At 47.3% G+C, this 576716-nt stretch overlaps 2 long non-coding RNA genes and 2 other non-coding genes across 5 annotated transcripts; all 4 read right to left on the bottom strand.

Annotated features, from left to right (window-relative positions):
* Positions 1-103986: 103986 nt before the first annotated feature.
* Positions 103987-533697, bottom strand: LOC132536134 (uncharacterized). 2 transcript variants are annotated; one of them, XR_009547805.1, is made up of 7 exons: positions 533663-533697; positions 533409-533575; positions 526626-526880; positions 522089-522227; positions 112681-112771; positions 108680-108743; positions 103987-104265 (listed from the first exon to the last, which is right to left on the bottom strand). It is a non-coding gene; the product is annotated as an uncharacterized LOC132536134 (long non-coding RNA). The 2 variants fall into 2 exon arrangements; XR_009547806.1 differs by lacking the exons at positions 522089-522227; positions 526626-526880; positions 533409-533575; positions 533663-533697 and adding exons at positions 113901-114033; positions 157951-158009.
* On the bottom strand, positions 166227-166333 carry LOC132536136 (U6 spliceosomal RNA). Its single transcript, XR_009547808.1, has one exon. It is a non-coding gene; the product is annotated as a U6 spliceosomal RNA (small nuclear RNA).
* On the bottom strand, positions 178741-178847 carry LOC132536138 (U6 spliceosomal RNA). The gene has a single exon (XR_009547810.1). It is a non-coding gene; the product is annotated as a U6 spliceosomal RNA (small nuclear RNA).
* Positions 533698-539019: 5322 nt separating the features above from the next.
* On the bottom strand, positions 539020-575192 carry LOC132536133 (uncharacterized). The gene is made up of 4 exons (XR_009547804.1): positions 575147-575192; positions 571142-571205; positions 566583-566720; positions 539020-539403 (listed from the first exon to the last, which is right to left on the bottom strand). It is a non-coding gene; the product is annotated as an uncharacterized LOC132536133 (long non-coding RNA).
* Between the last annotated feature and the right edge of the window lie 1524 nt (positions 575193-576716).

Here is a 576716-nt window from a genome sequence, read left to right as displayed (position 1 = left end):
CCCCAGGCAGACCTTGTGCTCAGAGTGGGGTGTTTTGGCCAGTCCTAGGCTTACACAGTGCACTTGGGATTGGGTTGCCTGAGATTCAAATGTTACATTGTAGATTGTTTGCAGTTCCGGCTCCCCAGGACATTGGACAGACCCAACTCCTCTGGGGATACCCAGAGAAAAAGACTCTTCCCATCCTTAGTGCAAATGGAGTGGAGGGGGAGGGGAGAGATGTGCATGTGTGGGATACTCATGCCCAGGTGTGTGTGAGGGGCCCTGACAGGGGTTAGAAGGGTGTTGAGGGGCAGAAGGCAACTGTTTGGGGGGCAGGCTGCAGGCAGGGGAGCCCCTGAATAGGTGCAGGGCTGTGTGTGCCTGTGATGGCAGGGCGTTAGGGCAGGTCCCCCTGCAGGATGGTGAAGATGGCAGCTGGGCTGGCCCAGGGCTCCCAGTGCTGGAGGGCAGCAGCAGGCTGGCAGGAAAGGAGGCAAACAGTAGATGACAGTTGGGGAGCTGGGGGACAGGGGGCAAGGGGAAAATGGGGCATCCTTGCGGAGAAGGGGGAGGGGGCTGGACTGGAGAGGGGTGGAGCTGGAGGCAGGCAGGTCCCAAGAATCAGGAACTGACAGGGCCAGATACCTGCACCCACCCACTGGATAGCAGCTGCAGCAGCCAGAGCAGCAGCCCTGGCTTGCCTAGGCCAAGGGCCCTGAGTGAGTCCCTCTGAGGATGAGGAAGTGGAGGGGTAGGGGTAGAGGGAGGGATAGGAGGGCCGCTGTCAGCAGGCAACGGGTCTACAGGGGCCTCCACTATGGAGGCCTGTGTCCAGGTGGCTGCCCGCCAGATCCGGGGCAGCTCAGGGCTCCCAGCGCCCTGGGGGGTGTCTGTGGGTTGGGGGCTGTCAGTCAGTCAGTCTGTGTGTGTGTCAGTGCACTTGCTTGGACAGGGGCCTGGCGGCACTTGGACCCCAACCCTGGGCTGTCAGATCCCGGCCCCGCCCCCGGACACGCCCCCACCGTGCCCCTAGCCTCAGAGCCCTTCCCACCTGCGCTGGCTTTTGCCTGGGGCTCTGGCTCTGGTGGCTGGCCACCACCCCTCAGATCAAGTTCAGGGTGGGTGTCATGGCTGCTGCCACCACCACTGCCTCCCTAGGGGTCAACTGGTTGGGCGAGGTCCTCGTGGCCAAGAACCTCTGGAGCCCTCTGCGATGTCCCCCCCACAGGATTCTGTGCGCATGCGCACTGGCACTGGGCAGACCAACTGTCCTGCCACTATGTCAGGCGGCAGCAACCAGACCCCTTGGCCCTGGCACAGAGGGACGGAAGAACGGGAGGACAGCGATGACCGACGACGGACCTCGGGGCTGGCAGCCAAGAGAGCAAAGGAGGAGATGCACCCAGGAGCCAGGGAGCCTGGGCTACAGCTACCTACATGCCTGCCTGCCTTGCTGGATGCCGGTATGCTAGCTCTGTCCAGGTGGGTTTCTCAGTTCCTCTCCTGTTCTCTCCTGTCCTCTCCTGTCCTCTCCTCTCCTCTCCTGTCCTCTCCTCTCCTTTCCTCTCCTGTCAGCTCCTCTCCTCTCTTCTCTCCTCACTTCCGGGTGCCCTGATCACGAGCTCGAGCGCTTTTGACATTTCACCAGTGACAGCTGCCCACACCCCCCCTCCGCGTCCCTGACGTGACCCAGCTCAAAGGCTCACCTGCTCACCCCACCCACACCCACACGCCCCACCACATTCCCTGGATCAGCTCCTCTGCCCTATTCAGCCAAACTGCCCAGTTGGCAATGTATCTGTGCAGGCTTGACTGTCTTTATCATTCAAGGTTATATCTACTTTTGTACTTAGCTTGGTTGATTGTCAATGGATAGTTGGATGGATGGATGGATGGATGGATGGATGGATGGAAGGATGGAAGGATGGATGGATGGAAATATCCAGTGATGCACGGGTTGATCTATTGGTTTTGTAGAGGCAGAGAGCCATCTAGGGGTACTTGAGACCTCTGGCATAAGAGCCCTAGTCTTCTGTCGAATGTAAAACATTAACACCTCAATAAATAAATGAATAAATGTATTAAATAAACTGGGTTAAAAAAACCGCGGAGGCTTTTCCCTTTCTGAATATGGTATGCTGTGAGGATCATAATAAGGAAAGCATTGTTCTGAGCAGCCCCTTGAAATATTGGGATATTTCATTTTGCCTTCTTCTTCTTCTTCTTCTTCTTCTTCTTCTTCATCTTCTTTTTTTTTTCTTTGCTTTCTATTATCTTGATTTATTTTTTGGAATGGACAGTCAAGAATTGAGAGACAAGGGAGGGATAGAGATTTTGAGAACCAGAGAGATACCTGCAGCACATCTGCACCACTTGTAAAGATTTCCCACTGCAGGTCGGAACCATTGTCTTGAACCCAGGTCCTCCTACAGTTTAACATGAGTGCTTAACCAGGTGAGGCACCACCTGCTAAGCTTAATGTGACATTTTTTTTAGCAATGAAAAGAAATTCTCTTGGCTAGGTAAGAAATAAATAAAATATAAATAAGTAAATAAAAGTGCTTTTACGTTTACACAGTGGAAACACACACTGGGACATATTCTTGTATATTACTTGTATTATTTATTTATTTATTTATTTATTTATCGCCACAAGGGGTTATTGCCATAGCGCACTGCCAGTTCCACTAATCCACTGCTCCTATGTTCCATTTTTTCCCCTTTTGCTGCCCTTGTGGCTTTAATATTGTGGCTATTAATAATATTATTATTGTTGTTGTGATAGTTACTGTCCTTGCGGAGAAGAGATAGGCCCCCTGAAGATCTGCTTCACTATATAAATAAAGCACATTTTCATTTGACTCAGTAGAAACACAGAGACACGTATACATGTATAATACCTTCATTTTTTATTTATGTATTCTTTATCTATTGATTGACTGATTGATTGCCTCCAGGGTTATTGTCAGGGCTAGGGGCCTGCACCAGGAACCCACTGCTCCTGCAGACCATGTTTTCCCCTTTGGCTGCCCTTGTTGCCTGAACTTGGTTGTGGTTATTATTATCGTTGTTGTTGCTGTTACTGTCCTTGAATAGGACAGAGAGAAAGGGAGAGAGGAGTGGAAACACAGAAGGGTGAGAGAAAGGTAGACCCCTGCAGGTCTGCTTCACTAGATAAACAAAAAGCATATACATTTATTTACAAAGTGGATACACCGACACATGTATACATGTATATTACCTGTATATTTTCTCTATGAGTTTATATATATATATATATATATATATATATATATATATATATGTATTTATTTATTCCATCCAGGGTCACTGCCGGTGCTCGATACATATACCTGGAATCCACTGCTGCTGCAGACCATTTATTCTCCTTTTGCTGCCCTTGTTGCTTGATCATTGTTGTGCTTCTTCTTATTGTTGTTGTTGTTACTGTCCTTACATAGGACAGAGAGAAAGGGATAGGGGAGGGGAAAGTCAGAGGGGGAAGTGAAATATAGAGCCCCTGAAGATCTGCTTCACCCCCTGTAAAGCTACTCCCCTGCAGGTGGGGGTCTGGGGGCCATACCTCAGATCCTTCTGCCTGTCCCCTCGTTTCCTCCACCACCTCTTAACCCTCTGACATTCCGCCCAACCTCCCTGGATTTCCTTTTTACAGCAATATGACCTGTCTATTTTTTGAATCCTCAATATCCTGAGGATCAGTCTTGGAAATAGTCTCATGAGAAGCCACAGGGGGATCTCTGGAATCAGAGAGCGCCTGGAATAGCAGCTGGGGCTCTAGAGCCAGGGCATGGTCCATCTACCCATCCACCCACCACAGAGTCCACCTGCCTGCATCTTGGTCCTGCTCCCTCCCAAAAAGATTTTTTCCCTTGTTTCACTGAGAAATAGGCATCACACAGGAGAGTCAGGCAGTGGGGAAAAAAAGCCTTTTTTTTTTTTTACCCTAGTGATGGACCAGCTTCTGGGAAGTACAGGTTTTGAACCTGAAAACGCTGTCTGCCTCTGCCTCTGCCTGTCTCTGAGTCCACTGGAGGAGCCACTGCCCCAGGCAGACCTTGTGCTCAGAGTGGGGTGTTTTCGCCTGTCCTAGGCGTGCACAGCGCACTTGGGATTGGGTTGCCTGAGATCCAAATGTTACATTGTAGATTGTTTGTAGTTCTGGCTCCCCAGGACATTGGACAGACCCAACTACTCTGGGGATACCCAGAGAAAAAGACTCTTCCCATCCTTAGTGCAAATGGAGTGGAGGGGGATGGGAGAGATGTGCATGTGTGGGATACTCATGCCCTGGTGTGTGTGAGGGGCCCTAACTGGGGTTAGAAGGGGGTTGAGGGGCAGAAGGAGACTGTTTGGGGGGCAGGCTGCAGGCAGGGGAGCCCCTGAATAGGTGCAGGGCTGTGTGTGCCTGTGGTGGCAGGGTGTTAGGGCAGGTCCCCCTGCAGGATGGTGAAGATGGCAGCGCGGCTGGCCCAGGGCCCCCAGGGCTGGAGGGCAGCAGCAGGCTGGCAGGAAAGGAGGCAAACAGTAGATGACAGTTGGGGAGCTGGGGGACAGGGGGCAAGGGGAAAAGGGGGCATCCTTGTGGAGAAGGGGGATGGGACTGGACTGGAGAGTGGGTGGAGCTGGAGGCATGCAGGTCCCAAGAATCAGGAGCTGACAGGGCCAGATACCTGCACCCACCCACTGGATAGCAGCTGCAGCAGCCAGAGCAGCAGCCCTGGCTTGCCTAGGCCAAGGGCCCTGAGTGAGTCCCTCTGAGGATGAGAAAGGGGAGGGGGAGGGGTAGAGGGAGGGGGAGGAGGGTCGCTGTCAGCAGGCAACGGGTCTACAGGGGCCTCCACTATGGAGGCCTGTGTCCAGGTGGCTGCCCGCCAGATCCGGGGCAGCTCAGGGCTCCCAGGGCCCTGGGGGGTGTCTGTGGATTGGGGGCTGTCAGTCAGTCAGTCTGTCTGTGTGTCAGTGCACTTGCTTGGACAGGGGCCTGGCGGCCCTTGGACCGCAGCCCTGGGCTGTCAGATTCCGGCCCCGCCCCCGGACACGCCCCCACCGTGCCCCTTGCCTCAGAGCCCTGCCCACCTGCGCTGGATTTTGCCTGGGGCTCTGGCTCTGGTGGCTGGCCACCACCCCTCAGATCAAGTTCAGGGTGGGTGTCATGGCTGCTGCCACCATCACTGCCTCCCTAGGGGTCAACTGGTTGGGTGGGGTCCTCGTGGCCTAGCAACCTCTCAAGCCCTCTCTGATGTCCCCCCCCCAGGATTCTGTGCCCATGCGCACTGGCACTGGGCAGCCCAACTGTCCTGCCACTATGTCAGGCGGCAGCAACCAGACCCCTGGGCCTTGGCACAGAGGGACGGAAGAACGGGAGGACAGCGCTGACCAACGACGGACCTCGGGGCTGGCAGCCAAGAGAGCAGAGGAGGTGCGCCCAGGAGCCAGGGAGCCTGGGCTACAGCTATCTACATGCCTGCCTGCCTTGCTGGATGCCGGTATGCTAGCTCTATCCAGGTGTGTTTCTCAGTTCCTCTCCTGTCCTCTCCTGTCCTCTCCTGTTCTCTCCTGTCCTCTCCTGTCCTCTCCTGTCCTCTCCTCTCCTCTCCTCTCCTGTCCTGTCCTCTCCTCTCCTCTCCTGTCCGCTCCTCTCCTCTCTTCTCTCCTCACTTCCGGGTGCCCTGATCACCAGCTCGAGCGCTTTTGACATTTCACCTGTGACAGCTGCCCACACCCCCCCTCCGCGTCCCTGACGTGACCCAGCTCAAAGGCTCACCTGCTCACCCCACCCACACCCACACGCCCCACCACATTCCCTGGATCAGCTCCTCTGCCCTATTCAGCCAAACTGCCCAGTTGGCAATGTATCTGTGCAGGCTTGACTGTCTTTATCATTCAAGGTTATATCTCCTTTTGTACTTAGCTTGGTTGATTGTCGATGGATAGTTGGATGGATGGATGGGTGGATGGATGGATGGATGGATGGATGGAAGGATCGAGTGATGCTCGGGTTGATCGATTGGTTTTGTAGAGGCAGAGAGCCATCTAGGGGTACTTGAGACCTCTGGCATAAGAGCCCTAGTCTTCTGTCGAATGTAAAACATTAACACCTCAATAAATAAATGAATAAATGTATTAAATAAACTGGGTTAAAAAAACGCGGTGTCTTTTCCCTTTCTGAATATGGTATGCTTTGAGGATCATAATAAGGAAAGCATTGTTCTGAGCAGCCCCTTGAAATATTGGGATATTTCATTGTGCCTTCTTCTACTTCTTCTTCTTCATCTTCTTTTTTTTTCTTTACTTTCTATTATCTTGATTTATTTTTTGGAATGGACAGTCAAGAATTGAGAGACAAGGGAGGGATAGAGATTTTGAGAACCAGAGAGATACCTGCAGCACATCTGCACCACTTGTAAAGATTTCCCACTGCAGGTCGGAACCAGGGTCTTGAACCCAGGTCCTCCTACAGTTTAACATGAGTGCTTAACCAGGTGAGGCACCACCTGCTAAGCTTAATGTGACATTTTTTTAGCAATGAAAAGAAATTCTCTTGGCTAGGTAAGAAATAAATAAAATATAAATAAGTAAATAAAAGTGCTTTTACGTTTACACAGTGGAAACACACACTGGGACATATTCTTGTATATTACTTGTATTATTTATTTATTTATTTATTGCCACAAGGTGTTATTGCCAGAGCGCAGTGCCAGTACCACTAATCCACTGCTCCTATGTTCCATTTTTGCCCCTTTTGCTGCGCTTGTGGCTTGAATATTGTGGTTATTAATATTATTATTCTTATTGTGATAGTTACTGTCCTTGCGGAGAAGAGAGAAAAATGGAAAGAGGAGGTTAAAGAGAGATGGGGGAGAGAAAGATATGCCCCCTGAAGATCTGCTTCACTAAATAAATAAAGCACATTTTCATTTGACTCAGTAGAAACACAGAGACACTTATACATGTATAATACCTGCATTTTTTATTTATGTATTCTTTATCTATTGATTGACTGATTGATTGCCTCCAGGGTTATTGTCAGGGCTAGGGGCCTGCACCAGGAACCCACTGCTCCTGCAGACCATGTTTTCCCCTTTGGCTGCCCTTGTTGCCTGAACTTGGTTGTGGTTATTATTATCATTGTTGTTGCTGTTACTGTCCTTGCATAGGACAGAGAGAAAGGGAGAGAGGAGTGGAAACACAGAAGGGTGAGAGAAAGGTAGACCCCTGCAGGTCTGCTTCACTAGATAAACAAAAAGCATGTACATTTATTTACAAAGTGGATACACCGACACATGTATACATGTATATTACCTGTATATTTTCTCTATGAGTATATATATATATATATATATATATATATATATATATATATATATATATATGTATGTATTTATTTATTCCATCCAGGGTCACTGCCGGTGCTCGATACATATACCTGGAATCCACTGCTGCTGCAGACCATTTATTCTCCTTTTGCTGCCCTTGTTGCTTGATCATTGTTGTGCTTCTTCTTATTGTTGTTGTTGTTACTGTCCTTACATAGGACAGAGAGAAAGGGATAGGGGAGGGGAAAGTCAGAGGGGGAAGTGAAATATAGAGCCCCTGAAGATCTGCTTCACCCCCTGTAAAGCTACTCCCCTGCAGGTGGGGGTCTGGGGGCCATACCTCAGATCCTTCTGCCTGTCCCCTCGTTTCCTCCACCACCTCTTAACCCTCTGACATTCCGCCCAACCTCCCTGGATTTCCTTTTTACAGCAATATGACCTGTCTATTTTTTGAATCCTCAATATCCTGAGTATCAGTCTTGGAAATAGTCTCATGAGAAGCCACAGGGGGATCTCTGGAATCAGAGAGCGCCTGGAACAGCAGCTGGGGCTCTAGAGCCAGGGCATGGTCCATCTACCCATCCACCCTCCACGGAGTCCACCTGCCTGCATCTTGGTCCTGCTCCCTCCCAAAAAGATTTTTTTCCCTTGTTTCACTGAGAAACAGGCATCACACAGGAGAGTCAGGCAGTGGGGAAAAAAAGCCTTTTTTTTTCTTTTTTTTTTTTTTTTTACCCTACTGATGGACCAGCTTCTGGGAAGTACAGGTTTTGAACCTGAAAACGCTGTCTGCCTCTGCCTGTCTCTGAGTCCACTGGAGGAGCCACTGCCCCAGGCAGACCTTGTGCTCAGAGTGGGGTGTTTTGGCCAGTCCTAGGCTTACACAGTGCACTTGGGATTGGGTTGCCTGAGATTCAAATGTTACATTGTAGATTGTTTGCAGTTCCGGCTCCCCAGGACATTGGACAGACCCAACTCCTCTGGGGATACCCAGAGAAAAAGACTCTTCCCATCCTTAGTGCAAATGGAGTGGAGGGGGAGGGGAGAGATGTGCATGTGTGGGATACTCATGCCCAGGTGTGTGTGAGGGGCCCTGACAGGGGTTAGAAGGGGGTTGAGGGGCAGAAGGCAACTGTTTGGGGGGCAGGCTGCAGGCAGGGGAGCCCCTGAATAGGTGCAGGGCTGTGTGTGCCTGTGATGGCAGGGCGTTAGGGCAGGTCCCCCTGCAGGATGGTGAAGATGGCAGCTGGGCTGGCCCAGGGCTCCCAGTGCTGGAGGGCAGCAGCAGGCTGGCAGGAAAGGAGGCAAACAGTAGATGACAGTTGGGGAGCTGGGGGACAGGGGGCAAGGGGAAAATGGGGCATCCTTGCGGAGAAGGGGGAGGGGGCTGGACTGGAGAGGGGTGGAGCTGGAGGCAGGCAGGTCCCAAGAATCAGGAACTGACAGGGCCAGATACCTGCACCCACCCACTGGATAGCAGCTGCAGCAGCCAGAGCAGCAGCCCTGGCTTGCCTAGGCCAAGGGCCCTGAGTGAGTCCCTCTGAGGATGAGGAAGTGGAGGGGTAGGGGTAGAGGGAGGGATAGGAGGGCCGCTGTCAGCAGGCAACGGGTCTACAGGGGCCTCCACTATGGAGGCCTGTGTCCAGGTGGCTGCCCGCCAGATCCGGGGCAGCTCAGGGCTCCCAGCGCCCTGGGGGGTGTCTGTGGGTTGGGGGCTGTCAGTCAGTCAGTCTGTGTGTGTGTCAGTGCACTTGCTTGGACAGGGGCCTGGCGGCACTTGGACCCCAACCCTGGGCTGTCAGATCCCGGCCCCGCCCCCGGACACGCCCCCACCGTGCCCCTTGCCTCAGAGCCCTGCCCACCTGCGCTGGATTTTGCCTGGGGCTCTGGCTCTGGTGGCTGGCCACCACCCCTCAGATCAAGTTCAGGGTGGGTGTCATGGCTGCTGCCACCACCACTGCCTCCCTAGGGGTCAACTGGTTGGGCGAGGTCCTCGTGGCCAAGAACCTCTGGAGCCCTCTGCGATGTCCCCCCCACAGGATTCTGTGCGCATGCGCACTGGCACTGGGCAGACCAACTGTCCTGCCACTATGTCAGGCGGCAGCAACCAGACCCCTTGGCCCTGGCACAGAGGGACGGAAGAACGGGAGGACAGCGATGACCGACGACGGACCTCGGGGCTGGCAGCCAAGAGAGCAAAGGAGGAGATGCACCCAGGAGCCAGGGAGCCTGGGCTACAGCTACCTACATGCCTGCCTGCCTTGCTGGATGCCGGTATGCTAGCTCTGTCCAGGTGGGTTTCTCAGTTCCTCTCCTGTTCTCTCCTGTCCTCTCCTGTCCTCTCCTCTCCTCTCCTGTCCTCTCCTCTCCTTTCCTCTCCTGTCAGCTCCTCTCCTCTCTTCTCTCCTCACTTCCGGGTGCCCTGATCACGAGCTCGAGCGCTTTTGACATTTCACCAGTGACAGCTGCCCACACCCCCCCTCCGCGTCCCTGACGTGACCCAGCACACAGGCTCACCTGCTCACCCCACCAACACCCACACGCCCCACCACATTCCCTGGATCAGCTCCTCTGCCCTATTCAGCCAAACTGCCCAGTTGGCAACGTATCTGTGCAGGCTTGACTGTCTTTATCATTCAAGGTTATATCTACTTTTGTACTTAGCTTGGTTGATTGTCAATGGATAGTTGGATGGATGGACGGATGGATGGATGGATGGATGGATGGATGGATGGATGGATGGAAGGATGGAAGGATGGATGGATGGAAATATCCAGTGATGCACGGGTTGATCTATTGGTTTTGTAGAGGCAGAGAGCCATCTAGGGGTACTTGAGACCTCTGGCATAAGAGCCCTAGTCTTCTGTCGAATGTAAAACATTAACACCTCAATAAATAAATGAATAAATGTATTAAATAAACTGGGTTAAAAAAACCGCGGAGTCTTTTCCCTTTCTGAATATGGTATGCTGTGAGGATCATAATAAGGAAAGCATTGTTCTGAGCAGCCCCTTTTAATATTGGGATATTTCATTTTGCCTTCTTCTTCTTCTTCTTCTTCTTCTTCTTCTTCTTCTTCTTCATCTTCTTTTTTTTTTTCTTTGCTTTCTATTATCTTGATTTATTTTTTGGAATGGACAGTCAAGAATTGAGAGACAAGGGAGGGATAGAGATTTTGAGAACCAGAGAGATACCTGCAGCACATCTGCACCACTTGTAAAGATTTCCCACTGCAGGTCGGAACCATTGTCTTGAACCCAGGTCCTCCTACAGTTTAACATGAGTGCTTAACCAGGTGAGGCACCACCTGCTAAGCTTAATGTGACATTTTTTTTAGCAATGAAAAGAAATTCTCTTGGCTAGGTAAGAAATAAATAAAATATAAATAAGTAAATAAAAGTGCTTTTACGTTTACACAGTGGAAACACACACTGGGACGTATTCTTGTATATTACTTGTATTATTTATTTATTTATTTATTTATCGCCACAAGGGGTTATTGCCATAGCGCACTGCCAGTTCCACTAATCCACTGCTCCTATGTTCCATTTTTTCCCCTTTTGCTGCCCTTGTGGCTTTAATATTGTGGCTATTAATAATATTATTATTGTTGTTGTGATAGTTACTGTCCTTGCGGAGAAGAGATAGGCCCCCTGAAGATCTGCTTCACTATATAAATAAAGCACATTTTCATTTGACTCAGTAGAAACACAGAGACACGTATACATGTATAATACCTTCATTTTTTATTTATGTATTCTTTATCTATTGATTGACTGATTGATTGCCTCCAGGGTTATTGTCAGGGCTAGGGGCCTGCACCAGGAACCCACTGCTCCTGCAGACCATGTTTTCCCCTTTGGCTGCCCTTGTTGCCTGAACTTGGTTGTGGTTATTATTATCGTTGTTGTTGCTGTTACTGTCCTTGAATAGGACAGAGAGAAAGGGAGAGAGGAGTGGAAACACAGAAGGGTGAGAGAAAGGTAGACCCCTGCAGGTCTGCTTCACTAGATAAACAAAAAGCATATACATTTATTTACAAAGTGGATACACCGACACATGTATACATGTATATTACCTGTATATTTTCTCTATGAGTTTATATATATATATATATATATATATATATATATATATATATATATATATGTATTTATTTATTCCATCCAGGGTCACTGCCGGTGCTCGATACATATACCTGGAATCCACTGCTGCTGCAGACCATTTATTCTCCTTTTGCTGCCCTTGTTGCTTGATCATTGTTGTGCTTCTTCTTATTGTTGTTGTTGTTACTGTCCTTACATAGGACAGAGAGAAAGGGATAGGGGAGGGGAAAGTCAGAGGGGGAAGTGAAATATAGAGCCCCTGAAGATCTGCTTCACCCCCTGTAAAGCTACTCCCCTGCAGGTGGGGGTCTGGGGGCCATACCTCAGATCCTTCTGCCTGTCCCCTCGTTTCCTCCACCACCTCTTAACCCTCTGACATTCCGCCCAACCTCCCTGGATTTCCTTTTTACAGCAATATGACCTGTCTATTTTTTGAATCCTCAATATCCTGAGGATCAGTCTTGGAAATAGTCTCATGAGAAGCCACAGGGGGATCTCTGGAATCAGAGAGCGCCTGGAATAGCAGCTGGGGCTCTAGAGCCAGGGCATGGTCCATCTACCCATCCACCCACCACAGAGTCCACCTGCCTGCATCTTGGTCCTGCTCCCTCCCAAAAAGATTTTTTCCCTTGTTTCACTGAGAAATAGGCATCACACAGGAGAGTCAGGCAGTGGGGAAAAAAAGCCTTTTTTTTTTTTTACCCTAGTGATGGACCAGCTTCTGGGAAGTACAGGTTTTGAACCTGAAAACGCTGTCTGCCTCTGCCTCTGCCTGTCTCTGAGTCCACTGGAGGAGCCACTGCCCCAGGCAGACCTTGTGCTCAGAGTGGGGTGTTTTCGCCTGTCCTAGGCGTGCACAGCGCACTTGGGATTGGGTTGCCTGAGATCCAAATGTTACATTGTAGATTGTTTGTAGTTCTGGCTCCCCAGGACATTGGACAGACCCAACTACTCTGGGGATACCCAGAGAAAAAGACTCTTCCCATCCTTAGTGCAAATGGAGTGGAGGGGGATGGGAGAGATGTGCATGTGTGGGATACTCATGCCCTGGTGTGTGTGAGGGGCCCTAACTGGGGTTAGAAGGGGGTTGAGGGGCAGAAGGAGACTGTTTGGGGGGCAGGCTGCAGGCAGGGGAGCCCCTGAATAGGTGCAGGGCTGTGTGTGCCTGTGGTGGCAGGGTGTTAGGGCAGGTCCCCCTGCAGGATGGTGAAGATGGCAGCGCGGCTGGCCCAGGGCCCCCAGGGCTGGAGGGCAGCAGCAGGCTGGCAGGAAAGGAGGCAAACAGTAGATGACAGTTGGGGAGCTGGGGGACAGGGGGCAAGGGGAAAAGGGGGCATCCTTGTGGAGAAGGGGGATGGGACTGGACTGGAGAGTGGGTGGAGCTGGAGGCATGCAGGTCCCAAGAATCAGGAGCTGACAGGGCCAGATACCTGCACCCACCCACTGGATAGCAGCTGCAGCAGCCAGAGCAGCAGCCCTGGCTTGCCTAGGCCAAGGGCCCTGAGTGAGTCCCTCTGAGGATGAGAAAGGGGAGGGGGAGGGGTAGAGGGAGGGGGAGGAGGGTCGCTGTCAGCAGGCAACGGGTCTACAGGGGCCTCCACTATGGAGGCCTGTGTCCAGGTGGCTGCCCGCCAGATCCGGGGCAGCTCAGGGCTCCCAGGGCCCTGGGGGGTGTCTGTGGATTGGGGGCTGTCAGTCAGTCAGTCTGTCTGTGTGTCAGTGCACTTGCTTGGACAGGGGCCTGGCGGCCCTTGGACCGCAGCCCTGGGCTGTCAGATTCCGGCCCCGCCCCCGGACACGCCCCCACCGTGCCCCTTGCCTCAGAGCCCTGCCCACCTGCGCTGGATTTTGCCTGGGGCTCTGGCTCTGGTGGCTGGCCACCACCCCTCAGATCAAGTTCAGGGTGGGTGTCATGGCTGCTGCCACCATCACTGCCTCCCTAGGGGTCAACTGGTTGGGTGGGGTCCTCGTGGCCTAGCAACCTCTCAAGCCCTCTCTGATGTCCCCCCCCCAGGATTCTGTGCCCATGCGCACTGGCACTGGGCAGCCCAACTGTCCTGCCACTATGTCAGGCGGCAGCAACCAGACCCCTGGGCCTTGGCACAGAGGGACGGAAGAACGGGAGGACAGCGCTGACCAACGACGGACCTCGGGGCTGGCAGCCAAGAGAGCAGAGGAGGTGCGCCCAGGAGCCAGGGAGCCTGGGCTACAGCTATCTACATGCCTGCCTGCCTTGCTGGATGCCGGTATGCTAGCTCTATCCAGGTGTGTTTCTCAGTTCCTCTCCTGTCCTCTCCTGTCCTCTCCTGTTCTCTCCTGTCCTCTCCTGTCCTCTCCTGTCCTCTCCTCTCCTCTCCTCTCCTGTCCTGTCCTCTCCTCTCCTCTCCTGTCCGCTCCTCTCCTCTCTTCTCTCCTCACTTCCGGGTGCCCTGATCACCAGCTCGAGCGCTTTTGACATTTCACCTGTGACAGCTGCCCACACCCCCCCTCCGCGTCCCTGACGTGACCCAGCTCAAAGGCTCACCTGCTCACCCCACCCACACCCACACGCCCCACCACATTCCCTGGATCAGCTCCTCTGCCCTATTCAGCCAAACTGCCCAGTTGGCAATGTATCTGTGCAGGCTTGACTGTCTTTATCATTCAAGGTTATATCTCCTTTTGTACTTAGCTTGGTTGATTGTCGATGGATAGTTGGATGGATGGATGGGTGGATGGATGGATGGATGGATGGATGGAAGGATCGAGTGATGCTCGGGTTGATCGATTGGTTTTGTAGAGGCAGAGAGCCATCTAGGGGTACTTGAGACCTCTGGCATAAGAGCCCTAGTCTTCTGTCGAATGTAAAACATTAACACCTCAATAAATAAATGAATAAATGTATTAAATAAACTGGGTTAAAAAAACGCGGTGTCTTTTCCCTTTCTGAATATGGTATGCTTTGAGGATCATAATAAGGAAAGCATTGTTCTGAGCAGCCCCTTGAAATATTGGGATATTTCATTGTGCCTTCTTCTACTTCTTCTTCTTCATCTTCTTTTTTTTTCTTTACTTTCTATTATCTTGATTTATTTTTTGGAATGGACAGTCAAGAATTGAGAGACAAGGGAGGGATAGAGATTTTGAGAACCAGAGAGATACCTGCAGCACATCTGCACCACTTGTAAAGATTTCCCACTGCAGGTCGGAACCAGGGTCTTGAACCCAGGTCCTCCTACAGTTTAACATGAGTGCTTAACCAGGTGAGGCACCACCTGCTAAGCTTAATGTGACATTTTTTTAGCAATGAAAAGAAATTCTCTTGGCTAGGTAAGAAATAAATAAAATATAAATAAGTAAATAAAAGTGCTTTTACGTTTACACAGTGGAAACACACACTGGGACATATTCTTGTATATTACTTGTATTATTTATTTATTTATTTATTGCCACAAGGTGTTATTGCCAGAGCGCAGTGCCAGTACCACTAATCCACTGCTCCTATGTTCCATTTTTGCCCCTTTTGCTGCGCTTGTGGCTTGAATATTGTGGTTATTAATATTATTATTCTTATTGTGATAGTTACTGTCCTTGCGGAGAAGAGAGAAAAATGGAAAGAGGAGGTTAAAGAGAGATGGGGGAGAGAAAGATATGCCCCCTGAAGATCTGCTTCACTAAATAAATAAAGCACATTTTCATTTGACTCAGTAGAAACACAGAGACACTTATACATGTATAATACCTGCATTTTTTATTTATGTATTCTTTATCTATTGATTGACTGATTGATTGCCTCCAGGGTTATTGTCAGGGCTAGGGGCCTGCACCAGGAACCCACTGCTCCTGCAGACCATGTTTTCCCCTTTGGCTGCCCTTGTTGCCTGAACTTGGTTGTGGTTATTATTATCATTGTTGTTGCTGTTACTGTCCTTGCATAGGACAGAGAGAAAGGGAGAGAGGAGTGGAAACACAGAAGGGTGAGAGAAAGGTAGACCCCTGCAGGTCTGCTTCACTAGATAAACAAAAAGCATGTACATTTATTTACAAAGTGGATACACCGACACATGTATACATGTATATTACCTGTATATTTTCTCTATGAGTATATATATATATATATATATATATATATATATATATATATATATATATGTATGTATTTATTTATTCCATCCAGGGTCACTGCCGGTGCTCGATACATATACCTGGAATCCACTGCTGCTGCAGACCATTTATTCTCCTTTTGCTGCCCTTGTTGCTTGATCATTGTTGTGCTTCTTCTTATTGTTGTTGTTGTTACTGTCCTTACATAGGACAGAGAGAAAGGGATAGGGGAGGGGAAAGTCAGAGGGGGAAGTGAAATATAGAGCCCCTGAAGATCTGCTTCACCCCCTGTAAAGCTACTCCCCTGCAGGTGGGGGTCTGGGGGCCATACCTCAGATCCTTCTGCCTGTCCCCTCGTTTCCTCCACCACCTCTTAACCCTCTGACATTCCGCCCAACCTCCCTGGATTTCCTTTTTACAGCAATATGACCTGTCTATTTTTTGAATCCTCAATATCCTGAGTATCAGTCTTGGAAATAGTCTCATGAGAAGCCACAGGGGGATCTCTGGAATCAGAGAGCGCCTGGAACAGCAGCTGGGGCTCTAGAGCCAGGGCATGGTCCATCTACCCATCCACCCTCCACGGAGTCCACCTGCCTGCATCTTGGTCCTGCTCCCTCCCAAAAAGATTTTTTTCCCTTGTTTCACTGAGAAACAGGCATCACACAGGAGAGTCAGGCAGTGGGGAAAAAAAGCCTTTTTTTTTCTTTTTTTTTTTTTTTTTTACCCTACTGATGGACCAGCTTCTGGGAAGTACAGGTTTTGAACCTGAAAACGCTGTCTGCCTCTGCCTGTCTCTGAGTCCACTGGAGGAGCCACTGCCCCAGGCAGACCTTGTGCTCAGAGTGGGGTGTTTTGGCCAGTCCTAGGCTTACACAGTGCACTTGGGATTGGGTTGCCTGAGATTCAAATGTTACATTGTAGATTGTTTGCAGTTCCGGCTCCCCAGGACATTGGACAGACCCAACTCCTCTGGGGATACCCAGAGAAAAAGACTCTTCCCATCCTTAGTGCAAATGGAGTGGAGGGGGAGGGGAGAGATGTGCATGTGTGGGATACTCATGCCCAGGTGTGTGTGAGGGGCCCTGACAGGGGTTAGAAGGGTGTTGAGGGGCAGAAGGCAACTGTTTGGGGGGCAGGCTGCAGGCAGGGGAGCCCCTGAATAGGTGCAGGGCTGTGTGTGCCTGTGATGGCAGGGCGTTAGGGCAGGTCCCCCTGCAGGATGGTGAAGATGGCAGCTGGGCTGGCCCAGGGCTCCCAGTGCTGGAGGGCAGCAGCAGGCTGGCAGGAAAGGAGGCAAACAGTAGATGACAGTTGGGGAGCTGGGGGACAGGGGGCAAGGGGAAAATGGGGCATCCTTGCGGAGAAGGGGGAGGGGGCTGGACTGGAGAGGGGTGGAGCTGGAGGCAGGCAGGTCCCAAGAATCAGGAACTGACAGGGCCAGATACCTGCACCCACCCACTGGATAGCAGCTGCAGCAGCCAGAGCAGCAGCCCTGGCTTGCCTAGGCCAAGGGCCCTGAGTGAGTCCCTCTGAGGATGAGGAAGTGGAGGGGTAGGGGTAGAGGGAGGGATAGGAGGGCCGCTGTCAGCAGGCAACGGGTCTACAGGGGCCTCCACTATGGAGGCCTGTGTCCAGGTGGCTGCCCGCCAGATCCGGGGCAGCTCAGGGCTCCCAGCGCCCTGGGGGGTGTCTGTGGGTTGGGGGCTGTCAGTCAGTCAGTCTGTGTGTGTGTCAGTGCACTTGCTTGGACAGGGGCCTGGCGGCACTTGGACCCCAACCCTGGGCTGTCAGATCCCGGCCCCGCCCCCGGACACGCCCCCACCGTGCCCCTAGCCTCAGAGCCCTTCCCACCTGCGCTGGCTTTTGCCTGGGGCTCTGGCTCTGGTGGCTGGCCACCACCCCTCAGATCAAGTTCAGGGTGGGTGTCATGGCTGCTGCCACCACCACTGCCTCCCTAGGGGTCAACTGGTTGGGCGAGGTCCTCGTGGCCAAGAACCTCTGGAGCCCTCTGCGATGTCCCCCCCACAGGATTCTGTGCGCATGCGCACTGGCACTGGGCAGACCAACTGTCCTGCCACTATGTCAGGCGGCAGCAACCAGACCCCTTGGCCCTGGCACAGAGGGACGGAAGAACGGGAGGACAGCGATGACCGACGACGGACCTCGGGGCTGGCAGCCAAGAGAGCAAAGGAGGAGATGCACCCAGGAGCCAGGGAGCCTGGGCTACAGCTACCTACATGCCTGCCTGCCTTGCTGGATGCCGGTATGCTAGCTCTGTCCAGGTGGGTTTCTCAGTTCCTCTCCTGTTCTCTCCTGTCCTCTCCTGTCCTCTCCTCTCCTCTCCTGTCCTCTCCTCTCCTTTCCTCTCCTGTCAGCTCCTCTCCTCTCTTCTCTCCTCACTTCCGGGTGCCCTGATCACGAGCTCGAGCGCTTTTGACATTTCACCAGTGACAGCTGCCCACACCCCCCCTCCGCGTCCCTGACGTGACCCAGCTCAAAGGCTCACCTGCTCACCCCACCCACACCCACACGCCCCACCACATTCCCTGGATCAGCTCCTCTGCCCTATTCAGCCAAACTGCCCAGTTGGCAATGTATCTGTGCAGGCTTGACTGTCTTTATCATTCAAGGTTATATCTACTTTTGTACTTAGCTTGGTTGATTGTCAATGGATAGTTGGATGGATGGATGGATGGATGGATGGATGGATGGAAGGATGGAAGGATGGATGGATGGAAATATCCAGTGATGCACGGGTTGATCTATTGGTTTTGTAGAGGCAGAGAGCCATCTAGGGGTACTTGAGACCTCTGGCATAAGAGCCCTAGTCTTCTGTCGAATGTAAAACATTAACACCTCAATAAATAAATGAATAAATGTATTAAATAAACTGGGTTAAAAAAACCGCGGAGGCTTTTCCCTTTCTGAATATGGTATGCTGTGAGGATCATAATAAGGAAAGCATTGTTCTGAGCAGCCCCTTGAAATATTGGGATATTTCATTTTGCCTTCTTCTTCTTCTTCTTCTTCTTCTTCTTCTTCATCTTCTTTTTTTTTTCTTTGCTTTCTATTATCTTGATTTATTTTTTGGAATGGACAGTCAAGAATTGAGAGACAAGGGAGGGATAGAGATTTTGAGAACCAGAGAGATACCTGCAGCACATCTGCACCACTTGTAAAGATTTCCCACTGCAGGTCGGAACCATTGTCTTGAACCCAGGTCCTCCTACAGTTTAACATGAGTGCTTAACCAGGTGAGGCACCACCTGCTAAGCTTAATGTGACATTTTTTTTAGCAATGAAAAGAAATTCTCTTGGCTAGGTAAGAAATAAATAAAATATAAATAAGTAAATAAAAGTGCTTTTACGTTTACACAGTGGAAACACACACTGGGACATATTCTTGTATATTACTTGTATTATTTATTTATTTATTTATTTATTTATCGCCACAAGGGGTTATTGCCATAGCGCACTGCCAGTTCCACTAATCCACTGCTCCTATGTTCCATTTTTTCCCCTTTTGCTGCCCTTGTGGCTTTAATATTGTGGCTATTAATAATATTATTATTGTTGTTGTGATAGTTACTGTCCTTGCGGAGAAGAGATAGGCCCCCTGAAGATCTGCTTCACTATATAAATAAAGCACATTTTCATTTGACTCAGTAGAAACACAGAGACACGTATACATGTATAATACCTTCATTTTTTATTTATGTATTCTTTATCTATTGATTGACTGATTGATTGCCTCCAGGGTTATTGTCAGGGCTAGGGGCCTGCACCAGGAACCCACTGCTCCTGCAGACCATGTTTTCCCCTTTGGCTGCCCTTGTTGCCTGAACTTGGTTGTGGTTATTATTATCGTTGTTGTTGCTGTTACTGTCCTTGAATAGGACAGAGAGAAAGGGAGAGAGGAGTGGAAACACAGAAGGGTGAGAGAAAGGTAGACCCCTGCAGGTCTGCTTCACTAGATAAACAAAAAGCATATACATTTATTTACAAAGTGGATACACCGACACATGTATACATGTATATTACCTGTATATTTTCTCTATGAGTTTATATATATATATATATATATATATATATATATATATATATGTATTTATTTATTCCATCCAGGGTCACTGCCGGTGCTCGATACATATACCTGGAATCCACTGCTGCTGCAGACCATTTATTCTCCTTTTGCTGCCCTTGTTGCTTGATCATTGTTGTGCTTCTTCTTATTGTTGTTGTTGTTACTGTCCTTACATAGGACAGAGAGAAAGGGATAGGGGAGGGGAAAGTCAGAGGGGGAAGTGAAATATAGAGCCCCTGAAGATCTGCTTCACCCCCTGTAAAGCTACTCCCCTGCAGGTGGGGGTCTGGGGGCCATACCTCAGATCCTTCTGCCTGTCCCCTCGTTTCCTCCACCACCTCTTAACCCTCTGACATTCCGCCCAACCTCCCTGGATTTCCTTTTTACAGCAATATGACCTGTCTATTTTTTGAATCCTCAATATCCTGAGGATCAGTCTTGGAAATAGTCTCATGAGAAGCCACAGGGGGATCTCTGGAATCAGAGAGCGCCTGGAATAGCAGCTGGGGCTCTAGAGCCAGGGCATGGTCCATCTACCCATCCACCCACCACAGAGTCCACCTGCCTGCATCTTGGTCCTGCTCCCTCCCAAAAAGATTTTTTCCCTTGTTTCACTGAGAAATAGGCATCACACAGGAGAGTCAGGCAGTGGGGAAAAAAAGCCTTTTTTTTTTTTTACCCTAGTGATGGACCAGCTTCTGGGAAGTACAGGTTTTGAACCTGAAAACGCTGTCTGCCTCTGCCTCTGCCTGTCTCTGAGTCCACTGGAGGAGCCACTGCCCCAGGCAGACCTTGTGCTCAGAGTGGGGTGTTTTCGCCTGTCCTAGGCGTGCACAGCGCACTTGGGATTGGGTTGCCTGAGATCCAAATGTTACATTGTAGATTGTTTGTAGTTCTGGCTCCCCAGGACATTGGACAGACCCAACTACTCTGGGGATACCCAGAGAAAAAGACTCTTCCCATCCTTAGTGCAAATGGAGTGGAGGGGGATGGGAGAGATGTGCATGTGTGGGATACTCATGCCCTGGTGTGTGTGAGGGGCCCTAACTGGGGTTAGAAGGGGGTTGAGGGGCAGAAGGAGACTGTTTGGGGGGCAGGCTGCAGGCAGGGGAGCCCCTGAATAGGTGCAGGGCTGTGTGTGCCTGTGGTGGCAGGGTGTTAGGGCAGGTCCCCCTGCAGGATGGTGAAGATGGCAGCGCGGCTGGCCCAGGGCCCCCAGGGCTGGAGGGCAGCAGCAGGCTGGCAGGAAAGGAGGCAAACAGTAGATGACAGTTGGGGAGCTGGGGGACAGGGGGCAAGGGGAAAAGGGGGCATCCTTGTGGAGAAGGGGGATGGGACTGGACTGGAGAGTGGGTGGAGCTGGAGGCATGCAGGTCCCAAGAATCAGGAGCTGACAGGGCCAGATACCTGCACCCACCCACTGGATAGCAGCTGCAGCAGCCAGAGCAGCAGCCCTGGCTTGCCTAGGCCAAGGGCCCTGAGTGAGTCCCTCTGAGGATGAGAAAGGGGAGGGGGAGGGGTAGAGGGAGGGGGAGGAGGGTCGCTGTCAGCAGGCAACGGGTCTACAGGGGCCTCCACTATGGAGGCCTGTGTCCAGGTGGCTGCCCGCCAGATCCGGGGCAGCTCAGGGCTCCCAGGGCCCTGGGGGGTGTCTGTGGATTGGGGGCTGTCAGTCAGTCAGTCTGTCTGTGTGTCAGTGCACTTGCTTGGACAGGGGCCTGGCGGCCCTTGGACCGCAGCCCTGGGCTGTCAGATTCCGGCCCCGCCCCCGGACACGCCCCCACCGTGCCCCTTGCCTCAGAGCCCTGCCCACCTGCGCTGGATTTTGCCTGGGGCTCTGGCTCTGGTGGCTGGCCACCACCCCTCAGATCAAGTTCAGGGTGGGTGTCATGGCTGCTGCCACCATCACTGCCTCCCTAGGGGTCAACTGGTTGGGTGGGGTCCTCGTGGCCTAGCAACCTCTCAAGCCCTCTCTGATGTCCCCCCCCCAGGATTCTGTGCCCATGCGCACTGGCACTGGGCAGCCCAACTGTCCTGCCACTATGTCAGGCGGCAGCAACCAGACCCCTGGGCCTTGGCACAGAGGGACGGAAGAACGGGAGGACAGCGCTGACCAACGACGGACCTCGGGGCTGGCAGCCAAGAGAGCAGAGGAGGTGCGCCCAGGAGCCAGGGAGCCTGGGCTACAGCTATCTACATGCCTGCCTGCCTTGCTGGATGCCGGTATGCTAGCTCTATCCAGGTGTGTTTCTCAGTTCCTCTCCTGTCCTCTCCTGTCCTCTCCTGTTCTCTCCTGTCCTCTCCTGTCCTCTCCTGTCCTCTCCTCTCCTCTCCTCTCCTGTCCTGTCCTCTCCTCTCCTCTCCTGTCCGCTCCTCTCCTCTCTTCTCTCCTCACTTCCGGGTGCCCTGATCACCAGCTCGAGCGCTTTTGACATTTCACCTGTGACAGCTGCCCACACCCCCCCTCCGCGTCCCTGACGTGACCCAGCTCAAAGGCTCACCTGCTCACCCCACCCACACCCACACGCCCCACCACATTCCCTGGATCAGCTCCTCTGCCCTATTCAGCCAAACTGCCCAGTTGGCAATGTATCTGTGCAGGCTTGACTGTCTTTATCATTCAAGGTTATATCTCCTTTTGTACTTAGCTTGGTTGATTGTCGATGGATAGTTGGATGGATGGATGGGTGGATGGATGGATGGATGGATGGATGGAAGGATCGAGTGATGCTCGGGTTGATCGATTGGTTTTGTAGAGGCAGAGAGCCATCTAGGGGTACTTGAGACCTCTGGCATAAGAGCCCTAGTCTTCTGTCGAATGTAAAACATTAACACCTCAATAAATAAATGAATAAATGTATTAAATAAACTGGGTTAAAAAAACGCGGTGTCTTTTCCCTTTCTGAATATGGTATGCTTTGAGGATCATAATAAGGAAAGCATTGTTCTGAGCAGCCCCTTGAAATATTGGGATATTTCATTGTGCCTTCTTCTACTTCTTCTTCTTCATCTTCTTTTTTTTTCTTTACTTTCTATTATCTTGATTTATTTTTTGGAATGGACAGTCAAGAATTGAGAGACAAGGGAGGGATAGAGATTTTGAGAACCAGAGAGATACCTGCAGCACATCTGCACCACTTGTAAAGATTTCCCACTGCAGGTCGGAACCAGGGTCTTGAACCCAGGTCCTCCTACAGTTTAACATGAGTGCTTAACCAGGTGAGGCACCACCTGCTAAGCTTAATGTGACATTTTTTTAGCAATGAAAAGAAATTCTCTTGGCTAGGTAAGAAATAAATAAAATATAAATAAGTAAATAAAAGTGCTTTTACGTTTACACAGTGGAAACACACACTGGGACATATTCTTGTATATTACTTGTATTATTTATTTATTTATTTATTGCCACAAGGTGTTATTGCCAGAGCGCAGTGCCAGTACCACTAATCCACTGCTCCTATGTTCCATTTTTGCCCCTTTTGCTGCGCTTGTGGCTTGAATATTGTGGTTATTAATATTATTATTCTTATTGTGATAGTTACTGTCCTTGCGGAGAAGAGAGAAAAATGGAAAGAGGAGGTTAAAGAGAGATGGGGGAGAGAAAGATATGCCCCCTGAAGATCTGCTTCACTAAATAAATAAAGCACATTTTCATTTGACTCAGTAGAAACACAGAGACACTTATACATGTATAATACCTGCATTTTTTATTTATGTATTCTTTATCTATTGATTGACTGATTGATTGCCTCCAGGGTTATTGTCAGGGCTAGGGGCCTGCACCAGGAACCCACTGCTCCTGCAGACCATGTTTTCCCCTTTGGCTGCCCTTGTTGCCTGAACTTGGTTGTGGTTATTATTATCATTGTTGTTGCTGTTACTGTCCTTGCATAGGACAGAGAGAAAGGGAGAGAGGAGTGGAAACACAGAAGGGTGAGAGAAAGGTAGACCCCTGCAGGTCTGCTTCACTAGATAAACAAAAAGCATGTACATTTATTTACAAAGTGGATACACCGACACATGTATACATGTATATTACCTGTATATTTTCTCTATGAGTATATATATATATATATATATATATATATATATATATATATATATATGTATGTATTTATTTATTCCATCCAGGGTCACTGCCGGTGCTCGATACATATACCTGGAATCCACTGCTGCTGCAGACCATTTATTCTCCTTTTGCTGCCCTTGTTGCTTGATCATTGTTGTGCTTCTTCTTATTGTTGTTGTTGTTACTGTCCTTACATAGGACAGAGAGAAAGGGATAGGGGAGGGGAAAGTCAGAGGGGGAAGTGAAATATAGAGCCCCTGAAGATCTGCTTCACCCCCTGTAAAGCTACTCCCCTGCAGGTGGGGGTCTGGGGGCCATACCTCAGATCCTTCTGCCTGTCCCCTCGTTTCCTCCACCACCTCTTAACCCTCTGACATTCCGCCCAACCTCCCTGGATTTCCTTTTTACAGCAATATGACCTGTCTATTTTTTGAATCCTCAATATCCTGAGTATCAGTCTTGGAAATAGTCTCATGAGAAGCCACAGGGGGATCTCTGGAATCAGAGAGCGCCTGGAACAGCAGCTGGGGCTCTAGAGCCAGGGCATGGTCCATCTACCCATCCACCCTCCACGGAGTCCACCTGCCTGCATCTTGGTCCTGCTCCCTCCCAAAAAGATTTTTTTCCCTTGTTTCACTGAGAAACAGGCATCACACAGGAGAGTCAGGCAGTGGGGAAAAAAAGCCTTTTTTTTTCTTTTTTTTTTTTTTTTTACCCTACTGATGGACCAGCTTCTGGGAAGTACAGGTTTTGAACCTGAAAACGCTGTCTGCCTCTGCCTGTCTCTGAGTCCACTGGAGGAGCCACTGCCCCAGGCAGACCTTGTGCTCAGAGTGGGGTGTTTTGGCCAGTCCTAGGCTTACACAGTGCACTTGGGATTGGGTTGCCTGAGATTCAAATGTTACATTGTAGATTGTTTGCAGTTCCGGCTCCCCAGGACATTGGACAGACCCAACTCCTCTGGGGATACCCAGAGAAAAAGACTCTTCCCATCCTTAGTGCAAATGGAGTGGAGGGGGAGGGGAGAGATGTGCATGTGTGGGATACTCATGCCCAGGTGTGTGTGAGGGGCCCTGACAGGGGTTAGAAGGGTGTTGAGGGGCAGAAGGCAACTGTTTGGGGGGCAGGCTGCAGGCAGGGGAGCCCCTGAATAGGTGCAGGGCTGTGTGTGCCTGTGATGGCAGGGCGTTAGGGCAGGTCCCCCTGCAGGATGGTGAAGATGGCAGCTGGGCTGGCCCAGGGCTCCCAGTGCTGGAGGGCAGCAGCAGGCTGGCAGGAAAGGAGGCAAACAGTAGATGACAGTTGGGGAGCTGGGGGACAGGGGGCAAGGGGAAAATGGGGCATCCTTGCGGAGAAGGGGGAGGGGGCTGGACTGGAGAGGGGTGGAGCTGGAGGCAGGCAGGTCCCAAGAATCAGGAACTGACAGGGCCAGATACCTGCACCCACCCACTGGATAGCAGCTGCAGCAGCCAGAGCAGCAGCCCTGGCTTGCCTAGGCCAAGGGCCCTGAGTGAGTCCCTCTGAGGATGAGGAAGTGGAGGGGTAGGGGTAGAGGGAGGGATAGGAGGGCCGCTGTCAGCAGGCAACGGGTCTACAGGGGCCTCCACTATGGAGGCCTGTGTCCAGGTGGCTGCCCGCCAGATCCGGGGCAGCTCAGGGCTCCCAGCGCCCTGGGGGGTGTCTGTGGGTTGGGGGCTGTCAGTCAGTCAGTCTGTGTGTGTGTCAGTGCACTTGCTTGGACAGGGGCCTGGCGGCACTTGGACCCCAACCCTGGGCTGTCAGATCCCGGCCCCGCCCCCGGACACGCCCCCACCGTGCCCCTAGCCTCAGAGCCCTTCCCACCTGCGCTGGCTTTTGCCTGGGGCTCTGGCTCTGGTGGCTGGCCACCACCCCTCAGATCAAGTTCAGGGTGGGTGTCATGGCTGCTGCCACCACCACTGCCTCCCTAGGGGTCAACTGGTTGGGCGAGGTCCTCGTGGCCAAGAACCTCTGGAGCCCTCTGCGATGTCCCCCCCACAGGATTCTGTGCGCATGCGCACTGGCACTGGGCAGACCAACTGTCCTGCCACTATGTCAGGCGGCAGCAACCAGACCCCTTGGCCCTGGCACAGAGGGACGGAAGAACGGGAGGACAGCGATGACCGACGACGGACCTCGGGGCTGGCAGCCAAGAGAGCAAAGGAGGAGATGCACCCAGGAGCCAGGGAGCCTGGGCTACAGCTACCTACATGCCTGCCTGCCTTGCTGGATGCCGGTATGCTAGCTCTGTCCAGGTGGGTTTCTCAGTTCCTCTCCTGTTCTCTCCTGTCCTCTCCTGTCCTCTCCTCTCCTCTCCTGTCCTCTCCTCTCCTTTCCTCTCCTGTCAGCTCCTCTCCTCTCTTCTCTCCTCACTTCCGGGTGCCCTGATCACGAGCTCGAGCGCTTTTGACATTTCACCAGTGACAGCTGCCCACACCCCCCCTCCGCGTCCCTGACGTGACCCAGCTCAAAGGCTCACCTGCTCACCCCACCCACACCCACACGCCCCACCACATTCCCTGGATCAGCTCCTCTGCCCTATTCAGCCAAACTGCCCAGTTGGCAATGTATCTGTGCAGGCTTGACTGTCTTTATCATTCAAGGTTATATCTACTTTTGTACTTAGCTTGGTTGATTGTCAATGGATAGTTGGATGGATGGATGGATGGATGGATGGATGGATGGAAGGATGGAAGGATGGATGGATGGAAATATCCAGTGATGCACGGGTTGATCTATTGGTTTTGTAGAGGCAGAGAGCCATCTAGGGGTACTTGAGACCTCTGGCATAAGAGCCCTAGTCTTCTGTCGAATGTAAAACATTAACACCTCAATAAATAAATGAATAAATGTATTAAATAAACTGGGTTAAAAAAACCGCGGAGGCTTTTCCCTTTCTGAATATGGTATGCTGTGAGGATCATAATAAGGAAAGCATTGTTCTGAGCAGCCCCTTGAAATATTGGGATATTTCATTTTGCCTTCTTCTTCTTCTTCTTCTTCTTCTTCTTCTTCATCTTCTTTTTTTTTTCTTTGCTTTCTATTATCTTGATTTATTTTTTGGAATGGACAGTCAAGAATTGAGAGACAAGGGAGGGATAGAGATTTTGAGAACCAGAGAGATACCTGCAGCACATCTGCACCACTTGTAAAGATTTCCCACTGCAGGTCGGAACCATTGTCTTGAACCCAGGTCCTCCTACAGTTTAACATGAGTGCTTAACCAGGTGAGGCACCACCTGCTAAGCTTAATGTGACATTTTTTTTAGCAATGAAAAGAAATTCTCTTGGCTAGGTAAGAAATAAATAAAATATAAATAAGTAAATAAAAGTGCTTTTACGTTTACACAGTGGAAACACACACTGGGACATATTCTTGTATATTACTTGTATTATTTATTTATTTATTTATTTATTTATCGCCACAAGGGGTTATTGCCATAGCGCACTGCCAGTTCCACTAATCCACTGCTCCTATGTTCCATTTTTTCCCCTTTTGCTGCCCTTGTGGCTTTAATATTGTGGCTATTAATAATATTATTATTGTTGTTGTGATAGTTACTGTCCTTGCGGAGAAGAGATAGGCCCCCTGAAGATCTGCTTCACTATATAAATAAAGCACATTTTCATTTGACTCAGTAGAAACACAGAGACACGTATACATGTATAATACCTTCATTTTTTATTTATGTATTCTTTATCTATTGATTGACTGATTGATTGCCTCCAGGGTTATTGTCAGGGCTAGGGGCCTGCACCAGGAACCCACTGCTCCTGCAGACCATGTTTTCCCCTTTGGCTGCCCTTGTTGCCTGAACTTGGTTGTGGTTATTATTATCGTTGTTGTTGCTGTTACTGTCCTTGAATAGGACAGAGAGAAAGGGAGAGAGGAGTGGAAACACAGAAGGGTGAGAGAAAGGTAGACCCCTGCAGGTCTGCTTCACTAGATAAACAAAAAGCATATACATTTATTTACAAAGTGGATACACCGACACATGTATACATGTATATTACCTGTATATTTTCTCTATGAGTTTATATATATATATATATATATATATATATATATATATATATGTATTTATTTATTCCATCCAGGGTCACTGCCGGTGCTCGATACATATACCTGGAATCCACTGCTGCTGCAGACCATTTATTCTCCTTTTGCTGCCCTTGTTGCTTGATCATTGTTGTGCTTCTTCTTATTGTTGTTGTTGTTACTGTCCTTACATAGGACAGAGAGAAAGGGATAGGGGAGGGGAAAGTCAGAGGGGGAAGTGAAATATAGAGCCCCTGAAGATCTGCTTCACCCCCTGTAAAGCTACTCCCCTGCAGGTGGGGGTCTGGGGGCCATACCTCAGATCCTTCTGCCTGTCCCCTCGTTTCCTCCACCACCTCTTAACCCTCTGACATTCCGCCCAACCTCCCTGGATTTCCTTTTTACAGCAATATGACCTGTCTATTTTTTGAATCCTCAATATCCTGAGGATCAGTCTTGGAAATAGTGTCATGAGAAGCCACAGGGGGATCTCTGGAATCAGAGAGCGCCTGGAACAGCAGCTGGGGCTCTAGAGCCAGGGCATGGTCCATCTACCCATCCACCCTCCACGGAGTCCACCTGCCTGCATCTTGGTCCTGCTCCCTCCCAAAAAGATTTTTTTTCCCTTGTTTCACTGAGAAACAGGCATCACACAGGAGAGTCAGGCAGTGGGGAAAAAAAGCCTTTTTTTTTCTTTTTTTTTTTTTTTTTTACCCTACTGATGGACCAGCTTCTGGGAAGTACAGGTTTTGAACCTGAAAACGCTGTCTGCCTCTGCCTGTCTCTGAGTCCACTGGAGGAGCCACTGCCCCAGGCAGACCTTGTGCTCAGAGTGGGGTGTTTTGGCCAGTCCTAGGCTTACACAGTGCACTTGGGATTGGGTTGCCTGAGATTCAAATGTTACATTGTAGATTGTTTGCAGTTCCGGCTCCCCAGGACATTGGACAGACCCAACTCCTCTGGGGATACCCAGAGAAAAAGACTCTTCCCATCCTTAGTGCAAATGGAGTGGAGGGGGAGGGGAGAGATGTGCATGTGTGGGATACTCATGCCCAGGTGTGTGTGAGGGGCCCTGACAGGGGTTAGAAGGGGGTTGAGGGGCAGAAGGCGACTGTTTGGGGGGCAGGCTGCAGGCAGGGGAGCCCCTGAATAGGTGCAGGGCTGTGTGTGCCTGTGATGGCAGGGCGTTAGGGCAGGTCCCCCTGCAGGATGGTGAAGATGGCAGCTGGGCTGGCCCAGGGCTCCCAGGGCTGGAGGGCAGCAGCAGGCTGGCAGGAAAGGAGGCAAACAGTAGATGACATTTGGGGAGCTGGGGGACAGGGGGCAAGGGGAAAATGGGGCATCCTTGCGGAGAAGGGGGAGGGGGCTGGACTGGAGAGGGGTGGAGCTGGAGGCAGGCAGGTCCCAAGAATCAGGAACTGACAGGGCCAGATACCTGCACCCACCCACTGGATAGCAGCTGCAGCAGCCAGAGCAGCAGCCCTGGCTTGCCTAGGCCAAGGGCCCTGAGTGAGTCCCTCTGAGGATGAGGAAGGGGAGGGGGAGGGGTAGAGGGAGGGATAGGAGGGCCGCTGTCAGCAGGCAACGGGTCTACAGGGGCCTCCACTATGGAGGCCTGTGTCCAGGTGGCTGCCCGCCAGATCCGGGACAGCTCAGGGCTCCCAGCGCCCTGGGGGGTGTCTGTGGGTTGGGGGCTGTCAGTCAGTCAGTCTGTGTGTGTGTCAGTGCACTTGCTTGGACAGGGGCCTGGCGGCCCTTGGACCCCAGCCCTGGGCTGTCAGATGCCGGCCCCGCCCCCGGACACGCCCCCACCGTGCCCCTAGCCTCAGAGCCCTTCCCACCTGCGCTGGCTTTTGCCTGGGGCTCTGGCTCTGGTGGCTGGCCACCACCCCTCAGATCAAGTTCAGGGTGAGTGTCATGGCTGCTGCCACCACCACTGCCTCCCTAGGGGTCAACTGGGTCGGCGGGGTCCTCGTGGCCCAGCAACCTCTCCAGCCCTCTGTGATGTCCCCCCCCCAGGATTCTGTGCCCATGTGCACTGGCACTGGGCAGCCCAACTGTCCTGCCACTATGTCAGGCGGCAGCAACCAGACCCCTGGGCCCTGGCACAGAGGGACGGAAGAACGGGAGGACAGCGATGACCGATGACGGACCTCGGGGCTGGCAGCCAAGAGAGCAAAGGAGGAGGTGCGCCCAGGAGCCAGGGAGCACGGGCTACAGCTACCTACATGCCTGCCTGCCTTGCTGGATGCTGGTATGCTAGCTCTGTCCAGGTGGGTTTCTCAGTTCCTCTCCTGTCCTCTCCTGTCCTCTCCTGTTCTCTCCTGTCCTCTCCTGTCCTCTCCTCTACTCTCCTGTCCTCTCCTCTCCTCTCCTCTCCTGTCCGCTCCTCTCCTCTCTTCTCTCCTCACTTCCGGGTGCCCTGATCACCAGCTTGAGCGCTTTTGACATTTCACCTGTGACAGCTGCCCACACCCCCCCTCTGCGTCCCTGATGTGACACAGCTCACAGGCTCACCTGCTCATCCCACCCACACCGACACGCCCAACCACATTCCCTGGATCAGCTCCTCTGCCCTATTCGGCCAAACTGCCCAGTTGGCAACTTATCTGTGCAGGCTTGACAGTCTTTATCATTCAAGGTTATATCTCCTTTTGTACTTAGCTTGGTTGATTGTCAATGGATAGTTGGATGGATGGATGGATGGATGGATGGAAGGATGGAAGGATGGATGGATGGAAGGATCCAGTGATGCACGGGTTGATCGATTGGTTTAATATATATGTATTGCATCCAGGGTCACTGCTGGTGCAAACAGGAGGCAAGCAGGTCCTCTGAAGAATCAGGGACTGTCAGGACCAGATACCTGCACCCACCCACTGGATAGCAGCTGCAGCAGCCAGAGCCAGCAGCCCTGAGTGAGTCCCTCTGAGGACGAGGAAGGGGAGGGGGATGGGGGGGAGGAGGGCCGCTGTCAGCAGGCAAGGGGGTCGACAGGGGCATCCACTATGGAGGCCTGTGTCTACGTGGCTGCCCGCCAAACCCGGGGCAGCTCGGGGCAGCTCAGGGCTCCCAGGGCCCTGGGGGCTGTCTGTGGGGCGGGGGCTGTCAGTCAGTCAATGTGTCTGTGTGTCAGTGCACTTTCTTGGACAGGGGCTTGAAGCCCTTAGCCCCCAGCCCTTGGCTGTCAGATGCCGGCCCCGCCCCCGGACACACCCCCACCACGCCCCTTAACCCCGAGCCCTGCCCACCTGCACTGGCTTTGTCCTGGGGCTCTGGCTCTGGTGGCTGGCCACCACCCCTCAGAACAAGTTCAGGGTGGGTGTCATGGCCGCCGCCTGCCTAGGGGTCACCTGGATGGGCGGGATCCTCGTGACCTAGCAACCTCTGGAGCCCTCTGTGATGTGCCCCCCCCCAGGATTCTGTGCGCTGGCGCACTGACACTGGGCAGACCAACTGCCCTGCCACTAGGTCAGGCGGCAGCGCCCAGACCCCTGGGCCCTGGCACAGAGGGACGGAAGGACTGGAGGACAGCGCTGACCTACGACAGACCTTGGGGCTGGCAGCCAAGGGAGCAAAGGAGGAAGTGCACCAGGGAGCCAGGGAGCCCAGGCCACAGCTGCCTGCATGCCTGCCTGCCTTGCTGGATGCCTGTATGCTACCTCTGTCCAGGTGGGTTTCTCAGTTCCTCTCCTCTCCTCTCCCCTGCTCTCCTCTCCTCTCCTCTCCTCTGCTTTCCTCTCCTCTCCTCTCCTCGCCTCGCCTCTCCTTCTCTTCTGGGTACCCTGCTCACCAGCTTGATCCCTTCGGACATTTCACATGTAACAGATGCCCGCACCACCCCCCCTCCTCGCACCTGATGTGACCCAGCTCACAGGCTCACCTGCTCACCCCACCCACACCCTCATCCCCCACCAAATTCCCTGGATCAGCTCCTCTGCCCTATTCAGCCAAACTGGCCACTTGGGAATGTATCTGTGCAGGCTTGACTGTCTTTATCATTCAAGGTTATGTCTCCTTTTGTACTTAGCTTGGTTGATTGGTGGATGGATAGTTGGATGGATGGATGGATGGATGGATAGATGGATGGATAGATGGATGGATGGATGGATGGATGAAACGATGCACTGGTTGATTGATTGGTTTGGTAGAGGCAGAGAGCCATCTAGGGGTACTTGAGACCTTTAGCATCAGAGCCCTAGTCTGCTGTCTAATGTAAAACATTAACTGCTCAATAAATAAATGAATAAATCAATAAAATAAACTGGGTCAACAAGAAACACGGTGTCTTTGCGCTTTCTGGATATGGTATGCTGAGAGTATCTTAATAAGGAAAGCATTGTCCAAAGCAGCTCCTTGAAATGTTGGGATATTTCATTTTCCCTTTTTCTTCTTCTTCTACTTCTTCTTCATCTTCTTTTTTTTTCTTTGCTTTCTATTATCTTGATTTATTTTTTGCAATGGACAGTCAAGAATTGAGAGACAAGGGAGGGATAGAGATTTTGAGAACCAGAGAGATACCTGCAGCACATCTGCACCACTTGTAAAGATTTCCCACTGCAGGTCGGAACCATTGTCTTGAACCCAGGTCCTCCTGCAGTTTAACATGAGTGCTTAACCAGGTGAGGCACCACCTGCTAAGCTTAATGTGACATTTTTTTTAGCAATGAAAAGAAATTCTCTTGGCTAGGTAAGAAATAAATAAAATATAAATAAGTAAATAAAAGTGCTTTTACGTTTACACAGTGGAAACACACACTGGGACATATTCTTGTCTATTACTTGTATTATTTATTTATTTATTTATTTATTGCCACAAGGGGTTATTGCCATAGCACAGTGCCAGTTAAACTAATCCACTGCTCCTATGTTCCATTTTTTCCCCTTTTGCTGCCCTTGTGGCTTGAATATTGTGGTTATTAATAATATTATTATTGTTGTTGTGATAGTTACTGTCCTTGCTGAGAACAGAGAAAAATGGAAAGAGGAGGTTAAAGAGAGATGGGGGAGAGAAAGATAGGCCCCCTGAAGATCTGCTTCACTATATAAATAAAGCACATTTTCATTTGACTCAGTAGAAACACAGAGACACGTATACATGTATAATACCTGCATTTTTTATTTATGTATTCTTTATCTATTGATTGACTGATTGATTGCCTCCAGGGTTATTGACAGGGCTAGGGGCCTGCACCAGGAACCACTGCTCCTGCAGACCATGTTTTCCCCTTTGGCTGCCCTTGTTGCCTGAACTTGGTTGTGTTTATTATTATCGTTGTTGTTGCTGTTACTGTCCTTGCATAGGACAGAGAGAAAGGGAGAGAGGAGTGGAAACACAGAAGGGTGAGAGAAAGGTAGACCCCTGCAGGTCTTCTTCACTAGATAAATAAAGAGCATGTAAATTTATTTACAAAGTGGATACACCGACAGATGTATACATGTATATTACCTGTATATTTTCTCTATGAGTTTATATATATATATGTACTTATTTATTGCATCCAGGGTCACTGCCGGTGCTTGATACATATACCTGGAATCCACTGCTCCTACAGACCATTTATTCTCCTTTTGCTGCCCTTGTTGCTTGATCATTGTTGTGCTTCTTCTTATTGTTGTTGTTACTGTCCTTACATAGGACAGAGAGAAAGGGATAGGGGAGGGGAAAGTCAGAGGGGGAAGTGAAAGATAGAGCCCCTGAAGATCTGCTTCACCCCCTGTAAAGCTACTCCCCTGCAGGTGGGGGTCTGGGGGCCATACCTCAGATCCTTCTGTCTGTCCCCTCGTTTCCTCCACCACCTCTTAACCCTCTGACATTCCGCCCAACCTCCCTGGATTTCCTTTTTACAGCAATATGACCTGTCTATTTTTTGAATCCTCAATATCCTGAGGATCAGTCTTGGAAATAGTCTCATGAGAAGCCACAGGGGGATCTCTGGAATCAGAGAGCGCCTGGAACAGCAGCTGGGGCTCTAGAGCCAGGGCATGGTCCATCTACCCATCCACCCTCCACGGAGTCCACCTGCCTGCATCTTGGTCCTGCTCCCTCCCTCAGGGCTGAAGGGCAGAAGCTTGGTGGCAGTAAAGTTGCACAGGGAGGCACACAGTAGATGTTAGTTGGTTACCTGGGGGACAGAGGGTAAGGGGAAAGGGGGCATCCTTGAGCAGGGGTCTGGAGTAGAGAGTGGGGGGAGCTGGAGGCATGGAAGGTCCCAGGAACCAGGGATTGACAGGAACAGATTCCTGCACCCACCCACTGGATAGAAGCTGCAGCAGCCAGAGCAGCAGCCCTGGCTTGCCTAGGCAAAGGGCCCTGATTGAGTCCCTCTGAAGATGAGGAAGAGGAGGAGGAGGTGTAGGAGGAGGAGGAGGAGGAGGAGGAAGAGGAGGACGAAGAAGAGGAGGAGGAGGAGGCAGAGGAGGAGGAGGAGGGGCAGGAGGGCAGCTGTCAGTAGGCAACGGGATTAATAGAGGCCTCCATTACGGAGTCATGTGTCCAGGCATGCACCCACCAACCCTCAGGGGCACATCAGGCACCCAGGGATTTGGTGTGGGTCTCTCTGGGGCGGGGACTGTCAGTCAGTCAGCAAGACTGTGTGTCAGTGCACATGGTGGGACAGGGACCTGGCGGACCTTGGTCCCCCGCCCTGGACTGTCAGATGCCAGCCCCATGCCCAGACACACACCAATCTGACCTTAGCCCCTTGGCCCGGCCGACCAGCACCTGCTTTGGCCTGGGGCTCTGGCTCTGGTGGCTGGCCAACACCCCTCAGGTCAAGTTCAGCGTGGGGGTCATGGCTGCTGGTCAACTGGATGGGCGGGGTCCCCGTGTCCTAGCAACCACAGGAGCCCTCTGTGATGTCCTTGCCCCTGGCAATCTGTGCTGGCCACACTGGCACTGGGCAGCCCAACTGCCCTGCCACTAGGTCAGGCAACAGCGCCCAGACGCCTGGGCCCTGGCACAGAGGGACGGAAGGATGGGAAGACAGTGCTGACCGACGAGGGACCTCAGGGCTGGCAGCCAAGAGAAGACAGGTGGAGGTGCGCCTGGGATCCAGGGAGGCCATGCCAGAGCTGCCTGCATGCCTGCCTGCCTTCCTGGATGTCTGTATGCTGCCTTTGACCAGGTAGGTTTCTCAGGTCCCCTCCCCTCCTGTCCTCTCCTGTCCTCACCATCCTCTCCCCTCTCCTCTCCTCCACACTTTGCTTCTCTCCTTTGTCTGTCTTCTCTTCCGGGTGCCCTGCGCAACAGCTCCAGCACTTGTGATGGTTCTCCAGTGACAGCTGTTCGCAACCCCTTCCACCCCCTGCCTGCCCCTAATGTGACCCAGCTCACAGGGTCTACGGCTCACCCCACCCAAACCCACACGCCCCAACACATTCCCTGGTTCAGCCCCTCTGCCCTATTCAGCCAAACTGGGCCTTTGCAACCTACCTATGCATCGTTGTTTCTCCTCACCATTCAAGGAGAGATCTCCTTTTGTACTTAGCTTGGTTGACTGGTGGATGGATGGATGGATGGATGGATGAATGGATGGATAGATGTATGGGTGGATGGATGGATGGATGGACAGGTCAATGGATCGGTTTTGTAGAGGCAGAGTACCATATAGGGGTACGGGAGACAGCTGGTGTCAGATCCTTAGTCAATGTCAAATGTAAAACATTAATTCATCAATAACAAAAATGAATAAGCACCTAAATAAATAAATAAATATAAAAACTGGATTAAAAAATACATGGCGTCTTTGCCTTTCTGCATAGGGAATGCTGTGAGGATCTTAACAAGGAAAGCATTGTCCTGATTAGCCCATTTGAAGTCGTGGAATATTTCCTTTTCCTTTTTCTTTTTTTACTTTCTATTTTCTTGATTATTCACTGGAATAAATAGACAGGAATTGAGAGGGAAGGGAGGTAGAGAGAGTTTGAGACACAGAGAGAGACAACTGCAGCACTTCCGCACCACTTGTAAAGATTTCCCCCTGCAGGTGGGGACCAGGGTCTTGAACCCGGGTCCTCCTACAGTGTAACATGAGTGTTTAACCAGGTGAGGCACCACCTGCTACCCTTAATGTGACATTTGTTTTAGCAATGAAAAGAAATTCTCTTGGCTAGGTAAGAAATAAATAAAATATAAATAAATAAAAGTGCTTTTACATTTACACAGTGGATACTCATACTCCGACATATTCATGTATATTACCTGTAGTATTCATTTATTTAATTATTTATTCATTGCCAAAAGGGGTTATTGCCACAGCTCAGTACCAGCACCTCGAATCCACTGCTCCTATGTTCCATTTTTTCCCCTTTTTGCTGCCCTTGTTGCTTGATTATTGTGGTTATTAACATTATTATTGTTGTTGTTGTTGTTGTGATGGTTACTGTCCTTGCGGAGGACAGAGAAAAATGTAGAGAGGAGGGGAAAGAGAGATGGGGGAGAGAAAGATAGGCCCCCTGAAGATCTGCTTCACTAAATAAATAAAGCGCTGACATTTTACTCAGTAGAAACACAGAGAAACGTATACATGTATATTACCTGTATTTTTTATTTATGTATTCTTTATCTGTTTATTTATTTATTTATTTATCCATTTATTGCCTCCAGGGTTATTGTCAGGGCTAGGGGCCTGCACCAGGAATCCACTGCTCCTGCAGACCACTTTTTCCCCTTTGGCTACCCTTGTTGCCTGATCATTGTTGTGGTTATTATTATTTTTGTTGTTGCTGTTACTGTCCTTGCATAGGACAGAGAGAAAGGGAGAGAGGAGTGGAAAGGCAGAGGGGGGAGAGAAAGGTAGACCCCTGCTGGTCTGCTTTACTAGATAAACAAAACGTGCATTTATATTTATTTACAAAGTGGATACATGGACGCTGCATACATATATATTACCTGTATATTTTCTCTATGAGTTTAAATTTATTTATTTATTTATTTATTTATTTATTGCTTCCAGGGTTATTGCAGTGCTTGGTGCCTGTACCAGGAATCCACTGCTCCTGCAGACCATTTATTCTCCTTTTGCTGCCCTTGTTGCTTGATCATTGTTGTGGTTCTTCTTCTTATTGTTGTTGTTACTGTCCTTGCATAGGACAGAGAGAAAGGGAGAGGGGAGGGGAAAGGCAGAGGGGGGAGAGAAAGATAGACCCCCTGAAGATCTGCTTCACTCCCTGTAAAGCGACTCCCCTGCAGGTGGGGGTCTGGGGGCCATTCCCCGGATTCTTCCTCCTGTCCCCTTGTTTCCTGCCACCACCACTTAACCCTCTGAGATACCGCCCAACCTCCCTGGATTTCCTTTTGACAGCAATATGACCTGTCTATTTTTTGAATCCTCATTATCCTGAGGATCAGTCCTGGAAATAGTGTCATGAGAAGACACAGGGGGATCTCTGGAATCAGAGAGTGCCTGGAACAGCAGCTGGGGCTCTCAAGCCAGGGCATGGGGCACCTACCCATCCACCCTCCACGGAGTCCACCTGCCTGCATCTTGGTCCTGCTCCCGCCCAAAAAGATTTTTTCCCTTGTTTCACTGAGAATCAGGCATCACACAGGAGAGTCAGGCAGCACTAATTAAAAAAATAAAGAAATAAATAAATAAAAGCGGTTTTTTTTTTTTTTTTTTTTACCCTTACTGAAGGACCAGCTTTTGGGAAGTACAGGTTTTGAACCTGAAAACTCTGTCTGCCTGTCTCTGAGTCCACAGGAGGAGCCACTGCCCCAGCCAGACCTTGTGTTCAGAGTGGGGTGTTTTCGCCAATCCTAGGTTTGCACAGAGCACTTGGGACTGTGTGGCCTGAGGCCCAAATGTTACAATGTAGATGGTTTGTTTACAGTTCCAGCTCCCCAGGACATTGGCCAGACCCAACTCCCTCTGGGACACCCAGAGGAAAAGATTCTTCCCATCCTTAGTGCAAATTGAGTGGAGGGGGAGGGGAGAGAGGTGCATGTGTGGGCTGCTCATGCCCAGGTGTGTGTTTGGGGTCATGGCAGGGGTGGGAAATGGGTTCAGGGGCAGAAGGAGACTGTTTGGGGGGCAGGCTGCAGGCAGGGGAGCCCCTAAATAGGTGCAGAGTTGTGTGTGTGGGGGTGTGGTGGCAGTGGGTTAGGGCTGGTCCCCTTGCTGGATGGTGAGATGGCAGCTGGGCTGGCCCAAGGTCCCCAGGGCTGGAGGGCAGCAGCAGGCTGGCAGGAAAGGAGCGCAGGGAGGCACACAGTAGATGACTGTTGGGGAGCTGGGGGACAGTGTGCAAGGGGAAAAGGGGGAATCCTTGCGGAGGAGGAGGGGGCTGGACTGGAGAGTGGGTGTAGCTGGAGGCAGGCAGGTCCTCTGAAGAATCAGGGACTGACAGGACCAGATACCTGCACCCACCCACTGGATAGCAGCTGCAGCAGCCAGAGCCAGCAGCCCTGAGTGAGTCCCTCTGAGGATGAGGAAGGGGAGGGGAATGGGGGGAGGAGGGCCACCTTCAGCAGGCAAAGGGGTCGACAGGGGCATCCACTATGGAGGTCTGTGTCTACGTGGCCGCCCGACAAACCCTGGGCAGCTCGGGGCAGCTCAGGGCTCCCAGGGCCCTGGGGGGTGTCTGTGGAGCGGGGGCTGTCAGTCAGTCAGTGTGTCTGTGTGTCAGTGCACTTTCTTGGACAGGGGCTTGAAGGCCCTTGGCCCCCAGCCCTTGGCTGTCAGATGCCGGACCCGCCCCCGGACACACCCCCACCGCGCCCCTTACCCCCGAGCCCTGCCCACCTGCACTGGCTTTGGCCTGGGGCTCTGGCTCTGGTGGCTGGCCACCACCCCTCAGAACAAGTTCAGGGTGGGTGTCATGGCCGCCGCCTGCCTAGGGGTCAACTGGATGGGCGGGGTCCTCGTGACCTAGCAACCTCTGGAGCCCTCTGTGATGTGCCCCCCCCAGGATTCTGTGCGCTGGCGCAATGACACTGGGCAGACCAACTGCCCTGCCACTAGGTCAGGCGGCAGCGCCCAGACCCCTGGGCCCTGGCACAGAGGGACGGAAGGACTGGAGGACAGCGCTGACCTACGACAGACCTTGGGGCTGGCAGCCAAGGGAGCAAAGGAGGAAGTGCACCAGGGAGCCAGGGAGCCCAGGCCACAGCTGCCTGCATGCCTGCCTGCCTTGCTGGATGCCTGTATGCTACCTCTGTCCAGGTGGGTTTCTCAGTTCCTCTCCTCTCCTCTCCCCTGCTCTCCTCTCCTCTCCTCTCCTCTCCTCTGCTTTCCTCTCCTCTCCTCTCCTCTCCTCGCCTCGCCTCTCCTTCTCTTCTGGGTACCCTGCTCACCAGCTTGATCCCTTCGGACATTTCACATGTAACAGATGCCCGCACCCCCCCCCCCTCGCACCTGATGTGACCCAGCTCACAGGCTCACCTGCTCACCCCACCCACACCCTCATCCCCCACCACATTCCCTGGATCAGCTCCTCTGCCTTATTCAGCCAAACTGGCCACTTGGGAATGTATCTGTGCAGGCTTGACTGTCTTTATCATTCAAGGTTATATCTCCTTTTGTACTTAGCTTGGTTGATTGGTGGATGGATAGTTGGATGGATGGATGGATGGATGGATGGATAGATGGATGGATAGATGGATGGATGGATGGATGAAACGATGCACGGGTTGATTGATTGGTTTGGTAGAGGCAGAGAGCCATCTAGGGGTACTTGCGACCTTTGGCATCAGAGCCCTAGTCTGCTGTCTAATGTAAAACATTAACTGCTCAATAAATAAATGAATAAATCAATAAAATAAACTGGGTCAACAAGAAACACGGTGTCTTTGCACTTTCTGGATATGGTATGCTGAGAGGATCTTAATAAGGAAAGCATAGTCCAAAGCAGCTCCTTGAAATGTTGGGATATTTCATTTTCCCTTCTTCTTCTTCTTCTACTTCTTCTTCTTCTTATTCTTTTTTTTGTTTCTTTGCTTTCTATTATCTTGATTTATTTTTTGGAATGGACAGTCAGGAATCGAGAGGGAAGGGAGGGAAAGGGATTTTGAGAACCAGAGAGACACGTGCAGCACTTCGGCACCACTTGTAAAGATTTCCCCCTGCAGGTGGGGACCAGGGTCTTGAACCCGGGTCCTCCTACAGTGTAACATGAGTGTTTAACCAGGTGAGGCACCACCTGCTACCCTTAATGTGACATTTGTTTTAGCAATGAAAAGAAATTCTCTTGGCTAGGTAAGAAATAAATAAAAGTGCTTTTACATTTACACAGTGGATACACACACTCCGACATATTCATGTATATTACCTGTACTATTTATTTATTTATTGCCACAAGGGGTTATTGCCACAGCTCAGTGCCAGCACCTCGAATCCACTGCTCCTATGTTCCATTTTTTCCCCTTTTTGCTGCCCTTGTTGCTTGATTATTGTGGTTATTAACATTATTATTGTTGTTGTTGTTGTTGTGATGGTTACTGTCCTTGCGGAGGACAGAGAAAAATGTAGAAGGAGAAAGAGAGTTGGGGGAGAGAAAGATAGGCCCCCTGAAGATCTGCTTCACTAAATAAATAAAGTGCTGACATTTTACTCAGTAGAAACACAGAGAAACGTATACATGTATATTACCTGTATTTTTTATTTATGTATTCTTTATCTGTTTCTTTCTTTCTTTCTTTCTTTCTTTCTTTCTTTCTTTATCCATTTATTGCCTCCAGGGTTATTGTCAGGGTTAGGGGCCTGCACCAGGAATCCACTGCTCCTGCAGACCACTTTTTCCCCTTTGGCTGCCCTTGTTGCCTGATCTTTGTTGTGGTTATTATTATTTTTGTTGTTGCTGTTACTGTCCTTGCATAGGACAGAGAGAAAGGGAGAGAGGAGTGGAAAGGCAGAGGGGGGAGAGAAAGGTAGACCCCTGCAGGTCTCCTTCACTAGATAAACAAAAAGTGCATGTATATTTATTTACAAAGTGGATACACGGACGCATGTATACATGTATATTACCTGTATATTTTCTCTATGAGTTTATATATATATATATATATATATATATATATATATATATATATTTATTTATTGTTCCCAGGGTTATGCCAGTGCTTGGTGCCTGTACCAGGAATCCACTGCTCCTGCAGACCATTTATTCTCCTTTTGCTGCCCTTGTTGCTTGATCATTGTTGTGGTTCTTCTTCTTATTGTTGTTGTTGTTACTGTCCTTGCATAGGACAGAGAGAAAGGGAGAGGGGAGGGGAAAGGCAGAGGGGGGAGAGAAAGATAGACCCCCTGAAGATCTGCTTCACTCCCTGTCTGGGGGCCATTCCCCGGATTCTTCCTCCTGTCCCCTTGTTTAGTGCCACCACCACTTAACCCTCTGAGATACTGCCCAACCTCCCTGGATTTCCTTTTGACAGCAATATGACCTGTCTATTTTTTGAATCCTCATTATCCTGAGGATCAGTCCTGGAAATAGTGTCATGAGAAGACACAGGGGGATCTCTGGAATCAGAGAGCGCCTGGAACAGCAGCTGGGGCTCTGGAGCCAGGGCATGGGGCACCTACCCTTCCACCCTCCATGGAGTCCACCTGCCTGCATCTTGGTCCTGCTCCCTCCCAAAAAGATTTTTTCCCTTGTTTCACTGAGAATCAGGCATCACACAGGAGAGTCAGGCAGCACTAATTAAAAAAATAAAGAAATAAATAAATAAAAGCGTTTTTTTTTTTTTTTCCCTTACTGAAGGACCAGCTTCTGGGAAGTACTGGTTTTGAACCTGAAAACTCTGTCTGCCTGTCTCTGAGTCCACAGGAGGAGCCACTGCCCCAGCCAGACCTTGTGTTCAGAGTGGGGTGTTTTTGCCAGTCCTAGGCTTGCACAGAGCACTTGGGACTGTGTGGCCTGAGGCCCAAATGTTACAATGTAGATGGTTTGTTTACAGTTCCAGCTCCCCAGGACATTGGCCAGACCCAACTCCCTCTGGGACACCCAGAGGAAAAGATTCTTCCCATCCTTAGTGCAAATGGAGTGGAGGGGGAGGGGAGAGAGGTGCATGTGTGGGCTGCTCATGCCCAGGTGTGTGTGTGGGGCCATGGCAGGGGTCGGAAGGGGGTTGAGGGGCAGAAGGAGACTGTTTGGGGGTCAGGCTGCAGGCAGGGGAGCCCCTAAATAGGTGCAGAGTTGTGTGTGTGGGGGTGTGGTGGCAGGGGGTTAGGGCTGGTCCCCTTGCTGGATGGTAAGATGGCAGCTGGGCTGGCCCAGGGTCCCCAGGGCTGGAGGGCAGCAGCAGGCTGGCAGGAAAGGAGCGCAGGGAGGCACACAGTAGATGACTGTTGGGGAGCTGGGGGACAGTGTGCAAGGGGAAAAGGGGGAATCCTTGCGGAGGTGGTGGGGGCTGGACTGGAGAGTGTGTGGAGCTTGAGGCATGCAGGTCTTCTGAAGAATCAGGGACTGACAGGACCAGATACCTGCACCCACCCACTGGATGGCAGCTGCAGCAGCCAGAGCCAGCAGCCCTGAGTGAGTCCCTCTGAGGGACTTATCTCTTAATTACTAACTCTAGCTCAATTCCCACACTGGCCATAGGTTTTACTGCTAATGCGAAAGGAGTATAGTAAAGCCAGCAGTCCCTGACTCCTGTGACTTGCCTTTGGGACCCATGAGCAGTTCTTGGGTCGCTTTAGGGGCACCCTTTTCCCATGAGTCTTGAATCCGTGTCTCACCTCCTTGAGGCTTGAAATCGGGTCCTGGCCCCTCTATGCTTGATTGAAACTGGGTCCCACTACAGCTGGCTTGAAACCACCCTTCCAGCCATAAAAGTCAGGTGGATATATAGGCTGTGTATTTGATATGTGGACTCTCTCAAAAGCCTAGACCAAGTAGATAAGAAGCAACCAATAACACAGCTATATACAAGATACTGGGTACTGTACAGCAAACCCTAACAAAAGGAATTTTCAAAGTTAACCCAATTACCAAATAATGTGATGATAACATTAACTATCCATTGTCTTTTTGAACCCTAAGAGAGCAGGAACCTCACAGCTCCACTATAGAGCCTCTACTTCCCCAAGTCCTTGAACCCTTGGATAGGGCCCACTTTACTGTATGCCTCTCCCAATCCATATCAAATAATATTGCATCTGCCAATCTCAACATAATCAACACAACAATTGCCACCTCAACATGCTTCACTTCAGACTGTGTCCAGAGACTTCACGTGTGGAATGACAACCTTTCAGCTTCATTACTCGGGTGAGACCTTTCCTTTCATAGTATACTCTAATTCCTTTCATAGTATACTCTAATTCCACTCAGGTGCTTCACTTTCTAACAAAGTCCCAAAACCTAGATATACACCAGTTTCTGTGAAAGAGAGCCTATGTTTACATGTATCCATAAACTACTGCAAAATATATACCTGAAAGCAGAAGTACACTAGAGTTTGCAGTGAGTATTCCCCTAACACTTCCTCTCCACTATTCCAAGCTTTGGGTCCATGATTGCTCAACAATTTGTTTGGCTTTGTATGTTAACTCTTATTTCAGTCACCAGGTTCCAGATATCATCAGGATGCCAGACAGGCTTCCCTGGACTGAAGACCCCACCAATGTGTCCTGGAGCTCCAATTCCCCAGAGACGCACCCTACTAGGGAAAGAGAGAGGCAGACTTGGAGTATGGACCGACCAGTCAATGCCCATGTTCAGCGGGGAAGCAATTACAGAAGCCAGACCTTCTACCTTCTGCAACCCACAATGACCCTGGGTCCATGCTCCCAGAGGGATAGAGAATGGGAAAGTTATCAGGGGAGGGGGTGGGTTATGGAGATTGGGTGGTGGTAATTGTGTGGAGTTGTACCTCTCCTACCCTATGGTTTTGTTAATTAATCCTTTCTGAAATAAAAAAGAAAAAAGTAAAAGACTTGTATACTGAAAATTATGAGTCACTACTCAAGGAAATTGAAAAAGACACAAAGAAGTGGAAAGATATTCCATGCTCATGGGTTGGAAGAATTAATACCATTAAAATGAATATACAACCCACAGCCATATACAACCTTAATGCTATTCCTATCAAGATCCCAAACACATTTTTAGGAGAATAGAACAAATGCTACAAATGTTTATCTGGAGGCAGAAAAGACCTATAATTGCCAAAACAATCTTGAGAAAAAAGAACAGAACCGGAGGCATCACACTCCCTGATCTCAAATTGTATTATAGGGCCCTTGTCATAAAAACTGCTAGGTACTGGAACATGAATAGACACACTGACCAGTGGAATAGAATTGAGAGCCCAGAAGTAAGCCCCCTCACCTATGGACAATTAATGTTTGACAAAGGTTCCCAGACTATTAAATGGGGAAAGCAAAGTCTCTTCAGCAAATGGTGTTGGAAAAAAATGGGTTGAAACATGCAGAAGAATGAAACGGAATCACTATATTTCACCAAATACAAAAGTGAATTCCAAGTGGATCAAGGACTTGGATGTTAGATCAGAAACTATCAGATACTTAGAGGAAAATATGGCAGAACCCCTTTCTACATAAATTTTAAAGACATCTTCAATGAAACGAATCCAATTAAAAAGAAGACTAAGGCAAGTATAAACTTCTGGGACTACATCAAATTAAAAAGCTTCTGCACAGCTAAAGAAACCACTACCCAAACCAAGAGACCCCTGACAGAATGGGAGAAGATCTTTACATGCCATACCTCAGACAAGAGGCTAATAACCAAAATATATAAAGAACTTCCAAATCTCAACAAGAAAAAAATAATCCCTTACAAAAATGGGGGGAGGACATGGACAGAATATTCACCACAGAAGAGATCCAAAAGGTCTAGAAACACATGAAAAAAAATGTTCCAAGTCTCTGATTGTCAGAGAAATGCAAGTAAAGACAACAATGAGATATCACTTCACTCCTCTAAGAATGTCATACATCTGAAAAGGCAACAGCAGCAAATGCTGGAGAGACTGTGGGGTCAAAGGAACCCTCCTAAACTGCTGGTGGGAATGTCAATTTGTCCAACATCTATAGAGAGCAGTCTGGAGAACTCTCAGAAGGCTAGAAATGGACCTACCCTATGATCCTATAATTCCTCTCATGGGGTTATATCCTAAGGAACCCAATACACCCATCCAACAAGCTCTGTGTACACATATGTTCTTGGCAGCACAATTTGTAATAGCCAAAACCTGGAAGCAACCCAGGTTTCCAACAACAGATGAGTGGCTGAGAAATTTATTATATATATATATATATGTATATATATATCAGTTATAAAAAATGGTGACTTTACCATTTTCAGCCAATCTTGCGATCTTGGATGGACCTTGAAAAATTCATGTTAAGTGAAATAAGTCAGAAACAAAAGGATGAATATGGTATGATCTCACTGTCAGGCAGAAGTTGAACAAGATCAGAAAGGAAAACACAGGTAGCACCTGAACTGGGATTGGCATATTGCACCAAAATAAAAGACTCTGGGTTGGGTGGGTGGAGAGAATCCAAGAAGGATGACAGAGGACCTAGTGGGGGTTGAATTGTTATATGGAACACTGGGAAATGTTATGCATGTACAAACTATTGTATTTACTATTGAATGTAGAACATTAATTCCCCAATAAAGAAATTAAAAAAAAAAACCTTCCGCATGCCCCATCCTCCCTCTGTACAGGGCAGGTGTCCTGCAAATCCAACAGGGACCCAAAAGAAAGGAGAAAGGATGAGCTATTAGTCTGTTTTTCCCCCAAGTCAGTATTTGTTGCTACTATGTTTAATATCCTGTGCTACTTTTCAAAGTGGATGAACATTCTTATGAAGTCAAGGCTAAATCTCAGGAAAGTAAGGAGTTTTAGTTCAGGCAAGTGAGAGGAGCCCTGGAAAGTATGACATGTTCTGTGAGGCTGGAGCTCCAGATCTGCAACTTCTCTCAACTTCTGACTGAGAACCCATGGCCCAGGGCTCTGGGGAAGGAGGGAAGGAAACTTGTTTTGAGAATCATGCAAAGGGGAAACCTGGGCCTATTGATTCACTCAACAACAGTGTGTGTGTGGGTGCAGGATTAAGGGTGATGGTTTATGGTCTAGTTGATCTCACATGGGTAAAATTTCCCATCTCACCATGATAAGTGTCTGCAGTTTATGGAATTTCAATTCACCTTTGAAAATAGCTGTTGTCTCCAATCACAAGTTGTAAGGAAGGGAAAATAAAGAGTGCTGACCACAAGTCCCTCAGAAATCAATAATGGAGTATGATACATATGTGAAGGAGGGACCAACACCTGCCTGAGTGGCAGGTGGCTCTAAACCAGAACTCACCACCATGGGGCAGGGCAGGAGAGAGGGCCACACTGCTGTACAGATATCTGCATTATTTCATTACACTTGAAAGATAGAAAATATGTACTGGCAAAAATACCTCTCCAGACAGGAATGCCACTCTTGCTTTTGCTGAACAGACCTGCAGTGCAAGAAATTGGGAAGAAATAAATCCAACTCCACAAAATACTGGTGTCCATATTTTCTTTCTTTGTCTGCTGGCCCTCTCATGCATGATTACACTGTCCCAGATGACCCATGCTTTCTTTTGTTTTTCCCTTTTAATGTTCAGAAGAGAATGAGAGAGAAAAATAAAGACTTCATGCTTAAGCAATTGGCTTTACAAACAACCAGATGAAAATGTTTTAGATGTAAAAGTCATGACCACATGGAAAACCAAGATGGAGGTCTTACGAGAAAGTGACCACGAAGCTGTTCCTGGACCAGCCTACAATGAGTGACCTCCGGTCTCTGCTGGTGGCTCTCCTGGACCTCTCCAGGTAGGCAGACACCCACAGGCTACGCAGGAGCACCGAGTGCTTGATCGTGAAGTTGCTTTCAAACCTGGAGAGACAGCAAGAAGACCTCAGTCACTCTGCCCTGTACTCTCAGCGGAGCCCATGAATACCCCTGCTCCTGAAGCTCTGCCCTCATCTGGCAGCTCAGCAAGAGTGGGGAGAAGGGCCTGAGCACTGTGTGTGCTGACTGATCCTGGAGACATCTCACCAAAGGCAGGAAGCAGCCAGCTCTCAGAGCTGAGGCTCCAGTGTGGCCGCACTCTGTACTTCAGTGTTTACAAATGCCACTCAGTGAACAGTAAGTGTCCTTTCCTGTTGCTGAATTTCTGAAACTTATATTTTGTTACATTTAATTGTATATAGTATATAATTAAAACTCATAAATTAATAGAAGTGATGCACCTTTTACTTCAGACCTACCAGTTTATTTTAGGACTTCATACAAAAGAACACAATTGGAAAAAAAAATCAATTCCTTTTAATAAAGGAATGAAAAAAATGTATTTCCAGTTTTTTTCAAGTATTGATTTAGGATGAGAGGAACAGATCACCATGTAGCCTAATTTAAAAATCCATTTGGTGACTGATGAGCGAGACAGAGAGAACAATACATGACACAAGCATATGCAGTGCCACAGACCAGATCTGATATTTATGCTGAGTTGTTTCTACCCAGTGCCAGAAACTTCTCCAGTCACAGAGTCACTCTCCTTCTCCCTCCCCCCCATGTATGTACATTTTTTTTGCACTGCTGGGGCCTTGCACATGCAAAACATAACCACTATAGCCAACCAGCCCAGGAGGTGGCACCAGGAGGCAGCATTCAGTGCTGCTTTGGCCCACATGGCCTGCACTGTCCTACTCCCAGGTCATACGTGGAAATGGAGCATCTACAGACTTTGAGCTAGAGATGAGCAAGACGTTGGAGTATAGGTGCAGCTGTCGCGCCTGCCTCCTGCGGCCCCTTTTGACCTTGGCTGTGGTGGCCAGCAGCAGCCTGCCACAGGGCCCCTCCCAAGCATCCTCTCCTTCAGAATTGGCTGAGTCCTCAGAAGACCGCCTGGAACACATCAACCACAGCCACTAAGGGCTCAAATAGACAGCAGGTTTGTATGCTTAACATCCTCAGTGACATGACAGGCTAGTCATTTATTTTAATCCAGCAAACAGAAACCCAGACTTCCAGTCAGGAGTCCCCGGGTTATAGAGAGCCCCTGTGAGAGATGAGGTCGCTCAGGGACTGATGGAGAAGGGAGCAGTTTGAAGTCAGGACACTGGGCCTCGCCAGACAATCCAGACGGGAGGGCTAGAGGAAGCAGCTAGGCCGCTCAGAGCTGCGAGGAAGAAAACAAGCAAATAGACAAAGGGAGAGAGAAATAAAAAAATCTTCAACACAATAAGAAGGTTCTCTTGGAACTAGCAGAGGTTACATTAAATGGCATGTAGAGCTGTGGAGAGGTGAGGGCTATGTGGCTGCAGATGAGTCTAAAAATTTAGGTAATAGGAATCTGGAAAACTGACTCCAATCTTGTCTAAAGCAATTATTACACTTTGGGGGAAATTATCATAATCAGAAAATAACACTAAAAGATTCAAATATCTCTAACTGCAAGGAAGTAGCTAAATAATACTGAACTATGGGTGGACTTCAATAGGACTGTCCAGTCTTAACAGCTATGACAACTCAATTCAATAGAACATGAAAGTTCTTGACAAACACAGCAGATTATTTTACTCATTTCATTATTTATACAGAAAACCCTCCCATGGGCCCTGAGAAGTGTCTGCCTAAGAAGGTCTAACCTGCTTTCTCATATTCCCCAGGACTGAGTGCCAGGAACAGGACTCTCTCTTCATGAAACCAGAGCTGAAGACCAGCAGAGTCCGTTCCCATGTTTCAGAGCGAATGAACCAGAGCACTTCCCATCACTGCCCTGCTCCTCTGACAACCACACCCAGCACAGGGAGAGTCTACCTCAAGCAGGAGAGCCAGCCAAGACACCCTGAAAGCCTGGACGGCTTTTGGGTGGAAGCAGACATCCTTCACTCTTACTCCTTGACTTTGAAGTAAAGTAAGAGTACAATACCCCGAGTACTGCCAACTTCGTCCTCAAGTCTGAAGATTCTGCAGTAGCCTTGGCCACTGGAGCTGTGCTGTGATGTCACAGTCTAAGGCTTTTGACATCACTGACACACTGCAGAACAGCCTCCTGGGGCCAGCAGTGCCCCCCACTGTTGATCTTTAAAAACCAGTACTTCACTTGTGAGATGACAGCAGCCTCACATGCAGGTGTAAGAAAGGACTTTTAGTTCTACTGACCCAGTGGTAGTACTTGCCTAGATTGTAGTATCATGGTCAGGATGTTCACAAGGACAGAGTCAGACATATATATTTATCTGCTCATGATACCTTTAAACTCACCTAAGCTTTTTTTTCCACCTCTATCACTACTCTCAAATTTCAAAAATGTTTTACTGAATTCCTCCTTCATCTCTTTTTTTAATTGGGGGATTAATGGCTTACAATAAATTCAGTTGTTAGTACCTGTATAACATTCCTCATTTTTCTGTATCCTTCTGTCTCTGTCTTCCTCTTTCCTCCTTTCTTTTTTCCCCCCTCATTTAGGAGTACAGTTTCTCACTGCTCCCATTACCAAACATCTGTGTCCCCACCTCACCCCCTGGTAACCATTATAGTTCTCCCACATTCTTAAAGCTGCACATCTTTTTTTTCACATTTGTGTGTTTAATTCTCTACATTCTGAATGTGAGTGAAACCATTCTGTAGCTGTCCCTTACCTCCTTACTCATCCACTAAGTATAATCCATTTTATCCCAATGGACACAATATCATCTTTTTTATTTTCCAATTGATACTTCATTGAGTATATGTCCCATAACTTTTTTATCCAGTCATCTGTCAAAGGGCATTTGGGCTGTTTCTAAATGGGGGATATATAGTTCCTAAACTTGAGAACTGTGGGCTGTGGTTTTCCTAGTTTTTCAGGAAGCTAGATAGACAACTGTCTTTTATTTACCACTAGACACACAACCACCTCAACATTCTGCCTCTGTCAGGCATCATTAACAGTTTTGGATGAGACCTTGGTTTGCAAGACTGTATGTTTCAGACATGTCCATGCAGCTTCCAGGGGAAGTTTCCAACCCTGTCCAGGTTCTGGACCCCAAGGTGCTAATGACCGTCCACCACAAGTGGCTACTAGTGAATTCTTATCTGCATCTACAGATTGGCCTACCTATTTAAGTTATTTTCCTGAAGAAATGAAATAAGTGTCCTATAGTGAGGAAAAAAAAAAGGCCCAATTCTCATACAACCAACTTTTGAATGGGGAAGACAGAAATTCAACAGAAGAGACCACCAATCACAGTGTGATTCTAGACTCCTGGAAATATCACCCAGAAAAAAACAAAGAGGGAAGTGAGGGAGTAAAGGTGGAACATGAAACCTGACTGACACTGTGGAGAGGAAAAACAAGGAAGGCTCCTTGGAAGAGCTCATTTGAAAGGAGACTTATTTGAATTTAATTTCTTCTTTTTTTTCAGAGCTCTGCTCAGATCTGGCTTATGGTGGTAGCAGGGTTTGAACCTGGGACCCTGGAGCCTCTGACATAAATGTCATTTGCAAAACCATTATGCTCTCTTGTTGCTGAGGAGTTATTCTGATGCAGTCTCCGCCCCCAGGTTTTACTACACCGCGCAAAACCCTAGCATTGCCCCCTTCAACCAATCCTGGCCCTACACATCACCTCTGGTTGTCTCCCAATAAAAAGCCCCCTCACCCCCCCTCTCTCTGGGCTCTCAGCTCTCCCTCTCTGAGGTCTCGCTCCCTGCTCTCCCCCCCCTGTGGTCGGCCATTGCCGGCTGGCTCCACGTGGTCTGAACCAAACCCCCCCCATCCTATAATAAAGATTTGTGTACCCCTTTGCTCTGGACGTCCACTCTCTTCTCCGCGGTGCAGCTCGACACCAGACCGCCTCAACAACACTCTCTCCCTGGCTCTTGATTTATTTTAATCACTGCAGGGCATGATCCTGGCCCTGCCATCTGTACAGTGCTACTGAGTGGCCCTAATGCCCAACTGTATAATATTTAAAATAAATTTTCAGAGAGAGAGAGAGAGTGCAGTTGGAGAAAGACAGAGTCATCACAGCACCTGTCACCACCCATGAAGGGACTGAGGCCATGTATGGTGCTGATGCTACAATGCAGGGACTCAAACATGGGAGGCATGCACTCTAACATATGAGCTATCTCCAGTCACCAAAATGTAGTAAACACACTTTGAATTCATCTAAAATGCCACTGTGAATAACTGCAGGAGCAATATAAACTTGGGGGAGGGTTTACAATTCTCACTGGCATTTTTAGCTAAAATTATTATAAGACCTGTTCCCAGACATCAACATTGCTAAAATATTTTATTTATTCGCTTTTGTTGCCCTTGTTTTGTTTGTTTCTTTGTTTCAGATATTACTGTTGTTCTTACTGATGTGGTCATTGTTGGATAGGACAAGAGAAATGGAGAGAGGAGGGGAAGACAGAGAGTGGGAGAGAAACATAGAAACCTGCAGACGGGCTTCACTGCTTGTGAAGGGACTCCACTGCAAGAGGGGAGTCGGGTTTGAACCGGGATCCCTACTCCAGTCCTTGTGCTTTGCACCACCAGCACATGACCACCGGTGCTACCAACAGACTCCCTGACATCAACATGTTTATGTCCACAGTGTCAGTGAGACAAGCCTCCATTCCTTCATTTAGATATGGGTCAAAGTCAGTCACATCAGTTTCTGTTTTTAAAGGAAAAATGGAAAGACTCTAAGTTACAGAACAGCCTGACATGTGCTTCCAAAGAACATGAGCTGCTCAGAAGGGTCCCCAGAACAACACTCCACACACTGTTACTGTGGTGCCGATCTCTGCATCTAGGCTTCCTCACCAGCCTGGCCACCACCACTGGCAACACTCTGTCTTAATCTTATCTTCATATTCTCTGAGCATGCTCTTGCCAATCCAGACGTGTGTGGTCACTCACAGGACTAACCAAGGCTGCTTCTCAAAGTTGATGTCAATGTCCCTGGAGCCCCGAGGCTGTCCCTCCAAATGTGCAGCACAGGGAGTTTCACCTGGAGCTATTCAGCACTGAGATCAGGCCCCCAGAGGAAGACCATCATCCTGTGACAGAACAGAATCTCTGGGGTCTAAAAACTCCTCAGTCGGTGACCACCTGCAGCCAGGCTTCATGTCTGCACACTGATGTGCTAAGAACGCTATGCTCTGAATGAAACTGTGCTTCCTCACTTCAATAATAGTAACTCACTGAGCTTCCTTCAGAAGTATGTTTAAATTCCAATATGCAGTTCATTCCAATGGAAGAGAACTTCTAACAACTGGGGGGAAAATGCAAGTGAATCTACATTTATCTGCATGCTGAATCCCAAGACCCAGACTGTTGAGTTATTTTCTTAACATGTTCAGTCCTGGCTATGCTGTGTCATGTTCATAGTTGTGCAAGGCCTGTAGGATTCCAAAGTCATAAGTTAACACAGTAAGAATTAAATGGTTTGGGCTCTGTGTTTGTGTCCATGTCCACATCACTGCCCCTGGCACATGCGATGAGAGGGCTCAGGGCAAAGGCCAGGGCTTAGGTGCTGGCTCACCTGGTAGGGGACCTGGGTTCAAGTCCCTGGTGGTCCCCTCCTCAAGGGGCAAGACCTCAGGAGCAGATGAACAGTGCTGCATGTGATTGTGTTTATTTTTAATAGGGAAAATGAAAGAGGAAAGAAAGATATACAGAAAGGGAGAGAGACACCTGCTGCTCTGCTTAACTACTCTGTGAAGCCTCCTCTCCCCAGGGTTGAGGGCACAGGACTTGAACCTGGGTCCTTGTACATTATAGCAGCTGTGCTCTATAGTGTGTGCCACTGTCTCCCCCACCCATCTGGGTGCTCCATCAAAAGAAAAATTGGAAAAAGAAGATAAAGAACGGCCTCTAGGAATGGTGGAGTTGGGCAGGTGTGGAGTCCCAGCTCTGGTGGGACAAAATGAAGCACAGAGTAAAGGCCTTCTCACGCGAAACATTTCAGTGAACTTTCAAAGGATCAGTGTTCACCTCACTGTTGCCTTCCGTCTTTTGCTGTTTGTCTGTTTTCCTTTTGCCATCATCTTAAGGGGGGGCCTCTGGGTTTATGGGACAGAGTCGATACATGGGCACAATCCCAACCGCTGTCTCTTAACCTCTGGAGACACTCGGGTCTTCTGCCGTCAGACAGCAGAAGCGCCTTTGAAGAAGCTTCTGGAAGCTCCAGGTGGGAAGCAGTGACGTCAAGGACATGGCCATGTGGCTGAAGTCTAAGACCCACTGAGCGTTCCCTATGTCTCTCCAGCAGGACTGAGATCCCCCTGTGCACTGTGACTCCTGGTGGACTCGGGGTGTGGTCTCCAAACCCTGGGTCCTGTTGCCTCCTCTGAGAGCAGAAGTGCAGACCCATGTGGACCCAGGAAATCAGGCAGGAGCTGGAGTGGGAGCAGGAGCAGGAGGCAGAGGCTCAGGGCATAGAGAGAGCAGGGGTGAGTCTTTCCTGGATGAGTCATGGTGTTGAGGGAGAGAAGGCACCACCCAGAAATGGCAGTGTTTATAGCTGTAGGTGGGGCCTTTGGCTATAAAAGTGGTGAACCTTTAGCATTTCTTCCCTTTCTTTGATTCCTTTCTCATGCCTTATTGCTGTGGAGAGAACTTCCAATACTATGTTGAACAGTTATGGTGATAATGGGCAGCCCTGTCTAGTCCCTGACCTGAAGGGGAATGTTTTCAGTTTCTGTCCATTGAGTATGATGTTGGCTGTAGGTTTGCTATATATGGATTCCACTATCTTGACAAATATCCCGTCTGTTCCCATTTTTTGTAGAGTTTTGAGCATGAATGGGTGTTGGATTTTGTCAAAGGCTTTCTCTCCATCTACTGATAATCATGTGATTTTTGTTTTTGCTTTCATTGATGTGGTGAATGCTGTTGATTGACTTATACATATTGAACTAGGCTTGCATTCCAGGAGTAAATCCCACTTGGTTGTGATGAACAATCATTTTGTTATACTGCTGTATCAGGTTGACTAGGATCTTGTTCAATGATTTAGCATCTATGTTCATCAGAGATATTGGTCTTGAGCTTTCCTTTTTTTGTCGTGTCCCTGTCTACTTTTGGAGCAGGGTGATGTTGTATTCACAGAAGGTGGAAGGATGTGTTCCTGTTTCTTCAATCTTTTGGAAGAGCTTTAAAAGTATAGATATGGGAGTCGGGTGGTGGCGCAGCGGGTTAAGCGCACGTGGCGCAAATCGCCAGGACCTGCATAAGGATCCCAGTTTGAGCCCCCGGATCTCCACCTGCAGGGGAGTTGCTTCACAAGCGGTGAAGCAGGTCTGCAGGTGTCTGTCTTTCTCTCCTCTCTGTCTTCCTCTCCTCTCTCCATTTCTCTCTGTCCTATCCAACAACAACGATATTAATAACCACAACGTTAAACAACAAGGGCAACAAAAAAGGAAAAATAAATAAATAAAAAGTATAGGTATTAACTATTTCCTGAAGGTTTTGTAGAATTCATTTATAAAGCCATCTGGTCCTGGACTTTTGTTGTTGGGAAGATCTTAATAACTGTTTTCATTTCTTTGTCTGTGATTGGTGCATGTAGGTTTATAGTGCTTCCTAGTTCAGTTTTGTAAGTGTGTATGTTTCTAGGAATTTTCCATTTCTTAAAGATTCTTTTTTTATTTTTATTTATTCATTTTTTTCACCAGAGCACTGTTCAGCTCTGGCTTATGGTGATGTGGGGGATTGAACCTGGGACTTCAAAGCCTCAGGTATGAGAGACTGTATAACCATTATACTATCTACCCTCTGCCCTTCTTCCAGATTTATTTATCTTAAAAAGGAGACATTAACAAAACTGTAGGATAGAAGGGGTACAACTCCACACAACTCCCACCACCAGATCTCTATATCTCATCCCCTCCCCTGATACCCTTTCTATTCTTTTTCCCTCTGGGAGTATGGACCCAAGGTCATAGTGGGTTGTAGAGGGTGGAAGATCTGGCTTCTGGATTTGCTCCCTGCAGAACATGGGCATTGACTGGTCGATCCATACTCCCAGCCTGCCTCTCTCTTTCCCTAGTGGGGTGGGTCTCTGGGGAAACAGAGATCCAGGACACACTAGTGGGCTCGTCTCTCCAGGGAAGTCTGGTAGGCATCCTGCTGGCATCTGGAACCTGGTGGCTGAAAAGAGAGTTAACATACAAAGCTAAACAAATTGTTGAACAAACATGGACCTAAGGGCTGGAACAGTGCAGATGAATAGTTGGTGGGTACTCCCTGCAGACTATTGTGTACTTTTGCATTCAGGTATATATTTTGCACTAGTTTATAGATACGTGTAAACATATTCTCTATCTCAGAGGACCTGGTCTATATCTAGGTTTTGGGACTTTGTTAGGAAGTGAACCACCTGGAAAGGAATTAGAGAATACTATGAAAGGAACTGTCACACCCAAGTAATGAAGCTGAAGGGTTGTCATTTCACACCTGAAGTCTCTGAACACAGTATGAAGTGAAGCATGCTGAGGTGGCACTCGCTGTGTTGGTTAGGTTGTGATCGGTGGATGCAATATTATTTGATATGAATTGAGAAAAGCATGCAGGAAAGTGCGCCCCACCCTAGGGTTCCAAAACTGGGGGAATATAGGCTCTATAGTGGAAATGTGAGGTTCCTGCTGTCTTAGGGTTCAAGAAGACAATGGATAGTTATTGTTATCATCACATTGTTTGGTCATTGGGTTAACTTTGAAAAGTCCCTTTGTTAGGATTTGCTGTACAATAACCAACATCTTGTATAAAGCTGTGCCACAGGTTGCTTCTGTTCTCCCTCATCTAGCTTTTGAGAGAGTCAACATATCAAACACTCAGCCTATGTATTATAAAGACTCAGTCTGTGTTTTAAAAAGTTTAAGACATACAATCAATTTTTCCCCTCTCATATTAGTTAATGATTTATATGACTACCATTTAATAGGGATGTACATAGACACCATTCTCACCACCAAGACTGTGTTCCCTCCCACCCCCATCCACCCCAGACCCCCCAGGAAGCCGAATGTCCACCCTCCCCCTCACTACAGGGTATTTACTTTGGTGCCCTACCCTAGATTTAGTCAGATCCTGCTTTTAGTTTCCCTTTCTGTTCTTCTTTCTCAACTTCTGTTGATGAGTGGGATCATCCCCTACTCATCTTTATCTTTCTGACTTAGTTCACTTAAGTCCTTCTAGCTCCATCCAAGATGGGTCAGAGAAGGTGGGTTCATTGTTCTTAGTAGCTGCATAGTATTCCATTGTGTATATATACCACAGCTTTCTCAGACATTCATCTGTTGCTGGGCACCTGGGTTGCTTCCAGGTTTTAGCTATTACGAATTGTGCTGCTATTAACATAGGTTTACACATATCTTTTTGGTTGGGTGTTATGGAGTCCTTGGAGTATATCCCCAGGAGAGGAATTACTGGGTCTTATGGAAGGTCCATGTCTAGCATGTGAGAGTTCTCCAGACTGGTCTACACAGAGGCTGGACCAATTTACATTCCCACCAGCAGTGCAGAATCGTTCCTCTGTCTCCACAGCCTCTCCAGCATTTGTAGCTGCTGTCCTTTTTGATGTATGCCATTCTCACAGGAGTGAGGTGGTATCTCAGTGTTGTTTTGATTTGCATTTCTCTGACAATCAGCGACCTGGAGAAGTTTTTCATGTTTGTTAGCCTTTTGGATCTCCTCTGATGTGAATGTTTTGTTCATATCCTCTGCCCATTTTTGGATGGGGTCACTTGCTTTTTTGGTACTAAGTTTGCTGAGCTCTTTGTATATTTTACTGATTAGTCTCTTGTCTGATGTATGGCATGTGAAGATCTCCCATTCTGTGAGGGGTGATAGTTTCTTTGGGTGTACAGAAGCTTCCAAATTCTTAAGCTAGTGGCATGTAGTTTGTAGAAGGTTCGCTTAATTTTTTTGATTTCTGTGGTGTCTGTTGTGCTATCTCCTCTATCATTTACAATTCTATATCTTTTCTGTCTTCAAGCCCATCTCCCTTTTTCTAGTGAGTCTAAGGGTTTGACAATTTTGTTTAATTTTTCAAAGAACCAACATTTGGCTTCATTGACCTTTTGTATGGTTCTCTTATTTTCCATGTTGTTTAGTTCAGCTCTAATTTTTGCCATTTCGGTCCCTCTGGATGCCTTAGGGTTCCTTTGTTCTTCTTCTAAGTCTTTAAGGCGTGCAGTGTAGTCCTTTACTTGAGCTTTTTCTTGTTCTGTAATGAGTGCTAGTATAGTTATGAGTTTCCCTCTAAGTACTGCTTTAGTTGTGTACCAAATATCTTGGTAGCCTGTGTCTTCATTTTCATTTGTTTCTAGAAACATTTGAATTTCTTGCTTGAGTTCCTCTTTGACTGGGTGGTTATTCAGCAGTATGTTGTTGAGTTTATAAATTTTGTGACTTTTAGTAATTTTATGTTTGTTGTTGAGTGTTAGCTTTACTCCACTGTGGTCTGAGAAGATGCTTGGGATGATTTTAGTGCTCTTGAATTTGTTGATACTGTCTTTGTAGCCTAACATGTGGTCTATCCTGGAGGATGCGCCATGTGGATAATGCGTATTCCAGCTTCTTGTGGTGAAGAACTCTGAGCTGGTAGGTGACTCATCATCCAGTGAGCATCCAGGTTACCAAAAGTAAGGAGCCAGGTTTGAAACTTCAGCCACCATATGAGTGCCTGCAGGGTGGAAGCTTCTAGAGCAGTGCTACTACTCTCTTACTTTCTATTTCACTCTCTCTCTCACCCTCTATCAAAAAGAAAGAAAACAAACAACAACAAAAAGTGCTGGGAGCAGTGGAGTCATATAGACACTGAGCTCCAAGTGATAACGCTGATGGCTGTGTATTTTAAGTTATGTTTCAAAAGCTTTCAAAGATTTCCATAACATCACAAGACAATTCTGGTCCCGGAACAGAGCTCAGTATAGAGAGCATGCTTTGCCCAAAACTACCTCCAAAACAAACAAACAAACCCCCTCCCTCTAAAAAAAAAAAAGCAAAATAAATAGCAGAGTATTTCCATGTGCCAATCTATTCTTTTTTACTTTTTAGATTTATTTTGCTTTAAGAGAGAAACCAGAACAAGGTTCCAGAGGATTGTTCCTGAATATGAGGTGCCGAGCCATTTCCCTGATCCCTCGGTCTGCTTCTTAAAAAAGATCCATTTCACATATTGGATAGATAACATAAACGTTACCATAATGTCAATAATGAGTCATCATTCATTTGGGAGATTTAAAGTTTTCTTCCAAAAATGCAGTAATGGCTTCTTCATCTGCTGATTGGAGCAGCTTCTGAATTGGTTGATCCAGGCACTTCTCCCCACATAAAAAATCCTAGAATAAAAGAGAATTATGACACAAATACAATTGCTGGGAGTAAAGGAGAAATCAAGAAGAGAGTTAAGTGTATACTTATTTTGCTTCTTTAAAGACATGAGTTCATATCAAAAAAGGATTGCTATTAATGTGGTTACCCAATATAGCAGAGTCACTAAAGTGGGACTCTCAGTGTACTGGCTTTTAATATAAATAGAGTGATCCCACAGTGCTATGAGGAGCACTGGGGACAAGGGAGGAGCTCCATGGATGGTAGAGTGGTACTGTGGTCTCTTTAATCTTTCTGCTTTTCCCTCTGTGCCCCCCAAGAATCAACAGAATAAGAAAATTGACTACGAGAGGGTTGCTGAGTGGTGAGATCATACAGGTGTGAGACCCCTAAGCGACACAGAAGTATGTAGATAGGTAAGTGAGTATAAAGAATAGGCTAGTAGGCAGTTGGTGGGAAGATCTAAACTTCACTAGGAGCACCAAGGGGCTCTCGGGCTGGAGGAATGATATCCTCGTGTTTTCCCATTGTTTTTCCTTCTCTATTTATCTCTGTATTTATTCAATCAGGATACAGAGTGGAAAATAATAAGGTGGGTGGAGTGCACTGTAGTATTGTACATGTGTAAGGCCCTTGGTTAATTCCTCAGCTCAGCACAATAAATAAATAGATAATGAAAACAATATTCTTCATAAGAATGCACCTGTCTCAGGGAAGAGCCAGCTTGTTGGGGACCCTGAAACTTATAATGTCTGATCACTTATGTGATCCATTTCTTTCTTACTGGCAGCTATGTACTAAAAGCAGTTATGTTAGAAATTCTTTGTCATCTTTGTAGTTCTGTTTCCAGCTTCCTCAGTGTTTTGGCCACATCAGGGTAAACTCAGATAGTGGTCAACAGGGCCCTTTCGGCTAAAAGTAAGCCTGTCTTATTTGATAGCCCTGAATTATGCCTACATCATTGGCATAAGGTCAGAATTTGAAAAGTAAACAGAGAATCTGATATAATCACTAAAATGGAGATAACAAGTCTGATATAGAGCAGTTTATAGACTAAGAGTGAGATCATTCTATTGTGTATGCCCTTAAGATGTTTATACTTGACATAGCTACATGCATACACAACCAATATGTCAAGAAAAGAGCTGCCAGTGCAGGACACACACAGGGCAGAATCTTTTTTTTTTTTTTTGTCTCCAGGGTTATTGCTGAGCGCAGTGCCTACACTATGAATCCACTTCTCCTGAAGGCTATTTTTTCCCTTTTGTTGCCCTTGTTGTTTATCATTGTTGTTATTGTTGTTGGATAGTTCAGAGAAATGGAGAGAGGAGGGGAAGCCAGAGACAGGGAGAGAAAGATATACACACTTGTAGGCCTGCTTCACCTCTTCTGAAGTGACATTCCTGCAGGTGGGGAGCTCAAACCGGGATCCCAACACCCATCCGTGCGCTTCATGCCATGTGCTTCTAACCTGCTGCGCTACTAACTGGACCCCAAGAGTGTTTCTTCAGTAGTTCAAATTCCAATAAAAGCCAAATTATCAGTGTTCTGGGAGGAGGAGGTAGAGTGGATAAAGTACAGGATTCTCAGACATGAGGTCCCAAGTTCAATCCCCAGTGATCCTTCCTGCTCGTATCTCTCTCCTTAATGAATAAATAAGGTCTTTAGAACAAAACAAAGGAAAACTATCTCTGAAGATGGGTAAGTTGCACAATGGAAGAACTCAGAGCTTCTAAATTGTAGTTCCTGAGTCCAATCCCAAGCACTGCATATGCTAGAGTGCTGCTTCTGTGCCCCTCTACCCCCTTCTGTAGTACATGTAGACCAATGAAAAGAAGCTACTCAGTGTCTTCAAAAAAAAGATTGTATAACTGTTCTCTCCTTTGCCTTGGTTCTAAATTTGTTGATTCTGGATTTTAAGTAGGCCTGGACTACTGTTGAGTCCAGTTACCAGCCTAAATATAGGTGCAGGTTGTCTGTTTCTTAAACAGAAAACACAACATAACATACGTTTCTTAAAAACATAATATAACATAACATAACTTTTTATTCATGAGAGAGAATGAGAGCATCATTCTGGTACATGCAATGCCAGGGATCAAACTCGGGATCTGAAGGCAGCTCAGGGGGTAAAGCACATGCTTTATATAGTATGTGGCTGGGGGTCTGATCCTCAACACTGCAAGTACACACCACAGGCAGGCAATGGGAGGGACTCCGTGCATAGAGGAGAAGTGCTTTGCATGTCTCCCTCTCTTAAAGGATACAGAATGGAGACTGGCGGGGAGGCTTCTAGCTGTCCCATGCAGGTGCAAGGTTCTGGGTGGGATTGATCCCCAGGCACAATATTTGAGAAAAATTTTTTAAAAGTCTTTGTATTACTTAAAAGATGTACAGTTAAGAGAACAATATTACCATGATTTTTTTCAAAAAAGCCAATCTGCAGCCAGTACTATATTATAATCTTAAATTTTATATCATCTGTAGCTAGTACTATATTATAATCTTATTTAAAAAGTGTTAAGAGTTGGAGACAGTTGGAGTTGGGCAGTGGCACAGTCGGTTAAGCACACATGGCGCAAAGCTCAAGGACTAGCGGAAAGATCCTGGTTCGAGTCCCTGGCTCCCTACCTGCCCGGGAGTCCCTTCACAGATGGTGAAGCAGGTCTGCAGGTGTCTGTCTTTCTCTCCCCCTCTATGTCTTCCCTTCCTCTCTCCATTTCTCTCTGTCCTATCCAACAACAACGACATTAATAACCACAACAATGTTAAGCAACAAGGGCAACAGAAAGGAAAAATAAATAAAAATAAAGTAAGAGTGGAAAAGAATAGAAAAAAAAAAGAAAGGGAGACAATGAGACCTTGGTAACAACAACAACAAAAAAATAAAATAACCTATTTATACTCTAGAATTGCAGAATGGCTACGGCAATGGATCTGTCGGCATTAAGTCCTGAATTCAGTCCACAGCATTGCATGTGCCATAGTCATGCTCTGCTTCTCTTTTTTGTATTAATAAGTAACTTTTTTTTTTCCTTTTTAACTTCCTTTGTTTTAAAACCGCGGTTTCTGCCCGGTTCCTACCCAGCTCCAAGATTGGCTCCTGCCTGGCTCTGCCCAGCTCCTAGTGCAGCTCCCACTTGCCAGCGCACTGGCCATCTCATTGTGCACAGGCGGACTGCAGTCCCCCCAGGACTGTCCCAGCAGACACAAGAGCCCCAGGCGCCCCCCACCCACCCCCACCGCACATGGAGCCCAGCCAGGCCCAAACCTTCCAGAAGGGGTGGGGGGGTAGGGGGGGCACTGAGAGTGGCCTCCCTGGACCAGCAGGTTGCAAAGTGCCAGACCCTCAGCCCAGACTCAATTCACAGCCCAGCACAGCTCCACATGGGTTCAAGCCAGCAGGCCTGGGGCACTTCTCTGAAATGCATGTCTCTTCCGAGAGAGACAGAGGCAGAGAAAACACTCCACTTCTAGAAATGCCAGGAGACCCCCAACCTGGACCCACACCCCGAGCCCCAGCCTTCCCCCTAGTCTGGGAGCTTGGCTCGCCATGTTGCCCCAGGCCAAACTCGAAGTTCAAGATTCCAAACCATCTTCCCAGAGGACCTCATCGTGGACCACACTGAGAGGAAGGACAGCCGGCACACATTTTGAGTAGGGGGGCGCACGGAAAGTTCTCTGGGCTTGGCCGCTCCTGAAGCCACAGCAGGCTGGTGGGTTCCTGGGTCCCCTCCTGCCCGGGCGGTTGGGGTGGGCGGGAGGCACACTGTCCGGAATCCTCCTGCGCAGGAGGGTCCTCACCCTCGGGGTGCTGGGAGCTGCTGGCATGGACATGCTGGGGAAGCCCAGGGACCCAAGGACCCCTCTCCCAGCAGGAAGGAAAGGGAAGGCCAGCCTCCCAGACTCTCTGGCGGGGTCCCTGCGCTCCTGCTCCCAGAAGCCAAAAGCAGCTGGATCTGGGGGTGCACAGCCACCCTTCTAGGGTGTCCCTGCCTGGGGACAGGGTCCCGGGGACTCTGGCCCCTCAGCGGCTGCACCCTGACTTCGCCCCTCCTCCCACCCAGCACCTTCCCAGGCAGGCACAATACCCAAGCCATTGAGGGCACAGGGCCCCTGGGGCCACTTACTTGGCATTGGAGGAATCCCAGTAGATGGGCTCCAGCAAGATGGACCTGGCCGAGGCTGTCCGGCACAGCACTGTCCCGAGTCCTCAGCAGTACTTCCACGTGGGGGGCCTCCGCACAGTCGTGGCCAGGTGCTCAGGGCACGGGGTCGAGCCCCAGCGCTGGGGCCTATGGGTGCGATGCAATGCAATGCAGCGTGGGGGCAAGGAGGCATTAGGGCGCAGGCCGCTGGGCTCCATGGCGCTGCGCTGGACGCAGCTGGGACAAAGGGAAGAAGAGAAGAAGGGAAGACCAGGAGAGAAAGACACTTGCAGACCTGCTTCACTGACTGTGAAGCCAGACCCCTGCAGGTGGGGAGCTGGGGGCTGGAACCAGGATCCTTATGCTGTACCACTTGCGCTAAACCCACTGCACTACCTCCGAACTCCCTTTTTTAAATTTTTTATTTATAAAAAGGAAACATTGAGTAAAGCACAGGGGTACAACTCCACAGGATTCCCACCACCAGACTCTGTATCCCATCCCTCCCATGATAGCTTTCTTATTCTTTAACCCTGGGAGTATGGACCCAAGGTCATTGTGGGATGCAGAAGATGGAAGGTCTGGCCTCTGCAATTGCTTCCTCGCTGAACATGGCCGTTGACTGGTTGATCCATACTCCCAGCTTGTCTCTCTCTTTCCCTAGTGGGGAAGGGCTCTGGGGAAGCAGAGCTCCAGGACACACTGGTGGGGCTGTCTGTCCTGGGAATCTGGTCAGCATCATGCTAGCACCTGGAACCTGGTGGTTGAAAAGAGTTAACACTCAAAGCCAAACAAATCATTGACCAATCATGGACCTAAGCTGGAATAGTGCAGATGATGAGTTGAGGGGATTCTTAAAAAATTGTTTAATAATTTTAAAATAGGCACAGGTGGTGGTGACCTCAGTTGAGCATGCACATAACCATGACTAATGACCCAGGTTCAAGGCCCCAGTGCCTACCTGCTAGGGGGTGGGGTTAAGCTTGACAAGCAAGCAGAGCTGTACGTGTCTTTCTCTCTCTCCATTATCTCCCTTCCTTGTATGAATTGCCTTGTTCTATCAAATCAAAATTTAATTGTAAATACAAATTCCTTAAAAATAATCTAAGCAAAGTCAGGAGGTAGCACAGTGGGTTAAGTACACTGGCTCTCAAACTGCAGAGGGTTTGCTTCCTTCCCAGGCAGTGAAGCAGGTCTGCAGGTGTCTTTCTCTCCCCCTCTCTGTTTTCTCCTCCTCTCTCCATTTCTCTCTGTCCTATCCAAGTACAAGGACATCAATAAGAACAATAATAACTACAACAATAAAATAACAAGGACAACAAAAGGGACAATAAATATTTTAAAAATTAAAAAATAATTTTAAAATATTTTATTATCTTTATTTATTGGATAGTAACAGCAGAAATCAAAAGGGAAAGGGGAAGTAAAGAGGGAGAAGAGAGAGAGAGAGAGAGACCTGCAGCACTGCTTCACCATTCACAAAGCTTTTCCTCTGCAGGTGTGGTGGGGACTCAAATCCAAAATAAATTTTAAGAATCTAACTCAACTCATTTTGTGTTTATGGTGTTAGGGTTTCGAGACAGACTTAAGTTTGAATAAAATCTAGAGACAGGATGTAAAGTTCAAAATCTCAGAGCCAGAAAAAGAAATAGGGCTTTTCCCAGACCCACCCTTGCTACCTGCATGATGAGACTGCCTGAGAGGAGGACAAAGCAGTAGGAATATAATATCCCTTTGGAATATAATATCCCACTGGAATATATAACCCTTTGGAATAGAACTAAAATAGGCCTACTAGCTATCTTCAAAATGGAGAACCCAAATCTTCATCTGCAATATTCCAGCCTTTAGGTTCATGATTGGTCAACAATTTGTTTGGCTCTTCTTTCAGCCACCAGGTTTCAGATGCTACCAAGATGCCTACTGGACTTCCCTGGACAGACGACTCCACCAATGTGTCCTGGAGCCCACTTCCCCAGAGCTCTTCCCCACTAGAGAAAGAGAAAGACAGGCTGAGAGTATGGATCCACTTGTAAACAACCATATTCAGCATGTAAGCAGTTACAGAATCCAGACCTATATTCTGCACACCATAATGTCCCTGAGTCCATACTCCCAGAGGGATAAAGTATAGGAAAGCCATTGGGAGGGGATGGCATGTGAAGTTCTGGTGGTGGGAACTGTACCCCTCTTATCCTATGGCCTTGTCAATGTTTCCTTTTTATAAATAAAACTTTAAAAGAGAATAGCATATATAGAGAGTTGTATACAAAAAAAATCAGTGGGAGCTTCTTTAAAAGCAAAAAAACAGGGGGACAGGTGGTGGTGCACCTGGTTAAGTGCATACATCATAGTGCACAAGGACCTGGGTTCAAGCCCCTGGACCCCCACCAGCAGAGGGAAAACTTCACAAGTGGTGAAATGTAGCTATAGGTGTCTCCATCTCTTTCCCTTTCTATATGCTCCTCCCTTATCAATTTCTCTGTTTCTATCTAATCAATCAGTCAATCCAGACATAGATAATTTAAAAAAAAGAGGCATCACATGCAGAGAAACTCCCCTCTCCCTCTAAGTTGAGGGGGGACATTTGCAGAGCTTCTTCTGGCCTATACAAAGTGCTGGGTGAAGATTTTGCCTCTTATTTTGTATTTCCTCTCACCTCTAAAGGAATGCAAATGGGAGGGTGGGGTAGGTGGGGGTGCACTGGGTGTAGTGCACATAGTATAAAAGCACAAAGACCCATGCAAGGATCTTGGTTGGAGGCCCTGGCTCCTCACCTGCAGAGGGACACTTCACAAGCAGAGAAACAGGTCTCTATCCCTCTCTATATACCCCCTCCCCTCTCAGTTTCTCTCTGTCTTAGCCAAAATAAATAAATAAATGAATCAATAAATATATGGCTGCCAGGACCAGTGGAATCATAGTGCTGGCCCTGAAACCTGGTGATAAGCCCAAAAGCAAAAAAAGAAAGAAAGGAAAAATAAGCAAAGAAAGAAAAGCCAAGAGAAAAAAGGGGGGAGTCAGGCAGTGGTATACTTGGTTAAACACACAACAATGCACAGAGATAGTTTAAAAAGAAAAGGAAATTAAGGAAAGGAAAAAGTTAAGCTACTGAAAACAAAGCTTTCCAGAAGCAGTTTGTTTCCACTCATGTGCTCCGTAACAGGGGACCTCAAAAAAGAGCTTTCTTATTTCAAATGCCAATTTGATGTAGACTTCTATCATGTAAATTAATTTTCTATTATTATCTTTATTTTTATCACAATGTTACTCTACTATACCAGGGTTTCAAGGAAAGTTATTTTATGGTAAGCAGGCAGCCAGTCACCACCACACTCTGAATTGTTGTTGTTGTTATTATTGGATAGAGACACAGAAACTGAGAAGGGAGGGGGAGATAGAGAGGCAGAGAGACAGAGACACCTTCAGACTGCTTCACCACTCACAAAGCTTTCCCCCTGAAGGTGGAGACTGGGAGCTTGAACCGGGTCCCTATGCACTATAATGTGAGCACTCAACCAGGCACTCCACCACCTGGCCTCCACGGTCAAAATTTAAGGATAACAAATAATAAGGGTAACATGGCACAGAATAACTGGCTCATCAGATGAGAACAAAAGGCAAGATCCACAAATTATCTTCTTCCTTGTGTGCCCTTTCAAGATCCCCAGAGTGCTTCCTAATTTTTTGTTTGTTTGCTTTTTCTTTTCTACTTTTTATTTAATAGGACAGAGAGAAATAGAGCGAGGAGGGAGAGACAGAGAGGGAGAGAGACAGAGAGGTACCTGCAGACCTGCTTCACTGCTTGTGAAGCTTCCCCCCTGCAAGTGGGGAGCAGGGCCACAGAGCAGGGGCTCAAACCCGGGTCCTTGCACACAGTACTATGCACTTCACTGGGTGAACCAGCACCTGACCCCTATTATTCATTTTTGTTTGAAAATCAAAGTTGTATTTATTTCTGGGTCTCAAACCATAAGATGACTAATAAACTGACATTTATTTATCTGAACTTTTTTTTTCATATAAATGACTTGAGGTAAAACATTTTCTTTTTTAGTAGATGCACTTCTATATTTATTAGTGAGAGTAAGAAGCAGGTCATCACTCTGGCATACATGGCATCTAGGATCAAGTTTCCTGCCAGCAAGTTCTATGCAGTGTTGCCAGCCACCTCCTACTGTTTCCATAGTTTCTAAACATCACCATAGGTTTATGTTAAAAAAAATAAAGCAGAGAGTCTAGCTGTTACACAGTGGGTTAAACACAGGCAGCGCAAAGCACAAGAGTGGCATAAGGATCCAAGTTGGAGCCCGTGGTTCCCCACCTGTAGTGGGGATGCTTCACAGGCAGTGAAGCAGGTTATGCAGGTGTCTCTCTTTCTCTCCTCACTCTGTCTTTCCCTCCTCTCTCCATTTCTCTCTGTCCTATCCAACAACAATGACATCAATAACAACAAATAACTACAAAAAAGGGCAACAAATGGAAAATAAATATATATATTAAAAAGATTTTATAAAAATCCAAACTCATCTATTCTCCAGTCAGATCACCTTTGGAAACTAAAAATTAGGAAGGGTAGATGATAATTTCAGTGTGATAGATAAGTTGTCAATTTAAAATCCAAGGGGTTATATTTTTAATTTTTAAAAATATTTATTTATGTATTCTCTTTTTCTGCCCTTGTTTTTTGTTGTTATTATTATTGTTGTTGTTACTGATGTCATAGTTGCTGGATAGGACAGAGAGAAAGGGAGAGAGGAGGGGAAGACAGAGAGGGGGAGAGAAAGATAGACACCTACAGATCTGCTTCATTGCCTGTGGACCGACTCCCCTGCAGGTGGGGAGCTGGGGGCACAAACCAGGATCCTTAAGCTGGTCCTTGGGTTTTGCTCCGCTTCCTCTTCACTCACTGTGCTACTGCCCGACTCCCCATTCTTAATGTTTTTTTTCACAGTTAAAAATTTTTTTTTGCCTCCAGGCTGGGTGCTGGCACTACATATCCACTGCTCCTGGTGGCTATTTTTTCCATTTTTATTTTTTATTATTGATTTTCCCATTTTTTGTCCTTGTTTTACTGTTGTTGTAGTTATTATTGTTGTTGTTGATGATCTCGTCATTGTTGGATAGGACAGAGAGAAATGGAGAGAGGAGGGAAGACAGAGAGGGGGACAGAAAGAGAGACACCTGCAGACCTGCTTCACCGCCTGTGAAGCGACTCTCCTGTAGGTGGGGAGCCGGAGGCTGGAACAGGAATCCTTCTGCCAGTCCTTGCACTTTGGGCCATGTGTGCTTAACCCACTGCGCTACCGCCCGACACCCACTCTTTTTTTTTCTTTATATGCTATTATTTTTCATTTAATTTGTTTGTTGATTACTAGAATACTGTTTAGTTCTCGCTGATATTGCTGCTGGGAACTGAACCTGGAACTTTGGAGCCTCAGGAGTGAAAGTCTTTTAGCAAAACCACTTAACTGTCTTCCCAGCTCCACCACATACCTTTTAGATGTTTTGATAGTATCAAGAGTTAAACTATAGTGGTATCAACTTGAGAATCATCTGTTTTTTAGGATTGCTTGATAGTGGTCCTTAAAAAATTAAATGTTTTCCCTCACAACTATATGCTTTCAATATTAATTAATTAATTAAAAGATTATATTACCTTTATACAACATGTTAAATTATATTTCTCCTCTAAGAAATGTAAAATACAGGTGGGGTAGATGGCTTAATGGTTATGTAAAGAGACTCTCATGTCTGAGACACTAAAGTACCAGGTTAAATCTCCTGCAGCAGTATCATCCAGAACTGAGCAGTACTCTGGTAAAAAAAATGGGAAGAAAGAAAAAAAATATATATATGGAAAATACTTTGTAAAACTCAGATTATACTTTGATACAATAAAGGAATCTGATTTTAACTGCAAAAAAAAACATGAAACAACTTTCCAAGATGACAAATCAGTTGTCAGAATCCAATCCTGAAGATGTTGTGCTGTTATTTACATAACATGAGGTTCTGGTCTCTCTGGGTTTTCTTCTCTGATCTCTGATAATTGGGCCACCTATTTCCTCTAGTCACAACCACAGATTTCCAGCTCACAGATCTGAATGTCATAAAGCATGTCTTTTTGGGACACTGGCTCAGAACCTCCATGCCCGGTACTTAGTGACCAACCCTACTGGTGCCCTTTGAGGTGAGCCACAGAAGAAGAGAGGGAGAGAGAAAGAGACACCATCAGCACAGCTCCACCACTTGTGCAGGTGGGAACAGGGTCTTGAGCCCAGTAAACAGAGCATCTATTAGCATCTCTTAGGATGGTAAACGTCACATAAGCACCGCGTACAAGTAGCTCAATAAATATCTCCTAGGTATGCAAAAGTAAACTAGGCCCTTCAGTTCAAACATGCTGGTTTAATATTTCTAATTTTTTATTACTTTTATTTATTGGATAGAGGCAGCTAGAAGTCGAGAGGGTAAGGAGAGGTAGAGAGGGAAAGAGACAGAGACACAAAGCTTTCCCCTGCAGGTGGGGGATGGGGACTTGAACCACATCCTTGCACCTTGTAACATGTGCGCTCAACCAAGTGTGTCACCACCAGCCCCCTCCTTTTTCTGTTTTACCAAAGAACTGTTCAGTTCTGGCTTATGTTGGTGTGGGGTTTTGAACCTGGGACCTAGGAGCCTCAGGAATAAGTCTTTTTGCTGAACCATTATGCTATATGACCCTCTGAAGTTTTTATTAATATTTTTTTAAACATGCTGGTATGACTCACCATAGTGTCCAATGTCACAGCAGGTATGTATCACTAGATGAGAAGGTGACCACCTTCTCTCCGGCTCCACATGTGGGTGGGGCGGGGCACTCCTGGGGTCTGCAGTCCACAGACCTGGCAGCCATGCAGGTGCACTGGTGGCAGTTGGCCGTCCATGTGTCTCCAGGCTATGGGTCATGTCAGGTGGACACATGTTATTCAAGTGAGGGGTGACAGCAAGTGTGGACTTATGCAAAGAGAAATGGGATACTCACCACTTTTTCTTCTCCCAGTGGACCACGGCACACTGTTAATATGAAGTTAATAAAATGGAGGTTACATCTGGCAACATGCAACAGGTTATTTGTGGATAATGATCAGGCAGCGATAGTGGCCAATGGCCTTGGCTTTCAGAGTCCCTGAGTATGTGCTCCCACAGGTGCATAAATGACGCCCATCTACCAGGAAGAAACCATCCTAGTCAGCATGCATGAGCACATGTCTTATTTTAATTAATTTTCTTTTTATTTTTACCTCCAGGGTTATTGCTAGGGCTCTCTGCCTGCACTACAAATCCACTGCTCCTAGTGGCCATTTTTATTTGATAGAACAGAGAGACTGGGAGTATGGATCAACCCATGTCAAGGCCCATGTTCAGCGGGGAAGCAATTACAGAAGCCAGACCTTCCACCCTCTGCAACCCACAAGGACCCTGGATCCATACTCCCAGAGAGATAGAGAGTGGGAAGGCTATCAGGGGAGGGGGTGGGATGTGGAGATTAGGTTATGGGAATTGTACCCCTCTTATTCTATGGTTTTGTTAATGTCTCCTTTCTTAAATAAATAAAAAATAAAAAAAAAAGAACAGAGAGACTGAGAGGAGAGGAAGAGACCAGCAGACCTGCCTCACTGCTTGTGAAGCTTCCCCCTGCAAGTGGGGAGCCAGGGGTTCAATCCCAGATCCTTCACTGGGTTCTTATACTTAGTACTATGTGCACTTAACCAGGTGTACTACTGCCCAGGCCCCTTTATTATTTTCCTTTATCTTTTTAAAAATCAGTTTTAAAAATATTTTTATTATTGAATAGAGACAGAGAAATTGAGGGGAGGGAGAGATAAAAAGGGAGAGAGAGATAGAGAGGCACCTGCAGCACTGGCAAAGCTTTCCCCATGCAGGTGGGGACCAGATCCATGTAAATTATAATGTGTGTGCTTAACCAGGTGCACCAACACCTGGCCCCTCATGTCTTATTTTTATACTTCCTTTTTTTCCACTTTATTTATTTATTTACTATTGGACAGAGAAAAAATGAGAAGGGAGAGGGAGGGAGATAGAGAGAGACAGAGACAGAGAGACACCTGCAGCCCTGCTTCACCACTTGTGAAGCTTCCCCCCTGCAGGTGGGGACCAGGGGCTTGGAGCCAGATCATTGTGCACTGTAATGTGTGTTTAACCAGGCGCACCACTGCCTGGCCCCCATGTCTTATTCTATAATTTTAAGTAAAGGGTAATTCTTGGTTGCTTCTGGGAGTGGTCACTAGATCTTCTAGCTACCACTTTTTACTGTTTTACAATCCAAATTCTGCCTCTGTAAACCTACAGGTCACCCAAGACTTCTTAAGGATCAGTTCCAAGGGCTTTCTCAGTTTTCAAATTCTGGGCAAGCAGTGAATTTTAAACACTTATGTTGAAACTGTCCTCTTTAGGGGGCCAGGCAGTGGTCCACCTGGTTAAGCACACACACTACTGTGCGCAAGGACCTGGGTTCAAGGCCCTGGTCTCCACCTGCAGGGAAAAGCTTTGTGAATGGTAAAGCAGGGCTGCAGGTGTCTGTCTTTTCTAACTAAATTCTGACCATACAAATGTGTCTTGCTACAATTCAGGGCTTAAAAAGGGGGGGATAAGTTACCTAGTTTTAAAAATATCACTGGGGGTCGGGCGGTGGTGCAGTGGGTTAAGCACATGTGGCGCAATGCGCAGGGACCGGCGCAAGGATCCCAGTTCGAGCCCCCGGCTCCCCACCTGCAGGGGAGTCGCTTCACAGGCGGTGAAGCAGGTCTGCAGGTGTCTATCTTTCTCTCCCCTTCTCTGTCTTCCCCTCCGCTCTCCATTTCTCTCTGTCCTATCCAACAACGAATTGCATCAACAAGGGCAATAATAATAACCACAACGAAGCTACAACAAGGACAACAAAAGGCGGAAAAAAAAATGGCCTCCAGGAGCGGTGGATTCATGGTGCAGGCTCCGAGCCCAGCAATAACCCTGGAGGAGGAAAAAAAAAATATATATATATATCACTGAGATTTTTTTTCAAGATTTTTGTCGATAGCATCTGATTTCATGAAGCAGTAGTTAAGCTGTATTTTCACTCAAGTCATGAAACCCACTTCTTTTGTCTGACTAGAAAACATAGGACTATAGATAACCCTGCTCAGCTCTGGCTGATGGTGGTGTGGGGGATTGAACCTGGGACCTGTGAGCCTCAAGCATGAGTCTCTTGGTATAACCATTATGCCATCTACCCCTGTCCACTTTTTCTTTTTTTACACCTTTTTTTTCGAAATTAAAAAAATTATTTATTTCCTTTTGTTGCCCTTGCTGTAGGACATATATATATATATATATAATATATATTATATATATTATATAAATATAATATATATATATATTTCCTCTGCTAGCAGATAGATAAGGAGAAATTGAGAGAGATGGGGAGATAGAGAGTGAGACAGACCAAGAGTCACCTGCAGACCTGCTTCACCACTCGTGAAGCTTCCCCTGCAGGTGGGGTCCTTGTTCATAGCAACATATGCACTCTACCACAGGCACCATCACCCAGCCCCTGAATACTGACTCTCTATCCTAGCATCCACAGCTCAGATTCCTGGAGTTTACAGAGGTCAGAAGCAGCTCTAATAGCAATGGTAACTGAGTCTTAAGTATAAATGACAGTCCTGTGGTTACAGTGACATATGTATTAATGAAGGGGACCTCAAGGGACAGATACAGAGGGCACAGTATCCCTGTAGCACTAGAGATGGCAGGAATAAACTAGGACCTCAGGTCCACAGGTGAGATGCTCCACCCACCACGCCCACTCCTGGACCACAGCCCTGTTTTAAGGAGAGGCTTCCCGTGTTACATCCTTGATACTCTCACTTTCTGGGAGGGGCATTAACAGACCTTGTGTCTTCAGGTGTGCTGCCCCTTAGAGCTGCTCAGGTCAGAGAATGGATAGGGAGAACCTGGGGAGTATAGACACTCCCTGGAGCACCACTGCCAGAACATGTTTCCCAAGCCAGTGGGGAAGAAAGGAAAGAATGGGGGAGTCTGGCAGTAGTGCAGCAGGTTAAGCACAGGTGGTACAAAGCTCAAGGATTAGTGTCAGGATCCCTGTTCCAGCCCCCAGCTCCCCACCTGCTGGGGAGTCCCTTCCCAGGTGGTGAAGCAGGTCTGCAGGAGTCTATCTTTCCCTCCCCCTCTGTCTTCCCCTCCTCTCTCCATTTCTCTCTGTCCTATCTAACAACGATGATATCAACAACAATAGTAACTACAACAATAAAAAACAAGGACAACAAAAGGGAAAATAAATGAATAAATAAAATTGTTAAAAAAGTAAAGAATGCACAGGAAATGGGAGTGGCAACAGGTATGGGCATGGCTTAGAAAGAGGGTGGAGGCGGGGCTTGGGAGTTGATAAGGCTCTGTTACAGGCCCTTTCTAGCTCTGCTAACATGGGGCCCTCAACATATCAGTAACTTACTCCCACACTCATTTCTCGATCTCTCTCTTTTTTTCTCTCTCTCTCTCTTTCTCTCCACACATGTACTCTAAAATGTCTGTTCTCAATTTTCCTGAATAAAGCTTGAAATTTTAGGAGTTGGGCAGTAGCACAGTGGGTTAAGGACACGTGACGCCAAGTGCAAGGTCCAGCGTAAGGATCCCAGTTCCAGTCCCGGTTCCCCATCTACACTGGAGTCACTTCACAAGCAGTGAACCAGGTCTGCAGGTGTCTCTCTCCCCCCCTCTCTGTCTTGCCCTCCTCTCCCCATTTCTCTCTGTCCTATCCAACAATAATTACATCAATAAAAAATACAACAATAAAACAACAAGGGCAATAAAAGGGAATAAAAATATAAATATTTTTTTAAAAAAGCTTGAAATTTCTAATTCTTGGTTGAGTTTATGTGTGACAAATCTACACTCATGTAGGTAACAAACTTGGCTATACTCCACCATCACTGAGTAGCAGTGGAAAGGCCAGAAGTCATTAATTGTTTGAAATAGTTGAAAAAAAAAACCAGTGATAAGGAGTATGTCATGGACCTACATATTGTAATCTTAATAGATTGTAACCACCATTAATCACAAATGAAAAGGGGGAAATAAAGCCTGCAGTATTGATAACACAGTGAACCAAGCTACTAAGTGAGGTCTGTGCTACATCTTATTATTATTAAGCATAAAACAGAGTGGATAGTACATTCTACTTATGGAAGAATAACTGAGTCACATTTAATAATCATTGCTTTTGCACTGCAAGTTCCAGAGGCAGAGTGTGGTTGGATGTATGTGCTATACACAGATTGTTCCTATAGTCACTGGAGTGAGGAGGGTAGGGGCTGAGAACAGGACTGGAGACTAGACAGCCTAAGCTTCAGTCCTCATTAAACCTAAAAATATTATTTCTCGAGAATTCCATTTGAAAGAGGGGGGAAACTAAAGAGCATGTATCACAAGGGTTAGGGTAAAAATAAGCTTGTTATGTAGATGAATTATCTGCAAGCACTTAAAATAATTTCATTGTAATGTTGGGTTAAATAAGAACAACTAGCACAATTTTAAATAATATATTGATAAATTAAAAGACCAGAACCTGATGAGCCAGGTCGTGGTACACCTGGTTGAGCACACATATTACAGTGCTCCAAGACCCAGGTTCAAACCTTTAGTCCATATCTACAGTAGGGAAGCTTCACGAGTGGTGAAGTAGAACTGCAGGTGTCTGTCTCTCTCCTCTATGGCCCTCTCCCATCTCAATTTCTTTCTGTTTCTAATAATGAAATTAAAAAAAAGACTAAACAGAACATGATGTATAAATGATGAATATATGATGACCTGACTTAGAATATGAAAGCTTCATTATTTTAAGAAGACTCAGGAAGCCATTAACAGCTCAAAATGGCCTGAAAATACCTAAGAGAGAATGTAAAGGAAAAAAAGACGTTTGTATATACTGTGTGTAGGCTTACCTGCTGGAGCTGTGTCAGCAGAGGATCCCTGAGGAAAAACTCTTGTGGTTGTGACAATGCCCACCGAGGAAGCAGTAGTGCCCAGCAGGGTAGAAGAGAATCCAGTGGTGCCCATGGGTACACCAAGGAGGTTGAAGTGGAATCAGATCCTATGACAGATGAGCCTGTGGATTCAGATCCTTCCTTAGACTGGCTTGAAGTCTGAGAGACAACAGAAGATGGTCCAGTGGTGCCAGAGCCCTGGGATGATGGAGCCGTGGTCTGGCGCCCTGCTCCTGCTGTTCCAGCCCCAGTGGATCCACTGCTACTGCCTGCTGAGCCAGGCCGGGTGGTCCTGGAGTCTTGCACAGATTACCCTGTGGTTCCTGCCTCCATGACAGATAGCCCAGTGGTTCTAGTCTGCACTGTAGCTGGTTGAGAGGTGCCAGGTCGATGGACAGATGAGCTTGTGGACTGACATCCTTACTGAGGCTTGCCTGAGGTCCCAGAGCTTTCTTCAGGTGGCCCTGTTTTTCCAGAGTCATTAGGTGCTGGTCCAGTGGTACCAGAGCCCTGGGATGATGGAGCCTTGGTGTGTTGCCCTGCCACAGATGATCCAGACACAGTGGAGCCACTGGCACTGCCTGGAGAGCCTGGTCAAGTGGTCCTAGAGACCTGATTGGACTGTCCTGCTGTGGTGCCCTCTTCTGTGCCTGTGATCTCTTTCTCAGTTGGTGGAATGGGTGCTGTGGGAGCCCCTGTTCCTCCTGGTTAAGAAACAATGATGTCAATGCATTGGAATCCTCTGAGCAGGTAATATTCCCACTCCTGGTCAGTACCAATGGCTGGGGGTACTGACACAGGTGTCACAATGAGTTCCATGAAGCTTTCTTTTCTTTGTCACGAGGCCAGGTGGTGGTGCACCTGGTTGGGCACATGTATTACAATGTGCAAGGACCCAGTTTGAGCCCCCAGTCCCCACCTGCAGGGGGAGAGCTTTGGGAGTGGTGAAGCAGTGCTGCAGGTGTCTCTCTGTCTCTCTCCCTCTCTATCACCCCCTTCCCTCTTGACTTCTGGTTGTCTCTACCCAATAAATAAAGATTAAAAGGGCAAAGGGTAGATAGCATAACGGTTATGCAATCACTCTCATGCCTAAGGCTCCAATGACCCAAGTTCAATCCCCCGCCCCACTGTAAGCAAGAGCTGAATAATGCTCTGGTAAAAATTACATTAAAGAAATAAAATAAAAGGAAGGAAAATTCACTATTAATAAATAAATGCATTTTTAAATTTTTTAAAAAAAATATTAACTATCTGTAACTCTGATGTTTGACTCCTTCCATGAGGGCTTTGGGGTTTGTGCAGAAAATGACCTAAGAATAAACAAATATTTCTTGGAGCATCAAAAAAGTGCATAGTAAGAGAAGACTATCATAAGTAAGGCCAACACATTCTTGGTGTCTCTCCTACCTTGAAAGTAATTTGTACCTTGACAATTGTTCCTGATGTATGTTCAACTAAAAACATCTTTGATCTTCTTGTTCCTTTACATGTGGTTTTATCCATAAAATCTTTGCTGGAGTTCTGATCAGTGATACACTGGATAGTCTCCCATCTCGAGGTATCTGGGAACATCCCTCCAGACTTCCTCAGGCTAGCTATTTGTATGGGTGGGAACTCAGGGTCCTGGCATATGACTAAGGTTCTCCATCTGAGTAGTAGCCATTGCTTCTTGCATTTAATAAGCAAAGTAAAACTTTGAAAGTCTGTGTTTGCATGGGACTACCTAGTTCGTTTCCAGATGGCACATATTCTAACAAAATTACAGATATTAAATACAGGCAAGGGCCTACATGTACCTAGTATAAGCAAGGGACAATTATATACCTCAAAGTAAAAGTGCTTAATAAATAGCCCTTTATGATTAGACTTAGATAGCATAAGCCTGGTATTCTAGTAGAATGTCCTAAAGAAGTCATCATAAATTCTCCAATCACATATTTATTATTTAGGCTTATACACCATCCTCTCCTACCCCTTATTTCACTTCTCTCAATCACTTTATGTAGTTGAGTATCAAATAACTCAAAAAGAATTTAAGTACGATATAGTCTTCCATCTTTTTAAATCTCTTCTGACAGAGCATCAGCTTTATTGTTACCCTTAGGTTAATTTTAGAAGAGACACTATACAACTGGCCAAGAGATATACAGGCAAAAATTACACATCAAGTAAAGGACAAGTACTGTCCCTATGACAACCATTATTAGAATCATTAAAAAACGAGGGGGAGATAGCATAATGGTTACGTAATCAGACTCTATGCCTGAGGCTCCAATGACCAAAGATCAACCCCCCATACCACCATAAGCCAAAACTGAGCACTGCTCTGGTATAAAAAAAAAATCATTAATCAAGTAACTGAAGAAAAACTTGAGGCTAACTAAGACCTCACTAAAATCCTAGGTCTATTTCCTCCCCAACATGAGGCCCTATTCCATAAATCCAATACTGGTTTGGATACAACAAATTACACTCAACATGGGGAGAAAGTCTAATCTTATCAGATAAAGGGACTACAAATAAGGGCAAGAGACTAGCTCACTTATCTATGACCTTTTTGGCCACCATTAGGCCATGTTATCATCACCTGGAGTCCTAGACAGGGAATCCTTGAATACCCCATAGATTCTCCCCTAGACCTCTCTCTATTATCACTGGTCATATCTATTAGGAACAACATCATAAGCCCTTCTGTGGGCTTCTCAGGACCATACCTTCACTATGAACTACTCTCCAAAGGGAGGCTGGATTATCCTATTCTGCCACTCAAAGAAGACTGATTCTGAAGTGAGTGTATCCTAGAATGTTCTCAGATGTGATTATCAACTGTGAGCTAAGCCTGACAGGGACTTGGAGGTTGCAGAGGCTCTAGTGCTAAACATGAATAGATATGAGCCCCAGGTTAGCTCACTGAGGTAAACAGTTAATTGCATTTATATATATTTTGTTAAATTTGCAAGCAACTCTCTACCCTAATCCTGATTTCTAGTACTACTCTCAACTCTGACACCATCTTTTCAGACAATATTGTTAGTCCACCTCCATGTTAGCTAATAAGCTCAAGCAAAGATTACTAAGACATAAGTTCCTAGGAACACTCCTAAAATAGACTTCCTAGCTCCCTTCTATCCTAAGCTATGTACTTTCATCTGCATTATACTTACTTTATGGTTCCTGTTAACTAAACATTTTGTCCTGTTTTCCATCTTACTGCCTTTCAGCCACCAAATTGCAGGTGCTACTGTGATTCCATCCTGATTTCCCTGGGAAGATGATCTCACCAATGCTTCCCAGAACTTCACCTCTCCAGAGCCCTACTCTACTAGAACAGTCCAGGGGTAGAGACTGACCGACCAACACCTGCCGAGATAGCCTGAGGGTGCTTCTTCTGGAGCTAGTGCTCTCTGGCTTGGAGAGATCTCAACTGGAGCCGATCTAGGCTGCTGCGTGGGAGAGGGATCAGGAACTCTTGCCACACTAACTTCGCAGGAGATACACTCTGGAACTCTCGGAGCCGGAAAACAATTTCCAAGTGTCTTTAATCAGAAGAGCAGCTGTTTTTATACTCTCCAAGTAGGGTGGAAACAGGATATGACATAGAGAGGGTGGAGCGAAAAGTGACTGGTGGAAGATCAGGGTGTGACAAGGAGAGACCTTCTAAGTGGTAATAGGTGTAGGGCTGACCTAGAAAGGAAGTGAAGGTAGGACCACAAAAATAATGGAGAAAAATATATATACATAGATAAAGATAGATCTTAGATAGACAGACAGACAGGCAGATGGTAAGTAGTAGAATCAGCCCATATCGGTAACTTTGGGAGACTGCAGTTTTCAATGCAGGGAATGGGACACAGACCTCTGGTGGTTGAAACAGTATGGAATTATACCTCTATTATCATACAATTTTGTAAATAAGTATTAAGTTGACAATAAAAAAAGTCAGGATTTGGCGGCGGTGCACCTAGTTTAGCGCACATATTACTAAGCACAAGGCCCACGCAAGAATCAATGTCCTGGCAGTCGGGCTGTAGCACAGTGGGTTAAACGCAGGTGGTGCAAAGCCCAAGGACCTGCATAAGGATTCCAGTTCAAGCCCCCAGTTCCCTACCTTCAGGGGAGTCACTTCAAGGCAGTAAAACAGGTCTGCAGGTATCTCTCTCTCTCCCCCTCTGTCTTCCCCTCCTCTCTCCATTTCTCTCTGTCCTATCCAACAAGAATGACAACAATAATAACTACAACAATAAAACAACAAGGGCAACAAAAGGGAATAAATAAATTAATTAAACTAAATTAAAGAATCCAGTTTCTAGCCCCCACTCTCCACCTGCAGGGGGGAATGCTTCACAAGTGGCAAGGCAGGTCTACAGGTGTCAATCTTTCTCCCTTTCTATATCCCCTAACCTCTCATTTTTTCTCACTCCTATTAAATAAAATGGGGGAGGGAATCTGTGTTTAGGGAAAAGGAGCTTTCCCATGTGTCTGTATCATCTCTTTGTCATAAATGACACGTTTACTGCTGGGATTCAGTGCCTGCACCACAAATCCCCACTGTGGATGTGCCTTGGTGAGAAAGGAGTAAGAGGCCCAGAGGTAGTCTGAGCACTAACTACTGTGCCAGGGCTGTGGGGCTGTTCACCCATTCACCATGGAATTAAGTGCCTTATGTATCTTGGGACTGAAAGTCTGGAGCTTTAATTCTAGGTCCATCTCTCTCTCCAGCCTGACACACTCTCTATTCTTTTGCAATTATCTTCTGGATATTTCTGAGTGAATCCTGTTATGGTTGGCTTTTCTACCACAGCCTCTGTTTAGATGCTTAAAATAACTAGGTTCAACACTCAGAGTGATCTGATACAGTGCTAAACCCATCCACATGGAGGTGTAAAGATACAACTTACTATCCACAGGCACTACTATATGTATCATTTCATTAAAAAAAATACACACACCATGATGCCAACCTCACTTCCCTGGGCAGACAACTCTACCAATGTGTCCTGGAGCCCCAAATCCCCATATCCCTGTTCCACCAGGGAAAGAGAGAGACAGGCTGGGAGTATGGATCCACCTGTCAATGCCCATGTCCAGCAGAGAAGCAATTACAGAAGCCAGACGTTCCACCTTCTGCACCCCAAAATGATCCTGGGCCCATACTCCAAGAGGAATAAAGAATAGGAAAACTTCCAAGAGAGGGGGTAGTTTGGAGATATCTGGTGTTGGGAATTGTGTGTGGAATTGTACCCCTCTTATCCAATGGACTTGACCTTCATAATTAAATCATTTTAAAAGGGAGAAAAATACACATAACATTGAGATTCACAGCTACAACATCCTTCTTATCTTACACACCTTCCAATGGCCATAGGCTCCCTGAATTACAGTTCATTTAAAAAAAACTCTGTTTTCCAGTTTTAAGCACTTACTTAAGGAGAAAGACATCCTCTGGCAAAGCAACTCATCTCTCACACAAGCAGTGCTGGATTAGAAGACCTCACACATCCAAGTTCAGTGTCACAAAGGCAAGCCTGAGGCTCTTCTTGCTGAGTTACTGCCAAGGCACAAGGACAACCCCACCCTAACCCCCTTTCAGCTGACCCCTTCACACTGTCCTCAGGATGTCAGTTGTCTCTTCTCACACCATCCAGTAGCATGCCTTGCTGCCTCTGCATTTGCTGCCTATGACTTCTGAGGGATAGCTCTTGCCCAAATGCCCAAATCCACCTCAGTCCTCAACCATCCACCTCAGTGTTCTTGTCGCCAAAAAGGAACCCACTGCCAGCAGCTTCTCTCCTCAAGGTGTAAGCTTTCTACTTTTCACAACACCTCAGTGCACATCTGCCACACGGCTGAGCGGTTTTCTCCCCTAGCAGACTAAGGTCCTGCTTTCATGGGGTCAAATCTGGGAAAACAACAGTCCCTGCAGGGTTCTGGCAGGTTCACTGACCTCGCCAGTCACTGGAACGAATACTTAGGAGACAGCATTTCAAGTGCATGAATGAGCACCACCACATCTGCAAACTGGACAAAGCCAGGTTGTCTCTACCAGGCAGGGAGAAGCCTGTCTGCCTACCTTGTCTGCAGCATCTTCTCTGGGCTTGCTTCTCCCCAGCGCTGAGCTGGCCTGGCTAAGGATGCACTTCTGTCTCGAGGCCCTGCTGAACATGGTCACTGCAGGCTGTGGATTGAGGGAAAAGTTGTCTCTGGGTGAGGATGAGCATGAGCTGGGAGTGTGACCCACGCCAAGGGCAGTGGCGAATCTGCTCTGAGCCCAAGGGGCAGGACAGGGACAGGGGCTGCAGTTCTCCATTACCCTCACATGGAGAAGGGCCAATCTCCACCCAGCGCCCTGAATTTTATTAGGTGCGCTCTTCCTGCATAGTAGGAATAATGATGTTTAAGTGCAAGACTCCAGGATTTTCTCTAAAGGCATTTATTTATTTTAACACCAGGATTACCACTAGGACTTGGTAACTGCATGAACGACGAATCCACAGCTGCTAGTGGTCTTATTTTAAAAAAATTATATTTACTTATTTATTTTCAATTTTGTTGCCCTACTAGTGGTCATTTTTGTTTTATTTTTGATATATATAGAGAGAAATTGAGAAAGGTGAGATGAAAACTCAACAAAAAGAACACAATAAAATGTGGTCAGAATATACAAGTAGGTGACTCTCTAGAGATACCCCTGGCCCACAGACATAGGCAGAAATGCTCCAGTTCACTCATCATCAGAAATGTGCAAATCAAAACCACTTTGAGATACCCCATCACACCTTTGATATGGACTCCATAAGTAAAACAACAGAAGGTAAGTGTTAGAGAGGATGTGGAGAGAGGGGAACTCTACTGCACTGCCTGTGGGATGCAAACTGGTGAACTAAGTATGGAGAATCCTTAAACAAATAAAAAAGGAAATACCACATGACACAGCAATTCCACTCTTAGGTATATACCCCAAAGACAGAAAAGCACTGGTTCAGAGGGATATGTGCACCCCCATGTTCACAGCTGCTTTAGTCACAATAGCAAAGACCTGGAAACAACCAAAATGTCCTTTTGACAGATGCCTAGATTAAAAAAAGAGTATCATGCAGTAATCAAAAAGGATATCCTTGTGTCCCTTGGGATAAAGTGGCTGAAACTGGAGAAGATGATGCTCAGTGAAGCAAGTTAGGAGTAAGGACAACTACAGAATGGTTTCACTCATACATGGGATATTGAGTCTAAATGTGTGGGGAAAAAAACAAACTGTAAACCTGTTTCTAAGACTGTGTGAGCACTCTAGTGGTTTATCTATGGGTGTGGGGATGGGGACACAGACTGAATGTTTGCTAAGAAGAGGCTTCAATAACCCCACTAACTCCTGCCCAACTAGACACCCTCCCCCACCACCAGTGGGTTCTCTCTTGTGGAGGCTAAACTTTCTTTCCCAGGCACAGCTCTGCTGAAAGATAATAATAACTAAGGCAAACAGACCTTGAGCAGAGGGTCCAAGTCCCACCCCTTAACCTTGCAGCCTCTGCTTCTGGGATGACTCCTTTTGTTCTCCAGCCTGTGCCCTGATATAAGGCTGTACCGCCCCTTTGTCTTGTGCCAGACTTATGAGAAAGACCTGAGACCCTGGTTCAAGCATAAATAAAAGGCTCCTTTCCTCCTACACCCACCTCGACTTCAGTTATCTTGATTATTAATAGTGTTCCTCAGCAACCTCACTCTAGTTCAATCCACAGACCTACAGCACAACTCTACTGTCATGGGGGACATGGCCCAGGGAGGGGCTGGGCTCCGGGATGGGTGGCCGTGATGGCACCCTTGATGCAGCCCACAGAGCTGCAGCCTCACTGCTCATGATGTCTCTGCCTGTGTGCACTGTAACCACTTGAGAAACCTCAGACATGGCCACACTGAGCATGTTCTGCTCTTTCCTCTCCTTCCCTGCTGCTGGACAACTCTGTCCTCAGACAGCCTCCCACTGGGACCTGAAATGTCCAGGCATAACACCCATGGGAGGAGAGGTAGGAGCCCAGCAATGCCCAGGGGGATTGATGGCCACATGCCTCTGAAGCTCCATTTACCATTCCTTCTACAAGGAACATATCTGAGCCAGAAAATAACTAGGACAGAACTGTCTGTGGGATTGAAAGTTGTTGGCCTGTTGGTCTCAGTGTTCAGAAGCAAGGGTGAGCCGCCACAGAAGACCTACTATGAGATTCTGGCCTCTGGATTTGGGAAACAGGATTAAGGCTGGTGTTTTAATTCAAACACTAGGGTGCAGCCCTCTTCATATTTGCCAGGGCCTGGAAGAATGGGTTCAATCTCTGTGAAGGGCTTTGCCTTTATAAAGCTGGAGGCCTATAGAGGAACTGGTCTGACACCAGGACAGCAAGACATGAATCCAACTTGGCTAGTCTAGAGCCAGGTTTGCAACCTCTCTGGGGACAGGGTCATCAGGCATCATTATTAGAGCTGATTATGACTCAGGAAACTCACAGGCCTTCTCCATGTTTCTCTCCCTCTCTCTATTACACCACACACACACACACACACACACACACACACACACACACACACACACCATGCATAAAAATATTGACTCTCTGTCCAGATACTATGTATTCATTTTCTCATTACTATATTTGTGATAACCAAGAGTACATTTTGCTTAAAGGAAAATATTTCTTTGAAAGGAAAGAGAAGAAAGAAATAATGAAGGCAAAGGGGTATAAACTAGTCCTTTCAGTTCCTTTGACACTCAGATACTTAATGCACACACAAAAAAAGCGGTGTCTAGAATTTAAATAATAGTACCAGATAAACAAAAAGATAACATACCTGAGATACCTTTCCTTCCTAGAAAAACTGAAATAACCCATTTTAGTGAATCTAATATATTGTCTTGGTAATGACTTATAATATTACTTATTTCTAAATGTATAGATTGTTCATGCAGTACAAGCACAAGTGTGTTATATAGAGGGATATAAGTAGATCTGTAAATTTTTGTACATCTGTTTTCATTCACTTATATTATTACTATCTTAGAATATATTGAGGAAGACTTAGAGCCTAAGGGAAGGAAAAAGAGAGTGGTAAGAAAAAGGAGAGAAAATGCTGGAAGACTGACCTTAAAAGAAGACTCAAACTATGTACAATGATGCTGGATATGTTGCTGGATGGATCGGGGATGTTTTTAGATTTCTCTATTGTCTCAGGCAATCCAGGAAGTGATGCAGTAAGTGTATGTATTAGGCATGGACTCTATTCTGAGACTGGGACGAGGTAGGATTCAAATTCCCATTTGAAAGAAACTCTCTGTTTCATCCCACAGTGCCTAACCATGAATACCTGCTTCAGAACCAGGTTATTTTGAAAGAAGACAGGGATTTTTTTCCCTCCTCCAGGGTTATTGCTGGGCTCGGTGCCTGCAGCATGAATCCACCGCTCCTGGAGGCCATTTATTTTTTCCCCCTTTTGTTGCCCTTGTTGTAGCTATTATTATTGCCCTTGTTGACGCAATTTGTTGTTGGATAGGACAGAGAGAAATGGAGAGAGGAGGGGAAGACAGAGAAGGGGAGAGAAAGATAGACACCTGCAGACCTGCTTCACCGCCTGTGAAGGGACTCCCCTGCAGGTGGGAAGCCGGGGGCTCGAACCTGGATCCTTACGCCGGTCCCTGCGCTTTGCGCCACCTGCGCTTAACCCACTGCGCCACCGCCTGACTCCCGACAGGGATGTTTTGACCAGTTTCTTTTTTTTTAATTTCTTAGTAGCCATTTTCTCCATACCATTCTAATACTCTCCCATCAATAATTATATATTGAGAAACTGTATTAGCTTGCTATGTAGTATGACCAGACTAGGATGTCTAGTTAAATAATTTTATTATTCCTTTTTATTTTTTAACCACCAGTGTTATTGCTGGGGCTCATGCTTGCACTATGATTCCATTGCTCTCCGCAGTCACTTTTTCCTTTTCTAATTTGCCACGCCAGAGAGATATAGACATGGGGAGAGAAGGATAAAGGCAGACATCAGCAGCACTGCTCCACCACTTGGGAGGTGTTCTCCACTCCCTTCCCCTCCCAGGAATAGGGTCCAGGGACTTAAAACAGGGTCCTGCCCCTGGCTCCTTGTGTGTGCTACCAGGTGCACCACTGCCAGGCCCCTGGTGACTCTTAAAACAAATACTGTCCATTAAAAGGCAGAAGTCTGACAGACAGTATGTGACAAGACTCAGTGCCCTCTCTGCTTTCTGTCTTTGCTCATAGAGGCATCCTTGATGTAGGACTGTATGTAAAGGAAACATTTCCATGGTGACATACATCATTCGCCTCCTGGACGTAAGACTGGTTGGGCTTTCTTCCTTCTCTCCTTCTATAATGCTCTCAACTAGAAAGTGGGCCAGGTGGCCTCCTGGCTCTCCACCTCCTCTCAGCACACAGGTCATCAAAGAATGTCCACAACTCATTTGCCAATGGATTCATTCTTTCAAAAATGGTTTTATGAGGATAACATTGCCTTTGTGTATGTACACACAGACACACACACACACACACACACACACACACTTATGCTCCTGGAAATAGTGTGTCTGTGACAGCATCCATGTGGATATCCTACAGTGATATTTACTGTTTAGAATTATATAATTAGATGACGATGACCACTGCATGAAATAGGGGCAAGGCTTGTGCAATCTCTATTATTTCCAATAACAGCCTGGAAGTCTATAGTCATCTCTAAAGAAAAAGATTAAAAGACTCAAAGCTGTAGGTGCAACTGGCTTCAGAGGGTAACTCTGTCAACTCTCAGTTATGACACTGACCTTTGACCACTGACATCACAGCCCAGGTTCCTTGGCTACAGCGGAATCTTCAGTCTCGGAGACTGAGCTGAACAGTGCGCACAGTGCTGTGCCCAGCTTTCTCTTTCGCATCAAGGAGTGAAGAGTAGAGGATGTCTGTGTCTATCAGAAAGTCTTCGAGGCTTTCAGGGTGTCTGGGCTGGCTGCCCTGCTTAAGGTATAGTCTGTTCACATGGCCTGTGTGACCAGCAGAGGAGGAGGAGGGTGGTCCCAGGACGTGCTCTGTGTGATGCCCACGGACAGAATACTCAGCTTCAGCCATAGTTATCAACAGTTAATTGTGCTCATGAGATTCCCTTCTGCTGATGCCAGAGAGCAGGCTTGAACTGTTAGCATCTGAGTCCTGTGGGCTTACTATGGGCACAGCCAAGGAATAGCTTAGTACTTCCTTGAGTTGAGAAACATTTGAATGTTTGGTTTATTCTCGGCTGATCATGGGATTCCTGCCCCCCTCAACCCCAAAGTGATGACTGACTTAAAGAAGATTAGAGTCAGTTTTCCAGAATCCTGTTATCTAAGTGTGTATGTTAACCTGAGACCACAAAGGAATGACTTCTTCACACTCTTGGATCTATGCAATCTGACCCCTATAGGTCACACATAGATCTGTTTAAAATTATTTTTATTAGAAAGGAATAGAGAGAGAACAAAAAATAAGAAAAAAGAAGCAGAGAGAAATGAAAAGGGGGAGAGGAATGGGTAGGGAGAGAGGCAGAGTCACTGAGGCAAAAACTGCAAATGATACTTGGGGTTGATTATGCTCCACAACACTCTAGACACTGTGCTGCCTTCAGGCCTTGGCCCTGTGTCCCTGAATTGGTTCTTTGAAACATTTCTCATCCTCTCTCCTTTGACCTCTTAGTGTCCCCTTACATTTTTTTATCCTTATATTTTGGGGTCAGTGTTAATTCACTACAGTGTGATTTGTTGACATGGGGTGTCTGCACAATACTCTCACCCCCACTCAGGTCCTCTCCCAGCACCAAGCACCAGGGCCCCTATACCCTCACTCCCCCTCACTCCCTCTCAGTGTCTCCTTTCTACCAGGTCCTGAGACTCTGCTACTTCCTTGTCCCCTGACACTGAAATGACAGGCCCTGTGCCCTGTCCTTTAAGCTTCCCTCCATTACCACCAAGCCCTGAGTGACCTCAACTCTCACAGGAGCTCTGTCTAGCTCAAGACTCCTGAATTGGGTTGCTGAGCCCTTCTGGGTAACTAGACTCCTCTGTAATGCTCTGTTAGTGCTGACATCAGCAGGAGCCCCTGTGTTCCACCTGCCAGTGACAAACTGCATTGTGGGTATGCTGTGTTGCAGCTCTTCTGTGGAGGAGGGTAGTCCAGAAGAGAAGAACCTAGTGTTGCCTCATGGCCATATCCAGTTCTTCGGCTCTGGCAAATTCCAGAACGGTCGGAGGTGGCAGAAAAGGCAACTGATCTTATATTCCAAGGTTTTGCTCATCTCCAACACAAAGTATGTACCTGCTCAACCTGAAGTTGGTGTAATGCACCAAAGTAAAAACTCTGGGGTGGAGGAGTGGGGGGGGAATACAGGTCCTGGAAAAGGATGGCAGAGGACCTAGTGGGGTTGTATAATTATGGGGAACTCTCAGGGAAAACTGAGAAATATTATATATGTACAAACTATTGTAGTTACTGTTGACTATACAGCATTAATCCCCCAATAAAAAATGACTAAAAGCAAGAAACACAACCACCATCTCCTTAGGAGAAACCCAGATGCTCACAGATTGCTGGGATAGAAGCTTACAGTGAATGCTGTGCTCTATTCCCTCTCCAGGTACAAGAGTCACTTCAGAATCAAGTACTTGGTGCCCCTGATGGACATGAGGGTGGAACCCAGCATGAAGAAAGCCGCGAGAGCCCACACATCACTGGTCCTGGGCAGGGCTGACCGCAGCTTCGTGGTCTCTTTTCAGTAAGACTGCAGCCAGGCCCTACCTGTCTCCTCATGACTCTTAGGGGGAGCACAGCTCCATCTGGGGGTCTATTAGCCACATGTGCTCTGACCCCCACAAGGACAGCTCTGTGCTCTCCATTGTCCTCTAATGGCTCTGATTCAGGCAAACACATGTAGCTGCTAAGATCTCTGCAAGTAGGGACCCGGGGATTGAAACCAAGTCCTTGTGCATGGTAGCATGTTCAGTTAACCATCCGCACCACCAACTGATCCCAAACCCAATTTCTCCTCCATTTAGAAGATTTCCTCGTCATCCCAGCAAACTGTTAAAGAGCAGGGCCCCTCAGCACCCAGTGACCAGGACAGGCCTCCTGGATCACACAGTCCCACCGATAACAATCAATGATGCTGTTTATATTGGCCGGCATTATAATATGCTTGTTTGAATTTTGTGCATTTTAACTTTTTTTCTCCCCTTCTCTTTGATTTCAGGTCAGTTGAGAAGATGGAACAATGGTACAACAAGCTTTATGAGTATGTCCTTATTTCATGTATTTCAAATCTTCAAGTTCTCAGAATGCAGAGTCCTAGCAGTCAATGCCCATCGCTCTTTTCCCCCTTCTCTCCACGCTGTGATGGGAGCTAACATTACCCTGCACCATGTATTAAATGGCCCTGACTTAAGGGCAGATTTCTTCATGGGCTGGTTCTCAAAGGAAATATACCTGCCAGCCCTACAGCCCAGGGAGGTTCTGGCCTGGACTCCAGGCAGGAAAGCTGCCAGGAGGATGGGATCTGCAGCCCTGGTCTCAGAGACCTGACACCATAGACATGTTTTCTTGGATCTGTCTCATTCTCTGGAAATACATTTGCATACTGTTTCTCTCATTAGATCTTGCATATATCTTCAAAAAGTTGCTATGTTGAAAAAGCATTGAAAAATGCTGAAATGATTAGCCAAACACAAGTTCATTTGAAAATAGTTTAACAGATCATTTTTCCTTCTCTCTTTTGGGTCACTGTGGAATCCATTAGAAAAATTTACACTGCCGTTCTCGACTACCTGGACACCATCCTAGAGGAGGCAGAAGGCAACTGTGTGAGTGTTTCTAACACTAGAACTCACATCCCATGTTCCTGCTTTACATAGAAAGTGCTCTAGAGATGACGGAAGAATCCAACACTTATCATCCAGAAAGATGTGTTTTCCTACTTACAGACATCTCTATAGACACAAAAAAAGGGAGTCGAAACTGTATGCAACATTCTCTTGCATATACAGAATGGTTTGCATTGCTCCCTGTGGATTATTTTCCCCTGGAATGGGTGACTCTACTAATTAAAGAGAAAATAACAAGCTCAGTTTTCTTTATGCTACTGGATCAAAAGAAAGCTAGGAGGGACCAGGCAGTGGTGTATCTGGTAGAGTGCACATGTTACCATGCAAGATGACCTGGGTTCAAGTCTCTGAGTCCTACTTGTGGCAGGGGGAGGTTCATGAGTGGTGAGGCAGTACTGCAGGTGTCTCTCTACGTCTATGCCCCTTTCTCCCCCTTCTGCTTCCCCTTTATCAGATAATATGAAAAAAGAAGACAATGACAGCCAGGAGCTGTGGAGTCATGATGCAGCCACCAAGCCCAGTGGCAAAAGAAAGTACATTGAGTATCATTTGTTTTCTGGAATTGCAGTACAATAGCTAAGATATTTACTATGGGGAAGTAAGACATTCTCTTACCCACAATTTCAGTAGTGACTGAATACTGGTTAATAAGCTTATACAACTATAGGGGTAGAGTTCCATGCTCATCATCTCCAATTTGTAAATGTACTTCTTTCATTAAGTTAGAATCTTTCAGTCATGTGACCTTGGATATTTTTTCTTTCCCATCTTAAATCTTTCCCCATTTTCAGGTATGGACACCATCTTCTTCCCTTGGAGTTCTTTTGTTTGTTTTACTATTGATAAATACAGAAAGAAATTGAGTGGGATGGGGAGATAGAAAAGGAAAGACACAGAGTCACCTAGAGCACTGCTTAACTACTCATGAAGTTTTCCCCTTACAGGTGGGGCCTAAGTGTTGAATGTGGGTCCTTGTCCATGGTAATGTGTGTGCTTAATTAGGTATACTGCCTTGCCTGGCCCTGAGGAGGGTTCTTTCTTCCTTTCTCTCTTTCTTTCTTTTTTCCAGAGCACTGATCAGCTTTGACTTATGGCTTATAGTGGTCTGGGGGATTGAACCAGGGACTTTGGAGCCTCAGGCATGACAGTCTCTTTGCAAAAACATTATGCTAAGAGGTCCCACTATGTTATTCTCATGAGATCCCACTTACAGATATACTACACCTATGGATTCTGTCTGCATGTCCCTTGGATACTGTGTGCTCTTTTTACAATTCTTTATTGCATTAGGATGGGATCATTTTTAATGATCTATCACAAACCAATTCCTCCTTAATTTCTCATCTTCATTAACAGCTTAGTATGTCAATAAGGCTTTCTGGCAGGGCAGTGGCACCCAATCCTGGGTTCTGAACTTGGTAAGGTGTGTGCCGAACTAGCAGCACAACTGCCTAACCCTCTTTTTTTGATTTCTTCTTTTGCATAATTTGAAAACTGCATCATATCAGGGTTGGCCTTCACTCTGCAGCATTGATGCCATTTTCCTGATTTTTCATACACCAGCCAATGCTTCTCACGTGGAGGGGGCAGTTCAAAGCATTTGATTAGATAGTTGACATTTTAAATTAAAAAGTATTTAATCAGCTGGGAGTTACCTGTGTGTATATACCGAGTCTAGAAAGCAAGCAGGAAGAAATCCACATATCCTTGTCAACACACTTCTAAACATGCACTGAAAATCCAAGGATTCACTAAAATCTACAGTGTTGACTCAAAACCACAGTCACTCCCAGGGGTCAAGTAGCTTTGTTACTGGACACAGGGCTCTATCTCTCTCTAGGGAAACAGAGCTGCTGGGAAATATGTTGTTCCACTGCTCACTCCATAGGCTTATTGTGACCCTGACTTCTTTCTCTCCCAGGAGTTTGAGGAACCTGATCAGGGGTCTGTGAGTTCCAGGATGGAAGAAACCACAGAGCCACCTGCAGGTGAGTGTCAGGGCAATCTACAAAGAGGCTGACTGGAGTGAGACATTAACTGCAAAGGCTCAGGGAAAATGGTTTCCAGCTTAGCTTCAATACCTTCTGACAGGGAAAAGTGCAGGCAATAGGCCTCCATGCATTCAGCAGACACTGACCAACTCACTGCTCTGTAACAGGCTCTAATGACAGCCCTTGCTTCTTTACTTCTCTGTGGCAGACAGGGCTGCTCTATAGAGGTCTTCCTCATGAGGAATTCATTGCATTCTAGGCATAGGAATGTATAAGAGAATCTTCCTCTTTACTTTGTCAACTCTTCTCTTGGGCACATGCTAGGGCAGGGTCTCCTGTCAGATTCATGGACACAGAAACACAGCCTTCTTTGCACAGATGGTCCAAAGAAGGCCCTTCTGTCATCTTCTACAGTGAGGTGAGTCTCTTCATGGTCATCCTGGACCTAGATTCAGTTTCTCTCCATGTAGGTGGCAAACATCTGAATGAACACGAAGTGGGCCAAATGCCAGCCATGGAGGGGCTTCCATTAGAAGCACATGACTCCTGCAGCCTCGAATGTGGAGACCAGCAGGGGAGAGGAGACCTGCTGGGTTCCTGCATATGCCTCCTGCCATGTCATATCTCCTTCATGAAACAAGCTCATGACACTGAAAATCAATCTCAAGGAGGGAGTGGGGGGCAGGATTGGCAAGGACCCAGCAGCCCCAGAGAAAGCCATGCACGTCTCCCCGGAAGACACTGCTTCCTTGCCATACTCTAGCTAAATCCTGTGGTCATGATGGGCTCATCCCAACCACCTCAGCCTAAACATATGCTTGGATTTCTCTCCATACAGATGGTGAATACCACCATGACAATGGAATGGCTCCACTGCCTGTAACTGAGGACCAGTCAAAGGAACAGGAAGTCTCTGGCTTGGATTCCAGCTGCCAGGAGTCCTTCCTGTTGGAGCAGCTATTTGAAGACACCCCAGGTTAGTTCCTCCTCAAGCCCAGATCCCAGGTCAGGACCAGCAAAGGAGAGGGAAATTGAACACTTTGCTGCAAGTGCCACCTCTCTGGAAATTTCTCCCCTCCTGAAAACAAGCTCATGTGTCGTATGCTTTACATTGGTTCCAGAGTAAAAGAAAGAGTGCTTGTGCCACCGCAAAGAGACAGCGGAGTTCTGTATGGTGATTAGTTTGTCTTAGTTTATGAATCGTTGTTCCTGAATAAAGAAATACAGCTTCCCTGCCCAGCCGTTGTCTCTGCGTCTCTGTTACCCACCGCGAAGCCAGCCTGGCCGGCAAGAGCCTCCGAATTTTAACAACAAATGGCGCCCAACGTGGGGCTGACCTGCGCATCTCTCAGATAAGTAAAGACAATTTGGCTACATATGCACTATGGCCTTCTCTTCTGCTTGTGAAGAGATCTCCAAAGGCCTCTGCTCTTTCTTCATGAGACTGTTTTGCTGTTTCTGGAACATTTATCTCTAGACCACTCTGTGGTTTCCACTTGCTCGGGCGAACTCAGAACAGCCAGCGGAAATAGCCAGCGGGCGGGAGGCGAGGCGCGGAGCTGCTGTTTCCACCTGGTTAAACAGCCAGCCAGCCGGCTGCGCCCAGACAACCCCGCACACCGCAGCCCCGCAGCCCCGCAGCCCGCAGGAGGCCTATGCCAGCACACAAAAGCCCCAGGAGCCCAATGCCAACATGCTTGAGCCCTATGCCAACACGCAAGAGCCCGCTGCCTCCACACTAGAGCCCGAGGCCAGCCCACAGGAGCCGGCTCTCCACCGCGTGGCGCAGGGCACTGGATGTGTGATCCCTCCACGCTGCTCGGCCACTGCGAACAGGGCAACAGACAAGGCAGGGCCATGGGGCAGGGCCGCGGCGGCCTATCATGGCCGCCACGCCTGGACACCTAGGCCCACGCCTTCTGCAAAGCTGGCCTGACTGCCCTCTTTCTATAAATTCTAGAACCATCCCGGGCCTCCCGGACTCCCGGGATCCCCGCCGAAACTGGGCACACGAGATCTCCAGCCGCCGGTCCGGTCTGAAGGCAGACAAGCTGGAGTACGCAGAGACTTGTGCAGAGATCGCAACCTGCAATTCCTAGAAGTAGAGCTGCTCAGAAATAGAGCTGCGCGAGAAGCCACCTCCAAATGGTGACCCCCCCAACCACTAAGACAGTACAGATTTAAATTTGTGTTTAAAATGACATGTCTTCATAACAAAGGTTTCTCTCCTTGTGTATTAATGACCATATTTATGTGTACGTTTAAAGTTTGGTAAACAGTAGCTTTAAGGCTAAATTCTTACTAGTCAAAGTTAAATAAAAAAGGTTTTCAATATAATTCTCATAAAGATAAAATTAACTTACATTTAAAGTCTGAGGTAAAAATTAGTTAACAATCAATATATTTTAACTAAGTTGGTCTAAACAAAAGGTTAAATAGACTTGTTGATATGTAAAACACTACCTTCTCTATTAGAAATGGTAGATCGCACTATGGCTATGCTAATTATTCTCATGCCTGAGGTTTCCTCTCCGGCCCACACCTAGGGTGTGTCTCCATCTTAAATGGGTTTAACAAAAGGTTAAAAGACGTTGTTGATATGTAAAAGTCTCAAATTCCTTCTCTATTAGAAACGTTAGATCGTGCAGTAGATATGCTAATAACAAGTTTTGTTTCATAGTAAGTAAGTTGCAGCCAGCTGCCTGTGGGACTCTAGGCCATTCCCCGCCCCCATGCAAATGCCCGTCGAGGCAAGTAGCCCCCCAGAGGCAAGAAATGTTTTTTTTTTTTCAGATATGACCCCCTCAGGCCTTCCCTTGGCAACATGCTGGTTTTTGTTATATATGTTTCTGTTCACCCCACACCCTTGATACTATAGTCATTTTGTTAAAAAGAAAAGGGGGAATTGTCGTATGCTTTACATTGGTTTGTTCTAGCCCCCCCCCCGCCAAGAGAATTAGATCAGTCCAATTAATTTGGCGGCCTGCTTGGCCCCGCCCCAAGGAACCCCGGGAGAGGGTTCCTGAGTCCGAGAGTTCTTGAGTTAGAGAGTTCCAGAGTTCCTGAGTTCCTGAGTTCGAGAGTTTCAGGGTTTCAGAGTAGGAGAGAGTGTCAGAGAGACAGAGTTCCTGGGTTTCTGAGTTCCAGAGTAAAAGAAAGAGTGCTTGTGCCGCCGCAGAGACAGTGGAGTTCTATTTGGTGATTAGTTTGTCTTAGTTTATGAATCGTTGTTCCTGAATAAAGAAATACAGCTTCCCTGCCCAGCCGTTGTCTCTGCATCTCTGTTACCCGCCATGAAGCCAGCCTGGCCGGCAAGAGCCTCCGAATTTTAACAACACTCATGACACTGAAAACCAGCCTCACTGGGGAAATGGGACCAGAATATACATCAGAATAGTGACCTAGCATAAATTATACTTCCAAGTTTCTAGAAACATCTTATTTCTCAAAAAAAAAAAAAAAAGACAAGGCCAGTTAACACACCTTCAAATCAATAAAAAGTAGGGAGTCCAGGTCTCCTTTCTCAAATCCTCATTTCCTGCTGATAGGCAGGAATCATCTCCTACACTAAAGACTCGATTTGCTTTCTTCATCCGTCCCTCTACAAAGGTTTCAGTTAGGAAGTAGACCCTCCGCCCCTTGGTTCTCTATGTCCTTCATCCTCTCACTGACTCAGCTCCCTAGGGCCCCTCCTTTGTCCATTGCTAATCCCACTACTATGTTCACAGGTCTCTGCACTGGGGGTGACTCTACCAGGACCCTGGGCATCTCTGTTGACAGAGGCCACCACAAGAGCATCTTGGTGGCTGTGGACCAGAGGGATGACACTGTCTCCACCCTCCATGATGTGGAAAGCATCAGGCAGAGCTCCGTGTTCAATTATCTGCACGGGGGCCCCTCATGGCCACCTTTGCTGGACCTCACTGCCTCTGAGCTCATAATTAAATACTTGATGGGTTGTGGGGACAGGGCCACCCACAAGCTGTCACTCTACAACTATGCCCTGAGCCACCCCATCATCCCTGTGAACCTGGCAGTGGAGGACATCATGGACTGTGCCACTCTGCTCCACCAGAAAGAGAAGGCCACCAGCACTCAGTTCTCCTGCATCATGTCCGTGCTTTGTACTGGCAACCACAAAGAGCTTAACAAGGAAGACACGGAGAAGTGAGGCCCTCCATCCTGGTCCCCTTCCTGCTAGATGTAGGTGCCTCCTTCCTGACTGATGCCAGTGGTTAAAAGGTGACCAGGCTCCTGGACACACCTCATCTACACCATGAGTCTGGATGAACCTAGGCCATGTGAGATTAATTCGAGCAACTAGTCTGTGTGAGACACAAGGTGTTCTGGCTGATTAAAACAGGAGAAGAGAATCACATCCCAACAATGGCAGGACTTTACTCATTCTCCTGGTGGCAGCACAGTCTGGGTGGAGGCTGCAGATTTTTGCTGTATAGAGAGGAAAGGTTTCTACTATATGCTGACTAGGCTTTAATATATTTAATTCTTTTCATAATAATTCAATTTACCTGATTGCTAGACACAGAAATTAAGACAGGAGGGAGAGACAGAGGGGGAGAGACACCTACAGCTCTGCTTTTCAGCTCCTGAAGCCTCCCCCTTGAAGGTGGGAACCCATGTCCTTGCTCACTGTGGCATGTGTGCTCACCAGGTGGGCACCACTTAGACCCTTCATGTATTTATCTCCTTGGAGAAATTCACTCTTTGGCTTACTTCTTCAGGAATCAAGAGGTAGCTAGTATATGAGATTCTGATTTGACTAAAACAGTTCTCTGTGTTTCATTTCAGGCATGAAAAGAAGACAGCCTCCTAATTCCAAGCCAGGAGAGTGCCCCCTACAGAAAGGCTCACTGATGGACCATCTCAGGCCTCTCTGAGCAGGATCCAGACAGCCCCCTGTCTACACCCTGCTCAGCTGATAAGGGCTCAGGGCTCCTCTCAGCACCTTGCTGGGGGCTCCCCTGGGAAGTCTGCAATCAGTGAGGCCACCTGGGTGTCTGCTGGAATGCCTACAGCCAGCCTTCCCCTTTGAAGAACTGACCATTTCTTTTCCCTGTCAGTTTATGATATCCAACTGACAACAGTTATCCTTTGCAGGATTTTGACTTAGTTCTCAGTCCTGGCATCTATGTGTAAACTTCCTGGTGGAAGACATGAAGCCCTCTGACTAGGCAGTTCTTTTAAACTTTTTGTCTAGTGGGGTCAATATGAAAAATGTCAACATTCCACATCCAGCTCATTTCATTTGAGTCATCTTCCCTGATGCCTTCTTACATCCTAGTTTGAGAGTCTTTTCACAGAAATCTCTCTCTTATTCCTTTCACTGTATGTATGTAGTTATAGAATCTTTTAATGTATCTTCTTGTTGATTGTATTGCTATAATAAATATCAATCCCTGACTCTGTGCCTTATATGACCCCTCTCTTTGCTCAGGGCTCAGATGAAACCTTGGTGGCCTCCTCTGGGCAGCTCTACATTAGCTGAGGTCCCATGTGTCTGCAGGCAGCTAACAGGTCAACTGGATCTACTTTCTGTGTGTTGCCTGTTCCCCAAGCCTCTACAGGGTGGCACTGAGCTTCTTCAATGCTGGAAGAAGAGTTCCCACAGCCAGACAGCCACTGAGGTCTCTACCTCCTTCCCATTTGTCCATGTTCCATGGGCCAGAGCAAGGACATGGCTGAGTCTGCTGTCAGCCCAGGAGGAGACAGTAGCAGAGACTAAAGATGGTGCATTTCCGATTTCTGGATGGCTATTACTGTGATCAGCACATTTCACTGCAAAATTCAAGGTGACACCTCTACTACCATAGGACCTCAGCTACTAGCCTTTTACTCCTTAGCCCAGCACTTCCCAGACAGATGCCAAGTGTGGGGACAAATGGTCATGGAATAGCCACTCATTATGCTGACACTGGTATCTGTGCAACATGTGCACATCAGAAGGTCACAGGTCAAAACTGGCCTCCGGGGAAATGAAGGTCACTGTTCAATCTGACTGCCCTTTCTCTTTTTAGGATGATTTAGTGCTACACTGTCTACTAAGAACTTCAGAAAATATAACATTCAATGAATGGTCTTTCAAAGAGAAGTGACATTTTTAAACAAGCAAGTGCACATTTTCCAAAATAAAAAGTACAAAATTTCTAAAATGTCAGAATATGCTTTTATCATAGTTAAAAAATGAAAACCTGTGTACACTACTACCACACCTGAAAATTATACAAGTTTAAGGTCGGGAGTCGGGCGGTAGCACAGTGGGTAAAGCACAGGTGGCACAAAGCAGAAGGACGAGTGTAAGGATCCAAGCTCCCCACGTGCAGTGGAGTCTATTCACAGGTGGTGAAGCAGGTCTGCAGATGTCTATCTCTCCCTCCTCATATCTGTCTTCCCCTCTTCTCTCCATTTCTCTCTGTCCTATCCAACATCAACAAGAATACCAACTACAACTAAACATGGGCACAAAAGAATAAATAAATAAAAAGTTAAAAAGCTCAGAAAGGCAATAAAAAGATAGAAACAGGGAGATGGGTAGTAGAGCAGTGGGTTAAGGGCATGTGGCTGAAATGCAAGGAGTGGCGTAATGATCTAGGTTCTAGACCCCAGCTCCCCACCTGCAGGGGAATCACTTCACAGGCGGTGAAGCAAGTCTGCAGGTGTCTTTCTGTCCCCCTCTCTGTCTTCCCCTTCTCTGTCCATTTCTCTCTAACCTATCTAACAAGGACAACAACAATAACAACTACAAAAATAAACACAACAAAGGCAACAAAAGGGAAAATAAATAAATTTTTTTTAAATGCACCTTAAAAAATCTTCTTTAAAAAAAGATGGAAACAATTATTTCAGTCCCAAATCACTGAGCATTGGAGTTTTTTTTAAATATTTTTCAATAGTGACGCACATTTTTTTATTTATTTTATTTATTTATTCCCTTTTGTTGCCCTTGTTGTTTTATTGTTGTAGTTATTATTGTTGTTGTTGTTGTTGGATAGGACAGAGAGAAATGGAGAGAGGAGGGGAAGACAGAGAGGAGGAGAGAAAGATAGACACCTGCAGACCTGCTTCACCGCCTGTGAAGCGACTCCCCTGCAGGTGGGGAGCCGGGGTTCGAACCGGGATCCTTATGCCGGTCCTTGTGCTTTGCGCCACCTGCGCTTAACCCGCTGCGCTACAGCCCGACTCCCAATGACGCACATTTTTATGCTACTTATAAATACAATCAACATTAGAGTTTCTTTTGCACCTCCTAGATAGTAAATGAACAAGTGTAGTATTTTTATGTATTTATTGACTACCTGTACTTTTTCTGTACCCTATTCATAATATTTGAAATCCTCTAGAGGCCCATGTGTCATTTTCTTCTTGATGTTTCATTGTTGTCGTTAATGCTATGGCTTCTGCTCATTAGCTATAGGACTCTATCATCATTATCAGCTGTCTTCATTTAATTTTATTTATTTTATTCATATATAATTTATATATCATTTATGTCATTTTTTTATTAGCTACAGACTCTAACATCATAATCAGCTGTCTTTACTTTATTTATTCATTTTGAATGTATGTAGAGACAAAGATGAAGAACTGAGGTGCAGAACTGTTCTACTATTTCTAAAACTTTCCCCCCTCCCCGCCTCGCGGGTGGAGACTGGGGTTGGAACCAAAGTTACCAACATGGCAACTTAAGTGCTCTACTGGGTGACACACAAACTGCCCACTTTTCTCAATTTTTAAGAACTTCCCATAGTCTTGAATACTCAGATTGTCTCCAGGCATGTCATTCATCTGACTTCCTTATCTTTCACTGTCCCTGCTGGGGAGCCAGCATAATGGTTCTGCATGTCACAGGCTTTCATGCCTGAGGCTCTGAAGTCCCTGGTTCAATTATCAGCTCCACCATAACCTGGAGCTGAGCAGTACTCTGTTTTTTCTTTTTCTTTCTCTCTCATTAAAAATATAAATTACATATTTATATTTTTAGGGTGCAGGCAGTGGCACACCTGGTCGAGCGCATATGTTACAGTGCACAATGACCCAGGTGCAAGCCTCTGGTCTCTGCCTGAGGTGGGGAAAGCTTCAAGAGCAGTGAAGCTGGGCTGCAGGTGCCTCTCTGTCTCTCGCCTTCTCCATCTCCCCCACCCCTCTAGATTTCTCTCTGCCCTGTCCAATAATAAGTAAATAGTCTGTTAAAAACATATATATGCACTTTAATTTCTAATATTAAATTGTATGCTAATCTCAAGACACACAGCTATGCTTATATAGCTATATAGTTGGTAAGTCAAAATATGGAACCAACCTAAAACATACAACTAGATAACCATGTTAGAATGGAGCATGGCTGGTGATGCACACAGCTTACACTGCTCTTACCATACACAGGGACCTGGGTTTGAGCCCCTGCTCCCCACCAGCAAGAAGAATGTTTAATGAGTGGTGAAGTACGTTTAAAAGTCCATCTCTCTCTTTTTTCTCTTTTTATTTAATTACCCCCCCAAGATAATTGCTGGGGCTCAGTGCCTGTACTACAAATCCACTGTTCCTGGAGGCCATTTTTTCCTTTTGTTGCCCTTGTTGTTTATCTTTGTTGTAGTTAATATTATTGTTATTTCTGTCATTGTTTTTGGACAGGACAAAGAGAAATTGAGAGGAGAAGACAGAGAGGGGGAGAGAAACACAGACACATGCAGACCTGCTTCATCCCCATGTAAAGTGACCCTTCTGTAGGTTGGGAGTGGGTGGCACCAACGTAGATTCCTAAACTGGTCCATGAACTTCCTACCATGGGCTCTTAACCCACTACACCTGTCCCCTTCCTTTTTTCTTCCCAATCACCTCTTAATTTCTCTCTGTTCTAACCCATAAAACAGAAAAATAATGACCATTACTCATTCTACCACACCACTGATAAACTTGGTGATAATAAATAATAATAATAATTTCAGGTATATAGTTAATAGAAAAATATTTTCTAATTTAAAAAAAGAGAAAGCACCATGTCCTTTTGGACAAGGAATATAGAAAACTGAAACAAATGAACTTGGAAAAAAGTGAAAGAAACAGCAGCAGCCAAGCTAACTTCTAAGATTTTGTGAAAACTATGGTTGTTCCTCTTGTGGACAGCAGTACAGAACTTTGGCAATAGGTTTGGTGTCACATCATGGCTGTGCATCTTATAATCTTATAAAGCATTACTAAATCCCTAATACAAATGTTAAAAAAGATATTTAGTTATAACAATCATTTTCCTCCTTTATGCCTCTGGTCTTTTTAAAACAGTTTTTGCAGTTTTAACTCAGGAAGACTAAGTGCCATTGCAAAGCAGAATAAATTTAAACGTGTAAGTTATAAAAATGAAAACAACAGAAAATAACTACATATCATACTCAATCAGAAAATACCTTGGGAAGGAAAAAAGACATGCACAGAGCCAGAGCAATCTCTACTTATACTAATATGAAAACAGAAAAGAGAAGCATGAAAAGTTGTTTGTGGCTACTAGTGATTTTACAACTGCGTAGTATCAGACACGACTTTTTCCTCTGAGAGAGGAAAGAAAGCACACATCTTCTGCCCACCAGAAGCCACAATTCAAGTGTAAACAAGCATAATGTTAGCAACATTCAAGCAGCAGTGATTCTAAAGAGTTACTGATGAGCTTCAAACCAATGGCAGTCATGATGCTGAGAGTACCATGACGAAAGGAATTCTAGTGGGTCTGAAAAGAGAAGAGTACCAAGCCTCCTTTAAAGAACACTTAGACTTTGATGAAAGCATAATAAAGGGAGGAAAAGCACAGGTGTCACAATGAGTTCCGTGAAGCTTTCCTGACATGGTAAACTAACCTCCAAACCCAGCTTCAGCTCACAACAGCTACATGGCAGCACTCAGGGCTGCTCCTTGCTCCTTCAGGTCCCTGCACCAAACCTTGGTGCTACAAGTCCATTTTGCAAACACAACTGCAGCGACTGGGAGGCATCATAGTGGTTATACAAAAGGTTTTCGTGCCTGAGGCTCTGGAGTCCCAGTGGAACCTCTGGCATGACCACAAGCAAAGCTCAGAGGTGCTCTGGTTGTTTTTAAAAGCAGAATTACTGTGACCCAGGAGGGAGCTCAGAAGTCAGAAAGCAGGACCTGCAAGCAGAGGATCCTGAATTTGGTTCCAGCACTGAATGTGCCAGAATGATGCTCTGGTATGTTCTCTTGAGAATAATTTGACACAAAGAAGTCACTGTTCCAGCAGGTGTAGAGAGCACATTGGTTCTGCAAAAATACTCTCACACCTGACACTCCAAAGTCCCAGGCTCAGCAGCTCATACCATCATAAAATGAGCCAGAGTTGAGCAGTGCTCTGGTAAAACAAACAAACAAACAAATAATACAGAGATACAGAGAGAAGGAGTGAGGAATAATAAAGAAAAGGGAATTTATAATAAAGAAAAGTAATATCCATGATGTAGAAAACTGAATTTTCACTAATTTGTAAAGAGCAGCTATGCCTATAACTGGCATCTAAAGTCAACCTATCCTCATTCCAAGACACTGTTTTGCAAATGCTACCTGTGAAAAACAGTTTAAAATAATGTGGAAAATGAACCCTTTAACACACATAGTTCAACAAGTAGAGCAGGCTGCCCAGAATTGGGCCCTGGCCCTACATGGGAAGAGAATGGACCAGGAGAAGTTTGAATGTAGTCAGTACACCATCTGTCTCTCTTCACCTCTCTTGTCCCTCTGTCTGAATGAAAAAAGCAGCCTAGAAGTGGTGAAATCAAGCATACAGGAGGTCCTAGATCCACAAGGTTAATAATGCTTGAAGTATAAATGCAGTTCAATTCCACTTAACTAGAGAGGGACATTCACTGATGGAATGAAAAACCATAAATGTAAATAAAGCCCTCACACTTCAGGATTATGCAGTACATAAAACAATCTTAAATGTTTCTTAGAACACTGAGTTCCTTAGCAAAAACTTCTCATACAACTATGTGTATGTGTATATATACAGATACACACTTCCTTACAAGCTGAGATTCATTCATGATGCTACCTAATCAAGGATGGTTTTTGTATTGCTACAGCCTTTGAATATTTCCTATGACTAATAGCACTAAGTTAATACTTTAAATTCTTGGAGATAAAATAATTCTAGCAGAGACACCAGATGTACTGCAAAACCTTTCTAGAAGCGATTTCAGAAGAGTATTAATCCTTACTGTGTTAGGGCATTCATAGTCCAGAATAAATGGAGTTTTCTCATGTGTGCTGGAATGGTATTCTAATCTTTTTTTTAAATTAATTTTATTTATTTTTTGAGAGCAATGCAGAGAGAGAGAGACACACACACACAGAGAGAAACACCAGAGCACTGCTCAGTTCTGGCTTATGGTGGCATGGGCGATTGAACCTGGGACTTAGGAGCCTCAGGCATGAGACTCTGTTTGCATAACCATTATGCTCTCTCCCCCACCCAGTATTATTAACTTTAAGAGAAAGGAAACAACAGTAACTCACTCCCTGTCCCATTTTGGAAAAGGTTGTTACCCACTAGATGATGAGACAAGGACCGGCAGAGTAATTGAATTCCAGCCAAAGCCAAATGGGCAAAATCTAAAACACATGAGGTATTTGTAAAATTAAGAACAATACATTTGGGGAAATAAAAATAAATGACTGAGAGGCTATTACTATGCACTATATACTGATCTAAAAACTGTATTCTACATACAATACATAAGTGAGCCACCTGAATTAGGAAAGTAACATCTGTCCATAAAATCTAGTTTAAATTAAGGACAGTAGAAGTTCTTTGTGTGGAAAACTAGAGTTTAGTGCTTAGTCCCCAGAGTCTGCAGATGGGGTGCAGGGAGTTCAGTGGACTCTGGTGGAAGATAAGGTGTTGCAACACATTTTGAAAAAGGGAAGATATCAATTTCTGAAACACTGGTTTATGAATCTACTTCAACTCAAAACAGCCTATTGTTAATCTTCAAAATTCCTTTCAGTTTTTTTTTTTCTACTTGGGAAAGAATGATTTAAAAATAGTAGTTATCAAGTGGGCACAATTTCTCCCCGTCTCTGACAGTCACCTGCACACTGACTCCACAGCCATCTTAGCCTTTCTGCCACCCTTGGGCAGAGTGGGTATCTCCAGCACCCACTCTTCCTCTTCCTGTTACAGCACAAGGCCTGGTCTTGTTGCAACAGGCCAAGCCCAGTCTAAATTCTTCCATGTATCTGGCTTTTTTCTTGCTAATTTTTTTAAATGAAGGGAAAGGGCATTTAAAAAATATAATTATTGGTTTATTCCCTTTTGTTGCCCTTTTTGTTTTATTGTTGTAGTTAATGTTGATGTTGTTGTGGGATACAACAGAGAGAAATGGAGAGAGGAGGGGAAGACAGAGAGGGGGAAAGAAAGATAGACACTGGCAGAATTGCTTCACTGACTGTGAAGAGACTCCCCTGCAGGTGGGGAGCCAGGGCCTTGAACCTCTTCCTTATTTCTTAAGTTCCATCTATAAGTGAGATTGCCAAATACTCATCTTTCTCCTTCCAACAAATGGTACTACACATGGCCACCTGAAGTTCCATACAGCAGGACGCAAGAGGATGATTTCTCCATCTTCAATGGGTGAGTAGACTTCCCTTGTGTATATGGACCACAAGCATTTAAAACACTCCCCTCTGTTAACCTTCGGGGTTGCTCCCGGATTTGGACCCACCTGTGCACTCATCACTTTGGAGACCTATTTGTCTCCTTTTGCATGGCAGTTTTTTAATTCCTCTGCTTATTTCTTTTCTGTGTGTGCCTAAGTTGGGCGCACGCACGCGCGCGTGCGTGTGTTTATGTGTATTTCCCACAACTAGAAGGCATTGCTGTCTCAACTTACCTGACACCAACATTTCATTCAAATGCTTCTAATGTAACACTGACTCTGACTGGCCCGCTCTGGGCTTCCAATGTGGGAAAGGGCCCACAGTCCCTCTGTGACACAGTGACTATCTGTCTGCAATCACAAGGCCAGCACTGCCACCTGGTCTCTCTTTAGTGGGGATCAGTCAGATTCCTCTCTTTGACATCAAATGGGCCAGATTGTTCCTTAGTTCTCATTTCTTTTGTTTTTTTTTTTTTATACTTTCCTTCTCTTCCCTCCTTCATGTCTCTCTCCCTCTCCCTCTCTCTCTTCCTCTCTCTCTCTATATATATATATATTTGTATACTGCCACATGTATTTATGACCAGAAAGCACCTCATCAATACCCTTTGCTACCTTGTGTGAGTTGAGTAACTGTTGCAAAGTTACCAGTCACCAGCAGACTCTAGCAAGTGTTCAGACTGGTCAGGACAGGCAATGCAGACAGGTTGTTTATAGTGACTTCTCAACTGAAATTGAACAGCCAAGGTTTTAACACAATGGATCCTTAATATTCTGTGATGTCTGGACTTAATCCACTGTGGGAGCCTGAACTTGTCGGTCCTCTAGCTACAGCCTGAGCCTTTCACGAACAGGAGATGATGAACACCTTGCTGCTTTCAGAAATTCCAAAAGGGACCAGGGTGAATCTGGGATAACAGAGAGTACATGTTCCCCAGCATGAAGACTGAGTACAAATCCCTGGGCCCTTTACAAGGGGAAATGCGAGGATTTATGATATGTATACATTTCACTTTCTTGCACTCTGGTCTGGTAAGAGACACAGTGCACAGAGACAGAGTCCTGTGTGAGAGAGGCTCCAGAGACAAAGAGGAGGAGCCACTATCTACCTACAGCCACTGAAAAATAAACACCCTCCCTAGCAGTGAGCTGGGTCTGATTTCACAACAGGAATGTCCCCAAGTTGGACTCTGGGTGGGTGTTGGTCCCTGCCTGTACCACCCCCTCACCCCTACAGGTGGCTTTCAATGTCAGGAGCCACATCAGGATGGCAGTCATGGGCCCAGAGGGGACACTTGCAGAATGGCTGGGGTTCACCAGTGCTCCCTGCTGGTTCCTACTCAGTGTCTGGGCCTGAGGACACACTGACCTGAGTTCTCCTCAGAGGTCTGCTCCAGATGGCAGGGCTCTGCGATGATGGAGACAGAAGTGGAGTCTTGTGGTCTCCGGCTCAGCAGCTCAATAGTTGGCAGCTCACTCATTTCCTATCCACAGTCTTGTTGATGCCCTACAGCGAGAACAGTCGACATGCAGACTCAGGCTGAAGAATGGTACCAATCAGGCCAACTCACCTTAAGCTAGTGCCCACATGGTGCCTTAGGTCCTCCCACTGGGCCTCAGGATGGAGCCACTGTGTCTGTGGGAGGATCACTGCACTCAGCCAGGGAAACCCTACAGAAAGCAGGTGCCCAGGCATAGAATTGCTGAATCCATGGGAGCAGGCTTCCCAGGTTCCCTTGCTTAGAATGCAGACATCCCTTGGTACAGGGTGCAATAGGAACTTTATATTACGTGATATCTAGGGTGACATTGCACTGGGTTTGTCTTTCTTCCAGTAGAGGAGGGAGATAGATCAAAAATAACAACAAGAGGCTGGGAGGTGGGGCACCAGGCTGAGTGCACACATGACCATGTGCAAGGATCTGGGTTTGAGTCCAAGTTCCCAACATGCTTAGAGATGAAACACGCTGCAGGTGTCTATCATTCTCTATTCTATTTTTCCCATCCAATATATCTTTATTCAATAAAATAGACAAAAAAAAAAAAGGAAAATGACTGACAGGACCAGTGAATTCATGGTGCCAGTAACCAGCTCCACTGAGTTACAGGATAGCAGAGAGAGAGGGAGAAAGATAAAGATAGGCAGAGGGAGAGGGAGAGAGAGAAAAGCAGCAACACAACACTGACAATTATTTCTATCATGTGATGAGGATTAAGCTTGAACTTGGATCTGGCACAGAAAAAGCAGGCGAGTGTGCAGTACGAGGGCTCTTCTCCTGGGCCCATTAGTAACTTCTGATAGGATCCTGCCTGAGAACACTCCTGCTCATCCATGCCCAATACCATTGAGAGCTTTATATATATGGCAGATTATTTGTTAGTTCTGACACTAAATGTGTCCTTCTTTAGAAAAGATTTGATTTACTATTTCTTGTGAATAAAGATAAGAGATATTGAGAGGAGAGATAGGGGGTAGAGAGATAGACTGGAGCCTGTAGTTCTGTTTCACTGTCCATCAAGGTTCCCTGTTGCAGGTGGGGGCTAGGGACTTGAACCTGGATGCTTGTGCACTGTAATCTGTGCGCTCTACCAGATATGCTACTGCCTGTAAACTTGCATTGCCCTTCTAAACTGTTCCTTTACAGAGATCTGTTAAGGAGTCAAACAAATGAAGGTAGGAACACTGATGGCTGCTGTGATTAAATAACTGCAACGCATTGTGTGGAATTGCTCTGCTCACTATACTGACACATGAGGTCAGTCTAAGAGACTTTAAATGTTTCTTTTCTTTTATTATTTACTTAACTGCTATGTCTTGTGACCCACTATTCCAGAAGATCTTTTCTTTTGAATCCTTTAAAAAGAGAAAGGTGGCCGGGCGCTAGTGCAGCAGGTTAAGTGCACCTGGTGTGAAGCTCTAGGACTGGCCTAAGGATCCCGGTTCGAGCCCCTGGCCCATAAGTGGAGAAGCGGGTCTGAAGGTGTATGTCTTTCTCTGCCCTCTCTCTCTTCCTCTCCTCACTAGATTTCTCTCTGTCCTGTCTAACAACAATTATAGCAATAACAATAACTATTATAATAACAATAAAGAACAAGGGCAACAAAAGAGGAAAATAGCCTCTACGAGCAGTGGATTCATAGTGCAGAGCACAGAGCCCCAGCAATAGCCCTGGAGGCAGAGAAAGAGAGAGAGAGACAGAGGTTTTGAGATAAGAGATCCAGGCTCACTGCAAGCCTCCACTGATCATGGAGTCTCCCCTCTGTGCTGTTTGAGCTGATCTGATGTGCACCTAGGGTGTGAACCTGGGGCTTCCTACACAATAAAATGAACTTTACTGTGGGAGCTCTGTGCCAGTCCTAGAGTGTCCTTCTCCTTGTCAGGGCTACAAAAGAACAGCAGGCACCTTGCTCTATGCTCCCATCCCACTGCTCCTCCCAGCCCATGAAGTCACCAAAGAGAGAACACAGGGGACTGAAAACCCAGAAGCCAAGTACAAAGCCAGAGCTGACACAGGGAGTAACTGTGCATAAAAACAGTGGCTAGTACTTCATGCTCAGGATTGCTTTCCCTTGCCCTTCCCAAATTAGAGAAAGACAGTTTGCTGTGGTGTGGATTTGAGTTTTAAAAATGTGGTACATTTCTTTTTCTTTTTTTTTCCTAAAATGTTTTCTTAAAGACATTTTAAATTATTTATTTATTTATTTCCTTTTTCTTGCCCTTGTTGTTTTTATTGTTGTAGTAGTTATTATTGTTGATGTTGTCATTGTTGGATAGGATAGAGAAATGGAGAGAGGAGGGGAAGACAGAGAGGGGGAGAGAAGGACAGACACCTGCAGACCTGCTTCACCACCTGTGAAGTGACTCCTTTGTAGGTGGGACGGTTCATTTCTTAATGAGAGAAAGAGAGAGAGTAGAGAAAGGAGGAGGAGGAGAAGGAAAGAAAGTTGCAGAACATCATTCTGGATGGGTGCCCCGACCAGCAGGGCGGTGAACAGGGGCTAGGAACCTAAAAAACCTGCAACGAAAGGGACACAATACACGAAGAACGACAGCAAGACAGGTTTCTGAACAAGCTGCAAAATTTTATTGTGTTCACAGGCATTATAAGGCTTTAGGGAAGGAGAGGGAATGCTGGAGGAGGGGGAGGGGGAGCAAACTTCAAAGCAGAATGTTCCTTGCAACAAATGGCAGAAACCAAACTGTGTGTTGACTCACTTGATTACTGATAAATGGTTTACCTGAGGGAAAATGGCCTGCCTAGGGGGGAATTAACACTTGTCTCCAGGGATTCCATTGTTTCAAAGCTTATCATCTATTAAGCAGAGAAATGGCTCCTGGCAGATGGGCACTGAGGATGCTGCACTAAGCAGCTCACAGTCCTCTGACAGTGCTCTAGCTCGCAGTCTGGGAAATGGAGCTCATTTCTGAGGTATAGAGAGGAAAGTCTCTTTCCATTCTGATCTTCTTGAGAATTTAACTTGGACTGTAAATGCACATCACTAAGAGGGCTGGGAACTCAGTCTGAGAAACACCAAGTGCAGGCGTTCAGCACATGTACACCTGAGCCTGGACACTAGCCTCTAGCTATGTTCAAATGCTGAGGACATTTTGCCATGGAACCGGGGTTCAAGAAATACTTCTGTGTAGACTCATAGGTGTGACCTCATTTGAAAGGAGTCTCAGAAATACAAGGGCCTTTTTTGTAAAGAAATATACTAGCAAGGGCAACCAAAAGGAATAAATAAATAAATAAATAGACTAGCGGAATCCCATACTGAAAATAAAAAGTTGTGAGGAATAGAGAGTGTAATCTGTATTTCTTTAAACATCAAGAAGGAAAGACATGATTAGTGAAGTAAATGAATAAATCGATTAACATTTTTTTTCTTTTCCTGTTTTTTTTTTTTTTGCCTCCAGGGTTATTTATTCCTTGGGCTTAATAAGAATCCACATTTTCTGGCGGCCTATTTTTTAATTTTATTGGATAATACAGAAAATGAGTGGAGAGAGAGGGAGAAAGATGGACACAACTGCAGACCAGCTTCCACTATTGTGAAGCAACCCCCCTGAGGTGGGGAGTGGGATAAACCTTGATTCTTGCATAGGTCCTTGTGCTGACTACTATGTGTGCTTAACAGGGTACAGCGCCAGCCCCCTCAACATATATGTTTTTTAAATTTTTATTATCTTTATTTATTTATTGATGGGATAAAGACAGCCAAAAATTGAGAGGGAAAGGGGTGATATGCAGGAAGACACCTGCAGCACAGCTTCACCACTCATGAAGCTATCCCCCTGTAGGTGGGGAAGATGGGCTTGAACCTGTGTCCTTTAGCATTGTAACATGTGCTCTCAAAAGGGTGTGCCACCACCCAGCCTCTCTCTCAAAACATTTTTTCAAGACAGCACTTCTTGGTGAAAAAAAATAGAGAGAAGACTTCACCTCTCTGGCTAACAACCATCAAGCATGGCTAGAGGTGCAGAGGTGCAGGTCTGAGGTTTTTTTTTTTTTTCCTGAGAACATGTAGCCGAAAATGTGGAAAGGGGATGAAAAAGACACTGGGAACAGGTGAATTTGGGACAGGGGTATTGATGCCTTTACATTGTACAATGCCTGTTTTCTATTTTCATTATTTTAATAAAGCATTTTACCTAAAACAAATTACACTGTGATGACAAAATGAATAGAAAGACCCAACAACTATATTGTTCCCAAGATTTACAAATTGGTATATTCTTCAGTGTATTAAAGAAAACTTTTAGGAAGTCAGGTTTGACTTTTGTGCCACAGTAAGGGCTGGTCAGGATGGATGAAATGTGTGAAGACAATTAAGCTTAATACTAAACAGCAGCTATTGAGAGAGTTTTGAACTGCTATTTTAAATCTAACCATCCTAACTTAGAATATCTTGACACTTACCCATCAATGTGTCTGGAGTCTCATTTTCCTTAGAAGTCAGACACATCTAATGCTGTGCAGGAACCTTGAATTAAAAAAAAACAAACAAACTGGAGTTACAACCCACCTTTCACAAGATCTATTTGAAGAAAACTTGTCTTTAGCTTCCCTAAGGTTCACAAAGAATGAATCAACTAAAAATATAAATTCTGTTAGCTCCACAGACTTCACTATGGTTGGAGAGTAAACATTGCTGATTTCAGTAACTCTTTAACTGAATGCATAAGAACAATATATGTTTAAAAGACTAATGTCAACACTTGTATTTCTTCTTGCAGTGTGACTGTTTCCTTGTAAATGAGAGATATATATTCTAGCAAATTCAGCTCTTTGCAAATCAAGTTTAAATACGGATCATAGTTTAAAATATTTTCTTGCAAGGAAATATATTGTATCCACATAGCAGTCAAAGTGCTCCTTATTGTAGGGGTGAGGAGTAAATGCCTTGAAAGTGTGAGCAACTTTCAAGAGTAGAGACCATGTCTCAAATGATCTAGAATTCATGTTAACTAGGCAAAAAACTGAGGTGGTAATTACTAGGCAGAGGGTCCCAGGACAGGCAGGGAGTAGGGATGAGGACATCTCCTTGGTTGGAGAGAGGGGAGAGAGTTTAGGGAATCATTCCAGCCAGATGGGTGCTGGGTATGCCGTCTCTGTTTCTCTTTCCTTGCCTTTGCCTCTGTCTCCATATATATAAAATCAGGCATCTCATAAAAAATATTTTAAAAGATAAATATTGCTCTGAGCATGATCTAAAGAAATGCATTTCTGAAAAAACTGATCAAATTATTAATCTGAGTCTATATGAGAAATAGTCTCATTATTAGTAAGGTACACCAAAGTCATTAAAGGCAAATACTGGGGGCTGGTGGTACACAGTAGGTAAAACACATATGGCTCAAAGCACAAGGACTGGCATAAAGATCCCAGTTTGAGGCCCCAGAACCTCACCTGTTGTTGGTATGTTTCTAATTCTACTTCTAAAAACCTTTTCTGTTTCATTTGGTTTAAATACCCCCTGCTTAACACTGCATTCTATTTACATAACCTCTGTTAACAAGCACCACCCTCCCTCCAGGGCATTGGTGGTTCAGTGGTAGAATTCTTGCCTGCTCTGCCTCCTCTCCTTGTCATACCCTGATTTTCACCAGTCACTTTTCTCTCCACCCTCTGTATGTCACATCTTGTTTACACCCTACTTGGAAAGTATATAAAGACAACATTGTTCGTTTTAGTGAGTTGTGAGTTGGTAGTTGTGTTAGTTTAGCTTAGCTTGGTATAGATTGTGCTGCATCCTGCATGAATAAAGAGATACTGCATACAGCTCAACCATGAGTCCCTTGTCATCTGTTACCCGCCCATGAAGCCAGCCCGTCGAAAACAACAACCTGAGTATGTGGGAGGTCACTTCACAAACAGTGAAACAGGTCTGCAGGTGTCTTTCTCTCCCCCTTTCTGCTTCCTGTCCTCTTTAAGATTCTCTTGTCTTATCCAACAACAACAGCTATAACAATAACAACAACAACAACAACAAGGGCAATGAAATGTGAAAAACAGCTTCCAGGAGCAGTGGATTTGTAACAGATGACAAGGGACTCATGGTTGAGTTGTATGCAGTATCTCTTTATTCATGCAGGATGCAGCGCAATCTATACCAATGTGGCGCAAAATGCAAGGACCTGCTGAAGGATCCCAGTGCGAGCCCCCAGCTCCCTGCCTGTAGGGGAGTCGCTTCACAGGCGGTGAAGCAGATCTCCAGGTGTCTTTCCCCGTCTGTTCCCCTCCTCTGTTTCTCTCTGTCCTGTGTAACAATGACGACATCAATACTAATAACTACAACAATAAAAAAGGGCAACCAAAGGGAAAATATATATAAAAAAATAAAAACAAATGGGAAAAGATACACTGAAATGCCCAGCAGCATATGGCTAACGGGCATCTCTAGGGGATACTGACACATATTATGAGGCCAGTCACTGCAATGAAGATGTAACTGGGGCGATGCAGGGCCATCCCGCTGTACTGTGGTGCACTGCGGCACCCAGGCTACTACAGACCCGCACGGATGGGGGACACTGAGCTGCACCCAAGCCAGCATGGATGGGCACCACAGTATCACCAGGGCCACGCGCATCTGCATGAACAGGGATTGCTGCCAGGTGGCTTCTTGCTGATACAAGGGGAGAAGTTCTGCTCATCCAACAGGGTTCCCAGGGCCTGGGAGTTCCTGGTAATGCCATGGAATCCCAACCAGGGGACTCGCCCATCAGCAAGGACACCTGTGAACAAGACACTGAGCACTGGGAGGAGCAGAGGAGGAGGTTCCTCTCTGCTCAGTAGAGGCTTGGAGAGAATGGAGGACAGCTAAATATGGGGCCTGGGGCAGGTCCACTTCCTACTGAGGCTCAGTAGGACAGACAGGAGGGGACAGCAAACTCCTATTTAATACATCAGGGGATTCTCCTACATCATCATGGGAATATTTGTTTATAGATGAGTTGATACACGCATCCTGGTTTTCCTACCTGAGACCCAAGACTTCTAAAATGGAACCCAAATATAGTCCCTTACAAAGGCTTTCGGCAAGAACGCTCTATTCCTTGATGGAACAGAGCCTTTGTGCAATCTTACAATAGTGACTCCAGAACACAGACAGTCAGAAAAGGAGTCTCATCCCGAGAAGGACTGTCAGGCTCAGCTGTATTGTTAATTACAGATAGACATGCCCTGGTGTAGACTCTGATTTTCTGTGACTGATGACAATAGATGGTCTATTTTATTTTTGCGGGGGCAGGGCAAATGGAGATGATTAAACAAGTTAATTTAATGCAACTTCATCCTTCATCATCTGTTAAGGCAAGATTCAAGTACAGTTTCCTCAGGTTTCAGTGAAGTAAGAATATTATTGACAACAACAACAAGAACAAAAAGCTGAACTATATGTTAATAAAGTAAGAGTCATCTTAATAAAAGGTATGTTACACGATTTTCATTCTTGGTGTAAGATCTTTTTTCTCAAGATAGAGACAGAAAAACAGAGGGGCGAAGAGACAGACAAATAGAGAGACAGAGAGAGAGATGGTGCCAAAGCTTTTTTCAACATGGAGGGTCTAGGCTTGAGGCTTTGTCATACAAAAGCAAGGTAGTGCTTTATCTAAGAGAGCCTTTTGCCCTTCCACTGATGCAAAAGCTTATCAAATCTTTTTTTTTTTTCTGTAGTAGGAATATTAGAAGCATAACATGGAATCATGGGGGAATATGAAGCTGTTGAATTAAAAACAAATAGTCCTGACAACATCCAGTCAATATGTGAGAAGTAAGTCAGTGGAGTGAGGTCAGAGCCACATTCTAGCTGAGTCAAGGCCACTTCAGCCCAGGCTGTGCTCAGTCCATTTCACCCCCCCCCCAATACTCTCTGTGCATGGGAGTTCCCCACTACAAGTATGGATTGACAGGCCTGGCAGTGCATCTGCTCCCAGGGTGGCCAGGATACTGGACACACACTGGGGTGGGGAAGGCCTCTTCCCAGGCCCTAAAGGTCCTGCTCTAATGACAGAACAATGCACCTACAGAGAAGCCCATGGAGGACAGTATCTTGGCATCTGGAATAAAAGCCACCTCTAGCCTGTGGACAACACGAGACCCAGGGAGTCATTTCATCTGGGAATCAAAGTCAGCACATAGCATCCAATGCTCATGTTCAAGCTGATAATTGTAGGGCCTGTAAATTATCTCTTAAATATCCATGTCACCCCTGGCAGAAAAAGGGTTGGCCACACTGACCTAGAGCAATTCCCAAAATAAAATACCTTTCTAGAAATGACTTGGGATGAGAATTGGGTCCCTGCCTGTAACCTTCCCTGAACCCCCGCACCCCCCACATGCGAATGGTCCTGTGTCATGATCCTGCTTCAGAAAGGGAGACATCCCAGAGGAGGCACTTTGGGAAGGCTGGGGCTCACCTCTCCCCTGCTGGCTCCTTCTCTACTGCCTGGCCTTGCAGACCTGCTGCCCTGGGGTCTCTGAAGTCATCTGCTCCAGATGGAAGGGCTCCTTTAGGGTGGGAAAAGACCATGAAATAGTGAGTCCAGATACAGTACCTGAGGGGATTCTGAATGATCCTTTTACATTTACCATTTTTTTCTAGGTTACCTCAGTAAATCATAAGGGACAGGTACCTGTGAAAACACCATTTGTAAGGATGACAATTAACTGAGGGAAACTGTTATTTGTTTATGCTGAGGAACTTTTTATTTTTTCCCCCAAGGGCTGTTGCTGGGGCTTAGTGCCTGCACTATGAATCCATTGTTCCTAGAGGCCATTTTTCCCATTGTTGTAGTTGTTATAGTTGCTGTTGTTGGATAGGACATAGAGAAATCGAGAGAGGAGGGGAAGACAGAGGGGGAGAGAAAGAAAGACAGACACCTGCAGACCTGCTTCACTGCCTGTGAAGCGTGGCCCCTGCAGGTGGGGAGCCTGCAACTAGAACCTGGATCCTTAACCTGGTCCTTGCTCTTCTTACCATGTGCGCTTAACCTGCTGTGCTACCTCTTGGCCCCCAGGAATGATGTTTTGCAAGACTGTAGTCATCTGATGGGTTCACATTCATATCTCCGTAAACTACGTGTAGAAACTCTCACCCTGAGCCATATGCTATCTCCCTTGAACACAGGGCTTTGGGCCTCTCCCCTGCTTTTAGAAAATTTCTTTGATTCTTGTAGGAATTTCCAGTTAGTAAACATCACTCCCTTTTTTAAAAAAATATGTATCATTGGATAGAGACAGAGATAAATTGAGAGAGGAGGGGATACAGAGAAGGAGAGAGCCAGAGACATTTGCAGGCCTGCTTCACTACTCCAGAAGCTTCAACAGGGGCTTGAACCTGTGTGCTTGTGCACTGTAATGTGTGTGCTTTTTCAGGACATGGCCACCTGGCCCTCAAACTCACTTCCTTACAAGGAGTATGATGACTGACATCAGGAAGAGCCTGATCAACATTATGGAATTTAATAAGCAACATTATTTCTATATTTAGGATGTAGAGCCACTAAGAATTCCTTTTGCTTCCTATGCCTTTACAGTTTCCCATAAACATAAATATCTGTAGTTTCCCTGGTAAACCAACTGCACAGCATGCAGGTGGTATACCCATTAGAGTACAAATGTTATCAAGAGCAAGGACCTGGGTTCCGTTCCCTGCTTCCACCTGCTCTGGAGAAGCTTCATGGGCTATGACGCAGTGCTATAGGTGTCTGACTCTCTTCCTCTCCACCCTCTCCAGACAGGAATGCCACTCTTGTTTTTGCTGCACAGACCTGCAGTGCAAGAAACTGGGAAGAAATAAGTTCAACTCCACAAAATACTGATGTCCATATTTCCTTTTTTTATCTGTGGGCCTCCTGTGCATGATTACACTGTGCCAGATGACCCGTGTTTTCTTTTGTTTTTCCCTTTTAATGTTCAGAAGAGAACGAGAGAGAATAACAAAGACTAAAGCTTCATGCTTGAGCCATTGGCTTTACAGACAAGTAGATGAAAATGTTTTAAATGTAAAAGTCACGACCACATGGAAAACCAAGATGGAGGTCTTAGGAGAAAGTAACCACGAAGCTGTTCCTGGGCCAGCCTAGAACCAGTGACTTCTTGTCTCTGCTGGTGGCTCTCCTGGATCTTTGCAAGTAGGCAGACACCCACAGGCTAAGCAGAGGCACTGAGTACTTGATCCTGAAGCTCCTTTCAAACTCGGAGAGACAGAGAGAAGCACTCTGTCATTCTCCCCTCTGCTCTTAGCCCAACCCATGAGCTTCTGCAGCTCTGTCCTCATCTGGCAGCTCAGCAAGGGTGGGGAGAGGGGCCTGAGCACTGTGTGTGCTGACTGACCCTGGAAACACCACACCACAGGCAGGAAGGTCCTGCCCTCAGAGCTGAGGCTCAAGTGTGGCTGCACTCTTCACTTCTGGGTTTACAAATGCCATTCAGAGAATGCTGAGCGTTCCTTTCTGTTGCTGAATTTCTGATATTTATACTTTGTTACACTTAATGTATATACTACATTACTAAACCTCATACATTAGTAGAAATGATGAACTTTTTAATTTGGGCCTTCTAAATTATTTCAGGCCTTCACAGAAAAGAACACATGATTGAAAAAAAGATTTCAATAGCTTTTTCATAAAAGAATGAAATAAATAAATTTATTTAGAGTTTCTTTCAAGTATTTATTTAGGATGAGAGGAATAGATCACCAGGTAGCCTACTTCAAAGCTCCATTTGTTGATTGATGAGAGAGACAAGAGATAGAATGACACATGACACAAGTGTATGCAGTGCCACAGACCAGACCTGAGATTTATGTTGCTGAGTTGTTTCTACCCAGTGCCAAAAACCATTCTGTAGCTGTCACTTACCTCTTTACTTATCCACCAAGCATAATCCTATTTATCCCAAAGGATACAACATCATCTTTACTTTCCTAGGGGATACTTCATTGAGTATATGTCCCATAACTTTTTTTTCCCCTCCTCCAGGGTTATTGCTGGGCTCGGTGCCTGCACCATGAATCCACCGCTCCTGGAGGCCATTTTTTCCCCCTTTTGTTGCCCTTGTTGTAGCTTCGTTGTGGTTATTATTATTGCCCTTGTTGACGCAATTCGTTGTTGGATAGGACAGAGAGAAATGGAGAGAGGAGGGGAAGACAGAGAAGGGGAGAGAAAGATAGACACCTGCAGACCTGCTTCACCGCCTGTGAAGCGACTCCCCTGCAGGTGGGGAGCCGGGGGCTCGAACTCGGATCCTTGCGCCGGTTCCTGCGCTTTGCGCCACCTGCGCTTAACCCACTGCGCCACCGCCCGACCCCCGTCCCATAACTTTTTTATCCAGTCATCTGTCAAAGGGCATTTGGGTTGCTTCCAAATGGGGGCTATATAGGCCCTAAACTGGAGAAATGTGGGCTGTGGTTTTTCTAGTTGTTCAGGAAGCTTGATGGACGCCTGTCTTTTATTTACCACTAGACACACAACCACCTCAACATTATGCCTCTGCCAGGCATCATTCACAGTTTTGGATGAGACCTTGGTTTGCAAGACTATATGTTTCAGACATGTCCATGCAGCTTCCAGGGGAAGTTTCCAACACTGTCCAGGTCCCGGACCCCTAAGTGCTAATGACCGTCCACCACAAGTGGCTACTAATGAATTCTTATCTGCATCTTCAGATTGGCCTACATATTTAAGTTATTTTCCTGAGGAAATGAAATAGTGTCCTATAGTAAGAACTTAAAAAAAAAAAAGTAAAAAGGCCCAATTCTCATGCAACCAACTTTTGAATGGGGAAGACAGAAATTCAACAGAAGAGACTACCAATCACAATGTGATTCTAGACTCCTGGAAATATTACCCAGAAAAAAACAAAGAGGGAAGTGAGGGAGTAAAGGTGAAAGATGAAACCTGACACTGTGGAGAGGAAAAACAAGGAAGGCTCCTTGGATGAGCTCATTTGAAAGGAGACTTATTTGAATTTAATTTCTTCTTTTTTTTCAGAGCTCTGCTCAGATCTGGCTTATGGTGGTAGCAGGGTTTGAACCTGGGACCCTGAAGCTTCTGACATAAATGTCATTTGCATAGCCATTATGCTCTCTCCCTGGCTCTTGATTTATTTTAATCACTGCAGGGAATAATTCTGGCCCTGCCATATGCACAGTGCCACTGAATGGCCCTAATGCCCAACTGTATAATATTTAAAATAATTTTTTAGAGAGAGAGAGAGAGAGAGCAGTTGGAGAAAGAGAGACAGAATCATCACAGCACCTGTCACCAACCATGACGAGACTGAGCCCATGTATGGTGCTGATGCTCAAATGCAGGGATTCAAACATGGGAGGCATGCACTCTTAAGAGATGAGCTATCTCCAGTCACCAAAATGTAAACACACTTTGAATTCATCTAAAATTCCACTGTGAATAACTGCAGGAACGATATAAAATTGAGGGGGAAAATTACACTTCTCACTGATATTTTTAGCTAAAATTGGTGTTACGTCCTGGACCCAGACATGAACATGTTTATGTCCACAGTGTCAGTGAGACAAGCCCCACTCCTTCATTTAGACATGGTTCAAGTCAGTCACATCAGGTTCTGTTTTTAAAGGAAAAATGGAAAGACTCTAAGTTACAGAACAGCCTGACATGTGCTTCCAAAGAACATGAGCTGCTCAGAAGGGTCCCCAGAACAACAATCCACACACTGTTACTGTGGTGCCGATCTCCACATCTCAGCTTCCTCACCAGCCTGGCCACCACCACAGGCAATGCTCTGTCTTAATCTTATCTTCATATTCACTGAGCATGCTCTTACCAAACCAGATGTGTGTGGGCACTCACAGGACTAACTGACCCTACTTCTCTAAGTTGATGTCAATGTCCCTGAAGCCCCGAGGCTGTCCCTCCAAATAAATGTGCAGCACAGGGAGTTTCACCTGGAGCTATTCAGCACTGAGCTCGGCCCCCCAGAGGAAGTCCATCCTGTGACAGAACAGAATCTCTGGGGTCTAAAAACTCCTCAGATGGTGCCCACCTGCAGCCAGGCTTCATCTCTGCACACTGATGTGCTAAGAACGCTGTGCTCTGCACTAATCTCTGCTCCCTCACCTCAATAATAGTAACTCTGAGCTTCCTTCAGAAGTATGTTTAAATTCTAATATGCAGTTCATTCTGACGGAAGAGAACTTCTAACAGCTGCTGGGAAAATGCAAGTGCATCTGCATGTATCTTGGATGCTGAATCCCAGGCCCCAGACTGTTCAGTTATTTCCCTAACGTGTTCAGTCCTGGCTATGCTGTGTCATGTTCATAGGTAAGGCCTGTAGGACTCCAACATCAGAAGCTAACTCAGTAGGAATCAAAAGGTTTGGGCTCTGTGTGTGCGTATGTGTGTGTCTTCATCCACACTTCACTACCCCTGGCTTGTGTGATGAGAGGGCTCAGGGCAAAAGCCATGGCTCAGGTGCTAGCTCATCTGGTAGAGAGCACATGATACCATAGTAGAGGACCTGGGTTCAAGTCCCTGGTTCCCTCTTGAAGGGGTAAGAACTCAGGAGCAGGTGAGCAGTGCTGCATGCGATCATCTTCTCTCTTTATTTTGAATAGAGAGAGAAACTGAAAGTGGAAAGAGAGATTATAGAAAGGGAGAGACACCTGCTGCTCTGCTTAACTGCTCTGTGAAGCCTCCTTTCCCCCCGGGTGAGGACCGGAGGCTTAAACCTGGGTCCTTGTACATTATCTTAGCTGAGCTCTATAGTGTGTGACACTGTTTCCCCCATCCATCTGGGTGCTCCATCAAATGAAAAATGGGAAAAGAAGAAGATAAAGAACGGCCTCTAGGAATGGTGGAGTTGGGCAGGTGTGGAGTCCCAGCCCTGGAGGGACAAAATGAAGCACAGAGTAAAGGCTGTCTCACACTAAACATTTCCGTGAACTTTCAAAGGTTCAGTGTTCACCTCACTGTTGCCTTCCTTCTAGCTTTTGCTGTTTGTCTGTTTTCCTTTTGCAATCATCTTAATGGGGGCCTCCAGGTTTATGGGAAAGTTGACATAAGGGCACAATCCCAATCACTGTCTCTGTAACCTATGGAGACACCCGGTCTCCTGCCCTCAGTAAGCAGAAGCGCCTTTGAAGAAGCTTCTGGAAGCTCCAGGTGGGAAGCAGTGACGTCAAGGTCATAGGCATGTGGCTGAGGTCTCAGACCCACATCACTGAGTGCACCCCTTCTTACCATCCAGCAGGAAGGGATCCCCCTGTGCACTGTGACTCCTGGTGGACTTGGGGTGTGGTCTCCAACCCGGGTCCCGGTGCCTCCTCTCAGAGCAGAAGTGCAGACCCATGTGGAACCATGAAATCAGGCAGGAGCAGGAGTGGGAGCAGGAGCAGGAGTGGGAGCAGGAGCAGGAGGCAGAGGCTCAGGGCATAGAGAGAGCAGGGGTGAGTCTTTCCTGGATGAGTCATGGTGTTGAGGGAGAGAAGGCACAACCCAGAAATGGGAGTGGTTACAGCTGTAGGTGGGGCCTTTGGCTTTAAAAGTGGTGAACCTTGTGGGGCTTGCTCTCTTTCTGGGGAATACCATGTGATCAAGGAGAAAGTGAGTGAGTTCATTCCTCTCCCTCTCCCTCTCTTGTACACTAACATGTTTAGTTTTCTCTACAGTTTAGTTTACTTGGATAATCATGCTCTCTTTTTAGTTCATTGTTGAGATTGGCGTGAGGCACTTTCAGAATGGGGGCAGATGCCCCCCCCACATTATCTCTTTAACAATTGTGTGGGATGGAGGAGGCTGTGAGTCAGTGTTGGGATCCCCAATAAAGGCCCAGCAGTGTCACTTCACTCAGGTAACCTGGACTGTGTCCTCCTGGCCACCATCACAGGGAAGACTGAGGGGCTGCTGCAAGCAGGGGCAGGTCTTGTGTCAAAGCCCAGCAGCTCCCCCAAGAGCTCCTGTGAAGGGGAGACCCAGGTCCCCAACCAGCACTGGCCCAAGTCAAGGGCCAGGAAGACACCAAGGTCATGACCTCAGAGGTTACAGGGGCCTTTGATTTTTTTTTTTCTCAGCTGCTCACTCCCTGCTCAGCTCTGGCTGATTCTGGTGCTAAAACAGGATTTGGGATCTCAGAGCCCCAGGCTTTCAAGTCATTTGCACAACAATTCTGCTGACTGGCCAACCCATTACAGGGACATTGGCAATGCAGATTGGGATCACAGTGAGACTCCAGCTCACACATCAACATACCTTTAAGATCTGGGGTCTGGGAAAGTGTGGGCAAAGGGAGCCCTGAGAAGTGACACTGCTGTTGGGAATGCAAACTGGTGCAGCCCCTTTGGAAAGCTGCAGGGAGAGTCCTCAAACAAACAAAAAGGGCAGTGCCTTAAGATCCAGCAATATCATCCCTAGGCTTCTATCCAAAGACATGGAAGCACTGGTTCTCAAAGATATCTGAGCCCGGGGGCCAAGTGGTATTGCAGCAGGTTAACTGCACATGGCAGCACAAGGATCCTGGCTTGAGCCCCAGGCCCCCTGCTCCACACATGCAGGGAGGGGTCGCTTCACTGGGGGGTGAAGCTGGTCTGCTGGTGTCTGTCTTTCTCTCTCCACTCTCTCTTCCCCCTCCTCTCTCAATTTCTCTTTGTCCTTTCCAACAACAGCAATGCAACAATGGCATCAAAGTTGGAAAAATGTCCTCCAGGAGCAGTGGATTTGTAGTGCAGGCACCCAGCCCCACAGATAACCCTGGAGGCAAACACATAAAAAAAAAAGGTATCTGAGCCCCATGTTCTCAGCTGCACTGCTTACAGTAGCCAAACAGGAAAGCAAATAGCCAATAACAGATCACTGAATAAGAAGTTATGGGAATAGGTATTAATCATTCTTGAAAGTTCTGTAGAATTAAATGAATCTTTTTTTTACTGGAAACAATGAATAGTGTTGTTTCCAGTCATTAATGTAGGAACACAAGCAGAATGACTTCTGGTCCACTGGGTTATCAAGCAAACTTACCAACATTGATCACGGATGTTTAATAGTGAAATCTGGCCTAATAGTGAAAATATCTAATAGTGAGACCTGGTATCAAGTGCTTTTTTCTTTTTTTTCTTCAATTTTTAAAATTTATTTATGTTTATTTTATATTTTCCCTTTTTATTTATTTTTCCCTTTTTATTGCCCTTGTTCTAGTTGTTGTTGTTATTGATGTTGTCATTGTTGGATAAGATAGAAATGGAGAGATGAGTGGAAGACAGAGAGTGGCAGAGAAAGATACACACCTGCAGACCTGCTTCAAAGCTTGTGAAGGGACTCCCCTGCAGGTGGGGAACCCGGCAGGCGGTGGTGGTCAAAGCTTGCTCCTTACGCAGGTCCTCATGCTTCATGCCACCTGTACTTAACCCACTACACTATACCACCCAAGTCCCATCCATTGCTTTTTTTTCCAGTCCTCTTTTATGATTAAATTCATGAATAACTCCAAATAAACAGTGTGACACGTAACTTTTTAGTATATTCTTATGAGAGTTTGCTTCCTACCTTGATGTTCATTACTCAATTTCTCTCCTGTAGTACACAAATGGGCAGAGAGGTAGAGAAATAACTGCATTTGTATGTATAGATAGAGACATGTAGAAATAGGGAACGTTAAAGCAATACTATGTCGTTATTTATCTACTAGGGAAACATATTTCAGAAACTTTATGTCTTGTACTTCTGATACATTTTTGAACTAGAAGTTTAGACACTTCTGCTTTATTCTAAGGAATCTGAGGATCAGCAGAATTGCTGTGACTTGAACTGCAGCTCTTTCCCATCTACATTTTTTCCCTCTTTATTTTCATGGAGGTTAAGGGAGCCTTCCTGTGGTTATCAAAGAAAGAACATGCAGAGAAAAAGTCAATCGACTGTGAGAGATGGTTAGGTCTTCTCTTCAAAAGAACATGAATAGAACAACTGTTTAGTACAAACATTCTTTTTATAAATTGTTATCTGTGACCACCTGTGGCCAGTAGTTTTGTATTCTTTAGGTCAGCTCCCTGCAGTGCCTCCCTATCCTCCAGCAGAGACCCTCATACTCCCTTTCTCCTTTCCTCCTTTAGACAATGGAGAGATTGTGAGCTCTGAAGCCCAGCCCAGGGGTGGGGAGACAGTTCTGCTTCAGATATAAAAGATGGGAGAAGGCTGAGGGGGACATGCTGCTGCCTGTAGGCCACTGTGGGTGGCACGCCCTTTTGCAAAAGAATAAATAAATGCCTTGCTTCAATTCCTATTTTTTGCCTTGACAACTATTTTTAATTGGACATCATTTCCAACACTAGGAACCCAGGGATGCTGATGGCTCACCCCACTCCTGCCACCTAACAACATCCCATTTGTTCTTTCTCTCTGAATTTAAAGTCTACTGAGAAATTGAGAGGAAGGGGAGAGATAGAGATGTGGAGAGAAAGAGACCCCCACAGACCTGCCTCACCTCTCCTCCCCATGCAGGTGGGGAACCACCAGGCCTCCAACCCTGGTCCTTGTGCAGGGAAGTCTGGGAACTCCAGCAGGTTCCTCACAGCCCAGCAGCCCAGCACAGGTGTTCAGATCATTTTTCCAGGAAGGGGTTGGAGCAGTGCAATAAATGGAAGGGGATACACCCATGACACAAACACAGGGGGAGCAAAGGCAGAACTCCAGGACCCTTCTGTCTCTGTGGCCACCTCACCAGGACAGGGAACTTGGCGCCTCAGCCTCGCAAACCTGGTGCCATGCCCAGTGAACCGTCTTTTACCTCTCTCTAGCTCCTGGGAAGGAAGCTCCCAGGAACAGATCCTGGGAACAGACTGCAAACACCCTGCCCAAAGTAACAACTATTCCAGACCAAGGGGCAGTGCAATGAGAGCAAGGCCAGCCCAGGAGGGGCCCTGCTCTGTTATGTTGCCACCTTGTGGTCACAGAGCAGAATGCACCTTACAGCCAACCAAAGGGCTCCCATATTTCTCCCAAATTTCTCTTCACTTTCTTTTCCAGACACAGATCCAGGGAGAAAAACATACAGAGAAACACCAGAACACTGTCAGCTCAAGCTCAAGGGGTGCGGGGGAACTGAAACTGGGCTCTTAAAGCCACAGGTATGACAGGCTTCAGCAGAACTCCTAAGCACAAGTTCTTCTTATTTTATTTTATTTAAAGAACTCACAAAGTTTTATACCACATTCAAATATGGGTCACACAAGGTATGTTGCTTCTCCTCCTCCTCCTCCTCCTCCTCCTTCTTCTTCCTCTTCCTCTTCCTCTTCCTCTTCCTCTTCTCCTTCTTCTTCTTCTTCTTCTTCTTCTTCTTCTTCTTCTTCTTCTTCTTCTTCTTCTTTTTAACCAGGACACTGATCAGCTCTGGACTATGGTAGTCTTAGGGATTGAAAATGGGACCTTGGAACTTCAGGCATGAAAGTATTTTTGCATAACCACTATGCTCTCTACCCCCACTCTCTTTTATTTTAAATAGTTGTATTTTATTGTATTATTATATTTAGTTATGGGGAGAGAGAAAGATGTCAATGCTCTCCCAGTCGAAGGGCTTCTTTGAAAAATATTTTTATTTTCCATTACTTTCTTAAATAGCTTTACTAATGAGAGATAGGTATAAAGACAGAAAGATGATAACTAGGCAGTCACTTCTGCCCAAGCCCTACTTATTTATTTACTACTTTATCACATTTTATTTTATTGTTATGTTTAGTAATGAAAGCTAGAGAAATGGAATGATACAAAAAGCGTGAGAATGGGCAGGGTTAAATAAAATAATGCTGATGGAAAGAGACTCATACTGGAAGCTCTAGGGTTCCTGCCTCACCATGATGCAGAGCTGAGCAAGGCTCTGGTAAAAAAATAAATACTTAATAAATAAGTGTGTGTGTGTGTGTGTGTGTGTGTGTGTGTGTGTGTGTGTGTGTGTGTCATAGTGAAAGCACAGCACTGCTCAGCTCAGACTTATGCTGGAGAGCTGGGGATTCAACCTGAAGCCTTGGAACCTGAAGCATGAAAGCTTTCTATGTAAACTTTAAGTTAGCTCCCCAGCCTCCAAGTTTAGATGTTATTAACTGGCAAAGATCCTGAACACAATATTAAGAAGAAAAAAAAGTAAAATCGATTATAGTGGTAACGCCATTATGTTAACAAAAGACATCTGAGGAGTCAGCGGTAGCACAGTGGGTTAAGCACACATGGCACAAAGCACAAGTACCAGCATAAGGATCCTGGTCCAAGCCCCTAACTCCCCACCTGCAGGGGGGGTCGCTTCACAGGCAGTGAAGCAGGTTAACACTTGTCTATCTTTCTATCCCCCTCTCTGCCATCCCTCCTCTATGCATTTCTCTCTGTCCTATCCAACAACAATAACAACAACAGAGAAAATAGTTTTTTTTTTTTCAAAAAAAATAGGAGTAGAAAAGAACAGACAAACTGTGAGAGACAGAGTACGATTATTGTTTATATTTGGAGGGTGGATGAATGGTGATTTGTGGTTTTTTCTAATTTGGTCTATAAGTGGTAAAAAAAACTGAAAAAAAAAAGACTGAGGAGATAGCATAATGGTCATACAAAAGCACCACTATACTCCATATATCTCTCCTTCTCCTTCCTCTCCTTTTCTGTATTTCCCTTCCCTTCCTTTTCCTTCTTTAGCTGACCACTGCTTAACTCTGGCTTATGCTGTTGGAGACTGAATCTGGAATCTCTGGTGCCTCAAGCACTAAAGTCTTCTGCATGAACTACTAAGTAGTCCCCCCAATTTCACTCAGAGAGACAGGCACTCCCCCTTGGTGCTGTGACTCTCATTTTTTAATAAATGTATTTGATTTAATAGCACAGAGAGAAATTAAGAAGGAAGGAGAAATAGAGAGGGGGGAGACAGAAACACACCTATAGCACTGCTTCACCACTCCTAAAGCTTTAACCCCTGCAGGTAGGGGCTGAGGGCTTGAACTAGGGTCCTTGCACATGGTAACATATACACTCTACTGGGTGTACCTCTGCCCAGCCCCTGGTTCTATGCCACACCTGTCTGGCCAGATAGGCAGGCCACGACCGCGGTGTGACAAAACAGTGCGGGTGACCTGGTTAGGGAACCGGACAGGGGCCTTACAAGCTCCTGTACGGAAGACCGTACCCAAGATAGGTGGTGGACAGAAGCCTGGATATTTGTGTGGACGGATCCCTGGGTCTCCCGGTTGGCGGAAAGGCCTTGGAGGGCTAGGTGGACTTGGTTTCGCTTCTGAAAGCTTACTGTTGTTGTTTATCATGCTTTATGCAGGCCACCCAGGGAATGTCCAGGAGACTCCGGAGACGCTTACAGTGCAACCCCCCAAGTCTAGTCTGGACATTCCAGATGGGACCCCACTGGATGAAAAGCCCCTTACAACAGTAAATCCCAGCACTTCAAGCCCCAATGACTTGGCTATCCAGGTTGAGCAAGGACTGAGCACTATTCTCAGAAATATTACATTCAATCATACAGACAATGGTCCTTTAGCTTTCCCAGGAAACATGTTACATAGCAACCCTGAAATGCATCTGCATATTGTCTTAGGTAGATTACAGGAAAGTGAGCTTGGCATAAGGATCAGAGCAAGGCGCCGTGTTCCCACTAGTGCCCCCCCTATTCTGGGTATTAAGGTCCAGTGCTTGGAAGGAGAAAGAATAGCCTTTTGGATAAATGAGAGCAGTGAAAGCATTTAGTTCTTACTGATAAATTGACTTTTGTCTGAAACCAAAGGGATGTGGTTAATAACCCATGAAAGAACAGTATGGCTGTGCTTTCGTTTTGCTCGTAGTTGTATGCCTTCAGTTCCTCCTGTCTGTGTTACTTATAAAAAATGTACCCTGCGTACTTTGTGGTCAACTGACTTGGCCAGCTTTTGATTTATGCTTCTTTGTTATGCTATTATAAAAAGAATCTCTATATCAGTAAAAGATTGCAGCAGCATTGAAACTCATGTGTCTCAGTGTTGTCTGTCGCGCCGAATCCACCTCCCACCTATAAGTCTCATTCTCCCTGGATCGGCCTGCTGAGCCCCCAGTTGGGGGGTCGGCGGCACCTGGCGCCTTGAACAGGGACTTGAAGACAGGTGAGTATATTGTCAGGAGGGGATCGGTTCCTGCCGGAGGGTGCTGCAGACCCGCCAGAAGTATTTGGTTAAGGGCAGGTAATCATTAACAGTATGGGATTGTCAGGATCAAAGGGAAAATGTATGTTCCTCTCAGTATTGCTGCACATGCTGTTAGAGCGTGGGCTCCGAGTGTCAGAAGACACTGCTGCAGAATTTTATGAATATATGATGAAGGCGGCCCCCTGGTTTCCACAGGAGGGAACATTGACTCTCCCAGATTGGAAAAGACTTGGGAAAGACTTAAAAAGGTATGCCACTGTGCATGAGGATACTCCTGTGCCCAAACAGATGTTTCCTATATGGTTACAAATCAGGGACGCATTGACAGAAAAGTCAGACTTGGAACTCCTTGCAGAGGAAGTAATGTCCCTCGAAGAGGGTCAGCCACTAATTGACTCAGAAGGTGAAAACAGGTACGGGACGGTTCTGGGAAAGGAAGAAAAGGGCAAGCACCCCACCGCGCCACTTTACACTGAGGTGTTTGATGATTGGGATGATCTAGCTGAGGAAGAACAGGAATATAATGACCAGCATTATCCTGATGAGAGGGATCATGAGGTGGTGGCGATGGTCCCATTACCCAGAAAAAGTAAACAGCCACCCGTACCTAAACCACGAAGGAAGCTACTTCCTCCTGTCGGGTTTCAGGCTGCTGTTCAGGAGGCTCGCAGGACAGGTGATCTTACTTTCAGTTTCCCTGTTGTTGCCCTTGATTTTAATGAGGACGGAGGGGAAGCTGAATGGGAACCATTGGCATTGAAAACCATAAAGGAGTTGCAAGCGGCCGTCAAAGCCTCAGGGCCGTCCGCGCCGTTTACATTGCAACTCGTAGATTTGGTGGCTAGCCAATGGCTAACCCCGAGTGACTGGCATCAAACAGCCAGATCGGTGCTTAGCCCAGGAGATTATGTTTTGTGGCGCACTGATTATGAGGAAAGATGTAAAGACTCAGTAAAAAAGAGCATATCAGGCAGGAGAGGTAAATCTCCCACAATGGACATGATGTTGGGTACAGGAGACTTCATAAAACAGCAGGCACAAGTAAAAATACCAAAACAGGTATTGAAGGAAATCACTACAAATGCTGTTTTGGCATGGAGAGCCATTCCACCTGCGGGAACAACAGGTACTGCCTTAGCAGGTATCCAGCAGTCACTTGAGGAACATTATCAGAGTTTTATTGCTAGGTTAGAAGAAGCCATAAATAGGATGATGCCCCAAAGTGAAGGGACAGCCATATTATTAAAGCAATTGGCTTGGGAAAATGCCAATCAGCTGTGTCGGGACCTAATTCGTCCCATACGCAGGACAGGGTCCCTACAGGATTACATACGAGCCTGTGCTGATGCCTCACCTGCGGTGGTACAGGGAATGGCATATGCAGCTGCAATGCATCGTACCCCCATTACCAAATTTATCAAGACTACTTATGGGGGTGGGCGGTCAGACAAAGACCTGAACTGCTTTGGTTGCGGTAAGCCTGGTCATAAAAGAGCAGCATGTCCCAATAAAGGCCAGAACAGAGAGTCGGCCAGTAAGGGTGTGGCACCAGGAATATGTCCCCGATGTAATAAAGGGAGACATTGGAAAAATGAATGCAGGTCAAAGTTCCACAAAGATGGGACCACTTTAAAAGAAACAGAGACAAAAAACTAATTGAGGGGCTGCCTCTCAGCCCCACGCCAAGAGAGGATCCAAAAGGGACAGAATGTCCAGACACAGGGACACAGATTGAGCCCCCCTCTAAAACTATTCATGACCTTCCTCGAGCCACCCCGGGTAGTGCAGGGCTTGATCTCGCAGCACAGAAGGACTATGTGTTGTCACCCCTGGATGGAATAGTGGTAATAGAGACTTGGGTTAAGGGCTCCTTACCACCAGGGCTGTTTGGGTTGATTTTAGGCAGAAGCTCTGGAAAGGACAAAGGTGTAGAAGTCATACCAGGAGTGATAGACGCAGATACCCGGGATGATATAAAAATTTTGTGTAGAGCCCTGAGAGAGGCTGTAATCATCAGAAAAGGACAAAGGATTGCACAGATCATATTGCTCCCCTATGTAAATTTGCCCAATCCAATTTTGATGCAGTCCAGAGAGGGGCAGTTTGGCTCCTCTGACGTTGTGGCATGGACTCAGGAAATTACTGCAGCAAGGCCGTTTCTTGAAATACACATTCAGGGAAAAACTATAAAAGGGTTGTTGGATACAGGAGCAGATAAAACCTGTATAGCAGGAAAAGACTGGCCTCAGGCATGGCCAGTCATCAGAACAGATTCAACCTTAATGGGTCTAGGGATGGCAGCTAATGTGGCCAAAAGCTCTGGGATCATTCCCTGGAGACATGGAAAAAAGACAGGGCATATACAGCCCTATGTAATTCCCTCATTGCCTTTTTCTTTGTGGGGGCGAGACATTATGCAGGACTTAAATCTCGCCCTGACCACTGACAATGTAGAGGACCAATATTTTTCATAGGGGCCATTGATAATTTATATGCAGATAGCATTCCATGGAAGTCATCTGAACCCGTATGGCAAAATCAATGGCCCCTCACCATGAAAAAAATAGAAGCCATACAACAAATTGTGAAAGAACAAGTGGATAAGGGACATTTGAAAGAAAGCAATAGTCCTTGGAATACACCGGTTTTTGTAATTAAAAAAAATCAGGCAAATGGAGATTGCTGCAAGACTTAAGAGCAGTTAATGCCACTATGGAAGACATGGGAGCCCTGCAGCTGGGGCTTCCTTCTCCTGTGGCTATTCCTAGAAATTATCATATTATAGTTATAGACTTGCAAGATTGTTTCTTTACTATCAAATTAAATCCCATAGATTGTAAAAGGTTTGCATTCTTTGTTCCCTCAGTTAATCATAAAGAGCCTTGTAAATGATATGAATGGCAGGTGTTGCCTCAAGGCATGAAAAACAGTCCTACGTTGTGCCAGAAATTTGTAGATATGGCTGTGTCCCCCCTTAGGCATGGATATCCAGAGGCATATATCATACATTTTATGGACGATATTTTGATTGGGCATGAAGACATTAATCAGGCTAGACAAATATTAAGAGAAATGACTGTGTCTCTAGAAAAGTTTGGGCTAAGTCTAGCCCCAGACAAGATACAAGAAAATAGACCAATTCAGTATTTGGGACACAAGATACATGAAGGATATTTAACGTCTCAGCATGCCCACATTCGTAGGGACAAATTAAATACCTTAAATGACTTCCAGAAATTGCTGGGAAACATTAATTGGGTTATACCATATTTGAAAATCACAACCGGAGAATTAAGCCCCCTATTTGATATATTACATGGGGATTCACATCCTAAGTCAAAAAGACAGCTGACCCCTGATGCCACAGCTGCACTACAATTGGTGGAGGAAAGGCTAGAACAAGCTAGACTGCATCAAGTGAATTACGCCATACCTTGGGCATTGCTCATAATGAAAACTGCTTATACACCCACAGGATGCCTGTGGCAAGATGCTCTGCTAGAATGGGTCCATATGCCCCACTCTCCATCAAAAGGTCTCATCTCATATCCGAGCCTGGTAGCCCAATTGATAGTCAAGGGAAGGACAAGATCAAAAGAAATATTTGGAAGAGATATGCAAGAAATAGTAATTCCTTACTCTAGGTTACAATTTGAACAATTGTTACAAGAAAGTGATGATTGGAGTTTGGCCTTGATGGGATATACAGGACAGATTAAGTATCATCTGCCCAAGCACCCTATAATAGAATTTTGAAAAGAAACAGCATTGATTTTTCCCCAGCAGTGTTCCATAGAACCGCTTACAGAAGCACAAACTATTTTTACTGATGGTTCTAGTAATGGAGTAGCGGTTGTCTGGACTGAAGGGGAACCCCCTATAATATCCCACACAGGAAAGACATCTGCTCAGCAGACGGAACTGGCGGCTGTCACGCTAGCCTTTCGACACTTCCCCCAGACATTTAACCTTTACATCGATTCTAAATATATAGTGAGCCTCTTTCCCACTATTGAAACTGCCCTCATCACGGGTAAGTCAACTATCAAAGAGCAGTTAAAAGTAATCCAGGATTTAATCCTGCAAAGAAAGCATAAGTTTTTTATAGGGCACATTAGAGGGCATACAAATTTGCCAGGGGCCTTGGCTTTTGGCAATGCCATGGCTGACCACTTCACAAGGGCCAACCTTTGCCTCACTATACAAGAGGCTGAGGACAGTCATGCTTTACATCATCAAAATGCTAATGCCTTAAGATATCAATTTAAAATTACTAGAGAACAAGCCAGGCACATTGTGCAGACCTGTGGGGCTTGTCCGCCCGCTAGGCAAGTACATAAAATGGGAGTAAATCCCAGAGGGCTAAAGCCAAATCACTTATGGCAAATGGATGTTACTCATGTTCCAGAATTTGGGAGGCTGTGCTATGTGCACATATGTGTTGATACCTTCTCACATGCTGTGCTAGCCACCGCTAGGACTGGAGAAGCTGTAAAGGATGTTATTCAACACATGGTTGCGGCCATGGCCGTCCTTGGACAGCCTCTGAGGGTGAAAACAGATAATGGTCCGGCCTACATTTCCAAACCGTTTGCCAAATTCTGCAATACCTGGAAAATTCGACATGTGACAGGGATACCATATAATCCTCAGGGACAGGCTATAATTGAAAGAACTCATCAGGATGTGAAAGCACAGATAAAGAAATTACGAGAAGCCAGCCCTTATTTAACCCCCCACCATGTTTTGTCTCATGCCTTGTTTACTCTTAACCATTTGAATCTCAATGACACAGGCCAGTCAAGAATGGAGAGACATTGGAATCCTTCCCAGGATAATCCCAAACCCTTGGTAAAATGGAAAGATCAGCTTACAGGACTGTGGAAAGGGCCAGACCCTCTTATAACTTCAGGGCGAGGGTATGCTTGTGTCTTTCCACAGGATGGAGAATCTCCCATCTGGATCCCAGATCGACTCATCAGGCACGTCGCGACGCCCCAACCGAAACCGAAAGAAGATGAAGCAGCTACGGAGGAAACTGCAGAGGTGCACACTGACGCCGCAGCCGATGGCGGGATCGCTCCCAACCATGAGCCAGATACAGCGGTTGATCCAAGTGGCCACGCAGGCAGTGCATGAGGAGGGGAAACCCCCTTCTATGGCTAATATTTTCCTTGCTTGCATGCTTTTACTTTCAGCAGTTCCAACACAAGGTGATTCATATTGGGCATATGTTCCAAAACCTCCATTAATTCATCCCGTTACGTGGCAGGAAAGAGAGCATATAAAGGTTATGACTAATGTGTCTGATATTCTAGGGGGAACTCCAATATTCTCTGTGGGCCCAATAAAGTCTTCCACATTAACTTACGAGGGCAGAGCAGACTCCGCCCCTATATGCTTCAGCCTCTTAGGCTTCTCAATCTCTGGTTGCTTACCAGTGGCATATAGGACCTTTGTGACTGACGCCCCGGAGTCTGTGGAAAAACCAACACCTGAAAAAAGGTTGGTTTGGGAATTACAGATTAAAACTTTGGGATGGTATACAGAAAATGAGACTGCGAGTACCACAGAGACATTACCCATCACTGACTGTCTGCATAAATATAAAAATCAAGACTCTCAGTGGATATATGATGATCAGACCCCTAATTGGCTCTCGTGTGGATTCCAGAAAAAGGGAATCCCCTATGTGGTTACAGGAACTAACACTACAGTATGGGACTTTTCGGTCTCATCTCCTAATTATAATCAAGCTGGTTATTTTAAAAATAATAGTGAAAAGTTTAATAATTATAACTCCAAAGACAAAGTTATTCATAGATTTTTTACAGCAGGCTTTGTGGAACCTGTTTGGATAACTAAGAACACCGACGGTTCCTCCTTAATGCAAATGGATCTGTTCAGATTGGCTGCTGCAGCAGATATGATTTTATGGACCAAACCAAAAGCTACACACCCTGAGCCAATAGGAGCTAGGGCATGTGTTGGGTATCCCTTTGGCATTTTGATGGCGAAACGCTCTTTCTTCTCAGTCTGCCCCATTTCAAGCAACTCATATCATTAAATGTCTACAATGTGTTCTAACAAATTGCATGGAAAATGATTTTAAAAAGGAGTTTGATGTTATGCTGTTAGTAAAAAGACCTGCTTATGTTATGATGCCTGTAGACCTTAAACAGGAAGCATGGTTTGAGGATACAGGACTCATGGTTGTACAAAGACTAAATGAATTATTGCGGCCAAAAAGATTTGTGGCAGCACTTATCCTAGGAATTTCAGCCTTAATAGCTATCCTTACCTCTTTCGCCGTTTCGACAACAGCTTTAGTAAAAAACATCCAGACAGCCCATTTTGTGAATGACATGCATAGGAACATTTCCTTAATACTTGCTGAACAGCATATTATAGATAAAAAGTTAGAAGCAAAACTCAACGCTCTTGAGGAAGTGGTTATAGCCCTGGGGCAGGATGTAGCTAACATAAAAGCTAGAATGGCAACAAAGTGTCACGTCTCCTTTAAGTACATTTGTGTCACCCCAGCTAAATATAATGATACAGAAAATTGGAATAAGACAAAAGCACATTTACTAGGAATCTGGAAAGATAATGATTTGACTCATGATTTTCAGGAGGTGCAAGATTATATCACTGCTACCAGCACTGCTCATTTAAATGATTTTGGATTCGAATCCCTAGCTCAGCAGCTCTATGAGAATGTCTCTGCTCTCAATCCTTTCACTTGGTGGCATTATGCAATAGTGGCAGCTGTTGCCCTAATAATAATCATAGTGGTTTTCATGGTGTTTCCTTGTCTTTTCAGAGCTCTCCTATTGGCCATCAAAACGACCCGGAGGGACCTAGAGGAATTCCGTCTTAAAAACAAAATACCGGGAACTGCCACACCTGTCTGGCCAGATAGGCAGGCCACGACCGCGGTGTGACAAAACAGTGCGGGTGACCTGGTTAGGGAACCGGACAGGGGCCTTACAAGCTCCTATACGGAAGACCGTACCCAAGATAGGTGGTGGACAGAAGCCTGGATATTTGTGTGGACGGATCCCTGGGTCTCCCGGTTGGCGGAAAGGCCTTGGAGGGCTAGGTGGACTTGGTTTCGCTTCTGAAAGCTTACTGTTGTTGTTTATCATGCTTTATGCAGGCCACCCAGGGAATGTCCAGGAGACTCCGGAGACGCTTACAGTGCAACCCCCCAAGTCTAGTCTGGACATTCCAGATGGGACCCCACTGGATGAAAAGCCCCTTACAACAGTAAATCCCAGCACTTCAAGCCCCAATGACTTGGCTATCCAGGTTGAGCAAGGACTGAGCACTATTCTCAGAAATATTACATTCAATCATACAGACAATGGTCCTTTAGCTTTCCCAGGAAACATGTTACATAGCAACCCTGAAATGCATCTGCATATTGTCTTAGGTAGATTACAGGAAAGTGAGCTTGGCATAAGGATCAGAGCAAGGCGCCGTGTTCCCACTAGTGCCCCCCCTATTCTGGGTATTAAGGTCCAGTGCTTGGAAGGAGAAAGAATAGCCTTTTGGATAAATGAGAGCAGTGAAAGCATTTAGTTCTTACTGATAAATTGACTTTTGTCTGAAACCAAAGGGATGTGGTTAATAACCCATGAAAGAACAGTATGGCTGTGCTTTCGTTTTGCTCGTAGTTGTATGCCTTCAGTTCCTCCTGTCTGTGTTACTTATAAAAAATGTACCCTGCGTACTTTGTGGTCAACTGACTTGGCCAGCTTTTGATTTATGCTTCTTTGTTATGCTATTATAAAAAGAATCTCTATATCAGTAAAAGATTGCAGCAGCATTGAAACTCATGTGTCTCAGTGTTGTCTGTCGCGCCGAATCCACCTCCCACCTATAAGTCTCATTCTCCCTGGATCGGCCTGCTGAGCCCCCAGTTGGGTGGTCGGCGGTAGTTCTATGGTACTCCTATGTGGTACCAGGGTTCATCTGGGCCAGCAGCACCCTACTAGGTATGCATCCGACCTCTCTCAGCCCCTAGCAAAGATATTTAAATATTATATGGAGCAGAGCATGGTGGGTGGTGCAGCCAGTTGAGCACACAGGTTACCATGTACAGTGACCTGGGTTCAAGGCCCAGGTCCCCACCTCTGGGGGGAGGTTTCATGAGAGGAGAAGCAGTGTAGCAGGTATATTTCTCTCCCTATATCCCCTTTCATTTTCAATTTCTCTCTGTCTCTACAAACAAGAAAGTAAATAAATATTTTTTTTTAGATTTTTATTTCCCCTTCTGTTGCCCTTGTTTTTTATTGTTTGTGTACTTATTATTGTTGTTATTGACGCCAGCATTGTTAGATAGGGCAGAGAGAAATGGAAAGAGGATGGGAAGACAGAGATGGGGAGAGAAAGACACCTGCAGACCTGCTTTACCACCTGTGAAGTGACTCCCCTACAGGTGAGGAGCCAGGGGCTCAAACCGATATATTTATGCTGGTCCTAGTGCTTTGTCCCACATGCAATTAACCCACTGCAGTACTGCCAACTCCCATAAATAAATATTTTTAAAAAAACTTTTAAAAAGACTAAGAAACAAAGATTTTGCTAGGCAGGTGAAATAGCTCACTTGAATAGTGCATTGGCTTTTCCATGTGTCTAATGCAGGTTTGAACCCTGCCCCCACTTCACTGAAGCAAGCTTTAGTGCTGTAATCTATCTATCTATCTATCTATCTATCTATCTATCTATCTAACTAACAATCTATCTATCTATCAATCAATCTACCTATGTATCATCTATCTCTATCACAACAAAGAATTATTATGGTTATTCTGGGAAATGGCATAATTCAGAAATAGGATTGACTCATTGCTCAGAATCCTTCAAAGCAGATGCCAGGATCTGACTCCTGAAATGAGTCAGAGATGGGTGAGCTTATAGCAGTAGCGGAGTGGACTCTCTCTATGATTCTATCTCTCTCCCTGTGCCTCTTTCCCCTTCCTTCACTCTCCCTTCCCACTATCTCAGAATTTATAGTTGATGGCTTATTTTTGTAATTGTCTATTCTTGCCTTTCCGTTTTTCATTTCTCTTCTTTTCATAATGTCTGTTGTTGTTTTTACAGTGGTGGTGTTGTCTGGCTAACTGGTTTTGATTGAACTGCATCAATCTCTGCTTCAGCTGCTATTATACACTCTGGGGTTTGTGACTTCATCTGAGAAAAGACTCTAGTGTGCCCTTATACTCACACACACAACAACTTAAGAATGATAGGACAGAAAACTACAAACCATGTCAATGAAAAAATAAAGAAGGTAAAATTGAGAGCAAATAAAACTGTTAGCACAATGAATCAGGACAAGACCCCAGAACAGAGTCCAGATAAATCAGAAGTAATTCTAGATTAGAAAGGTATGCAAACACTAATAGACCTGATGATCACAGAAATGAAGACAACTATGGAGGAAAGGACAATCAGAAATAGGGAAACAACAGAGGAGACCCTCAAGGAAAATACCAGCTACCTCAAGGTAATTAGAGAACTGAAAGCTGACATAGCTGAGCTAAAAGGCCAACTAGCAGAAGAAGTTACTGAGCTGAAGAAGGAAGGTGAAGGAAGGGAACGAAGATTAACAGAAGCAGAAGAAAGAATTACCAGACAGAGAGGATGAGCTAGAGAAATATAAGAAGGATGTAAAAGAGCTAAAAGAGAGATTGAGAGACACTGAAAACAATAACAGAGACATATGGGATGATCTCAAAAAGAGTAACACTTCATAATTGGCCTACCAGAGGAAAAAAGAGAGGAAGGGGAAGAAAATATCCTAGAGGAATTAAGAGAGAAAAACTTCCCAGCTCTCAACAACAGAAAGGACATTAAGATTTCAGAGGCCAGGAGAGTCCCAAACAGGATAAACCCAAACCTGAAGACACCATGACACATCGTAGTTACAATGAAAAGAAGTAAGAATAAAGAAAGGATCCTGGGTGCTGAGCAGCAGCACAGCCAGTTAAGTGTACATGACCTGAAGTGCAAGGACCAGCATAAGGATCTGGGTTTGCGCCCCTACAGGGGGTCACTTCACAGATGGTAAAACAGGTCTGCAGGTGTCTATCTTGTTCTCCCCCTCTATCTTCCCCTCCTTTCTCCATTTCTGGCTGTCCTATCCAACAACAATACTACTAACAACAATAATGATAATATTGCATTTGCCAGTCCCAACCTAATCAATGTAACGAGTACCACCTCAGCATGCTTCACTTCAGACTGTGTCAAGAGACTTCAGGTGTGGAATGACAACCTTCAGCTTCATTACTTGGGTGAGACCTTTCCTTCCATAGTATTCTCTAATTCCATCCCAGGAGGTTCATTCCCAACAAAGTCCCAAAACCTAGATATAGATCAGGTCCCATGAGATAGAGCATATGTTCACACCATCCTTAAACTAGGGCAAAATATATACCTGAAAGCATAAGTACACAACAGTCTGCAGTGAGTCAGTATAAAGTTCCTAATGAAATAGTATCTAATTAGACTTAGATACCCTCCTCACCTCCTTCCTATTACAGTTCTCTTACTCACTCCAAAGCTAACCTTAACAAAGCAAGGACTGCAAACCTGAATAAGGGCAAGAGACTGGCTTATGTTAATGATGACTCTTTAGTCACTATCAGGCCAGCCCATCAGCTGGGGCCCTATTCGGGGAGTCCTGAGATTCTCAAACAGACATGATGGGCCTAGACATCAAATAATTCCCTCTCTCCATTGTTACCAGTCATCTCTATCAAAAACAACCCTATGTGGGCCCCCCATTGGACCTTGTCCTCACCTTGGATCAACAATGGTAGAGAATGTTCTATCCTCCCTTTGGAGGATGGACAACATAAGCTATGCTACACCTAAGGAAGATCAGTCCTGATATTGGGGCAGCTTGGAATGCTCCTACTCGTGACCACAGAATGTGAGCTCAGATCTACAGGGATGCAGAATTCACATAGGCTCCTAAGTTGAATATTGGCCCCAGTACATATCAAATTGATGGGGTTTACAGTCAACAATATTTATACCCCTTTCCCATATTAGGGAACTACTCTCTTCCCTGATCCAGCTTTCTGTCCCTTTTCTAGCCATGACATCACCTCCCCAGACAATACTGGGATCCACTTGCATATCAGATTTCAGGCTCAGAGGAAAAATTAAAAACAAACTAGTATAGCTACAGGACCTTTGAAATATTACTAAAATATGCCTATTAGCTATCTCCAAAATGGAGGGCCCGCCTCCCCAACACGCCATCTGCACTATTCCAGCCTTTCACATGTATCCATAAACTAGGGAAAATATATACCTGAAAGCAGAAGTACACAAGAGTCTGCAGTGAGTACCCCCCAACACTTCATCTGCACTATTCCAGCCTTTATGTCCATGACTGTCAACAATTTGTTTGGCTTTGTATGTTAGTTCTCTTTTCTGCCACCAGGTTCCAGATGTCAGCATGATGCTGACCAGACTTCCCTGGACAGACAACCCCACCAATGTGTCCTGGATCTCTGCTTCCCCAGAGCTCCACCCTAATAGGGAAAGAGAGAAGCTGGCTGGGAGTATGGATCTGGATCGACCATTCAACTCCCATGTTCAGCGGGGAAGCAATTACAGAAAACAGACCTTCCACCTTCTGCATCCCACAGTGATCTTTGGTCCATACTCCCAGAGGGATAAGGAATAGGAAAGCTGGCAGGGGAGGGGATGGGATATGGAGTACTGGTGGTAGGAATTGTGTGGAGTTGTACCCCTCTTATCCTATGATTTTGTGAATATTTCCTTTTTTAAATAAATTAAGAACGTGAAGAAATTTTTAAAAATTAAACATTTTGAAAATTGCCTCCCTGCAGAGATTTTTTTTTTGGCTTCCAGGGTAACTTCTAGGGCTCAGTGCCTGCACTACAAATCCACACTGTGGATGTGCCTAGGTGAGAAAGGATTAAGAGGCCCAGAGGTAGTCTGAGCACTAACTACTGTGCCAGGACTGTGGGGATGCTCACCCTTTCACCATGAAATTTAAACAATACATTGCATGGCCCGGCTGCCACATACAAATACATACACTACAGTGCCTAAGGATACCAGGGAGTAAGCCCCGTGACCTTGCCTGCAGGGGGGAAAGCTTCACAGATTCTAAAGCAGGGATATGGGAGTCTCTGTCTCCTTCTTCTCAATTTCCTTCTCTAGAAAAATAAATATTGAATTAACAAAATAAGCACTAAGGTGCAGAGCTTACCCTGCAGTCCTTAGAGCCTGGCTTCTGGTAATTGAAATATGGGAATAGGAGAAGGTGATTCCAGGGTTTAGAAGAAGCCTTTCCAACTATAACTGACTTCTAGAGAAAGTATTCTGTAAAACTTTGGAGGACTGAGTTAATGGGATGACAGAAAGGCAAAAAGATAACTGAAGGGAAGGTTAGAATGTCCCCAGTAGTCACAAGCAAGGTCCCATCAGTGTAAATCAATCTGAGAAAGTCCAGAAAGAGCTTTGAAGAATAGACTCTGTGGGGTTGTAGGCCTCAAAAATATTTTTATTCTATCTCTTTGAGTAAAAAACAAGAAACCCGTGATTTTACGATTTAGCTTTCATGGATGCAGGCCTACCGACCAGTTTAGAGAAACAAATACATTAACTGGGTATTTTGAAAGGAGGCACTGGTGATCTGTTTATATATCCTCTGTGCAGCTCTACTTGTAGGCCAGTATCTGAAGAGAGAAAATCATGCAGGCAAAGAGCTGCAAGGAGGTGGCAGGTGCCGGCACTGGTAGTGACAGAGAACCATTAGCTGTAGGAGATTTGATTTCACTTTGTTTAAAGCCCCCTCATGGCTACCTCTACAGAGTATTATTTAATTTAGTTTTTGTTTGCTTGCTTGCTTTTTTGTTGTTTTTGTTTCAAACAGAGCACTGATCAGCCATGGCTTATTGGGAATTAAACTTAGGGCTTCATGTATCTTGGGACTGAATGTTTGGAGCTTTAATGCTAGTACCATCTCCCCAGCCCAACACACTCTCTATTCTTTTGAAATTACCTTCTGAATATTTCTGAATGAATCCTGTTATGGCTGGCTTTTATACCACAGCCTCTGTTCAGGTGCTTAAAATATCTATGTTCAACATCTTCTCACACCATCCAGTTCCATGCTGTGCTACCTCTGCAATTGCTGCCTGTGACTTCTGAAGGATAGTTCTTGCGCAACTGCCCAAATCCACCTCAGTCCTCAACCATCCAGCTCAGTGTTCCTGTCGCCAAAAAGAAACCTGCTGACAGCAGCTTCTCTCCTCATGAACTAAGCTTTCTACTTTTCACAACACCTCAGTCAGTGCCCATCTGCCACACAGCTGAGCAGCTTCTTCCCCTAGCAGACTGAGGTCCTGCATTCCTGGGGTCACCTCTGGAAAAACACCAGTCCCCACAGGTTCCAGCAGGTTCACTAAACTCAATGGTCACAGGCAGAAATACTTAGGAGACAGCATTTCAAATGCATGAATGAGCACCACAACATCTGCAAACTGGACACAGCCAGGTGGGCTCTCTAGGGCAGGGAGAAGCCTGTCTGCCTGCCTTGTCTGCAGCATCTACACTAGGCTCCCTTCTCACCAGCGCTGAGCTGGCCTGGCTGAGGCTTCACTTCTGTCTCGAGGCCCTGCTGGACATGGTCACTTCCCTGCTGCTGGACAACTCTGCCCCAGACAGCCTCCCACTGGATCCTAAAATATCCAGGCTTAACACCCATGGGAGGAGAGGCAGGAGCCCAGCAATGCCCAGGGGGGACTAATGGCCACATGCCTCTGAAGCTCCAGTCGCCATTCCTTGTACAGGAACATTTCTGAACCAGAAACTAACTAGGACAGAACTGTCTGTGGGATCAAAAGTTGTTGGCCTGTTGGCCTCTGTGTCCAGAAACAAGGATGAGCTGTCACAGTTGACCTACTAGGAGAAAATGGACTGAACTGATTTCGGCAAGAGTGGCAAGAAAAAGCAGAGAAGATCCTGGAAGACTGACCTAAAAGGAAGACTCAAATTGTTTACAGTGATGCTGTATCTGTGTTGATGGATGGATTGGGGATGTTTTTAGATTTCTCTAGTGTCTCAGACAATCCAGGAAGTGATGCAGTCAGTGTCTGGATTAGGCATGGAGTCTACTATGATAGTGGGAGGTGGTAGAATTGGGATTCCCATTAGAAAGAAACTCCATTTCATCCCACAGTGTCTTAGCATCCCTACCTGCCTCAGAGCCAGGTTATGCTGAAAGAAGATAGGAATGTTTTTGACCAGTATTTTTTTAAATTTCTATTTATTTATTTATTTAAAAAAGGATATGTTAACAAAACCATAGGATAGGAGGGGTACAACTCCACACAATTTCCAACACCAGATCTCTATATCCCATTCCCTCCCCTTAAGGAAGACAGGAATGTTTTTTACTATTATTTTTAAATTTCTTAGGAGACATTTTAACCATACCATTCTAATACTCTCCCATCAATAATTATATGTTGAAAAAAGTATATTGGCTTGCTTTGTAGTATAACCAGACTAAAATGTCTAATTAAATAATTTATTATTATGACTTTTTTTTTTTGCCACCAGGGTTATTGCTGGGGCTCTTGGCTGCACGATGACTCCATTACTCTCCACAGTCATTTTTCCCTTTTCTAATTTGCTGCGCCAGAGAGATACAGAGATGCGGAGAGAAGGATAAAGGCAGACATCAGCAGCACTGCTCACCCACTTGGGAGGTTTCGGGGTGTCTCTCTCCTTCTCCGGCAGGGTGTTCTCCAGGGGAAAGGTAACAGGCTGGTTCTTTCTCGCTCACGACAGGGGTGACACGAAGTAAAAGACACCAGGGGACTCTTAGCGTGAATCTAGAATCTGAGTCCTTAGAGTTCCAGAATCCTAGAGTCCGTTTATTAGCAAAACTGACATGAGTTAAACAGAAAAGCAATGGAGGTAATTATTGTTGCAATATGACAGCAATTACAGGTTTCTTAACAGTCAGCATGCCCCTAAGGTAGGGGGTTGGTATGACAGGAATTGATGAGATACAAGACAGTTATTTTCCATAACACAAGCAACTTAATTATCCAAAGGTATTTGAGAGAAGGATAGGGGTTAAACCCGTAGGGTGAGACAGAGAGAAGATGAATATCAAAAGGCCATATAGTTTGGCATTTCTCTTGTCTGGGGTCTGAGGTGTGTGATTAAGTGTGTGATAAGATGTGTTCTGTGATCAGAAGGTGACTTTGAATGAGTGAATCTGTGGCCATGTGGCCTGCAGTTAATGGAGGGAAGTACTGGGGTATCTGTGGGCCTGAGAGTCAAGAAGGAAAGAACCAAGTCTGAGTTTCCCCCCTTATGCTCACCTCGGTTGAGAGAGATTTACCAAGAGGTTATCTTCTCAGACCTCCATCCAAAGATGGGGGTGGTTCTCCCTAAGCTCTATCAGGCTCACACATGTTCCCAACAGGGAGGTGTTCTACACTCCCTCCCTCCACCCAGGATTAGGGTCCAGGGACTTAAAGCCAGGTAGTGCCTGGGCTCCAGGTGCACCACTGCTAGGCCCCTGGTGATTCTTGCAACAAATACTGTCCATTCAAAAGGCTGAAGCCTGACAGACAGTATGAGACAAGACTCAGTGCCCTCTCTGCTTTCTGTCTTTGCTCATAGAGGTGTCCTTGGAGGTAGGACTGTATGTCAAGGGACAGGGCGTTCTTTCTACAGGCATTCTGCCTGTGAAAGATGAATAACACAATATATCTGGATTCCACCTTCGAATTCTTAAATTCTGTTAAAAGTAGCAAAGGCAAAACTCATACATCAGCCCATGCACATGTATTTCCATGGTGAGGTACATCATTCGCCTCCTGGACGTAAGACTGGTTGGGCTTTCTTCCTTCTCTCCTTCTATAATGCTCTCAACTAGAAAGTGGGCCTGGTGACCGCCTGGCTCTCCACCTCCTCTCAGCACACAGAGTGGCCACTTGAGCTCATCATTACACACACTGCTATGTCACAGGTCTATTTGCTGGGAGAGGGTGGGTTATCCCCGGCCCTTGTACAATCTGTCATCAGACACCATCCATCACAGTTTCTTGGTGGCAGTGGACCAGAACAGTGACATCATCACCATCATCAATGATATGGAAACTTAGCTGCAAGCACTCCACCATATACCACACGCCCATGGTCCCAACTTGGCCAAATCTACTCCTCCTCAGTGCCTTGAGCTCACCCCTGAATCTGTGATGGCTTCTGGGGACAGGGACACCCCAAACTGCTCCTGTACAGTAGCTACTATCCAGGAGACCCCCTTCTTCCCTGAGAACATAGTGGTGGAGGACATAAGCTGTTTCATTCTGGTTCTAGAGAAGTTGAAGGCCACCAGTACATCCTTAACCTTCTATCAGGCCCTGTAGACTGTCTGCCTTCAAACTTGGGGGAACATCACATCAGATGTCCAAGAGTTTAGGATTGCTATCTAAGGCAGTACCTGAAAGACTGTTTCCAGCAAGCTATCTGACTATTTCTCACACATAACTGTAAAAACCAGAGCCACAGGGAAGCCAGTGCTCCTGGACATTTACTGTCTTATTTTTTTTTTATATTTACTTATTCCCTTCTTTTATTGTTGTAGTTACTATTGTTGTTGTTGTTGATGTCCTTGTTGTTGGATAGGACAGAAAGAAATGGAGAGAGAAGAAGACAGAGGGGGAAGACAAAGATAGACACCTGCAGACCTGCTTCACCAATTGTGAAGTGACTCCCCTGTCATTTCACGATGGGGAGCCGGGGGCTTGAACCAGGATTCTTATGCCAGTTCTTGTACTTCCTGCCACGTGTGCTTAACCTGCTGCGCTACAGCCTAACTCCAGACTCCCGGATATTTACTGTCCTAACCTTTTATAGGTTCCTGGGCATGAAAACATGTGCTCTCATCAGGGTGAGCCACCACCCAGCACCCCTGTGGAGATTCTCTGGAGTTGGCTGTCAGGAGCTAACCAGCCCCTGGGGCTCAATCTTGAAACTTGAGGCCAGAAAAGGCTGCCTCCTGCTGGATCCTTTCCCTCTTTCTCATCTGCAGAATCTCCTTTGCAGACAACTATGTAAAGAAAAATGCATGTTCCAATCTTGGCCCCAAATGTATGAGACAAAGTTATTAATCAATGGCTATATGAATGACATATTAAGATGTAAGAGAGCACTTACTGGTGTTTCTCTAGGCTGTAGGGTAAAAAGCTGTGCATTTAATCACTTCATTATGGGGCTGGTGGTAGTGCACCCAGATAAGCACACACAGTACATGGTCAAGGTCCTTCCAGGTCCTGCTCATCCCTGCAGCAAGGAGGCTTCACAAGTGGAGAAGCATGTCTGTAGGTCTCTCTCTCTCTACATATACATATACATATACATATACATATACATATACATATACATATACATATACATATACATATACATATACATATACATATACATATACATATACATATACATATACATATACATCCTTCCTTTCTCTTCTGAATTTCTGTCCTATCCAAAAAAATAGGGAATTAGTAAAAAAAAATGTAAAAAAATGGCAACCAGCTGCAGTGGATTCCTGTGCCTGCAATAAGCCCCAGGGGTTATAACCCTGGACACAAGGAAGAGAACTGACCCCAAATGTCCTGAGAGCACAGTGGGTTCAGCTCATGTGGCACAAAGCGCAAAGACTGGCTAAGGATCCCAGTTCAAGCCCCAGCTCCTCACTGCTGGAGACACTTCACAGGCGGTGAAACAGGTCTGCAGGTGTCTATCTTTCTTCTCCCCTCTTTGTCTTCCTCTCCTCTATACATTCTCTCTGTCCTAACAACAACAATATCAATAACAACAATAATAATAACTATAACAACAACAAAAAACAAGGTCAAAACAAGAGAAAATAAATAAATAAATATAAAAAAACAAAAAAGTGTTGTGTAAATTTAGATCCAGATGTATCTCTAAAGTATGGAATGGAATCATTCCAAAGTTCTGAAAAACATAATCCATAGAAAAAATCATTTTACAAAATATTGCAGACTGCCTCCAGCTGACAGTTAATATCAATCTACATGTATGTTGAATTTCTGATTCTTATTCAACATTATGCACTGTTATAAGTTGATCATTCACAATTAAATTATGTGAATGGATCTGTTAGAAGAATCTCCTTTCTAAGTAAGTACTTGAAAAAAACTGAGTGAGTTTTGTTCATTTTGCTTCCCTGTGTAGGTGATGAGTGCCCTCAAGAGGCTGAATTCCAAAACTGCAGCTAAAGCCAATCTGCCTGAACCTTTTAGAGGTGAAGTGCCAGTGAGTCTCTGACAGACAAGGGAAGTGAATGACATCACGGCCACCTGACTGGACTTTACCAGTGTGCCAGCAGCATGAGGGAAATCTTGTATATGTGATCCATTGCTTCCTTAATCTTTTAATTGTTCCTTATGGCAAAGACAAACATCTGTCTCACTTTCCCTGGACTGAGTGAGGAAAAGCATTGTTCAACCATCACATCATTAGTAAGAATGTCATATTTTCCTTCAAACAGTTTATATTAAGGGAAGGTAAGAAAGAAAGAAAAGTCTGAGGAACCACTCAGCCTGGTCAAGCACTCAGATGATGCAGCAGGACAGTGAGAACAGGCTTCTCCCCACCTCTCTCTCCACACAAGCAGACACAGACACAAGCACACTGTCTGGTGCTCAACACCCTGTTTTTTTCTGAACAGTGATTCTCTCACTGATGTTAATCTGGGTATTTCTTGTCTGTGATCAGATGGAGTGCATCCTACAGAGCTGTTTAAGACAAGAAGTAATAGAAGGCTGGGATGCACCTAGCTCAGAGCACTAGTTACAATATGCTGGGTTCCAGACACGGGTCCACCCTAAAGAGGAAGAGCTTCACAAGCAGTTGAAGCAGGGCTGCAGATGTCTCTCCTCTCTCCCTCCATCTCTGTCACTCTACTTTTTCTATCTCTGTTCAGTGAACTATGAATAAAATAATAAAAAAAGAAAGTGAAAGACTTTCATGTGTGAGGATCTGGGGTCCTTTCAGAGGTTCAATCCCATCGCCAAAGGCAAGAGCTGAGCATTGCACTTATCTTTCTCATTAAGATAAATAAATTAATTAATAAAAGAGAAAACATACCAAGAAGCTAAGGCATCTATTCTAGGCTACATCAAGTCCTCCAATGGTTCCTTGAATGTGGGTCTTTTACACTAGAGTTGAAGGACATCAAAGAATGTCCACAACTCATTTGCCAATGGATTCATTCTTTCAAAAATGGTTTTATGAGGATAACATTGCCTTTGTGTGTGTGTGTGTACACACACACACACACACACACACACACACACACACACACACACACGATCCTGGAAATAGTGTGTCTCTGACAGCATCCATGTGAATATCCTACAGTGATATTTACTCTGTTTAGAATTATATAATTAGATGACCACTGCATGAAATAGGGGCTAGGCTTGTAACATCTCTATTATTTCCAATAAAAGCCTGGAAGTCTATAGTCATCTCAAAAGGAAAAGATTAAAAGACTCAAAGCTGTAGGTGTAACTGGCTTTAGAGGGGAACTCTGTCAGCTGCCAGTTATGATGATGACCTTTGACCACTGATATCACAGGCCAGGGTCCCTGGCTACAGTGGAATCTTCAGTCTTGGAGACTGAGCTGAACAGTGCACAAAGTGCTGTGCCCAGCTCTCACTTTCGTGTCAAGGAGTGAAGAGTAGAGGATGTCTGCATCTACTGCGCTGGCTGCCCTGCTTAAGGTAGAGTCTGTTCACATGCCCTGTGTGACCATCAGAAGAGGAGGAGGGTGGTCCCAGGAGGTGCTCTGTGTGATTCCCACTGAAAGAATCTCAGCTTCAGCCCTAGTCATCAACAGTTACTTGTGCTCATGAGATTCCCTTCTGCTGATGACAGAGAGCAGGCTTGACCCCTTAGCATCAGAGTCTTGTGGGCTTACTCCAGGCACAGCCAAGGAATAGCTTAGTACTTCCTTGAGTTGAGAAAAAATTGAATGCTTGGTTTATTCTCGGCTGATCATGGGATTCCTGCCCCCCTCCACCCCAAAGTGATGACTGACTTAAAGAAGATTAGAGTAAGTTTTCCAGAATCCTGTTATCTAAGTGTGTATGTTAACCTGAGACCACAATGGAATGACTTCTTCACACTCTTGGATCGATGCTATCTGACCCCTATAGGTCACACATAGATCTGTTTAAAATTATTTTTATGAGAGAGGAAGAGTGAATAAAAAGAAGAGAAAAGAAGAAAAGAGGAAAGAAAGGGGTAGAAGAATGGGTAGGGAAAGAAGCAGAGTCACAAAGGCTAAAACCGCAGATGATACTGTGGTTGATTATGCTCTGACAACGCTGTAGACACTGTGCTGCCTTCAGGCCTTGGCCCTGTGTCCCTGAGTTGGTTCTTTAAAACATTTTTCATCCTCTCTCCTTTGACCTCTTAGTGTCCCCTTACATTTTTTTTATCCTTATATTGGGGGTCAGTGTTAATTCACTACAGTGTGATTTGTTGACACAGGGTGTCTGCAGAATACTCTCACCCCCACTCAGGTCCTCTCCCAGCACCAAGCACCAGGGCCCCAATACCCTCACTCCCTTTAGTGTCTCCTTTCTACCAGGTCCTGAGACTCTGCTACTTTCTTGTCCCCTGACACTGAAGTGACAGGCCATGTGCCCTCTCCTTGAAGCAGACCTCCATTACCACCAGCCCTGAGTGACCTCAACTATCACAGGAGCTCTGTCTAGCTCAAGACTCCTGAATTTGGCTACTGAGCCCTTCTGGGGGACTGAGATTCCTCTGTAATGCTTTGTGAGGGCTGACATCAGAATGAGCCTGTGTCCTGCCTGCCAGAGACAAACTGCCCTGTGGGTCTGCTGTGTTGCAGCTCTTCTATGGAGGAGGGCAGTCTGGAAGATAACATCCTAGTGTTGCCTTATGGCCATATCCAGTTCATGGGCACTGGCAAATTCCAGAAGGGTCGGAAGTGGCAGAAAAGGCAGCTGATCCTATATTCCAACGTGCTGCTCATCTCCAACACAAAGTATGTACCTCCCTCCAAGGAGTTGGTATAATGCACCGAAGTGAAAGACTCTGGGGTGGAGGAGTGGGGGGAGTACAGATCCTGGAAAAGTATAACAGAGGACCTAGTGGGGGTTGTATTGTTATGTGAAAAAATCTCAGGGTAAACTGAGAAATGTTATGCATGCACAAACTATTGTAGTTATTGTCAACTGTAAAACATTAATTCCCCAATAAAAAATTAAAGAAAGAAACACACCCACCATCTCCTCAGGATAAACCCAGATACTCCCAGATTGCTGGGATGCAAGCTAACACTGCTGTTCTCTATTCCCTCTCCAGGTACAAGAGTCACTTCCGAATCAAGTACTTGGCACCCCTGATGGACATGTGGGTGGAACCCAACATGAGGAAAGCCAGAAGAGCCCGCACATCACTGGTCTTAGGCTGGGCTGACCGCAGCTTCGTGGTCTCTTTTCAGTAAGACTGCAGCCAAGCCCTGCCTGTCTCCTCATGACTCTTAGGGGGAGCACAGCTCCATCTGGGGGTCTATTAGACACAGGTGCTCTGACCCCCACAAGGACAGCTCTGTGCTCTCCATTGGCTCCCACTGGCTCTGATACAAGCAAACACATGTAGCTGCTAAGCCCTTTGCAGGTGTGGGCCAGGGGCTTGAACCCAGGTCCTTGTGCATGGTAGCATGTGCAGTTAACCACCAGCACCACCAAAGGGCCCTAAACCCAATTTCTCCTCCATTTAGAAGATTTCCTTGCCACCCCAGCAAACTGTCAAAGAGCAGGGCCCCTCAGCACCGTGACCAGGACAGGACTCCTGGATCACACAGTCCCACCAATAACAATCAATGATGCTGTTTACACTGGCCAACACTCATAATATGTTTGTGTGGATGTGCATTTTAACTGTTTTTCTCCCCTTCTCTTGGATTTCAGATCAGTTGAGAAGATGGAGCAATGGTATAACGAGCTTTCTGAGTATGTCCTTATTTCATGTATTTCAAATTTTCAAGTTCTCAGAATGCAGAGTCCAAGCAGTCAATGCCCCTCCCTCTTGTCCCCCTTCTCTTCATGCTGTGATGGGAGCTAACATCACCCTGCACCATGTATTAAATGGCCCTGACTTAAGGGCAGGTTTCTCCATGGGCTGGTTCTCAAAGCAAATGAACCTGCCAGAGCTACAGCCCAGGGAGGGTCTGGCCTGGACTCTGGATGGGGTGTTCAGCCCTGGTCTCAGAGACCTGACACCACAGACATGTTTTCTGGGATCTGTCTCATTCTCCAGAAATACATTTGCATACTGTTATTCTCATTAAGTCTTGCACGTATCTTTAAAAACTTGATATCTTGAAAAACCATTGAAAAATGCTGAAATGATTAGCCAAAACACAAGTTCATTTGTTAATAGTCTAACAGCTCATTTCTCCTTCTCTCTTTTGGGTCACTGTGGAATCTATTAGCAAAATTTATACCGCCATTCTGGACTACCTGGATATCAACCAAAAGGAGGCAGAACGCACCTGTGTGAATGTTTCTAAGACTAGAACTTACATTCCAAGTTCCTGCGTTACACAGAAAGTGGTCTAGAGATGAGGGAAGAATTCAGCACATACCACCCAGAAGGATGTATTTTCCTATTTACACACACTTCTCTATAGACACAAAAAAGGGAGCTTAGACTGAATGCAACCCTGTCTTGCATATACAGAGTGGTCTGCATTGCTCCCTGTGGATGTTTTCCTCCTGGAATGGGTGACTCTACTAATTAAAGAAAAAATAACAACCTCACTTTTCTTTATGCTACTGGACCAAAAGCATGCTAGGAGGGACCAGGCAGTGGTGTACCCGGTAGAGTGCACATTACCATGCAAGAGGACCTGGGTTCAAGTCCCTGAGACCTACTTGTGGCAGGGGAGCTTCATGAGTGGTGAGGCAGTACTTCAGGTTTCTCTTTCTTTGCCCCTTTCTCCCCCGTTTCCCCGCTATCAAAGAAAACGAAAAAGAAGAGAATGACAGCCAGGAGCTCTGCGTATCATTTGGTTTCTGGAATTGCAGTACAATAGCTAAGACATTTACTATGGAGAACTAAGACATTCTCTTACCCACATTTTCAGCAGTGACTGAATAATGGTTAATAGGCTTATCCAAGTATACGGGTAGAGTTCCATGCTCACCCCACTCCAAATCCCTGTGTCTCCCATAAGAGATAACTTCATAGTTCTCACAAACCTTGAGATACATTGGAACTTCCATTTGGGGGCAGGGCCTGGAGCTGATTATGCTTAATGAATTGAGGAGGTGAGGGCTAAAGAACTGAGTCATGTGAATTTGAACAAAGTAATTCTGAGTATCTTCTCAAATTTGTAAATGCACTTTTCATTCAGTTAGAGTCTTTCCATCATGTGACCTCGGATATCTTTTCTTTCCCATCTTAAATCTTTCCCCATTTTCAGATATGGGACACCATATTCTTCCCTTGGAGTTTTTTTGTTTCTTTGTTTTACTATGGATAGATACAGAAAGAAACTGAGAGGGGAGGGGAGATAGAGAAGGAAAGAGACAGAGTCACCTACAGCACTGCTTAACTACTCATGAAGCTGCCACCCTACAGGTGGGGCCCAGGGTTAGAACATGAGTCCTTGTCCATAGTAATGTGTGTACTTAACTAAGTGTACTGCCTTGCCTGGCCCTGAGGAGGATTCATTCATTCTTTCTTTCTTTCTCTTTTTTTTTCCCCAGAGCACTGCTCAGCTTTGGCTTAATGCTTATGGTCATCCAGGGTGTTGTACCTGGGATTTTGGAGCCTCAGGCATGACAGTCTCTTTGCATGACCATTATGCTAGGAGATCCCACTATGATATTCTCATAATATCCACTTACATATATACTTAATCTATGGATACTGTCTGCATTTCACTTGTACTCTGTGTGCTCTTTTTACAATTCTTTACTGCATTAGAATGGGATCATTTTTAATGACCTATCTCAAACCAATTCCTCCTTAATTTTCATCTTCATTATCAGCTTAGTATGTCAATAATAAGGCTTTCTGGCAGGGTAGTGGCACCCAATCCTTGGTTCTTGCACTTGGTAAGGTGTGTGCCAAAACAGCTGCAACACCGCCTAGCCCTCTCTCTTTTTTTATTTCTTCTTTTGCATAATTTGAAATCTGCATCATGTCAGGGTTGGCCTTCACTCTGCAGCATTGATGCCAGTTTCCTGCCTCTTCAAACACCAGGAAATTCTTCTCCTCTAGTGGGGGGAAGATATATATTTTTAAAAGTATTTGATTAGATAGCTGACATTTTAAATTACAAATTACTCTCAACTGAGAGTTACCTGTTTGCGTATCCTGAGACTAGAGAGCATGCAGGAACGAATCCAAATACCCTTGTCATCACACTTCTAAACATGCACTGAAAATCCAAGTATTCATGTAAATCTACAGTGGCGATTCTAAACCACAGTCACCCCCAGGGGTCAAGTAGTTTGATACTGGACACAGGGTTCTCTCTCTCTCTCTCTCTCTCTCTCTCTCTCTCTCTCTCTGGGGGAAACAGAGCTGCTGGGAAATGTGTTCTTCCACTGCTCACTCCAAAAGCTTATTGTGACCCTAACTTCTTTCTCTCCCAGGACTCTGTAGAAACTGGTCAGGGGTCTGTGAGTTCTAGGATGGAAGAAACCACAGAGCCACCTGCAGGTGAGTGTCAGGGCAATCTACAAAGAGGCTGACTGGAGTGAGACATTAACTACAAAGGCTCAGGGAAAATGGGTTCCAGCTTAGCTTCAATACCTTCTGACAGGGAAAAGTGCAAGCAGTAGGCCTCCATGAATTCAACAGACACTGACCAACTACTACTCTGTAACAGGCTCTAATGAGAGTCCTTGCTTCTCTACTTCTCTGTGGCAGACAGGACTGCTATATAAAGCTCTTCCTCATGAGGAATTCATTGCATTCCAGGCACAGGGATGTATAAGAGCATCTTCCTCTATACTTTGTCAACTCTTTTCTTGGGCACATGCTAGGGCAGGACACTCTTGGACACAGAGACACAGAGACACAGCCTTCTTTGCAAAGAAGGTCCAAAGAAGGCCCATGTGTCATCTTCTACAGTGAGATGAGTCTCTTTATGGTCAGCCTGGATCTAGATTCAGATTTCTCTACAAGTAGGTGTCAAACATCTGCATAAACATGAAGGGGGTCAAACGCCAGCCACTGAGGGGCTTCCACTAGAAGCAGATGACTCCCACAGCCTCACATGTGGAGACCAGCTGGGTTCCTGTACACGCCTCCTGCCGAGTCATACCTCCTTTTTGAAACAAGCTCATGACACTGAAAATCAATCCCAAGGGGGTGGGGAGATTGGCAGGGACCCAGTAGTCCCACAGTAAAACATGCACATCTCCAAGGAAGACACAGCTCCCTTGCCATGCTCTAGCTACATCCTGTGGTCACGATGGGCTCATCACGACCACTTCAGCCTGAACCTATTTTGGATTCCTCTCCATACAGACAGAGAATATCACTATGAAAATGGAATGGCTCCACTACAGGTGACTGAGGACCAGTCACAGGATCAGGAAATCTCTGGCATGGCTTCCAGCCACCAGGAGTCCTTCCTTTTGGAGCAGCTATTTGAGGACACCCCAGGTTAGTTCCTCCACAAGCCCAGACCTCAGGTCAGGGCCAGCAGAGGAGAGGGAAATTGAACACTTTGCTGCCAGTGCCACCTCTCTGGACATTTCTCCCCTCTTGAAATCAAGCTCATGATACTGAAAACCAGCCTCACTATGGAAATGGGATCAGAATATACACCAGAACTAATAGTGACCCAGCATGATAACTTCTACTTCCAAGTTTCTAGAAACCTCTTAAGTTCTCCAATAAAAAGCCAAGGCCAGTTATATACACCTTCAAATTCAATCAAAAGTAGGGAGTCCAGGTCTCCTTTCTCAAATCCTCAAAGATTTTCCTGCTAATATGCAGGAATCATGTCATACTCTTATAACTGGGTTTGCTACCTCCATCTGTCCCTCTACAAAGGTTTCAGTTAGAAAGTGGACGCTCGACCCCTTGGTTTTCCACGTCCTTCATGCTCTCACTGCCTCTGCTCTGCTCCCTAGGGCCCCTACTTTGTCCATTGCTAATCCCACTGCTATGATCACAGGTCTCTGCACTGGGGGTGACTCTACGTGGACCTGGGCAGCTCTGTTTACAGAGGCCACCACAAGACCATCTTGGTGGCTGTGGACCAGAGGGATGACTCTGACGCCACCCTCCATGATGTGGAAAGCATCAGGCAGAGCTCTGTGTTCAACCTTCTGCACAGTGCCCCCTCATGGCTGCCTCTGCTAGAGCTCACTGCCTCTGAGCTCAGTAATGAATACCTGATGGGCTGTGGAGACAGGGCCACCCACAAGCTGTCACTCTACAGCTATGCCCTGAGCCACCCCATCATCCCCGTGAATCTGGCAGTGGAGGACATCATGGACTGTGTCTATCTGCTACACCAGAAGGAAAAGGCCACCATCACTCAGTTCTCCTGCATCATGTCCATGTTGTGCACCAGCAGCCACACAGAGCTTAACAAGGAAGACAGGGAGGAGTGAGGCCCTCCATCCAAGTCCCCTGATCCTGCTAGAGGTAGGCACCTCCTTCCTGACTGATGCCAGTGGTACAAAGGTGACCAGGCTCCTGGACACACCTCATCTACACCATGAGTCTGGGTGAGCTTATGCCATGTGAGATTAATTCGAGCAACTAGTCTGTGTGAGACAAAGGTTTCTGGCTGATTACAACAGGACAAGAGAATCACATCCCAACAATGGCAGGACCTGACTCATTCTCCTGGTGACAGCACATTCTGGGTGGAGGCTGCAGAATCTTGCTGTGTTGAGAGGAAATGTTGACTAGGTTTTAATATATTTAACTCTTCTGATAATAATTCAATTTACCTAATTGCTAGCGATAGAAATTCAGATGGGAGGGAGAGACAGTGGGGGAGAAATTGAGAGATACCTACAGCTTTGCTTTTCGGCTCCTGAAGCTTCCCCCCTGCAGGTGGGGATAGGGGCAAAAACCTAGGTCCTTGTTCACTGTGGCATGTGTGCTCACCAGGTGGGCACCACTTAGCCCTTTCATATATTTATCTCCATGGAGAAATACTCTCTTTGGCTTAACTTATTTCTTCAGGAATCAAGAAGAAGCTAGTATATGGCAATGTGATTTAACTAAGACAGCTCTCTGTTTTTCATTTCAGGCATGACAGTAAGACAGACTGCTAATTCCAATCCGGGAGAGTGATGCCTCCAGAAAGGCTCAGTGATGGAACATCTCAGGTCTCCCCAAATGGGATTCAGAGAGCCCCTACCTACAACCTACTCAGCTGATAATGGCTCAGGGCTCCCCTGGCAAATCTACAATCAGTGAGGCCACCTGGGTGTCTGCTGAAATGCCAACAGACAGCTTCCCCTTTCTAGAACTGACCCTTTCTTTTCCCTGTTACTTTATGATATCCAACTGAGAACAATTATTATCTTAATCCTTTGCAGGATTTTGAGTTAGTTCTCAGTCCTGCCATCTATGTGTAAACTTCCTGGTGGAAGACATGAAGCCCTCTGACTAAGGCAGTTCTTTTAAACTTTTTGTCTAGTGGGGTCACAATGAAAAATGTCAACATCTCACATCCAGCTCATTTCATTTGAGGCATCCTCCTTGATCCCTTCTTACATCCTGCTTTGAAGGTCTTTTCACATAAATCTCTCTCTTATTCCTTTCACTGTATGCATGTAGTTATAGAGTCTTTTATTGTATTTTCTTGTTGATTGTATTACTATAATAAATATCACTCCCTGGCTCTGTACCTTATATGGCCCCTCTCTTTGCTCAGGGCTCAGATGAAACCTTGGTGGGCTCCTCTGGGCAGCTCTGCATTAGCTGACGTCCCATGTGTCTGCAGGCAGCTCATAGCTCAACTGGATCTATTTTCTGTGTGTTGCCTGTTCCCCAAATCTCCACAGGGTGGCACCTAGCTTCTTCAGTGCCAGAAGAAGGGCTCCCATACCATAGCCAGACAGCCACTGAGGTCTCTGCCTGCTTCCCATTTGTTCATGTTCCATGTGCCAGAGCAAGGACATGGCTGAGTCTACAGTCAGCCCAGGAGGAGACAGTAGCAGAGACTAAAGATGGCGCACTTCAGGCTTCTGGATGGCTGTTACTGTGATCAGCACATTTCACTGCAAAGTTCAAGGTGACACCTCTACTGCCATAGGCCCTCAGCTACTAGCCTTTTAAAGACTCCTTAGCCCAGCACTTCCCAGACAGTCACCAATTGTGGGGACAAATGGTCATGGAATAGCCACTCATTATGCTGACACTGGCATCTGTACACCACATGTAGATCAGAAGGTCACAGGTCAAAACTGGCATCCTGGGGAAACGAAGGTCACTGTTCAACCTGACTGCCCTTTCTCTTTTTAGGAAAACTTAGTACTACACTGCCTACTAAGAACTTTAGAAAATATAATACCCAACATTCTTTCAAGAGAAGTAACATTTTTAAACAAGCAAGTACGCATTTCCAAAATAAAAAGCACACATTTTCTAAAATATCAGAGTATGCTTTTGTCAAAATTTAAAAAATGAAAACCTGTGTACACTAGGACCACACCTGATAATTATAAAAGTTTAAGGTCAGGAGTTGGGCAGTAGCACAGCTGGTAAAGCACAGGTGGCACAAAGCAGAAGGACTGGGGTAAGGATCCCGGTTAGACCTGCCAGCTCCCCACCTGCAGGGGAGTTGATTCACAATTGGTGAAGCAGGTCTGAAGGTGTCTATCTTTCCCTTCACGTCTCTGTCTTCCCCTCCTCTCTCCATTTCTCTCTATCCTATCTGACAAGGTCAACAACAACAATAATTATAAAAAATTAAAAAGTGCAATAATGGGAATAAATAAATTTTTAAAAGTTTAAACTCTCTGAAAGGAAATAAAAAAGAAAGAAACAGGGAGTTGGGCAATAGCGCAAGGGTTAAGGGCACATGGCGTGAAATGCAAGGAGTGGCGTAAGGATCCCCAGCTACCCACATGCAGGGGAGTCACTTCACAGGCGGTGAAGCAAGTCTGCAGGTGTCTATCTTTCTCTCCCGTCTTCCCCTCCTCTCTCCTTTTCTCTCTATTCTATCTAATAACGAAGACAACAATAATTGCAACAACAATAAAAACAGTAACTATTTTTCAATAGTGACCCACTTCTTTTAAGCTACTTATAAATACAATCAACATTATAGTTTCTTTTGCACCTCCCTAATAACAAGTGTAATATTTTTATGTATTTATTGACTACCTGTACTTTTTATGTATTTATTGACAACCTGTACTTTTTATTTATTTATTGACTACCTGTACTTTTTCTGTACCCTATTCATAATATTTGAAAAACTCTAAAGGCCCATGTGTCGTTTTCTTTTTGATGTTTCATTGTTGTTGCTAATGCTACGGCTCCTGCTCATTAGCTATAGGACTTTATCATCATTATCAGCTGTCTTCATTTAATTTATTTTATTCATATATAATAAATATATCATTTATCTTATTTTTATTATTACCTACAGGACTCTAACACCATCATCAGCTGTCTTTATTTTATTTATTCATTTTGAATGTATGTAGAGACAAAGATGAAGAACCGAGGTGCGGAACTGTTCTACTATTTCTAAAACTTTCCGCCATCCCCACCTAGCGAGTGGGGACTGGAGCTGGAACCTGGGTCACCAACATGGCAACTTAAGTGCTCTACTGGGTGACACACTAACTGCCCACTTTTCTCAATTTTTGAGAACTTCCCATAGTCTTGAATACTCAGATTGTCTCCAGGCATGTCACTCATCTAACTTCCTTATCTTCCACTGACCCTGCTGGGGAGCCAGCATAATGGTTCTGTATGTCAAAGGCTTCCATGCCTGAGGCTCTGAAGTCCCAGGATCAATTTTCAGCTCCACCATAACCCAGAGCTGAGCAGTGCTCTGATCTTTCTCTTTTTGTATCTCTCTCATCAAAATATAAAGAATCGGGAGTTCGCTGGTAGTGCATCTGGTTAAGTGTACGTGGTGCAAAGCACAAGGACAGGCATCAGGATCCCAGTTAGAGCCTCAGGCTCCCCACCTGCAGGGGGTTTGCTTCACAGGTGTGAAGCACATCTGCAGGTGTCTATCTTTCTCTCCCCTGTATTCCCCTCCTCTCCCAATTTCGCTCTGTTCTTTCCAACAACGGCTACAACAGTAATAACTACAGCAATAAAACAAGGGCAACAAAAGGGAATAAAGAAATATTAATAAAATATTTTTAAAATATATAAAGAATATATATATATTTTTAGGGTCCGGGCAGTGACACATCTGGTTGAGCCCACATGTTACAGTGCACATTGAACCAGGTTCAGGCCTCTGATCTCCGCCTGAGTTGGAGAAAGCTTCAAGAGTGGTGAAGCAGGGCTGCAGGTGCATATCTGTCTCTCGCCTTCTCCACCTCCCCCTCCCTTCTAAATTTCTCTCTTCCCTTTCCAATAATAATAGTCCGTTAAAAAACATATATATGTACTTTAATTTCTAATATTTAATTGTATGCTAGTCCCAAGACATATTCACAGCTATGTTTATATAGCTATATAGTTGGTAAGTCAAAATATAGAAGCAACCTAAACACAGACAACTGGAAAACTGTGTTAGAATGGGGCATGGCTGGTGATGCACATAGCTGAGACTGCTCTTACCATACACAGGGACCTGGGTTTGAGCCCCTTCTCCCCACCAGCAGGAAGGATTTTTAATGAGTGGCGAAGTAGGTTTAAAAGTCCCCCTCTCTTTTTTTTATTTTTTTCTTTAAACCCCCCACCCCCGTGTAATTGCTGTGGCTCAGTGCCTATGCTACAAATCCAATGCTCCTGGAGGGTATTTTTTCCTTTTTTTGACCTTGTTTTTTTATCTTTGTTGTAGTTATTATTGATTTTTATTTCTGTCATTGTTGTTGGACAGGACAGAGAGAAATTGAGAGGAGGGGAAGACAGAGGGGGGAGAGAAAGATATGATTAGTGAAGTAAATGAATAAATCAATTAACAGATTTTTCCTTTTTTTGCCTCCAGGGTTACTTATTGCTGGGGCTCAATAAGAATCCACTTTTCCTGGTGGCCTATTTTTTCATTTTATTGGATAATACAGAAATTGAGAGGTGGGAGTCGGGCGGTAGCACAGCGGGTTAAGCGCATGTGGCTCCAAATGCAAGGACCGGCGAAAGGATCCCGGTTTGAGTCCCGGCTCCCCACCTGCAGGGGACTTGCTTCACAGGTGGTGAAGCAGGTCTGCAGGTGTCTATCTTTCTCTCCTCTTCTCTGTCTTTCCCTCCTCTCTCCATTTCTCTCTGTCCTATCCAACAACGTCACTGATAATAACTACAACAATAAAACACCAAGGGCAACAAAAGGGAATAAATAAGTAAATATAAAAAAAATTTAAAAAAAAAGAAATTGAGAGGTGAGAGGAGGGAGAACGAAGGACACACTAGCAGACCTGCTTCGACTCTTGTGAAGCGACCCCCCTGAAGGTGGGGAGTGGGGTTTGAAACTTGATCCTTGCATGGGTCCTTGTTCTGAGTACTATGTGTGCTTAACCAGGTACACTGCCAGCCCCTTCAATATACATATTTTAAAATATTTTATTATCTTTATATATTTATTGATGGGATAGACAGCCTAAAATTGAGAAGGAATGGGGGTGATATGGAGGGAGACACCGGCAGCACAGCTTCACCACTCATGAAGCTTTCCCCCTGCAGGTGGGGAACAGGGGCTTGAACCTGAGTCCTTTAGCACTGTAACATGTGCTCTCAACTAGGTGAGCCACCACCCAGCCTCTCCCTCAAAATATTTTTTTCAAGACAGCACTTCTTGGTGAAAAAAATAGGAGACTTCACCTCTCTGGCTAACAACACCATCAAGTGTGGTTAGAGGTGCAGAGGAGCAGGTCTGAGTTTTGTTTTTTTTTCCTGAGAACATGTAGCTGAAAACATGGAAAATGGGATGAAAAAGACACTGGGAACAGGTGAATTTGGGACAGGGGTATTGATGCCGTTACATTGTACAATGCCTGTTTTCTATTTCCATTATTTTACCTAAAACAAATTACACTGAAATGACAAAACAAATAGAAAGACCCAGCAACTATATTGTTCTCCAGATGTACAAATCAGTATATTCTTTAGTGTACTAAAGAAAACTTTTAGCAAGGCAGGTCTGAGTTTTGTGCCACAGTAAGGGCTGGTCAGGATGGATGAAATGTGTGAAGACAATTAAGCTTAATACTAAACAGCTGCTATTGAGAGAGTTTGGAACTGCTATTTTAAATCCAACCATCCCAACTTAAATATTTTGACACTCACCCATCAATGTGTCTGGGGTCTCATTTTCCTTAGAAGTCAGACACATCTGATGCTGTGCAATCTTGAATAATAATTTTTAAAAAACTGGGGTTACAACCCACGTTTCACAGGATCTACTTGAAGAAAACTTGTCTTTAGCTTCCCAAAGGTTCACAAAAAATGAATCAAGTAAAAATGTAAATTCTCTTAGCTCCACAGACTTGACTACAGTTTGAGAGTAAACATTGTTGATTTCAGTAACTCTTGGACAGAGTGCATAAGAACACTATATATTTGAAACACTACTGTCAACACTGTATTGCTTCTTGCACAGTGACTGTTTCCTTGTAAATGACAGATACATATTCTAGCAAACTCAGCACTTTGTAAATCAACTTTAAATACAGATCATAGTTTCAAATACTCCCTTGCAAGGAAATATATTGTATCCACATAGCAGTTAAAGTGCTCCTTAATGTAGGGGGGAGTATGGAAACACTTTGAAAGTGTGAGCAACTTTCAAGAATAGAGACCAACTCTCAAATGATCAAAAATTAATGTTAACTAGGAAAAATGCAGAGGTAGCGATTACTAGGAAGAGGGTCCCAGGACAGTCTGGGAGTAGGGATGTGAACATCTCCTGAGACGAAGAGAGTGCCAGATTAGGTGATCATTCCAGCCAGATAGGTTCTGTATATGCTGGGACGCTGTCTGTCTGTCTCTCAGTCCCTGCCTTTGCCTCTATCTCTGTCTCCATATATATAAAATCGGGCATGTCATGAAAAATATTTAAAAAGAGAAGTATAACTCTGAACATGATCTAAAGAAATGCTTCCTGAAAAGTCCGATCAAAGTATTATTCTGAGTCTATATGAGAAATAGTCTCATTATTAGTAAGGTACACTAAAGTCATTAAAGGCAAATACCGGGGGCTGGGCCGTACACAGCGGGAGAAGCACACATGGCTCAAAGCACTAGGATGGGCATAAAGATCCCAGTTTGAGCCCCCACTTCCTTATGTGTGTGGGGAAGGTCACTTCACTAGCAGTGAAGTAGGTCTGCAGGTGTCTGTCTTTCTCTCCCCCTCTGTCTTCCTGTCCTCTCTCAGTTTCTCTCTGTCCTGTCCAACAACAGGTATAGCAACAACAACAACAACAACAACAACAAGGGCAATGAAATGGTAAAAATAGCCTCCAGGAGCAGTGGATTCCTAGTTCTGCCACCAACCCCAATGATAACTATGGAGGCAAAAAAAAAAAAAAGACTAAAACTCATAGGGTATACATGACCTTCAGAGACAAGCACATACTCAGTGCATATACAAAGGGAAAAGAGGAGACTTGGGTGGTAGTGCAGCTGATTATGCGCCCATGGCTCAAAGTGCAAGGATGGGGGTAATGATCCAGGTTGGAGCCCCTGGCTTCCCACCTGTAGGGGAGTTGCTTCACAAGCAGTGAAGCAGGTCTGTAGGTGTCTATGTTTCTCTCCCCTCTCTGTCTTCCCCTCCTCTCCTCATTTCTTTTTCTTTTCCTCCATGGTTATTGTTGTGCTCCGTGCCTGCACCATGAATCCACTGCTCCTGGAGGCCATTTTTCCCCCTTTTTGTTGCCCTAGTTGTTGCAGCCTCGTTGGGGTTATTATTGCCATTGTTGACATTGCTTTGTTCTTGGATAGGACAGAGAGAAATGGAGAGAGAAGGGGAAGACAGAGAGAGGGGGAGAGAAAGATAGACACCTGCAGACCTACAACACCGCCCATGAAGCGACTCCCCTGCAGGTGGGGGGCCAGTGGCTCGAACCAGGATCCTTATGCCAGTCCCTGCGCTTTGTGCCACGTGCGCTTAACCCACTGCGCCACCGCCCGACCCCCTCCTCTCCTCATTTCTGTCTGTCCTATCCAACAATGATGACATCAGTAACAACAACTACAACAGGGGATTTGGTTGGTAGTGCAGCAGGTTAAGCACAAGTGCACAAGCAGAAGGATCACCATGTGGACCCCGGTTTCAGCCCCTGGCTCCCCACCTGCAGGGGAGTCGCTTCACAGGCAGTGAAGCAGGTCTGCAGGTGTCTATCTTTCTCTCCCCCTCTCTGTCTTCCCCTCCTCTCTCCATTTCTCTCTGTCCCACCCAACAAAACAACAATAACTACAACAACAACAACAAAAACCAAAGGGCAACAAAACCGAATAAATAGATATTTAAAAATAAAACAATAACAACAATAAAACAAGGGCAACAAAAGGGAATAAATAAATATTTTTTTTTAAAACTCGGGGAAAAAGGGAACTGAGCAGTAGCGCAGCCAATTAAGCCAAGTGGGGCAAAAACGCAAGGTCTTCTGAAGGATCACAGTTCGAGCCCCCAGCTCCCTGCTTGTAGGGGAGTTGCTTCACAGGCAGTGAGGCAGATCTACAGTTGTCTTTCTCTCCCCGTCTGTCTTCCCCTCCTTTCTCAATTTTTCTCTGTCCTGTCTAACAAGGATGACATCAATACTAATAAATACAACAACAATAAAAAGGGCAACAAAAGAGAATATATAAAAAATAATTTAAAAAAAAGGTAAAACAAACACTGAAATGCCCAGCAGCATATGGCTAGCAAGCATCTCTAGGTGATACTGACAGTCACTCCAGTGAAGATGTTGTAACTAGGGCGACACAGGGGCCTTGCTGCTGTCCTGTGGTCCACTGTGGGCTCCCCGGCCCCTAAGTACTGCACAGATGGGGGGCACTGAGCTGTGCCCAGAGCCAGCATGGATGGGCCCCGCAGTATCACCAGGACCACATGCATCTGCATGAACTGGGACCGCTGCCAGGTGGCTTCTTTGCACCATGTATGCTTAACCTGTTGTGCTACCACCAGGCGCCGAAATTTGATTCCTTAATAAATCAAAGATACAGTAAGCACATTCAGTAATATTACATTAATATCTTGGACTTCATATCCTACCCTGTGGTCAGTGACTCTCTTCTGGGTAAAATTGTAGGTCCGAATTCTTTCTGACTGGGTTCCTGTTCCAACCTGTGCAGAGATAGAAAGGAATTCACATTTTAACACAATCACTATCTTTACTAGAATGGAAAAGGCACTTGTAAATTTTCTTCTAAGGATTTCTATTTCTGAAGGTCAGACACATACAATTGACAAGAGCAAGAGCAGAAGGAACTTAATTGTTTAAGACTCTTGTTATCTCAGGTTTACTTATGGAGTAAGAGTGTTTCTTTTTATTTTGCCTCCTGCACTACAAATCCATTGCTCCTGGAGGCCATCCCCCCCCCGCCCTTTGTTGTTCTTTTTGTTTATCATTGTTGCTGGATAGGACAGAGAAATTAAGGGTGGGGGGGAGACAAGGAGTAGGAGAGAAATACAGACACCTGCAGACCTGCTTCACTTCTTGTGGAGTTACATCCCTGCAGGTGGGGAGCTCAAACCAGGATCCCAAACCCTAACCTTAAGCTTTGTGCCATGGGTGCTTAACCGCTGCACTACCACCCAGCCCCCAAGAGTGCTTCTTCAGTAGTTCCAGTTCCAATCAAAGCCAAATTATGAGTGGTCTGGGAGACGGAGGCAGAGTGGATAAAGTACAGGATTCTCAGGCATGAGGTCCCAAGTTCAATCCCCAGTGCCACATATACCAGAGTAACATGCAGATTCTCCCTGCTCCTCTCTCTCATTAATGAATAAATAAGATCTTTAGAACAAAAGAAAAATATCTCTGAAGATGGGTAGGTTGCACCATGGAAGAAATTAGAGTTTCTAAATTTCTAAATTGTAGGTCCTGAGTCCAATCCCAAGCACTGCATATGCTAGAGTGCTGCTTCTGTGCCCCTCTACCCCTTTCTGTAGTTCATGAAATTAAAAATAATTAAAAAGCTATATTTTACCCACATCAGTCCGTTCTCCAGCAAGTTTACTAATGTGTTAACTCAAACTTCTTTCTCAAGCTGTTTCTATTCAGGATGTGTATCATAACTCTCTAAAGAGAAAATTGGTTTAAAGGTCATTTTTATGAAAATTTTTATGGAAAATAAGATACTTTCAAGTTGTAAAATAAAACATATTATTACATAGATTTATTACAACTCCCTGTGGGTTCAGAAATAAATAGCTCTGCCAAGACCATACTGCAAAGCGCAAGGACCAGCAGAAGGATCCTGGTTCTGGCCCCAGCTCCCCGGACCTGCAGGAAAGGTACTTCACAAGCAGTGAAGCAGGTCTGCAGGTATCTGTCTTTCTCTCCCCCTGTCTTCCCCTCCTCTCTCCATTTCTATCTGTCCTATCCAACAACAACAACATCAATAACTACAACAATGTTAAACAAGGGCAACAAAAAAGGGAAATAAATTAATTCATTAAAAAAAACATACTTTAAAATTTTATACTTATAGAGTCTAAGGTCAAGGGGCAAGAAAGGGTTTTTCCTCTACTACATTTTTCGATATTTCCTAGATTTTGAATTACATATGTATGTAGTTTTATTCAAATGTGTAAGTTCTACTAAAGTGTATGTATCATTTAAATAAGCAAAGTATGTATACTCTTGTTCTCTTCGGATTGTATAAATATTTTGCCTCTTAAGTAATCAAAGTATCAGAATATTTTAAATTATAAAAAAATAAAGGCTGCCACTGTCTGGGAGGTTGTGCAGTGGATAAAGCTTTGGAGTTCTTAGGTGTGAGGTCTCAAGTTTGGTCTCCGGAATCAGATGTGTCAGAGTGATGCTGTCTCCTTCTTCCTCTCCCCTATTTCTCTCATAAATAAATCTTTAGAAACAAAAGTAAAACCTGAATAGTGTTGAAAGAGAATGCGGAAGCCCAAAATACCCAGATTTTTTAGTTATTTGCAATAAACCTTGTAGCATTTTAGGAAAAGTGGGTTGCATAACAGTAAGCATTATAATAACTGTCGCTAGTCACTTTGATTTAGATATCTTAGTTTTTCCTACTTTTGTCCTTTCCACTTTCCCTACCCTTGTTTTAGCCTGCAGTAGTGTAAGTGACAGTGCAAATGATATATTAATCCCTTGCCTGTGGTGGTCTTAGATTGCAGAGGAGCATCAGTAGGTAGACTTGAAGCTAGGAATTCGGATTTCCAAACCATTACTTCTTAGCAAACCCCTTCTGGCACAGACACAGAGAGCCTAAACATTCAAGTTATTTCTTATTCTCAATGGAGTATATTTTCTATATGTCCTGAAATATTTTTACTTGGTCAAGAATAATGAAATAACATTTTTAATATAAAGTAATCTTTAAAAAGTCTTTTTTCTTTTTTTTTTTTTTTGGTAAGAGAGAAAGAAATAGAGATGGAAAGGGGAGATAGAGTGGAAAAAGAAAGTGAGACACATTAAGATAGTGTTTCACTGCTTGTGAAGCTTCTGCCTGCAAGTGGGGATCAAGGGCTTGAACATTGGTCCTCTCAGACTATACATGTGCACTCACAAAATGACCTTTAAAAAAAGATGAATATATCAATGTATTTTAGTACAACAGTTTTATACTACATAATTCTACTATTGCCAACAGATGTTTTCTCCTTTTAACTTTAAAATGAAAAAAATGGGGTCCAGGAGGTGGTGTAACCAGTGGAGTGAACATGTAACAATTCGCAAGGACTAAGGTTCAAGCCCAAGATACAACCAGCTGAGGAGAAGCTTCACAAGTGGTGAGGTAGCACTGCAGATGTCTCTCTGTGTCTCCCCCTCTACATCTTCTGTTCCCTCTCAATTTCTATCCAGGAAATAATAAATGAATAAAATATACAGGGGGCCAGCAGTGGTGCATCTGGTTAAGCACAGAAATTTCAGTGCATAAGGAATCATGTTCAAGTCCCTGGTCCCCAGCTTCAGGGGGTAGGGGAAGCTTCACAAGTGGTAAAGCAAGGCTGCAGGTGTTTCTCTGTCTCTCTCCTTTTCTAACTCCTCCTCTCCTCCCAATTTCTCTGTCTCGGTCCAATAATAAATAAATATATTAATATATATAAAAGAAAATTGACTTTAAAAATTTTTTAAAATGAAATAGAAAAAGTGGGAGAAAGAGCATGTGAGAAACATCACAGTACCTGCCATCATGCCTGGTGCTCCCATGTTGTGTTAGGGCTCAACACCAAGTCTGCAAGCATGGTGATGTGATGTGATGTGCACTCTACTGGGGGAGCAAGCTCTGGACCCCTTCGTTTATTTATTTTTATGGATAGAGCACCACTCAGAACTTCTGTATGCTGGGGATCAAACTTGGGGCCTCCTGCATGTGCAGTATGCAATTTACCAATAAGCTATCTCTCAGTTCAATGCTTACAATTTTGAGATAGAGACCTAAGCACAGATCTACTATCCACTGAACTTGGCTTGCTGTATCTGTGTTGCTGTTCAGTGGTGCCAGGAATCAAGCCCAGGGACTCCCATATGTAAGGCATGTGCAGAGTGACTCTTCGAACAGTTGTTAAGTGATTCTACTAAATAAATCTTATCTGCAGTGTCCTGAGAGGTGGTACAGTGAATAAGACATTGGACTCTAAAGCATGAAGTTCTCAGTTTAATCTCTGGCATTGCATAGGTCACAGTGATGCTCTGGTTCTTCCCTTACTCCTTCTCATTAATAAATAAATCTTTTTTTTTCCTTTCCATTTTGTTGCCCTTGTTGTTTTATAATTATTGTGGTTATTATTATTGTTGTTATTGCTGTCATTGTGGACAGGACAGACAGAAATCGAGAGAGGAGGGGAAGATAGAGAGAGGGAGAGAAAGATAAGACATCTGCAGACCTGCTTCAGCACTTATGAATCGACCCCATGCAGGTGGGGAGCCAGGGGCTCAACCCAGGTTCCCTACACCAGTCCTTGTGATTTGCACCACCTGCACTCAACCTCCTGCACTACCACCTGACCCCCACCTTTCTTTCTTTCTTTCTTTCTTTCTTTCTTTCTTTCTTTCTTTCTTTCTGTCTGTCTGTCTGTCTTTCTTTCTCTCTTTCTTTCTTTCTTTCATTTAAATGTATTACCTGCAGTCTTTTGTCATTTTGCTGTTGACACCTGTCTTTCTCTATAATCTTCTGGTAAAGCCTACCTCGAAGCACATGCAGAGCAATTTCTTTGTTTTTTATCTGGGAGCATTGTTGCTGGCATTCAACTACAAGCCCTGGAAAATTACCAAGACCAAAGACAGATGGGACTTCCCACAAGGCAAACTTAAACAGAACTAAGATGTTTAAGACAAGAAAACATGAATCAGGAAATTACTACAAAAGATTAAGAACATTTTAGATTTAACGGGCTTTAGAAATGATACCTAAGGGAGTCAGACAGTAGCACAGTGGGCTAAGCCCACATGGCACAAAGAGCAAGGACCGTTTAGGATCCTGGTTCAAGCCCCCTGCTCCCCACCTGCAGAGGAGTCGATTTACAGGTAGTAAAGCAGGTCTGCAGGTGTCTCTCTGTCTCGATTCCTCTCTATCTCCCCCTTCTCTCTCAATTTCTCTCTGTCGCTATCCTATAACAAACAAAAAAAAATACATAGATTGCTTTATGGAAAACTGGGAATTGTTATGCAAGTACATACATAACTTTTTTATTCATAAAAGAGAATGAGAGCATCATTATGGTACATGCAATGCCAGGAATCAAACTCAGGACCAGAAGGCGGCTCAGGGGGTAAAGCACATGCTTTACGTAGCATGTGGCTGGGGGTCTGATCCTCCACACTGCAAGTGCACACCACAGGTAGGCAATGGGAGGGACTCCGTGCATAGAGGAGCAGTGCTTTGCATGTCTCCCTCTCTTAAAGGATACAGAATGGAGACTGGCGGGGAGGCTTCTCAGCTGTCCCATGCAGGTGCAAGGTTCTGGGTGGGATTGATCCCCAGGCACAGCACAATATTTGAGAAAAATTTTTAAAAAGTCTTCGTGTTACTTAAAAGATGTACAGTTAAGAGAACAATATTACCATGATTTTTTTCAAAAAAGCCAATCTGCAGCCCTGGAGGCTGGCACAATGGTTGGAGTTTTGGACTCAAGCATGAGGTCCTGAATTCTACCACCAGCATCACATGTTACAGACTGATGCTACAGTGTTTTCTCTCTCTCTATCTCTCTCTCTTTCTCCTCCCTTTCTCCCTCACTAATTAATAAATCTTTTAAAAGAGCTCCAGCATATGTAGAAACAGGGTTCAGACAGACCTAGGATCGCGCACATGCAAATCCAGACCTCTTACCACTGAACCACCTCCCAGCTTGCATTAACTGGATCTTTAAAAGATTTTAATTATTTATATGTGTACATATATTTTACAAACTTTTTTGAAAAAATATGGTACACTTCATGAATTTGTGTGTAATCCTTGAGCAGGGGCCATGCTAATCTTCTCTGTATCATGCCAATTTCAGTATATGTACTACCAAAGCTAGGACTATATTATAATCTTATTTATAGTGTTAAGAGACGGAGACAGTTGGAGTCGGGTGGTGGCACAGCGGGTTAAGCGCACATGGCGCAAAGCTCAAGGACCGGAGGAAAGATCGCGGTTCGTGGTTCGAGCTCCTGGCTCCCCACCTGCAGGGGAGTCCCTTTACAGGTGGTGAAGCAGGTCTGCAGGTGTCTGTCTTTCTCTCCCCCTCTCTGTCTTCCCCTCCTCTCTCCATTTCTCTCTGTCCTATCCAACAACAACGACATTAATAACCACAACAATGTTAAGCAACAAGGGAAACCAAAAGGAAAAATAAATAAAAATTTAAAAAGAGTGGAAAAGAATAGAAAAGAAAAAAAAGAAAGGTAGACAATGAGACCTTGGTGACAACAACAACAAAAAAATAAAATAACCTATTTATACTCTAGAATTGAAAAAATGGCTAGGGCAGTGGATCTGTAGGCATTAAGTCCTGAATTCAATCCCCAGCATTGCATGTGCCATAGTCATGCTCTGCTTCTCTTTTTTGTATTAATAAGTAACATTTTTTTCTTTTTTTTTAATTTCCTTTTTTTTTAAAACCACAGTTCCTGTCCGGTTCCTACCCAGCTCCAAGATTGGCTCCTGCCTGGCTCTGCCCAGCTCCTATTGCAGCTCCCACCTGCCAGTGCCCTGACCGCCCTGTTGTGCGCAGGCAGACTGCAGTCCCCCCAGGATTGTCCTCGCAGACACAAGAGCCCCAGGCGCCCCCCGCCCATCCCCCATGGCACAAGGAGCCCAGCCAGGCCCAGGCCTCCTGAAAGAGGTGGGGGGGGCACTGGGAGTGGCCTCCCTGGACCAGCAGTTTGCAAAGTGCCAGACCCTCAGCCCAGACCCAACCAGCAGCCTGGCAAACAGCTCAACAGGGGTTCCAGCCAGCCAGCATGGGGCACAGCTCTGAAATGCATGTCTCTTCGAGAGAGACAGAGGCAGAAAAAACACTCCAGTTCTAGAAGTGTGAGGAGACCCCCCAACCTGGACCCACACCCTGTGCCCAGGCCTTCACCTTAGTCTGGGAGCCCGGCTCGCCATGTTGCCCCAGGCCAAACTCCAGGTTCAGGATTCCAAACAGCAGTCCCCCCGAGGACCTCGTCATGGGCCACACCAAGGAAGGACAGCGGGCGCACATTTTGATGGGCGGGCGTGTGGAAAGTTCTCTGGGCCTGGCCACTCCCGAAGCCAAGGCAGGGTGGTGGGTTCCACCGGGGTCCCCTCCTGCCTGGGCGGTTGGGGTGGGCGGGAGGCTCACTGCCCGGCCTCGAGCTGCCCGGGCGGGTCCTCACCCTCAGGGCGCTCGGAGCCGCAGACATGGACATGCTGGGCAAGGCCCTGGGACCCCAGGACCCCTCTCCTGGCTGGAAGGAAAGGGAAGGCCGGCTGCCCAGACTCTCAGACGGGGTCCCTGTGCTTGCGCTCCTGAAAGCCGAAAACAGCGGGATCTGGGGCGTGCAGCCACCCTTCCAGGGTGTCCCTGCCCGGGGTGTGGGGTCTGGGGGCTCGCGCACACCTCCCCCGGGTGCGCCCCTGCCAGGGGTGCCCATGGCCCTTATCCGGGGACTGCCCCGCTCAAGGCCGCTGGGTCCTGGTGGTTGCGAAGGGGGGCGCGCAGCCACCTCTTCGGGGTGCGCCTGACCCGGGGTAAGGGGTCCAGCGGCACTGGCGCCTCTGTGGCTGTACCCCGACTTCGCCCCTCCCCCCACCCAGCACCTTTCTGGGCGGGCGCTACACCCTAGCCTTCCAGGACGGGTGGCACCGGGGGCCACTTACTTGGAATTGGAGGAATGGCAGTAGATGGGCCGAGCACGATGGACATGGCCGCTGCTGTCCAGCACAGCACCGTCGTGACTCCCCAGCAGTACTTCCATGCCGGGAGCCTCCACACAGTCGTGGCCTGGCGCTCAAGTCTCAGACCCTGGCCCCAGTGCTGGGGTCTATGGGTGCGACGCAACTCAACGCAATGTGGCGTGGGGGTGACGTGACGCGACGCAAAGCGGCGTGGGGTGTCGTGACGTGACGCAACGCAATGCGCGTGGGGGCGACGTGACGTGACACGACGCTAAGCAATGCGGCGTGGGGGCGACGGGGAATCAGGGCGCGGGCTGCAGGGCTCCATGGCGCTGAGCTGGACTCAGCTGGGAAAAAGAGAAGAAGGGAAGATGGGGAGAGAAAGATAGACACCTGCAGACCTGCTTCACCTACTGTGAGGCCAGGCCCCTGCAGGTGGGGAGCTGGGGGCTCGAACCAGGATCCTTAGGCTGTGCGACCTGCGATAAACCCGCTGCGCTACCTCCGAACTCCCTTTTTTTTTAATGTTTTATTTATAAAAAGGAAACATTGAGTAAACCATAGGATAAGAGGGGTACAACTTCCAACAACGACAACAACAATAATAACTACAACAATAAATCAACAAGGGCAACAAAAGGGAATAAATAAATAAAATAAAATATTTTTTTAAAAAAGAGGGGTACAACTCCACACAATTACCACCACCAGAACTCTGTATCCCATCCCCTCCGCTGATAGCTTTCTTGTTTTTTAACTCTGGGAGTATGGACCCAAGGTCATTGTGGGATGCAGAAGACGGAAGGTCTGGCTTCTGCAATTGCTTCCCCGCTGAACATGGGCGTTGACTGGTTGATCCATACTCCCAGCCTGTCTCTCCCTTGTCCTAGTGGGCAAGGGCTCTGGGGAAGCAGAGCTCCAGGACACATTGGTGGTGTTGTCTGTCCAGGGAAGTCTGGTCAGCATTATGCTAGCATCTGGAACCTGGTGGTTGAAAAGAGTTAACATACAAAGCCAAACAAATTGTTGACCAATCATGGACCTAAGCTGGAATAGTACAGATAAAGTTTTGAGGGGATTCTTAAGAAATTCTTTAATAATTTAGGCACAGGTGGTGGTGATCTCAGTTGAGCATGCACATAACCATGACTAAGAACCCAGGTTCAAGGCCCCAGTGCCTACCTGCTAGGGGGTGGGGTTAAGTTTGACAAGCAAGCAGAGCTGTACGTGTCTTTCTCTCCATTATCTCCCTTCCTTGTATGAATTGCCTTGTCCTATCAAATCAAAATTTAATTGTAAATACAAATTCCTTAAAAATAATCTAAGCGAAGTCAGGAGGTAGCACAGTGGGTTAAGTACACCAGCTCTCAAACTGCAGAGGGTTTCCTTCACAGGCAGTGAAGCAGGTCTGCAGGTGTCTATCTTTCTCTCCCCCTCTCTGTTTTCTCCTCCTCTCTCCATTTCTCTCTGTCCTATCCAACTATAAGGACATCAATAAGAACAATAATAACTACAACAATAAAATAACAAGGGCAACAAAAGGGAAAATAAATATTTTAAAAATTTAAAAATATTTTTATCTTTATTTATTGGATAGTAACAGCAGAAATCAAAAGGGAAAGGGGAAGTAAAGAGGGAGAAGAGAGAGAGAGACCTGCAGCACTGCTTCACCATTCACAAAGCTTTTCCTCTGCAGGTGTGGTGGGGACTCAAATCCAAAATAAATTTTAAGAATCTAACTCAACTCATTTTGTGTTGATGGTGTTAGGGTTTAGAGACAGACTTAAGTTTGAATAAAATTTAGAGACAGGATGTAAAGTTCAAAATCTCAGAGCCAGAAAAAGAAATAGGGCTTTGCGCAGACCCATCCATGCTACCTGCACGATGAGACTGGCTGAAAGAAGAACAAAGCAGTAGTAATATAATATACCTTTGGAATATATATCCCTTGGAATATAATATCCCTTTGGAATATATATCCCTTTGGAATATAACATTTTAAAAATAGGCCTACTAGCTATCTTCAAAACAGAGACCCCAAATCTTCATCTGCAATATTCCAGCCTTTAGGTTCATGATTGGTCAACAATTTGTTTGGCTTTATATGTAAACTCTTTTTTTAGCCACCAGGTTTCAGATGCTACCAAGATGCCTACTGGACTTCCCTGGACAGAAGACTCCACCAATGTGTCCTGGAGCCCCACTTCCCCAGAGCTCTGCCCCACTAGGGAAAGAGAAAGACAGACTGAGAGTATGGATCCACCTGTAAACACCCATGCTCAGCATGGAAGCAGTTACAGAAGCCAGACCTTCTACCTCTGCACACCATAATGTCCCTGAGTCCATACTCCCAGAGAGTTAAAGAATAGAAAAGCCATTGGGAGGGGATGGGATACTGAGTTCTGGTGGTGGGAATTATACCCCTCTTATCCTATGGCCTTGTCAATGTTTCCATTTTATAAATAAACCTTTAAAAAAGAATAGCATATATAGAGAGTTGTATGCAAAAAATCAGTGGAAGCTTCTTTAAAAGCAAAAAAATGGGGGCAGGTGGTGGTGCACCTGGTTAAGTGCATACATCATAGTGCACAAGGACCTGGGTTCAAGCCCCTGGCCCCCTACCTGCAGGGGGAAAACTTCACAAGTGGTGAAATATAGCTACAGGTGTCTGTATCTCTTTCCCTTTCTATATGCTCCTCCCTTATCAATTTCTCTTTCTATCTAATCAATCAGTCAATCCAGACATAGATAATTAAAAAAAAAGAGGCATCACATGCAGAGAAACTCCCCTCTCCCTCTAAGCTGAGGGGAGACATTTGCAGAGTTTCTTCTGCCCTAAACAAAGTGCTGGGTGAAGATTTTGCCTCTTATTTTGTATTTCCTCTCACCTATAAAGGAATGCAAATGGGAGGATGGGGTAGGTGGGGGTGCACTGGGTTTAGTGCACATAGTATAAAAGCACAAAGACCCATGCAAGGATCTTGGTTGGAGGCCCTGGCTCCTCACCTGCAGAGGGATACTTCACAAGCAGAGAAACAGGTCACTATCCCTCTCTATATACCCCCTCCCCTCTCAGTTTCTCTCTGTCTTAGCCAAAATAAATAAATAAATGAATCAATAAATATATGGCTGCCAGCACCAGTGGATTCATAGTGCTGGCCCTGAAACCTGGTGATAAGCCCAAAAGCAAGTAAGAAAGAAAGAAAGAAAAATAAACAAAGAAAGAAAAGCCAAGAGAAAAAAGGGGGGAGTCAGGCAGTGGTATACTTGGTTAAACACACAACAATGCACAGGGACATGGATTCAAGCCCCTGATCCTCACTGCAGGAGGAAAGCTTCAAAAGTGACTAAGCAGGGCTGCAAGTGTCTCTGTCTCTCCCTCCCTCTCTCTCCCCCTTCCATCACATGTCAAGTTATGGCTGTCTCTATCCAATAAATAAAGATAGTTTAAAAAGAAAAGAAAATTAAAGAAAGGAAAAAGTTAAGCTACTAAAAACAGGCTTTCCAGAAGCAGTTTGTTTCCACTCATGTGCTCTGTAACAGGGGACCTCAAAAAAGAACTTTCTTATTTCAAATGCCAATTTGATGTAGACTTCTGTCATGTAAATTAATTTTTCTATTATTATATTTATTTATTTAATGGATAGAAACAGCCATAAATTCAGAGGGAAGGTAGGTGATAGGGAGAGAGACAGAGACACCTGCAACATGGGTTCACCACTCAAAAAGTTTTCCCCTTGCAGATGGGGGCCAGGGGTTTGAACTTGGATCCTTGTGCACTGTAACATGTGTGCTCAACCAGGTGTACCACAATCAGGACCCCAGGACTATTTAAAATAGTATCTTGCCAAAAAGCAGTTAGCAGTCACACTCCAAGGAGACTGTTCTAGCATCAGGAAACACTTGTAAACACCCCACACCCCCACACACACATGCACAGACAGGCTCCAGGGGGCAGAGGAAGTCAGTCTGACCTGGGAGTGAAGTGGGCAGGGCATACATGTGGCCCTGGATCCTTCCACCTCAGTGGGCCCCTTCCCCTCCTCTTTCAACCTTCTCAGTTCAGATGACAGATTTACAAGCAAGATAAAGGGACCAAGCCAAGAAGGAAAGGAAGATAATAGAATATTAGCAGGGGTTGGGCTGTAGCACAGTGGGTTAAGCACAGGTGGTGCAAAGCACAAGGATCAGCCTAAGGATACCGGCTAGAGCCCCCAAATTTGATTCCTTAATAAACCAGGCCCCAAAATTTGATTCCTTAATAAATCAAAGATACAGTAAGCACATTCAGTAATATTACCTTAATATCATGGACTTCATATCCTACCCTGTGGTCAGTGACACTATTCTGGGTGAAATTGTAGGTCTGGATTCTTTCTGACTAGGTTCTTGTTCCAACTGTGCAGAGATAGAAAGGAATTCACATTTTAATATAATTACTAACTTTACTACAATGGAAAAGGCACCACAAATTCTTTTCTAAGGATTTCTATTTCTGAACGTCAGGCACATACAATTGACAAAGAACAAGAGTGGAAGGAATTTAATTGTTTAAGACTCTTGTTATCTCAGGTTTACTTATGGAGTAAGAGTGTTTCTTTTTCTTTTTTTTTTCTTACTGAACTACAAATCCACTGTTCCTGCAGGCCATCAACCCCCCCCCTGCCGCCTTTTGTTGTTCTTTTTGTTTATCATTGTTGCTGGATAGGACAGAGAAATTGAGGGTGGGGCGGAGACAATGAGTGGGAGAGAAAGACAGACACCTGCAGACCTGCTTCACCACTTGTGAAGTGACATCCCTGCAGGTGGGGAGCTCAAACTGGGATCCCAACCCCTATCCTTGAGCTTTGTGCCATGTGTGCTTAACCCGCTCGCTGCACTACCACCCAGCACCCAATAGTGCTTCTTCAGTAGTTCCAATTCCAATCAAAGCCAAATTATCAGTGGTACTGGGAGGAAGAGGTAGAGTGGATAAAGTATAGGATTCTCAGGCATGAGGTCCCAAGTTCAATTCCTGGTGCCACATATACCAGAGTAACGTGCAGATCCTCCCTGCTCCTCTATCTGTCATTAATGAATAAATAAGATCTTTAGAACAAAACAAAAGAAAAATATCTCTGAAGATGGGTAGGGTGCACCATGGAAGAGATTAGAGCTTCTAAATTTTAGGTCCTGAGTCCAATCCCAAGCACTGCATATGCTAGAGTGCTGCTTCTGGGCCCCTTTACCACCTTCTGTAATTCATGAAATTAAAATAATTAAAAAAATATATTTTATCCTCATCAGTCCGTTCTCCAGCAAGTTTACTAATGTGTTAACTCAAATTTATTCCTCAAGCTATTTCTATTCAGGATTTGTATCATAACTGTCTAAAGAGAAAATTGGCTTAAAGGTCATTTTTATGAAATTTTTTATGGAAATTAAGATACTTTCAAGTTTTAAAATGAAACATATTATTACAAAAATTTATTACAAATCCCTATGGGTTCAGAAATAAATATCTCTGTCAAAACCATACTGCAAAGTGCAAGGACCAGTGGAAGGATCCTGGTTCTGGCCCCAGCTCCCCGGACCTGCAGGAAAGGTACTTCACAAGCAGTGAAGCAGGTCTGCAGGTATCTGTCTTTCTCTCCCCCTCTGTCTTCCCCTGCTATCTCAATTTCTCTCTGTCCTATCCAACAACAACAACATCAATAACTACAACAATGTTAAACAAGGGCAACTAAAAAGGGAAAATAAATTAATTCATTTAAAAACACCATACTGTAATATTCTCTACTGATAGAGTCTAAGGTCGAGGGTCAGGAAAGGGTTTTCCCCCCACTTCATTTTTCTCTATTTCCTAGATTTTGAATTACATATGTATGTAGTTTTATTCAAATGTATAAGTTCTACTAAAGTGTATGTATCATTTAAATAAGCAAAGTATGTATACTCTTGTTCTCTTCAGATTGTATAAATCTTTTGCCTCTTAAGTAAGCAAAGTATCATATTATTTTAAATTATAAAAAAGTAAAGGCTGCCGTGAGTCGGGCTGTAGCGCAGCAGGTTAAGCGCAGGTGGCGCAAAGCACAAGGACCGGCATAAGGATCCCGGTTCGAACCCCGCCTCCCCACCTGCAGGGGAGTCTCTTCACAGGCGGTGAAGCAGATCTGCAGGTGTCTATCTCTCCTCCTCTCTGTCTTCCCCTCCTCTCTCCATTTCTCTCTGTCCTATCCAACAATGACAACAACAGTAATAACTACAACAATAAAACAACAATGGCAACAAAAGGGAATAAATAAATAAAATAAACATAAAAAATAAAAATAAAGGCTGCCACTGTCTGCTAGGTTGTGCAGTGGATAAAGCTTTGGGGTTCTTAGGTGTGAGGTCTCAAGATTGATCTCCGGCATCAGATGTGTCAGAGTGATGCTGCGGTTCTCCTTCTTCCTCTCCCCTATCTCTCTCATTAATAAATAAATCTTTACAAACAAAAGTAAAACCTGAATGGGGTTGAAAGAGAATTTTGGAGTTGGAAGCCCAAAATAGCCATGTTTTTTAGTTATTTGCAGTAAACCTTGTAGCATTTTAGAAAAAGTGGGCTGCATAACAGTAAGCATTATAATAACTGTCACAAGTCACTTTGATTTAGATATCTTAGTTTTCCCTACTTTTGGCCTTTCCACTTTCCCTACGCTTGTTTTAGCCTGCAGTAGTGTAAGTGACAGTGCAAATAATATATTTATCCCTTGCCTGTGATGGTCTCAGATTGCAGAGGAGCATCAGTAGGTAGACTTGAAGATAGGAATTTGCATTTAAAAACCACTACTTCTTAGCAAACCCCTTCTGGCACAGACACAGAGAGCCTAAACATTCAAGTTATTTCTTATTCACAGCGGAGTATATTTTCTATATGTCCTGAGATTTTTACTTGGACAAGAATAATGAAAAAACATTTTTAATATAAAGAAACCTTTTAAAAAGTTTTTTTTCTTTTTGCTTGGTAAGAAAGAAAGAAATGGAGATGGAAAGGGGAGATAGAGTAGAAAAAGAAAGTGAGACACATTAAGATACTGTTTCACTGCTTGTGAAGCTTCCACCTGCAAGTGGGGATCAGGGGCTTGAACCTTGGTCCTCTCACACTATAACATGTGCACTCACAAAGTGACCTTTACAAAAAGATGAATATATTGATGTATTTTAGTACGCCAGAGTTTCATACTTACACCAGAGTTTCATACTTACATAATTCTACTGTTGTCAACAGTTGTTTTCTCCTTTTAAATTTAAAAATGAAAAAATGGGGTCCAGGAGGTGGTGTAACCAGTGCAGTGCACATGTTACAATGCACAAGGACTAAGGTTCAAGCCCAAGATACAACCAGCTGAGGAGAAGCTTCACAAGTGGTGAGGTAGCACTGCAGGTGTCTCTCTTTGTCTCCCCTTCTAGATCTTCTGTTCCCTCTCAATTTCTATCCAGGAAATAATAAATGAATAAAATATACAGGGGGCCAGCAGTGGTGCATCTGGTTAAGCACACAAATTACAGTGCATAAGGAACCAGGTTCAAGCCCTTGGTCCTAAGCTGCAGGGGGTAGGGGAAGCTTCACAAGTGGTAAAGCAAGGCTGTAGGTGGTTCTCTGTCTCTCTCCTGTTCTATCTCCCCCTCCCCTCCCTATTTCTCTGTCTCTGTCCAATAATAAATAAATATATTAACATATATAAATTAAAATTGACTTAAAATTTTTTTTTTAAATGAAATAGAAAAAGTGGGAGAAAGAGCATGTGAGAAACATCACAGTACCTGCCATCATGCCTGGTGCTCCCATGTTGTGTTAGGGCTCAACACCAGGTCTGCAAGCATGGTGATGTGATGTGCACTCTACTGGGGGAGCAAGCTCTGGACCCCTTCGTTTATTTATTTTTATGGATAGAGCACCACTCAGAACTTCTGTATGCTGGGGATCAATCTTGGGGCCTTATGCATGTGCAGTATGCAATTTACCAATAAGCTACCTCTCAGTTCAATGCTTATGATTTTGAGATAGAGACCTAAGCATAGATCTACCATCCACTGAACTTGGCTGTGTCTGTGTTACTGTTCAGTGGTGTCTGTGTTACTGTTCAGTGGTGCCAGGAATCAATCCGAGGGACTCCCATATGTAAGGCATGTGCAGAATGACTCTTCGAACAGTTGTTAAGTGATTCTACTAAATAAATCTTATCTGCAGTGTCCTGACAGGTGGTGCAGTGAATAAGACATTGGACTCTCAAGCATGAAGTTCTGAGTTTAATCTCTGGCATTCCATAGGTCACAGTGACACTCTAGTTCTTCCCTCACACCTTCTCATTAATAAATAAATCATTTTTTTCCTTTCCATTTTGTTGCACTTGTTGTTTTATCATTATTATGGTGATTATTATTGTTATTGATGTCATTGTGGATAGGACAGACAGAAATCGAGAGAGGAGGGGAAGATAGAGGGTGAGAGAAAGATAAGACATCTGCAAACCTGATTCACCACTTATGAAGAGACAACCTGCAGGTGGGGATCCAGGAACTCAACCCAGGTTCCTTGCACCAATCCTTGTGAATTGCATCACCTGCACTCAACCTCCTGCACTACCACCTGACCCCCACCTTTCTTTTTTTCTTTTCTTTTATTTCTTTTATTTTTATTTATTATTTCTTTTATTTACCTGCATTCTTCTGGTATTTTGCTGTCGACACGTCTTTCTCTATAATCTTCTGGTAAAGCCTATCTCGAACCACATGCAGAGCGATTTCTTTGTTTTTTTATCTGGGAGCGTCCTTGCTGGCATTCAACTACAAGCCCTGGAAAATTACCAAGACCAAAGACAGATGGGAGTTCCCACAAGGCAAACTAAAACAGAACCAAGATATTTAAGACAATCAAACATGAATCAGGAAATTACTACAAAAGGTTAAGAACATTTTAGATTTAACAGGCTTTAGAAATGATACCTAAGGGAGCCAGAAGGTAGCACAGTGGGCTAAGCCCACATGGCACAAAGAGCAAGGACCGTTTAGGATCCTGGTTCAAGCCCCCTGCTCCCCACCTGCAGTGGAGTCACTTCACAGGTAGTAAAGCAGGTCTGCAGGTGTCTCTCTGTCTCTATTCCTCTCTAGCTCCCCCTTCTCTCTCAATTTCTCTTTGTCGCTATCCAATAACAACAAAAAAAAAGAAAGAAAGAAAAATGATACATAGATTGCTATATGGAAAACTGGAAATTGTTCTGCAAATACAAACTATTGTATTTAATGTGGAATGTAAAACATTAATTCCCCAATAAAGAAATTAAAAAGAAAAAGAGAGAAAGAAAGGAAGAAATGATACCTAGCTTAAGATGTAATAACTGTTGACTCACCTGTAAAGAAGGAAGCTTCACAGGTGGTTAAGCAGTGCTGTTGGTGTCTTTCTCTCTACCTCCCCCTACGATCTCAGTTTCTCTGTCTTTATTCAATAAACAAGTAAAGTAAAATAAATCTTGAAAAAATACTTGTAAATGGTTGCTCTGATACTGATATCTTGAGGTGTTTCCTATATGAAGGCTGAATGTAGCAACACCTATTGATGAGGATGATTCTTTCTCCAAGTTCTGCCTCCCAATCCCACCCCAGCACATTCATTTACTTTCAAAGATCAACATACAGCAGGGTATTGTGACCCAAATGTAGATACACACGTTGTCTGTCTCAAGGAGAACTAAGTCAGCTTGACCCACTTCAATCATCAATACAGAGATGTTGAAAATAACATGTTTATATAGAGAGACCAATGCAAAGAAGCTACCCAGTGTCTTAAAAAAATTATAGTGACTGTTCTTTCCTTTGCCTTGATTCTAAATTTGTTGAATTTGGATTTTAAATGGGCCTGGCCTACTTTTGAGTCCAGTTACCCGCCTAAATCTAGGCGCAAGTTGTCTGTTTCTTAAAAAGAAAACATAGCATAGCATGTGGCTGGGGGTCTGATCCTCCACACTGCAAGTGAAAACACAGGCAGGCAATGGGCGGGACTCCTTGCATAGAGGAGCAGTGCTTTGCATGTCTCCCTCTCTTAAAGGATACAGAATGGAGACTGGCAGGGAGGCCTCTCAGCTGTCCCATGCAGGTGCAAGGTTCTGGGTGGGATTGATCCCCAGGCACACTATTTGAGAAAAAATTTTAAAAAGACTTTGTATTATTTAAAAGATTTACAGTTAAGAGAACAATATTACCATGATTTTATTCAAAAAAGCCAATCTGCAGTCCTGGAGGCTGGCAGAGTGGTTGGAGTTTTGGACTCAAGCATGAGGTCCTGAATTCTACCTCCAGCATCACATGTTCCAGACTGATGCTATAGTGTTTTTCCTCTCTCTCTCTCTCTCTCTCTCTCTCTCTCCTCCCTTTCTCCCTCACTGATTAATAAATCTTTTAAAAGAGCTTCAGCATATGTAGAACCAGAGTTCAGACAGACCTGGGATCCCACACATACAAATCCAGATCTCTTGCCACTGAACCGCCTCCCAGGTTGCATTAACTGGCTCTTTAAAAGATTATAATTATTTATATGTGTGTACATATATTTTATAATCCTTTTTTTGAAAAAATATGGTATGCCTCATGAATCTGTGTGTAATCCTTGAGCAGGGGCCATGCTAATCTTTTATGTATCATGCCAATTTTAGTATATGTACTACGGAAGCTAGGACTATATTATAATCTTATTTAAAAAGTGTTAAGAGGTGGAGACAGTTGGAGTCAGGCAGTGGCACAGCGGGTTAAGGGCACATGGCGCAAAGCTCAAGGACCGGAGGAAAGATCGCGGTTCTAGCCCCTGGCTCCCCACCTGCCCGGGAGTCCCTTCACAGGTGGTGAAGCAGGTCTGCAGGTGTCTGTCTTTCTCTCCCCCTCTATGTCTTCCCCTCTTCTCTCCATTTCTCTCTGTCCTATCCAACAACAACGACATTAATCACCACACAATGTTAAGCAACAAGGGCAACAAAATGGAAAAATAAATAAAAATAAAAATAAAAAAGAGTGGAAAAGAATTGACAAGAAAAAAAGAAAGGGAGACAATGAGACCTTGGTGACAACAACAACAACAACAAAAATAAAATAACCTATTTATACTTTAGAATTGCAGAATGGCTAGGGCAATGGCTCTGTAAGAATTAAGTCCTGAATTCAATCCCCAGCATTGCATGTGCCATAGTCATGCTCTGCTTCTCTTTTTTGTATTAATAAATAACATTTTTCCTTTTTTTAATTTCCTTTTTAAAAAAAAAAAACCGCGGTTCCTGCCCGGTTCCTACCCAGCTCCAAGATCGGCTGCTGCCTGGCTCTGTGGGGCTCCTAGTGCAGCTCCCACCTGCCAGCATCCTGGCTGCCCCATTGTGTGAGTAGGCAGACTGCAGTCTCCCCAGGACTGTCCCCACAGACACAAGAACCCCAGGCGACCCCTGCCCACCCCCCACCACACACGGAGCCCTGCCAGGCCCAGGCCACCAGGACGAGGGGGGTTGGGGGTGGGTGTTGGCAGTGCCCTCAAGGACCAGCAGGTTGCAAAGTGCCAGACCTTCAGCCCAGACCCAATCCACAGCCCAGGCCCAGGGCTCAACAAGGGTTGGAGCCAGCTGGCTTGGGGCACCCCTCTGAAATTCATGTCTCTTCTGAGAGAGGCAGAGGCAGAGAAAACACTCCAGTTCTAGTAGTGCGAGGAGACCTCCAACCTGGACCCACACCTCGTGCCCCAGCCTCCTTCACCCTAATTTGGGAGCATGACTCGCCATGTTGCCCCAGACCAAACTCGAAGTTCAGGATTCCAAACAGCCGTCCCCGAGGACCTCGTTGTGGGCCACACCAAGAAGGACAGCGGGTGCACATTTCAGGTGGGCGGACACACGGAAAGATTTCTGGGCCTGGCTGCTCCTGAAGCCAGGTCGGTGGGTTCCGTGGTCCCCTCCTGTCAGGGCGTTTGGGGTGGGCAGGAGGCGCACTGCCTGGACTCCAGCTGCGCTGGTGGGTCCTCACCCTCGGGGCACTTGGAGCCACCAGCACTGACACGCTGGGTGAGGCCCAGGGACCTAGGACCCCTCTCTCGACAGGAAAGAAAGGGAAGGCCTGCTGCCCAGACTCTCCGGCGGGGTCCCTACGCTCGCACTCACGGAAGCCAAAAGCAGCAGATCTGGGGGCGTGCAGCCACACTTCCAGGTTGTCCCTGCCAGGGGTGCGGGGTCTGGGGGCTAGCGGACACCTCCCCTGGGTGCGCCCCTGCCGGGGGTGTGCATGGCTCCATCTCGGGTAGCGCCCTGCTCAAGGCCGCTAGGTGCTGGAGGTTTGGGGGGGGTGCGCAGCCACCTCTAAGGGGTGCGCCTGTCCCGGGGTACTGGGTCCGGGGGCGCTGGCCCCTCTGCGGCTGTACCCTGACTTCGCCCCTCACCCCACCCAGCACGTTCCCAAGCGGGCAAAACAACCCAGCCTTCAAGGGCACAGGAACCAGGGGCCACTTACTTGGAATTGGAGGAATCTCACTAGATGGGCTCCAGCATTATGGACCTGGCCACTGGCTGCTGTCTGGCAGAGCACCTTGAGGAGTCCCCAGCAGTACTTCCACACGGGGACTCCGCACAGTTCTTGCTGGGCGCTCAGGGCGCAGGGCCCAGGCCCCAGCGCTGGGGCCTATGGGTGCGACACAACGCCACATCGCTCAATGCTGCCTGGGGGTGATGTGATGCTATGCTACTCAATGTGACAGGGGGCGACAGGGTCTCAGGGCGCAGGCCTCAGGGCTCCATGGTGCTGCTGTGGATGCAGCTGGGACAAAGGGAAGAAGAGAAGAATGGAAGACAGGGTGAGAGAAAGATAGACACCTGCGAACCTGCTTCACTGCCTATCTTTCTCTCCCCCTCTGTCTTCCCCTCCTCTCTCCATTTCTCTCTGTCCTATCCAACTACAAGGACATCAATAAGAACAATAATAACTACAACAATAAAACAACAAGGGTAACAAAAGGGAAAATAAATATTTTAAAAATTAAAAAATAAAAATATTTTTATTATCTTTGTTTATTGGATAGTAACAGAAGAAATCAAAAAGGAAATAGGAAGTAAAGAGGGAGAAGAGAGAGACAGAAAGAGAGAGAGAGAGAGAGAGAGAAACCTGCAGCACTGCTTCACCATTCACAATGCTTTTCCTCTGCAGGTGTGGTGGGGACTCAAATCCAAAATAAATTTTAAGAATCTAACTCAACTCATTTTGTGTTGATGGTGTTAGGGTTTAGAGACAGACTTAATTTTGAATAAAATCTAGAGACAGGATGTAAAGTTCAAAATCTCAGAGCCAGAAAAAGAAATAGGGCTTTGCCCAGACCTATCCCTGCTACCTGTAGGATGAGACTGCGTGAGAGGAGGACAAAGCAGTAGGAATATAATGTCCCTTTCGAATATATATCCCTTGGAATATAATATCCCTTTGGAATATATATCCCTTTGGAATATAATATCCCATTGGAATATATATCCCTTTGGAATACAACTAAAATAGGCCTACTAGCTATCTTCAAAATGGAGACCCCAAATCTTGATCTGCAATATTCCAGCCTTTAGGTTCATGATGGGTCAACAATTTGTTTGGCTTTATATATTAACTCTTTTTTCAGCCACCAGGTTTCAGATGCTACCAAGATGCCTAGCGGACTTCCCTGGTCGGACGACTCCACCAATGTGTCCTGGAGCCCCACTTTCCCAGAGCTCTGCCCAACTAGGGAAAGAGAAAGACAGGCTGAGAGTATGGATCCACCTGTAAACACCCATGTTCAGCATGGAAGCAGTTACAGAAGCCAGACCTTCTACATTCTGCACACCATAATGTCCCTAAGTCCATACACCCAGAGGGATAAAGAATAAGAAAGCTTTCAGGAGGGGATGGCATGCAGAGTTCTGGTGGTGGGAATTGTACCCCTCTTATCCTATGGCCTTGTCAATGTTTCCATTTTATAAATAAAACTTTAAAAAAGAATAGCGGGGTTCCCGGAACATGGTGGACTGAGAAGCTGCTAGTGGCTTGAGCTCTGACCACATTGTCTGGAAATGGTAGGATTTTCTGCCTTCAGTACGCCAGTCAATAAGGGATCCTAGCGGTGACACCAAGGAGGTGACTATAACTTAATTTGGGTTAAACATAGAGTAGAAAAAATGGAAAAAAAATTTCTTTTAAATTATTATTCCCAAAGCGAACCTCCTCCCCCTCACCCCCCCCATAACCAATCCCAGGGGACCACCTCCTAGCAGGCTCCTCTGCTGAGCTTCTTTCTTTACCAATATTCCTGTCCCACCAGGAAGTACCATTCATTCTAAGTCTATTCCCTTCTGAAACCTCTGGCCTTTTTTCTTTCTAAGTAGCCACCCCCCCCACATAGCTAATTAAATAATAAAAAATAAACAAATAAAAAACTATTTCCTTTAACTGCTCTTTTATTACTGTTCTTTTTCTTGTCTTTTTCTTTTCTCTCTCTCTCTCTTTTTTTTGTGGCTTCCAAAGCCACAGGCCCCATCCCCCACATCACCAAACAGTGTGCTTTCACTGAATTCACTGATACACGTTTGGGAATTATTTTTGGGATGAAATCTGACTCAGAGTGGACTCTCACTACGAGTATCTCTGATCAACTTCCCTTCCTCCTTTAGCTACCCCTAGAATATACAGTGGATAATAGATTTGTATAATTGTCTATCCCAGCTATCCTTGTCTAGTCCTAAGGTTTTTTTTATTTTTTTTCTTCTTCTTTCTTAACAATCAGCTACCTCTGCTCACGAGGTTTGAGGTAATCTGGGACAGGGTGTTTTTTTACCCTGCTCTATTTTATTATTAATATCATGTAAAGGCATATATCTTCCCCCCCTTTAGGTTGATCAGAATTAACTCTTAGGGTATCTTTCATTTCTAGGGTAGTGGGCATCTTATCTATTGTGGGAGGAACTTGTCTCATTACTCCTACCTCCTCTACAGACTCTCGCCTTCCTCCTCCTAGCTAATTAAAAAAATTAAATTAAAAATTAATTAAAAAAAACTTTCCTTTCACTGCTCTTTAATTACAGCTCTTTTTTATCTTTTCTCTCTCATTTCTTTTTTTATCTTGTCATACACTTCTTCCTTCCTTCTTCTTTGCCTTTATGAATTTGTGAATTATTTTGGGGAAGAATTCTGACTCAGAGTGGACTCTCTATGTGTCTATCTCTGCTCTAGTTCCCTTTCCCCTCTTGTTACCCCTAGAATATACAGTGGATAGTAGATTTGCATAACTGTCTATTCTTGCTATCCCTTTTTTTTTTACTCTTTCTTCTTCACTGGGATTTGGTTACTATTTTTTCACAGACTAGAGATATTGTTTGGCTAACTGGTAGTGATTAAACTGCTTCAATACTTGCTACAGTTGCTATTGTAATTCCTGAGGTTGGTGAGTGCAACTGTCATAAAGGTATTTAGTACAGTGTTAATTGTACTGAAGACACAACAGAAGAGGAATAACAGAGCATAAAAAAAGAAACACATTAAAAATGGGTAGATCAAAAACAAATAAAACTGCTACTCCAATGAATGAAGACAAGATCCCAGAAGAAACTACAAATCAGCCAGAAGTAACCATAGATAAGAAAAGGATACAAGCAATAATAAACTTATTAATGACAGAAATGAAAACAACTTTGGAGGAAAGGAATGGCACTATTAGGAAAACAAGTTGAGACCCCCAAGGAAAATACTGATACTCTTGAGGAAATTAGAGAACTGAAACCTCAAATAGCTCTAATGAAGAAAGAAGCTGAGGCAAGGGAAAGCAGACTAACAGAAGCAGAAAACAGAATTAGTCAGACAGAGGATAAGTTAGAGAAAACTAAGAAAGAGGTGAAATAGCTCAAAAAGAGACTGAGAGACACTGGAAACAACAACGGAGACATATGGGATGATCTCAAAAGAAGTAACATTCATTTAATTGGCCTGCCAGAGGAAGAAAGAGAGGAAGGGGAAGCAAACATTCTAGAGGAAATAATAGAAGAAAACTTCCCAGACCTGAATAACAGAAAGGACATCGAGATTCAAGAGGCCCAGAGAGTTCCAAACAGATACAACCCAGACCTGAAGACACTAAGACACATCATAGTCACTATGAGAATAAGTAAGGATAAACAAAGGATCCTAAAGGCTGCAAGAGAGAAACAAAAAGTCACATACAGGGGAAATGCCATAAGATTATCTGCAGACTTCTCCAATCAAACTCTAAAAGCCAGAAGAGAATGGCAAGATATCTATCGAGCCCTGAATGAAAAAGGGTTTCAACCAAGGATAATATATCCTGCTAGACTTTCATTCAAACTAGATGGAGGGATCTAAACCTTCTTAGACAAACAACAGTTAAAGGAGGCAACCATCACCAAGCCGGCCCTGAAAGAGGTTCTAAAAGACCTCTTATAAACAAGAACATCACTATAAATACTTGCAATATATCAGAGCAAACAAAAATTTTTATTTGAACAATGGCACTACAATACATTAAATCCATAATATCAATAAATGTCAATGGTTTAAACTCACCCATCAAAAGGCACAGAGTGGGGGGATGGATCAGAAAGCATAACCCAACCATATGCTGCTTGCAAGAATCGCATCTGTCACAACAAGATAAACACAGACTTAAAGTGAAAGGATGGAAAACTATCATACAGGCTAACGGACCGCAAAAAAGGGCAGGAACAGCCATTCTCATCTCAGACACTATAGATTTTAGGTTAAAAAAGTAAGAAAAGATAGGCAAGGACATTACATAATGATTAGAGGATCAATCAGCCAAGAAGACATAACAATTATTAACATCTATGCACCCAGTGAGGGGCCATCTTAATACGTCAAGCGCTTACTGAAAGAATTTCAATAATACATCAATAATAATACAGTAATAGTGGGAGACTTCAATACCCCACTCTCACACTTAGATCAACAAAGCAGTGAACCAACAAAGATACAAGAGAATTGAATGAAGAGATAGACAGACTAGACCTCTTGGACATTTTCAGAGTCCTTCACCCCAAAAAACTGGCATACACCTTCTTTTCAAATCCACATAATACATACTCAAGGATAGACCACATATTAGGCCACAAAGACAGCATCAATAAATTCAAGAGCATCAAAATCATGCCATGTATCTTTCAGACCACAGTGGAGTAAAACTAACCTTTAACAACAAACCAAAGATTATTAAAAGTCACAGAAGTTGGAAACTAAACAACATTCTCCTTAAAACTTTCAGGAAACAGTTAGTACCCATACTTCTTAAGCTTTTCCATAAGATTGAAGAAACAGGTATAGTCCCTTCCACCTTCTATGAAGCCAACATCACCCTGATACCAAAAGCTGATAGGGACAGAACAAAAAAGGAAAACTACAGACCAATATCTCTGATGAACATAGATGCCAAAATATTAAACAAGATCTTTGCTAAGATTTGCTAATGAGCTGAACTTGGATGGGAAAGGATGGGAAATTGAAAACCATAGTAAATATTAAAAAGAAATGTTTCTGAGTGGAGCCAGACATGTTCATTCCTACTAGAACCTGGTTTAAAAATGACAAGCTGAGAGCGGACCCCAGAGAGCCCTGAGCAGCCCCAGCGCCACCGCCTCCTAGTTACCATCACACCCTGGGAGGAGCTGCAGCTGCAGCAGCTGGCCCCAGTCACCATCATGGCAACCATGAGCAGAGTGGCCTAGACCCAGCAGCCGCAGGCCGCCCCCGCCCTCAGCACCACCGACACCAATCCTGGTGCCACAGGTAGTGGCACAGGGAGCGGCTGCCCAGGCAGCCTCATATCGGTGGCGCCTGCTGGCAGGGACAAGAAGATCAAGGCAACAAAGGTTATGGGAACAGTAAAATGGTCAATGTAAGGAGCAGATATGGTTTCAACAACAGGAATGAGCCGAAGACCTTAAGTGCTTGCTTTTTGCCCCTTGACCAGATAACCAGAACTATCTGCATTATCTATGCAGCAAGGGGGTTTTTATTATTTTTACCTAAAGATGTCTCTTTTTGGTAATGTCAAACATGTTTTTTTTTTTTTTTTAAAAGGCTTGGTTTTTCTCAATACACCTTTAAAGGTTTTTAAATTGTTTCATATCTGGTCAAGTTGAGATTTTTAAGAACCTCATTTTGAATTTGTAATAAAAGTTTACAACTTGATTTTTTTTCAAAATAAAAAGGCAACAAGCTGCAAGCATCTGTTAATAAAGGTCTTAAATAAAAAAATTAAAAAATGACAAGCCATCTTCTGTTTCCCAAGGAGAAGACTGCAAAAGAGACCTTGGTTTTACATTTTTCCTAACTTTGCCATATAAACATTTAATTATATATAGATGAATTAATTTAAAAATCTACTTTAATCTTAAATATGCTAAGTATAGAAACTAAAAATCATGTATTAATAATCACACTATGAATCCCAAAGTATGTGTTTTCACATTTATTGAAAATATTTTATTAAAGATGTCCAGAGGGGAGTCAGCACCATAGCAGTCTAGCAAAAACCAAACAATGCACACATAACATTCCTGACTTCCATTGATGCTACGAAACAATAGCAATTAAAAAGTTATAGCACTGTAACAAAACCAATTTATAGACCAACAAAACAAAATTGAAATTCCATAAATAAACCCCTATGTGTGTACTAATAAAGGACTAAAACCTTTTCAGTGGGGGAAAAGAAGGCCTCTTCAATAGCTGATACTGGGTAGTCAATTGCAGAAAAATGAATCTGCACCAGCCTTTAACACCATATGCCAAATTAACTCAAAATGGACCAAAGACCTTGTTGTTAGACTAAGACTAAAAAATATAGAGAAGAAAACATTGGTGAAACACATCCACAATTTAACATCAGGCTCTATATGGAGACTCATCACACTATGGGTAAGCAAAACTAAAATAAGGTTAAATTACTGGGACTATATCAAATTTAACAGCTTCTTCACATTAAAAGAAAACTTCACACACACATACACACATACACACACACATACACACACACAAAGGTAACCCGGAAATTGGGAGAAGATACCTGGATGTCACAAAACTGACAAGAGACTGATCACAAATGACAATAAATCAATCATATGACTCAACAATAACAACAAAACAATTAAACCCATTATTAAATCACTAATAAAAATAGGAAAAAAACAAGCAATGTTCCTCCCTCACCAAGTGTATAGAGAACATGTTTTCTTTAGTATTTTTGTTAAGCTAGCTAAGCTAAACTCTTTTCTAAATATACTACAGAATGAATGTGGAGCTTCAGAAAGTTACTAAGAAGGTAGCTAGCAGATAGTGTGCTTCTGTGTTTTTATAGATTTTTTCTCTTGCTTTCTTTAATTAGTGATTTAATAATGATTAAGAAGATTGTGGGATAAGAGGAGTACAATCCCATACAATTCCAGTCACCAGAGTTCCCTATACACTCCCCTCCACTGGAAGGTCCCCTAATCCTTATCCCTCTGGGAGAATGGACAAAAGATTTCTTCTTTTTGCCTCCAGGCTTATAGCTGGGGCTTGGTGCCTGCACTACAGTCCACTACTCCTGGAGGTCATTATTTCCCATTCTTTTGTCCTAGTTGTTACTGCTGTGGTTATTGTTGCCATTGCTATTGCTGTTGGATAGGACAGAGAGAAACAGAGAGGACAGGAAGACAGAGACTGAAAAGGAGAGCAACACCTACAGTCCTGCTTCACCACTTGTGAAGTGACCCCCCCCACACGTGGGGATCCAGGGGTTCCAACCAGGATCCTTAGGCCAGTCTTTGCGCCTTGTACTGTGTACACATAATCCATTGCACTACCGCCAGGCCCTGAATTTGCTTTATATTTATATAAATCTTATATATATATACATATATGTATAACACTTGTTAATTATTTACAAGATGCCTTCAAATTCTTCTATTAAATTTTTATTTATTCATTTATCCTTTTGTTGCCCTTGTTGTTTCAAGTTCTTAATAATAACTGACCCTATTATTAATATTCTCAAATGTGTACAAAGAGAGGAAAGGCTACGTAACTAAGAAAGACTACTAACCTCAGTCCAGAAACATTTTTTTTTCATTCTGGGACTATATCAATTCACATCTAGACCATCCCCAAACAGCAGTGTTGTTTCCTCTGATGTCTGCACATTGGCTTCCATATAGTGTCTACAAGGATATGTATACTGAATTGTTACTGTTTACCTTTTTGCTACAGATTTAAAGATTCTTTTAACTTCTTTTTAAAAAATATTTATTCCCTTTTGTTGCCCTTGTTTAATTGTTGTAGTTACTATTGTTGTTGTTATTGTTGCCCTTGTTGGATATGACAGAGAAATAGAGAGAGGAGGGAAAGACAGAGAGGGGAGAGAAAGATAGACATCTGCAGACCTATTTCACAGCCCGTGAAGCAACTCCACTGTAGGTGGGGAGTTGGGGGCTCAAACCGGGATCCTTAGGCCAGTCCTTGTGCTTTGTGCCATGTGTGATAAACCCACTGGGCTACCGCCCAACTCCAAGATTCTTTAAATGTGCTTTTTAAAAATATATATGTTTTTTATTTTCCCTTTTTTGCCCTGGTTCATTTTTATTGTTGCAGTTATTACTGTAATTATTGATGTCGTCATTGTTATAAAGGACAGAGAGAAATGGACAGAGGAGGGGAAGACAGCGGGGGTGGGGATAAAGATAGACACCTGCAGACCTGCTTCACCATCTGTGAAGGACTCCCCTGCAGGTGGGTAACCTGGGGCTCGAACAGGGATCCTTAGGCCGGTCCTTGTGCTTAGTGCCACCTGCGTTTAACCTGCTGCACTACCGCCCAGCTCCTCCAGATTCTTTTAACTTTTTTCTCTCAACATCATTGTTTATTTATTTATTTATTTATTTTTACGTTCTGTGTTTTGTTTTCCTCACCAGGGTTATTTCTGGGTATTGGTGCCTGCACAAGGAATCTATCATATTTTACATATTAATTTGCTTTTGTTACAAAAGGCTTGGTTATAAAATCCTGCGCCTGGTAGCGCATCGATTAGCAACCACCCCTAAGAAAGCCTGGTCCGCTAGCTGGCACTTGGAGAGCAGGGCATCAGCCACCCCCTGTTGGCGCACGCCTTCCCCCCACCCCAGCAGCTGCAGCCCAGGCCACCCTACACCAGCGACCCCACACCTCTCCTTTCCCGCAGGTCCCAGAGAGCGTCACCACAGGGAATTGACCAGGGAGGTTGGGGTGATGCAATGTGCTGCCACCGCCACCACCACCGCCACCACCACCGCCACCACCACCTCGGCTGCCCCTCCGGCGCCAGAACCCGAGTCCCAGTCAGCATGTAGCCCTCTTGCTGGTCAGCCCCTCCATGGGTCTCCCGGCTACTGGGCTCACAGTGCCAAGGAGGGACCATCGCACCTCCGCGGCACCCCACTAGGCGCCCTCTGTGTGTTAGGGTCCGGTAATCCACAGAAATTAACAAGAGACCAGAGCGATGTAAAATCAACAGAGTCTTTATTAGCTGGCGCCAGGGACGAACACACTGAGCCACCACGCAGTGGTGGTCAGAAATGCTTGACCCCCTCTATAGTTTCTATTGAGATTATATAGGGTTTAGGGCAGGGGGGCTACGTGACAAGCATCGTGTTAGTTTAGTTAAAAAAAAGTGTTCCCAAGCCATAGCAGGAGGAAGCAGGGGGGTAGGGGTTGCGACTTTTGGTTATCTTCCCTTCTGCCTGGTCAGCAGGATGTTGCAGGTTGGGGAGTTGCCTTTCTTAAGCAGGACATGCTGCGGTGGGTAGGAAGCTAAGTCATCAAGCAGACGCTGTGCTGTGCTCCTACTCATTTGTGAACCTTCAGGTCCTACCAGTATGGTACACATCTGACTGACTGATCCAATGAGCCTTAGAATACAGGTGGCTTTACACTACTGAGAAAATATTAATAAGCCTATGAATACCTATTTGGCACATACCAGTCACCAGAGTTTTGATGTACCTTTCTAAGTCAGAATCTACAGAAAGTCTAAGAGTTGAGTGAAATCAACTTCAGTGTCAGCAAGAGCAGCTCTGCCAATTACATGAACACAATCTGTAATTAGCTAGTGGTCACATTTCTTCAGTGTCTGATTGGTTAAAAACATATCTCTAGCTGCAATTTCAACTGTTAATTTGAATGATAGTGATAATAGCTGTATCACAAGATTAAAGTCAGGACCACCTTACTGACTGGACAGTGGCAATCATAATGAAAACCATACTTTAATATTAGTTAAAGAGTAAAGGTCAGGCCAGGCGGTGCTTCACCAGGTTAAGCGCACATAGTACAAAGTGCAAGTACCTGCACAAGGTTCCCAGTTCAAGCCCCTGGCTCCCCTCCTGCAGGGGGGGGTCACTTCACTTCACAATCAGCAAAGCTAGTCTGCAGGTGTCTATCTTTCTCTCTTCCTATCTCCCCCTGCTCTCTCAATTTCTCTCTGTCCTGTCTAATAACAGAAAAAATGCCTGCAGGAGCAGTGGATCCATGGTGCAGGCACTGAGCCCCAGCAACAACACTGGAGGCAAAAAAAAAAGTAAGAGACAAACGAAACATAAATGCAAATAGTATATAAATACACGTATTAATCATCTCCAGGGATGAGTTTTAAATTGAAAATGTATTTTAAGATGAGACATTGTATATTCCTAAAATTACCACTCATTGTAAAAACAGCATGTAAGCATACCCATATACTTGCAAGGAAGACCTTAAAACTAGAAAATAGAGAGCTAGGCGGTAGCAGTGCAGTGGGTTAAGCACACATGGTATGAAACGCAAGGACCTGCGTAAGGACCCCAGTTCAAGCCCCCAGCTCCCCACTTATAGGGGAGTTGCTTCACAGTCAGGGAAGTAGGTCTTCAGGTATCTGTCTTTCTCTCCCCCTATCTTCCCCTCCTTTCTTGATTTCTCTCTGTCCTGTGCAGCAGCATCAACAATAGCAATGACAACAATAAAAATACCAACAACAAGGGCATCAACAAAGGCAGCAAAAATGGGGGAAATGGTTTCCAGAAGCAGTGGATTCATAGCGCAGGCACCGAGCCCCAGCAATAACCCTGGATATATATATCCACATATATTCAAGGTGGGAGAAATAGACAATTTTAGGATGCAGGAAAGATTTGGGAGCAATCCAAAGATGTCATCGTGGGCAGTGAAAGAAATCTTGTTGTGTAAGCTCTCTAGAAAGAGTATCTCATTCATACGGGCACAAGGAAGCCTCTCAAAATCAGACTCACAGTAACACCTGAGGCAGCATTCCTTTATTAATTATCTGAGTGCTGAAGACAAGGCAGTTCAAGTCAGAAAGCAGCAGATACATAGACTCCGGTTTCCTAAATAACCTGTAGGTGAAATCACTGGGGCTCCCGGGGGTGGGGGGTGTTTAGAAGAGCTGAGTTCTATGGACTGCAAAGACTAGAGACAAAAGTGGTAAATAACCTGAGAATGAGAAGATACCTGTATCTGTACTGTTGGTAAAATGTCTTCTCTCTGGGGGTCGGGTGGTGGTGCAGTGGGTTAAGCACAGGTGGCGCAAAGTGCAAGGACCAGCATAAAGATCCCAGTTCGAGCCCCCGGCTCCCCATCTGCAGGGGAGTCCCCCTTTCTGTCTTCCCCTCCTCTCTCCATTTCTCTCTTTCCTGTCCAACAATGAACAACATCAACAATGGTAATAATATTAACCACAATGAGGCTACAACAACAAGGACAACAAAAAAAGTGGGAAAAAAATGGCCTCCAGGAGTGGTGGATTCATGGTGCAGGCACCAAGCCCAGCAATAACTCTGGAGGAGGGGGAAAAAATGTCTTCTCTTTAAAAGAAAGGCAAGGAAACTAGACTCTGATATTTTTTTAATTGTCAAACAAAAAAAAAAGTGCTAAGTGCCTTCCAGGGCAGCTCCTCTCTTAGCACTGGGGGAAAAAATTCCTAAACTGAACAACCTTAGTCTTGGCCAACAGCCAAATAGCCAACAGCCCCAAATTCCACAATTATTTTGATTTTTCATAAGGTGATAAATTCACATACATCTTATAGCTATCTATGGATTTTTGTGCATGTGTGTATGTAACTTATAAGGCAGAAGATAACCCAACCCAACAGCCCCAAACTCCACAATTATTTTGATTTTTCTTATGGTAGAAAATTTACATACATCTTATAGGTAACTGTGGGTTGTTGTGCATGTCTGTATGTAACTTATAAGGCATAAGATACTTCATTTTGAATCTGAGCTATCTCGGGCAAATAATGAGAATGAAGGGTACTATAAATCAAACAAAGTAAGACTACAACTACATCTCAATTATTTTTTAGGTCAAATGATATTTTTCATTTAAAATAATTAAGATCACCTAAGGAAATTTCTATAGCTTCATTATTCTGATCCTTAACACATGTAAAATAAAATCAGAAATAGATCACTTTTTTCATTTAATTACTATTTTTAAAAATCTTGAATAGGGGAGAGGGCATAATGGTTGTAAAAAAGACTGATATTTGATATTTTTAGGATTCAAGGTCTAAGTTTCATGTCCTTATCACCTTCATAAGCCAGACCTGAGCAGTCTTTCTATCTTCATATCTTTCTCTTCATATCTCCACTTATTTATTAAAATAAATTTAATAAATAAGTAAAATCACACTACCAAATCCCCAACATCAAAAAGACCAGAAACAGCAGTTATTGGTGAGGGTATGAAAAAAAAGGATCCCTTATGCAGAGATATGTAAACTGGTCCAGGCTCTAGATAAAGCAAATGGAAGTTCCTCAAAGTATTAAAAATGAACGGCAGGGTGATGGCACAGCCAGTTGAGAGCACACATTACAGTGCACAAGGACACAGGTTCAAGCTCCTGGCCCCCACCTGCAGGGGGCAAGCTTCACAGGTGTTGAAACATGGCTGAGGGTGTCTCTCTGTCTCTGTCTCCCTCTCTACATCCCCCTCCCCTCTCAATTTCTCTCTGTCTCTATGCAGTAATAAAGATTATAAAAAACTTTTAAAAATAAAAATAAATTGTACTTGGTCCTGGATAACATATTCATTTTGATGATGCTAATTCTTCCTATTATTTTTCTACTTCCTTGAATAGTGACTCATAATTTTAAGTATACAAATCTTTCACTTCCTTTGTTAGGTTTATTCCTACATATTCTATTGTTCTTATTGCTATAGTAAAAGGGATTGATTTCTTCTTCTGTTAATTTAGTGTTTCCATAGAGGTACGCCACTGACTTTTATATGTTAATTTTGTAGCCTGACATCTTACTATATTACTTGATAATTTCCAAGAGCTTACTGCTGGATTCTTTAGGTTTTTCTATGAATACTATCATATTATCTGCAAATGTTGAGTGTGTGACTTCCACCATACTAACTGTGGGTTTGTCATAGGTTGGTTTTATTATGTTTTCACCTCAATATTTCCAAAAAAATCTTACTATCACAATAGAAGAAAACTGAGAGGATTTATCCACACTGAGAGGTGACAGACCTTCCCTTTCAGAACATGACACACCTGGACACAGCACTTCAAACAGCTTAGTCCACTATAATGCCTAGGTGTCTAGGGGTAGACCTCCGCCCAGGTAAGATCCCACCTAGAAGTAGCCTTTGGCAAAAGCTTCTGATCTGTATCTAAGCAACCTCTATAGGAAAGCTCAGAGGGATATTTTATTTATTTATTTACTTATTTATTTATTCCTTTGTTGCCCTAGATGTTTTTTTTAATAGTTATTGTTGTAGCCATTTCTGGATAGAAATGGAGATAGGAGGGGAAGACAGAGAGGAGGAGAGAGAAAGAGACACCTGCAAACCTGCTTCACTGCCTGTGAAGCTACTCCCCTGCAGGTGGGAAGCCCAGGGCTTGAACCAGGATTCTTACACTGGTATTTGTGCCTTGTGCCACCTGAGCTTAACCCTCTGTGCTACTGCCCAACTTCCAGGGGGATATTTTTAACAAGTGATCCACACTTACTTTGTCTTAGTAGTAACATTACTGATAAAGAAGTGACATAATAAAACACTCCACATGTTCAAGTTACTTTATAACACCAGCTAGATGGATAGACAGTTATTAAGTAAAGAAGTAAGATTTTGTAGATAAAATAACTTTCAGACAAAGAAAGGGGTTGTTGGGAGTCGGCCAGTAGCGCAGCAGGTTAAGCGCACTTGGCGCAAAGCGCAAGGACCTGTGTAAGGATCCTGGCTTGAGCCCCCAGCTCCCCACCTGCAGAGGAATAGCTTCACAAGCGGTGAAGCAGGTCTGCAAGTGTCTATCTTTCTCTCCTTCTCTCTCCATTTCTCTCTTTCCTATCCAACAACAACAACATCAATAATAACTACAACAATAAAACAACAAGGGCAACAAAAGGGAATAATAAAAATAAATATTAAAAAAAGAAACAAACAAAAAAAGAAAGGGGTTGTTACTATACTACAATGTGGCACTAATATGTAAAGAGGTTAATGCATGTGAAATACATTAAACCTGAACACACACAAAGGGCAGGGTTGAGTAGGTTTGGTGGTGAAAGCAGCACAAACTTTCTAGTTCTCTAGCTGTTTCCAGGAGTAAGAACACATTAAGATGCTGATGCAGATACCTAGTTTCACCATACTGCCTTTTTAACCCATGAAGACTGAACCCAATGCCATGAAGCTTATAGGGAAATTCTCACAAGTCAATTTCTAGCTTAGGCATGCAATTTAATAAATATCTGATTTTTCATGTACTGTCATAAATAAGGGAGCTTAAAACAGAGGAATATGACAATTTAGCACTTTTGATGGGTATAATTATTCCTACAAACAGATAAACTCAATTTCTAATTAATAATTGTATTTTTAATTCATTTAAGAAAAGAGGATCAGTGCATTAATCTGATTCATATGGTGTTAGAATCTAATTTAGAATCTCATACTCACAAGTCCTGTACTCTACCACTGCACAACACCCAGCCCACAAAACAAAATTGGACTCTTTTTAAAGTTGACTAGAGTGTTTCAGGATCCCTGAGGTGGATCAAGTCAATGTACCTGTTCTCTTAGAATATGAGCCTAAGGGAACTGGGCAGTGGCACAGCAGGTTAAGCACACATGGCGCAAAGCACAAGAACCAGTGTAAGGATCCTGGGAGTCGCTTCAAAAGAGGTGAAGCAGGTCTGCAGGTGTCTATCTTTTCTCTCCCCCTCTGTCTTCTGCTTCTGTCGCCATTTCACTCTGTCCTATCCAACAACAAACGGCATCAATAAGGACAACAATAAAACAAAAAGGGCAACAAAAGGGAACAAATAAATATTTATTTAAAATATAAAATAAAAAGAAGAATATGAGCCTAAAAGACCAGCAGAGAGCACGCTGTGTATCAGGGTAGTCAGTTGGCAATCCTTAATGCTTGCGTGGTGCTAGTATTTCCTGACACCACTCCCTATTCCTCTGCACCAAAAATGCCATTGTGATTACTAAATGATTAGACTTCACATCTTCTTATTTCTACTCTATGCAATTTAGATCAGAGTTAAATTATATGCACTGAAGACTGATGAAGGTAAACTCTACTTACATGTTTAAACTATCAGGCAGAGCTGAGCAATGTTTCTAAGTAAGACCCAAGAAAAGTTATCAGTGAGCTTACAGGAATTTCTAATTCTCTATTTTTCTCTATGAATGATAGGGAGCTGCTACATGCTATAAAGCAAACTGTTGGAAGGAATTGTCTTTTTTAAATTTTTTAATTATAATCTTTATTTACTGGATAGAAAGAGCCAGAAATTGAGAGTGAAGTGTGATAGGAAGAGAGACACCTGGCACACTGCTTCACCACTCACAAAGCTTTCCCTCTGCAGGTGGAGACTGGAGCCTTGAACCTGGATCCTTCCACATCATAACATGTGCACTCAATCAGGAACACCACTACCTGGCCCCGGAATTCTTTTGTTTTTCATTAGGAAAGAACTAGAGATTATATCAGCAACGTCAAGTAAACATTTTCTATATGTCATAATGTTCCAAAATTCCACATAAATCTTGGCAAAGCAGCACCAAGCAAATCATCTAGTCTGACGTCTATCAACTCTCTCATTACAGAAAACCTGAGGTCACAACATTGTCACAATATGACAGAACTGAAGTGTTCCACATGTGACTGTAAATGTGGTGAAAACTACAAGATGTCTAATATATATGCCACAAATTGAGCCTAAACATTTTTATTTTATTTTTAATTTATTCTTTTTATTTATTTTTTTGCTACCAGGGTTATCGCTGGGCTCCCTGCCAACACTAGGAATCCATGGTTCCTTGCAACTAATTTTTTCTGTTTTTTGTTTATTTGAGAGGACAGATTGAAACTGAAAGAGAAGGGTAGATAGAAAGGGAGAGAGGAAAATATCTTCATCGCTCATGAAACTTTCTCTATCCAGGTGAGGAGTGGGTCTCAAACCCAGATTCTTACACATGGTTATATGTGTGCTTAACCCAGTGCACCACTGCCTGTACCCTATTTTTAATTTTTTAAGCAAGCTGGGGCTTGGTGCCTGGACTATGAACGCACCATTCCCAGATGCCATTCCCCCCCCCGTATTTTATAGGACAGGGAGAGAGCACCACTCATCTCTCACACCAGCAGTGCTGGCACAGAAACCAAGACCTCATGCACTCAAGTTCAGTGTCACAAAGGCAAGCCCAGGGCCCTTACCGCTGAGCCACTGCCCAGGCACAAGGACAACCCCACCGGAACCCCCTTTCAACCCACCCCTTCACACTGCCCTGGGGACGTCAGTTGTCTCTTCTCACACCCTCCAGTTTCCTGCTCTGCTGCCTGCGACTCTCAAAGGCCGTTCTCGCTCAACTGCCCAAATCCACCTCAGTCCTCAACCATCCAGCTCAGTGCTCCTGCCACCAAAAAGGAACCTGCTGCCAGCAGCTTCTTTCCTCAAGGACTAAGCTTTCTGCTTTCCACAACATCTCAGTGCCCATCTGCCACATGGCCGAGCGGCTTCCTCCCCCAGCAGACTGAGGCCCTGCCTTCCTGGGGTCACTTCAGGGAAAACAGCAGTCCCCGCAGGGTTCCGGCAGGTTCACTGACCTCGCTGGTCTGGTTGTTCACAGGCAGGATACTAAGGAGACATCAGTTCAAGCACATGAATTAGCACTGCCACATCTGCAAACTGGACAGAGCCAGGTGGGCTCTCCTGGGCAGGAGAAGCCTGTCTGCCTACCTGTCTGAAGCCTCTTCTCTGGGCTCAAGTCTCCCAGCACTGCGCATGCCTGGCTATGGATATGCTTCTGTCCTGGGCCCTGCTGGTGTGGTCACTGCAGGCTGTGGATGGAGGGAAAGGTTGTCACCGGGTGAGGATGACCAAGAGTCGGGTGTGTGACCCACACAAAAGGCATTGGGGACTCTGCTCTGGGCCCAAGGGGCAGGCCAGGGGCGGGGACTGCAGCCCACCATCACCCTCACAGGGAGAAGGGCTCAGACCCACCCAGCATCCTGCATTTTATTAAGTGAGATCTTCCTGCATAGTAGGAATAATGATTTTAGTGCAAAGTCTCCAGGATTTTCTCTGAAGGCATTTATTTCTTTATTTTTACCAGGATTACCACCAGGACTTGGTGTCTGCGTGAATGATGACTCAAAGGTTGCTAGTGGTGTTTTTAAATAAATTCTTTAAATATTTATTTTCCCTTTGTTACCCTACTAGTTAGTGGTCATTTTAATTTTATTTTGGATATATATAGAGAGAAATTGAGAAAGGTAGGATGAAACCTCAACAAAATGAACACAATAAAACGTGGTCAGGATATATGAGTAGGTGGCTCTCTAAAGAAGAGATACACATGGCCCACAGACACAGGGGGAAATGCTCCAGTTCACCCATCATCAGAGACGTGCAAATCACAACCACTTTGAGATGCCATCTCACACCTGTGAGAACAGGCTCCATCAGTCAAACAAGAGAAGATAACTGTTGGAGAGGATGTGGAGAGAGGGGAAGTCTACTGCACTGCTGGTGGGATGCAAACTGGTGAACTCAGTCTGGAGAACAGGATGGAGACTCCTTAAACAAATAACAATGGAAATGCCACACGACCCAGCAATTCCACTCCTAGGCATATACCCAAAAGATATAAAAGCACTGACTCAGAGGGATATGTGCACCTCCGTGTTCATAGTGGCTTTAGTCACAATAGCAAAGACCTGGAAACAGGCAAAATGCCCTTTTGACAGATGCCTAGGTAAAAAGAGAGTATTATGCAGCTGTCAAAGGGGATGACATTGTGTACTTTGGGATAAAGTGGCTGAAACTGGAGAAGATGATGTTCAGTGATGCAAGTTAGAAGTACGGACAACCACTGAATGGTTTCACTCATATGTGGGATATGGACTATTGAGTCTATAAATGTGACAAAAAAACAAAATGTTGACCTATTTCTAAGACTGTGTGTGAACTCTAGTGGTTATCTATGGGGGTGAGGATGGGGACACACACCTTTGGTAACAGGAATAGTGAACAAAAAAGAGACAGATAGGAAAAGGTGAGGTAGAGACAGACAGACACCTGCATCATTGCTTCATCACTCAAGAAACTTTCTACCTGTAGGTGGGGAGCAGGGGCTCGAACCCGGGTCCCTGAACACTGTAATGTGTGCACTCAGAGCCCAGATTTTTTAAGAGAGTTCCTCCCAAATAGTAGCAACAGTGACATTTTAGTTAAGAGTCTCCTGGGTGTTCTCTGAAGGCACGTGTGCATTTATGTATTTACTGAAGCTGACCCACCTCTCCCCACAGGTGGGGTCCTGGGATTGAACCCAGGTCCTTGCTTGTGGTTCCATGAGTGCTGAGGAAGGTGCACCAGTGCACGGCCCACCCGGGGCATTTCCTGAAGGTTACAGGCACAAGGCCACGCACACCGCTGCTTCCCTACCAGGTGCCCTTTGGTCTCTCCCCTCAGGAAGCCCAGGTGCCTAGAACCTGCTAGAAGCCAGGAGGGATGCAGTGATGTCATTGGGGCAGCCATGTTCTGATGTCACACACCCCATCCCAGAGCAGACTGCCTCATCCTCCAATGGGATATGGGGTGTCCCGGTGCCCTGCGACTCCTGGTGGACTCATGCTCAGGTCCCCAAATCCCAGAACTCCAGTCCTGAAGCCTCCTGTCAGAGTGGTAACAGAAGGCCAGCTAGTAAGCTTAGCAAGAGGAGACATGGTGAATAAATGGACATGACTACACATAAAATTCTGCTTTCCTCACTGGTCAACTTTTCCCAAGAAGTTGGCCTTATCTCTAAAAAGGAATCTCCATTATTCTCCTCCCTTGAAATTATTTTTCCCCCAAAGACATACTTTTGAGGGTGGTAGATTTATTTTTTATTTAAATTCTTTATTTTGTTTTATTTTATTTTATTTTTATTTTACCATAGCACTGCTCAACTGTGGCTTATGGTGGTATGGCAGATTGAACCTGGAACTTCAGTGCCTTTTTGCTATTTTTCACAGGTGTGTGCCTTTGGATTTTGATGGAGAGTCAGCTTTAAATATGGTCCTTGAGTAGAACTAATTTACCTAAATCTATTTACAAAGAAAGTAGTCAAATAGCGAGTCAGGTGGTAGCACAACGGATTAAGCGCAGGTGGCACAAAGCTCAAAGACCAGTGTAAGGATCCCGGTTCAAGCCCCTGGCTCCCCACCTGCTGAGCAGTCGCTTCAAAGGAGGTGAAGCAGGTCTGCAGGTGTCTATCTTCCTCTCTGCCTCTCTGTCTTCCCCTCCTCTCTCCATTTCCCTCTGTCCTATCCAACAAAGATGGCATCAATAACAACAATTACAATAACAAAAACAAGGGCAACAAAAGGGAATAATAAATAAATATTAAAAATAAAGATAATAAAAAAAGAAAGTAGTCAAAGCATTACTTGAAAAATTGGGCTCAGGAATTTCCTAATTAACAAAAGGTTGAAAAGAACCCTGGGGCAACAGCTTACCCTCTGGCCTTGAATTGTAGCTATTTCTTCATTAATCATAAGAAAAATAATCACCTACACTAGAAGAAATAAATACCTCTATATTTTCACTGAATCTTCAGGCTTTTGGAAGTAAAAGACAAGATCATTTTCTCTTGAAAATTTCTTTCTAGACTTGCTACTGGATTTGCTAATGAGCTGAACTTGGATGGGAAACGATGGGAAATTGAAAGCCATAGTAAATATTAAAAATAAATGTTTCAGAGTGGAGCCAGACATGTTCATTCCTACTAGAACCTGGCTTATAAATGACAAGTCATCTTCTGTTGCCCAAGGAGAAGATTGCAAAAGAGACCTTGGTTTTACATTTTTACTAACTTTGCCATATAATTTAATTATATAGAGATGAGTTAATTTAAAAATCTACTTTAATATTTATTAAATATGCTAAGAATAGAAACTAACAATCATGTATTAATAATCACACTATGAATCCCAAGGTATGTGCTTTCACATTTATTGAAAATATTTTATTAAAGATGTCCAGAGGAGAGTCAGCACCATAGCAGTCTAGCAAAAACCAAACAATGCATACATAACATTCCTGACTTCCATTGATGCTACAAAGCAATAATAATTAATGTTACATACTGTACTGGAAAAAAACAATTTATGACCAACAAAACAAAATTGATATTTCATAAATAAACCCATGTGTACATAATAAAGGACTAAAACCTTTTCAGTGGGAGGTGGGAGGGAAAAAGACCTCTTCAATAGCTGATGCTGGGGAGTCAATGAAAAACGAAACTGCACCAGCCCTTAACACCATATGCCAAATAACTCAAGATGGATCAAAGATCTGGTTATTGGAACTGAGACTAAAAATTATAGAGAAGAAAACATTGGTGAAACATGTCCACAATTTAACATCAGGCTCTATTTGGAGACTCGTCACACTATAGGTAAGCAAAACCAAAACAAGGTTAAATCACTGGGACTACATCAAATTTAACAGCTTCTTCACATTAAAAGAAAATTTCATACAGACACACACACACACACACACACACACACAAAGGTAACGTGGAAATTGGGAGAAGATACCTGGAAGTCACAAAACTGACAAGAGATTGATCACAAATGACAATAAATCAATCATATGACTCAACAATAAAAACAAAAGAATTAAGCCCATTATTAAGTCACTAATAAAAATAGGGAAAAAAAACCAAGCAATGTTCCTCCAGCAACAAGTGTATAAAGAACATGTTTTCTTTAGTATTTGTGTTAAGCTAGCTAGAATAAACTCTTTTCTAAAATACTACAGAATGGATGTGGTGCTTCAGAAAGTTACTAAGAAGGTAGCTAGCAGATAGTGTGCTTCTTTGTTTTTATAGATTATTTTATCTTTTTTTTTAAATCAGTGATTTAGTAAAGATTAACAAGATTGTGGGATAAGAGAAGCACAATCCCATACAATTCCAGTCACCAGAGTTCCCTATACCCTCCCCTCCACTGGAAGGTTCCCTAATCTTTATCCCTCTGCGAGAATGGACCAAAGATTTCTTTTTTTTTTCCTCCAGGGTTACAGCTGTGGCTTGGTGCCTGCACTACAGTCCACTGCTCCTGGATGTCATTATTTTCCATTCTTTTGTCCTATGATGTCATTGTTGTTGGACTGGATAGAGACAAATGGAGAGAGGAGGGGAAGACAGAGAGGTGGAGAGAAAGACAGACACCTGCAGACCTGCTTCAACACTTGCGAAGTGACTCCCCTGCATGTGGAGAGCTAGGGGCTCAAACAGGGATCCTTAAGCCTGTCCTTGTGATTTGTGCCACGTGCACTTAACCCACTGCGCCACCGCCCAACTACCCAGGCACTGTTTTCTAAGAGCTGTCTCTCCAGAAGAAAGGTGGCAGGGGAAGGGGTCTGGGGGGATGGGGAGATTTTGATGGTGAGATGCTATTCCATAGAAGGTGCATTGTGTTACTTGGCCCACCCTGTGGATCAGAAAGTGCTACTGATATCACATCTAAGTTCTCATTGGGACACTCACCCTGCTTCCCAAGTGTTGGGGGGGCACAGAAAAGTAGCTTGGATTTGGAGAAAAAGCTTAAGACTTCACCCTCATGGTTTCACATTCAGAACAGCAGCCATAATTCTCTGGGAAAATAGCTCAACAACAGACCATGCTAAATGCCCAACAACAGACAGGTGGTTAAGAAAGTTAGCGTCTAGGGGTAGGCAGTGGTGCATCCAATTAAACACACATATTACCATGTTTAAAGACCTGGATTTAAGCCCCTGTTCTGGGGGGGGAGAGGGAGAGGAGGGGAGGTGAGGGGAGGGGAGGAGCGGAGAAGAGAAGAGAAGAGAAGAGAAGAGGAGAGGAGAGAAGGAGGAGGAGGAGGAAGGAGTAGGGAATAGAAGAGAAAGTTAGTTGTGGTCTATATTCATAATGGAATACTATTCAGCTATTTAAAATGATGTAATAATCTCTTTTGTCCCATCTTGAATGGAACCTGAAGAAATCATGTTAAGTGAGATCAATCAAAAGGAGAAGAATGAACACTATATGATCTCACTTATAAGTGGAACTTAAGAAAGATAAAACACAGGGAGTCGGGCGGTAGCACAGTGGGTTAAGTGCACGTGGCACAAAGCGCAAGGACTGGTGTAAGGATCCCTGTTCGAGCCCCCAGCTCCCCACCTGCAGGGGAGTCGCTTCACAGGCAGTGAAGCAGGTCTGCAGGTGTCTGTCTTTCTCTCCCACCTCTCTGTCTTCCCCTCCTTTCTCCATTTCTCTCTGTCCTATACAACAACAGTAGTAACTACAACAGGGACACCCTCTGATTGTGCTGAGAAGAGTCTTCAAGTCTTAGGAGACTAAAGTCCCTGAGTGTCAATCAAAGGCACACGCCTCCCCGCCCCCAAATTGATGACTGGGTGAGAACAGAGATGTCCCCCCCCCCCGCCACCCCCGCCAGTAACCCCTCCCACCGCCAGTCCAGTGGCAGGTGAGGTGGCCTCCCCCTGCGCACTCCAGCCAAAGGTGATGGAGAAGAGACAGCGCTTCAATCTCCCTAACTCAGCCCAGGCAGAATCTATCAACACTGAAGATGGTTCTGCTGGCAATACAAGACTGCCACCGCTGATAAATCATGGATTCCGAATCCCAAGACCTTCACCTAGAGCGACAGGCTGGTGGGGTTCCCTAGCCAGGACAAGCCCAGAGTTTCCTGGGCCAGAGCAGGCAGGTCCCCTCTGCTTGCCACCTCGCCCGAGCTCGCCACCCCCTCCCCACCTCTTGCAACTCTTCTCTCCTTTAGGCTCCCCAAGTCTAATTCCTCCCGACACCCCTGGCGCAGCTTGGGTGGGTGGGGCGAGGCGGTGGGCAGTGGCCCCCCTACACACACACCCCAGCCAGCCCACCTGGGCGCACCTGCCGCCCCCTGGCCGCGGCGCGCAGGGCTGTGCTCATCACATCATTATTTCTCCAGCAAGAGAGCAAAGGGGCGCGAGAGGCAACAGCAGCTGCCAGGGGATGCTCGGTTACAAAATCCTGCACAAGGTAGTGCCTGGATTAGCAACCAACCCTAAAAAAGCCTGGCAAGCTCCCTAGCACTTGGAGAGCTAGGAGTTGGCCACCCCCTGCCGGCGCACGCCTTCCCCCCACCCCAGTCACCACAGCCAAGGCCACCCCGCACCAGCGTCCCCACACCTCTCCTTTCCCGCGGGTCCCAGAGAGCCTCACCACAAGGAACTGACCAAGGAGGTTGGGGGGGGGTGCGATGTGCCGCCTGCCCCACCACCACTAAGGCGACTGCCCCTCCAGAGCTGGAACCCGAGTCCCAGTCAGCATGTAGCCCTCTCGCTGGTCAGCCCCTCCATGGGTCTCCTGGCTACTGGGCTCACAGGGCCGAGAAGGGACCATCGCACCTCCGTGGCGCCCCACTTGGCGCCCACCGTGCACCTGAGAGCCCAGGACCCAGGGACCCGCCAGGGTGCAGACCCGCGTGCTGGCTCCGGGCACTCAGTGCCGCTGGGGCGCGGGGGCACACTTCCAACTCTGGGTCCCACGCACAGGTGCCAGAGGACCTGCTCTGGCTCGGGAGCAGCGACCTACGCGCTCCCGCCCCCACGCAGTCTCGCACAGGGTCCCCTACCCACACCCGTGCGCTCAGCGGGGACCCCACCCCGTCACCCGCCACCACCTCACCCCCCGACGGCGCCCGCGCCCCGACCCGACCTGGCCCCACAGTTGCACCTTCCTCAGCATGGACATCCTCCAGTGCTCCAGGCTCAGCAGGTGCTGGGACACATCACAAGCGGGCCCCTAGGCGGACATCGTAGTCCCGTTGCCTCCGAGACTCGAGGCTCCGTTGGTCAGTTAGTCAGGGTTCGAGTGGGTCCAGCGCTGCTTCCGCTGCTGCCGCCTCGCACTCTGACCAGGCTCCAGGCCGGTTTTGGTCATGCCAGCAGTTGGTGCCTGCGCACTCAGAGCCCAGGGAGGCACCTGCGCACTGGGGGGCGGCTGGTGCACGCTCCACCCGGAGGGGCCAGACCCCTGCACGCCTAGGGGGGGCGCTCAGCCCCTGGTGCCTAGCACCAGGTGCCCCAGCCCAGGCCCCTGGCCCGCCTGCCCTCCTTCACCCCACCCCCGAGTCCCTCCAAACAGACAAGTGCTGTGAGGGGACCAGCGGGGAAAGCTGGGACATGGGGACCAGGGAGGGTCCCTGGGAACATGTCCCTCGGGGGCTGCGGCCTCCACAGCAGTGCGCTCGAGCCCAGCCCCTGGAAAAAATCCATCAAGAAGGGCATCTTGTCGGCCCTCCTATGACCTTGTCTTCACCATAAAGCAGTGACTTTGGGATAGCCCCAGTCTCTGAAGGGAGGCTAAGGTATCCTGCCCTGCCACTCAAAAAACACTGTGTCCTGAAATGAGTGCAGCCTGCAATGTTCCCAGCTGTGACCATGAGCTGTGAGCTCAGACCAATAGGGACTTAGAGGTTACACAGGTTCTGGTGCTAAATATAAATATAAGTATATTATAAATATAAGTATAAATGTAAATATAAAGTATAAGTACAAATATGTATGGGCCCTCGGTCAGATGGATGGAGATAGTTCATTTTTGCCATATAATTTAATTATATAGAGATGAATTAATTTAAAAATCTACTTTAATATTTATTAAATATGCTAAGTATAGAAACTAACAATCATGTATTAATAATCACACTATGAATCCCAAGGTATGTGCTTTCACATTTATTGAAAATATTTTATTAAAGATGTCCAGAGGGGAGTCAGCACCATAGCAGTCTATCAAAAACCAAACAATGCATACATAACATTCCTGACTTCCATTGATGCTACAAAGCAATAATAATTAATGTTACATACTGTACTGGAACAAAACCAATTTATAGACCAACAAAAGGAAATTGAAATTTCATAGACAAACCCATATGAGTGTACATAACAAAGGGAAAAAAACCTTTTCAGTGGGGGGTGGGAGGGAAAAAGACCTCTTCAATAGCTGATGCTGGGTAGTCAATGAAAAATGAAACTGCACCAGCCCTTAACACCATATGCCAAATAACTCAAGATGGATCAAAGATCTGGTTATTGGAACTGAGACTAAAAATTATAGAGAAGAAAACATTGGTGAAACACGTCCACAATTTAACATCAGGCTCTATTTGGAGACTCGTCACACTATGGGTAAGCAAAACTAAAACAAGGTTAAATCACTGGGACTACATCAAATTTAACAGCTTCTTCACATTAAAAGAAAATTTCATACACACACACATACACACACACACACACGTAATGTGGAAATTGGGAGAAGATACCTGGATGTCACAAAACTTACGAGACTGATCACAAATGACAATAAATAAATCATATGACTCAACAATAACAACAATTAAATCCATTATTAAATCACTAATAAAAATAGGGGAAAAAACCAAGCAATGTTCCTCCAGCAACAAGTATATAAAGAACATGTTTTTTTTAGTATTTGTGTTAAGCTAGCTAAGCTAAACTCTTTTCTAAATATACTACAGAATGGATGTAAAGCTTCAGAAGGTTACTAAGAAGGTAGCTAGCAGATAGTGTGCTTCTGTGTTTTCATAGATTTTTTTATCTTTTTTTAAATTAGTGATTTAATAATGATTAACAAGATTGTGGGATAAGAGAAGCACAATCCCATACAATTCCAGTCACCAGAGTTCCCTATACCCTCCCCTCCACTGGAAGGTTCCCTAATCTTTATCTCTCTGGGAGAATGGACAAAGATTTCCTCTTTTTTTTTCCTCCAGGGTTACAGCTGTGGTTTGGTGCCTGCACTACAGTCCACTGCTCCTGGAGGTCATTATTTTCCATTCTTTTGTCCTAGTTGTTACCGCTGTGGTTATTGTAGCCATTGCTATTGTTGTTGTATAGGACAAAGAGAAATCCAGAGAGTATGGGAAGACAGAGGTGGGGAGAGAAAAACAGACACCTGCAGACCTTCCTCACCACTTGTTAAGTGGCCACCCTACAGTTGGGAGCTGCGGACTCGAACTGGGATCCTTACTCCAATCCTGGAGCTTTGCACCACGTGCACTTAACGCGCTGTGCTACTGCCCAACCACTGGAGCAAAGATTTTATGGGGTGTAGAAGGAGGAGTTCTGAATTCTGTAATTGCTTCTCCACTGGACATGGGCATTGACAGGTGGGCCCATACCCCCATCCTGTTTCTGTCTTTCCCAAGTGAGGCAGCAGGGCTCTGGGGACTTAAAAGCCATATCTTTTTTTTAGTCTCCTATGATTTCACATGAAAAATGTTTTTTTTTTTTTACCTCTGGGCTTATTGCTGGAACTCAGTGCCTGCACTATAATCCACTGCTCCTGGAGGCTATTTTACCTTTTGTTGCTTATCATTGTTGTTATTAACAATGTTGTTATTGTTGTTGGATAGGACAGAGAGAAACTGAGAGAGGACAGGAAGACAGAGATGGGGAAAGAGAGAGAGACACCTACAGTCCATCTTTACCACTTGTGAAGTGACACCCCCCCCTGCAGGTCAGGAGCTATGGGTTTCAATCAGGATCCTTAGGACAGGCTTTGAGACTTGTATCATGTGCACTTAATCCACTGCACTACCACCAGGCCCTCAATTTTATATATTACACTTGTTATTTTTTAAAAAATGCCTTCAAATTCTTTTTTGTTTATTTATCCTTTTGTTGCCCTTGTTGCAAATTATTAATAATAGCTGACTCTATCTTTTCAAATAGTCTCTGAGTAGAGAATGTTTCTCTATTTTCCACCTAAGGAAGTTGGATACTGAAATTGGGGCAGCTTGGACCATTCCTCATGACCACAGAATGTGAACTCAGGTCTATAGGGATGCAGAGGACACACAGGCTCCAAAGCTTAATATGGTCACCAGATCAGATCAAATTGATGTGGTTTACAGTCAACAATATTTATACACCTATTCCATACTTGGCAGCTACTCTCTTCGCTGATCCAGCTTTCTGGTTCTTTCTCCAGCCATGATATCATCTCCACAGACAATAACTTAAATCCACCTGCGTATTAGATGTTAGGCTCAGGAAATAAAAAAAGTAGTATAGTCATAGGCTCTTTGGAATACACCTAAAAAAGAACTATAACTGACTCTAAAATGGATACCCCCCAACTCTTCATATGAACTTTTACAGCATTTAGGATAATGATTAGTCAACTTTTGTTTGTTTGTTTTATACGTTAACTCTTTTTTTAGACAACAGGTTCCAGATGCTAACATGATGGCAACTGGACTTCTGTGGGAAGAAAACCCCACACCAATGTGTCTTTGAGCTCTGCTTCCCCAGAACCCCACCCCACTAGGGAAAGAGAGACAGGCTGGTAGTATGGATCGACCTACCAACACCCATGTTCATTGGGGAAGCAATTACAGAAGCCAAACATTCCACCTTCTGTACCCCATAGTGACCCTGGGTCCATACTCCCAGAGGGAGAAAGTATAGGAAAGCTATCAGGGGAGGGGGTGGGATATGGCATTCTGGTGGCAGGAATTGTGGGGAATTGTACCCATCGTATCCTGTGGTTTTTGTCAGGGTTTCCTTTTTATAAATAAAAATTTTAAATACTGTCTCTGAAACGTGGAGGTGGAAATGAACATAAAAGGAAAGGAAATTTTCCATCATTTTCTGAAGCTGACTCTAGATCTGATTTATCTGAGGCAACTCCCATTTTAAACACAGTGCTTTGAATGGAGTTTATGATAATATTCCCAATGGATGTGACCAGTGGTGTTAGAGGGAACTCCTAGAGGTCTTGCCCCACATCATCTATGGGGGAATCCTATGATCCTCTGGATAGGACCCTAGGTGATAAGAGTGGCTTGACACTGGCTAAAGAGACCATAATTGTGTGAGCCAGTCTCCTGCCCTTATCTAGCTTTTGGAGTCCCTTCTTTATCAGACAAGCTTAGACTTTCTCTCAGTTTTTAAAGTGTTGAGTGGCTTTTCAAACCAATATTAGGTTTGTGAGATACAGGTTACAATCCTCTGGAGAACCTCAGGAGGTCTCTATTCTGTGAAAAGAAACACGGCAGGTTTCCCAGTTCCATGAAACAGTCAAAGATTCACATCCATCACACACACACACACACACACACACACACACACACACACACACACCCATTATTCTTCCTGGGCCCTAAGGGTCTTTTATCCCCCATCCATGAGTGTGGCATGTGAGGAGGCAACAGAACAGAATGAAGTGGCATATGCACTTCGGACCACAGTAACACACTCTCCCACATGGTCTTCCAATCTGGTTAGATAAGGACAAACTCAGTCAGACGGGTTGACATAGTTAGATTGGTGTCAGGATTGAAAAGGATGACAGGTATTTGGGGTACAAGGGCCTGCTTTTCTTCACTGAGCACAGTATTTTGTATTAAACTTTCATCCTTTTAATGCATACATATAGTTTTCTTTCCCTTTTCTCTTCTTTTACTTTTCACACTGGCTTTATCCAATGGTTAATGCTATTTTCCAACTTCTTACAATGAACAAAGCTGAAGAGAACATCTGTTCAACTAATTTCCTATAAATTCATGATAATTTTCTTAGGATATGTTCCCAGAAATGAAACTGCTGGAAGCAGAAAGAATGGTGGTGGTATTATTGCCGCCACTGGAATATGGTACCTACACTACTTCCCCATTACAGTCAGACATTTCTTTAGAGAGCAAGAGACAGAGAAAGAAGAATAGAGAGACACAGAGAAGGAGAGATGTCTGCAACACTGCTTCACAGCCCATGAAGGTCCCTGAAGGGAGACACCAAGGACCTGAACTTGGGTCCTTGTGCTTGGTAGCGTGTGCTACCAATTCTGCCAGTTGAGCCACCACCAGGCCCTGGAATAGTAGTGCTTTTTAAATGTGTGCTATGACCCTTAGTACAATATCATTATAGAAACAAGGAAATATAAACAAATAGATAAATTGAAGAGTAAGAAATAATGTTCAGACTTCAAAGAGCAATGTAACTAGCCTTACAAAAAATTAAAATCTGGGCCTAATGATGGTTGATGACATAAACAGCATAGTATAGACTTGGGAATATGTAGTTATCATGATGAAAGACTGAAAAGACAACATCAACAGTTTGTGAAAAATTCTAAATTGCTGGGGGGCAGATAACATAGCAGGTTAAGCACACATGGTACAAAGCGCAAGAACAGGCATAAGGATCCAGGTTCGAGCCTCCAGCTCCCCACCTGCACGAGATCACTTCACAAGCGGTGAAGCAGGTCTGCAGGTCCCTATCCTTCTCTCCCTCTCTGTCTTCTCCTCCTCTCTCTCGTGATTTCTCTCTGTCCTATACAACAACAATGACAGCAATAATAGTAAACAATAAGGGCAACAAAAGGAAAAAAAACAGCCTCCAGGATCAATGGATTTGCAGCGCAAGCACCACGCACCAGATTAAGCCTGGAGGCAAAAAAAAAAAAATCTAAATTGCCTATAATATAGATTTCAGTACTACCTTTTTAATAGAACCAGAAAACAAATGTTGGAAAACTTGTCAAAATATTACAAAAGATTGAAGTTATTTTTAAAGAGTCAAAGGTATCCTATTACAAGCAAATAAAAAGTATTCATACACACTAACATGCTCATGAGGTCCTCTAGCTCCATCTGTCTCTCTCACACAATTTATAGAAGAAATGTGAAAACATGCCAGTAGGATACTTTTTAGTAGTGGACTATGGAGTTAGTTGGTTGTGGATTTATTTATTCATTCAAAAACTATGTGGAAACTAGGAGACTGCCAAACTTGCCCATTCACTGAATCTCAACCCCTAAAGATAGTGCCATACTCTAGCTGGGCAGCCTGGAGAACAAATCTTCCACAGAATGTTCCCTGTGACAGGCAGAGACCCAGGGCCACACAGATAGATTGACTTTTGGCAGTTAAGACCTGAGCACAGGCACAGCAGAAGTAGCTATTCAGTGAGATCATAAAGAACAAATGAGAAGAAAACACGGAAAATGCTAAATAAATTAATTCATTAAATTAAAAATCAGGGAATCTTGTCCTTGTATAGGTGAATCAGAAACTGGTACGGGGTAACAGGACCCAAGAGCAGAGTACTGGATCCACAGGAAGTGGCAGTGTTCACAAGACAAGGTCAAACAGATCTGGAGAATCTGTAATGTGTCCCACAGTCTCATTCACTCATCCACAGAATAGTATGACCTCTTCGGTCAGATCTTAGCTAAATAAGACCAGGCACTGGTGTTTTTGTTTTGTTTTGTTTTTAAAATTTATTTATTTTCCCTTTTGTTTCTCTTGTGGTTAAACGTTGTTGTGGTTACTGATGTTGTTGTTGTTGGATAGGATAGAGAGAAATGGAGAGAGGAGGGGAAGACAGAGAGGTGGAGAGAAAGACAGACACCTGCAGACCTGCTTCAACACCTGTGAAGTGACTCCCCTGCAAGTGGAGAGCTGGGGGCTCAAACAGGGATCCTTATGCCTGTCCATGTGCTTTGTGCCACGTGCACTTCAACCACTGCACCACCGCCCAACTCCCCAGGCACTGTTTTTTAAGAGCTGTCTCTCCAGAAGAAAGGTGGCAGGGCCAGGGTGACTGGGGGGATGGGGAGATTTTGATGGTGAGATGCTATTCCATAGAAGGTGCAGAGTGTTACTTGGCCCACCCTGTGGATCAGAAAGTGGTACTGATATCACATCTAAGTTCTCATTGGGACACTCACCCTGCTTCCCAAGTGTTGGGGGGGGCACAGAAATGTAGCTTGGATTTAGAGACAAAAGCTTAAGACTTCACCCACATGGTTTCACATTCAGAACCACAGCCATATTTCTCTGGGAAAATAGCTCAACAACAGACCATGCTAAATGCCCAACAACAGACAGGTGGTTAAGAAAGTTAGCGTCTAGGGGTAGGCAGTGGTGCATCCAATTAAACACACATATTACCATGTTTAAAGACCTGGATTTAAGCCCCTGTTCTGAGAGAGGGGAGGGAGAGAGAGGATGTGAGGTGAAGTGAGGTGAGGTGAGGTGAGGTGAGGTGAGGTGAGGTGAGGTGAGAAGAGAAGAGAAGGATGAGGAGGAGGATGGAGAAGGGAATAGAAGAGAAAGGTAGTTGTGGTCTATATTCATAATGGAATACTATTCAGCTATTTAAAATGAGGTAATAATCTCTTTTGCCCCATCTTGAATGGAACTTGAAGAAATCATGTTAAGTGAGATCAATCAAAAGGAGAAGAATGAACACTATATGATCTCACTTATAAGTGGAACTTAAGAAAGATAAAACACAGGGAGTCGGGCGGGAGCACAGTGGGTTAAGTGCACGTGGCACAAAGCGCAAGGACTGGTGTAAGGATCCCTGTTTGAGCCCCCAACTCCCCACCTGCAGGGGAGTCGCTTCACAGGCAGTGAAGCAGGTCTGCAGGTGTCTGTCTTTCTCTCCCACCTCTCTGTCTTCCCCTCCTTTCTCCATTTCTCTCTGCCCTATACAACAACAGCAGTAGTAACTACAACAATAAAAAAGAGCAACAAAAGGGAATAAATAAAATTTTTTTAAAAAGAAAGAAAGATAAAACACTGGGTGAAAACTAGACTAAATGTTCTCTATTGCAGAAAGCCCAAGGAAGGGAGTTGAGTGGCTATCAGGGACCCAATGCACAGTGGTGGAGCAAAATTGATGGTGGGAATGGTGTTTAGATACCTATCATGGAAGTATGAACAAGTAACCCATGTAAGAACTGTCCTGTAAATCATTATTTTCTGGGTGGACGGTAATATGAAGATGGCCTGGTCACAACCTATGAAGATGGCTGTAACTAGGTCCCAATGAACCAGCTTCATTGAGCATGACAGTGAACACTGTGCTAAATGCTTTATTTTTAAAATATGGAGACTGGGTAGTGGTGCACCCAGTTGAGCACACATGTTGTAGTGGCACTGGTGTTCAAGTCCCAAGTCCCCATCTGCAGGAGGAATGCTTCATGTGCAGTGACACAGTACTGCAAGTGTTTCCTCTTTCTCTTTGGCTGTCTCCTCACCCTCCTCTCAATTTCTCTCTGTCCTATCAAATAAAAAGGGGGAAAAGTTCATTGTGTATGTATGTACTTATTTAGGAGAAAGAGAGAATCAGTAACAACTCTAGCATGTACATACCAGGGATTAAACTTGGGACTCTCACACACACAGGCTCTGTGTTCTACCTGCTAAGTCATCTCCGGAGCTTCTCTAAATGCTGTATGCTGTACAGCCACAGTTTTACTTCATCCTTGTGACAATCCTATCAAATCAGCATTGATTCTGTCCCCTTTTGAGTATTAGGATCAGAACTCAGTGATACCACTTGAACTGTCACCCCAGGGGGGCTCCAATTCATCCTCATGCAGGAGAGCAGGACAACATTTCATGACAGACAAGGGGATGATGACATCTTGCCTGGCTTAACATATATACTTACAGGTTCTGGTGGATTAGTTCAGTACATTTTTTCTTTTGTGCAGAGTATAGTACATCATTTAAAAGGTAATGCCTACCTAAATTTACAAAGTTACTGTTAACATATTTTCTATGATTTTAAGGAAAGGCTGGTTGCAAATGTTCCTTTTTAGCAATGACTCATTAAAAGTTTTCTTTTTTATTGTTCTATGACTACACCAGATGAGAATATCAGAGGAAGACTGAAAATCTTGCTCTTCAGTAGTTTTCATGTAATTATTATTATTTTTTTTTTAGAAAAACTCATACTTTATTGTGGTTGCCATGGACAGACAACCAGATTCTTGCCTGAATTCATGTTAAAGTGGCCATGTTGCTCTGTGTTCAGACAGTCACCACCTAAGCTGTTGGCACCCAGCAACAATTCTAGGCCCCACTCCCTTTCAGCCTTCCTCCTGAGGGTTCCCTCTCCTCAAATGGCATGTTTCTGTCTCAGCTCAAAAATAAATAAATAAATGTCATGTTATCTTATCCCTGGATACCAAAATTCTCAAACAGGAAGGGTTCTCATTAGACAAAGCAGAACCCATTTTGAAAATAGCAAGACTCTCAGAAAGGCAAATATGTTAGTCCATGGAAATTTACATGCAAATGTCTATGGAGGGCCAATCACAAGGGCAAGAGTGCAGGACAACTTCTTCTAGCAGGAAAGAGAGTTTAAGAATAAAAGCTGGAGGCATCCATCATGGAAAAATGACTGGGAATAATTCAGGAGAGGCAAATTTTCTCAAGAGTGAGCCCTATAATGTTCTCTCTGAGAAATGACAGATCAGCCCAAGAGGACTGCCACTCCAAGGGACTGAATGTGAGGACCAGTAGCTGCTGACTGAGAAGCATCTCCACAGCATAGGGGCAGAAATTAATGGCTGAAAAATCAGAGCAGTGGTTACTGAACTCCAGCTGCTATGGACAGCTCAGCCCATTCCTTTTCACTACTGTTCAGGCTAGAAGGCAGGGTAAGTACTCCTATCTGTGTCTGGCACACAACAGGACAGAGCTGAGACTTGGCCTTTCAAAAGGAGAGCCCTGACACCACACACACACCCACCATCTTACACACTCCAGAGCCCAGACAAAGAAAATATCAGTCTTCTGGGAATGGACTGTTTGATAAAAACAGCATTAAGTAAAACTATGGTGGATGAAGAATGAATTTTCTTTTTAATGGGCAGAAGTAGTAAGAGTGAGAGAGACAGAATCACTGAGGCTTTCTTCAATGCTATGGGGGCCAGAGCTCAAACTTGGGTCACACACGTGGCAAAGCTCTGCATTATCCAAGTGAGCAACTTACAAGTTGATTTACAACTTACAAGTGATTTAACTGCACAAGAACACTCTGCTTGCTGAATTCCCGCTTATTTATTTGTTTTAATGTAGCGCCAGAAATGAGCTCTGAGCCTTGTACATATGCAAGATCAATTTATGGCTTCATGCGTGGTAGATAACACTACTGAGAGACCTCTTTGGCCCTTTTTCTTTCTTCACTATCTGGGGGACAGGAGAGAAGAGGAGTATCACATCATCATTCTACCTCATCAGGGGAGCTACCACAGTGCTATCCATGGTACTCCCATGTGGTGCCCAGACTCAAACTCATGGTAAGGTATATGTGCTGCTCACTGACTCATCTTGTCCTTATGACTGACTTCCTGAACACAACTCTTCATAACCAATGTACTGGCAGTGCTGACACAGGACTCCCTTCTGCCCAGGGCACAAAGGCATAGTTATTTTTACTGTGTACAGTTAAAGACCAGGGCATATCTATTCTGTGTGTCAATAAAATATATTGAATTAACACTCCTTTAAAATCTGTAGTCAAAGTGCCTATTATTCAATAACTTGGGCAACTGAGAAACTATGACTTCCATGTTTTCTTAAATCAATATTATATACTTACTTTTATTCCATCAGTGTCTGCAACAATCAACCACTCCAAGTAGACTATTATCTCTTTTTTTTCATACAGAGGATGGAATATAGAAAGGGGTAGAGAGAGAGAGAGAGTGAGAGAGAGAGACAGAAAGAGAGAGGGGGAGAGAGGGAGGAGAGATACCACAGCACTACTTTACCACTCATGGAGTTTCCCCTCTGCATGGTGCTCCTATGAATACTTAGCATGGCAAAGTTTGTGCTCTACTAAGTGAGCTATCTCCTAGTCATCACCTCAATATGTTGTTTTAAATAACAAAAGCATTAAGGCATCTCTGCACCCTATGTGCATTTCATGAAAGATACTCTGTTAAGAGCAATAACAGATCCTCTAACAATAAAAAGAAAAGCCCCATTATAATCCTTTACTTTCAAAACTGGTCAGGTTCTAGGTACCTGGAATACAATGTATTTAAATTCTGCAAAGCACTTTTTTATAGGATAGGACAGAGTGATTTTTTAAATTATTTATTTATTTTTCCCTTTGTCACCATTGTTGGTTTTTATTATTGTTGTTATTGATGTCATCGTTGTTAAGATAGGACAGACAGAAATGGAGAGAGAAGGGGAAGACAGAGAGGGGGAAGAGAAAAAGAGACACCTGCAGACCTGCTTCACCACTTGTGAAGCGACTCCTCTCCAGGTGGGGAGCCAGGGGCTCGAACTGGGATTCTTATGCCAGTCCTTGCACTTTGCGCCACATGTGCTTAACACGCTGCACTACCACCCAACTCCCTTTTTTATATTTATTGATTTATTTATTGGGTAGATACAGCCAGAAATCAAGAGGGAAGAGGGTGATAGAGAGGGAGCGAAACAGAGAGATACCTGCAGCCCTGCTTCACCACTTGTGAAGCTTTACCCCTGCAGGTGGGGACCGGGCTCGAACCTGGGTCCTTGCACATTGTGACATGTGCACTCAACCAGGTGTGCCACCATCTGGTCCCATGACAGAGTGAAATTGAGAGAGGAAGGGAAGATAGGGGAAGAGAAAGAGATGACTGCAGACCTGGTTCACTACCTGTGAAGCAACTCCTCTGTAGGTAGGGAGCTGGGGCTTGAACTGGCATACTTTCACAGGTCCTTGCACTTCGTACTATGTATGCTTAACCGGAAGCACTACTGCCAGCCCCCCCAAAGGACTTTTTCTATTGAGTATTATTATTAATTGCTATTATTTATTTTGTTACTTATACCATTTTAAAAAACCTAACAACAGAGAGATACAGGATATATATGTCAAAGGGGAGAAATACCAAAGTAATCTGAATTCTATAGAAGGGTTTTACATGTTAAATTTCATTTCCACCACAAGTAACCTATAACATTCAGAAATACTGGAAAGTAGAATACATGTTTATTTTTGTCTCAAACAGTACCACTTAGGATAATTATACTATAAGTGCAAAGTTCTTGCAAAGAAGGAGGAATAAATGATTAAGAGTTTGAATCAATGACTTAGAATGCTGAACTGAGAACCTTTATTTCATCTGCTTGGTTACTGGACATAGTACTCATTTTGCTCACTCAAGTTACCTTTTAGTCTCAAGTGCAATACACAAATTTGACATGACAAGTGACATAGATGACATCTGTGGCTTATATGAACTCTTAACCAAGAACAGAGAAACATGGAGGAAAGAGTTACTAAAGGGAACTGAGTGATTTGCATGTATAAAGTGCAGTTCCCTTGAACAACTTTTACTGAGAAGAACCCTCAGGTCTGCTGAACTACTGACAGAGGATAAATCGACTCTAAATGTTGGTGGAGAAGATAGTGTCTTTGGTGCGTGTAGTTCCTGTTCCTGTCCCTGCAGGCCTGCAAGGCCCTACCTCTCAGTCCAAATGTACCCACATACACCATACACCCTGAATCCCACTAGCCATAATGCCAGATGTGGGGTACAAAATAATTCTCATTTGTTCTCTTGCAGGCAATGAAAAAGTCACCCCATCTATAGGAAATGGTGCACACTCTACAATGACTATTAGAGCCAAAATCTCTGAGTCACAGCTGCCTGCACAAGGCAATTTGGCTACTGGAAAATTCTGATTAATGACATTTTTTGAAAACCCAGAGTAACAACTTGACCTGCCAAAAATTATCATGTTTTTATCATTTTACCTTTTTTTTTTTTTTGCCTTGGTTAACTATTACCTTCTTTCACCAGGGAAATAAAGCAGGTAAACTGAAAATTGTGCTGTAATGCAACTCAACCTCAAATCTAAATGAGTCACTCCCAGGGGTGAAAGTGGAGCTAAAAGGGGGTCTGTTGCTAACTGGGCTTTGGAATCTCTGAATGTGCCACAGGGACACTCTCCAATTGTCTCCTTGCTGAGAAGTCTTCAAGTCTTAGGAGACTAAAGTCTTCAAGTCTTAGGAGACTAAAGTCCCTGAGTGTCAATCAGAAGCACAGGTCTACCCGCCCCCAAATTGATGACTGGGTGAGAACAGAGAAGTCCCCAGCCAGCAACCCTTTCCACCCCAGTTCAGTGGCAGGTGAGGTACCCCCCCCCCCGCACTCCAGCCAAAGGTGATGGAGAGGCAACAGTGCTTCAATCTCCCTAACACAGCACCTGCAGAATCAATCAGAAATGAAGACTGTTCTGCTGGCAATGGCCATATTGTTAATCCGTACAAGAGTGCCACCGCTGATAAATCATGGATTCCGAAACCCAAGACCTTCACAAAGAGCGACAGGCTGGTGGAGTCCCCCAGTCAGGAGGAGCTCAGAGTTTCCTGGGCCAGTGCAGGCAGGTCCCCTCTGCTAGCCACCTCGCCCAAGCTCGCCACCCCCTCCCCACCTCTTGCAACTCTTCTCTCCTTTAGGCTCCCCAAGTCTAATTTGTCCCCACACCCTGGGCGCATCGCAGGGATGGGTGGTGGGGGTGGGGCAAGGTGGTGGGCAGCGGCCCCCCAACACACACACATCCCAGCCATCCCACCTGGCCGCACCCGCCGCCCCCTGCCAAGGCACACAGGGCTGTGCTCATCACATCATTATTTCTCCCCCAAGAGAGGGAAGGGGCGCTAGCAGCAACAGCTGCTGCCAGGGGAGGCTTGGTTACAAAATCCTCTTCCGGGAAGCGCCTTGCTTAGCAACCTCCCCTAAAAAAGCCAACGTGCTCCCTCGAACTTGGAAAGCAGGGCGTTGGACACCCCCTGCCAGCGCAAGCCTTCCCCCCACCCCAGTCGAAGCAGCTGAGGCCACCCTGCACCAGCGACCCCACACCTCTCCTTTCCCGCGGGTCCCAGAGAGTGTCACCACATGGAATTGACCAAGGAGGTTGGGGTGGAGGTGCAATGTGCCGCCTGCCCCACCACCACCACGGTGGTTGCCCCTCGGGCGCAGGAACCCGATTCCCAGTCAGCATGTAGCCCTCTCGCTGGTCAGCCCCTCCATGGGTCTCCTGGCTACTGGGCTCACAGGGCCGAGGAGGGACCTTCGCACCTCCGCAGCGCCCCACTCGGCGCCCGCCGTGCACCCCAGAGCCCGGGACCCAGGGACCCGCCACGGTGCAGGACGCGAGTGCTGGCTCCGGGCACTCAGTGCCACCTGGGCGCGGGGCCACGCTGCCAACTCGGGGTCCCATGCACAGGTGCCGGGGGGCCTCGCTCTGGCTAGGGAGCAGAGACCTACGCGCTCCCGCACCCACGCAGTCTCGCGCAGGGTCCCCCGCCCACACCCGCACGCTCCGCTGGGACCTTACCCCACCACCTGTCACCCCCCGCCCGCCCCCTGACGGCACCCACTCTCCGACCCGACCCGGCCCTGCAGTCGCACCTTCCTCAGAGCAGACATCTCGAGTGCTCCAGGCTCCTCAGGTGCCCGGCCACATGGCAAGCGGGCCCCTATGCGGGCATTGTAGTCCTGTTGTCTTCGAGACTCGAGGCTCCGTTGGTCAGTCAGTCAGGGTTCCTGTTGGTCCAGCGCTGGCGCCGCCGCTGCTGCCTAGCGCTGTGACCTCGCTCCAGCCTGGTTTTGGTCTGTGCCAGCGGCTGGCGCCTGCGCACTCAGTGCCCAGGGAGGCACCTGCGCACTGGGGGTGGGGGGGTGTGCGCGCTCCACCCAAGGGGCCAGCCCCCTGCACGCCTGGGGGGGCGCTCAGCCCCTGATGCCTCACACCTTGTGCCCCAGCCCAGGCCCCTGGCCCGCCCTCCTTCACCCCACCCCCGAGTCCCTCCAAACAGACAACTGTTTCCAGGGACCCGCGGGTAAAGCTGGGAAATGGGGACCACAGAGGGCCCAGGGCGCATGTCCTGCCAGGGCTGAGGCCTCCACCGCGGTGCGCTCAAGCCCAGCCCCTGGGCACTGCAAAGTTCCCTGCAGGACCCCACAGACCCGCGCAGGAAGGCCCGCTGGGGACACAAAGCTCCAGCTCGCAGAGCTCCTGTGCCCACAGAAGTCTTCACAGTGGCTGCTCTGCTCTGTGCACCAGAGAGAGAGAGAAAGAAAGAAAGGAAAGAGGGAGTAAGGAAGGGAGGGAAGGCATGAGAGTGAGAGTGTGTATGCACGCTGGGAGAGTACAGTGATCAAACTGGAGTTGGTGACCCATAGTTGAACTCAACATCTGGAAGTATCTCTTTGAGATACAAAATAAAGCCATTCTCATTACTTCCTAGACATGTTCTATGCCCTCAATTTAAAACATGGGCATTTCAACAGGCCAATAAAAATAAAATACCATGATGTGGAGTGTGGTTCAAAAAGAGGAGAGATATAGACAGACATACAGATAGAGAGACACAGAAAGAGGAAGGAAACCTGGAGAAATATGAAAGTCTTCTATAAATTTCCAAAAAAGATGATGCTAAGCAACTGCTCTCAACCCCTGTCCCCTAAACCTGTAGCCTGGAAGGCACTGTCCAGTACAGCTTTGGGGGTGTAAGGGAGCTATGCTCACAGAGGAATGAGTGCACTTTCCATGTAAACATGTTGACCTCCTCTCATGAGCTGAACCAGAAAAAGGAGGAGACACAGCATAACAGAAGGAAAATGAGGAGGCACCACCCTGCACTTGTGAAGTCTCATTTACCTTCCAAGTTCAAATATCTAGAAAATGATTAAATCATAAAACCTAACAAGAAACACTAAAGTGCTATTCCACATCATACAACATGTTGCTTTCAAAGAAGGTCCAGAAATCACCCCTTTCCCCATTCAATTACCAACCACCTGGCTAAGTGCACACATTACAGTGCTCAAAGATCTGGGTTCAAGCCCCGGGTCCCCACCTGCAGAAAGGAAGCTTCATGAGTAGTGAAGTAGAACTGCAGTTGTCTCAACTGGTAGGGCGCCAGACCTGCATGCCTAAGATTCCTGGCTTGACTCCTGGCAGCATATGTGCCAAAGTGGTTCTCTGGTGTTTCTCCACCCCATCTCATATGAAACTCTCTCTCAAGTATAATAAATAAAAAATGAACCTTGAAAAATGGTTTAAGGATCTGGGGATATAATTCACCAGGTAAAGCGTATGCCTTGTTATGTGGGCACAGTTCAGGTTTGAGTCCTGGCACTGCCTGGGAGATGCTACAGCACTAGAGGAAGACCTGGTGCTGTGGTGTTTCTCTATCTGAAAGAAAAAGGGGGTTGGGTGGTGGTACAGCAGGTTAAGTGCAGGTGGCTCCAAGTGCAAGGACCTGCGTTAAGGATCCCAGTTTGAGCCGTCAGCTCTCCACTTGCAGGGGAGTCACTTCAGAGACGGTGAAGCAGGTATTCAGGTGTCTGTCTTTCTCTCCTCCTCTCTGTCTTCCCCTCTTCTCTCCATTTCTCTCTGTCCTGTCCAACAACGATGACATCAATAACAACAACAGTAATAACTACAACAATAAAAAAGGTCAACAAAAGGGAAATAAATAAATAAATATATTTTTAAAATATTTTTATTTTTTATTCCCTTTTGTTGCCCTCATTGTTTTATTGTTGTAGTTATGATTGATGTCGTTGTTGTTGGATAGGACAGAGAGAAATGGAGAGAGGAGGGGAAGACAAAGAGGAGGAGAGAAAGATACACACCTCAAGACCTGCTTCACTGCTTGTGAAGCGATTCCCCTGCAGGTGGGGAGCCAGGGGCTCGAACCGGGATCCTTCAGCCAGTCCTTGTGCTTTGCGCCACCTGTGCCCACCCACTGCGCTACCACGGACTCCCAATAAATAAATATTTTTTAAAAGAAAGAAAAAGGAGCCCAGTTTGGTGAAATCATGCATATAGAAGGCCCTGTCTCCTCAAAAAGAAATTGTGCAAAATATCATATGCTTGGAATTTCACAAATAGCAGCAGGGCATAGTAATCAGGAATAGATGCAAGAGGAAAGCATGCTCGTGCTCACAACTTCTTTTTGCAGACTGGATTTTAAATTTTCTGAATATTGAAAATAGAACATATTTTGACTTTAGGGGAGCTGCTATTATTTTTTCCCATAAGGGGGAATGGGAATGGGAGACAAGAGATCATTTCCCATTGGAAATACTGGATTTTGAGAGGTTGTTTTCACTGCTAATGAACACTCATGCTGATGGTTTTCCAGTTGATATATGGTGGTGTCTGTGCAGCTCTTTGTTCCAGGATCAAGTTTCTGCTGTAAATAGGAGATTCTGGGATGAGCAGACATAGGACATGTTTTGTGGGTCTGCAAATTGGGAGGGAGTTAAGACACAGCTGTATGGTCAGTGCCACACGTGCACGTAGGACCTTTCTTTGTTGGGGCTGTTTGAAATCAGATGTCTGCTCATCTCTATTTCTGATACACAAAGGCTGGGTCTGAGGGATGGACAGTAGCACAGCAGGTTAAAAATAACAACAACAAAAAAAAAGAGGGGGCAAGGGCCTCCAGGAGCAGTGGATTTGTAGTACAGGCACCAAGCCCCAGAGATAACCCTGGAGACAAAAAGAAAAAATAAAGAAAGGTTGGGTACTACTACACAATTCCTGCAAACTCCTGCTTAGAGATTCCTGTCAAGCCCTGTGTGTCATCATATATATATATATACCTCCAGGGTTATTGCTGGGGCTCAGTGCCTGCACCACGAATCCACCACTGCTCCTAGAGGCCATTTTCCCCATTTGTTGCCTTTATTGTTGTTGTTATTGTTGCCATTGATATTGTTGTTGTTTAATAGGACAGAGAGAAATGGAGAGAGAAGGGGAAGACAGAGAAGGGGAGAGAAAGATAGACACCTGCAGATCTCCTTTACCATCTGTGAAGCGACACCCACGCAGATGTGGAGCCAGGGGCTCAAACTGGGATCCTTAGGCCTGTCCTTGTGTTTCGTGCCATGTGTGCTTAACCCAGTTCGCTATCCTTGGCCCTTGTGTCGTATATACTTATGTGCATTACATCACAATATGTGCTTTACATGTGCTGGACACTGCACAGTGCAGTAAATGTACTCACAGTGCACTGTGTGCTGTACGAAGTGTAGCAAATGTGTGTGATGCACTAGTAGTCTGCACCACACCATGCATATATGTATATGGTTCACACAGGAGTGCAGGCTGCATGTACAGTTCATACTGCATAGATAATAAAATATAAGGCCTTGCCTCTTCATGCTGCAGATGAATAATCTGAGCTCAGAAAGGAAGCATCCAAGCAGGTAAAGTGGAGGTGCCTGGTTCCATCACACGTTCAATTCCATCCTGGCTCTCAAGATGTCACAGAGCATCTTCCTTACTGCATAAAGTGTTCTACATGCATCTCCCAAGCACATCACCCCACCTTCTTGTGATGCTGCCATTACTGTGATCTCAATTTTAAAGGTGAAATGGAAACTCAGAGAATTTAAGTAAATGTCAAGAGTCATAAAATAAGTAGCAAAACTCAGACACGGAGCCAAGTCCTCAAGCTCCAAGCCCCGTGGTTTTTCCAGGCTCCTGCAGATTCATTGAGATTCCGTGTGCTCTGCAGCTTTAATGCCAACCACGGCACTTTGATTTGAAGGATGATGATTCCCTTAAAGTCCTGGAATTCTTTGTTACTGGTGGTAGGGCTGCATGTGGGGGTCAGAGCACTCACATGCAGCCATGTAGCTGTGATGACCTCATGTCCCATCACATAAGCCCCGAGTCCAGCTCCCCATGGAAGCAGTCCCCAGCCCATCATAGTCCCTGCCAATAATAACCTAGTCACCATGGTCACCAGGATGTCTGTATCTTGCTTTCTGACAATGGCTGTTTCATTGCTTTATCACAGGCTAACTTCAGAAGTCCTGAATATACAGATTTTATTTTCATAGGACAGGTGCCCTTTGCTTGGTCCAGGTATCACTGTCATGGCCTCTGTGGGATGAGTGCAAGGCTCAGAGCTTCCTTAGCCTCTGACACACAGAGGACACAGAGGGCTCTCTCATCTGAAAGCCCCATGGGCTATGCAAATGACACGAAACTACCCATTACACATGTCTTCAGATTTGAAGGCCCTCTTCTGTCCTTGTGTCCACACACTGCCTTCTTCCCTATCTGTTCACCCTTTTACCCACACTTGAAAATGCCCCTCCCCTCTCAGGAAAACTTGCTGGACTAATGTGAGCAGAAGGAATTGTTTATCTTTCTAGTTACTACCCTCACAATCTCAGACACTGTATAAAACTCACGTCTAACGCTTCCTAGCCCCATGGGCTCATGTTTCTGACAGCAGGATTCTGTGCATTTTCTCAGCACCCAGACAGCACTGACACATACTCAGAACTAAACATAATATGTGTCAACATGACAAAGTACCACATTTAGATGTCGGTCCCTTCTCTTTGTCTACAGGGTGGTCTCACCTCTGGGTGAAGGCACTCCTTATCTGCTCCTCTCAGAGGAGGTTTTAACAGACACATCTCATGCTTTCTTAGGGAAAAGATCTAATCACAACTAGTTACTGCACTTCAACATCCTCTGAGAGAAGTGATGTAGCAGATGAATGTACTAAGGACATACTGAACTAGTTAACATGAAAAGTCACCACCACCCTATAGACTGAGACAGGCCTCAACTGTGAATACTGCACTGTGTGTATCTAGTGGAGAGATAGAGAGACAGACACAGAAAGAGAGAGAGAGAGAGAGATGGAGGGGTCAGGCACAGCAATAGTGCTTATCTGGTATGCAAAGGATGGTAGAATATATGAAAGTGGAAAACATGAACATGATCTCGACTCCCCTTGAATGATCACTGGAGTACAGGAGGGTCTGAACATCTGGTTCCTCATAACCCAAACACCTGTGACCTGAACTGGAAATCACAGGGACACAGAATACAGGACTTGAAAGAGCCCTGAGGGTCATCTGGTTGAACACATATGAGCCTCAAAAATGAGAGATGCTGAGATATCGCTCAGCTGAGGACCAGATAGGAAGAGAGGTCCTTTACTGAGGGATACACAAGGGTCACCCCCAAGCCCTGGCCCTTTGGAAATGAGTGAGCCACAGGAACAGGAAGAGAGCCCACCAACTCTCTCAAAGGGATAGATGTGATCCTGAGCCTTCTGCCTACCATGCACCTCACTCAGGTCTTGTAGGGACGTATCCTCCAGAGGGCAGGTATTCTGTTATTCCAGAAACCTTCTATCCAGTGTGGAGGGTTTGCTTTATGATGCAGGTGACATTCAAATAAATACACATTAACTGACATCTTTTGAAAGTGGCTTCCCTATGGAACACGTAATTTCTGAAGAAAAGAATGATCATTATACCCAGTCTCTAAAGAGTGGAATTGATGGGAAACTTGAAGCATCAGCTTTGTTGGATGTGACAGGTGCATATTTGATGTCCATTGACGGGTAATGACCGCACAAGATGTGCGGCACAACTGAAGGCTGCTGCTGGAAGCAGGGATATAAAATGTACCTCTGTACCTCGCTCATGTCTGCCCCTGGAGAGCTCCCCATAGGCAGGGGAGCCCCTGAGTTGTTATGGGCTTTGGGACAAAGCACTGCTGCTATTCAGGCAGAAGAGCTTCCTGGGAGTGTTGCTGCCCAGGCTCTGACATTCAGAAACCTTCCACAGAAGGTCAGCTCACTTGAAGGCCTGACCACCAGCTCTGTGGCATGTGTCTCTTCCTTTTTCTTGTTCAGCTCATGAGAGGAGGTCAACATGTTTACATGGAAAGTGCACTCATTCCTCTGTGAGCATAGCTCCTTTACACCCCCAAAGCTGTACTGGACAGTGCCTTCCAGGCTACAGGTTTAGGGGACAGGGGTTGAGAGCAGTTGCTTAGCATCATCTTTTTTGGAAATTTATAGAAGACTTTCATATTTCTCCAGGTTTCCTTCCTCTTTCTGTGTCTCTCTATCTGTATGTCTGTCTATATCTCTCCTCTTTTTGAACCACACTCCACATCATGGTATTTTATTTTTACTGGCCTATTGAAATGCCCATGTTTTAAATTGAGGGCATAGAACATGTCTAGGAAGTAATGAGAATGGCTTTATCTTGTATCTCAAAGAGATACTTCCAGATGTTGAGTTCAACTATGGGTCACCAACTCCAATTTGATCACTGTACTCTCCCAGCGTGCATACACACTCTCACTCTCATGCCTTCCCTCCCTTCCTTACTCCCTCTGTCCTTTCTTTCTTTCTCTCTCTCTCTGGTGCACAGAGCAGAGCAGCCACTGTGAAGACTTCTGTGGGCACAGGAGCTTCGCACGCTGGAGCTTTGTGTCCCCAGCGGGCCTTCCTGCGCGGGTCTGCGCGGTCCTGCAGGGAACTTTGCAGCGCCCAGGGCTGGGCTTGAGCGCACCACGGTGGAGGCCTCAGCCCTGGCAGGACATGCGCCCTGGGCCCTCTGCAGTCCCCATTTCCCCGCTTGACCTGCGTGTCCCTGCGAAACAGTTGTCTGTTTGGAGGGACTCGGGGTAGGGTATAGGAGGGCAGGCCAGGGGCCTGGGCTGGGGCGCGAGGTGTGAGGCACCAGGGGCTGAGCGCCCCCCCCCCCGGCAGCAGGGGGATGGCCCCTTTGGTGGAGAGCGCACACCCCCCACCCCCCAGTGCGCAGGTGCCTCCCTGGGCACTGAGTGCGCAGGCGCCAGCCGCTGGCATAGACCAAAACCAGGCTGGAGCAAGATCACAGCGCTAGGCAGCAGTGGCGCGGCAGCGCTGGACCAACAGGAACCCTGACTAACTGACCAACGGAGCCTCGAGTCTCGAAGGCAACGGGACTACGATGCCCGCATAGGGGTCCGCTTGCCATGTGGCCGGGCACCTGCGGAGCCTGGAGCACTGGAGGATGTCTGCTCTGAGGAAGGTGCAACTGTGAGGCCTGGTCGGGTTGGGCGCGGGAGCCGTCGGGGGGAGGGGGGGTGGCAGGTGGCGGGGTAGGGTCCCTGTGGAGCGCGCGGGTGTGGGCGGGGGACCCTGCGGGAAACTGCGTGGGGGCGAGAGCGCGTAGGTCGCTGCTCCCGAGCCAGAGCGAGGCCCCCCAGCACCTGTGTGTGGGACCCTGAGTTGGCAGCGTGGCCCCGCGCCCAGGCGGCACTTAGTGCCCTGAGGCAGCACTCGCGTCCTGCACCGTGGCGGGTCCCTGGGTCCCGGGCTCTGGGGTGCACGGCAGGCGCCAAGTGGGGCGCTGCGGAGGTGCGAAGGTCCTTCCTTGGCCCTGTGAGCCCAGTAGCCAGGAGACCCATGGAGGGGCTGACCAGCGAGAGGGCAACATGCTGACTGGGACTCGGGTTCCTGCGCCCGAGGGGCAACCACCGTGGTGGTGGTGGGGCAGGTGGCACATTGCACCCCCACCCCCAACCTCCTTGGTCAATTCCGTGCGGTGACGCTCTCTGGGACCCGCGGGAAAGGAGAAGTGTGGGGTCGCTGGTGCGGGGTGGTCTCAACTGCTGCGACTGGGGTGGGGGGAAGGCGTGCGCTGGAAGGGGGTGGCCAACGCCCTGCTTTCCAAGTTTGAGCAAATGCGCGGGCTTTTTTAGGTGAGGTTGCTAAGTGAGGTGCTATCTGGACAAGGATTTTGTAACCAAGCCTCCCCTGGCAGCAGCTGTTGTTGCTCCTGACCCTTCCCTCTCTTGCGGGAGAAATAATGATGTGATGAGCACAGACCTGTGCGCCTTGGCTAGGGGGCGGCGGGTGCGGCCAGGTGGGCTGGCTGGGGTGTGTGTGTAGGGGGGCCGCTGCCCACCACCTCGCCCCACCCCCACCACCCATCCCTGCAATGCGCCCAGGGTGTTGGGACGAATTAGACTTGGGGAGCCTAAAGGAGAGAAGAGTTGCAAGAGGTGGGGAGGGGGTGGCGAGCTTGGGCGAGGTGGCTAGCAGAGGGGACCTGCCTGCACTGGCCCAGGAAACTCTGGGCTCCTCCTGGCTGAGGGACCCCACCAGCCTGTAGTTCTCGGTGAACGTCTTGGGATTCGGAATCCATGATTTATCAGCGGTGGCACTCTTGTATGGATTAAAATATGGCCATTGCCAGCAGAACCGTCTTCAGTGTTGATTGATTCTGCAGGGGCTTTGTTAGGGAGATTGAAGCACTGTTGCCTCTCCATCACCTTTGGCTGGAGTGCAGGGGGGGGCACCTCACCTGCCACTGAACTGGGGTGGAAAGGGTTGCTGGCTGGGGACTTCTCTGTTCTCACCCAGTCATTAATTTGTGGGCGGGTAGGCCTGTGCTTCTGATTGACACTCAGGGACTTTAGTCTCCTAAGACTTGAAGACTTTAGTCTCCTAAGACTTGAAGACTTCTCAGCAAGGAGACAATTGGAGAGTGTCCCTGTGGCACATTCAGAGATTCCAAAGCCCAGTTAGCAACAGACCCCCTTTTAGCTCCACTTTCACCCCTGGGAGTGACTCATTTAGATTTGAGGTTGAGTTGCATTACAGCACAATTTTCAGTTTACCTGCTTTATTTCTCTGGTGAAAGAAGGTGATAGTTAACCAAGGCAAAAAAAAAAGGTAAAATGATAAAAAACATGCTAATATTTGGCAGGTCAAGTTGTTACTCTGGGTTTTCAAAAAATGTCATTAATCAGAATTTTCCAGTAGCCAAATTGCCTTGTGCAGGCAGCTGTGACTCAGAGATTTTGGCTCTAATAGTCGTTGTAGAGTGTGTACCATTTCCTTTAGATGGGGTGACTTTTTCATTGCCTGCAAGAGAACAAATGAGAATTATTTTGTACCCCACATCTGGCATTATGGCTAGTGGGATTCAGGGTGTATGGTGTATGTGGGTACATTTGGACTGAGAGGTAGGGCCTTGCAGGCCTGCAGGGACAGGAACAGGAACTACACGCACCAAAGACACTATCTTCTCCACCAACATTTAGAGTCGATTTATCCTCTGTCAGTAGTTCAGCAGACCTGAGGGTTCTTCTCAGTAAAAGTTGTTCAAGGGAACTGTACTTTATACATGCAAATCACTCAGTTCCCTTTAGTAACTCTTTCCTCCATGTTTCTCTGTTCTTGGTTAAGAGTTCATATAAGCCACAGATGTCATCTATGTCACTTGTCATGTCAAACTTGTGTATTGCACTTGAGACTAAAAGGTAACTTGAGTGAGCAAAATGAGTACTATGTCCAGTAACCAAGCAGATGAAATAAAGGTTCTCAGTTCAGCATTCTAAGTCATTGATTCAAACTCTTAATCATTTATTCCTCCTTCTTTGCAAGAACTTTGCACTTATAGTATAATTATCCTAAGTGGTACTGTTTGAGACAAAAATAAACATGTATTCTACTTTCCAGTATTTCTGAATGTTATAGGTTACTTGTGGTGGAAATGAAATTTAACATGTAAAACCCTTCTATAGAATTCAGATTACTTTGGTATTTCTCCCCTTTGACATATATATCCTGTATCTCTCTGTTGTTAGGTTTTTTAAAATGGTATAAGTAACAAAATAAATAATAGCAATTAATAATAATACTCAATAGAAAAAGTCCTTTGGGGGGGCTGGCAGTAGTGCTTCCGGTTAAGCATACATAGTACGAAGTGCAAGGACCTGTGAAAGTATGCCAGTTCAAGCCCCAGCTCCCTACCTACAGAGGAGTTGCTTCACAGGTAGTGAACCAGGTCTGCAGTCATCTCTTTCTCTTCCCCTATCTTCCCTTCCTCTCTCAATTTCACTCTGTCCTGGGACCAGATGGTGGCACACCTGGTTGAGTGCACATGTCACAATGTGCAAGGACCCAGGTTCGAGCCCGGTCCCCACCTGCAGGGGTAAAGCTTCACAAGTGGTGAAGCAGGGCTGCAGGTATCTCTCTGTTTCGCTCCCTCTCTATCACCCTCTTCCCTCTTGATTTCTGGCTGTATCTACCCAATAAATAAATCAATAAAGATAAAAAAGGGAGTTGGGTGGTAGCGCAGCGTGTTAAGCACATGTGGTGCAAAGTGCAAGGACTGGCATAAGAATCCCAGTTCGAGCCCCTGGCTCCCCACCTGGAGAGGAGTCGCTTCACAAGTGGTGAAGCAGGTCTGCAGGTGTCTCTTTTTCTCTTCCCCCTCTCTGTCTTCCCCTTCTCTCTCCATTTCTGTCTGTCCTATCTTAACAACGATGACATCAATAACAACAATAATAAAAACCAACAATGGCGACAAAGGGGAAAATAAATAAATAATTTTAAAAAATCACTCTGTCCTATCCTATAAAAAAGTGCTTTGCAGAATTTAAATACATTGTATTCCAGGCACCTAGAACCTGACCAGTTTTGAAAGTAAAGGATTATAATGGGGCTTTTCTTTTTATTGCTAGAGGATCTGTTATTGCTCTTAACAGAGTATCTTTCATGAAATGCACATAGGGTACAGAGATGCCTTAATGCTTTTGTTATTTAAAACAACATATTGAGGTGATGACTAGGAGATAGCTCACTTAGTAGAGCACAAACTTTGCCATGCTAAGTATTCATAGGAGCACCATGCAGAGGGGAAACTCCATGAGTGGTAAAGTAGTGCTGTGGTGTTTCTCCTCCCTCTCTCCCCCTCTCTTTCTGTCTCTCTCTCACTCTCTCTCTCCCCCTTTCTATATTCCATCCTCTGTATGAAAAAAAAGAGATAATAGTCTACTTGGAGTGGTTGATTGTTGCAGACACTGGTGGAAAAAAAGTAAGTATATAATATTGATTTAAGAAAACATGGAAGTCATAGTTTCTCAGTTGCCCAAGTTATTGAATAATAGGCACTTTGACTACAGATTTTAAAGGAGTGTTAATTAAGTATATTATATTGACACACAGAATAGATATGCCCTGGTCTTTCACTGGACACAATAAAAATAACTATGACTTTGTGTCCTGGGCAGAAGGGAGTCCTGTGTCAGCACTGCCAGTACATTGGTTATGAAGAGTTGTGTTCAGGAAGTCAGTCGTAAGGACAAGTTGAGTCAGTGAGCAGCACATATAACCAGATAAGCAGAAGTTAGGTACATTCTAAGTATTGGAAGCATATAACCTTGTGGAACACATCTTTTTAAACAGCATTTTCCTTTTACTACCAACACTCCTGAGGGAAGAGGAGTGTGTCACAAAGACTTTGCTGTTTCCTAGTAAAATACATATTTATCAGAGTGAAGAAATTGTACAGTTTTTTAGAGTTTAATAATACTAGGAAACTGCTTTGAGCGAAAGATAGACACCTGCAGACCTGCTTTACCTCTTTTTTATTTATTTATTTATTTTTATTTTTTATATTTATTTTATTTATTTATTCCCTTTTGTTGCCCTTGTTGTTTTATTGTTGTAGTTATTATTGTTGTCATTGTTGGATAGGACAGAGAGAAATGGAGAGAGGAGGGGAAGACAGAGAGGAGGAGAGAAAGATAGACACCTGCAGACCTGCTTCACCGCCTGTGAAGTGACTCCCCTGCAGGTGGGGAGCCGGGGTTCGAACCGGGATCCTTATGCCGGTCCTTGTGCTTTGCGCCACCTGCGCTTAACCTGCTGCGCTACAGCCCGACTCCCCTGCTTTACCTCTTGTGAAGCAACTCCCCTGCAGGTGGGGGGGCAGAAGAGTCAAACCAGGATCCTTATGCCTGTCCTTGTGTTTTGTAGCCACTTGCCCTTAACCCTCAGCACTACCTCCCAACTCCCTCTAGCTAAGCTTTCTAAGGGGCCATTACCATAACCTGAGGTAATGTCTTCAGTTATCACCACCTTTGAGTTTTGATCCTTCTTTCCACATCCACTTCCATAAAACAGACATGGTACTCTAACCAAGTCGGCGAACTCACTGTCACTGGTGTGCTCTTCCTTTCTCATTCAGACTGTATTTGTGTGTGTGTGTGTGTGTGTGTGTGTGTGTGTGTGTGTGTGTGTGTATGGGGTGTGTGTGTGTGTGTGTGTGTGTGTGTGTGTGTGTGTGTGTGTGTGTGTAGTGAACCCATGCATAGCAATAGCCCACTATATCATACTCAATTTTAACTAGACTATTTCACAGCTCCAGAAAACTGGAGACAATTGGATATCTGTTTATGGCTGTCCCCAAGGCCAGGGTTATAAAATACCTGAAAAGGGTAGTCAAAAGGTAATAGTGCAATGGGTTAAATGCACATGGCACGAAGTGCAAGGACCAGTGTAAGGTTGGAGCTGCTGGCTCCCCACCTGCAGTGGAGTCACTTCACAAGAGCTGAAGCAGGTCTGCAGGTGTCTGTCTTTCTCTCCCCCTCAGTCTCTGCCTGCTTTCCTTGTTTCTCTCTGTCTTATCCATCAATAGCAACCACAATAAAACAAGTGCAACAAAAGGAAATAAATAAATAGTAAAAAAAAAAAAACCTTAATATATCCTGTCATTGCGACTAAGGGCTTCTTTGATTGAAGAAGAGCTTTCTGTGGTTTCCAACTTTCTTTTATCTGCTGCAGTCTAAACTGCCTCCTGCAAAGCCATGGGGCTACAGCTCTGCTCTCCTGTGCCCCCCCTCCAGACTTTAGGCAGGTAAGTGTCATAAGGTAGAGTCAGTATAGATCTGATTTAAAAGCAGCAGCTTTCTCATCAAAAGCAAATGAAGGGGGTCAGGCGGTAGCACAGTGGTTAAGTGCATGTGGCGCACAGCATAAGGGCCAGCATAAGGATCTGGTTCAAGCCCCAGGCACCTACATGTAGGAAAGTTGCTTCACAGGCAGAGAAGCAGGTCTGCAGGTATCTATCTTTTTCTCCCCTTCTGTCTTCCCCTCCTCTCCCCATTTTTCTCTGTCCTATCCAATAACTAATTGCATCAACAATAACAATAACCACAATGAGGCTACAACAAGGGCAACAACAAGGGAAAAAATGGCCTCCAGGAGTGGTGGATTCATGGTACAGGCACTGAGTGAGCCCCAGAAATATCCCTGGAGAAAAAAAATAATTAAAAAAAGAAAGTTTTAATTTAACCGGTAGGCCTCATTAGGTCTGCTGTTTCTGCTCTTCTGCCCTTTTAAAGATTTCAGTACTCCCTAACTTGCTCCATCTAGTATCTTTTGGTGAAAAGCACTCAAGTACGTTATTACAGTGAGAAATATTTTTGTAACTGTGTGCTCGTCTCTGAAGGAGCAACAGATCAGCTAATCACTGTTAATTGTTCTTCACTAGATATTTGTAAGCCCACTATTAAATCACCCATTAAAAATAATAATAGATACTGTTGTAATATTTGACAAACAATTGTTTTAAAGCATGGCTTATTTAAGGAGACAAACTCAAAGATAGTTGTTTCCAATACCTCTGGTAAGTTATATCAAAAATACTCAAGTTGTATATAATTTCATGCTTCTTTAAAACCCAAGAGGTTGTCAGTCCTGGTCTACTATGCGGTTTTATAGGAATCCACCCTTTCACGCAATTGTCTTTTTAAAACCTGGAGTAAATAGAATGCTTCATATACAGACAAGTCACAGAAAGTTGAAATGAAGACTAGACAAGGCAATAGTTAATACCCTTCATAGGAGGAGTCCACTTGATGCAACCGAAGTTGTCCCCAAGCTCTAGATACAAGTGACTCAGTGGAGAGAGCCACCACCACCCCCTGCCACAGAACTCACAGGGGTGCTGGACTGAGCATGCCAGAAGTATTAGCATCTCCTGTGGAAGCATAGGAGGTGTTCCAAGAGTCCCTCAGGACAGTGGGAAAGTAAGTCACTATGGCAGAAGGGAGGGGGAGGATCTTTAGTTTCTGTAAGTAAGTCCTTAGTGGCAGTAAGCCATGGGAGGGGTCCTTCTTGCTGGGATCTCCTGAGGCCCAGGAGGAGGCACCCAGGTGAACTTGTCTTGCCAGACCAGACAAGGTGACAGTCTTGATGCAGCTCAAAGTGCAGCTGAAGTCCTGCCACCCCAGGGGCCTTGGAGCCACCCCGTCCCCAAGCCCCTTCATATTTACCATGACTAGGACTTTATAGGTCTCAGTAGCTCTGGAGAAGGCAGGTGATGTTCTCCCACAGACAAGCTGCCACGGAATCTGGGAATAGATGCAACAGAGTAGCCCTGCCCTTCACTGGTCTTATATAGTCTTCCTCATCTGACCATAAGTGCAGAGAGCTGGAGCTTTGGCTGATCCCTGCTAAACTATTCAAAGGGTCCAGGAGAACTAGGAAGAGGAGACACGTGGGCCTGAGGATACACAGGATGAAAGAAAAGAGATTAGAGGGCATCTGCACTGACCTCAATGAGTGGGACATGTGTGGCTGCTAGCCACCCCTGACACAGTACCCCCTAGAAGGTCCGGACTAGAGATCCTGCCCAGAACTACTGGCCTTTACAGCCTAACTGCTGGGCCACAGGTGTCTGCTCACCTCAAAGCTCTTAAATACCATCATATGGCCCTAAGCACAACTCTTCTGTTTGATTGCTTTTCTCCTTTTTCCCTTCTTTTTTCTCCTCTCCTTTTCTCTCCCCTCCCTCCCCTCCTTTCCTTTCCCCTCATTTCCTTTCCCCTCCCTCCCTTCTTTTGCCCTCCTCTCCCCTCCTAATCCCTTTCCTCTGCTCCCCTTCACTCCCCTCCTTCCCTTTCTGCTCCCCTCTCATCCCCTCCCCTTACCTCCTCTCCCATCTTCTCTTCTCCCTTTCCCTCCTCCCCCCTTCCCTCTTCTCTTCACAACCTCCTCTCCTCTCCTCTTTTCTTTTCCTCCATGGTTATTACTGGGACTTGGTGCTTGCAGTGTGATACACTGCTCCTGCTGTGACCATTTATTTTATTTTTATTTTTGATAGGACAGAGAGAAATTAGAATGGAGAGGAATATAGAGGAGAGAGAAAGACACCTGGAGACTTGCTTCACCACTTGGGAAGCAACCCCCTACTCTGCAGGTGGGGTGATCAGGGCTTCAACTGGGATCCTTGTGCGAATCCTTGTGCTTAGTACTAAGTGAGCTTAACAGGGTATGCCACCGCCCTGCCCCCTTGATTGTTTTTATTTATTCACTTTACTATATTTCTCTCTATCTTATTATTATAAATAATTAATTTTAAATATTTATTTTCCTTTTTGTTGTCCTTGCTGCTTTTATTGTTGTTGCTTTTATTGTCATTGTTACTGATTCCATTGTTGTTGGACAGGACAGAGAGAAATGGCAAAAAGAGGGGTAGACAGAGAGGAGAAGTAAACAATAAACACCTGCAGACCTGCTTCACCACCGTGAAGCAGCTCCTCTGCAGGTGGGGAGCTGGGGGCTCAAACTGGGATCCTTACTCTGGTCCTTGCTCTTTTTGCCACATGCACATAACCCACATAATTAATTTTTTATAAAGACAAAAATTGGGAGGAAAGGGGAAGATAGGGAGAGAGATAAGTGAGAGAAACATCTGCAGTACACCATTACTGCTGGTAAAGCTTCTCCCTGCTTCCCCACCACTGGGGGCCTGGGGATTGAACCCATGTCCTTGCATGCTGTAATGTGTATATTCTCTCTGGCTACCTCTTGTGCCACCACCTGGCTCATTTCCTTTCATTTTTAAATAATGTTTTTGTTCCTAACAATCTTTTAAATTTGATTGGGGGGGGCTTAGATACAAAGACAATGAAAACACCCACACCAAAGCTTCATTGTGGTGGGGGCTGGGCTTGAACTTGGGGTTGTGCACAGAAAAGCAGCAGACTATCCAAGTGAGCTGTTACCCCAGCACAATGGTTTCTTTCCTGTTGAGGCCAAAGCAGATTCTTCCAGTTTGTCATGGTAGCTTCTTTTTATTGATTGATTTTGTAATTGCCACAAAGTTTATTACTGGAGCTTAGCAACCATTTTCCTCCATTCTTCATTCCTTTCTGTTTTATTAGATAGGACAGAGAGAAATTGAGATGGAAGAAGGAAACAGGGAGAGCGAAGGATAGACACCGACAGACTTGCTTCATTGTTCATGAAGCAGATGTGGAGCAGGAGCTTGAGCCCAGATTCTTGCGCATCAGCTACCATTTCTGGTTACTCACTAAGCAGAAGAGTTGGCTTTATACACTATAGAAATAACACTTTCCCCACAAGACAAGCCTCGTTTGTTATCTCCACTTTACAGAAGGGGAAACCAGGACTCAGAGAAATTAAGCTAAAACTGAAGACCACACAGTGGGGATGGTGGTGCTGCCCTTTCTTGAGGCGTTCAAGATGCTCACTGATGCTATTCAGACCTTCCCCAAAAGTTTCTTCAGAAGCAGGCTTTCTTTTAGTTATTTTACATTCTCTGCATCTTCATGCTAACATAGTAATATATATACTTTTATATTTGATTGAATTTTTAAAACAAGTTTTATTTACTTATGAGAAAGATAGGAAGAGAGAAAGAACTAGACATCACTCTGGTACATGTGCTGCTGGAGATTGAACTTGGGACCTCATGCTTGAGAGTCCAGTGCTTTATCCACTGTGCCACTTTTATTAACTTTATTTTTACTGCTCAGCTCTGGCATATGTTGGTGCTGAAGATTGAACATGGGACCTTGGAGCCTCAGACATGAAAGCCTTTATGCTGTCCGTTATGCTCTCTCCCCAGCACTTATTTTAGTTCAATTCCTGGCACTACTATAAGACAGAGACAGGTGGTGCTCTGGTGCACCTCTCAAAAATAATTTTTTAAACTTTACAACCTGTTTTTTAATGCCCCTCCACCTCCAAAGGAGATGGGAGCCTCACCCATGCACTATATGAGTAGGGGGAGGGTAGCCTGGCTAGGTCCAATTTTTATTTTCATTCGAGCAAATTTGAAACCATGCTTCAGTCAGACAAAGCTTCCAAAGAATCAGTGATACATTTGGTAAATAAAACAATACTTGGACCTTTTATTGCAATTAACAATGCTTTAGGGAAAGAGTGTTATGCATCTACTTATGTCCAGGGAGCTTTGGGCTTGAAATTGCTGTCAGGACATTAGTAAATAGAAAATAATTCAGATAAAACTGGACATTATGCATCTTTTTTTTCTTCTTTTTTCAGAGACACAGATTCTGAAAGAGACCACACTCAGCACAAGCTTCCTTCATTGTGGTAGACATTGGGCTCAAACCTGGGTTGCAAACATAGCAAAGCCACATTCTATCCAAGTGAGTTATTTCACTGACCCTAATTTCTATTTTTTAAGTTAGGATGCCAGTGACTTTGAAGAATTCATTTGTGTCCAGTTGAAAATTGCATGTTACAAACAATAGCAGTATAAGCATATTTTGTGCTTTTATAACAACATAAAAACAGAATTATCTACTCCAGTAGTGCTTTGGAGATATTTTTCAAAATTTAATTTTAAGAAAGATGTTTATTATGCAAGTATGTGAAATAAGATCCTGAGATTTGAAGTAATTTTCTTTAAACTACAAAAAAGAAGAGTAAATGCCTGAAGTTCCACTTTTACTTGAGTCCTGTGTTAGCTTATTACTCGCCTTACATCATAGGAAATGATATTCTAGCAAAACAACTTATTGAATTTATTGTCTTAAGGCAAGGCTACTACTAATAAAAAAAGGAAAAGGAGAATTTGTCCTACTTTCAAGACCTCGGAAGAACAGCTATATCTGTCTCCTTAAGGTTAAGTTCAACCACCTGCTTGATGATAAACTTTGGGAAAAATCTGTGTTTTGCTTTAAATGTCTTTCCCTCTTTTTATTCCTTATACACACAAAATAATAGGATACTGTCCTCTAGTTGATGTGTTATTTTCTTTTGTGAGAAAACAGTCCTTAATAACTCTATCAATATTGGCTGCCCAGATTATCATGTAGATATTGGCAGCCTTTAATTCCTTTTTTGCATTTTATTGTTATTAATTTATGTATAAAATACAAAATATCAACAAGGCCACAGGATATGATGGGGTATAACTCAACACAATTCTCACCACCAGCTCTCCATATCCCATCCCCTCTCCTGAGAGCTTTCCTATTCTTTATCCCTCAGGAAGTGTGGACCCAAGGCCATTGTGGGATGCAGAAGGTGGAAGGTCTGGCTTCTATAATTGCTTCCCCTCTGAACATGGGTGTTGACTTCAATCCTTAGAGGAAATCTCCTCAGTGACAGCAAAATGACTTCACTGAGGTGGAGAGCCTCACTGCTTCTTCTTCCTTGGAATGTCTGGGAATATGGGATATTTTTTCATACATAACTCTATTCACCTCTTGCAGTGTGATAAAATTAGTTAATCTCCAATTGTAATTTAGGCAGAGTCCCCTGAACCTAACAGAATTGTGAAATCTCAGGGAAAATTAGGCAATATTTAAAAAATTCTAGCATGGTGACCCAGAAGGTGGCACAATGGCTGAAGCACTGTAGTGGGGGCTGGGTTCAAACCTGGGTTCCAGATGTGGCACAGCAGTCTACTGTCCAAGTGAGCTGTTTCACTGGCCCTGCTAAAATCTTCCACATTGGTTGATTAGTTAACAAGGGAGAGCCCCTCTTGGTCATACAGAACACCCAGGGTAGAGTCCCCAGTACAGGACCTGAATATGCCACCAGGGAAAACTTGAGAGCTGTGATGTCTCTCTCTCTCCATTTGAGAAAGCTGGCCTGGGAAGTGAAAGCTTCTGTAATGACAAAATAAACAAAATAAATATCCTTTATACCATAAAAGGCTGAGAATCATATTATTCTTTTATTTATATTTTTTATTTATAAAAAGGAAACATTGACAAAACCATAGGATATGAGGGGTACAACTCCACACAATTCCCACCTCAAGACCTCCGTATTCCATCCCCTCCTTTGATAGCTTTCCTATTCTTTTTTAATATTTATTTATTTATTTCCTTTTCTTGCCCTTGCTATTTTATTGCTGTAGTGATTGTTGTTGTTGTTATTGTTATCATTGTTGTTGGATAGGACAGAGAGAAATGGAGAGAGGAGAGGAAGACAGAGGGGGAGAAAGATATACACCTGCAGACCTGCTTCACCGCTTGTGAAGCGACTCCCCAGCAGGTGGGGAGCCGGGGGCTTAACTGGGAACCTTATGCGGGTCCTTGGCTTTGCACACCATGTGTGCTTAATCTACTGCACTGCCACTGGACTCCCAGCTTTCCTATTCTTAAACCTCTGGGAGTATTGACCCAAGGTCATTGTGGAATGCAGAAGGTGGAAGGCTTGACTTCTGTGATTGCTTCCTCACTGAACATTAGCTTTGACTGTTTGATCCATACTCCCAGCCTGCCTCTCTCTTCCCCTAGTTGCATGGGGCTCTGGGGAAGCGGAGCTCCAGGACACATTGGTGGGGTAATCTCTCCAGGGAAGTCTAGTTGGCATCATGCTATCATCTGCAACCTGGTGGCTGAAAAGAGAGCTAGTATACAAAGCCAAACAAAATTTTGAACAATCATGGACCTAAAGGCCGCAATTGTGTAGACGAAGAGTGGGGGGGTTCTCCATTTTGTAGATAGCTAGTAGGCATATTTTAGTTATATTCCAAAGGGCCTGTGGCTATACTAGTTTTCCTTTTTTTTCCCTTAGCCTGAAGTCTGCAGGTGGATCCAAGTTATTGTCTGGGGAGATGATGTCATGGCTGGAAAAGGAACAGAAAGCTGGATCAGGGAAGAGAGTACCTCCCTAAATTGGGAAAGGTATATAAATATTGTTGACTGTGAACCTCATTGATTTGGTCTGGGGTCCGTATTCAGCTTAGGTGCCAATGGGACCTCTGCATACCTGTAAATCTGAGCTCACATTATGTTGTCATGAGTAGGAACATTCCATGCTGCCCCAGTACTGACCAATCTTCCTCAGGTGTAGCATAGAGTATGTTGTCAATCCTCCGTTCTGAGGATGGAGCTTTCTGTATCATTGTTGATCCAAGTTGAGGGCAAGGTCCTATGGGGGCCCAAAAAGGGGTCTATTTTGTTTTTCCTGATAGAAATGACTGGTATCAATGGAGAGAGGGATTTATTCAAGTTCTAGGCCCATCAGGTCTGTTTGGGAATCTCAGGATTCCCCGATTAGGGTCCCAGATGGTGAAATGGCCTAATAGTGACTTTAAGAGTCATTGTTAAAGTATTCCAGTCTCTTGCCCTTATTCAGATTTTGCAGTCCTTACTTTGCTAAGGTTAACTTTGGAGTGAGTGAGATAATTGTAATAGGAAGTAAGTGAGGAGGTTATCTATGTCCAGGTGGATGCTATTTCATTATGAACTTGATACTGACTCACTACAGACTATTGTGTATTGCTGCTTTCAGATATATATTTTGCCCTAATTTATGGATACATGTGAACATATGATCTATGTTAAGGGACCTGACCTATATCTAGGTTTTGGGACTTTGTCAGGAAGTGAACTTCTACTAATTTTTGCCTGAGCCTGATAGCTAACATGTAGGTGAACCAAAGGTATTATCTGGAACGATGGTGTCAGAGTCAGAAATAGGACTAGAAAGCTGGAACTGGGCAGAGAGTAACTCCCAAATATGGGGAAAGTATATAAGTATCATTTTACAGTGTCTTTTTCTTTAGGTCTTTTTATTTCCTTGCTGTTTTAGGTCATTGCATACTATTGTGCCCTTTTGCTTTAAGGTGTATATTTCCCTTAATTTATGGGTACATGTGCACATGTGTTCTGTGTGACTTTGTTAGGAGGTGCACCACTTGCACTCATATATGTGTGGATTCACCACCCATTTTTTTTGGGGGGGCTACTTTTTCAGATAGATAGGCAGCCAGAAAAAGGGACTTAGACTTGGAGCTTTCTCTGATACCATGGAACATTCCATGTGGTACAGAGACTCAAACCTGGGTCACATGATTGGCAAGGCACGTGTCCCACCCAGTGATCTTTCTCCAGCCAATCTTACAACATTTTTCATAGTTCTCTTATTGTATTTACAGAAGGGTTCAGTATCACTTCCCTTTTCATAGGGCTTTCCATTCTGGGAGATCAAAAGAGAAGATTGGCTTTCACCTCTGAAGTTTCCTATTTTATTTTCACTGAAATATCATTTGGCCTGTTATGATTTGTTTTATATATCCAGAAGATATTGTTGCTGAGGACTTATTCTGATGCAGTCTCCGCCCCCAGGTTTTTCTATGCCCCGCTAAATCCTAGAGTGCCCCCTTTCAACCAATCCTGGCTCCGCCCCCAGGTTTTCCTATGCCTCGCTAAATCCTAGAGTGCCCCCTTTCAACCAATCCTGGCCCTACACGTCACCCCTGGTTGTCGCCCAATAAAAAGCCCCCTCACCCCTCCCCTCGCTCTCTCTGGGCTCTCGGCTCTCCCTCTCTGAGGTCTCGCTCCCTGCTCTCCCCCCGTGGTCGGCCATTGCTGGCTGGCTCCACGTGGTCTGAACCAAACCTCCCCCCCATCCTATAATAAAGATCTGTGTACCCCTTTGCTCTGGACGTCCGCTCTCTTCTCCGCGGTGCAGCCCGACACCAGACCACCTCAACAACATCTGGCGCCCATCGTGTTCCGTACCCACACCACGCCCGGCCTGAGGTCTCCGAAACCGCCCAGACACAGGTAAGTGGCATCCGCCCACTTCTGTGGCCCCGCGTTTCCCTCCACTATGGGAAATTTCTCGTTTTATGAGGAGGTGTCCCAGTCATTATTTCTTGACCTGGGACAGATTCCCGCTGTCATAAAAGGTTTAATTTTCGCTACCCCTTGGATTTTTTTAACTGTGGTCGCCACTTTCAAGATATGTAAAACGTGGTATGCCATAAGGATAAGTGACCTTGAGGCTGAGGTACGAGAGTTAAATCACATGTGCTTAAGACTTAGACATCCTAAGCGATCAGCGGCTAAACCCAAGAATTCCGTTCCCACAGACACGCACACGTGTTCGGACGCTCCTCCTCTGACCCCACCCCCTTCCGCCGTTCAGGTTTCAGCTCAGCCTGCGTTCCTGAACCCTGCCCCTTCCGTCCCGGTTTCAGCTTCCGTTTCAGCTCCGCCTGAGGCGCCTGCATTCCTGAACCCCGCCCCTTCCATCCCGGTTTCAGCTACGCCTGCGTTCCTGAACCCTGCCCCTTCCGTCCCGGTTTCAGCTTCCGTTTCAGCTCCGCCTGAGGCGCCTGCGTTCCTGAACCCCGCCCCTTCCATCCCGGTTTCAGCTCCACCTGCGTTCCTGAACCCTGCCCCTTCCGTCCCGGTTTCAGCTTCGCCCACGGCCCCTGCCTCCGCGGTTTCAACTCTGCCTGCAGCTTCTGCATTCCTGAACCCCGCCCCTGCCCCTGCTGTCCCAGTTTCAGCTCCGCCTGCAGCTTCCATTTTCCTGACCCCGCCCCCGGCCCCTGCTGCCATGGTTTCAGCTCCGCCTGAGGCTTCCTCGTCCCTGACCCCGCCCCCTGCTGATACATCACCATTAAGAGATCTAGTGGCAGAGATACGAGAGCTAAAGGATATTTTTTCAGCATTTAAGGATTTTAAACCATGTGCAGTCCACCCCGGGAGCTCCGTCCCCGTAGATATGCGTTTAGTCTCCCCTGCAGCCACTACAGCAGTTTCTACTGAACTTTCCACTTCTGTAGCTCCCTCTCCCGCGCCACCGGACCAAATCCACACATTCCCGGTAAACTTGGCCCCTTCTAAACAAAACCCTCAGCCGTGGCAGCCATATTCCTCGAAAGAACTTGGAACGCTCAGGCAAGCAGTCAGGGAGGACGGTATGCACTCTCCATGGACCAAGTCCGTTTTGAGAAGCTTTTACCAGCATTTAAATACACCACAAGACTGGAAAGAACTGGCTCGTGCTGCACTCCCAGACCCTCTCTATCTTCAGTGGCAGGCATGTTTCCGCGATGAGTGCTCTAGGCAATCGCAGGAAAATAGTAACAAACAGATAGAATGGAATTCTGATGCTTTGTTTGGAGCAGGAGCTTATGAATCTGGAGCTCAGCAGGCAGAAGCCAGGTTTCCAACTGGTTATTTTGAACAGGTACGCATCTGTGCAACACAAGCATGGGAAAGGGTGACCACACCTGATGTAGATCCATCAGCTCCCATTAACTCTTTTCACCAAGGCTCTGATGAGTCATTGGCGAGCTTCATCTCAAGGGTGAAGAGAAGCTTAGAGAGAAAGGTTTATAATCCTGACGTCCGCACACTACTCCTGCGCTCTATTGTCTGGGAAGGCATGACACCACAATTCCGTCAGGTATGCCTTAATCTTAAACACCTACACCCAGATAATTGGATTCTAGCGACACAGGAGCTTACATCAGGCAATTATGGGACACCCGCTACGACGCAGGTCTATGCAGTTGCCCCACGTAAGCAAAACGGGGCCTGCTTTCAGTGCGGTCGCCAAGGACATTGGCGTAACCAATGTCCTGATAAGTTGCGACCACGCCTCCAGTCAGGGAAACCACGCCTCCAGCCAGAGCAACCCCGCTTTCAGTCAGGGAGCCAGAGACCACGTACTGTTTGTCCAAAATGTCGTAAGGGGTTTCATTGGAAGAGAGATTGTTGGTCCCAATTTCATAAAGATGGTTCGCCCCTGAATGGTACAAATTCGGGGCCTGAGATTTTGTGGACCACTCCTGTTTTAGAACAAGGTCACCCTTCTATGACAGTAAAGATTGGCAATATTCCTTTTAAATTTTTGATTGACACGGGGGCAGCAAAGACGATTTTAAGGCAAGAAGAGGTTCCCCAAGATTGGGAACTCATCCCTGGACCCAGTTTACATGGAATAGGAGGGATGACAAGAGCATTTTGCACACGAGACTCGCTTATGTGGGAAGACCCAGAAGGTTCTACTGGACACTTCCGCCCTTTGGTAGCTAATATTAGCACCAACTTACTGGGCAGGGATCTTCTGGAATGTCTTAATGTTAGGATATCCACAGACGCCTCTGCAGAGCGTAAAACTCATTCCCGCGATACCAGGTCTATTCAGCACCCCCAATACTAAATGCCACTGTTCGTAGCCAAACACCCCGCTTAAGCTGGCTTTCTAATGAGCCTGTCTGGGTGGAACAGTGGCCTTTACCTAGGGATAAGCTAAAAATTTTAAAAGAGCTCGTCCGAGAGCAGTTGTCCTTGGGACACATTCGTCATTCTCGAAGCCCATGGAATACTCCTGTCTTTGTGATTAAAAAGCGCTCGGGAAAATGGCGCCTCCTTCAAGATCTCCGTGCAGTAAATAAAACCATGCAGGTCTGGGGCTCCCCCCAAAGGGGTTTGCCTCTTGCTTCTGCAATTCCCACGGGAATTCCAATCATAGCTATTGATATACAAGATTGTTTTTTCTCTATCCCCTTGCATCCGCGAGATTGTAAACGTTTTGCCTTCTCTGTTCCGTCTATTAATAATGCCAGCCCCGCTGACAGATTTGAATGGGTGGTGCTGCCCCAGGGTATGGCCAATAGTCCTACAATTTGTCAGGAGGCTGTTAAATCTGCCCTTGTCCCATATATTCATAAGGGCCTTAATATTTTTCATTATACAGATGATATTTTAATATGGGGAAAATCAGATACAGATCTCTATGCCTTACGTGATTTTCTCATTCCTGCATTAAAGAAAAGCGGCCTTAATGTAGCCCCTGAGAAGATACAGCTAATCCCTCCAATATCCTTCCTAGGTTCAGAGATTTCTCTAACGCAAATTCGTCCCTTAAAACCTAATGTTACCTTCCCTTCTAACCTTACTCTTGCTTCTTTACAAAGTTTTCTAGGAAATTTAAATTGGCTTAGGCAGTATCTCTATCTGCCCACAAGCTGCCTCCAACCACTGTTTGACCTGTTGAAAGGAAACAAACAGCCCTCTTCAAAACGTAAGTTAACTCCCGAGGCCTCCTTGGCACTGGAAAGGGTTAACCAGGCCCTCCAGGACATGCACCTTGTTCGATTCTCCCCCTCCTCTCCAGTAAACCTTCTAATCTTCAACTCCACCCCCACAGTAGTAGGGGCACTGTGGCAAGACCATGGGGTTCTCGAATGGCTTCACACGCCAGTAGGAGGAGCTCCAAGACTCCTCACTGAGATAGATGCGTTAGCATTCATGGTTCGCCAAGGGAGAAATAGGTCTGTGCAGGTCTTAGGGAAAGAACCGGATTTAATCATTCTGCCCTTTTCTCTCACAGATACAGAGTGGCTTATACGCCATCATTCCCGCTTTGCCATAAGCTTCGTGGGGTTTCCAGGACAAATAGATAACCATTTTCCTTCTAATAAATTGATAGCTTCTTTACCTCTTCTGCCTCTACTAGCACCTAAACTTTTCTCTCGGGATCCCATTCCCTCTGCTCCTACAATCTTTACTGATGGCGGAAAAAGGGGAGCTGCTGCCCTTATATATTACCCAGACAAACAATATCCTAAACCTCTCTTTACTGAGCTTCCTGATAATTCCCCTCAGTACAAAGAACTTTATGCTGTTTTTCTTGCACTAAAAGCTGTACCAGAATCCTTCAACCTTTTTTCTGACAGTGTGTATACTGTTAACTTACTTCCATGGCTTGCTCGTTCGTATGTGAAAATTGATGACAACCCACTTTCCCCTCTCTTGATTCAAATCGCCTCTATGCTCTGTTCTCGAACCCAACCACTGTATATTCAACACCTTCGTTCCCACAGCCCTCTTCCTGGTTCCCTGTCCGAAGGGAATGCCGCAGTTGACCGCCTTGCCTCCACAGGAACTTTCCCAGTCTCTGTCTCTGATCCTGCTAATTTTCACTCTCTAACCCATGTTAATCTTAAAGGCCTTCAAGCTCGATTCCCTGATGTTCCTGTACCACAGTTAAAACATATCCTTGCTACATGCTCTTCTTGTGCAAATCTCATAAAGACACCTGCTATCCAGACCCTTGGGGTTAACCCCCGAGGTTTAAAAGCTAATGCTATTTGGCAAATTGATGTCACCCACATACCAAACTTTGGCAAACAAAAATATGTGTTTGTCTCAATTGATACCTTTTCTAAATTTATGTGGGCTACAGCTCAGACAGGAGAAAGTGCTAAAAAGCTTGTAAGCCATATGCTCTCTTGTTTTGCCGTTATGGGGGTCCCATTACTTTTGAAAACAGACAATGCACCTATGTTTTCAAGCAAACAATTTAAAGATTTTTGTTCCCTCTGGAATATTACTCATACCACGGGCATTCCCTACAATCCACAGGGACAAGGCATTGTCGAAAGGGCCCATCAAACACTGAAGGCTCAACTAAATAAAGATAAAGGAGGAACATATCCCCCCAATATCCAGCTAACAAAAGCCTTAACTACGTTAAATCTCTTTAATATTTACAATAACTCAGCCTTACCCCCTATTATTCTTCACTGGCAAACACCATCTACCCTCCCATCTATTAAGGTGAAATGGAGAGACCCACTCGATAAAGTTTGGAAAGGGCCTGACCCATTATTGACCATGGGAAGGGGTTTCGCATGCATTTTCCCTCAAAATTTCTCTAAACCTGTCTGGGTTCCTGCCCGCCATGTCCGACAATACCCGCAGGATGGCGCTGTTATTCCTGAAGAACAAGAAATACTACAAGAGGACCAGATGCAGGATACATCCCAGGACCCGTAATACGACATGGCAGAACCTGCAAATCTGGCTCACAGAGACCTCTCTCCTACCCTTTCCCTGTATGTCTTATGTTATAACTGGCCAGTTGTTTTTGTGAATGAGTGTGTTAAATGACAAAATTTTTTTTCTTTTTTTTTGCATGACCCATCTGCTTGGAGTACTCTAAAAGGTTATTGGCCTTATATAAAAATGCTGGACGCAGCCAAAGTTTCTGGAGACGTCCAGAAACATTCCAAAAAATTTTTTTTCTTTCTCCCTCTTTTGAATTTTATATATAGTATTGGTATATATGTAAGTGTTTAGTCTTAAACTGTGTGACTAATGACAGATTTAGAATTGTTTTTAAATAATGTGTTTTTATAACAAAAGTTCTTTTTCCTCCAGTTTGTTATAACTAAATGTTTATGGGTATGTCTCAAGTTTGGTAACACTAACTTAACGGTCAGAAGTGTAACCCTACAGCTACACTTTTACCAGACAAGGTAAATATTAATTGTTAAGGTAACTTACTATTTAGGTAAAAGTCTAAATGTTCAACGTGACTATTCATTCCCAAAACTAAACTATATAAATTTTATATACAGGACACCTTTGAAGGGCCCCCAAAGGTGCCCTGTAAACTATCTTGTGGAAATTAATCCACAACAGATCTGGCATCAATCTGGCACTGTAAACGTTAAAATCATTGTCACGAATATGCGTTAACTCTCTAAGCAATTTGAGTCTGTTTAAAATACATATTTTAGCTAAAATTGGTCTCAAGATCCTGCGGTAGAGGCTGCTACAGGAGGTCACATTAGATGACCTTTTAATAAATCATAAAGAGATTCTAAACCAATTATAATCATCGAGGTACCAACTATAACAAACCTATAACTTGTTCCCAGTTCAAATTAACCACGAGAAGCAGATTGTTTGTGTTTCTTTCACAGGAATCCCGGAAAAACCATCTGAACCCCTGCACACCCTGACGTCACTCACTAGATGGCACGACTACCGTGGCACACCCCCCGAAACCCTAGATGTCACTCAACGTGATCTGAAGAACCTGATACACGAATTCCAAGGACAGAACTTTCTTCATGCCTGGTTACCGTTCCTGCTTCTGACCTGCTTGTTACGTGTTGGCAGTTCCAGCTAGCTATCTACAAAAGAGCAACATTCCAGCGGCTGACCTCCCTCATGCAGCGTTGCATCCCCTGCCAATTCCTCCCCTAGCCATCTACTTCGGACTGAGACTTGTATCGGACTTTCTGACATACCCTATATACATTTTACACAATTTTGAAGCAGCTTATTTCCCTTCACGCTGCTGGTTTTTCATAGACTAATCCTGAGTAATTCATAGACTTTACAGACTGTTGCCTTGAGGACTATACAATGCCAAATAGCCCCTCTGTTTGGTGGGTCATGCCTCCTGCCGCCCCCTCACTATGTACCCTTGCCCTTTTCCCCACTCAAGCAGGGAATGTTCCTTTACACACCAATCCTTCCCTTCACACCCCACTGACTTTTACTTCTCCCCTTCGTGTCCCTTCCTATTTTGTTATGTCATTTAGGCTTATGTCCAAAAGGTTTCTGCCCCATGATAGTCTTTTATAGACTTTGTACATCTTATGCAATTACTAGATAGAAAGATAGAAAAGATGTAGAGATACTGTGAAGAGATGGTTGAGCAGGCTGCGCTTAAACCTATGAGATGAGTCTCTCCAGGTAAGTCTCTCTCTCTGAAGAGGGGTTGAGCACAGGAGGACATTTAAATCTCACAAGGTTGGCAGCCATTTAAGCCTTCCCTCATCCACAGAAAGTCCTACATCTTCCCACCTGAGCATGGCATTCCTCTAAAACATTTAAGCATGCTCCATTTTTCTTTACTGTGTCCATTTAGATATAAAGGGATAGGAGGAGATGTTGCTGAGGACTTATTCTGATGCAGTCTCCGCCCCCAGGTTTTTCTATGCCCCGCTAAATCCTAGAGTGCCCCCTTTCAACCAATCCTGGCTCCGCCCCCAGGTTTTCCTATGCCTCGCTAAATCCTAGAGTGCCCCCTTTCAACCAATCCTGGCCCTACACGTCACCCCTGGTTGTCGCCCAATAAAAAGCCCCCTCACCCCTCCCCTCGCTCTCTCTGGGCTCTCGGCTCTCCCTCTCTGAGGTCTCGCTCCCTGCTCTCCCCCCGTGGTCGGCCATTGCTGGCTGGCTCCACGTGGTCTGAACCAAACCTCCCCCCCATCCTATAATAAAGATCTGTGTACCCCTTTGCTCTGGACGTCCGCTCTCTTCTCCGCGGTGCAGCCCGACACCAGACCACCTCAACAACAAGATATGCTTTGGGACTGTTTCCATACAGTGGCTATTTGAAACAGCTGAGTAGGTTCTATTTCCTCTGCATTTCTACTCCATATACTAGAGCCGTGTCATCTCACACCAAGCATTTACTCATCCTTCCTATGATTAGTAACCATTCCCTTGGTGGCCTCCTCCTACCACTTTAGGATAGAAATAGAATTAATACATTTTACAACTATGTATTTCATTTTCTAGAAGGTAGATTCTGTCACCAAGTTGAAATCTCCATTTATAGCAATGTGTGTTTAATAATTCTATTTACCTATAAGGCACCTAGACAACCCAATAAGTAGAGCCCTGAGGGTTTTCTTCCTATGAATACAACTTTTTAAAAATTTGTTATTAATAGTATGTTACAAGATTTTATAATTACAGTGTGTAGTTCTTCACCATGCCTACCACCAAAGTTCTATACGCCTACCCTCTCACCTACCAAAGAGATCCACCACAGTTTTCACAAATCTTAGAAATGGTTTCCTTGATTCTTCTTCTCCTTCTTCTTCACCTTCTCCCCCTTCTCCGTCTTCTTTTCCAAGTTCATGTGCATCCAACCTCTAAATCCCACATCAGTGAAACCATCAGTAATTGTCTTTTGTCTTTTACTTATTTTGCTATGTGTAGTTAATCATCTCCAGTTCCATTCATTTTGTCTCAAAGGACACAATATTATATTTTTGATTGTAGAGTAGTAATGAATACAACTTCTTGTCTGAAGCCCAGTCAGGAGGAGATATGCTGAGGGGCTGTGCATCTCAGGGTAACCTTTCACATTTTACTATGCTGAGTATCTCTCTACCTACCCTCTTTCACTGGGACACACAATCACATATTTTGTTCCCTTTTTAAAAAAATACTGTATTTCATCTATTACACATAAGAGAGGAGGAGAAAGATATTATCACAGGAGACAAAGGGAGAGACCAGTGAAAACACCAGTTCAGTTCAGGTGGCATCAGGGATTAAACTTGCAACTTGTTTATGCAAGCCAAAAATGCTACCAGCTGAGTTTTCTTCTTGGCCCAGGCATTTTATTTTCATTCTCTTACTCCTTTTTTCTGTATTTATTTATTGGATACAGACAGAAACTGAGAGGGGATAAGGGAGCTAGAGAGAAAGAGAGACACCTGCAGCCCTACTTCAATACTCATGAAGCTTTCCCCCTAAAGGTGGGGACTGGGTATTGCAAGAACACATGGAGCCATTTAAGTTTAAACCAATAAGGGATTTATTTAGAAAGTCACAATAATCATGAAGAAGTGGTTCTAGTTAAAGGAACAGGCAAAGTCTAAATTCTGCAATCAAACCACCCAAGATCACCATGTGTGAGGACTAATCTGAAATCCAAACCAACAGAAACATGCTGTGGTGAAGGTGACCCAGCCAAGGGAGTGTGCTGCTCTGAACCCCTCCTTTTATGCATTCCCCTCTATGTATCCTCCTCAGGCTGATGTCATCACTTGTATGATAATAGTCCCAAACTCCTGTTGGGGTCACAACAATTCCCCACTTCTGATGATAGACATAGACAAGATGTACAGTGTGTATGAGCATATGAGAAATAAGCAAATCTTCCGTGACTCTAGAGTTACCACTGAAAGCTCTGCCTTCACCCCACAGAGTGTGGACACAATAACTGGGTGTCAGATAAGGCCCTCTTATCCTGAAGACCTGTGTTCTAATATCTCTTTAAGTCCAACACTCAAGGAAGCTCAGAACATAGACTTACAGAGACGTCCCCAACAAAGACTTACAGAGGCTCCTGGGTGGCAATCCTGGCATATCCAGGGTGTTGGACTGCTGCAATGCATGCTTCAGCTCGTTGTGTTCTTGTGAGGAGTTTGCAGAAGAATTGTAAAATTATTTTTAAAAAGCAGAAAGAGTAGTAGACCTGCTCCGAACAGCACTTGGAGATTGAGTCCAGTACACCAGTTTTTGGAGTTTAACCAATATGCCAGATCATCTAAACTGCTGAGTGTCATATTCCTAGCTTCAGACTTGAGTCTGCCCAGTTGTGATTTTAGCTGTTTATTTAGATCATTTATATCTCATCCAAGATGGTCCTTGAAGGCCCCATAAATGAGCTTCTGAACATCTTCCCAAGACTGTGAGTAATTGAAAGGTACTTGAGTAATTCACATAGACTGATATTCTGTGTCACACATTAATTTATTGTGAATCCACAATGCCTGCTGGTGTTCTCCAAGCCAGGAGACTGCAGCCTCAAGGGTGTCAAGACTCTTCAGGATTTCCTGATCAATTGTCATTTGGGCTAAAATCTCAGAGGTCATGTTGTGAAAGTATTCGTTCATCTGATGTGCTGTTTGAACAGATTGGGACAATGCTACAACAGCAGTTGAAGTCATAGCAGCAATTGTAATGGCAATTACAGATGCTATCAATAATCCAAAAAATCTCTTACTCCTACGAATGTGTTCTAAAGCTGTAACAACAGTCAGAAATCGAGAGGAAAGGGAGGGATAGAGAGGTTGAGAGACAGAGAGATACCTGCAGCACTTCTGCACCACTTGTAAAGATTTCCCCCTGCAGGTGGGGACCAGGGTCTTGAACCCAGGTCCTTGTGCACTGTAACATGAGTGCTTAAACAGGTGCGGCACCACTTAGTCCCCTGAATGTGACACTTTGTCGGTTGGGGCCAGGTGTCAGGCTGCGCCGTGGAGAAGAGAGAGAGAGGAGGTCCAGAGCAAGTGGGGTACACAAATCTTTATTAATGGATCCGGGGGGGGTGGCTCAGTCCACGTGGAGTCAGCCGACAATGGTCGTCCCCACTATCTCACCACAGGGCAGGAGTGAGAGAGAGAGAGAATGCCCAGAGAGAGCAGGGGGGGAGTGAGAGAGCTTTTAATGGGCAACAACCAGGGGTGACATGTGGGGGCAGGATTGGTTGAAGGGGGCACTGCTAGGATTTCGCGGGGCGTGGTAAAACCTGGGGGCAGAGACTGCATCAGTATAATTCCTCAGCATCAACACTTCTTTAACAATGAAAAGAAATTCTCTTGGCTAGGTGTGAAAGAAAAAATAAATAAATAAACATGCATTTACATTTACTCAGTGGAAACACACAGGCATGTATACATTTATATTACCTGTATTATTTATTTATTTATTGCCTCCAGGGTTATTGCCAGGGTTACATGCTTGCACCACAAATCCACTGCTCCTGCAGACCATTTCCCCCCTTTTTCTGCCCTTGTTGTTTGATCATTGTGATTATTATTGTTATTGTTATTGTTATTGTAACTGTCATTGCTTAGTCAGAGAGAAATGGAGTGAGGAGGGGAGAGATGGGGAGATAAAGATAGACCCCTGCAGATCTGCTTCACTAAATAAATAAAAGTGCATTTACATTTACTCAGTGGAAAAACACAGGCACGTATACATGTATATTACCTGTATTTTAATGTGTTTATTTATTTGTTTATATATATTAACTTATAGCCTCCAGGATAATTGTCAGGGCTAGGTGCCTGCACCACAAATAAACTACTCCTGCAGACCACTTTTTCCACTTTTGCTGCCTTTGTTGCCTGATCTTTCTTGTGGTTATTATTAGTATTGCTGTCACAGTCTTTACATAAGACAGAAAGAAAGGTGGGAGGGGAAATACAGAGGAGGGAAATAAAGATAGATACCTACAGATCTGCTTCACTAAATAAATAAAAGTGCATTAACATTTATTCAGTGGAAACACCCATGTTGGAGCTCACGTGGGTGGTCTCTCAGCTAGAAAGGTAAACTACCGAATTTCCATCACCAGTTCAAGAGACTACATGAAAAGAAAGAAACTCGGGGAGGATTCTGCTATGAACACACTCGTTTATTGAGGGGAGGGTTGGGTTGTTATAGAAGGATAGACAAAGAACAGTTTTCACGTATGTCAGAATTCACAGGTTTCTTAAAGGTCAGCATGCCCCTGTGGCAGGGGTTGGTATGACAAGATTTGATACATAAAGATCAATACGATTAGTCTCCTGTTGCAGGCATTTAATTATGCAAAGGCATTTGTGAGAAGAATAGGGGTGAGATAGAGAAGGAAGAACAGGCTTCAAAGACATCAAAAGGGCTACAGGAAATGAGATCTTGGGGGCTTCTCACTTGTCCGGAGCTAGGAGTGGGTGACAAGATGTGCTTTTCATTTGTGATCAAAAGGTGAGGTGGAATGTGTAAACTCTGAGTGAATGAATCTTAAAGTATGTGGCCATATGGCCTGCAGTTTAGTTTGAGGTTTCTGTGTGCTTGAGAGTCAAGAATGGAAGAACTTAGTCTGAGAGATGGTTTTTCCCATTCTCTCACCTCAGTTTAGAGACGACCGAATATGTTCTCAGACCTCCATCCAAGGATGGGAGAAGTTCTCCCTAAGCTATATCAAGCTTATTATAGTCAGGGCTAAGAGCCTGCACCAGGAATCAACTTCTCTTGTAGACCATTTTCCCCAATTGCTGCCCTTCTTGATTGATCATCATTGTGATTATTATTATTAATATTAGCACTCACCAAAATTTTTTTCAATCCCTTTTTTCACTGAGAAACAGGCATCAGACAAAAGAGCAAGACAGGGAAAAACCACTTTTTCTTTTTTAACAGTAGTGAATGAACAGCTTCTGGGAAATATAGGTTCTGAACCTGAAAATTGTCTGTCTCTGAGTCCACAGGAGGAGCCACTACCCCAGGCAGACCTTGTGCTCAGAGTAGGGTGTTTTTGCCAGTCATAGGCCTGCACAGCACACTGTAGATTGGGAGGGCCTGATATCCAAATGTTACATTGTTTATTGTTTGTTTGCAGTCTGTGCTCAACAGGATATTGAAAAGACTCAACTCCTTCCCCTACACCAAGAGAAAAAGAATCTTCACATCCTCAGAGCAAATGGAGTGTGTGTGGGGGGGAGGGGCATGTGTGGGATGCTCATACCCAGTTGTGTGTGGGGAGACATGGCAGAGAAGGAAAGGGGGTGAAGGGCAGAGGAGACTGTCTGGGGGGCAGGCTGCAGGCAGGGGAGCCCCTGAGTGTGTGCAGGGCTGTGTGGGGGTGGTGGTGGGCAGTTAGGGCAGGTCCCCCTTGTGGATGGTGAGATGACAGCTGGGCTGTCCCAGGGCCCCCAGGGGTAGAGGGCAGCAGTAGGCTGGTAGGAAAGTAGTACAGGGAGACACAAAGTAGATGACAGTTGGGTAGCTGGGGAACAGGGGGTAAAGGGAAAGGGGATCCTTGTAGAGGGGGCTGGAGTGGAGAGTGGGTGGAGCTGGAGTCAGGCAGATCCTAAGAATCAGGGACTGACAGGTCCAGATACCTGCACCCATCCACTGGATAGCAGCTGCAGCAATCTGATCAGCAACTCTGGATTTCTAGGCCAAGGGCCTCATGTGAGTCCCTTCAGAGAAGAAGGAAGAGGAGGAGGAGGAAGGGGAGGAGGGCCACGGTCAGCAGGCAACAGGGTACACAGGGGCCTCCACTATGGAGGCCTGAGTCAAGGCAGCCACCCACAAAACCCGGGGCAGCTCAGGGCACCCAGAGACAACGGGGGTGTCTTTGGGGCGGGGGCTGTCAGTCAGTCTGTCTATCAGTGCACATGGTTGGACAGGGACCTGACGGCCATTGGCCCCCAGCCCTGGGATATCAGACGCCAGCCCCGCCCCTGGACACGAGACACTCTGCCCATAGCCCCTGGGCCCTACCCACCTGTTCTGGCTTTGGTCTGGGGCTCTGGCTCTGGTGGCTGGCCACTACCCCTCAGGTCAAGTTCGGGGCGGGGGTCATGGCCTCCCAAGGGGTCAACTGGATGGGTGGGGTCCCATGGCCTAGCAACCACGGGAGCCCTCTTTGATGCCCCCCCCCCGAGAATTCTGTGGTTAGGTGCACTGACACTGGGCAGACCAACTGCCCAGCCACTAGGTCAAGCGGCAGTGCACAGACCCCAGTGCCATAGCACAGAGGGACAGAAAGACTGAAGGACAACGCTGACTGATGATGGACTTTGGCACTGACAGCAAAGAGAGGAAAGGAGGAGGTGAAGCCAGGAGCCAGGGAGACTAGGCCACAGTTTCCTCATGCCTGCCTACCTTCCTGGATGCCTGTATGCTGCCTCTGTCCAGGTGGGTTTCTCAGTTCCTCTCCTCTCCTCTCCTCTCCTCTCCTCTCCTCTCCTCTCCTTGCCTCTCCTCTCCTCTTTGCTTCTCTCCTCTTGTCCTCTATTCCTGGTGCCCTGCTCACGAGCTCCAGCACTTGTGACAGTTCTCCAGTGACAGCCTACCGCATCCCCTTAACACCCTCCCTGCCCCGGATGTGACCCAGCTCACAGGCTCACAGGCTCACCCAAACCACACCCACACCCCCCAACACATTCCCTGGATCAGCCCCTCAGCCCTATTCAGCTGAACTGGCTACTTTGCAACCTACCTGTGCAGGCTTGATTGTCTTCATCATTCAAGGTTATATCTCCTTTTGTACTTAGCTTGGTTGATTGGTGGATGGATAGTTGGATGGATGGATGGATGGACGGAAGGAAGAAAGGATGGATAGATGGATGGATGGATGGATGGATGGATGGATGGATGGAATTCTTCTTCTAGCGCTTGCCCTTCTTCCATAGCCAGTCAACAGCTTCAGGTTGAGCCTGATGTCTGCTTGTTGCTGGCTTTGAAAGTGACTGGGATCCATGTGGATTCAGTCGGCTAGGAAGGATCGTCAGTTTCCCCAATAAATGGGTACTCACGGGATGCACCACGAGAAGGTCGATCCAATGCAACCCATGGATGGATGGAATGATGCACGGGTTGTTCAATTGGTTTTGTAGAGGCAGAGAGCCATCTAGGGGTACTTGAGACCTCTGACATCAGAGTCCTAGTCTGCTGTCGAATGTAAAACATTAACACCTCAATAAATAAATGAATAAATAAATTAAATAAACTAGGTTAAAAAAACATGGTGTCTTTGCCCTTTCTTGATATGATATGCTGTGAAGATCTTAACAAGGAAAGCACTGTCCTGAGCAGCACCTTTAAATGTTGGGATATTTCATTTTCTTTTCTTTTTCTATTCTTTTTTTTTTTACTTTCAATTATCTTGATTTAGTGATTGGAATAAATAGTCAGTAATTGAGAGGGAAGGGAGGGATAGAGAGTTTGAGAAACAGAGAGACACCTGCAGCACTTCTGCACCACTTGTAAAGATTTCCCTCTGCAGGTGGGGACCAGGGTCTTGAACCCAGGTCCTCGTGCACTATAATATGAGTGCTTTACCAGGTGAGGAACCACCTGGTACCCTTAATGTGGCATTTTTTAGCAATGAAAATAAATTTTCTTGGATAGGTAATAAATAAATAAATAAATAAATGAATAAATAAATAAATAAAAGTGCATTTACATTTACTCAGTGGAAACACACAGGGACATATACATGTATATTACCTGTATTATTTATTCATTTATTGATTGAATGCGTCCAGGGGTTATTGCCACAGCTCAGTGCCTACATCAGGAATCCACTGCTCCTGCAGAACTTTTTCGCCTTTTGCCGCCCTTGTTGCTTGATTACTGTGGTTATTATTATTTTTATTTTTATTATTGTTTTTGTTGTGATTGTTACTGTCCTTGTGGAGGACAGAGAAAAATGGAGAGAGGAGGGGAAAGAGAGATGGGGGAGAGAAAGACAGGCCCCTGAAGATCTGCTTCACTACATAAATAAAGTACATTTACATTTTACTAAGTAGAATCACAAAGGCATGTAGTATACATGTATATTACCTGTATTTTTTATTCATGTAGTCTTTATTGGTTTATTTAATTCATTTTTATGTATCCATTTATTGCTTCCAGGGTTATTGTCATGGCTGGTGCCTGCACAACGAAACCACTGCTCCTGCATCCCACCTTTTCCCTTTTGCTGCCCTTGTTGCCTGAACTTTGTTCTTGTTATTTTTTACAGTTGTTGTTGTTGTTACTGTTGTTGGATAGGACAGAGAGAAAGGGAGAGAGGAGTGGAAAGATATAGGGGATAGAAAAAGGTAGACCCCTGCAGATCTACTTCACTAGATAAATAAATGTGCATTTACATGTACTAAGTGGAAACACCGACACACATATACAGGTATATTACCTGTATTTTTTTCTCTATCAGTTTGTCTTTCTTTCATTATTTCTTTCTTACTTTCTTTCTTTATGTGTTGCCTCCCGATTATGGCCAGTGCTTGGTGACTTCACCAGGAATCTACTGCTCCTGCAGACCATTTGTTCCCCTTTTGCTGCCCTTGTTGCTTGATCATTGTTATGGTTATTATAATTATTGTTGTTCTTGTCATTACTGTCCTTGCATAGGAAAGAGGGAAAAGGAGAGAGGAGGGGAAACACAGAGTGGGTGAGAAAGTTAGACCCCCTAAAGATCTGCTTCACCCTCTGTAAAGCAACTCCCCCGCATATGGGGATCTGGGGGCAGACCTCTCATTCTTCCACCTGTCCCCTGGTTATGGGCCACAAGAGTTTAACCCTCTGACATACTGCCCAACCTCCCTGGATTTACTTTTTTGATGCAATATAACCTACCTGCTCTTGAATCCTCATTATCCTGAGGATGAGTCTTGAAAAAAGTTACATGACATGATACAGGGTGATCTCTGGTATGACAGAGATCCTGGAACAGCAGCTGGGATTCTGGAGCCAGGGCATGGGGCACCTATCCATCCACCCTCCACGGACTCCACCTGTCTGCATTTTGGACCTGTACCCTCCAAAAAAAGATTTTTCTCCTTTTTTCACTGAGTAACAGGAATCAGACAGGATAGCCAGGCAGGCAGAAAAAAAGTTTTTTTTCTTTTTACCCTAGTTAATGACCAGCTTCTGGGAAGTACAGGTTTTGAAACTGAAAACGTTATCTGCCTCTGCCTGCCTCTCAGTCCACTGGAGGAGCCACTGCCCAGCCAGACCTTGTGCTCAGAGTGGGGAGTTTTTGCCAGTCCTAGGCTTGCACAGTGCACTTGGAATTGGGTGGCCTGAGACGCAAATGTTACATTGTAGATTGTTTGTTTGCAGTTCTGGCACCCCAGGACATTGCACAGACCCAACTCCCCCTGGGACACCAAGAGAAAAAGACTCTTCCCATCCTTAGTGCAAATGGAGTGGAGGGGGAGGGGAGCAAGTGCATGTGTGGGCTGCTCATGCCCAGGTGTGTGTGTGGGGCCGTGGAAGGGGTAGGAAGGGGGTTGAGGGGCAGGAGACTGTTTGGGGCGCAGGCTGCAGGGAGGGGAGCCCATGAATAGGTGCAGCGCTGTGTGTGGGTGTGGTGGAAGGGGGTTAGGGCAGGTGTCCCTGCTGGATGGTGAGAAGGTAGCTGGGCTGGCCCAGGGACCCCAGGGACAGAGGGCAGCAGCAGGCTGGCCGGAAAGGAGCTCAGAGAAGGCACACAGTAGACGACAGTTGGGGAGCAGGGGTACAGGGGGCAAGGGTAAAAGGGGGCATCCTTGCGGAGGGGGAGGGGTCTGGACTGGAGAGTGGGAGGACTTGAGGCAGGCAGGTCCCAAGAATCAGGGACTGACAGGACCAGATACCTGCACCCAACCACTGGATAGCAGCTGCAGCAGCCAGAGCCAGCAGCCCTGGCTTGCCTAGGCCAAGGGCCCTGAGTGAGTCCCTCTGAGGATGAGGAAGGGGAGGGGGATGGGGGGAAGGGCCACTGTCAGCAGGCAATGTGTCCACAGGGGCATCCACTATGGAGGCCTGTGTCAAGGTGGCCGTCCGCCAAACCCAGGGCAGCTCAGGGCAGCTCAGGGCTCCCAGGGCCCTGGGGATGTCTGTGGGGTGGGGGCTGCCAGTCAGTCAGTGTGTCCCTGTGTCAGCACACTTGCTTGGACAGGGGCTAGGAGGCCCTTGGCCCCCAGCACTTGGCTGTCAGAAGCCGGCCCCGCCCCATGACACACCCACACCGCACCCCTTACCCCCAAGCCCTGCCCACCTGCACTGGCTTTGGCATGGGGCTCTGGCTCTGGTGGCTGGCCACCATCCCTCAGATCAAGTTCAGGGTGGGTGTCATGGCCGCCGCATCCCTAGGGGTCAACTGTATGGGCGGGGTCCTCGTGACCTAGCAACCTCTGGAGCCCTCTGTGATGTCCCCCCCCAGGATTCTGTGCTCAGGCGCACTGACACTGTGCAGCCCAACTGCCCTGCCACTAGGTCAGGGGGCCTGGGCCCTGGCACAGAGGGACGGAAGGACTGGAGGACAGCGCTGACCAACGACAGACCTCGGGGCTGGCAGCCAAGGGAGCAAAGGAGGAGGTGCACCAGGGAGGCAGGGAGCCCAGGCCACAGCTGCCTGCATGCCTGCCTGCCTTGCTGGATGCCTGTATGCTACCTCTGTCCAGGTGGGTTTCTCAGTTCCTCTCCTCTCCTCTCCTCTCCTCTCCTCTCCTCTCCTCTCCTCTCCTCTCCTCTCCTCTCCTCTCCTCTCCTCTCCTCTTGTCTCTCCTCTCTTCCGGGTACCCTGCTCACCAGCATGATCGCTTCTGACATTTCGCCTGTAAAAGCTGCCCGCACCTCCCCCTCTGAGCACCTGATGTGACCCAGCTCATAGGCTCACCTACTCACCCCACCCACACCCACACCCCTCACCACATTCCCTGGATCAGCTGCGCTGCCCTATTCAGCCAAACTGGCCACTTGGGAATGTATCTGTGCAGGCTTGACTGTCTTTATAATTCAAGGTTATATCTCCTTTTGTACTTAGCTTGGTTGATTGGTGGATGGATAGCTGGATGGATGGATGGATGGATAGATGGATGGAAGGATGGAACGATGCACGGGTTGATTGATTGGTTTGGTAGAGGCAGAGAGCCATCTAGGGGTACTTGAGACCTCTGGCATCAGAGCCCTAGTTTGCTGTCGAATGTAAAACAATAACTGCTCAATAAATAAATTAATAAATCAATAAAATAAACTGGGTCAACAAAAAACACTGTGTCTTTGAGCTTTCTGAATATGGTATGCTGTAAGGGTCTTAATAAGGAAAGCATTGTCCGGAGCAGCCCCTTGAAATGTTGGGATAATTCATTTTCCCCCTTTCTTCTTCTTCTTCTTCTTCTTCTTCTTCTTCTTCTTCTTCTTCTTCTTCTTCTTCTTCTTCTTGTTTCTTTGCTTTCTATTATCTTGATTTATTTTTTGGAATGGACAGTCAGGAATCGAGAGGGAAGGGAGGGATAGAGATTTTGAGAACCAGAGAGACACGTGCAGCACTTCTGCACACTTGTAAAGATTTCCCACTGCAGATCGGAACCAGGGTCTTGAACCCAGGTCCTCCTACAGTGTAACATGAGTGTTTAACCAGGTGAGGCACCACCTGCTACCCTTAATGTGACATTTGTTTTAGCAATGAAAAGAAATTTTCTTGGCTAGGTAAGAAATAAATAAAATATAAATAAATAAATAAAAGTGCTTTTACATTTACACAGTGGATACACACACTCCAACATATTCATGTATATTACGTGTACTATTTATTTATTTATTGCCACAAGGGGTTATTGCCACAGCACAGTGCCAGCACCTCGAATCCACTGCTCCTATGTTCCATTTTTTCCCCATTTTGCTGTCCTTGTTGCTTGATTATTGTGGTTATTAACATTATTACTGTTGTTGTTGTTGTTGTTGTTGTTGTGATGATTACTGTCCTTGCAGAGGACAGAGAAAAATGTAGAGAGGAGGGGAAAGAGAGATGGGGGAGAGAAAGCTAGGCCCCCTGAAGATCTGCTTCACTAAATAAATAAAGCGCTGACATTTCACTCAGTAGAAACACAGAGAAACGTATACATGTATATTACCTGTATTTTTTATTTATGTATTCATTATCTGTTTGTTTATTTATTTATGTATTTATGTATATATCCATTTATTGCCTCCAGGGTTATTCTCAGGGCTAGGGGCCTGCACCAGGAATCCATTGCTCCTGCAGACCACTTTTTCCCCTTTGGCTGCACTTGTTGCCTGATCTTTGTTGTGGTTATTATCCCCAGACCAGGATTCTGTGCTCAGGCGCACTGACACTGTGCAGCCCAACTGCCCTGCCACTAGGTCAGGCGGCCAGGGCCCTGGCACAGAGGGAATGAAGGACTGGAGGACAGCGCTGACCGACGACAGACCTCGGGGCTGGCAGCCAAGGGAGCAAAAGAGGAGGTACACCAGGGAGCCAGGGAGCCCAGGCCACAGCTGCCTGCATTCCTGCCTGCCTTGCTGGATGCCTGTATGCTACCTCTGTCCAGGTGGGTTTCTCAGTTCCTCTCCTCTCCTCTCCTCTCCTCTCCTCTACTCTCCTATCCTCTCCTCTCAGCTCCTCTTGTCTCTCCTCACTTCCGGGTGCTCTGATCACCAGCTCGAGCGCTTTTGACATTTCGCCTGTGACAGCTGCCCACACCTCCACCTCTGAGCACCTGATGTGACCCAGCTCACAGGCTCACCTGCTCACCCCACCCACACCCACACGCCCCACCACATTCCCTGGATCAGCTCCTCTGCCCTAATCAGACAAACTGCCCAGTTGGCAAAGTATCTGTGCAGGCTTGACTGTCTTTATCATTCAAGGTTATATGTCCTTTTGTACTTAGCTTGGTTGATTGGTCGATAGATAGTTGGATTGATGGATGGATGGATGGATGGATAGATGGATGGAAGGATGGATGGATGGAAGGATGGAGGGAACGATGCACGGGTTGATTGATTGGTTTGGTAGAGGCAGAGAGCCATCTAGGTGTACTTGAGACCTCTGGCATCAGAGTACTAGTCATCTATCGAATGTAAAACATTAACACCTCAATAAATAAATGAATAAATGTATTAAATAGACTGGGTTAAAAAAAACGCTGTGTCTTTTCCCTTTCTGAATATGCTATGCTGTGAGGATCATAATAAGGAAAGCATTGTTCTGAGCAGCTCCTTGAAATATTGGGATATTTCATTTTGCCTTCTTCTTCTTCTTCTTCATCTTCTTTTTTTTTTGCTTTCTATTATCTTGATTTATTTTTTGGAATGGACAGTCAAGAATTGAGAGACAAGGGAGGGATAGAGATTTTGAGAACCAGAGAGATACCTGCAGCACATCTGCACCACTTGTAAAGATTTCCCACTGCAGGTGGGGACCAGGGTCTTGAACCCAGGTCCTCCTACAGTTTAACATGAGTGCTTAACCAGGTGAGGCACCACCTGCTAAGCTTAATGTGACATTTTATAGCAATGAAAAGAAATTCTCCTGGCTAGGTAGGAAATAAATAAAATATAAATAAGTAAATAAAAGTGATTATACGTTTACACAGTGGAAACACACACTGGAACATATTCTTGTATATTACTTGTATTATTTATTTATTTATTTATTTATTGCCACAAAGAGTTATTGCCATATCGCAGTGCCAGTACCACTAATCCACTGCTCCTATGTTCCATTTTTTCCCTTTTTGCTGCCCTTGTGGCTTGAATATTGTGGTTATTAATAATATTATTATTGTTGTTGTGATAGTTACTGTCCTTGCGGAGAACAGAGAAAAATGGAAAGAGGAGGTTAAAGAGAGATCGGGGAGAGAAAGATAGGCCCCCTGAAGATCTGCTTCACTAAATAAATAAAGCACATTTTCATTTGACTCAGTAGAAACACAGAGACACATATACATGTATAATACCTGCATTTTTTATTTATGTATTCTTTATCTATTTATTGATTGATTGATTGATTGATTGATTGCCTCCAGGGATATTTTCAGGGCTAGGGACCTGCAGCACGAACCCACTGCTCCTGCAGACCATGTTTTCCCCTTTGGCTGCCCTTGTTGCCTGAACTTTGTTGTGGTTATTCTTATCATTGTTGTTGCTGTTACTGTCCTTGCATAGGACAGAGAGAAAGGGAGAGAGGAGTGGATACACAGAAGGGTGAGAGAAAGCTAGACCCCTGCAGGTCTCCTTCACTAGAGAAACAAAAGTGCATGTACATTTATTTACAAAGTGGATACACCGACACATGTATACATGTATATTACCTGTATATTTTCTCTATGAGTTTATATATATATATATATATATATATATATATATATATATGTATTTATTTATTGCATCCAGGGTCACTGCCGGTGCTCGATACATATACCTGGAATCCACTGCTGCTGCAGACCATTTATTCTCCTTTTGCTGCCCTTGTTGCTTGATCATTGTTGTGCTTCTTCTTCTTATTGTTGTTGTTGATACTGTCCTTGCATAGGACAGGAAGAAAGGGAGAGGGGAGGGGAAAGTCAGAGGGGGAAGAGAAAGATAGAGCCCCTGAAGATCTGCTTCACCCCCTGTAAAGCTACTCCCTTGCAGGTGGGGGTCTGGGGGCCATACCACAGATCCTTCTGCCTGTCCCCTCGTTTCCTCCACCACCTCTTAACCCTCTGACATTCTGCTCAACCTCCCTGGATTTCCTTTTTACAGCAATGTGACCTGTCTATTTTTTGAATCCTCAATATCCTGAGGATCAGTCTTGGAAATAGTCTCATGAGAAGCCACAGGGGGATCTCTGGAATCAGAGAGCGCCTGGAACAGCAGCTGGGGCTCTAGAGCCAGGGCATGGTCCATCTACCCATCCACCCTCCACGGAGTCCACCTGCCTGCATCTTGGTCCTGCTCCCTCCCAAAAAGATTTTTTTTCCTTGTTTCACTGAGAAACAGGCATCACACAGGAGAGTCAGGCAGTGGGGGAAAAAAAGCCTTTTTTTTTTTTTTTACACTACTGATGGACCAGCTTCTGGGAAGTACAGGTTTTGAACCTGAAAACGCTGTCTGCCTCTGCCTGTCTCTGAGTCCACTGGAGGAGCCACTGCCCCAGGCAGACCTTGTGCTCAGAGTGGGATGTTTTCGCCAGTCCTAGGCTTGCACAGCGCACTTGGGATTGGGTTGCCTGAGATCCAAATGTTACATTGTAGATTGTTTGCAGTTCCGGCTCCCCAGGACATTGGACAGACCCAACTCCTCTGGGGATACCCAGAGAAAAAGACTCTTCCCATCCTTAGTGCAAATGGAGTGGAGGGGGAGGGGAGAGATGTGCATGTGTGAGATACTCATGCCCAGGTGTGTGTGAGGGGCCCTGACAGGGGTTAGAAGGGGGTTGAGGGGCAGAAGGAGACTGTTTGGGGGGCAGGCTGCAGGCAGGGGAGCCCCTGAATAGGTGCAGGGCTGTGTGTGCCTGTGGTGGCAGGGCATTAGAGCAGGTCCCCCTGCAGGATGGTGAAGATGGCAGCTGGGCTGGCCCAGAGCCCCCAGGGCTGGAGGGCAGCAGCAGGCTGGCAGGAAAGGAGGCAAACAGTAGATGACAGTTGGGGAGCTAGGGGACAGGGGGCAAGGGGAAAAGGGGGCATCCTTGCGGAGGAGGGGCAGGGGGCTGGACTGGAGAGTGGGTGGAGCTGGAGGCAGGCAGGTCCCAAGAATCAGGAACTGACAGGGCCAGATACCTGCACCCACCCACTGGATAGCAGCTGCAGCAGCCAGAGCAGCAGCCCTGGCTTGCCTAGGCCAAGGGCCCTGAGTGAGTCCCTCTGAGGATGAGGAAGGGGAGGGGGAGGGGTAGAGGGAGGGGGAGGAGGGCCGCTGTCAGCAGGCAACGGGGTCTACAGGGGCCTCCACTATGGAGGCCTGTGTCCAGGTGGCTGCCCGCCAGATCCGGGGCAGCTCAGGGCTCCCAGGGCCCTGGGGTGTGTCTGTGGGTTGGGGGCTGTCAGTCAGTCAGTCTGTCTGTGTGTCAGTGCACTTGCTTGGACAGGGGCCTGGCGGCACTTGGACCCCTGCCCTGGGCTGTCAGATGCCGGCCCCGCCGCCAGACACGCCCCCACCGTGCCCCTTGCCTCAGAGCCCCGCCCACCTGCGCTGGCTTTGGCCTGGGGCTCTGGCTCTGGTGGCTGGCCACCACCCCTCAGATCAAGTTCAGGGTGGGTGTCATGGCTGCTGCCACCACCACTGCCTCCCTAGGGGTCAACTGGGTGGGCGGGGTCCTCGTGGCCTAGCAACCTCTCGAGCCCTCTGTGATGTCCCCCTCCCAGGATTCTGTGCGCATGCGCACTGGCACTGGGCAGCCCAACTGTCCTGCCACTATGTCAAGTGGCAGCAACCAGACCCCTGGGCCCTGGCACAGAGAGACGGAAGAACGGGAGGACAGCGCTGACCTACGACGGACCTCGGGGCTGGCAGCCAAGAGAGCAAAGGAGGAGGTGCGCCCAGGAGCCAGGGAGCCCGGGCTACAGCTACCTACATGCCTGCCTGCCTTGCTGGATGCCGGTATGCTACCTCTGTCCAGGTGGCTTTCTCAGTTCCTCTCCTGTCCTCTCCTGTCCTCTCCTGTCCTCTCCTGTCTTCTCCTGTCCTCTCCTGTCCTCTCCTCTCCTCTCCTCTCCTGTCCGCTCCTCTCCTCTCCTGTCCCCTCTGCTCCTCTTTCCTCTCCTCACTTCCGGGTGCCATTATCACCAGCTCGAGCGCTTTTGACATTTCACCTTGACAGCTGCCCACACCACCCCTCCACGTCCCTGACGTGACCCAGCTCACAGGCTCCCCTGCTGACCCCACCCACACCCACACGCCCCACCACATTCCCTGGATCAGCTCCTCTGCCCTATTCAGCCAAACTGCCCAGTTGGCAACGTATCTGTGCAGGTTTGACTGTCTTTATCATTCAAGGTTATATCTCCGTTTGTACTTAGCTTGGTTGATTGTCAATGGATAGTTGGATGGATGGATGGATGGATGGATGGATGGATGGATGGATGGATGGAAGGATGGATGGATGGATGGAAAGATGGAGTGATGCACGGGTTGATTGACTGGTTTTGTAGAGGCAGAGAGCTATCTAGGGGTACTTGAGACCTCTGGCATAAGAGCCCTAGTCTTCTGTCGATTGTAAAACATTAACACCTCAATAAATAAATGAATAAATGTATTAAATAAACTGAGTTTAAGAAATGCGGTGTCTTTTCCCTTTCTGAATATGGTATGCTGTGAGGATCATAATAAGGAAAGCATTGTTTTGAGCAGCCCCCTGAAATATTAGGATATTTCATTTTGCCTTCTTCTTCTTCTTCTTTTTTTTTTTTTTGCTTTCTATTATCTTGATTTATTTTTTGGAATGGACAGTCAAGAATTGAGAGACAAGGGAGGGATAGAGATTTTGAGAACCAGAGAGATACCTGCAGAAAATGTGCACCACTTGTAAAGATTTCCCACTGCAGGTTGGAACCAGGGTCTTGAACCCAAGTCCTCCTACAGTTTAACATGAGTGCTTAACCAGGTTAGGCACCACCTGCTAAGCTTAATGTGACATTTTTTTAGCAGTGAAAAGAAATTCTCTTGGCTAGGAAAGAAATAAATAAAATATAAATAAGTAAATAAAAGTGCTTTTATGTTTACACAGTGGAAACACACACTGGGACATATTCTTGTCTATTACTTGTATTATTTATTTATTTATTTATTTATTGCCACAAGGGGTTATTGCCATAGCGCAGTGCCAGTACCACTAATCCAATGCTCCTATGTTCCATTTTTTCCCCTTTTGCTGCCCTTGTGGCTTGAATATTGTGGTTATTAATAATATTATTATTGTTGTTGTGATAGTTTTGTCCTTGCGGAGAACAGAGAAAAATGGAAAGAGGAGGTTAAAGAGAGATGGGGGAGAGAAAGATAGGCCCCCTGAAGATCTGCTTCACTAAATAAATAAAGCACATTTTCATTTGACTCAGTAGAAACACAGAGACACGTATACATGTATAATACCTGCATTTTTTATTTGTGTATTCTTTATCTATTGATTGATTGATTGACTGACTGATTGCCTCCAGGGTTATTGTCAGGGCTAGGGGCCTGCACCACGAACCCACTGCTCCTGCAGACCATGTTTTCCCCTTTGGCTGCCCTTGTTGCCTGAACTTTGTTGTGGTTATTATTATCGTTATTGTTGCTGTTACTGTCCTTGCATAGGACAGAGAGAAAGGGAGAGAGGACTGGAAACACACAAGGGTGAGAGAAAGGTAGACCCCTGCAGGTCTGCTTCACTAGATAAACAAAAGTGCATGTACATTTATTTACAAAGTGGATACACCAACACATGTATACATGTATATTACCTGTATATTTTCTCTATGACTGTTCATATATATATATATATATATATGTATTTATTTATTTATTTATTGCTTCCAGGGTCACTGCCGGTGCTCCATACATATACCTGGAATCCACTGCTCCTGCAGACCATTTATTCTCCTTTTGCTGCCCTTGTTGCTTGATCATTGTTGTGCTTCTTCTTGTTGTTGTTGTTGTTGTTACTGTCCTTGCATAGGACAGAGAGAAAGGGATAGGGGAGGGGAAAGTCAGAGGGGGAAGTGAAAGATAGAGCCCCTGAAGATCTGCTTCACCCCCTGTAAAGCTACTCCCCTGCATGTGGGGGTCTGGGGGCCATACCGCAGATCCTTCTGCCTGTCCCCTCATTTCCTCCACCACCTCTTAACCCTCTGACATTCATCCAACCTCCCTGGATTTCCTTTTCACACCAATATGACCTGTCTATTTTTTGAATCCTCAATATCCTGAGGATCAGTCTTGGAAATAGTCTCATGAGAAGCCACAGGGGGATCTCTGGACTCAGAGAGCGCCTGGAACAGCAGCTGGGGCTCTAGAGCCAGGGCATGGTCCATCTACCCATCCACCCTCCACGGAGTCCACCTGCCTGCATCTTGGTCCTGCTCCCCCCCAAAAAGATTTTTTTCCCTTGTTTCACTGAGAAACAGGCATCACACAGGAGAGTCAGGCAGCGGGAAAAAAAAAAAAAAAAGCCTTTTTTTTTTTTTTACCCTACTGATGGACCAGCTTCTGGGAAGTACAGGTTTTGAACCTGAAAACGCTGTCTGCCTCTGCCTGTCTCTGAGTCCACTGGAGGAGCCACTGCCCCAGGCAGACCTTGTGCTCAGAGTGGGGTGTTTTCGCCAGTCCTAGGCTTGCACAGCGCACTTGGGATTGGGTTGCCTGAGATCCAAATGTTACATTGTAGATTGTTTGCAGTTCCCGCTCCCCAGGACATTGGACAGACCCAACTCCTCTGGGGATACCCAGAGAAAAAGACTCTTCCCATCCTTAGTGCAAATGGAGTGGAGGGGGAGGGGAGAGATGTGCATGTGTGGGATACTCATGCCCAGGTGTGTGTGAGGGGCCCTGACAGGGGTTAGAAGGGGGTTGAGGGGCAGAAGGAGACTGTTTGGGGGGCAGGCTGCAGGCAGGGAAGCCCCTGAATAGGTGCAGGGCTGTGTGTGCCTGTGGTGGCAGGGCGTTAGGGCAGGTCCCCCTGCAGGATGGTGAAGATGGCAGCTGGGCTGGCCCAGGGCCCCCAGGGCTGGAGGGCAGCAGCAGGCTGGCAGGAAAGGAGGCAAACAGTAGATGACAGTTGGGGAGCTGGGGGACAGGGGGCAAGGGGAAAAGGGGGCATCCTTGTGGAGGAGGGGCAGGGGGCTGGACTGGAGAGTGGGTGGAGCTGGAGGCAGGCAGGTCCCAAGAATCAGGAACTGACAGGGCCAGATACCTGCACCCACCCACTGGATAGCAGCTGCAGCAGCCAGAGCAGCAGCCCTGGCTTGCCTAGGCCAAGGGCCCTGAGTGAGTCCCTCTGAGGATGAGGAAGGGGAGGGGGAGGGGTAGAGGGAGGGGGAGGAGGGCCGCTGTCAGCAGGCAACGGGGTCTACAGGGGCCTCCACTATGGAGGCCTGTGTCCAGGTGGCTGCCCGCCAGATCCGGGGCAGCTCAGGGCTCCCAGGGCCCTGGGGGGTGTCTGTGGGTTGGGGGCTGTCAGTCAGTCAGTCTGTCTGTGTGTCAGTGCACTTGCTTGGACAGGGGCCTGGCGGCCCTTGGACCCCAGCCCTGGGCTGTCAGATGCCGGCCCCGCCCCCAGACACGCCCCCACCGTGCCCCTTGCCTCAGAGCCCCGCCCACCTGCGCTGGCTTTGGCCTGGGGCTCTGGCTCTGGTGGCTGGCCACCACCCCTCAGATCAAGTTCAGGGTGGGTGTCATGGCTGCTGCCACCACCACTGCCTCCCTAGGGGTCAACTGGGTGGGCGGGGTCCTCGTGGCCTAGCAACCTCTGGAGCCCTCTGTGATGTCCCCCTCCCAGGATTCTGTGCGCATGCGCACTGGCACTGGGCAGCCCAACTGTCCTGCCACTATGTCAAGCGGCAGCAACCAGACCCCTGGGCCCTGGCACAGAGGGACGGAAGAACGGGAGAACAGCGCTGACCTACGACGGACCTCGGGGCTGGCAGCCAAGAGAGCAAAGGAGGAGGTGCGCCCAGGAGCCAGGGAGCCCGGGCTACAGCTACCTACATGCCTGCCTGCCTTGGTGGATGCCGGTATGCTACCTCTGTCCAGGTGGCTTTCTCAGTTCCTCTCCTGTCCTCTCCTGTCCTCTGCTGTCCTCTCCTGTCCTCTTCTGTTCTCTACTGTCCTCTCCTGTCCTCTCCTCTCCTCTCCTCTCCTCTCCTGTCTGCTCCGCTCCTCTTTTCTCTCCTCACTTCCGGGTGCCCTGATCACCAGCTCGAGCGCTTTTGACATTTCACCTTGACAGCTGCCCACACCACCCCTCCGCGTCCCTAACGTGACCCAGCTCACAGGCTCCCCTGCTCACCCCACCCACACCCACACGCCCCACCACATTCCCTGGATCAGCTCCTCTGCCCTATTCAGCCAAACTGCCCAGTTGGCAACGTATCTGTGCAGGTTTGACTGTCTTTATCATTCAAGGTTATATCTCCGTTTGTACTTAGCTTGGTTGATTGTCAATGGATAGTTGGATGGATGGATGGATGGATGGATGGATGGATGGATGGATGGATGGAAGTATGGATGTATGGATGGAAGGATGGAGTGATGCACGGGTTGATTGACTGGTTTTGTAGAGGCAGGGAGCCATCTAGGGGTACTTGAGACCTCTGGCATAAGAGCCCTAGTCTTCTGTCGATTGTAAAACATTAACACCTCAATAAATAAATGAATAAATGTATTAAATAAACTGGGTTTAAGAAACGCGGTGTCTTTTCCCTTTCTGAATATGGTATGCTGTGAGGATCATAATAAGGAAAGCATTGTTTTGAGCAGCCCCTTGAAATATTAGGATATTTCATTTTGCCTTCTTCTTCTTCTTCTTTTTTTTTTTTTTTGCTTTCTATTATCTTGATTTATTTTTTGGAATGGACAGTCAAGAATTGAGAGACAAGGGAGGGATAGAGATTTTGAGAAACAGAGAGATAGCTGCAGCACATGTGCACCACTTGTAAAGATTTCCCACTGCAGGTTGGAACCAGGGTCTTGAACCCAGGTCCTCCTACAGTTTAACATGAGTGCTTAACCAGGTGAGGCACCACCTGCTAAGCTTAATGTGACATTTTTTTAGCAGTGAAAAGAAATTCTCTTGGCTAGGAAAGAAATAAATAAAATATAAATAAGTAAATAAAAGTGCTTTTATGTTTACACAGTGGAAACACACACTGGGACATATTCTTGTCTATTACTTGTACTATTTATTTATTTATTTATTTATTGCCACAAGGGGTTATTGCCATAGCGCAGTGCCAGTACCACTAATCCACTGCTCCTATGTTCCATTTTTTCCCCTTTTGCTGCCCTTGTGGCTTGAATATTGTGTTTATTAATAATATTATTATTGTTGTTGTGATTGTTACTGTCCTTGCTGAGAACAGAGAAAAATGGAAAGAGGAGGTTAAAGAGAGATGGGGGAGAGAAAGATAGCCCCCCTGAAGATCTGCTTCACTAAATAAATAAAGCACATTTTCATTTGACTCAGTAGAAACACAGAGACACGTATACATGTATAATACCTGCATTTTTTATTTGTGTATTCTTTATCTATTGATTGATTGATTGACTGATTGATTGCCTCCAGGGTTATTGTCAGGGCTAGGGGCCTGCACCACGAACCCACTGCTCCTGCAGACCATGTTTTCCCCTTTGGCTGCCCTTGTTGCCTGAACTTTGTTGTGGTTATTATTATCGTTGTTGTTGCTGTTACTGTCCTTGCATAGGACAGAGAGAAAGGGAGAGAGGACTGGAAACACACAAGGGTGAGAGAAAGGTAGACCCCTGCAGGTCTGCTTCACTAGATAAACAAAAGTACATGTACATTTATTTACAAAGTGGATACACCAACACATGTATACATGTATATTACCTGTATATATTCTCTGACTTTTCATATATATATATATATATATATATATATATATTTATTTATTGCTTCCAGGGTCACTGCCGGTGCTCCATACATATACCTGGAATCCACTGCTCCTGCAGACCATTTATTCTCCTTTTGCTGCCCTTGTTGCTTGATCATTGTTGTGCTTCTTCTTCTTATTGTTGTTGTTGTTGTTACTGTCCTTGCATAGGACAGAGAGAAAGGGATAGGGGAGGGGAAAGTCAGAGGGGGAAGTGAAAGATAGAGCCCCTGAAGATCTGCTTCACCCCTTGTAAAGCTACTCCCCTGCAGGTGGGGGTCTGGGGGCCATACCGCAGATCCTTCTGCCTGTCCCCTCGTTTCCTCCACCACCTCTTAACCCTCTGACATTCGTCCAACCTCCCTGGATTTCCTTTTTACACCAATATGACCTGTATATTTTTTGAATCCTCAATATCCTGAGGATCAGTCTTGGAAATAGTCTCATGAGAAGCCACAGGGGGATCTCTGGAATCAGAGAGCGCCTGGAACAGCAGCTAGGGCTCTAGAGCCAGTTCATGGTCCATCTACCCATCCACCCTCCACGGAGTCCACCTGCCTGCATCTTGGTCCTGCTCCCTCCCAAAAAGATTTTTTTCCCTTGTTTCACTGAGAAACACGCATCACACAGGAGAGTCAGGCAGGGGGAAAAAAAAAAGCCTTTATTTTTTATTTATTTATTTATTTTTTTTACCCTACTGATGAACCAGCTTCTGGGAAGTACAGGTTTTGAACCTGAAAACGCTGTCTGCCTCTGCCTGTCTCTGAGTCCACTGGAGGAGCCACTGCCCCAGGCAGACCTTGTGCTCAGAGTGGGGTGTTTTCGCCAGTCCTAGGCTTGCACAGCGCACTTGGGATTGGGTTGCCTGAGATCCAAATGTTACATTGTAGATTGTTTGCAGTTCCCGCTCCCCAGGACATTGGACAGACCCAACTCCTCTGGGGATACCCAGAGAAAAAGACTCTTCCCATCCTTAGTGCAAATGGAGTGGAGGAGGAGGGGAGAGATGTGCATGTGTGGGATACTCATGCCCAGGTGTGTGTGAGGGGCCCTGACAGGGGTTAGAAGGGGGTTGAGGGGCAGAAGGAGACTGTTTTGGGGGCAGGCTGCAGGCAGGGGAGCCCCTGAATAGGTGCAGGGCTGTGTGTGCCTGTGGTGGCAGGGCGTTAGGGCAGGTCCCCCTGCAGGATGGTGAAGATGGCAGCTGAGCTGGACCAGGGCCCCCAGGGCTGGAGGGCAGCAGCAGGCTGGCAGGAAAGGAGGCAAACAGTAGATGACAGTTGGGGAGCTAGGGGACAGGGGGCAAGGGGAAAAGGGGGCATCCTTGCGGAGGAGGGGCAGGGGGCTGGACTGGAGAGTGGGTGGAGCTGGAGGCAGGCAGGTCCCAAGAATCAGGAACTGACAGGGCCAGATACCTGCACCCACCCACTGGATAGCAGCTGCAGCAGCCAGAGCAGCAGCCCTGGCTTGCCTAGGCCAAGGGCCCTGAGTGAGTCCCTCTGAGGATGAGGAAGGGGAGGGGGAGGGGTAGAGGGAGGGGGAGGAGGGCCGCTGTCAGCAGGCAACAGGGTCTACAGGGGCCTCCACTATGGAGGCCTGTGTCCAGGTGGCTGCCCGCCAGATCCGGGGCAGCTCAGGGCTCCCAGGGCCCTGGGGGGTGTCTGTGGGTTGGGGGCTGTCAGTCAGTCAGTCTGTCTGTGTGTCAGTGCACTTGCTTCGACAGGGGCCTGGCGGCCCTTGGACCCCAGCCCTGGGCTGTCAGATGCCGGCCCCGACCCCAGACACGCCCCCACCGTGCCCCTTGCCTCAGAGCCCCGCCCACCTGCGCTGGCTTTGGCCTGGGGCTCTGGCTCTGGTGGCTGGCCACCACCCCTCAGATCAAGTTCAGGGTGGGTGTCATGGCTGCTGCCACCACCACTGCCTCCCTAGGGGTCAACTGGGTGGGCGGGGTCCTCGTGGCCTAGCAACCTCTCGAGCCCTCTGTGATGTCCCCCTCCCAGGATTCTGTGCGCATGCGCACTGGCACTGGGCAGCCCAACTGTCCTGCCACTATGTCAAGCGGCAGCAACCAGACCCCTGGGCCCTGGCACAGAGGGACGGAAGAAGGGGAGGACAGCGCTGACCTACGACGGACCTCGGGGCTGGCAGCCAAGAGAGCAAAGGAGGAGTTGCGCCCAGGAGCTAGGGAGCCCGGGCTACAGCTACCTACATGCCTGCCTGCCTTGCTGGATGCCGGTATGCTACCTCTGTCCAGGTGGCTTTCTCAGTCCCTCTCCTGTCCTCTCCTGTCCTCTGCTGTCCTCTCCTGTCCTCTTCTGTTCTCTACTGTCCTCTCCTGTCCTCTCCTGTCCTCTCCTCTCCTCTCCTCTCCTGTCTGCTCCGCTCCTCTTTTCTCTCCTCACTTCCGGGTGCCCTGATCACCAGCTCGAGCGCTTTTGACATTTCACCTTGACAGCTGCCCACACCACCCCTCCGCGTCCCTAACGTGACCCAGCTCACAGGCTCCCCTGATCACCCCACCCACACCCACACGCCCCACCACATTCCCTGGATCAGCTCCTCTGCCCTATTCAGCCAAACTGCCCAGTTGGCAACGTATCTGTGCAGGTTTGACTGTCTTTATCATTCAAGGTTATATCTCCGTTTGTACTTAGCTTGGTTGATTGTCAATGGATAGTTGGATGGATGGATGGATGGATGGATGGATGGATGGATGGATGGATGGATGGAAGGATGGATGGATGGATGGAAGGATGGAGTGATGCACGGGTTGATTGATTGGTTTTGTAGCGGCAGAGAGCCATCTAGGGGTACTTGAGACCTCTGGCATAAGAGCCCTAGTCTTCTGTCGATTGTAAAACATTAACACCTCAATAAATAAATGAATAAATGTATTAAATAAACTGGGTTTAAGAAACGCGGTGTCTTTTCCCTTTCTGAATATGGTATGCTGTGAGGATCATAATAAGGAAAGCATTGTTTTGAGCAGCCCCTTGAAATATTAGGATATTTCATTTTGCCTTCTTCTTCTTCTTCTTTTTTTTTTTTTGCTTTCTATTATCTTGATTTATTTTTTGGAATGGACAGTCAAGAATTGAGAGACAAGGGAGGGATAGAGATTTTGAGAACCAGAGAGATAGCTGCAGCACATGTGCACCACTTGTAAAGATTTCCCACTGCAGGTTGGAACCAGGGTCTTGAACCCAGGTCCTCCTACAGTTTAACATGAGTGCTTAACCAGGTGAGGCACCACCTGCTAAGCTTAATGTGACATTTTTTAGCAGTGAAAAGAAATTCTCTTGGCTAGGTAAGAAATAAATAAAATATAAATAAGTAAATGAAAGTGCTTTTATGTTTACAGAGTGGAAACACACATTGGGACATATTCTTGTCTATTACTTGTATTATTTATTTATTTATTTATTTATTTATTTATTTATTGCCACAAGGGGTTATTGCCATAGCGCAGTGCCAGTACCACTAATCCACTGCTCCTATGTTCCATTTTTTCCCCTTTTGCTTCCCTTGTGGCTTGAATATTGTGGTTATTAATAATATTATTATTGTTGTTGTGATAGTTACTCTCCATGCGGAGAACAGAGAAAAATGGAAAGAGGAAGTTAAAGAGAGATGGGGGAGAGAAAGATAGGCCCCCTGAAGATCTGCTTCACTAAATAAATAAAGCACATTTTCATTTGACTCAGTAGAAACACAGAGAAAAGTATACATGTATAATACCTGCATTTTTTATTTGTGTATTCTTTATCTATTGATTGATTAATTGACTGATTGATTGCCTCCAGGGTTATTGTCAGGGCTAGGGGCCTGCACCACGAATCCACTGCTCCTGCAAACCATGTTTTCCCCTTTGGATGCCCTTGTTGCCTGAACTTTGTTGTGGTTATTATTATCGTTGTTGTTGCTGTTACTGTCCTTGCATAGGACAGAGAGAAAGGGAGAGAGGATTGGAAACACAGAAGGGTGAGAGAAAGGTAGACCCCTGCAGGTCTGCTTCACTAGATAAACAAAAGTGCATGTACATTTATTTACAAAGTGGATACACCAACACATGTATACATGTATGTTACCTGTATATTTTCTCTATGAGTTTTCATATATATATATATATATATATATATATATATATATATTTATTGATTGATTTATTGCTTCCAGGGTCACTGCTGGTGCTCCATACATATACCTGGAATCCACTGCTCCTGCAGACCATTTATTCTCCTTTTGCTGCCCTTGTTGCTTGATCATTGTTGTGCTTCTTCTTGTTGTTGTTGTTGTTACTGTCCTTGCATAGGACAGAGAGAAAGGGATAGGGGAGGGGAAAGTCAGAGGGGGAAGTGAAAGATAGAGCCCCTGAAGATCTGCTTCACCCCCTGTAAAGCTACTCCCCTGCAGGTGGGGGTCTGGGGGCCATACCGCAGATCCTTCTGCCTGTCCCCTCGTTTCCTCCACCACCTCTTAACCCAATGACATTCATCCAACCTCCCTGGATTTCCTTTTTACACCAATATGACCTGTCTATTTTTTGAATCCTCAATATCCTGAGGATCAGTCTTGGAAATAGTCTCATGAGAAGCCACAGTGGGATCTCTGGAATCAGAGAGCGCCTGGAACAGCAGCTGGGGCTCTAGAGCCAGGGCATGGTCCATCTACCCATCCACCCTCCACGGAGTCCACCTGCCTGCATCTTGGTCCTGCTCCCTCCCAAAAAGATTTTTTTCCCTTGTTTCACTGACAAACAGGCATCACACAGGAGAGTCAGGCAGTGGGAAAAAAAAAAAGCCTTTTTTTTTTTTTTTTTACCCTACTGATGGACCTGCTTCTGGGAAGTACAGGTTTTGAACCTGAAAACGCTGTCTGCCTCTGCCTGTCTCTGAGTCCACTGGAGGAGCCACTGCCCCAGGCAGTCCTTGTGCTCAGAGTGGGGTGTTTTCGCCAGTCCTAGGCTTGCACAGCGCACTTGGGATTGGGTTGCCTGAGATCCAAATGTTACATTGTAGATTGTTTGCAGTTCCGGCTCCCCAGGACATTGGACAGACCCAACTCCTCTGGGGATACCCAGAGAAAAAGACTCTTCCCATCCTTAGTGCAAATGGAGTGGAGGGGGAGGGGAGAGTTGTGCATGTGTGGGATACTCATGCCCAGGTGTGTGTGAGGGGCCCTGACAGGGGTTAGAAGGGGGTTGAGGGGCAGAAGGAGACTCTTTGGGGGGCAGGCTGCAGGCAGGGGAGCCCCTGAATAGGTGCAGGGCTGTGTGTGCCTGTGGTGGCAGGGCGTTAGGGCAGGTCCCCCTGCAGGATGGTGAAGATGGCAGCTGGGCTGGCCCAGGGCCCCCAGGGCTGGAGGGCAGCAGCAGGCTGGCAGGAAAGGAGGCAAACAGTAGATGACAGTTGGGGAGCTAGGGGACAGGGGGCAAGGGGAAAAGGGGGCATCCTTGCGGAGGAGGGGCAGGGGGCTGGACTGGAGAGTGGGTGGAGCTGGAGGCAGGCAGGTCCCAAGAATCAGGAACTGACAGGGCCAGATACCTGCACCCACCCACTGGATAGCAGCTGCAGCAGCCAGAGCAGCAGCCCTGGCTTGCCTAGGCCAAGGGCCCTGAGTGAGTCCCTCTGAGGATGAGGAAGGGGAGGGGGAGGGGTAGAGGGAGGGGGAGGAGGGCCGCTGTCAGCAGGCAACGGGGTCTACAGGGGCCTCCACTATGGAGGCCTGTGTCCAGGTGGCTGCCCGCCAGATCCGGGGCAGCTCAGGGCTCCCAGGGCCCTGGGGGGTGTCTGTGGGTTGGGGGCTGTCAGTCAGTCAGTCTGTCTGTGTGTCAGTGCACTTGCTTCGACAGGGGCCTGGCGGCCCTTGGACCCCAGCCCTGGGCTGTCAGTTGCCGGCCCCCCCCAGACACGCCCCCACCGCGCCCCTTGCCTCAGAGCCCCGCCCACCTGCTCTGGCTTTGGCCTGGGGCTCTGGTTCTGGTGGCTGGTCACCACCCCTCAGATCAAGTTCAGGGTGGGTGTCATGGCTGCTGCCACCACCACTGCCTCCCTAGGGGTCAACTGGGTGGGCGGGGTCCTCGTGGCCTACCTACCTCTAGAGTCCTCTGTGATGTCCCCCTCCCAGGATTCTGTGCGCATGCGCACTGGCACTGGTCAGCCCAAAAGTCCTGCCACTATGTCCAGCGGCAGCAACCAGACCCCTGGGCCCTGGCACAGAGGGACGGAAGAACAGGAGTACAGCTCTGACCTACGACGGATCTCGGGGCTGGCAGCCAAGAGAGCAAAGGAGGAGGTGCGCCCAGGAGCCAGGGAGCCCGGGCTACAGCTACCTACATGCCTGCCTGCCTTGCTGGATGCCGGTATGCTACCTCTGTCCAGGTGACTTTCTCAGTTCCTCTCCTGTCCTCTCCTGTCATCTCCTGTCCTCTCCTGTCCTCTCCTGTCCACTCCTGTCCTCTCCTCTCCTCTCCTGTCCTCTCCTCTCCTCTCCTCTCCTGTCCGCTCCGCTCCTCTTTTCTCTCCTCACTTCCGGGTGCCCTTATCACCAGCTCGAGCGCTTTTGACATTTCACCTTGACAGCTGCCCACACCACTCCTCCGCGTCCCTGACGTGACCCAGCTCACAGGCTCCCCTGCTCACCCCACCCACACCCACACGCCCCACCACATTCCCTGGATCAGCTCCTCTGCCCTATTCAGCCAAACTGCCCAGTTGGCAACGTATCTGTGCAGGTTTGACTGTCTTTATCATTCAAGGTTATATCTCCATTTGTACTTAGCTTGGTTGATTGTCAATGGATAGTTGGATGGATGGATGGATGGATGGATGGAAGGATGGATGGATGGATGGAAGGATGGAGTGATGCACGGGTTGATTGACTGGTTTTGTAGAGGCAGAGAGCCATCTAGGGGTACTTGAGACCTCTGGCATAAGAGCCCTAGTCTTCTGTCGATAGTAAAACATTAACACCTCAATAAATAAATGAATAAATATATTAAATAAACTGGGTTTAAGAAACGCGGTGTCTTTTCCCTTTCTGAATATGGTATGCTGTGAGGATCATAATAAGGAAAGCATTGTTTTGAGCAGCCCCTTGAAATATTAGGATATTTCATTTTGCCTTCTTCTTCTTCTTCTTTTTTTTTTTGCTTTCTATTATCTTGATTTATTTTTTGGAATGGACAGTCAAGAATTGAGAGACAAGGGAGGGATAGAGATTTTGAGAACCAGAGAGATAGCTGCAGCACATGTGCACCACTTGTAAAGATTTCCCACTGCAGGTTGGAACCAGGGTCTTGAACCCAGGTCCTCCTACAGTTTAACATGAGTGCTTAACCAGGTGAGGCACCACCTGCTAAGCTTAATGTGACATTTTTTAGCAGTGAAAAGAAATTCTCTTGGCTAGGAAAGAAATAAATAAAATATAAATAAGTAAATAAAAGTGCTTTTATGTTTACACAGTGGAAACACACACTGGGACATATTCTTGTCTATTACTTGTATTATTTATTTATTTATTTATTTATTTATTTATTTATTTATTTATTGCCACAAGGGGTTATTGCCATAGCGCAGTGCCAGTACCACTAATCCACTGCTCCTATGTTCCATTTTTCCCCTTTTGCTTCCCTTGTGGCTTGAATATTGTGGTTATTAATAATATTATTATTGTTGTTGTGATAGTTACTGTCCTTGCGGAGAACAGAGAAAAATGGAAAGAGGAAGTTAAAGAGAGATGGGGGAGAGAAAGATAGGCCCCCTGAAGATCTGCTTCACTAAATAAATAAAGCACATTTTCATTTGACTCAGTAGAAACACAGAGACACGTATACATGTATAATACCTGCATTTTTTATTTGTGTATTCTTTATCTATTGATTGATTGATTGACTGATTGATTGCCTCCAGGGCTATTGTCAGGGCTATGGGCCTGCACCACGAATCCACTGCTCCTGCAGACCATGTTTTCCCCTTTGGATGCCCTTGTTGCCTGAACTTTGTTGTGGTTATTATTATCGTTGTTGTTGCTGTTACTGTCCTTGCATAGGACAGAGAGAACGGGAGAGAGGATTGGAAACACAGAAGGGTGAGAGAAAGGTAGACCCCTGCAGGTCTGCTTCACTAGATAAACAAAAGTGCATGTACATTTATTTACAAAGTGGATACACCAACACATGTATACATGTATGTTACCTGTATATTTTCTCTATGAGCTTTCATATATATATATTTATTGATTGATTGATTTATTGCTTCCAGGGTCACTGCCGGTGCTCCATACATATACCTGGAATCCACTGCTCCTGCAGACCATTTATTCTCCTTTTGCTGCCCTTGTTGCTTGATCATTGTTGTGCTTCTTCTTCTTATTGTTGTTGTTGTTGTTACTGTCCTTGCATAGGACAGAGAGAAAGGGATAGGGGAGGGGAAAGTCAGAGGGGGAAGTGAAAGATAGAGCCCCTGAAGATCTGCTTCACCTCCTGTAAAGCTACTCCCCTGCGGGTGGGGGTCTGGGGGCCATACCGCAGGTCCTTCTGCCTGTCCCCTCGTTTCCTCCACCACCTCTTAACCCTCTGACATTCATCCAACCTCCCTGGATTTCCTTTTTACACCAATATGACCTGTCTATTTCTTGAATCCTCAATATCCTGAGGATCAGTCTTGGAAATAGTCTCATGAGAAGCCACAGGGGGATCTCTGGAATCAGAGAGCGCCTGGAACAGCAGCTGGGGCTCTAGAGCCAGGGCATGGTCCATCTACCCATCCACCCTCCACGGAGTCCAACTGCCTGCATCTTGGTCCTGCTCCCTCCCAAAAAGATTTTTTTCCCTTGTTTCACTGAGAAACAGGCATCACACAGGAGAGTCAGGCAGTGGGAAAAAAAAGCCTTTTTTTTTTTTTTTTACCCTACAGATGGACCTGCTTCTGGGAAGTACAGGTTTTGAACCTGAAAACGCTGTCTGCCTCTGCCTGTCTCTGAGTCCACTGGAGGAGCCACTGCCCCAGGCAGTCCTTGTGCTCAGAGTGGGGTGTTTTCGCCAGTCCTAGGCTTGCACAGCGCACTTGGGATTGGGTTGCCTGAGATCCAAATGTTACATTGTAGATTGTTTGCAGTTCCGGCTCCCCAGGACATTGGACAGACCCAACTCCTCTGGGGATACCCAGAGAAAAAGACTCTTCCCATCCTTAGTGCAAATGGAGTGGAGGGGGAGGGGAGAGATGTGCATGTGTGGGATACTCATGCCCAGGTGTGTGTGAGGGGCCCTGACAGGGGTTAGAAGGGGGTTGAGGGGCAGAAGGAGACTGTTTGGGGGGCAGGCTGCAGGCAGGGGAGCCCCTGAATAGGTGCAGGGCTGTGTGTGCCTGTGGTGGCAGGGCGTTAGGGCAGGTCCCCCTGCAGGATGGTGAAGATGGCAGCTGGGCTGGCCCAGGGCCCCCAGGGCTGGAGGGCAGCAGCAGGCTGGCAGGAAAGGAGGCAAACAGTAGATGACAGTTGGGGAGCTAGGGGACAGGGGGCAAGGGGAAAAGGGGGCATCCTTGCGGAGGAGGGGCAGGGGGCTGGACTGGAGAGTGGGTGGAGCTGGAGGCAGGCAGGTCCCAAGAATCAGGAACTGACAGGGCCAGATACCTGCACCCACCCACTGGATAGCAGCTGCAGCAGCCAGAGCAGCAGCCCTGGCTTGCCTAGGCCAAGGGCCCTGAGTGAGTCCCTCTGAGGATGAGGAAGGGGAGGGGGAGTGGTAGAGGGAGGGGGAGGAGGGCCGCTGTCAGCAGGCAACGGGGTCTACAGGGGCCTCCACTATGGAGGCCTGTGTCCAGGTGGCTGCCCGCCAGATCCGGGGCAGCTCAGGGCTCCCAGGGCCCTGGGGGGTGTCTGTGGGTTGGGGGCTGTCAGTCAGTCAGTCTGTCTGTGTGTCAGTGCACTTGCTTCGACAGGGGCCTGGCGGCCCTTGGACCCCAGCCCTGGGCTGTCAGTTGCCGGCCCCCCCAGACACGCCCCCACCACGCCCCTTGACTCAGAGCCCCGCCCACCTGCGCTGGCTTTGGCCTGGGGCTCTGGTTCTGGTGGCTGGTCACCACCCCTCAGATCAAGTTCAGGGTGGGTGTCATGGCTGCTGCCACCACCACTGCCTCCCTAGGGGTCAACTGGGTGGGCGGGGTCCTCGTGGCCTACCAACCTCTAGAGTCCTCTGTGATGTCCCCCTCCCAGGATTCTGTGCGCATGCGCACTGGCACTGGTCAGCCCAAAATCCTGCCACTATGTCCAGTGGCAGCAACCAGTCCCCTGGGCCCTGGCACAGAGGGACGGAAGAACGGGAGGACAGCTCTGACCTACGACGGACCTCAGGGCTGGCAGCCAAGAGAGCAAAGGAGGAGGTGCGCCCAAGAGCCAGGGAGCCCGGGCTACAGCTACCTACATGCCTGCCTGCCTTGCTGGATGCCGGTATGCTACCTCTGTCCAGGTGGCTTTCTCAGTTCCTCTCCTGTCCTCTCCTGTCCTCTCCTGTCCTCTCCTGTCCTCTCCTGTCCTTTCCTCTACTCTCCTCTCCTCTCCTGTCCACTCCGCTCCTCTTTTCTCTCCTCACTTCCGGGTGCCCTTATCACCAGCTCCAGCGCTTTTGACATTTCACCTTGACAGCTGCCCACACCACCCCTCCGCGTCCCTGACGTGACCCAGCTCACAGGCTCCCCTGCTCACCCCACCCACACCCACACGCCCCACCACATTCCCTGGATCAGCTCCTCTGCCCTATTCAGCCAAACTGCCCAGTTGGCAACGTATCTGTGCAGGTTTGACTGTCTTTATCATTCAAGGTTATATCTCCGTTTGTACTTAGCTTGGTTGATTGTCAATGGATAGTTGGATGGATGGATGGATGGATGGAAGGATGGATGGATGGATGGAAGGATGGAGTGATGCACGGGTTGAATGACTGGTTTTGTAAGGCAGAGAGCCATCTAGGGGTACTTGAGACCTCTGGTATAAGAGCCCTAGTCTTCTGTCGATCGTAAAACATTAACACCTCAATAAATAAATGAATAAATATATTAAATAAACTGGGTTTAAGAAACGCGGTGTCTTTTCCCTTTCTGAATATGGTATGCTGTGAGGATCATAATAAGGAAAGCATTGTTTTGAGCAGCCCCTTGAAATATTAGGATATTTCATTTTGCCTTCTTCTTCTTCTTCTTTTTTTTTTTTTTGCTTTCTATTATCTTGATTTATTTTTTGGAATGGACAGTCAAGAATTGAGAGACAAGGGAGGGATATAGATTTTGAGAACCAGAGAGATAGCTGCAGCACATGTGCACCACTTGTAAAGATTTCCCACTGCAGGTTGGAACCAGGGTCTTGAACCCAGGTCCTCCTACAGTTTAACATGAGTGCTTAACCAGGTGAGGCACCACCTGCTAAGCTTAATGTGACATTTTTTTTAGCAGTGAAAAGAAATTCTCTTGGCTAGGAAAGAAATAAATAAAATATAAATAAGTAAATAAAAGTGCTTTTATGTTTACACAGTGGAAACACACACTGGGACATATTCTTGTCTATTACTTGTATTATTTATTTATTTATTTATTTATTTATTTATTGCCACAAGGGGTTATTGCCATAGCGCAGTGCCAGTACCACTAATCCACTGCTCCTATGTTCCACTTTTTCCCCTTTTGCTGCCCTTGTGGCTTGAATATTGTGGTTATTAATAATATTATCATTGTTGTTGTGATAGTTACTGTCCTTGCGGAGAACAGAGAAAAATGGAAAGAGGAGGTTAAAGAGAGATGGGGGAGAGAAAGATAGGCCCCCTGAAGATCTGCTTCACTAAATAAATAAAGCACATTTTCATTTGACTCAGTAGAAACACAGAGACACGTATACATGTATAATACCTGCATTTTTTATTTGTGTATTCTTTATCTATTGATTGATTGATTGACTGATTGATTGCCTCCAGGGTTATTGTCAGGGCAAGGGGCCTGCACCACGAACCCACTGCTCCTGCAGACCATGTTTTCCCCTTTGGCTGCCCTTGTTGCCTGAAGTTTGTTGTTGTTATTATTATCGTTGTTGTTGCTGTTACTGTCCTTGCAAAGGACAGAGAGAAAGGGAGAGAGGACTGGAAACACACAAGGGTGAAAGAAAGGTAGACCCCTGCAGGTCTGCTTCACTAGATAAACAAAAGTGCATGTACATTTATTTACAAAGTGGATACACCAACACATGTATACATGTATATTACCTGTATATTTTCTCTATGACTTTTCATATATATACATATATATATATATATATATATATATATATATATATATATATATATATATTTATTGCTTCCAGGGTCACTGCCAGTGCTCCATACATATACCTGGAATCCACTGCTCCTGCAGACCATTTATTCTCCTTTTGCTGCCCTTGTTGCTTGATCATTGTTGTGCTTCTTCTTCTTATTGTTGTTGTTGTTACTGTCCTTGCATAGGACAGAGAGAAAGGGATAGGGGAGGGGAAAGTCAGAGGGGGAAGTGAAAGATAGAGCCCCTGAAGATCTGCTTCACCCCCTGTAAAGCTACTCCCCTGCAGGTGGGGGTCTGGGGGCCATACCGCAGATCCTTCTGCCTGTCCCCTCGTTTCCTCCACCACCTCTTAACCCTGTGACATTCCTCCAACCTCCCTGGATTTCCTTTTTACACCAATATGACCTGTCTATTTTTTGAATCCTCAATATCCTGAGGATCAGTCTTGGAAATAGTCTCATGAGAAGCCACAGGGGGATCTCTGGAATCAGAGAGCGCTTGGAAGAGCAGCTGGGGCTCTAGAGCCAGGGCATGGTCCATCTACCCATCCACCCTTCACGGAGTCCACCTGCCTGCATCTTGGTCCTGCTCCCTCCCAAAAAGATTTTTTCCCTTGTTTCACTGAGAAACAGGCATCACACAGGAGAGTCAGGCAGTGGGGAGAAAAAAAAAAGCCTTTTTTTTTTTTTTTTTTTTTTTTTTTTTACCCTACTGATGGACCAGCTTCTGGGAAGTACAGGTTTTGAACCTGAAAACGCTGTCTGCCTCTGCCTGTCTCTGAGTCCACTGGAGGAGCCACTGCCCCAGGCAGACCTTGTGCTAAGAGTGGGGTGTTTTCGCCAGTCCTAGGCTTGCACAGCGCACTTGGGATTGGGTTGCCTGAGATCCAAATGTTACATTGTAGATTGTTTGCAGTTCCGGCTCCCCAGGACATTGGACAGACCCAACTCCTCTGGGGATACCCAGAGAAAAAGACTCTTCCCATCCTTAGTGCAAATGGAGTGGAGGGGGAGGGGAGAGATGTGCATGTGTGGGATACTCATGCCCAGGTGTGTGTGAGGGGCCCTGATAGGGGTTAGAAGGGGGTTGAGGGGCAGAAGGAGACTGTTTGGGGGGCAGGCTGCAGGCAGGGGAGCCCCTGAATAGGTGCAGGGCTGTGTGTGCCTGTGGTGGCAGGGCATTAGTGCAGGTCCCCCTGCAGGATGGTGAAGATGGCAGCTGGGCTGGCCCAGGGCCCCCAGGGCTGGAGGGCAGCAGCAGGCTGGCAGGAAAGCAGGCAAACTGTAGATGACAGTTGGGGAACTAGGGGACAGGGGGCAAGGGGAAAGGGGGCATCCTTGCGGAGGAGGGGGAGGGGGCTGGACTGGAGAGTGGGTGGAGCTGGAGGCAGGCAGGTCCCAAGAATCAGGAACTGACAGGGCCAGATACCTGCACCCACCCACTGGATAGCAGCTGCAGCAGCCAGAGCAGCAGCCCTGGCTTGCCTAGGCCAAGGGCCCTGAGTGAGTCCCTCTGAGGATGAGGAAGGGGAGGGGGAGGGGTAGAGGGAGGGGAAGGAGGGCCGCTGTCAGCAGGCAACGGGGTCTACAGGGGCCTCCACTATGGAGGCCTGTGTCCAGGTGGCTGCCCGCCAGATCCGGGGCAGCTCAGGGCTCCCAGGGCCCTGGGGGGTGTCTGTGGGTTGGGGCCTGTCAGTCAGTCAGTCTGTCTGTGTGTCAGTGCACTTGCTTGGACAGGGGCCTGGCGGCCCTTGGACCGCAGCCCTGGGCTGTCAGATGCCGGCCCCGCCCCCAGACACGCCCCAACCGTGCCCCTTACCTCAGAGCCCCGCCCACCTGCGCTGGCTTTGGCCTGGGGCTCTGGCTCTGGTTGCTGGCCACCACCCCTCAGATCAAGTTCAGTGTGGGTGTCATGGCTGCTGCCACCACCACTGCCTCCCTAGTGGTCAACTGGGTGGGCGGGGTCCTCGTGGCCTAGCAACCTCTCGAGCCCTCTGTGATGTCCCCCTTCCAGGATTCTGTGCGCTTGCGCACTGGCACTGGGCAGCCCAACTGTCCTGCCACTATGTCAAGCGGCAGCAACCAGACCCCTGGGCCCTGGCACAGAGGGACGGAAGAACGGGAGGACAGCGCTGACCTACGACGGACCTCGGGGCTGGCAGCCAAGAGAGCAAAGGAGGAGGTGCGCCCAGGAGCCAGGGAGCCCGGGCTACAGCTACCTACATGCCTGCCTGCCTTGCTGGATGCCGGTATGCTACCTCTGTCCAGGTGGCTTTCTCAGTTCCTCTCCTGTCCTCTCCTGCCCTCTCCTGTCCTCTCCTGTCCTCTCCTGTCCTCTCCTGTCCTCTCCTGTCCTCTCCTCTCCTCTCCTCTCCTCTCCTGTCCGCTCCGCTCCTCTTTTCTCTCCTCACTTCCGGGTGCCATTATCACCAGCTCGAGCGCTTTTGACATTTAAACTTGACAGCTGTCCACACCACCCATCCGCGTCCCTGACGTGACCCAGCTCACAGGCTCCCCTGCTCACCCCACCCACACCCACACGCCCCACCACATTCCCTGGATCAGCTCCTCTGTCCTATTCAGCCAAACTGCCCAGTTGGCAACGTATCTGTGCAGGTTTGACTGTCTTTATCATTCAAGGTTATATCTCCGTTTGTACTTAGCTTGGTTGATTGTCAATGGATAGTTGGATGGATGGATGGATGGATGGATGGATGGATGGATGGAAGGATGGATGGATGGAAGGATGGAGTGATGCAAGGGTTGATTGACTGGTTTTGTAGAGGCAGAGAGCCATCTAGGGGTACTTGAGACCTCTGGCATAAGAGCCCTATTCTTCTGTCGATTGTAAAACATTAACACCTCAATAAATAAATGAATAAATGTATTAAATAAACTGGGTTTAAGAAACGCGGTGTCTTTTCCCTTTCTGAATATGGTATGCTGTGAGGATCATAATAAGGAAAGCATTGTTTTGAGCAGCCCCTTGAAATATTAGGATATTTCATTTTGCCTTCTTCTTCTTCTTCTTCTTCTTTTTTTTTTTTGCTTTCTATTATCTTGATTTATTTTTTGGAATGGACAGTCAAGAATTGAGAGACAAGGGAGGGATAGAGATTTTGAGAAACAGAGAGATAACTGCAGCACATGTGCACCACTTGTAAAGATATCCCACTGCAGGTTGGAACGAGGGTCTTGAACCCCAGAAGGGTGAGAGAAAGGTAGACCCCTGCAGGTCTGCTTCACTAGATAAACAAAAAGCATGTACATTTATTTACAAAGTGGATACACCGACACATGTGTACATGTATATTACCTGTATATTTTCTCTATGTGTTTATATATATATGTATATGTATATGTATTTATTTATTGCATCCAGGGTCACTGCTGGTGCTCAATACATATACCTGGAATCCACTGCTCCTGCAGACCATTTATTCTCCTTTGCTGCCTTTGTTCCTTGATCACTGTTGTGCTTCTTCTTATTGTTGTTGTTGTTACTGTCCTTACATAGGACAGAGAGAAAGGGATAGGGGAGGGGAAAGTCAGAAGTGGAAGAGAAAGCACCCCTGAAGATCTGCTTCACCCCCTGTAAAGCTACTCCCCTGCAGGTGGGGGTCTGGGGGCCATACCGCAGATCCTTCTGCCTGTCCCCTCATTTGCTCCACCACCTCTTAACCCTCTGACATTCCGCCCAACCTCCCTGGATTTCCTTTTTACAGCAATAAGACCTGTCTATTTTTTGAATCCTCAATATCCTGAGGATCAGTCTTGGAAATAGTGTCATGAGAAGACACAGGGGGATCTCTAGAATCAGAGAGCGCCTGGAACAGCAGCTGGGGCTCTAGAGCCAGGGCACCACCCTCCATGGAGTCCACCTGCCTGCAACTTGGTCCTGCTCCCTCCCAAAAAGATTTTTCCCTTGTTTCACTGAGAAACAGGCATCACACAGGAGAGTTAGCCAGTGGGGGAAAAAAAAAAAAGCCTTTTTTTTTTTTTTTACCCTACTGATGGACCAGCTTCTGGGAAGTACAGGTTTTGAACCTGAAAACGCTGTCTGCCTCTGCCTGTCTCTGAGTCCACTGGAGGAGCCACTGCCCCAGGCAGTCCTTGTTCTCAGAGTGGGGTGTTTTCGCCAGTCCTAGGCTTGCACAGCGCACTTGGGATTGGGTTGCCTGAGATCCAAATGTTACATTGTAGATTGTTTGCAGTTCCGGCTCCCCAGGACATTGGACAGACCCAACTCCTCTGGGGATACCCAGAGAAAAAGACTCTTCCCATCCTTAGTGCAAATGGAGTGGAGGGGGAGGGGAGAGATGTGCATGTGTGGGATACTCATGCCCAGGTGTGTGTGAGGGGCCCTGACAGGGGGTTGAAGGGGGTTGAGGGGCAGAAGGAGACTGTTTGGGGGGCAGGCTGCAGGCAGGGGAGCCCCTGAATAGGTGCAGGGCTGTGTGTGCCTGTGGTGGCAGGGCGTTAGGGCAGGTCCCCCTGCAGGATGGTGAAGATGGCAGCTGGGCTGGCCCAGGGCCCCCAGGGCTGGAGGGCAGCAGCAGGCTGGCAGGAAAGGAGGCAAACAGTAGATGACAGTTGGGGAGCTGGGGGACAGGGGGCAAGGGGAAAAGGGGGCATCCTTGTGGAGGAGGGGGAGGGGGCTGGACTGGAGAGTGGGTGGAGCTGGAGGCAGGTAGGTCTCAAGAATCAGGAACTGACAGGGCCAGATACCTGCACCCACCCACTGGATAGCAGCTGCAGCAGCCAGAGCAGCAGCCCTGGCTTGCCTAGGCCAAGGGCCCTGAGTGAGTCCCTCTGAGGATGAGGAAGGGGACGGGGAGGGGTAGAGGGAGGGGGAGGAGGGCCGCTGTCAGCAGGCAACGGGGTCTACAGGGGCCTCCACTATTGAGGCCTGTGTCCAGGTGGCTGCCCGCCAGATCCGGGGCAGCTCAGGGCTCCCAGGGCCCTGGGGGGTGTCTGTGGGTTGGGGGCTGTCAGTCAGTCAGTCTGTCTGTGTGTCAGTCCACTTGCTTGGACAGGGGCCTGGCGGCCCTTGGACCCCAGCCCTGGGCTGTCAGATGCCGGCCCCGCCCCCGGACACGCCCCCACCGTGCCCCTTGCGTCAGAGCCCTGCCCACCTGCGCTGGCTTTTGCCTGGGGCTCTGGCTCTGGTGGCTGGCCACCACACCTCAGATCAAGTTCAGGGTGGGTGTCATGGCTGCTGCCACCACCACTGCCTCCCTAGGGGTCAACTGGGTGGGCGGGGTCCTCGTGGCCTAGCAACCTCTCGAGCCCTCTGTGATGTCCCCCCCCAGGATTCTGTGTGCATGCGCACTGGCACTGGGCAGCCCAACTGTCCTGCCACTATGTCAGGCGGCAGCAAGCAGACCCCTGGGCCCTGGCACCGAGGGACCGAAGAACGGGAGGACAGCGCTGACCGACGACGGACCTCGGGGCTGGCAGCCAAGAGAGCAAAGGAGGAGGTGCGCCCAGGTGCCAGGGAACCGGGCTACAGCTACCTACATGCCTGCCTGCCTTGCTGGATGCCGGTATGCTACCTCTGTCCATGTGGGTTTCTCAGTTCCTCTCCTGTCCTCTACTGTTCTCTCCTGTCCTCTCCTGTCCTCTCCTCTCCTCTCCTCTCCTGTCCGCTCCTCTCGTCTTTTCTCTACTCACTTCGGGGTGCCCTGATCACCAGCTAGAGCGCTTTTGACATTTCACCTGTGACAGCTGCCCACACCCCCCCTCCGCGTCCCTGACGTGACCCAGCTCACAGGCTCACCTGCTCACCCCACCCACACCCACACGCCCCACCACATTCCCTGGATCAGCTCCTCTGCCCTATTCAGCCAAACTGCCCAGTTGGCAACGTATCTGTGCAGGCTTGACTGTCTTTATCATTCAAGGTTATATCTCCTTTTGTACTTAGCTTGGTTGATTGTCGATGGATAGTTGGATGGATGGATGGATGGATGGAAGGATCGAGTGATGCACGGGTTGATTGATTGGTTTTGTAGAGGCAGAGAGCCATCTAGGGGTACTTGAGACCTCTGGCATAAGAGCCCTTGTCTTCTGTCGAATGTAAAACATTAACACCTCAATAAATAAATGAATAAATGTATTAAATAACTGGGTTTAAAAAAACGCGGTGTCTTTTCCCTTTCTGAATATGGTATGCTGTGAGGATCATAATAAGGAAAGCATTGTTCTGAGCAGCCCCTTGAAATATTGGGATATTTCATTTTGCCTTCTTCTTCTTCTTCTTCTTCTTCTTCTTCTTCTTCTTCTTCTTCTTCTTCTTCTTCATCTTCTTTTTTTTTCTTTGCTTTCTATTATCTTGATTTATTTTTTGGAATGGACAGTCAAGAATTGAGAGACAAGGGAGGGATAGAGATTGAGAACCAGAGAGATACCTGCAGCACATCTGCACCACTTGTAAAGATTTCCCACTGCAGGTCGGAACCAGGGTCTTGAACCCAGGTCCTCCTACAGTTTAACATGAGTGCTTAACCAGGAGAGTCACCACCTGCTAAGCTTAATGTGACATTTTTTTAGCAATGAAAAGAAATTCTCTTGGCTAGGTAAGAAACAAATAAAATAAATATAAGTAAATAAAAGTGCTTTTACGTTTACACAGTGGAAACACACACTGGGACATATTCTTGTATAATACTTGTATTATTTATTTATTTATTTATTTATTGCCACAAAGGGTTATTGCCATAGCGCAGTGCCAGTACCACTAGTCCACTGGTCCTATGTTCCATTTTTCCCCTTTTGCTGCCCTTGTGGCTTGAATATTGTGGTTATTAATAATATTATTATTGTTGTTGTGATAGTTACTGTCCTTGTGGAGAACAGAGAAAAATGGAAAGAGGAGGTTAAAGAGAGATGGGGGAGAGAAAGATAGGCCCCCTGAAGATCTGCTTCACTAAATAAATAAAGCACATTTTCATTTGACTCAGTAGAAACACAGAGACAAGTATACATGTATAATACCTGCATTTTTTATTTATGTATTCTTTATCTAATGACTAATTGATTGACTGATTGATTGCCTCCAGGGTTATTGTCAGGGCTAGGGGCCTGCACCACGAACCCACTGCTCCTGCAGACCATGTTTTCCCCTTTGGCTGCCCTTGTTGCCTGAACTTTGTTGTGGTTATTCTTATCATTGTTGTTGCTGTTACTGTCCTTGCATAGGACAGAAAGGGAGAGAGGAGTGGAAACACAGAAGGGTGAGAGAAAGGTAGACCCCTGCAGGTCTGCTTCACTAGATAAACAAAAAGCATGTACATTTATTTACAAAGTGGATACACCGACACATGTGTACATGTATATTACCTGTATATTTTCTCTATGTGTTTATATATATATATGTATATGTATATGTATATGTATATGTATATGTATTTATTTATTGCATCCAGGGTCACTGCTGGTGCTCAATACATATACCTGGAATCCACTGCTCCTGCAGACCATTTATTCTCCTTTTGCTGCCTTTGTTCCTTGATCACTGTTGTGCTTCTTCTTATTGTTGTTGTTGTTACTGTCCTTACATAGGACAGAGAGAAAGGGATAGGGGAGGGGAAAGTCAGAGGTGGAAGAGAAAGCACCCCTGAAGATCTGCTTCACCCCCTGTAAAGCTACTCCCCTGCAGGTGGGGGTCTGGGGGCCTTACCGCAGATCCTTCTGCCTGTCCCCTCATTTGCTCCACCACCTCTTAACCCTCTGACATTCCGCACAACCTCCCTGGATTTCCTTTTTACAGCAATAAGACCTGTCTATTTTTTGAATCCTCAATATCCTGAGGATCAGTCTTGGAAATAGTGTCATGAGAAGACACAGGGGGATCTCTGGAATCAGAGAGCGCCTGGAACAGCAGCTGGGGCTCTAGAGCCAGGGCACCACCCTCCATGGAGTCCACCTGCCTGCAAGTTGGTCCTGCTCCCTCCCAAAAAGATTTTTCCCTTGTTTCACTGAGAAACAGGCATCACACAGGAGAGTCAGCCAGTGGGAAAAAAAAAAAAAAGCCTTTTTTTTTTTTTTACCCTACTGATGGACCAGCTTCTGGGAAGTACAGGTTTTGAACCTGAAAACGCTGTCTGCCTCTGCCTGTCTCTGAGTCCACTGGAGGAGCCACTGCCCCAGGCAGTCCTTGTTCTCAGAGTGGGGTGTTTTCGCCAGTCCTAGGCTTGCACAGCGCACTTGGGATTGGGTTGCCTGAGATCCAAATGTTACATTGTAGATTGTTTGCAGTTCCGGCTCCCCAGGACATTGGACAGACCCAACTCCTCTGGGGATACCCAGAGAAAAAGACTCTTCCCATCCTTAGTGCAAATGGAGTGGAGGGGGAGGGGAGAGATGTGCATGTGTGGGATACTCATGCCCAGGTGTGTGTGAGGGGCCCTGACAGGGGGTAGAAGGGGGTTGAGGGGCAGAAGGAGACTGTTTGGGGGGCAGGCTGCAGGCAGGGGAGCCCCTGAATAGGTGCAGGGCTGTGTGTGCCTGTGGTGGCAGGGCATTAGGGCAGGTCCCCCTGCAGGATGGTGAAGATGGCAGCTGGGCTGGCCCAGGGCCCCCAGGGCTGGAGGGCAGCAGCAGGCTGGCAGGAAAGGAGGCAAACAGTAGATGACAGTTGGGGAGCTGGGGGACAGGGGGCAAGGGGAAAAGGGGGCATCCTTGCGGAGGAGGGGGAGGGGGCTGGACTGGAGAGTGGGTGGAGCTGGAGGCAGGCAGGTCTCAAGAATCAGGAACTGACAGGGCCAGATACCTGCACCCACCCACTGGATAGCAGCTGCAGCAGCCAGAGCAGCAGCCCTGGCTTGCCTAGGCCAAGGGCCCTGAGTAAGTCCCTCTGAGGATGAGGAAGGGGACGGGGAGGGGTAGAGGGAGGGGGAGGAGGGCCGCTGTCAGCAGGCAACGGGGTCTACAGGGGCCTCCACTATGGAGGCCTGTGTCCAGGTGGCTTCCCGCCAGATCCGGGGCAGCTCAGGGCTCCCAGGGCCCTGGGGGGTGTCTGTGGGTTGGGGGCTGTCAGTCAGTCAGTCTGTCTGTGTGTCAGTCCACTTGCTTGGACAGGGGCCTGGCGGCCCTTGGACCCCAGCCCTGGGCTGTCAGATGCCGGCCCCGCCCCCGGACACGCCCCCACCGTGCCCCTTGCGTCAGAGCCCTGCCCACCTGCGCTGGCTTTTGCCTGGGGCTCTGGCTCTGGTGGCTGGCCACCACACCTCAGATCAAGTTCAGGGTGGGTGTCATGGCTGCTGCCACCACCACTGCCTCCCTAGGGGTCAACTGGGTGGGCGGGGTCCTCGTGGCCTAGCAACCTCTCGAGCCCTCTGTGATGTCCCCCCCAGGATTCTGTTTGCATGCGCACTGGCACTGGGCAGCCCAACTGTCCTGCCACTATGTCAGGCGGCAGCAAGCAGACCCCTGGGCCCTGGCACCGAGGGACCGAAGAACGGGAGGACAGCGCTGACCGACGACGGACCTCGGGGCTGGCAGCCAAGAGAGCAAAGGAGGAGGTGCGCCCAGGTGCCAGGGAACCGGGCTACAGCTACCTACATGCCTGCCTGCCTTGCTGGATGCCGGTATGCTACCTCTGTCCATGTGGGTTTCTCAGTTCCTCTCCTGTCCTCTACTGTTCTCTCCTGTCCTCTCCTGTCCTCTCCTCTCCTCTCCTCTCCTCTCCTCTCCTCTCCTGTCCGCTCCTCTCGTCTTTTCTCTACTCACTTCGGGGTGCCCTGATCACCAGCTAGAGCGCTTTTGACATTTCACCTGTGACAGCTGCCCACACCCCCCCTCCGCGTCCCTGACGTGACCCAGCTCACAGGCTCACCTGCTCACCCCACCCACACCCACACGCCCCACCACATTCCCTGGATCAGCTCCTCTGCCCTATTCAGCCAAACTGCCCAGTTGGCAACGTATCTGTGCAGGCTTGACTGTCTTTATCATTCAAGGTTATATCTCCTTTTGTACTTAGCTTGGTTGATTGTCGATGGATAGTTGGATGGATGGATGGATGGATGGATGGATGGAAGGATCGAGTGATGCACGGGTTGATTGATTGGTTTTGTAGAGGCAGAGAGCCATCTAGGGGTACTTGAGACCTCTGGCATAAGAGCCCTTGTCTTCTGTCGAATGTAAAACATTAACACCTCAATAAATAAATGAATAAATGTATTAAATAACTGGGTTTAAAAAAACGCGGTGTCTTTTCCCTTTCTGAATATGGTATGCTGTGAGGATCATAATAAGGAAAGCATTGTTCTGAGCAGCCCCTTGAAATATTGGGATATTTCATTTTGCCTTCTTCTTCTTCTTCTTCTTCTTCTTCTTCTTCTTCTTCTTCTTCTTCTTCTTCTTCTTCATCTTCTTTTTTTTTCTTTGCTTTCTATTATCTTGATTTATTTTTTGGAATGGACAGTCAAGAATTGAGAGACAAGGGAGGGATAGAGATTTTGAGAACCAGAGAGATACCTGCAGCACATCTGCACCACTTGTAAAGATTTCCCACTGCAGGTCGGAACCAGGGTCTTGAACCCAGGTCCTCCTACAGTTTAACATGAGTGCTTAACCAGGAGAGTCACCACCTGCTAAGCTTAATGTGACATTTTTTTAGCAATGAAAAGAAATTCTCTTGGCTAGGTAAGAAACAAATAAAATAAATATAAGTAAATAAAAGTGCTTTTACGTTTACACAGTGGAAACACACACTGGGACATATTCTTGTATAATACTTGTATTATTTATTTATTTATTTATTTATTGCCACAAAGGGTTATTGCCATAGCGCAGTGCCAGTACCACTAGTCCACTGGTCCTATGTTCCATTTTTCCCCTTTTGCTGCCCTTGTGGCTTGAATATTGTGGTTATTAATAATATTATTATTGTTGTTGTGATAGTTACTGTCCTTGCGGAGAACAGAGAAAAATGGAAAGAGGAGGTTAAAGAGAGATGGGGGAGAGAAAGATAGGCCCCCTGAAGATCTGCTTCACTAAATAAATAAAGCACATTTTCATTTGACTCAGTAGAAACACAGAGACAAGTATACATGTATAATACCTGCATTTTTTATTTATGTATTCTTTATCTAATGACTAATTGATTGACTGATTGATTGCCTCCAGGGTTATTGTCAGGGCTAGGGGCCTGCACCACGAACCCACTGCTCCTGCAGACCATGTTTTCCCCTTTGGCTGCCCTTGTTGCCTGAACTTTGTTGTGGTTATTCTTATCATTGTTGTTGCTGTTACTGTCCTTGCATAGGACAGAAAGGGAGAGAGGAGTGGAAACACAGAAGGGTGAGAGAAAGGTAGACCCCTGCAGGTCTGCTTCACTAGATAAACAAAAAGCATGTACATTTATTTACAAAGTGGATACACCGACACATGTGTACATGTATATTACCTGTATATTTTCTCTATGTGTTTATATATATATATATATATATGTATATGTATATGTATATGTATTTATTTATTGCATCCAGGGTCACTGCTGGTGCTCAATACATATACCTGGAATCCACTGCTCCTGCAGACCATTTATTCTCCTTTTGCTGCCTTTGTTCCTTGATCACTGTTGTGCTTCTTCTTATTGTTGTTGTTGTTACTGTCCTTACATAGGACAGAGAGAAAGGGATAGGGGAGGGGAAAGTCAGAGGTGGAAGAGAAAGCACCCCTGAAGATCTGCTTCACCCCCTGTAAAGCTACTCCCCTGCAGGTGGGGGTCTGGGGGCCATACCGCAGATCCTTCTGCCTGTCCCCTCATTTGCTCCACCACCTCTTAACCCTCTGACATTCCGCCCAACCTCCCTGGATTTCCTTTTTACAGCAATAAGACCTGTCTATTTTTTGAATCCTCAATATCCTGAGGATCAGTCTTGGAAATAGTGTCATGAGAAGACACAGGGGGATCTCTGGAATCAGAGAGCGCCTGGAACAGCAGCTGGGGCTCTAGAGCCAGGGCACCACCCTCCATGGAGTCCACCTGCCTGCAACTTGGTCCTGCTCCCTCCCAAAAAGATTTTTCCCTTGTTTCACTGAGAAACAGGCATCACACAGGAGAGTTAGCCAGTGGGGAAAAAAAAAAGCCTTTTTTTTTTTTTTACCCTACTGATGGACCAGCTTCTGGGAAGTACAGGTTTTGAACCTGAAAACGCTGTCTGCCTCTGCCTGTCTCTGAGTCCACTGGAGGAGCCACTGCCCCAGGCAGTCCTTGTTCTCAGAGTGGGGTGTTTTCGCCAGTCCTAGGCTTGCACAGCGCACTTGGGATTGGGTTGCCTGAGATCCAAATGTTACATTGTAGATTGTTTGCAGTTCCGGCTCCCCAGGACATTGGACAGACCCAACTCCTCTGGGGATACCCATAGAAAAAGACTCTTCCCATCCTTAGTGCAAATGGAGTGGAGGGGGAGGGGAGAGATGTGCATGTGTGGGATACTCATGCCCAGGTGTGTGTGAGGGGCCCTGACAGGGGGTAGAAGGGGGTTGAGGGGCAGAAGGAGACTGTTTGGGGGGCAGGCTGCAGGCAGGGGAGCCCCTGAATAGGTGCAGGGCTGTGTGTGCCTGTGGTGGCAGGGCGTTAGGGCAGGTCCCCCTGCAGGATGGTGAAGATGGCAGCTGGGCTGGCCCAGGGCCCCCAGGGCTGGAGGGCAGCAGCAGGCTGGCAGGAAAGGAGGCAAACAGTAGATGACAGTTGGGGAGCTGGGGGACAGGGGGCAAGGGGAAAAGGGGGCATCCTTGCGGAGGAGGGGGAGGGGGCTGGACTGGAGAGTGGGTGGAGCTGGAGGCAGGCAGGTCTCAAGAATCAGGAACTGACAGGGCCAGATACCTGCACCCACCCACTGGATAGCAGCTGCAGCAGCCAGAGCAGCAGCCCTGGCTTGCCTAGGCCAAGGGCCCTGAGTGAGTCCCTCTGAGGATGAGGAAGGGGACGGGGAGGGGTAGAGGGAGGGGGAGGAGGGCCGCTGTCAGCAGGCAACGGGGTCTACAGGGGCCTCCACTATTGAGGCCTGTGTCCAGGTGGCTGCCCGCCAGATCCGGGGCAGCTCAGGGCTCCCAGGGCCCTGGGGGGTGTCTGTGGGTTGGGGGCTGTCAGTCAGTCAGTCTGTCTGTGTGTCAGTCCACTTGCTTGGACAGGGGCCTGGCGGCCCTTGGACCCCAGCCCTGGGCTGTCAGATGCCGGCCCCGCCCCCGGACACGCCCCCACCGTGCCCCTTGCGTCAGAGCCCTGCCCACCTGCGCTGGCTTTTGCCTGGGGCTCTGGCTCTGGTGGCTGGCCACCACACCTCAGATCAAGTTCAGGGTGGGTGTCATGGCTGCTGCCACCACCACTGCCTCCCTAGGGGTCAACTGGGTGGGCGGGGTCCTCGTGGCCTAGCAACCTCTCGAGCCCTCTGTGATGTCCCCCCCCAGGATTCTGTGTGCATGCGCACTGGCACTGGGCAGCCCAACTGTCCTGCCACTATGTCAGGCGGCAGCAAGCAGACCCCTGGGCCCTGGCACCGAGGGACCGAAGAACGGGAGGACAGCGCTGACCGACGACGGACCTCGGGGCTGGCAGCCAAGAGAGCAAAGGAGGAGGTGCGCCCAGGTGCCAGGGAACCCGGCTACAGCTACCTACATGCCTGCCTGCCTTGCTGGATGCCGGTATGCTACCTCTGTCCATGTGGGTTTCTCAGTTCCTCTCCTGTCCTCTACTGTTCTCTCCTGTCCTCTCCTGTCCTCTCCTCTGCTCTCCTCTCCTCTCCTGTCCGCTCCTCTCGTCTTTTCTCTACTCACTTCGGGGTGCCCTGATCACCAGCTAGAGCGCTTTTGACATTTCACCTGTGACAGCTGCCCACACCCCCCCTCCGCGTCCCTGACGTGACCCAGCTCACAGGCTCACCTGCTCACCCCACCCACACCCACACGCCCCACCACATTCCCTGGATCAGCTCCTCTGCCCTATTCAGCCAAACTGCCCAGTTGGCAACGTATCTGTGCAGGCTTGACTGTCTTTATCATTCAAGGTTATATCTCCTTTTGTACTTAGCTTGGTTGATTGTCGATGGATAGTTGGATGGATGGATGGATGGATGGATGGATGGATGGATGGATGGAAGGATCGAGTGATGCACGGGTTGATTGATTGGTTTTGTAGAGGCAGAGAGCCATCTAGGGGTACTTGAGACCTCTGGCATAAGAGCCCTTGTCTTCTGTCGAATGTAAAACATTAACACCTCAATAAATAAATGAATAAATGTATTAAATAACTGGGTTTAAAAAAACGCGGTGTCTTTTCCCTTTCTGAATATGGTATGCTGTGAGGATCATAATAAGGAAAGCATTGTTCTGAGCAGCCCCTTGAAATATTGGGATATTTCATTTTGCCTTCTTCTTCTTCTTCTTCTTCTTCTTCTTCTTCTTCTTCTTCTTCTTCTTCATCTTCTTTTTTTTTCTTTGCTTTCTATTATCTTGATTTATTTTTTGGAATGGACAGTCAAGAATTGAGAGACAAGGGAGGGATAGAGATTGAGAACCAGAGAGATACCTGCAGCACATCTGCACCACTTGTAAAGATTTCCCACTGCAGGTCGGAACCAGGGTCTTGAACCCAGGTCCTCCTACAGTTTAACATGAGTGCTTAACCAGGAGAGTCACCACCTGCTAAGCTTAATGTGACATTTTTTTAGCAATGAAAAGAAATTCTCTTGGCTAGGTAAGAAACAAATAAAATAAATATAAGTAAATAAAAGTGCTTTTACGTTTACACAGTGGAAACACACACTGGGACATATTCTTGTATAATACTTGTATTATTTATTTATTTATTTATTTATTGCCACAAAGGGTTATTGCCATAGCGCAGTGCCAGTACCACTAGTCCACTGGTCCTATGTTCCATTTTTCCCCTTTTGCTGCCCTTGTGGCTTGAATATTGTGGTTATTAATAATATTATTATTGTTGTTGTGATAGTTACTGTCCTTGTGGAGAACAGAGAAAAATGGAAAGAGGAGGTTAAAGAGAGATGGGGGAGAGAAAGATAGGCCCCCTGAAGATCTGCTTCACTAAATAAATAAAGCACATTTTCATTTGACTCAGTAGAAACACAGAGACAAGTATACATGTATAATACCTGCATTTTTTATTTATGTATTCTTTATCTAATGACTAATTGATTGACTGATTGATTGCCTCCAGGGTTATTGTCAGGGCTAGGGGCCTGCACCACGAACCCACTGCTCCTGCAGACCATGTTTTCCCCTTTGGCTGCCCTTGTTGCCTGAACTTTGTTGTGGTTATTCTTATCATTGTTGTTGCTGTTACTGTCCTTGCATAGGACAGAAAGGGAGAGAGGAGTGGAAACACAGAAGGGTGAGAGAAAGGTAGACCCCTGCAGGTCTGCTTCACTAGATAAACAAAAAGCATGTACATTTATTTACAAAGTGGATACACCGACACATGTGTACATGTATATTACCTGTATATTTTCTCTATGTGTTTATATATATATATGTATTTGTATATGTATTTATTTATTGCATCCAGGGTCACTGCTGGTGCTCAATACATATACCTGGAATCCACTGCTCCTGCAGACCATTTATTCTCCTTTTGCTGCCTTTGTTCCTTGATCACTGTTGTGCTTCTTCTTATTGTTGTTGTTGTTACTGTCCTTACATAGGACAGAGAGAAAGGGATAGGGGAGGGGAAAGTCAGAGGTGGAAGAGAAAGCACCCCTGAAGATCTGCTTCACCCCCTGTAAAGCTACTCCCCTGCAGGTGGGGGTCTGGGGGCCTTACCGCAGATCCTTCTGCCTGTCCCCTCATTTGCTCCACCACCTCTTAACCCTCTGACATTCCGCACAACCTCCCTGGATTTCCTTTTTACAGCAATAAGACCTGTCTATTTTTTGAATCCTCAATATCCTGAGGATCAGTCTTGGAAATAGTGTCATGAGAAGACACAGGGGGATCTCTGGAATCAGAGAGCGCCTGGAACAGCAGCTGGGGCTCTAGAGCCAGGGCACCACCCTCCATGGAGTCCACCTGCCTGCAACTTGGTCCTGCTCCCTCCCAAAAAGATTTTTCCCTTGTTTCACTGAGAAACAGGCATCACACAGGAGAGTCAGCCAGTGGGAAAAAAAAAAAAGCCTTTTTTTTTTTTTACCCTACTGATGGACCAGCTTCTGGGAAGTACAGGTTTTGAACCTGAAAACGCTGTCTGCCTCTGCCTGTCTCTGAGTCCACTGGAGGAGCCACTGCCCCAGGCAGTCCTTGTTCTCAGAGTGGGGTGTTTTCGCCAGTCCTAGGCTTGCACAGCGCACTTGGGATTGGGTTGCCTGAGATCCAAATGTTACATTGTAGATTGTTTGCAGTTCCGGCTCCCCAGGACATTGGACAGACCCAACTCCTCTGGGGATACCCATAGAAAAAGACTCTTCCCATCCTTAGTGCAAATGGAGTGGAGGGGGAGGGGAGAGATGTGCATGTGTGGGATACTCATGCCCAGGTGTGTGTGAGGGGCCCTGACAGGGGGTAGAAGGGGGTTGAGGGGCAGAAGGAGACTGTTTGGGGGGCAGGCTGCAGGCAGGGGAGCCCCTGAATAGGTGCAGGGCTGTGTGTGCCTGTGGTGGCAGGGCGTTAGGGCAGGTCCCCCTGCAGGATGGTGAAGATGGCAGCTGGGCTGGCCCAGGGCCCCCAGGGCTGGAGGGCAGCAGCAGGCTGGCAGGAAAGGAGGCAAACAGTAGATGACAGTTGGGGAGCTGGGGGACAGGGGGCAAGGGGAAAAGGGGGCATCCTTGCGGAGGAGGGGGAGGGGGCTGGACTGGAGAGTGGGTGGAGCTGGAGGCAGGCAGGTCTCAAGAATCAGGAACTGACAGGGCCAGATACCTGCACCCACCCACTGGATAGCAGCTGCAGCAGCCAGAGCAGCAGCCCTGGCTTGCCTAGGCCAAGGGCCCTGAGTGAGTCCCTCTGAGGATGAGGAAGGGGACGGGGAGGGGTAGAGGGAGGGGGAGGAGGGCCGCTGTCAGCAGGCAACGGGGTCTACAGGGGCCTCCACTATGGAGGCCTGTGTCCAGGTGGCTGCCCGCCAGATCCGGGGCAGCTCAGGGCTCCCAGGGCCCTGGGGGGTGTCTGTGGGTTGGGGGCTGTCAGTCAGTCAGTCTGTCTGTGTGTCAGTCCACTTGCTTGGACAGGGGCCTGGCGGCCCTTGGACCCCAGCCCTGGGCTGTCAGATGCCGGCCCCGCCCCCGGACACGCCCCCACCGTGCCCCTTGCGTCAGAGCCCTGCCCACCTGCGCTGGCTTTTGCCTGGGGCTCTGGCTCTGGTGGCTGGCCACCACACCTCAGATCAAGTTCAGGGTGGGTGTCATGGCTGCTGCCACCACCACTGCCTCCCTAGGGGTCAACTGGGTGGGCGGGGTCCTCGTGGCCTAGCAACCTCTCGAGCCCTCTGTGATGTCCCCCCCAGGATTCTGTGTGCATGCGCACTGGCACTGGGCAGCCCAACTGTCCTGCCACTATGTCAGGCGGCAGCAAGCAGACCCCTGGGCCCTGGCACCGAGGGACCGAAGAACGGGAGGACAGCGCTGACCGACGACGGACCTCGGGGCTGGCAGCCAAGAGAGCAAAGGAGGAGGTGCGCCCAGGTGCCAGGGAACCCGGCTACAGCTACCTACATGCCTGCCTGCCTTGCTGGATGCCGGTATGCTACCTCTGTCCATGTGGGTTTCTCAGTTCCTCTCCTGTCCTCTACTGTTCTCTCCTGTCCTCTCCTGTCCTCTCCTCTGCTCTCCTCTCCTCTCCTGTCCGCTCCTCTCGTCTTTTCTCTACTCACTTCGGGGTGCCCTGATCACCAGCTAGAGCGCTTTTGACATTTCACCTGTGACAGCTGCCCACACCCCCCCTCCGCGTCCCTGACGTGACCCAGCTCACAGGCTCACCTGCTCACCCCACCCACACCCACACGCCCCACCACATTCCCTGGATCAGCTCCTCTGCCCTATTCAGCCAAACTGCCCAGTTGGCAACGTATCTGTGCAGGCTTGACTGTCTTTATCATTCAAGGTTATATCTCCTTTTGTACTTAGCTTGGTTGATTGTCGATGGATAGTTGGATGGATGGATGGATGGATGGATGGAAGGATCGAGTGATGCACGGGTTGATTGATTGGTTTTGTAGAGGCAGAGAGCCATCTAGGGGTACTTGAGACCTCTGGCATAAGAGCCCTTGTCTTCTGTCGAATGTAAAACATTAACACCTCAATAAATAAATGAATAAATGTATTAAATAACTGGGTTTAAAAAAACGCGGTGTCTTTTCCCTTTCTGAATATGGTATGCTGTGAGGATCATAATAAGGAAAGCATTGTTCTGAGCAGCCCCTTGAAATATTGGGATATTTCATTTTGCCTTCTTCTTCTTCTTCTTCTTCTTCTTCTTCTTCTTCTTCTTCTTCTTCTTCATCTTCTTTTTTTTTCTTTGCTTTCTATTATCTTGATTTATTTTTTGGAATGGACAGTCAAGAATTGAGAGACAAGGGAGGGATAGAGATTTTGAGAACCAGAGAGATACCTGCAGCACATCTGCACCACTTGTAAAGATTTCCCACTGCAGGTCGGAACCAGGGTCTTGAACCCAGGTCCTCCTACAGTTTAACATGAGTGCTTAACCAGGAGAGTCACCACCTGCTAAGCTTAATGTGACATTTTTTTAGCAATGAAAAGAAATTCTCTTGGCTAGGTAAGAAACAAATAAAATAAATATAAGTAAATAAAAGTGCTTTTACCTTTACACAGTGGAAACACACACTGGGACATATTCTTGTATAATACTTGTATTATTTATTTATTTATTTATTGCCACAAAGGGTTATTGCCATAGCGCAGTGCCAGTACCACTAGTCCACTGGTCCTATGTTCCATTTTTCCCCTTTTGCTTCCCTTGTGGCTTGAATATTGTGGTTATTAATAATATTATTATTGTTGTTGTGATAGTTACTGTCCTTGCGGAGAACAGAGAAAAATGGAAAGAGGAGGTTAAAGAGAGATGGGGGAGAGAAAGATAGGCCCCCTGAAGATCTGCTTCACTAAATAAATAAAGCACATTTTCATTTGACTCAGTAGAAACACAGAGACAAGTATACATGTATAATACCTGCATTTTTTATTTATGTATTCTTTATCTAATGACTAATTGATTGACTGATTGATTGCCTCCAGGGTTATTGTCAGGGCTAGGGGCCTGCACCACGAACCCACTGCTCCTGCAGACCATGTTTTCCCCTTTGGCTGCCCTTGTTGCCTGAACTTTGTTGTGGTTATTCTTATCATTGTTGTTGCTGTTACTGTCCTTGCATAGGACAGAAAGGGAGAGAGGAGTGGAAACACAGAAGGGTGAGAGAAAGGTAGACCCCTGCAGGTCTGCTTCACTAGATAAACAAAAAGCATGTACATTTATTTACAAAGTGGATACACCGACACATGTGTACATGTATATTACCTGTATATTTTCTCTATGTGTTTATATATATATATATATATATGTATATGTATATGTATTTATTTATTGCATCCAGGGTCACTGCTGGTGCTCAATACATATACCTGGAATCCACTGCTCCTGCAGACCATTTATTCTCCTTTTGCTGCCTTTGTTCCTTGATCACTGTTGTGCTTCTTCTTATTGTTGTTGTTGTTACTGTCCTTACATAGGACAGAGAGAAAGGGATAGGGGAGGGGAAAGTCAGAGGTGGAAGAGAAAGCACCCCTGAAGATCTGCTTCACCCCCTGTAAAGCTACTCCCCTGCAGGTGGGGGTCTGGGGGCCTTACCGCAGATCCTTCTGCCTGTCCCCTCATTTGCTCCACCACCTCTTAACCCTCTGACATTCCGCACAACCTCCCTGGATTTCCTTTTTACAGCAATAAGACCTGTCTATTTTTTGAATCCTCAATATCCTGAGGATCAGTCTTGGAAATAGTGTCATGAGAAGACACAGGGGGATCTCTGGAATCAGAGAGCGCCTGGAACAGCAGCTGGGGCTCTAGAGCCAGGGCACCACCCTCCATGGAGTCCACCTGCCTGCAACTTGGTCCTGCTCCCTCCCAAAAAGATTTTTCCCTTGTTTCACTGAGAAACAGGCATCACACAGGAGAGTCAGCCAGTGGGAAAAAAAAAAAAGCCTTTTTTTTTTTTTACCCTACTGATGGACCAGCTTCTGGGAAGTACAGGTTTTGAACCTGAAAACGCTGTCTGCCTCTGCCTGTCTCTGAGTCCACTGGAGGAGCCACTGCCCCAGGCAGTCCTTGTTCTCAGAGTGGGGTGTTTTCGCCAGTCCTAGGCTTGCACAGCGCACTTGGGATTGGGTTGCCTGAGATCCAAATGTTACATTGTAGATTGTTTGCAGTTCCGGCTCCCCAGGACATTGGACAGACCCAACTCCTCTGGGGATACCCATAGAAAAAGACTCTTCCCATCCTTAGTGCAAATGGAGTGGAGGGGGAGGGGAGAGATGTGCATGTGTGGGATACTCATGCCCAGGTGTGTGTGAGGGGCCCTGACAGGGGGTAGAAGGGGGTTGAGGGGCAGAAGGAGACTGTTTGGGGGGCAGGCTGCAGGCAGGGGAGCCCCTGAATAGGTGCAGGGCTGTGTGTGCCTGTGGTGGCAGGGCGTTAGGGCAGGTCCCCCTGCAGGATGGTGAAGATGGCAGCTGGGCTGGCCCAGGGCCCCCAGGGCTGGAGGGCAGCAGCAGGCTGGCAGGAAAGGAGGCAAACAGTAGATGACAGTTGGGGAGCTGGGGGACAGGGGGCAAGGGGAAAAGGGGGCATCCTTGCGGAGGAGGGGGAGGGGGCTGGACTGGAGAGTGGGTGGAGCTGGAGGCAGGCAGGTCTCAAGAATCAGGAACTGACAGGGCCAGATACCTGCACCCACCCACTGGATAGCAGCTGCAGCAGCCAGAGCAGCAGCCCTGGCTTGCCTAGGCCAAGGGCCCTGAGTGAGTCCCTCTGAGGATGAGGAAGGGGACGGGGAGGGGTAGAGGGAGGGGGAGGAGGGCCGCTGTCAGCAGGCAACGGGGTCTACAGGGGCCTCCACTATGGAGGCCTGTGTCCAGGTGGCTGCCCGCCAGATCCGGGGCAGCTCAGGGCTCCCAGGGCCCTGGGGGGTGTCTGTGGGTTGGGGGCTGTCAGTCAGTCAGTCTGTCTGTGTGTCAGTCCACTTGCTTGGACAGGGGCCTGGCGGCCCTTGGACCCCAGCCCTGGGCTGTCAGATGCCGGCCCCGCCCCCGGACACGCCCCCACCGTGCCCCTTGCGTCAGAGCCCTGCCCACCTGTGCTGGCTTTTGCCTGGGGCTCTGGCTCTGGTGGCTGGCCACCACACCTCAGATCAAGTTCAGGGTGGGTGTCATGGCTGCTGCCACCACCACTGCCTCCCTAGGGGTCAACTGGGTGGGCGGGGTCCTCGTGGCCTAGCAACCTCTCGAGCCCTCTGTGATGTCCCCCCCCAGGATTCTGTGTGCATGCGCACTGGCACTGGGCAGCCCAACTGTCCTGCCACTATGTCAGGCGGCAGCAAGCAGACCCCTGGGCCCTGGCACCGAGGGACCGAAGAACGGGAGGACAGCGCTGACCGACGACGGACCTCGGGGCTGGCAGCCAAGAGAGCAAAGGAGGAGGTGCGCCCAGGTGCCAGGGAACCCGGCTACAGCTACCTACATGCCTGCCTGCCTTGCTGGATGCCGGTATGCTACCTCTGTCCATGTGGGTTTCTCAGTTCCTCTCCTGTCCTCTACTGTTCTCTCCTGTCCTCTCCTGTCCTCTCCTCTGCTCTCCTCTCCTCTCCTGTCCGCTCCTCTCGTCTTTTCTCTACTCACTTCGGGGTGCCCTGATCACCAGCTAGAGCGCTTTTGACATTTCACCTGTGACAGCTGCCCACACCCCCCCTCCGCGTCCCTGACGTGACCCAGCTCACAGGCTCACCTGCTCACCCCACCCACACCCACACGCCCCACCACATTCCCTGGATCAGCTCCTCTGCCCTATTCAGCCAAACTGCCCAGTTGGCAACGTATCTGTGCAGGCTTGACTGTCTTTATCATTCAAGGTTATATCTCCTTTTGTACTTAGCTTGGTTGATTGTCGATGGATAGTTGGATGGATGGATGGATGGATGGATGGATGGATGGATGGATGGATGGAAGGATCGAGTGATGCACGGGTTGATTGATTGGTTTTGTAGAGGCAGAGAGCCATCTAGGGGTACTTGAGACCTCTGGCATAAGAGCCCTTGTCTTCTGTCGAATGTAAAACATTAACACCTCAATAAATAAATGAATAAATGTATTAAATAACTGGGTTTAAAAAAACGCGGTGTCTTTTCCCTTTGTGAATATGGTATGCTGTGAGGATCATAATAAGGAAAGCATTGTTCTGAGCAGCCCCTTGAAATATTGGGATATTTCATTTTGCCTTCTTCTTCTTCTTCTTCTTCTTCTTCTTCTTCTTCATCTTCTTTTTTTTTCTTTGCTTTCTATTATCTTGATTTATTTTTTGGAATGGACAGTCAAGAATTGAGAGACAAGGGAGGGATAGAGATTTTGAGAACCAGAGAGATACCTGCAGCACATCTGCACCACTTGTAAAGATTTCCCACTGCACGTCGGAACCAGGGTCTTGAACCCAGGTCCTCCTACAGTTTAACATGAGTGCTTAACCAGGAGAGTCACCACCTGCTAAGCTTAATGTGACATTTTTTTAGCAATGAAAAGAAATTCTCTTGGCTAGGTAAGAAACAAATAAAATAAATATAAGTAAATAAAAGTGCTTTTACCTTTACACAGTGGAAACACACACTGGGACATATTCTTGTATAATACTTGTATTATTTATTTATTTATTTATTGCCACAAAGGGTTATTGCCATAGCGCAGTGCCAGTACCACTAGTCCACTGGTCCTATGTTCCATTTTTCCCCTTTTGCTGCCCTTGTGGCTTGAATATTGTGGTTATTAATAATATTATTATTGTTGTTGTGATAGTTACTGTCCTTGCGGAGAACAGAGAAAAATGGAAAGAGGAGGTTAAAGAGAGATGGGGGAGAGAAAGATAGGCCCCCTGAAGATCTGCTTCACTAAATAAATAAAGCACATTTTCATTTGACTCAGTAGAAACACAGAGACAAGTATACATGTATAATACCTGCATTTTTTATTTATGTATTCTTTATCTAATGACTAATTGATTGACTGATTGATTGCCTCCAGGGTTATTGTCAGGGCTAGGGGCCTGCACCACGAACCCACTGCTCCTGCAGACCATGTTTTCCCCTTTGGCTGCCCTTGTTGCCTGAACTTTGTTGTGGTTATTCTTATCATTGTTGTTGCTGTTACTGTCCTTGCATAGGACAGAAAGGGAGAGAGGAGTGGAAACACAGAAGGGTGAGAGAAAGGTAGACCCCTGCAGGTCTGCTTCACTAGATAAACAAAAAGCATGTACATTTATTTACAAAGTGGATACACCGACACATGTGTACATGTATATTACCTGTATATTTTCTCTATGTGTTTATATATATATGTATATGTATATGTATATGTATATGTATATGTATATGTATATGTATATGTATATGTATATGTATATGTATATGTATATGTATATGTATATGTATATGTATTTATTTATTGCATCCAGGGTCACTGCTGGTGCTCAATACATATACCTGGAATCCACTGCTCCTGCAGACCATTTATTCTCCTTTTGCTGCCTTTGTTCCTTGATCACTGTTGTGCTTCTTCTTATTGTTGTTGTTGTTACTGTCCTTACATAGGACAGAGAGAAAGGGATAGGGGAGGGGAAAGTCAGAGGTGGAAGAGAAAGCACCCCTGAAGATCTGCTTCACCCCCTGTAAAGCTACTCCCCTGCAGGTGGGGGTCTGGGGGCCATACCGCAGATCCTTCTGCCTGTCCCCTCATTTGCTCCACCACCTCTTAACCCTCTGACATTCCGCCCAACCTCCCTGGATTTCCTTTTTACAGCAATAAGACCTGTCTATTTTTTGAATCCTCAATATCCTGAGGATCAGTCTTGGAAATAGTGTCATGAGAAGACACAGGGGGATCTCTGGAATCAGAGAGCGCCTGGAACAGCAGCTGGGGCTCTAGAGCCAGGGCACCACCCTCCACGGAGTCCACCTGCCTGCAACTTGGTCCTGCTCCCTCCCAAAAAGATTTTTCCCTTGTTTCACTGAGAAACAGGCATCACACAGGAGAGTTAGCCAGTGGGGAAAAAAAAAAAAAGCCTTTTTTTTTTTTTTTTTTACCCTACTGATGGACCAGCTTCTGGGAAGTACAGGTTTTGAACCTGAAAACGCTGTCTGCCTCTGCCTGTCTCTGAGTCCACTGGAGGAGCCACGGCCCCAGGCAGTCCTTGTTCTCAGAGTGGGGTGTTTTCGCCAGTCCTAGGCTTGCACAGCGCACTTGGGATTGGGTTGCCTGAGATCCAAATGTTACATTGTAGATTGTTTGCAGTTCCGGCTCCCCAGGACATTGGACAGACCCAACTCCTCTGGGGATACCCAGAGAAAAAGACTCTTCCCATCCTTAGTGCAAATGGAGTGGAGGGGGAGGGGAGAGATGTGCATGTTTGGGATACTCATGCCCAGGTGTGTGTGAGGGGCCCTGACAGGGGGTAGAAGGGGGTTAAGGGGCAGAAGGAGACTGTTTGGGGGGCAGGCTGCAGGCAGGGGAGCCCCTGAATAGGTGCAGGGCTGTGTGTGCCTGTGGTGGCAGGGCGTTAGGGCAGGTCCCCCTGCAGGATGGTGAAGATGGCAGCTGGGCTGGCCCAGGGCCCCCAGGGCTGGAGGGCAGCAGCAGGCTGGCAGGAAAGGAGGCAAACAGTAGATGACAGTTGGGGAGCTGGGGGACAGGGGGCAAGGGGAAAAGGGGGCATCCTTGCGGAGGAGGGGGAGGGGGCTGGACTGGAGAGTGGGTGGAGCTGGAGGCAGGCAGGTCTCAAGAATCAGGAACTGACAGGGCCAGATACCTGCACCCACCCACTGGATAGCAGCTGCAGCAGCCAGAGCAGCAGCCCTGGCTTGCCTAGGCCAAGGGCCCTGAGTGAGTCCCTCTGAGGATGAGGAAGGGGACGGGGAGGGGTAGAGGGAGGGGGAGGAGGGCCGCTGTCAGCAGGCAACGGGGTCTACAGGGGCCTCCACTATGGAGGCCTGTGTCCAGGTGGCTGCCCGCCAGATCCGGGGCAGCTCAGGGCTCCCAGGGCCCTGGGGGGTGTCTGTGGGTTGGGGGCTGTCAGTCAGTCAGTCTGTCTGTGTGTCAGTCCACTTGCTTGGACAGGGGCCTGGCGGCCCTTGGACCCTAGCCCTGGGCTGTCAGATGCCGGCCCCGCCCCCGGACACGCCCCCACCGTGCCCCTTGCGTCAGAGCCCTGCCCACCTGCGCTGGCTTTTGCCTGGGGCTCTGGCTCTGGTGGCTGGCCACCACACCTCAGATCAAGTTCAGGGTGGGTGTCATGGCTGCTGCCACCACCACTGCCTCCCTAGGGGTCAACTGGGTGGGCGGGGTCCTCGTGGCCTAGCAACCTCTCGAGCCCTCTGTGATGTCCCCCCCCAGGATTCTGTTTGCATGCGCACTGGCACTGGGCAGCCCAACTGTCCTGCCACTATGTCAGGCGGCAGCAAGCAGACCCCTGGGCCCTGGCACCGAGGGACCGAAGAACGGGAGGACAGCGCTGACCGACGACGGACCTCGGGGCTGGCAGCCAAGAGAGCAAAGGAGGAGGTGCGCCCAGGTGCCAGGGAGCCGGGCTACAGCTACCTAAATGCCTGCCTGCCTTGCTGGATGCCGGTATGCTACCTCTGTCCATGTGGGTTTCTCAGTTCGTCTCCTGTCCTCTACTGTTCTCTCCTGTTCTCTCCTGTCCTCTACTGTCCTCTCCTCTCCTCTCCTCTCCTCTCCTCTCCTGTCCGCTCCTCTCGTCTTTTCTCTACTCACTTCGGGGTGCCCTGATCACCAGCTAGAGCGCTTTTGACATTTCACCTGTGACAGCTGCCCACACCCCCCCTCCGCGTCCCTGACGTGACCCAGCTCACAGGCTCACCTGCTCACCCCACCCACACCCACACGCCCCACCACATTCCCTGGATCAGCTCCTCTGCCCTATTCAGCCAAACTGCCCAGTTGGCAACGTATCTGTGCAGGCTTGACTGTCTTTATCATTCAAGGTTATATCTCCTTTTGTACTTAGCTTGGTTGATTGTCGATGGATAGTTGGATGGATGGATGGATGGATGGAAGGATCGAGTGATGCACGGGTTGATTGATTGGTTTTGTAGAGGCAGAGAGCCATCTAGGGGTACTTGAGACCTCTGGCATAAGAGCCCTTGTCTTCTGTCGAATGTAAAACATTAACACCTCAATAAATAAATGAATAAATGTATTAAATAACTGGGTTTAAAAAAACGCGGTGTCTTTTCCCTTTCTGAATATGGTATGCTGTGAGGATCATAATAAGGAAAGCATTGTTCTGAGCAGCCCCTTGAAATATTGGGATATTTCATTTTGCCTTCTTCTTCTTCTTCTTCTTCTTCTTCTTCTTCTTCTTCTTCTTCTTCATCTTCTTTTTTTTTCTTTGCTTTCTATTATCTTGATTTATTTTTTGGAATGGACAGTCAAGAATTGAGAGACAAGGGAGGGATAGAGATTTTTAGAACCAGAGAGATACCTGCAGCACATCTGCACCACTTGTAAAGATTTCCCACTGCAGGTCGGAACCAGGGTCTTGAACCCATGTCCTCCTACAGTTTACATGAGTGCTTAACCAGGAGAGGCACCACCTGCTAAGCTTAATGTGACATTTTTTTAGCAATGAAAAGAAATTCTCTTGGCTAGGTAAGAATCAAATAAAATAAATATAAGTAAATAAAAGTGCTTTTACCTTTACACAGTGGAAACACACACTGGGACATATTCTTGTATAATACTTGTATTATTTATTTATTTATTTATTGCCACAAAGGGTTATTGCCATAGCGCAGTGCCAGTACCACTAATCCACTGGTCCTATGTTCCATTTTTCCCCTTTTGCTGCCCTTGTGGCTTGAATATTGTGGTTATTAATAATATTATTATTGTTGTTGTGATAGTTACTGTCCTTGCGGAGAACAGAGAAAAATGGAAAGAGGAGGTTAAAGAGAGATGGGGGAGAGAAAGATAGGCCCCCTGAAGATCTGCTTCACTAAATAAATAAAGCACATTTTCATTTGACTCAGTAGAAACACAGAGACAAGTATACATGTATAATACCTGCATTTTTTATTTATGTATTCTTTATCTAATGACTAATTGATTGACTGATTGATTGCCTCCAGGGTTATTGTCAGGGCTAGGGGCCTGCACCACGAACCCACTGCTCCTGCAGACCATGTTTTCCCCTTTGGCTGCCCTTGTTGCCTGAACTTTGTTGTGGTTATTCTTATCATTGTTGTTGCTGTTACTGTCCTTGCATAGGACAGAAAGGGAGAGAGGAGTGGAAACACAGAAAGGTGAGAGAAAGGTAGACCCCTGCAGGTCTGCTTCACTAGATAAACTAAAAGCATGTACATTTATTTACAAAGTGGATACACCGACACATGTGTACATGTATATTACCTGTATATTTTCTCTATGTGTTTATATATATATATATATATATGTATATGTATATGTATTTATTTATTGCATCCAGGGTCACTGCTGGTGCTCAATACATATACCTGGAATCCACTGCTCCTGCAGACCATTTATTCTCCTTTTGCTGCCTTTGATCCTTGATCACTGTTGTGCTTCTTCTTATTGTTGTTGTTGTTACTGTCCTTACATAGGACAGAGAGAAAGGGATAGGGGAGGGGAAAGTCAGAGGTGGAAGAGAAAGCACCGCTGAAGATCTGCTTCACCCCCTGTAAAGCTACTCCCCTGCAGGTGGGGGTCTGGGGGCCATACCGCAGATCCTTCTGCCTGTCCCCTCATTTGCTCCACCAACTCTTAACCCTCTGACATTCCGCCCAACCTCCCTGGATTTCCTTTTTACAGCAATAAGACCTGTCTATTTTTTGAATCCTCAATATCCTGAGGATCAGTCTTGGAAATAGTGTCATGAGAAGACACAGGGGGATCTCTGGAATCAGAGAGCTCCTGGAACAGCAGCTGGGGCTCTAGAGCCAGGGCATGGTCCATCTACACATCCACCCTCCACGGAGTCCACCTGCCTGCAACTTGGTCCTGCTCCCTCCCAAAAAGATTTTTCCCTTGTTTCACTGAGAAACAGGCATCACACAGGAGAGTCAGCCAGTGGAAAAAAAAAAAAAGCCTTTTTTTTTTTTTTACCCTACTGATGGACCAGCTTCTGGGAAGTACAGGTTTTGAACCTGAAAACGCTGTCTGCCTCTGCCTGTCTCTGAGTCCACTGGAGGTGCCACTGCCCCAGGCAGTCCTTGTTCTCAGAGTGGGGTGTTTTCGTCAGTCCTAGGCTTGCACAGCGCACTTGGGATTGGGTTGCCTGAGATCCAAATGTTACATTGTAGATTGTTTGTTGTTCCGGCTCCCCAGGATATTGGACAGACCCAACTCCTCTGGGGATACCCAGAGAAAAAGACTCTTCCCATCCTTAGTGCAAATGGAGTGGAGGGGGAGGGGAGAGATGTGCATGTGTGGGATACTCATGCCCAGGTGTGTGTGAGGGGCCCTGACAGGGGGTAGAAGGGGGTTGAGGGGCAGAAGGAGACTGCTTGGGGGGCAGGCTGCAGGCAGGGGAGCCCCTGAATAGGTGCAGGGCTGTGTGTGCCTGTGGTGGCAGGGCGTTAGGGCAGGTCCCCCTGCAGGATGGTGAAGATGGCAGCTGGGCTGGCCCAGGGCCCCCAGGGCTGGAGGGCAGCAGCAGGCTGGCAGGAAAGGAGGCAAACAGTAGATGACAGTTGGGGAGCTGGGGGACAGGGGGCAAGGGGAAAAGGGGGCATCCTTGCTGAGGAGGGGGAGGGGGCTGGACTGGAGAGTGGGTGGAGCTGGAGGCAGGCAGGTCTCAAGAATCAGGAACTGACAGGGCCAGATACCTGCACCCACCCACTGGATAGCAGCTGCAGCAGCCAGAGCAGCAGCCCTGGCTTGCCTAGGCCAAGGGCCCTGAGTGAGTCCCTCTGATGATGAGGAAGGGGACGGGGAGGGGTAGAGGGAGGGGGAGGAGGGCCGCTGTCAGCAGGCAACGGGGTCTACAGGGGCCTCCACTATGGAGGCCTGTGTCCAGGTGGCTGCCCGCCAGATCCGGGGCAGCTCAGGACTCCCAGGGCCCTGGGGGGTGTCTGTGGGTTGGGGGCTGTCAGTCAGTCAGTCTGTCTGTGTGTCAGTCCACTTGCTTGGACAGGGGCCTGGCGGCCCTTGGACCCCAGCCCTGGGCTGTCAGATGCCGGCCCCACTCCCGGACACGCCCCCACCGTGCCCCTTGCGTCAGAGCCCTGCCCACCTGCGCTGGCTTTTGCCTGGGGCTCTGGCTCTGGTGGCTGGCCACCACACCTCAGATCAAGTTCAGGGTGGGTGTCATGGCTGCTGCCACCACCACTGCCTCCCTAGGGGTCAACTGGGTGGGCGGGGTCCTCGTGGCCTAGCAACCTCTTGAGCCCTCTGTGATGTCCCCCCCCCAGGATTCTGTGTGCATGCGCACTGGCACTGGGCAGCCCAACTGTCCTGCCACTATGTCAGGCGGCAGCAAGCAGACCCCTGGGCCCTGGCACCGAGGGACCGAAGAACGGGAGGACAGCGGTGACCGACGACGGACCTCGGGGATGGCAGCCAAGAGAGCAAAGGAGGAGGTGCGCACAGGTGCCAGGGAACCGGGCTACAGCTACCTACATGCCTGCCTGCCTTGCTGGATTCCGGTATGCTACCTCTGTCCATGTGGGTTTCTCAGTTCCTCTCCTGTCCTCTACTGTTCTCTCCTGTCCTCTCCTGTCCTCTACTGTCCTCTCCTCTCCTCTCCTCTCCTGTCCGCTCCTCTCCTCTTTTCTCTACTCACTTCCGGGTGCCCTGATCGCCAGCTAGAGCGCTTTTGACATTTCACCTGTGACAACTGCCCACACCCCCCCTCCGCGTCGCTGACGTGACCCAGCTCACAGGCTCACATGCTCACCCCACCCACACCCACACGCCCCACCACATTCCCTGGATCAGCTCCTCTGCCCTATTCAGCCAAACTGCCCAGTTGGCAACGTATCTGTGCAGGCTTGACTGTCTTTATCATTCAAGGTTATATCTCCTTTTGTACTTAGCTTGGTTGATTGTCGATGGATAGTTGGATGGATGGATGGATGGATGGATGGATGGATGGAAGGATCGAGTGATGCACGGGTTGATCCATTGGTTTTGTAGAGGCAGAGTGCCATCTAGGGGTACTTGAGACCTCTGGCATAAGAGCCCTTGTCTTCTGTCGAATGTAAAACATTAACACCTCAATAAATGAATGAATAAATGTATTAAATAAACTGGGTTTAAAAAAACGCGGTGTCTTTTCCCTTTCTGAATATGGTATGCTGTGAGGATCATAATAAGGAAAGCATTGTTCTGAGCAGCCCCTTGAAATATTGGGATATTTCATTTTGCCTTCTTCTTCTTCTTCTTCTTCTTCTTCTTCTTCTTCTTCTTCATCTTCTTTTTTTTTCTTTGCTTTCTATTATCTTGATTTATTTTTTGGAATGGACAGTCAAGAATTGAGAGACAAGGGAGGGATAGAGATTTTGAGAACCAGAGAGATACCTGCAGCACATCTGCACCACTTGTAAAGATTTCCCACTGCACGTCGGAACCAGGGTCTTGAACCCAGGTCCTCCTACAGTTTAACATGAGTGCTTAACCAGGAGAGGCACCACCTGCTAAGCTTAATGTGACATTTTTTTAGCAATGAAAAGAAATTCTCTTGGCTAGGTAAGAAACAAATAAAATAAATATAAGTAAATAAAAGTGCTTTTACGTTTACACAGTGGAAACACACACTGGGACATATTCTTGTATAATACTTGTATTATTTATTTATTTATTTATTTATTTATTTATTTATTGCCACAAAGGGTTATTGCCATAGTGTAGTGCCAGTACCACTAATCCACTGGTCCTATGTTCCATTTTTCCCCTTTTGCTGCCCTTGTGGCTTGAATATTGTGGTTATTAATAATATTATTATTGTTGTTGTGATAGTTACTGTCCTTGCGGAGAACAGAGAAAAATGGAAAGAGGAGGTTAAAGAGAGATGGGGGAGAGAAAGATAGGCCCCCTGAAGATCTGCTTCACTAAATAAATAAAGCACATTTTCATTTGACTCAGTAGAAACACAGAGACAAGTATACATGTATAATACCTGCATTTTTTATTTATGTATTCTTTATCTAATGACTAATTGATTGACTGATTGATTGCCTCCAGGGTTATTGTCAGGGCTAGGGGCCTGCACCACGAACCCACTGCTCCTGCAGACCATGTTTTCCCCTTTGGCTGCCCTTGTTGCCTGAACTTTGTTGTGGTTATTCTTATCATTGTTGTTGCTGTTACTGTCCTTGCATAGGACAGAAAGGGAGAGAGGAGTGGAAACACAGAAGGGTGAGAGAAAGGTAGACCCCTGCAGGTCTGCTTCACTAGATAAACAAAAAGCATGTACATTTATTTACAAAGTGGATACACCGACACATGTGTACATGTATATTACCTGTATATTTTCTCTATGTGTTTATATATATATATATATGTATATATATTTGTATGTATTTATTTATTGCATCCAGGGTCACTGCCGGTGCTCAATACATATACCTGGAATCCACTGGGTTAAATAATAAACTGGGTTAAAAAAAACGCGGTGTCTTTTCCCTTTCTGAATATGGTATGCTGTGAGGATCATAATAAGGAAAGCATTGTTCTGAGCAGCCCCTTGAAATATTGGGATATTTCATTTTGCCTTCTTCTTCTTCTTCTTCTTCTTCTTCTTCTTCTTCTTCTTCTTCTTCTTCTTCATCTTCTTTTTTTTTCTTTGCTTTCTATTATCTTGATTTATTTTTTGGAATGGACAGTCAAGAAATGAGAGACAAGGGAGGGATAGAGATTTTGAGAACCAGAGAGATACCTGCAGCACATCTGCACCACTTGTAAAGATTTCCCACTGCTGGTCGGAACCAGGGTCTTGAACCCAGGTCCTCCTACAGTTTAACATGAGTGCTTAACCAGGTGAGGCACCACCTGCTAAGCTTAATGTGACATTTTTTTAGCAATGAAAAGAAATTCTCTTGGCTAGGTAAGAAACAAATAAAATAAATATAAGTAAATAAAAGTGCTTTTACGTTTACACAGTGGAAACACACACTGGGACATATTCTTGTATAATACTTGTATTATTTATTTAGTTATTTATTGCCACAAAGGTTTATTGCCATAGCGCAGTGCCGGTACCACTAATCCACTGGTCCTATGTTCCATTTTTCCCCTTTTGCTGCCCTTGTGGCTTGAATATTGTGGTTATTAATAATATTATTATTGTTGTTGTGATAGTTACTGTCCTTGTGGAGAACAGAGAAAAATGGAAAGAGGAGGTTAAAGAGAGATGGGGGAGAGAAAGATAGGCCCCCTGAAGATCTGCTTCACTAAATAAATAAAGCACATTTTCATTTGACTCAGTAGAAACACAGAGACAAGTATACATGTATAATACCTGCATTTTTTATTTGTGTATTCTTTATCTAATGACTAATTGATTGACTGATTGATTGCCTCCAGGGTTATTGTCAGGGCTAGGGGCCTGCACCACGAACCCACTGCTCCTGCAGACCATGTTTTCCCCTTTGGCTGCCCTTGTTGCCTGAACTTTGTTGTGGTTATTCTTATCATTGTTGTTGCTGTTACTGTCCTTGCATAGGACAGAAAGGGAGAGAGGAGTGGAAACACAGAACGGTGAGAGAAAGGTAGACCCCTGCAGGTCTGCTTCACTAGATAAACAAAAAGCATGTATATTTATTTACAAAGTGGATACACCGACACATGTCTACATGTATATTACCTGTATATTTTCTCTATGTGTTTATATATATATATATATATGTATATGTATATGTATATGTATGTATTTATTTATTGCATCCAGGGTCACTGCCGGTGCTCAATACATATATCTGGAATCCACTGCTCCTGCAGACCATTTATTCTCCTTTTGCTGCCTTTGTTCCTTGATTACTGTTGTGCTTCTTCTTATTGTTGTTGTTGTTACTGTCCTTACATAGGACAGAGAGAAAGGGATAGGGGAGGGGAAAGTCAGAGGTGGAAGAGAAAGCACCCCTGAAGATCTGCTTCACCCCCTGTAAAGCTACTCCCCTGCAGGTGGGGGTCTGGGGGCCATACCGCAGATCCTTCTGCCTGTCCCATCATTTGCTCCACCACCTCTTAACCCTCTGACATTCCGCCCAACCTCCCTGGATTTCCTTTTTACAGCAATAAGACCTGTCTATTTTTTGAATCCTCAATATCCTGAGGATCAGTCTTGGAAATAGTGTCATGAGAAGACACAGGGGGATCTCTGGAATCAGAGAGCGCCTGGAACAGCAGCTGGGGCTCTAGAGCCAGGGCATGGTCCATCTACCCATCCACCCTCCACGGAGTCCACCTGCCTGCAACTTGGTCCTGCTCCCTCCCAAAAAGATTTTTCCCTTGTTTCACTGAGAAACAGGCATCACAAAGGAGAGTCAGCCAGTGGAAAAAAAAAAAAAGCCTTTTTTTTTTTTTTTACCCTACTGATGGACCAGCTTCTGGGAAGTACAGGTTTTGAACCTGAAAACGCTGTCTGCCTCTGCCTGTCTCTGAGTCCACTGGAGGAGCCACTACCCCAGGCAGTCCTTGTGCTCAGAGTGGGGTGTTTTCGCCAGTCCTAGGCTTGCACAGGGCACTTGGGATTGGGTTGCCTGAGATCCAAATGTTACATTGTAGATTGTTTGCAGTTCTGGCTCCCCAGGACATTATACAGACCCAAATCCTCTGGGGATACCCAGAGAAAAAGACTCTTCCCATCCTTAGTGCAAATGGAGTGGAGGGGGAGGGGAGAGATGTGCATGTGTGGGATACTCATGCCCAGGTGTGTGTGAGGGGCCCTGAGAGGGGGTAGAAGGGGGTTGAGGGGCAGAAGGAGACTGTTTGGGGGGCAGGCTGCAGGCAGGGGAGCCCCTGAATAGGTGCAGGGCTGTGTGTGCCTGTGGTGCCAGGGCGTTAGGGCAGATCCCCCTGCAGGATGGTGAAGATGGCAGCTGGGCTGGCCCAGGGCCCCCAGGGCTGGAGGGCAGCAGCAGGCTGGCAGGAAAGGAGGCAAACAGTAGATGACAGTTGGGGAGCTGGGTGACAGGGGGCAAGGGGAATAGGGGGCATCCTTGCGGAGGAGGGGGAGGGGGCTGGACTGGAGAGTGGGTGGAGCTGGAGGCAGGCAGGTCTCAAGAATCAGGAACTGACAGGGCCTGATACCTGCACCCACCCACTGGATAGCAGCTGCAGCAGCCAGAGCAGCAGCCCTGGCTTGCCTAGGCCAAGGGCCCTGAGTGAGTCCCTCTGAGGATGAGGAAGGGGACGGGGAGGGGTAGAGGGAGGGGGAGGAGGGCCGCTGTCAGCAGGCAACGGGGTCTACAGGGGCCTCCACTATGGAGGCCTGTGTCCAGGTGGCTGCCCGCCAGATCCGGGGCAGCTCAGGGCTCCCAGGGACATGGGGGGTGTCTGTGGGTTGGGGGCTGTCAGTCAGTCAGTCTGTCTGTGTGTCAGTGCACTTGCTTGGACAGGGGCCAGGCGGCCCTTGGACCCCAGCCCTGGGCTGTCAGATGCCGGCCCCGCCCCCGGACACGCCCCCACCGTGCCCCTTGCGTCAGAGCCCTGCCCACCTGCGCTGGCTTTTGCCTGGGGCTCTGGCTCTGGTGGCTGGCCACCACACCTCAGATCAAGTTCAGGGTGGGTGTCATGGCTGCTGCCACCACCATTGCCTCCCTAGGGGTCAACTGGGTGGGCGGGGTCCTCGTGGCCTAGCAACCTCTCGAGCCCTCTGTGATGTCCCCCCCCCAGGATTCTGTGTGCATGCGCACTGGCACTGGGCAGCCCAACTGTCCTGCCACTATGTCAGGCGGCAGCAAGCAGACCCCTGGGCCCTGGCACCGAGGGACCGAAGAACGGGAGGACAGCGCTGACCGACGACGGACCTCGGGGCTGGCAGCCAAGAGAGCAAAGGAGGAGGTGCGCACAGGTGCCAGGGAACCGGGCTACAGCTACCTAAATGCCTGCCTGCCTTGCTGGATGCCGGTATGCTACCTCTGTCCATGTGGGTTTCTCAGTTCCTCTCCTGTCCTCTACTGTTCTCTCCTGTCCTCTCCTGTCCTCTACTGTCCTCTACTGTCCTCTCCTCTCCTCTCCTCTCCTGTCCGCTCCTCTCCTCTTTTCTCTACTCACTTCCGGGTGCCCTGATCACCAGCTAGAGCGCTTTTGACATTTCACCTGTGACAGCTGCCCACACCCCCCCTCTGTGTCCCTGACGTGACCCAGCTCACAGGCTCACCTGCTCACCCCACCCACACCCACACGCCCCACCACATTCCCTGGATCAGCTCCTCTGCCCTATTCAGCCAAACTGCCCAGTTGGCAACGTATCTGTGCAGGCTTGACTGTCTTTATCATTCAAGGTTATATCTCCTTTTGTACTTAGCTTGGTTGATTGTTGGATGGATGGATGGATGGATGGATGGAAGGATCGAGTGATGCACGGGTTGATCCATTGGTTTTGTAGAGGCAGAGTGCCATCTAGGGGTACTTGAGACCTCTGGCATAAGAGCCCTTGTCTTCTGTCGAATGTAAAACATTAACACCTCAATAAATGAATGAATAAATGTATTAAATAAACTGGGTTTAAAAAAACGCGGTGTCTTTTCCCTTTCTGAATATGGTATGCTGTGAGGATCATAATAAGGAAAGCATTGTTCTGAGCAGCCCCTTGAAATATTGGGATATTTCATTTTGCCTTCTTCTTCTTCTTCTTCTTCTTCTTCTTCTTCATCTTCTTTTTTTTTCTTTGCTTTCTATTATCTTGATTTATTTTTTGGAATGGACAGTCAAGAATTGAGAGACAAGGGAGGGATAGAGATTTTGAGAACCAGAGAGATACCTGCAGCACATCTGCACCACTTGTAAAGATTTCCCACTGCACGTCGGAACCAGGGTCTTGAACCCAGGTCCTCCTACAGTTTAACATGAGTGCTTAACCAGGAGAGGCACCACCTGCTAAGCTTAATGTGACATTTTTTTAGCAATGAAAAGAAATTCTCTTGGCTAGGTAAGAAACAAATAAAATAAATATAAGTAAATAAAAGTGCTTTTACGTTTACACAGTGGAAACACACACTGGGACATATTCTTGTATAATACTTGTATTATTTATTTATTTATTTATTTATTTATTTATTTATTGCCACAAAGGGTTATTGCCATAGTGTAGTGCCAGTACCACTAATCCACTGGTCCTATGTTCCATTTTTCCCCTTTTGCTGCCCTTGTGGCTTGAATATTGTGGTTATTAATAATATTATTATTGTTGTTGTGATAGTTACTGTCCTTGCGGAGAACAGAGAAAAATGGAAAGAGGAGGTTAAAGAGAGATGGGGGAGAGAAAGATAGGCCCCCTGAAGATCTGCTTCACTAAATAAATAAAGCACATTTTCATTTGACTCAGTAGAAACACAGAGACAAGTATACATGTATAATACCTGCATTTTTTATTTATGTATTCTTTATCTAATGACTAATTGATTGACTGATTGATTGCCTCCAGGGTTATTGTCAGGGCTAGGGGCCTGCACCACGAACCCACTGCTCCTGCAGACCATGTTTTCCCCTTTGGCTGCCCTTGTTGCCTGAACTTTGTTGTGGTTATTCTTATCATTGTTGTTGCTGTTACTGTCCTTGCATAGGACAGAAAGGGAGAGAGGAGTGGAAACACAGAAGGGTGAGAGAAAGGTAGACCCCTGCAGGTCTGCTTCACTAGATAAACAAAAAGCATGTACATTTATTTACAAAGTGGATACACCGACACATGTGTACATGTATATTACCTGTATATTTTCTCTATGTGTTTATATATATATATATATGTATATATATTTGTATGTATTTATTTATTGCATCCAGGGTCACTGCCGGTGCTCAATACATATACCTGGAATCCACTGGGTTAAATAATAAACTGGGTTAAAAAAAACGCGGTGTCTTTTCCCTTTCTGAATATGGTATGCTGTGAGGATCATAATAAGGAAAGCATTGTTCTGAGCAGCCCCTTGAAATATTGGGATATTTCATTTTGCCTTCTTCTTCTTCTTCTTCTTCTTCTTCTTCCTCTTCTTCTTCTTCTTCTTCTTCTTCATCTTCTTTTTTTTTTCTTTGCTTTCTATTATCTTGATTTATTTTTTGGAATGGACAGTCAAGAAATGAGAGACAAGGGAGGGATAGAGATTTTGAGAACCAGAGAGATACCTGCAGCACATCTGCACCACTTGTAAAGATTTCCCACTGCTGGTCGGAACCAGGGTCTTGAACCCAGGTCCTCCTACAGTTTAACATGAGTGCTTAACCAGGTGAGGCACCACCTGCTAAGCTTAATGTGACATTTTTTTAGCAATGAAAAGAAATTCTCTTGGCTAGGTAAGAAACAAATAAAATAAATATAAGTAAATAAAAGTGCTTTTACGTTTACACAGTGGAAACACACACTGGGACATATTCTTGTATAATACTTGTATTATTTATTTAGTTATTTATTGCCACAAAGGTTTATTGCCATAGCGCAGTGCCGGTACCACTAATCCACTGGTCCTATGTTCCATTTTTCCCCTTTTGCTGCCCTTGTGGCTTGAATATTGTGGTTATTAATAATATTATTATTGTTGTTGTGATAGTTACTGTCCTTGTGGAGAACAGAGAAAAATGGAAAGAGGAGGTTAAAGAGAGATGGGGGAGAGAAAGATAGGCCCCCTGAAGATCTGCTTCACTAAATAAATAAAGCACATTTTCATTTGACTCAGTAGAAACACAGAGACAAGTATACATGTATAATACCTGCATTTTTTATTTGTGTATTCTTTATCTAATGACTAATTGATTGACTGATTGATTGCCTCCAGGGTTATTGTCAGGGCTAGGGGCCTGCACCACGAACCCACTGCTCCTGCAGACCATGTTTTCCCCTTTGGCTGCCCTTGTTGCCTGAACTTTGTTGTGGTTATTCTTATCATTGTTGTTGCTGTTACTGTCCTTGCATAGGACAGAAAGGGAGAGAGGAGTGGAAACACAGAAGGGTGAGAGAAAGGTAGACCCCTGCAGGTCTGCTTCACTAGATAAACAAAAAGCATGTATATTTATTTACAAAGTGGATACACCGACACATGTCTACATGTATATTACCTGTATATTTTCTCTATGTGTTATATATATATATATATATATATATATATATATATGTATATGTATATGTATATGTATGTATTTATTTATTGCATCCAGGGTCACTGCCGGTGCTCAATACATATATCTGGAATCCACTGCTCCTGCAGACCATTTATTCTCCTTTTGCTGCCTTTGTTCCTTGATTACTGTTGTGCTTCTTCTTATTGTTGTTGTTGTTACTGTCCTTACATAGGACAGAGAGAAAGGGATAGGGGAGGGGAAAGTCAGAGGTGGAAGAGAAAGCACCCCTGAAGATCTGCTTCACCCCCTGTAAAGCTACTCCCCTGCAGGTGGGGGTCTGGGGGCCATACCACAGATCCTTCTGCCTGTCCCATCATTTGCTCCACCACCTCTTAACCCTCTGACATTCCGCCCAACCTCCCTGGATTTCCTTTTTACAGCAATAAGACCTGTCTATTTTTTGAATCCTCAATATCCTGAGGATCAGTCTTGGAAATAGTGTCATGAGAAGACACAGGGGGATCTCTGGAATCAGAGAGCGCCTGGAACAGCAGCTGGGGCTCTAGAGCCAGGGCATGGTCCATCTACCCATCCACCCTCCACGGAGTCCACCTGCCTGCAACTTGGTCCTGCTCCCTCCCAAAAAGATTTTTCCCTTGTTTCACTGAGAAACAGGCATCACACAGGAGAGTCAGCCAGTGGAAAAAAAAAAAGCCTTTTTTTTTTTTTACCCTACTGATGGACCAGCTTCTGGGAAGTACAGGTTTTGAACCTGAAAACGCTGTCTGCCTCTGCCTGTCTCTGAGTCCACTGGAGGAGCCACTGCCCCAGGCAGTCCTTGTGCTCAGAGTGGGGTGTTTTCGCCAGTCCTAGGCTTGCACAGGGCACTTGGGATTGGGTTGCCTGAGATCCAAATGTTACATTGTAGATTGTTTGCAGTTCCGGCTCCCCAGGACATTGGACAGACCCAACTCCTCTGGGGATACCCAGAGAAAAAGACTCTTCCCATCCTTAGTGCAAATGGAGTGGAGGGGGAGGGGAGAGATGTGCATGTGTGGGATACTCATGCCCAAGTGTGTGTGAGGGGCCCTGACAGGAGGTAGAAGGGGGTTGAGGGGCAGAAGGAGACTGTTTGGGGGGCAGGCTGCAGGCAGGGGAGCCCCTGAATAGGTGCAGGGCTGTGTGTGCCTGTGGTGGCAGGGCGTTAGGGCAGGTCCCCCTGCAGGATGGTGAAGATGGCAGCTGGGCTGGCCCAGGGCCCCCAGGGCTGGAGGGCAGCAGCAGGCTGGCAGGAAAGGAGGCAAACAGTAGATGACAGTTGGGGAGCTGGGGGACAGGGGGCAAGGGGAAAAGGGGCATCCTTGCGGAGGAGGGGGAGGGGGCTGGACTGGAGAGTGGGTGGAGCTGGAGGCAGGCAGGTCCCAAGAATCAGGAACTGACAGGGCCAGATACCTGCACCCACCCACTGGATAGCAGCTGCAGCAGCCAGAGCAGCAGCCCTGGCTTGCCTAGGCCAAGGGCCCTGAGTGAGTCCCTCTGAGGATGAGGAAGGGGAGGGGGAGGGGTAGAGGCAGGGGGAGGAGGGCCGCTGTCAGCAGGCAACGGGTCTACAGGGGCCTCCACTATGGAGGCCTGTGTCCAGGTGGCTGCCCGCCAGATCCGGGGCAGCTCAGGGCTCCCAGGGCACTGGGGGGTGTCTGTGGGTTGGGGGCTGTCAGTCAGTCAGTCTGTCTGTGTGTCAGTGCACTGGCGGCCCTTGTACCCCAGCCCTGGGCTGTCAGATGCCGGCCCCGCCCCCGGACACGCCCCCACCGTGCCCCTTGCGTCAGAGCCCTGCCCACCTGCGCTGGCTTTTGCCTGGGGCTCTGGCTCTGGTGGCTGGCCACCACACCTCAGATCAAGTTCAGGGTGGGTGTCATGGCTGCTGCCACCACCACTGCCTCCCTAGGGGTCAACTGGGTGGGCGGGGTCCTCGTGGCCTAGCAACCTCTCGAGCCCTCTGTGATGTCCCCCCCCCAGGATTCTGTGTGCATGCGCACTGGCACTGGGCAGCCCAACTGTCCTGCCACTATGTCAGGCGGCAGCAAGCAGACCCCTGGGCCCTGGCACCGAGGGACCGAAGAACGGGAGGACAGCGGTGACCGACGACGGACCTCGGGGATGGCAGCCAAGAGAGCAAAGGAGGAGGTGCGCACAGGTGCCAGGGAACCGGGCTACAGCTACCTACATGCCTGCCTGCCTTGCTGGATTCCGGTATGCTACCTCTGTCCATGTGGGTTTCTCAGTTCCTCTCCTGTCCTCTACTGTTCTCTCCTGTCCTCTCCTGTCCTCTACTGTCCTCTCCTCTCCTCTCCTCTCCTGTCCGCTCCTCTCCTCTTTTCTCTACTCACTTCCGGGTGCCCTGATCACCAGCTAGAGCGCTTTTGACATTTCACCTGTGACAACTGCCCACACCCCCCCTCCGCGTCGCTGACGTGACCCAGCTCACAGGCTCACATGCTCACCCCACCCACACCCACACGCCCCACCACATTCCCTGGATCAGCTCCTCTGCCCTATTCAGCCAAACTGCCCAGTTGGCAACGTATCTGTGCAGGCTTGACTGTCTTTATCATTCAAGGTTATATCTCCTTTTGTACTTAGCTTGGTTGATTGTCGATGGATAGTTGGATGGATGGATGGATGGATGGATGGATGGATGGATGGAAGGATCGAGTGATGCACGGGTTGATCCATTGGTTTTGTAGAGGCAGAGTGCCATCTAGGGGTACTTGAGACCTCTGGCATAAGAGCCCTTGTCTTCTGTCGAATGTAAAACATTAACACCTCAATAAATGAATGAATAAATGTATTAAATAAACTGGGTTTAAAAAAACGCGGTGTCTTTTCCCTTTCTGAATATGGTATGCTGTGAGGATCATAATAAGGAAAGCATTGTTCTGAGCAGCCCCTTGAAATATTGGGATATTTCATTTTGCCTTCTTCTTCTTCTTCTTCTTCTTCTTCTTCTTCTTCTTCTTCATCTTCTTTTTTTTTCTTTGCTTTCTATTATCTTGATTTATTTTTTGGAATGGACAGTCAAGAATTGAGAGACAAGGGAGGGATAGAGATTTTGAGAACCAGAGAGATACCTGCAGCACATCTGCACCACTTGTAAAGATTTCCCACTGCACGTCGGAACCAGGGTCTTGAACCCAGGTCCTCCTACAGTTTAACATGAGTGCTTAACCAGGAGAGGCACCACCTGCTAAGCTTAATGTGACATTTTTTTAGCAATGAAAAGAAATTCTCTTGGCTAGGTAAGAAACAAATAAAATAAATATAAGTAAATAAAAGTGCTTTTACGTTTACACAGTGGAAACACACACTGGGACATATTCTTGTATAATACTTGTATTATTTATTTATTTATTTATTTATTTATTTATTGCCACAAAGGGTTATTGCCATAGTGCAGTGCCAGTACCACTAATCCACTGGTCCTATGTTCCATTTTTCCCCTTTTGCTGCCCTTGTGGCTTGAATATTGTGGTTATTAATAATATTATTATTGTTGTTGTGATAGTTACTGTCCTTGCGGAGAACAGAGAAAAATGGAAAGAGGAGGTTAAAGAGAGATGGGGGAGAGAAAGATAGGCCCCCTGAAGATCTGCTTCACTAAATAAATAAAGCACATTTTCATTTGACTCAGTAGAAACACAGAGACAAGTATACATGTATAATACCTGCATTTTTTATTTATGTATTCTTTATCTAATGACTAATTGATTGACTGATTGATTGCCTCCAGGGTTATTGTCAGGGCTAGGGGCCTGCACCACGAACCCACTGCTCCTGCAGACCATGTTTTCCCCTTTGGCTGCCCTTGTTGCCTGAACTTTGTTGTGGTTATTCTTATCATTGTTGTTGCTGTTACTGTCCTTGCATAGGACAGAAAGGGAGAGAGGAGTGGAAACACAGAAGGGTGAGAGAAAGGTAGACCCCTGCAGGTCTGCTTCACTAGATAAACAAAAAGCATGTACATTTATTTACAAAGTGGATACACCGACACATGTGTACATGTATATTACCTGTATATTTTCTCTATGTGTTTATATATATATATATATATATATATATATATGTATATATATTTGTATGTATTTATTTATTGCATCCAGGGTCACTGCCGGTGCTCAATACATATACCTGGAATCCACTGGGTTAAATAATAAACTGGGTTAAAAAAAACGCGGTGTCTTTTCCCTTTCTGAATATGGTATGCTGTGAGGATCATAATAAGGAAAGCATTGTTCTGAGCAGCCCCTTGAAATATTGGGATATTTCATTTTGCCTTCTTCTTCTTCTTCTTCTTCTTCTTCTTCTTCTTCTTCTTCTTCTTCTTCTTCTTCTTCTTCATCTTCTTTTTTTTTCTTTGCTTTGTATTATCTTGATTTATTTTTTGGAATGGACAGTCAAGAAATGAGAGACAAGGGAGGGATAGAGATTTTGAGAACCAGAGAGATACCTGCAGCACATCTGCACCACTTGTAAAGATTTCCCACTGCAGGTCGGAACCAGGGTCTTGAACCCAGGTCCTCCTACAGTATAACATGAGTGCTTAACCAGGTGAGGCACCACCTGCTAAGCTTAATGTGACATTTTTTTAGCAATGAAAAGAAATTCTCTTGGCTAGGTAAGAAACAAATAAAATAAATATAAGTAAATAAAAGTGCTTTTACGTTTACACAGTGGAAACACACACTGGGACATATTCTTGTATAATACTTGTATTATTTATTTATTTATTTATTGCCACAAAGGTTTATTGCCATAGCGCAGTGCCGGTAACACTAATCCACTGGTCCTATGTTCCATTTTTCCCCTTTTGCTGCCCTTGTGGCTTGAATATTGTGGTTATTAATAATATTATTATTGTTGTTGTGATAGTTACTGTCCTTGCGGAGAACAGAGAAAAATGGAAAGAGGAGGTTAAAGAGAGATGGGGGAGAGAAAGATAGGCCCCCTGAAGATCTGCTTCACTAAATAAATAAAGCACATTTTCATTTGACTCAGTAGAAACACAGAGACAAGTATACATGTATAATACCTGCATTTTTTATTTATGTATTCTTTATCTAATGACTAATTGATTGACTGATTGATTGCCTCCAGGGTTATTGTCAGGGCTAGGGGCCTGCACCACGAACCCACTGCTCCTGCAGACCATGTTTTCCCCTTTGGCTGCCCTTGTTGCCTGAACTTTGTTGTGGTTATTCTTATCATTGTTGTTGCTGTTACTGTCCTTGCATAGGACAGAAAGGGAGAGAGGAGTGGAAACACAGAAGGGTGAGAGAAAGGTAGACCCCTGCAGGTCTGCTTCACTAGATAAACAAAAAGCATGTACATTTATTTACAAAGTGGATACACCGACACATGTGTACATGTATATTACCTGTATATTTTCTCTATGTGTTTATATATATATATATATATATATATATATATATATATGTATATATATTTGTATGTATTTATTTATTGCATCCAGGGTCACTGCCGGTGCTCAATACATATACCTGGAATCCACTGGGTTAAATAATAAACTGGGTTAAAAAAAACGCGGTGTCTTTTCCCTTTCTGAATATGGTATGCTGTGAGGATCATAATAAGGAAAGCATTGTTCTGAGCAGCCCCTTGAAATATTGGGATATTTCATTTTGCCTTCTTCTTCTTCTTCTTCTTCTTCTTCTTCTTCTTCTTCTTCTTCTTCTTCTTCTTCTTCTTCTTCATCTTCTTTTTTTTTCTTTGCTTTGTATTATCTTGATTTATTTTTTGGAATGGACAGTCAAGAAATGAGAGACAAGGGAGGGATAGAGATTTTGAGAACCAGAGAGATACCTGCAGCACATCTGCACCACTTGTAAAGATTTCCCACTGCAGGTCGGAACCAGGGTCTTGAACCCAGGTCCTCCTACAGTATAACATGAGTGCTTAACCAGGTGAGGCACCACCTGCTAAGCTTAATGTGACATTTTTTTAGCAATGAAAAGAAATTCTCTTGGCTAGGTAAGAAACAAATAAAATAAATATAAGTAAATAAAAGTGCTTTTACGTTTACACAGTGGAAACACACACTGGGACATATTCTTGTATAATACTTGTATTATTTATTTATTTATTTATTGCCACAAAGGTTTATTGCCATAGCGCAGTGCCGGTAACACTAATCCACTGGTCCTATGTTCCATTTTTCCCCTTTTGCTGCCCTTGTGGCTTGAATATTGTGGTTATTAATAATATTATTATTGTTGTTGTGATAGTTACTGTCCTTGCGGAGAACAGAGAAAAATGGAAAGAGGAGGTTAAAGAGAGATGGGGGAGAGAAAGATAGGCCCCCTGAAGATCTGCTTCACTAAATAAATAAAGCACATTTTCATTTGACTCAGTAGAAACACAGAGACAAGTATACATGTATAATACCTGCATTTTTTATTTATGTATTCTTTATCTAATGACTAATTGATTGACTGATTGATTGCCTCCAGGGTTATTGTCAGGGCTAGGGGCCTGCACCACGAACCCACTGCTCCTGCAGACCATGTTTTCCCCTTTGGCTGCCCTTGTTGCCTGAACTTTGTTGTGGTTATTCTTATCATTGTTGTTGCTGTTACTGTCCTTGCATAGGACAGAAAGGGAGAGAGGAGTGGAAACACAGAAGGGTGAGAGAAAGGTAGACCCCTGCAGGTCTGCTTCACTAGATAAACAAAAAGCATGTATATTTATTTACAAAGTGGATACACCGACACATGTCTACATGTATATTACCTGTATATTTTCTCTATGTGTTTATATATATATATATATATATATGTATATGTATGTATTTATTTATTGCATCCAGGGTCACTGCCGGTGCTCAATACATATATCTGGAATCCACTGCTCCTGCAGACCATTTATTCTCCTTTTGCTGCCTTTGTTCCTTGATTACTGTTGTGCTTCTTCTTATTGTTGTTGTTGTTACTGTCCTTACATAGGACAGAGAGAAAGGGATAGGGGAGGGGAAAGTCAGAGGTGGAAGAGAAAGCACCCCTGAAGATCTGCTTCACCCCCTGTAAAGCTACTCCCCTGCAGGTGGGGGTCTGGGGGCCATACCGCAGATCCTTCTGCCTGTCCCATCATTTGCTCCACCACCTCTTAACCCTCTGACATTCCGCCCAACCTCCCTGGATTTCCTTTTTACAGCAATAAGACCTGTCTATTTTTTGAATCCTCAATATCCTGAGGATCAGTCTTGGAAATAGTGTCATGAGAAGACACAGGGGGATCTCTGGAATCAGAGAGCGCCTGGAACAGCAGCTGGGGCTCTAGAGCCAGGGCATGGTCCATCTACCCATCCACCCTCCACGGAGTCCACCTGCCTGCAACTTGGTCCTGCTCCCTCCCAAAAAGATTTTTCCCTTGTTTCACTGAGAAACAGGCATCACAAAGGAGAGTCAGCCAGTGGAAAAAAAAAAAAAGCCTTTTTTTTTTTTTTTACCCTACTGATGGACCAGCTTCTGGGAAGTACAGGTTTTGAACCTGAAAACGCTGTCTGCCTCTGCCTGTCTCTGAGTCCACTGGAGGAGCCACTACCCCAGGCAGTCCTTGTGCTCAGAGTGGGGTGTTTTCGCCAGTCCTAGGCTTGCACAGGGCACTTGGGATTGGGTTGCCTGAGATCCAAATGTTACATTGTAGATTGTTTGCAGTTCTGGCTCCCCAGGACATTATACAGACCCAAATCCTCTGGGGATACCCAGAGAAAAAGACTCTTCCCATCCTTAGTGCAAATGGAGTGGAGGGGGAGGGGAGAGATGTGCATGTGTGGGATACTCATGCCCAGGTGTGTGTGAGGGGCCCTGAGAGGGGGTAGAAGGGGGTTGAGGGGCAGAAGGAGACTGTTTGGGGGGCAGGCTGCAGGCAGGGGAGCCCCTGAATAGGTGCAGGGCTGTGTGTGCCTGTGGTGCCAGGGCGTTAGGGCAGATCCCCCTGCAGGATGGTGAAGATGGCAGCTGGGCTGGCCCAGGGCCCCCAGGGCTGGAGGGCAGCAGCAGGCTGGCAGGAAAGGAGGCAAACAGTAGATGACAGTTGGGGAGCTGGGTGACAGGGGGCAAGGGGAATAGGGGGCATCCTTGCGGAGGAGGGGGAGGGGGCTGGACTGGAGAGTGGGTGGAGCTGGAGGCAGGCAGGTCTCAAGAATCAGGAACTGACAGGGCCTGATACCTGCACCCACCCACTGGATAGCAGCTGCAGCAGCCAGAGCAGCAGCCCTGGCTTGCCTAGGCCAAGGGCCCTGAGTGAGTCCCTCTGAGGATGAGGAAGGGGACGGGGAGGGGTAGAGGGAGGGGGAGGAGGGCCGCTGTCAGCAGGCAACGGGGTCTACAGGGGCCTCCACTATGGAGGCCTGTGTCCAGGTGGCTGCCCGCCAGATCCGGGGCAGCTCAGGGCTCCCAGGGACATGGGGGGTGTCTGTGGGTTGGGGGCTGTCAGTCAGTCAGTCTGTCTGTGTGTCAGTGCACTTGCTTGGACAGGGGCCAGGCGGCCCTTGGACCCCAGCCCTGGGCTGTCAGATGCCGGCCCCGCCCCCGGACACGCCCCCACCGTGCCCCTTGCGTCAGAGCCCTGCCCACCTGCGCTGGCTTTTGCCTGGGGCTCTGGCTCTGGTGGCTGGCCACCACACCTCAGATCAAGTTCAGGGTGGGTGTCATGGCTGCTGCCACCACCATTGCCTCCCTAGGGGTCAACTGGGTGGGCGGGGTCCTCGTGGCCTAGCAACCTCTCGAGCCCTCTGTGATGTCCCCCCCCCAGGATTCTGTGTGCATGCGCACTGGCACTGGGCAGCCCAACTGTCCTGCCACTATGTCAGGCGGCAGCAAGCAGACCCCTGGGCCCTGGCACCGAGGGACCGAAGAACGGGAGGACAGCGCTGACCGACGACGGACCTCGGGGCTGGCAGCCAAGAGAGCAAAGGAGGAGGTGCGCACAGGTGCCAGGGAACCGGGCTACAGCTACCTACATGCCTGCCTGCCTTGCTGGATGCCGGTATGCTACCTCTGTCCATGTGGGTTTCTCAGTTCCTCTCCTGTCCTCTACTGTTCTCTCCTGTCCTCTCCTGTCCTCTACTGTCCTCTACTGTCCTCTCCTCTCCTCTCCTCTCCTGTCCGCTCCTCTCCTCTTTTCTCTACTCACTTCCGGGTGCCCTGATCACCAGCTAGAGCGCTTTTGACATTTCACCTGTGACAGCTGCCCACACCCCCCCTCTGTGTCCCTGACGTGACCCAGCTCACAGGCTCACCTGCTCACCCCACCCACACCCACACGCCCCACCACATTCCCTGGATCAGCTCCTCTGCCCTATTCAGCCAAACTGCCCAGTTGGCAACGTATCTGTGCAGGCTTGACTGTCTTTATCATTCAAGGTTATATCTCCTTTTGTACTTAGCTTGGTTGATTGTTGGATGGATGGATGGATGGATGGATGGAAGGATCGAGTGATGCACGGGTTGATCCATTGGTTTTGTAGAGGCAGAGTGCCATCTAGGGGTACTTGAGACCTCTGGCATAAGAGCCCTTGTCTTCTGTCGAATGTAAAACATTAACACCTCAATAAATGAATGAATAAATGTATTAAATAAACTGGGTTTAAAAAAACGCGGTGTCTTTTCCCTTTCTGAATATGGTATGCTGTGAGGATCATAATAAGGAAAGCATTGTTCTGAGCAGCCCCTTGAAATATTGGGATATTTCATTTTGCCTTCTTCTTCTTCTTCTTCTTCTTCTTCTTCTTCTTCTTCTTCTTCTTCTTCTTCTTCATCTTCTTTTTTTTTCTTTGCTTTCTATTATCTTGATTTATTTTTTGGAATGGACAGTCAAGAATTGAGAGACAAGGGAGGGATAGAGATTTTGAGAACCAGAGAGATACCTGCAGCACATCTGCACCACTTGTAAAGATTTCCCACTGCACGTCGGAACCAGGGTCTTGAACCCAGGTCCTCCTACAGTTTAACATGAGTGCTTAACCAGGAGAGGCACCACCTGCTAAGCTTAATGTGACATTTTTTTAGCAATGAAAAGAAATTCTCTTGGCTAGGTAAGAAACAAATAAAATAAATATAAGTAAATAAAAGTGCTTTTACGTTTACACAGTGGAAACACACACTGGGACATATTCTTGTATAATACTTGTATTATTTATTTATTTATTTATTTATTTATTTATTGCCACAAAGGGTTATTGCCATAGTGCAGTGCCAGTACCACTAATCCACTGGTCCTATGTTCCATTTTTCCCCTTTTGCTGCCCTTGTGGCTTGAATATTGTGGTTATTAATAATATTATTATTGTTGTTGTGATAGTTACTGTCCTTGCGGAGAACAGAGAAAAATGGAAAGAGGAGGTTAAAGAGAGATGGGGGAGAGAAAGATAGGCCCCCTGAAGATCTGCTTCACTAAATAAATAAAGCACATTTTCATTTGACTCAGTAGAAACACAGAGACAAGTATACATGTATAATACCTGCATTTTTTATTTATGTATTCTTTATCTAATGACTAATTGATTGACTGATTGATTGCCTCCAGGGTTATTGTCAGGGCTAGGGGCCTGCACCACGAACCCACTGCTCCTGCAGACCATGTTTTCCCCTTTGGCTGCCCTTGTTGCCTGAACTTTGTTGTGGTTATTCTTATCATTGTTGTTGCTGTTACTGTCTTTGCATAGGACAGAAAGGGAGAGAGGAGTGGAAACACAGAAGGGTGAGAGAAAGGTAGACCCCTGCAGGTCTGCTTCACTAGATAAACAAAAAGCATGTACATTTATTTACAAAGTGGATACACCGACACATGTGTACATGTATATTACCTGTATATTTTCTCTATGTGTTTATATATATATATATATATGTATATATATTTGTATGTATTTATTTATTGCATCCAGGGTCACTGCCGGTGCTCAATACATATACCTGGAATCCACTGGGTTAAATAATAAACTGGGTTAAAAAAAACGCGGTGTCTTTTCCCTTTCTGAATATGGTATGCTGTGAGGATCATAATAAGGAAAGCATTGTTCTGAGCAGCCCCTTGAAATATTGGGATATTTCATTTTGCCTTCTTCTTCTTCTTCTTCTTCTTCTTCTTCTTCTTCTTCTTCTTCTTCTTCTTCATCTTCTTTTTTTTTCTTTGCTTTGTATTATCTTGATTTATTTTTTGGAATGGACAGTCAAGAAATGAGAGACAAGGGAGGGATAGAGATTTTGAGAACCAGAGAGATACCTGCAGCACATCTGCACCACTTGTAAAGATTTCCCACTGCAGGTCGGAACCAGGGTCTTGAACCCAGGTCCTCCTACAGTATAACATGAGTGCTTAACCAGGTGAGGAACCACCTGCTAAGCTTAATGTGACATTTTTTTAGCAATGAAAAGAAATTCTCTTGGCTAGGTAAGAAACAAATAAAATAAATATAAGTAAATAAAAGTGCTTTTACGTTTACACAGTGGAAACACACACTGGGACATATTCTTGTATAATACTTGTATTATTTATTTATTTATTTATTGCCACAAAGGGTTATTGCCATAGCGCAGTGCCGGTAACACTAATCCACTGGTCCTATGTTCCATTTTTCCCCTTTTGCTGCCCTTGTGGCTTGAATATTGTGGTTATTAATAATATTATTATTGTTGTTGTGATAGTTACTGTCCTTGCGGAGAACAGAGAAAAATGGAAAGAGGAGGTTAAAGAGAGATGGGGGAGAGAAAGATAGGCCCCCTGAAGATCTGCTTCACTAAATAAATAAAGCACATTTTCATTTGACTCAGTAGAAACACAGAGACAAGTATACATGTATAATACCTGCATTTTTTATTTATGTATTCTTTATCTAATGACTAATTGATTGACTGATTGATTGCCTCCAGGGTTATTGTCAGGGCTAGGGGCCTGCACCACGAACCCACTGCTCCTGCAGACCATGTTTTCCCCTTTGGCTGCCCTTGTTGCCTGAACTTTGTTGTGGTTATTCTTATCATTGTTGTTGCTGTTACTGTCCTTGCATAGGACAGAAAGGGAGAGAGGAGTGGAAACACAGAAGGGTGAGAGAAAGGTAGACCCCTGCAGGTCTGCTTCACTAGATAAACAAAAAGCATGTATATTTATTTACAAAGTGGATACACCGACACATGTCTACATGTATATTACCTGTATATTTTCTCTATGTGTTTATATATATATATATATATATATATATGTATATGTATGTATTTATTTATTGCATCCAGGGTCACTGCCGGTGCTCAATACATATATCTGGAATCCACTGCTCCTGCAGACCATTTATTCTCCTTTTGCTGCCTTTGTTCCTTGATTACTGTTGTGCTTCTTCTTATTGTTGTTGTTGTTACTGTCCTTACATAGGACAGAGAGAAAGGGATAGGGGAGGGGAAAGTCAGAGGTGGAAGAGAAAGCACCCCTGAAGATCTGCTTCACCCCCTGTAAAGCTACTCCCCTGCAGGAGGGGTCTGGGGGCCATACCGCAGATCCTTCTGCCTGTCCCATCATTTGCTCCACCACCTCTTAACCCTCTGACATTCCGCCCAACCTCCCTGGATTTCCTTTTTACAGCAATAAGACCTGTCTATTTTTTGAATCCTCAATATCCTGAGGATCAGTCTTGGAAATAGTGTCATGAGAAGACACAGGGGGATCTCTGGAATCAGAGAGCGCCTGGAACAGCAGCTGGGGCTCTAGAGCCAGGGCATGGTCCATCTACCCATCCACCCTCCACGGAGTCCACCTGCCTGCAACTTGGTCCTGCTCCCTCCCAAAAAGATTTTTCCCTTGTTTCACTGAGAAACAGGCATCACACAGGAGAGTCAGCCAGTGGAAAAAAAAAAAAAAAGCCTTTTTTTTTTTACCCTACTGATGGACCAGCTTCTGGGAAGTACAGGTTTTGAACCTGAAAACGCTGTCTGCCTCTGCCTGTCTCTGAGTCCACTGGAGGAGCCACTGCCCCAGGCAGTCCTTGTGCTCAGAGTGGGGTGTTTTCGCCAGTCCTAGGCTTGCACAGGGCACTTGGGATTGGGTTGCCTGAGATCCAAATGTTACATTGTAGATTGTTTGCAGTTCCGGCTCCCCAGGACATTGGACAGACCCAACTCCTCTGGGGATACCCAGAGAAAAAGACTCTTCCCATCCTTAGTGCAAATGGAGTGGAGGGGGAGGGGAGAGATGTGCATGTGTGGGATACTCATGCCCAGGTGTGTGTGAGGGGCCCTGACAGGAGGTAGAAGGGGGTTGAGGGGCAGAAGGAGACTGTTTGGGGGGCAGGCTGCAGGCAGGGGAGCCCCTGAATAGGTGCAGGGCTCTGTGTGCCTGTGGTGGCAGGGCGTTAGGGCAGGTCCCCCTGCAGGATGGTGAAGATGGCAGCTGGGCTGGCCCAGGGCCCCCAGGGCTGGAGGGCAGCAGCAGGCTGGCAGGAAAGGAGGCAAACAGTAGATGACAGTTGGGGAGCTGGGGGACAGGGGGCAAGGGGAAAAGGGGCATCCTTGCGGAGGAGGGGGAGGGGGCTGGACTGGAGAGTGGGTGGAGCTGGAGGCAGGCAGGTCCCAAGAATCAGGAACTGACAGGGCCAGATACCTGCACCCACCCACTGGATAGCAGCTGCAGCAGCCAGAGCAGCAGCCCTGGCTTGCCTAGGCCAAGGGCCCTGAGTGAGTCCCTCTGAGGATGAGGAAGGGGAGGGGGAGGGGTAGAGGCAGGGGGAGGAGGGCCGCTGTCAGCAGGCAACGGGTCTACAGGGGCCTCCACTATGGAGGCCTGTGTCCAGGTGGCTGCCCGCCAGATCCGGGGCAGCTCAGGGCTCCCAGGGCACTGGGGGGTGTCTGTGGGTTGGGGGCTGTCAGTCAGTCAGTCTGTCTGTGTGTCAGTGCACTGGCAGCCCTTGTACCCAGCCCTGGGCTGTCAGATGCCGGCCCCGCCCCCGGACACGCCCCCACCGTGCCCCTTGCGTCAGAGCCCTGCCCACCTGCGCTGGCTTTTGCCTGGGGCTCTGGCTCTGGTGGCTGGCCACCACACCTCAGATCAAGTTCAGGGTGGGTGTCATGGCTGCTGCCACCACCACTGCCTCCCTAGGGGTCAACTGGGTGGGCGGGGTCCTCGTGGCCTAGCAACCTCTCGAGCCCTCTGTGATGTCCCCCCCCAGGATTCTGTGTGCATGCGCACTGGCACTGGGCAGCCCAACTGTCCTGCCACTATGTCAGGCGGCAGCAAGCAGACCCCTGGGCCCTGGCACCGAGGGACCGAAGAACGGGAGGACAGCGGTGACCGACGACGGACCTCGGGGATGGCAGCCAAGAGAGCAAAGGAGGAGGTGCGCACAGGTGCCAGGGAACCGGGCTACAGCTACCTACATGCCTGCCTGCCTTGCTGGATTCCGGTATGCTACCTCTGTCCATGTGGGTTTCTCAGTTCCTCTCCTGTCCTCTACTGTTATCTCCTGTCCTCTCCTGTCCTCTACTGTCCTCTCCTCTCCTCTCCTCTCCTGTCCGCTCCTCTCCTCTTTTCTCTACTCACTTCCGGGTGCCCTGATCACCAGCTAGAGCGCTTTTGACATTTCACCTGTGACAGCTGCCCACACCCCCCCTCCGCGTCGCTGACGTGACCCAGCTCACAGGCTCACATGCTCACCCCACCCACACCCACACGCCCCACCACATTCCCTGGATCAGCTCCTCTGCCCTATTCAGCCAAACTGCCCAGTTGGCAACGTATCTGTGCAGGCTTGACTGTCTTTATCATTCAAGGTTATATCTCCTTTTGTACTTAGCTTGGTTGATTGTCGATGGATAGTTGGATGGATGGATGGATGGATGGATGGATGGATGGATGGATGGAAGGATCGAGTGATGCACGGGTTGATCCATTGGTTTTGTAGAGGCAGAGTGCCATCTAGGGGTACTTGAGACCTCTGGCATAAGAGCCCTTGTCTTCTGTCGAATGTAAAACATTAACACCTCAATAAATGAATGAATAAATGTATTAAATAAACTGGGTTTAAAAAAACGCGGTGTCTTTTCCCTTTCTGAATATGGTATGCTGTGAGGATCATAATAAGGAAAGCATTGTTCTGAGCAGCCCCTTGAAATATTGGGATATTTCATTTTGCCTTCTTCTTCTTCTTCTTCTTCTTCTTCTTCTTCTTCTTCTTCTTCTTCTTCATCTTCTTTTTTTTTTCTTTGCTTTCTATTATCTTGATTTATTTTTTGGAATGTACAGTCAAGAATTGAGAGACAAGGGAGGGATAGAGATTTTGAGAACCAGAGAGATACCTGCAGCACATCTGCACCACTTGTAAAGATTTCCCACTGCAGGTCGGAACCAGGGTCTTGAACCCAGGTCCTCCTACAGTTTAACATGAGTGCTTAACCAGGAGAGGCACCACCTGCTAAGCTTAATGTGACATTTTTTTTAGCAATGAAAAGAAATTCTCTTGGCTAGGTAGAAACAAATAAAATAAATATAAGTAAATAAAAGTGCTTTTACGTTTACACAGTGGAAACACACACTGGGACATATTCTTGTATAATACTTGTATTATTTATTTATTTATTTATTTATTTATTGCCACAAAGGGCTATTGCCATAGCGCAGTGCCAGTACCACTAATCCACTGGTCCTATGTTCCATTTTTCCCCTTTTGCTGCCCTTGTGGCTTGAATATTGTGGTTATTAATAATATTATTATTGTTGTTGTGATAGTTATTGTCCTTGTGGAGAACAGAGAAAAATGGAAAGAGGAGGTTAAAGAGAGATGGGGGAGAGAAAGATAGGCCCCCTGAAGATCTGCTTCACTAAATAAATAAAGCACATTTTCATTTGACTCAGTAGAAACACAGAGACAAGTATACATGTATAATACCTGCATTTTTTATTTATGTATTCTTTATCTAATGACTAATTGATTGACTGATTGATTGCCTCCAGGGTTATTGTCAGGGCTAGGGGCCTGCACCACGAACCCACTGCTCCTGCAGACCATGTTTTCCCCTTTGGCTGCCCTTGTTGCCTGAACTTTGTTGTGGTTATTCTTATCATTGTTGTTGCTGTTACTGTCCTTGCATAGGACAGAAAGGGAGAGAGGAGTGGAAACACAGAAGGGTGAGAGAAAGGTAGACCCCTGCAGGTCTGCTTCACTAGATAAACAAAAAGCATGTACATTTATTTACAAAGTGGATACACCGACACATGTGTACATGTATATTACCTGTATATTTTCTCTATGTGTTTATATATATATGTATATGTATATGTATATGTATATGTATATGTATATGTATATGTATATGTATATGTATATGTATATGTATATGTATATGTATATGTATATGTATATGTATATGTATATGTATATGTATTTATTTATTGCATCCAGGGTCACTGCTGGTGCTCAATACATATACCTGGAATCCACTGCTCCTGCAGACCATTTATTCTCCTTTTGCTGCCTTTGTTCCTTGATCACTGTTGTGCTTCTTCTTATTGTTGTTGTTGTTACTGTCCTTACATAGGACAGAGAGAAAGGGATAGGGGAGGGGAAAGTCAGAGGTGGAAGAGAAAGCACCCCTGAAGATCTGCTTCACCCCCTGTAAAGCTACTCCCCTGCAGGAGGGGGTCTGGGGGCCATACCGCAGATCCTTCTGCCTGTCCCCTCATTTGCTCCACCACCTCTTAACCCTCTGACATTCCGCCCAACCTCCCTGGATTTCCTTTCTTTTTACAGCAATAAGACCTGTCTATTTTTTGAATCCTCAATATCCTGAGGATCAGTCTTGGAAATAGTGTCATGAGAAGACACAGGGGGATCTCTGGAATCAGAGAGCGCCTGGAACAGCAGCTGGGGCTCTAGAGCCAGGGCATGGTCCATCTACCCATCCACCCTCCACGGAGTCCACCTGCCTGCAACTTGGTCCTGCTTCCTCCCAAAAAGATTTTTCCCTTGTTTCACTGAGAAACAGGCATCACACAGGAGAGTTAGCCAGTGGGGAAAAAAAAAAGCCTTTTTTTTTTTTTTTTACCCTACTGATGGACCAGCTTCTGGGAAGTACAGGTTTTGAACCTGAAAACGCTGTCTGCCTCTGCCTGTCTCTGAGTCCACTGGAGGAGCCACTGCCCCAGGCAGTCCTTGTTCTCAGAGTGGGGTGTTTTCGCCAGTCCTAGGCTTGCACAGCGCACTTGGGATTGGGTTGCCTGAGATCCAAATGTTACATTGTAGATTGTTTGCAGTTCCGGCTCCCCAGGACATTGGACAGACCCAAATCCTCTGGGGATACCCAGAGAAAAAGACTCTTCCCATCCTTAGTGCAAATGGAGTGGAGGGGGAGGGGAGAGATGTGCATGTGTGGGATACTCATGCCCAGGTGTGTGTGAGGGGCCCTGACAGGGGGTAGAAGGGGGTTGAGGGGCAGAAGGAGACTGTTTGGGGGGCAGGCTGCAGGCAGGGGAGCCCCTGAATAGGTGCAGGGCTGTGTGTGCCTGTGGTGGCAGGGCGTTAGGGCAGGTCCCCCTGCAGGATGGTGAAGATGGCAGCTGGGCTGGCCCAGGGCCCCCAGGGCTGGAGGGCAGCAGCAGGCTGGCAGGAAAGGAGGCAAACAGTAGATGACAGTTGGGGAGCTGGGGGACAGGGGGCAAGGGGAAAAGGGGGCATCCTTGCGGAGGAGGGGGAGGGGGCTGGACTGGAGAGTGGGTGGAGCTGGAGGCAGGCAGGTCTCAAGAATCAGGAACTGACAGGGCCAGATACCTGCACCCACCCACTGGATAGCAGCTGCAGCAGCCAGAGCAGCAGCCCTGGCTTGCCTAGGCCAAGGGCCCTGAGTGAGTCCCTCTGAGGATGAGGAAGGGGATGGGGAGGGGTAGAGGGAGGGGGAGGAGGGCCGCTGTCAGCAGGCAACGGGGTCTACAGGGGCCTCCACTATGGAGGCCTGTGTCCAGGTGGCTGCCCGCCAGATCCGGGGCAGCTCAGGGCTCCCAGGGCCCTGGGGGGTGTCTGTGGGTTGGGGGCTGTCAGTCAGTCAGTCTGTCTGTGTGTCAGTCCACTTGCTTGGACAGGGGCCTGGCGGCCCTTGGACCCCAGCCCTGGGCTGTCAGATGCCGGCCCCGCCCCCGGCCCCGCCCCCACCGTGCCCCTTGCGTCAGAGCCCTGCCCACCTGCGCTGGCTTTTGCCTGGGGCTCTGGCTCTGGTGGCTGGCCACCACACCTCAGATCAAGTTCAGGGTGGGTGTCATGGCTGCTGCCACCACCACTGCCTCCCTAGGGGTCAACTGGGTGGGCGGGGTCCTCGTGGCCTAGCAACCTCTCGAGCCCTCTGTGATGTCCCCCCCAGGATTCTGTGTGCATGCGCACTGGCACTGGGCAGCCCAACTGTCCTGCCACTATGTCAGGCGGCAGCAAGCAGACCCCTGGGCCCTGGCACCGAGGGACCGAAGAACGGGAGGACAGCGCTGACCGACGACGGACCTCGGGGCTGGCAGCCAAGAGAGCAAAGGAGGAGGTGCGCCCAGGTGCCAGGGAACCGGGCTACAGCTACCTACATGCCTGCCTGCCTTGCTGGATGCCGGTATGCTACCTCTGTCCATGTGGGTTTCTCAGTTCCTCTCCTGTCCTCTACTGTTCTCTCCTGTCCTCTCCTGTCCTCTCCTCTCCTCTCCTCTCCTCTCCTGTCCGCTCCTCTCGTCTTTTCTCTACTCACTTCGGGGTGCCCTGATCACCAGCTAGAGCGCTTTTGACATTTCACCTGTGAAAGCTGCCCACACCCCCCCTCCGCGTCCCTGACGTGACCCAGCTCACAGGCTCACCTGCTCACCCCACCCACACCCACACGCCCCACCACATTCCCTGGATCAGCTCCTCTGCCCTATTCAGCCAAACTGCCCAGTTGGCAACGTATCTGTGCAGGCTTGACTGTCTTTATCATTCAAGGTTATATCTCCTTTTGTACTTAGCTTGGTTGATTGTCGATGGATAGTTGGATGGATGGATGGATGGATGGATGGATGGATGGATGGATGGAAGGATCGAGTGATGCACGGGTTGATTGATTGGTTTTGTAGAGGCAGAGAGCCATCTAGGGGTACTTGAGACCTCTGGCATAAGAGCCCTTGTCTTCTGTCGAATGTAAAACATTAACACCTCAATAAATAAATGAATAAATGTATTAAATAACTGGGTTTAAAAAAACGCGGTGTCTTTTCCCTTTGTGAATATGGTATGCTGTGAGGATCATAATAAGGAAAGCATTGTTCTGAGCAGCCCCTTGAAATATTGGGATATTTCATTTTGCCTTCTTCTTCTTCTTCTTCTTCATCTTCTTTTTTTTTCTTTGCTTTCTATTATCTTGATTTATTTTTTGGAATGGACAGTCAAGAATTGAGAGACAAGGGAGGGATAGAGATTTTGAGAACCAGAGAGATACCTGCAGCACATCTGCACCACTTGTAAAGATTTCCCACTGCAGGTCGGAACCAGGGTCTTGAACCCAGGTCCTCCTACAGTTTAACATGAGTGCTTAACCAGGAGAGTCACCACCTGCTAAGCTTAATGTGACTTTTTTTAGCAATGAAAAGAAATTCTCTTGGCTAGGTAAGAAACAAATAAAATAAATATAAGTAAATAAAAGTGCTTTTACGTTTACACAGTGGAAACACACACTGGGACATATTCTTGTATAATACTTGTATTATTTATTTATTTATTTATTGCCACAAAGGGTTATTGCCATAGCGCAGTGCCAGTACCACTAGTCCACTGGTCCTATGTTCCATTTTTCCCCTTTTGCTGCCCTTGTGGCTTGAATATTGTGGTTATTAATAATATTATTATTGTTGTTGTGATAGTTACTGTCCTTGCGGAGAACAGAGAAAAATGGAAAGAGGAGGTTAAAGAGAGATGGGGGAGAGAAAGATAGGCCCCCTGAAGATCTGCTTCACTAAATAAATAAAGCACATTTTCATTTGACTCAGTAGAAACACAGAGACAAGTATACATGTATAATACCTGCATTTTTTATTTATGTATTCTTTATCTAATGACTAATTGATTGACTGATTGATTGCCTCCAGGGTTATTGTCAGGGCTAGGGGCCTGCACCACGAACCCACTGCTCCTGCAGACCATGTTTTCCCCTTTGGCTGCCCTTGTTGCCTGAACTTTGTTGTGGTTATTCTTATCATTGTTGTTGCTGTTACTGTCCTTGCATAGGACAGAAAGGGAGAGAGGAGTGGAAACACAGAAGGGTGAGAGAAAGGTAGACCCCTGCAGGTCTGCTTCACTAGATAAACAAAAAGCATGTACATTTATTTACAAAGTGGATACACCGACACATGTGTACATGTATATTACCTGTATATTTTCTCTATGTGTTTATATATATATATATATATATATGTATATGTATATGTATATGTATATGTATTTATTTATTGCATCCAGGGTCACTGCTGGTGCTCAATACATATACCTGGAATCCACTGCTCCTGCAGACCATTTATTCTCCTTTTGCTGCCTTTGTTCCTTGATCACTGTTGTGCTTCTTCTTATTGTTGTTGTTGTTACTGTCCTTACATAGGACAGAGAGAAAGGGATAGGGGAGGGGAAAGTCAGAGGTGGAAGAGAAAGCACCCCTGAAGATCTGCTTCACCCCCTGTAAAGCTACTCCCCTGCAGGTGGGGGTCTGGGGGCCATACCGCAGATCCTTCTGCCTGTCCCCTCATTTGCTCCACCACCTCTTAACCCTCTGACATTCCGCCCAACCTCCCTGGATTTCCTTTTTACAGCAATTAGACCTGTCTATTTTTTGAATCCTCAATATCCTGAGGATCAGTCTTGGAAATAGTGTCATGAGAAGACACAGGGGGATCTCTGGAATCAGAGAGCGCCTGGAACAGCAGCTGGGGCTCTAGAGCCAGGGCACCACCCTCCATGGAGTCCACCTGCCTGCAACTTGGTCCTGCTCCCTCCCAAAAAGATTTTTCCCTTGTTTCACTGAGAAACAGGCATCACACAGGAGAGTTAGCCAGTGGGGAATAAAAAAAAAAAAAGCCTTTTTTTTTTTTTTTTTTACCCTACTGATGGACCAGCTTCTGGGAAGTACAGGTTTTGAACCTGAAAACGCTGTCTGCCTCTGCCTGTCTCTGAGTCCACTGGAGGAGCCACTGCCCCAGGCAGTCCTTGTTCTCAGAGTGGGGTGTTTTCGCCAGTCCTAGGCTTGCACAGCGCACTTGGGATTGGGTTGCCTGAGATCCAAATGTTACATTGTAGATTGTTTGCATTTCCGGCTCCCCAGGACATTGGACAGACCCAACTCCTCTGGGGATACCCAGAGAAAAAGACTCTTCCCATCCTTAGTGCAAATGGAGTGGAGGGGGAAGGGAGAGATGTGCATGTGTGGGATACTCATGCCCAGGTGTGTGTGAGGGGCCCTGACAGGGGGTAGAAGGGGGTTGAGGGGCAGAAGGAGACTGTTTGGGGGGCAGGCTGCAGGCAGGGGAGCCCCTGAATAGGTGCAGGGCTGTGTGTGCCTGTGGTGGCAGGGCGTTAGGGCAGGTCCCCCTGCAGGATGGTGAAGATGGCAGCTGGGCTGGCCCAGGGCCCCCAGGGCTGGAGGGCAGCAGCAGGCTGGCAGGAAAGGAGGCAAACAGTAGATGACAGTTGGGGAGCTGGGGGACAGGGGGCAAGGGGAAAAGGGGGCATCCTTGCGGAGGAGGGGGAGGGGGCTGGACTGGAGAGTGGGTGGAGCTGGAGGCAGGCAGGTCTCAAGAATCAGGAACTGACAGGGCCAGATACCTGCACCCACCCACTGGATAGCAGCTGCAGCAGCCAGAGCAGCAGCCCTGGCTTGCCTAGGCCAAGGGCCCTGAGTGAGTCCCTCTGAGGATGAGGAAGGGGACGGGGAGGGGTAGAGGGAGGGGGAGGAGGGCCGCTGTCAGCAGGCAACGGGGTCTACAGGGGCCTCCACTATTGAGGCCTGTGTCCAGGTGGCTGCCCGCCAGATCCAGGGCAGCTCAGGGCTCCCAGGGCCCTGGGGGGTGTCTGTGGGTTGGGGGCTGTCAGTCAGTCAGTCTGTCTGTGTGTCAGTCCACTTGCTTGGACAGGGGCCTGGCGGCCCTTGGACCCCAGCCCTGGGCTGTCAGATGCCGGCCCCGCCCCCGGACACGCCCCCACCGTGCCCCTTGCGTCAGAGCCCTGCCCACCTGCGCTGGCATTTGCCTGGGGCTCTGGCTCTGGTGGCTGGCCACCACACCTCAGATCAAGTTCAGGGTGGGTGTCATGGCTGCTGCCACCACCACTGCCTCCCTAGGGGTCAACTGGGTGGGCGGGGTCCTCGTGGCCTAGCAACCTCTCGAGCCCTCTGTGATGTCCCCCCCCCAGGATTCTGTGTGCATGCGCACTGGCACTGGGCAGCCCAACTGTCCTGCCACTATGTCAGGCGGCAGCAAGCAGACCCCTGGGCCCTGGCACCGAGGGACCGAAGAACGGGAGGACAGCGCTGACCGACGACGGACCTCGGGGCTGGCAGCCAAGAGAGCAAAGGAGGAGGTGCGCCCAGGTGCCAGGGAACCGGGCTACAGCTACCTACATGCCTGCCTGCCTTGCTGGATGCCGGTATGCTACCTCTGTCCATGTGGGTTTCTCAGTTCCTCTCCTGTCCTCTACTGTTCTCTCCTGTCCTCTCCTGTCCTCTACTGTCCTCTCCTCTCCTCTCCTCTCCTCTCCTGTCCGCTCCTCTCGTCTTTTCTCTACTCACTTCGGGGTGCCCTGATCACCAGCTAGAGCGCTTTTGACATTTCACCTGTGACAGCTGCCCACACCCCCCCTCCGCGTCCCTGACGTGACCCAGCTCACAGGCTCACCTGCTCACCCCACCCACACCCACACGCCCCACCACATTCCCTGGATCAGCTCCTCTGCCCTATTCAGCCAAACTGCCCAGTTGGCAACGTATCTGTGCAGGCTTGACTGTCTTTATCATTCAAGGTTATATCTCCTTTTGTACTTAGCTTGGTTGATTGTCGATGGATAGTTGGATGGATGGATGGATGGATGGATGGATGGATGGATGGAAGGATCGAGTGATGCACGGGTTGATTGATTGGTTTTGTAGAGGCAGAGAGCCATCTAGGGGTACTTGAGACCTCTGGCATAAGAGCCCTTGTCTTCTGTCGAATGTAAAACATTAACACCTCAATAAATAAATGAATAAATGTATTAAATAACTGGGTTTAAAAAAACGCGGTGTCTTTTCCCTTTGTGAATATGGTATGCTGTGAGGATCATAATAAGGAAAGCATTGTTCTGAGCAGCCCCTTGAAATATTGGGATATTTCATTTTGCCTTCTTCTTCTTCTTCTTCTTCATCTTCTTTTTTTTTCTTTGCTTTCTATTATCTTGATTTATTTTTTGGAATGGACAGTCAAGAATTGAGAGACAAGGGAGGGATAGAGATTTTGAGAACCAGAGAGATACCTGCAGCACATCTGCACCACTTGTAAAGATTTCCCACTGCAGGTCGGAACCAGGGTCTTGAACCCAGGTCCTCCTACAGTTTAACATGAGTGCTTAACCAGGAGAGTCACCACCTGCTAAGCTTAATGTGACATTTTTTTAGCAATGAAAAGAAATTCTCTTGGCTAGGTAAGAAACAAATAAAATAAATATAAGTAAATAAAAGTGCTTTTACGTTTACACAGTGGAAACACACACTGGGACATATTCTTGTATAATACTTGTATTATTTATTTATTTATTTATTGCCACAAAGGGTTATTGCCATAGCGCAGTGCCAGTACCACTAGTCCACTGGTCCTATGTTCCATTTTTCCCCTTTTGCTGCCCTTGTGGCTTGAATATTGTGGTTATTAATAATATTATTATTGTTGTTGTGATAGTTACTGTCCTTGCGGAGAACAGAGAAAAATGGAAAGAGGAGGTTAAAGAGAGATGGGGGAGAGAAAGATAGGCCCCCTGAAGATCTGCTTCACTAAATAAATAAAGCACATTTTCATTTGACTCAGTAGAAACACAGAGACAAGTATACATGTATAATACCTGCATTTTTATTTATGTATTCTTTATCTAATGACTAATTGATTGACTGATTGATTGCCTCCAGGGTTATTGTCAGGGCTAGGGGCCTGCACCACGAACCCACTGCTCCTGCAGACCATGTTTTCCCCTTTGGCTGCCCTTGTTGCCTGAACTTTGTTGTGGTTATTCTTATCATTGTTGTTGCTGTTACTGTCCTTGCATAGAACAGAAAGGGAGAGAGGAGTGGAAACACAGAAGGGTGAGAGAAAGGTAGACCCCTGCAGGTCTGCTTCACTAGATAAACAAAAAGCATGTACATTTATTTACAAAGTGGATACACCAACACATGTGTACATGTATATTACCTGTATATTTTCTCTATGTGTTTATATATATATATGTATATGTATATGTATATGTATATGTATATGTATATGTATATGTATATGTATATGTATATGTATATGTATATGTATATGTATTTATTTATTGCATCCAGGGTCACTGCTGGTGCTCAATACATATACCTGGAATCCACTGCTCCTGCAGACCATTTATTCTCCTTTTGCTGCCTTTGTTCCTTGATCACTGTTGTGCTTCTTCTTATTGTTGTTGTTGTTACTGTCCTTACATAGGACAGAGAGAAAGGGATAGGGGAGGGGAAAGTCAGAGGTGGAAGAGAAAGCACCCCTGAAGATCTGCTTCACCCCCTGTAAAGCTACTCCCCTGCAGGTGGGGGTCTGGGGGCCATACCGCAGATCCTTCTGCCTGTCCCCTCATTTGCTCCACCACCTCTTAACCCTCTGACATTCCGCCCAACCTCCCTGGATTTCCTTTTTACAGCAATAAGACCTGTCTATTTTTTGAATCCTCAATATCCTGAGGATCAGTCTTGGAAATAGTGTCATGAGAAGACACAGGGGGATCTCTGGAATCAGAGAGCGCCTGGAACAGCAGCTGGGGCTCTAGAGCCAGGGCACCACCCTCCATGGAGTCCACCTGCCTGCAACTTGGTCCTGCTCCCTCCCAAAAAGATTTTTCCCTTGTTTCACTGAGAAACAGGCATCACACAGGAGAGTTAGCCAGTGGGGAAAAAAAAAAAAAAAAACCTTTTTTTTTTTTTTTACCCTACTGATGGACCAGCTTCTGGGAAGTACAGGTTTTGAACCTGAAAACGCTGTCTGCCTCTGCCTGTCTCTGAGTCCACTGGAGGAGCCACGGCCCCAGGCAGTCCTTGTTCTCAGAGTGGGGTGTTTTCGCCAGTCCTAGGCTTGCACAGCGCACTTGGGATTGTGTTGCCTGAGATCCAAATGTTACATTGTAGATTGTTTGCAGTTCCGGCTCCCCAGGACATTGGACAGACCCAACTCCTCTGGGGATACCCAGAGAAAAAGACTCTTCCCATCCTTAGTGCAAATGGAGTGGAGGGGGAGGGGAGAGATGTGCATGTTTGGGATACTCATGCCCAGGTGTGTGTGAGGGGCCCTGACAGGGGGTAGAAGGGGGTTAAGGGGCAGAAGGAGACTGTTTGGGGGGCAGGCTGCAGGCAGGGGAGCCCCTGAATAGGTGCAGGGCTGTGTGTGCCTGTGGTGGCAGGGCGTTAGGGCAGGTCCCCCTGCAGGATGGTGAAGATGGCAGCTGGGCTGGCCCAGGGCCCCCAGGGCTGGAGGGCAGCAGCAGGCTGGCAGGAAAGGAGGCAAACAGTAGATGACAGTTGGGGAGCTGGGGGACAGGGGGCAAGGGGAAAAGGGGGCATCCTTGCGGAGGAGGGGGAGGGGGCTGGACTGGAGAGTGGGTGGAGCTGGAGGCAGGCAGGTCTCAAGAATCAGGAACTGACAGGGCCAGATACCTGCACCCACCCACTGGATAGCAGCTGCAGCAGCCAGAGCAGCAGCCCTGGCTTGCCTAGGCCAAGGGCCCTGAGTGAGTCCCTCTGAGGATGAGGAAGGGGACGAGGAGGGGTAGAGGGAGGGGGAGGAGGGCCGCTGTCAGCAGGCAACGGGGTCTACAGGGGCCTCCACTATGGAGGCCTGTGTCCAGGTGGCTGCCCGCCAGATCCGGGGCAGCTCAGGGCTCCCAGGGCCCTGGGGGGTGTCTGTGGGTTGGGGGCTGTCAGTCAGTCAGTCTGTCTGTGTGTCAGTCCACTTGCTTGGACAGGGGCCTGGCGGCCCTTGGACCCTAGCCCTGGGCTGTCAGATGCCGGCCCCGCCCCCGGACACGCCCCCACCGTGCCCCTTGCGTCAGAGCCCTGCCCACCTGCGCTGGCTTTTGCCTGGGGCTCTGGCTCTGGTGGCTGGCCACCACACCTCAGATCAAGTTCAGGGTGGGTGTCATGGCTGCTGCCACCACCACTGCCTCCCTAGGGGTCAACTGGGTGGGCGGGGTCCTCGTGGCCTAGCAACCTCTCGAGCCCTCTGTGATGTCCCCCCCCAGGATTCTGTTTGCATGCGCACTGGCACTGGGCAGCCCAACTGTCCTGCCACTATGTCAGGCGGCAGCAAGCAGACCCCTGGGCCCTGGCACCGAGGGACCGAAGAACGGGAGGACAGCGCTGACCGACGACGGACCTCGGGGCTGGCAGCCAAGAGAGCAAAGGAGGAGGTGCGCCCAGGTGCCAGGGAGCCGGGCTACAGCTACCTACATGCCTGCCTGCCTTGCTGGATGCCGGTATGCTACCTCTGTCCATGTGGGTTTCTCAGTTCCTCTCCTGTCCTCTACTGTTCTCTCCTGTTCTCTCCTGTCCTCTACTGTCCTCTCCTCTCCTCTCCTCTCCTCTCCTGTCCGCTCCTCTCGTCTTTTCTCTACTCACTTCGGGGTGCCCTGATCACCAGCTAGAGCGCTTTTGACATTTCACCTGTGACAGCTGCCCACACCCCCCCTCCGCGTCCCTGACGTGACCCAGCTCACAGGCTCACCTGCTCACCCCACCCACACCCACACGCCCCACCACATTCCCTGGATCAGCTCCTCTGCCCTATTCAGCCAAACTGCCCAGTTGGCAACGTATCTGTGCAGGCTTGACTGTCTTTATCATTCAAGGTTATATCTCCTTTTGTACTTAGCTTGGTTGATTGTCGATGGATAGTTGGATGGATGGATGGATGGATGGAAGGATCGAGTGATGCACGGGTTGATTGATTGGTTTTGTAGAGGCAGAGAGCCATCTAGGGGTACTTGAGACCTCTGGCATAAGAGCCCTTGTCTTCTGTCGAATGTAAAACATTAACACCTCAATAAATAAATGAATAAATGTATTAAATAACTGGGTTTAAAAAAACGCGGTGTCTTTTCCCTTTCTGAATATGGTATGCTGTGAGGATCATAATAAGGAAAGCATTGTTCTGAGCAGCCCCTTGAAATATTGGGATATTTCATTTTGCCTTCTTCTTCTTCTTCTTCTTCTTCTTCTTCTTCTTCTTCTTCTTCTTCTTCATCTTCTTTTTTTTTCTTTGCTTTCTATTATCTTGATTTATTTTTTGGAATGGACAGTCAAGAATTGAGAGACAAGGGAGGGATAGAGATTTTTAGAACCAGAGAGATACCTGCAGCACATCTGCACCACTTGTAAAGATTTCCCACTGCAGGTCGGAACCAGGGTCTTGAACCCAGGTCCTCCTACAGTTTAACATGAGTGCTTAACCAGGAGAGTCACCACCTGCTAAGCTTAATGTGACATTTTTTTAGCAATGAAAAGAAATTCTCTTGGCTAGGTAAGAATCAAATAAAATAAATATAAGTAAATAAAAGTGCTTTTACCTTTACACAGTGGAAACACACACTGGGACATATTCTTGTATAATACTTGTATTATTTATTTATTTATTTATTGCCACAAAGGGTTATTGCCATAGCGCAGTGCCAGTACCACTAGTCCACTGGTCCTATGTTCCATTTTTCCCCTTTTGCTGCCCTTGTGGCTTGAATATTGTGGTTATTAATAATATTATTATTGTTGTTGTGATAGTTACTGTCCTTGCGGAGAACAGAGAAAAATGGAAAGAGGAGGTTAAAGAGAGATGGGGGAGAGAAAGATAGGCCCCCTGAAGATCTGCTTCACTAAATAAATAAAGCACATTTTCATTTGACTCAGTAGAAACACAGAGACAAGTATACATGTATAATACCTGCATTTTTTATTTATGTATTCTTTATCTAATGACTAATTGATTGACTGATTGATTGCCTCCAGGGTTATTGTCAGGGCTAGGGGCCTGCACCACGAACCCACTGCTCCTGCAGACCATGTTTTCCCCTTTGGCTGCCCTTGTTGCCTGAACTTTGTTGTGGTTATTCTTATCATTGTTGTTGCTGTTACTGTCCTTGCATAGGACAGAAAGGGAGAGAGGAGTGGAAACACAGAAAGGTGAGAGAAAGGTAGACCCCTGCAGGTCTGCTTCACTAGATAAACTAAAAGCATGTACATTTATTTACAAAGTGGATACACCGACACATGTGTACATGTATATTACCTGTATATTTTCTCTATGTGTTTATATATATATATATATGTATATGTATATGTATTTATTTATTGCATCCAGGGTCACTGCTGGTGCTCAATACATATACCTGGAATCCACTGCTCCTGCAGACCATTTATTCTCCTTTTGCTGCCTTTGATCCTTGATCACTGTTGTGCTTCTTCTTATTGTTGTTGTTGTTACTGTCCTTACATAGGACAGAGAGAAAGGGATAGGGGAGGGGAAAGTCAGAGGTGGAAGAGAAAGCACCGCTGAAGATCTGCTTCACCCCCTGTAAAGCTACTCCCCTGCAGGTGGGGGTCTGGGGGCCATACCGCAGATCCTTCTGCCTGTCCCCTCATTTGCTCCACCAACTCTTAACCCTCTGACATTCCGCCCAACCTCCCTGGATTTCCTTTTTACAGCAATAAGACCTGTCTATTTTTTGAATCCTCAATATCCTGAGGATCAGTCTTGGAAATAGTGTCATGAGAAGACACAGGGGGATCTCTGGAATCAGAGAGCGCCTGGAACAGCAGCTGGGGCTCTAGAGCCAGGGCATGGTCCATCTACACATCCACCCTCCACGGAGTCCACCTGCCTGCAACTTGGTCCTGCTCCCTCCCAAAAAGATTTTTCCCTTGTTTCACTGAGAAACAGGCATCACACAGGAGAGTCAGCCAGTGGAAAAAAAAAAAAAGCCTTTTTTTTTTTTTACCCTACTGATGGACCAGCTTCTGGGAAGTACAGGTTTTGAACCTGAAAACGCTGTCTGCCTCTGCCTGTCTCTGAGTCCACTGGAGGTGCCACTGCCCCAGGCAGTCCTTGTTCTCAGAGTGGGGTGTTTTCGTCAGTCCTAGGCTTGCACAGCGCACTTGGGATTGGGTTGCCTGAGATCCAAATGTTACATTGTAGATTGTTTGTTGTTCCGGCTCCCCAGGACATTGGACAGACCCAACTCCTCTGGGGATACCCAGAGAAAAAGACTCTTCCCATACTTAGTGCAAATGGAGTGGAGGGGGAGGGGAGAGATGTGCATGTGTGGGATACTCATGCCCAGGTGTGTGTGAGGGGCCCTGACAGGGGGTAGAAGGGGGTTGAGGGGCAGAAGGAGACTGCTTGGGGGGCAGGCTGCAGGCAGGGGAGCCCCTGAATAGGTGCAGGGCTGTGTGTGCCTGTGGTGGCAGGGCGTTAGGGCAGGTCCCCCTGCAGGATGGTGAAGATGGCAGCTGGGCTGGCCCAGGGCCCCCAGGGCTGGAGGGCAGCAGCAGGCTGGCAGGAAAGGAGGCAAACAGTAGATGACAGTTGGGGAGCTGGGGGACAGGGGGCAAGGGGAAAAGGGGGCATCCTTGCTGAGGAGGGGGAGGGGGCTGGACTGGAGAGTGGGTGGAGCTGGAGGCAGGCAGGTCTCAAGAATCAGGAACTGACAGGGCCAGATACCTGCACCCACCCACTGGATAGCAGCTGCAGCAGCCAGAGCAGCAGCCCTGGCTTGCCTAGGCCAAGGGCCCTGAGTGAGTCCCTCTGATGATGAGGAAGGGGACGGGGAGGGGTAGAGGGAGGGGGAGGAGGGCCGCTGTCAGCAGGCAACGGGGTCTACAGGGGCCTCCACTATGGAGGCCTGTGTCCAGGTGGCTGCCCGCCAGATCCGGGGCAGCTCAGGACTCCCAGGGCCCTGGGGGGTGTCTGTGGGTTGGGGGCTGTCAGTCAGTCAGTCTGTCTGTGTGTCAGTGCACTTGCTTGGACAGGGGCCTGGCGGCCCTTGGACCCCAGCCCTGGGCTGTCAGATGCCGGCCCCGCCCCCGGACACGCCCCCACCGTGCCCCTTGCGTCAGAGCCCTGCCCACCTGCGCTGGCTTTTGCCTGGGGCTCTGGCTCTGGTGGCTGGCCACCACACCTCAGATCAAGTTCAGGGTGGGTGTCATGGCTGCTGCCACCACCACTGCCTCCCTAGGGGTCAACTGGGTGGGCGGGGTCCTCGTGGCCTAGCAACCTCTCGAGCCCTCTGTGATGTCCCCCCCCCAGGATTCTGTGTGCATGCGCACTGGCACTGGGCAGCCCAACTGTCCTGCCACTATGTCAGGCGGCAGCAAGCAGACCCCTGGGCCCTGGCACCGAGGGACCGAAGAACGGGAGGACAGCGGTGACCGACGACGGACCTCGGGGCTGGCAGCCAAGAGAGCAAAGGAGGAGGTGCGCCCAGGTGCCAGGGAACCGGGCTACAGCTACCTACATGCCTGCCTGCCTTGCTGGATTCCGGTATGCTACCTCTGTCCATGTGGGTTTCTCAGTTCCTCTCCTGTCCTCTACTGTTCTCTCCTGTCCTCTCCTGTCCTCTACTGTCCTCTCCTCTCCTCTCCTCTCCTGTCCGCTCCTCTCCTCTTTTCTCTACTCACTTCCGGGTGCCCTGATCGCCAGCTAGAGCGCTTTTGACATTTCACCTGTGACAACTGCCCACACCCCCCCTCCGCGTCGCTGACGTGACCCAGCTCACAGGCTCACATGCTCACCCCACCCACACCCACACGCCCCACCACATTCCCTGGATCAGCTCCTCTGCCCTATTCAGCCAAACTGCCCAGTTGGCAACGTATCTGTGCAGGCTTGACTGTCTTTATCATTCAAGGTTATATCTCCTTTTGTACTTAGCTTGGTTGATTGTCGATGGATAGTTGGATGGATGGATGGATGGATGGATGGATGGATGGATGGAAGGATCGAGTGATGCACGGGTTGATCCATTGGTTTTGTAGAGGCAGAGTGCCATCTAGGGGTACTTGAGACCTCTGGCATAAGAGCCCTTGTCTTCTGTCGAATGTAAAACATTAACACCTCAATAAATGAATGAATAAATGTATTAAATAAACTGGGTTAAAAAAAACGCGGTGTCTTTTCCCTTTCTGAATATGGTATGCTGTGAGGATCATAATAAGGAAAGCATTGTTCTGAGCAGCCCCTTGAAATATTGGGATATTTCATTTTGCCTTCTTCTTCTTCTTCTTCTTCTTCTTCTTCTTCTTCATCTTCTTTTTTTTTCTTTGCTTTCTATTATCTTGATTTATTTTTTGGAATGGACAGTCAAGAATTGAGAGACAAGGGAGGGATAGAGATTTTGAGAACCAGAGAGATACCTGCAGCACATCTGCACCACTTGTAAAGATTTCCCACTGCACGTCGGAACCAGGGTCTTGAACCCAGGTCCTCCTACAGTTTAACATGAGTGCTTAACCAGGAGAGGCACCACCTGCTAAGCTTAATGTGACATTTTTTTAGCAATGAAAAGAAATTCTCTTGGCTAGGTAAGAAACAAATAAAATAAATATAAGTAAATAAAAGTGCTTTTACGTTTACACAGTGGAAACACACACTGGGACATATTCTTGTATAATACTTGTATTATTTATTTATTTATTTATTTATTTATTTATTTATTGCCACAAAGGGTTATTGCCATAGTGCAGTGCCAGTACCACTAATCCACTGGTCCTATGTTCCATTTTTCCCCTTTTGCTGCCCTTGTGGCTTGAATATTGTGGTTATTAATAATATTATTATTGTTGTTGTGATAGTTACTGTCCTTGCGGAGAACAGAGAAAAATGGAAAGAGGAGGTTAAAGAGAGATGGGGGAGAGAAAGATAGGCCCCCTGAAGATCTGCTTCACTAAATAAATAAAGCACATTTTCATTTGACTCAGTAGAAACACAGAGACAAGTATACATGTATAATACCTGCATTTTTTATTTATGTATTCTTTATCTAATGACTAATTGATTGACTGATTGATTGCCTCCAGGGTTATTGTCAGGGCTAGGGGCCTGCACCACGAACCCACTGCTCCTGCAGACCATGTTTTCCCCTTTGGCTGCCCTTGTTGCCTGAACTTTGTTGTGGTTATTCTTATCATTGTTGTTGCTGTTACTGTCCTTGCATAGGACAGAAAGGGAGAGAGGAGTGGAAACACAGAAGGGTGAGAGAAAGGTAGACCCCTGCAGGTCTGCTTCACTAGATAAACAAAAAGCATGTACATTTATTTACAAAGTGGATACACCGACACATGTGTACATGTATATTACCTGTATATTTTCTCTATGTGTTTATATATATATATATGTATATATATTTGTATGTATTTATTTATTGCATCCAGGGTCACTGCCGGTGCTCAATACATATACCTGGAATCCACTGGGTTAAATAATAAACTGGGTTAAAAAAAACGCGGTGTCTTTTCCCTTTCTGAATATGGTATGCTGTGAGGATCATAATAAGGAAAGCATTGTTCTGAGCAGCCCCTTGAAATATTGGGATATTTCATTTTGCCTTCTTCTTCTTCTTCTTCTTCTTCTTCTTCTTCTTCTTCTTCATCTTCTTTTTTTTTCTTTGCTTTCTATTATCTTGATTTATTTTTTGGAATGGACAGTCAAGAAATGAGAGACAAGGGAGGGATAGAGATTTTGAGAACCAGAGAGATACCTGCAGCACATCTGCACCACTTGTAAAGATTTCCCACTGCTGGTCGGAACCAGGGTCTTGAACCCAGGTCCTCCTACAGTTTAACATGAGTGCTTAACCAGGTGAGGCACCACCTGCTAAGCTTAATGTGACATTTTTTTAGCAATGAAAAGAAATTCTCTTGGCTAGGTAAGAAACAAATAAAATAAATATAAGTAAATAAAAGTGCTTTTACGTTTACACAGTGGAAACACACACTGGGACATATTCTTGTATAATACTTGTATTATTTATTTAGTTATTTATTGCCACAAAGGTTTATTGCCATAGCGCAGTGCCGGTACCACTAATCCACTGGTCCTATGTTCCATTTTTCCCCTTTTGCTGCCCTTGTGGCTTGAATATTGTGGTTATTAATAATATTATTATTGTTGTTGTGATAGTTACTGTCCTTGCGGAGAACAGAGAAAAATGGAAAGAGGAGGTTAAAGAGAGATGGGGGAGAGAAAGATAGGCCCCCTGAAGATCTGCTTCACTAAATAAATAAAGCACATTTTCATTTGACTCAGTAGAAACACAGAGACAAGTATACATGTATAATACCTGCATTTTTTATTTGTGTATTCTTTATCTAATGACTAATTGATTGACTGATTGATTGCCTCCAGGGTTATTGTCAGGGCTAGGGGCCTGCACCACGAACCCACTGCTCCTGCAGACCATGTTTTCCCCTTTGGCTGCCCTTGTTGCCTGAACTTTGTTGTGGTTATTCTTATCATTGTTGTTGCTGTTACTGTCCTTGCATAGGACAGAAAGGGAGAGAGGAGTGGAAACACAGAAGGGTGAGAGAAAGGTAGACCCCTGCAGGTCTGCTTCACTAGATAAACAAAAAGCATGTATATTTATTTACAAAGTGGATACACCGACACATGTCTACATGTATATTACCTGTATATTTTCTCTATGTGTTTATATATATATATATATATATATATATATGTATATGTATATGTATATGTATATGTATATGTATGTATTTATTTATTGCATCCAGGGTCACTGCCGGTGCTCAATACATATATCTGGAATCCACTGCTCCTGCAGACCATTTATTCTCCTTTTGCTGCCTTTGTTCCTTGATTACTGTTGTGCTTCTTCTTATTGTTGTTGTTGTTACTGTCCTTACATAGGACAGAGAGAAAGGGATAGGGGAGGGGAAAGTCAGAGGTGGAAGAGAAAGCACCCCTGAAGATCTGCTTCACCCCCTGTAAAGCTACTCCCCTGCAGGTGGGGGTCTGGGGGCCATACCACAGATCCTTCTGCCTGTCCCATCATTTGCTCCACCACCTCTTAACCCTCTGACATTCCGCCCAACCTCCCTGGATTTCCTTTTTACAGCAATAAGACCTGTCTATTTTTTGAATCCTCAATATCCTGAGGATCAGTCTTGGAAATAGTGTCATGAGAAGACACAGGGGGATCTCTGGAATCAGAGAGCGCCTGGAACAGCAGCTGGGGCTCTAGAGCCAGGGCATGGTCCATCTACCCATCCACCCTCCACGGAGTCCACCTGCCTGCAACTTGGTCCTGCTCCCTCCCAAAAAGATTTTTCCCTTGTTTCACTGAGAAACAGGCATCACACAGGAGAGTCAGCCAGTGGAAAAAAAAAAAGCCTTTTTTTTTTTTACCCTACTGATGGACCAGCTTCTGGGAAGTACAGGTTTTGAACCTGAAAACGCTGTCTGCCTCTGCCTGTCTCTGAGTCCACTGGAGGAGCCACTGCCCCAGGCAGTCCTTGTGCTCAGAGTGGGGTGTTTTCGCCAGTCCTAGGCTTGCACAGGGCACTTGGGATTGGGTTGCCTGAGATCCAAATGTTACATTGTAGATTGTTTGCAGTTCCGGCTCCCCAGGACATTGGACAGACCCAACTCCTCTGGGGATACCCAGAGAAAAAGACTCTTCCCATCCTTAGTGCAAATGGAGTGGAGGGGGAGGGGAGAGATGTGCATGTGTGGGATACTCATGCCCAAGTGTGTGTGAGGGGCCCTGACAGGAGGTAGAAGGGGGTTGAGGGGCAGAAGGAGACTGTTTGGGGGGCAGGCTGCAGGCAGGGGAGCCCCTGAATAGGTGCAGGGCTGTGTGTGCCTGTGGTGGCAGGGCGTTAGGGCAGGTCCCCCTGCAGGATGGTGAAGATGGCAGCTGGGCTGGCCCAGGGCCCCCAGGGCTGGAGGGCAGCAGCAGGCTGGCAGGAAAGGAGGCAAACAGTAGATGACAGTTGGGGAGCTGGGGGACAGGGGGCAAGGGGAAAAGGGGCATCCTTGCGGAGGAGGGGGAGGGGGCTGGACTGGAGAGTGGGTGGAGCTGGAGGCAGGCAGGTCCCAAGAATCAGGAACTGACAGGGCCAGATACCTGCACCCACCCACTGGATAGCAGCTGCAGCAGCCAGAGCAGCAGCCCTGGCTTGCCTAGGCCAAGGGCCCTGAGTGAGTCCCTCTGAGGATGAGGAAGGGGAGGGGGAGGGGTAGAGGCAGGGGGAGGAGGGCCGCTGTCAGCAGGCAACGGGTCTACAGGGGCCTCCACTATGGAGGCCTGTGTCCAGGTGGCTGCCCGCCAGATCCGGGGCAGCTCAGGGCTCCCAGGGCACTGGGGGGTGTCTGTGGGTTGGGGGCTGTCAGTCAGTCAGTCTGTCTGTGTGTCAGTGCACTGGCGGCCCTTGTACCCCAGCCCTGGGCTGTCAGATGCCGGCCCCGCCCCCGGACACGCCCCCACCGTGCCCCTTGCGTCAGAGCCCTGCCCACCTGCGCTGGCTTTTGCCTGGGTCTCTGGCTCTGGTGGCTGGCCACCACACCTCAGATCAAGTTCAGGGTGGGTGTCATGGCTGCTGCCACCACCACTGCCTCCCTAGGGGTCAACTGGGTGGGCGGGGTCCTCGTGGCCTAGCAACCTCTCGAGCCCTCTGTGATGTCCCCCCCCCAGGATTCTGTGTGCATGCGCACTGGCACTGGGCAGCCCAACTGTCCTGCCACTATGTCAGGCGGCAGCAAGCAGACCCCTGGGCCCTGGCACCGAGGGACCGAAGAACGGGAGGACAGCGGTGACCGACGACGGACCTCGGGGATGGCAGCCAAGAGAGCAAAGGAGGAGGTGCGCACAGGTGCCAGGGAACCGGGCTACAGCTACCTACATGCCTGCCTGCCTTGCTGGATTCCGGTATGCTACCTCTGTCCATGTGGGTTTCTCAGTTCCTCTCCTGTCCTCTACTGTTCTCTCCTGTCCTCTCCTGTCCTCTACTGTCCTCTCCTCTCCTCTCCTCTCCTGTCCGCTCCTCTCCTCTTTTCTCTACTCACTTCCGGGTGCCCTGATCACCAGCTAGAGCGCTTTTGACATTTCACCTGTGACAACTGCCCACACCCCCCCTCCGCGTCGCTGACGTGACCCAGCTCACAGGCTCACATGCTCACCCCACCCACACCCACACGCCCCACCACATTCCCTGGATCAGCTCCTCTGCCCTATTCAGCCAAACTGCCCAGTTGGCAACGTATCTGTGCAGGCTTGACTGTCTTTATCATTCAAGGTTATATCTCCTTTTGTACTTAGCTTGGTTGATTGTCGATGGATAGTTGGATGGATGGATGGATGGATGGATGGATGGATGGAAGGATCGAGTGATGCACGGGTTGATCCATTGGTTTTGTAGAGGCAGAGTGCCATCTAGGGGTACTTGAGACCTCTGGCATAAGAGCCCTTGTCTTCTGTCGAATGTAAAACATTAACACCTCAATAAATGAATGAATAAATGTATTAAATAAACTGGGTTTAAAAAAACGCGGTGTCTTTTCCCTTTCTGAATATGGTATGCTGTGAGGATCATAATAAGGAAAGCATTGTTCTGAGCAGCCCCTTGAAATATTGGGATATTTCATTTTGCCTTCTTCTTCTTCTTCTTCTTCTTCTTCTTCTTCTTCTTCTTCTTCTTCTTCTTCTTCTTCATCTTCTTTTTTTTTCTTTGCTTTCTATTATCTTGATTTATTTTTTGGAATGGACAGTCAAGAATTGAGAGACAAGGGAGGGATAGAGATTTTGAGAACCAGAGAGATACCTGCAGCACATCTGCACCACTTGTAAAGATTTCCCACTGCACGTCGGAACCAGGGTCTTGAACCCAGGTCCTCCTACAGTTTAACATGAGTGCTTAACCAGGAGAGGCACCACCTGCTAAGCTTAATGTGACATTTTTTTAGCAATGAAAAGAAATTCTCTTGGCTAGGTAAGAAACAAATAAAATAAATATAAGTAAATAAAAGTGCTTTTACGTTTACACAGTGGAAACACACACTGGGACATATTCTTGTATAATACTTGTATTATTTATTTATTTATTTATTTATTTATTTATTTATTTATTGCCACAAAGGGTTATTGCCATAGTGCAGTGCCAGTACCACTAATCCACTGGTCCTATGTTCCATTTTTCCCCTTTTGCTGCCCTTGTGGCTTGAATATTGTGGTTATTAATAATATTATTATTGTTGTTGTGATAGTTACTGTCCTTGCGGAGAACAGAGAAAAATGGAAAGAGGAGGTTAAAGAGAGATGGGGGAGAGAAAGATAGGCCCCCTGAAGATCTGCTTCACTAAATAAATAAAGCACATTTTCATTTGACTCAGTAGAAACACAGAGACAAGTATACATGTATAATACCTGCATTTTTTATTTATGTATTCTTTATCTAATGACTAATTGATTGACTGATTGATTGCCTCCAGGGTTATTGTCAGGGCTAGGGGCCTGCACCACGAACCCACTGCTCCTGCAGACCATGTTTTCCCCTTTGGCTGCCCTTGTTGCCTGAACTTTGTTGTGGTTATTCTTATCATTGTTGTTGCTGTTACTGTCCTTGCATAGGACAGAAAGGGAGAGAGGAGTGGAAACACAGAAGGGTGAGAGAAAGGTAGACCCCTGCAGGTCTGCTTCACTAGATAAACAAAAAGCATGTACATTTATTTACAAAGTGGATACACCGACACATGTGTACATGTATATTACCTGTATATTTTCTCTATGTGTTTATATATATATATATATATGTATATATATTTGTATGTATTTATTTATTGCATCCAGGGTCACTGCCGGTGCTCAATACATATACCTGGAATCCACTGGGTTAAATAATAAACTGGGTTAAAAAAAACGCGGTGTCTTTTCCCTTTCTGAATATGGTATGCTGTGAGGATCATAATAAGGAAAGCATTGTTCTGAGCAGCCCCTTGAAATATTGGGATATTTCATTTTGCCTTCTTCTTCTTCTTCTTCTTCTTCTTCTTCTTCTTCTTCTTCTTCATCTTCTTTTTTTTTCTTTGCTTTCTATTATCTTGATTTATTTTTTGGAATGGACAGTCAAGAATTGAGAGACAAGGGAGGGATAGAGATTTTTAGAACCAGAGAGATACCTGCAGCACATCTGCACCACTTGTAAAGATTTCCCACTGCAGGTCGGAACCAGGGTCTTGAACCCATGTCCTCCTACAGTTTACATGAGTGCTTAACCAGGAGAGGCACCACCTGCTAAGCTTAATGTGACATTTTTTTAGCAATGAAAAGAAATTCTCTTGGCTAGGTAAGAAACAAATAAAATAAATATAAGTAAATAAAAGTGCTTTTACGTTTACACAGTGGAAACACACACTGGGACATATTCTTGTATAATACTTGTATTATTTATTTATTTATTTATTTATTGCCACAAAGTGTTATTGCCATAGCGCAGTGCCAGTACCACTAATCCACTGGTCCTATGTTCCATTGTTCCCCTTTTGCTGCCCTTGTGGCTTGAATATTGTGGTTATTAATAATATTATTATTGTTGTTGTGATAGTTACTGTCCTTGCAGAGAACAGAGAAAAATGGAAAGAGGAGGTTAAAGAGAGATGGGGGAGAGAAAGATAGGCCCCCTGAAGATCTGCTTCACTAAATAAATAAAGCACATTTTCGTTTGACTCAGTAGAAACACAGAGACAAGTATACATGTATAATACCTGCATTTTTTATTTATGTATTCTTTATCTAATGACTAATTGATTGACTGATTGATTGCCTCCAGGGTTATTGTCAGGGCTAGGGGCCTGCACCACGAACCCACTGCTCCTGCAGACCGTGTTTTCCCCTTTGGCTGCCCTTGTTGCCTGAACTTTGTTGTGGTTATTCTTATCATTGTTGTTGCTGTTACTGTCCTTGCATAGGACAGAAAGGGAGAGAGGAGTGGAAACACAGAAGCGTGAGAGAAAGGTAGACCCCTGCAGGTCTGCTTCACTAGATAAACAAAAAGCATGTACATTTATTTACAAAGTGGATACACCGACACATGTGTACATGTATATTACCTGTATATTTTCTCTATGTGTTTATAAATATAAATATATATATATGTATATGTATATGTATTTATTTATTGCATCCAGGGTCACTGCTGGTGCTCAATACATATACTTGGAATCCACTGCTCCTGCAGACCATTTATTCTCCTTTTGCTGCCTTTGTTCCTTGATCACTGTTGTGCTTCTTCTTATTGTTGTTGTTGTTACTGTCCTTACATAGGACAGAGAGAAAGGGATAGGGGAGGGGAAAGTCAGAGGTGGAAGAGAAAGCACCCCTGAAGATCTGCTTCACCCCCTGTAAAGCTACTCCCCTGCAGGTGGGGGTCTGGGGGCCATACCGCAGATCCTTCTGCCTGACCCCTCATTTGCTCCACCACCTCTTAACCCTCTGACATTCCGCCCAACCTCCCTGGATTTCCTTTTTACAGCACTAAGACCTGTCTATTTTTGAATCCTCAATATCCTGAGGATCAGTCTTGGAAATAGTGTCATGAGAAGACACAGGGGGATCTCTGGAATCAGAGAGCGCCTGGAACAGCAGCTGGGGCTCTAGAGCCAGGGCATGGTCCATCTACCCATCCACCCTCCACGGAGTCCACCTGCCTGCAACTTGGTCCTGCTCCCTCCCAAAAAGATTTTTCCCTTGTTTCACTGAGAAACAGGCATCACACAGGAGAGTCAGCCAGTGGGAAAAAAAAAAGCCTTTTTTTTTTTTTTTTACCCTACTGATGGACCAGCTTCTGGGAAGTACAGGTTTTGAACCTGAAAACGCTGTCTGCCTCTGCCTGTCTCTGAGTCCACTGGAGGAGCCACTGCCCCAGGCAGTCCTTGTTCTCAGAGTGGGGTGTTTTCGCCAGTCCTAGGCTTGCACAGCGCACTTGGGATTGGGTTGCCTGAGATCCAAATGTTACATTGTAGATTGTTTGCAGTTCCGGCTCCCCAGGACATTGGACAGACCCAACTCCTCTGGGGATACCCAGAGAAAAAGACTCTTCCCATCCTTAGTGCAAATGGAGTGGAGGGGGAGGGGAGAGATGTGCATGTGTGGGATACTCTTGCCCAGGTGTGTGTGAGGGGCCCTGACAGGGGGTAGAAGGGGGTTGAGGGGCAGAAGGAGACTGTTTGGGGGGCAGGCTGCAGGCAGGGGAGCCCCTGAATAGGTGCAGGGCTCTGTGTGCCTGTGGTGGCAGGGCGTTAGGGCAGGTCCCCCTGCAGGATGGTGAAGATGGCAGCTGGGCTGGCCCAGGGCCCCCAGGGCTGGAGGGCAGCAGCAGGCTGGCAGGAAAGGAGGCAAACAGTAGATGACAGTTGGGGAGCTGGGGGACAGGGGACAAGGGGAAAAGGGGGCATCCTTGCGGAGGAGGGGGAGGGGGCTGGACTGGAGAGTGGGTGGAGCTGGAGGCAGGCAGGTCTCAAGAATCAGGAACTGACAGGGCCAGATACCTGCACCCACCCACTGGATAGCAGCTGCAGCAGCCAGAGCAGCAGCCCTGGCTTGCCTAGGCCAAGGGCCCTGAGTGAGTCCCTCTGAGGATGAGGAAGGGGACGGGGAGGGGTAGAGGGAGGGGGAGGAGGGCCGCTGTCAGCAGGCAACGGGGTCTACAGGGGCCTCCACTATGGAGGCCTGTGTCCAGGTGGCTGCCCGCCAGATCCGGGGCAGCTCAGGGCGCCCAGGGCCCTGGGGGTTGTCTGTGGTTTGGGGGCTGTCAGTCAGTCAGTCTGTCTGTGTGTCAGTGCACTTGCTTGGACACGGGCCTGGCGGCCCTTGGTCCCCAGCCCTGGGCTGTCAGATGCCGGCCCCGCCCCCGGACACGCCCCCACCGTGCCCCTTGCGTCAGAGCCCTGCCCACCTGCGCTGGCTTTTGCCTGGGGCTCTGGCTCTGGTGGCTGGCCACCACACCTCAGATCAAGTTCAGGGTGGGTGTCATGGCTGCTGCCACCACCACTGCCTCCCTAGGGGTCAACTGGGTGGTCGGGGTCCTCGTGGCCTAGCAACCTCTCGAGCCCTCTGTGATGTCCCCCCCCCCAGGATTCTGTGTGCATGCGCACTGGCACTGGACAGCCCAACTGTCCTGCCACTATGTCAGGCGGCAGCAAGCAGACCCCTGGGCCCTGGCACCGAGGGACCGAAGAACGGGAGGACAGCGCTGACCGACGACGGACCTCGGGGCTGGCAGCCAAGAGAGCAAAGGAGGAGGTGCGCCCAGGTGCCAGGGAACCGGGCTACAGCTACCTACATGCCTGCCTGCCTTGCTGGATGCCGGTATGCTACCTCTGTCCATGTGGGTTTCTCAGTTCCTCTCCTGTCCTCTACTGTTCTCTCCTGTTCTCTCCTGTCCTCTACTGTCCTCTCCTCTCCTCTCCTCTCCTCTCCTGTCCGCTCCTCTCGTCTTTTCTCTACTCACTTCGGGGTGCCCTGATCACCAGCTAGAGCGCTTTTGACATTTCACCTGTGACAGCTGCCCACACCCCCCCTCCGCGTCCCTGACGTGACCCAGCTCACAGGCTCACCTGCTCACCCCACCCACACCCACACGCCCCACCACATTCCCTGGATCAGCTCCTCTGCCCTATTCAGCCAAACTGCCCAGTTGGCAACGTATCTGTGCAGGCTTGACTGTCTTTATCATTCAAGGTTATATCTCCTTTTGTACTTAGCTTGGTTGATTGTCGATGGATAGTTGGATGGATGGATGGATGGATGGAAGGATCGAGTGATGCACGGGTTGATTGATTGGTTTTGTAGAGGCAGAGAGCCATCTAGGGGTACTTGAGACCTCTGGCATAAGAGCCCTTGTCTTCTGTCGAATGTAAAACATTAACACCTCAATAAATAAATGAATAAATGTATTAAATAACTGGGTTTAAAAAAACGCGGTGTCTTTTCCCTTTCTGAATATGGTATGCTGTGAAGATCATAATAAGGAAAGCATTGTTCTGAGCAGCCCCTTGAAATATTGGGATATTTCATTTTGCCTTCTTCTTCTTCTTCTTCTTCTTCTTCTTCTTCTTCTTCATCTTCTTTTTTTTTCTTTGCTTTGTATTATCTTGATTTATTTTTTGGAATGGACAGTCAAGAAATGAGAGACAAGGGAGGGATAGAGATTTTGAGAACCAGAGAGATACCTGCAGCACATCTGCACCACTTGTAAAGATTTCCCACTGCAGGTCGGAACCAGGGTCTTGAACCCAGGTCCTCCTACAGTATAACATGAGTGCTTAACCAGGTGAGGCACCACCTGCTAAGCTTAATGTGACATTTTTTTAGCAATGAAAAGAAATTCTCTTGGCTAGGTAAGAAACAAATAAAATAAATATAAGTAAATAAAAGTGCTTTTACCTTTACACAGTGGAAACACACACTGGGACATATTCTTGTATAATACTTGTATTATTTATTTATTTATTTATTTATTGCCACAAAGTGTTATTGCCATAGCGCAGTGCCAGTACCACTAATCCACTGGTCCTATGTTCCATTGTTCCCCTTTTGCTGCCCTTGTGGCTTGAATATTGTGGTTATTAATAATATTATTATTGTTGTTGTGATAGTTACTGTCCTTGCAGAGAACAGAGAAAAATGGAAAGAGGAGGTTAAAGAGAGATGGGGGAGAGAAAGATAGGCCCCCTGAAGATCTGCTTCACTAAATAAATAAAGCACATTTTCGTTTGACTCAGTAGAAACACAGAGACAAGTATACATGTATAATACCTGCATTTTTTATTTATGTATTCTTTATCTAATGACTAATTGATTGACTGATTGATTGCCTCCAGGGTTATTGTCAGGGCTAGGGGCCTGCACCACGAACCCACTGCTCCTGCAGACCGTGTTTTCCCCTTTGGCTGCCCTTGTTGCCTGAACTTTGTTGTGGTTATTCTTATCATTGTTGTTGCTGTTACTGTCCTTGCATAGGACAGAAAGGGAGAGAGGAGTGGAAACACAGAAGCGTGAGAGAAAGGTAGACCCCTGCAGGTCTGCTTCACTAGATAAACAAAAAGCATGTACATTTATTTACAAAGTGGATACACCGACACATGTGTACATGTATATTACCTGTATATTTTCTCTATGTGTTTATAAATATAAATATATATATATGTATATGTATATGTATTTATTTATTGCATCCAGGGTCACTGCTGGTGCTCAATACATATACTTGGAATCCACTGCTCCTGCAGACCATTTATTCTCCTTTTGCTGCCTTTGTTCCTTGATCACTGTTGTGCTTCTTCTTATTGTTGTTGTTGTTACTGTCCTTACATAGGACAGAGAGAAAGGGATAGGGGAGGGGAAAGTCAGAGGTGGAAGAGAAAGCACCCCTGAAGATCTGCTTCACCCCCTGTAAAGCTACTCCCCTGCAGGTGGGGGTCTGGGGGCCATACCGCAGATCCTTCTGCCTGTCCCCTCATTTGCTCCACCACCTCTTAACCCTCTGACATTCTGCCCAACCTCCCTGGATTTCCTTTTTACAGCAATAAGACCTGTCTATTTTTTGAATCCTCAATATCCTGAGGATCAGTCTTGGAAATAGTGTCATGAGAAGACACAGGGGGATCTCTGGAATCAGAGAGCGCCTGGAACAGCAGCTGGGGCTCTAGAGCCAGGGCATGGTCCATCTACCCATCCACCCTCCACGGAGTCCACCTGCCTGCAACTTGGTCCTGCTCCCTCCCAAAAAGATTTTTCCCTTGTTTCACTGAGAAACAGGCATCACACAGGAGAGTCAGCCAGTTGAAAAAAAAAAAAAAGCCTTTTTTTTTTTTTTTACCCTACTGATGGGCCAGCTTCTGGGAAGTACAGGTTTTGAACCTGAAAACGCTGTCTGCCTCTGCTTGTCTCTGAGTCCACTGGAGGAGCCACTGCCCCAGGCAGTCCTTGTGCTCAGAGTGGGGTGTTTTCGCCAGTCCTAGGCTTGCACAAGGCACTTGGGATTGGGTTGCCTGAGATCCAAATGTTACATTGTAGATTGTTTGCAGTTCCGGCTCCCCAGGACATTGGACAGACCCAACTCCTCTGGGGATACCCAGAGAAAAAGACTCTTCCCATCCTTAGTGCAAATGGAGTGGAGGGGGAGGGGAGAGATGTGCATGTGTGGGATACTCATGCCCAGGTGTGTGTGAGGGGCCCTGACAGGGGGTAGAAGGGGGTTGAGGGGCAGAAGGAGACTGTTTGGGGGGCAGGCTGCAGGCAGGGGAGCCCCTGAATAGGTGCCTGGCTGTGTGTGCCTGTGGTGGCAGGGCGTTAGGGCAGGTCCCCCTGCAGGATGGTGAAGATGGCAGCTGGGCTGGCCCAGGGCCCCCAGGGCTGGAGGGCAGCAGCAGGCTGGCAGGAAAGGAGGCAAACAGTAGATGACAGTTGGGGAGCTGGGGGACAGGGGGCAAGGGGAAAAGGGGGCATCCTTGCGGAGGAGGGGGCTGGACTGGAGAGTGGGTGGAGCTGGAGGTAGGCAGGTCTCAAGAATCAGGAACTGACAGGGCCAGATACCTGCACCCACCCACTGGATAGCAGCTGCAGCAGCCAGAGCAGCAGCCCTGGCTTGCCTAGGCCAAGGGCCCTGAGTGAGTCCCTCTGAGGATGAGGAAGGGGACGGGGAGGGGTAGAGGGAGGGGGAGGAGGGCCGCTTTCAGCAGTCAACGGGGTCTACAGGGGCCTCCACTATGGAGGCCTGTGTCCAGGTGGCTGCCCGCCAGATCCGGGGCAGCTCAGGGATCCCAGGTCCCTGGGGGTTGTCTGTGGGTTGGGGGCTGTCAGTCAGTCAGTCTGTCTGTTTGTCAGTGCACTTGCTTGGACAGGGTCCTGGCGGCCCTTGGACCCCAGCCCTGGGCTGTCAGATGCCGGCCCCGCCCCCGGACACGCCCCCACCGTGCCCCTTGCGTCAGAGCCCTGCCCACCTGCGCTGGCTTTTGCCTGGGGCTCTGGCTCTGGTGGCTGGCCACCACACCTCAGATCAAGTTCAGGGTGGGTGTCATGGCTGCTGCCACCACCACTGCCTCCCTAGGGGTCAACTGGGTGGGCGGGGTCCTCGTGGCCTAGCAACCTCTCGAGCCGTCTGTGATGTCCCCACCCCAGGATTCTGTGTGCATGCGCACTGGCACTGTGCAGCCCAACTGTCCTGCCACTATGTCAGGCGGCAGCAAGCAGACCCCTGGGCCCTGGCACCAAGGGACCGAAGAATGGGAGGACAGCGCTGACCGACGACGGACCTCGGGGCTGGCAGCCAAGAGAGCAAAGGAGGAGGTGCGCCCAGGTGCCAGGGAACCGGGCTACAGCTACCTACATGCCTGCCTGCCTTGCTGGATGCCGGTATGCTACCTCTGTCCATGTGGGTTTCTCAGTTCCTCTCCAGTCCTCTACTGTTCTCTCCTGTCCTCTCCTGTCCTCTACTGTCCTCTACTGTCCTCTCCTCTCCTCTCCTCTCCTGTCCGCTCCTCTCCTCTTTTCTCTACTCACTTCGGGGTGCCCTGATCACCAGCTAGAGCGCTTTTGACATTTCACCTGTGACAGCTGCCCACACCCCCCCTCCGCGTCCCTGACGTGACCCAGCTCACAGGCTCACCTGCTCACCCCACCCACACCCACACGCCCCACCACATTCCCTGGATCAGCTCCTCTGCCCTATTCAGCCAAACTGCCCATTTGGCAACGTATCTGTGCAGGCTTGACTGTCTTTATCATTCAAGGTTATATCTCCTTTTGTACTTAGCTTGGTTGATTGTCGATGGATAGTTGGATGGATGGATGGATGGATGGATGGATGGATGGAAGGATCGAGTGATGCACGGGTTGATCGATTGGTTTTGTAGAGGCAGAGAGCCATCTAGGGGTACTTGAGACCTCTGGCATAAGAGCCCTTGTCTTCTGTCGAATGTAAAACATTAACACCTCAATAAATATATGAATAAATGTATTAAATAAACTGGGTTAAAAAAAAACACGGTGTCTTTTCCCTTTCTGAATATGGTATGCTGTGAGAATCATAATAAGGAAAGCATTGTTCTGAGCAGCCCCTTGAAATATTGGGATATTTCATTTTGCCTTCTTCTTCTTCTTCTTCTTCTTCTTCTTCTTCTTCTTCTTCTTCTTCTTCTTCTTCTTCTTCTTTTTCCTTTGCTTTCTATTATCTTGATTTATTTTTTGGAATGGACAGTCAAGAATTGAGAGACAAGGGAGGGATAGAGATTTTGAGAACCAGAGAGATACCTGCAGCACATCTGCACCACTTGTAAAGATTTCCCACTGCAGGTCGGAACCAGGGTCTTGAACCCAGGTCCTCCTACACTTTAACATGAGTGCTTAACCAGGTGAGGCACCACCTGCTAAGCTTAATGTGACATTTTTTTAGCAATGAAAAGAAATTCTCTTGGCTAGGTAAGAAACAAATAAAATAAATATAAGTAAATAAAAGTGCTTTTACGTTTACACAGTGGAAACACACACTGGGACATATTCTTGTATAATACTTTGTATTATTTATTTATTTATTTATTGCCACAAAGGGTTATTGCCATAGCGCAGTGCCAGTACCACTAATCCACTGGTCCTATGTTCCATTTTTCCCCTTTTGCTGCCCTTGTGGCTTGAATATTGTGGTTATTAATAATATTATTATTGTTGTTGTGATAGTTACTGTCCTTGCGGAGAACAGAGAAAAATGGAAAGAGGAGGTTAAAGAGAGATGGGGGAGAGAAAGATAGGCCCCCTGAAGATCTGCTTCACTAAATAAATAAAGCACATTTTCATTTGACTCAGTAGAAACACAGAGACAAGTATACATGTATAATACCTGCATTTTTTATTTATGTATTCTTTATCTAATGACTAATTGATTGACTGATTGATTGCCTCCAGGGTTATTGTCAGGGCTAGGGGCCTGCACCACGAACCCACTGCTCCTGCAGACCATGTTTTCCCCTTTGGCTGCCCTTGTTGCCTGAACTTTGTTGTGGTTATTCTTATCATTGTTGTTGCTGTTACTGTCCTTGCATAGGACAGAAAGGGAGAGAGGAGTGGAAACACAGAAGGGTGAGAGAAAGGTAGACCCCTGCAGGTCTGCTTCACTAGATAAACAAAAAGCATGTACATTTATTTACAAAGTGGATACACCGACACATGTGTACATGTATATTACCTGTATATTTTCTCTATGTGTTTATATATATATATATATATATATATATATATATATATATATATATATATGTATGTATTTATTTATTGCATCCAGGGTCACTGCTGGTGCTCAATACATATACCTGGAATCCACTGCCCCTGCAGACCATTTATTCTCCTTTTTCTGCCTTTGTTCCTTGATCACTGTTGTGCTTCTTCTTATTGTTGTTGTTGTTACTGTCCTTACATAGGACAGAGTGAAAGGGATAGGGGAGGGGAAAGTCAGAGGTGGAAGAGAAAGCACCCCTGAAGATCTGCTTCACCCCCTGTAAAGCTACTCCCCTGCAGGTGGGGGTCTGGGGGCCATACCGCAGATCCTTCTGCCTGTCCCCTCATTTGCTCCACCACCTCTTAACCCTCTGACATTCCGCCCAACCGCCCTGGATTTCCTTTTTACAGCAATAAGACCTGTCTATTTTTTGAATCCTCAATATCCTGAGGATCAGTCTTGGAAATAGTGTCATGAGAAGACACAGGGGGATCTCTGGAATCAGAGAGCGCCTGGAACAGCAGCTGGGGCTCTAGAGCCAGGGCACCACCCTCCATGGAGTCCACCTGCCTGCAACTTGGTCCTGCTCCCTCCCAAAAAGATTTTTCCCTTGTTTCACTGAGAAACAGGCATCACACAGGAGAGTTAGCCAGTGGGGAAAAAAAAAAAAAAGCCTTTTTTTTTTTTTTACCCTACTGATGGACCAGCTTCTGGGAAGTACAGGTTTTGAACCTGAAAACGCTGTCTGCCTCTGCCTGTCTCTGAGTCCACTGGAGGAGCCACGGCCCCAGGCAGTCCTTGTTCTCAGAGTGGGGTGTTTTCGCCAGTCCTAGGCTTGCACAGCGCACTTGGGATTGGGTTGCCTGAGATCCAAATGTTACATTGTAGATTGTTTGCAGTTCCGGCTCCCCAGGACATTGGACAGACCCAACTCCTCTGGGGATACCCAGAGAAAAAGACTCTTCCCATCCTTAGTGCAAATGGAGTGGAGGGGGAGGGGAGAGATGTGCATGTTTGGGATACTCATGCCCAGGTGTGTGTGAGGGGCCCTGACAGGGGGTAGAAGGGGGTTGAGGGGCAGAAGGAGACTGTTTGGGGGGCAGGCTGCAGGCAGGGGAGCCCCTGAATAGGTGCAGGGCTGTGTGAGCCTGTGGTGGCAGGGCGTTAGGGCAGGTCCCCCTGCAGGATGGTGAAGATGGCAGCTGGGCTGGCCCAGGGCCCCCAGGGCTGGAGGGCAGCAGCAGGCTGGCAGGAAAGGAGGCAAACAGTAGATGACAGTTGGGGAGCTGGGGGACAGGGGGCAAGGGGAAAAGGGGGCATCCTTGCGGAGGAGGGGGAGGGGGCTGGACTGGAGAGTGGGTGGAGCTGGAGGCAGGCAGGTCTCAAGAATCAGGAACTGACAGGGCCAGATACCTGCACCCACCCACTGGATAGCAGCTGCAGCAGCCAGAGCAGCAGCCCTGGCTTGCCTAGGCCAAGGGCCCTGAGTGAGTCCCTCTGAGGATGAGGAAGGGGACGGGGAGGGGTAGAGGGAGGGGGAGGAGGGCCGCTGTCAGCAGGCAACGGGGTCTACAGGGGCCTCCACTATGGAGGCCTGTGTCCAGGTGGCTGCCCGCCAGATCCGGGGCAGCTCAGGGCTCCCAGGGCCCTGGGGGGTGTCTGTGGGTTGGGGGCTGTCAGTCAGTCAGTCTGTCTGTGTGTCAGTCCACTTGCTTGGACAGGGGCCTGGCGGCCCTTGGACCCTAGCCCTGGGCTGTCAGATGACGGCCCCGCCCCCGGACACGCCCCCACCGTGCCCCTTGCGTCAGAGCCCTGCCCACCTGCGCTGGCTTTTGCCTGGGGCTCTGGCTCTGGTGGCTGGCCACCACACCTCAGATCAAGTTCAGGGTGGGTGTCATGGCTGCTGCCACCACCACTGCCTCCCTAGGGGTCAACTAGGTGGGCGGGGTCCTCGTGGCCTAGCAACCTCTCGAGCCCTCTGTGATGTCCCCCCCCAGGATTCTGTTTGCATGCGCACTGGCACTGGGCAGCCCAACTGTCCTGCCACTATGTCAGGCGGCAGCAAGCAGACCCCTGGGCCCTGGCACCGAGGGACCGAAGAACGGGAGGACAGCGCTGACCGACGACGGACCTCGGGGCTGGCAGCCAAGAGAGCAAAGGAGGAGGTGCGCCCAGGTGCCAGGGAACCGGGCTACAGCTACCTACATGCCTGCCTGCCTTGCTGGATGCCGGTATGCTACCTCTGTCCATGTGGGTTTCTCAGTTCCTCTCCTGTCCTCTACTGTTCTCTCCTGTTCTCTCCTGTCCTCTACTGTCCTCTCCTCTCCTCTCCTCTCCTCTCCTGTCCGCTCCTCTCGTCTTTTCTCTACTCACTTCGGGGTGCCCTGATCACCAGCTAGAGCGCTTTTGACATTTCACCTGTGACAGCTGCCCACACCCCCCCTCCGCGTCCCTGACGTGACCCAGCTCACAGGCTCACCTGCTCACCCCACCCACACCCACACGCCCCACCACATTCCCTGGATCAGCTCCTCTGCCCTATTCAGCCAAACTGCCCAGTTGGCAACGTATCTGTGCAGGCTTGACTGTCTTTATCATTCAAGGTTATATCTCCTTTTGTACTTAGCTTGGTTGATTGTCGATGGATAGTTGGATGGATGGATGGATGGATGGAAGGATCGAGTGATGCACGGGTTGATTGATTGGTTTTGTAGAGGCAGAGAGCCATCTAGGGGTACTTGAGACCTCTGGCATAAGAGCCCTTGTCTTCTGTCGAATGTAAAACATTAACACCTCAATAAATAAATGAATAAATGTATTAAATAACTGGGTTTAAAAAAACGCGGTGTCTTTTCCCTTTCTGAATATGGTATGCTGTGAGGATCATAATAAGGAAAGCATTGTTCTGAGCAGCCCCTTGAAATATTGGGATATTTCATTTTGCCTTCTTCTTCTTCTTCTTCTTCTTCTTCTTCTTCTTCTTCTTCTTCATCTTCTTTTTTTTTCTTTGCTTTCTATTATCTTGATTTATTTTTTGGAATGGACAGTCAAGAATTGAGAGACAAGGGAGGGATAGAGATTTTTAGAACCAGAGAGATACCTGCAGCACATCTGCACCACTTGTAAAGATTTCCCACTGCAGGTCGGAACCAGGGTCTTGAACCCATGTCCTCCTACAGTTTACATGAGTGCTTAACCAGGAGAGGCACCACCTGCTAAGCTTAATGTGACATTTTTTTAGCAATGAAAAGAAATTCTCTTGGCTAGGTAAGAATCAAATAAAATAAATATAAGTAAATAAAAGTGCTTTTACCTTTACACAGTGGAAACACACACTGGGACATATTCTTGTATAATACTTGTATTATTTATTTATTTATTTATTGCCACAAAGGGTTATTGCCATAGCGCAGTGCCAGTACCACTAGTCCACTGGTCCTATGTTCCATTTTTCCCCTTTTGCTGCCCTTGTGGCTTGAATATTGTGGTTATTAATAATATTATTATTGTTGTTGTGATAGTTACTGTCCTTGCGGAGAACAGAGAAAAATGGAAAGAGGTGGTTAAAGAGAGATGGGGGAGAGAAAGATAGGCCCCCTGAAGATCTGCTTCACTAAATAAATAAAGCACATTTTCATTTGACTCAGTAGAAACACAGAGACAAGTATACATGTATAATACCTGCATTTTTTATTTATGTATTCTTTATCTAATGACTAATTGATTGACTGATTGATTGCCTCCAGGGTTATTGTCAGGGCTAGGGGCCTGCACCACGAACCCACTGCTCCTGCAGACCATGTTTTCCCCTTTGGCTGCCCTTGTTGCCTGAACTTTGTTGTGGTTATTCTTATCATTGTTGTTGCTGTTACTGTCCTTGCATAGGACAGAAAGGGAGAGAGGAGTGGAAACACAGAAAGGTGAGAGAAAGGTAGACCCCTGCAGGTCTGCTTCACTAGATAAACTAAAAGCATGTACATTTATTTACAAAGTGGATACACCGACACATGTGTACATGTATATTACCTGTATATTTTCTCTATGTGTTTATATATATATATATATATATGTATATGTATATATATTTATTTATTGCATCCAGGGTCACTGCTGGTGCTCAATACATATACCTGGAATCCACTGCTCCTGCAGACCATTTATTCTCCTTTTGCTGCCTTTGATCCTTGATCACTGTTGTACTTCTTCTTATTGTTGTTGTTGTTACTGTCCTTACATAGGACAGAGAGAAAGGGATAGGGGAGGGGAAAGTCAGAGGTGGAAGAGAAAGCACCCCTGAAGATCTGCTTCACCCCCTGTAAAGCTACTCCCCTGCAGGTGGGGGTCTGGGGGCCATACCGCAGATCCTTCTGCCTGTCCCCTCATTTGCTCCACCACCTCTTAACCCTCTGACATTCCGCCCAACCTCCCTGGATTTCTTTTTACAGCAATAAGACCTCTCTATTTTTTGAATCCTCAATATCCTGAGGATCAGTCTTGGAAATAGTGTCATGAGAAGACACAGGGGGATCTCTGGAATCAGAGAGCGCCTGGAACAGCAGCTGGGGCTCTAGAGCCAGGGCATGGTCCATCTACACATCCACCCTCCACGGAGTCCACCTGCCTGCAACTTGGTCCTGCTCCCTCCCAAAAAGATTTTTCCCTTGTTTCACTGAGAAACAGGCATCACACTGGAGAGTCAGCCAGTGGAAAAAAAAAAAGCCTTTTTTTTTTTTTTACCCTACTGATGGACCAGCTTCTGGGAAGTACAGGTTTTGAACCTGAAAACGCTGTCTGCCTCTGCCTGTCTCTGAGTCCACTGGAGGTGCCACTGCCCCAGGCAGTCCTTGTTCTCAGAGTGGGGTGTTTTCGTCAGTCCTAGGCTTGCACAGCGCACTTGGGATTGGGTTGCCTGAGATCCAAATGTTACATTGTAGATTGTTTGTTGTTCCGGCTCCCCAGGACATTGGACAGACCCAACTCCTCTGGGGATACCCAGAGAAAAAGACTCTTCCCATCCTTAGTGCAAATGGAGTGGAGGGGGAGGGGAGAGATGTGCATGTGTGGGATACTCATGCCCAGGTGTGTGTGAGAGGCCCTGACAGGGGGTAGAAGGGGGTTGAGGGGCAGAAGGAGACTGCTTGGGGGGCAGGCTGCAGGCAGGGGAGCCCCTGAATAGGTGCAGGGCTGTGTGTGCCTGTGGTGGCAGGGCGTTAGGGCAGGTCCCCCTGCAGGATGGTGAAGATGGCAGCTGGGCTGGCCCAGGGCCCCCAGGGCTGGAGGGCAGCAGCAGGCTGGCAGGAAAGGAGGCAAACAGTAGATGACAGTTGGGGAGCTGGGGGACAGGGGGCAAGGGGAAAAGGGGGCATCCTTGCGGAGGAGGGGGAGGGGGCTGGACTGGAGAGTGGGTGGAGCTGGAGGCAGGCAGGTCTCAAGAATCAGGAACTGACAGGGCCAGATACCTGCACCCACCCACTGGATAGCAGCTGCAGCAGCCAGAGCAGCAGCCCTGGCTTGCCTAGGCCAAGGGCCCTGAGTGAGTCCCTCTGATGATGAGGAAGGGGACGGGGAGGGGTAGAGGGAGGGGGAGGAGGGCCGCTGTCAGCAGGCAACGGGGTCTACAGGGGCCTCCACTATGGAGGCCTGTGTCCAGGTGGCTGCCCGCCAGATCCGGGGCAGCTCAGGACTCCCAGGGCCCTGGGGGGTGTCTGTGGGTTGGGGGCTGTCAGTCAGTCAGTCTGTCTGTGTGTCAGTGCACTTGCTTGGACAGGGGCCTGGCGGCCCTTGTACCCCAGCCCTGGGCTGTCAGATGCCGGCCCCGCCCCCGGACACGCCCACACCGTGCCCCTTGCGTCAGAGCCCTGCCCACCTGCGCTGGCTTTTGCCTGGGGCTCTGGCTCTGGTGGCTGGCCACCACACCTCAGATCAAGTTCAGGGTGGGTGTCATGGCTGCTGCCACCACCACTGCCTCCCTAGGGGTCAACTAGGTGGGCGGGGTCCTCGTGGCCTAGCAACCTCTCGAGCCCTCTGTGATGTCCCCCCCCAGGATTCTGTTTGCATGCACACTGGCACTGGGCAGCCCAACTGTCCTGCCACTATGTCAGGCGGCAGCAAGCAGACCCCTGGGCCCTGGCACCGAGGGACCGAAGAACGGGAGGACAGCGCTGACCGACGACGGACCTCGGGGCTGGCAGCCAAGAGAGCAAAGGAGGAGGTGCGCCCAGGTGCCAGGGAACCGGGCTACAGCTACCTACATTCCTGCCTGCCTTGCTGGATGCCGGTATGCTACCTCTGTCCATGTGGGTTTCTCAGTTCCTCTCCTGTCCTCTACTGTTCTCTCCTGTCCTCTCCTGTTCTCTACTGTCCTCTCCTCTCCTCTCCTCTCCTCTCCTCTCCTCTCCTCTCCTGTCCGCTCCTCTCCTCTTTTCTCTACTCACTTCGGGGTGCCCTGATCACCAGCTAGAGCGCTTTTGACATTTCACCTGTGACAGCTGCCCACACCCCCCCTCCGCGTCCCTGACGTGACCCAGCTCACAGGCTCACCTGCTCACCCCACCCACACCCACACGCCCCACCACATTCCCTGGATCAGCTCCTCTGCCCTATTCAGCCAAACTGCCCAGTTGGCAACGTATCTGTGCAGGCTTGACTGTCTTTATCATTCAAGGTTATATCTCCTTTTGTACTTAGCTTGGTTGATTGTCGATGGATAGTTGGATGGATGGATGGATGGATGGAAGGATCGAGTGATGCACGGGTTGATTGATTGGTTTTGTAGAGGCAGAGAGCCATCTAGGGGTACTTGAGACCTCTGGCATAAGAGCCCTTGTCTTCTGTCGAATGTAAAACATTAACACCTCAATAAATAAATGAATAAATGTATTAAATAACTGGGTTTAAAAAAACGCGGTGTCTTTTCCCTTTCTGAATATGGTATGCTGTGAGGATCATAATAAGGAAAGCATTGTTCTGAGCAGCCCCTTGAAATATTGGGATATTTCATTTTGCCTTCTTCTTCTTCTTCTTCTTCTTCTTCTTCTTCTTCTTCTTCTTCTTCTTCATCTTCTTTTTTTTCTTTGCTTTCTATTATCTTGATTTATTTTTTGGAATGGACAGTCAAGAATTGAGAGACAAGGGAGGGATAGAGATTTTGAGAACCAGAGAGATACCTGCAGCACATCTGCACCACTTGTAAAGATTTCCCACTGCAGGTCGGAACCAGGGTCTTGAACCCAGGTCCTCCTACAGTTTAACATGAGTGCTTAACCAGGAGAGGCACCACCTGCTAAGCTTAATGTGACATTTTTTTAGCAATGAAAAGAAATTCTCTTGGCTAGGTAAGAAACAAATAAAATAAATATAAGTAAATAAAAGTGTTTTTACCTTTACACAGTGGAAACACACACTGGGACATATTCTTGTATAATACTTGTATTATTTATTTATTTATTTATTGCCACAAAGGGTTATTGCCATAGCGCAGTGCCAGTACCACTAGTCCACTGGTCCTATGTTCCATTTTTCCCCTTTTGCTGCCCTTGTGGCTTGAATATTGTGGTTATTAATAATATTATTATTGTTGTTGTGATAGTTACTGTCCTTGCGGAGAACAGAGAAAAATGGAAAGAGGAGGTTAAAGAGAGATGGGGGAGAGAAAGATAGGCCCCCTGAAGATCTGCTTCACTAAGTAAATAAAGCACATTTTCATTTGACTCAGTAGAAACACAGAGACAAGTATACATGTATAATACCTGCATTTTTTATTTATGTATTCTTTATCTAATGACTAATTGATTGACTGATTGATTGCCTCCAGGGTTATTGTCAGGGCTAGGGGCCTGCACCACGAACCCACTGCTCCTGCAGACCATGTTTTCCCCTTTGGCTGCCCTTGTTGCCTGAACTTTGTTGTGGTTATTCTTATCATTGTTGTTGCTGTTACTGTCCTTGCATAGGACAGAAAGGGAGAGAGGAGTGGAAACACAGAAGGGTGAGAGAAAGGTAGACCCCTGCAGGTCTGCTTAACTAGATAAACAAAAAGCATGTATATTTATTTACAAAGTGGATACACCGACACATGTGTACATGTATATTACCTGTATATTTTCTCTATGTGTTTATATATATATATATATGTATATGTATATGTATATGTATATGTATTTATTTATTGCATCCAGGGTCACTGCTGGTGCTCAATACATATACCTGGAATCCACTGCTCCTGCAGACCATTTATTCTCCTTTTGCTGCCTTTGTTCCTTGATCACTGTTGTGCTTCTTCTTATTGTTGTTGTTGTTACTGTCCTTACATAGGACAGAGAGAAAGCGATAGGGGAGGGGAAAGTCAGAGGTGGAAGAGAAAGCACCCCTGAAGATCTGCTTCACCCCCTGTAAAGCTACTCCCCTGCAGGTGGGGGTCTGGGGGCCATACCGCAGATCCTTCTGCCTGTCCCCTCATTTGCTCCACCACCTCTTAACCCTCTGACATTATGCCCAACCTCCCTGGATTTCCTTTTTACAGCAATAAGACCTGTCTATTTTTTGAATCCTCAATATCCTGAGGATCAGTCTTGGAAATAGTGTCATGAGAAGACACAGGGGGATCTCTGGAATCAGAGAGCGCCTGGAACAGCAGCTGGGGCTCTAGAGCCAGGGCATGGTCCATCTACCCATCCACCCTCCACGGAGTCCACCTGCCTGCAACTTGGTCCTGCTCCCTCCCAAAAAGATTTTTCCCTTGTTTCACTGAGAAACAGGCATCACACAGGAGAGTCAGCCAGTTGAAAAAAAAAAAAAGCCTTTTTTTTTTTTTACCCTACTGATGGGCCAGCTTCTGGGAAGTACAGGTTTTGAACCTGAAAACGCTGTCTGCCTCTGCTTGTCTCTGAGTCCACTGGAGGAGCCACTGCCCCAGGCAGTCCTTGTGCTCAGAGTGGGGTGTTTTCGCCAGTCCTAGGCTTGCACAGGGCACTTGGGATTGGGTTGCCTGAGATCCAAATGTTACATTGTAGATTGTTTGCAGTTCCGGCTCCCCAGGACATTGGACAGACCCAACTCCTCTGGGGATACCCAGAGAAAAAGACTCTTCCCATCCTTAGTGCAAATGGAGTGGAGGGGGAGGGGAGAGATGTGCATGTGTGGGATACTCATGCCCAGGTGTGTGTGAGGGGCCCTGACAGGGGGTAGAAGGGGGTTGAGGGGCAGAAGGAGACTGTTTGGGGGGCAGGCTGCAGGCAGGGGAGCCCCTGAATAGGTGCCTGGCTGTGTGTGCCTGTGGTGGCAGGGCGTTAGGGCAGGTCCCCCTGCAGGATGGTGAAGATGGCAGCTGGGCTGGCCCAGGGCCCCCAGGGCTGGAGGGCAGCAGCAGGCTGGCAGGAAAGGAGGCAAACAGTAGATGACAGTTGGGGAGCTGGGGGACAGGGGGCAAGGGGAAAAGGGGGCATCCTTGCGGAGGAGGGGGCTGGACTGGAGAGTGGGTGGAGCTGGAGGTAGGCAGGTCTCAAGAATCAGGAACTGACAGGGCCAGATACCTGCACCCACCCACTGGATAGCAGCTGCAGCAGCCAGAGCAGCAGCCCTGGCTTGCCTAGGCCAAGGGCCCTGAGTGAGTCCCTCTGAGGATGAGGAAGGGGACGGGGAGGGGTAGAGGGAGGGGGAGGAGGGCCGCTTTCAGCAGTCAACGGGGTCTACAGGGGCCTCCACTATGGAGGCCTGTGTCCAGGTGGCTGCCCGCCAGATCCGGGGCAGCTCAGGGATCCCAGGTCCCTGGGGGTTGTCTGTGGGTTGGGGGCTGTCAGTCAGTCAGTCTGTCTGTTTGTCAGTGCACTTGCTTGGACAGGGTCCTGGCGGCCCTTGGACCCCAGCCCTGGGCTGTCAGATGCCGGCCCCGCCCCCGGACACGCCCCCACCGTGCCCCTTGCGTCAGAGCCCTGCCCACCTGCGCTGGCTTTTGCCTGGGGCTCTGGCTCTGGTGGCTGGCCACCACACCTCAGATCAAGTTCAGGGTGGGTGTCATGGCTGCTGCCACCACCACTGCCTCCCTAGGGGTCAACTGGGTGGGCGGGGTCCTCGTGGCCTAGCAACCTCTCGAGCCCTCTGTGATGTCCCCACCCCAGGATTCTGTGTGCATGCGCACTGGCACTGTGCAGCCCAACTGTCCTGCCACTATGTCAGGCGGCAGCAAGCAGACCCCTGGGCCCTGGCACCAAGGGACCGAAGAATGGGAGGACAGCGCTGACCGACGACGGACCTCGGGGCTGGCAGCCAAGAGAGCAAAGGAGGAGGTGCGCCCAGGTGCCAGGGAACCGGGCTACAGCTACCTACATGCCTGCCTGCCTTGCTGGATGCCGGTATGCTACCTCTGTCCATGTGGGTTTCTCAGTTCCTCTCCAGTCCTCTACTGTTCTCTCCTGTCCTCTCCTGTCCTCTACTGTCCTCTACTGTCCTCTCCTCTCCTCTCCTGTCCGCTCCTCTCCTCTTTTCTCTACTCACTTCCGGGTGCCCTGATCACCAGCTAGAGCGCTTTTGACATTTCACCTGTGACAGCTGCCCACACCCCCCCTCCGCGTCCCTGACGTGACCCAGCTCACAGGCTCACCTGCTCACCCCACCCACACCCACACGCCCCACCACATTCCCTGGATCAGCTCCTCTGCCCTATTCAGCCAAACTGCCCATTTGGCAACGTATCTGTGCAGGCTTGACTGTCTTTATCATTCAAGGTTATATCTCCTTTTGTACTTAGCTTGGTTGATTGTCGATGGATAGTTGGATGGATGGATGGATGGATGGATGGATGGATGGAAGGATCGAGTGATGCACGGGTTGATCGATTGGTTTTGTAGAGGCAGAGAGCCATCTAGGGGTACTTGAGACCTCTGGCATAAGAGCCCTTGTCTTCTGTCGAATGTAAAACATTAACACCTCAATAAATATATGAATAAATGTATTAAATAAACTGGGTTAAAAAAAAACACGGTGTCTTTTCCCTTTCTGAATATGGTATGCTGTGAGAATCATAATAAGGAAAGCATTGTTCTGAGCAGCCCCTTGAAATATTGGGATATTTCATTTTGCCTTCTTCTTCTTCTTCTTCTTCTTCTTCTTCTTCTTCTTCTTCTTCTTCTTCTTCTTTTTCCTTTGCTTTCTATTATCTTGATTTATTTTTTGGAATGGACAGTCAAGAATTGAGAGACAAGGGAGGGATAGAGATTTTGAGAACCAGAGAGATACCTGCAGCACATCTGCACCACTTGTAAAGATTTCCCACTGCAGGTCGGAACCAGGGTCTTGAACCCAGGTCCTCCTACACTTTAACATGAGTGCTTAACCAGGTGAGGCACCACCTGCTAAGCTTAATGTGACATTTTTTTAGCAATGAAAAGAAATTCTCTTGGCTAGGTAAGAAACAAATAAAATAAATATAAGTAAATAAAAGTGCTTTTACGTTTACACAGTGGAAACACACACTGGGACATATTCTTGTATAATACTTTGTATTATTTATTTATTTATTTATTGCCACAAAGGGTTATTGCCATAGCGCAGTGCCAGTACCACTAATCCACTGGTCCTATGTTCCATTTTTCCCCTTTTGCTGCCCTTGTGGCTTGAATATTGTGGTTATTAATAATATTATTATTGTTGTTGTGATAGTTACTGTCCTTGCGGAGAACAGAGAAAAATGGAAAGAGGAGGTTAAAGAGAGATGGGGGAGAGAAAGATAGGCCCCCTGAAGATCTGCTTCACTAAATAAATAAAGCACATTTTCATTTGACTCAGTAGAAACACAGAGACAAGTATACATGTATAATACCTGCATTTTTTATTTATGTATTCTTTATCTAATGACTAATTGATTGACTGATTGATTGCCTCCAGGGTTATTGTCAGGGCTAGGGGCCTGCACCACGAACCCACTGCTCCTGCAGACCATGTTTTCCCCTTTGGCTGCCCTTGTTGCCTGAACTTTGTTGTGGTTATTCTTATCATTGTTGTTGCTGTTACTGTCCTTGCATAGGACAGAAAGGGAGAGAGGAGTGGAAACACAGAAGGGTGAGAGAAAGGTAGACCCCTGCAGGTCTGCTTCACTAGATAAACAAAAAGCATGTACATTTATTTACAAAGTGGATACACCGACACATGTGTACATGTATATTACCTGTATATTTTCTCTATGTGTTTATATATATATATATATATATATATATATATATGTATTTATTTATTGCATCCAGGGTCACTGCTGGTGCTCAATACATATACCTGGAATCCACTGCCCCTGCAGACCATTTATTCTCCTTTTGCTGCCTTTGTTCCTTGATCACTGTTGTGCTTCTTCTTATTGTTGTTGTTGTTACTGTCCTTACATAGGGCAGAGTGAAAGGGATAGGGGAGGGGAAAGTCAGAGGTGGAAGAGAAAGCACCCCTGAAGATCTGCTTCACCCCCTGTAAAGCTACTCCCCTGCAGGTGGGGGTCTGGGGGCCATACCGCAGATCCTTCTGCCTGTCCCCTCATTTGCTCCACCACCTCTTAACCCTCTGACATTCCGCCCAACCGCCCTGGATTTCCTTTTTACAACAATAAGACCTGTCTATTTTTTGAATCCTCAATATCCTGAGGATCAGTCTTGGAAATAGTGTCATGAGAAGACACAGGGGGATCTCTGGAATCAGAGAGCGCCTGGAACAGCAGCTGGGGCTCTAGAGCCAGGGCACCACCCTCCATGGAGTCCACCTGCCTGCAACTTGGTCCTGCTCCCTCCCAAAAAGATTTTTCCCTTGTTTCACTGAGAAACAGGCATCACACAGGAGAGTCAGCCAGTGGAAAAAAAAAAAAGCCTTTTTTTTTTTTTTACCCTACTGATGGACCAGCTTCTGGGAAGTACAGGTTTTGAACCTGAAAACGCTGTCTGCCTCTGCCTGTCTCTGAGTCCACTGGAGGAACCACTGCCCCAGGCAGTCCTTATGCTCAGAGTGGGGTGTTTTCGCCAGTCCTAGGCTTGCACAGGGCACTTGGGATTGGGTTGCCTGAGATCCAAATGTTACATTGTAGATTGTTTGCAGTTCCGGCTCCCCAGGACATTGGACAGACCCAACTCCTCTGGGGATACCCAGAGAAAAAGACTCTTCCCATCCTTAGTGCAAATGGAGTGGAGGGGGAGGGGAGAGATGTGCATGTGTGGGATACTCATGCCCAGGTGTGTGTGAGGGGCCCTGACAGGGGGTAGAAGGGGGTTGAGGGGCAGAAGGAGACTGTTTGGGGGGCAGGCTGCAGGCAGGGGAGCCCCTGAATAGGTGCAGGGCTGTGTGTGCCTGTGGTGGCAGGGCGTTAGGGCAGGTCCCCCTGCAGGATGGTGAAGATGGCAGCTGGGCTGGCCCAGGGCCCCCAGGGCTGGAGGGCAGCAGCAGGCTGGCAGGAAAGGAGGCAAACAGTAGATGACAGTTGGGGAGCTGGGGGACAGGGGGCAAGGGGAAAAGGGGGCATCCTTGCGGAGGAGGGGGCTGGACTGGAGAGTGGGTGGAGCTGGAGGTAGGCAGGTCTCAAGAATCAGGAACTGACAGGGCCAGATACCTGCACCCACCCACTGGATAGCAGCTGCAGCAGCCAGAGCAGCAGCCCTGGCTTGCCTAGGCCAAGGGCCCTGAGTGAGTCCCTCTGAGGATGAGGAAGGGGACGGGGAGGGGTAGAGGGAGGGGGAGGAGGGCCGCTGTCAGCAGGCAACGGGGTCTACAGGGGCCTCCACTATGGAGGCCTGTGTCCAGGTGGCTGCCCGCCAGATCCGGGGCAGCTCAGGGATCCCAGGTCCCTCGGGGTTGTCTGTGGGTTGGGGGCTGTCAGTCAGTCAGTCTGTCTGTGTGTCAGTGCACTTGCTTGGACAGGGTCCTGGCGGCCCTTGGACCCCAGCCCTGGGCTGTCAGATGCCGGCCCCGCCCCCGGACACGCCCCCACCGTGCCCCTTGCGTCAGAGCCCTGCCCACCTGCGCTGGCTTTTGCCTGGGGCTCTGGCTCTGGTGGCTGGCCACCACACCTCAGATCAAGTTCAGGGTGGGTGTCATGGCTGCTGCCACCACCACTGCCTCCCTAGGGGTCAACTGGGTGGGCGGGGTCCTCGTGGCCTAGCAACCTCTCGAGCCCTCTGTGATGTCCCCACCCCAGGATTCTGTGTGCATGCGCACTGGCACTGTGCAGCCCAACTGTCCTGCCACTATGTCAGGCGGCAGCAAGCAGACCCCTGGGCCCTGGCACCGAGGGACCGAAGAATGGGAGGACAGCGCTGACCGACGACGGACCTCGGGGCTGGCAGCCAAGAGAGCAAAGGAGGAGGTGCGCCCAGGTGCCAGGGAACCGGGCTACAGCTACCTACATGCCTGCCTGCCTTGCTGGATGCCGGTATGCTACCTCTGTCCATGTGGGTTTCTCAGTTCCTCTCCAGTCCTCTACTGTTCTCTCCTGTCCTCTCCTGTCCTCTACTGTCCTCTACTGTCCTCTCCTCTCCTCTCCTCTCCTGTCCGCTCCTCTCCTCTTTTCTCTACTCACTTCCGGGTGCCCTGATCACCAGCTAGAGCGCTTTTGACATTTCACCTGTGACAGCTGCCCACACCCCCCCTCCGCGTCCCTGACGTGACCCAGCTCACAGGCTCACCTGCTCACCCCACCCACACCCACACGCCCCACCACATTCCCTGGATCAGCTCCTCTGCCCTATTCAGCCAAACTGCCCATTTGGCAACGTATCTGTGCAGGCTTGACTGTCTTTATCATTCAAGGTTATATCTCCTTTTGTACTTAGCTTGGTTGATTGTCGATGGATAGTTGGATGGATGGATGGATGGATGGATGGATGGATGGATGGATGGATGGAAGGATCGAGTGATGCACGGGTTGATCGATTGGTTTTGTAGAGGCAGAGAGCCATCTAGGGGTACTTGAGACCTCTGGCATAAGAGCCCTTGTCTTCTGTCGAATGTAAAACATTAACACCTCAATAAATATATGAATAAATGTATTAAATAAACTGGGTTAAAAAAAAACGCGGTGTCTTTTCCCTTTCTGAATATGGTATGCTGTGAGAATCATAATAAGGAAAGCATTGTTCTGAGCAGCCCCTTGAAATATTGGGATATTTCATTTTGCCTTCTTCTTCTTCTTCTTCTTCTTCTTCTTCTTCTTCTTCTTCTTTTTTTTCCTTTGCTTTCTATTATCTTGATTTATTTTTTGGAATGGACAGTCAAGAATTGAGAGACAAGGGAGGGATAGAGATTTTGAGAACCAGAGAGATACCTGCAGCACATCTGCACCACTTGTAAAGATTTCCCACTGCAGGTCGGAACCAGGGTCTTGAACCCAGGTCCTCCTACACTTTAACATGAGTGCTTAACCAGGTGAGGCACCACCTGCTAAGCTTAATGTGACATTTTTTTAGCAATGAAAAGAAATTCTCTTGGCTAGGTAAGAAACAAATAAAATAAATATAAGTAAATAAAAGTGCTTTTACGTTTACACAGTGGAAACACACACTGGGACATATTCTTGTATAATACTTTGTATTATTTATTTATTTATTTATTGCCACAAAGGGTTATTGCCATAGCGCAGTGCCAGTACCACTAATCCACTGGTCCTATGTTCCATTTTTCCCCTTTTGCTGCCCTTGTGGCTTGAATATTGTGGTTATTAATAATATTATTATTGTTGTTGTGATAGTTACTGTCCTTGCGGAGAACAGAGAAAAATGGAAAGAGGAGGTTAAAGAGAGATGGGGGAGAGAAAGATAGGCCCCCTGAAGATCTGCTTCACTAAATAAATAAAGCACATTTTCATTTGACTCAGTAGAAACACAGAGACAAGTATACATGTATAATACCTGCATTTTTTATTTATGTATTCTTTATCTAATGACTAATTGATTGACTGATTGATTGCCTCCAGGGTTATTGTCAGGGCTAGGGGCCTGCACCACGAACCCACTGCTCCTGCAGACCATGTTTTCCCCTTTGGCTGCCCTTGTTGCCTGAACTTTGTTGTGATATTCTTATCATTGTTGTTGCTGTTACTGTCCTTGCATAGGACGGAAAGGGAGAGAGGAGTGGAAACACAGAAGGGTGAGAGAAAGGTAGACCCCTGCAGGTCTGCTTCACTAGATAAACAAAAAGCATGTACATTTATTTACAAAGTGGATACACCGAAACATGTGTACAGGTATATTACCTGTATATTTTCTCTATGTGTTTATATATATATATATATATATGTATGTATATGTATATGTATATGTATATGTATATGTATATGTATATGTATATGTATATGTATATGTATTTATTTATTACATCCAGGGTCACTGCTGGTGCTCAATACATATACTTGGAATCCACTGCTCCTGCAGACCATTTATTCTCCTTTTGCTGCCTTTGTTCCTTGATCACTGTGGTTCTTCTTCTTATTGTTGTTGTTGTTACTGTCCTTACATAGGACAGAGAGAAAGGGATAGGGGAGGGGAAAGTCAGAGTTGGAAGAGAAAGAACCCCTGAAGATCTGCTTCACCCCCTGTAAAGCTACTCCCCTGCAGGTGGGGGTCTGGGGGCCATACCGCAGATCCTTCTGCCTGTCCCCTCATTTGCTCCACCACCTCTTAACCCTCTGACATTCCGCCAAACCTCCCTGGATTTCCTTTCTACAGCACTAAGACCTGTCTATTTTTTGAATCCTCAATATCCTGAGGATCAGTCTTGGAAATAGTGTCATGAGAAGACACATGGGGATCTCTGGAATCAGAGAGCGCCTGGAACAGCAGCTGGGGCTCTAGAGCCAGGGCATGGTCCATCTACCCATCCACCCTGCACGGAGTCCACCTGCCTGCAACTTGGTCCTGCTCCCTCCCAAAAAGATTTTTCCCTTGTTTCACTGAGAAACAGGCATCACACAGGAGAGTCAGCCAGTGGAAAAAAAAAAAAAAGCCTTTTTTTTTTTTACCCTACTGATGGACCAGCTTCTGGGAAGTACAGGTTTTGAACCTGAAAACGCTGTCTGCCTCTGCCTGTCTCTGAGTCCACTGGAGGAGCCACTGCCCCAGGCAGTCCTTGTGCTCAGAGTGGGGTGTTTTCGCCAGTCCTAGGCTTGCACAGGGCACTTGGGATTTGGTTGCCTGAGATCCAATTGTTACATTGTAGATTGTTTGCAGTTCCGGCTCCCCAGGACATTGGACAGACCCAACTCCTCTGGGGATACCCAGAGAAAAAGACTCTTCCCATCCTTAGTGCAAATGGAGTGGAGGGGGAGGGGAGAGATGTGCATGTGTGGGATACTCATGCCCAGGTGTGTGTGAGGGGCCCTGACAGGGGGTAGAATGGGGTTGAGGGGCAGAAGGAGACTGTTTGGGGGGCAGGCTGCAGGCAGGGTAGCCCCTGAATAGGTGCAGGGCTGTGTGTGCCTGTGGTGGCAGGGCGTTAGGGCAGGTCCCCCTGCAGGATGGTGAAGATGGCAGCTGGGCTGGCCCAGGGCCCCCAGGGCTGGAGGGCAGCAGCAGGCTGGCAGGAAAGGAGGCAAACAGTAGATGACAGTTGGGGAGCTGGGGGACAGGGGGCAAGGGGAAAAGGGGGCATCCTTGCGTAGGAGGGGGAGGGGGCTGGACTGGAGAGTGGGTGGAGCTGGAGGCAGGCAGGTCCCAAGAATCAGGAACTGACAGGGCCAGATACCTGCACTCACCCACTGGATAGAAGCTGCAGCAGCCAGAGCAGCAGCCCTGGCTTGCCTAGGCCAAGGGCCCTGAGTGAGTCCCTCTGAGGATGAGGAAGGGGACGGGGAGGGGTAGAGGGAGGGGGAGGAGGGCCGCTGTCAGCAGGCAACGGGGTCTACAGGGGCCTCCACTATGGAGGCCTGTGTCCAGGTGGCTGCCGCCAGATCCGGGGCAGTTCAGGGCTCCCAGGGCCCTGGGGGGTGTCTGTGGGTTGTGTGCTGTCAGTCAGTCAGTCTGTCTGTGTGTCAGTGCCTTGCTTGGACAGGGGCCTGGCGGCCCTTGGACCCCAGCCATGGGCTGTCAGATGACGGCCCCGCCCCCGGACACGCCCCCACCGTGCCCCTTGCGTCAGAGCCCTGCCCACCTGCGCTGGCTTTTGCCTGGGGCTCTGGCTCTGGTGGCTGGCCACCACACCTCAGATCAAGTTCAGGGCGGGTGTCATGGCTGCTGCCACCACCACTGCCTCCCTAGGGGTGAACTGGGTGGGCGGGGTCCTCGTGGCCTAGCAACCTCTCGAGCCCTCTGTGATGTCCCCCCCCAGGATTCTGTGTGCATGCGCACTGGCACTGGGCAGCCCAACTGTCCTGCCACTATGTCAGGCGGCAGCAAGCAGACCCCTGGGCCCTGGCACCGAGGGACCGAAGAACGGGAGGACAGCGCTGACCGACGACGGACCTCGGGGCTGGCAGCCAAGAGAGCAAAGGAGGAGGTGCGCACAGGTGCCAGGGAACCGGGCTACAGCTACCTACATGCCTGCCTGCCTTGCTGGATGCCGGTATGCTACCTCTGTCCATGTGGGTTTCTCAGTTCCTCTCCTGTCCTCTACTGTTCTCTCCTGTCCTCTCCTGTCCTCTACTGTCCTCTCCTCTCCTCTCCTCTCCTGTCCGCTCCTCTCCTCTTTTCTCTACTCACTTCCGGGTGCCCTGATCACCAGCTAGAGCGCTTTTGACATTTCACCTGTGACAGCTGCCCACACCCCCCCTCCGCGTCGCTGACGTGACCCAGCTCACAGGCTCACATGCTCACCTCACCCACACACACACGCCCCACCACATTCCCTGGATCAGCTCCTCTGCCCTATTCAGCCAAACTGCCCAGTTGGCAACGTATCTGTGCAGGCTTGACTGTCTTTATCATTCAAGGTTATATCTCCTTTTGTACTTAGCTTGGTTGATTGTCGATGGATAGTTGGATGGATGGATGGATGGATGGATGGATGGATGGATGGAAGGATCGAGTGATGCACGGGTTGATCGATTGGTTTTGTAGAGGCAGAGAGCCATCTAGGGGTACTTGAGACCTCTGGCATAAGAGCCCGTGTCTTCTGTCGAATGTAAAACATTAACACCTCAATAAATAAATGAATAAATGTATTAAATAAACTGGGTTAAAAAAAACGCGGTGTCTTTTCCCTTTCTGAATATGGTATGCTGTGAGGATCATAATAAGGAAAGCATTGTTCTGAGCAGCCCCTTGAAATATTGGGATATTTCATTTTGCCTTCTTCTTCTTCTTCTTCTTCTTCTTCTTCTTCTTCTTCTTCTTCTTCTTCTTCTTCTTCATCTTCTTTTTTTTTTCTTTGCTTTCTATTATCTTGATTTATTTTTTGGAATGGACAGTCAAGAATTGAGAGACAAGGGAGGGATAGAGATTTTGAGAACCAGAGAGATACCTGCAGCACATCTGCACCACTTGTAAAGATTTCCCACTGCAGGTCGGAACCAGGGTCTTGAACCCAGGTCCTCCTACAGTTTAACATGAGTGCTTAACCAGGAGAGGCACCACCTGCTAAGCTTAATGTGACATTTTTTTAGCAATGAAAAGAAATTCTCTTGGCTAGGTAAGAAACAAATAAAATAAATATAAGTAAATAAAAGTGCTTTTACGTTTACACAGTGGAAACACACACTGGGACATATTCTTGTATAATACTTGTATTATTTATTTATTTATTTATTTATTTATTTATTGCCACAAAGGGTTATTGCCATAGCGCAGTGCCAGTACCACTAATCCACTGGTCCTATGTTCCATTGTTCCACTTTTGCTGCCCTTGTGGCTTGAATATTGTGGTTATTAATAATATTATTATTGTTGTTGTGATAGTTACTGTCCTTGCGGAGAACAGAGAAAAATGGAAAGAGGAGGTTAAAGAGAGATGGGGGAGAGAAAGATAGGCCCCCTGAAGATCTGCTTCACTAAATAAATAAAGCACATTTTCATTTGACTCAGTAGAAACACAGAGACAAGTATACATGTATAATACCTGCATTTTTTATTTATGTATTCTTTATCTAATGACTAATTGATTGACTGATTGATTGCCTCCAGGGTTATTGTCAGGGCTAGGGGCCTGCACCACGAACCCACTGCTCCTGCAGACCATGTTTTCCCCTTTGGCTGCCCTTGTTGCCTGAACTTTGTTGTGGTTATTCTTATCATTGTTGTTGCTGTTACTGTCCTTGCATAGGACAGAAAGGGAGAGAGGAGTGGAAACACAGAAGGGTGAGAGAAAGGTAGACCCCTGCAGGTCTGCTTCACTAGATAAACAAAAAGCATGTACATTTATTTACAAAGTGGATACACCGACACATGTGTACATGTATATTACCTGTATATTTTCTCTATGTGTTTATATATATATATATATGTATATATATTTGTATGTATTTATTTATTGCATCCAGGGTCACTGCCGGTGCTCAATACATATACCTGGAATCCACTGGGTTAAATAATAATCTGGGTTAAAAAAAACGCGGTGTCTTTTCCCTTTCTGAATATGGTATGCTGTGAGGATCATAATAAGGAAAGCATTGTTCTGAGCAGCCCCTTGAAATATTGGGATATTTCATTTTGCCTTCTTCTTCTTCTTCTTCTTCTTCTTCTTCTTCTTCTTCTTCTTCTTCATCTTCTTTTTTTTCTTAGCTTTGTATTATCTTGATTTATTTTTTGGAATGGACAGTCAAGAAATGAGAGACAAGGGAGGGATAGAGATTTTGAGAACCAGAGAGATACCTGCAGCACATCTGCACCACTTGTAAAGATTTCCCACTGCAGGTCGGAACCAGGGTCTTGAACCCAGGTCCTCCTACACTTTAACATGAGTGCTTAACCAGGTGAGGCACCACCTGCTAAGCTTAATGTGACATTTTTTTAGCAATGAAAAGAAATTCTCTTGGCTAGGTAAGAAACAAATAAAATAAATATAAGTAAATAAAAGTGCTTTTACGTTTACACAGTGGAAACACACACTGGGACATATTCTTGTATAATACTTGTATTATTTATTTAGTTATTTATTGCCACAAAGGTTTATTGCCATAGCGCAGTGCCGGTACCACTAATCCACTGGTCCTATGTTCCATTTTTCCCCTTTTGCTGCCCTTGTGGCTTGAATATTGTGGTTATTAATAATATTATTATTGTTGTTGTGATAGTTACTGTCCTTGCGGAGAACAGAGAAAAATGGAAAGAGGAGGTTAAAGAGAGATGGGGGAGAGAAAGATAGGCCCCCTGAAGATCTGCTTCACTAAATAAATAAAGCACATTTTCATTTGACTCAGTAGAAACACAGAGACAAGTATACATGTATAATACCTGCATTTTTTATTTATGTATTCTTTATCTAATGACTAATTGATTGACTGATTGATTGCCTCCAGGGTTATTGTCAGGGCTAGGGGCCTGCACCACGAACCCACTGCTCCTGCAGACCATGTTTTCCCCTTTGGCTGCCCTTGTTGCCTGAACTTTGTTGTGGTTATTCTTATCATTGTTGTTGCTGTTACTGTCCTTGCATAGGACAGAAAGGGAGAGAGGAGTGGAAACACAGAAGGGTGAGAGAAAGGTAGACCCCTGCAGGTCTGCTTCACTAGATAAACAAAAAGCATGTACATTTATTTACAAAGTGGATACACCGACACATGTGTACATGTATATTACCTGTATATTTTCTCTATGTGTATATATATATATATATATATATATATATATGTATATATATTTGTATGTATTTATTTATTGCATCCAGGGTCACTGCCGGTGCTCAATACATATACCTGGAATCCACTGGGTTAAATAATAAACTGGGTTAAAAAAAACGCGGTGTCTTTTCCCTTTCTGAATATGGTATGCTGTGAGGATCATAATAAGGAAAGCATTGTTCTGAGCAGCCCCTTGAAATATTGGGATATTTCATTTTGCCTTCTTCTTCTTCTTCTTCTTCTTCTTCTTCTTCTTCTTCTTCTTCTTCTTCATCTTCTTTTTTTTTTCTTTGCTTTCTATTATCTTGATTTATTTTTTGGAATGTACAGTCAAGAATTGAGAGACAAGGGAGGGATAGAGATTTTGAGAACCAGAGAGATACCTGCAGCACATCTGCACCACTTGTAAAGATTTCCCACTGCAGGTCGGAACCAGGGTCTTGAACCCAGGTCCTCCTACAGTTTAACATGAGTGCTTAACCAGGAGAGGCACCACCTGCTAAGCTTAATGTGACATTTTTTTTAGCAATGAAAAGAAATTCTCTTGGCTAGGTAGAAACAAATAAAATAAATATAAGTAAATAAAAGTGCTTTTACGTTTACACAGTGGAAACACACACTGGGACATATTCTTGTATAATACTTGTATTATTTATTTATTTATTTATTTATTTATTGCCACAAAGGGCTATTGCCATAGCGCAGTGCCAGTACCACTAATCCACTGGTCCTATGTTCCATTTTTCCCCTTTTGCTGCCCTTGTGGCTTGAATATTGTGGTTATTAATAATATTATTATTGTTGTTGTGATAGTTATTGTCCTTGTGGAGAACAGAGAAAAATGGAAAGAGGAGGTTAAAGAGAGATGGGGGAGAGAAAGATAGGCCCCCTGAAGATCTGCTTCACTAAATAAATAAAGCACATTTTCATTTGACTCAGTAGAAACACAGAGACAAGTATACATGTATAATACCTGCATTTTTTATTTATGTATTCTTTATCTAATGACTAATTGATTGACTGATTGATTGCCTCCAGGGTTATTGTCAGGGCTAGGGGCCTGCACCACGAACCCACTGCTCCTGCAGACCATGTTTTCCCCTTTGGCTGCCCTTGTTGCCTGAACTTTGTTGTGGTTATTCTTATCATTGTTGTTGCTGTTACTGTCCTTGCATAGGACAGAAAGGGAGAGAGGAGTGGAAACACAGAAGGGTGAGAGAAAGGTAGACCCCTGCAGGTCTGCTTCACTAGATAAACAAAAAGCATGTACATTTATTTACAAAGTGGATACACCGACACATGTGTACATGTATATTACCTGTATATTTTCTCTATGTGTTTATATATATATATGTATATGTATATGTATATGTATATGTATATGTATATGTATATGTATATGTATATGTATATGTATATGTATATGTATATGTATATGTATATGTATATGTATTTATTTATTGCATCCAGGGTCACTGCTGGTGCTCAATACATATACCTGGAATCCACTGCTCCTGCAGACCATTTATTCTCCTTTTGCTGCCTTTGTTCCTTGATCACTGTTGTGCTTCTTCTTATTGTTGTTGTTGTTACTGTCCTTACATAGGACAGAGAGAAAGGGATAGGGGAGGGGAAAGTCAGAGGTGGAAGAGAAAGCACCACTGAAGATCTGCTTCACCCCCTGTAAAGCTACTCCCCTGCAGGAGGGGGTCTGGGGGCCATACCGCAGATCCTTCTGCCTGTCCCCTCATTTGCTCCACCACCTCTTAACCCTCTGACATTCCGCCCAACCTCCCTGGATTTCCTTTCTTTTTACAGCAATAAGACCTGTCTATTTTTTGAATCCTCAATATCCTGAGGATCAGTCTTGGAAATAGTGTCATGAGAAGACACAGGGGGATCTCTGGAATCAGAGAGCGCCTGGAACAGCAGCTGGGGCTCTAGAGCCAGGGCATGGTCCATCTACCCATCCACCCTCCACGGAGTCCACCTGCCTGCAACTTGGTCCTGCTTCCTCCCAAAAAGATTTTTCCCTTGTTTCACTGAGAAACAGGCATCACACAGGAGAGTTAGCCAGTGGGGAAAAAAAAAAAGCCTTTTTTTTTTTTTTTTTACCCTACTGATGGACCAGCTTCTGGGAAGTACAGGTTTTGAACCTGAAAACGCTGTCTGCCTCTGCCTGTCTCTGAGTCCACTGGAGGAGCCACTGCCCCAGGCAGTCCTTGTTCTCAGAGTGGGGTGTTTTCGCCAGTCCTAGGCTTGCACAGCGCACTTGGGATTGGGTTGCCTGAGATCCAAATGTTACATTGTAGATTGTTTGCAGTTCCGGCTCCCCAGGACATTGGACAGACCCAAATCCTCTGGGGATACCCAGAGAAAAAGACTCTTCCCATCCTTAGTGCAAATGGAGTGGAGGGGGAGGGGAGAGATGTGCATGTGTGGGATACTCATGCCCAGGTGTGTGTGAGGGGCCCTGACAGGGGGTAGAAGGGGGTTGAGGGGCAGAAGGAGACTGTTTGGGGGGCAGGCTGCAGGCAGGGGAGCCCCTGAATAGGTGCAGGGCTGTGTGTGCCTGTGGTGGCAGGGCGTTAGGGCAGGTCCCCCTGCAGGATGGTGAAGATGGCAGCTGGGCTGGCCCAGGGCCCCCAGGGCTGGAGGGCAGCAGCAGGCTGGCAGGAAAGGAGGCAAACAGTAGATGACAGTTGGGGAGCTGGGGGACAGGGGGCAAGGGGAAAAGGGGGCATCCTTGCGGAGGAGGGGGAGGGGGCTGGACTGGAGAGTGGGTGGAGCTGGAGGCAGGCAGGTCTCAAGAATCAGGAACTGACAGGGCCAGATACCTGCACCCACCCACTGGATAGCAGCTGCAGCAGCCAGAGCAGCAGCCCTGGCTTGCCTAGGCCAAGGGCCCTGAGTGAGTCCCTCTGAGGATGAGGAAGGGGACGGGGAGGGGTAGAGGGAGGGGGAGGAGGGCCGCTGTCAGCAGGCAACGGGGTCTACAGGGGCCTCCACTATGGAGGCCTGTGTCCAGGTGGCTGCCCGCCAGATCCGGGGCAGCTCAAGGCTCCCAGGGCCCTGGGGGGTGTCTGTGGGTTGGGGGCTGTCAGTCAGTCAGTCTGTCTGTGTGTCAGTCCACTTGCTTGGACAGGGGCCTGGCGGCCCTTGGACCCCAGCCCTGGGCTGTCAGATGCCGGCCCCGCCCCCGGCCCCGCCCCCACCGTGCCCCTTGCGTCAGAGCCCTGCCCACCTGCGCTGGCTTTTGCCTGGGGCTCTGGCTCTGGTGGCTGGCCACCACACCTCAGATCAAGTTCAGGGTGGGTGTCATGGCTGCTGCCACCACCACTGCCTCCCTAGGGGTCAACTGGGTGGGCGGGGTCCTCGTGGCCTAGCAACCTCTCGAGCCCTCTGTGATGTCCCCCCCCAGGATTCTGTGTGCATGCGCACTGGCACTGGGCAGCCCAACTGTCCTGCCACTATGTCAGGCGGCAGCAAGCAGACCCCTGGGCCCTGGCACCGAGGGACCGAAGAAAGGGAGGACAGCGCTGACCGACGACGGACCTCGGGGCTGGCAGCCAAGAGAGCAAAGGAGGAGGTGCGCCCAGGTGCCAGGGAACCGGGCTACAGCTACCTACATGCCTGCCTGCCTTGCTGGATGCCGGTATGCTACCTCTGTCCATGTGGGTTTCTCAGTTCCTCTCCTGTCCTCTACTGTTCTCTCCTGTCCTCTCCTGTCCTCTCCTCTCCTCTCCTCTCCTCTCCTGTCCGCTCCTCTCGTCTTTTCTCTACTCACTTCGGGGTGCCCTGATCACCAGCTAGAGCGCTTTTGACATTTCACCTGTGAAAGCTGCCCACACCCCCCCTCCGCATCCCTGACGTGACCCAGCTCACAGGCTCACCTGCTCACCCCACCCACACCCACACGCCCCACCACATTCCCTGGATCAGCTCCTCTGCCCTATTCAGCCAAACTGCCCAGTTGGCAACGTATCTGTGCAGGCTTGACTGTCTTTATCATTCAAGGTTATATCTCCTTTTGTACTTAGCTTGGTTGATTGTCGATGGATAGTTGGATGGATGGATGGATGGATGGATGGATGGATGGATGGAAGGATCGAGTGATGCACGGGTTGATTGATTGGTTTTGTAGAGGCAGAGAGCCATCTAGGGGTACTTGAGACCTCTGGCATAAGAGCCCTTGTCTTCTGTCGAATGTAAAACATTAACACCTCAATAAATAAATGAATAAATGTATTAAATAACTGGGTTTAAAAAAACGCGGTGTCTTTTCCCTTTGTGAATATGGTATGCTGTGAGGATCATAATAAGGAAAGCATTGTTCTGAGCAGCCCCTTGAAATATTGGGATATTTCATTTTGCCTTCTTCTTCTTCTTCTTCTTCTTCTTCTTTTTTTTTCTTTGCTTTCTATTATCTTGATTTATTTTTTGGAATGGACAGTCAAGAATTGAGAGACAAGGGAGGGATAGAGATTTTGAGAACCAGAGAGATACCTGCAGCACATCTGCACCACTTGTAAAGATTTCCCACTGCAGGTCGGAACCAGGGTCTTGAACCCAGGTCCTCCTACAGTTTAACATGAGTGCTTAACCAGGAGAGTCACCACCTGCTAAGCTTAATGTGACATTTTTTTAGCAATGAAAAGAAATTCTCTTGGCTAGGTAAGAAACAAATAAAATAAATATAAGTAAATAAAAGTGCTTTTACCTTTACACAGTGGAAACACACACTGGGACATATTCTTGTATAATACTTGTATTATTTATTTATTTATTTATTGCCACAAAGGGTTATTGCCATAGCGCAGTGCCAGTACCACTAGTCCACTGGTCCTATGTTCCATTTTTCCCCTTTTGCTGCCCTTGTGGCTTGAATATTGTGGTTATTAATAATATTATTATTGTTGTTGTGATAGTTACTGTCCTTGTGGAGAACAGAGAAAAATGGAAAGAGGAGGTTAAAGAGAGATGGGGGAGAGAAAGATAGGCCCCCTGAAGATCTGCTTCACTAAATAAATAAAGCACATTTTCATTTGACTCAGTAGAAACACAGAGACAAGTATACATGTATAATACCTGCATTTTTTATTTATGTATTCTTTATCTAATGACTAATTGATTGACTGATTGATTGCCTCCAGGGTTATTGTCAGGGCTAGGGGCCTGCACCACGAACCCACTGCTCCTGCAGACCATGTTTTCCCCTTTGGCTGCCCTTGTTGCCTGAACTTTGTTGTGGTTATTCTTATCATTGTTGTTGCTGTTACTGTCCTTGCATAGGACAGAAAGGGAGAGAGGAGTGGAAACACAGAAGGGTGAGAGAAAGGTAGACCCCTGCAGGTCTGCTTCACTAGATAAACAAAAAGCATGTACATTTATTTACAAAGTGGATACACCGACACATGTGTACATGTATATTACCTGTATATTTTCTCTATGTGTTTATATATATATATATATATGTATATGTATATGTATATGTATATGTATTTATTTATTGCATCCAGGGTCACTGCTGGTGCTCAATACATATACCTGGAATCCACTGCTCCTGCAGACCATTTATTCTCCTTTTGCTGCCTTTGTTCCTTGATCACTGTTGTGCTTCTTCTTATTGTTGTTGTTGTTACTGTCCTTACATAGGACAGAGAGAAAGGGATAGGGGAGGGGAAAGTCAGAGGTGGAAGAGAAAGCACCCCTGAAGATCTGCTTCACCCCCTGTAAAGCTACTCCCCTGCAGGTGGGGGTCTGGGGGCCATACCGCAGATCCTTCTGCCTGTCCCCTCATTTGCTCCACCACCTCTTAACCCTCTGACATTCCGCCCAACCTCCCTGGATTTCCTTTTTACAGCAATTAGACCTGTCTATTTTTTGAATCCTCAATATCCTGAGGATCAGTCTTGGAAATAGTGTCATGAGAAGACACAGGGGGATCTCTGTAATCAGAGAGCGCCTGGAACAGCAGCTGGGGCTCTAGAGCCAGGGCACCACCCTCCATGGAGTCCACCTGCCTGCAACTTGGTCCTGCTCCCTCCCAAAAAGATTTTTCCCTTGTTTCACTGAGAAACAGGCATCACACAGGAGAGTTAGCCAGTGGGGAATAAAAAAAAAAAAAGCCTTTTTTTTTTTTTTTTACCCTACTGATGGACCAGCTTCTGGGAAGTACAGGTTTTGAACCTGAAAACGCTGTCTGCCTCTGCCTGTCTCTGAGTCCACTGGAGGAGCCACTGCCCCAGGCAGTCCTTGTTCTCAGAGTGGGGTGTTTTCGCCAGTCCTAGGCTTGCACAGCGCACTTGGGATTGGGTTGCCTGAGATCCAAATGTTACATTGTAGATTGTTTGCAGTTCCGGCTCCCCAGGACATTGGACAGACCCAACTCCTCTGGGGATACCCAGAGAAAAAGACTCTTCCCATCCTTAGTGCAAATGGAGTGGAGGGGGAGGGGAGAGATGTGCATGTGTGGGATACTCATGCCCAGGTGTGTGTGAGGGGCCCTGACAGGGGGTAGAAGGGGGTTGAGGGGCAGAAGGAGACTGTTTGGGGGGCAGGCTGCAGGCAGGGGAGCCCCTGAATAGGTGCAGGGCTGTGTGTGCCTGTGGTGGCAGGGCGTTAGGGCAGGTCCCCCTGCAGGATGGTGAAGATGGCAGCTGGGCTGGCCCAGGGCCCCCAGGGCTGGAGGGCAGCAGCAGGCTGGCAGGAAAGGAGGCAAACAGTAGATGACAGTTGGGGAGCTGGGGGACAGGGGGCAAGGGGAAAAGGGGGCATCCTTGCGGAGGAGGGGGAGGGGGCTGGACTGGAGAGTGGGTGGAGCTGGAGGCAGGCAGGTCTCAAGAATCAGGAACTGACAGGGCCAGATACCTGCACCCACCCACTGGATAGCAGCTGCAGCAGCCAGAGCAGCAGCCCTGGCTTGCCTAGGCCAAGGGCCCTGAGTGAGTCCCTCTGAGGATGAGGAAGGGGACGGGGAGGGGTAGAGGGAGGGGGAGGAGGGCCGCTGTCAGCAGGCAACGGGGTCTACAGGGGCCTCCACTATGGAGGCCTGTGTCCAGGTGGCTGCCCGCCAGATCCGGGGCAGCTCAGGGCTCCCAGGGCCCTGGGGGGTGTCTGTGGGTTGGGGGCTGTCAGTCAGTCAGTCTGTCTGTGTGTCAGTCCACTTGCTTGGACAGGGGCCTGGCGGCCCTTGGACCCCAGCCCTGGGCTGTCAGATGCCGGCCCCGCCCCCGGACACGCCCCCACCGTGCCCCTTGCGTCAGAGCCCTGCCCACCTGCGCTGGCATTTGCCTGGGGCTCTGGCTCTGGTGGCTGGCCACCACACCTCAGATCAAGTTCAGGGTGGGTGTCATGGCTGCTGCCACCACCACTGCCTCCCTAGGGGTCAACTGGGTGGGCGGGGTCCTCGTGGCCTAGCAACCTCTCGAGCCCTCTGTGATGTCCCCCCCCCAGGATTCTGTGTGCATGCGCACTGGCACTGGGCAGCCCAACTGTCCTGCCACTATGTCAGGCGGCAGCAAGCAGACCCCTGGGCCCTGGCACCGAGGGACCGAAGAACGGGAGGACAGCGCTGACCGACGACGGACCTCGGGGCTGGCAGCCAAGAGAGCAAAGGAGGAGGTGCGCCCAGGTGCCAGGGAACCGGGCTACAGCTACCTACATGCCTGCCTGCCTTGCTGGATGCCGGTATGCTACCTCTGTCCATGTGGGTTTCTCAGTTCCTCTCCTGTCCTCTACTGTTCTCTCCTGTCCTCTCCTGTCCTCTACTGTCCTCTACTGTCCTCTCCTCTCCTCTCATGTCCGCTCCTCTCCTCTTTTCTCTACTCACTTCCGGGTGCCCTGATCACCAGCTAGAGCGCTTTTGACATTTCACCTGTGACAGCTGCCCACAACCCCCCTCCCCGTCCCTGACGTGACCCAGCTCACAGGCTCACCTGCTCACCCCACCCACACCCACACGCCCCACCACATTCCCTGGATCAGCTCCTCTGCCCTATTCAGCCAAACTGCCCAGTTGGCAACGTATCTGTGCAGGCTTGACTGTCTTTATCATTCAAGGTTATATCTCCTTTTGTACTTAGCTTGGTTGATTGTCGATGGATAGTTGGATGGATGGATGGATGGATGGATGGATGGATGGATGGATGGAAGGATCGAGTGATGCACGGGTTGATCTATTGGTTTTGTAGAGGCAGAGAGCCATCTAGGGGTACTTGAGACCTCTGGCATAAGAGCCCTTGTCTTCTGTCGAATGTAAAACATTAACACCTCAATAAATAAATGAATAAATGTATTAAATAAACTGGGTTAAAAAAAACGCGATGTCTTTTCCCTTTCTGAATATGGTACGCTGTGAGGATCATAATAAGGAAAGCATTGTTCTGAGCAGCCCCTTGAAATATTGGGATATTTCATTTTGCCTTCTTCTTCTTCTTCTTCTTCTTCTTCTTCTTCTTCTTCTTCTTCTTCTTCATCTTCTTTTTTTTCTTTGCTTTCTATTATCTTGATTTATTTTTTGGAATGGACAGTCAAGAAATGAGAGACAAGGGAGGGATAGAGATTTTGAGAACCAGAGAGATACCTGCAGCACATCTGCACCACTTGTAAAGATTTCCCACTGCAGGTCGGAACCAGGGTCTTGAACCCAGGTCCTCCTACAGTTTAACATGAGTGCTTAACCAGGTGAGGCACCACCTGCTAAGCTTAATGTGACATTTTTTTAGCAATGAAAAGAAATTCTCTTGGCTAGGTAAGAAACAAATAAAATAAATATAAGTAAATAAAAGTGCTTTTACGTTTACACAGTGGAAACACACACTGGGACATATTCTTGTATAATACTTGTATTATTTATTTATTTATTTATTGCCACAAAGGGTTATTGCCATAGCGCAGTGCCAGTACCACTAATCCACTGGTCCTATGTTCCATTTTTCCGCTTTTGCTGCCCTTGTGGCTTGAATATTGTGGTTATTAATAATATTATTATTGTTGTTGTGATAGTTACTGTGCTTGCGGAGAACAGAGAAAAATGGAAAGAGGAGGTTAAAGAGAGATGGGGGAGAGAAAGATAGGCCCCCTGAAGATCTGCTTCACTAAATAAATAAAGCACATTTTCATTTGACTCAGTAGAAACACAGAGACAAGTATACATGTATAATACCTGCATTTTTTATTTATGTATTCTTTATCTAATGACTAATTGATTGACTGATTGATTGCCTCCAGGGTTATTGTCAGGGCTAGGGGCCTGCACCACGAACCCACTGCTCCTGCAGACCATGTTTTCCCCTTTGGCTGCCCTTGTTGCCTGAACTTTGTTGTGGTTATTCTTATCATTGTTGTTGCTGTTACTGTCCTTGCATAGGACAGAAAGGGAGAGAGGAGTGGAAACACAGAAGGGTGAGAGAAAGGTAGACCCCTGCAGGTCTGCTTCATAGATAAACAAAAAGCATGTACATTTATTTACAAAGTGGATACAGCGACACATGTGTACATGTATATTTCCTGTATATTTTCTTTATGTGTATATATATATATATGTATATGTATATGTATATGTATATGTATATGTATATGTATATGTATATGTATATGTATATGTATATGTATATGTATATGTATATGTATATGTATATGTATATGTATATGTATATGTATTTATTTATTGCATCCAGGGTCACTGCTGGTGCTCAATACATATACCTGGAATCCACTGCTCCTGCAGACCATTTATTCTCCTATTGCTGCCTTTGTTCCTTGATCACTGTTGTGCTTCTTCTTATTGTTGTTGTTGTTACTGTCCTTACATAGGACAGAGAGAAAGGGATAGGGGAGGGGAAAGTCAGAGGTGGAAGAGAAAGCACCCCTGAAGATCTGCTTCACCCCCTGTAAAGCTACTCCCCTGCAGGTGGGGGTCTGGGGGCCATACCACAGATCCTTCTGCCTGTCCCCTCATTTGCTCCACCACGTCTTAACCCTCTGACATTCCGCCCAACCTCCCTGGATTTCCTTTTTACAGCAATAAGACCTGTCTATTTTTTGAATCCTCAATATCCTGAGGATCAGTCTTGGAAATAGTGTCATGAGAAGACACAGGCGGATCTCTGGAATCAGAGAGCGCCTGGAACAGCAGCTGGGGCTCTAGAGCCAGGGCATGGTCCATCTACCCATCCACCCTCCACGGAGTCCACCTGCCTGCAACTTGGTCCTGCTCCCTCCCAAAAAGATTTTTCCCTTGTTTCACTGAGAAACAGGCATCACACAGGAGAGTCAGCCAGTGGAAAAAAAAAAAGCCTTTTTTTTTTTTTTACCCTACTGATGGACCAGCTTCTGGGAAGTACAGGTTTTGAACCTGAAAACGCTGTCTGCCTCTGCCTGTCTCTGAGTCCACTGGAGGAGCCACTGCCCCAGGCAGTCCTTGTGCTCAGAGTGGGGTGTTTTCGCCAGTCCTAGGCTTGCACAGGGCACTTGGGATTGGGTTGCCTGAGATCCAAATGTTACATTGTAGATTGTTTGCAGTTCCGGCTCCCCAGGACATTGGACAGACCCAACTCCTCTGGGGATACCCAGAGAAAAAGACTCTTCCCGTCCTTAGTGCAAATGGAGTGGAGGGGGAGGGGAGAGATGTGCATGTGTGGGATACTCATGCCCAGGTGTGTGTGAGGGGCCCTGACAGGGGGTAGAAGGGGGTTGAGGGGCAGAAGGAGACTGTTTGGGGGGCAGGCTGCAGGCAGGGGAGCCCCTGAATAGGTGCAGGGCTGTGTGTGCCTGTGGTGCCAGGGTGTTAGGGCAGGTCCCCCTGCAGGATGGTGAAGATGGCAGCTGGGCTGGCCCAGGGCACCCAGGGCTGGAGGGCAGCAGCAGGCTGGCAGGAAAGGAGGCAAACAGTAGATGACAGTTGGGGAGCTGGGGGACAGGGGGCAAGGGGAAAAGGGGGCATCCTTGCGGAGGAGGGGGAGGGGGCTGGACTGGAGAGTGGGTGGAGCTGGAGGCAGGCAGGTCTCAAGAATTAGTAACTGACAGGGCCAGATACCTGCACCCACCCACTGGATAGCAGCTGCAGCAGCCAGAGCAGCAGCCCTGGCTTGCCTAGGCCAAGGGCCCTGAGTGAGTCCCTCTGAGGATGAGGAAGGGGACGGGGAGGGGTAGAGGGAGGGGGAGGAGGGCCGCTGTCAACAGGCAACGGGGTCTACAGGGGCCTCCACTATGGAGGCCTGTGTCCAGGTGGCTGCCCGCCAGATCCGGGGCAGCTCAGGGCTCCCAGGGCCCTGGGGGGTGTCTGTGGGTTGGGGGCTGTCAGTCAGTCAGTCTGTCTGTGTGTCAGTGCACTTGCTTGGACAGGGGCCTGGCGGCCCTTGGACCCCAGCCCTGGGCTGTCAGATGCCGGCCCCGCCCCCGGAGACGCCCCCACCGTGCCCCTTGCGTCAGAGCCCTGCCCACCTGCGCTGGCTTTTGCCTGGGGCTCTGGCTCTGGTGGCTGGCCACCACACCTCAGATCAAGTTCAGGGTGGGTGTCATGGCTGCTGCCACCACCACTGCCTCCTTAGGGGTCAACTGGGTGGGCGGGGTCCTCGTGGCCTAGCAACCTCTCGAGCCCTCTGTGATGTCCCCCCCCAGGATTCTGTGTGCATGCGCACTGGCACTGGGCAGCCCAACTGTCCTGCCACTATGTCAGGCGGCAGCAAGCAGACCCCTGGGCCCTGGCACCGAGGGACCGAAGAACGGGAGGACAGCGCTGACCGACGACGGACCTCGGGGCTGGCAGCCAAGAGAGCAAAGGAGGAGATTCGCCCAGGTGGCAGGGAACCGGGCTACAGCTACCTACATGCCTGCCTGCCTTGCTGGATGCCGGTTTGCTACCTCTGTCCATGTGGGTTTCTCAGTTCCTCTCCTGTCCTCTACTGTTCTCTCCTGTCCTCTACTGTCCTCTACTGTCCTCTCCTCTCCTCTCCTGTCGCTCCTCTCCTCTTTTCTCTACTCACTTCCGGGTGCCCTGATCACCAGCTAGAGCGCTTTTGACATTTCACCTGTGACAGCTGCCCACACCCCCCCTCCGCGTCCCTGACGTGACCCAGCTCACAGGCTCACCTGCTCACCCCACCCACACCCACACGCCCCACCACATTCCCTGGATCAGCTCCTCTGCCCTATTCAGCCAAACTGCCCAGTTGGCAACGTATCTGTGCAGGCTTGACTGTCTTTATCATTCAAGGTTATATCTCCTTTTGTACTTAGCTTGGTTGATTGTCGATGGATAGTTGGATGGATGGATGGATGGATGGATGGATGGAAGGATCGAGTGATGCACGGGTTGATCTATTGGTTTTGTAGAGGCAGAGAGCCATCTAGGGGTACTTGAGACCTCTGGCATGAGAGCCCTTGTCTTTTGTCGAATGTAAAACATTAACACCTCAATAAATAAATGAATAAATGTATTAAATAAACTGGGTTAAAAAAAACGCGATGTCTTTTCCCTTTCTGAATATGGTACGCTGTGAGGATGATAATAAGGAAAGCATTGTTCTGAGCAGCCCCTTGAAATATTGGGATATTTCATTTTGCCTTCTTCTTCTTCTTCTTCTTCTTCTTCTTCTTCTTCTTCTTCTTCATCTTCTTTTTTTTTCTTTGCTTTCTATTATCTTGATTTATTTTTTGGAATGGACAGTCAAGAAATGAGAGACAAGGGAGGGATAGAGATTTTGAGAACCAGAGAGATACCTGCAGCACATCTGCACCACTTGTAAAGATTTCCCACTGCAGGTCGGAACCAGGGTCTTGAACCCAGGTCCTCCTACAGTTTAACATGAGTGCTTAACCAGGTGAGGCACCACCTGCTAAGCTTAATGTGACATTTTTTTAGCAATGAAAAGAAATTCTCTTGGCTAGGTAAGAAACAAATAAAATAAATATAAGTAAATAAAAGTGCTTTTACGTTTACACAGTGGAAACACACACTGGGACATATTCTTGTATAATACTTGTATTATTTATTTATTTATTTATTGCCACAAAGGGTTATTGCCATAGCGCAGTGCCAGTACCACTAATCCACTGGTCCTATGTTCCATTTTTCCGCTTTTGCTGCCCTTGTGGCTTGAATATTGTGGTTATTAATAATATTATTATTGTTGTTGTGATAGTTAATGTCCTTGCGGAGAACAGAGAAAAATGGAAAGAGGAGGTTAAAGAGAGATGGGGGAGAGAAAGATAGGCCCCCTGAAGATCTGCTTCACTAAATAAATAAAGCACATTTTCATTTGACTCAGTAGAAACACAGAGACAAGTATACATGTATAATACCTGCATTTTTTATTTATGTATTCTTTATCTAATGACTAATTGATTGACTGATTGATTGCCTCCAGGGTTATTGTCAGGGCTAGGGGCCTGCACCACGAACCCACTGCTCCTGCAGACCATGTTTTCCCCTTTGGCTGCCCTTGTTGCCTGAACTTTGTTGTGGTTATTCTTATCATTGTTGTTGCTGTTACTGTCCTTGCATAGGACAGAAAGGGAGAGAGGAGTGGAAACACAGAAGGGTGAGAGAAAGGTAGACCCCTGCAGGTCTGCTTCACTAGATAAACAAAAAGCATGTACATTTATTTACAAAGTGGATACACCGACACATGTGTACATGTATATTACCTGTATATTTTCTCTATGTGTTTATATATATATATATATATATGTATATGTATATGTATTTATTTATTGCATCCAGGGTCACTGCTGGTGCTCAGTACATATACCTGGAATCCACTGCTCCTGCAGACCATTTATTCTCCTTTTGCTGCCTTTGTTCCTTGATCACTGTTGTGCTTCTTCTTATTGTTGTTGTTGTTACTGTTTTTACATAGGACAGAGAGAAAGGGATAGGGGAGGGGAATGTCAGAGGTGGAAGAGAAAGCACCCCTGAAGATCTGCTTCACCCCCTGTAAAGCTACTCCCCTGCAGGTGGGGGTCTGGGGGCCATACCGCAGATCCTTCTGCCTGTCCCCTCATTTGCTCCACCACCTCTTAACCCTCTGACATTCCGCCCAACCTCCCTGGATTTCCTTTTTACAGCAATTAGACCTGTCTATTTTTTGAATCCTCAATATCCTGAGGATCAGTCTTGGAAATAGTGTCATGAGAAGACACAGGGGGATCTCTGGAATCAGAGAGCGCCTTGAACAGCAGCTGGGGCTCTAGAGCCAGGGCATGGTCCATCTACCCATCCACCCTCCACGGAGTCCACCTGCCTGCAACTTGGTCCTGCTCCCTCCCAAAAAGATTTTTCCCTTGTTTCACTGAGAAACAGGCAACACAGGAGAGTCAGCCAGTGGAAAAAAAAAAGCCTTTTTTTTTTTTTTACCCTACTGATGGACCAGCTTCTGGGAAGTACAGGTTTTGAACCTGAAAACGCTGTCTGCCTCTGCCTGTCTCTGAGTCCACTGGAGGAGCCACTGCCCCAGACACTCCTTGTGCTCAGAGTGGGGTGTTTTCGCCAGTCCTAGGCTTGCACAGGGCACTTGGGATTGGGTTGCCTGAGATCCAAATGTTACATTGTAGATTGTTTGCAGTTATGGCTCCCCAGGACATTGGACAGACCCAACTCCTCTGGGGATACCCAGAGAAAAAGACTCTTCCCATCCTTAGTGCAAATGGAGTGGAGAGGGAGGGGAGAGATGTGCATATGTGGGATACTCATGCCCAGGTGTGTGTGAGGGGCCCTGACAGGGGGTAGAAGGGGGTTGAGGGGCAGAAGGAGACTGTTTGGGGTGCTGGCTGCAGGCAGGGGAGCCCCTGAATAGGTGCAGGGCTGTGTGTGCCTGTGGTGGCAGGGCGTTAGGGCAGGTCCCCCTGCAGGATGGTGAAGATGGCAGCTGGGCTGGCCCAGGGGCCCCAGGACTGGAGGGCAGCAGCAGGCTGGCAGGAAAGGAGGCAAACAGTAGATGACAGTTGGGGAGCTGGGGGACAGGGGGCAAGGGGAAAAGGGGGCATCCTTGCGGAGGAGGGGGAGGGGGCTGGATTGGAGAGTGGGTGGAGCTGGAGGCAGGCAGGTCTCAAGAATCAGGAACTGACAGGGCCAGATACCTGCACCCACCCACTGGATAGCAGCTGCAGCAGCCAGAGCAGCAGCCCTGGCTTGCCTAGGCCAAGGGCCCTGAGTGAGTCCCTCTGAGGATGAGGATGGGGACGGGGAGGGGTAGAGGGAGGGGGAGGAGGGCCGCTGTCAGCAGGCAACGGGGTCTACAGGGGCCTCCACTATGGAGGCCTGTGTCCAGGTGGCTGCCCGCCAGATCCGGGGCAGCTCAGGGCTCCCAGGGCCCTGGGGGTTGTCTGTGGTTTGGGGGCTGTCAGTCAGTCAGTCTGTCTGTGTGTCAGTGCACTTGCTTGGACACGGGCCTGGCGGCCCTTGGTCCCCAGCCCTGGGCTGTCAGATGCCGGCCCCGCCCCCGGACACGCCCCCACCGTGCCCCTTGCGTCAGAGCCCTGCCCACCTGCGCTGGCTTTTGCCTGGGGCTCTGGCTCTGGTGGCTGGCCACCACACCTCAGATCAAGTTCAGGGTGGGTGTCATGGCTGCTGCCACCACCACTGCCTCCCTAGGGTCAACTGGGTGGGCGGGGTCCTCGTGGCCTAGCAACCTCTCGAGCCCTCTGTGATGTCCCCCCCCCAGGATTCTGTGTGCATGCGCACTGGCACTGGGCAGCCCAACTGTCCTGCCACTATGTCAGGCGGCAGCAAGCAGACCCCTGGGCCCTGGCACCGAGGGACCGAAGAACGGGAGGACAGCGCTGACCGACGACGGACCTCGGGGCTGGCAGCCAAGAGAGCAAAGGAGGAGGTGCGCCCAGGTGCCAGGGAACCGGGCTACAGCTACCTACATGCCTGCCTGCCTTGCTGGATGCCGGTATGCTACCTCTGTCCATGTGGGTTTCTCAGTTCCTCTCCTGTCCTCTACTGTTCTCTCCTGTCCTCTCTGTCCTCTACTGTCCTCTCCTCTCCTCTCCTGTCCGCTCCTCTCCTCTTTTCTCTACTCACTTCCGGGTGCCCTGATCACCAGCTAGAGCGCTTTTGACATTTCACCTGTGACAGCTGCCCACACCCCCCCTCCGCGTCCCTGACGTGACCCAGCTCACAGGCTCACCTGCTCACCCCACCCACACCCACACACCCCACCACATTCCCTGGATCAGCTCCTCTGCCCTATTCAGCCAAACTGCCCAGTTGGCAACGTATCTGTGCAGGCTTGACTGTCTTTATCATTGAAGGTTATATCTCCTTTTGTACTTAGCTTGGTTGATTGTCGATGGATAGTTGGATGGATGGATGGATGGATGGATGGATGGATGGATGGAAGGATCGAGTGATGCACGGGTTGATCTATTGGTTTTGTAGAGGCAGAGAGCCATCTAGGGGTACTTGAGACCTCTGGCATAAGAGCCCTTGTCTTCTGTCGAATGTAAAACATTAACACCTCAATAAATAAATGAATAAATGTATTAAATAAACTGGGTTAAAAAAAACGCGATGTCTTTTCCCTTTCTGAATATGGTACGCTGTGAGGATCATAATAAGGAAAGCATTGTTCTGAGCAGCCCCTTGAAATATTGGGATATTTCATTTTGCCTTCTTCTTCTTCTTCTTCTTCTTCTTCTTCTTCTTCTTCTTCTTCTTCTTCATCTTCTTTTTTTTTCTTTGCTTTCTATTATCTTGATTTATTTTTTGGAATGGACAGTCAAGAAATGAGAGACAAGGGAGGGATAGAGATTTTGAGAACCAGAGAGATACCTGCAGCACATCTGCACCACTTGTAAAGATTTCCCACTGCAGGTCGGAACCAGGGTCTTGAACCCAGGTCCTCCTACAGTTTAACATGAGTGCTTAACCAGGTGAGGCACCACCTGCTAAGCTTAATGTGACATTTTTTTAGCAATGAAAAGAAATTCTCTTGGCTAGGTAAGAAACAAATAAAATAAATATAAGTAAATAAAAGTGCTTTTACGTTTACACAGTGGAAACACACACTGGGACATATTCTTGTATAATACTTGTATTATTTATTTATTTATTTATTGCCACAAAGGGTTATTGCCATAGCGCAGTGCCAGTACCACTAATCCACTGGTCCTATGTTCCATTTTTCCCCTTTTGCTGCCCTTGTGGCTTGAATATTGTGGTTACTAATAATATTATTATTGTTGTTGTGATAGTTACTGTCCTTGCGGAGAACAGAGAAAAATGGAAAGAGGAGGTTAAAGAGAGATGGGGGAGAGAAAGATAGGCCCCCTGAAGATCTGCTTCACTAAATAAATAAAGCACATTTTCATTTGACTCAGTAGAAACACAGAGACAAGTATACATGTATAACACCTGCATTTTTTATTTATGTATTCTTTATCTAATGACTAATTGATTGACTGATTGATTGCCTCCAGGGTTATTGTCAGGGCTAGGGGCCTGCACCACGAACCCACTGCTCCTGCAGACCATGTTTTCCCCTTTGGCTGCCCTTGTTGCCTGAACTTTGTTGTGGTTATTCTTATCATTGTTGTTGCTGTTACTGTCCTTGCATAGGACAGAAAGGGAGAGAGGAGTGGAAACACAGAAGGGTGAGAGTAAGGTAGACCCCTGCAGGTCTGCTTCACTAGATAAACAAAAAGCATGTACATTTATTTACAAAGTGGATACACCGACACATGTGTACATGTATATTACCTGTATATTTTCTCTATGTGTTTATATATATATATATATATATGTATATGTATGTATTTATTTATTGCATCCAGGGTCACTGCCGGTGCTCAATACATATACCTGGAATCCACTGCTCCTGCAGACCATTTATTCTCCTTTGGCTGCCTTTGTTCCTTGATCACTGTTGTGCTTCTTCTTATTGTTGTTGTTGTTACTGTCCTTACATAGGACAGAGAGAAAGGGATAGGGGAGGGGAAAGTCAGAGGTGGAAGAGAAAGCACCCCTGAAGATCTGCTTCACCCCCTGTAAAGCTACTCCCCAGCAGGTGGGGGTCTGGGTGCCATACCGCAGATCCTTCTGCCTGTCCCCTCATTTGCTCCACCACCTCTTAACCCTCTGACATTCCACCCAACCTCCCTGGATTTCCTTTTTACAACACTAAGACCTGTCTATTTTTTGAATCCTCAATATCCTGAGGATCAGTCTTGGAAATAGTGTCATGAGAAGACACAGGGGGATCTCTGGAATCAGAGAGCGCCTGGAACAGCAGCTGGGGCTCTAGAGCCAGGGCATGGTCCATCTACCCATCCACCCTCCACGGAGTCCACCTGCCTGCAACTTGGTCCTGCTCCCTCCCAAAAAGATTTTTCCCTTGTTTCACTGAGAAACAGGCATCACACAGGAGAGTCAGACAGTGGAAAAAAAAAAAAAGCCTTTTTTTTTTTTTTTTTTACCCTACTGATGGACCAGCTTCTGGGAAGTACAGGTTTTGAACCTGAAAACGCTGTCTGCCTCTGCCTGTCTCTGAGTCCACTGGAGGAGCCACTGCCCCAGGCAGTCCTTGTGCTCAGAGTGGGGTGTTTTCGCCAGTCCTAGGCTTGCACAGCGCACTTGGGATTGGGTTGCCTGAGATCCAAATGTTACATTGTAGATTGTTTGCAGTTCCGGCTCCCCAGGATATTGGACAGACCCAACTCCTCTGGGGATACCCAGAGAAAAAGACTCTTCCCATCCTTAGTGCAAATGGAGTGGAGGGGGAGGGGAGAGATGTGCATGTGTGGGATACTCATGCCCAGGTGTGTGTGAGGGGCCCTGACAGGGGGTAGAAGGGGGTTGAGGGGCAGAAGGAGACTGTTTGGGGGGCAGGCTGCAGGCAGGGGAGCCCCTGAATAGGTGCAGGGCTGTGTGTGCCTGTGGTGGCAGGGCGTTAGGGCAGGTCCCCCTGCAGGATGGTGAAGATGGCAGCTGGGCTGGCCCAGGGCCCCCAGGGCTGGAGGGCAGCAGCAGGCTGGCAGGAAAGGAGGCAAACAGTAGATGACAGTTGGGGAGCTGGGGGACAGGGGGCAAGGGGAAAAGGGGGCATCCTTGCGGAGGAGGGGGAGGGGGCTGGACTGGAGAGTGGGTGGAGCTGGAGGCAGGCAGGTCTCAAGAATCAGGAACTGACAGGGCCAGATACCTGCACCCACCCACTGGATAGCAGCTGCAGCAGCCAGAGCAGCAGCCCTGGCTTGCCTAGGCCAAGGGTCCTGAGTGAGTCCCTCTGAGGATGAGGAAGGGGACGGGGAGGGGTAGAGGGAGGGGGAGGAAGGCCGCTGTCAGCAGGCAACGGGGTCTACAGGGGCCTCCACTATGGAGGCCTGTGTCCAGGTGGCTGCCTGCCAGATCCGGGGCAGCTCAGGGCTCCCAGGGCCCTGTGGGGTGTCTGTGGGTTGGGGGCTGTCAGTCAGTCAGTCTGTCTGTGTGTCAGTGCACTTGCTTGGACAGGGGCCTGGCGGGCCTTGGACCCCAGCCCTGGGCTGTCAGATGCCGGCCCCGCCCCCGGACACGCCCCCACCATGCCCCTTGCGTCAGAGCCCTGCCCACCTGCGCTGGCTTTTGCCTGGGGCTCTGGCTCTGGTGGCTGGCCACCACACCTCAGATCAAGTTCAGGGTGGGTGTCATGGCTGCTGCCACCACCACTGCCTCCCTAGGGGTCAACTGGGTTGGCGGGGTCCTCGTGGCCTAGCAACATCTCGAGCCCTCTGTGATGTCCCCCCCCCAGGATTCTGTGTGCATGCGCACTGGCACTGGGCAGCCCAACTGTCCTGCCACTATGTCAGGCGGCAGCAAGCAGACCCCTGGGCCCTGGCACCGAGGGACCGAAGAACGGGAGGACAGCGCTGACCGACGACGGACCTCGGGGCTGGCAGCCAAGAGAGCAAAGGAGGAGGTGCGCCCAGGTGCCAGGGAACCGGGCTACAGCTACCTACATGCCTGCCTGCCTTGCTGGATGCCGGTATGCTACCTCTGTCCATGTGGGTTTCTCAGTTCCTCTCCTGTCCTCTACTGTTCTCTCCTGTCCTCTCCTGTCCTCTACTGTCCTCTACTGTCCTCTCCTCTCCTCTCCTCTCCTCTCCTGTCCGCTCCTCTCCTCTTTTCTCTACTCACTTCCGGGTGCCCTGATCACCAGCTAGAGCGCTTTTGACATTTCACCTGTGACAGCTGCCCACACACCCCCTTCCGCGTCCCTGACGTGACCCAGCTCACAGGCTCACCTGCTCACCCCACCCACACCCACACTCCCCACCACATTCCCTGGATCAGCTCCTCTGCCCTATTCAGCCAAACTGCCCAGTTGGCAACGTATCTGTGCAGGCTTGACTGTCTTTATCATTGAAGGTTATATCTCCTTTTGTACTTAGCTTGGTTGATTGTCGATGGATAGTTGGATGGATGGATGGAAGGTTCGAGTGATGCACGGGTTGATTGATTGGTTTTGTAGAGGCAGAGAGCCATCTAGGGGTACTTGAGACCTCTGGCATAAGAGCCCTTGTCTTCTTTCGAATGTAAAACATTAACACCTCAATAAATAAATGAATAAATGTATTAAATAAACTGGGTTAAAAAAACGCGGTGTCTTTTCCCTTTCTGAATATGGTATGCTGTGAGGATCATAATAAGGAAAGCATTGTTCTGAGCAGCCCCTTGAAATATTGGGATATTTCATTTTGCCTTCTTCTTCTTCTTCTTCTTCTTCTTCTTCTTCTTCTTCTTCTTCTTCTTCTTCTTTTTTTCTTTGCTTTCTATTATCTTGATTTATTTTTTGGAATGGACAGTCAAGAATTGAGAGACAAGGGAGGGATAGAGATTTTGAGAACCAGAGAGATACCTGCAGCACATCTGCACCACTTGTAAAGATTTCCCACTGCAGGTCAGAACCAGGGTCTTGAACCCAGGTCCTCCTACAGTTTAACATGAGTGCTTAACCAGGTGAGGCACCACCTGCTAAGCTTAATGTGACATTTTTTTAGCAATGAAAAGAAATTCTCTTGGCTAGGTAAGAAACAAATAAAATAAATATAAGTAAATAAAAGTGCTTTTACGTTTACACAGTGGAAACACACACTGGGACATATTCTTGTAAAATACTTGTATTATTTATTTATTTATTGCCACCAAGGGTTATTGCCATAGCGCAGTGCCAGTACCACTAATCCACTGGTCCTATGTTCCATTTTTCCCCTTTTGCTGCCCTTATGGCTTGAATATTGTGGTTATTAATAATATTATTATTGTTGTTGTGATAGTTACTGTCCTTGCGGAGAACAGAGAAAAATGGAAAGAGGAGGTTAAAGAGAGATGGGGGAGAGAAAGATAGGCCCCCTGAAGATCTGCTTCACTAAATAAATAAAGCACATTTTCATTTGACTCAGTAGAAACACAGAGACAAGTATACATGTATAATACCTGCATTTTTTATTTATGTATTCTTTATCTAATGACTAATTGATTGACTGATTGATTGCCTCCAGGGTTATTGTCAGGGCTAGGGGCCTGCACCACGAACCCACTGCTCCTGCAGACCATGTTTTCCCCTTTGGCTGCCCTTGTTGCCTGAACTTTGTTGTGGTTATTCTTATCATTGTTGTTGCTGTTACTGTCCTTGCATAGGACAGAAAGGGAGAGAGGAGTGGAAACACAGAAGGGTGAGAGAAAGGTAGACCCCTGCAGGTCTGCTTCACTAGATAAACAAAAAGCATGTACATTTATTTATAAAGTGGATACACCGACACATGTGTACATGTATATTACCTGTATATTTTCTCTATGTGTTTATATATATATATATATATGTATATGTATATGTATATGTATATGTATTTATTTATTGCATCCAGGGTCACTGCTGGTGCTCAATACATATACCTGGAATCCACTGCTCCTGCAGACCATTTATTCTCCTTTGGCTGCCTTTGTTACTTGATCACTGTTGTGCTTCTTCTTATTGTTGTTGTTGTTACTGTCCTTACATAGGACAGAGAGAAAGGGATAGGGGAGGGGAAAGTCAGAGGTGGAAGAGAAAGCACCCCTGAAGATCTGCTTCACCCCCTGTAAAGCTACTCCCCAGCAGGTGGGGGTCTGGGTGCCATACCGCAGATCCTTCTGCCTGTCCCCTCATTTGCTCCACCACCTCTTAACCCTCTGACATTCCACCCAACCTCCCTGGATTTCCTTTTTACAACACTAAGACCTGTCTATTTTTTGAATCCTCAATATCCTGAGGATCAGTCTTGGAAATAGTGTCATGAGAAGACACAGGGGGATCTCTGGAATCAGAGAGCGCCTGGAACAGCAGCTGGGGCTCTAGAGCCAGGGCATGGTCCATCTACCCATCCACCCTCCACGGAGTCCACCTGCCTGCAACTTGGTCCTGCTCCCTCCCAAAAAGATTTTTCCCTTGTTTCACTGAGAAACAGGCATCACACAGGAGAGTCAGACAGTGGAAAAAAAAAAAGCCTTTTTTTTTTTTTTTTTTTTACCCTACTGATGGACCAGCTTCTGGGAAGTACAGGTTTTGAACCTGAAAACGCTGTCTGCCTCTGCCTGTCTCTGAGTCCACTGGAGGAGCCACTGCCCCAGGCAGTCCTTGTGCTCAGAGTGGGGTGTTTTCGCCAGTCCTAGGCTTGCACAGCGCACTTGGGATTGGGTTGCCTGAGATCCAAATGTTACATTGTAGATTGTTTGCAGTTCCGGCTCCCCAGGACATTGGACAGACCCAACTCCTCTGGGGATACCCAGAGAAAAAGACTCTTCCCATCCTTAGTGCAAATGGAGTGGAGGGGGAGGGGAGAGATGTGCATGTGTGGGATACTCATGCCCAGGTGTGTGTGAGGGGCCCTGACAGGGGGTAGAAGGGGGTTGAGGGGCAGAAGGAGACTGTTTGGGGGGCAGGCTGCAGGCAGGGGAGCCCCTGAATAGGTGCAGGGCTGTGTGTGCCTGTGGTGGCAGGGCGTTAGGGCAGGTCCCCCTGCAGGATGGTGAAGATGGCAGCTGGGCTGGCCCAGGGCCCCCAGGGCTGGAGGGCAGCAGCAGGCTGGCAGGAAAGGAGGCAAACAGTAGATGACAGTTGGGGAGCTGGGGGACAGGGGGCAAGGGGAAAAGGGGGCATCCTTGCGGAGGAGGGGGAGGGGGCTGGACTGGAGAGTGGGTGGAGCTGGAGGCAGGCAGGTCTCAAGAATCAGGAACTGACAGGGCCAGATACCTGCACCCACCCACTGGATAGCAGCTGCAGCAGCCAGAGCAGCAGCCCTGGCTTGCCTAGGCCAAGTGTCCTGAGTGAGTCCCTCTGAGGATGAGGAAGGGGACGGGGAGGGGTAGAGGGAGGGGGAGGAAGGCCGCTGTCAGCAGGCAACGGGGTCTACAGGGGCCTCCACTATGGAGGCCTGTGTCCAGGTGGCTGCCTGCCAGATCCGGGGCAGCTCAGGGCTCCCAGGGCCCTGTGGGGTGTCTGTGGGTTGGGGGCTGTCAGTCAGTCAGTCTGTCTGTGTGTCAGTGCACTTGCTTGGACAGGGGCCTGGCGGGCCTTGGACCCCAGCCCTGGGCTGTCAGATGCCGGCCCCGCCCCCGGACACGCCCCCACCATGCCCCTTGCGTCAGAGCCCTGCCCACCTGCGCTGGCTTTTGCCTGGGGCTCTGGCTCTGGTGGCTGGCCACCACACCTCAGATCAAGTTCAGGGTGGGTGTCATGGCTGCTGCCACCACCACTGCCTCCCTAGGGGTCAACTGGGTTGGCGGGGTCCTCGTGGCCTAGCAACATCTCGAGCCCTCTGTGATGTCCCCCCCCCAGGATTCTGTGTGCATTTGCACTGGCACTGGGCAGCCCAACTGTCCTGCCACTATGTCAGGCGGCAGCAAGCAGACCCCTGGGCCCTGGCACCGAGGGACCGAAGAACGGGAGGACAGCGCTGACCGACGACGGACCTCGGGGCTGGCAGCCAAGAGAGCAAAGGAGGAGGTGCGCCCAGGTGCCAGGGAACCGGGCTACAGCTACCTACATGCCTGCCTGCCTTGCTGGATGCCGGTATGCTACCTCTGTCCATGTGGGTTTCTCAGTTCCTCTCCTGTCCTCTACTGTTCTCTCCTGTCCTCTCCTGTCCTCTACTGTCCTCTACTGTCCTCTCCTCTCCTCTCCTCTCCTCTCCTGTCCGCTCCTCTCCTCTTTTCTCTACTCACTTCCGGGTGCCCTGATCACCAGCTAGAGCGCTTTTGACATTTCACCTGTGACAGCTGCCCACACACCCCCTTCCGCGTCCCTGACGTGACCCAGCTCACAGGCTCACCTGCTCACCCCACCCACACCCACACTCCCCACAACATTCCCTGGATCAGCTCCTCTGCCCTATTCAGCCAAACTGCCCAGTTGGCAACGTATCTGTGCAGGCTTGACTGTCTTTATCATTGAAGGTTATATCTCCTTTTGTACTTAGCTTGGTTGATTGTCGATGGATAGTTGGATGGATGGATGGAAGGATCGAGTGATGCACGGGTTGATTGATTGGTTTTGTAGAGGCAGAGAGCCATCTAGGGGTACTTGAGACCTCTGGCATAAGAGCCCTTGTCTTCTTTCGAATGTAAAACATTAACACCTCAATAAATAAATGAATAAATGTATTAAATAAACTGGGTTAAAAAAACGCGGTGTCTTTTCCCTTTCTGAATATGGTATGCTGTGAGGATCATAATAAGGAAAGCATTGTTCTGAGCAGCCCCTTGAAATATTGGGATATTTCATTTTGCCTTCTTCTTCTTCTTCTTCTTCTTCTTCTTTTCTTTGCTTTCTATTATCTTGATTTATTTTTTGGAATGGACAGTCAAGAATTGAGAGACAAGGGAGGGATAGAGATTTTGAGAACCAGAGAGATACCTGCAGCACATCTGCACCACTTGTAAAGATTTCCCACTGCAGGTCGGAACCAGGGTCTTGAACCCAGGTCCTCCTACAGTTTAACATGAGTGCTTAACCAGGAGAGGCACCACCTGCTAAGCTTAATGTGACATTTTTTTAGCAATGAAAAGAAATTCTCTTGGCTAGGTAAGAAACAAATAAAATAAATATAAGTAAATAAAAGTGCTTTTACGTTTACACAGTGGAAACACACACTGGGACATATTCTTGTAAAATACTTGTATTATTTATTTATTTATTGCCACCAAGGGTTATTGCCATAGCGCAGTGCCAGTACCACTAATCCACTGGTCCTATGTTCCATTTTTCCCCTTTTGCTGCCCTTATGGCTTGAATATTGTGGTTATTAATAATATTATTATTGTTGTTGTGATAGTTACTGTCCTTGCGGAGAACAGAGAAAAATGGAAAGAGGAGGTTAAAGAGAGATGGGGGAGAGAAAGATAGGCCCCCTGAAGATATGCTTCACTAAATAAATAAAGCACATTTTCATTTGACTCAGTAGAAACACAGAGACAAGTATACATGTATAATACCTGCATTTTTTATTTATGTATTCTTTATCTAATGACTAATTGATTGACTGATTGATTGCCTCCAGGGTTATTGTCAGGGCTAGGGGCCTGCACCACGAACCCACTGCTCCTGCAGACCATGTTTTCCCCTTTGGCTGCCCTTGTTGCCTGAACTTTGTTGTGGTTATTCTTATCATTGTTGTTGCTGTTACTGTCCTTGCATAGGACAGAAAGGGAGAGAGGAGTGGAAACACAGAAGGGTGAGAGAAAGGTAGACCCCTGCAGGTCTGCTTCACTAGATAAACAAAAAGCATGTACATTTATTTACAAAGTGGATACACCGACACATGTGTACATGTATATTACCTGTATATTTTCTCTATGTGTTTATATATATATATATATATATATATATATATATATATATGTATATGTATTTATTTATTGCATCCAGGGTCACTGCTGGTGCTCAATACATATACCTGGAATCCACTGCTCCTGCAGACCATTTATTCTCCTTTTGCTGCCTTTGTTCCTTGATCACTGTTGTGCTTCTTCTTATTGTTGTTGTTGTTACTGTCCTTACATAGGACAGAGAGAAAGGGATAGGGGAGGGGAAAGTCAGAGGTGGAAGAGAAAGCACCCCTGAAGATCTGCTTCACCCCCTGTAAAGCTACTCCCCTGCAGGTGGGGGTCTGGGTGCCATACCGCAGATCCTTCTGCCTGTCCCCTCATTTGCTCCACCACCTCTTAACCCTCTGACATTCCGCCCAACCTCCCTGGATTTCCTTTTTACAGCACTAAGACCTGTCTATTTTTTGAATCCTCAATATCCTGAGGATCAGTCTTGGAAATAGTGTCATGAGAAGACACAGGGGGATCTCTGGAATCAGAGAGCGCCTGGAACAGCAGCTGGGGCTCTAGAGCCAGGGCATGGTCCATCTACCCATCCACCCTCCACGGAGTCCACCTGCCTGCAACTTGGTCCTGCTCCCTCCCAAAAAGATTTTTCCCTTGTTTCACTGAGAAACAGGCATCACACAGGAGAGTCAGCCAGTGGAAAAAAAAAAAAGCCTTTTTTTTTTTTTTTACCCTACTGATGGACCAGCTTCTGGGAAGTACAGGTTTTGAACCTGAAAACGCTGTCTGCCTCTGCCTGTCTCTGAGTCCACTGGAGGAGCCACTGCCCCAGGCAGTCCTTGTGCTCAGAGTGGGGTGTTTTCGCCAGTCCTACGCTTGCACAGCGCACTTGGGATTGGGTTGCCTGAGATCCAAATGTTACATTGTAGATTGTTTGCAGTTCCGGCTCCCCAGGACATTGGACAGACCCAACTCCTCTGGGGATACCCAGAGAAAAAGACTCTTCCCATCCTTAGTGCAAATGGAGTGGAGGGGGAGGGGAGAGATGTGCATGTGTGGGATACTCATGCCCAGGTGTGTGTGAGGGGCCCTGACAGGGGGTAGAAGGGGGTTGAGGGGCAGAAGGAGACTGTTTGTGTGGCAGGCTGCAGGCAGGGGAGCCCCTGAATAGGTGCAGGGCTGTGTGTGCCTGTGGTGGCAGGGCGTTTGGGCATGTCCCCCTGCAGGATGGTGAAGATGGCAGCTGGGCTGGCCCAGGGCCCCCAGGGCTGGAGGGCAGCAGCAGGCTGGCAGGAAAGGAGGCAAACAGTAGATGACAGTTGGGGAGCTGGGGGACAGGGGGCAAGGGGAAAAGGGGGCATCCTTGCTGAGGAGGGGGAGGGGGCTGGACTGGAGAGTGGGTGGAGCTGGAGGCAGGCAGTTCTCAAGAATCAGGAACTGACAGGGCCAGATACCTGCACCCACCCACTGGATAGCAGCTGCAGCAGCCAGAGCAGCAGCCCTGGCTTGCCTAGGCCAAGGGCCCTGAGTGAGTCCCTCTGAGGATGAGGAAGGGGACGGGGAGGGGTAGAGGGAGGGGGAGGAGGGCCGCTGTCAGCAGGCAACGGGGTCTACAGGGGCCTCCACTATGGAGGCCTGTGTCCAGGTGGCTGCCCGCCAGATCCGGGGCAGCTCAGGGATCCCAGGGCCCTGGGGGGTGTCTGTGGGTTGGGGGCTGTCAGTCAGTCAGTCTGTCTGTGTGTCAGTGCACTTGCTTGGACAGGGGCCTGGCGGCCCTTGGACCCCAGCCCTGGGCTGTCAGATGCCGGCCCCGCCCCCGGACACGCCCCCACCGTGCCCCTTGCGTCAGAGCCCTGCCCACCTGCGCTGGCTTTTGCCTGGGGCTCTGGCTCTGGTGGCTGGCCACCACACCTCAGATCAAGTTCAGGGTGGGTGTCATGGCTGCTGCCACCACCACTGCCTCCCTAGGGGTCAACTGGGTGGGCGGGGTCCTCGTGGCCTAGCAACCTCTCGAGCCCTCTGTGATGTCCCCCCCCCAGGATTCTGTGTGCATGCGCACTGGCACTGGGCAGCCCAACTGTCCTGCCACTATGTCAGGCGGCAGCAAGCAGACCCCTGGGCCCTGGCACCGAGGGACCGAAGAACGGGAGGACAGCGCTGACCGACGACGAACCTCGGGGCTGGCAGCCAAGAGAGCAAAGGAGGAGGTGCGCCCAGGTGCCAGGGAACCGGGCTACAGCTACCTACATGCCTGCCTGCCTTGCTGGATGCGGTATGCTACCTCTGTCCATGTGGGTTTCTCAGTTCCTCTCCTGTCCTCTACTGTTCTCTCCTGTCCTCTCCTGTCCTCTACTGTCCTCTACTGTCCTCTCCTCTCCTCTCCTCTCCTGTCCGCTCCTCTCCTCTTTTCTCTACTCACTTCCGGGTGCCCTGATCACCAGCTAGAGCGCTTTTGACATTTCACCTGTGACAGCTGACCACACCCCCCCTCCGCGTCCCTGACGTGACCCAGCTCACAGGCTCACCTGCTCACCCCACCCACACCCACACGCCCCACCACATTCCCTGGATCAGCTCCTCTGCCCTATTCAGCCAAACTGCCCAGTTGGCAACGTATCTGTGCAGGCTTGACTGTCTTTATCATTCAAGGTTATATCTCCTTTTGTACTTAGCTTGGTTGATTGTCGATGGATAGTTGGATGGATGGATGGAAGAATCGAGTGATGCACGGGTTGATTGATTGGTTTTGTAGAGGCAGAGAGCCATCTAGGGGTACTTGAGACCTCTGGCATAAGAGCCCTTGTCTTCTTTCGAATGTAAAACATTAACACCTCAATAAATAAATGAATAAATGTATTAAATAAACTGGGTTAAAAAAACGCGGTGTCTTTTCCCTTTCTGAATATGGTATGCTGTGAGGATCGTAATAAGGAAAGCATTGTTCTGAGCAGCCCCTTGAAATATTGGGATATTTCATTTTGCCTTCTTCTTCTTCTTCTTCTTCTTCTTTTTTCTTTGCTTTCTATTATCTTGATTTATTTTTTGGAATGGACAGTCATGAATTGAGAGACAAGGGAGGGATAGAGATTTTGAGAACCAGAGAGATACCTGCAGCACATCTGCACCACTTATAAAGATTTCCCACTGCAGGTCGGAACCAGGGTCTTGAACCCAGGTCCTCCTACACTTTAACATGAGTGCTTAACCAGGTGAGGCACCACCTGCTAAGCTTAATGTGACATTTTTTTAGCAATGAAAAGAAATTCTCTTGGCTAGGTAAGAAACAAATAAAATAAATATAAGTAAATAAAAGTGCTTTTACGTTTACACAGTGGAAACACACACTGGGACATATTCTTGTATAATACTTGTATTATTTATTTATTTATTGCCACCAAGGGTTATTGCCATAGCGCAGTGCCAGTACCACTAATCCACTGGTCCTATGTTCCATTTTTCCCCTTTTGCTGCCCTTATGGCTTGAATATTGTGGTTATTAATAATATTATTATTGTTGTTGTGATAGTTACTGTCCTTGCGGAGAACAGAGAAAAATGGAAAGAGGAGGTTAAAGAGAGATGGGGGAGAGAAAGATAGGCCCCCTGAAGATATGCTTCACTAAATAAATAAAGCACATTTTCATTTGACTCAGTAGAAACACAGAGACAAGTATACATGTATAATACCTGCATTTTTTATTTATGTATTCTTTATCTAATGACTAATTGATTGACTGATTGATTGCCTCCAGGGTTATTGTCAGGGCTAGGGGCCTGCACCACGAACCCACTGCTCCTGCAGACCATGTTTTCCCCTTTGGCTGCCCTTGTTGCCTGAACTTTGTTATGGTTATTCTTATCATTGTTGTTGCTGTTACTGTCCTTGCATAGGACAGAAAGGGAGAGAGGAGTGGAAACACAGAAGGGTGAGAGAAAGGTAGACCCCTGCAGGTCTGCTTCATTAGATAAACAAAAAGCATGTACATTTATTTATAAAGTGGATACACCGACACATGTGTACATGTATATTACCTGTATATTTTCTCTATGTGTTTATATATATATATATATGTATATGTATATGTATATGTATATGTATATGTATATGTATATGTATATGTATATGTATATGTATATGTATATGTATATGTATATGTATATGTATATGTATATGTATATGTATATGTATATGTATATGTATTTATTTATTGCATCCAGGGTCACTGCTGGTGCTCAATACATATACCTGGAATCCACTGCTCCTGCAGACCATTTATTCTCCTTTTGCTGCCTTTGTTCCTTGATCACTGTTGTGCTTCTTCTTATTGTTGTTGTTGTTACTGTCCTTACATAGGACAGAGAGAAAGGGATAGGGGAGGGGAAAGTCAGAGGTGGAAGAGAAAGCACCCCTGAAGATCTGCTTCACCCCCTGTAAAGCTACTCCCCTGCAGGTGGGGGTCTGGGTGCCATACCGCAGATCCTTCTGCCTGTCCCCTCATTTGCTCCACCACCTCTTAACCCTCTGACATTCCGCCCAACCTCCCTGGATTTCCTTTTTACAGCACTAAGACCTGTCTATTTTTTGAATCCTCAATATCCTGAGGATCAGTCTTGGAAATAGTGTCATGAGAAGACACAGGGGGATCTCTGGAATCAGAGAGCGCCTGGAACAGCAGCTGGGGCTCTAGAGCCAGGGCATGGTCCATCTACCCATCCACCCTCCACGGAGTCCACCTGCCTGCAACTTGGTCCTGCTCCCTCCCAAAAAGATTTTTCACTTGTTTCACTGAGAAACAGGCATCACACAGGAGAGTCAGCCAGTGGAAAAAAAAAAAAAAAGCCTTTTTTTTTTTTTTTTACCCTACTGATGGACCAGCTTCTGGGAAGTACAGGTTTTGAACCTGAAAACGCTGTCTGCCTCTGCCTGTCTCTGAGTCCACTGGAGGAGCCACTGCCCCAGGCAGTCCTTGTGCTCAGAGTGGGGTGTTTTCGCCAGTCCTACGCTTGCACAGCGCACTTGGGATTGGGTTGCCTGAGATCCAAATGTTACATTGTAGATTGTTTGCAGTTCCGGCTCCCCAGGACATTGGACAGACCCAACTCCTCTGGGGATACCCAGAGAAAAAGACTCTTCCCATCCTTAGTGCAAATGGAGTGGAGGGGGAGGGGAGAGATGTGCATGTGTGGGATACTCATGCCCAGGTGTGTGTGAGGGGCCCTGACAGGGGGTAGAAGGGGGTTGAGGGGCAGAAGGAGACTGTTTGTGTGGCAGGCTGCAGGCAGGGGAGCCCCTGAATAGGTGCAGGGCTGTGTGTGCCTGTGGTGGCAGGGCGTTTGGGCATGTCCCCCTGCAGGATGGTGAAGATGGCAGCTGGGCTGGCCCAGGGCCCCCAGGGCTGGAGGGCAGCAGCAGGCTGGCAGGAAAGGAGGCAAACAGTAGATGACAGTTGGGGAGCTGGGGGACAGGGGGCAAGGGGAAAAGGGGGCATCCTTGCTGAGGAGGGGGAGGGGGCTGGACTGGAGAGTGGGTGGAGCTGGAGGCAGGCAGTTCTCAAGAATCAGGAACTGACAGGGCCAGATACCTGCACCCACCCACTGGATAGCAGCTGCAGCAGCCAGAGCAGCAGCCCTGGCTTGCCTAGGCCAAGGGCCCTGAGTGAGTCCCTCTGAGGATGAGGAAGGGGACGGGGAGGGGTAGAGGGAGGGGGAGGAGGGCCGCTGTCAGCAGGCAACGGGGTCTACAGGGGCCTCCACTATGGAGGCCTGTGTCCAGGTGGCTGCCCGCCAGATCCGGGGCAGCTCAGGGCTCCCAGGGCCCTGGGGGGTGTCTGTGGGTTGGGGGCTGTCAGTCAGTCAGTCTGTCTGTGTGTCAGTGCACTTGCTTGGACAGGGTCCTGGCGGCCCTTGGACCCCAGCCCTGGGCTGTCAGATGCCGGCCCCGCCCCCGGACACGCCCCCACCGTGCCCCTTGCGTCAGAGCCCTGCCCACCTGCGCTGGCTTTTGCCTGGGGCTCTGGCTCTGGTGGCTGGCCACCACACCTCAGATCAAGTTCAGGGTGGGTGTCATGGCTGCTGCCACCACCACTGCCTCCCTAGGGGTCAACTGGGTGGGCGGGGTCCTCGTGGCCTAGCAACCTCTCGAGCCCTCTGTGATGTCCCCCCCCCAGGATTCTGTGTGCATGCGCACTGGCACTGGGCAGCCCAACTGTCCTGCCACTATGTCAGGCGGCAGCAAGCAGACCCCTGGGCCCTGGCACCGAGGGACCGAAGAACGGGAGGACAGCGCTGACCGACGACGAACCTCGGGGCTGACAGCCAAGAGAGCAAAGGAGGAGGTGCGCCCAGGTGCCATGGAACCGGGCTACAGCTACCTACATGCCTGCCTGCCTTGCTGGATGCGGTATGCTACCTCTGTCCATGTGGGTTTCTCAGTTCCTCTCCTGTCCTCTACTGTTCTCTCCTGTCCTCTCCTGTCCTCTACTGTCCTCTACTGTCCTCTCCTCTCCTCTCCTCTCCTGTCCGCTCCTCTCCTCTTTTCTCTACTCACTTCCGGGTGCCCTGATCACCAGCTAGAGCGCTTTTGACATTTCACCTGTGACAGCTGACCACACCCCCCCTCCGCGTCCCTGACGTGACCCAGCTCACAGGCTCACCTGCTCACCCCACCCACACCCACACGCCCCACCACATTCCCTGGATCAGCTCCTCTGCCCTATTCAGCCAAACTGCCCAGTTGGCAACGTATCTGTGCAGGCTTGACTGTCTTTATCATTCAAGGTTATATCTCCTTTTGTACTTAGCTTGGTTGATTGTCGATGGATAGTTGGATGGATGGATGGAAGAATCGAGTGATGCACGGGTTGATTGATTGGTTTTGTAGAGGCAGAGAGCCATCTAGGGGTACTTGAGACCTCTGGCATAAGAGCCCTTGTCTTCTTTCGAATGTAAAACATTAACACCTCAATAAATAAATGAATAAATGTATTAAATAAACTGGGTTAAAAAAACGCGGTGTCTTTTCCCTTTCTGAATATGGTATGCTGTGAGGATCGTAATAAGGAAAGCATTGTTCTGAGCAGCCCCTTGAAATATTGGGATATTTCATTTTGCCTTCTTCTTCTTCTTCTTCTTCTTCTTCTTCTTCTTCTTTTTTCTTTGCTTTCTATTATCTTGATTTATTTTTTGGAATGGACAGTCATGAATTGAGAGACAAGGGAGGGATAGAGATTTTGAGAACCAGAGAGATACCTGCAGCACATCTGCACCACTTGTAAAGATTTCCCACTGCAGGTCGGAACCAGGGTCTTGAACCCAGGTCCTCCTACAGTTTAACATGAGTGCTTAACCAGGTGAGGCACCACCTGCTAAGCTTAATGTGACATTTTTTTAGCAATGAAAAGAAATTCTCTTGGCTAGGTAAGAAACAAATAAAATAAATATAAGTAAATAAAAGTGCTTTTACGTTTACACAGTGGAAACACACACTGGGACATATTCTTGTATAATACTTGTATTATTTATTTATTTATTGCCACCAAGGGTTATTGCCATAGCGCAGTGCCAGTACCACTAATCCACTGGTCCTATGTTCCATTTTTCCCCTTTTGCTGCCCTTGTGGCTTGAATATTGTGGTTATTAATAATATTATTATTGTTGTTGTGATAGTTACTGTCCTTGCGGAGAACAGAGAAAAATGGAAAGAGGAGGTTAAAGAGAGATGGGGGAGAGAAAGATAGGCCCCCTGAAGATATGCTTCACTAAATAAATAAAGCACATTTTCATTTGACTCAGTAGAAACACAGAGACAAGTATACATGTATAATACCTGCATTTTTTATTTATGTATTCTTTATCTAATGACTAATTGATTGACTGATTGATTGCCTCCAGGGTTATTGTCAGGGCTAGGGGCCTGCACCACGAACCCACTGCTCCTGCAGACCATGTTTTCCCCTTTGGCTGCCCTTGTTGCCTGAACTTTGTTATGGTTATTCTTATCATTGTTGTTGCTGTTACTGTCCTTGCATAGGACAGAAAGGGAGAGAGGAGTGGAAACACAGAAGGGTGAGAGAAAGGTAGACCCCTGCAGGTCTGCTTCACTAGATAAACAAAAAGCATGTACATTTATTTATAAAGTGGATACACCGACACATGTGTACATGTATATTACCTGTATATTTTCTCTATGTGTTATATATATATATATATATGTATATGTATATGTATATGTATATGTATATGTATATGTATATGTATATGTATATGTATTTATTTATTGCATCCAGGGTCACTGCTGGTGCTCAATACATATACCTGGAATCCACTGCTCCTGCAGACCATTTATTCTCCTTTTGCTGCCTTTGTTCCTTGATCACTGTTGTGCTTCTTCTTATTGTTGTTGTTGTTACTGTCCTTACATAGGACAGAGAGAAAGGGATAGGGGAGGGGAAAGTCAGAGGTGGAAGAGAAAGCACCCCTGAAGATCTGCTTCACCCCCTGTAAAGCTACTCCCCTGCAGGTGGGGGTCTGGGTGCCATACCGCAGATCCTTCTGCCTGTCCCTTCATTTGCTCCACCACCTCTTAACCCTCTGACATTCCGCCCAACCTCCCTGGATTTCCTTTTTACAACACTAAGACCTGTCTATTTTTTGAATCCTCAATATCCTGAGGATCAGTCTTGGAAATAGTGTCATGAGAAGACACAGGGGGATCTCTGGAATCAGAGAGCGCCTGGAACAGCAGCTGGGGCTCTAGAGCCAGGGCATGGTCCATCTACCCATCCACCCTCCACGGAGTCCACCTGCCTGCAACTTGGTCCTGCTCCCTCCCAAAAAGATTTTTCCCTTGTTTCACTGAGAAACAGGCATCACACAGGAGAGTCAGACAGTGGAAAAAAAAAAAAAAAGCCTTTTTTTTTTTTTTTTTTTTTTTACCCTACTGATGGACCAGCTTCTGGGAAGTACAGGTTTTGAACCTGAAAACGCTGTCTGCCTCTGCCTGTCTCTGAGTCCACTGGAGGAGCCACTGCCCCAGGCAGTCCTTGTGCTCAGAGTGGGGTGTTTTCGCCAGTCCTAGGCTTGCACAGCGCACTTGGGATTGGGTTGCCTGAGATCCAAATGTTACATTGTAGATTGTTTGCAGTTCCGGCTCCCCAGGACATTGGACAGACCCAACTCCTCTGGGGATACCCAGAGAAAAAGACTCTTCCCATCCTTAGTGCAAATGGAGTGGAGGGGGAGGGGAGAGATGTGCATGTGTGGGATACTCATGCCCAGGTGTGTGTGAGGGGCCCTGACAGGGGGTAGAAGGGGGTTGAGGGGCAGAAGGAGACTGTTTGGGGGGCAGGCTGCAGGCAGGGGAGCCCCTGAATAGGTGCAGGGCTGTGTGTGCCTGTGGTGGCAGGGCGTTGGGGCAGGTCCCCCTGCAGGATGGTGAAGATGGCAGCTGGGCTGGCCCAGGGCCCCCAGGGCTGGAGGGCAGCAGCAGGCTGGCAGGAAAGGAGGCAAACAGTAGATGACATTTGGGGAGCTGGGGGACAGGGGGCAAGGGGAAAAGGGGGCATCCTTGCGGAGGAGGGGGAGGGGGCTGGACTGGAGAGTGGGTGGAGCTGGAGGCAGGCAGGTCTCAAGAATCAGGAACTGACAGGGCCAGATACCTGCACCCACCCACTGGATAGCAGCTGCAGCAGCCAGAGCAGCAGCCCTGGCTTGCCTAGGCCAAGGGTCCTGAGTGAGTCCCTCTGAGGATGAGGAAGGGGACGGGGAGGGGTAGAGGGAGGGGGAGGAAGGCCGCTGTCAGCAGGCAACGGGGTCTACAGGGGCCTCCACTATGGAGGCCTGTGTCCAGGTGGCTGCCTGCCAGATCCGGGGCAGCTCAAGGCTCCCAGGGCCCTGGGGGGTGTCTGTGGGTTGGGGGCTGTCAGTCAGTCAGTCTGTCTGTGTGTCAGTGCACTTGCTTGGACAGGGGCCTGGCGGCCCTTGGACCCCAGCCCTGGGCTGTCAGATGCCGGCCCCGCCCCCGGACACGCCCCCACCATGCCCCTTGCGTCAGAGCCCTGCCCACCTGCGCTGGCTTTTGCCTGGGGCTCTGGCTCTGGTGGCTGGCCACCACACCTCAGATCAAGTTCAGGGTGGGTGTCATGGCTGCTGCCACCACCACTGCCTCCCTAGGGGTCAACTGGGTGGGCGGGGTCCTCGTGGCCTAGCAACCTCTCGAGCCCTCTGTGATGTCCCCCCCCCCAGGATTCTGTGTGCATGCGCACTGGCACTGGGCAGCCCAACTGTCCTGCCACTATGTAGGCGGCAGCAAGCAGACCCCTGGGCCCTGGCACCGAGGGACCGAAGAACGGGAGGACAGCGCTGACCGACGACGGACCTCGGGGCTGGCAGCCAAGAGAGCAAAGGAGGAGGTGCGCCCAGGTGCCAGGGAACCGGGCTACAGCTACCTACATGCCTGCCTGCCTTGCTGGATGCCGGTATGCTACCTCTGTCCATGTGGGTTTCTCAGTTCCTCTCCTGTCCTCTACTGTTCTCTCCTGTCCTCTCCTGTCCTCTACTGTCCTCTACTGTCCTCTCCTCTCCTCTCCTGTCCGCTCCTCTCCTCTTTTCTCTACTCACTTCCGGGTGCCCTGATCACCAGCTAGAGCGCTTTTGACATTTCACCTGTGACAGCTGCCCACACCCCCCCTCCGCGTCCCTGACGTGACCCAGCTCACAGGCTCACCTGCTCACCCCACCCACACCCACACGCCCCACCACATTCCCTGGATCAGCTCCTCTGCCCTATTCAGCCAAACTGCCCAGTTGGCAACGTATCTGTGCAGGCTTGACTGTCTTTATCATTGAAGGTTATATCTCCTTTTGTACTTAGCTTGGTTGATTGTCGATGGATAGTTGGATGGATGGATGGAAGAATCGAGTGATGCACGGGTTGATTGATTGGTTTTGTAGAGGCAGAGAGCCATCTAGGGGTACTTGAGACCTCTGGCATAAGAGCCCTTGTCTTCTTTCGAATGTAAAACATTAACACCTCAATAAATAAATGAATAAATGTATTAAATAAACTGGGTTAAAAAAACGCGGTGTCTTTTCCCTTTCTGAATATGGTATGCTGTGAGGATCATAATAAGGAAAGCATTGTTCTGAGCAGCCCCTTGAAATATTGGGATATTTCATTTTGCCTTCTTCTTCTTCTTCTTCTTCTTCTTCTTCTTCTTCTTCTTCTTCTTCTTCTTCTTCTTTTTTCTTTGCTTTCTATTATCTTGATTTATTTTTTGGAATGGACAGTCAAGAATTGAGAGACAAGGGAGGGATAGAGATTTTGAGAACCAGAGAGATACCTGCAGCACATCTGCACCACTTGTAAAGATTTCCCACTGCAGGTCGGAACCAGGGTCTTGAACCCAGGTCCTCCTACAGATTAACATGAGTGCTTAACCAGGAGAGGTACCACCTGCTAAGCTTAATGTGACATTTTTTTTAGCAATGAAAAGAAATTCTCTTGGCTAGGTAAGAAACAAATAAAATAAATATAAGTAAATAAAAGTGCTTTTACGTTTACACAGTGGAAACACACACTGGGACATATTCTTGTATAATACTTGTATTATTTATTTATTTATTTATTGCCACAAAGGGTTATTGCCATAGCGCAGTGCCAGTACCACTAATCCACTGGTCCTATGTTCCATTTTTCCCCTTTTGCTGCCCTTATGGCTTGAATATTGTGGTTATTAATAATATTATTATTGTTGTTGTGATAGTTACTGTCCTTGCGGAGAACAGAGAAAAATGGAAAGAGGAGGTTAAAGAGAGATGGGGGAGAGAAAGATAGGCCCCCTGAAGATCTGCTTCACTAAATAAATAAAGCACATTTTCATTTGACTCAGTAGAAACACAGAGACAAGTATACATGTATAATACCTGCATTTTTTATTTATGTATTCTTTATCTAATGACTAATTGATTGACTGATTGATTGCCTCCAGGGTTATTGTCAGGGCTAGGGGCCTGCACCACGAACCCACTGCTCCTGCAGACCATGTTTTCCCCTTTGGCTGCCCTTGTTGCCTGAACTTTGTTGTGGTTATTCTTATCATTGTTGTTGCTGTTACTGTCCTTGCATAGGACAGAAAGGGAGAGAGGAGTGGAAACACAGAAGGGTGAGAGAAAGGTAGACCCCTGCAGGTCTGCTTCACTAGATAAACAAAAAGCATGTACATTTATTTACAAAGTGGATACACCGACACATGTGTACATGTATATTACCTGTATATTTTCTCTATGTGTTTATATATATATATATATATATATATATATATATGTATGTATTTATTTATTGCATCCAGGGTCACTGCTGGTGCTCAATACATATACCTGGAATCCACTGCTCCTGCAGACCATTTATTCTCCTTTTGCTGCCTTTGTTCCTTGATCACTGTTGTGCTTCTTCTTATTGTTGTTGTTGTTACTGTCCTTACATAGGACAGAGAGAAAGGGATAGGGGAGGGGAAAGTCAGAGGTGGAAGAGAAAGCACCCCTGAAGATCTGCTTCACCCCCTGTAAAGCTACTCCCCTGCAGGTGGGGGTCTGGGGGCCATACCGCAGATCCTTCTGCCTGTCCCCTCATTTGCTCCACCACCTCTTAACCCTCTGACATTATGCCCAACCTCCCTGGATTTCCTTTTTACAGCAATAAGACCTGTCTATTTTTTGAATCCTCAATATCCTGAGGATCAGTCTTGGAAATAGTGTCATGAGAAGACACAGGGGGATCTCTGGAATCAGAGAGCGCCTGGAACAGCAGCTGGGGCTCTAGAGCCAGGGCATGATCCATCTACCCATCCACCCTCCACGGAGTCCACCTGCCTGCAACTTGGTCCTGCTCCCTCCCAAAAAGATTTTTCCCTTGTTTCACTGAGAAACAGGCATCACACAGGAGAGTCAGGCAGTGGAAAAAAAAAAAAAAAAGCCTTTTTTTTTTTTTTTTTTTTACCGTACTGATGGACCAGCTTCTGGGAAGTACAGGTTTTGAACCTGAAAACGCTGTCTGCCTCTGCCTGTCTCTGAGTCCACTGGAGGAGCCACTGCCCCAGGCAGTCCTTGTGCTCAGAGTGGGGTGTTTTCGCCAGTCCTAGGCTTGCACAGGGCACTTGGGATTGGGTTGCCTGAGATCCAAATGTTACATTGTAGATTGTTTGCAGTTCCGGCACCCCAGGACATTGGACAGACCCAACTCCTCTGGGGATACCCAGAGAAAAAGACTCTTCCCATCCTTAGTGCAAATGGAGTGGAGGGGGAGGGGAGAGATGTGCATGTGTGGGATACTCATGCCCAGGTGTGTGTGAGGGGCCCTGACAGGGGGTAGAAGGGGGTTGAGGGGCAGAAGGAGACTGTTTGGGGGGCAGGCTGCAGGCAGGGGAGCCCCTGAATAGGTGCAGGGCTCTGTGTGCCTGTGGTGGCAGGGCCTTAGGGCAGGTCCCCCTGCAGGATGGTGAAGATGGCAGCTGGGCTGGCCCAGGGCCCCCAGGGCTGGAGGGCAGCAGCAGGCTGGCAGGAAAGGAGGCAAACAGTAGATGACAGTTGGGGAGCTGGGGGACAGGGGGCAAGGGGAAAAGGGGGCATCCTTGCGGAGGAGGGGGAGGGGGCTGGACTGGAGAGTGGGTGGAGCTGGAGGCAGGCAGGTCTCAAGAATCAGGAACTGACAGGGCCAGATACCTGCACCCACCCACTGGATAGCAGCTGCAGCAGCCAGAGCAGCAGCCCTGGCTTGCCTAGGCCAAGGGCCCTGAGTGAGTCCCTCTGAGGATGAGGAAGGGGACGGGGAGGGGTAGAGGGAGGGGGAGGAGGGCCGCTGTCAGCAGGCAACGGGGTCTACAGGGGCCTCCACTATGGAGGCCTGTGTCCAGGTGGCTGCCCGCCAGATCCGGGGCAGCTCAGGGCTCCCAGGGCCCTGGGGGGTGTCTGTGGGTTGGGGGCTGTCAGTCAGTCAGTCTGTCTGTGTGTCAGTGCACTTGCTTGGACAGGGGCCTGGCGGCCCTTGGACCCCAGCCCTGGGCTGTCAGATGCCGGCCCCGCCCCCGGACACGCCCCCACCGTGCCACTTGCGTCAGAGCCCTGCCCACCTGCGCTGGCTTTTGCCTGGGGCTCTGGCTCTGGTGGCTGGCCACCACACCTCAGATCAAGTTCAGGGTGGGTGTCATGGCTGCTGCCACCACCACTGCCTCCCTAGGGGTCAACTGGGTAGGCGGGGTCCTCGTGTCCTAGCAACCTCTCGAGCCCTCTGTGATGTCCCCCCCCCCAGGATTCTGTGTGCATGCGCACTGGCACTGGGCAGCCCAACTGTCCTGCCACTATGTCAGGCGGCAGCAAGCAGACCCCTGGGCCCTGGCACCGAGGGACCGAAGAAAGGGAGGACAGCGCTGACCGACGACGGACCTCGGGGCTGGCAGCCAAGAGAGCAAAGGAGGAGGTGCGCCCAGGTGCCAGGGAACCGGGCTACAGCTACCTACATGCCTGCCTGCCTTGCTGGATGCCGGTATGCTACCTCTGTTCATGTGGGTTTCTCAGTTCCTCTCCTGTCCTCTACTGTTCTCTCCTGTCCTCTCCTGTCCTCTACTGTCCTCTCCTCTCCTCTCCTCTCCTCTCCTGTCCGCTCCTCTCCTCTTTTCTCTACTCACTTCCGGGTGCCCTGATCACCAGCTAGAGCGCTTTTGACATTTCACCTGTGACAGCTGCCCACACCCCCCCTCCGCGATCCTGACGTGACCCAGCTCACATGCTCACCTGCTCACCCCACCCACACCCACACGCCCCACCACATTCCCTGGATCAGCTCCTCTGCCCTATTCAGCCAAACTGCCCAGTTGGCAACGTATCTGTGCAGGCTTGACTGTCTTTATCATTGAAGGTTATATCTCCTTTTGTACTTAGCTTGGTTGATTGTCGATGGATAGTTGGATGGATGGATGGAAGGATCGAGTGATGCACGGGTTGATTGATTGGTTTTGTAGAGAGCCATCTAGGGGTACTTGAGACCTCTGGCATAAGAGCCCTTGTCTTCTGTCGAATGTAAAACATTAAGACCTCAATAAATAAATGAATAAATGTATTAAATAAACTGGGTTAAAAAAAACGCGGTGTCTTTTCCCTTTCTGAATATGGTATGCTGTGAGGATCATAATAAGGAAAGCATTGTTCTGAGCAGCCCCTTGAAATATTGGGATATTTCATTTTGCCTTCTTCTTCTTCTTCTTCTTCTTCTTCTTCTTCTTCTTCTTCTTCTTCTTCATCTTCTTTTTTTTTCTTTGCTTTCTATTATCTTGATTTATTTTTTGGAATGGACTGTCAAGAATTGAGAGACAAGGGAGCGATAGAGATTTTGAGAACCAGAGAGATACCTGCAGCACATCTGCACCACTTGTAAAGATTTCCCACTGCATGTCGGAACCAGGGTCTTGAACCCAGGTCCTCCTACAGTTTAACATGAGTGCTTACCCAGGAGAGGCACCACCTGCTAAGCTTAATGTGACATTTTTTTAGCAATGAAAAGAAATTCTCTTGGCTAGGTAAGAAACAAATAAAATAAATATAAGTAAATAAAAGTGCTTTTACGTTTACACAGTGGAAACACACACTGGGACATATTCTTGTATAATACTTGTATTATTTAATTATTTATTTATTTATTGCCACAAAGGGTCATTGCCATAGCGCAGTGCCAGTACCACTAATCCACTGGTCCTATGTTCCATTTTTCCCCTTTTGCTGCCCTTGTGGCTTGAATATTGTGGTTATTAATAATATTATTATTGTTGTTGTGATAGTTACTGTCCTTGCGGAGAACAGAGAAAAATGGAAAGAGGAGGTTAAAGAGAGATGGGGGAGAGAAAGATAGGCCCCCTGAAGATATGCTTCACTAAATAAATAAAGCACATTTTCATTTGACTCAGTAGAAACACAGAGACAAGTATACATGTATAATACCTGCATTTTTTATTTATGTATTCTTTATCTAATGACTAATTGATTGACTTATTAATTGCCTCCAGGGTTATTGTCAGGGCTAGGGGCCTGCACCATGAACCCACTGCTCCTGCAGACCATGTTTTCCCCTTTGGCTGCCCTTGTTGCCTGAACTTTGTTGTGGTTATTCTTATCATTGTTGTTGCTGTTACTGTCCTTGCATAGGACAGAAAGGGAGAGAGGAGTGGAAACACAGAAGGGTGAGAGAAAGGTAGACCCCTGCAGGTCTGCTTCACTAGATAAACAAAAAGCATGTACATTTATTTACAAAGTGGATACACCGACAAATGTGTACATGTATATTACCTGTATATTTTCTCTATGTGTTTATATATATATATATATATATATATATATGTATATGTATTTATTTATTGCATCCAGGGTCACTGCTGGTGCTCAATACATATACCTGGAATCCACTGCTCCTGCAGACCATTTATTCTCCTTTTGCTGCCTTTGTTCCTTGATCACTGTTGTGATTCTTCTTATTGTTGTTGTTGTTACTGTCCTTACATAGGACAGAGAGAAAGGGATAGGGGAGGGGAAAGTCAGAGGTGGAAGAGAAAGCACCCCTGAAGATCTGCTTCACCCCCTGTAAAGCTACTCCCCTGCAGGTGGGGGTCTGGGGGCCATACCGCAGATCCTTCTGCCTGTCCCCTCATTTGCTCCACCACCTCTTAACCCTCTGACATTCCGCCCAACCTCCCTGGATTTCCTTTTTACAGCAATAAGACCTGTCTATTTTTTGAATCCTCAATATCCTGAGGATCAGTCTTGGAAATAGTGTCATGAGAAGACACAGGGGGATCTCTGGAATCAGAGAGCGCCTGGAACAGCAGCTGGGGCTCTAGAGCCAGGACATGGTCCATCTACCCATCCACCCTCCACGGAGTCCACCTGCCTGCAACTTGGTCCTGCTCCCTCCCAAAAAGATTTTTCCCTTGTTTCACTGAGAAACAGGCATCACACAGGAGAGTCAGCCAGTGGAAAAAAAAAAAAGACTTTTTTTTTTTTTTTTACCCTACTGATGGACCAGCTTCTGGGAAGTACAGGTTTTGAACCTGAAAACGCTGTCTGCCTCTGCCTGTCTATGAGTCCACTGGAGGAGCCACTGCCCCAGGCAGTCCTTGTGCTCAGAGTGGGGTGTTTTCGCCAGTCCTAGGCTTGCACAGGGCACTTGGGATTGGGTTGCCTGAGATCCAAATGTTACATTGTAGATTGTTTGCAGTTCCGGCTCCCCAGGACATTGGACAGACCCAACTCCTCTGGGGATACCCAGAGAAAAAGACTCTTCCCATCCTTAGTGCAAATGGAGTGGAGGGGGAGGGGAGAGATGTGCATGTGTGGGATACTCATGCCCAGGTGTGTGTGAGGGGCCCTGACAGGGGGTAGAAGGGGTTGAGGGGCAGAAGGAGACTGTTTGGGGGGCAGGCTGCAGGCAGGGGAGCCCCTGAATAGGTGCAGGGCTGTGTGTGCCTGTGGTGGCAGGGCTTTAGGGCAGGTCCTCCTGCAGGATGGTGAAGATGGCAGCTGGGCTGGCCCAGGGCCCCCAGGGCTGGAGGGCAGCAGCAGGCTGGCAGGAAAGGAGGCAAACAGTAGATGACAGTTGGGGAGCTGGGGGACAGGGGGCAAGGGGAAAAGGGGGCATCCTTGCGGAGGAGGGGGAGGGGGTGGACTGGAGAGTGGGTGGAGCTGGAGGCAGGCAGGTCTCAAGAATCAGGAACTGACAGGGCCAGATACCTGCACCCACCCACTGGATAGCAGCTGCAGCAGCCAGAGCAGCAGCCCTGGCTTGCCTAGGCCAAGGGCCCTGAGTGAGTTCCTCTGAGGATGAGGAAGGGGACGGGGAGAGGTAGAGGGAGGGGGAGGAGGGTCGCTGTCAGCAGGCAACGGGGTCTACAGGGGCCTCCACTATGGAGGCCTGTGTCCAGATGGCTGCCCGCCAGATCCGAGGCAGCTCAGGGCTCCCAGGGCCCTGGGGGGTGTCTGTGGGTTGGGGGCTGTCAGTCAGTCAGTCTGTCTGTGTGTCAGTGCACTTGCTTGGACAGGGGCCTGGCGGCCCTTGGACCCCAGCCCTGGGCTGTCAGATGCCGGCCCCGCCCCCGGACACGCCCCCACCATGCCCCTTGCGTCAGAGCCCTGCCCACCTGCGCTGGCTTTTGCCTGGGGCTCTGGCTCTGGTGGCTGGCCACCACACCTCAGATCAAGTTCAGGGTGGGTGTCATGGCTGCTGCCACCACCACTGCCTCCCTAGGGGTCAACTGGGTTGGCGGGGTCCTCGTGGCCTAGCAACCTCTCGAGCCCTCTGTGATGTCCCCCCCCCAGGATTCTGTGTGCATGCGCACTGGCACTGGGCAGCCCAACTGTCCTGCCACTATGTAGGCGGCAGCAAGCAGACCCCTGGGCCCTGGCACCGAGGGACCGAAGAACGGGAGGACAGCGCTGACCGACGACGGACCTCGGGGCTGGCAGCCAAGAGAGCAAAGGAGGAGGTGCGCCCAGGTGCCAGGGAACCGGGCTACAGCTACCTACATGCCTGCCTGCCTTGCTGGATGCCGGTATGCTACCTCTGTCCATGTGGGTTTCTCAGTTCCTCTCCTGTCCTCTACTGTTCTCTCCTGTCCTCTCCTGTCCTCTACTGTCCTCTACTGTCCTCTCCTCTCCTCTCCTCTCCTCTCCTGTCCGCTCCTCTCCTCTTTTCTCTACTCACTTCCGGGTGCCCTGATCACCAGCTAGAGCGCTTTTGACATTTCACCTGTGACAGCTGCCCACACCCCCCCTCTGCGTCCCTGACGTGACCCAGCTCACAGGCTCACCTGCTCACCCCACCCACACCCACACGCCCCACCACATTCCCTGGATCAGCTCCTCTGCCCTATTCAGCCAAACTGCCCCGTTGGCAACGTATCTGTGCAGGCTTGACTGTCTTTATCATTGAAGGTTATATCTCCTTTTGTACTTAGCTTGGTTGATTGTCGATGGATAGTTGGATGGATGGATGGAAGAATCGAGTGATGCACGGGTTGATTGATTGGTTTTGTAGAGGCAGAGAGCCATCTAGGGGTACTTGAGACCTCTGGCATAAGAGCCCTTGTCTTCTTTCGAATGTAAAACATTAACACCTCAATAAATAAATGAATAAATGTATTAAATAAACTGGGTTAAAAAAACGCGGTGTCTTTTCCCTTTCTGAATATGGTATGCTGTGAGGATCATAATAAGGAAAGCATTGTTCTGAGCAGCCCCTTGAAATATTGGGATATTTCATTTTGCCTTCTTCTTCTTCTTCTTCTTCTTCTTCTTCTTCTTCTTCTTCTTCTTCATCTTCTTTTTTTTTCTTTGCTTTCTATTATCTTGATTTATTTTTTGGAATGGACAGTCAAGAATTGAGAGACAAGGGAGGGATAGAGATTTTGAGAACCAGAGAGATACCTGCAGCACATCTGCACAACTTGTAAAGATTTCCCACTGCAGGTCGGAACCAGGGTCTTGAACCCAGGTCCTCCTACAGTTTAACATGAGTGCTTAACCAGGAGAGGCACCACCTGCTAAGCTTAATGTGACATTTTTTTAGCAATGAAAAGAAATTCTCTTGGCTAGGTAAGAAACAAATAAAATAAATATAAGTAAATAAAAGTGCTTTTACGTTTACACAGTGGAAACACACACTGGGACATATTCTTGTATAATACTTGTATTATTTAATTATTTATTTATTTATTGCCACAAAGGGTTATTGCCATAGCGCAGTGCCAGTACCACTAATCCACTGGTCCTATGTTCCATTTTTCCCCTTTTGCTGCCCTTGTGGCTTGAATATTGTGGTTATTAATAATATTATTATTGTTGTTGTGATAGTTACTGTCCTTGCGGAGAACAGAGAAAAATGGAAAGAGGAGGTTAAAGAGAGATGGGGGAGAGAAAGATAGGCCCCCTGAAGATATGCTTCACTAAATAAATAAAGCACATTTTCATTTGACTCATTAGAAACACAGAGACAAGTATACATGTATAATACCTGCATTTTTTATTTATGTATTCTTTATCTAATGACTAATTGATTGACTGATTGATTGCCTCCAGGGTTATTGTCAGGGCTAGGGGCCTGCACCACGAACCCACTGCTCCTGCAGACCATGTTTTCCCCTTTGGCTGCCCTTGTTGCCTGAACTTTGTTGTGGTTATTCTTATCATTGTTGTTGCTGTTACTGTCCTTGCATAGGACAGAAAGGGAGAGAGGAGTGGAAACACAGAAGGGTGAGAGAAAGGTAGACCCCTGCAGGTCTGCTTCACTAGATAAACAAAAAGCATGTACATTTCTTTACAAAGTGGATACACCGACAAATGTGTACATGTATATTACCTGTATATTTTCTCTATGTGTTTATATATATATATATATATATGTATATATATATATATATATATGTATATGTATTTATTTATTGCATCCAGGGTCACTGCTGGTGCTCAATACATATACCTGGAATCCACTGCTCCTGCAGACCATTTATTCTCCTTTTGCTGCCTTTGTTCCTTGATCACTGTTGTGCTTCTTCTTATTGTTGTTGTTGTTACTGTCCTTACATAGGACAGAGAGAAAGGGATAGGGGAGGGGAAAGTCAGAGGTGGAAGAGAAAGCACCCCTGAAGATCTGCTTCACCCCCTGTAAAGCTACTCCCCTGCAGGTGGGGGTCTGGGGGCCATACCGCAGATCCTTCTGCCTGTCCCCTCATTTGCTCCACCACCTCTTAACCCTCTGACATTCCGCCCAACCTCCCTGGATTTCCTTTTTACAGCAATAAGACCTGTCTATTTTTTGAATCCTCAATATCCTGAGGATCAGTCTTGGAAATAGTGTCATGAGAAGACACAGGGGGATCTCTGGAATCAGAGAGCGCCTGGAACAGCAGCCGGGGCTCTAGAGCCTGGACATGGTCCATCTACCCATCCACCCTCCACGGAGTCCACCTGCCTGCAACTTGGTCCTGCTCCCTCCCAAAAATATTTTTCCCTTGTTTCACTGAGAAACAGGCATCACACAGGAGAGTCAGCCAGTGGAAAAAAAAAAAAGCCTTTTTTTTTTTTTTTTTTTTTTACCCTACTGATGGACCAGCTTCTGGGAAGTACAGGTTTTGAACCTGAAAACGCTGTCTGCCTCTGCCTGTCTCTGAGTCCACTGGAGGAGCCACTGCCCCAGGCATTCCTTGTTCTCAGAGTGGGGTGTTTTCGCCAGTCCTAGGCTTGCACAGGGCACTTGGGATTGGGTTGCCTGAGATCCAAATGTTACATTGTAGATTGTTTGCAGTTCCGGCTCCCCAGGACATTGGACAGACCCAACTCCTCTGGGGATACCCAGAGAAAAAGACTCTTCCCATCCTTAGTGCAAATGGAGTGGAGGGGGAGGGGAGAGATGTGCATGTGTGGGATACTCATGCCCAGGTGTGTGTGAGGGGCCCTGACAGGGGGTAGAAGGGGTTGAGGGGCAGAAGGAGACTGTTTGGGGGGCAGGCTGCAGGCAGGGGAGCCCCTGAATAGGTGCAGGGCTGTGTGTGCCTGTGGTGGCAGGGCTTTAGGGCAGGTCCCCCTGCAGGATGGTGAAGATGGCAGCTGGGCTGGCCCAGGGCCCCCAGGGCTGGAGGGCAGCAGCAGGCTGGCAGGAAAGGAGGCAAACAGTAGATGACAGTTGGGGAGCTGGGGGACAGGGGGCAAGGGGAAAAGGGGGCATCCTTGCGGAGGAGGGGGAGGGGGTGGACTGGAGAGTGGGTGGAGCTGGAGGCAGGCAGGTCTCAAGAATCAGGAACTGACAGGGCCAGATACCTGCACCCACCCACTGGATAGCAGCTGCAGCAGCCAGAGCAGCAGCCCTGGCTTGCCTAGGCCAAGGGCCCTGAGTGAGTTCCTCTGAGGATGAGGAAGGGGACGGGGAGAGGTAGAGGGAGGGGGAGGAGGGCCGCTGTCAGCAGGCAACGGGGTCTACAGGGGCCTCCACTATGGAGGCCTGTGTCCAGGTGGCTGCCCGCCAGATCCGAGGCAGCTCAGGGCTCCCAGGGCCCTGGGGGGTGTCTGTGGGTTGGGGGCTGTCAGTCAGTCAGTCTGTCTGTGTGTCAGTGCACTTGCTTGGACAGGGGCCTGGCAGCCCTTGGACCCCAGCCCTGGGCTGTCAGATGCCGGCCCCGCCCCCGGACAAGCCCCCACCATGCCCCTTGCGTCAGAGCCCTGCCCACCTGCGCTGGCTTTTGCCTGGGGCTCTGGCTCTGGTGGCTGGCCACCACACCTCAGATCAAGTTCAGGGTGGGTGTCATGGCTGCTGCCACCACCACTGCCTCCCTAGGGGTCAACTGGGTGGGCGGGGTCCTCGTGGCCTAGCAACCTCTCGAGCCCTCTGTGATGTCCCCCCCCAGGATTCTGTGTGCATGCGCACTGGCACTGGGCAGCCCAACTGTCCTGCCACTATGTCAGGCGGCAGCAATCAGACCCCTGGGCCCTGGCACCGAGGGACCGAAGAAAGGGAGGACAGCGCTGACCGACGACGGACCTCGGGGCTGGCAGCCAAGAGAGCAAAGGAGGAGGTGCGCCCAGGTGCCAGGGAACCGGGCTACAGCTACCTACATGCCTGCCTGCCTTGCTGGATGCCGGTATGCTACCTCTGTCCATGTGGGTTTCTCAGTTCCTCTCCTGTCCTCTACTGTTCTCTCCTGTCCTCTCCTGTCCTCTACTGTCCTCTACTGTCCTCTCCTCTCCTCTCCTCTCCTGTCCGCTCCTCTCCTCTTTTCTCTACTCACTTCCGGGTGCCCTGATCACCAGCTAGAGCGCTTTTGACATTTCACCTGTGACAGCTGCCCACACCCCCCCTCCGCGTCCCTGACGTGACCCAGCTCACATGCTCACCTGCTCACCCCACCCACACCCACACGCCCCACCACATTCCCTGGATTAGCTCCTCTGCCCTATTCAGCCAAACTGCCCAGTTGGCACCGTATCTGTGCAGGCTTGACTGTCTTTATCATTCAAGGTTATATCTCCTTTTGTACTTAGCTTGGTTGATTGTCGATGGATAGTTGGATGGATGGATGGATGGATGGATGGATGGAAGGATCGAGTGATGCACGGGTTGATTGATTGGTTTTGTAGAGGCAGAGAGCCATCTAGGGGTACTTGAGACCTCTGGCATAAGAGCCCTTGTCTTCTGTCGAATGTAAAACATTAACACCTCAATAAATAAATGAATAAATGTATTAAATAAACTAGGTTAAAAAAAAAACGCGGTGTCTTTTCCCTTTCTGAATATGGTATGCTGTGAGGATCATAATAAGGAAAGCATTGTTCTGAGCAGCCCCTTGAAATATTGGGATATTTCATTTTGCCTTCTTCTTCTTCTTCTTCTTCTTCTTCTTCTTCTTCTTCTTCTTCTTCTTCTTCTTCATCTTCTTTTTTTTTCTTTGCTTTCTATTATCTTGATTTATTTTTTGGAATGGACAGTCAAGAATTGAGAGACAAGGGAGGGATAGAGATTTTGAGAACCAGAGAGATACCTGCAGCACATCTGCACCACTTGTAAAGATTTCCCACTGCAGGTCGGAACCAGGGTCTTGAACCCAGGTCCTCCTACAGTTTAACATGAGTGCTTAACCAGGAGAGGCACCACCTGCTAAGCTTAATGTGACATTTTTTTAGCAATGAAAAGAAATTCTCTTGGCTAGGTAAGAAACAAATAAAATAAATATAAGTAAATAAAAGTGCTTTTACGTTTACACAGTGGAAACACACACTGGGACATATTCTTGTATAATACTTGTATTATTTATTTATTTATTTATTTATTTATTGCCACAAAGGGTTATTGCCATAGCGCAGTGCCAGTACCACTAATCCACTGGTCCTATGTTCCATTTTTCCCCTTTTGCTGCCCTTGTGGCTTGAATATTGTGGTTATTAATAATATTATTATTGTTGTTGTGATAGTTACTGTCCTTGCGGAGAACAGAGAAAAATGGAAAGAGGAGGTTAAAGAGAGATGGGGGAGAGAAAGATAGGCCCCCTGAAGATCTGCTTCACTAAATAAATAAAGCACATTTTCATTTGACTCAGTAGAAACACAGAGACAAGTATACATGTATAATACCTGCATTTTTTATTTATGTATGCTTTATCTAATGACTAATTGATTGACTGATTGATTGCCTCCAGGGTTATTGTCAGGGCTAGGGGCCTGCACCACGAACCCACTGCTCCTGCAGACCATGTTTTCCCCTTTGGCTGCCCTTGTTGCCTGAACTTTGTTGTGGTTATTCTTATCATTGTTGTTGCTGTTACTGTCCTTGCATAGGACAGAAAGGGAGAGAGGAGTGGAAACACAGAAGGGTGAGAGAAAGGTAGACCCCTGCAGGTCTGCTTCACTAGATAAACAAAAAGCATGTACATTTCTTTACAAAGTGGATACACCGACAAATGTGTACATGTATATTACCTGTATATTTTCTCTATGTGTTTATATATATATATATATATATATATACATATATATATATATGTATATGTATTTATTTATTGCATCCAGGGTCACTGCTGGTGCTCAATACATATACCTGGAATCCACTGCTCCTGCAGACCATTTATTCTCCTTTTGCTGCCTTTGTTCCTTGATCACTGTTGTGCTTCTTCTTATTGTTGTTGTTGTTACTGTCCTTACATAGGACAGAGAGAAAGGGATAGGGGAGGGGAAAGTCAGAGGTGGAAGAGAAAGCACCCCTGAAGATCTGCTTCACCCCCTGTAAAGCTACTCCCCTGCAGGTGGGGGTCTGGGGGCCATACCGCAGATCCTTCTGCCTGTCCCCTCATTTGCTCCACCACCTCTTAACCCTCTGACATTCCGCCCAACCTCCCTGGATTTCCTTTTTACAGCACTAAGACCTGTCTATTTTTTGAATCCTCAATATCCTGAGGATCAGTCTTGGAAATAGTGTCATGAGAAGACACAGGGGGATCTCTGGAATCAGAGAGCACCTGGAACAGCAGCTGGGGCTCTAGAGCCTGGACATGGTCCATCTACCCATCCACCCTCCACGGAGTCCACCTGCCTGCAACTTGGTCCTGCTCCCTCCCAAAAAGATTTTTTTCCCTTGTTTCACTGAGAAACAGGCATCACACAGGAGAGTCAGCCAGTGGAAAAAAAAAAAAAAGCCTTTTTTTTTTTTTTTTTTTTTTTTTTACCCTACTGATGGACCAGCTTCTGGGAAGTACAGGTTTTGAACCTGAAAACGCTGTCTGCCTCTGCCTGTCTCTGAGTCCACTGGAGGAGCCACTGCCCCAAGCAGTCCTTGTGCTCAGAGTGGGGTGTTTTCGCCAGTCCTAGGCTTGCACAGGGCACTTGGGATTGGGTTGCCTGAGATCCAAATGTTACATTGTAGATTGTTTGCAGTTCCAGCTCCCCAGGACATTGGACAGACCCAACTCCTCTGGGGATACCCAGAGAAAAAGACTCTTCCCATCCTTAGTGCAAATGGAGTGGAGGGGGAGGGGAGAGATGTGCATGTGTGGGATACTCATGCCCAGGTGTGTGTGAGGGGCCCTGACAGGGGGTAGAAGGGGTTGAGGGGCATAAGGAGACTGTTTGGGGGGCAGGCTGCAGGCAGGGGAGCCCCTGAATAGGTGCAGGGCTGTGTGTGCCTGTGGTGGCAGGGCTTTAGGGCAGGTCCCCCTGCAGGATGGTGAAGATGGCAGCTGGGCTGGCCCAGGGCCCCCAGGGCTGGAGGGCAGCAGCAGGCTGGCAGGAAAGGAGGCAAACAGTAGATGACAGTTGGGGAGCTGTGGGACAGGGGGCAAGGGGAAAAGGGGGCATCCTTGCGGAGGAGGGGGAGGGGGTGGACTGGAGAGTGGGTGGAGCTGGAGGCAGGCAGGTCTCAAGAATCAGGAACTGACAGGGCCAGATACCTGCACCCACCCACTGGATAGCATCTGCAGCAGCCAGAGCAGCAGCCCTGGCTTGCCTAGGCCAAGGGCCCTGAGTGAGTCCCTCTGAGGATGAGGAAGGGGAGGGGGAGGGGTAGAGGGAGGGGAAGGATGGCCGCTGTCAGCAGGCAACGGGGTCTACAGGGGCCTCCACTATGGAGGCCTGTGTCCAGGTGGCTGCCCACCAGATCCGGGGCAGCTCAGGGCTCCCAGGGCCCTGGGGGGTGTCTGTGGGTTGGGGCCTGTCAGTCAGTCAGTCTGTCTGTGTGTCAGTGCACTTGCTTGGACAGGGGCCTGGCGGCCCTTGGACCGCAGCCCTGGGCTGTCAGATGCCGGCCCCGCCCCCAGACACGCCCCAACCGTGCCCCTTGCGTCAGAGCCCTGCCCACCTGCGCTGGCTTTTGCCTGGGGCTCTGGCTCTGGTGGCTGGCCACCACACCTCAGATCAAGTTCAGGGTGGGTTTCATGGCTGCTGCCACCACCACGGCCTCCCTAGGGGTCAACTGGGTGGGCGGGGTCCTCGTGGCCTAGCAACCTCTCGAGCCCTCTGTGATGTCCCCCCCAGGATTCTGTGTGCATGCGCACTGGCACTGGGCAGCCCAACTGTCCTGCCACTATGTCAGGCGGCAGCAAGAAGACCCCTGGGCCCTGGCACCGAGGGACCGAAGAAAGGGAGGACAGTGCTGACCGACGACGGACCTCGGGGCTGGCAGCCAAGAGAGCAAAGGAGGAGGTGCGCCCAGGTGCCAGGGAACCGGGCTACAGCTACCTACATGCCTGCCTGCCTTGCTGGATGCAGGTATGCTACCTCTGTCCATGTGGGTTTCTCAGTTCCTCTCCTGTCCTCTACTGTTCTCTCCTGTCCTCTCCTGTCCTCTACTGTCCTCTACTGTCCTCTCCTCTCCTCTCCTCTCCTCTCCTGTCCGCTCCTCTCCTCTTTTCTCTACTCACTTCCGGGTGCCCTGATCACCAGCTAGAGCGCTTTTGACATTTCACCTGTGACAGCTGCCCACACCCCCCCTCCGTGTCCCTGACGTGACCCAGCTCACATGCTCACCTGCTCACCCCACCCACACCCACACGCCCCACCACATTCCCTGGATTAGCTCCTCTGCCCTATTCAGCCAAACTGCCCAGTTGGCAACGTATCTGTGCAGGCTTGACTGTCTTTATCATTCAAGGTTATATCTCCTTTTGTACTTAGCTTGGTTGATTGTCGATGGATAGTTGGATGGATGGATGGATGGATGGATGGAAGGATCGAGTGATGCACGGGTTGATCGATTGGTTTTGTAGAGGCAGAGAGCCATCTAGGGGTACTTGAGACCTCTGGCATAAGAGCCCTTGTCTTCTGTCGAATGTAAAACATTAACACCTCAATAAATAAATGAATAAATGTATTAAATAAACTGGGTTAAAAAAAATGCGGTGTCTTTTCCCTTTCTGAATATGGTATGCTGTGAGGATCATAATAAGGAAAGCATTGTTCTGAGCAGCCCCTTGAAATATTGGGATATTTCATTTTGCCTTCTTCTTCTTCTTCTTCTTCTTCTTCTTCTTCTTCTTCTTCTTCTTCATCTTCTTTTTTTTTCTTTGCTTTCTATTATCTTGATTTATTTTTTGGAATGGACAGTCAAGAATTGAGAGACAAGGGAGGGATAGAGATTTTGAGAACCAGAGAGATACCTGCAGCACATCTGCACCACTTGTAAAGATTTCCCACTGCAGGTCGGAACCAGGGTCTTGAACCCTGGTCCTCCTACAGTTTAACATGAGTGCTTAACCAGGAGAGGCACCACCTGCTAAGCTTAATGTGACATTTTTTTAGTAATGAAAAGAAATTCTCTTGGCTAGGTAAGAAACAAATAAAATAAATATAAGTAAATAAAAGTGCTTTTACGTTTACACAGTGGAAACACACACTGGGACATATTCTTGTATAATACTTGTATTATTTATTTATTTATTTATTGCCACAAAGGGTTATTGCCATAGCGCAGTGCCAGTACCACTAATCCACTGGTCCTATGTTCCATTTTTCCCCTTTTGCTGCCCTTGTGGCTTGAATAATGTGGTTATTAATAATATTATTATTGTTGTTGTGATAGTTACTGTCCTTGCGGAGAACAGAGAAAAATGGAAAGAGGAGGTTAAAGAGAGATGGGGGAGAGAAAGATAGGCCCCCTGAAGATCTGCTTCACTAAATAAATAAAGCACATTTTCATTTGACTCAGTAGAAACACAGAGACAAGTATACATGTATAATACCTGCATTTTTTATTTATGTATTCTTTATCTAATGACTAATTGATTGACTGATTGATTGCCTCCAGGGTTATTGTCAGGGCTAGGGGCCTGCACCACGAACCCACTGCTCCTGCAGACCATGTTTTCCCCTTTGGCTGCCCTTGTTGCCTGAACTTTGTTGTGGTTATTCTTATCATTGTTGTTGCTGTTACTGTCCTTGCATAGGACAGAAAGGGAGAGAGGAGTGGAAACACAGAAGGGTGAGAGAAAGGTAGACCCCTGCAGGTCTGCTTCACTAGATAAACAAAAAGCATGTACATTTATTTACAAAGTGGATACACCGACACATGTGTACATGTATATTACCTGTATATTTTCTCTATGTGTTTATATATATATATATATATATATATATATATATGTATATGTATATGTATATGTATATGTATTTATTTATTGCATCCAGGGTCACTGCTGGTGCTCAATACATATACCTGGAATCCACTGCTCCTGCAGACCATTTATTCTCCTTTTGCTGCCTTTGTTACTTGATCACTGTTGTGCTTCTTCTTATTGTTGTTGTTGTTACTGTCCTTACATAGGACAGAGAGAAAGGGATAGGGGAGGGGAAAGTCAGAGGTGGAAGAGAAAGCACCCCTGAAGATCTGCTTCACCCCCTGTAAAGCTACTCCCCTGCAGGTGGGGGTCTGGGGGCCATACCGCAGATCCTTCTGCCTGTCCCCTCATTTGCTCCACCACCTCTTAACCCTCTGACATTCCGCCCAACCTCCCTGGATTTCCTTTTTACAGCAATAAGACCTGTCTATTTTTTGAATCCTCAATATCCTGAGGATCAGTCTTGGAAATAGTGTCATGAGAAGACACAGGGGGATCTCTGGAATCAGAGAGCGCCTGGAACAGCAGCTGGGGCTAGAGAGCCAGGGCACCACCCTCCATGGAGTCCACCTGCCTGCAACTTGGTCCTGCTCCCTCCCAAAAAGATTTTTCTCTTGTTTCACTGAGAAACAGGCATCACACAGGAGAGTCAGCCAGTGGAAAAAAAAAAAGCCTTTTTTTTTTTTTTTACCCTACTGATGGACCAGCTTCTGGGAAGTACAGGTTTTGAACCTGAAAACGCTGTCTGCCTCTGCCTGTCTCTGAGTCCACTGGAGGAGCCACTGCCCCAGGCAGTCCTTGTTCTCAGAGTGGGGTGTTTTCGCCAGTCCTAGGCTTGCACAGCGCACTTGGGATTGGGTTGCCTGAGATCCAAATGTTACATTGTAGATTGTTTGCAGTTCCGGCTCCCCAGGACATTGGACAGACCCAACTCCTCTGGGGATACCCAGAGAAAAAGACTCTTCCCATCCTTAGTGCAAATGGAGTGGAGGGGGAGGGGAGAGATGTGCATGTGTGGGATACTCATGCCCAGGTGTGTGTGAGGGGCCCTGACAGGGGGTAGAAGGGGGTTGAGGGGCAGAAGGAGACTGTTTGGGGGGCAGGCTGCAGGCAGGGGAGCCCCTGAATAGGTGCAGGGCTGTGTGTGCCTGTGGTGGCAGGGCGTTAGGGCAGGTCCCCCTGCAGGATGGTGAAGATGGCAGCTGGGCTGGCCCAGGGCCCCCAGGGCTGGAGGGCAGCAGCAGGCTGGCAGGAAAGGAGGCAAACAGTAGATGACAGTTGGGGAGCTGGGGGACAGGGGGCAAGGGGAAAAGGGGGCATCCTTGCGGAGGAGGGGGAGGGGGCTGGACTGGAGAGTGGGTGGAGCTGGAGGCAGGCAGGTCTCAAGAATCAGGAACTGACAGGGCCAGATACCTGCACCCACCCACTGGATAGCAGCTGCAGCAGCCAGAGCAGCAGCCCTGGCTTGCCTAGGCCAAGGGCCCTGAGTGAGTCCCTCTGAGGATGAGGAAGGGGACGGGGAGGGGTAGAGGGAGGGGGAGGAGGGCCGCTGTCAGCAGGCAACGGGGTCTACAGGGGCCTCCACTATGGAGGCCTGTGTCCAGGTGGCTGCCCGCCAGATCCGGGGCAGCTCAGGGCTCCCAGGGCCCTGGGGGGTGTCTGTGGGTTGGGGGCTGTCAGTCAGTCAGTCTGTCTGTGTGTCAGTGCACTTGCTTGGACAGGGGCCTGGCGGCCCTTGGACCCCAGCCCTGGGCTGTCAGATGCCGGCCCCGCCCCCGGACACGCCCCCACCGTGCCCCTTGCGTCAGAGCCCTGCCCACCTGCGCTGGCTTTTGCCTGGGGCTCTGGCTCTGGTGGCTGGCCACGACACCTCAGATCAAGTTCAGGATGGGTGTCATGGCTGCTGCCACCACCACTGCCTCCCTAGGGGTCAACTGGGTGGGCGGGGTCCTCGTGTCCTACCAACCTCTCGAGCCCTCTGTGATGTCCCCCCCCCAGGATTCTGTGTGCATGCGCACTGGCACTGGGCAGCCCAACTGTCCTGCCACTATGTCAGGCGGCAGCAAGCAAACCCCTGGGCCCTGGCACCGAGGGACCGAAGAAAGGGAGGACAGCGCTGACCGACGACGGACCTCGGGGCTGGCAGCCAAGAGAGCAAAGGAGGAGGTGCGCCCAGGTGCCAGGGAACCGGGCTACAGCTACCTACATGCCTGCCTGCCTTGCTGGATGCCAGTATGCTACCTCTGTTCATGTGGGTTTCTCAGTTCCTCTCCTGTCCTCTACTGTTCTCTCCTGTCCTCTCCTGTCCTCTACTGTCCTCTACTCTCCTTTTTGACATTTCACCTGTGACAGCTGCCCACACCCCCCCTCCGCGTCCCTGACGTGACCCAGCTCACATGCTCACCTGCTCACCCCACCCACACCCACACGCCCCACCACATTCCCTGGATCAGCTCCTCTGCCCTATTCAGCCAAACTGCCCAGTTGGCAACGTATCTGTGCAGGCTTGACTGTCTTTATCATTCAAGGTTATATCTCCTTTTGTACTTATCTTGGTTGATTGTCGATGGATAGTTGGATGGATGGATGGAAGGATCGAGTGATGCACGGGTTGATTGGTTTTGTAGAGAGCCATCTAGTGGTACTTGAGACCTCTGGCATAAGAGCCCTTGTCTTCTGTCGAATGTAAAACATTAAGACCTCAATAAATAAATGAATAAATGTATTAAATAAACTGGGTTAAAAAAACGCGGTGTCTTTTCCCTTTCTGAATATGGTATGCTGTGAGGATCATAATAAGGAAAGCATTGTTCTGAGCAGCCCCTTGAAATATTGGGATATTTCATTTTGCCTTCTTCTTCTTCTTCTTCTTCTTCTTCTTCTTCTTCTTCTTCTTCTTCTTCTTATTCTTCTTCTTCTTCTTCTTCTTTTTTTTTCTTTGCTTTCTATTATCTTGATTTATTTTTTGGAATGGACACTCAAGAATTGAGAGACAAGGGAGGGATAGAGATTTTGAGAACCAGAGAGATACCTGCAGCCCATCTGCACCACTTGTAAAGATTTCCCACTGCAGGTCGGAACCAGGGTCTTGAACCCAGGTCCTCCTACAGTTTAACATGAGTGCTTAACCAGGAGAGGCACCACCTGCTAAGCTTAATGTGACATTTTTTTAGCAATGAAAATAAATTCTCTTGGCTAGGTAAGAAACAAATAAAATAAATATAAGTAAATAAAAGTGCTTTTACGTTTACACAGTGGAAACACACACTGGGACATATTCTTGTATAATACTTGTATTATTTAATTATTTATTTATTTATTGCCACCAAGGGTTATTGCCATGGCGCAGTGCCAGTACCACTAATCCACTGGTCCTATGTTCCATTTTTCCCCTTTTGCTGCCCTTATGGCTTGAATATTGTGGTTATTAATAATATTATTATTGTTGTTGTGATAGTTACTGTCCTTGCGGAGAACAGAGAAAAATGGAAAGAGGAGGTTAAAGAGAGATGGGGGAGAGAAAGATAGGCCCCCTGAAGATATGCTTCACTAAATAAATAAAGCACATTTTCATTTGACTCAGTAGAAACACAGAGACAAGTATACATGTATAATACCTGCATTTTTTATTTATGTATTCTTTATCTAATGACTAATTGATTGACTGATTGATTGCCTCCAGGGTTATTGTCAGGGCTAGGGGCCTGCACCACGAACCCATTGCTCCTGCAGACCATGTTTTCCCCTTTGGCTGCCCTTGTTGCCTGAACTTTGTTGTGGTTATTCTTATCATTGTTGTTGCTTTTACTGTCCTTGCATAGGACAGAAAGGGAGAGAGGAGTGGAAACACAGAAGGGTGAGAGAAAGGTAGACCCCTGCAGGTCTGCTTCACTAGATAAACAAAAAGCATGTACATTTCTTTACAAAGTGGATACACCGACAAATGTGTACATGTATATTACCTGTATATTTTCTCTAAGTGTTTATATATATATATATATATATATATATATATATGTATTTATTTATTGCATCCAGGGTCACTGCTGGTGCTCAATACATATACCTGGAATCCACTGCTCCTGCAGACCATTTATTCTCCTTTTGCTGTCTTTGTTCCTTGATCACTGTTGTGCTTCTTCTTATTGTTGTTGTTGTTACTGTCCTTACATAGGACAGAGAGAAAGGGATAGGGGAGGGGAAAGTCAGAGGTGGAAGAGAAAGCACCCCTGAAGATCTGCTTCACCCCCTGTAAAGCTACTCCCCTGCAGGTGGGGGTCTGGGGGCCATACCGCAGATCCTTCTGCCTGTCCCCTCATTTGCTCCACCACCTCTTAACCCTCTGACATTCCGCCCAACCTCCCTGGATTTCCTTTTTACAGCAATAAGACCTGTCTATTTTTTGAATCCTCAATATCCTGAGGATCAGTCTTGGAAATAGTGTCATGAGAAGACACAGGGGGATCTCTGGAATCAGAGAGCGCCTGGAACAGCAGCTGGGGCTCTAGAGCCAGGGCATGATCCATCTACCCATCCACCCTCCACGGAGTCCACCTGCCTGCAACTTGGTCCTGCTCCCTCCCAAAAAGATTTTTCCCTTGTTTCACTGAGAAACAGGCATCACACAGGAGAGTCAGGCAGTGGAAAAAAAAAAAAAGCCTTTTTTTTTTTTTTTACCGTACTGATGGACCAGCTTCTGGGAAGTACAGGTTTTGAACCTGAAAACGCTGTCTGCCTCTGCCTGTCTCTGAGTCCACTGGAGGAGCCACTGCCCCAAGCAGTCCTTGTGCTCAGAGTGGGGTGTTTTCGCCAGTCCTAGGCTTGCACAGGGCACTTGGGATTGGGTTGCCTGAGATCCAAATGTTACATTGTAGATTGTTTGCAGTTCCGGCACCCCAGGACATTGGACAGACCCAACTCCTCTGGGGATACCCAAAGAAAAAAACTCTTCCCATCCTTAGTGCAAATGGAGTGGAGGGGGAGGGGAGAGATGTGCATGTGTGGGATACTCATGCCCAGGTGTGTGTGAGGGGCCCTGACAGGGGGTAGAAGGGGGTTGAGGGGCAGAAGGAGACTGTTTGGGGGGCAGGCTGCAGGCAGGGGAGCCCCTGAATAGGTGCAGGGCTCTGTGTGCCTGTGGTGGCAGGGCGTTAGGGCAGGTCCCCCTGCAGGATGGTGAAGATGGCAGCTGGGCTGGCCCAGGGCCCCCAGGGCTGGAGGGCAGCAGCAGGCTGGCAGGAAAGGAGGCAAACAGTAGATGACAGTTGGGGAGCTGGGGGACAGGGGTCAAGGGGAAAAGGGGGCATCCTTGCGGAGGAGGGGGAGGGGGCTGGACTGGAGAGTGGGTGGAGCTGGAGGCAGGCAGGTCTCAAGAATCAGGAACTGACAGGGCCAGATACCTGCACCCACCCACTGGATAGCAGCTGCAGCAGCCAGAGCAGCAGCCCTGGCTTGCCTAGGCCAAGGGCCCTGAGTGAGTCCCTCTGAGGATGAGGAAGGGGACGGGGAGAGGTAGAGGGAGGGGGAGGAGGGCCGTTGTCAGCAGGCAACGGGGTCTACAGGGGCCTCCACTATGGAGGCCTGTGTCCAGGTGGCTGCCCGCCAGATCCGAGGCAGCTCAGGGCTCCCAGGGCCCTGGGGGGTGTCTGTGGGTTGGGTGCTGTCAGTCAGTCAGTCTGTCTGTGTGTCAGTGCACTTGCTTGGACAGGGGCCTGGCAGCCCTTGGACCCCAGCCCTGGGCTGTCAGATGCCGGCCCCGCCCCCGGCCCCGCCCTCACCATGCCCCTTGCGTCAGAGCCCTGCCCACCTGCGCTGGCTTTTGCCTGGGGCTCTGGCTCTGGTGGCTGGCCACCACACCTCAGATCAAGTTCAGGGTGGGTGTCATGGCTGCTGCCACCACCACGGCCTCCCTAGGGGTCAACTGGGTGGGCGGGGTCCTCGTGGCCTAGCAACCTCTCGAGCCCTCTGTGATGTCCCCCCCCAGGATTCTGTGTGCATGCGCACTGGCACTGGACAGCCCAACTGTCCTGCCACTATGTCAGGCGGCAGCAAGCAGACCCCTTGGCCCTGGCACCGAGGGACCGAAGAAAGGGAGGACAGCGCTGACCGACGACGGACCTCGGGACTGGCAGCCAAGAGAGCAAAGGAGGAGGTGCGCCCAGGTGCCAGGGAACCGGGCTACAGCTACCTACATGCCTGCCTGCCTTGCTGGATGCCGGTATGCTACCTCTGTCCATGTGGGTTTCTCAGTTCCTCTCCTGTCCTATACTGTTCTCTCCTGTCCTCTCCTGTCCTCTCCTGTCCTCTACTGTCCTCTACTGTCCTCTCCTCTCCTCTCCTGTCCGCTCCTCTCCTCTTTTCTCTACTCACTTCGGGGTGCCCTGATCACCAGCTAGAGCGCTTTTGACATTTCACCTGTGACAGCTGCCCACACCCCCCCTCCGCGTCCCTGACGTGACCCAGCTCACAGGCTCACCTGCTCACCCCACCCACACCCACACGCCCCACCACATTCCCTGGATCAGCTCCTCTGCCCTATTCAGCCAAACTGCCCCGTTGGCAACGTATCTGTGCAGGCTTGACTGTCTTTATCATTCAAGGTTATATCTCCTTTTGTACTTAGCTTGGTTGATTGTCGATGGATAGTTGGATGGATGGATGGATGGATGGATGGATGGATGGAAGGATCGAGTGATGCACGGGTTGATCGATTGGTTTTGTAGAGGCAGAGAGCCATCTAGGGGTACTTGAGACCTCTGGCATAAGAGCCCTTGTCTTCTGTCGAATGTACAACATTAACACCTCAATAAATAAATGAATAAATGTATTAAATAAACTGGGTTAAAAAAAACGCGGTGTCTTTTCCCTTTCTGAATATGGTATGCTGTGAGGATCATAATAAGGAAAGCATTGTTCTGAGCAGCCCCTTGAAATATTGGGATATTTCATTTTTCCTTCTTCTTCTTCTTCTTCTTCTTCTTCTTCTTCTTCTTCATCTTCTTTTTTATTCTTTGATTTCTATTATCTTGATTTATTTTTATGGAATGGACAGTCAAGAATTGAGAGACAAGGGAGGGATAGAGATTTTGAGAACCAGAGATACCTGCAGCACATCTGCACCACTTGTAAAGATTTCCCACTGCAGGTCGGAACCAGGGTCTTGAACCCAGGTCCTCCTACAGTTTAACATGAGTGCTTAACCAGGTGAGGCACCACCTGCTAAGCTTAATGTGACATTTTTTTAGCAATGAAAAGAAATTCTCTTGGCTAGGTAAGAAACAAATAAAATAAATATAAGTAAATAAAAGTGCTTTTACGTTTACACAGTGGAAACACACACTGGGACATATTCTTGTATAATACTTGTATTATTTATTTATTTATTTATTGCCACAAAGGGTTATTGCCATAGCGCAGTGCCAGTACCACTAATCCACTGGTCCTATGTTCCATTTTTCCCCTGTTGCTGCCCTTGTGGCTTGAATATTGTGGTTATTAATAATATTATTATTGTTGTTGTGAAAGTTACTGTCCTTGCGGAGAACAGAGAAAAATGGAAAGAGGAGGTTAAAGAGAGATGGGGGAGAGAAAGATAGGCCCCCTGAAGATCTGCTTCACTAAATAAATAAAGCACATTTTCATTAGACTCAGTAGAAACACAGAGACAAGTATACATGTATAATACCTGCATTTTTTATTTATGTATTCTTTATCTAATGACTAATTGATTGACTGATTGATTGCCTCCATGGTTATTGTCAGGGCTAGGGGCCTGCACCAGGAACCCACTGCTCCTGCAGACCATGTTTTCCCCTTTGGCTGCCCTTGTTGCCTGAACTTTGTTGTGGTTATTCTTATCATTGTTGTTGCTGTTACTGTCCTTGCATAGGACAGAAAGGGAGAGAGGAGTGGAAACACAGAAGGGTGAGAGAAAGGTAGACCCCTGCAGGTCTGCTTCACTAGATAAACAAAAAGCATGTACATTTATTTACAAAGTGGATACACCGACACATGTGTACATGTATATTACCTGTATATTTTCTCTATGTGTTTATATATATATATATATATATATATGTATATGTATATGTATATGTATTTATTTATTGCATCCAGGGTCACTGCTGGTGCTCAATACATATACCTGGAATCCACTGCTCCTGCAGACCATTTATTCTCCTTTTGCTGCCTTTGTTACTTGATCACTGTTGTGCTTCTTCTTATTGTTGTTGTTGTTACTGTCCTTACATAGGACAGAGAGAAAGGGATAGGGGAGGAGAAAGTCAGAGGTGGAAGAGAAAGCACCCCTGAAGATCTGCTTCACCCCCTGTAAAGCTACTCCCCTGCAGGTGGGGGTCTGGGGGCCATACCGCAGATCCTTCTGCCTGTCCCCTCATTTGCTCCACCACCTCTTAACCCTCTGACATTCCGCCCAACCTCCCTGGATTTCCTTTTTACAGCAATAAGACCTGTCTATTTTTTGAATCCTCAATATCCTGAGGATCAGTCTTGGAAATAGTGTCATGAGAAGACACAGGGGGATCTCTGGAATCAGAGAGCGCCTGGAACAGCAGCTGGGGCTCTAGAGCCAGGGCATGGTCCATCTACCCATCCACCCTCCACGGAGTCCACCTGCCTGCAACTTGGTCCTGCTCCCTCCCAAAAAGATTTTTCCCTTGTTTCACTGAGAAACAGGCATCACACAGGAGAGACAGCCAGTGGAAAAAAAATAAAAGACTTTTTTTTTTTTTTACCCTACTGATGGACCAGCTTCTGGGAAGTACAGGTTTTGAACCTGAAAACGCTGTCTGCCTCTGCCTGTCTCTGAGTCCACTGGAGGAGCCACTGCCCCAGGCAGTCCTTGTGCTCAGAGTGGGGTGTTTTCGCCAGTCCTAGGCTTGCACAGCGCACTTGGGATTGGGTTGCCTGAGATCCAAATGTTACATTGTAGATTGTTTGCAGTTCCGGCTCCCCAGGACATTGGACAGACCCAACTCCTCTGGGGATACCCAGAGAAAAAGACTCTTCCCATCCTTAGTGCAAATGGAGTGGAGGGGGAGGGGAGAGATGTGCATGTGTGGGATACTCATGCCCAGGTGTGTGTGAGGGGCCCTGACAGGGGGTAGAAGGGGGTTGAGGGGCAGAAGGAGACTGTTTGGGGGGCAGGCTGCAGGCAGGGGAGCCCCTGAATAGGTGCAGGGCTGTGTGTGCCTGTGGTGGCAGGGCGTTAGGGCAGGTCCCCCTGCAGGATGGTGAAGATGGCAGCTGGGCTAGCCCAGGGCCCCCAGGGCTGGAGGGCAGCAGCAGGCTGGCAGGAAAGGAGGCAAACAGTAGATGACAGTTGGGGAGCTGGGGGACAGGGGGCAAGGGGAAAAGGGGGCATCCTTGCGGAGGAGGGGGAGGGGGCTGGACTGGAGAGTGGGTGGAGCTGGAGGCAGGCAGGTCCCAAGAATCAGGAACTGACAGGGCCAGATACCTGCACCCACCCACTGGATAGCAGCTGCAGCAGCCAGAGCAGCAGCCCTGGCTTGCCTAGGCCAAGGGCCCTGAGTGAGTCCCTCTGAGGATGAGGAAGGGGACGGGGAGGGGTAGAGCGAGGGGGAGGAGGGCTGCTGTCAGCAGGCAACGGGGTCTACAGGGGCCTCCACTATGGAGGCCTGTGTCCAGGTGGCTGCCCGCCAGAACCGGGGCAGCTCAGGGCTCCCAGGGCCCTGGGGGGTGTCTGTGGGTTGGGGGCTGTCAGTCAGTCAGTCTGTCTGTGTGTCAGTGCACTTGCTTGGACAGGGTCCTGGCGGCCCTTGGACCCCAGCCCTGGGCTGTCAGATGCCGGCCCCGCCCCCGGACACGCCCCCACCGTGCCCCTTGCGTCAGAGCCCTGCCCACCTGCGCTGGCTTTTGCCTGGGGCTCTGGCTCTGGTGGCTGGCCACCACACCTCAGATCAAGTTCAGGGTGGGTGTCATGGCTGCTGCCACCACCACTGCCTCCCTAGGGGTCAACTGGGTGGGCGGGGTCCTCGTGGCCTAGCAACCTCTCGAGCCCTCTGTGATGTCCCCCCCCAGGATTCTGTGTGCATGCGCACTGACACTGGGCAGCCCAACTGTCCTGCCACTATGTCAGGCGGCAGCAAGCAAACCCCTGGGCCCTGGCACCGAGGGACCGAAGAACGGGAGGACAGCGCTGACCGACGACGGACCTCGGGGCTGGCAGCCAAGAGAGCAAAGGAGGAGGTGCGCCCAGGTGCCAGGGAACCGGGCTACAGCTACCTACATGCCTGCCTGCCTTGCTGGATGCCGGTATGCTACCTCTGTCCATGTGGGTTTCTCAGTTCCTCTCCTGTCCTCTACTGTTCTCTCCTGTCCTCTCCTGTCCTCTCCTGTCCTCTACTGTCCTCTACTGTCCTCTCCTCTCCTCTCCTGTCCGCTCCTCTCCTCTTTTCTCTACTCACTTCGGGGTGCCCTGATCACCAGCTAGAGCGCTTTTGACATTTCACCTGTGACAGCTGCCCACACCCCCCCTCCGCGTCCCTGACGTGACCCAGCTCACAGGCTCACCTGCTCACCCCACCCACACCCACACGCCCCACCACATTCCCTGGATCAGCTCCTCTGCCCTATTCAGCCAAACTGCCCCGTTGGCAACGTATCTGTGCAGGCTTGACTGTCTTTATCATTCAAGGTTATATCTCCTTTTGTACTTAGCTTGGTTGATTGTCGATGGATAGTTGGATGGATGGATGGATGGATGGATGGAAGGATCGAGTGATGCACGGGTTGATCGATTGGTTTTGTAGAGGCAGAGAGCCATCTAGGGGTACTTGAGACCTCTGGCATAAGAGCCCTTGTCTTCTGTCGAATGTAAAACATTAACACCTCAATAAATAAATGAATAAATGTATTAAATAAACTGGGTTAAAAAAAACGCGGTGTCTATTCCCTTTCTGAATATGGTATGCTGTGAGGATCATAATAAGGAAAGCATTGTTCTGAGCAGCCCCTTGAAATATTGGGATATTTCATTTTGCCTTCTTCTTCTTCTTCTTCTTCTTCTTCATCTTCTTTTTTTTTCTTTGCTTTCTATTATCTTGATTTATTTTTTGGAATGGACAGTCAAGAATTGAGAGACAAGGGAGGGATAGAGATTTTGAGAACCAGAGAGATACCTGCAGCACATCTGCACCACTTGTAAAGATTTCCCACTGCAGGTCGGAACCAGGGTCTTGAACCCAGGTCCTCCTACAGTTTAACATGAGTGCTTAACCAGGTGAGGCACCACCTGCTAAGATTAATGTGACATTTTTTTAGCAATGAAAAGAAATTCTCTTGGCTAGGTACGAAACAAATAAAATAAATATAAGTAAATAAAAGTGCTTTTACGTTTACACAGTGGAAACACACACTGGGACATATTCTTGTATAATACTTGTATTATTTATTTATTTATTTATTTATTTATTTATTTATTTATTGCCACAAAGGGTTATTGCCATAGCGCAGTGCCAGTACCACTAATCCACTGGTCCTATGTTCCATTGTTCCCCTTTTGCTGCCCTTCTGGCTTGAATATTGTGGTTATTAATAATATTATTATTGTTGTTGTGATAGTTACTGTCCTTGCGGAGAACAGAGAAAAATGGAAAGAGGAGGTTAAAGAGAGATGGGGGAGAGAAAGATAGGCCCCCTGAAGATCTGCTTCACTAAATAAATAAAGCACATTTTCATTTGACTCAGTAGAAACACAGAGACAAGTATACATGTATAATACCTGCATTTTTTATTTATGTATTCTTTATCTAATGACTAATTGATTGACTGATTGATTGCCTCCAGGGTTATTGTCAGGGCTAGGGGCCTGCACCAGGAACCTACTGCTCCTGCACCATGTTTTCCCCTTTGGCTGCCCTTGTTGCCTGAACTTTGTTGTGGTTATTCTTATCATTGTTGTTGCTGTTACTGTCCTTGCATAGGACAGAAAGGGAGAGAGGAGTGGAAACACAGAAGGGTGAGAGAAAGGTAGACCCCTCCAGGTCTGCTTCACTAGATAAACAAAAAGCATGTACACTTATTTACAAAGTGGATACACCGACACATGTGTACATGTATATTACCTGTATATTTTCTCTATGTGTTTATATATATATATATATATATATATATATATATGTATATGTATGTATTTATTTATTGCATCCAGGGTCACTGCCGGTGCTCAATACATATACCTGGAATCCACTGCTCCTGCAGACCATTTATTCTCCTTTTGCTGCCTTTGTTCCTTGATCACTGTTGTGCTTCTTCTTATTGTTGTTGTTGTTACTGTCCTTACATAGGACAGAGAGAAAGGGATAGGGGAGGAGAAAGTCAGAGGTGGAAGAGAAAGCACCCCTGAAGATCTGCTTCACCCCCTGTAAAGCTACTCCCCTGCAGGTGGGGGTCTGGGGGCCATACCGCAGATCCTTCTGCCTGTCCCCTCATTTGCTCCACCACCTCTTAACCCTCTGACATTCCGCCCAACCTCCCTGGATTTCCTTTTTACAGCAATAAGACCTGTCTATTTTTTGAATCCTCAATATCCTGAGGATCAGTCTTGGAAATAGTGTCATGAGAAGACACAGGGGGATCTCTGGAATCAGAGAGCGCCTGGAACAGCAGCTGGGGCTCTAGAGCCAGGGCATGGTCCATCTACCCATCCACCCTCCACGGAGTCCACCTGCCTGCAACTTGGTCCTGCTCCCTCCCAAAAAGATTTTTCCCTTGTTTCACTGAGAAACAGGCATCACACAGGAGAGACAGCCAGTGGAAAAAAAATAAAAGACTTTTTTTTTTTTTTTTACCCTACTGATGGACCAGCTTCTGGGAAGTACAGGTTTTGAACCTGAAAACGCTGTCTGCCTCTGCCTGTCTCTGAGTCCACTGGAGGAGCCACTGCCCCAGGCAGTCCTTGTGCTCAGAGTGGGGTGTTTTCGCCAGTCCTAGGCTTGCACAGCGCACTTGGGATTGGGTTGCCTGAGATCCAAATGTTACATTGTAGATTGTTTGCAGTTCCGGCTCCCCAGGACATTGGACAGACCCAACTCCTCTGGGGATACCCAGAGAAAAAGACTCTTCCCATCCTTAGTGCAAATGGAGTGGAGGGGGAGGGGAGAGATGTGCATGTGTGGGATACTCATGCCCAGGTGTGTGTGAGGGGCCCTGACAGGGGGTAGAAGGGGGTTGAGGGGCAGAAGGAGACTGTTTGGGGGGCAGGCTGCAGGCAGGGGAGCCCCTGAATAGGTGCAGGGCTGTGTGTGCCTGTGGTGGCAGGGCGTTAGGGCAGGTCCCCCTGCAGGATGGTGAAGATGGCAGCTGGGCTAGCCCAGGGCCCCCAGGGCTGGAGGGCAGCAGCAGGCTGGCAGGAAAGGAGGCAAACAGTAGATGACAGTTGGGGAGCTGGGGGACAGGGGGCAAGGGGAAAAGGGGGCATCCTTGCGGAGGAGGGGGAGGGGGCTGGACTGGAGAGTGGGTGGAGCTGGAGGCAGGCAGGTCCCAAGAATCAGGAACTGACAGGGCCAGATACCTGCACCCACCCACTGGATAGCAGCTGCAGCAGCCAGAGCAGCAGCCCTGGCTTGCCTAGGCCAAGGGCCCTGAGTGAGTCCCTCTGAGGATGAGGAAGGGGACGGGGAGGGGTAGAGCGAGGGGGAGGAGGGCTGCTGTCAGCAGGCAACGGGGTCTACAGGGGCCTCCACTATGGAGGCCTGTGTCCAGGTGGCTGCCCGCCAGAACCGGGGCAGCTCAGGGCTCCCAGGGCCCTGGGGGGTGTCTGTGGGTTGGGGGCTGTCAGTCAGTCAGTCTGTCTGTGTGTCAGTGCACTTGCTTGGACAGGGTCCTGGCGGCCCTTGGACCCCAGCCCTGGGCTGTCAGATGCCGGCCCCGCCCCCGGACACGCCCCCACCGTGCCCCTTGCGTCAGAGCCCTGCCCACCTGCGCTGGCTTTTGCCTGGGGCTCTGGCTCTGGTGGCTGGCCACCACACCTCAGATCAAGTTCAGGGTGGGTGTCATGGCTGCTGCCACCACCACTGCCTCCCTAGGGGTCAACTGGGTGGGCGGGGTCCTCGTGGCCTAGCAACCTCTCGAGCCCTCTGTGATGTCCCCCCCAGGATTCTGTGTGCATGCGCACTGACACTGGGCAGCCCAACTGTCCTGCCACTATGTCAGGCGGCAGCAAGCAAACCCCTGGGCCCTGGCACCGAGGGACCGAAGAACGGGAGGACAGCGCTGACCGACGACGGACCTCGGGGCTGGCAGCCAAGAGAGCAAAGGAGGAGGTGCGCCCAGGTGCCAGGGAACCGGGCTACAGCTACCTACATGCCTGCCTGCCTTGCTGGATGCCGGTATGCTACCTCTGTCCATGTGGGTTTCTCAGTTCCTCTCCTGTCCTCTACTGTTCTCTCCTGTCCTCTCCTGTCCTCTCCTGTCCTCTACTGTCCTCTACTGTCCTCTCCTCTCCTCTCCTGTCCGCTCCTCTCCTCTTTTCTCTACTCACTTCGGGGTGCCCTGATCACCAGCTAGAGCGCTTTTGACATTTCACCTGTGACAGCTGCCCACACCCCCCCTCCGCGTCCCTGACGTGACCCAGCTCACAGGCTCACCTGCTCACCCCACCCACACCCACACGCCCCACCACATTCCCTGGATCAGCTCCTCTGCCCTATTCAGCCAAACTGCCCCGTTGGCAACGTATCTGTGCAGGCTTGACTGTCTTTATCATTCAAGGTTATATCTCCTTTTGTACTTAGCTTGGTTGATTGTCGATGGATAGTTGGATGGATGGATGGATGGATGGATGGAAGGATCGAGTGATGCACGGGTTGATCGATTGGTTTTGTAGAGGCAGAGAGCCATCTAGGGGTACTTGAGACCTCTGGCATAAGAGCCCTTGTCTTCTGTCGAATGTAAAACATTAACACCTCAATAAATAAATGAATAAATGTATTAAATAAACTGGGTTAAAAAAAACGCGGTGTCTATTCCCTTTCTGAATATGGTATGCTGTGAGGATCATAATAAGGAAAGCATTGTTCTGAGCAGCCCCTTGAAATATTGGGATATTTCATTTTGCCTTCTTCTTCTTCTTCTTCTTCTTCTTCATCTTCTTTTTTTTTCTTTGCTTTCTATTATCTTGATTTATTTTTTGGAATGGACAGTCAAGAATTGAGAGACAAGGGAGGGATAGAGATTTTGAGAACCAGAGAGATACCTGCAGCACATCTGCACCACTTGTAAAGATTTCCCACTGCAGGTCGGAACCAGGGTCTTGAACCCAGGTCCTCCTACAGTTTAACATGAGTGCTTAACCAGGTGAGGCACCACCTGCTAAGCTTAATGTGACATTTTTTTAGCAATGAAAAGAAATTCTCTTGGCTAGGTACGAAACAAATAAAATAAATATAAGTAAATAAAAGTGCTTTTACGTTTACACAGTGGAAACACACACTGGGACATATTCTTGTATAATACTTGTATTATTTATTTATTTATTTATTTATTTATTTATTTATTGCCACAAAGGGTTATTGCCATAGCGCAGTGCCAGTACCACTAATCCACTGGTCCTATGTTCCATTGTTCCCCTTTTGCTGCCCTTCTGGCTTGAATATTGTGGTTATTAATAATATTATTATTGTTGTTGTGATAGTTACTGTCCTTGCGGAGAACAGAGAAAAATGGAAAGAGGAGGTTAAAGAGAGATGGGGGAGAGAAAGATAGGCCCCCTGAAGATCTGCTTCACTAAATAAATAAAGCACATTTTCATTTGACTCAGTAGAAACACAGAGACAAGTATACATGTATAATACCTGCATTTTTTATTTATGTATTCTTTATCTAATGACTAATTGATTGACTGATTGATTGCCTCCAGGGTTATTGTCAGGGCTAGGGGCCTGCACCAGGAACCTACTGCTCCTGCACCATGTTTTCCCCTTTGGCTGCCCTTGTTGCCTGAACTTTGTTGTGGTTATTCTTATCATTGTTGTTGCTGTTACTGTCCTTGCATAGGACAGAAAGGGAGAGAGGAGTGGAAACACAGAAGGGTGAGAGAAAGGTAGACCCCTCCAGGTCTGCTTCACTAGATAAACAAAAAGCATGTACACTTATTTACAAAGTGGATACACCGACACATGTGTACATGTATATTACCTGTATATTTTCTCTATGTGTTTATATATATATATATATATATATATATATATATATATATATATGTATATGTATGTATTTATTTATTGCATCCAGGGTCACTGCCGGTGCTCAATACATATACCTGGAATCCACTGCTCCTGCAGACCATTTATTCTCCTTTTGCTGCCTTTGTTCCTTGATCACTGTTGTGCTTCTTCTTATTGTTGTTGTTGTTACTGTCCTTACATAGGACAGAGAGAAAGGGATAGGGGAGGAGAAAGTCAGAGGTGGAAGAGAAAGCACCCCTGAAGATCTGCTTCACCCCCTGTAAAGCTACTCCCCTGCAGGTGGGGGTCTGGGGGCCATACCGCAGATCCTTCTGCCTGTCCCCTCATTTGCTCCACCACCTCTTAACCCTCTGACATTCCGCCCAACCTCCCTGGATTTCCTTTTTACAGCAATAAGACCTGTCTATTTTTTGAATCCTCAATATCCTGAGGATCAGTCTTGGAAATAGTGTCATGAGAAGACACAGGGGGATCTCTGGAATCAGAGAGCGCCTGGAACAGCAGCTGGGGCTCTAGAGCCAGGGCATGGTCCATCTACCCATCCACCCTCCACGGAGTCCACCTGCCTGCAACTTGGTCCTGCTCCCTCCCAAAAAGATTTTTCCCTTGTTTCACTGAGAAACAGGCATCACACAGGAGAGACAGCCAGTGGAAAAAAAATAAAAGACTTTTTTTTTTTTTTTTACCCTACTGATGGACCAGCTTCTGGGAAGTACAGGTTTTGAACCTGAAAACGCTGTCTGCCTCTGCCTGTCTCTGAGTCCACTGGAGGAGCCACTGCCCCAGGCAGTCCTTGTGCTCAGAGTGGGGTGTTTTCGCCAGTCCTAGGCTTGCACAGCGCACTTGGGATTGGGTTGCCTGAGATCCAAATGTTACATTGTAGATTGTTTGCAGTTCCGGCTCCCCAGGACATTGGACAGACTCAACTCCTCTGGGGATACCCAGAGAAAAAGACTCTTCCCATCCTTAGTGCAAATGGAGTGGAGGGGGAGGGGAGAGATGTGCATGTGTGGGATACTCATGCCCAGGTGTGTGTGAGGGGCCCTGACAGGGGGTAGAAGGGGGTTGAGGGGCAGAAGGAGACTGTTTGGGGGGCAGGCTGCAGGCAGGGGAGCCCCTGAATAGGTGCAGGGCTGTGTGTGCCTGTGGTGGCAGGGCGTTAGGGCAGGTCCCCCTGCAGGATGGTGAAGATGGCAGCTGGGCTAGCCCAGGGCCCCCAGGGCTGGAGGGCAGCAGCAGGCTGGCAGGAAAGGAGGCAAACAGTAGATGACAGTTGGGGAGCTGGGGGACAGGGGGCAAGGGGAAAAGGGGGCATCCTTGCGGAGGAGGGGGAGGGGGCTGGACTGGAGAGTGGGTGGAGCTGGAGGCAGGCAGGTCCCAAGAATCAGGAACTGACAGGGCCAGATACCTGCACCCACCCACTGGATAGCAGCTGCAGCAGCCAGAGCAGCAGCCCTGGCTTGCCTAGGCCAAGGGCCCTGAGTGAGTCCCTCTGAGGATGAGGAAGGGGACGGGGAGGGGTAGAGCGAGGGGGAGGAGGGCTGCTGTCAGCAGGCAACGGGGTCTACAGGGGCCTCCACTATGGAGGCCTGTGTCCAGGTGGCTGCCCGCCAGAACCGGGGCAGCTCAGGGCTCCCAGGGCCCTGGGGGGTGTCTGTGGGTTGGGGGCTGTCAGTCAGTCAGTCTGTCTGTGTGTCAGTGCACTTGCTTGGACAGGGTCCTGGCGGCCCTTGGACCCCAGCCCTGGGCTGTCAGATGCCGGCCCCGCCCCCGGACACGCCCCCACCGTGCCCCTTGCGTCAGAGCCCTGCCCACCTGCGCTGGCTTTTGCCTGGGGCTCTGGCTCTGGTGGCTGGCCACCACACCTCAGATCAAGTTCAGGGTGGGTGTCATGGCTGCTGCCACCACCACTGCCTCCCTAGGGGTCAACTGGGTGGGCGGGGTCCTCGTGGCCTAGCAACCTCTCGAGCCCTCTGTGATGTCCCCCCCCAGGATTCTGTGTGCATGCGCACTGACACTGGGCAGCCCAACTGTCCTGCCACTATGTCAGGCGGCAGCAAGCAAACCCCTGGGCCCTGGCACCGAGGGACCGAAGAACGGGAGGACAGCGCTGACCGACGACGGACCTCGGGGCTGGCAGCCAAGAGAGCAAAGGAGGAGGTGCGCCCAGGTGCCAGGGAACCGGGCTACAGCTACCTACATGCCTGCCTGCCTTGCTGGATGCCGGTATGCTACCTCTGTCCATGTGGGTTTCTCAGTTCCTCTCCTGTCCTCTACTGTTCTCTCCTGTCCTCTCCTGTCCTCTCCTGTCCTCTACTGTCCTCTACTGTCCTCTCCTCTCCTCTCCTGTCCGCTCCTCTCCTCTTTTCTCTACTCACTTCGGGGTGCCCTGATCACCAGCTAGAGCGCTTTTGACATTTCACCTGTGACAGCTGCCCACACCCCCCCTCCGCGTCCCTGACGTGACCCAGCTCACAGGCTCACCTGCTCACCCCACCCACACCCACACGCCCCACCACATTCCCTGGATCAGCTCCTCTGCCCTATTCAGCCAAACTGCCCCGTTGGCAACGTATCTGTGCAGGCTTGACTGTCTTTATCATTCAAGGTTATATCTCCTTTTGTACTTAGCTTGGTTGATTGTCGATGGATAGTTGGATGGATGGATGGATGGATGGATGGAAGGATCGAGTGATGCACGGGTTGATCGATTGGTTTTGTAGAGGCAGAGAGCCATCTAGGGGTACTTGAGACCTCTGGCATAAGAGCCCTTGTCTTCTGTCGAATGTAAAACATTAACACCTCAATAAATAAATGAATAAATGTATTAAATAAACTGGGTTAAAAAAAACGCGGTGTCTATTCCCTTTCTGAATATGGTATGCTGTGAGGATCATAATAAGGAAAGCATTGTTCTGAGCAGCCCCTTGAAATATTGGGATATTTCATTTTGCCTTCTTCTTCTTCTTCTTCTTCTTCTTCTTCATCTTCTTTTTTTTTCTTTGCTTTCTATTATCTTGATTTATTTTTTGGAATGGACAGTCAAGAATTGAGAGACAAGGGAGGGATAGAGATTTTGAGAACCAGAGAGATACCTGCAGCACATCTGCACCACTTGTAAAGATTTCCCACTGCAGGTCGGAACCAGGGTCTTGAACCCAGGTCCTCCTACAGTTTAACATGAGTGCTTAACCAGGTGAGGCACCACCTGCTAAGCTTAATGTGACATTTTTTTAGCAATGAAAAGAAATTCTCTTGGCTAGGTACGAAACAAATAAAATAAATATAAGTAAATAAAAGTGCTTTTACGTTTACACAGTGGAAACACACACTGGGACATATTCTTGTATAATACTTGTATTATTTATTTATTTATTTATTTATTTATTTATTGCCACAAAGGGTTATTGCCATAGCGCAGTGCCAGTACCACTAATCCACTGGTCCTATGTTCCATTGTTCCCCTTTTGCTGCCCTTCTGGCTTGAATATTGTGGTTATTAATAATATTATTATTGTTGTTGTGATAGTTACTGTCCTTGCGGAGAACAGAGAAAAATGGAAAGAGGAGGTTAAAGAGAGATGGGGGAGAGAAAGATAGGCCCCCTGAAGATCTGCTTCACTAAATAAATAAAGCACATTTTCATTTGACTCAGTAGAAACACAGAGACAAGTATACATGTATAATACCTGCATTTTTTATTTATGTATTCTTTATCTAATGACTAATTGATTGACTGATTGATTGCCTCCAGGGTTATTGTCAGGGCTAGGGGCCTGCACCACGAACCTACTGCTCCTGCACCATGTTTTCCCCTTTGGCTGCCCTTGTTGCCTGAACTTTGTTGTGGTTATTCTTATCATTGTTGTTGCTGTTACTGTCCTTGCATAGGACAGAAAGGGAGAGAGGAGTGGAAACACAGAAGGGTGAGAGAAAGGTAGACCCCTCCAGGTCTGCTTCACTAGATAAACAAAAAGCATGTACACTTATTTACAAAGTGGATACACCGACACATGTGTACATGTATATTACCTGTATATTTTCTCTATGTGTTTATATATATATATATATATATATATATATATATGTATATGTATGTATTTATTTATTGCATCCAGGGTCACTGCCGGTGCTCAATACATATACCTGGAATCCACTGCTCCTGCAGACCATTTATTCTCCTTTTGCTGCCTTTGTTCCTTGATCACTGTTGTGCTTCTTCTTATTGTTGTTGTTGTTACTGTCCTTACATAGGACAGAGAGAAAGGGATAGGGGAGGAGAAAGTCAGAGGTGGAAGAGAAAGCACCCCTGAAGATCTGCTTCACCCCCTGTAAAGCTACTCCCCTGCAGGTGGGGGTCTGGGGGCCATACCGCAGATCCTTCTGCCTGTCCCCTCATTTGCTCCACCACCTCTTAACCCTCTGACATTCCGCCCAACCTCCCTGGATTTCCTTTTTACAGCAATAAGACCTGTCTATTTTTTGAATCCTCAATATCCTGAGGATCAGTCTTGGAAATAGTGTCATGAGAAGACACAGGGGGATCTCTGGAATCAGAGAGCGCCTGGAACAGCAGCTGGGGCTCTAGAGCCAGGGCATGGTCCATCTACCCATCCACCCTCCACGGAGTCCACCTGCCTGCAACTTGGTCCTGCTCCCTCCCAAAAAGATTTTTCCCTTGTTTCACTGAGAAACAGGCATCACACAGGAGAGACAGCCAGTGGAAAAAAAATAAAAGACTTTTTTTTTTTTTTTTACCCTACTGATGGACCAGCTTCTGGGAAGTACAGGTTTTGAACCTGAAAACGCTGTCTGCCTCTGCCTGTCTCTGAGTCCACTGGAGGAGCCACTGCCCCAGGCAGTCCTTGTGCTCAGAGTGGGGTGTTTTCGCCAGTCCTAGGCTTGCACAGCGCACTTGGGATTGGGTTGCCTGAGATCCAAATGTTACATTGTAGATTGTTTGCAGTTCCGGCTCCCCAGGACATTGGACAGACTCAACTCCTCTGGGGATACCCAGAGAAAAAGACTCTTCCCATCCTTAGTGCAAATGGAGTGGAGGGGGAGGGGAGAGATGTGCATGTGTGGGATACTCATGCCCAGGTGTGTGTGAGGGGCCCTGACAGGGGGTAGAAGGGGGTTGAGGGGCAGAAGGAGACTGTTTGGGGGGCAGGCTGCAGGCAGGGGAGCCCCTGAATAGGTGCAGGGCTGTGTGTGCCTGTGGTGGCAGGGCGTTAGGGCAGGTCCCCCTGCAGGATGGTGAAGATGGCAGCTGGGCTAGCCCAGGGCCCCCAGGGCTGGAGGGCAGCAGCAGGCTGGCAGGAAAGGAGGCAAACAGTAGATGACAGTTGGGGAGCTGGGGGACAGGGGGCAAGGGGAAAAGGGGGCATCCTTGCGGAGGAGGGGGAGGGGGCTGGACTGGAGAGTGGGTGGAGCTGGAGGCAGGCAGGTCCCAAGAATCAGGAACTGACAGGGCCAGATACCTGCACCCACCCACTGGATAGCAGCTGCAGCAGCCAGAGCAGCAGCCCTGGCTTGCCTAGGCCAAGGGCCCTGAGTGAGTCCCTCTGAGGATGAGGAAGGGGACGGGGAGGGGTAGAGCGAGGGGGAGGAGGGCTGCTGTCAGCAGGCAACGGGGTCTACAGGGGCCTCCACTATGGAGGCCTGTGTCCAGGTGGCTGCCCGCCAGAACCGGGGCAGCTCAGGGCTCCCAGGGCCCTGGGGGGTGTCTGTGGGTTGGGGGCTGTCAGTCAGTCAGTCTGTCTGTGTGTCAGTGCACTTGCTTGGACAGGGTCCTGGCGGCCCTTGGACCCCAGCCCTGGGCTGTCAGATGCCGGCCCCGCCCCCGGACACGCCCCCACCGTGCCCCTTGCGTCAGAGCCCTGCCCACCTGCGCTGGCTTTTGCCTGGGGCTCTGGCTCTGGTGGCTGGCCACCACACCTCAGATCAAGTTCAGGGTGGGTGTCATGGCTGCTGCCACCACCACTGCCTCCCTAGGGGTCAACTGGGTGGGCGGGGTCCTCGTGGCCTAGCAACCTCTCGAGCCCTCTGTGATGTCCCCCCCCAGGATTCTGTGTGCATGCGCACTGACACTGGGCAGCCCAACTGTCCTGCCACTATGTCAGGCGGCAGCAAGCAAACCCCTGGGCCCTGGCACCGAGGGACCGAAGAACGGGAGGACAGCGCTGACCGACGACGGACCTCGGGGCTGGCAGCCAAGAGAGCAAAGGAGGAGGTGCGCCCAGGTGCCAGGGAACCGGGCTACAGCTACCTACATGCCTGCCTGCCTTGCTGGATGCCGGTATGCTACCTCTGTCCATGTGGGTTTCTCAGTTCCTCTCCTGTCCTCTACTGTTCTCTCCTGTCCTCTCCTGTCCTCTCCTGTCCTCTACTGTCCTCTACTGTCCTCTCCTCTCCTCTCCTGTCCGCTCCTCTCCTCTTTTCTCTACTCACTTCGGGGTGCCCTGATCACCAGCTAGAGCGCTTTTGACATTTCACCTGTGACAGCTGCCCACACCCCCCCTCCGCGTCCCTGACGTGACCCAGCTCACAGGCTCACCTGCTCACCCCACCCACACCCACACGCCCCACCACATTCCCTGGATCAGCTCCTCTGCCCTATTCAGCCAAACTGCCCCGTTGGCAACGTATCTGTGCAGGCTTGACTGTCTTTATCATTCAAGGTTATATCTCCTTTTGTACTTAGCTTGGTTGATTGTCGATGGATAGTTGGATGGATGGATGGATGGATGGATGGAAGGATCGAGTGATGCACGGGTTGATCGATTGGTTTTGTAGAGGCAGAGAGCCATCTAGGGGTACTTGAGACCTCTGGCATAAGAGCCCTTGTCTTCTGTCGAATGTAAAACATTAACACCTCAATAAATAAATGAATAAATGTATTAAATAAACTGGGTTAAAAAAAACGCGGTGTCTATTCCCTTTCTGAATATGGTATGCTGTGAGGATCATAATAAGGAAAGCATTGTTCTGAGCAGCCCCTTGAAATATTGGGATATTTCATTTTGCCTTCTTCTTCTTCTTCTTCTTCTTCTTCTTCATCTTCTTTTTTTTTCTTTGCTTTCTATTATCTTGATTTATTTTTTGGAATGGACAGTCAAGAATTGAGAGACAAGGGAGGGATAGAGATTTTGAGAACCAGAGAGATACCTGCAGCACATCTGCACCACTTGTAAAGATTTCCCACTGCAGGTCGGAACCAGGGTCTTGAACCCAGGTCCTCCTACAGTTTAACATGAGTGCTTAACCAGGTGAGGCACCACCTGCTAAGCTTAATGTGACATTTTTTTAGCAATGAAAAGAAATTCTCTTGGCTAGGTACGAAACAAATAAAATAAATATAAGTAAATAAAAGTGCTTTTACGTTTACACAGTGGAAACACACACTGGGACATATTCTTGTATAATACTTGTATTATTTATTTATTTATTTATTTATTTATTTATTGCCACAAAGGGTTATTGCCATAGCGCAGTGCCAGTACCACTAATCCACTGGTCCTATGTTCCATTGTTCCCCTTTTGCTGCCCTTCTGGCTTGAATATTGTGGTTATTAATAATATTATTATTGTTGTTGTGATAGTTACTGTCCTTGCGGAGAACAGAGAAAAATGGAAAGAGGAGGTTAAAGAGAGATGGGGGAGAGAAAGATAGGCCCCCTGAAGATCTGCTTCACTAAATAAATAAAGCACATTTTCATTTGACTCAGTAGAAACACAGAGACAAGTATACATGTATAATACCTGCATTTTTTATTTATGTATTCTTTATCTAATGACTAATTGATTGACTGATTGATTGCCTCCAGGGTTATTGTCAGGGCTAGGGGCCTGCACCACGAACCTACTGCTCCTGCACCATGTTTTCCCCTTTGGCTGCCCTTGTTGCCTGAACTTTGTTGTGGTTATTCTTATCATTGTTGTTGCTGTTACTGTCCTTGCATAGGACAGAAAGGGAGAGAGGAGTGGAAACACAGAAGGGTGAGAGAAAGGTAGACCCCTCCAGGTCTGCTTCACTAGATAAACAAAAAGCATGTACACTTATTTACAAAGTGGATACACCGACACATGTGTACATGTATATTACCTGTATATTTTCTCTATGTGTTTATATATATATATATATATATATATATATATATATATATATGTATATGTATGTATTTATTTATTGCATCCAGGGTCACTGCCGGTGCTCAATACATATACCTGGAATCCACTGCTCCTGCAGACCATTTATTCTCCTTTTGCTGCCTTTGTTCCTTGATCACTGTTGTGCTTCTTCTTATTGTTGTTGTTGTTACTGTCCTTACATAGGACAGAGAGAAAGGGATAGGGGAGGGGAAAGTCAGAGGTGGAAGAGAAAGCACCCATGAAGATCTGCTTCACCCCCTGTAAAGCTACTCCCCTGCAGGTGGGGGTCTGGGGGCCATACCGCAGATCCTACTGCCTGTCCCCTCATTTGCTGAACCACCTCTTAACCCTCTGACATTCCGCCCAACCTCCCTGGATTTCCTTTTTACAGCACTAAGACCTGTCTATTTTTTGAATCCTCAATATCCTGAGGATCAGTCTTGGAAATAGTGTCATGAGAAGACACAGGGGGATCTCTGGAATCAGAGAGCGCCTGGAACAGCAGCTGGGGCTCTAGAGCCAGGGCATGGTCCATCTACCCATCCATCCTCCACGGAATCCACCTGCCTGCAACTTGGTCCTGCTCCCTCCCAAAAAGATTTTTCCCTTGTTTCACTGAGAAACAGGCATCACACAGGAGAGTCAGCCAGTGGAAAAAAAAAAAAAAAGCCTTTTTTTTTTTTTTACCCTACTGATGGACCAGCCTCTGGGAAGTACAGGTTTTGAACCTGAAAACACTGTCTGCCTCTGCCTGTCTCTGAGTCCACTGGAGGAGCCACTGCCCCAGGCAGTCCTTGTTCTCAGAGTGGGGTGTTTTCGCCAGTCCTAGGCTTGCACAGCGCACTTGGGATTGGGTTGCCTGAGATCCAAATGTTACATTGTAGATTGTTTGCAGTTCCGGCTCCCCAGGACATTGGACAGACCCAACTCCTCTGGGGATACCCAGAGAAAAAGACTCTTCCCATCCTTAGTGCAAATGGAGTGGAGGGGGAGGGGAGAGATGTGCATGTGTGGGATACTCATGCCCAGGTGTGTGTGAGGGGCCCTGACAGGAGGTAGAAGGGGGTTGAGGGGCAGAAGGAGACTGTTTGGGGGGCAGGCTGCAGGCAGGGGAGCCCCTGAATAGGTGCAGGGCTGTGTGTGCCTGTGGTGGCAGGGCGTTAGGGCAGGTCCCCCTGCAGGATGGTGAAGATGGCAGCTGGGCTGGCCCAGGGCCCCCAGGGCTGGAGGGCAGCAGCAGGCTGGCAGGAAAGGAGGCAAACAGTAGATGACAGTTGGGGAGCTGGGGGACAGGGGGCAAGGGGAAAAGGGGCATCCTTGCGGAGGAGGGGGAGGGGGCTGGACTGGAGAGTGGGTGGAGCTGGAGGCAGGCAGGTCCCAAGAATCAGGAACTGACAGGGCCAGATACCTGCACCCACCCACTGGATAGCAGCTGCAGCAGCCAGAGCAGCAGCCCTGGCTTGCCTAGGCCAAGGGCCCTGAGTGAGTCCCTCTGAGGATGAGGAAGGGGACGGGGAGGGGTAGAGCGAGGGGGAGGAGGGCTGCTGTCAGCAGGCAACGGGGTCTACAGGGGCCTCCACTATGGAGGCCTGTGTCCAGGTGGCTGCCCGCCAGAACCGGGGCAGCTCAGGGCTCCCAGGGCCCTGGGGGGTGTCTGTGGGTTGGGGGCTGTCAGTCAGTCAGTCTGTCTGTGTGTCAGTGAACTTGCTTGGACAGGGGCCTGGCGGCCCTTGGACCCCAGCCCTGGGCTGTCAGATGCCGGCCCCGCCCCCAGACACGCCCCCACCGTGCCCCTTGTGTCAGAGCCCTGCCCACCTGCGCTGGCTTTTGCCTGGGGCTCTGGCTCTGGTGGCTGGCCACCACAACTCAGATCAAGTTCAGGGTGGGTGTCATGGCTGCTGCCAGCACCACTGCCTCCCTAGGGGTCAACTGGGTGGGCGGGGTCCTCGTGGCCTAGCAACCTCTCGAGCCCTCTGTGATGTCCCCCCCAGGATTCTGTGTGCATGTGCACTGGCACTGGGCAGCCCAACTGTCCTGCCACTATGTCAGGCGGCAGCAACCAGACCCCTGGGCCCTGGCACCGAGGGACCGAAGAACGGGAGGACTGCGCTGACCGACGACGGACCTCGGGGCTGGCAGCCAAGAGAGCAAAGGAGGAGGTGCCCCCAGGTGCCAGGGAACCGGGCTACAGCTACCTACATGCCTGCCTGCCTTGCTGGATGCCGGTATGCTACCTCTGTCCATGTGGGTTTCTCAGTTCCTCTCCTGTCCTCTACTGTTCTCTCCTGTCCTCTACTGTCCTCTACTGTCCTCTCCTCTCCTCTCCTGTCCGCTCCTCTCCTCTTTTCTCTACTCACTTCGGGGTGCCCTGATCACCAGCTAGAGCGCTTTTGACATTTCACCTGTGACAGCTGCCCACACCCCCCCTCCGCGTCCCTGACGTGACCCAGCTCACAGGCTCACCTGCTCACCCCACCCACACCCACACGCCCCACCACATTCCCTGGATCAGCTCCTCTGCCCTATTCAGCCAAACTGCCCCGTTGGCAACGTATCTGTGCAGGCTTGACTGTCTTTATCATTCAAGGTTATATCTCCTTTTGTACTTAGCTTGGTTGATTGTCGAAGGATAGTTGGATGGATGGATGGATGGATGGATGGAAGGATCGAGTGATGCACGGGTTGATCGATTGGTTTTGTAGAGGCAGAGAGCCATCTAGGGGTACTTGAGACCTCTGGCATAAGAGCCCTTGTCTTCTGTCGAATGTAAAACATTAACACCTCAATAAATAAATGAATAAATGTATTAAATAAACTGGGTTAAAAAAAACGCGGTGTCTTTTCCCTTTCTGAATATGGTATGCTGTGAGGATCATAATAAGGAAAGCATTGTTCTGAGCAGCCCCTTGAAATATTGGGATATTTCATTTTTCCTTCTTCTTCTTCTTCTTCTTCTTCTTCTTCTTCTTCTTCTTCTTCTTCTTCTTCTTTTTTTTTCTTTGCTTTCTATTATCTTGATTTATTTTTTGGAATGGACAGTCAAGAATTGAGAGACAAGGGAGGGATAGAGATTTTGAGAACCAGAGAGATACCTGCAGCACATCTTCACCACTTGTAAAGATTTCCCACTGCAGGTCGGAACCAGGATCTTGAACCCAGGTCCTCCTACAGTTTAACATGAGTGCTTAACCAGTTGAGGCACCACCTGCTAAGCTTAATGTGACATTTTTTTAGCAATGAAAAGAAATTCTCTTTGCTTGGTAAGAAACAAATAAAATAAATATAAGTAAATAAAAGTGTTTTTACGTTTACACAGTGGAAACACACACTGGGACATATTCTTGTATAATACTTGTATTATTTATTTATTTATTTATTGCCACAAAGGGTTATTGCCATAGCGCAGTGCCAGTACCACTAATCCACTGGTCCTATGTTCCATTTTTCCCCTTTTGCTGCCCTTGTGGCTTGAATATTGTGGTTATTAATAATATTATTATTGTTGTTGTGATAGTTACTGTCCTTGCGGAGAACAGAGAAAAATGGAAAGAGGAGGTTAAAGAGAGATGGGGGAGAGAAAGATAGGCCCGCTGAAGATCTGCTTCACTAAATAAATAAAGCACATTTTCATTTGACTCAGTAGAAACACAGAGACAAGTATACATGTATAATACCTGCATTTTTTATTTATGTATTCTTTATCTAATGACTAATTGATTGACTGATTGATTGCCTCCAGGGTTATTGTCAGGGCTAGGGGCCTGCACCACGAACCCACTGCTCCTGCAGACCATGTTTTCCCCTTTGGCTGCCCTTATTGCATGAACTTTGTTGTGGTTATTCTTATCATTGTTGTTGCTGTTACTGTCCTTGCATAGGACAGAAAGGGAGAGAGGAGTGGGAACACAGAAGGGTGAGAGAAAGGTAGACCCCTGCAGGTCTGCTTCACTAGATAAACAAAAAGCATGTACATTTATTTACAAAGTGGATACACCGACACATGTGTACATGTATATTACCTGTATATTTTCTCTATGTGTTTATATATATATATATATATATATGTATATATATTTGTATGTATTTATTTATTGCATCCAGGGTCACTGCCGGTGCTCAATACATATACCTGGAATCCACTGCTCCTGCAGACCATTTATTCTCCTTTTGCTGCCTTTGTTCCTTGATCACTGTTGTGCTTCTTCTTATTGTTGTTGTTGTTACTGTCCTTACATAGGACAGAGAGAAAGGGATAGGGGAGGGGAAAGTCAGAGGTGGAAGAGAAAGCACCCCTGAAGATCTGCTTCACCCCCTGTAAAGCTACTCCCCTGCAGGTGGGGGTCTGGGGGCCATACCGCAGATCCTACTGCCTGTCCCCTCATTTGCTCCACCACCTCTTAACCCTCTGACATTCCGCCCAACCTCCCTGGATTTCCTTTTTACAGCACTAAGACCTGTCTATTTTTTGAATCCTCAATATCCTGAGGATCAGTCTTGGAAATAGTGTCATGAGAAGACACAGGGGGATCTCTGGAATCAGAGAGCGCCTGGAACAGCAGCTGGGGCTCTAGAGCCAGGGCATGGTCCATCTACCCATCCACCCTCCACGGAGTCCACCTGCCTGCAACTTGGTCCTGCTCCCTCCCAAAAAGATTTTTCCCTTGTTTCACTGAGAAACAGGCATCACACAGGAGAGTCAGCCAGTGGAAAAAAAAAAAAAGCCTTTTTTTTTTTTTTTTTTTTTTTTACCCTACTGATGGACCAGCCTCTGGGAAGTACAGGTTTTGAACCTGAAAACACTGTCTGCCTCTGCCTGTCTCTGAGTCCACTGGAGGAGCCACTGCCCCAGGCAGTCCTTGTGCTCAGAGTGGGGTGTTTTCGCCAGTCCTAGGCTTGCACAGCGCACTTGGGATTGGGTTGCCTGAGATCCAAATGTTACATTGTAGATTGTTTGCAGTTCCGGCTCCCCAGGACATTGGACAGACCCAACTCCTCTGGGGATACCCAGAGAAAAAGACTCTTCCCATCCTTAGTGCAAATGGAGTGGAGGGGGAGGGGAGAGATGTGCATGTGTGGGATACTCATGCCCAGGTGTGTGTGAGGGGCCCTGACAGGAGGTAGAAGGGGGTTGAGGGGCAGAAGGAGACTGTTTGGGGGGCAGGCTGCAGGCAGGGGAGCCCCTGAATAGGTGCAGGGCTGTGTGTGCCTGTGGTGGCAGGGCGTTAGGGCAGGTCCCCCTGCAGGATGGTGAAGATGGCAGCTGGGCTGGCCCAGGGCCCCCAGGGCTGGAGGGCAGCAGCAGGCTGGCAGGAAAGGAGGCAAACAGTAGATGACAGTTGGGGAGCTGGGGTCAGGGGGCAAGGGGAAAAGGGGCATCCTTGCGGAGGAGGGGGAGGGGGCTGGACTGGAGAGTGGGTGGAGCTGGAGGCAGGCAGGTCCCAAGAATCAGGAACTGACAGGGCCAGATACCTGCACCCACCCACTGGATAGCAGCTGCAGCAGCCAGAGCAGCAGCCCTGGCTTGCCTAGGCCAAGGGCCCTGAGTGAGTCCCTCTGAGGATGAGGAAGGGGACGGGGACGGGTAGAGGGAGGGGGAGGAGGGCTGCTGTCAGCAGGCAACGGGGTCTACAGGGGCCTCCACTATGGAGGCCTGTGTCCAGGTGGCTGCCCGCCAGAACCGGGGCAGCTCAGGGCTCCCAGGGCCCTGGGGGGTGTCTGTGGGTTGGGGGCTGTCAGTCAGTCAGTCTGTCTGTGTGTCAGTGAACTTGCTTGGACAGGGGCCTGGCGGCCCTTGGACCCCAGCCCTGGGCTGTCAGATGCCGGCCCCGCCCCCGGACACGCCCCCACCCTGCCCCTTGCGTCAGAGCCCTGCCCATCTGCGCTGGCTTTTGCCTGGGGCTCTGGCTCTGGTGGCTGGCCACCACACCTCAGATCAAGTTCAGGGTGGGTGTCATGGCTTCTGCCACCACCACTGCCTCCCTAGGGGTCAACTGGGTGGGCGGGGTCCTCGTGGCCTAGCAACCTCTCGAGCCCTCTGTGATGTCCCCCCCCCAGGATTCTGTGTTCATGCGCACTGGCACTGGGCAGGCCAACTGTCCTGCCACTATGTCAGGCGGCAGCAACCAGACCCCTGGGCCCTGGCACCGAGGGACCGAAGAACGGGAGGACAGCGCTGACCGACGACGGACCTCGGGGCTGGCAGCCAAGAGAGCAAAGGAGGAGGTGCGCCCAGGTGCCAGGGAACCGGGCTACAGCTACCTACATGCCTGCCTGCCTTGCTGGATGCCGGTATGCTACCTCTGTCCATGTGGGTTTCTCAGTTCCTCTCCTGTCCTCTACTGTTCTCTCCTGTCCTCTCCTGTCGTCTACTGTCCTCTACTGTCCTCTCCTCTCCTCTCCTGTCCGCTCCTCTCCTCTTTTCTCTACTCACTTCGGGGTGCCCTGATCACCAGCTAGAGCGCTTTTGACATTTCACCTGTGACAGCTGCCCACACCCCCCCTCCGCGTCCCTGACGTGACCCAGCTCACAGGCTCACCTGCTCACCCCACCCACACCCACACGCCCCACCACATTCCCTGGATCAGCTCCTCTGCCCTATTCAGCCAAACTGCCCAGTTGGCAATGTATCTGTGCAGGCTTGACTGTCTTTATCATTCAAGGTTATATCTCCTTTTGTACTTAGCTTGGTGATTGTCGATGGATAGTTGGATGGATGGATGGATGGATGGATGGATGGATGGATGGATGGAAGGATCGAGTGATGCACGGGTTGATCGATTGGTTTTGTAGAGGCAGAGAGCCATCTAGGGGTACTTGAGACCTCTGGCATAAGAGCCCTTGTCTTCTGTCGAATGTAAAACATTAACACCTCAATAAATAAATGAATAAATGTATTAAATAAACTGGGTTAAAAAAACGCGGTGTCTTTTCCCTTTCTGAATATGGTATGCTGTGAGGATCATAATAAGGAAAGCATTGTTCTGAGCAGCCCCTTGAAATATTGGGATATTTCATTTTGCCTTCTTCTTCTTCTTCTTCTTCTTCTTCTTCTTCTTCTTCTTCTTCTTCTTCTTCTTCATCTTCTTTTTTTTTTCTTTGCTTTCTATTATCTTGATTTATTTTTTGGAATGGACAGTCAAGAATTGAGAGACAAGGAAGGGATAGAGATTTTGAGAACCAGAGAGATACCTGCAGCACATCTGCACCACTTGTAAAGATTTCCCACTGCAGGTCGGAACCAGGGTCTTGAACCCAGGTCCTCCTACAGTTTAACATGAGTGCTTAACCAGGAGAGGCACCACCTGCTAAGCTTAATGTGACATTTTTTTAGCAATGAAAAGAAATTCTCTTGGCTAGGTAAGAAACAAATAAAATAAATATAAGTAAATAAAAGTGCTTTTACGTTTACACAGTGGAAACACACACTGGGACATATTCTTGTATAATACTTGTATTATTTATTTATTTATTTATTTATTGCCACAAAGGGTTATTGCCATAGCGCAGTGCCAGTACCACTAATCCACTGGTCCTATGTTCCATTTTTCCCCTTTTGCTGCCCTTGTGGCTTGAATATTGTGGTTATTAATAATATTATTATTGTTGTTGTGATAGTTACTGTCCTTGCGGAGAACAGAAAAAAATGGAAAGAGGAGGTTAAAGAGAGATGGGGGAGAGAAAGATAGGCCCCCTGAAGATATGCTTCACTAAATAAATAAAGCACATTTTCATTTGACTCAGTAGAAACACAGAGACAAGTATACATGTATAATACCTGCATTTTTTATTTATGTATTCTTTATCTAATGACTAATTGATTGACTGATTGATTGCCTCCAGGGTTATTGTCAGGGCTAGGGGCCTGCACCACGAACCCACTGCTCCTGCAGACCATGTTTTCCCCTTTGGCTGCCCTTGTTGCCTGAACTTTGTTGTGGTTATTCTTATCATTGTTGTTGCTGTTACTGTCCTTGCATAGGACAGAAAGGGAGAGAGGAGTGGAAACACAGAAGGGTGAGAGAAAGGTAGACCCCTGCAGGTCTGCTTCACTAGATAAACAAAAAGCATGTACATTTCTTTACAAAGTGGATACACCGACACATGTGTACATGTATATTACCTGTATATTTTCTCTATGTGTTTATATATATATATATGTATATGTATATGTATATGTATATGTATATGTATATGTATATGTATATGTATATGTATATGTATATGTATATGTATATGTATATGTATATGTATATGTATATGTATAAGTATTTATTTATTGCATCCAGGGTCACTGCTGGTGCTCAATACATATACCTGGAATCCACTGCTCCTGCAGACCATTTATTCTCCTTTTGCTGCCTTTGTTCCTTGATCACTGTTGTGCTTCTTCTTATTGTTGTTGTTGTTACTGTCCTTACATAGGACAGAGAGAAAGGGATAGGGGAGGGGAAAGTCAGAGGTGGAAGAGAAAGCACCCCTGAAGATCTGCTTCACCCCCTGTAAAGCTACTCCCCTGCAGGTGGGGGTCTGGGGGCCATACCGCAGATCCTTCTGCCTGTCCCCTCATTTGCTCCACCACCTCTTAACCCTCTGAAATTCTGCCCAACCTCCCTGGATTTCCTTTTTACAGCAATAAGACCTGTCTATTTTTTGAATCCTCAATATCCTGAGGATCAGTCTTGGAAATAGTGTCATGAGAAGACACAGGGGGATCTCTGGAATCAGAGAGCGCCTGGAACAGCAGCTGGGGCTCTAGAGCCAGGGCACCACCCTCCATGGAGTCCACCTGCCTGCAACTTGGTCCTGCTCCCTCCCAAAAAGATTTTTCTCTTGTTTCACTGAGAAACAGGCATCACACAGGAGAGTCAGCAAGTGGGAAAAAAAAAAAGCCTTTTTTTTTTTTTTTACCCTACTGATGGACCAGCTTCTGGGAAGTACAGGTTTTGAACCTGAAAACGCTGTCTGCCTCTGCCTGTCTCTGAGTCCACTGGAGGAGCCACTGCCCCAGGCAGTCCTTGTGCTCAGATTGGGGTGTTTTCGCCAGTCCTAGGCTTGCACAGCGCACTTGGGATTGGGTTGCCTGAGATCCAAATGTTACATTGTAGATTGTTTGCAGTTCCGGCTCCCCAGGACATTGGACAGACCCAACTCCTCTGGGGATACCCAGAGAAAAAGACTCTTCCCATCCTTAGTGCAAATGGAGTGGAGGGGGAGGGGAGAGATGTGCATGTGTGGGATACTCATGCCCAGGTGTGTGTGAGGGGAGGTGTGTGTGAGGGGCCCTGACAGGGGGTAGAAGGGGGTTGAGGGGCAGAAGGAGACTGTTTGGGGGGCAGGCTGCAGGCAGGGGAGCCCCTGAATAGGTGCAGGGCTGTGTGTGCCTGTGGTGGCAGGGCGTTAGGGCAGGTCCCCCTGCAGGATGGTGAAGATGGCAGCTGGGCTGGCCCAGGGCCCCCAGGGCTGGAGGGCAGCAGCAGGCTGGCAGGAAAGGAGGCAAACAGTAGATGACAGTTGGGGAGCTGGGGGACAGGGGGCAAGGGGAAAAGGGGGCATCCTTGCGGAGGAGGGGGAGGGGGCTGGACTGGAGAGTGGGTGGAGCTGGAGGCAGGCAGGTCTCAAGAATCAGGAACTGACAGGGCCAGATACCTGCACCCACCCACTGGATAGCAGCTGCAGCAGCCAGAGCAGCAGCCCTGGCTTGCCTAGGCCAAGGGCCCTGAGTGAGTCCCTCTGAGGATGAGGAAGGGGACGGGGAGGGGTAGAGGGAGGGGGAGGAGGGCCGCTGTCAGCAGGCAACGGGGTCTACAGGGGCCTCCACTATGGAGGCCTGTGTCCAGGTGGCTGCCCGCCAGATCCGGGGCAGCTCAGGGCTCCCAGGGCCCTGGGGGGTGTCTGTGGGTTGGGGGCTGTCAGTCAGTCAGTCTGTCTGTGTGTCAGTCCACTTGCTTGGACAGGGGCCTGGCGGCCCTTGGACCCCAGCCCTGGGCTGTCAGATGCCGGCCCCGCCCCCGGACACGCCCCCACCGTGCCCCTTGCGTCAGAGCCCTGCCCACCTGCGCTGGCTTTTGCCTGGGGCTCTGGCTCTGGTGGCTGGCCACCACACCTCAGATCAAGTTCAGGGTGGGTGTCATGGCTGCTACCACCACCACTGCCTCCCTAGGGGTCAACTGGGTGGGCGGGCACCTCGTGGCCTAGCAACCTCTCGAGCCCTCTGTGATGTCCCCCCCCAGGATTCTGTGTGCATGCGCACTGGCACTGGGCAGCCCAACTGTCCTGCCACTATGTCAGGCGGCAGCAAGCAGACCCCTGGGCCCTGGCACCGAGGGACCGAAGAACGGGAGGACAGCGCTGACCGACGACGGACCTCGAGGCTGGCAGCCAAGAGAGCAAAGGAGGAGGTGCGCCCAGGTGCCAGGGAACCGGGCTACAGCTACCTACATGCCTGCCTGCCTTGCTGGAGGCCGGTATGCTACCTCTGTCCATGTGGGTTTCTCAGTTCCTCTCCTGTCCTCTACTGTTCTCTCCTGTCCTCTCCTGTCCTCTACTGTCCTCTCCTCTCCTCTCCTCTCCTCTCCTCTCCTGTCCGCTCCTCTCCTCTTTTCTCTACTCACTTCGGTGTGCCCTGATCACCAGCTAGAGCGCTTTTGACATTTCACCTGTGACAGCTGCCCACACCCCACCTCCGCGTCCCTGACGTGACCCAGCTCACAGGCTCACCTGCTCACCCCACCCACACCCACACGCCCCACCACATTCCCTGGATCAGCTCCTCTGCCCTATTCAGCCAAACTGCCCAGTTGGCAACGTATCTTTGCAGGCTTGACTGTCTTTATCATTCAAGGTTATATCTCCTTTTGTACTTAGCTTGGTTGATTGTCGATGGATAGTTGGATGGATGGATGGATGGATGGAAGGATCGAGTGATGCACGGGTTGATTGATTGGTTTTGTAGAGGCAGAGAGCCATCTAGGGGTACTTGAGACCTCTGGCATAAGAGCCCTTGTCTTCTGTCGAATGTAAAACATTAACACCTCAATAAATAAATGAATAAATGTATTAAATAACTGGGTTTAAAAAACGCGGTGTCTTTTCCCTTTCTGAATATGGTATGCTGTGAGGATCATAATAAGGAAAGCATTGTTCTGAGCAGCCCCTTGAAATATTGGGATATTTCATTTTGCCTTCTTCTTCTTCTTCTTCTTCTTCTTCTTCTTCTTCATCTTCTTTTTTTTTCTTTGCTTTCTATTATCTTGATTTATTTTTTGGAATGGACAGTCAAGAATTGAGAGACAAGGGAGGGATAGAGATTTTGAGAACCAGAGAGATACCTGCAGCACATCTGCACCACTTGTAAAGATTTCCCACTGCAGGTCGGAACCAGGGTCTTGAACCCAGGTCCTCCTACAGTTTAACATGAGTGCTTAACCAGGTGAGGCACCAATGCTAAGCTTAATGTGACATTTTTTTAGCAATGAAAAGAAATTCTCTTGGCTAGGTAAGAAACAAATAAAATAAATATAAGTAAATAAAAGTGCTTTTACGTTTACACAGTGGAAACACACACTGGGACATATTCTTGTATAATACTTGTATTATTTATTTATTTATTTATTTATTGCCACAAAGGGTTATTGCCATGGCGCAGTGCCAGTACCACTAGTCCACTGGTCCTATGTTCCATTTTTCCCCTTTTGCTGCCCTTGTGGCTTGAATATTGTGGTTATTAATAATATTATTATTGTTGTTGTGATAGTTACTGTCCTTGCGGAGAACAGAGAAAAATGGAAAGAGGAGGTTACAGAGAGATGGGGGAGAGAAAGATAGGCCCCCTGAAGATATGCTTCACTAAATAAATAAAGCACATTTTCATTTGACTCAGTAGAAACAAAGAGACAAGTATACATGTATAATACCTGCATTTTTTATTTATGTATTCTTTATCTAATGACTAATTGATTGACTGATTGATTGCCTCCAGGGTTATTGTGAGGGCTAGGGGCCTGCACCACGAACCCACTGCTCCTGCAGACCATGTTTTCCCCTTTGGCTGCCCTTGTTGCCTGAACTTTGTTGTGGTTATTCTTATCATTGTTGTTGCTGTTACTGTCCTTGCATAGGACAGAAAGGGAGAGAGGAGTGGAAACACAGAAGGGTGAGAGAAAGGTAGACCCCTGCAGGTCTGCTTCACTAGATAAACAAAAAGCATGTACATTTATTTACAAAGTGGATACACCGACACATGTGTACATGTATATTACCTGTATATTTTCTCTATGTATATATATATATATATATATATATGTATATGTATATGTATATGTATATGTATATGTATATGTATATGTATTTATTTATTGCATCCAGGGTCACTGCTGGTGCTCAATACATATACCTGGAATCCACTGCTCCTGCAGACCATTTATTCTCCTTTTGCTGCCTTTGTTCCTTGATCACTGTTGTGCTTCTTCTTATTGTTGTTGTTGTTACTGTCCTTACATAGGACAGAGAGAAAGGGATAGGGGAGGGGAAAGTCAGAGGTGGAAGAGAAAGCACCCCTGAAGATCTGCTTCACCCCCTGTAAAGCTACTCCCCTGCAGGTGGGGGTCTGGGGGCCATACCGCAGATCCTTCTGCCTGTCACCTCATTTGCTCCACCACCTCTTAACCCTCTGACATTCCGCCCAACCTCCCTGGATTTCCTTTTTACAGCAATAAGACCTGTCTATTTTTTGAATCCTCAATATCCTGAGGATCAGTCTTGGAAATAGTGTCATGAGAAGACACAGGGGGATCTCTGGAATCAGAGAGCGCCTGGAACAGCAGCTGGGGCTCTAGAGCCAGGACATGGTCCATCTACCCATCCACCCTCCACGGAGTCCACCTGCCTGCAACTTGGTCCTGCTCCCTCCCAAAAAGATTTTTCCCTTGTTTCACTGAGAAACAGGCATCACACAGGAGAGTCAGCCAGTGGAAAAAAAAAAAAAAGCCTTTTTTTTTTTTTTTTTTTTTTTACCCTACTGATGGACCAGCTTCTGGGAAGTACAGGTTTTGAACCTGAAAACGCTGTCTGCCTCTGCCTGTCTCTGAGTCCACTGGAGGAGCCACTGCCCCAGGCAGTCCTTGTGCTCAGAGTGGGGTGTTTTCGCCAGTCCTAGGCTTGCACAGGGCACTTGGGATTGGGTTGCCTGAGATCCAAATGTTACATTGTAGATTGTTTGCAGTTCCGGCTCCCCAGGACATTGGACAGACCCAACTCCTCTGGGGATACCCAGAGAAAAAGACTCTTCCCATCCTTAGTGCAAATGGAGTGGAGGGGGAGGGGAGAGATGTGCATGTGTGGGATACTCATGCCCAGGTGTGTGTGAGGGGCCCTGACAGGGGGTAGAAGGGGGTTGAGGGGCAGAAGGAGACTGTTTGGGGGGCAGGCTGCAGGCAGGGGAGCCCCTGAATAGGTGCAGGGCTGTGTGTGCCTGTGGTGGCAGGGCGTTAGGGCAGGTCCCCCTGCAGGATGGTGAAGATGGCAGCTGGGCTGGCCCAGGGCCCCCAGGGCTGGAGGGCAGCAGCAGGCTGGCAGGAAAGGAGGCAAACAGTAGATGACAGTTGGGGAGCTGGGGGACAGGGGGCAAGGGGAAAAGGGGGCATCCTTGCGGAGGAGGGGGAGGGGGCTGGACTGGAGAGTGGGTGGAGCTGGAGGCAGGCAGGTCCCAAGAATCAGGAACTGACAGGGCCAGATACCTGCACCCACCCACTGGATAGCAGCTGCAGCATCCAGAGCAGCAGCCCTGGCTTGCCTAGGCCAAGGGCCCTGAGTGAGTCCCTCTGAGGATGAGGAAGGGGACGGGGAGGGGTAGAGGGAGGGGGAGGAGGGCCGCTGTCAGCAGGCAACGGGGTCTACAGGGGCCTCCACTATGGAGGCCTGTGTCCAGGTGGCTGCCCGCCAGATCCGGGGCAGCTCAGGGCTCCCAGGGCCCTGGGGGCTGTCTGTGGGTTGGGGGCTGTCAGTCAGTCAGTCTGTCTGTGTGTCAGTGCACTTGCTTGGACAGGGGCCAGGCGGCCCTTGGACCCCAGCCCTGGGCTGTCAGATGCCGGCCCCGCCCCCGGACACGCCCCCACCGTGCCCCTTGCATCAGAGCCCTGCCCACCTGCGCTGGCTTTTGCCTGGGGCTCTGGCTCTGGTGGCTGGCCACCACACCTCAGATCAAGTTCAGGGTGGGTGTCATGGCTGCTGCCACCACCACTGCCTCCCTAGGGGTCAACTGGGTGGGCGGGGTCCTCGTGGCCTAGCAACCTCTCGAGCCCTCTGTGATGTCCCCCCCCCAGGATTCTGTGTGCATGCGCACTGGCACTGGGCAGCCCAACTGTCCTGCCACTATGTCAGGCGGCAGCAAGCAGACCCCTGGGCCCTGGCACCGAGGGACCGAAGAACGGGAGGACAGCGCTGACCGACGACGGACCTCGGGGCTGGCAGCCAAGAGAGCAAAGGAGGAGGTGCGCCCAGGTGCCAGGGAACCGGGCTACAGCTACCTACATGCCTGCCTGCCTTGCTGGATGCCGGTATGCTACCTCTGTCCATGTGGGTTTCTCAGTTCCTCTCCTGTCCTGTACTGTTCTCTCCTGTCCTCTCCTGTCCTCTACTGTCCTCTACTGTCCTCTCCTCTCCTCTCCTGTCCGCTCCTCTCCTCTTTTCTCTACTCACTTCGGGGTGCCCTGATCACCAGCTAGAGCGCTTTTGACATTTCACCTGTGACAGCTGCCCACACCCCCCCTCCGCGTCCCTGACGTGACCCAGCTCACAGGCTCACCTGCTCACCCCACCCACACCCACACGCCCCACCACATTCCCTGGATCAGCTCCTCTGCCCTATTCAGCCAAACTGCCCCGTTGGCAACGTATCTGTGCAGGCTTGACTGTCTTTATCATTCAAGGTTATATCTCCTTTTGTACTTAGCTTGGTTGATTGTAGATGGATAGTTGGATGGATGGATGGATGGATGGATGGATGGAAGGATCGAGTGATGCACGGGTTGATCGATTGGTTTTGTAGAGGCAGAGAGCCATCTAGGGGTACTTGAGACCTCTGGCATAAGAGCCCTTGTCTTCTGTCGAATGTAAAACATTAACACCTCAATAAATAAATGAATAAATGTTTTAAATAAACTGGGTTTAAAAAATGCAGTGTCTTTTCCCTTTCTGAATATGGTATGCTGTGAGGATCATAATAAGGAAAGCATTGTTCTGAGCAGCCCCTTGAAATATTGGGATATTTCATTTTGCCTTCTTCTTCTTCTTCTTCTTCTTCTTCTTCTTCTTCTTCTTCTTCTTCATCTTCTTTTTTTTTCTTTGCTTTCTATTATCTTGATTTATTTTTTGGAATGGACAGTCAAGAATTGAGAGACAAGGGAGGGATAGAGATTTTGAGAACCAGAGAGATACCTGCAGCACATCTGCACCACTTGTAAAGATTTCCCACTGCAGGTCGGAACCAGGGTCTTGAACCCAGGTCCTCCTACAGTTTAACATGAGTGCTTAACCAGGTGAGGCACCAATGCTAAGCTTAATGTGACATTTTTTTAGCAATGAAAAGAAATTCTCTTGGCTAGGTAAGAAACAAATAAAATAAATATAAGTAAATAAAAGTGCTTTTACGTTTACACAGTGGAAACACACACTGGGACATATTCTTGTATAATACTTGTATTATTTATTTATTTATTTATTGCCACAAAGGGTTATTGCCATAGCGCAGTGCCAGTACCACTAATCCACTGGTCCTATGTTCCATTTTTCCCCTTTTGCTGCCCTTGTGGCTTGAATATTGTGGTTATTAATAATATTATTATTGTTGTTGTGATAGTTACTGTCCTTGCGGAGAACAGAGAAAAATGGAAAGAGGAGGTTAAAGAGAGATGGGGGAGAGAAAGATAGGCCCCCTGAAGATCTGCTTCACTAAATAAATAAAGCACATTTTCATTTGACTCAGTAGAAACACAGAGACAAGTATACATGTATAATACCTGCATTTTTTATTTATGTATTCTTTATCTAATGACTAATTGATTGACTGATTGATTGCCTCCAGGGTTATTGTCAGGGCTAGGGGCCTGCACCACGAACCCACTGCTCCTGCAGACCATGTTTTCCCCTTTGGCTGCCCTTGTTGCCTGAACTTTGTTGTGGTTATTCTTATCATTGTTGCTGCTGTTACTGTCCTTGCATAGGACAGAAAGGGAGAGAGGAGTGGAATCACAGAAGGGTGAGAGAAAGGTAGACCCCTGCAGGTCTGCTTCACTAGATAAACAAAAAGCATGTACATTTATTTACAAAGTGGATACACCGACACATGTGTACATGTATATTACCTGTATATTTTCTCTATGTGTTTATATATATATATATATATATATATATATATATATATATATATATATATATATTTATATATGTATGTATTTATTTATTGCATCCAGGGTCACTGCCGGTGCTCAATACATATACCTGGAAGCCACTGCTCCTGCAGACCATTTATTCTCCTTTTGCTGCCTTTGTTCCTTATTCCCTGTTGTGCTTCTTCTTATTGTTGTTGTTGTTAGTGTCCTTACATAGGACAGAGAGAAAGGGATAGGGGAGGGGAAAGTCAGAGGTGGAAGAGAAAGCACCCCTGAAGATCTGCTTCACCACCTGTAAAGCTACTCCCCTGCAGGTGGGGGTCTGGGGGCCATACCGCAGATCCTTCTGCCTGTCCCCTCATTTGCTCCACCACCTCTTAACCCTCTGACATTCCGCCCAACCTCCCTGGATTTCCTTTTTACAGCAATAAGACCTGTCTATTTTTGAATCCTCAATATCCTGAGGATCAGTCTTCGAAATAGTGTCATGAGAAGACACAGGGGGATCTCAGGAATCAGAGAGTGCCTGGAACAGCAGCTGGGGCTCTAGAGCCAGGGCATGGTCCATCTACCCATCCACCCTCCACGGAGTCCACCTGCCTGCAACTTGGTCCTGCTCCCTCCCAAAAAGATTTTTCCCTTGTTTCACTGAGAAACAGGCATCACAGGAGAGTCAGCCAGTGGAAAAAAAGAAAAAAGCCTTTTTTTTTTTTTTTACCCTACTGATGGACCAGCTTCTGGGAAGTGCAGGTTTTGAACCTGAAAACGCTGTCTGCCTCTGCCTGTCTCTGAGTCCACTGGAGGAGCCACTGCCCCAGGCAGTCCTTGTGCTCAGAGTGGGGTGTTTTCGCCAGTCCTAGGCTTGCACAGCGCACTTGGGAATGGGTTGCCTGAGATCCAAATGTTACATTGTAGATTGTTTGCAGTTCCGGCTCCCCAGGACATTGGACAGACCCAACTCCTCTGAGGATACCCAGAGAAAAAGACTCTTCCCATCCTTAGTGCAAATGGAGTGGAGGGGGAGGGAGAGATGTGCATGTGTGGGATACTCATGCCCAGGTGTGTGTGAGGGGCCCTGACAGGGGGTAGAAGGGGGTTGAGGGGCAGAAGGAGACTGTTTGGGGGGCAGGCTGCAGGCAGGGGAGCCCCTGAATAGGTGCAGGGCTGTGTGTGCCTGTGGTGGCAGGGCGTTAGGGCAGGTCCCCCTGCAGGATGGTGAAGATGGCAGCTGGGCTGGCCCAGGGCCCCCAGGGCTGGAGGGCAGCAGCAGGCTGGCAGGAAAGGAGGCAAACAGTAGATGACAGTTGGGGAGCTGGGGGACAGGGGGCAAGGGGAAAAGGGGGCATCCTTGCGGAGGAGGGGGAGGGGGCTGGACTGGAGAGTTGTTGGAGCTGGAGGCAGGCAGGTCCCAAGAATCAGGAACTGACAGGGCCAGATACCTGCACCCACCCACTGGATAGCAGCTGCAGCAGCCAGAGCAGCAGCCCTGGCTTGCCTAGGCCAAGGGCCCTGAGTGAGTCCCTCTGAGGATGAGGAAGGGGACGGGGAGGGGTAGAGGGAGGGGGAGGAGGGCCGCTGTCAGCAGGCAACGGGGTCTACAGGGGCCTCCACTATGGAGGCCTGTGTCCAGGTTGCTGCCCGCCAGATCCGGGGCAGCTCAGGGCTCCCAGGGCCCTGCGGGGTGTCTGTGGGTTGGGGGCTGTCAGTCAGTCAGTCTGTCTGTGTGTCAGTGCACTTGCTTGGACAGGGGCCAGGCGGCCCTTGGACCCCAGCCCTGGGCTGTCAGATGCCGGCCCCGCCCCCAGACACGCCCCCACCGTGCCCCTTGCGTCAGAGCCCTGCCCACCTGCGCTGGCTTTTGCCTGGGGCTCTGGCTCTGGTGGCTGGCCACCACACCTCAGATCAAGTTCAGAGTGGGTGTCATGGCTGCTGCCACCACCACTGCCTCCCTAGGGGTCAACTGGGTGGGCGGGGTCCTCGTGGCCTAGCAACCTCTCGAGCCCTCTGTGATGTCCCCCCCCCCAGGATTCTCTGTGCATGAGCACTGGCACTGGGCAGCCCAACTGTCCTGCCACTATGTCAGGCGGCAGCAACCAGACCCCTGGGCCCTGGCACCGAGGGACCGAAGAACGGGAGGACAGCGCTGACCGACGACGGACCTCGGGGCTGGCAGCCAAGAGAGCAAAGGAGGAGGTGCGCCCAGGTGCCAGGGAACCGGGCTAAGGCTACCTACATGCCTGCCTGCCTTGCTGGATGCCGGTATGCTACCTCTGTCCATGTGGGTTTCTCAGTTCCTCTCCTGTCCTCTACTGTTCTCTCCTGTCCTCTACTGTCCTCTCCTCTCCTCTCCTGTCCGCTCCTCTCCTCTTTTCTCTACTCACTTCGGGGTGCCCTGATCACCAGCTAGAGCGCTTTTGACATTTCACCTGTGACAGCTGCCCACACCCCCCCTCCGCGTCCCTGACGTGACCCAGCTCACAGGCTCACCTGCTCACCCCACCCACACCCACACGCCCCACCACATTCCCTGGATCAGCTCCTCTGCCCTATTCAGCCAAACTGCCCAGTTGGCAACGTATCTGTGCAGGCTTGACTGTCTTTATCATTCAAGGTTATATCTCCTTTTGTACTTAGCTTGGTTGATTGTCGATGGATAGTTGGATGGATGGATGGATGGATGGATGGATGGATGGAAGGATCGAGTGATGCACGGGTTGATCGATTGGTTTTGTAGAGGCAGAGAGCCATCTAGGGGGTACTTGAGACCTCTTGCATAAGAGCCCTTGTCTTCTGTTGAATGTAAAACATTAACACCTCAATAAATAAATGAATAAATGTATTAAATAAACTGGGTTAAAAAAAAACGCGGTGTCTTTTCCCTTTCTGAATATGGTATGCTGTGAGGATCATAATAAGGAAAGCATTGTTCTGAGCAGCCCCTTGAAATATTGGGATATTTCATTTTGCCTTCTTCTTCTTCTTCTTCTACTTCTTCTTCTTCTTCTTCTTCATCTTCTTTTTTTTTTCTTTGCTTTCTATTATCTTGATTTATTTTTTGGAATGGACAGTCAAGAATTGAGAGACAAGGGAGGGATAGAGATTTTGAGAACCAGAGAGATACCTGCAGCACATCTGCACCACTTGTAAAGATTTCCCACTGCAGGTCGGAACCAGGGTCTTGAACCCAGGTCCTCCTACAGTTTAACATGAGTGCTTAACCAGGTGAGGCACCACCTGCTAAGCTTAATGTGACATTTTTTTAGCAATGAAAAGAAATTCTCTTGGCTAGGTAAGAAACAAATAAAATAAATATAAGTAAATAAAAGTGCTTTTACGTTTACACAGTGGAAACACACACTGGGACATATTCTTGTATAATACTTGTATTATTTATTTATTTATTTATTGCCACAAAGGGTTATTGCCATAGCGCAGTGCCAGTACCACTAATCCACTGGTCCTATGTTCCATTTTTCCCCTTTTGCTGCCCTTGTGGCTTGAATATTGTGGTTATTAATAATATTATTATTGTTGTTGTGATAGTTACTGTCCTTGCGGAGAACAGAGAAAAATGGAAAGAGGAGGTTAAAGAGAGATGGGGGAGAGAAAGATAGGCCCCCTGAAGATCTGCTTCACTAAATAAATAAAGCACATTTTCATTTGACTCAGTAGAAACACAGAGACAAGTATACATGTATAATACCTGCATTTTTTATTTATGTATTCTTTATCTAATGACTAATTGATTGACTGATTGATTGCCTCCAGGGTTATTGTCAGGGCTAGGGGCCTGCACCACGAACCCACTGCTCCTGCAGACCATGTTTTCCCCTTTGGCTGCCCTTGTTGCCTGAACTTTGTTGTGGTTATTCTTATCATTGTTGCTGCTGTTACTGTCCTTGCATAGGACAGAAAGGGAGAGAGGAGTGGAAACACAGAAGGGTGAGAGAAAGGTAGACCCCTGCAGGTCTGCTTCACTAGATAAACAAAAAGCATGTACATTTATTTACAAAGTGGATACACCGACACATGTGTACATGTATATTACCTGTATATTTTCTCTATGTGTTATATATATATATATATATATATATATATATATATATATATATATATTTATATATGTATGTATTTATTTATTGCATCCAGGGTCACTGCCGGTGCTCAATACATATACCTGGAAGCCACTGCTCCTGCAGACCATTTATTCTCCTTTTGCTGCCTTTGTTCCTTGATCACTGTTGTGCTTCTTCTTATTGTTGTTGTTGTTAGTGTCCTTACATAGGACAGAGAGAAAGGTATAGGGGAGGGGAAAGTCAGAGGTGGAAGAGAAAGCACCCCTGAAGATCTGCTTCACCACCTGTAAAGCTACTCCCCTGCAGGTGGGGGTCTGGGGGCCATACCGCAGATCCTTCTGCCTGTCCCCTCATTTGCTCCACCACCTCTTAACCCTCTGACATTCCGCCCAACCTCCCTGGATTTCCTTTTTACAGCAATAAGACCTGTCTATTTTTGAATCCTCAATATCCTGAGGATCAGTCTTCGAAATAGTGTCATGAGAAGACACAGGGGGATCTCAGGAATCAGAGAGTGCCTGGAACAGCAGCTGGGGCTCTAGAGCCAGGGCATGGTCCATCTACCCATCCACCCTCCACGGAGTCCACCTGCCTGCAACTTGGTCCTGCTCCCTCCCAAAAAGATTTTTCCCTTGTTTCACTGAGAAACAGGCATCACAGGAGAGTCAGCCAGTGGAAAAAAAGAAAAAAGCCTTTTTTTTTTTTTTACCCTACTGATGGACCAGCTTCTGGGAAGTGCAGGTTTTGAACCTGAAAACGCTGTCTGCCTCTGCCTGTCTCTGAGTCCACTGGAGGAGCCACTGCCCCAGGCAGTCCTTGTGCTCAGAGTGGGGTGTTTTCGCCAGTCCTAGGCTTGCACAGCGCACTTGGGAATGGGTTGCCTGAGATCCAAATGTTACATTGTAGATTGTTTGCAGTTCCGGCTCCCCAGGACATTGGACAGACCCAACTCCTCTGAGGATACCCAGAGAAAAAGACTCTTCCCATCCTTAGTGCAAATGGAGTGGAGGGGGAGGGAGAGATGTGCATGTGTGGGATACTCATGCCCAGGTGTGTGTGAGGGGCCCTGACAGGGGGTAGAAGGGGGTTGAGGGGCAGAAGGAGACTGTTTGGGGGGCAGGCTGCAGGCAGGGGAGCCCCTGAATAGGTGCAGGGCTGTGTGTGCCTGTGGTGGCAGGGCGTTAGGGCAGGTCCCCCTGCAGGATGGTGAAGATGGCAGCTGGGCTGGCCCAGGGCCCCCAGGGCTGGAGGGCAGCAGCAGGCTGGCAGGAAAGGAGGCAAACAGTAGATGACAGTTGGGGAGCTGGGGGACAGGGGGCAAGGGGAAAAGGGGGCATCCTTGCGGAGGAGGGGGAGGGGGCTGGACTGGAGAGTTGTTGGAGCTGGAGGCAGGCAGGTCCCAAGAATCAGGAACTGACAGGGCCAGATACCTGCACCCACCCACTGGATAGCAGCTGCAGCAGCCAGAGCAGCAGCCCTGGCTTGCCTAGGCCAAGGGCCCTGAGTGAGTCCCTCTGAGGATGAGGAAGGGGACGGGGAGGGGTAGAGGGAGGGGGAGGAGGGCCGCTGTCAGCAGGCAACGGGGTCTACAGGGGCCTCCACTATGGAGGCCTGTGTCCAGGTTGCTGCCCGCCAGATCCGGGGCAGCTCAGGGCTCCCAGGGCCCTGGGGGGTGTCTGTGGGTTGGGGGCTGTCAGTCAGTCAGTCTGTCTGTGTGTCAGTGCACTTGCTTGGACAGGGGCCAGGCGGCCCTTGGACCCCAGCCCTGGGCTGTCAGATGCCGGCCCCGCCCCCAGACACGCCCCCACCGTGCCCCTTGCGTCAGAGCCCTGCCCACCTGCGCTGGCTTTTGCCTGGGGCTCTGGCTCTGGTGGCTGGCCACCACACCTCAGATCAAGTTCAGAGTGGGTGTCATGGCTGCTGCCACCACCACTGCCTCCCTAGGGGTCAACTGGGTGGGCGGGGTCCTCGTGGCCTAGCAACCTCTCGAGCCCTCTGTGATGTCCCCCCCCCCCCAGGATTCTCTGTGCATGAGCACTGGCACTGGGCAGCCCAACTGTCCTGCCACTATGTCAGGCGGCAGCAACCAGACCCCTGGGCCCTGGCACCGAGGGACCGAAGAACGGGAGGACAGCGCTGACCGACGACGGACCTCGGGGCTGGCAGCCAATAGAGCAAAGGAGGAGGTGCGCCCAGGTGCCAGGGAACCGGGCTAAGGCTACCTACATGCCTGCCTGCCTTGCTGGATGCCGGTATGCTACCTCTGTCCATGTGGGTTTCTCAGTTCCTCTCCTGTCCTCTACTGTTCTCTCCTGTCCTCTACTGTCCTCTCCTCTCCTCTCCTCTCCTCTCCTGTCCGCTCCTCTCCTCTTTTCTCTACTCACTTCGGGGTGCCCTGATCACCAGCTAGAGCGCTTTTGACATTTCACCTGTGACAGCTGCCCACACCCCCCCTCCGCGTCCCTGACGTGACCCAGCTCACAGGCTCACCTGCTCACCCCACCCACACCCACACGCCCCACCACATTCCCTGGATCAGCTCCTCTGCCCTATTCAGCCAAACTGCCCAGTTGGCAACGTATCTGTGCAGGCTTGACTGTCTTTATCATTCAAGGTTATATCTCCTTTTGTACTTAGCTTGGTTGATTGTCGATGGATAGTTGGATGGATGGATGGATGGATGGATGGATGGATGGATGGATGGATGGAAGGATCGAGTGATGCACGGGTTGATCGATTGGTTTTGTAGAGGCAGAGAGCCATCTAGGGGGTACTTGAGACCTCTGGCATAAGAGCCCTTGTCTTCTGTTGAATGTAAAACATTAACACCTCAATAAATAAATGAATAAATGTATTAAATAAACTGGGTTAAAAAAAAACGCGGTGTCTTTTCCCTTTCTGAATATGGTATGCTGTGAGGATCATAATAAGGAAAGCATTGTTCTGAGCAGCCCCTTGAAATATTGGGATATTTCATTTTGCCTTCTTCTTCTTCTTCTTCTACTTCTTCTTCTTCTTCTTCTTCATCTTCTTTTTTTTTTCTTTGCTTTCTATTATCTTGATTTATTTTTTGGAATGGACAGTCAAGAATTGAGAGACAAGGGAGGGATAGAGATTTTGAGAACCAGAGAGATACCTGCAGCACATCTGCACCACTTGTAAAGATTTCCCACTGCAGGTCGGAACCAGGGTCTTGAACCCAGGTCCTCCTACAGTTTAACATGAGTGCTTAACCAGGTGAGGCACCACCTGCTAAGCTTAATGTGACATTTTTTTAGCAATGAAAAGAAATTCTCTTGGCTAGGTAAGAAACAAATAAAATAAATATAAGTAAATAAAAGTGCTTTTACGTTTACACAGTGGAAACACACACTGGGACATATTCTTGTATAATACTTGTATTATTTATTTATTTATTTATTGCCACAAAGGGTTATTGCCATAGCGCAGTGCCAGTACCACTAATCCACTGGTCCTATGTTCCATTTTTCCCCTTTTGCTGCCCTTGTGGCTTGAATATTGTGGTTATTAATAATATTATTATTGTTGTTGTGATAGTTACTGTCCTTGCGGAGAACAGAGAAAAATGGAAAGAGGAGGTTAAAGAGAGATGGGGGAGAGAAAGATAGGCCCCCTGAAGATCTGCTTCACTAAATAAATAAAGCACATTTTCATTTGACTCAGTAGAAACACAGAGACAAGTATACATGTATAATACCTGCATTTTTTATTTATGTATTCTTTATCTAATGACTAATTGATTGACTGATTGATTGCCTCCAGGGTTATTGTCAGGGCTAGGGGCCTGCACCACGAACCCACTGCTCCTGCAGACCATGTTTTCCCCTTTGGCTGCCCTTGTTGCCTGAACTTTGTTGTGGTTATTCTTATCATTGTTGCTGCTGTTACTGTCCTTGCATAGGACAGAAAGGGAGAGAGGAGTGGAAACACAGAAGGGTGAGAGAAAGGTAGACCCCTGCAGGTCTGCTTCACTAGATAAACAAAAAGCATGTACATTTATTTACAAAGTGGATACACCGACACATGTGTACATGTATATTACCTGTATATTTTCTCTATGTGTTTATATATATATATATATATATATATATATATATATATATATATATATATTTATATATGTATGTATTTATTTATTGCATCCAGGGTCACTGCCGGTGCTCAATACATATACCTGGAAGCCACTGCTCCTGCAGACCATTTATTCTCCTTTTGCTGCCTTTGTTCCTTGATCACTGTTGTGCTTCTTCTTATTGTTGTTGTTGTTAGTGTCCTTACATAGGACAGAGAGAAAGGTATAGGGGAGGGGAAAGTCAGAGGTGGAAGAGAAAGCACCCCTGAAGATCTGCTTCACCACCTGTAAAGCTACTCCCCTGCAGGTGGGGGTCTGGGGGCCATACCGCAGATCCTTCTGCCTGTCCCCTCATTTGCTCCACCACCTCTTAACCCTCTGACATTCCGCCCAACCTCCCTGGATTTCCTTTTTACAGCAATAAGACCTGTCTATTTTTGAATCCTCAATATCCTGAGGATCAGTCTTCGAAATAGTGTCATGAGAAGACACAGGGGGATCTCAGGAATCAGAGAGTGCCTGGAACAGCAGCTGGGGCTCTAGAGCCAGGGCATGGTCCATCTACCCATCCACCCTCCACGGAGTCCACCTGCCTGCAACTTGGTCCTGCTCCCTCCCAAAAAGATTTTTCCCTTGTTTCACTGAGAAACAGGCATCACAGGAGAGTCAGCCAGTGGAAAAAAAGAAAAAAGCCTTTTTTTTTTTTTTTTTTACCCTACTGATGGACCAGCTTCTGGGAAGTACAGGTTTTGAACCTGAAAACGCTGTCTGCCTCTGCCTGTCTCTGAGTCCACTGGAGGAGCCACTGCCCCAGGCAGTCCTTGTGCTCAGAGTGGGGTGTTTTCGCCAGTCCTAGGCTTGCACAGCGCACTTGGGATTGGGTTGCCTGAGATCCAAATGTTACATTGTAGATTGTTTGCAGTTCCGGCTCCCCAGGACATTGGACAGACCCAACTCCTCTGAGGATACCCAGAGAAAAAGACTCTTCCCATCCTTAGTGCAAATGGAGTGGAGGGGGAGGGAGAGATGTGCATGTGTGGGATACTCATGCCCAGGTGTGTGTGAGGGGCCCTGACAGGGGGTAGAAGGGGGTTGAGGGGCAGAAGGAGACTGTTTGGGGGGCAGGCTGCAGGCAGGGGAGCCCCTGAATAGGTGCAGGGCTGTGTGTGCCTGTGGTGGCAGGGCGTTAGGGCAGGTCCCCCTGCAGGATGGTGAAGATGGCAGCTGGGCTGGCCCAGGGCCCCCAGGGCTGGAGGGCAGCAGCAGGCTGGCAGGAAAGGAGGCAAACAGTAGATGACAGTTGGGGAGCTGGGGGACAGGGGGCAAGGGGAAAAGGGGGTATCCTTGCGGAGGAGGGGGAGGGGGCTGGACTGGAGAGTTGGTGGAGCTGGAGGCAGGCAGGTCCCAAGAATCAGGAACTGACAGGGCCAGATACCTGCACCCACCCACTGGATAGCAGCTGCAGCAGCCAGAGCAGCAGCCCTGGCTTGCCTAGGCCAAGGGCCCTGAGTGAGTCCCTCTGAGGATGAGGAAGGGGACGGGGAGGGGTAGAGGGAGGGGGAGGAGGGCCGCTGTCAGCAGGCAACGGGGTCTACAGGGGCCTCCACTATGGAGGCCTGTGTCCAGGTGGCTGCCCGCCAGATCCGGGGCAGCTCAGGGCTCCCAGGGCCCTGGGGGGTGTCTGTGGGTTGGGGGCTGTCAGTCAGTCTGTCTGTGTGTCAGTGCACTTGCTTGGACAGGGGCCAGGCGGCCCTTGGACCCCAGCCCTGGGCTGTCAGATGCCGGCCCCGCCCCCAGACACGCCCCCACCGTGCCCCTTGCGTCAGAGCCCTGCCCACCTGCGCTGGCTTTTGCCTGGGGCTCTGGCTCTGGTGGCTGGCCACCACACCTCAGATCAAGTTCAGGGTGGGTGTCATGGCTGCTGCCACCACCACTGCCTCCCTAGGGGTCAACTGGGTGGGCGGGGTCCTCGTGGCCTAGCAACCTCTCGAGCCCTCTGTGATGCCCCCCCCCCCAGGATTCTCTGTGCATGCGCACTGGCACTGGGCAGCCCAACTGTCCTGCCACTATGTCAGGCGGCAGCAACCAGACCCCTGGGCCCTGGCACCGAGGGACCGAAGAACGGGAGGACAGTGCTGACCGACGACGGACCTCGGGGCTGGCAGCCAAGAGAGCAAAGGAGGAGGTGCGCCCAGGTGCCAGGGAACCGGGCAAAGGCTAACTACATGCCTGCCTGCCTTGCTGGATGCCGGTATGCTACCTCTGTCCATGTGGGTTTCTCAGTTCCTCTCCTGTCCTCTACTGTTCTCTCCTGTCCTCTCCTGTCCTCTACTGTCCTCTCCTCTCCTCTCCTCTCCTCTCCTCTCCTCTCCTCTCCTCTCCTGTCCGCTCCTCTCCTCTTTTCTCTACTCACTTCGGGGTGCCCTGATCACCAGCTAGAGCGCTTTTGACATTTCACCTGTGACAGCTGCCCACACCCCCCCTCCGCGTCCCTGACGTGACCCAGCTCACAGGCTCACCTGCTCACCCCACCCACACCCACACGCCCCACCACATTCCCTGGATCAGCTCCTCTGCCCTATTCAGCCAAACTGCCCAGTTGGCAACGTATCTGTGCAGGCTTGACTGTCTTTATCATTCAAGGTTATATCTCCTTTTGTACTTAGCTTGGTTGATTGTCGATGGATAGTTGGATGGATGGATGGATGGATGGATGGAAGGATCGAGTGATGCACGGGTTGATCGATTGGTTTTGTAGAGGCAGAGAGCCATCTAGGGGGTACTTGAGACCTCTGGCATAAGAGCCCTTGTCTTCTGTCGAATGTAAAACATTAACACCTCAATAAATAAATGAATAAATGTATTAAATAAACTGGGTTAAAAAAAAACGCGGTGTCTTTTCCCTTTCTGAATATGGTATGCTGTGAGGATCATAATAAGGAAAGCATTGTTCTGAGCAGCCCCTTGAAATATTGGGATATTTCATTTTGCCTTCTTCTTCTTCTTCTTCTACTTCTTCTTCTTCTTCTTCTTCTTCTTCTTCTTCTTCTTCTTCTTCATCTTCTTTTTTTTTTCTTTGCTTTCTATTATCTTGATTTATTTTTTGGAATGGACAGTCAAGAATTGAGAGACAAGGGAGGGATAGAGATTTTGAGAACCAGAGAGATACCTGCAGCACATCTGCACCACTTGTAAAGATTTCCCACTGCAGGTCGGAACCAGGGTCTTGAACCCAGGTCCTCCTACAGTTTAACATGAGTGCTTAACCAGGTGAGGCACCACCTGCTAAGCTTAATGTGACATTTTTTTAGCAATGAAAAGAAATTCTCTTGGCTAGGTAAGAAACAAATAAAATAAATATAAGTAAATAAAAGTGCTTTCACGTTTACACAGTGGAAACACACACTGGGACATATTCTTGTATAATACTTGTATTATTTATTTATTTATTTATTGCCACAAAGGGTTATTGCCATAGCGCAGTGCCAGTACCACTAATCCACTGGTCCTATGTTCCATTTTTCCCCTTTTGCTGCCCTTGTGGCTTGAATATTGTGGTTATTAATAATATTATTATTGTTGTTGTGATAGTTACTGTCCTTGCGGAGAACAGAGAAAAATGGAAAGAGGAGGTTAAAGAGAGATGGGGGAGAGAAAGATAGGCCCCCTGAAGATCTGCTTCACTAAATAAATAAAGCACATTTTCATTTGACTCAGTAGAAACACAGAGACAAGTATACATGTATAATACCTGCATTTTTTATTTATGTATTCTTTATCTAATGACTAATTGATTGACTGATTGATTGCCTCCAGGGTTATTGTCAGGGCTAGGGGCCTGCACCACGAACCCACTGCTCCTGCAGACCATGTTTTCCCCTTTGGCTGCCCTTGTTGCCTGAACTTTGTTGTGGTTATTCTTATCATTGTTGTTGCTGTTACTGTCCTTGCATAGGACAGAAAGTGAGAGAGGAGTGGAAACACAGAAGGGTGAGAGAAAGGTAGACCCCTGCAGGTCTGCTTCACTAGATAAACAAAAAGCATGTACATTTATTTACAAAGTGGATACACCAACACATGTGTACATGTATATTACCTGTATATTTTCTCTATGTGTGTATATATATATATATATATATATATATATATATATATGTATGTATTTATTGCATCCAGGGTCACTGCCGGTGCTCAATACATATACCTGGAATCCACTGCTCCTGCAGACCCTTTATTCTCCTTTTGCTGCCTTTGTTCCTTGATCACTGTTGTGCTTCTTCTTATTGTTGTTGTTGTTACTGTCCTTACATAGGACAGAGAGAAAGGGATAGGGGAGGAGAAAGTCAGAGGTGGAAGAGAAAGCACCCCTGAAGATCTGCTTCACCCCCTGTAAAGCTACTCCCCTGCAGGTGGGGGTCTGGGGGCCATACCGCAGATCCTTCTGCCTGTCCCCTCATTTGCTTCACCACCTCTTAACCCTCTGACATTCCGCCCAACCTCCCTTGATTTCCTTTTTACAGCAATAAGACCTGTCTATTTTTTGAATCCTCAATATCCTGAGGATTAGTCTTGGAAATAGTGTCATGAGAAGACACAGGGGGATCTCTGGAATCAGAGAGCGCCTGGAACAGCAGCTGGGGCTCTAGAGCCTTGGCATGGTCCATCTACCCATCCACCCTCCAAGGAGTCCACCTGCCTGCAACTTGGTCCTGCTCCCTCCCAAAAAGATTTTTCCCTTGTTTCACTGAGAAACAGGCATCAAACAGGAGAGTCAGCCAGTGGAAAAAAAAAAAAAAAGCCTTTTTTTTTTTTTTTTTACCCTACTGATGGACCAGCTTCTGGGAAGTACAGGTTTTGAACCTGAAAACGCTGTCTGCCTCTGCCTGTCTCTGAGTCCACTGGAGGAGCCTCTGCCCCAGGCAGTCCTTGTGCTCAGAGTGGGGTGTTTTCGCCAGTCCTAGGCTTGCACAGCGCACTTGGGATTGGGTTGCCTGAGATCCAAATGTTACATTGTAGATTGTTTGCAGTTCCGGCTCCCCAGGACATTGGACAGACCCAACTCCTCTGGGGATACCCAGAGAAAAAGACTCTTCCCATCCTTAGTGCAAACGGAGTGGAGGGGGAGGGGCGAGATGTGCATGTGTGGGATACTCATGCCCAGGTGTGTGTGAGGGGCCCTGACAGGGGGTAGAAGGGGGTTGAGGGGCAGAAGGAGACTGTTTGGGGGGCAGGCTGCAGGCAGGGGAGCCCCTGAATAGGTGCAGGGCTGTGTGTGCCTGTGGTGGCAGGGCGTTAGGGCAGGTCCCCCTGCAGGATGGTGAAGATGGCAGCTGGGCTGGCCCAGGGCCCCCAGGGTTGGAGGGCAGCAGCAGGCTGGCAGGAAAGGAGGCAAACAGTAGATGACAGTTGGGGAGCTGGGGGACAGGGGGCAAGGGGAAAAGGGGGCATCCTTGCGGAGGAGGGGGAGGGGGCTGGACTGGAGAGTGGGTGGAGCTGGAGGCAGGCAGGTCCCAAGAATCAGGAACTGACAGGGCCAGATACCTGCACCCACCCACTGGATAGCAGCTGCAGCAGCCAGAGCAGCAGCCCTGGCTTGCCTAGGCCAAGGGCCCTGAGTGAGTCCCTCTGAGGATGAGGAAGGGGACGGGGAGGGGTAGAGGGAGGGGGAGGAGGGCCGCTGTCAGCAGGCAACGGGGTCTACAGGGGCCTCCACTATGGAGGCCTGTGTCCAGGTGGCTGCTCGCCAGATCTGGGGCAGCTCAGGGCTCCCAGGGCCCTGGGGGGTGTCTGTGGGTTGGGGGCTGTCAGTCAGTCAGTCTGTCTGTGTGTCAGTGCACTTGCTTGGACAGGGGCCTGGAGGCCCTTGGACCCCAGCCCTGGGCTGTCAGATGCCGGCCCCGCCCCCGGACACGCCCCCACCGTGCCCCTTGCGTCAGAGCCCTGCCCACCTGCGCTGGATTTTGCCTGGGACTCTGGCTCTGGTGGCTGGCCACCACACCTCAGATCAAGTTCAGGGTGGGTGTCATGGCTGCTGCCACCACCACTGCCTCCCTAGGGGTCAACTGGGTGGGCGGGGTCCTCGTGGCCTACAACCTCTCGAGCCCTCTGTGATGTCCCTCCCCAGGATTCTGTGTGCATGCGCACTGGCACTGGGCAGCCCAACTGTCCTGCCACTATGTCAGGCGGCAGCAAGCAGACCCCTGGGCCCTGGCACCGAGGGACCGAAGAACGGGAGGACAGCGCTGACCGACGACGGACCTCGGGGCTGGCAGCCAAGAGAGCAAAGGAGGAGGTGCGCCCAGGTGCCAGGGAACCGGGCTACAGCTACCTACATGCCTGCCTGCCTTGCTGGAGGCCGGTATGCTACCTCTGTCCATGTGGGTTTCTCAGTTCCTCTCCTGTCCTCTACTGTTCTCTCCTGTCCTCTCCTGTCCTCTACTGTCCTCTACTGTCCTCTCCTCTCCTCTCCTCTCCTGTCCGCTCCTCTCCTCTTTTCTCTACTCACTTCCGGGTGCCCTGATCACCAGCTAGAACGCTTTTGACATTTCACCTGTGACAGCTGCCCACACCCCCCCTCCGCGTCCCTGACGTGACCCAGCTCACAGGCTCACCTGCTCACCCCACCCACACCCACACGCCCCACCACATTCCCTGGATCAGCTCCTCTGCCCTATTCAGCCAAACTGCCCAGTTGGCAACGTATCTGTGCAGGCTTGACTGTCTTTATCATTCAAGGTTATATCTCCTTTTGTACTTAGCTTGGTTGATTGTTGATGGATAGTTGGATGGATGGATGGATGGATGGATGGATGGATGGATGGAAGGATCGAGTGATACACGGGTTGATCGATTGGTTTTGTAGAGGCAGAGAGCCATCTAGGGGTACTTGAGACCTCTGGCATAAGAGCCCTTGTCTTCTGTCGAATGTAAAATATTAACACCTCAATAAATAAATGAATAAATGTATTAAATAAACTGGGTTAAAAAAAACGCGGTGTCTTTTCCCTTTCTGAATATGGTATGCTGTGAGGATCATAATAAGGAAAGCATTGTTCTGAGCAGCCCCTTGAAATATTGGGATATTTCATTTTGCCTTCTTCTTCTTCTTCTTCTTCTTCTTCTTCTTCTTCTTCTTCTTCTTCTTCTTCTTCTTCATCGTCTTTTTTTTTCTTTGCTTTCTATTATCTTGATTTATTTTTTGGAATGGACAGTCAAGAATTGAGAGACAAGGGAGGGATAGAGATTTTGAGAACCAGAGAGATACCTGCAGCACATCTGCACCACTTGTAAAGATTTCCCACTGCAGGTCGGAACCAGGGTCTTGAACCCAGGTCCTCCTACAGTTTAACATGAGTGCTTAACCAGGTGAGGCACCACCTGCTAAGCTTAATGTGACATTTTTTTAGCAATGAAAAGAAATTCTCTTGGCTAGGTAAGAAACAAATAAAATAAATATAAGTAAATAAAAGTGCTTTTACGTTTACACAGTGGAAACACACACTGGGACATATTCTTGTATAATACTTGTATTATTTATTTATTTATTTATTTATTGCCACAAAGGGTTATTGCCATAGCGCAGTGCCAGTACCACTAATCCACTGGTCCTATGTTCCATTTTTCCCCTTTTGCTGCCCTTGTGGCTTGAATATTGTGGTTATTAATAATATTATTATTGTTGTTGTGATAGTTACTGTCCTTGCGGAGAACAGAGAAAAATGGAAAGAGGAGGTTAAAGAGAGATGGGGTAGAGAAAGATAGGCCCCCTGAAGATCTGCTTCACTAAATAAATAAAGCACATTTTCATTTGACTCAGTAGAAACACAGAGACAAGTATACATGTATAATACCTGCATTTTTTATTTATGTATTCTTTATCTAATGACTAATTGATTGACTGATTGATTGCCTCCAGGGTTATTGTCAGGGCTAGGGGCCTGCACCACGAACCCACTGCTCCTGCAGACCATGTTTTCCCCTTTGGCTGCCCTTGTTGCCCGAACATTGTTGTGGTTATTCTTATCATTGTTGTTGCTGTTACTGTCCTTGCATAGGACAGAAAGGGAGAGAGGAGTGGAAACACAGAAGAGTGAGAGAAATGTAGACCCCTGCAGGTCTGCTTCACTAGATAAACAAAAAGCATGTACATTTATTTACAAAGTGGATACACCGACACATGTGTACATGTATATTACCTGTATATTTTCTCTATGTGTTTATATATATATATATATATATATATATATGTATTTATTTATTGCATCCAGGGTCACTGCCGGTGCTCAATACATATACCTGGAATCCACTGCTCCTGCAGACCATTTATTCTCCTTTTGCTGCCTTTGTTCCTTGATCACTGTTGTGCTTCTTCTTATTGTTGTTGTTGTTACTGTCCTTACATAGGACAGAGAGAAAGGGATAGGGGAGGGGAAAGTCAGAGGTGGAAGAGAAAGCACCCCTGAAGATCTGCTTCACCCCCTGTAAAGCTACTCCCCTGCAGGTGGGGGTCTGGGGGCCATACCGCAGATCCTTCTGCCTGTCCCCTCATTTGCTCCACCACCTCTTAACCCTCTGACATTCCGCCCAACCTCCCTGGATTTCCTTTTTACAGCAATAAGACCTGTCTATTTTTTGAATCCTCAATATCCTGAGGATCAGTCTTGGAAATAGTGTCATGAGAAGACACAGGGGGATCTCTGGAATCAGAGAGCGCTTGGAACAGCAGCTGGGGCTCTAGAGCCTGGACATGGTCCATCTACCCATCCACCCTCCACGGAGTCCACCTGCCTGCAACTTGGTCCTGCTCCCTCCCAAAAAGATTTTTCCCTTGTTTCACTGAGAAACAGGCATCACACAGGAGAGTCAGCCAGTGGAAAAAAAAAAAGCCTTTTTTTTTTTTTTTACCCTACTGATGGACCAGCTTCTGGGAAGTACAGGTTTTGAACCTGAAAACGCTGTCTGCCTCTGCCTGTCTCTGAGTCCACTGGAGGAGCCACTGCCCCAGGCAGTCCTTGTGCTCAGAGTGGGGTGTTTTCGCCAGTCCTAGGCTTGCACAGCGCACTTGGGATTGGGTTGCCTGAGATCCAAATGTTACATTGTAGATTGTTTGCAGTTCCGGCTCCCCAGGACATTGGACAGACCCAACTCCTCTGGGGATACCCAGAGAAAAAGACTCTTCCCATCCTTAGTGCAAATGGAGTGGAGGGGGAGGGGAGAGATGTGCATGTGTGGGATACTCATGCCCAGGTGTGTGTGAGGCGCCCTGACAGGGGGTAGAAGGGGGTTGAGGGGCAGAAGGAGACTGTTTGGGGGGCAGGCTGCAGGCAGGGGAGCCCCTGAATAGGTGCAGGGCTGTGTGTGCCTGTGGTGGCAGGGCGTTAGGGCAGGTCCCCCTGCAGGATGGTGAAGATGGCAGCTGGGCTGGCCCAGGGCCCCCAGGGCTGGAGGGCAGCAGCAGGCTGGCAGGAAAGGAGGCAAACAGTAGATGACAGTTGGGGAGCTGGGGGACAGGGGGCAAGGGGAAAAGGGGGCATCCTTGCGGAGGAGGGGGAGGGGGCTGGACTGGAGAGTGGGTGGAGCTGGAGGCAGGCAGGTCCCAAGAATCAGGAACTGACAGGGCCAGATACCTGCACCCACCCACTGGATAGCAGCTGCAGCATCCAGAGCAGCAGCCCTGGCTTGCCTAGGCCAAGGGCCCTGAGTGAGTCCCTCTGAGGATGAGGAAGGGGACGGGGAGGGGTAGAGGGAGGGGGAGGAGGGCCGCTGTCAGCAGGCAACGGGGTCTACAGGGGCCTCCACTATGGAGGCCTGTGTCCAGGTGGCTGCCCGCCAGATCCGGGGCAGCTCAGGGCTCCCAGGGCCCTGGGGGCTGTCTGTGGGTTGGGGGCTGTCAGTCAGTCAGTCTGTCTGTGTGTCAGTGCACTTGCTTGGACAGGGGCCAGGCGGCCCTTGGACCCCAGCCCTGGGCTGTCAGATGCCGGCCCCGCCCCCGGACACGCCCCCACCGTGCCCCTTGCATCAGAGCCCTGCCCACCTGCGCTGGCTTTTGCCTGGGGCTCTGGCTCTGGTGGCTGGCCACCACACCTCAGATCAAGTTCAGGGTGGGTGTCATGGCTGCTGCCACCACCACTGCCTCCCTAGGGGTCAACTGGGTGGGCGGGGTCCTCGTGGCCTAGCAACCTCTCGAGCCCTCTGTGATGGCCCCCCCCCCAGGATTCTGTGTGCATGAGCGCTTTTGATATTTCACCTGTGACAGCTGCCCACACCCCCCCTCCGCGTCCCTGACGTGACCCAGCTCACAGGCTCACCTGCTCACCCCACCCACACCCACACGTCCCACCACATTCCCTGGATCAGCTCCTCTGCCCTATTCAGCCAAACTGCCCAGTTGGCAACGTATCTGTGCAGGCTTGACTGTCTTTATCATTCAAGGTTATATCTCCTTTTGTACTTAGCTTGGTTGATTTTCGATGGATGGATGGATGGATGGATGGATGGATGGATGGAAGGATCGAGTGATGCACGGGTTGATCGATTGGTTTTGTAGAGGCAGAGAGCCATCTAGGGGTACTTGAGACCTCTGGCATAAGAGCCCTTGTCTTTCTGTCGAATGTAAAACATTAACACCTCAATAAATAAATGAATAAATGTATTAAATAAACTGGGTTAAAAAAAACGCGGTGTCTTTTCCCTTTCTGAATATGGTATGCTGTGAGGATCATAATAAGGAAAGCATTGTTCTGAGCAGCCGCTTGAAATATTGGGATATTTCATTTTGCCTTCTTCTTCTTCTTCTTCTTCTTCTTCTTCATCATCTTCTTTTTTTTTCTTTGCTTTCTATTATCTTGATTTATTTTTTGGAATGGACAGTCAAGAATTGAGAGACAAGGAAGGGATAGAGATTTTGAGAACCAGAGAGATACCTGCAGCACATCTGCACCACTTGTAAAGATTTCCCACTGCAGGTCGGAACCAGGGTCTTGAACCCAGGTCCTCCTACAGTTTAACATGAGTGCTTAACCAGGTGAGGAACCACAGGCTAAGCTTAGTGTGACATTTTTTTTAGCAATGAAAAGAAATTCTCTTGGCTAGGTAAGAAACAAATAAAATAAATATAAGTAAACAAAAGTGCTTTTACGTTTACACAGTGGAAACACACACTGGGACATATTCTTGTATAATACTTGTATTATTTATTTATTTATTTATTGCCACAAAGGGTTATTGCCATAGCGCAGTGCCAGTACCACTAATCCACTGGTCCTATGTTCCATTTTTCCCCTTTTGCTGCCCTTGTGGCTTGAATATTGTGATTATTAATAATATTATTATTGTTGTTGTGATAGTTACTGTCCTTGCGGAGAACAGAGAAAAATGGAAAGAGGAGGTTAAAGAGAGATGGGGGAGAGAAAGATAGGCCCCCTGAAGATCTGCTTCACTAAATAAATAAAGCACATTTTCATTTGACTCAGTAGAAACACAGAGACACGTATACATGTATAATACCTGCATTTTTTATTTATGTATTCTTTATCTAATGACTGATTGACTGATTGATTGCCTCCAGGGTTATTGTCAGGGCTAGGGGCCTGCACCACGAACCCACTGCTCCTGCAGACCATGTTTTCCCCTTTGGCTGCCCTTGTTGCCTGAACTTTGTTGTGGTTATTCTTATCATTGCGGTTGCTGTTACTGTCCTTGCATAGGACAGAAAGGGAGAGAGGAGTGGAAACACAGAAGGGTGAGAGAAAGGTAGACCCCTGCAGGTCTGCTTCACTAGATAAACAAAAAGCATGTACATTTATTTACAAAGTGGATACACGGACACATGTGTACATGTATATTACCTGTATATTTTCTCTATGAGTTTATATATATATATATATATATATATATATATACATATATATATATATATGTATGTATTTATTTATTGCATCCAGGGTCACTGCCGGTGCTCGATACATATACCTGGAATCCACTGCTCCTGCAGACCATTTATTCTCCTTTTGCTGCCCTTGTTCCTTGATCACTGTTGTGCTTCTTCTTATTGTTGTTGTTGTTACTGTCCTTACATAGGACAGAGAGAAAGGGATAGGGGAGGGGAAAGACAGAGGTGGAACAGAAAGAACCCCTGAAGATCTGCTTCACCCCTGTAAAGCTACTCTCCTGCAGGTGGGTGTCTGGGGGCCATACTGCAGTTCCTTCTGCCTGTCCATTCGTTTCCTCCACCACCTCTTAACCCTCTGACATTCCACCCAACCTCCCTGGATTTCCTTTTTACAGCAATATGACCTGTCTATTTTTTGAATCCTCAATATCCTGAGGATCAGTCTTGGAAATAGTGTCATGAGAAGACACAGGGGGATCTCTGGAATCAGAGAGCGCCTGGAACAGCAGCTGGGGCTCTAGAGCCAGGGCATGGTCCATCTACCCATCCACCCTCCACGGAGTCCACCTGCCTGCAACTTGGTTCTGCTCCCTCCCAAAAAGATTTTTCCCTTGTTTCACTGAGAAACAGGCATCACACAGGAGAGTCAGGCAGTGGAAAAAAAAAAGCCTTTTTTTTTTTTTACCCTACTGATGGACCAGCTTCTGGGAAGTACAGGTTTTGAACCTGAAAACGCTGTCTGCCTCTGCCTGTCTCTGAGTCCACTGGAGAAGCCACTGCCCCAGGCAGTCCTTGTGCTCAGAGTGGGGTGTTTTCGCCAGTCCTAGGCTTGCACAGTGCACTTGGGATTGGGTTGCCTGAGATCCAAATGTTACATTGTAGATTTTTTGCAGTTCCGGCTCCCCAGGACATTGGACAGACCCAACTCCTCTGGGGATACCCAGAGAAAAAGACTCTTCCCATCCTTAGTGCAAATGGAGTGGAGGGGGAGGGGCGAGATGTGCATGTGTGGGATACTCATGCCCAGGTGTGTGTGAGGGGCCCTGACAGGGGGTAGAAGGGGGTTGAGGGGCAGAAGGAGACTGTTTGGGGGGCAGGCTGCAGGCAGGGGAGCCCCTGAATAGGTGCAGGTCTGTGTGTCCCTGTGGTGGCAGGGCGTTATTGCAGGTCCCCCTGCAGGATGGTGAAGATGGCAGCTGGGCTGGCCCAGGGCCCCCAGGGCTGGAGGGCAGCAGCAGGCTGGCAGGAAAGGAGGCAAACAGTAGATGACAGTTGGGGAGCTGGGGGACAGGGGGCAAGGGGAAAAGGGGGCATCCTTGCGGAGGAGGGGGAGGGGGCTGGACTGGAGAGTGGGTGGAGCTGGAGGCAGGCAGGTCCCAAGAATCAGGAACTGACAGGGCCAGATACCTGCACCCACCCACTGGATAGCAGCTGCAGCAGCCAGAGCAGCAGCCCTGGCTTGCCTAGGCCAAGGGCCCTGAGTGAGTCCCTCTGAGGATGAGGAAGGGGACGGGGAGGGGTAGAGGGAGGGGGAGGAGGGCCGCTGTCAGCAGGCAACGGGGTCTACAGGGGCCTCCACTATGGAGGCCTGTGTCCAGGTGGCTGCCCGCCAGATCCGGGGCAGCTCAGGGCACCCAGGACCCTCGGGGGTGTCTGTGGGTTGGGGGCTGTCAGTCAGTCAGTCTGTCTGTGTGTCAGTGCACTTGCTTGGACAGGGGCCTGGCGGCCCTTGGACCCCAGCCCTCGGCTGTCAGATGCTGGCCCCGCCCCCGGACACGCCCTCACTGTGCCCCTTGCCTCAGAGCCCTGCCCACCTGCGCTGGCTTTTGCCTGGGGCTCTGGCTCTGGTGGCTGGCCACCACACCTCAGATCAAGTTCAGGGTGGGTGTCATGGCTGCTGCCACCACCACTGCCTCCCTAGTGGTCAACTGGGTGGGCGGGGTCCTCGTGGCCTAGCAACCTCTCGAGCCCTCTGTGATGTCCCCCCCCCAGGATTCTGTGTGCATGCACACTGGCACTGGGCTGCCCAACTGTCCTGCCACTATGTCAGGCGACAGCAACCAGACCCCTGGGCCCTGGCACCGAGGGACCGAAGAACTGGAGGACAGCGCTGACCGACGAGGGACCTCGGGGCTGGCAGCCAAGAGAGCAAAGGAGGAGGTGCGCCCAGGAGCCAGGGAACCGGGCTACAGCTACCTACATGCCTACCTGCCTTGCTGGATGCGGGTATGCTACCTCTGTCCATGTGGGTTTCTCAGTTCCTCTCCTGTCCTCTCCTGTCCTCTACTGTTCTCTCCTGTCCTCTCCTGTCCTCTACTGTCCTCTCCTGTCCTCTCCTCTCCTGTCCGCTCCTCTCCTCTTTTCTCTACTCACTTCCGGGTGCCCTGATCACCAGCTAGAGCGCTTTTGACATTTCACCTGTGACAGCTGCCCACACCCCCCCTCCGCGTCCCTGACATGACCCAGCTCACAGGCTCACCTGCTCACCCCACCCACACCCACACCCCCCACCACATTCCCTGGATCAGCTCCTCTGCCCTATTCAGCCAAACTGCCCAGTTGGCAACGTATCTGTGCAGGCTTGACTGTCTTTATCATTCAAGGTTATATCTCCTTTTGTACTTAGCTTGGTTGATTTTCGATGGATAGTTGGATGGATGGATGGATGGATCGATGGATGGATGGAAGGATCAAGTGATGCACGGGTTGATCGATTGGTTTTGTAGAGGCAGAGAGCCATCTAGGGGTACTTGAGACCTCTGGCATAAGAGCCCTTGTCTTCTGTCGAATGTAAAACATTAACACCTCAATAAATAAATGAATAAATGTATTAAATAAACTGGGTTAAAAAAGACGCGGTGTCTTTTCCCTTTCTGAATATGGTATGCTGTGAGGATCATAATAAGGAAAGCATTGTTCTGAGCAGCCCCTTGAAATATTGGGATATTTCATTTTGCCTTCTTCTTCTTCTTCTTCTTCTTCTTCTTCTTCTTCTTCTTCTTCTTCTTCTTCATCTTCTTTTTTTTTATTGTCAGGGTTAGGGGCCTGCACCAGGAATCCACTGCTCCTTCAGACCACTTTTTCCCCTTTGGCTGCCCTTGTTGCCTGATCTTTGTTGTGGTTATTATTATTTTTGTTGTTGCTATTACTGTCCTTGCATAGGACAGAGAGAAAGGAAGAGAGGAGTGGAAAGGCAGAGGGGGGAGAGAACGGTAGACCCCTGCAGGTCTGCTTCACTAGATAAACAGAAAGTGCATGTATATTTATTTACAAAGTGGATACATGGACTCATGTATACATGTATATTACCTGTATAATTTCTCTCTATATATATTTATTTATTGCTTCCAGGGTTATTGCCAGTGCTCAGTGCCAGTACCAGGAATCCACTGCTCCTGCAGACCATTTATTCTCCTTTTGCTGCCCTTGTTGCTTGATCATTGTTGTGGTTCTTCTTCTTATTGTTGTTGTTGTTACAGTCCTTGCATAGGACAGAGAGAAAGGGAGAGGGGAGGGGAAAGGCAGAGGGGGGAGAGAAAGATAGACCTCCTGAAGATCTGCTTCACTCCCTGTAAAGTGACTCCCCTGCAGGTGGGGGTCTGGGGACCATTCCCTGGATTCTTCCTCCTGTCCCCTTGTTTCCTGCCACCACCACTTAACCCTCTGAGATACCGCCCAACCTCCCTGGATTTCCTTTTGACAGCAATATGACCTGTCTATTTTTTGAATCCTCATTATCCTGAGGATCAGTCCTGGAAATAGTGTTATGAGAAGACACAGGGGGATCTCTGGAATCAGAGAGCGCCTGGAACAGCAGCTGGGGCTCTGGAGCCAGGGCATGGGGCACCTACCCATCCACCCTCCACGGAGTCCACCTGCCTGCATCTTGGTCCTGCTCCCTCCCAAAAAGATGTTTTCCCTTGTTTCACTGAGAATCAGGCATCACACAGGAGAGTCAGGCAGCACTAATTAAAAAAATAAAGAAATAAATAAATAAAAGCGGTTGTGTTTTTTTTTTTTTTTTTTTTTTTTTTTTTTTTTTTTTTTTACCCTTACTGAAGGACCAGCTTCTGGGAAGTACAGATTTTGAACCTGAAAACTCTGTCTGCCTGTCTCTGAGTCCACAGGAGGAGCCACTGCCCCAGCCAGACCTTGTGTTCAGAGTGGGGTGTTTTTGCCAGTCCTAGGCTTGCACAGAGCACTTGGGACTGGGTGGCCTGAGGCCCAAATGTTACAATGTAGATGGTTTGTTTACAGTTCCGGCTCCCCAGGACATTGGCCAGACCCAACTCCCTCTGGGACACCCAGAGGAAAAGATTCTTCCCATCCTTAGAGCAAATGGAGTGGAGGGGGAGGGGAGAGAGGTGCATGTGTGGGCTGCTCATGCCCAGGTGTGTGTGGGGGGCCATGGCAGGGGTCGGAAGGGGGTTGAGGGGCAGAAGGAGACTGGGGGGCAGGCTGCAGGCAGGGGAGCCCCTAAATAGGTGCAGAGTTGTGTGTGTGTGGGTGTGGTGGCAGAGGGTTAGGGCAGGTCCCCTTGCTGGATGGTGAGATGGCAGCTGGGCTGGCCCAGGGTCCCCAGGGCTGGAGGACAGCAGCAGGCTGGCAGGAAAGGAGCGCAGGGAGGCACACAGTAGATGACTGTTCGGGAGCTGGGGGACAGGGGCCAAGGGGAAAAGGGGGCATCCTTGCGGAGGGGGAGGGGGCTGGACTGGAGAGTGGGTGGAGCTGGAGGCACGCAGGTCCTCCGAAGAATCAGGGACTGACAGGACCAGATACCTGCACCCACCCACTGGATAGCAGCTGCAGCACCCAGAGCAAGCAGCCCTGAGTGAGTCCTTCTGAGGATGAGGAAGGGGAGGGGGATGGGGGGGACGAGGGCCGCTGTCAGCAGGCAATGGTGTCGACAGGGGCATCCACTATGGAGGCCTGTGTCTACGTGGCCGCCCGCCAAACCCGGGGCAGCTCAGGGCAGCTCAGGGCTCCCAGGGCCCTGGGGGGTGTCTGTGCGGTGGGGGCGGTCAGTCAGTCAGTGTGTCTGTGTGTCAGTGCACTTGCTTGGACAGGGCTTTGAAGGCCCTTGGCCCCCAGCCTTGGCTGTCAGATGCCGGCCCCGCCCCCGACACACCCCCACCGCGCCCCTTACCCCCGAGCCCTGCCCACCTGCACTGGCTTTGGCCTGGGGCTCTGGCTCTGGTGGCTGGCCACCACCCCTCAGAACAAGTTCAGGGTGGGTGTCATAGCCGCCGCCTCCCTAGGGGTCAACTGGATGGGCGGGGTCCTCGTGACCTAGCAACCTCTGGAGCCCTCTGTGATGTGCCCCCCCCAGGATTCTGTGCGCTGGCGCACTGACACTGGGCAGACCAACTGCCCTGCCACTAGGTCAGGCGGCAGCGCCCAGACCCCTGTGCCCTGGCACAGAGGGACGGAAGTACTGGAGGACAGCGCTGACCGACGACAGACCTCGGGGCTGGCAGCCAAGGGAGCAAAGGAGGAAGTGCACCAGGGAGCCAGGGAGCCCAGGCCACAGCTGCCTGCATGCCTGCCTGCCTTGCTGGATGCCTGTATGCTACCTCTGTCCAGGTGGGTTTCTCAGTTCCTCTCCTCTCCTCTCCCCTGCTCTCCTCTTCAATGCTCTCCTCTCCTCTCCTCTCCTCTCCTTGCCTCGCCTCGCCTCGCCTGGCCTCTCCTCTCCTCTTGTCTCTCCTCTCTTCTGGGTACCCTGCTCACCAGCTAGATTGCTTCTGACATTTCACTTGTAACAGCTGCCCGCACCCACCCCCTTCCGTACACCTGATGTGACCCAGCTCACAGGCTCACCTGCTCACCCCACCCACACCCTTACCCCCCACCACATTCCCTGGATCAGCTCCTCTGCCCTATTCAGCCAAACTGGCCACTTGGGAATGTATCTGTGCAGGCTTGACTGTCTATCATTCAAGGTTATATCTCCTTTTGTACTTAGCTTGGTTGATTGGTGGATGGATAGTTGGATGGATGGATAGATGGATGGATAGATGGATGGATGGATGGATGAAACGATGCACGGTTGATTGATTGGTTTGGTAGAGGCAGAGAGCCATCTAGGGGTACTTGAGACCTTTGGCATCAGAGCCCTAGTCTGCTGTCGAATGTAAAACATTAACTGCTCAATAAATAAATGAATAAATCAATAAAATAAACTAGGTCAACAAAAAACACAGTGTCTTTGCGCTTTCTGGATATGGTATGCTGTGAGGATCTTAATAAGGAAAGCATTGTCCAAAGCAGCCCCTTGAAATGTTGGGATATTTCATTTTCCCTTCTTCCTCTTCTTCTTCTTCTTCTTCTTCTTCTTCTTCTTCTTCTTCTTCTTCTTCTTCTTCTTCTTCTTCTTCTTCTTCTTCTTTTGTTTCTTTGCTTTCTATTATCTTGATTTATTTTTTGGAATGGACAGTCAGGAATTGAGAGGGAAGGGAGGGATAGAGATTTTGAGAACCAGAGAGACACGTGCAGCACTTCGGCACCACTTGTAAAGATTTCCCCCTGCAGGTGGGGACCAGGGTCTTGAACCCGGGTCCTCCTACAGTGTAACATGAGTGTTTAACCAGGTGAGGCACCACCTGCTACCCTTAATGTGACATTTGTTTTAGCAATGAAAAGAAATTCTCTTGGCTAGGTAATAAATAAATAAAATATAAATAAATAAATAAAAGTGCTTTTACATTTACACAGTGGATACACACACTCCGACATATTCATGTATATTACCTGTACTATTTATTTATTTATTTATTGCCACAAGGGGTTATTGCCACAGCTCAGTGCCAGCACCTCGAATCCACTGCTCCTATGTTCCATTTTTTCCTCTTTTTGCTGCCCTTGTTGCTTGATTATTGTGGTTATTAACATTATTATTGTTGTTGTTGTTGTTGTGATGGTTACTGTCCTTGCGGAGGACAGAGAAAAATGTAGAGAGGAGGGGAAAGAGAGATGGGGGAGAGAAAGATAGGCCCCCTGAAGATCTGCTTCACTAAATAAATAAAGCGCTGACATTTTACTCAGTAGAAACACAGAGAAACGTATACATGTATATTACCTGTATTTTTTATTTATGTATTCTTTATATGTTTCTTTATCCTTCATCTCTTTTTTAAATTGGGGGATTAATGGCTTACAATAAATTCAGTTGTTAGTACCTGTATAACATTCCTCATTTTTCTGTATCCTTCTGTCTCTGTCTTCCTCTTTCCTCCTTTCTTTTTTCCCCCCTCATTTAGGAGTACAGTTTCTCACTGCTCCCATTACCAAACATCTGTGTCCCCACCTCACCCCCTGGTAACCATTATAGTTCTCCCACATTCTTAGATAAAGCTGCACATCTTTTTTTTTCACATTTGTGTGTTTAATTCTCTACATTCTGAATGTGAGTGAAACCATTCTGTAGCTGTCCCTTACCTCCTTACTCATCCACTAAGTATAATCCATTTTATCCCAATGGACACAATATCATCTTTTTTTATTTTCCAAGTGATACTTCATTGAGTATATGTCCCATAACTTTTTTATCCAGTCATCTGTCAAAGGGCATTTGGGCTGTTTCTAAATGGGGGCTATATAGTTCCTAAACTTGAGAACTGTGGGCTGTGGTTTTCCTAGTTGTTCAGGAAGCTAGATAGACAACTGTCTTTTATTTACCACTAGACACACAACCACCTCAACATTCTGCCTCTGTCAGGCATCATTAACAGTTTTGGATGAGACCTTGGTTTGCAAGACTGTATGTTTCAGACATGTCCATGCAGCTTCCAGGGGAAGTTTCCAACCCTGTCCAGGTTCTGGACCCCAAGGTGCTAATGACCTTCCACCACAAGTGGCTACTAGTGAATTCTTATCTGCATCTACAGATTGGCCTACATATTTAAGTTATTTTCCTGAAGAAATGAAATAGTGTCCTATAGTGAGGGAAAAAAAAAGACCCAATTCTCATGCAACCAACTTTTGGATGGGGAAGACAGAAATTCAACAGAAGAGACCACCAATCACAGTGTGATTCTAGACTCCTGGAAATATCACCCAGAAAAAAACAGAGGGAAGTGAGGGAGTAAAGGTGGAACATGAAACCTGACTGACACTGTGGAGAGGAAAAACAAGGAAGGCTCCTTGGAAGATCTCATTTGAAAGGAGACTTATTTGAATTTAATTTCTTTTTTTTTTCAGAGCTCTGCTCAGATCTGGCTTATGGTGGTAGCAGGGTTTGAACCTGGGACCCTGGAGCCTCTGACATAAATGTCATTTGCAAAACCATTATGCTCTCTTGTTGCTGAGGAGTTATTCTGATGCAGTCTCCACCCCCAGGTTTTACTATGCCATGCAAAACCCTAGCATTGCCCCCTTCAACCAATCCTGGCCCTACACGTCACGCAGCGCAAAACCCTAGCATTGCCCCCTTCAACCAATCCTGGCCCTACAGGTCACACCGTGCGAAACCCTAGCATTGCCCCCTTCAACCAATCCTGGCCCTACACATCACCTCTGGTTGTCGCCCAATAAAAAGCCCCCTCACCCCCCCTCTCTCTCTGGGCTCTCAGCTCTCCCTGTCTGAGGTCTTGCTCCCTGCTCTCCCCCCCGCCCCCGTGGTCGGCCATTGCCAGCTGGCTCCACGTGGTCTGAACCAAACCCCCCCATCCTATAATAAAGATTTGTGTACCCCTTTGCTCTGGGCGTCCACTCTCTTCTCCGCGGTGCAGCCCGACACCAGACCGCCTCAACAACACTCTCTCCCTGGCTCTTGATTTATTTTAATCACTGCAGGGACTAATCCTGGCCCTGCCATCTGTACAGTGCTACTGAGTGGCCCTAATGCCCAACTGTATAATATTTAAAATAAATTTTCAGAGAGAGAGAGAGAGAGCAGTTGGAGAAAGAGAGACAGAGTCATCACAGCACCTGTCACCACCCATGAAGGGACTGAGGCCATGTATGGTGCTGATGCTCCAATGCAGGGACTCAAACATGGGAGGCATGCACTCTAACATATGAGCTATCTCCAGTCACCAAAATGTAGTAAACACACTTTGAATTCATATAAAATGCCACTGTGAATAACTGCAGGAGCAATATAAACTTGGGGGAGGGTCTACAATTCTCACTGGCATTTTTAGCTAAAATTATTATAAGACCTGTTCCCAGACATCAACATTGCTAAAATATTTTATTTATTTATTCGCTTTTGTTGCCCTTGTTTTGTTTGTTTCTTTGTTTCAGCTATTACTATTGTTCTTACTGATGTGGTCGTTGTTGGATAGGACAAGAGAAATGGAGAGAGGAGGGGAAGACAGAGAGTGGGAGAGAAACATAGAAACCTGCAGACGGGCTTCACTGCTTGTGAAGGGACTCCACTGCAAGAGGGGAGTCGGGTTTGAACCGGGATCCCTACACTCCGGTCCTTGTGCTTTGCACCACCAGCACATGACCACCTGTGCTACCAACAGACTCCCTGACATCAACATGTTTATGTCCACAGTGTCAGTGAGACAAGCCTCCATTCCTTCATTTAGATATGGGTCACAGTAAGTCACATCAGTTTCTGTTTTTAAAGGAAAAATGGAAAGACTCTAAGTTACAGAACAGCCTGACATGTGCTTCCAAAGAACATGAGCTGCTCAGAAGGGTCCCCAGAACAACACTCCACACACTGTTACTGTGGTGCCGATCTCTGCACCTAGGCTTCCTCACCAGCCTGGCCACCACCACTGGCAACACTCTGTCTTAATCTTATCTTCATATTCTCTGAGCATGCTCTTGCCAATCCAGACGTGTGTGGTCACTCACAGGACTAACCAAGGCTGCTTCTCAAAGTTGATGTCAATGTCCCTGGAGCCCCGAGGCTGTCCCTCCAAATGTGCAGCACAGGGAGTTTCACCTGGAGCTATTCAGCACTGAGATCAGGCCCCCAGAGGAGGACCATCATCCTGTGACAGAACAGAATCTCTGGGGTCTAAAAACTCCTCAGTAGGTGCCCACCTGCAGCCAGGCTTCATGTCTGCACACTGATGTGCTAAGAACGCTATGCTCTGAATGAAACTGTGCTTCCTCACTTCAATAATAGTAACTCACTGAGCTTCCTTCAGAAGTATGTTTAAATTCCAATATGCAGTTCATTCCAATGGAAGAGAACTTCTAACAACTGGTGGGAAAATGCAAGTGCATCTACATTTATCTGCATGCTGAATCCCAAGACCCAGACTGTTGAGTTATTTTCTTAACATGTTCAGTCCTGGCTATGCTGTGTCATGTTCATAGTTGTGCAAGGCCTGTAGGACTCCAAAGTCATAAGTTAACAATTAAATAAGAATTAAGTAAGAATTAAATAACAATTAAGAATTAAATGGTTTGGGCTCTGTGTTTGTGTCCATGTCCACATCACTGCCCCTGGCATGTGTGATGAGAGGGCTCAGGGCAAAGGCCAGGGCTTAGGTGCTGGCTCACCTGGTAGGGGACCTGGGTTCAAGTCCCTGGTGGTCCCCTCCTCAAGGGGCAAGACCTCAGGAGCAGATGAACAGTGCTGCATGTGATTGTGTTTATTTTTAATAGGGAAAATGAAAGAGGAAAGATAGATATACAGAAAGGGAGAGAGACACCTGCTGCTCTGCTTAACTGCTCTGTGAAGCCTCCTCTCCCCAGGGTTGAGGGCACAGGACTTGAACCTGGGTCCTTGTACATTATAGCAGCTGTGCTCTATAGTGTGTTCCACTGTCTCCCCCACCCATCTGGGTGCTCCATCAAAAGAAAAATTGGAAAAAGAAGATAAAGAACGGCCTCTAGGAATGGTGGAGTTGGGCAGGTGTGGAGTCCCAGCTCTGGTGGGACAAAATGAAGCACAGAGTAAAGGCCTTCTCACGCGAAACATTTCAGTGAACTTTCAAAGGTTCAGTGTTCCCCTCACTGTTGCCTTCCGTCTTTTGCTGTTTGTCTGTTTTCCTTTTGCCATCATCTTAAGGGGGGCCTCTGGGTTTATGGGACAGAGTCGATATATGGGCACAATCCCAACCGCTGTCTCTTAACCTCTGGAGACACTCGGGTCTTCTGCCGTCAGACAGCAGAAGCGCCTTTGAAGAAGCTTCTGGAAGCTCCAGGTGGGAAGCAGTGACGTCAAGGACATGGCCATGTGGCTGAAGTCTAAGACCCACTGAGCGTTCCCTATGTCTCTCCAGCAGGACTGAGATCCCCCTGTGCACTGTGACTCCTGGTGGACTCGGGGTGTGGTCTCCAAACCCTGGGTCCTGTTGCCTCCTCTGAGAGCAGAAGTGCAGACCCATGTGGACCCAGGAAATCAGGCAGGAGCTGGAGTGGGAGCAGGAGCAGGAGGCAGAGGCTCAGGGCATAGAGAGAGCAGGGGTGAGTCTTTCCTGGATGAGTCATGGTGTTGAGGGAGAGAAGGCACCACCCAGAAATGGCAGTGTTTATAGCTGTAGGTGGGGCCTTTGGCTATAAAAGTGGTGAACCTTTGGCATTTCTTCCCTTTCTTTGATTCCTTTCTCATGCCTTATTGCTGTGGAGAGAACTTCCAATACTATGTTGAACAGTTATGGTGATAATGGGCAGCCCTGTCTAGTCCCTGACCTGAAGGGGAATGTTTTCAGTTTCTGTCCATTGAGTATGATGTTGGCTGTAGGTTTGCTATATATGAATTCCACTATCTTGACAAATATCCCGTCTATTCCCATTTTTTGTAGAGTTTTGAGCATGAATGGGTGTTGGATTTTGTCAAAGGCTTTCTCTCCATCTACTGATAATCATGTGATTTTTGTTTTTGCTTTCATTGATGTGGTGAATGCTGTTGATTGACTTATACATATTGAACTACGCTTGCATTCCAGGAGTAAATCCCACTTGGTTGTGATGAACAATCATTTTGTTATACTGCTGTATCAGGTTGACTAGGATCTTGTTCAGTGATTTAGCATCTATGTTCATCAGAGATATTGGTCTTGAGCTTTCCTTTTTTGGTTGTGTCCGTGTCTACTTTTGGAGCAGGGTGATGTTGTATTCACAGAAGGTGGAAGGATGTGTTCCTGTTTCTTCAATCTTTTGGAAGAGCTTTAAAAGTATAGATATGGGAGTCAGGTGGTGGCGCAGCGGGTTAAGCGCACATGGCGCAAATTGCCAGGACCTGCATAAGGATCCCAGTTTGAGCCCCCGGCTCTCCACCTGCAAGGGAGTCGCTTCACAAGCGGTGAAGCAGGTCTGCAGGTGTCTGTCTTTCTCTCCTCCTCTCTGTCTTCCTCTCCTCTCTCCATTTCTCTCTGTCCTATCCAACAACAACGATATTAATAACCACAACGTTAAACAACAAGGGCAACAAAAAAGGAAAAATAAATAAATAAAAAGTATAGGTATTAACTATTTCCTGAAGGTTTTGTAGAATTCATTTATAAAGCCATCTGGTCCTGGACTTTTGTTGTTGGGAAGATCTTAACTGTTTTCATTTCTTTGTCTGTGATTGGTGCATGTAGGTTTATAGTGCTTCCTAGTTCAGTTTTGGAAGTGTGTATGTTTCTAGGAATTTTCCATTTCTTACAGATTCTCTTTTTATTTTTATTTATTCATTTTTTCACCAGAGCACTGTTCAGCTCTGGCTTATGGTGATGTGGGGGATTGAACCTGGGACTTCAAAGCCTCAGGTATGAGAGGCTGTATAACCATTATGCTATCTACCCTCTGCCCTTCTTCCAGATTTATTTATCTTAAAAAGGAGACATTAACAAAACTGTAGGATAGAAGGGGTACAACTCCACACAACTCCCACCACCAGATCTCTATATCTCATCCCCTCCCCTGATACCCTTTCTATTCTTTTTCCCTCTGGGAGTATGGACCCAAGGTCATAGTGGGTTGTAGAGGGTGGAAGATCTGGCTTCTGGATTTGCTCCCTGCAGAACATGGGCATTGACTGGTCGATCCATACTCCCAGCCTGCCTCTCTCTTTCCCTAGTGGGGTGGGTCTCTGGGGAAGCAGAGATCCAGGACACACTAGTGGGCTCGTCTGTCCAGGGAAGTCTGGTAGGCATCCTGCTGGCATCTGGAACCTGGTGGCTGAAAAGAGAGTTAACATATAAAGCCAAACAAATTGTTGAACAATCATGGACCTAAAGGCTGGAACAGTGCAGATGAATAGTTGGGGGGTACTCACTGCAGACTATTGTGTACTTTTGCTTTCAGGTATATATTTTGCACTGGTTTATAGATACGTGTGAACATATTCTCTATCTCAGAGGACCTGGTCTATATCTAGGTTTTGGGACTTTGTTAGGAAGTGAACCACCTGGAAAGGAATTAGAAAATACTATGAAAGGAACGGTCACACCCAATTAATGAAGCTGAAGGGTTGTCATTTCACACCTGAAGTCTCTGAACACAGTATGAAGTGAAGTATGCTGAGGTGGCACTCGCTGCGTTGGTTAGGTTGTGATCGGTGGATGCAATATTATTTGATATGAATTGAGAAAAGCATGCAGGAAAGTGCGCCCCACCCTAGGGTTCCAAAACTGGGGGAATATAGGCTCTATAGTGGAAATGTGAGGTTCCTGCTGTCTTAGGGTTCAAGAAGACAATGGATAGTTATTGTTATCATGACATTGTTTGGTCATTGGGTTAACTTTGAAAAGTCCCTTTGTTAGGATTTGCTGTACAATAACCAACATCTTGTATAAAGCTGTGCCACAGGTTGCTTCTGTTCTCCCTCATCTAGCTTTTGAGAGAGTCAACATATCAAACACTCAGCCTATGTATTATAAAGACTCAGTCTGTGTTTTAAAAAGTTTAAGACATACAATCAATTTTTCCCCTCTCATATTAGTTAATGATTTATATGACTACCATTTAATAGGGATGTACATAGACACCATTCTCACCACCAAAAGACTGTGTTCCCTCCCACCCCCATCCACCCCAGACCCCCCAGGAAGCCGAATGTCCACCCTCCCTCTCACTACAGGGTTTTTACTTTGGTGCCCTACCCTAGATTTAGTCAGATCCTGCTTTTAGTTTCCCTTTCTGTTCTTCTTTCTCAACTTCTGTTGATGAGTGGGATCATCCCCTACTCATCTTTATCTTTCTGACTTAGTTCACTTAAGTCCTTCTAGCTCCATCCAAGATGGGTCAGAGAAGTTGGGTTCATTGTTCTTAGTAGCTGCATAGTATTCCATTGTGTATATATACATTGTTCTTAGTAGCTGCATAGTATTCCATTGTGTATATATACCACAGCTTTCTCAGGTGCTGGGCACCTGGGTTGCTTCCAGGTTTTAGCTATTACGAATTGTGCTGCTATTAACATAGGTTTACACATATCTTTTTGGTTGGGTGTTATGGAGTCCTTGGAGTATATCCCCAGAAGAGGAATTACTGGGTCTTATGGAAGGTCCATGTCTAGCTTGTGATAGTTCTCCAGACTGGTCTACACAGAGGCTGGACCAATTTACATTCCCACCAGCAGTGCAGAATGGTTCCTCTGTCTCCACAGCCTCTCCAGCATTTGTAGCTGCTGTCCTTTTTGATGTATGCCATTCTCACAGGAGTGAGGTGGTATCTCAGTGTTGTCTTGATTTGCATTTCTCTGACAATCAGCGACCTGGAGAAGTTTTTCATGTTTGTTAGCCTTTTGGATCTCCTCTGATGTGAATGTTTTGTTCATATCCTCTGCCCATTTTTGGATGGGGTCACTTGCTTTTTTGGTGCTAAGTTTGCTGAGCTCTTTGTATATTTTACTGATTAGTCTCTTGTCTGATATATGGCATGTGAAGATCTCCCATTCTGTGAGGGGTGATAGTTTCTTTGGCTGTACAGAAGCTTCCAAATTCTTAAGCTAGTGGCATGTAGTTTGTAGAAGGTTCGCTTAATTTTTTTGATTTCTGTGGTGTCTGTTGTGCTATCTCCTCTATCATTTACAATTCTATATCTTTTCTGTCTTCAAGCCCATCTCCCTTTTTCTAGTGAGTCTAAGGGTTTGACAATTTTGTTTAATTTTTCAAAGAACCAACATTTGGCTTCATTGATCTTTTGTATGGTTCTCTTATTTTCCATGTTGTTTAGTTCAGCTCTAATTTTTGCCATTTCGGTCCCTCTGGATGCCTTAGGGTTCCTTTGTTCTTCTTCTAAGTCTTTAAGGCGTGCAGTGTAGTCCTTTACTTGAGCTTTTTCTTGTTCTGTAATGAGTACTAGTATAGTTATGAGTTTCCCTCTAAGTACTGCTTTAGTTGTATACCAAATATCTTGGTAGCCTGTGTCTTCATTTTCATTTGTTTCTAGAAACATTTGAATTTCTTGCTTGAGTTCCTCTTTGACTGGGTGGTTATTCAGCAGTATGTTGTTGAGTTTATAAATTTTGTGACTTTTAGTAATTTTATGTTTGTTGTTGAGTGTTAGCTTTACTCCACTGTGGTCTGAGAAGATGCTTGGGATGATTTTAGTGCTCTTGAATTTGTTGATACTGTCTTTGTAGCCTAACATGTGGTCTATCCTGGAGGATGTGCCGTGTGGATTTGAAAAGAATGCGTATTCCAGCTTCTTGTGGTGAAGAACTCTGAGCTGGTAGGTGACTCATCCAGTGAGCATCCAGGTTACCAAAAGTAAGGAGCCAGGTTTGAAACTTCAGCCACCATATGAGTGCCTGCAGGGTGGAAGCTTCTAGAGCAGTGCTACTACTCTCTTACTTTCTATTTCACTCTCTCTCTCACCCTCTATCAGAAAGAAAGAAAACAAACAACAACAAAAAGTGCTGGGAGCAGTGGAGTCATATAGACACTGAGATCCAAGTGATAACCCTGATGGCTGTGTATTTTAAGTTATGTTTCAAAAGCTTTCAAAGATTTCCATAACATCACAAGACAATTCTGGTCCTGGAACAGAGCTCAGTATAGAGAGCATGCTTTGACAAAACTACCTCCAAAACAAACAAACAAACCCCCTCCCTCTAAAAAAAAAAAGCAAAATAAATAGCAGAGTATTTCCATGTGCCAATCTATTCTTTTTTACTTTTTAGATTTATTTTGCTTTAAGAGAGAAACCAGAACAAGGTTCCAGAGGATTTTTCCTGAATATGAGGTGCCGAGCCATTTCCCTGATCCCTCGGTCTGCTTCTTAAAAAAGATCCATTTCACATATTGGATAGATAACATAAACGTTACCATAATGTCAATAATGAGTCATCATTCATTTGGGAGATTTAAAGTTTTCTTCCAAAAATGCAGTAATGGCTTCTTCATCTGCTGATTGGAGCAGCTTCTGAATTGGTTGATCCAGGCACTTCTCCCCACATAAAAAATCCTAGAATAAAAGAGAATTATGACACAAATACAATTGCTGGGAGTAAAGGAGAAATCAAGAAGAGAGTTAAGTGTATACTTATTTTGCTTCTTTAAAGACATGAGTTCATATCAAAAAAGGATTGCTATTAATGTGGTTACCCAATATAGCAGAGTCACTAAAGTGGGACTCTCAGTGTACTGGCTTTTAATATAAATAGAGTGATCCCACAGTGCTATGAGGAGCACTGGGCACAAGGGAGGAGCTCCATGGATGGTAGAGTGGTACTGTGGTCTCTTTAATCTTTCGGCTTTTCCCTCTGTGCCCCCCAAGAATCAACAGAATAAGAAAATTGACTAGGAGAGGGTTGCTGAGTGGTGAGATCATACAGGTGTGAGACCCCCTAAGCCACACAGAAGTATGTAGATAGGTAAGTGAGTATAAAGAATAGGCTAGTAGGCAGTTGGTGGGAAGATCTAAACTTCACTAGGAGCACCAAGGGGCTCTCGGGCTGGAGGAGTGATATCCTCGTGTTTTCCCATTGTTTTTCCTTCTCTATTTATCTCTGTATTTATTCAATCAGGATACAGAGTGGAAAATAATAAGGTGGGTGGAGTGCACTGTAGTATTGTACATGTGTAAGGCCCTTGGTTAATTCCTCAGCTCAGCACAATAAATAAATAGATAATGCAAACAATATTCTTCATAAGAATGCACCTGTCTCAGGGAAGAGCCAGCTTGTTGGGGACCCTGAAACTTATAATGCCTGATCATTTATGCGATCCATTTCTTTCTTACTGGCAGCTATGTACTAAAAGCAGTTATGTTAGAAATTCTTTGTCATCTTTGTAGTTCTGTTTCCAGCTTCCTCAGTGTTTTGGCCACATCAGGGTAAACTCAGATAGTGGTCAACAGGGCCCTTTCAGCTAAAAGTAAGCCTGTCTTATTTGATAGCCCTGAATTATGCCTACATCATTGGCATAAGGTCAGAATTTGAAAAGTAAACAGAGAATCTGATATAATCACTAAAATGGAGATAACAAGTCTGATATAGAGCAGTTTACAGACTAAGAGTGAGATCATTCTATTGTGTATGCCCTTAAGATGTTTATACTTGACATAGCTACATGCATACACAACCAATATGTCAAGAAAAGAGCTGCCAGTGCAGGACACACACAGGGCAGAATCTATTTTTTTTTGTCTCCAGGGTTATTGCTGAGCGCAGTGCCTACACTATGAATCCACTTCTCCTGAAGGCTATTTTTTCCCTTTTGTTGCCCTTGTTGTTTATCATTGTTGTTATTGTTGTTGGATAGTTCAGAGAAATGGAGAGAGGAGGGGAAGACAGAGACAGGGAGAGAAAGATATACACACTTGTAGGCCTGCTTCACCTCTTCTGAAGTGACATTCCTGCAGGTGGGGAGCTCAAACCGGGATCCCAATACCCATCCGTGCGCTTCATGCCATGTGCTTCTAACCTGCTGTGCTACCAACTGGACCCCAAGAGTGTTTCTTCAGTAGTTCAAATTCCAATAAAAGCCAAATTATCAGTGTTCTGGGAGGAGGAGGTAGAGTGGATAAAGTACAGGATTCTCAGGCATGAGGTCCCAAGTTCAATCCCCAGTGATCCTTCCTGCTCGTATCTCTCTCCTTAATGAATAAATAAGGTCTTTAGAACAAAACAAAGGAAAACTATCTCTGAAGATGGGTAAGTTGCACAATGGAAGAACTCAGAGCTTCTAAATTGTAGTTCCTGAGTCCAATCCCAAGCACTGCATATGATAGAGTGCTGCTTCTGTGCCCCTCTACCCCCTTCTGTAGTACATGTAGACCAATGAAAAGAAGCTACTCAGTGTCTTCAAAAAAAAGATTGTATAACTGTTCTCTCCTTTGCCTTGGTTCTAAATTTCTTGATTCTGGATTTTAAGTAGGCCTGGACTACTGTTGAGTCCAGTTACCAGCCTAAATATAGGTGCAGGTTGTCTGTTTCTTAAACAGAAAACACAACATAACATACGTTTCTTAAAAACATAATATAACATAACATAACTTTTTATTCATGAGAGAGAATGAGAGCATCATTCTGGTACATGCAATGCCAGGGATCAAACTCAGGATCTGAAGGCAGCTCAGGGGGTAAAGCACATGCTTTATATAGCATGTGGCTGGGGGTCTGATCCTCGACACTGCAAGTACACAGCACAGGCAGGCAATGGGAGGGACTCCGTGCATAGAGGAGCAGTGCTTTGCATGTCTCCCTCTCTTTTTTTTTTAAATATTTATTTTATTTATTTATTCCCTTTTGTTGCCCTTGTTGTTTTATTGTTGTAGTTATTATTGTTGTTGTCTTTGTTGGATAGGACAAGAGAAATGGAGAGAGGAGGGGAAGACAGAGAGGAGGAGAGAAAGATAGACACCTGCAGACCTGCTTCACCACCTGTGAAGCGACTCCCCTGCAGGTGGGGAGCCGGGGTTCAAACCGGGATCCTTATGCCGGTCCTTGTGCTTTGTGCCACCTGCGCTTAACCCGCTGCGCTACAGCCCGACTCCCGTCTCCCTCTCTTAAAGGATACAGAATGGAGACTGGCGGGGAGGCTTCTAGCTGTCCCATGCAGGTGCAAGGTTCTGGGTGGGATTGATCCCCAGGCACAATATTTGAGAAAAATTTTTAAAAAGTCTTTGTATTACTTAAAAGATGTACAGTTAAGAGAACAATATTACCATGATTTTTTTCAAAAAAGCCAATCTGCAGCCAGTACTATATTATAATCTTAAATTTTATATCATCTGCAGCTAGTACTATATTATCATCTTATTTAAAAAGTGTTAAGAGATGGAGACAGTTGGAGTTGGGCAGTGGCACAGCTGGCTAAGCACACATGGCGCAAAGTTCAAGGACTAGCGGAAAGATCCTGGTTCGAGTCCCTGGCTCCCTACCTGCCCGGGAGTCCCTTCACAGGTGGTGAAGCAGGTCTGCAGGTGTCTGTCTTTCTCTCCCCCTCTATGTCTTCCCTTCCTCTCTCCATTTCTCTCTGTCCTATCCAACAACAATGACATTAATAACCACAACAATGTTAAGCAACAAGGGCAACAGAAAGGAAAAATAAATAAAAATAAAGAAAGAGTGGAAAAGAATAGAAAAGAAAAAAAAAAGAAAGGGAGACAATGAGACCTTGGTAACAACAACAAAAAATAAAATAACCTATTTATACTCTAGAATTGCAGAATGGCTACGGCAATGGATCTGTCGGCATTAAGTCCTGAATTCAGTCCACAGCATTGCATGTGCCATAGTCATGCTCTGCTTCTCTTTTTTGTATTAATAAGTAAAATTTTATATTCCTTTTTAACTTCCTTTGTTTTAAAACCACGGTTTCTGCCCGGTTCCTACCCAGCTCCAAGATTGGCTCCTGCCTGGCTCTGCCCAGCTCCTAGTGCAGCTCCCACCTGCCAGCACACTGGCCATCTCATTGTGCACAGGCGGACTGCAGTCCCCCCAGGACTGTCCCAGCAGACACAAGAGCCCCAGGCGCCCCCCGCCCACCCCCACCGCACATGGAGCCCAGCCAGGCCCAAACCTTCCGGAAGGGGTGGGGGGGTCGGGGGGGCACTGAGAGTGGCCTCCCTGGACCAGCAGGTTGCAAAGTGCCAGACCCTCAGCCCAGACTCAATTCACAGCCCAGCACAGCTCCACATAGGTTAAAGCCAGCAGGCCTGGGGCACTTCTCTGAAATGCATGTCTCTTCTGAGAGAGACAGAGGCAGAGAAAACACTCCACTTCTAGAAATGCCAGGAGATCCCCAACCTGGACCCACACCCCGAGCCCCAGCCTTCACCCTAGTCTGGGAGCTTGGCTCGCCATGTTGCCCCAGGCCAAACCATCTTCCCAGAGGACCTCATCGTGGACCACACTGAGAGGAAGGACAGCCGGCACACATTTCGGGTGGGGGGGCGCACGGAAAGTTCTCTGGGCTTGGCCGCTCCTGAAGCCACAGCAGGCTGGTGGGTTCCTGGGTCCCCTCCTGCCCGGGCGGTTGGGGTGGGCGGGAGGCACACTGTCCGGAATCCTCCTGCGCAGGAGGGTCCTCACCCTCGGTGTGCTGGGAGCTGCTGGCATGGACATGCTGGGGAAGCCCAGGGACCCAAGCACCCCTCTCCCGGCAGGAAGGAAAGGGAAGGCCAGCCTCCCAGACTCTCTGGCGGGGTCCCTGCGCTCCTGCTCCCAGAAGCCAAAAGCAGCTGGATCTGGGGGTGCACAGCCACCCTTCTAGGGTGTCCCTGCCTGGGGACAGGGTCCCGGGGACTCTGGCCCCTCAGCGGCTGCACCCTGACTTCGCCCCTCCCCCCACCCAGCACCTTCCCAGGCAGGCACAATACCCAAGCCATTGAGGGCACAGGGCCCCTGGGGCCACTTACTTGGCATTGGAGGAATCCCAGTAGATGGGCTCCAGCAAGATGGACCTGGCCGAGGCTGTCCGGCACAGCACTGTCCTGAGTCCTCAGCAGTACTTCCACGCGGGGGGCCTCCGCACAGTCGTGGCCAGGTGCTCAGGGCACGGGGTCGAGCCCCAGCGCTGGGGCCTATGGGTGCGATGCAATGCAATGCAGCGTGGGGGCAAGGAGGCATTAGGGCGCAGGCCGCTGGGCTCCATGGCGCTGCGCTGGACGCAGCTGGGACAAAGGGAAGAAGAGAAGAAGGGAAGACCAGGAGAGAAAGACACTTGCAGACCTGCTTCACTGACTGTGAAGCCAGACCCCTGCAGGTGGGGAGCTGGGGGCTGGAACCAGGATCCTTATGCTGTACCACTTGCGCTAAACCCGCTGCACTACCTCCGAACTCCCTTTTTAAATTTTTTTATTTATAAAAAGGAAACATTGAGTAAAGCACAGGGGTACAACTCCACACGATTCCCACCACCAGACTCTGTATCCCATCCCTCCCCTGATAGCTTTCTTATTCTTTAACCCTGGGAGTATGGACCCAAGGTCATTGTGGGATGCAGAAGATGGAAGGTCTGGCCTCTGCAATTGCTTCCTCGCTGAACATGACCGTTGACTGGTTGATCCATACTACCAGCTTGTCTCTATCTTTCCCTAGTGGGGAAGGGCTCTGGGGAAGCAGAGCTCCAGGACACACTGGTGGTGTTGTCTGTCCTGGGAAGTCTGGTCAGCATCATGCTAGCACCTGGAACCTGGTGGTTGAAAAGAGTTAATACTCAAAGCCAAACAAATCATTGACCAATCATGGACCTAAGCTGGAATAGTGCAGATGATGAGTTGAGGGGATTCTTAAAAAATTGTTTAATAATTTTAAAATAGGCACAGGTGGTGGTGACCTCAGTTGAGCATGCACATAACCAGGACTAAGAACCCAGGTTCAAGGCCCCAGTGCCTACCTGCTAGGGGGTGGGGTTAAGCTTGACAAGCAAGCAGAGCTGTACGTGTCTTTCTCTCTCTCCATTATCTCCCTTCCTTGTATGAATTGCCTTGTTCTATCAAATCAAAATTTAATTGTAAATACAAATTCCTTAAAAATAATCTAAGCAAAGTCAGGAGGTAGCACAGTGGGTTAAGTACACTGGCTCTCAAACTGCAGAGGGTTTGCTTCACAGGCAGTGAAGCAGGTCTGCAGGTGTCTTTCTCTCCCCCTCTCTGTTTTCTCCTCCTCTCTCCATTTCTCTCTGTCCTATCCAAGTACAAGGACATCAATAAGAACAATAATAACTACAACAATAAAATAACAAGGACAACAAAAGGGACAATAAATATTTTAAAAATTAAAAAATAATTTTAAAATATTTTATTATCTTTATTTATTGGATAGTAACAGCAGAAATCAAAAGGGAAAGGGGAAGTAAAGAGGGAGAAGAGAGAGAGAGAGAGAGACCTGCAGCACTGCTTCACCATTCACAAAGCTTTTCCTCTGCAGGTGTGGTGGGGACTCAAATCCAAAATAAATTTTAAGAATCTAACTCAACTCATTTTGTGTTGATGGTGTTAGGGTTTCGAGACAGACTTAAGTTTGAATAAAATCTAGAGACAGGATGTAAAGTTCAAAATCTCAGAGCCAGAAAAAGAAATAAGGCTTTTCCCAGACCCACCCTTGCTACCTGCATGATGAGACTGCCTGAGAGGAGGACAAAGCAGTAGGAATATAATACCCCACTGGAATATATAACCCTTTGGAATAGAACTAAAATGGGCCTACTAGCTATCTTCAAAATGGAGAACCCAAATCTTCATCTGCAATATTCCAGCCTTTAGGTTCATGATTGGTCAACAATTTGTTTGGCTCTTCTTTCAGCCACCAGGTTTCAGATGCTACCAAGATGCCTACTGGACTTCCCTGGACAGACGACTCCACCAATGTGTCCTGGAGCCCACTTCCCCAGAGCTCTGCCCCACTAGAGAAAGAGAAAGACAGGCTGAGAGTATGGATCCACTTGTAAACAACCATATTCAGCATGTAAGCAGTTACGGAATCCAGACCTATATTCTGCACACCATAATGTCCCTGAGTCCATACTCCCAGAGGGATAAAGAATAGGAAAGCCATTGGGAGGGGATGGCATGTGGAGTTCTGGTGGTGGGAACTGTACCCCTCTTATCCTATGGCCTTGTCAATGTTTCCTTTTTATAAATAAAACTTTAAAAGAGAATAGCATATATAGAGAGTTGTATACAAAAAAAATCAGTGGGAGCTTCTTTAAAAGCAAAAAAACGGGGGCAGGTGGTGGTGCACCTGGTTAAGTGCATACATCATAGTGCACAAGGACCTGGGTTCAAGCCCCTGGACCCCCACCAGCAGAGGGAAAACTTCACAAGTTGTGAAATGTAGCTATAGGTGTCTCCATCTCTTTCCCTTTCTATATGCTCCCTTATCAATTTCTCTGTTTCTATCTAATCAATCAGTCAATCCAGACATAGATAATTTAAAAAAAAAAGAGGCATCACATGCAGAGAAACTCCCCTCTCCCTCTAAGTTGAGGGGGGACATTTGCAGAGCTTCTTCTGGCCTATACAAAGTGCTGGGTGAAGATTTTGCCTCTTATTTTGTATTTCCTCTCACCTATAAAGGAATGCAAATGGGAGGGTGGGGTAGGTGGGGGTGCACTGGGTTTAGTGCACATAGTATAAAAGCACAAAGACCCATGCAAGGATCTTGGTTGGAGGCCCTGGCTCCTCACCTGCAGAGAGACACTTCACAAGCAGAGAAACAGGTCTCTATCCCTCTCTATATACCCCCTCCCCTCTCAGTTTCTCTGTCTTAGCCAAAATAAATAAATAAATGAATCAATAAATATATGGCTGCCAGGACCAGTGGAATCATAGTGCTGGCCCTGAAACCTGGTGATAAGCCCAAAAGCAAGAAAGAAAGAAAGAAAGGAAAAATAAACAAAGAAAGAAAAGCCAAGAGAAAAAAGGGGGGAGTCAGGCAGTGGTATACTTGGTTAAACACACAACAATGCACAGAGATAGTTTAAAAAGAAAAGGAAATTAAGGAAAGGAAAAAGTTAAGCTACTGAAAACAAGGCTTTCCAGAAGCAGTTTGTTTCCACTCATGTGCTCCGTAACAGGGGACCTCAAAAAAGAGCTTTCTTATTTCAAATGTCAATTTGATGTAGACTTCTATCATGTAAATTAATTTTCTATTATTATCTTTATTTTTATCACAATGTTACTCTACTATACCAGGGTTTCAAGGAAAGTTATTTTATGGTAAGCAGGCAGCCAGTCACCACCACACTCTGAACTGTTGTTGTTGTTATTATTGGATAGAGACACAGAAACTGAGAAGGGAGGGGGAGATAGAGAGGCAGAGAGACAGAGACACCTACAGACTACTTCACCACTCACAAAGCTTTCCCCCTGAAGGTGGGGACTGGGAGCTTGAACCGGGTCCCTATGCACTATAATGTGAGCACTCAACCAGGCACTCCACCACCTGGCCACCACGGTCTAAATTTAAGGATAACAAATAATAAGGGTAACATGGCACAGAATAACTGGCTCATCAGATGAGAACAAAAGGCAAGATCCACAAATTATCTTCTTCCTTGTGTGCCCTTTCAAGCTCCCCAGAGTGCTTCATAATTTTTTGTTTGTTTGCTTTTTCTTTTCTATTTTTTATTTAATAGGACAGAGAGAAATAGAGAGAGGAGGGAGAGACAGAGAGGGAGAGAGACAGAGAGATACCTGCAGACCTGCTTCACTGCTTGTGAAGCTTCCCCCCTGCAAGTGGGGAGCAGAGCCACAGAGCAGGGGCTCAAACCCAGGTCCTTGCACACAGTACTATGCACTTCACTGGGTGAACCAGCACCTGACCCCTATTATTCATTTTTGTTTGAAAATCAAAGTTGTATTTATTTCTGGGTCTCAAACCATAAGATGACTAATAAACTGACATTTATTTATCTGAACTTTTTTTTCATATAAATGACTTGAGGTAAAACATTTTCTTTTTTAGTAGATGCACTTCTATATTTATTAGTGAGAGTAAGAAGCAGGTCATCACTCTGGCATACATGGCATCTAGGATCAAGTTTCCTGCCAGCAAGTTCTATGCAGTGTTGCAAGCCACCTCCTACTGTTTCTATAGTTTCTAAACATCACCATAGGTTTATGTTAAAAAAAAAAAGCAGAGAGTCTAGCTGTTACACAGTGGGTTAAACACAGGCAGCGCAAAGCACAAGAGTGGCATAAGGATCCAAGTTGGAGCCCGTGGTTCCCCACCTGTAGTGGGGATGCTTCACAGGCAGTAAAGCAGGTTCTGCAGGTGTCTCTCTTTCTCTCCTCACTCTGTCTTTCCCTCCTCTCTACATTTCTCTCTGTCCTATCCAACAACAATGACATCAATAACAACAAATAACTACTAAAAAGGGCAACAAATGGAAAATAAATATATATATTAAAAAGATTTTATAAAAAACCAAACTCATCTATTCTCCAGTCAGATCACCTTTGGAAACTAAAAATTAGGAAGGGTAGATGATAATTTCAGTGTGATAAATAAGTTGTCAATTTAAAATCCAAGGGGTTATAGTTTTAATTTTTAAAAATATTTATTTATGTATTCTCTTTTGCTGCCCTTGTTTTTTGTTGTTATTATTATTGTTGTTGTTATTGATGTCATAGTTGTTGGATAGGACAGAGAGAAAGGGAGAGAGGAGGGGAAGACAGAGAGGGGGAGAGAAAGATAGACATCTACAGATCTGCTTCATTGCCTGTGGAGCGACTCCCCTGCAGGTGGGGAGCTGGGGGCACAAACCAGGATCCTTAAGCTGGTCCTTGGGTTTTGCTCCGCTTCCGCTTCACTCACTGTGCTACTGCCCGACTCCCCATTCTTAATGTTTTTTTTTCACAGTTAAAAAAAATTTTTTTTTGCCCCCAGGCTGGGTGCTGGCACTACATATCCACTGCTCCTGGTGGCTATTTTTTCCATTTTCCATTTTTATTTTTTATTATTGATTTTCCCATTTTTTTGTCCTTGTTTTACTGTTGTTGTAGTTATTATTGTTGTTGTTGATGATCTCGTCATTGTTGGATAGGACAGAGAGAAATGGAGAGAGGAGGGAAGACAGAGAGGGGGACAGAAAGAGAGACACCTGCAGACCTGCTTCACCGCCTGTGAAGCGACTCTCCTGTAGGTGGGGAGCCGGAGGCTGGAACAGGAATCCTTCTGCCAGTCCTTGCACTTTGGGCCATGTGTGCTTAACCCACTGCGCTACCGCCCGACACCCACTCTTTTTTTTTCTTTATATGCTATTATTTTTCATTTAATTTGTTTGTTGATTACTAGAATACTGTTTAGTTCTCACTGATATTGCTGCTGGGAACTGAACCTGGAACTTTGGAGCCTCAGGAGTGAAAGTCTTTTAGCAAAACCACTTAACTGTCTTCCCAGCTCCACCACATACCTTTTAGATGTTTTGATAGTATCAAGAGTTAAACTATAGTGGTATCAACTTGAGAATCATCTGTTTTTTAGGATTGCTTGATAGTGGTCCTTAAAAAATTAAATGTTTTCCCTCACAACTATATGCTTTCAATATTAATTAATTAATTAGAAGATTATATTACCTTTATACAACATGTTAAATTATATTTCTCCTCTAAGAAATGTAAAATACATGTGGGGTAGATGGCTTAACGGTTATGTAAAGAGACTCTCATGTCTGAGACACTAAAGTACCAGGTTAAATCTCCTGCAGCAGTATCATCCAGAACTGAGCAGTGCTCTGGTAAAAAAAAAATGGGAAGAAAGAAAAAAAATATATATATATGGAAAATACTTTGTAAAACTCAGATTATACTTTGATACAATAAAGGAATCTGATTTTAACTGCAAAAAAAAAAACATGAAACAACTTTCCAAGATGACAAATCAGTTGTCAGAATCCAATCCTGAAGATGTTGTGCTGTTATTTACATAACATGAGGTTCTGGTCTCTCTGGGTTTTCTTCTCTGATCTCTGAGAATTGGGCCACCTATTTCCTCTAGTCACAACCACAGATTTCCAGCTCACAGATCTGAATGTCATAAAACATGTCTTTTTGGGACACTGGCTCAGAACCTCCATGCCCGGTACTTAGTGACCAACCCTACTGGTGCCCTTTGAGGTGAGCCACAGAAGAAGAGAGGGAGAGAGAAAGAGACACCAGCAGCACAGCTCCACCACTTGTGCAGGTGGGAACAGGGTCTTGAGCCCAGTAAACAGAGCATCTATTAGCATCTCTTAGGATGGTAAACGTCACATAAGCACCGCGTACAAGTAGCTCAATAAATATCTCCTAGGTATGCAAAAGTAAACTAGGCCCTTCAGTTCAAACATGCTGGTTTAATATTTCTAATTTTTTATTACTTTTATTTATTGGATAGAGGCAGCAAGAAGTCGAGAGTGTAAGGAGAGGTAGAGAGGGAAAGAGACAGAGACACAAAGCTTTCCCCCTGCAGGTGGGGGATGGGGACTTGAACCACATCCTTGCACCTTGTAACATGTGCGCTCAACCAAGTGTGTCACCACCAGCCCCCTCCTTTTTCTGTTTTACCAAAGAACTGTTCAGTTCTGGCTTATGTTGGTGTGGGGTTTTGAACCTGGGACCTAGGAGCCTCAGGAATAAGTCTTTTTGCTGAACCATTATGCTATATGACCCTCTGAAGTTTTTATTAATTTTTTTAAACATGCTGGTATGACTCACCATAGTGTCCAATGTCACAGCAGGTATGTATCACTAGATGAGAAGGTGACCACCTTCTCTCCGGCTCCACATGTGGGTGGGGCGGGGCACTCCCGGGGTCTGCAGTCCACAGACCTGGCAGCCATGCAGGTGCACTGGTGGCAGTTGGCCGTCCATGTGTCTCCAGGCTATGGGTCATGTCAGGTGGACACATGTTATTCAAGTGAGGGGTGACAGCAAGTGTGAACTCAAGCAAAGAGAAATGGGATACTCACCACTTTTTCTTCTCCCAGTGGACCACGGCACACTGTTAATATGAAGTTAATAAAATGGAGGTTACATCTGGCAACATGCAACAGGTTATTTGTGGATAATGATCAGGCAGCGATAGTGGCCAATGGCCTTGGCTTTCAGAGTCCCTGAGTATGTGCTCCCACAGGTGCATAAATGACACCCATCTACCAGGAAGAAACCATCCTAGTCAGCATGCATGAGCACATGTCTTATTTTAATTAATTTTCTTTTTATTTTTACCTCCAGGGTTATTGCTAGGGCTCTCTGCCTGCACTACAAATCCACTGCTCCTAGTGGCCATTTTTATTTGATAGAACAGAGAGACTGGGAGTATGGATCAACCCATGTCAAGGCCCATGTTCAGCGGGGAAGCAATTACAGAAGCCAGACCTTCCACCCTCTGCAACCCACAAGGACCCTGGATCCATACTCCCAGAGAGATAGAGAGTGGGAAGGCTATCAGGGGAGGGGGTGGGATGTGGAGATTGGGTTATGGGAATTGTACCCCTATTATTCTATGGTTTTGTTAATGTCTCCTTTCTTAAATAAATAAAAAATAAAAAAAAGAACAGAGAGACTGAGAGGAGAGGAAGAGACCAGCAGACCTGCCTCACTGCTTGTGAAGCTTCCCCCTGCAAGTGGGGAGCCAGGGGTTCAATCCCAGATCCTTCACTGGGTTCTTATACTTAGTACTATGTGCACTTAACCAGGTGTACTACTGCCCAGGCCCCTTTATTATTTTCCTTTATCTTTTTAAAAATCAGTTTTAAAAATATTTTTATTATTGTATAGAGACAGAGAAATTGAGGGGAGGGAGAGATAAAAAGGGAGAGAGAGATAGAGAGGCACCTGCAGCACTGGCAAAGCTTTCCCCATGCAGGTGGGGACCAGATCAATGTAAATTATAATGTGTGTGCTTAACCAGGTGCACCAACACCTGGCCCCTCATGTCTTATTTTTATACTTCCTTTTTTTCCACTTTATTTATTTATTTACTATTGGACAGAGAAAAAATGAGAAGGGAGAGGGAGGGAGATAGAGAGAGACAGAGACAGAGAGACACCTGCAGCCCTGCTTCACCACTTGTGAAGCTTCCCCCCTGCAGATGGGGACCAGGGGCTTGGAGCCAGATCATTGTGCACTGTAATGTGTGTTTAACCAGGCGCACCACTGCCTGGCCCCCATGTCTTATTCTATAATTTTAAGTAAAGGGTAATTCTTGGTTGCTTCTGGGAGTGGTCACTAGATCTTCTAGCTACCACTTTTTACTGTTTTACAATCCAAATTCTGCCTCTGTAAACCTACAGGTCACCCAAGACTTCTTAAGGATCAGTTCCAAGGGCTTTCTCAGTTTTCAAATTCTGGGCAAGCAGTGAATTTTAAACACTTATGTTGAAACTGTCCTCTTTAGGGGGCCAGGCAGTGGTCCACCTGGTTAAGCACACACACTACTGTGCACAAGGACCTGGGTTCAAGGCCCTGGTCTCCACCTGCAGGGAAAAGCTTTGTGAATGGTAAAGCAGGGCTGCAGGTGTCTGTCTTTTCTAACCTAAATTTCTAACCTAATTTCTAACTTAAATTCTGACCATACAAATGTGTCTTGCTACAATTCAGGGCTTAAAAAGGGGGGGGGATAAGTTACCTAGTTTTAAAAATATCACTGGGGGTTGGGCGGTGGCGCAGCGGGTTAAGCGCATGTGGCGCAATGCGCAGGGACCGGCGTAAGGATCCCGGTTCGAGCCCCCGGCTCCCCACCTGCAGGGGAGTCGCTTCACAGGCGGTGAAGCAGGTCTGCAGGTGTCTATCTTTCTCTCCCCTTCTCTGTCTTCCCCTCCTCTCTCCATTTCTCTCTGTCCTATCCAACAACGAATTGCATCAACAAGGGCAATAATAATAACCACAACGAAGCTACAACAAGGGCAACAAAAGGCGGAAAAAAAAATGGCCTCCAGGAGCGGTGGATTCATGGTGCAGGCTCCGAGCCCAGAAATAACCCTGGAGGAGGAAAAAAAAAAAATATATATATATATATATATATATATATATATATATATATATATATATATATATCACTAAGATTTTTTTTCAAGATTTTTGTCGATAGCATCTGATTTCATGAAGCAGTAGTTAAGCTGTATTTTCACTCAAGTCATGAAACCCACTTCTTTTGTCTGACTAGAAAACATAGGACTATAGATAACCCTGCTCAGCTCTGGCTGATGGTGGTGTGGGGGATTGAACCTGGGACCTGTGAGCCTCAAGCATGAGTCTCTTGGTATAACCATTATGCCATCTACCCCTGTCTACTTTTTCTTTTTTTACACTTTTTTTTCAAAATTAAAAAAAATTATTTATTTCCTTTTGTTGCCCTTGCTGTAGGACATATATATATATTTCCTCTGCTAGCAGATAGATAAGGAGAAATTGAGAGAGATGGGGAGATAGAGAGTGAGACAGACCAAGAGTCACCTGCAGACCTGCTTCACCACTCGTGAAGCTTCCCCTGCAGGTGGGGTCCTTGTTCATAGCAACATATGCACTCTACCACAGGCACCATCACCCAGCCCCTGAATACTGACTCTCTATCCTAGCATCCACAGCTCAGATTCCTGGAGTATACAGAGGTCAGAAGCAGCTCTAATAGCAATGGTAACTGAGTCTTAAGTATAAATGACAGTCCTGTGGTTACAGTGACATATGTATTAATGAAGGGGACCTCAAGGGACAGATACAGAGGGCACAGTATCCCTGTAGCACCCGAGATGGCAGGAATAAACTAGGACCTCAGGTCCACAGGTGAGATGCTCCACCCACCACACCCACTCCTGGACCACAGCCCTGTTTTAAGGAGAGGCTTCCCGTGTTACATCCTTGATACTCTCACTTTCTGGGAGGGGCATTAACAGACCTTGTGTCTTCAGGTGTGCTGCCCCTTAGAGCTGCTCAGGTCAGAGAATGGATAGGGAGAACCTGGGGAGTATAGACACTCCCTGGAGCACCACTGCCAGAACATGTTTCCCAAGCCAGTGGGGAAGAAAGGAAAGAATGGGGGAGTCTGGCAGTAGTGCAGCAGGTTAAGCACAGGTGGTACAAAGCTCAAGGATTAGTGTCAGGATCCCTGTTCCAGCCCCCAGCTCCCCACCTGCTGGGGAGTCCCTTCCCAGGTGGTGAAGCAGGTCTGCAGGAGTCTATCTTTCCCTCCCCCTCTGTCTTCCCCTCCTCTCTCCATTTCTCTCTGTCCTATCTAACAACGATGATATCAACAACAATAGTAACTACAACAATAAAAAACAAGGACAACAAAAGGGAAAATAAATGAATAAATAAAATTGTTAAAAAAGTAAAGAATGCACAGGAAATGGGAGTGGCAACAGGTATGGGCATGGCTTAGAAAGAGGGTGGAGGCAGGGCTTGGGAGTTGATAAGGCTCTGTTACAGGCCCTTTCTAGCTCTGCTAACATGGGGCCCTCAACATATCAGTAACTTACTCCCACACTCATTTCTCGATCTCTCTCTTTCTTTCTCTATCTCTCTCTTTCTCTCCACACATGTACTCTAAAATGTCTGTTCTCAATTTTCCTGAATAAAGCTTGAAATTTCAGGAGTTGGGCAGTAGCACAGTGGGTTAAGGACACGTGACGCCAAGTGCAAGGTCCAGCGTAAGGATCCCAGTTCCAGTCCCGGTTCCCCATCTGCACGGGAGTCACTTCACAAGCAGTGAAGCAGGTCTGCAGGTGTCTCTCTCCCCCCTCTCTGTCTTGCCCTCCTCTCCCCATTTCTCTCTGTCCTATCCAACAATAATTACATCAATAAAAAATACAACAATAAAACAACAAGGGCAATAAAAGGGAACGAAAATATAAATATATTTTTAAAAAAGCTTGAAATTTCTAATTCTTGGTTGAGTTTATGTGTGACAAATCTACACTCATGTAGGTAACAAACTTGGCTATACTCCACCATCACTGAGTAGCAGTGGAAAGGCCAGAAGTGATTAATTGTTTGAAATAGGTGAAAAAAAAAAAACGGTGATAAGGAGTATGTCATGGACCTACATATTGTAATCTTAATAGATTGTAACCACCATTAATCACAAATGAAAAGGGGAAATAAAGCCTGCAGTATTGATAACACAGTGAACCAAGCTACTAAGTGAGGTCTGTGCTACATCTTATTATTATTAAGCATAAAACAGAGTGGATAGTACATTCTACTTATGGAAGAATAACTGAGTCACATTTAATAATCATTGCTTTTGCACTGCAAGTTCCAGAGGCAGAGTGTGGTTGGATGTATGTGCTATACACAGATTGTTCCTATAGCCACTGGAGTGAGGAGGGTAGGGGCTGAGAACAGGACTGGAGACTAGACAGCCTAAGCTTCAGTCCTCATTAAACCTAAAAATATTATTTCTCGAGAATTCCATTTGAAAGAGGGGGGAAACTAAAGAGCATGTATCACAAGGGTTAGGGTAAAAATAAACTTGTTATGTAGATGAATTATCTGCAAGCATTTAAAATAATTTCATTGTAATGTTGGGTTAAATAAGAACAACTAGCACAATTCTAAATAATATATTGATAAATTAAAAGACCAGAACCTGATGAGCCAGGTCGTGGTGCACCTGGTTGAGCACACATATTACAGTGCTCTAAGACCCAGGTTCAAACCTTTAGTCCATATCTACAGTAGGGAAGCTTCACGAGTGGTGAAGTAGAACTGCAGGTGTCTGTCTCTCTCCTCTATGGCCCTCTCCCATCTCAATTTCTTTCTGTTTCTAATAATGAAATTTAAAAAAAGACTAAACAGAACATGATGTATAAATGATGAATATATGATGACCTGACTTAGACTATGAAAGCTTCATTATTTTAAGAAGACTCAGGAAGCCATTAACAGCTCAAAATGGCCTGAAAATACCTAAGAGAGAATGTAAAGGAAAAAAAGACGTTTGTATATACTGTGTGTAGGCTTACCTGCTGGAGCTGTGTCAGCAGAGGATCCCTGAGGAAAAACTCTTGTGGTTGTGACAATGCCCACCGAGAAAGCAGTAGTGCCCAGCAGGGTAGAAGAGAATCCAGTGGTGCCCATGGGTACACCAATGAGGTTGAAGTGGAATCAGATCCTATGACAGATGAGCCTGTGGATTCAGATCCTTCCTTAGACTGGCTTGAAGTCTGAGAGACAACAGAAGATGGTCCAGTGGTGCCAGAGCCCTGGGATGATGGAGCCGTGGTCTGGCGCCCTGCTCCTGCTGTTCCAGCCCCAGTGGATCCACTGCTACTGCCTGCTGAGCCAGGCCGGGTGGTCCTGGAGTCTTGAACGGATTACCCTGTGGTTCCTGCCTCCATGACAGATAGCCCAGTGGTTCTAGTCTGCACTGCAGCTGGTTGAGAGGTGCCAGGTCGATGGACAGATGAGCTTGTGGACTGACATCCTTACTGAGGCTTGCCTGAGGTCCCAGAGCTTTCTGCAGGTGGCCCTGTTTTTCCAGAGTCATTAGGTGCTGGTCCAGTGGTGCCAGAGCCCTGGGATGATGGAGCCTTGGTGTGTTGCCCTGCCACAGATGATCCAGACACAGTGGAGCCACTGGCACTGCCTGGAGAGCCTGGTCAAGTGGTCCTAGAGCCCTGATTGGACTGTCCTGCTGTGGTGCCCTCTTCTGTGCCTGTGGTCTCTTTCTCAGTTGGTGGAATGGGTGCTGTGGGAGCCCCTGTTCCTCCTGGTTAAGAAACAATGATGTCAATGCATTGGAATCCTCTGAGCAGGTAATATTCCCACTCCTGGTCAGTACCAATGGCTGGGGGTACTGACACAGGTGTCACAATGAGTTCCATGAAGCTTTCTTTTCTTTGTCACGAGGCCAGGTGGTGGTGCACCTGGTTGGGCACATGTATTACAATGTGCAAGGACCCAGTTTGAGCCCCCAGTCCCCACCTGCAGGGGGAGAGCTTTGGGAGTAGTGAAGAAGTGCTGCAGGTGTCTCTCTGTCTCTCTCCCTCTCTATCACCCCCTTCCCTCTTGACTTCTGGTTGTCTCTACCCAATAAATAAAGATTAAAAGGGCAAAGGGTAGATAGCATAACGGTTATGCAATCACTCTCATGCCTGAGGCTCCAATGACCCAAGTTCAATCCCCCGCCCCACTGTAAGCAAGAGCTGAATAATGCTCTGGTAAAAATTACATTAAATAAATAAAATAAAAGGAAGGAAAATTCACTATTAATAAATAAATGCATTTTTAAATTTTTTTAAAAAAAATATTAACTATCTGTAACTCTGATGTTTGACTCCTTCCATGAGGGCTTTGGGGTTTGTGCAGAAAATGACCTAAGAATAAACAAATATTTCTTGGAGCATCAAAAAAGTGCATAGTAAGAGAAGACTATCATAAGTAAGGCCAACACATTCTTGGTGTCTCTCCTACCTTGAAAGTAATTTGTACCTTGACAATTGTTCCTGATGTATGTTCAACTAAAAACATCTTTGATCTTCTTGTTCCTTTACATGTGGTTTTATCCATAAAATCTTTGCTGGAGTTCTGATCAGTGATACACTGGATAGTCTCCCAACTCGAGGTATCTGGGAACATCCCTCCAGACTTCCTCAGGCTAGCTATTTGTATGGGTGGGAACTCAGGGTCCTGGCATATGACTAAGGTTCTCCATCTGAGTAGTAGCCATTGCTTCTTGCATTTAATAAGCAAAGTAAAACTTTGAAAGTCTGTGTTTGCATGGGACTACCTAGTTCGTTTCCAGATGGCAAATATTCTAACAAAATTACAGATATTAAATACAGGCAAGGGCCTACATGTACCTAGTATAAGCAAGGGACAATTATATACCTCAAAGTAAAAGTGCTTAATAAATAGCCCTTTATGATTAGACTTAGATAGCATAAGCCTGGTATTCTAGTAGAATGTTCTAAAGAAGGCATCATAAATTCTCCAATCACATATTTATTATTTAGGCTTATACACCATCCTCTCCTACCCCTTACTTCACTTCTCTCAATCACTTTATGTAGTTGAGTATCAAATAACTCAAAAAGAATTTAAGTACGATATAGTCTTCCATCTTTTTAAATCTCTTCTGACAGAGCATCAGCATTATTGTTACCCTTAGGTTAATTTAAAAGAGACACTATACAACTGGCCAAGAGATATACAGGCAAAAATTACACATCAAGTAAAGGACAAGTACTGTCCCTATGACAACCATTATTAGAATAATTAAAAAACGAGGGGGAGATAGCATAATGGTTACGTAATCATACTCTAATGACCAAAGATCAACCCCCCATACCACCATAAGCCAAAACTGAGCACTGCTCTGGTATTAAAAAAAAATCATTAATCAAGTAACTGAAGAAAAACTTGAGGCTAACTAAGACCTCACTAAAATCCTAGGTCTATTTCCTCCCCAACATGAGGCCCTATTCCATAAATCCAATACTGGTTTGGATACAACAAATTACACTCAACATGGGGAGAAAGTCTAATCTTATCAGATAAAGGGACTACAAATATGGGCAAGAGACTAGCTCACTTATCTATGACCTTTTTGGCCACCATTAGGCCATGTTATCATCACCTGGAGTCCTAGACAGGGAATCCTTGAATACCCCATAGATTCTCCCCTAGACCTCTCTCTATTATCACTGGTCATATCTATTAGGAACAACATCATAAGCCCTTCTGTGGGCTTCTCAGGACCATACCTTCACTATGAACTACTCTCCAAAGGGAGGCTGGATTATCCTATTCTGCCACTCAAAGAAGACTGATTCTGAAGTGAGTGTATCCTAGAATGTTCTCAGATGTGATTATCAACTGTGAGCTAAGCCTGACAGGGACTTGGAGGTTGCAGAGGCTCTAGTGCTAAACATGAATAGATATGAGCCCCAGGTTAGCTCACTGAGGTAAACAGTTAATTGCATTTATATATTTTTTGTTAAATTTGCAAGCAACTCTCTACCCTAATCCTGATTTCTAGTACTACTCTCAACTCTGACACCATCTTTTCAGACAATATTGTTAGTCCACCTCCATGTTAGCTAATAAGCTCAAGCAAAGATTACTAAGACATAAGTTCCTAGGAACACTCCTAAAATAGACTTCCTAGCTCCCTTCTATCCTAAGCTCTGTACTTTCATCTGCATTATACTTACTTTATGGTTCCTGTTAACTAAACATTTTGTCCTGTTTTCCATCTTACTGCCTTTCAGCCACCAAATTGCAGGTGCTACTGTGATTCCATCCTGACTTCCCTGGGAAGATGATCTCACCAATGCTTCCCAGAACTTCACCTCTCCAGAGCCCTACTCTACTAGAACAGTCCAGGGGTAGAGACTGACCGACCAACACCTGCCGAGAAAGCCTGAGGGTGCTTCTTCCGGAGCTAGTGCTCTCTGGCTTGGAGAGATCTCAACTGGAGCCGATCTAGGCTGCTGCCTGGGAGAGGGATCAGGAAATCTTGCCACACTAACTTCGCAGGAGATACACTCTGGAACTCTCGGAGCCGGAAAACAATTTCCAAGTGTCTTTAATCAGAAGAGCAGCTGTTTTTATACTCTCCAAGTAGGGTGGAAACAGGATATGACATAGAGAGGGTGGAGCGAAAAGTGACCGGTGGAAGATCAGGGTGTGACAAGGAGAGACCTTCTAAGTGGTAATAGGTGTAGGGCTGACCTAGAAAGGAAGTGAAGGTAGGACCACAAAAATAATGGAGAAAAATATATATACATAGATAAAGATAGATCTTAGACAGACAGACAGGCAGATGGTAAGTAGTAGAATCAGCCCATATCGGTAACTTTGGGAGACTGCAGTTTTCAATGCAGGGAATGGGACACAGACCTCTGGTGGTTGAAACAGTATGGAATTATACCTCTATTATCATACAATTTTGTAAATAAGTATTAAGTTGACAATAAAAAAAAAGTCAGGATTTGGCGGTGGTGCACCTAGTTTAGCGCACATATTACTAAGCACAAGGCCCACGCAAGAATCAATGTCCTGGCAGTCGGGCTGTAGCACAGTGGGTTAAACGCAGGTGGTGCAAAGCCCAAGGACCTGCATAAGGATTCCAGTTCAAGCCCCCAGTTCCCTACCTTCAGGGGAGTCACTTCAAGGCAGTAAAACAGGTCTGCAGGTATCTCTCTCTCTCCCCCTCTGTCTTCCCCTCCTCTCTCCATTTCTCTCTGTCCTATCCAACAAGAATGACAACAATAATAACTACAAAAATAAAACAACAAGGGCAACAAAAGGGAATAAATAAATTAATTAAACTAAATTAAAGAATCCAGTTTCTAGCCCCCACTCTCCACCTGCAGGGGGGAATGCTTCACAAGTGGCAAGGCAGGTCTACAGGTGTCAATCTTTCTCCCTTTCTATATCCCCTAACCTCTCAATTTTTCTCACTCCTATTAAATAAAATGGGGGAGGGAATCTGTGTTTAGGGAAAAGGAGCTTTCCCATGTGTCTGTATCATCTCTTTGTCATAAATGACACGTTTACTGCTGGGATTCAGTGCCTGCACCACAAATCCCCACTGTGGATGTGCCTTGGTGAGAAAGGAGTAAGAGGCCCAGAGGTAGTCTGAGCACTAACTAATGTGCCAGGGCTGTGGGGCTGTTCACCCATTCACCATGGAATTAAGTGCCTTATGTATCTTGGGACTGAAAGTCTGGAGCTTTAATTCTAGTTCCATCTCTCTCTCCAGCCTGACACACTCTCTATTCTTTTGCAATTATCTTCTGGATATTTCTGAATGAATCCTGTTATGGTTGGCTTTTCTACCACAGCCTCTGTTTAGATGCTTAAAATAACTAGGTTCAACACTCAGAGTGATCTGATACAGTGCTAAACCCATCCAAATGGAGGTGTAAAGATACAACTTACTATCCACAGGCACTACTATATGTATCATTTCATTAAAAAAAATACACACACCATGATGCCAACCTCACTTCCCTGGGCAGACAACTCTACCAATGTGTCCTGGAGCCCCAAATCCCCATATCCCTGTTCCACCAGGGAAAGAGAGAGACAGGCTGGGAGTATGGATCCACCTGTCAATGCCCATGTCCAGCAGAGAAGCAATTACAGAAGCCAGACGTTCCACCTTCTGCACCCCAAAATGATCCTGGGCCCATACTCCAAGAGGAATAAAGAATAGGAAAACTTCCAAGAGAGGGGGTAGTTTGGAGATATCTGGTGTTGGGAATTGTGTGTGGAATTGTACCCCTCTTATCCAATGGACTTGACCTTCATAATTAAATCATTTTAAAAGGGAGAAAAATACACTTAACATTGAGATTCACAGCTACAACATCCTTCTTATCTTACACACCTTCCAATGGCCATAGGCTCCCTGAATTACAGTTCATTTTAAAAAACTCTGTTTTCCAGTTTTAAGCACTTACTTAAGGAGAAAGACATCCTCTGGCAAAGCAACTCATCTCTCACACAAGCAGTGCTGGTTTAGAAGACCTCACACATCCAAGTTCAGTTTCACAAAGGCAAGCCTGAGGCTCTTCTTGCTGAGTTACTGCCAAGGCACAAGGACAACCCCACCCTAACCCCCTTTCAGCTGACCCCTTCACACTGTCCTCAGGATGTCAGTTGTCTCTTCTCACACCATCCAGTTTCATGCCTTGCTGCCTCTGCTATTGCTGCCTATGACTTCTGAGGGATAGCTCTTGCCCAAATGCCCAAATCCACCTCAGTCCTCAACCATCCACCTCAGTGTTCTTGTCACCAAAAAGGAACCCACTGCCAGCAGCTTCTCTCCTCAAGGTGTAAGCTTTCTACTTTTCACAACACCTCAGTGCACATCTGCCACACGGCTGAGCGGTTTCCTCCCCTAGCAGACTAAGGTCCTCCTTTCATGGGGTCAAATCTGGGAAAACAACAGTCCCTGCAGGGTTCTGGCAGGTTCACTGACCTTTCCAGTCACTGGAACGAATACTTAGGAGACAGCATTTCAAGTGCATGAATGAGCACCACCACATCTGCAAACTGGACAAAGTCAGGTTGTATCTACCAGGCAGGGAGAAGCCTGTCTGCCTACCTTGTCTGCAGCATCTTCTCTGGGCTTGCTTCTCCCCAGCGCTGAGCTGGCCTGGCTAAGGATGCACTTCTGTCTCGAGGCCCTGCTGAACATGGCCACTGCGGGCTGTGGATTGAGGGAAAAGTTGTCTCTGGGTGAGGATGAGCATGAGCTGGGAGTGTGACCCACGCCAAGGGCAGTGGCGAATCTGCTCTGAGCCCAAGGGGCAGGACAGGGACAGGGGCTGCAGTTCTCCATTACCCTCACATGGAGAAGGGCCCATCTCCACCCAGCGCCCTGAATTTTATTAGGTGCGCTCTTCCTGCATAGTAGGAATAATGATGTTTAAGTGCAAGGACTCCAGGATTTTCTCTAAAGGCATTTATTTATTTTAACACCAGGATTACCACTAGGACTTGGTAACTGCATGAATGACGAATCCACAGCTGCTAGTGGTCTTATTTTAAAAAATTTATATTTTACTTATTTATTTTCATTTTTTTTGCCCTACTAGTGGTCATTTTTGTTTTATTTTTGATATATATATAGAGAGAAATTGAGAAAGGTGAGATGAAAACTCAACAAAAAGAACACAATAAAATGTGGTCAGAATATACAAGTAGGTGACTCTCTAGAGATACCCCTGGCCCACAGACATAGGCAGAAATGCTCCAGTTCACTCATCATCAGAAATGTGCAAATCAAAACCACTTTGAGATACCCCATCACACCTTTGATATGGACTCCATAAGTAAAACAACAGAAGGTAAGTGTTAGAGAGGATGTGGAGAGAGGGGAACTCTACTGCACTGCCTGTGGGATGCAAACTGGTGAACTAAGTATGGAGAATCCTTAAACAAATAAAAAAGGAAATACCACATGACACAGCAATTCCACTCTTAGGTATATACCCCAAAGACAGAAAAGCACTGGTTCAGAGGGATATGTGCACCCCCATGTTCACAGCTGCTTTAGTCACAATAGCAAAGACCTGGAAACAACCAAAATGTCGTTTTGACAGATGCCTAGATTAAAAAAAGAGTATCATGCAGTAATCAAAAAGGATATCCTTGTGTCCCTTGGGATAAAGTGGCTGAAACTGGAGAAGATGATGCTCAGTGAAGCAAGTTAGGAGTAAGGACAACTACAGAATGGTTTCACTCATACATGGGATATTGAGTCTAAATGTGTGGGGAAAAAAACAAACTGTAAACCTATTTCTAAGACTGTGTGAGCACTCTAGTGGTTTATCTATGGGTGTGGGGATGGGGACACAGACTGAATGTTTGCTAAGAAGAGGCTTCAATAACCCCACTAACTCCTGCCCAACTAGACACCCTCCCCCACCACCAGTGGGTTCTCTCTTGTGGAGGCTAAACTTTCTTTCCCAGGCACAGCTCTGCTGAAAGATAATAATAACTAAGGCAAACAGACCTTGAGCAGTGGGTCCAAGTCCCACCCCTTAACCTTGCAGCCTCTGCTTCTGGGATGACTCCTTTTGTTCTCCAGCCTGTGCCCTGATATAAGGCTGTACCGCCCCTTTGTCTTGTGCCAGACTTATGAGAAAGACCTGAGACCCTGGTTCAAGCATAAATAAAAGGCTCCTTTCCTCCTCCACCCACCTCGACTTCAGTTATCTTGATTATTAATAGTGTTCCTCAGCAACCTCACTCTAGTTCAATCCATAGACCTACAGCACAACTCTACTGTCATGGGGGACATGGCCCAGGGAGGGGCTGGGCTCCGGGATGGGTGGCCGTGATGGCACCCTTGATGCAGCCCACAGAGCTGCAGCCTCATTGCTCATGATGTATCTGCCTGTGTGCACTGTAACAAGGACCACTTGAGAAACCTCAGACATGGCCACACTGAGCATGTTCTGCTCTTTCCTCTCCTTCCCTGCTGCTGGACAACTCTGTCCTCAGACAGCCTCCCACTGGGTCCTGAAATGTCCAGGCATAACACCCATGGGAGGAGAGGTAGGAGCCCAGCAATGTCCAGGGGGACTGATGGCCACATGCCTCTGAAGCTCCAATTACCATTCCTTCTACAAGGAACATATCTGAGCCAGAAACTAACTAGGACAGAACTGTCTGTGGGATTGAAAGTTGTTGGCCTGTTGGTCTCAGTGTTCAGAAGCAAGGGTGAGCCGCCACAGAAGACCTACTATGAGATTCCGGCCTCTGGATTTGGGAAACAGGATTAAGGCTGGTGTTTTAATTCAAACACTAGGGTGCAGCCCTCTTCATATTTGCCAGGGCCTGGAAGAATGGGTTCAATCTCTGTGAAGGGCTTTGCCTTTATAAAGCTGGAGGCCTATAGAGGAACTGGTCTGACACCAGAACAGCAAGACATGAATCCAACTTGGCTAGTCTAGAGCCAGGTTTGCAACCTCTCTGGGGACAGGGTCATCAGGCATCATTATTAGAGCTGATTATGACTCAGGAAACTCACAGGCCTTCTCCATGTTTCTCTCCCTCTCTATATTACACCACACACACACACACACACACACACACACACACACACACACACACCATGCATAAAAATATTGACTTTTCTGTCCAGATACTATGTATTCATTTTCTCATTACTATATTTGTGATAACCAAGAGTACATTTTGCTTAAAGGAAAATATTTCTTTGAAAGGAAAGAGAAGAAAGAAATAATGAAGGCAAAGGGGTATAAACTAGTCCTTTCAGTTCCTTTGACACTCAGATACTTAATGCACACACAAAAAAAGCGGTGTCTAGAATTTAAATAATAGTACCAGATAAACAAAAAGATAATATACCTGAGATATCTTTCCTTCCTAGAAAAACTGAAATAACCCGTTTTAGTGAATCTAATATATTGTCTTGATAATGACTTATAATATTACTTATTTCTAAATGTATAGAGATCGTTCATGCAGTACAAGCACAAGTGTGTTATATAGAGGGATATAAGTAGATCTGTAAATTTTTGTACATCTGTTTTCATTCACTTCTATTATTACTGTCTTAGAATATATTGAGGAAGACTGAGAGCCTAAGGGAAGGAAAAAGAGAGTGGTAAGAAAAAGGAGAGAAAATGCTGGAAGACTGACCTTAAAAGAAGACTCAAACTGTGTACAATGATGCTGGATATGTTGCTGGATGGATCGGGAATGTTTTTAGATTTCTTTATTGTCTCAGGCAATCCAGGAAGTGATGCAGTAAGTGTATGTATTAGGCATGGACTCTATTCTGAGACTGGGATGAGGTAGGATTCAAATTCCCATTTGAAAGAAACTCTCTGTTTCATCCCACAGTGCCTAACCATGAATACCTGCTTCAGAACCAGGTTATTTTGAAAGAAGACAGGGATTTTTTCCCCTCCTCCTGGGTTATTGCTGGGCTCGGTGCCTGCAGCATGAATCCACCGCTCCTGGAGGCCATTTATTTTTTCCCCCTTTTGTTGCCCTTGTTGTAGCTATTCTTATTGCCCTTGTTGACGCAATTTGTTGTTGGATAGGACAGAGAGAAATGGAGAGAGGAGGGGAAGACGGAGAAGGGGAGAGAAAGATAGACACCTGCAGACCTGCTTCACCGCCTGTGAAGCGACTCCCCTGCAGGTGGGGAGCCGGGGGCTCGAACTGGGATCCTTACGCCGGTCCCTGCGCTTTGCGCCACCTGCGCTTAACCCACTGCGCCACCGCCCGACACCCGACAGGGATGTTTTTGACCAGTTTCTTTTTTTTTTTAATTTCTTAGTAGCCATTTTCTCCATACCATTCTAATACTCTCCCATCAATAATTATATATTGAGAAACTGTATTAGCTTGCTTTGTAGTATGACCAGACTAGGATATCTAGTTAAATAATTTTATTATTCTGACTTTTTTATTTTTTAACCACCAGTGTTATTGCTGGGGCTCATGCTTGCACTATGATTCCATTGCTCTCCGCAGTCACTTTTTCCTTTTCTAATTTGCCACGCCAGAGAGATATAGACATGGGGAGAGAAGGATAAAGGCAGACATCAGCAGCACTGCTCCACCACTTGGGAGGTGTTCTCCACTCCCTTCCCCACCCAGGAATAGGGTCCAGGGACTTAAAACAAGGTCCTGCCCCTGGCTCCTTGTGTGCGCTACCACGTGCACCACTGCCAGGCCCCTGGTGACTCTTAAAACAAATACTGTCCATTAAAAGGCAGAAGTCTGGCAGACAGTATGTGACAAGACTCAGTGCCCTCTCTGCTTTCTGTCTTTGCTCATAGAGGCATCCTTGATGTAGGACTGTATGTAAAGGAAACATTTCCATGGTGAGGTACATCATTCGCCTCCTGGACGTAAGACTGGTTGGGCTTTCTTCCTTCTCTCCTTCTATAATGCTCTCAACTAGAAAGTGGGCCTGGCGGCCTACTGGCTCTCCACCTCCTCTCAGCACACAGGTCATCAAAGAATGTCCACAACTCATTTGCCAATGGATTCATTCTTTCAAAAATGGTTTTATGAGGATAACATTGCCTTTGTGTATGTACACACAGACACACACACACACTTATGCTCCTGGAAATAGTGTGTCTGTGACAGCATCCATGTGGATATCCTACAGTGATATTTACTGTTTAGAATTATATAATTAGATGATGATGACCACTGCATGAAATAGGGGCAAGGCTTGTGCAATCTCTATTATTTCCAATAACAGCCTGGAAGTCTATAGTCATCTCTAAAGAAAAAGATTAAAAGACTCAAAGCTGTAGGTGCAACTGGCTTCAGAGGGTAACTCTGTCAACTCTCAGTTATGACACTGACCTTTGACCACTGACATCACAGCCCAGGTTCCTTGGCTACAGCGGAATCTTCAGTCTCGGAGACTGAGCTGAACAGTGCGCACAGTGCTGTGCCCAGCTTTCTCTTTCGCATCAAGGAGTGAAGAGTAGAGGATGTCTGTGTCTATCAGAAAGTCTTCGAGGCTTTCAGGGTGTCTGGGCTGGCTGCCCTGCTTAAGGTATAGTCTGTTCACATGGCCTGTGTGACCAGCAGAGGAGGAGGAGGGTGGTCCCAGGACGTGCTCTGTGTGATGCCCACGGACAGAATACTCAGCTTCAGCCATAGTTATCAACAGTTAATTGTGCTCATGAGATTCCCTTCTGCTGATGCCAGAGAGCAGGCTTGAACTGTTAGCATCTGAGTCCTGTGGGCTTACTATGGGCACAGCCAAGGAACAGCTTAGTACTTCCTTGAGTTGAGAAACATTTGAATGTTTGGTTTATTCTCGGCTGATCATGGGATTCCTGCCCCCCTCAACCCCAAAGTGATGACTGACTTAAAGAAGATTAGAGTCAGTTTTCCAGAATCCTGTTATCTAAGTGTGTATGTTAACCTGAGACCACAATGGAATGACTTCTTCACACTCTTGGATCTATGCAATCTGACCCCTATAGGTCACACATAGATCTGTTTAAAATTATTTTTATTAGAAAGGAATAGAGAGAGAACAAAAAATAAGAAAAAAGAAGCAGAGAGAAATGAAAAGGGGGAGAGGAATGGGTAGGGAGAGAGGCAGAGTCACTGAGGCAAAAACTGCAAATGATACTTGGGGTTGATTATGCTCCACAACACTCTAGACACTGTGCTGCCTTCAGGCCTTGGCCCTGTGTCCCTGAATTGGTTCTTTGAAACATTTCTCATCCTCTCTCCTTTGACCTCTTAGTGTCCCCTTACATTTTTTTATCCTTATATTTTGGGGTCAGTGTTAATTCACTACAGTGTGATTTGTTGACATGGGGTGTCTGCACAATACTCTCACCCCCACTCAGGTCCTCTCCCGGCACCAAGCACCAGGGCCCCTATACCCTCACTCCCCCTCACTCCCTCTCAGTGTCTCCTTTCGACCAGGTCCTGAGACTCTGCTACTTCCTTGTCCCCTGACACTGAAATGACAGGCCCTGTGCCCTGTCCTTTAAGCTTCCCTCCATTACCACCAAGCCCTGAGTGACCTCAACTCTCACAGGAGCTCTGTCTAGCTCAAGACTCCTGAATTGGGTTGCTGAGCCCTTCTGGGGAACTAGACTCCTCTGTAATGCTCTGTGAGTGCTGACATCAGCAGGAGCCCCTGTGTTCCACCTGCCAGTGACAAACTGCCTTGTGGGTCTGCTGTGTTGCAGCTCTTCTGTGGAGGACAGTAGTCCAGAACAGAAGAACCTAGTGTTGCCTCATGGCCATATCCAGTTCTTCGGCTCTGGCAAATTCCAGAAGGGTCGGAGGTGGCAGAAAAGGCAACTGATCTTATATTCCAAGGTTTTGCTCATCTCCAACACAAAGTATGTACCTGCTCAACCTGAAGTTGGTGTAATGCACCAAAGTAAAAATTCTGGGGTGGAGGAGTGGGGGGGGGAATACAGGTCCTGGAAAAGGATGGCAGAGGACCTAGTGGGGGTTGTATTATTATGGGGAACTCTCAGGGAAAACTGAGAAATATTATATATGTACAAACTATTGTAGTTACTGTTGACTATACAGCATTAATCCCCCAATAAAAAATGACTAAAAGCAAGAAACACACCCACCATCTCCTTAGGAGAAACCCAGATGCTCGCAGATCGCTGGGATAGAAGCTTACAGTGCTGTGCTCTATTCCCTCTCCAGGTACAAGAGTCACTTCAGAATCAAGTACTTGGTGCCCCTGATGGACATGAGGGTGGAACCCAGCATGAAGAAAGCCACGAGAGCCCACACATCACTGGTCCTGGGCTGGGCTGACCGCAGCTTCGTGGTCTCTTTTCAGTAAGACTGCAGCCAGGCCCTGCCTGTCTCCTCATGACTCTTAGGGAGAGCACAGCTCCATCTGGGGGTCTATTAGCCACATGTGCTCTGACCCCCACAAGGACAGCTCTGTGCTCTCCATTGTCCTCAAATGGCTCTGATTCAGGCAAACACATGTAGCTGCTAAGATCTCTGCAAGTAGGGACCCGGGGATTGAAACCAGGTCCTTGTGCATGGTAGCATGTGCAGTTAACCATCCGCACCACCAACTGATCCCAAACCCAATTTCTCCTCCATTTAGAAGATTTCCTCGTCATCCCAGCAAACTGTTAAAGAGCAGGGCCCCTCAGCACCCAGTGACCAGGACAGGCCTCCTGGATCACACAGTCCCACCAATAACAATCAATGATGCTGTTTATATTGGCCGGCATTATAATATGTTTGTTTGAATTTTGTGCATTTTAACTTTTTTTCTCCCCTTCTCTTTGATTTCAGGTCAGTTGAGAAGATGGAGCAATGGTACAACAAGCTTTATGAGTATGTCCTTATTTCATGTATTTCAAATCTTAAAGTTCTCAGAATGCAGAGCCCTAGCAGTCAATGCCCCTCCCTCTTTTCCCCCTTCTCTCCATGCTGTGATGGGAGCTAACATCACCCTGCACCATGTATTAAATGGCCCTGACTTAAGGGCAGATTTCTTCATGGGCTGGTTCTCAAAGGAAATATACCTGCCAGCCCTACAGCCCAGGGAGGTTCTGGCCTGGACTCCAGGCAGGAAAGCTGCCAGGAGGATGGGATCTGCAGCCCTGGTCTCAGAGACCTGACACCATAGACATGTTTTCTTGGATCTGTCTCATTCTCTGGAAATACATTTGCATACTGTTTCTCTCATTAGATCTTGCATATATCTTCAAAAAGTTGCTATGTTGAAAAAGCATTGAAAAATGCTGAAATGATTAGCCAAACACAAGTTCATTTGAAAATAGTTTAACAGATCATTTTTCCTTCTCTCTTTTGGGTCACTGTGGAATCCATTAGAAAAATTTACACTGCCGTTCTCAACTACCTGGACACCATCCTAGAGGAGGCAGAAGGCAACTGTGTGAGTGTTTCTAACACTAGAACTCACATCCCATGTTCCTGCTTTACATAGAAAGTGCTCTAGAGATGACGGAAGAATCCAACACTTATAATCCAGAAAGATGTGTTTTCCTACTTACAGACATCTCTATAGACACAAAAAAAGGAGTCGAAACTGTATGCAACATTCTCTTGCATATACAGAGTGGTTTGCATTGCTCCCTGTGGATTATTTCCCCCTGGAATGGGTGACTCTACTAATTAAAGAGAAAATAACAAGCTCAGTTTTCTTTATGCTACTGGATCAAAAGAAAGCTAGGAGGGACCAGGCAGTGGTGTATCTGGTAGAGTGCACATGTTACCATGCAAGATGACCTGGGTTCAAGTCTCTGAGTCCTACTTGTGGCAGGGGGAGCTTCATGAGTGGTGAGGCAGTACTGCAGGTGTCTCTCTACGTCTATGCCCCTTTCTCCCCCTTCTGCTTCCCCTTTATCAAATAATATGAAAAAAGAAGACAATGACAGCCAGGAGCTGTGGAGTCATGATGCAGCCACCAAGCCCAGTGGCAAAAGAAAGTACATTGAGTATCATTTGTTTTCTGGAATTGCAGTACAATAGCTAAGATATTTACTATGGGGAACTAAGACATTCTCTTACCCACAATTTCAGTAGTGACTGAATACTGGTTAATAAGCTTATACAACTATAGGGGTAGAGTTCCATGCTCATCATCTCCAATTTGTAAATGTACTTCTTTCATTAAGTTAGAATCTTTCAGTCATGTGACCTTGGATATTTTTTCTTTCCCATCTTAAATCTTTCCCCATTTTCAGGTATGGACACCATCTTCTTCCCTTGGAGTTCTTTTGTTTGTTTTACTATTGATAAATACAGAAAGAAATTGAGTGGGATGGGGAGATAGAAAAGGAAAGACACAGAGTCACCTAGAGCACTGCTTAACTACTCATGAAGTTTTCCCCTTACAGGTGGGGCCTAAGTGTTGAATGTGGGTCCTTGTCCATGGTAATGTGTGTGCTTAATTAGGTGTACTGCCTTGCCTGGCCCTGAGGAGGGTTTTTTCTTCCTTTCTCTCTTTCTTTCTTTTTTCCAGAGCACTGATCAGCTTTGACTTATGGCTTATAGTGGTCTGGGGGATTGAACCAGGGACTTTGGAGCCTTAGGCATGACAGTCTCTTTGCAAAAACATTATGCTAAGAGGTCCCACTATGTTATTCTCATGAGATCCCACTTACAGATATACTACACCTATGGATTATGTCTGCATGTCCCTTGGTTACTGTGTGCTCTTTTTACGATTATTTATTGCATTAGGATGGGATCATTTTTAATGATCTATCACAAACCAATTCCTCCTTAATTTCTCATCTTCATTAACAGCTTAGTATGTCAATAAGGCTTTCTGGCAGGGCAGTGGCACCCAATCCTGGGTTCTGAACTTGGTAAGGTGTGTGCCGAACTAGCAGCACAACTGCCTAACCCTCTTTTTTTTATTTCTTCTTTTGCATAATTTGAAAACTGCATCATATCAGGGTTGGCCTTCACTCTGCAGCATTGATGCCATTTTCCTGCTTCTTCATACACCAGCCAATGCTTCTCACGTGGAGGGGGCAGTTCAAAGCATTTGATTAGATAGTTGACATTTTAAATTAAAAAGTATTTAATCAGCTGGGAGTTACCTGTGTGTATATCCCGAGTCTAGAAAGCAAACAGGAAGAAATCCACATATCCTTGTCAACACACTTCTAAACATGCACTGAAAATCCAAGGATTCACTAAAATCTACAGTGTTGACTCAAAACCACAGTCACTCCCAGGGGTCAAGTAGCTGTTAAAGAGTGAAATCAAACCACCATCCACTGCAAGGAAGCAAAAGATGTTTATTCACAAATTGCAATCCGGGCCGAGATGGTGACTGGTGTTAGTCTACCAAGCTCGACCCTGAACAAAGCTCAAAGCATACAATTTATAGGAATTCAGACTACACTCAGGGAAGGGGAACACATCACCTTACCAGCCTATATCCAATAATTTCAAACTTAGCAAAAGCCTGATCTATTCAGAGCAAAGCATGGGCTAGTTTTAGACATTACACCAGACCAATAGGTCCCAGCCAAAGTGGGGGTCACCACATTTTTTTGTTCTTTATTGGGACCACCAACCATCTGTTTGCAATCTATCAGGTCATCATTTGTCAGGCCATTTTTAACTGTCTGGTAACAGTATTCTGTTGCAGAGGTCATGAAGAGTCCTGCTAGCTGCAGGGTCTGTCAAAATAATTGATGGCCTCTTAGGTTCTGTCGTGGGGAAAAGGGCAAGGAATTTTCCACCTCACTGGGCAGGAGGGCAAAAAGCAACTATATTTAAACTATTCTTAAAACTCAAACTCAAAAAGCAACTATACTTATAACTATTCTAGAGTTACTGCCTCTCACAGTAGCTTTGTTACTGGACACAGGGCTCTATCTCTCTCTAGGGAAACAGAGCTGCTGGGAAATATGTTGTTCCACTGCTCACTCCATAGGCTTATTGTGACCCTGACTTCTTTCTCTCCCAGGAGTTTGAGGAACCTGATCAGCAGTCTGTGAGTTCCAGGATGGAAGAAACCACAGAGCCACCTGCAGGTGAGTGTCAGGGCAATCTACAAAGAGGCTGACTGGAGTGAGACATTAACTGCAAAGGCTCAGGGAAAATGGTTTCCAGCTTAGCTTTAATACCTTCTGACAGGGAAAAGTGCAGGCAATAGGCCTCCATGCATTCAGCAGACACTGACCAACTCACTGCTCTGTAACAGTCTCTAATGACAGCCCTTGCTTCTTTACTTCTCTGTGGCAGACAGGGCTGCTCTATAGAGGTCTTCCTCATGAGGAATTCATTGCATTCTAGGCATAGGAATGTATAAGAGAATCTTCCTCTTTACTTTGTCAACTCTTCTCTTGGGCACATGCTAGGGCAGGGTCTCCTGTCAGATTCATGGACACAGAAACACAGCCTTCTTTGCACAGATGGTCCGAAGAAGGCCCTTCTGTCATCTTCTACAATGAGGTGAGTCTCTTCATGGTCATCCTGGACCTAGATTCAGTTTCTCTCCATGTAGGTGGCAAACATCTGAATGAACACGAAGTGGGCCAAATGCCAGCCACGGAGGGGCTTCCATTAGAAGCACATGACTCCTGCAGCCTCAAATGTGGAGACCAGCAGGGGAGAGGGGACCTGCTGGGTTCCTGCATATGCCTCCTGCCAGGTCATATCTCCTTCATGAAACAAGCTCATGACACTGAAAATCAATCTCAAGGAGGGAGTGGGGGGCAGGATTGGCAAGGACCCAGTAGCCCCAGAGAAAGCCATGCACGTCTCCCCGGAAGACACTGCTTCCTTGCCATACTCTAGCTAAATCCTGTGGTCATGATGGGCTCATCCCAACCACCTCAACCTAAACATATGCTTGGATTTCTCTCCATACAGATGGTGAATACCACCATGACAATGGAATGGTTCCACTGCCTGTAACTGAGGACCAGTCAAAGGAACAGGAAGTCTCTGGCTTGGATTCCAGCTGCCAGGAGTCCTTCCTGTTGGAGCAGCTATTTGAAGACACCCCAGGTTAGTTCCTCCTCAAGCCCAGATCCCAGGTCAGGACCAGCAAAGGAGAGGGAAATTGAACACTTTGCTGCAAGTGCCACCTCTCTGGAAATTTCTCCCCTCCTGAAAACAAGCTCATGACACTGAAAACCAGCCTCACTGGGGAAATGGGACCAGAATATACATCAGAATAGTGACCTAGCATAAATTCTACTTCCAAGTTTCTAGAAACATCTTATTTCTCAAATAAATAAATAAATAAATAAAAGACAAGGCCAGTTAACACACCTTCAAATCAATAAAAAGTAGGGAGTCCAGGTCTCCTTTCTCAAATCCTCAAAGATTTTCCTGCTGATATGCAGGAATCATCTCCTACACTAAAGACTCGATTTGCTTTCTTCATCCGTCCCTCTACAAAGGTTTCAGTTAGGAAGTAGACCCTCTGCCCCTTGGTTCTCTATGTCCTTCATCCTCTCACTGACTCAGCTCCCTAGGGTACCTCCTTTGTCCATTGCTAATCCCACTACTATGTTCACAGGTCTCTGCACTGGGGTTGACTCTACCAGGACCCTGGGCATCTCTGTTGACAGAGGCCACCACAAGAGCATCTTGGTGGCTGTGGACCAGAGGGATGACACTGTCTCTACCCTCCATGATGTGGAAAGCATCAGGCAGAGCTCCGTGTTCAATTATCTGCACGGGGGCCCCTCATGGCCACCTTTGCTGGACCTCACTGCCTCTGAGCTCATAATTGAATACTTGATGGGTTGTGGGGACAGGGCCACCCACAAGCTGTCACTCTACAACTATGCCCTGAGCCACCCCATCATCCCTGTGAACCTGGCAGTGGAGGACATCATGGACTGTGCCACTCTGCTCCACCAGAAAGAGAAGGCCACCAGCACTCAGTTCTCCTGCATCATGTCCGTGCTTTGTACTGGCAACCACAGAGAGCTTAACAAGGAAGACACGGAAAAGTGAGGCCCTCCATCCTGGTCCCCTTCCTGCTAGATGTAGGTGCCTCCTTCCTGACTGATGCCAGTGGTTAAAAGGTGACCAGGCTCCTGGACACACCTCATCTACACCATGAGTCTGGATGAACCTAGGCCATGTGAGATTAATTCGAGCAACTAGTCTGTGTGAGACACAAGGTGTTCTGGCTGATTAAAACAGGAGAAGAGAATCACATCCCAACAATGGCAGGACTTTACTCATTCTCCTGGTGTCAGCACAGTCTGGGTGGAGGCTGCAGATTTTTGCTGTATAGAGAGGAAAGGTTTCTACTATATGCTGACTAGGCTTTAATATATTTAATTCTTTTCATAATAATTCAATTTACCTAATTGCTAGACACAGAAATTAAGACAGGAGGGAGAGACAGAGGGGGAGAGACACCTACAGCTCTGCTTTTCAGCTCCTGAAGCCTCCCCCTTGAAGGTGGGAACTGGGGCGAGAACCCATGTCCTTGCTCACTGTGGCATGTGTGCTCACCAGGTGGGCACCACTTAGACCCTTCATGTATTTATCTCCTTGGAGAAATTCACTCTTTGGCTTACTTCTTCAGGAATCAAGAGGTAGCTAGTATATGAGATTATGATTTGACTAAAACAGTTCTCTGTGTTTCATTTCAGGCATGAAAAGAAGACAGCCTCCTAATTCCAAGCCAGGAGAGTGCCCCCTACAGAAAGGCTCACTGATGGACCATCTCAGGCCTCTCTGAGCAGGATCCAGACAGCCCCCTGTCTACACCCTGCTCAGCTGATAAGGGCTCAGGGCTCCTCTCAGCACCTTGATGGGGGCTCCCCTGGGAAGTCTGCAATCAGTGAGGCCACCTGGGTGTCTGCTGGAATGCCTACAGCCAGCCTTCCCCTTTGAAGAACTGACCCTTTCTTTTCCCTGTCAGTTTATGATATCCAACTGACAACAATTATTTTCCTAATCCTTTGCAGGATTTTGACTTAGTTCTCAGTCCTGGCATCTATGTGTAAACTTCCTGGTGGAAGACATGAAGCCCTCTGACTAGGAGTTCTTTTAAACTTTTTGTCTAGTGGGGTCAATATGAAAAATGTCAACATTCCACATCCAGCTCATTTGAGTCATCTTCCCTGATGCCTTCTTACATCCTAGTTTGAGAGTCTTTTCACAGAAATCTCTCTCTTATTCCTTTCACTGTATGTATGTAGTTATAGAATCTTTTAATGTATCTTCTTGTTGATTGTATTGCTATAATAAATATCAATCCCTGACTCTGTGCCTTATATGACCCCTCTCTTTGCTCAGGGCTCAGATGAAACCTTGGTGGCCTCCTCTGGGCAGCTCTACATTAGCTGAGGTCCCATGTGTCTGCAGGCAGCTAACAGCTCAACTGGATCTACTTTCTGTGTGTTGCCTGTTCCCCAAGCCTCTACAGGGTGGCACTGAGCTTCTTCAATGCTGGAAGAAGAGTTCCCACAGCCAGACAGCCACTGAGGTCTCTACCTCCTTCCCATTTGTCCATGTTCCATGGGCCAGAGCAAGGACATGGCTGAGTCTGCTGTCAGCCCAGGAGGAGACAGTAGCAGAGACTAAAGATGGCACATTTCCGATTTCTGGATGGCTATTGCTGTGATCAGCACATTTCACTGCAAAATTCAAGGTGACACCTCTACTACCATAGGACCTCAGCTACTAGCCTTTTACTCCTTAGCCCAGCACTTCCCAGACAGATGCCAAGTGTGGGGACAAATGGTCATGGAATAGCCACTCATTATGCTGACACTGGTATCTGTGCAACATGTGCACGTCAGAAGGTCACAGGTCAAAACTGGCCTCCTGGGGAAATGAAGGTCACTGTTCAACCTGACTGTCCTTTCTCTTTTTAGGATGATTCAGTGCTACACTGTCTACTAAGAACTTCAGAAAATATAACATTCAATGAATGGTCTTTCAAAGAGATGTGACATTTTCAAACAAGCAAGTGCACATTTTCCAAAATAAAAAGTACAAAATTTCTAAAATGTCAGAATATGCTTTTATCATAGTTAAAAAATGAAAACCTGTGTACACTACTACCACACCTGAAAATTATACAATTTAAGGTCGGGAGTCGGGCGGTAGCACAGTGGGTAAAGCACAGGTGGCACAAAGCAGAAGGACGAGTGTAAGGATCCCAGCTCCCCACGTGCAGTGGAGTCTATTCACAGGTGGTGAAGCAGGTCTGCAGGTGTCTATCTCTCCCTCCTCATCTCTGTCTTCCCCTCTTCTCTCCATTTCTCTCTGTCCTATCCAACATCAACAAGAATACCAACTACAACTAAACATGGGCACAAAAGAATAAATAAATAAAAAGTTAAAAAGCTCAGAAAGGCAATAAAAAAGATAGAAACAGGGAGATCGGTAGTAGAGCAGTGGGTTAAGGGCATGTGGCTGAAATGCAAAGAGTGGCGTAATGATCTGGGTTCTAGACGCCAGCTCCCCACCTGCAGGGGAATCACTTCACAGGCGGTGAAGCAAGTCTGCAGGTGTCTTTCTGTCCCCCTCTCTGTCTTCCCCTTCTCTGTCCATTTCTCTCTAACCTATCTAACAAGGACAACAATAATAATAACTACAAAAATAAACACAACAAAGGCAACAAAAGGTAAAATAAATAAAAATTTTTTAAATGCACCTTAAAAAAATCTTCTTTAAAAAAAGATGGAAACAATTATTTCAGTCCCAAATCACTGAGCATGGGAGTTTTTTTTTTATATTTTTCAATAGTGACGCACATTTTTATGCTACTTATAAATACAATCAACATTAGAGTTTCTTTTGCACCTCCTAGATAGTAAATGAACAAGTGTAATATTTTTATGTATTTATTGACTACCTGTACTTTTTCTGTACCCTATTCATAATATTTGAAATCCTCTAGAGGCCAATGTGTCATTTTCTTCTTGATGTTTCATTGTTGTCGTTAATGCTATGGCTTCTGCTCATTAGCTATAGGACTCTATCATCATTATCAGCTGTCTTCATTTAATTTTATTTATTTTATTCATATATAATTTATATATCATTTATGTCATTTTTTTATTAGCTACAGGACTTAACATCATAATCAGCTGTCTTTACTTTATTTATTCATTTTGAATGTATGTAGAGACAAAGATGAAGAACCGAGGTGCAGAACTGTTCTACTATTTCTAAAACTTTCCCCCCTCCCCGCCTAGCGGGTGGAGACTGGGGTTGGAACCAAAGTTACCAACATGGCAACTTAGGTGCTCTACTGGGTGATACACAAACTGCCCACTTTTCTCAATTTTTAAGAACTTCCCATAGTCTTGAATACTCAGATTGTCTCCAGGCATGTCACTCATCTGACTTCCTTATCTTTCACTGTCCCTGCTGGGGAGCCAGAATAATGGTTCTGCATGTCACAGGCTTTCATGCCTGAGGCTCTGAAGTCCCTGGTTCAATTATCAGCTCCACCATAACCTGGAGCTGAGCAGTGCTCTGTTTTTTCTTTTTCTTTCTCTCTCATTAAAAATATAAATTACATATTTATATTTTTAGGGTGCAGGCAGTGGCACACCTGGTTGAGCGCATATGTTACAGTGCACAATGACCCAGGTGCAAGCCTCTGGTCTCTGCCTGAGGTGGGGAAAGCTTCAAGAGCAGTGAAGCGGGGCTGCAGGTGCCTCTCTGTCTCTCGCCTTCTCCATCTCCCCCACCCCTCTAGATTTCTCTCTGCCCTGTCCAATAATAAGTAAATAGTCTGTTAAAAACATATATATGCACTTTAATTTCTAATATTAAATTGTATGCTAATCTCAAGACACACAACTATGCTTATATAGCTATATAGTTGGTAAGTCAAAATATGGAACCAACCTAAAACAGACAACTAGATAACTATGTTAGAATGGAGCATGGCTGGTGATGCACACAGCTGACACTGCTCTTACCATACACAGGGACCTGGGTTTGAGCCCCTGCTCCCCACCAGCAAGAAGAATGTTTAATGAGTGGTGAAGTACGTTTAAAAGTCCATCTCTCTCTTTTGTCTCTTTTTATTTAATTACCCCCCCAAGATAATTGCTGGGGCTCAGTGCCTGTACTACAAATCCACTGTTCCTGGAGGCTATTTTTTCCTTTTGTTGCCCTTGTTGTTTATCTTTGTTGTAGTTAATATTATTGTTATTTCTGTCATTGTTTTTGGACAGGACAAAGAGAAATTGAGAGGAGAAGACAGAGAGGGGGAGAGAAACACAGACACATGCAGACCTGCTTCATCCCCATGTAAAGTGACCCTTCTGTAGGTTGGGAGTGGGTGGCACCAACGTAGATTCCTAAACTGGTCCATGAACTTCCTACCATGGGCTCTTAACCCACTACACCTGTCCCCTTCCTTTTTTTCTTCCCAATCACCTCTTAATTTCTCTCTGTTCTAACCCATAAAACAGAAAAATAATGACCATTACTCATTCTACCACACCACTGATAAACTTGGTGATAATAAATAATAATAATAATGTCAGGTATATAGTTAATAGAAAAATATTTTCTAATTTAAAAAAGAGATAGCACCATGTCCTTTTGGACAAGGAATATAGAAAACTGAAACAAATGAACTTGGAAAAAAGTGAAAGAAACAGCAGCAGCCAAGCTAACTTCTAAGATTTTGTGAAAACTATGGTTGTTCCTCTTGTGGACAGCAGTACAGAACTTTGGCATAGGTTTGGTGTCACATCATGGCTGTGCATCTTATAATCTTATAAAGCATTACTAAATCCCTAATACAAATGTTAAAATAACTACATATCATACTCAGTCAGAAAATACCTTGGGAAGGAAAAAAGACATGCACAGAGCCAGAGCAATCTCTACTTATACTAATATGAAAACAGAAAAGAGAAGCATGAAAAGTTGTTTGTGGCTACTAGTGATTTTACAACTGCGTAGTATCAGACACGACTTTTTCCTCTGAGAGAGGAAAGAAAGCACACATCTTCTGCCCACCAGAAGCCACAATTCAAGTGTAAACAAGCATAATGTTAGCAACATTCAAGCAGCAGTGATTCTAAAGAGTTACTGATGAGCTTCAAACCAATGGCAGTCATGATGCTGAGAGTACCATGACGAAAGGAATTCTAGTGGGTCTGAAAAGAGAAGAGTACCAAGCCTCCTTTAAAGAACACTTAGACTTTGATGAAAGCATAATAAAGGGAGGAAAAGCACAGGTGTCACAATGAGTTCCGTGAAGCTTTCCTGACATGGTAAACTAACCTCCAAACCCAGCTTCAGCTCACAACAGCTACATGGCAGCACTCAGGGCTGCTCCTTGCTCCTTCAGGTCCCTGCACCAAACCTTGGTGCTACAAGTCCATTTTACAAACACAACTGCAGCGACTGGGAGGCATCATAGTGGTTATACAAAAGGTTTTCATGCCTGAGGCTCTGGTGTCCCAGTGGAACCTCTGGCATGACCACAAGCAAAGCTCAGAGGTGCTCTGGTTGTTTTTAAAAGCAGAATTACTGTGACCCAGGAGGGAGCTCAGAAGTCAGAAAGCAGGACCTGCAAGCAGAGGATCCTGAATTTGGTTCCAGCACTGAATGTGCCAGAATGATGCTCTGGTATGTTCTCTTGAGAAGAATTTGACACAAAGAAGTCACTGTTCCAGCAGGTGTAGAGAGCACATTGGTTCTGCAAAAATACTCTCACACCTGACACTCCAAATTCCCAGGCTCAGCAGCTCATACCATCATAAAATGAGCCAGAGTTGAGCAGTGCTCTGGTAAAACAAACAAACAAACAAATAATACAGAGAGACAGAGAGAAGGAGTGAGGAATAATAAAGAAAAGGGAATTTATAATAAAGAAAAGTAATATCCATGATGTAGAAAACTGAATTTTCACTAATTTGTAAAGAGCAGCTATGCCTATAACTGGCATCTAAAGTCAACCTATCCTCATTCCAAGACACTGTTTTGCAAATGCTACCTGTGAAAAACAGTTTAAAATAATGTGGAAAATGAACCCTTTAACACACATAGTTCAACAAGTAGAGCAGGCTGCCCAGAATTGGGCCCTGGCCCTACATGGGAAGAGAATGGACCAGGAGAAGTTTGAATGTAGACAGTACACCATCTGTCTCTCTTCACCTCTCTTGTCCCTCTGTCTGAATGAAAAAAGCAGCCTAGAAGTGGTGAAATCAAGCATACAGGAGGTCCTAGATCCACAAGGTTAATAATGCTTGAAGTATAAATGCAGTTCAATTCCACTTAACTAGAGAGGGACATTCACTGATGGAATGAAAAACCATAAATGTAAATAAAGCCCTCACACTTCAGGATTATGCAGTACATAAAACAAACTTAAATGTTTCTTAGAACACTGAGTTCCTTAGCAAAAACTTCTCATGCAACGATGTGTATGTGTATATATACAGATACATACTTCCTTACAAGCTGAGATTCATTCATGATGCTACCTAATCAAGGATGGTTTTTGTATTGTTACAGCCTTTGAATATTTCCTATGACTAATAGCACTAAGTTAATACTTTAAATTCTTGGAGATAAAATAATTCTAGCAGAGACACCAGATGTACTGCAAAACCTTTCTAGAAGCGATTTCAGAAGAGTATTAATCCTTACTGTGTTAGGGCATTCATAGTCCAGAATAAATGGAGTTTTCTCATGTGTGCCTGGAATGGTATTCTAATCTTTTTTTTAAATTAATTTTATTTATTTTTTGAGAGCAATGCAGAGAGAGAGAGACACACACACACACAGAGAAACACCAGAGCACTGCTCAGTTCTGGCTTATGGTGGCATGGGGGATTGAACCTGGGACTTAGGAGCCTCAGGCATGAGATTCTGTTTGCATAACCATTATGCTCTCTCCCCCACCCAGTATTATTAACTTTAAGAGAAAGGAAACAACAGTAACTCACTCCCTGGCCCATTTTGGAAAAGGTTGTTACCCACTAGATGATGAGACAAGGACCGGCAGAGTAATTGAATTCCAGCCAAAGCCAAATGGGCAAAATCTAAAACACATGAGGTATTTGTAAAATTAAGAACAATACATTTGGGGAAATAAAAATAAATGACTTAGAGGCTATTACTATGCACTATATACTGATCTAAAAACTGTATTCTACATAACTTCAGTTTAATCCTAACAATACATAAGTGAGCCACCTGAATTAGGAAAGTAACATCTGTCCATAAAATCTAGTTTAAATTAAGGACAGTAGAAGTTCTTTGTGTGGAAAACTAGAGTTTAGTGCTTAGTCCCCAGAGTCTGCAGATGGGGTGCAGGGAGTTCAGTGGACTCTGGTGGAAGATAAGGTGTTGCAACACATTTTGAAAAAGGGAAGATATCAATTTCTGAAACACTGGTTTATGAATCTACCTCAACTCAAAACAGCCTATTGTTAATCTTCAAAATTCCTTTCAGTTTTTTTTTTCTACTTGGGAAAGAATGATTTAAAAATAGTAGTTATCAAGTGGGCACAATTTCTCCCCGTCTCTGACAGTCACCTGCACACTGACTCCACAGCCATCTTAGCCTTTCTACCACCCTTGGGCAGAGTGGGTATCTCCAGCACACACTCTTCCTCTTCCTGTTACAGCACAAGGCCTGGTCTTGTTGCAACAGGCCAAGCCCAGTCTAAATTCTGCCATGTATCTGGCTTTTTTCTTGCTAATTTTTTTAAATGAAGGGAAAGGGCATTTAAAAAATATAATTATTGGTTTATTCCCTTTTGTTGCCCTTTTTGTTTTATTGTTGTAGTTAATGTTGATGTTGTTGTGGGATACAACAGAGAGAAATGGAGAGAGGAGGGGAAGACAGAGAGGGGGAGAGAAAGATAGACACTGGCAGAATTGCTTCACTGACTGTGAAGAGACTCCCCTGCAGGTGGGGAGCCAGGGCCTTGAACCTCTTCCTTATTTCTTAAGTTCCATCTATAAGTGAGATTGCCAAATACTCATCTTTCTCCTTCCAACAAATGGTACTACACATGGCCACCTGAAGTTCCATACAGCAGGACGCAAGAGGATGATTTCTCCATCTTCAATGGGTGAGTAGACTTCCCTTGTGTATATGGACCACAAGCATTTAAAACACTCCCCTCTGTTAACCTTCGGGGTTGCTCCCGGATTTGGACCCACCTGTGCACTCATCACTTTGGAGACCTATTTGTCTCCTTTTGCATGGCAGTTATTTAATTCCTCTGCTTATTTCCTTTCTGTGTGTGCCTAAGTTGGGCGCGCGCACACGCGCATGAGTGTGTGTATGTTTATTTCCCACAACTAGAAGGCATTGCTGTCTCAACTTACCTGACACCAACATTTCATTCAAATGCTTCTAATGTAACACTGACTCTGACTGGCCCGCTCTGGGCTTCCAATGTGGGAAAGGGCCCACAGTCCCTCTGTGACACAGTGTCTATCTGTCTGCAATCACAAGGCCAGCACTGCCACCTGGTCTCTCTTTAGTGGGGATCAGTCAGATTCCTCTCTTTGACATCAAATGGGCCAGATTGTTCCTTAGTTCTCATTTCTTTTGTTTTTTTTTTTATACTTTCCTTCTCTTCCCTCCTTCATGTCTCTCTCCCTCTCCCTCTCTCTCTTCCTCTCTCTCTATATATATATTTGCATACTGCCACATGTATTTATGACCAGAAAGCACCTCATCAATACCCTTTGCTACCTTGTGTGAGTTGAGTAACTGTTGCAAAGTTACCAGTCACCAGCAGACTCTAGCAAGTGTTCAGACTGGTCAGGACAGGCAATGCAGACAGGTTGTTTATAGTGACTTCTCAACTAAAATTGAACAGCCAAGGTTTTAACACAATGGCTTCCTTAATATTCTGTGATGTCTGAATTTAATCCACTGTGGGAGCCTGGACTTGTCGGTCCTCTAGCTACAGCCTGAGCCTTTCACGAACAGGAGGTGATGAACACCTTGCTGCTTTCAGAAATTCCAAAAGGGACCAGGGTGAATCTGGGATAACAGAGAGTACATGTTCCCCAGCATGAAGACTGAGTACAAATCCCTGGGCCCTTTACAAGGGGAAATGCGAGGATTTATGATATGTATACATTTCACTTTCTTGCACTCTGGTCTGGTAAGAGATACAGTGCACAGAGACAGAGTCCTGTGTGAGAGAGGCTCCAGAGACAAAGAGGAGGAGCCACTATCTACCTACAGCCACTGAAAAATAAACACCCTCCCTAGCAGTGAGCTGGGTCTGATTTCACAACAGGAATGTCCCCAAGTTGGACTCTGGGTGGGTCTTGGTCCCTGCCTGTACCACCCCCTCACCCCTACAGGTGGCTTTCAATGTCAGGAGCCACATCAGTATGGCAGTCATGGGCCCAGAGGGGACACTTGCAGAATGGCTGGGGTTCACCAGTGCTCCCTGCTGGTTCCTACTCAGTGTCTGGGCCTGAGGACACACTGACCTGAGTTCTCCTCAGAGGTCTGCTCCAGATGGCAGGGCTCTGCGATGATGGAGACAGAAGTGGAGTCTTGTGGTCTCCGGCTCAGCAGCTCAATAGTTGGCAGCTCACTCATTTCCTATCCACAGTCTTGTTGATGCCCTACAGCAAGAACAGTCAACATGCAGACTCAGGCTGAAGAATGGTACCAATCAGGCCAACTCACCTTAAGCTAGTGCCCACATGGTGCCTTAGGTCCTCCCACTGGGCCTCAGGATGGAGCCACTGTGTCTGTGGGAGGATCACTGCACTCAGCCAGGGAAACCCTACAGAAAGCAGGTGCCCAGGCATAGAAATTGCTGAATCCATGGGAGCAGGCTTCCCAGGTTCCCTTGCTTAGAATGCAGACATCCCTTGGTACAGGGTGCAATAGGAACTTTATATTACGTGATATCTGGGGTGACATTGCACTGGGTTTGTCTTTCTTCCAGTAGAGGAGGGAGATAGATCAAAAATAACAACAAGAGGCTGGGAGGTGGGGCACCAGGCTGAGTGCACACATGACCATGTGCAAGGATCTGGGTTTGAGTCCAAGTTCCCAACATGCTTAGAGATGAAACACGCTGCAGGTGTCTATCATTCTCTATTCTCTTTTTTCCCCTCCAATATATCTTTATTCAATAAAATAGACAAAAAAAAAAAAAGGAAAATGACTGACAGGACCAGTGAATTCATGGTGCCAGTAACCAGCTCCATTGAGTTACAGGATAGCAGAGAGAGAGGGAGAAAGATAAAGATAAGGAGAGGGAGAGGGAGAGAGAGAAAAGCAGCAACACAACACTGACAATTATTTCTATCATGTGATGAGGATTAAGCTTGAACTTGGATCTGGCACAGAAAAAGCAGGCGAGTGTGCAGTACGAGGGCTCTTCTCCTGGGCCCATTAGTAACTTCTGATAGGATCCTGCCTGAGAACACTCCTGCTCATCCATGCCCAATACCATTGAGAGCTTTATATCTATGGCAGATTATTTGTCAGTTCTGACACTAAATGTGTCCTTCTTTTAGAAAAGATTTGATTTACTATTTCTTGTGAATAAAGATAAGAGATATTGAGAGGAGAGATGGGGGGTAGAGAGATAGACTGGAGCCTGTAGTTCTGTTTCACTGTCCATCAAGGTTCCCTGTTGCAGGTGGGGGCTAGGGACTTGAACCTGGATGCTTGTGCACTGTAATCTGTGCGCTCTACCAGATATGCCACTGCCTGTAAACTTGCATTGCCCTTCTAAACTGTTCCTTTACAGAGATCTGTTAAGGAGTCAAACAAATGAAGGTAGGAACACTGATGGCTGCTGTGATTAAATAACTGCAACGCATTGTGTGGAATTGCTCTGCTCACTATACTGACACATGAGGTCAGTCTAAGAGACTTTAAATGTTTCTTTTCTTTTATTATTTACTTAACTGCTATGTCTTGTGACCCACTATTCCAGTAGATCTTTTCTTTTGAATCCTTTAAAAAGAGACAAGGTGGCCGGGTGCTAGTGCAGCAGGTTAAGTGCACATGGTGTGAAGCTCTAGGACTGGCCTAAGGATCCCGGTTCGAGCCCCTGGCCCATAAGTGGAGAAGCGGGTCTGAAGGTGTATGTCTTTCTCTGCCCTCTCTCTCTTCCTCTCCTCACTAGATTTCTCTCTGTCCTGTCTAACAACAATGATAGCAATAACAATAACTATTATAATAACAATAAAGAACAAGGGCAACAAAAGAGGAAAATAGCCTCTACGAGCAGTGGATTCATAGTGCAGAGCACAGAGCCCCAGCAATAGCCCTGGAGGCAGAGAAAGAGAGAGAGAGACAGAGGTTTTGAGATAAGAGATCCAGGCTCACTGCAAGCCTCCACTGATCATGGAGTCTCCCCTCTGTGCTGTTTGAGCTGATCTGATGTGCACCTAGGGTGTGAACCTGGGGCTTCCTACACAATAAAATGAACTTTGCTGTGGGAGCTCTGTGCCAGTCCTAGAGTGTCCTTCTCCTTGTCAGGGCTACAAAAGAACAGCAGGCACCTTGCTCTATGCTCCCATCCCACTGCTCCTCCCAGCCCATGAAGTCGCCAAAGAGAGAACACAGGGGACTGAAAACCCAGAAGCCAAGTACAAAGCCAGAGCTGACACAGGGAGTAACTGTGCATAAAAACAGTGGCTAGTACTTCATGCTTAGGATTGCTTTCCCTTGCCCTTCCCAAATTAGAGAAAGACAGTTTGCTGTGGTGTGGATTTGAGTTTTAAAAATGTGGTACATTTCTTTTTCTTTTTTTTTCCTAAAATGTTTTCTTAAAGACAGTTTAAATTATTTATTTATTTATTTCCTTTTTCTTGCCCTTGTTGTTTTTATTGTTGTAGTAGTTATTATTGTTGATGTTGTCATTGTTGGATAGGATAGAGAAATGGAGAGAGGAGGGGAAGACAGAGAGGGGGAGAGAAGGACAGACACCTGCAGACCTGCTTCACCACCTGTGAAGTGACTCCTTTGTAGGTGGGACGGTTCATTTCTTAATGAGAGAAAGAGAGAGAGTAGAGAAAGGAGGAGGAGGAGAAGGAAAGAAAGTTGCAGAACGTCATTCTGGATGGGTGCCCCGACCAGCAGGGCGGTGAACAGGGGCTAGGAACCTAAAAAACCTGCAATGAAAGGGACACAAGACACGAAGAACGACAGCAAGACAGGTTTCTGATCAAGCTGCAAAATTTGATTGTGTTCACAGGCATTTAAGGCTTTAGGGAAGGAGAGGGAATGCTGGAGGAGGGGGAGGGGGAGCAAACTTCAAAGCAGAATGTTCCTTGCAACAAATGGCAGAAACCAAACTGTGTGTTGACTCACTTGATTACTGATAAATGGTTTACCTGAGGGAAAATGGCCTGCCCAGGGGGGAATTAACACTTGTCTCCAGGGATTCCATTGTCTCAAAGCTTATCATCTATTAAGCAGAGAAATGGCTCCTGGCAGATGGGCACTGAGGATGCTGCACTAAGCAGCTCACAGTCCTCTGACCTTGCTCTAGCTCGCAGTCTGGGAAATGGAGCTCATTTCTGAGGTATAGAGAGGAAAGTCTCTTTCCATTCTGATCTTCTTGAGAATTTAACTTGGACTGTAAATGCACATCACTAAGAGGGCTGGGAACTCAGTCTGAGAAACACCAAGTGCAGGCGTTCAGCACATGTACACCTAAGCCTGGACACTAGCCTCTCGCTATGTTCAAATGCTGAGGACATTTTGCCATGGAACCGGGGTTCAAGAAATACTTCTGTGTAGACTCATAGGTGTGACCTCATTTGAAAGGAGTCTCAGAAATACAAGGGCCTTTTTTGTAAAGAAATATACTAGCAAGGGCAACCAAAAGGAATAAATAAATAAATAGACTAGCGGAATCCCATACTGAAAATAAAAAGTTGTGAGGAATAGAGAGTGTAATCTGTATTTCTTTAAACATAAAGAAAGAAAGACATGATTAGTGAAGTAAATGAATAAATCGATTAACATTTTTTTTTCTTTTCCTGTTTTTTTTTTTTTGCCTCCAGGGTTATTTATTCCTTGGGCTTAATAAGAATCCACATTTTCTGGCGGCCTATTTTTAATTTTATTGGATAATACAGAAAATGAGTGGAGAGAGAGGGAGAAAGATGGACACAACTGCAGACCAGCTTCCACTATTGTGAAGCAACCCCCCTGAGGTGGGGAGTGGGATAAACCTTGATTCTTGCATAGGTCCTTGTGCTGACTACTATGTGTGCTTAACAGGGTACAGCGCCAGCCCCCTCAACATATATGTTTTTTAAATTTTTATTATCTTTATTTATTTATTGATGGGATAAAGACAACCAAAAATTGAGAGGGAAAGGGGTGATATGCAGGAAGACACCTGCAGCACAGCTTCACCACTCATGAAGCTATCCCCCTGTAGGTGGGGAAGAGGGGCTTGAACCTGTGTCCTTTAGCATTGTAACATGTGCTCTCAAAAGGGTGTGCCACCACCCATCCTCTCTCTCAAAACATTTTTTCAAGACAGCACTTCTTGGTGAAAAAAAATAGAGAGAAGACTTCACCTCTCTGGCTAACAACCATCAAGCATGGCTAGAGGTGCAGAGGTGCAGGTCTGAGGTTTTTTTTTTTTTTTTTTTTTTCCTGAGAACATGTAGCCGAAAATGTGGAAAGGGGATGAAAAAGACACTGGGAACACGTGAATTTGGGACAGGGTTATTGATGCCTTTATATTGTACAATGCCTGTTTTCTATTTTCATTATTTTAATAAAGCATTTTACCTAAAACAAATTACACTGTGATGACAAAATGAATAGAAAGACCCAACAACTATATTGTTCCCAAGGTTTACAAATTGGTATATTCTTCAGTGTATTAAAGAAAACTTTTAGGAAGTCAGGTTTGACTTTTGTGCCACAGTAAGGGCTGGTCAGGATGGATGAAATGTGTGAAGACAATTAAGCTTAATACTAAACAGCAGCTATTGAGAGAGTTTTGAACTGCTATTTTAAATCTAACCATCCTAACTTAGAATATCTTGACACTTACCCATCAATGTGTCTGGAGTCTCATTTTCCTTAGAAGTCAGACACATCTAATGCTGTGCAGGAACCTTGAATTAAAAAAAAAAAAAAACTGGAGTTACAACCCACCTTTCACAAGATCTATTTGAAGAAAACTTGTCTTCAGCTTCCCTAAGGTTCACAAAGAATGAATCAACTAAAAATATAAATTCTTTTAGCTCCACAGACTTCACTATGGTTGGAGAGTAAACATTGCTGATTTCAGTAACTCTTTAACTGAATGCATAAGAACAATATATGTTTAAAAGACTAATGTCAACACTTGTATTTCTTCTTGCAGTGTGACTGTCTCCTTGTAAATGAGAGATATATATTCTAGCAAATTCAGCTCTTTGCAAATCAATTTTAAATACGGATCATAGTTTAAAATATTTTCTTGCAAGGAAATATATTGTATCCACATAGCAGTCAAAGTGCTCCTTATTGTAGGGGTGAGGAGTAAATGCCTTGAAAGTGTGAGCAACTTTCAAGAGTAGAGACCATGTCTCAAATGATCTAGAATTCATGTTAACTAGGCAAAAAACTGAGGTGGTAATTACTAGGCAGAGGGTCCCAGGACAGGCAGGGAGTAGGGATGAGGACATCTCCTTGGTTGGAGAGAGGGGAGAGAGTTTAGGGAATCATTCCAGCCAGATGGGTGCTGGGTATGCCGTCTCTGTTTCTCTGTCCTTGCCTTTGCCTCTGTCTCCATATATATAAAATCAGGCATCTCATAAAAAAATATTTTAAAAGATAAATATAGCTCTGAGCATGATCTAAAGAAATGCATTTCTGAAAAAACTGATCAAATTATTAATCTGAGTCTATATGAGAAATAGTCTCATTATTAGTAAGGTACACCAAAGTCATTAAAGGCAAATACTGGGGGCTGGTGGTACACAGTAGGTAAAACACATATGGCTCAAAGCACAAGGACTGGCATAAAGATCCCAGTTTGAGGCCCCAGAACCTCACCTGTTGTTGGTATGTTTCTAATTCTACTTCTAAAAACCTTTTCTGTTTCATTTGGTTTAAATACCCCCTGCTTAACACTGCATTCTATTTATATAACCTCTGTTAACAAGCACCACCCTCCCTCCAGGGCATTGGTGGTTCAGTGGTAGAATTCTTGCCTGCTCTGCCTCCTCTCCTTGTCATACCCTGATTTTCACCAGTCACTTTTCTCTCCACCCTCTGTATGTCACATCTTGTTTACACCCTACTTGGAAAGTATATAAAGACAACATTGTTCGTTTTAGTGAGTTGTGAGTTGGTAGTTGTGTTAGTTTAGCTTAGCTTGGTATAGATTGCGCTGCATCCTGCATGAATAAAGAGATACTGCATACAGCTCAACCATGAGTCCCTTGTCATCTGTTACCCGCCCATGAAGCCAGCCCGTCGAAAACAACAACCTGAGTATGTGGGAGGTCACTTCACAAACAGTGAAGCAGGTCTGCAGGTGTCTTTCTCTCCCCCTTTCTGCTTCCTGTCCTCTTTAAGATTCTCTTGTCTTATCCAACAACAACAGCTATAACAATAACAACAACATCAACAACAAGGGCAATGAAATGTGAAAAACAGCTTCCCGGAGCAGTGGATTTGTAACAGATGACAAGGGACTCATGGTTGAGCTGTATGCAGTATCTCTTTATTCATGCAGGATGCAGCGCAATCTATACCAATGTGGCGCAAAATGCAAGGACCTGCTGAAGGATCCCAGTTTGAGCCCCCAGCTCCCTGCCTGTAGGGGAGTCGCTTCACACGCGGTGAAGCAGATCTCCAGGTGTCTTTCCCCATCTGTTCCCCTCCTCTGTTTCTCTCTGTCCTGTGTAACAATGACGACATCAATACTAATAACTACAACAACAATAAAAAAGGGCAACCAAAGGGAAAATATATAAAAAAAATAAAAACAAATGGGAAAAGATACACTGAAATGCCCAGCAGCATATGGCTAACGGGCATCTCTAGGGGATACTGACACATATTATGAGGCCAGTCACTGCAATGAAGATGTAACTGGGGCGATGCAGGGCCATCCCGCTGTACTGTGGTGCACTGCGGCACCCAGGCTACTACAGACCCGCACGGATGGGGGACACTGAGCTGCACCCAGGGCCAGCATGGATGGGCACCGCAGTATCACCAGGGCCACGCGCATCTGCATGAACAGGGATTACTGCCAGGTGGCTTCTTGCTGATACAAGGGGAGAAGTTCTGCTCATCCAACAGGGTTCCCAGGGCCTGGGAGTTCCTGGTAATGCCATGGAATCCCAACCAGGGGACTCGCCCATCAGCAAGGACACCTGTGAACAAGACACTGAGCTCTGGGAGGAGCAGAGGAGGAGGTTCCTGTCTGCTCAGTAGAGGCTTGGAGAGAATGGAGGACAGCTAAATATGGGGCCTGGGGCAGGTCCACTTCCTACTGAGGCTCAGTAGGACAGACAGGAGGGGACAGCAAACATCTATTTAATACATCACGGGATTCTCCTACATCATCATGGGAATATTTGTTTATAGATGAGTTGATACACGCATCCTGGTTTTCCTACCTGAGACCCAAGACTTCTAAAATGGAACCCAAATATAGTCCCTTACAAAGGCTTTCGGCAAAAACGCTCTATTCCTTGATGGAACAGAGCCTTTGTGCAATCTTACAATAGTGACTCCAGAACACAGACAGTCAGAAAAGGAGTCTCATCCCGAGAAGGACTGTCAGGCTCAGCTGTATTGTTAATTACAGATAGACATGCCCTGGTGTAGACTCTGATTTTCTGTGACTGATGACAATAGATGGTCTATTTTATTTTTGCGGGGGCAGGGCAAATGGAGATGATTAAACAAGTTAATTTAATGCAACTTCATCCTTCATCATCTGTTAAGGCAAGATTCAAGTACAGTTTCCTCAGGTTTCAGTGAAGTAAGAATATTATTGACAACAACAACAAGAACAAAAAGCTGAACTATATGTTAATAAAGTAAGAGTCATCTTAATAAAAGGTATGTTATACGATTTTCATTCTTGGTGTAAGATCTTTTTTCTCAAGATAGAGACAGAAAAACAGAGGGGCGAAGAGACAGACAAATAGACAGACAGAGAGAGAGATGGTGCCAAAGCTTTTTTCAACATGGAGGGTCTAGGCTTGAGGCTTTGTCATACAAAAGCAAGGTAGTGCTTTATCTAAGAGAGCCTTTTGCCCTTCCACTGATGCAAAAGCTTATCAAATCTTTTTTTTTTTTTCTGTAGTAGGAATATTAGAAGCATAACATGGAATCATGGGGGAATATGAAGCTGTTGAATTAAAAACAAATAGTCCTGACAATCAACATCCAGTCAATATGTGAGAAGTAAGTCAGTGGAGTGAGGTCAGAGGCACATTCTAGCTGAGTCAAGGCCACTTCAGCCCAGGCTGTGCTCAGTCCATTTCACCCCCCCAATACTCTCTGTGCATGGGAGTTCCCCACTACAAGTATGGATTGACAGGCCTGGCAGTGCATCTGCTCCCAGGGTGGCCAGGATACTGGACACACACTGGGGTGGGGAAGGTGTCTTCCCAGGCCCTAAAGGTCCTGCTCTAATGACAGAACAATGCACCTACAGAGCAGCCCATGGAGGACAGGATCTGGGCATCTGGAATAAAAGCCACCTCTAGCCTGTGGACAACACGAGACCCAGGGAGTCATTTCATCTGGGAATCAAAGTCAGCACATAGCATCCAATGCTCATGTTCAAGCTGATAATTGTAGGGCCTGTAAATTATCTCTTAAATATCCATGTCACCCCTGGCAGAAAAAGGGTTGGCCACACTGACCTAGAGCAATTCCCAAAATAAAATACCTTTCTAGAAATGACTTGGGATGAGAATTGGGTCCCTGCCTGTAACCTTCCCTGAACCCCCACACCCCCCACATGCGAATGGTCCTGTGTCATGATCCTGCTTCAGAAAGGGAGACATCCCAGAGGAGGCACTTTGGGAAGGCTGGGGCTCACCTCTCCCCTGCTGGCTCCTTCTCTACTGCCTGGCCTTGCAGACCTGCTGCCCTGGGGTCTCTGAAGTCATCTGCTCCAGATGGAAGGGTTCCTTAAGGGTGGGAAAAGACCATGAAATGGTGAGTCCAGATACAGTACCTGAGGGGATTCTGAATGATCCTTTTACATTTACCATTTTTTTCTAGGTTACCTCAGTAAATCATAAGGGACAGGGACCTGTGAAAACACCATTTGTAAGGATGACAATTAACTGAGGGAAACTGTTATTTGTTTATGCTGAGGAACTTTTTATTTTTCCCCCAAGGGCTGTTGCTGGGGCTTGGTGCCTGCACTATGAATCCATTGTTCCTAGAGGCCATTTTTCCCATTGTTGTAGTTGTTATAGTTGCTGTTGTTGGATAGGACATAGAGAAATTGAGAGAGGAGGGGAAGACAGAGGGGGAGAGAAAGAAAGACAGACACCTGCAGACCTGCTTCACTGCCTGTGAAGCGTGGCCCCTGCAGGTGGGGAGCCTGCAACTAGAACCTGGATCCTTAACCTGGTCCTTGCTCTTCTTACCATGTGCGCTTAACCTGCTGTGCTACCTCTTGGCCCCCAGGAATGATGTTTTGCAAGACTGTAGTCATCTGATGGGTTCACATTCATATCTCCCTAAACTACGTGTAGAAACTCTCACCCTGAGCCATATGCTATCTCCCTTGAACACAGGGCTTTGGGCCTCTCCCCTGCTTTTAGAAAATTTCTTTGATTCTTGTAGGAATTTCCAGTTAGTAAACATCACTCCCTTTTTTAAAAAAAAATATGTATCATTGGATAGAGACAGAGATAAATTGAGAGAGGAGGGGATACAGAGAAGGAGAGAGCCAGAGACATTTGCAGGCCTGCTTCACTACTCCAGAAGCTTCAACAGGGGCTTGAACCTGTGTGCTTGTGCACTGTAATGTGTGTGCTTTTTCAGGACATGGCCACCTGGCCCTCAAACTCACTTCCTTACAAGGAGTATGATGACTGACATCAGGAAGAGCCTGATCAACATTATGGAATTTAATAAGCAACATTATTTCTATATTTAGGCTGTAGAGCCACTAAGAATTCCTTTTGCTTCCTATGCCTTTACAGTTTCCCATAAACATAAATATCTGTAGTTTCCCTAGTAAACCAACTGCACAGCATGCAGGTGGTATACCCATTAGAGTACAAATGTTATCAAGAGCAAGGACCTGGGTTCCGTTCCCTGCTTCCACCTGCTCTGGAGAAGCTTCATGGGCTATGACGCGGTGCTATAGGTGTCTGACTCTCTTCCTCTCCACCTTCTCCAGACAGGAATGCCACTCTTGTTTTTGCTGCACAGACCTGCAGTGCAAGAAACTGGGAAGAAATAAGTTCAACTCCACAAAATACTGATGTCCATATTTCCTTTTTTTATCTGTGGGCCTCCTGTGCATGATTACACTGTGCCAGATGACCCGTGTTTTCTTTTGTTTTCCCCTTTTAATGTTCAGAAGAGAACGAGAGAGAATAACAAAGACTAAAGCTTCATGCTTGAGCCATTGGCTTTACAGACAAGTA

The sequence above is a fragment of the Erinaceus europaeus genome (genome assembly GCF_950295315.1).
Source record: "Erinaceus europaeus chromosome 6 unlocalized genomic scaffold, mEriEur2.1 SUPER_6_unloc_14, whole genome shotgun sequence".
NCBI lineage: Eukaryota > Metazoa > Chordata > Mammalia > Eulipotyphla > Erinaceidae > Erinaceus > Erinaceus europaeus.
The sequence above is the reverse complement of the archived record's forward strand: the minus strand, read 5'-3'. Positions and strand labels throughout refer to the sequence as shown.